Source organism: Channa argus, chromosome 13 (genome assembly GCF_033026475.1).
Source record: "Channa argus isolate prfri chromosome 13, Channa argus male v1.0, whole genome shotgun sequence".
Taxonomy (NCBI): Eukaryota; Metazoa; Chordata; class Actinopteri; order Anabantiformes; family Channidae; genus Channa; species Channa argus.
This window is the reverse complement of record NC_090209.1, coordinates 25,432,438-25,972,940: the sequence shown is the minus strand read 5'-3', so window position 1 is coordinate 25,972,940 and position 540,503 is coordinate 25,432,438. Positions and strand designations below refer to the sequence as shown.

The 540,503-nt window shown below is 40.4% G+C and overlaps 28 protein-coding genes and 1 long non-coding RNA gene across 59 annotated transcripts; 19 read left to right on the top strand and 10 right to left on the bottom strand.

The window, feature by feature from the left end:
- Nucleotides 1-9,906: 9,906 nt before the first annotated feature.
- On the top strand, nt 9,907-14,714 carry LOC137139644 (aerolysin-like protein). The gene is made up of 2 exons (XM_067527184.1): nt 9,907-10,061; nt 11,014-14,714. Exon 2 carries the CDS (start codon nt 11,037-11,039, stop codon nt 11,976-11,978), a length of 942 nt encoding a protein of 313 aa, XP_067383285.1. The 5' UTR covers nt 9,907-10,061; nt 11,014-11,036; the 3' UTR covers nt 11,979-14,714.
- A 1,538-nt stretch (nt 14,715-16,252) lies between these two features.
- LOC137139643 (aerolysin-like protein) lies at nt 16,253-19,311 on the top strand. The gene is made up of 2 exons (XM_067527182.1): nt 16,253-16,412; nt 18,119-19,311. Exon 2 carries the CDS (start codon nt 18,142-18,144, stop codon nt 19,081-19,083), a length of 942 nt encoding a protein of 313 aa, XP_067383283.1. The 5' UTR covers nt 16,253-16,412; nt 18,119-18,141; the 3' UTR covers nt 19,084-19,311.
- Nucleotides 19,312-21,940: 2,629 nt separating this feature from the next.
- LOC137139642 (G-protein coupled receptor 37-like 1) lies at nt 21,941-31,053 on the top strand. The gene is made up of 4 exons (XM_067527181.1): nt 21,941-23,248; nt 26,257-26,565; nt 27,113-27,484; nt 27,811-31,053. Exons 1-4 carry the CDS (start codon nt 22,541-22,543, stop codon nt 27,982-27,984), a joined length of 1,563 nt encoding a protein of 520 aa, XP_067383282.1. The 5' UTR covers nt 21,941-22,540; the 3' UTR covers nt 27,985-31,053.
- A 12,545-nt stretch (nt 31,054-43,598) lies between these two features.
- On the bottom strand, nt 43,599-59,726 carry LOC137139641 (ADP-ribosylation factor-like protein 8A). Its single transcript, XM_067527180.1, has 7 exons — nt 59,296-59,726; nt 57,337-57,417; nt 56,155-56,228; nt 54,452-54,545; nt 52,919-52,986; nt 51,859-51,929; nt 43,599-49,400 (listed from the first exon to the last, which is right to left on the bottom strand). The coding sequence occupies exons 1-7, from the start codon at nt 59,416-59,418 to the stop codon at nt 49,348-49,350; spliced, it is 564 nt and encodes a 187-aa protein (XP_067383281.1). The 5' UTR covers nt 59,419-59,726; the 3' UTR covers nt 43,599-49,347.
- An 891-nt stretch (nt 59,727-60,617) lies between these two features.
- LOC137139639 (tyrosine-protein phosphatase non-receptor type 7-like) lies at nt 60,618-83,157 on the bottom strand. Of its 6 annotated transcripts, none has more exons than XM_067527177.1 (11): nt 83,013-83,157; nt 75,192-75,359; nt 74,078-74,258; nt 73,559-73,643; nt 73,393-73,472; nt 69,197-69,334; nt 68,569-68,724; nt 66,074-66,267; nt 62,024-62,137; nt 61,809-61,890; nt 60,618-61,106 (listed from the first exon to the last, which is right to left on the bottom strand). In XM_067527177.1, exons 2-11 carry the CDS (start codon nt 75,296-75,298, stop codon nt 61,017-61,019), a joined length of 1,227 nt encoding a protein of 408 aa, XP_067383278.1. In that variant the 5' UTR covers nt 75,299-75,359; nt 83,013-83,157; the 3' UTR covers nt 60,618-61,016. The 6 variants fall into 6 exon arrangements, with proteins under 6 accessions (XP_067383278.1, XP_067383277.1, XP_067383279.1 ...); XM_067527176.1 differs by having other exon boundaries at nt 82,986-83,122; XM_067527178.1 differs by lacking the exon at nt 83,013-83,157 and adding an exon at nt 78,779-78,799.
- A 3,214-nt stretch (nt 83,158-86,371) lies between these two features.
- LOC137140309 (uncharacterized) lies at nt 86,372-89,134 on the bottom strand. The gene is made up of 4 exons (XM_067528594.1): nt 88,673-89,134; nt 87,502-87,780; nt 87,300-87,347; nt 86,372-86,852 (listed from the first exon to the last, which is right to left on the bottom strand). Exons 1-4 carry the CDS (start codon nt 89,132-89,134, stop codon nt 86,796-86,798), a joined length of 846 nt encoding a protein of 281 aa, XP_067384695.1. The 3' UTR covers nt 86,372-86,795.
- Nucleotides 89,135-95,748: 6,614 nt separating this feature from the next.
- Nucleotides 95,749-112,541, top strand: usp11 (ubiquitin specific peptidase 11). Its single transcript, XM_067527756.1, has 21 exons — nt 95,749-95,995; nt 99,171-99,280; nt 99,669-99,799; nt 99,893-100,010; nt 100,332-100,477; nt 100,768-100,829; nt 101,700-101,799; nt 102,448-102,621; nt 103,871-104,029; nt 104,191-104,415; nt 104,522-104,605; nt 105,639-105,733; nt 105,847-106,050; nt 106,333-106,442; nt 107,175-107,669; nt 108,352-108,422; nt 109,262-109,374; nt 109,563-109,712; nt 110,024-110,139; nt 110,266-110,354; nt 110,618-112,541. Exons 1-21 carry the CDS (start codon nt 95,886-95,888, stop codon nt 110,792-110,794), a joined length of 3,039 nt encoding a protein of 1,012 aa, XP_067383857.1. The 5' UTR covers nt 95,749-95,885; the 3' UTR covers nt 110,795-112,541.
- An 840-nt stretch (nt 112,542-113,381) lies between these two features.
- On the bottom strand, nt 113,382-118,873 carry zgc:86609 (ER membrane protein complex subunit 3-like). The gene is made up of 10 exons (XM_067527758.1): nt 118,761-118,873; nt 117,612-117,772; nt 116,700-116,757; nt 116,256-116,349; nt 115,674-115,778; nt 115,229-115,310; nt 115,056-115,135; nt 114,274-114,356; nt 113,843-114,007; nt 113,382-113,716 (listed from the first exon to the last, which is right to left on the bottom strand). Exons 2-9 carry the CDS (start codon nt 117,764-117,766, stop codon nt 113,879-113,881), a joined length of 786 nt encoding a protein of 261 aa, XP_067383859.1. The 5' UTR covers nt 117,767-117,772; nt 118,761-118,873; the 3' UTR covers nt 113,382-113,716; nt 113,843-113,878.
- A 1,324-nt stretch (nt 118,874-120,197) lies between these two features.
- On the bottom strand, nt 120,198-260,195 carry LOC137139888 (IQ motif and SEC7 domain-containing protein 1-like). 7 transcript variants are annotated; one of them, XM_067527749.1, is made up of 19 exons: nt 260,048-260,195; nt 250,794-252,872; nt 224,170-224,403; nt 143,310-143,478; nt 141,952-142,119; nt 141,565-141,738; nt 140,895-140,990; nt 139,600-140,255; nt 137,997-138,941; nt 136,535-136,693; nt 136,181-136,303; nt 135,927-136,093; nt 135,352-135,491; nt 134,853-134,978; nt 134,247-134,346; nt 128,961-129,122; nt 128,178-128,402; nt 126,894-126,943; nt 120,198-126,123 (listed from the first exon to the last, which is right to left on the bottom strand). In XM_067527749.1, exons 2-19 carry the CDS (start codon nt 251,528-251,530, stop codon nt 124,891-124,893), a joined length of 5,664 nt encoding a protein of 1,887 aa, XP_067383850.1. In that variant the 5' UTR covers nt 251,531-252,872; nt 260,048-260,195; the 3' UTR covers nt 120,198-124,890. The 7 variants fall into 7 exon arrangements, with proteins under 7 accessions (XP_067383850.1, XP_067383852.1, XP_067383851.1 ...); XM_067527751.1 differs by lacking the exon at nt 260,048-260,195 and adding an exon at nt 258,116-258,257; XM_067527750.1 differs by lacking the exon at nt 260,048-260,195 and adding an exon at nt 256,595-257,025.
- LOC137139891 (uncharacterized) lies at nt 204,882-224,163 on the bottom strand. Its single transcript, XR_010916408.1, has 2 exons — nt 223,022-224,163; nt 204,882-216,602 (listed from the first exon to the last, which is right to left on the bottom strand). It is a non-coding gene; the product is annotated as an uncharacterized lncRNA (long non-coding RNA).
- A 16,762-nt stretch (nt 260,196-276,957) lies between the features above and the next one.
- LOC137140144 (PDZ domain-containing protein 4-like) lies at nt 276,958-315,281 on the top strand. Of its 5 annotated transcripts, none has more exons than XM_067528291.1 (19): nt 276,960-277,475; nt 278,387-279,932; nt 281,427-281,676; nt 296,127-296,180; nt 297,074-297,176; nt 298,842-299,088; nt 299,217-299,301; nt 300,836-300,934; nt 301,209-301,271; nt 305,331-305,432; nt 308,487-308,944; nt 309,040-309,232; nt 309,323-309,749; nt 310,560-310,959; nt 311,049-311,113; nt 311,557-311,903; nt 313,409-313,549; nt 313,680-313,792; nt 314,353-315,281. In XM_067528291.1, exons 3-19 carry the CDS (start codon nt 281,500-281,502, stop codon nt 314,594-314,596), a joined length of 3,318 nt encoding a protein of 1,105 aa, XP_067384392.1. In that variant the 5' UTR covers nt 276,960-277,475; nt 278,387-279,932; nt 281,427-281,499; the 3' UTR covers nt 314,597-315,281. The 5 variants fall into 5 exon arrangements, with proteins under 5 accessions (XP_067384393.1, XP_067384392.1, XP_067384391.1 ...); XM_067528290.1 differs by having other exon boundaries at nt 278,387-280,980; XM_067528289.1 differs by having other exon boundaries at nt 278,387-281,243.
- A 2,123-nt stretch (nt 315,282-317,404) lies between these two features.
- On the bottom strand, nt 317,405-320,894 carry LOC137140258 (polymeric immunoglobulin receptor-like). Of its 2 annotated transcripts, none has more exons than XM_067528497.1 (7): nt 320,744-320,894; nt 320,258-320,602; nt 319,784-320,104; nt 319,392-319,613; nt 319,129-319,254; nt 318,856-318,957; nt 317,405-318,678 (listed from the first exon to the last, which is right to left on the bottom strand). In XM_067528497.1, exons 1-7 carry the CDS (start codon nt 320,781-320,783, stop codon nt 318,503-318,505), a joined length of 1,332 nt encoding a protein of 443 aa, XP_067384598.1. In that variant the 5' UTR covers nt 320,784-320,894; the 3' UTR covers nt 317,405-318,502. The 2 variants fall into 2 exon arrangements, with proteins under 2 accessions (XP_067384598.1, XP_067384597.1); XM_067528496.1 differs by having other exon boundaries at nt 320,258-320,605; nt 320,744-320,861.
- A 6,265-nt stretch (nt 320,895-327,159) lies between these two features.
- LOC137140244 (uncharacterized) lies at nt 327,160-337,041 on the top strand. Of its 3 annotated transcripts, none has more exons than XM_067528479.1 (12): nt 327,160-327,419; nt 328,316-328,657; nt 328,873-328,944; nt 329,045-329,152; nt 329,235-329,275; nt 331,052-332,438; nt 334,506-334,837; nt 334,997-335,249; nt 335,598-335,741; nt 335,981-336,088; nt 336,349-336,455; nt 336,704-337,040. In XM_067528479.1, exons 1-6 carry the CDS (start codon nt 327,380-327,382, stop codon nt 331,175-331,177), a joined length of 729 nt encoding a protein of 242 aa, XP_067384580.1. In that variant the 5' UTR covers nt 327,160-327,379; the 3' UTR covers nt 331,178-332,438; nt 334,506-334,837; nt 334,997-335,249; nt 335,598-335,741; nt 335,981-336,088; nt 336,349-336,455; nt 336,704-337,040. The 3 variants fall into 3 exon arrangements, with proteins under 3 accessions (XP_067384580.1, XP_067384579.1, XP_067384581.1); XM_067528478.1 differs by having other exon boundaries at nt 334,997-335,299; XM_067528480.1 differs by having other exon boundaries at nt 327,217-327,419; nt 328,425-328,657; nt 334,997-335,299; nt 336,704-337,041.
- Nucleotides 337,042-337,846: 805 nt separating this feature from the next.
- Nucleotides 337,847-340,085, bottom strand: LOC137139994 (polymeric immunoglobulin receptor-like). The gene is made up of 4 exons (XM_067527994.1): nt 339,768-340,085; nt 339,312-339,647; nt 338,795-339,234; nt 337,847-338,411 (listed from the first exon to the last, which is right to left on the bottom strand). Exons 1-3 carry the CDS (start codon nt 340,033-340,035, stop codon nt 339,068-339,070), a joined length of 771 nt encoding a protein of 256 aa, XP_067384095.1. The 5' UTR covers nt 340,036-340,085; the 3' UTR covers nt 337,847-338,411; nt 338,795-339,067.
- Nucleotides 340,086-365,993: 25,908 nt separating this feature from the next.
- LOC137139895 (uncharacterized) lies at nt 365,994-369,082 on the top strand. The gene is made up of 5 exons (XM_067527761.1): nt 365,994-366,094; nt 366,271-366,597; nt 367,136-367,453; nt 367,707-367,876; nt 368,322-369,082. The coding sequence occupies exons 1-4, from the start codon at nt 366,055-366,057 to the stop codon at nt 367,838-367,840; spliced, it is 819 nt and encodes a 272-aa protein (XP_067383862.1). The 5' UTR covers nt 365,994-366,054; the 3' UTR covers nt 367,841-367,876; nt 368,322-369,082.
- Nucleotides 369,083-378,010: 8,928 nt separating this feature from the next.
- Nucleotides 378,011-395,643, top strand: LOC137139314 (rhamnose-binding lectin-like). The gene is made up of 18 exons (XM_067526369.1): nt 378,011-378,122; nt 378,404-378,436; nt 378,723-378,827; nt 379,258-379,393; nt 380,156-380,265; nt 380,355-380,399; nt 380,501-380,633; nt 380,831-380,934; nt 388,062-388,121; nt 392,383-392,481; nt 392,763-392,795; nt 393,082-393,186; nt 393,617-393,752; nt 394,513-394,622; nt 394,712-394,756; nt 394,858-394,990; nt 395,188-395,291; nt 395,505-395,643. Exons 1-18 carry the CDS (start codon nt 378,092-378,094, stop codon nt 395,528-395,530), a joined length of 1,548 nt encoding a protein of 515 aa, XP_067382470.1. The 5' UTR covers nt 378,011-378,091; the 3' UTR covers nt 395,531-395,643.
- On the top strand, nt 382,202-385,349 carry LOC137140015 (polymeric immunoglobulin receptor-like). Its single transcript, XM_067528022.1, has 5 exons — nt 382,202-382,421; nt 382,598-382,924; nt 383,462-383,779; nt 384,554-384,718; nt 384,829-385,349. Exons 1-5 carry the CDS (start codon nt 382,382-382,384, stop codon nt 384,843-384,845), a joined length of 867 nt encoding a protein of 288 aa, XP_067384123.1. The 5' UTR covers nt 382,202-382,381; the 3' UTR covers nt 384,846-385,349.
- Nucleotides 395,644-396,481: 838 nt separating the features above from the next.
- LOC137139313 (polymeric immunoglobulin receptor-like) lies at nt 396,482-399,279 on the top strand. Its single transcript, XM_067526368.1, has 5 exons — nt 396,482-396,778; nt 396,955-397,281; nt 397,820-398,137; nt 398,912-399,072; nt 399,256-399,279. Exons 1-5 carry the CDS (start codon nt 396,739-396,741, stop codon nt 399,277-399,279), a joined length of 870 nt encoding a protein of 289 aa, XP_067382469.1. The 5' UTR covers nt 396,482-396,738.
- Nucleotides 399,280-406,856: 7,577 nt separating this feature from the next.
- Nucleotides 406,857-410,300, top strand: LOC137140017 (L-rhamnose-binding lectin SML-like). Of its 2 annotated transcripts, XM_067528023.1 has the most exons (9): nt 406,857-406,968; nt 407,250-407,282; nt 407,569-407,673; nt 408,104-408,239; nt 409,000-409,109; nt 409,199-409,243; nt 409,345-409,477; nt 409,675-409,778; nt 409,992-410,300. In XM_067528023.1, exons 1-9 carry the CDS (start codon nt 406,938-406,940, stop codon nt 410,015-410,017), a joined length of 723 nt encoding a protein of 240 aa, XP_067384124.1. In that variant the 5' UTR covers nt 406,857-406,937; the 3' UTR covers nt 410,018-410,300. The 2 variants fall into 2 exon arrangements, with proteins under 2 accessions (XP_067384124.1, XP_067384125.1); XM_067528024.1 differs by lacking the exon at nt 407,250-407,282 and having other exon boundaries at nt 406,874-406,968.
- Nucleotides 410,301-410,968: 668 nt separating this feature from the next.
- LOC137140014 (polymeric immunoglobulin receptor-like) lies at nt 410,969-415,100 on the top strand. The gene is made up of 5 exons (XM_067528021.1): nt 410,969-411,265; nt 411,442-411,768; nt 412,307-412,624; nt 413,399-413,559; nt 414,006-415,100. Exons 1-5 carry the CDS (start codon nt 411,226-411,228, stop codon nt 414,039-414,041), a joined length of 882 nt encoding a protein of 293 aa, XP_067384122.1. The 5' UTR covers nt 410,969-411,225; the 3' UTR covers nt 414,042-415,100.
- Nucleotides 415,101-415,209: 109 nt separating this feature from the next.
- On the bottom strand, nt 415,210-419,817 carry LOC137140013 (polymeric immunoglobulin receptor-like). Of its 3 annotated transcripts, none has more exons than XM_067528018.1 (6): nt 419,681-419,817; nt 418,725-419,051; nt 418,304-418,627; nt 417,901-418,026; nt 417,489-417,529; nt 415,217-416,856 (listed from the first exon to the last, which is right to left on the bottom strand). In XM_067528018.1, the coding sequence occupies exons 1-6, from the start codon at nt 419,718-419,720 to the stop codon at nt 416,743-416,745; spliced, it is 972 nt and encodes a 323-aa protein (XP_067384119.1). In that variant the 5' UTR covers nt 419,721-419,817; the 3' UTR covers nt 415,217-416,742. The 3 variants fall into 3 exon arrangements, with proteins under 3 accessions (XP_067384121.1, XP_067384119.1, XP_067384120.1); XM_067528019.1 differs by having other exon boundaries at nt 415,218-416,856; nt 418,725-419,048; nt 419,681-419,803; XM_067528020.1 differs by lacking the exon at nt 418,725-419,051 and having other exon boundaries at nt 415,210-416,856; nt 419,681-419,792.
- Nucleotides 419,818-429,529: 9,712 nt separating this feature from the next.
- Nucleotides 429,530-434,354, top strand: LOC137140012 (uncharacterized). 2 transcript variants are annotated; one of them, XM_067528017.1, is made up of 8 exons: nt 429,530-429,641; nt 429,739-429,829; nt 429,996-430,340; nt 430,559-430,879; nt 431,434-431,493; nt 432,258-432,317; nt 432,649-432,806; nt 433,213-434,353. In XM_067528017.1, exons 3-8 carry the CDS (start codon nt 430,076-430,078, stop codon nt 433,303-433,305), a joined length of 957 nt encoding a protein of 318 aa, XP_067384118.1. In that variant the 5' UTR covers nt 429,530-429,641; nt 429,739-429,829; nt 429,996-430,075; the 3' UTR covers nt 433,306-434,353. The 2 variants fall into 2 exon arrangements, with proteins under 2 accessions (XP_067384118.1, XP_067384117.1); XM_067528016.1 differs by lacking the exon at nt 429,739-429,829 and having other exon boundaries at nt 429,531-429,641; nt 433,213-434,354.
- Nucleotides 434,355-437,260: 2,906 nt separating this feature from the next.
- On the top strand, nt 437,261-440,356 carry LOC137140018 (L-rhamnose-binding lectin CSL2-like). 2 transcript variants are annotated; one of them, XM_067528025.1, is made up of 9 exons: nt 437,261-437,330; nt 437,628-437,660; nt 437,798-437,893; nt 438,057-438,192; nt 438,982-439,091; nt 439,181-439,225; nt 439,327-439,459; nt 439,664-439,767; nt 439,952-440,356. In XM_067528025.1, coding segments are annotated over exons 1-9 (690 nt in total). In that variant the 5' UTR covers nt 437,261-437,299; the 3' UTR covers nt 439,954-440,356. The 2 variants fall into 2 exon arrangements, with proteins under 2 accessions (XP_067384126.1, XP_067384127.1); XM_067528026.1 differs by lacking the exon at nt 437,628-437,660 and having other exon boundaries at nt 437,285-437,330.
- Nucleotides 440,357-444,442: 4,086 nt separating this feature from the next.
- On the top strand, nt 444,443-449,661 carry LOC137139727 (polymeric immunoglobulin receptor-like). Its single transcript, XM_067527393.1, has 5 exons — nt 444,443-444,515; nt 444,659-445,006; nt 446,211-446,534; nt 447,097-447,260; nt 448,314-449,661. The coding sequence occupies exons 1-5, from the start codon at nt 444,476-444,478 to the stop codon at nt 448,335-448,337; spliced, it is 900 nt and encodes a 299-aa protein (XP_067383494.1). The 5' UTR covers nt 444,443-444,475; the 3' UTR covers nt 448,338-449,661.
- A 2,424-nt stretch (nt 449,662-452,085) lies between these two features.
- LOC137140264 (polymeric immunoglobulin receptor-like) lies at nt 452,086-456,481 on the bottom strand. The gene is made up of 7 exons (XM_067528506.1): nt 456,278-456,481; nt 455,806-456,150; nt 455,240-455,560; nt 453,667-453,828; nt 453,314-453,430; nt 452,843-452,973; nt 452,086-452,690 (listed from the first exon to the last, which is right to left on the bottom strand). The coding sequence occupies exons 1-7, from the start codon at nt 456,315-456,317 to the stop codon at nt 452,661-452,663; spliced, it is 1,146 nt and encodes a 381-aa protein (XP_067384607.1). The 5' UTR covers nt 456,318-456,481; the 3' UTR covers nt 452,086-452,660.
- Nucleotides 456,482-461,946: 5,465 nt separating this feature from the next.
- Nucleotides 461,947-489,875, top strand: LOC137139742 (tumor necrosis factor receptor superfamily member 14-like). Of its 7 annotated transcripts, XM_067527427.1 has the most exons (11): nt 462,354-462,476; nt 462,833-462,988; nt 463,618-463,705; nt 477,107-477,231; nt 484,709-484,802; nt 484,888-485,013; nt 485,506-485,661; nt 486,371-486,458; nt 486,559-486,748; nt 486,982-487,033; nt 488,685-489,875. In XM_067527427.1, exons 2-10 carry the CDS (start codon nt 462,875-462,877, stop codon nt 487,003-487,005), a joined length of 1,005 nt encoding a protein of 334 aa, XP_067383528.1. In that variant the 5' UTR covers nt 462,354-462,476; nt 462,833-462,874; the 3' UTR covers nt 487,006-487,033; nt 488,685-489,875. The 7 variants fall into 7 exon arrangements, with proteins under 7 accessions (XP_067383533.1, XP_067383528.1, XP_067383527.1 ...); XM_067527426.1 differs by lacking the exon at nt 486,982-487,033; XM_067527429.1 differs by lacking the exons at nt 486,559-486,748; nt 486,982-487,033.
- A 243-nt stretch (nt 489,876-490,118) lies between these two features.
- Nucleotides 490,119-516,245, top strand: LOC137139746 (tumor necrosis factor receptor superfamily member 14-like). 2 transcript variants are annotated; one of them, XM_067527437.1, is made up of 10 exons: nt 505,355-505,678; nt 507,385-507,514; nt 513,123-513,216; nt 513,302-513,427; nt 513,906-514,061; nt 514,719-514,806; nt 514,907-515,091; nt 515,191-515,216; nt 515,340-515,374; nt 515,603-516,245. In XM_067527437.1, the coding sequence occupies exons 2-9, from the start codon at nt 507,458-507,460 to the stop codon at nt 515,352-515,354; spliced, it is 747 nt and encodes a 248-aa protein (XP_067383538.1). In that variant the 5' UTR covers nt 505,355-505,678; nt 507,385-507,457; the 3' UTR covers nt 515,355-515,374; nt 515,603-516,245. The 2 variants fall into 2 exon arrangements, with proteins under 2 accessions (XP_067383537.1, XP_067383538.1); XM_067527436.1 differs by lacking the exons at nt 505,355-505,678; nt 507,385-507,514 and adding an exon at nt 490,119-491,888.
- A 142-nt stretch (nt 516,246-516,387) lies between these two features.
- LOC137139745 (tumor necrosis factor receptor superfamily member 14-like) lies at nt 516,388-522,315 on the top strand. The gene is made up of 8 exons (XM_067527434.1): nt 516,388-516,822; nt 516,972-517,061; nt 518,438-518,563; nt 518,666-518,827; nt 518,916-519,000; nt 519,390-519,532; nt 519,681-519,712; nt 520,169-522,315. The coding sequence occupies exons 1-8, from the start codon at nt 516,795-516,797 to the stop codon at nt 520,367-520,369; spliced, it is 867 nt and encodes a 288-aa protein (XP_067383535.1). The 5' UTR covers nt 516,388-516,794; the 3' UTR covers nt 520,370-522,315.
- Nucleotides 522,316-523,669: 1,354 nt separating this feature from the next.
- Nucleotides 523,670-527,125, top strand: LOC137139749 (tumor necrosis factor receptor superfamily member 14-like). The gene is made up of 6 exons (XM_067527441.1): nt 523,670-523,835; nt 523,911-524,003; nt 524,873-524,998; nt 525,096-525,257; nt 525,346-525,430; nt 526,125-527,125. Exons 1-6 carry the CDS (start codon nt 523,805-523,807, stop codon nt 526,231-526,233), a joined length of 606 nt encoding a protein of 201 aa, XP_067383542.1. The 5' UTR covers nt 523,670-523,804; the 3' UTR covers nt 526,234-527,125.
- The last annotated feature ends 13,378 nt before the right edge of the window (nt 527,126-540,503 follow it).

Here is a 540,503-nt window from a genome sequence, read left to right as displayed (position 1 = left end):
TGGACACTACATGTTATATTCCCACATTAGAAATATGTTAAGTTTGCAAATACTGATTTCTTTCAAATTGTGTTTTGTCTGATTTCTTTTATTTTTCAGTTTAGTAGAAACAACAATTAGATCGACGGTGAAAGATCAGATTATATCATCCAAGCAAACAATGTGCAGTCACACAACTGGACAATGATGCAGTATTTGTCATAAATAATAACCAATTCTTGTTTTTATTTTGCTACAGGATTTAATCTGTGAAATACACTAGTTATTTCTGTTTTAACCATGTTAATTAATGCATTTATTTAATACTGGTTATTTAGTGCCTTTCTGCTGTGTGCATACATTACTGCATGGAAAAGTCATTGTTTAAATATATTATAATATAATATTTTAAGGCATCTATACACTTTAAACTTTAACACTAAGAACATTTCAGAGTAACTGTCTTTGTCTCCATCCTGTTCCCTGTGTTTAGTTTGTTTTCTCCAGCTTCACTTCCTGTCTCCAGCTTTTATTTTGTAGCTGATTATTTTCACCAGCTCCCCTGTGCTTTTAAACTGCGCTTTCACCTCAGTTCCCTGTCAGTTGGTCTTTGTTGTTGTGTTGCATGTTTCTGGACAGCAAACCTCTGGATCTTTTTCTTGTTTGGACGGTTTCTCTGCTCTGCCTTAATGTTCAGTTTTACTGTGTGTATTTAGCTGTTATCTTTACTGCAAGTGTTTTTCTCCTTTTATTAGACGCAAGTTTCAGCTATTTTCTCCACCTAGTCCCTACAATAAAATCCCCTAACAATAAACCCTCGTTTTGCCGTCTCCTTACTTGGGTCTTTTAATACCAAATACTAAATCTGTGACATAAATTAATGTCTTTAATAGTTATAGGTTCACAGTAACAGTTGATGACAGAGTTAACTGGACACAAACTGTCTTCCATAAGGTGACATGTATTATGTGCAAAGATTCTGGCAGAAAGTTTGTGTCTGTTATCACAAAATCCAATCATAATCAAGCTCAATCCTGGAAAACAGTTAAGCGACGATAACACAAAAAATTCATATACAGATTAACAATCTCAGATATACTTACAGCAATGTTGCAAGGAGCTGGGCAGCTGTGAGGTTCCAGCAGAAAAACTGGCTCCCTGTGAACCAGTAGTTAGAAAGACTGTGTTTTCTTTCTTAAATAGAGCTTTAGTTGACCAGGAGGAGGCGGCGTTTTTGAGATAAGACTTTGTTGATCCCTGAGAGGTTTCTGTGTGTCTAGTGTTACATTTCAGAAATGTCTGGGCCCTATTTTTTCCCACTTAATAATGGGCTATCAGCCAATCATATACAGATTGTCTTGATCTGCATATCAAACTTCCTATATTGATGTGCTCTTTGGTATATGTGTGTATGTATATATAACCGTCATCCTATTAAAAAAAAAAGTATATATTTATTTTTAATAGGATGACGGTTGTCTCTTTTTTGAACATACTGCAAAATGCTATAAATCAGGACTAAGGGGACATTAATTTAGAGAAAACCCCAATTCTGGTAGTTGAGGTTTTTCCGTTTCAAAGAAATAAACAACTTTAATAACAACTTTAAAACTGCAAGTGTAAACCTGTCACTGGGCAAAGTACACAGGAGCCTGTCATTACCGTTCAAATCATATCAAACCTTCGAAGCTATTCTGAAACCAGTTCATAGGTATTGGAGAAGTGATGTGCTTCCACTTTCTCGTGGATATGAATATGGTCACACAAATTGTTGCAATAGCTAAGTTAGATGTCACAACCTGATTTCACATCCTCATTCATGATTAACTGCATCGGTGCCTAAGTAGTTATTAATGCTTCAGGGTCCCACTTTGTTGTTTATTTGTTCTTTTCTGCATTACATCCCTCTTCTACTGAATGATTAGATCAGTGCTATCGCCCAATACTTTTACCAGGACCTGGAGAGCAATGGCAGTCATGTGCAGGAACAATAAAACAACATAGGTAAGGAATTTTAAATGTGGTTTCGTTGTGATGAGCTTTACGATTGGATGATAGGTCCACATGCAGGTCTTGGAGAAATAAGAATAGAATTTATGGTCATTAAACAATACTCTGCCAATCAACAGTGCACAGTAAGAGATTTAAATGTGACAAAATGAAATAAGGCAAACAACATTAAATATACACAATATTCACAATATTAGTTTTAAACAAGTATAAAAATAAAGTAGAGAGTTGATTGATGCAGAGAAGACTGCATCATTGCATCTATCAAGCTGGAAATTGAAGGGGTGAGGGTTATGCCCCACAGGTAGGATGTGAGGAAAACTGACCTGAGACTGAACTGATTCCCACCATTTTGTCTGTACTTGAAGAATCAAATTGACAGATGTGCTTAGCAGTGTTCACACTAAACCTGCCCACTGGATTTATGAGTGAACCTCATCAGACTGAGGAAAAAAGGTTAATTAAAAACACAGAAAATCAGCCAGACGCACTGCTCATCTAGATGACATATTTTTTCATTCTAAAACCAAGACCCTTCTATATATTGTCCACACTCTTTGGAGTCTCCTTAATTCCACTTCAATTGTCAAGCATGTGCAGATCACTATATGAGGAATGCAGAATTGAGAAATAAAATTAGAGAATTGATTAGATATAGAAAGGCTGCCAGTGTGTCTGGCTGGGGAGTGTTTGCTGATCCAGGCTGCTGATGGACAACTAAGCAAATGTGAGTAGAGAAGTTTTAGTGTTGGCTCAAGTATCTGTATGCAGATTGTGGACAACACACTGATTTAATGACCCAAATGACCCGAACAAACCATCCATTCACTGTTCTCTCCAAACTAGTTTGACAGGAAGCAGTAAAGTTGCCTTTTAAAGACAGATTGCTATGGGGTAAAAGGGTTGAGCAACTCTTCTCCAATAGCAATAAGCAGGTTTCAGACCAGAGGAGGTTTCACATAACTTTGTCACGTTAGATTAAGTTATTTGAGAAGAGTTGTGAGACCTGTTTTATCTTGTTTAAAACAAAAATGTGTAATTTATTTAGTATGAGCTTGAGGCTGGATATCAGTCCCCTCTGGTCTGTCCAGCCCTGGTGTTAAACAGCTTTGCTTTGCTATTTACGCTATACCACACCCTGCACGGCCCTTCGGCCTTCAGGCAGTCTTCTTCAGGAAATCACAGCACATACGGATGCTTGAAAACTTGCTATTCAAACAGAAATTGTTGCTCTTCACTGACTGGTCAGAAGGTGAAACCTACAAACTTCTCAACACTTGAATCACTATATAAATATGAATATAATCCAACTACCATGAAGCAACTGCAAAATATAGTAAAACTCTCGTGGACTTGACAAAGCCTTAATGAGGAAGATCCAGCAGTGGCTGCACTTTACATAGCTTGTGTTGTTTTGTAGCACCATGGTTCTGGAGGAACGTTATCTTGTTTCCACTGTGTACTGTGTACTATGAACCGTGTACTATGTACTGTGTACTGTGTACCACTGTGTTTAGTAGAAATGACGATAAAAGCCACTTGACTTGACTGGACTTGACTTGACTTGACTTGACCCCCCCAACACGCATAGATACACACAAAACCCACATCATCACATCCAATTTATTACCCTCTACTGCAATACAATGTGCACTGTGCACTTCAATAGGTTTTAGCTCTATCATTGCACAAGTCCACCATAATGCCCACAATATTGTGTTACTTTTTAATTTGTATATTTATTGTAATTTATATTTAATGTTGTGTGCTTTATTGTTAGTAGCCCATATTGCATTTGAGAAATATCATCCAATCATAAAGCTCATCATAGCCAGAGCACATTTAAAACACCTATGTTGACTTATTCAAAGATTCCCTGCCAATTTCCGTCGTTGCATTCTATGCATCACATGGTGAAATTATGGGATAATAATAGAGACAAGGAGCTTCAGTGTAAAGATCTTTGGTAAAACAAAAATAAGCTACTAACTAGGAAATCTAGGAAAAATACTTTTTTGTTAGTGCGTCTTACTTTAAACTCTGAAGTTTTATTAAAAATGTATGATTTCATTTAATTAATTTATGAACAACATCCAATAACAATGACTCAACTTCCAGAGTTGTGTGCAAACAGCTGCAGGGGCCGAGGTGCCGTTTGGAAAGGGTTGTGTGGTGAATGTGTGAGAACATGTTGGCAAATTTCTTCTTGCTGAGAAAAGAAATATGATGGTCACACACTGGTTTGCTCATCCTGTGTGAACACTGTTCACACAGCTGGCAGTTTATAGGACTGTTACATACAGTACAGAAAAACAATATAAACAAAATATACGTGCATATATGCAAATACAATATGGCCTCTCATTTAGTTAGTGTGCAATGTTAGTGTCTAACATGAAATATTAAAATCATATGTACTAATTTCCAGAGCATGTAATGCCTGTGTTATGTACGTACGTCCATGTCAATGTCTTTAATCTTGATTTTCTGTCTTTCCAGCACTGATGTAATCACTCAGTAGAAGATGGGAGTCAATACACAAACAGAAACAGGAGTCAATAAAATGAACAGCGGAAAGAAGAAACAATAGACAGTGCGTGACTTTGAAGAATTATTAACCTCTGATGCAGTTAGTGAAGAATGTGAAATCAGGTTGTGACTCGATCAGGCCTGTGTGAGGTTTCACAACAGCTCAGAGTGTTGAGAATTTGGTGTGGGACAGTGGCCGACAGCGTGAGGGTGATGAAAACAAAGTGAGCTCTTGAGTGAAGCCTCGAATGAATGTGCACAGTAAAACTCAAACTGCAAATGTAGAGGCGACACACCTCAACAGGTAACGATAAAAAGCTGGTTGCACATCTAACTTAGCTATTGCAGAAGAGTTGTGCGACCAAGTTTTAATCTATTAGAAAATAGATGCACAATTCTTGTCAAATAGCTTCAAATGTTTAATAGTAGATATTGACCTGAGTCTTGTGCAATCAAAAGTCTTCTTAGGGGGATGTCCCTGCTCAAGAAATGGACTGGCATTTTCTGTGAGTTGTTGGTCTGGTTCCTGTCAGTTTAAGTAGCCTTTGTCCTCCTGCTTATATAGTGCTTTTATCTGAAGCACTTTGCAATGTCTCATCTCATGTACGCAATCACTCACACTTTTGCACACCAGTGATGGCAGCAGCCATGCAGGATGCTCACCTGACCCCTCAAGAGCGACTTTCAGTGACACTTCAGCTTAGGTAGAAATCATGGCAGAACTGCTGCACTGAATTGCATTCAATTACACACGTGGTCAAAATGTTATTCCTGTTGGGGTTTGTAGTGATTAGAAGTTACGTATAAGAGTTAATGAATAATATAATATGTTAATTATAGTTAATCTGTAATATATAGGTTGAATTACATAAAGGAATTTAGTACTCGTAAGTAACAGAGGGTCAGGACGACCTGGCGGTTGTACCTGAATTAAACCGTTCTCAGCAATTATTGGGGAGACAAAATTAGGCAAATAGGAGAAAAACAGGATATGGTGTTCGTCCCTGAAAACTGTCGCTAGGGAGGAGAAAGTTTGGAAAGTATGGATGTGTTGTGACGTAAAGGATCTTTTGAATAAGAGTATAAGTCTCTGTTTCTGTCGGGGAGGTTCTGTCAGAATTTTGGTTTAAGGGTGGACCCAAGTGAAGAGACGGCAAGGGGGAGGGAACTGATTGAAGGGAAGACTGAACTTAAATAGAGGGGGAAAATGGTGCAAACAATGAGGGACAACGAGGGTAAAGCTAGGTAAACAGAACCAGGGACAGGAAGTAAGGAGAAGGGGCCACAAAATAAAAGTCCAGGAACAGGAAGTGCAACAAGATCCTGACAGGTTCTCTATTTGCTCTTTGCCTCTCTGACTGATGCTTCTTTGACTGAGCGAGTTTTGCATCCTGTCTGATACAAATAGGAACCTCTCTTAATAAATGGACTTGTCGTGGAGAAAAAAAAAAAAAATCAGACCACAACAGGTTATAAAGGGAAATACTGTATGTCTCATCTAGACTGGGGAGGCCTCGCAGTGTTGCTGGGAAGAGGGAAAAATAGAAAACCAAACCTCAGACCAATGCATGAGGGAAGAGTCCTAACTGAGCACTGAGGACATACACAACATGGACAGCAATGTCCAAACGTATTGACTGTCCATAGAAATGATTAGGGACAAGAAAAGGAGAGAGTACAAAATAAAAGCCAGGAGCAGGAAGTAAAACTAAAGAAAACTGAAGTGGAAGAAATGGGACTGTGACGCAGTGACAGCTGGAACAGGCTCCAGTCCCTCGTGACCCTGAACAGGATATGTGGTTAAGATAATAAATGGATGGGTTTAACTATATTTTGCAGTTGGTTCATGGTAGTTGGATTATATTTTGTCATGTGTTGTATTGTAAAACTATAAACAGTTTTTCTCCAAATGGAACCAACCACCTGTTGGATAAGAACTTGGACTGACTGCTCATGGGTCATATTAACAAGAGAATCTGTTCTCTCACTCTCAGTTTTTCTGTTTTAATAAAAACATGATCTTCAAATTACCTCAGTGTGAAGAGAAGCTGGTTTGTAAGTTTGTAGGTTTCACCTTCTGACCAGTCAGTGAAGAGCAACAATTTCTGTTTGAATAGCAAGTTTTCAAGCATCCGTATGTGCTGTGATTTCCTGAAGAAGACTGCCTGAAGGCCGAAGGGCCGTGCAGGGTGTGGTATAGCGTAAATAGCAAAGCAAAGCTGTTTAACACCAGGGCTGGACAGACCAGAGGGGACTGATATCCAGCCTCAAGCTCATACTAAATAAATTACACATTTTTGTTTTAAACAAGATAAAACAGGTCTCACAACTCTTCTCAAATAACTTAATCTAACGTGACAAAGTTATGTGAAACCTCCTCTGGTCTGAAACCTGCTTATTGCTATTGGAGAAGAGTTGCTCAACCCTTTTACCCCATAGCAATCTGTCTTTAAAAGGCAACTTTACTGCTTCCTGTCAAACTAGTTTGGAGAGAACAGTGAATGTATGGTTTGTTCGGGTCATTTAAGTCACAATCAGCATAAAGATACTTGAGCCAACGCTGAATCTACACTCATCTCTTTAACATCTTCTACTTATTCAGAGATGCTTTTGGTCATTACCCAATGGCCATAGTTTAGGGCTGGAACATAGACTGTCTGGTTTGTCTTACAGCTTAGCTCCGTCTTCACCGTGAGTTTTACAAAGTTAAAGAGTTGATCCACTGTCCCAATCTGATGTTTTTGACCAAGACATGTGGTCTCAGATTTTATGATATAACCACAAAGTCATCCATTGATCTGAGGACGAAGGCCTTCTTGTCCACAGTAAACCTATAGATAACCCCATGCTGTAATATTATATTTGTTATTGTCAAACCATGACTTGCACATTATTCCAAAAACAACACATCCCTCTGGTTTACAACAGGCAGGCTGTTCCTTCTAATCATCCCCAGCCAGGTTTCTCCATTGTTGCCTATGTGAGCATTGAAGTCTCCCAGCAGAACTATGGAGGCCCCAGGTTGTACCTTCTCAAGGACCCTACTTAAGCTCATCAAGAAGGCTGGATACCGGGTTTGAGAAACCGGGTTTGGGTATCTGTAGCAAATCAATAATTGTTACCGATTGACAGTGATATATTGAAGTATATATTCACAATTCTGATTAAAAGTAAACTATAGTCCAATAGTTTTTACAGGTGGGCCGACAATCCAGCCTCCTGGAACACACCTGACAACTGAACCGTCCTAAATAAAACAATTCCATTTGGGTTCTTCCTCCTTCCTCATAAGAACTAAATTGCAAGTGTCCGGACTTTGTTTTCTGACTACAACTAAAACTGTAAAGACAAAACCTACCTGGATGGACTGATCTAAAAACAGAGCCTGCTTTCTTACGTGTGGAACCTTAAAAACTAAGAAAGCAGGCCTCTGGACCTCGCGTCACAAGTACAATTTCTTCCCCACTCTGGTCAGCCTGCTGCAAATCCTGATAACCCGCCCCCCAATTCATGGACAGTCCCTCTTACTTTTTCAAGTTGTACTACCTCCCATTGCACACTCACTTACTTCTTATTTTATTTATATTGTATTTTACTCTGCTGCCAAACTTCATATTTGTTGTGTCAAAAGTTTACATTTTAACTTTATATTTTAGATTATTTGCACCTGCCACCAAGACAAATTTATAGTACTGGTAAATGTTCTTAACTACGCCTGGCAATAAACAGTTTTCTGATTCTGACTAAAGGTTCAGGTTGCTTCATGTTACAAAGCAGAGTATGAGCAGCTTGAAGACTAAACAATGGATCTTTTTGCTTTCTTCCTTCGGTTACGACACAGCAAGATGCAGACCAGTGTTTCAGCACAGCTTGATCAAATATTGCGTGAAGGTATTGGAGAAGGTTTGTGGGACTGCTTTTTTATAATCTTGATAGCATTCTCACAAAAAAAATGAAGATGAAGATCAATGAAGATAAAAACTAGTTGCACAACTCTTCTCTAATACCTTCATCCAAGTGTCTCCTCAGGCGTCTGCAGCCAACCTGACACATTGACACATCTGATGACCTTTTGCGTGCAAGATGTACTCAAGCATAAAAGACAGACAAAAGTACTTTCAGTGGAACAAACGGGACAAAACACTAACAGAGGAATCCAGTCCAGTTTAAGATGCTGTACAACTGGCTGGGCAAGAAGAAGGTTTACAAAGAAGGCTTTGTATCCCTGTATATTTTTGCACAATCTGGCATAAATATGTGCTGGTAGTAGTCGTCAAGGTAACAGAGTGAGTTTGTTACTCAGTGCGCATTAAAAGATTTTTAAATGTAAAATGTAAATCTTTTTTTTCTTACATGAGATTAAACCTTACTGTCACTGAGTTCAGGCAAAAAGGCTATTAAATGGAGAAATGGAAAACCAAATGGTTTTCTGTAACGATAAAGCACAGATATGATAGTGGCAAGATGTTTGAGTAAGGTCTAGAATTTGAGCAGTGGTAGATGTGTAGGCTATAAAAAGCTTGAAACATACAACCAACATGTTTCATGATTACAAACAGTCCAGTATATGTTCGCTGTGCATTAGGTTAATGTGGTGGTGTCACTTTGTGTGCATCCTCTCTGTCTCTCTGTGGGGTCGAGGTCGTAGTGTAAATTGTCCTAGTCTCATTTTACTTACAGCAATTTACTAATCAGCCAGAAATTTTGAAGGGTCAGCCTCATTTAAAAATGACGTATATCTATGCTGTTCAGATAGTGTGGCGTCGTGAGCTGTGTCAACAGAAGCTCCGAACAACAGGATTTGTTTTGAAACATATTTCTACTCAAAAAATATATGAAAAAAAGTTGTTTACCATAGCTTTACGTTTGGAGATGTTCTAATAATTACAGAATCTAAAGCCATTCATTTTAAAAGATGATGGAATTATTTAGTTTGAAAGTAAATCCACACGTTGTGGTAGAGAAAGTAAGAGTGAAGAATGTTAGTGACTTACAGTGAAGTACCATGAAGCAGGGCCGGACTGGAATTGATGTTGACAGGTTGTTTATTATAACAAACCTTGAAAGAAGATGAAAGATGGTATTTTAGGAGACTGTGCTTGATGCACAAAACCAAAGCTGATGTACCTCGCATATTTAGTTTATGCATTTATTTACAATTATTGTAAGACACTGTCTTACGAGTCTGTTATATATGTGAGATTTTCTTTTACATTGTTATAATTTCCTATCACACATTGTCGGTTTACCGTTATTGTTTTACTTGGTTTAATCTGTTTTTCTTTTGGTGAACAAATCCGATTTTTCAGTGGATTGGCAAAGGAATGTTTTCACATACAAAGGCTTTTAAAGTAGATTCTCCCTGAAGGTGACACACCTAAATCCCCCTGCGGATCAACTATTTTTATCTCAGACCTGCCTCCACCTCCAGGCCAACTGGAGCTGTATTTAAGAGAGAAAACTGCTTCTTTCTAACCAGTGTTTCTCTGAAAGCCACTTTTTCAGCAAGACGTTTACAGCTGCCAGCTGCTCACAACTTCGCTGTAAGTATCTCTGATATTCTCAGTATCAAGATTAAAGTCAGTCTCTATAACAGTGTATTGGTTTTATTATTGTACAAACTTTTTAGGATTATTCTTGATTTTGATTTAGTGTTATATTGAATTATTTCCCACCAAGATCAGTGCAGATCGCTGTCTGTTTATGGAAGAAACAGTACAGATGTTTGATTTTTACCTTTTTACAGTTGGAATTCCTTTGATAACTGTCACCAATCATTACTGTAAACCAGTAACTTGAAAAAAACTAAGTTATTGTAATTTAGCAATAAACAATTGGTTTATATATTAGTTTATTTGACAGGGACAATGGACTGTCCAAGAAAGCCCCGGAATCAGCGCCAAAGCCACATTTATTCTGTTATGTGTATGACCACAGGAAAACTAAACATCATAAAAAGCAACAAATTTAACAAATTTAGCAACATAATAAAACCATTTTTGAGGACAAACAAGATACTTGATATTAAGATTTCATTAAAAATAAAATGTCTAAAAGCTGAATTGTAATTGCAATAAAAACACCAATACTCTGCAATTAAATTGTTGATTTTATAAACTTGTAATTTACATTTACATTTACATTTAGTCATTTAACAGACGCTTTTATCCAAAGCGACTTACAAGTGAGGTACAAGGCAAGAAGAATATAAGTCAAGGAGAAAACATCAAAGCAAAGTCTTATCAGAAAAGTGTTCACAGTTCACGAGATGCAAGTGCGAGAAAGAGCAGAAAGGATTTTTTAAAAAAAGAGATTTAAGTGCATAGGAAGATGTGGAAGAGTTCTGTTTTCAGCAGTTTTTTGAATATTGGGAGAGAATCTGCTCAGTGTGCAGAGTTTGGTAGCTTGTTCCACCATCGTGGGATCATTGCGCTAAAAATAATTTGATTTAGTAATAATTTTAATTGTAATTTAATTTTGTTCTTCTTTTTTCAGATTCACATCACACCAGAAAGATCATGTCTTACCTGTCACCTGTGCAATTTATTGGTGGACAAGGAGGCAGTTACTTTAATTTCACTGGTGAATCCACTGGAGCCACGCTGAAAAAGATATGGGTGTGGGTTGGAGGGTGGCAGGTGAAGGCTATCCAGGTTTGGCTGACCGATGGTCGAAGTCAGCAGTTTGGAAATGCTGCTGGGAATCCTGCTCAGTTTGAGTTTGGAGATGGAGAGCAGATTTCCTCACTCTCACTGTGGGGCAACGGAGCTGGAACCCGTCTAGGTGCCATCAAATTCAAGACAAATCGCTCCCGTGAATTCTTCGCACATATGACAGATTGGGGACTGAAAACCGAGTACCCAGCAGACGTCGGTTCTGGAATTTGCTTGGGAGTCATGGGCAGGGGAGGGTCCGACATAGATAGTTTAGGGTTTGTCTTCATCAACACCATCAAGTCTACTGTGCTGACCAATGTCAACTATCCCACCATGCATCAAGTCATTCCACAGGTCGCTACCGAAGAGATCAAATCTCTTAGTTACACAAACAAGTCTGATGTCACTCAGTCGTACACAGTAGAAACTACTAAAACAATAACCAAGAAATCATCATGGTCTTTGACTAACAAGTTGGAAGCCACCTTGAGTATATCAGTTTCAGCAGGAATTCCAGAGGTTGCAGAAGTTTCTACTGGGTTTAGCTTCACAATGGGAGTAGAAAGCTCCTATGGGTTAGAGAATTCAGAAGAGAAAACAGAGCGCTTGTCTTTTCCAGTTCAAGTTCCTCCGAGGAAAACTGTGGTTGTCGATGTCACCATTGGTAGAGCCACCGTGGATCTCCCCTACACTGGCACAGTGGAAATAACCTGCTACAATGACAGTGTTCTGAGGTTCAACACCAAAGGGACCTACAAGGGCCTCAGCTACACCAGTGCTAAAACAGTGGTGACCGAAAAATGAATCCTCCAACATCAAGCAATCGACCAAGGATCAACTTTGAAGAGAAATTGAGTTTGTGTCTTTTTCCCCACAGCAAAAATTCTCCCTGGTGTTACGTGGTATTTTCTGTTATGTGATTACTGATTTTATTATTCTTTTATATACACTGGTATATTATGCCAAAAAATTTTTTTTGAGTGCCTCTAAAAAATTATTACATAAATTGTTTACAGAGGTGATTATTGTGCTTTTATCAATTCATGGTTTTATGGTTTACTTTTCTATTACTTTAATGTGATCTTTAATTGGGTTTTATGGTTCTAATCTGATTTAATTCTGACTGATTTGCATTTTATTTGTTACTATTCTTACATTAAATTTGCTTTTCATTTATTTCTGAAACCAGAACTGAAACATTAAGTGTTGTGCCAGGACATGTAAGTGACCTTGATGAGAACTGTACTCATAGTTTTGTATTGTCTTCAATAAATCCAGCTTTGTCCTGCAGTGAAAAGCAGATCAGAGGTGATTATCAGCCACAACTGCCATGATCACATAGTATTTAGATGCTCAAAAGACGGTCAAGAGGATTTTCCCACAAGAGACACAAGTTTCGAGTCCACTGTGAAACAACAGTTATTTTGGTCTCCACCAAGAACTTACACAGCTCCCAGCAACTACTGCACTGACTTGTATAACTTAAAAAGGTCCATTTGGTGCAGTACCAAGGAGTACTGCATCATACTACATCACACTTACTGCATGGACGAGTTAAAAGCCATACTATAAAATTTACTGCAGTTTCACTATGACATGAAGCTGAAGCCAACTTCAGATCCACCCAGTGACATCATGCAGGTCTGTGTGGCTCTGAATATTTTCCTCTGTTGTCTCCAATCAATGCTAAATACAATTTTATCTTATATTTGATTAGAGTGTTTACAGAAATTATTCACAGTACTTACGTTTTTTTTTACATTTTGTTGTGTTACAATCTTATTCCAAAATGCATCAAATTCATTATTTTCCTCAAAATTCTACAAACAATGCCACATAATGACAACGTGAAAGAAGATTGTTTGGAAAACTTAGCAAATATATAAAACAAAAACAAAAAACAAAATCACATGTAGATAAGTATTCACAGCGTTTGTTGACTGAGCTCCGGTTGATCCCGTTTCCACTGATCATCCCCGAGATGTTTCTACAACTTGATTGGAGTCCAGCTGTGTGAAATTCAGTTGACTGGACAAGATTTGGAAAAGCACACACCTGTCTACCTAAGGTCCCACAGTTAACAGTGCCTGTCACTGCGCAAACCAAGACATGAAGTCCAAGGAATTGTCTGTAGACCTCAGAGACAGGATTGTATTGAGGCACAGATCTTGAGATGTTACAGAAAACTTTCTGCAGCATTGAAGGTCCCAATGAGGCCAGTGGCCTCCATCATCCATCAGTAGAAGAGGAGCCCACCTGAAGGACTCTCAGACCATGAGAAACAAAATTCTCTGGTCTGATGAAACAAAGATTGAACTCTTTGGTCTGAATACCAAGTGTAACGTCTGGAGGAAACCAGGCACCGCTCACCACCTGCCCAACACCATCCCTACAGTAAAGCATGGTGGTGCTTGCATGGTTTTTCAGCGGCAGGAACAGGGAGACTAGTCAGGATCGAGGGGAACGTGAATGCAGCAATGTACAGAAACATCCTTGATATAAACCTGTTCCAGAGCATCTGGACCTCAGACTGGGGCGACGGTTCATCTTTCAACAGGACAACGACCTTAAGCACACAGCCCAGATAACAAAGGAATAGCTACAGGAAAACTCTGTGAATGTACGTGAGTGGCCCAGCCAGAGTCCAGACTTGAACCTGATTTAACTTTTCTGGAGAGATCTGAAAAAATCTGTACACCGATGCTCCACATCCAACCTGATGGAGCTTGAGAGGTGCTACAAAGAAGAATGAGAGAAACTGCCCAGAAATAGGTGTCAAGCTTGTAGCATCATACTCGAAAAGACTGGAGGCTGTAATTGGTGCTAAAGCTGCAACTGCAAACTGCAGCTGCTGCAGCTGCAAACAAACTTCTTTCACGCTGTCATTATGGGCTATTGTTTGTAGAATTGTGAGGAAAATAATGAAGTTGATTCATTATGGAAAAAGTGGATACTTTTTCATAAGAAAAAACTTCGGCAGCAGCTTACAATTCGAACAGCTTAAAATATCACTCTATGTATTGTAAGTCATGCTCTGAGATGTTCACATAAGGACTTTCATATCTGACCATTTAGAAGTGAAAAAAAAAAGCACACAGAAAAATGTTAGCGCCAAACGCCAATACAGTGATTCACTGTTTAGAAACCGAAATACAGTGCATCACTGTGTGATGTCACCAAATAATCCCACGATTCAGTGCGAACTACACTTTGGGAAAAAGGAAATCAAAGTTTGCTTTGTGATTTATTATTTGTTTGGCATTTTGTTTTGTTTTTGGAAGATTAAATAATAGGTTGTTTTTAGTATTTTGTTTGTTTGTTTATGAACAAAAGTTCAAATACCAAAAAGCTTTGGTCTTCATCTTAACTCCTTCCTCTTAACATCGACACAGGCCACAGATAAAACCATTGGCTGAAACAAAGCGTGATTCCTTGTCTGAATTATCAGTCTCACACTATACAAAAACAAAATGTGCTAAGTTTGATGTTGTTTTGCAGGTTGAGATGTAAATAGCTTAAAATAAAAACTAAAATTCTGAACTTTCATCTCTATAAATCTTTTGATCTTAAAACCTTGTTGTTCCAGTAGTTTAGTGGGAACTGTACTATAAGAAAGAAGAACATACATGACGTCCACTTGTTTTGAAACATCCGTCTTTGACAAAACACAGAACTGTATCCTCGAAGAAAGAGATGATTTCTTAATGTGTCTCTGGCAGTTGAGTCATGGGAACTGTCCAGATTAATGACACAGAGTAAAACTGTTGCCATTTTCTAATATTGTTAATTATTACAACAGATACAAGTTTATTGTTATTGTGCAGAACACAAATCAAAAGCCAGTTGGCATTTGTGCACCTTGCACTAACGAGCCCTGTACTATTGAGGAAGGGGGTCATCATCACAGAACATGTTAAACACAACAGCAATAGAATTTTTGGCTTCGAAAGCCATTTGCATTATTATTATATTATTGTTTACAGCCCTCTTCTAATATAAGCACAGCTTGATGAAAAGATGGCGTCATGGACAGTTGCCTTGGTCCCACGAAGTCTTAGACTTTTTTTTATATGGTTGTGTGTATTAGGCTACTCAAACACAGTTACATATACCAGAGACCTGCGTAATAAAGGACAATCCACCAGACGCAGGCGATGGAAGCACGTTGGTGAAGCTGCAGAAGTTCACATGGCCAATCTCCGCTCTCTGCCCAATAAAATGGACGAGCTGCTACTTCTGAACAGAACAAATATGAACTTTGCACATTCTGCTGTTCTCTGCTTCACTGAAACCTGGCTCGCAGCGTCCATCCTAAATAAGGCACTGCAGCTGCTATCGGGGAAAACGAGAGGAGGCGGAATCTGCTTTCATATCAGTGAAGGTTGGTGGACTGATTTCACGCTGTTAAGATCCAGCAGCCCGAACCTAGAAACTCATTTCATTCTTAGGGAGAGTTTTCCTCATTTGTGCTGGTTGGTGTTCGTGTCCCTCCAAGTGACGAGCTACTGCAATTAGCTGAGAAAATAACCAGTTTAGACTCTTTTGTGAATGTAGCCTGGAGTGTTTTAGAAGCTGCAGCTAAAAACCGGGATGAACTGATTGACACTGCCAGTTTTTTGTGATGACATGTGCCTGCGAACCAAGACCTATCGCACATACAGCAACAACCAGCCACGGTTCACAGCTAAACTCAGACAACTTCACAGGAAGCTTATGGAAGTGGGGACAGACTCCTGTACAGGCCAGAAAACAGATCAAGGTGGCAAAGAGAAAATATGCCACGTCCCACAACAGTGTGCAGAGCCGTGCAGGACATTACCAATTACCTGCTGAGGAAAAAGTGTGAAGGCTGCAGCCCAACACCTTCCTTTCATACAAATTTGATGTTCTTTAACATATTGAGCTGCGAAAAGAATGAAATAATAGCTGAAATTCTGAAAACAGTAAATAGAGACCTTGTTGTTCCACGCGTTCAGAGGAACTTGTTCGACGGGAAAGAAGAACATACATGACACTCACCTTTGGAAACATCCGTCTCTTACAAAACACAAACGGTTGTCGCTCCCTAACAGGTGTCTTCACAGTAGAGGTGATTTCTTAATGTGTTTCACTGGCACTTGAGTCATGGTAACTGTGTAGCAACTGTATTTTCGAGTGAAATCAGTTGTAACTACTGCTTCACAAAGTGCCACTTTCCTGCTCGAATTCTACAGCTACCCAGCTGCTGACAACTTCCCTGTAAGTACCCTCAATATTCTTGGTATAAATCGTCAAAGTTATTAGATACAAATGTTTCTGTCAAGATCGTTGCAGATACTCAACAACTTCATCATCGTCATCTTTTCTTTAAACAAACCAATATGACAAAGTCTGCACTGCAGTGCATTAAACCTAATGATTGACATCCTGTGATGGAAAATTACTGTATATGAAGGACAATTTACTGCAGGACTGTTGGATTAGACTGACTTAGTTTGACCCCATTAAACTTAATGGGTAATCACCCATGTCTAAAACAGCCAAGTCACCACATTGGCCACTCGGCCTGATCATTTAGTAGCACTTTGTTTGTTACAGATCCACTGTACCACTTGGTTTTCTGAAAAGTTTGTGAACTCATAATACTTGTTTTTAAAAAAAACAATACTGGACCATTTTTATGACTGCACATAGTTCAATTTTGTGATATTGAGGATTAGATTTCTTCTAATTGCTAAGTATCTCTGATATTCTCGGTATCAAGATTAAAGTCAGTCTCTATGACAGTGTATTGGTTTTATCATTGTACAAACTTTTTAGGATTATTCTTGATTTTGATTTAGTGTTATATTGAATTATTTCCCACCAAGATCAGTGCAGATCGCTGTCTGTTTATGGAAGAAACAGTACAGAAGTTGGATTTTTACCTTTTTACAGTTGGAATTCCTTTGATAACTGTCACCAATCATTACTGTAAACCAGTAACTTAAAAAAAACTAATTTATTGTAATTTAGCAAGAAATGAACAATTGGTTTATATATTAGTTTATTTGACAGGGACAATGGACTGTCCTAGAAAGCCCCGGAATCAGCGCCAAAGCCACATTTATTCTGTTATGTGTATGACCAGGGCGGCTGTAGCTCAGTTAGTAAGGCAGTTGACCATGGACCACAGGAAAACTAAACATCATAAAAAGCAACAAATTTAGCAACATAATAAAACCATTATTGATCACAAACAAGATACTTGATATTAAGATCTGATTAAAAATTTAATTTCTAAAAGCTAAATTGTATTTGCAATAAAAACACCAATACTGTGCAATTAAAGTGTTGATTTTATAAACTTGTATTTACATTTTTTGGATGACACAATATGCATATAAATGATTGTTATCAATCTTGAAAAAGTTATACTTTTTAAAATATGCAAATGTTTTTATGATTGTTTTTTTTATATATAAATATGTTTTTAGAGCACATTTATAAAAACTATGCAAGTTTTCTTTCCTGCCTATAAAAACTATGTGACTCAGTAAGAGAAATGCAAAAAGTTTGAGTGCAAAAATACTTTAAGCATCTCTTAGTGTGAGGTTTAATTTTTTAAAATGTTTTAGTATAAAACTTATATAAGTTATAAAACTTATAAAAGTATAAAAGTTACATGTTTTTGTCAATATAGTGTCTTGCAAATGAATGAATTTGTTTGGCCAAATGATGACTGGTAGATAGCTGTGTATTACTACAAAACTGTGAACTATGCTTTACATGCAGGAACTTAACAAAATTATAATAATGGAATTAATACAGTAACCAAATTTAGTGATTCAATTCTATAAGAAGGAATAAACTGATTAGCTGGACAATATGGCAGAATTTTCAGGTAGCCAAATTAAGGTCTGTATTTCCTATAGCTCTACTGCGCCACCTGGCAGTTTCAACAAGTGTTGTTCTTCTTTTTTCAGATTCACATCACACCAGAAAGATCATGTCTTACCTGACACCTGTGCAATTTATTGGTGGACAAGGAGGCAGTTACTTTAATTTCACTGGTGAATCCACTGGAGCCACGCTGAAAAAGATATGGGTGTGGGTTGGAGGGTGGCAGGTGAAGGCTATCCAGGTTTGGCTGACCGATGGTCGAAGTCAGCAGTTTGGAAATGCTGCTGGGAATCCTGCTCAGTTTGAGTTTGGAGATGGAGAGCACATTTCCTCACTCTCACTGTGGGGCAACGGAGCTGGAACCCGTCTAGGTGCCATCAAATTCCAGACAAATCGCTCCCGTGAATTCTTCGCACATATGACAGACTGGGGACTGAAAACCGAGTACCCAGCAGACGTCGGTTCTGGAATTTGCTTGGGAGTTCTGGGCAGGGGAGGGTCAGACATAGATAGTTTAGGGTTTGTCTTCATCAACACCATCAAGTCAACTGTGCTGACCCATGTCAACTATCCCACCATGCATCAAATCATTCCACAGGTCGCTACCGAAGAGATCAAATCTCTTAGTTACACAAACAAGTCTGATGTCACTCAGTCGTACACAGTAGAAACCTCTAAAACAATAACCAAGAAATCATCATGGTCTGTGACTAACAAGTTGGAAGCCACCTTCAGTTTAGGGGTGAAAGCAGGAATTCCAGAGGTTGTGGAAGTTTCTGCTGGGTTTAGCTTAACAATGGGCGTACAAAGCTCCTATGGGTTAGAGAATTCAGAAGAGAGGAAGGAGACCTTTTCTTTTCCAGTTCAAGTTCCTCCGAGGAAAACTGTGCTTGTCAATGTCACCATTGGTAGAGCCACCGTGGATCTCCCCTACACTGGCACAGTGGAAATAACCTGCTACAATGACAGTGTTCTGAGGTTCGACACCAAAGGGACCTACAGGGGCCTCACCTACACCAGTGCTAAAACAGTGGTGACTGAAAAATGAATCCTCCAACATCAAGCAATCCACCAAAGATCAACTTTGAAGACAAATACGATTTGTGTGGGATTGATTTATAGATTATTGGTGATTTTATGTTACATTGAGTTTGCTTTTCATATATTGTTAATCAGAACTGAAACAGTAATTACATGTTGTGCCAGGTCATGCAACTGACCTTGATGAGACTTGTACTTGCTTTCTATTATCTTCAATAAATCTCAATTTACTGCAGCTAAGTGTCAGATTTGTTACTAGGAACTCGTGTAGGTCATTTTAGCCACCAGCCAAAAATTACCAACAGATACTTATTACCTCTGGTGACATCTAGTAGCTGTAAGGAAATTAAAACTGACACATAGTATTTAGACCCTGAAGAGATGGTCAGAAGGTTTTTCCCACAAGAGACTGGAGTTTCGAGTCCACTGTGAAACAACAGACATATTGGTCTCCACCAAGAACTTACACAGCTCCCAGCAACTACTGCACAAGGTCAATTTCAGTTGCTTATACAAAACTTAAGGACCATCTGTGACGAGAGGAGAACCTTCCAGAAGAACAATGATCTCTGCAGCATTGTACCAATCAGCCTCAAACTTTGGCTTTGCAAGGTCTTTGTGCAATGCACTTAATATCTGTTCGTCGTTGTCTTTGACCATGGACATAAGTTTGGTCAACAAAGAAAAATGGAAGGAACTGCATCATACTCAAAAACACTTGGGGCTGTAATTAGTGCTAAAGGTGCTTCAACAAGGTATTAAGGAAAGGTGGTAAATACTTTTTTATTTATTCAATATTTTTTTAAAGATACATTTCAAACAAAGTTCTTTCATGCTGTGATTATGTGGATATGTTTGTAGAACTTTGAGAAAAATAATGAATTTCATCCATTTTGGAATAAGGCTGTAACATAACAAAATGTGGGAAAAGGAAATAATAATAATAATAATAATAATAATAATAATAATAATAATAATAATAATAATAATTTCTGGATGCACTGTATATTAGCAAAAAATCTGAAATTGAACAGCTTAAAACATCAAACTATGTATTAGTTAGTTAGTTACACTCTAAGATGTGCACTTAAGGAATTTCGCTCAAAATATTAGATACTTTTCGTGTGCACTCTTATCCTGATAGTCCTTTCGTCTTATCCGTCTGCCTTTCATTTCTGTGGTAGATGAAGTACTCAAAAACTGTACTTTATTATTAGATTTACACAAACAAAAATTCCCTCTAGGACGTTCCCACTGACATTTCTTCTTAAGTAAAAGTACATGATTAATATTTTACTTAAAGTATTAAAAGTAAAAGTAATTGATTAGTTTTCTCAGGATCCCCGACTTCATTTCCTCCCTCAGGACTTTTATTTTGCAGTCACTTCCTGTTTCCTGGTCCCGTCATGTTGTTCCCGCTTTACTATCACGGTTAATCAGTTTCACCTGGCTTCATCATGTTGCTTATATACCTCAAAGGTTTCTTCACCAAGCTGCCAGATTGTTGCTTATCACTGCAACTTTCCAGCCTTCATGAAAATTCTCCTTTGCTGTTTACGGTTCGGACCACGTCACGTTTATTGACCCGACTCTTCCTGCTGGAGTAACTGCTCCCTATTGACTCTCTCTGTTGCCGACCTTGTAATTACGTTACAAGACTCTGAGCATTGCTGAATTCCCGTAAGGAACCAAGTTATCACGGACCCCTGTTACCATGACATCATGAAAGAGACCGTTTGATTCCATGCCCATGTTTAATTCATGCTATGCATTAGAGCCTATTGCTCCATGTGACTTTCTACCTGTGAGACTCAGGCTGGTAAGTAACTACGTGCTTATAAAGAACTTTAATTATTGTACTGAGCGTCACAGTCTTCCTCCGCATTACCTAGTGCACATGTTCACTGAAAGGGGTTTTGGAAGGATTCTGGAGTTCTGTGCGTGGCAGATCCATCACGGCTACATCCCACACACACACTGCCAGGACCACCACTCCACTCCTCAATAATAATAACCTTCTTTAATAAAACTATTAACACTGAGAAGTCGTGTCAAGCACCTTATTGGGTCCAACCCTAAAAACTAGCTCCTTTTTTTGGGGGGGGGGGGCATCAACTCTTTTTGTGGCAGTTTAACCAAAAAAACACAACCCCCTCTGAACCATTGCTTTCTCACATTATAACCTGAAACATCCTATTGCAAAACTGCAAAGACAAATGATAAGGTCATTAAGCTCCATCAATGAGGTCCCATAATGCGATGTTCATCCTTGAGTCCAAGTGATAATTTGTAGCAACGGACAAAAGCAAGAAGTCAGAAAGTGCAAGAGATGGACTAACACACGGGATCTGCTGACAGCAAGATAAATATAGAAAAGCACATTTTAAGGGAGAACACTTGTGTGGGACAATTCTAATGAAATAACACTTTTGTCATGAACGAGTTGTTGGCTGTGACCACAGTTTAGGATGTAGCCCTAAGCAAGCTGCCAAAACCTGTCCTCCCCCTACAATCACAGTCTCACCCCAAAGCACAGACTAGTTCCCCCAAACATAAGCACAAGAACAGACACACAGAAAAGCAGTTTCATCAGAATTCAAGTCAGATGTGTTTCTTTCAGTGAACTCAGCTCTGCAGTTCGTTCCCAGCACAGTCACCACAAGGTGGCAGCAGAGCAAAGTGCAATTAATTGGGACTTTTGAGCGTCTATGTGAGCATGTGTGTGATAGAAAGTAAGAGCCAAAAAGAAAAAGAACGTATGCATGGATGATTGCAAAGACAAATGTGTGTGTTTGTGTGTGTGCCAACCTTGTTTGTAGGCCTGTCAGAGAGTGTGTGTGTGTGTGTGTGGGTGTGTGTGTACTGACAAAGGCTCCATCCAACCATACTGCAGAGGGCTGCTTGTTCCCAGGGACCCTTGGAGCTCCAGGACACCCAGTCTCTCTCCTGCCTCCAGCCCAGACACATCAGCTCCAACACGGACACAGACGCTCAACCCGCTCAACCCCAGTCCTCTTCCAGGAGCTCCATCGCAGCTTCCAGGATTACTAATGGATGGGAAACACACAGCCAAGTTTTAAAGTGGGAATCTTTGGATACTTTGGAGATAGAAGAGAAGAGCTGTTTATTTTCCTTGACTACAACCTTAAAATCTTGCGGATGTCTTAAAGCCGAAACGCTTTCTCTATCATTTGGAAACATTTTGAAACAGGTAGATCTGTAGAAAAAAAATATTTCCTGGAATTCTCAATTTTAGCAAACAAAATATTTACTAATGTTTATTCTTAAGGAACTTGGATTTAGAGCAACATCCAACTAAAAGATTTAGGGAAATTGTTTTGTTCTCCAGTACTGGTACTTTCTGGAAATTCGTTGGAGTTCTGTTCAAAATTTTGTCCTTTAAAGCACAAAAACAACCAAATCTGATTTGAAACAAGTAATTTTTCCCATTTAAGTTCATTGTCATGTCTCCATCTGTCTACCTGTGGCTGTGTCTATACTTGCCGCTGCTGTTCACAGACGCAAACAGCGTCTGGCAACACTATAGGCAGAATAACAAGGATAAACCCCCTTCACCTGTGAAACTGGAGCCCGTTTGGACCACTGAGCAGCTCAATACCCAGAACAACACCTACACCCCTGAGCAGAGCATCCCCCTCCCTGAGATGCTGGATTTAGAAGTGGAGCAGCACCGCCGCCTGGCCAGGGGTGCTGACGAAGAGGAGCAGCAGTCCACCTTCAGCCTGTCGTTTGAGAATGACACAGTGACGGTGCCGCAGGCCACAGTGTTTAACAACTTCACAGAAATTGCAGCAGGGAAGAGTGGTAATGATCATGACGATGTTAACGTCCATGGAAACATCTCCACAAATCACAATGCCCCAGGACTCTTCAACCCTTTCTACCCATTGGCGGAGAGCTCGTATGCTTCCTATGCCATCCTGTTCCTGGCTGGCCTAGTGCTGGCCGTGGGTGTGGTGGGAAACATGGCGGTAATGTGCATCGTTTGGAACAACTACTACATGAGGTCTGCCTGGAACTATCTGCTGGCCAGCATGGCGTTCTGGGATTTTTTGGTTCTGGTGCTCTGCCTTCCCGTGGTGGTCCTCAACCAGCTCTCCAATAGGAGGATCCTGGGTGACATCACCTGCCGCATGGTGCCTTATATGGAGGTGGGTGGGGATTATGTTAAAGAGGTTGATCACATAAAACTGTTCCTTTAGTTTTCTTTTGCTGTTCACGTTCTGTGGTGTTTATTTGCCTTTAGTGCTGAAGGTGGCGACAGATCTCATGGAATGTTAAAAATATAAAAGGTCAATCCTCTGAGGAGTGTAAACATTGATGATGGGGGCAGCAATGGTGGTGGAGTGGTTTGCGCTGCCTCCTCACACCTAGAAGGTCCATAGTTTGAATCCCTAAACGGCTGCGGCCTTTCTGTGTGAAGTTTGCATGTTCTCCCTGCGCTTGCCAGGTGATCTGGTTTCCTCCCAGTCCAAAGATGTTAGATTAGTTGGTGACACTAAATTGCTCGTTCGTGTTAGCGTGAGTGTGAATGAGATGGGCTTCAGTCCCACGCAACCTTGAACAGCATGAGACGTTACAGATAATGGATAGATTCCTTGATGGTGACACTGGAGAAAATGTCAGGAATCATTAGTTCTATTATTATTATTATTTTGTAATTATTAAACATTAATTGATCCCTATGGGGAAATGTATGACACACAGATGCAGATGTAGACTTGATGTGGACAGAAGTAGCTGGGGATCAATTACAATCAGTAATTTAGCAGATGCTTTTATCTATAACAACTTACAAGTAGCAGGCACTAAGGACAACATTGGGTTCAATGTCCTGCCCAGGGACACTTTGACATGTAGCCAATGGGAACCAGGAATCTAACCACTGACCCTGTGGTGTGTGGACGACTGCTCTACTGAGCTACAGCTTCCCCTACAGTTGGTAGACAAGCTGGTGTAACCTGCCCGTGATGGCTGGGTTTGTTTTTTCTCATTCAGATTCTCACAATTCCGGTTTTTGAAAACCCTTGTGGCAGCTCCTCACACCTAGAAGGACGATCTTAGGAGTCTGGTGAGCTGCTACCAACTGTTGATCTGCAAAGTCACATGAACAGTTGCAGAGTTGCAATTGTCCTTAGTGTCTGTGATTTGAACTTTATTGTCACAAAAGCAATATTTCTAAGTTGATCAAACACAGTCATGATCTTTGTTAAACACATTTAACTTACAATGTGATGGTGGAAAAAGTCAAACTAACTGTTTTAATAGCTGTTTGAACCACCTCTGTAACCTCAAACAACCATTTCCGGTAGCTGTGGATTAGAGCAGCACAAAGATCAGGAGGGATTTTCTACCATCTTTATACAACTGCTACAGCTCAGCTATATTCTTGAGGTCTTGAGGCACATGAGGTGATTCCACAGCATTTTTATTGGTCTGAAGACTCCAAAAAGTGGATTTTCTTTCACCAAATCCAAACGTTATTGGACTTATTTTAGCATTTGGGGTCATTGTCCTGTGGATTCACTCAGACTCTTCTCAGCACCAGCGTGCAGACAGCCATCCTGACATTATCCTGCAAACCTCGATCCAATGCCCTGACACTTATCGAGGAGTTTTCCCTTCCACAATAGCAAGTGGTCAGGTCCAGAAGCAGCAAAGAAGCCCAGATGATGCTTTGCTTCAATGTACTTCACTGTTAGGATGATGTCTGTTGGCACAGACATTTCATCTCATATTCTCAGCAGTGCTGTTAGGTGTCTGGGTGGTCTTTGTTCTGCCACAGTTTTTACTGTGCCGGATGCCCTCCCTGACGCAACCCTCCCCAATTTCTACCGGCACTGCATCGCTGGGGAGGGGTTCAGGGTCTTGCCCAGGGACACTTCGACATATAGCCAGGGCCGGGGATCGAACCACTCACCCTGTGGTCCGTAAGCAACTGCCTTTACCAACTGAGCTATAGCCGCCCCCTTGTGTTAACAAACTCCAATAAATCCTTCAAATGATTAGCTGTTACTCTACGGTTCTTTGTTACCTCGTTGATCATTCTGCATTTTGCCTTTGAAGGGGACTTACTTGTATGGACAGTACCGAATCATCTTCATTTATAGCAATAAGTCTAACTGTGGACCGATGAATATCTAGTGTCTTCAACATTACTCTGACACCGTTGGACTGCTTTCTTAGATCAAGGTAACTGTGGTTTAGACCTGATTGGACTCCAGTTGGTGTTCTTTTTTTTTTTCTTGCCACAGTATTTGGTCTCAGTAAGTTTTTTTTTTTTATAAATGGTGTGTAATTGTAGACACTTGAGTTTGGAATCTAACTGCTTTTTACTAAGAGTTTCCATGGGAACCTGTTACACTGTCCTCTGGAATGTCCTGCTGCTGCTTTCATGGCCTGACAGGAACAAATTTGGGGTGAAAATGTGTTTGTATGATTTGTAACCCAACCTCCGGTGGCACCGTGTTTCAGTCCAGCTCAACAAAATAAATGTTTAATATTATGTTTTTGCTGTTTTTTTGCTTTAAGTCTCTTTTACATGGTCGAGATTTCTCACACTGCTTCTAGCTTCAGGTTGGTGTTAAACTAGGCTCAACAAATATTAATACTGTGACTGGTTGGTGGACACTACTTCAATGTTTTCTCTCTTTTGAATACTATGCTAAATTGAATTGCAGTGTATTCTCACTGGTCACTTCATTAAGTGCAGCTGTACAATCTATTACAGCAGCTCCATCATAAATCTGACTTTTACAAGGTCATAATTTCTTAGTTTTGAAGTTGAAAGATGATCATTCTACTACGTGTATATTAGTGAGGTCATAGTGGGTGGAGGAGTCTTACTGGAGTTACATTAAAGTGGTTCTACTGTTTTGACACCCTCATTCAGGGTCAACACGGCGGCCAAAACATTGGAACCACCTCTTAATTTAATGCACTCTAGTACGAATCCACCACCCACTATGACCTGAATAATAAACATATAGAATTATAAGCTGTCTTAGCATTATCTTTAGTTTAATTTAGGGCAATAAAGAAATTACAGCCTTTTGATTATTCATTAGCAGCACAGGTCTCATATTTAAAAAACATTTTAATAAGTGCCTTACTGTATGTATGTGACACTGAGGTTGTGCTCCTTTCCGTATCTCCGCAGGTTGTGTCTCTAGGCATCACCTCCTTCACTCTGTGTGCTCTGGGCATTGATCGTTTCCACGCTGCCACTTCCTCCTCCCAGCCAAAGGCTCGGCAGGTAGAACGTTGCCGCTCGGTGCTGATGAAGCTCCTGCTGGTGTGGCTTGCTTCTCTGCTGCTTTCCAGCCCTGAAATCTTCCTGTGGCAGCTCAGCCAGTCTGTGTCCCCATCTACCGGACGGCTGGTCGACTCCTGTACCATCACCCCCTCCTCTCCTCTGTCCCTCTACCTGCCCGACTCCCTCCACTCTCTGCTGCTCAGGTATCACCAGGTGAGAAGATACACAGTATCGGAACGAAACAACAAGAAAATATGAACGGCCTCAAAAATACATGAAATTCAGTTATGGGTTGATCATTTCTCACCTTAAACATGGAAATAGAAAGCAAATCCCTCTGCTTTTTTAGCTTCAGAGCTGTTTTGTTTATTGTACTGTGAAACATTACACGAATACAAATCAATCGCTAAATTCGGTTGTCACATTATTCATTTAGACAGAACCATCTGCAGTTTCACAGCACATTAGAAGATGTGCATCAAGACACTAGAATATGTAGGATATGCAGATCCATGAGATGATATTTTCAACTGCTTTTCTTGAGGACTGGGAAAATAGACACTGGTGTCCTCGTGCGGTGACTTGAATCGTTGCAGATTAAAATGTCAAGACATGCTACTGTGTGGATATACTTAATTGCTTTGGGCCATAAAAAATTACTTTTCTATACTACACCACAAATATTAATGTGTATTGATGTGATATCAACTTATTCCTGTAAAAACTCAGGTTTTATGGTTTCTACCTGTTCGTGTTTCAGGGTCGCATGTGGTGGTGTTTCGGCTGCTACTTCTGCCTTCCCATCCTCTTCACCCTCCTCTGCCAGATGGCCACCCGCAATGTTAACAGCGACTCAACCGCTGCACAGAAACAGCGTAACCACGATGACCGCTCCTCCAATCAGAAGCGCCAGCAGCACGAGGCAGTGGAGCGGCAGCTGAACTGCACTCTCTTAGCGTTAGCTGTGGTGTACGGTGTCTGTGGTCTGCCCGAACACATCTGCAACATCACACTGGCCTACATGCACATCAGTGTCTCTGAGGACACGGCCGCTATGCTGGCGCTGTTACATCACTTTCTCTTGTTCTTCAAGGCGTCAGTGACACCTGTGCTGCTCCTGTGTCTCTGTAAGGTAGGTCAGACAATTAAAAGTAGACAAAACAGCTCTGAACACTCGACACAAATTAGTTCCTGTACTTGTTCTGGTACTTTTTGACATTGTTGACCACCCCATTTTAAATGAGCAGCTGCGGTGTTCAGTCAGGCTCTCATCAATTCAAAGGATCACATCCGGAGCCTCGCAAGGTTCATTGCTGGGCCACATTTCGTTTATACATGTCTCCAAATGACTGTATTATCAGGACTCACTTACACAAGTACCTGCCATATGCAGATGACACAGTACTATGTTGCTATTCAATGATTTCAGTCAAGTAGTCAAGTGTCTTTGTGTCTCAGGCTCTCGGTCAGGGCTTCATGGACTGCTGCTGCTGCTGCTGTCAGGAGTGTCAGCCGAACACAGCTCAAAGCTCACCAGGCTCCACCCAGGCCAAACTGAAGGCATCCAATGAGACCTCCATCTTCTTCGACAAGGCTAAAGACACATCGGCCATCTTGTCCATCTCCAGTTAGAGCCATTGGTTCACTCTTTAACCTCCCAGTCATTGTTTCCTTCTACATCATCAATCCTGTCCATTCATCTTTTCATTAATACTTTTCTCGAGTTCCCTTTCTTCTCCCTCCACCTATTTCCTCCCCCTTTATTCTTCCTCACCTTCTGCATCTCCTCTCCACTTTCCCTCTGTTTTTAAAGAATACACCCGGCTGGATAATGATCTTTGGTCATCTTATTTTCTGTCCATTCTTCCAGTCTACGCTTCCTCTATGGACACATTACTTACCAGCTTCCTCTTTGTGCAGGAAGTGAGGTTTAATCTATAGTGAGATTGCTGTTCTTGCACAACCAGCTGTTGTAAAAGCAGTACTCTGCCAATGCACTCTTCTCTCCAAAATGTCTGGTGTAATCTTTGTGTAATATGATGGAACAATTGAAGCTGCAGAATAGACAGAAATAAATGCTGTGAAGCTGAAGTTTAAAAGTGTTTTTATGGAAAAGCAGAAGCCGGTTATATGCATGGTTTGCTTCTTTGAGAACCTAAAAAACATTTGCTGCTGTTATTGGATGATCGATCAGAAGAGGAGTTGGTGTAGGGCTGGTTTTTAGTGTGGAATAAAATCAAATAGGAACACTGCAATCAACTCCCTGCATTTATTTGTATTATTATGTGTTTAGTTTCATTAAATTGGGCAGTTTTAACATATTGGTGTTCCGGTCTTATTGTGACTCCAAAGCAGCCTTTTATTTAAGAATTGTTCCCACACGTGGCAGAGAAACCACAAATAGAAGAAGAATTTAATGCCTGTATGAAAAGAAATAATTGTGGTCCCGAAAGAGCTCTGCTTCTTGTAGTTCTTGGAGATGTTTCACCTCTCATCCAAAAACCTTTATCAATTCTGATTAACTGGCTCGGAGAAGCAGGCCTATAAGCTCTGTTGAGTGGCTCGGTTGTTGGCACCTCGATGGTCACCTAGGGGTTGTTTATCCACATGTTCATCCAGGCATGTTTTCATGTGTGTTGTTGGAGTCACATATGTGTAAAGGACTGTGGAGCTGAGCCAGGGGTGATGCAAGGACTGCACTGTGTTTGATAAGTGGTGTCATTGACAAATGGGTCGATTACTTAACAGTCAAAATAACGGTCTTCTTCCCTGTCGAGAATGTAGACATTGGCGTCTTCAAAGGATCCACCCGTCTTTTAAGCTGCAGATGGACTGCCGAGTCTTGTCCCTAGGAGTCTGCTCTCTTGTGTTGTGCCATGCACTTGTGAAGTGGACGTATCACCGACGTACTAATCTGTAGTTCCTTGTTGTACCGGTACTGCTCTGTTCAGGTGTTTTGTCCAGGGGGTGAACAAGTTTTTGCCTCAGCGTAGTATGTGCTTTGAAAATACATGAAGGTTGTAGTTATTGAAGATTCTCCCGAGTTTCTTAGATGCTCCAACAACGTATGGAATGACAGTGCTCCCTTGTTGTTCTTGTCTCTTATGTCTGTTGTGGATGGGCTGCTACTGGGTTCTATTTATGGATTTAACAAAGGCCCAGTTTGGGTAGCTGTGGGTTTTGAAGGCTTCTGAGCACTCGCAGTTTGTGCTCCAGAGGGTGGTGCAGCTCAATTTGGATGCCTTCATATGTCTGCCTCTGTAAAGCAGTTGGTTAGAACTGATGTAACCTTTGGGATGTGAGGTGAAATGCCTTCAAGAACTACAAGCAGAAGTTCAGCTGCCAGCGAACAGCACCTATGGGAAAACACATGACCTGGAGGCCCGAGGATCTTCACAGATGGAAATCTTTGCAGGTTTAAAAGTAATTTCTATGACACCTGTTTCTGTAACCATCTGGTGCTTCATTACGCCACGAATCCAGTCCCATAATGACAAATATCTCTAAAAATAAAGACAGTGGGGAAGGCAGGAGAGGACATTTCAACCGGACTCAAACCCTTTCAGTTTTGAAGTGGTCTCCTTGTATAGAAAATATAAACTGTGTAGATAATTGCATATTAATATGTATTTAGTGCATTGCAAATCCAAACTAGAACAATGTGAAAGAAAACAGAACATAGCACAGTTTAATTATGGATGTGTGACTAACAACTCTTTAAATTAAAACAGTAAATTTCTTATGTCACCACAGTGTCTATCTACTATATGCATTTGTCATTGTGTGTGTGAGTGTGTGTGTGTGTGTGTGTGTGTGTGTGTGTGTGTGTGTGAGATAAGATGTGTCACAGCCAACTGTGCCTTAGTGTCTCCTTATCACTCAGCCCCGGACTGTTTAACCACAAAAGACTCAACAACCAGTAGGAACTAGTCCGTCTAACTTTGCTTTCACATTCAAGCTGCTGCTCCAAGAGAAAACTGGAGCTGTGCATCTGTTTGATAGAAGGGTTTTTACAATCAAGGATGGAAGTTTCAGTGGGTACAAAACATATTCAGCATTTTTCACATGTTGCTGTTGTTATTTGTGCAACTTTAGGCTTCAGGAACAAATTGTCATGCTTCAGCTCCTCCTCTTCATCTTTGGATTTATGCATATTGCACTGATGATGACGTTTAGGAACACATCTGTTATGGAGAACGAATTCAATCATACATAAAGGTAAAACTAGGGGCTTTGTGAAACCTCACAGCCTTAAAGTAAAGTTTGGAAGTAACTTTTACTTTTGTGCCACAAATGAACAGTACGTTTACTTCTGTTCTGTTGCAGGTTAACAATAGGCTACATGGGTTAAGATTGTTTCATTCTCCACACGTTAGAAAACATACGTACTTTTTAAAAAGTGTCAGTAAATGAGTTAAGCTCTGCCTCTCGTGCCTGCGTGGGGTTGGTGAGCTCATTCATTCATCTACAAGGGAGTTTATCTCAGTGCACAACAATCTATGTTTCAGGGCAGTATAAGAAGGACGTGTTTGTCTGGATAATAGCAGCCTTGGATTAAATGTGACTGCATAGAAACAGATGAGTAGAAATAACCTGGTAAGGTAAGACAGCCCAGTTTGATTGTGTGTTGGTATTAATGGCAGGTCTGCTGTTATGATCAAGGATGACAAATCCTGAATAAAGTATAATTTATAAATCTCAGTGTGTCGTTTCATAGCTGTGGCTTCTTTTAGATATGACACGAAACATCAAACATGGTTCAAATGATGAATCGAAACATAACAATCAATCGTAAACTTGTACAGTGACGCAGCACGAAAAGAACTCATCAGAAGAGCTCGTCCACAGAGGACTTGTTGCTTTATAATGTGAAGGCTGTACTTCTTTCATCAGAGTCCATTACTGAAATGTCACCAGTATGTTTTAAAATGTGTTCAGCAAAATAGTTTTTACACTACACTGAGGCTACTTCCGTGTTTGTCGAGTTCGGCTGTAGATATATGTCGTCCTCCATGGTAACCTGCACAAACGGCGCTAGAAAAACTCATCCTAATGAAACACAACTGTTCTTATTTTAAGGTGTGCACACACTAATACAATTAATCATGAATTCTATTTTGAATTTCTGCTAATAAAGCCCAGTAAATATCACTGCACCCTTCGTTATTTATCATGTTGCAAAAATAATTTGTTTCTTTTAAAATGCAAATAAAACAGCCTGGCAAAAAAACCCCACCACCATTAGCTTTAGTTATAAGATTAATTTGCCCGATTCTCTTCTATTTTTGGCCAAAACCCTTGAACGTGTTCCACTCTCAGATTTCCTTTATCAGAACAACCACCTTGATGTGAAGCCTTCTGGCTTTAACACTACTCGCTCCACAGATGTGATATGATGCTGGAATCCCTCCTGCCTGCAAAAGCTGTGGGTCAGTAATCGATTTATCAGCATTGTTAGATACTTCCAGATCCTCCGGTACAGTTCTGGCCTGGCTCAGGTCTTGGAAGATCTGGGACCTGCTATCCTGGCAGGGGCAGAATTCATTATCAATTTAAACAGGCAAATAGGAAACAGTTCACCTTTTCTTGCCACTACAGGTTTTGCTGCTAAAATACTCTAAAAGACACTAAAATACTTTTGATACTTCTACTTTTCTACAAACCTTTTCTCTCAAATGTTACATGTTGACCAACACCTAGCGCTTGACAAAAAAAAACTAATGGAAACACAGTCTTATACTAGCAAAGATTATTTAAAGAAGGTAACAATCTTTAAATCGTGATTTTAATGGACTCAGATATTGGCTTCAGCAGCCAAAACAAGACAAAAAAACTAAAAAAACTTATGAGGTAAATCACACAACATAAATAACCGTTTTGTGTTGAAGGACGATTGTGAGAAACTTTTTTTTGGTGTAAGGAATCCTTACTCCTCTCTGAGAACACTGAGCAGGATTTCCCTTTAGCAGAGCTGCTGCACTGCATATCAATGACCTCACTACTGTCCTGTTACCATGAGACACCAGCCCAAATTCACAAGCGAGAAAAACCAGTAATGGACACACACACACACTCACACAGACCTCTGCTAATTTAGAAAATCAAACAGCTTTGGCCGGTTACCTCTGACAACCATTGAAGGGGTTTTACAAATTTAAAGGGGAGTTAGGAAATGATACTTGCTGCCATTGAGAGGGACAAACCATCAGAGACAGAAATAAGACACCATGACAGAAGTATCAGTAGTAACAGTATCTGTTCTTACAAGTCTTTGCAACAATGTTTATATGGAACTTTGATAATTGACCAGTGAACAGCGGAGGAAAACTGGTCACAGCATCCACTGGGAGGTGGTGTCTCTCTCACTCTATCTCCCACACACACACACACACACCTGGAAGCTTCCCACAACCTCTGTCTGACCTGTGGCCTGTAATTAGGTTCACTGGTGCAGTGGGATTAGTGCCTTTCTCATGAGCACCACAGTGGTGTCGTTGATTCAGAGAAGGAGGTGGCACCTGTGAGCAGGGACCGGAGCTTTACCATCTTGCAGGCTGGTGTAGGGAGGTGCACAGTGGTCCTGAACACAGAGAACCAGCCTATGAGGCCTTGAAGTGATCAGTCACAGACTCCCCAGGACAATTGAAGAAGGACAAAGCCATAGACTGACCTCTACTCCACTTCCTATTCCCAGGAGATGCATTCATGGAATCCTTAAAATACACAATAATGGAGCTCCACTCACACATCTGGCAACTTACCTGCTGGTTTGGAAAACTGCCCACGCAGTCTTAAAATGTCACATCACTTTTCACATGCATCCCCACATCTGAAATAGTTAAGAATGTGAGGAAACAGCTACTGCAACACAGCATCTGTCGCAGCCCAGAGCACATCTGCCTGACTTCTACTTATTCAATTCAATTCAACTTTATTTATATAGCGCCAATTCACAACAAAGTCATATCAGGGCACTTTACAGAATAAAGTCAAGATTATAAAGATATATAAAGAGAACCCAACAATTCCCCCTGGAGCAAGCCATAGGCAACAGTGGAGAGGAAAAACTCCCTTTAACGGAAGAAACCTCCAGCAGAACCAGGCTCAGGGTGGACGGCCATCTGCCTCGACCGGTTGGGGTGTGTGGAAAGTGAAGAGAGAGAAAAGAAAAGAGCAACAAAAGCAACAACAGAACATCGGGCAGATTGGTAGGATCAGTAGCTTCACGCTGGAAGACACACAGCTTCAAAGCCGGGGGACACCTGCAGAAAGGGACAGAGAGAGGGGGACAGAGGAGGACAAAGACAACTACGGGAGAGAACACACAGAGTTAATGACATACAGTGGTGAGAATTGCGGGGTGAGAGGAGAGGAGAGATGGTCAAGAGGAGGAAAGGAGCTCAGTGCATTGGGGGGTGGGTCCCCCAGCAGTCTAAGCCTATGGCAGCATAACTATAACTAACTATATGCTTTATTAAAAAGGAAGGTTTTGAGCCTAGACTTAAAAGTAGAGAGGGTGTCTGCTTCCCGAATCTGAACTGGGAGCTGGTTCCACAAGAGAGGAGCTTGATAGCTAAAAAATTAAATTCTATTCTACATTTAATGGGAAGCCAATGGAGAGAAGCTAGTGAAGGTGAAATATGATCTCTCTTGCTAGTTCCAGTCAGCACTCTTGCTGCAGCATTTTGGATTAGTTGCAGGCTCTTTAGGGAGTTACTGGGGCATCCTGAAAGTAGGGAATTACAGTAGTCCAACCTAGAGGTAACAAATGCATGGACCAGTTTTTCGGCATCACTTTGAGACAGGATGCTCCTAATTTTGGCAATGTTCCGTAGGTGGAAGAAGGCTGTTCTAGAGATTTGTTTTATATGTGAGTTAAAGGACAAATCCTGATCAAAAATAACTCCAAGGTTCCTTGCAGTAGTACTGGAGGCCAGACTTATGCCATCTAGTGTAACAATATGGTTGGACATCATATCTCTGAGATTTTTGGGCCCAAATACTATGACTTCAGTTTTGTCTGAGTTTAAAAGTAAAAAATTGTGGGACATCCAGGCCTTTATGTCTTGTAGGCTTGAAGCTTTATTAACTGATTATTTTCATCTGGTTCCATAGATAAATATAGCTGGGTATCATCAGCATAGCAGTGGAAATTTATGGAGTGTTTTCTAATAATGTTGCCTAAAGGAGACATATATAAAGTAAAAAGTATTGGTCCTAACACAGAGCCTTGTGGAACTCCATAGCTAACCTTTGTGTGCATGGAGGATTCATCATTAACATGAACAAATTGAAATCTATCAGATAAGATTTAAACCAACCTAGTTCAGTTCCTGTAATTCCAATTTCATGTTCCAGTCTCTGTAATAAAATGTTATGATCAATGGTATCAAATGCAGCACTAAGATCTAAAAGAACAAGTATAGAGATGAGTCCGTTATCTGAGGCCATGAGAAGATCGTTGGTGACTTTTACCAGTGCTGTTTCTGTACTATGATGAACTCTAAATCCTGACTGAAAGTCTTCATACAAATTATTCCTATGAAGGTGATCACATAATTGTTTTGCGACTACTTTTTCAATTATTTTAGAAATAAAGGGGAGATTAGATATTGGTCTGTAATTGGCTAAAACACCTGGGTCAAGACAGGGTTTTTTAAGTAGTGGTTTAATTACAGCTACCTTATAGGCCTGTGGTACATAGCCTGTTTCTAAAGATAGATTGATGATATCTAATATGAACGTATCTATTAAGGGTAAAGCTTCCTTGAGCAGCTTAGTTGGAATAGGGTCTAGCAGACAGGTTGTTGGTTTAGATGAGGTAATAATTGAAGTTAGCTCAGAGAGATCTATGGGTAAAAAGCAGTCTAACAGGGAGTGGGGCCTTATCGATGACTCTAGCACTGTTGTACATGAAGATCTATCTGTAATTTTTGGGGGGAGGATCTGGTGAATACTTTCTCTAATAGCTACAATTTTATTCATAAAGAAAGTCATGAAGTCATTGCTGCTCAGAGTTAAGGGAAAACTAGGCTCAACAGAACTATGGCTCTTAGTCAGCCTGGCTACAGTGCTGAACAGAAACCGGGGGTTGTTCTTGTTTTCTTCTATTAATGATGAATAATATGCTGTTCTGGCATCACTGAGAGCTTTTTTGTACGTTTTTAAACTATTTTTCCAGGCTAAATGAGATTCTTCTAACTTTCTGGAACGCCACTTCCTTTCTAACTTTTGTGTTTCCTGTTTTAAGTTGCGTGTTTGTGAACTATACCATGGAGATCGCCTCTGCTGATTTACTGCCTTCTTTTTTAGAGGGGCAACACTATCGAGTATTGTACGTAGTGAGGCGGCAGAATTGTCAACAAGATAATCTACTTGTGCAGAAGTAACATTAAGGAGACTACTTTCCATTGTATTAACATATGGTGAAGCAAATGATGAAGAAATAATTTCTTTAAATTTGTTGACAGCTTTTTCACTTAAGCATCTGCTATAGTGGAATTTTTCCCTAACTGCTATATAGTCCGTTATTGTAAATTCAAATGTTATTAAAAAATGGTCAGACAGAAGAGAGTCGTGAGGAAATATGGTTAAATTATCCGTTTCAATTCCATACGTAAGGACAAGGTCTAACGTGTGACTAAAACAGTGAGTGGGTTTATTTACATTTTGGGAAAAACCAATTGAATCTAATAATGAATTAAACGCAGTGCTCAGGCAGTTACTGTCAGCATCTACATGAATGTTAAAGTCACCCACTATAATGACTTTATCTGTACTAAGCACTAAATCAGATAGAAAATCAGAAAATTCTATCAAAAACTCTGAATAAGGGACTGGAGGACGGTACACGATAACAAATAATAGTGGTTTTTGAGTTTTCCAGTTTGGGTGTGAAAGGCTAAGAGTAAGACTCTCAAATGAGTTATAACTATGTTTAGGTCTAGGAATTATTGATAAGCTAGAATGGAAGATTGCTGCAACTCCTCCACCTCGGCCTGTGCTTCTAGGAACATGATAATTAATATGACTTGGGGGGGTTGACTCATTTAGACTGACATATTCTTCCTGCTGCAACCAAGTTTCAGTGAGACAAAATAAATCGAATTGATGATCACTTATTAAGTCATTTACTAACAGAGATTTAGAAGAGAGAGATCTGATATTTAATAATCCACATTTAATAGTTTTGGGGTTTTGTTCTGTAAGAGGAGTAGTCTTAACTTTTATTAGGTTATTATGATTAACTCCTCTTGTTGTCATATTTACTTTATGTAATTTAGGTTGGGGAACAGACACAGTCTCTATAGGTATGTGGGAGTTGTGGGGGGGTGACGGTTGTAAGGACACTGCAGAGAGGCGTGTAGGACTGGATCTCTGCATCCTAGGCTCAACTCTGGATTGTCATACTTTTGGTTGTTTAATAAAACCAGCCATATTTCTGGATAAGAAAGCTGCACCATCTAAATTAGGATGGATGCCATCTCTCCTAATCAGCCCAGGTTTTCCCCAAAAACGTTTCCAATTGTCTATGTAGCCCACATCGTTTGCTGGACACCACCTAGACAGCCAGCGGTTGAATGACGACATGCGGGTGTACATGTCGTCACTGGTCAGATTTGACAGGGGACCAGAGAAAATTACGGAGTCCTACATTGTTTTTGCAAAGTTACACACCGATTCAACATTCATTTTAGTGACCTCCGATTTGCGTAATCGGGCGTCATTAACTCCCACGTGAATAATAATATTACTGTATTTACGTTTATCCTTAGCCAGGAGTTTCAAATATGATTCAACGTCGCCCGCTCTGGCCCCAGGAAGACATTTGACTACGGCCGCTGGAGTCTCTAACTTCACGTTTCTGACTATGGAGCTGCCAATTACCAGAGTTGATGTGAATGACAAATGGCTGCATATAAAGCACTTTTATTCAAAGCACTTTACACTGTTGCTTCTCACCCATTCAGACACACACACACACACCAACCATGCAAGATGCTCGCCCTGCAGGAGCAACTGGTGAAAGTATTCACCAGATCCTCCCCCCAAAAATTACAGATAGATCTTCATGTACAGCAGTGCTAGAATCATGGATAAGGCCCCACTCCCTGTTAGACTGCTTTTTACCCATAGATCTCTCTGAGCTAACTTCAATTATTACCTCATCTAAACCAACAACCTGTCTGCTAGACCCTATTCCAACTAAGCTGCTCAAGGAAGCTTTACCCTTAATAGATACGTTCATATTAGATATCATCAATCTATCTTTAGAAACAGGCTATGTACCACAGGCCTATAAGGTAGCTGTAATTAAACCACTACTTAAAAAACCCTGTCTTGACCCAGGTGTTTTAGCCAATTACAGACCAATATCTAATCTCCCCTTTATTTCTAAAATAATTGAAAAAGTAGTCGCAAAACAATTATGTGATCACCTCCATAGGAATAATTTGTATGAAGAGTTTCAGTCAGGATTTAGAGTTCATCATAGTACAGAAACAGCACTGGTAAAAGTCACCAACGATCTTCTCATGGCCTCAGATAATGGACTCATCTCTATACTTGTTCTGTTAGATCTTAGTGCCGCATTTGATACCATTGATCATAACATTTTATTACAGAGACTGGAACATGAAATTGGAATTACAGGAACTGAACTAGGTTGGTTTAAATCTTATCTGATAGATTTCAATTTGTTCATGTTAATGATGAATCCTCCATGCACACAAAGGTTAGCTATGGAGTTCCACAAGGCTCTGTGTTAGGACCAATACTTTTTACTTTATATATGTCTCCTTTAGGCAACATTATTAGAAAACACTCCATAAATTTCCACTGTTATGCTGATGATACCCTAAAGCTATATTTATCTATGGAACCAGATGAAAATAATCAGTTAATAAAGCTTCAAGCATGCCTAGAAGACATAAAGGCCTGGATGTCCCACAATTTTTTACTTTTAAACTCAGACAAAACTGAAGTCATAGTATTTGGGCCCAAAAATATCAGAGATATGATGTCCAACCATATTGTTACCCTAGATGGCATAAGTCTGGCCTCTAGTACTACTGCAAGGAACCTTGGAGTTATTTTTGATCAGGATCTGTCCTTTAAGTCACATATAAAACAAATCTCTAGAACAGCCTTCTTCCACCTACGGAACATTGCCAAAATTAGGAGCATACTGTCTCAAAGTGATGCCGAAAAACTGGTCCATGCATTTGTTACTTCTAGGTTGGACTACTGTAATTCCCTACTTTCAGGATGCCCCAGTAACTCCCTAAAGAGCCTGCAATTAATCCAAAATGCTGCAGCAAGAGTGCAGACTGGAACTAGCAAGAGAGATCATATTTCACCTTCACTAGCTTCTCTCCATTGGCTTCCCATTAAATTTAGAATAGAATTTAAAACCCTGCTTCTTACATATAAAGCTCTGAATGGTCAGGCTCCATCATATATAGAAGACCTCATAGCACCATATCATCCCAGTAGACCACTTCGCTCTCAGAATGCAGGCCTACTTGTGGTTCCCAGAATTTCCAAAAGTAGAATGGGAGGTAGAGCCTTTAGCTATCAAGCTCCTCTCTTGTGGAACCAGCTCCCAGTTCAGATTCGGGAAGCAGACACCCTCTCTACTTTTAAGTCGAAGCTTAAAACCTTCCTCTTTAATAAAGCATATAGTTAGTTATAATTATGGTGCCATAGGCTTAGACTGCTGGGGGACCCACCCCCCAATGCACTGAGCTCCTTTCCTCCTCTTGACCATCTCTCCTCTCCTCTCACCCCGCAATTCTCACCACTGTATGTCATTAACTCTGTGTGTTCTCTCCCGTAGTTGTCTTTGTCCTCCTCTGTCCCCCTCTCTCTGTCCCTTTCTGCAGGTGTCCCCCGGCTTTGAAGCTGTGTGTCTTCCAGCGTGAAGCTACTGATCCTACCAATCTGCCCGATGTTTTGTTATTGCTTTTTGTTGCTCTGTTCTTTTCTCTCTCCCCTTTCCACTCACCCCAACCGGTCGAGGCAGATGGCCGTCCACCCTGAGCCTGGTTCTGCTGGAGGTTTCTTCCGTTAAAGGGAGTTTTTCCTCTCCACTGTTGCCTATGGCTTGCTCCAGGGGGAATTGTTGGGTTCTCTTTATATATCTTTATAATCTTGACTTTATTCTGTAAAGTGCCCTGAGATGACTTTGTTGTGAATTGGCGCTATATAAATAAAGTTGAATTGAATTGAATTGAACTTGGGGCTCAGTGTCTCGCTCTGTGGACGACTGCCTTGCCAACTGGTCTACAGCCTCCAGTACATCATGGCATAAGGTAATAATTGAAATTCTGCAATTATTACCTCAGGCAAGATTGAAAAATGTTCAAAATGTGGTAAAAAAAAAAGCAGCCAGTAATGCACAACCTAGTAGCAGCAACAATCAATGAATAAAAAATAAATTCTAATAAAATGTAGGAAACATTATCCCACACAACAGTACATGTAATGTGTGGCACATGTACTGAGCACCAGAACAGTGGGATGTGGATATGGCAGAATATATACGTCATCCTACAGAACAACCCCACACTTTATTAAACATTTGCACTTTTTGCCATTTCAAAATAAGGTGCTGCAAACATATGCACCCAACTGTAATTTTTTTTTATTTCTTTCACCTTTAAAATGTATTTTTTTGTTGCTACAAATGGCCTTAGGATGTGCAGACCCGCTAAAAGCTGATTTCAGCTCTTACATTTGTGAAGTGTGGAGGGAAAAAACGAAACCAGAAGAAACAGCGAGAGCCTGAGAAACAGAAACAGGCAGAGATTCATGTGGAACTGCAGGAACAGCGTGTTTCAGGAGGTTGGGGATGTTGTTCTCATTAGTAGTGATGAGAACTCGCCTCATTGATACAAACTAGTGAACAGACCGCCTCTGTTCACTAATGAACCCCCCTCCCCACCAAACCACTCTCACACAGCAGAGACTAGACCTCCATTGGTCAAGCGAGAAAGTCTCCAAGATGGACTGGATGGGAACCAGCTGCAGTTATGTAATACCAGAAAGGTCACAGGTTCAAGTCCCACATTTATCTTTAAGGTGTCTGTGCGTTTCACACAGACTAACCCACATGACTCTGTGGTCTCCCTGTACACGTAGTACACATCATTACTTTATACTCCACATGTGTTGGTTCCTTTTTTCACAAAACTTTTACTACTTAAGGAAACATAACAGCTGCCAAAAGGAATTTTTTCTTACGACTTTTCTTAAAAGGTTTTAACATATGGTAACACATAGTGTATTTATGCTTACATAACTGAAAACCTTCAGGAGGTTAAGGACAGATCATAGCTAAGGTTAATAAAAGGACACCAGTTAACCATGTTAAGACTCAACCCACAGTCCACTGGATGAAAGTTGGACGTGCAGTTCATCCACTACCAACAAACTACAGACCTTTGTGTGTCAATGCTGTGCGGAGGCTACTCTGTAATAAGCATGTTGCCGTGATGCGTGGAGACATTTCTGGGGAGCTGTCCATCAGGCTGTGGCGTAGGGGCTATGCAGAACCCATGCAGGACCTGTGACGTAGGTCCTGCATTGTGGACAATGTTTTGGCATATTGACGCAACACGTAAATCATGCACAAACATTTAATTAGTCTTTTTAATAGTTTCTGGACAACAACAGAGGTGCATTGCACAGACAAACATGCTAATGCAAGCGACTGGATGATTAGTGGTTTTAGTCTCTGTATGGTGATTGTGTTATGACATATGCATATTAAAGCAGGGGAGACAAAAATCAGCGTTTTGTAAATTTGTTTGCAATTTCACTGATTTTAATTTCTATCCTACGATTGTTCGTAAGCATTTGGTTTCTAACTCCGCTCTGGCTTAACTAAATTAATATTTGTGTGTTTTCAGTTCAGGTGACATCATCTGGAGGAGCAGGTTGACCATCCAGTCTCTGCACTATGACCAACAGGCAAACATCATCTCAGCTGAAAAACTGCACAGCGTCACATTCAGCTGGAGGCTGATTTTACGGTGGGGAAAGCCGACATGCACACTGATTTCACTGTATCTTTCAGACAAGAGCTAATGATAACCCTGCTTTTCAGACTCATTCCATTCTTGTTTAGTGATACTGGGGGACAGTGGAAATAGAAAAAACATCACACTGAGCAGTTTAATCTTTTTTTTACTTGCATACAACTGCTCATGCTCACCGTGTGAATTCCACGGATATGAAGCACTTGTCTGGATGTGTGTGTGTGTGAGAATCTTAGCCCTCTCATCAGCAGGATGATGAGAGGGAATCAAAAGCGACAGGTGTGGATTTGTGAGTGTATGAGCTTGTGTGTTTCTCTGAGCACAAGCTCAGTGAACACAAACTAATCTGACCTGAATGTCTCTCACACACAGACGCAGAAAACCAGGAGCACAATGTTAGTTTTGTTCTGTGGGAAAACTGATGAGGGAAGGAAAAAGAAGGGGGGGGGGGGTACAGTTGCCATGACAACGGCCATGGGGTCCCTGATGGAGAGCTAGGTTTACTCTCATTGGGAACAAGCACACATACACACTGGTGGGACCACCTTGTACTGCAGACAGGAAACACTGAGGCCTGCTTCTTTGTTGATTGGTATAGAAGTAGTTTTACACACACACACACACACACACACACACACACACACACTTCACACTATGAAAGAAAGGTTCAGCCACTTGTTGACAAGTAGCACAGCGAGGAAAAAAGAAGGGAGGGACTATGAAGGGATGAATAGAAGAGAACGGAGTTAGAAGGAGTTAGTTTTTATCAGTGTGGTCACGTCTCGGCCAAATGACCACTTTTTTCTTTTTTACTTCTTTTTGTCTGTCTGCTTTTCAAATCACTGAGAAAACTAAGATGCAGACTCACTTTCTCTCCTTTAAACTGTCACGTAGCTGCCAAAACAAACCCCTAAATGATAGGAGAGCTGGAGGTGTGATGTAACACAGCATTCCTACGGGGGCCATTTTGGAGGCCTTCAGCTCTGTGAACAGCTGGCGTGAGAAACCGTCGTAGGTTGTTCTGTTCTAGCTACAGGAGCCTGGTTCCTAATGCAGAGGATTCAACAAGGAACAGCAGGGACCTGCCTAAGCTACTGCAACCAGAATGAGTTTTGAGACATATAATAAGCTCAGGATTGTCATTAGTGTCAGTTCACATGTTGCAAAGCGTTTTGATCACTGTCCAATTGAACACTGAGTGGCTAGAACATCAGACTTTTTGGTGGTTTTTTTCTACTTCGATTGTCTGGACAGAACTACATTTGCAATGAACCTGAGACATTTGGAACTAACAGAGCTGCAGCACTACTCAAATTAGTTAGTACAACACAGCATCTGCCACCAAAGTGCTAAATTAGCCTGAATCTGATCCAACACACACACATGCACACACACAGCGGGGCCTGGACCCAAACACACTGGACACAACAGCCAAACATTCACTTTCATATGATGACACAAACACGCTGTGAGGCACATACAGATAACACAATACTACTGAACACAAGCGAAATGAGCGACAACACAGCATCTGTAGTGTGTGTGTGCTGCCACCTGCTGTTTGTCTGTGACCATACAGGTCTAAGCCACCGACGCCCAACTGGACCAAAACCCTTCACTGTGTAAATGTAAGAGAATGTGTCAACAATGTCAACAATAACCAATGTTTCAGAGAGAAACAGGTTTTACTGCTTTGTTCCTGTGTCAGATCACATCAAACATTCAGTAATTAAGTCAGCAAACTGCTGCTATGTTATGTTGTTTCCAGTTTTTGATTTTTTTTTGTTGGTTCTTTGATTCTGATAAGTGCCGGAAAATTATGAAATTAGTTCTTTGCACTTTATTCTCTGCACTCATAACATAATATGCTAATTATTGTATAGCAGTAAAAAGACCCCCCCCCCCCTTTGAGGGTTCGCCACAGCTCACCGTCTTCCTCATGTGGATGTGGCATGCGTTTTTTACGCAGCATCCCCTTCCTGCTGTGACCTTCCCCCTTTATTGAGGGGTGACCCTTGATGGCTGGAAGGTGGGGGGTGGGGGGGGGGGCACACCTGGGAGGGTGGGATTCGATCCCACAGCCTTCTGCATCCCAACCCGATGCTCTACCCCTTCAGCCCCTATTGTATATTAGTAACAGTTGTCAAAAGAAACTCCCAGAAAAATATATAGGAAAAATACATATGAAATACGAAGCATCTCGTGTTGTTTCTCCATAGTATTTAATTAGTATCATACACAAGCATGTTTCTATTAAAACACATTATATCAACTGAATCAAACAATAATGTACAAACAGGTTCAAACTGACAGGCTGTCTTCACCGTGTTCATCCTGCGTGTACAAAACCTGACGCAACAACACACATTTAGTGCCACAACTATGGGATCAGCAACAATAAGAGAACTATTCAGTCACAACCAGGACACATGGAAAGTGCTTTGATGGACAGGTCTTAGTGTCTTAGTGAGAAGGGCACTGAAAACAGAGCATCTCCTTGGCCAAGGGTTTCACCGGTTCTGGATGTTAAATTAGGTAAAATCGAAAAAGCTAAATTGAGTTTGAGTAACTTAAGCATTTTCAGATTCACCAGAACTTCAAACTCAGGTCTCAAAACATCCCAAAATACGTTTTTTTATGGTGTTTTTTCTTTTTTGAAAATGACCAAAAACATGTCAAATCAAAAGTAGGAGCTAATTAAACAATGTACAAGTGCATATTTTTAAAGTATTACCAGGAGGTTCTGTGTTTATGAGGATGTCATTGAAAGATGCCAGCTGCATTGGTGCCATACATCTAGTGAGACTGAGTTTTGTGAGAATTTCAATAGTATTTTACACGTTTTTCGAGAAACCACAAGTGTTGCTGTTCAGTTAGCTTCCCCTTGTCCGTGCCAGTGACAGCAGGTGAGGTTGTGGCAGAAGTTCCTCTTTTGCTTCTGTCTGAATTTTAAAATACTTTTGCAAACACAAATACACAGCACACTGTGTAGATCTGATGAAGATGTAAATCTACAGAATAATCCTGAAACATTTTACATCCCATACAGCTTCGGTTTGTACATGCAGGATCGCAGGTCGCTACTGTTTGCATTTAAAAAACCAAATCAGATCAAACTCTACATACCAATGACCATATTCCAGTGTATTTAGGGGTAAGAAACGTAATGTAAGTACACAATCAGTACACAATCTCAAATAAAGAACCATGTAAAAACAGATTAACCACAATCCTTCTGTTTTATTGCAGTGTTTCAGATACGTTTCAGTTTGTGTCCTTACATTACTTTTCTGTATGTTAGTACTCAGGTTGGCTCACTGGATTAAGGCCATGTTACCGTAAAGTTGCACCTAAATATTCATTTACTTGAGGTCCCACACATATACAATCCCTGCCCTCAGCATGCAAACAGAAGAGGCCAGAGCCGATAAGAACAGAGGTGCAGAGGGATTTCACGGTTCACGCGTTTGGCCTGATGCAGAGGGACAGAAAATAACACCAACGGTTGTCATTTGATAGTGGTACCTGGCAGGCTGGTAAACTGGTCAAAGTGGCTGGTGGTTTTCAAAGTTTCTCAGCTGCAGCGAGAACTGACACATCTCAACCGCTCAGTCTGTGACTTTGGATGTGCTTAAACAGGCTTTCAAACGAGTTTGAAGTACTACATGAAGTACGACATGTTGACCAGTTTGGGGTCTACGTCCCAGTTTTAAATCCCATACAACAACTGTTATTCCGGTGCTGGAGTCAAATTAAAGCAAAGTACTACAAAAAAGCTCAGATGTGAGTATGAAACTCTTAGCAATCTAGTCTTAAGAGTCGGCATCAATAACTAATAATCACTGTGCTGGCTGATCGACAGATCAATACGTTTCGAGTGGTCCAGAACTGTGTCAGACCACAACCCTGTGGCTGGTTCTGAAAACACCACAACCTGAATCCTGTAGCAGCTGTGGAACAGAGTAATTTAGTACCCAAGAAGATTCAGTTTTTACTTCTTCCTGTATATTTGAACAATGTGACCCGATACATCCATCTGAAATGAATTGTGCTTGTTGTGGGCTGGGTTGACTTAAGGAAGCCCTGACATCTTCTGGGTCCTTCAGTTCATTAACACAGCTCGTTCAGATACACAGCTCTGGATAGGTTTTAAGGAAAAATGCAACTTTCCAGTGTTGGGCTAAAGAACTGCATTTTCATTTTAGTATTACTTCTGGCAGCAAAATATCAGAATCACACACACAAACACACATTTCTTCAGCCATAGTGACACGTTTTGAATTGTGGTGGGAACCACTCTTGGGGAAAAAAAAAAAAAAGATGTTCTGTATCAAGAGTATGTAAAATCTTTTTGACATTGTTGGGATTCTGACATGTTATTCATGGGGCTGCATGTGACCATTATCGGATGTTCAGCTTTTGGGAGTTTAGACTTCAAATTAGTTCCAACTACATTAGTATGCATGCAACTAAACAAGACCACATTTTATCACACGTTCTACATCAAATAGCCATTATTTTTACATATGCACTTTACATATTGAAGTGATTAATTTCTTGCCTCGAGGGTTAAAAACTAAATTTGGTATCACTGCTAGTTGATGTAAAATATATGCTAGGATATTTGTCTAACCCAAGCCAATACGAGTCACCTTCTCAAGCATCCTCTAGAGCTGAGGCAGTGCTCAATGTAATAGATTAGGTTTTAGTTCCTATATAAAACAGTAAATATAATAAACTGTGTTTGGAATATGTGCTTGGGCTGAACAATCACTTTGAAGCTCTGGTACAATTTGGTTATTTTATAGACAACTGAGTAGTTTATAAAGTACAGGTGATTAATATATAGCAGCAGAGCAGGAATCCAAGTGGTTCAATTATTTAAGGCCGCACGAAAATTGGACTTTAAATAAGGGCTGCGTTCATTTGGCAAGACCACAAAAACACAGACTGAAGAAAGTGTCTGTTGATCCACAATTTGAAGCCAGAAAGTTTGGCCCAACAATGCAAAGCAGGCACATCTGAATTCTTTCTCATGTATCCTGCTGACATTCTGACCACTCTAACAAAATTACTTCAGTACAGAGCAACATACAGACATGTAATGTTTCTTTATGTTTCTGTATGTTCTGGAGTCTGATTGGCTATTGTCAGAGCCAGGAAGTGTCAGAACATGATATTAATCATTAGTATAAAGCTGGTCAAGAAACTGAAAATAAAACAAACAGATGAAAAAATAAAGCATATAAAGTAGTGTGAAAATAATGAGGGTGTAATACTAATGATAATCTTCATACAAACGTGTATGAAGTATGTTATCATTTTGTTATGTTAATCAGGCTTCCACCAAGGCTGAAATTCTAATATTCCTACATTTTATTTCGGATTACAATAGTTTTCCTTGCGTAGCATCAGAGTCAGACCTTTTCCATTGTCAACATCAGATTTCCAATAATCAATTTATGTGCCAAAGATGATTCACAAAATTGTAATTAAAATCCAACTGCAGTTTTCATGTTTTATAATATTTTGTGAATGTAAATTTGGAAAACACATTTCTTTTGGAATTAAAATAAGTTTTTCTGTTTATAAATTTGTTGTCTCAGACATTTATTTTGTTGTAATGGGCGCCGTCATGGATAAAAAAATGTTTCAAAGTGGAAAATAGGTGAAAGAAAAGCTATGAAAAACTATATTTAATTCTAAAAAATTAAGTGGGACTTTTCTTGCGTGAAACATTAATAATTAAATTTCACCCTTTTGTTCGTGTAAATGTTGATCACGTGTGACACTCCTGATCCAATCAGCAGATTTCTCAGAGCACAAAACACTGAACTCTGGCTGAAAATCCAGAGTAGATGTCAAAAAACAACAATAAAAATAAAAATATAAAACATAAGAAATAAAATGCTTATTACAGAGATATAAATAGAAACAATAACATTTTTTCCTTCTCAAGTTAAAGTACCACTTCATTAAATCCAGACAGACCAGGTTATGTCACAATAAGAAGATTATTAACATTATTCTCATTAATATCTTACAAAACCAAAATCAAACAGTGCAATAAAAAGATTTTTAATCCCTTGCTTGGCAGGAGAGAAAGGGAGAGACAGCAAGGGGTGGGGACTGGCGACAAGGAAAGAGAAAAAGAAAACATCCAAAAATAAGGAAAGAAGAAGAAGAATAGGAGGAATAAAGAGGAGGACAAGCAGTTTACAACAGGCAAAGGTGGAGGAGGTGACTCAGGATTATATAAATGGGAACTGATGGATGGATGATGTGGAGGTAGAAAGGGGACAATGGAAAGAGGACAGGAATGAGGAAGGAAAGGAGAACGGACATGAAGAACAGTTCCTGTTAGTGATGAAGACTGGGGGTGGGAGGGGAGGAGAATTATGGAAAAGGTTCAGGAAAGTGTACAGACCCACACAAGTTACAGTTAATCAGCTGACAATGTGAAGTTTTCATCTCGACGCCTCTTAGAAAGAAAAAAGGTCATCTGACCTTGTAAGAGATTAACATTAATGCTAACAGTTTTAGTATCAAGTGTACAAACAAGATGTACATTATGATGGCAGCTGTTGTGTGGATCTGTAAAGATGCACTGATACCACTTTTCTGTTTTCTGCTAGTATCAAACACTTGACACGTGGTTTTATTTGAAGTGTGGAAAGAGTTTTGGTTTCACTAGTCACGGTTCAGAGATGACGGCGCCTCCATTCCCATGCAGTGGAGGTGAAGACGTAGATTTGGTCTGTGTTGTTCACATTTTTTGATGTGCGTTTTTCCACATCAAAAATTATGATTCAAAAGTATCATTTAAAGACAATGAGTCGGTTGCTCTGAATAATCACTGATCATTATTGATCTTCTCACTGTTAGTACAGTTATCATTTCAGTAAAGCAACTGCAGAGTTTGTTCTTTCCATGATAAAATGGGAGCTGCAGCAAAGATACGTGTGAACTAAGCTCAACGCAAAGTCTGTAGATAAACAGCCAGAAAGTGCCAGAAAGCTTGGATTAATCTGACCAACTGCAGAACATCATACCAACACTGCTGTTCTTTCTGCTGGTTCATTCCCCTTAAAGGTGGGCTAGTGCTAATGAGCCATTTTAATTACTACCTCCATTGTAGAGATTTGGGGAAACAACAACGCATGTCAAAAGATATCGGTTTAATTTGTTTAATAAGTGTGTAATTTACTCACATTTTCGTGCTCAGATTGAAAGTCAATACAATATCTGTGCTAACGATTACAGCTAACTGCACAGGAACATATTGAGCAGTATTGCCAGTGATCAGCCACAACATGAACCCTGGTCTCATAAATAATGACAATTGTTAGTCCCAATCAGCATAATCAGTATTGTCTAAAATACAGTTTTCTTAGTGAAGTACTTTAGGTAAAATGTTTCTAAAAAGCAGATTAGAAACATTGGAAGTGTTATTGTAGTGGAGAATTTGTACTTGCACATTTACTGGAGTATTGTGTTTGTGTACTTCTACAACTTCTGCACACAGTCTGACTTTTTGCTGTGTAGCTGGAGACTGGCTGTGCTGAACCTGGTCCTGCATGATATTATTAAACCCACCAGTATTAACGTTGTGGCTCATCAGTGTACATCCAGGGATGAACTGCTACAAGACTGATTTGAACTGTGGCTGATTGTGTTCGTCTACGAGAGGAAAAAAACGTTGTTGCTGATGTTTTGCTTCGGTTTCTGACATGCTCCACCTGCTCCCAGGTGTCAGTTTAATACTCGCCTCAATGCTGCAATGTAAAACAAAAACTCAGAGGTATCAGAGCATCTACAGGTTGAATGGTGAGGGTAGCTAGAGGTCAGGAGGTCAAGTCAGGACAGGGTAGGTGAAAGGTGCAGCAGTTAGGTTAGGAGATCAAAGACAATGTGTGGCTGGGCATGGCCTGTTGTGTGGGGGTCGTGTCTGTTCTCAGGAACTCCTTTTAGTCCTGGAGTGTTGGATCAACCACTGGAGAGTGATGTCTGCAGAGAGAGAGGTGTGGTATCAGCAGTGTAGAGACAGAAAGTGTGTGTATGGAGACAAACCGTGGGAAAGAAAACATGAAGTTTGTGTGCCTGCGCTTTCATCTTGAACATAACCCGGGAACTTGCCCTTTTCTCCGACAAGTCTGGAACATACAGAATTTGCATAACACCACTACTATGAGAAAGTTTCATTTCTGGTTTGTACTTCTGTTTTGAAACTTCCTTGACGTAGTCCTTCCTTCCTGCTGTTTACTCTATTATTACAACATACTCCCTACATTTGCAGCAACGGCTGGGATGCAGAGGCCGTGTACTTTCTCTGCAAGTATAATTGATTGAATTGAATGAACTGACCACACTTTTATTTGCCCATTTCAATATCACACTATTAAGGCCTTTGAAGAGACGCAACCACATCACATCACTTCTGGCCTTTACTGGTTACCATTACATTTCTGAATTAATTATTGTTAACATTTTACTGATTGTTTTTGAAGCTTTAAGAGGTCGTGCTGATGCCTACATGTGTCAGCTCCTTTTAAACCTGTTTGCTGCTGACAGATAATCGGTTTTGGCCCCTCAGGCTGGATTCAGACAGGCACCTGCTCTGTGAGAAATGCAGCTGGCCGTGTTTCACGTCCTGGTTAGACAGCAAAATATCATCCAATACAAACGTCTATAGTAAGTGTTTGAAGCCTTTTGGAAAGCAAAACAACTCTGGAAAGATATTATGGCTGATGTTATTTCCCCTTTGGTCATGACCACTCAAGATAAACTCCAAAAGAAGACTCACTTAAATTCACACCATTATCTACATGTTGGTCATGACAATATGCTACATTAAATTATATTACAGATAACATAATCCTAAACGTACATCATCGATTCATTAACTAACTCACTCAATAACTACTGATTAACATTACTAACACACATTTGGACATCCAAAAGCTTTAGCCTACATTTCTTGATTCATTCATGTTTGCTTTGGATCACTGTTCTGTTTTATAGCTCTGTCTCTTTTTTTAGGTTTCAGTTTCTTGACTGACTGCAGGATACGTGAACACAACGCTAACATGTCAGCACATCTACTATAAGCTTGCTCATCTTGTAGGGGCTGCTATGAAGATTATGGGAGAGCAAAGAATGCCACTCAGAGGGATACATAAAATAATAAGTGAACATCCTTCACTCTGAATGTGAGCTCCTACCCTCTGGTCGACCATTTAAATTGGTACATTGCAGACTAAGCCAATATCAGCACTCATTAGTCGCTGTATCCATAAAAATTTAAACACTTGCAGTCAGACACTGTGATGCTGCACATTAAAGCAGGGTCTGCACAGACAATATTGTAATTGTTGTTTTAACAGCGTTGAAGCGAAGACAAAGTTCTAGGTGGGTAATATAAGTATATATTGATTTTGGTCTTTATCCAGAAATTACTGACAATTTGTGAAATCAACTTCCCTCCCGTTCTGAGTACGCAAAATAAAATACTCTGACTATACCGTTCAGCATTAGTTTCAGGCCCGTGGGTTGATGCATCATTTAGTTTTTTTATTAAGGTCGATGAAAAATTGTACACTGGGGTTGAGAACTAGTACGTCTTTAGTGCCAGTCATCTTTTAATTAACCCTATTCAGGGACTACCGCTGGAAATTAGCATGTATCTATGAAATATGCTCATATTATTTATATGTTTTTTAATATAAAATTACACAACTATTAAAACCATGCTGCTTCAAAACAAACGCCCTCCTGTTTAGGGCTGAGTGATAGGGGGAAAAAATAAACACATAATCAATACTGATAGATATAACATCATCATTCTGAGCTTACTCTTAGAGACACTGACAGACTTAGCAAATAAGGGTTTTACCTTTGTTAGTTGAGCATTTTAACGCGTTTCTAATCCAGGTTTCTGGTACAGTTTGCAACTCGCAAATGTTTGATTCACACCTGATTTGTTGCTAAACCTTTTTCAAACACTGAACCGTTTTCCTTATTCAGAATGAACTTTATCATGGTGTAAAACTGACTTTCCACCACCCTTTTCCTGTTTGTAGGCTCATGTGAGATGTCTACATTAAGGACACGTATGCAATCGACACATTGCCTTTGCAATATTTGACACAGCTCAGAAACAGTAACAGTAAACTGCAGAATGCTGATATCTGGTTGTTCAAAACAGGAAGAAGTAAAACTAGACTTTAAACCACAAAGATTCACATGAAACTCAACATTATCTACCATTTTAACTTCTTCCTTCATCTGAATTGATGCGCGAAAAATGTGTGAACATTGTGAATTTGTGAACTGGATGCTGGTTGACATAAAGCTGCAGCCTAATTTTGTTTGACTTCTTTGCTAAACTGTAAATGTAAATGCATTATGTCAACGAGCGCTCTCACAAGTATAAAAGGGCTATTATGGCAGTTCGTGTGTGTCATACCAATGTTGTCTTTCTCCTTGCAGGAAATGGAGTAGCAGCAGATCTCTCTGTCCTGGATTGCTGACAGGTTCCTGATTTGAAAATTCAGGTCAGACAAACAGTGTATTCTAAACAGTTGATAATACAGGTCTGTCATTTGCACAGGCTCACGCAGCAAAGTTCAGAAACAATAATTTCATATAATTATAGTATTTATAATCTGATGTTGCATATTTTGTGAGTGGTGCTTCCCGTCTGGAAAAAGTGGTAAAATGAACAGAAGGTGTATTTTGAAAGTTGGTGTGTTACATATTAATGTCCGTATTTGAGTCACCAGGCTACAGTCACAATTTGGCTTTTTTTTTTTGACGGTTTCCTAATTGCATATGCATTTAAGAAAGAAGCAAATGGCAGTGAGGTTGTATACAATAGTTTTGTATGGCCATGAGCTGAGAGAGGTAGGGCAACTCATATTTCTGTTTATGTGACCAATTGTGGCAGAAATTCTATCCTCTCTTATGTCTCTAAGACTTGGGGTCTGACTCTGTGCAAACATCTACATGCAAAGTGTCTGCACAAACTTCCCACAGTGCCAGAGCATTTATTGCCACCTCCTTGACACAGTTCTTGTGTGAAGCAGTCAGGAGTACATTTAATTTTTAACATTACAATGTTGTATTGTCAAAAACGCTTGTTGTTGCTACGTCCAAAATTGCCATAAAGATTTACAGTGCAAATGTGGAACATGTCTTTGTATTCACCCACTATTTTAATATGAAGCTCAAGTGTGTACAAAGTGTAAGTATGTGTCCAAGATCAAGTGGAAAGTATGAATTGGCTTTTTATAGGTTATACAAGTAATGTTAAGTGACAGATAGCTGATGTTCACCAGCTTAAGGCCTCTTCATCAAGCCAATATAAAAAAATTGCAACATTCAAAGCCAAATCTAGAGCTGTTTTCTATTGGAGGAGCAGTGACTGATTTTAACTTGACTCATCTTAGTCATACAGTAAGATTTAGAACAATACCTACTGACATATACATGGAACCTTTAAAAACTGAGAGCTAGTGTGTCCTTACATCCTCTCTATGAGTTCCTTTTCATCCAGAGCTCCTGGTAGGTCCCTCTTATTGCCTAGAACCAAAACCTGAAAACACAGAACAGAAACAGAAACAAAAGTGAGTATAAAGTTGTTACTTGTTGTCTGCTGTACAGTTTTGACTGCATGATGTGTAAAATGCCTTGTTTGTGGGGAAGTAGTTATTACAAGGTTTAACAAAACATTGTTTAAATGACAAATGATAACATTATCCGTCTTGAGTAACGACAGTGAAGTGAATAGGTGTCTATGCTGATCCTCAGCAATTTACAGGACTGTTGTGACTCAGGTCAGTCAGTTGACTTTAGCTACAGCAGAGCAAGATTTTCATCCCTGGTCCTCAAGGAAAACTGACCCCTCTTGTTTCACAACCTACCCACTGTTGATTACCTGGCTCAGGTGTGTCGATCAGAAGTTGGAAGTTACCAATTTGGTTTGTGTTTCTCCAACCCACCCTTGTGTAAGATGGCATCTTTCAGCTTCTGAACTGAACACACCTGATACAGATAATCACCAGTAAGTAGTGCAGTGTTACCTGAGGACCATGGGAATATCTGATCTAGAGAAAGCATCTGTGGAAGGGATAGACTGGGGGAAAAAAAATGAATATACATCATTCTATGCTTTAAGCTTATTAACCAAGAGATGATATCTCTGTCTACAGGATGCAAAGTGATAGAATTGAGTGAATAGTGTGTGGATTCAAATGTATTCATTCTGTCCCTATGGGGTAGCTAATGCTAGGTCTCATCAACACAAACACTGCGGATGAATTAAAGTTAATTAAAGTGAACAGACTGTTTCTGCCCTGCGTGTGCTCACTTATTATTATCGTGGATAAGCTGTAGTTAGTTGGAGCACTTGCTGCTGAGAGCATTTATTTACATCCATTTTTACATTATTCTTGTTCAACTGTTTTGCACATGTAGGCCCAAAGACATAGTACTGTTTTAGTCATTTGCATTTGCTAAGAAAAATAAATCCTTGTTCTCCAGGTTTAATGAGAAAATGTTTATACAGTTTAGTCCGCTATGTGAAGTATGAAGTTTTTTTTATGTTAAAGCAACAGTGTTTCTCACTTGACGAAATAGGAAAAATTTAATTTGTAGATTCTGAAAAGAGCCGAATGCAACATTGGTATTTATCTGAGGTAAGTAAATCATAAATTGAATCGACAAGAAATGTATTTATACTGGACTTTGAAACTGTAAATTAAATTGAATCTGTAGATCAGTGCTACCCTACAGCAAACTTCAGGTATGATCAACAAAGACGTTGGAGAGTAGTAGTTTGCTCTGGTTTGGTTTGTCTTGCTCATCGTTTCAGCTCTAGTGTCAGCTTTGGTTGATATTTGGTTCGTGTAAATTTGATTACGATCAAATTAGTTCAGCTATTACAGACATTTTTCCAGGTTTAGTCAGTTTCATCAAGTCATTTTGGTTCAGCCATATAAAGTTGGTTTTGCTGAGTTCTGGTTCGATTTGTTTGGATAAATCATTATTTATGTTCTTACAGGTATTCCCTGCAGCTGTGGTTTGTCCAGTAGGTTGTGAAGCTCGTTCTTGGAGGCTTCAATCTTTTCGGGGTCTGCTGCATCCACCATATAACTAAAACAGGAAGAAGAAAGTTCAAATCTGTACAGTAATTAAAAACCATCATCAATTGTTTTCCTATCAGTTCAGTTAACAGAATGATCATTGAAATTCTAGGACTATTACAGATTATGCTCTTGCTTTCCTTGTCACTGTTTTTAAACCTTTAGACAATCTTTAAACTGTAATCATAATATGTTGAATCCACCTAAATCCCATAAAAACATAAAAAATCTGGTACAGCCCATCACTTTTACTACACTCTAACTGTGCACACAAACCAACTTTACCACACACTATTACATAAATGTGAACCATTTTCCCTTTGGCTTTCTGTTGTCATCAAGACAACTGGGTTAATATGACATAGCCAAAGACCTGAGGACTGGATTTCTGATGATTGTGATACTGTGATCTGACCAAAACCATATTGTTACTCTAGATGGCAAAACTCTGGCCTCCAGTACTTCTGCAAAAAACCTTGGAGTTATTTTTGACCAGGATTTGACCTTTACCTCACATATAAAACAAATCTCTAGAACAACCTTGTTTCACCTACGGAACATTGCCAACATTAGGACCATCCTGTCTCACAGTGAGGCCGAAAAACTAGTCTATGCATTTGTTACCTCTAGGTTGGACTACTGCATGTCCCTACTTTCAGGATGCCCCAGTAACTCCTTAAAGAACCTGCAATTAATCCAAAATGCTGTAGCGAGAGTGCTGACTGGAACTAGCAAGAGAGATCATATTTCACCTTCACTAGCTTCTCTCCATTGGCTTCCCATTAAATCTAGAATAGAATTTAAAACCCTGCTTCTTACATATAAAGCTCTGAATGTTCAGGCTCCATCATATATAGAAGACCTCATAGCACCATATCATCCCAGTAGACCACTTCGCTCTCAGAATGCAGGCCTACTTGTGGTTCCCAGAATTTCCAAAAGTAGAATGGGAGGTAGAGCCTTTAGCTATCAAGCTCCTCTCTTGTGGAACCAGCTCCCAGTTCAGATTCGGGAAGCAGACACCCTCTCTACTTTTAAGTCTAGGCTCAAAACCTTCCTCTTTGATGAAGGTTAAAGTTAGTTATAGTCATGCTACTGTATGCTTAGACTGCTGGGGGACCCCCCTCCCTGATGCACGGAACTCTTTTCATTCTCCCACTCCCCTCTTCTGTGTGTTTTCAAGTGTGCAGCTACTGGTCCTACCCATCTGCCAGATGTTTTGTTGTTGTTCTGTTCGTTTCTCTCTTCACTTTCCACTCACACTAACCGGTCAAGGCAGATGACCGTCCACCCTGAGCCTGTTTTTGCTGGAGGTTTCTTCCGTTAAAGGGAGTTATTTCTCCAATGTTGCCTAGCGCTTGCTCAAGGGGGAATTGTTGGGTTCTCTCTATATGTTATCATAGTCTTGACTTTATTTTGTAAAGTGCCCTGAGATAAATTGGCGCAATATAAATAAGGTTGAATTCAATTGAATTCAAGCTGACCAAAACAAAATATTTTCAAATTTAGGAATTTCTACTCCATTAATGTCTCAGGTTTCTGTAGTGTTTGGACAGAGCAGACACGTCCACAGATCTGTTTATGTAACAGTAACCACAGTTTAGGAAACTAGGACTTACACTATAGCACTGACTCCTCGACAGTAACGCTCCCACATGCTCCTGAACCGAGGCTGGCCTCCAATATCCCACAGCTACAGGCACAGGGAGATAAAAGAGAAAATAATGTGTAAAAAATATCTACTGTCAAGGCTAATCAAGAAAAAATTTGAACATATAAAAAGGACATTAAAAAATGATGCAAGAGCACAGTCTTTTCTAAGTTTAAAATACGCTGAATTATTCTTATTGGGGCGACTGTGGTGCAGGAAGGTAGAGCGGTCTTCCAGTCATATCGTGTCCTTGAGCAAGACACTGAACGCCAACTTAGTTGCTCCCGGTGAGCGTTGGCCAGCTGCATAGCAGCTCCCACATCGGTGTCTGAGTGTGTGTGCGGTTGTGAGTGTGAATGGGTGAATGAGAAGCAGCGTAAAGAGCTTTGAGTGCCAATAGGTAGAAAAGCACTATATAAGTGCAGAACATTTACCATTTATTTACAGGAAAATCAAGATCACAAAATGAAAGGCACTTTCATCTAAAAAGAAAGTGACTGCACCCTAAATACTTTCTTTCTAAGAACTTATGTTAAAAGTATTTTTGATTTATAGATGCAGGCAAACAGTAAATGGCGACTGGCTTGTTCCAATATTTTAGTTAAATAAAATCAGGCCTTAATGGGGACAATTATGGTGTCAGTGTATGTCATAAGGACATAAACCAAAACTTTGTAGGTGGACTCTGTTGTTGAGTGTGTAGGTGCCACGTATGAAAGCACATTTTCGTAATATATTTAATGGATTATAATTAGTGTAGGAAATCTGTATTCATAAAGCCATTATATAATTAAAATTTTTCTCTGGCTAAAAAATTATTAAAGCTTAGCAGCTTTCGGTTTATCCCTTCAGGGGTCTCCACCGGGGAACGTGTTCCGAACATTGATTTGGCATGAGTTTTTATGCCGATTGCCCTTCCTCCCATTTTATCCGGGCTCAGGACCGGCACCAAGATTAAGATTAGAACCCGCAGCCTTCTGCATCCCAACACAATGCTCTACCACTGAGCGACCAATCCCCCTTCTGAATAAAAAAATATGTTTAACAATTATCCAATGATCTACATAAACCACAACACTTAAATGCACTGTAAACCATAATTGTGTACAGACAGTCAGCAGAGTGGACATTAGGGAATCAAACTACCTACCTTGATGGTAACATTGCCTTTAGTGATCTTCCTCATGTTGAATCCAACTGTAGGTATCATGTCTTCACTGAACTGTCCTGACTGAAAAACAAATAACAACACTCAATAACCGCAGGGTCTATGCCCACTTTTTAAGAATTACATACTTTTTAAGAGCTTTTATAAGCTTTTTAAGACTTAAAAAAAAAAACACGAACAAACAACATCCTTCCCAGAGCCAATATTTGTGCTTTAAAAGCTGGATCGTTTAGTCACAGTGTTAGTGGTGCTATGTTTGCTGTACTGAATGCAAAATCACATGAAATGTACAAATACGATAAACTGGGTCCAACTGCTGTTTTATGTAATTATGCATTACAAGAAACAGAAACTCTTCATACTTCTTAAACAAAACTGCAGATAACTATTTTAGTAGCTTTGCAATTTGTAAAATGATCAAGCAATATGTAATAACATAACTAAACATAAACACTAAATACTGCCACCATAGTCTAAGACTGAACAAAGACAAGGCCAAGTCAAAAGCGAGACCCAAAAACAAAGTCAAAAATAAAAGTCCAAGTGCGTAATTGCATATTGTCCCTCTCTCACATACTGTAGATGCATAACAATCCTTTAATTATTGATGACATGTCTTGACTTGACATGAACTGTCTGTTAACCTCTGTGATAAAACCATGGTGAGGAACAGAGCAGGGCACGGCAATAAGAACTTCTCTAAAGCTCGTGAGGCCACTGTTTCAGGGGCAGAGTGGAGTAAATAACTGTCAATCGGGCCTTTATGATGGAGTAACAGGATGGAAGACACTATGACTAAAATGAGGATCTTATAAACCTTAAGAAACTTTACCCGCTTTAGAATTTGTGTTTAATTTACCCTTTCACACAGACACGAGTGGTGTAACAACAACCATGCAAGCTTCAGCTTCAGCTTACAGCCGCCAGAAAATCATTGAAGAGATCTTAAACCTGCGGTGTGTGTGCAAGGCAGCCTAATATATCTTAGAATTTATCACAGGAAGAGTGGCTGCAAATTCATCAAGCAAGAACAGAAAAAAGTTGTAGCTGCTACAACCGTGTTTGCAAGCTGTGATAACTGAGGGGGGTAACGTAAGGGGGGTGAGGTTACTATGTATTCTCTTAGTGACACAATCAAACTTTCTTCTGTACACCCCATATTTACGGTTCAATGTTTTATGTTCACTTTGGAGAAATTAGCATATTAACATCTAAAAAAATTGAATGGTCTGTTTGCAGCAGGAGTTGTTTTCACTACACACAAAGTGTGTAATGTGAGGAAAGATTTGCATCTTCAGACATTGAATATGTGATTGAATATCTGATATAATATATCTGATACATTTATGGCATTTCAGATTCCACCAAGTGAAAAGAAATGCAGAAACACATAAAATATGTTTGTGGGTAACATAAAATTCATCTTGTACACTGTCAGGAGGGTTACTCAGCTGGTGAAGTTACATGGGTGTGACCAGAGGGAAGGTCACTGTGACAGGAGGTGGGTGGTCGACCCTCTAAAACTGGACCTACATGTACTACCCACGGGCCTGAAGACGGCACCAGGGGTGGGAGATTCAGTCCCAAGCCTCCCCACCACTCTGATGAAATATTTGAATTTGCAGCGGAGGTTAAACCGGTGTAGATGGGCTCATTTCACTGAAACGTTCACCTCACCGCGTAGTGGTTTAATGGTCATCAGAAGCTACGGCGTCTGTCATATTTCGTTATATGCTCTGTAAAATACGAAACCAGGTTTGAACTAACATGACTTACAGTTACTGATCATTTGAAGCACAATGACTCATTCACCGTCTTGCTCAATCGAACACCAACAGTTAGCTGACCTCACCACTGCAGGGTAACAATAGGTGCAGCCAAATGCTAACTGACAGCTGGCAGTAGGACATCTGTGAGTGGCTAAATTAGCCCCAAACTTACCGCTATCACATTGACGAATGTAGTTTTCCCGGAGTACTGCAGCCCCACGAGGGTCAGCTCCATCTCTTCTTTCCAGAAAAGCGCCTTGAACCAGTCCAACAGTTTGTTGATTAGCGCTATCATCGTTGTCGTTTAATGCTAATGGTAATGCTAATGCTAGCTGCGGCGGCTGCGGCTAGATGGCAATGCTAGCAAGCTAGCTGGCTAACGCACCGACAGACTTTTTTGGACGCTGACAGTCACTGTGACAACCACGGTCCGTAACGGGAAAACGGACGACACCGACTGGGTTTATATGAAGCGAAGAGAACACACAACAAGTCCACGTCGTCAGGCTGTTATGTCCGTTGTGGGTTTTCGGCTTTCTGTGTTGTTTACTAGCTACGCCTTTCCCCACCAGCACCGTCAAGACGGATATAACCACTGACAACACATCCGGTACAGCCCTTCAAAATAAACTCTGACAGACAACAATTCCCACAAAGGTTTTGTCAAACTAAGCTTCAGCGTTAACATAAATATAACTGATGATGTCTCATTTACAGAATGAAAAAAATTAAATAGATTGTTGGTCAAAAGTTTCCATTTGAAAGGTTATGTTGTCAGATCTGTGAGCAGGTTGTCATCTCTACTTCCTGTTTGGGTGGGGTTGATATATGAAGTAGAGGAGAGAGCAGAAAAGAGCAGACAAATGCATGTGTGAATTTGTTACACTGCTCTCTGCAGTTGACACAAGGTACCTACAAATACCAGCTGCAGGGTCCTGTAACAATCATTTAAAAACAACCAAGGAACCTAAACGTGCTGCAAATCTGCTGCATGGGATCCACATCTAACAGTTTGACTGTTATCTATGATTTCTTGACACAACAATATGTATCAGAAAATGTAACTGTGCAAACGCATAGAAAATCACTTCATTTTGAAGTGATTATGTGATAAACTGAAGAGTTTAGTTTTTAGAAACAATGTAAGATTGATGCTGGGGCAAATTCCTGCAGACCAGAGGACACTTTGACAGCAATGTAGACAAGGTGAGACACTTGTAAAGTGTTCCATCATGTGTGGCACAGAGAAAATAGATGGATTATTTGATGAATGCCTGATGTAGTTTGTCAGATCACTCAAAACAACAACAGAAAGAGGTGACTGGGGTTTAAAAGCTGTTAAAACAGAAATATTGAGTGAATTATGACACTGAATGTTTTCAAAAGTCCCCTTTAGAATGGATGACAGTTAGTTTTCATCCAGGCCTGCGGATTTAAATTTCTTACATTTTGATTTCTTATATTTAAATATCTAACAAAAACACAGAGACGATGTCAAAGAATATTTCTTTTAATTTGACTTGATTTCATCTCATATTAATATTGGGAAAGACATCTTCCATTTTTCTGTTTGTTTGCTTTTGGGTGTGTGCTTCGTTCTCTTGGTTCAGTTCTGTTCTCTGCGATTTTCAGTCTGGAATGATCATCCATCATGAATCATGCTCTTGGCTCACTCCTATACCAGGTTCTCCACTGAGTTGGACTGACTTCTTCTGGGGTTCCTGCTTGATGACATTCTGCAAAGTCTCTATGTGTCACTGCTGCTTTGGGTTTGGCTGCTGGTGGGATTTTCTGCCCTCTTGTTTACACCGCTCTGGTTCTGTTAGTTGCTCTGTGTGGTTCAGAGGTCTCCTGGCTTTCTTTAGGTTCTCTATATCATTAGTTCCTTCTATTTTATGGCTTGTCCAGTTGGAGGTTCTTTAGCTGTTTGCTGACTTGGTCCTCTGAGGTCTGCTGTGTGGCAGGCTGGTCCTGGTTCTGCTCCTGGGGAAAAGACAACCTCTCATTAGCTGGGTTTCCTCCATGTGCTAATTTAACTGCACATTTTCAATTTGTGCAGTGGATGGAGGAAATTGGAAAACATTTGAAAAATATCACGGAAATGTGAACGGCCCTGAGCTGTGATGGAAAAACTAAATGCATCAAGGCGCAGAGGAAACATTCGGGAAATTCAGTTGAAAATTAATTTAATTGTAATTTAAACATTCAGTGATGAGGCAAAAATGAGGCAGACCAGAATAGATATTCTGTTATTATCAGTGGTTTAACTGGAGCTCTTTTAGTTCTTCTTGTATCACTTTCTTCTTCTACAATAGTTCAATGACTCTCCACCAACTGTTTGTTTTCTTTGGATACTTTTCCAAAAATGTTGCTGTAATTTTCAGCCCATTTAGATAGAAACCTTCTTAATACCTGCGACTCTGTTGACTCTTACTCCTTAATCGTGTACTAACCCAGAGATGTTTGTCAGAGCATCTTGAGCTGAGTGTTTACATGTCTGTGGTTTGGTTTGGTTAAAGTTAAGCATATGAAACAATATGGTTAACGAGGAGGGAAATGGTTAATAATAAAAGAGGGATCTGTTCTGATTAGTTCGGATTTGTTCGGTATAATGAGAGAATGTAACTTTCCATTTGTCTAAAAATGATGTTTGATGAATGAAAGTCTTTCTTTAGGGTTGAGCACCTGGACATGTAGCTGGGAGCTGTAGCCGGCCAGTGTGGCGTACAGGAACTGGTACTGCTCTGTGGTTTGGATCATACCACCTCTGCAGAGGATGGGGAGAGGACTACAGGTTACACATGAAGCATTTAGGGAATAAACCAAACGTTTCACCAGAGAGAAAAAATTGTTTGCATGCAAATTGATCGTAGAGAAAAGGTGATTTATATTTCACTCACCTGTCGAGTCGAAGCTGACAAACCGTCTCCAGGATGTCAACTTGACCGGTTTCTCTGAGCTGCTGACAGCCGATACTGCTGGCTATGAAACAACCCGTCCTCCCTATACCTGCACTGGGAGCAGAGAGAGCAGACAAGTAGTTTAAGCAAGTAGCTAAGTGGGGAAGCGTATTTGGGAAATTCGCAGTTCTCGTTTGTAAAAGCCCTTGTTAACAGATTGAGCAGATTATTCAAGATGAATCTCTTTAAACGGGTGTCAGACGTCACAACGTCACAGGATATTTAGAGGATTTTTGGGGGATTTTTAGACATGGCAAAGCAAGAATGCGGTAGCAGTGCACCAGCAATCAGTACGACTCCTTTTGTTGTTATGATCAGTTGATGTTATTTTATCATTGTATTTGTCTCTAAGTTGTAGTTTTGTTTATAGCCCATTTTAGTATTATTCATACTAATAGCTGTAGTTTCTCAGGTGTCTATCAAAAGTACTACATGATTTTAAAAAGCCGTACAATTTAGGGATGTGTAATGTATTCAAATTTCTCCAGCAACTGCTTTGTTTAAAAATAGTAAAAAACGGCCTCATACAAGCTGCGACTACACTCTGGGAACATGTTTTAAATGCATGTAGCAGTAAATGGATGCTGGAGTCTGCAGCAGAGGTGAGGAGCAGCTACAGAACAGCTTTCTAAATCCCCAGCCTCAAGTTTTCTCACTTTTCAGCCTTGTAGCGCTGAGACCAAACGTGCACTGACACTTAGTGGTGGTGAAAATGAAGCTTTCAAAGCTCTGAAGTGACACGAGGCAACAGGGGTGAAACTAGTTTGAAGCATTGTGTATTGCCTTTTAGTCATCAGTGACGAATCTGACGATCTGAATACAAGCACATGATGCCTTCAGGGTCCCCCGGCTTCTGCTCTCCAAACACCCGCCAGCTCTGCCTGTCCCCCCCCCCCCCCCCCCCCCCCCCCCCCCCCCCCCCAGCTGTTCCTTGTGCACTAATTGGTGTATATAAAAGTATAAAAGTAAGAAAGAATAGAAATTAGTATATGTCAAAATTTAAGCACAGTATGGACATTTCCACACTATCCAGAATAAAGTACGTGTGTTAAGAAGCAGGGGAGGAAACAAAAAGAGCAAGTAACAATAAGTAGAGACATATGTGAAAGAAAAAAGAGAGATGTTATTGCAGAGGACAGGACCAGACCAAGTCAGTGTTTAATGAACTATGGAGACAATGTAGATGTCAGGAAAGTATTTTTTAGGCCAACTGGACTAATGACACAAATATAGATGGAATGGACCTGAGAAGATCTGTGACCAATAGGAGGCAGTAATGCAAAGGATGCCAGCTGCTATAAAGAAGAGGAAGAATGGTTCCCACCAGCTCTTTGCCTGATTGGTCCATGTCTTCCTGTTTCCTTGTGGCGTTACCTCCTGCCAAACTGTACCTGAACATATCCGGTTAGTTTTCAGCTCCCATACATTTCCTGTTCTTTCTGCCATTGTGTGTGTGTGTGTGTGTGTCTGTGTTTTGATCTTAAGCCTGTTGTTTACAATAAATCATCACCATTATGCTGCTTTTTGTGGTGTGAAATGCAAACTCTCTGCAGACTCCACAACTTTGATTTTGATGCTGTGGCAGAAGGAGAATTCCATGAGAATGGCCACATGATTGTTGGCTTAGTGAAGTGATGCATTAAAGCAACTTGCCACGAATAATTGTTATCGAATTATATAATACATGGAAAAGAATTTGATGAATTTTGCTGATCTCTGAGCTTTAAATCAAATGGCTAATCAGCAAGCTGATCCAAACGCTGATACTGGGAAACGCTTAAGCATCACTGAACTAAAGACATGAAGGGGTTTAGAGGGGACGTGCCTGAGGCTGATTGTTTGCTGTCAGACAGTTCCCTGTCTCTGTCCAAGTTTTGGACAGACCTGAAACTTTTAGGTGCGAAAGACGCACAACTGTTAAAAACAGTGGAAAAGCAGAACCTTTAATTCACCTCTCGTTTCGCTAAAAACACATTTGTGTAGGTGTGTTCATGCATGCAGCAGCTTATCTGCATTAGTAAACACACCGTGGGCCAGATCCACACACCACACCACAGTTACACTCTTTCATCTGTCCTGCCGGCTGTGGTTGGCTGCTCAGTTGCAACTGTCCACAATCGAACAGGAAAGAGCTTTCAACACATCCGCCGTTCTGGTTAAGGAGACATCACACGCTGGTTTTACTCTTCAGTAACACACTGTAGTCTTTGGTGCTCTTTTAGAAACAGCTTAATGGTTGAGGGAAAAAAAGTGTGATCACTGAGGCTGGAAACAAATCAGTTATGATAAACTCTGTCTGCATCTTATTGTGACATGTTGTTTCTTAGTGGACTTAGTGGACACTGTGGACTTAAGGGCAGTAATTTGAGCCAAACAAAAGAGATGCGGGTAACTCGTTCTAACCACTGTGGCAGGCACAAGCAAAGAGACCACAAAGATCACAAGATGGCGCTCGCGTGCAACATGTCACATTCGGAATGTTTTACTAAGGTTGTAGATATTTGTGCTTTAAACTGCTTTGCTACAAGAATCTGTGACTTCAAAACATTTTTCACCCTTTTCTGAAAATACTTTTACATAACTAGTGAACATGGCCCTGACAGCAGCCACAGCTGTGCTGGCTGCAGGGTGGAGCTGTAGCTGTGGATATGGTTCATGCTCGGACTGCAGCAGCTGCTGTGGTTAAATCCACGGTGCAGTGACTCTACTGTGACGACTTTATTGTGCCGTATTACTATCAGCCGAGAAATCAGCTTTTATTAGATAAGACGCAAACACAGCACAGAAGTTCAGAGGCTTCAACTCAGCAGTCGCTCAGTCACGTGTGGTCTCAGTCCGGTTATAGTTTGTCCACCTAATGATACAGAGCTGTGCCTGAGCAGTCACAGCTGAGCTCACAAAGCCATCATGCAGTAACAACCACTGGTGGTCTACCACACAGGTACACCTCCATCAGAAAAAGATGGGAAGTTGTGTAAAATGTAAATCAAAAAACATGTGCATTGATTTTGAAATGATGTAAAAGCTAAATTTGTAAGTAAAAAGATATTTGATGCCCTCCAACAGCCCCACAGGTCATCTGCCCTCTCACACGACCCAACGAACACTTTGTTGGAATAGCACCACCTCGCTGGGAGGCAGCCATGTGGTGAAATGACCCCCCTCTTAACCTGACTCATCCACTGCCCCAACCTGCCTCCTTACCGACGCTGCACAATCCAAACACCAAGAGACATATTTTACAGTCTCAACATGTCTCAGAAAACATTGCGACATTGGCAACAAAAGACTGGAAAAGTTCTGTTTTTGCTAACCGTTGGATTTCAGCGTCCTTTCTACGGGATTTGCATTACAAGAATGTTTAGCATTACAATTTATTTATTTTATTAGTTTTCACTCCATTTTAGCCGCTTCTCCCTCAGCCACCACCACAACAACTGGAGGACTGGTGTTCTGACTGCTCCTGGTACCAGACAGCAGCCTCGCTTAGCTCAGGTAACTCTGTCCTTTAGAAGACAAGCGTCTCTCTTTGTATTGAGAGACACTTCTGTTCTTCTGCTTTATATATGTAATTATGTATTTCAACATAACAGCTCGTTGTCTGTTACTGAAGTTGTACTTTTGTTCGGACATCTTTAGATTTCATGCGGTCATTCTTGGTTTTCTCAGTGTTTTTTCATCTTCCGTGTCAAATTCCGTGCAGTCTCGTGCTATTTAAAATACAGACTACAATGCATTTTTAACTAAACAAGGACAATGGGATTCTTCATTGTAGGAAGACAGGTGCTCAAGCAAAGTGCGGAAATATTTAGAAAGAATCAAAACTTATTGCGACATTTGCTCTGTTTTATTTTAATAAATATTTGGCTGTAAACACCACGTGGCTTTGAGGCCCTCGCTCAGGCTGATACAGCACTGGATCCTACCCACATAATGCTCAGCCTCATCTGTCTCTACTGTCCAAGGACAGACAACTGCATCTGAACCAACCTGCAGTGGACGATGATCGGACCTGGACTGGAGTCGGGGGCTCTGATTGGCTGATCGCTGGGCAGTAGGAGGGCTCTGCTGTACGTCTCCACCTCCTCCACAAGTCTCAGCAGAGGAGTGGTGCATTGTGGAATGTGATGGTCAGGCCAGGAGGTGAACCAGTAGTGTCTGACGGGACGACGCTGGGAACACAACTACACACACACAAACACAGACACACACACAGTCAATTGTCTTGCATCTCACTTATATAACAGTATCTGCTAAATGACTAAATGTAAAGTCAAATGGTGGGTGGTGGAAAAAGTGCTGAGATCCTTTATATGGGTAAAAGTACCACAGTGTCCAAACACTTAAACAACAAAAGTCAGGCCTCAAAAACCTTCAAACTGGCAAAATGAGCTTGATGAAAGTTTATTAAAGTCACATATTGTACAGTACACTGTGCAACCTTTTACTGCAATAAGGCAAGAAGGATTTTTAACTTCCTTATTCATAGTTAGTGCAGTTTGAAGCCTGTTGAAAGGGTCACAAAGTAATAAATAAAAGTTAAATGTTTAGAGGCATTAGACTCCAGGGAAAGGCAGGGTCCACCCTGACCTGTTCTCCAGTGTGTCTCAGGACCAACACAAAGACACAGACAGACAACCATTCACATTCACATTGTGTGAGTTTCCATGCACTTAAGCAGGTTTTAGAGAATAGAGTTCTGTCCGAGGGCACAGATTTCCCTGCCGTGTAAACATGGAACCAGGTTTCTAATCAGCTTTCTCCAACTGTGCATGTGCGTAACAAAATGCTGCAGCTGAGTGAACCAGTGAAGGAAAGGAGAGATCATTAACGCTGCCTCATTTTTAAATCGAAGTCTCTCTGATTCTGAATACGTTAACTAACACCACTGTTTCCCCCACATTGGTGCACACATGGTGGCCAACGAGACCCCCCCCCCACCATGCTTGCTCGACAGGCAGTGATGCTTCATTCACGACCAATCCAGTTTTTATTGGCGTAATTTTATTATTATTTTATTACGTAAATCAGAGAAATCAAACGGTCTTTCCTGATTGTTACACAGCGGTTACGTTTCAATTCGGACAGTTCCTGTTGTGGATCAACTGTGTGTTTCTCCCTCTTTTTTCCGTTCTCTGTGGTGTCACTCCGCCGCTGCATGTGTACGTGGGTTTTCTTGTAACCAGGCGTCTTAAGTGCAGTCATTTACACCTACGGACAATTTAGTCACAAGTGAACCTAAAATTCATTCATCAGACCTTCTAGCTGTGAGGCGCACGGCCACAAAAGGATCATATCCCATTGAAATACAGAAAATTCATTTTTTTGTAAAGTGTGTCATTATACAGTAATATAATACAATGGAAAACTGTTATTGGACCATAAAATTAATTGTAATCAATCAATTTCGTTTTTTCGTACTATGTCTAATGCCTTAAACTTGCAAAGTAAAGTAGTAACTAAGACTGTCAAATATAGTGGAGTAAAGAAAGAAACTAAAGAGTCGGACCTGCAGAAACTAACACAGAGCTTGTGTTCGAAATGTTGAACAGCCTGCCAGCGTTTGATCCGGCAAAAAACAACTGTAAAATATGAACACACAGTTTTTCATATCCATTAAATGTAAGATATAACGCGTTCTCAGTTGCTTTGCTGTTCCATAGCAACCACCATGATCCTGTCACATCATTTCATAATAATCTATTCTCCTCAGTCGGAGTTACAGGAGATTTCCAGCAGGTGAAGTTGTTTCACTAGTGGCTGCAAGTCTTTTGTGATGAAGTGATGCATTCGTTAAATCATGTTGATGATTTAGTGGCTTGAGTGGCCAAGGAACAGTGCGGTCACCTTATCTTTTAGCTGCGCTGATAACATCATTTCCTCTGAATTCTGACAGCTGTCAGAACAATTTCTGCTCTGTTGCATCGTGGCACATATTTTAATCTGATGTGTTTAAACACGTCTGATAAAGTGTTTATTAACTCACTTGACATTTTAAATATAGAAGGTTAAAAAAGTTACTCTTTCATGTGCATTAACACATCTGTGCAATTCCCCCAGTGCAGAAAGTCTGTATTGAACTTTCCCCTAGTGTTGCCTAGTTCTCTAAATCCCCCCTTCTTCACATTGTTTGAACACGTTTTTCATCTCTATCTTTTGCATTATGATGCTACCAAAACCACCGTGATACTTTTATATTGCATATGAGGATTGAAGTATAGACAACATTTGTGAGAAAATGGCTTAACAAATGTTTCCATGTTGCATATTAAGGGGGGCTGGGCCAGAGCCTTTGTGTGTAACAAGTAGTAGTTGTTTAAAGACACACAGGTCAATAAAATGACCCAAAGTGATCGTAAAGAGCCAGAACCAGGACCACAGCATGACAGCTTTATTTGCTAATGACTAAATCTCACAAACAGCCGGTTTTCATCAATGTGAAACGAGAGTTTGGTGAATCTGAAGCCACTGTGGGTTTACGGTACCTGGATTTCCATGTCCGTGACAGTGAAGCCGTGTTTCTCTTGACTGTCTCTCACTCGGATCAGGAATCTACCAAATCGACTTGTCTCCCCTTCCTGCTCCTCTTCCTCCACCCTCCTCCTCCTGTCCCTTGGCTGTGGCCAGTACAGCTCACATTTCTGGAACAAAGGACAAAGTGTCTTTAAGCATCCCAGGCCATGTTCTAACCAGGGATGCTGCAGTCGATATTGCCGGTGCTCCAACCTTTCAGCTGTCAGGACACTTCACAGATGCTGATTTTACATTAAACATCATATAAAAAAGACCAAGTTATTAAAAGTTAAATTTGTAACATTTTAGATTGTTATCCACATACAAATAAGAAGAATCTTTTTTTTTGAAAAAAAGTTATTTTTTCTTTTCTAAAATATCTAAATAGATTTAGTCTGTGGGCCTCAAACAATTAGCTGAAATAATCTGAGACGTTTAAATGAGGAAGGTCTGTTTGAAATATGTCAAGCAGACACATTCACCACTGGGATGTATCTTGCAAACTCATATTGTTTTGTCTTTTGTTGGAAGAAAATTTGCAATATTTGTGTAATATAATAATGTAGAGTTGTACTACACTTGGTCTACGTGTCCGCTCACCTCATTCTTCTCCTTGAGTCTGGTCACCATGACGATGATGCTGCTCTTCTCCTGCCACACCATGTCCCAGAAGTCCCCCACAGTGTGCAGCATTGGCCCCTGAGTGGCGATGTAGGCTCTGGGAGCTCCTTTGTAACCCTGAAGCAGGTGTGAAAGTCAAAACTATTTAAAAGTGGCTTTTTAATAATCTTACATTAATGTATGTAATAAGCACAATGATGTCAGCCGTCTTTAGCTTAGGCTTGATTTGGTGGATAGTCCCCTCACATTTTCTCTTCAGCATATGAAAAACTGATGACACATCCACTTAAGAACTGCCCATGTTGTAGCTTTGAGCATTTCTTATTCCCTTTAGCAAGATGTTTGGGATCATATTTTGCTTTAGAATGAACTGTAGGCTAAGGAGTTTGGCCACAGTAACTTGAACATGAGCACATAGGACACGCATATACACTTCGCACCATTGCACATTCCCTTGCATCCATTGGTTCCATAGGATGCACATCAGAGTTTTGGCATCTTTGCTGCCTGAAAATACAATGTTTTTGCACAAAGCACACGGGTGACACTGCCCGTTCTCATTACCGAGGTGCTGAAATGGGGCCCTAGTTAGAGTCAGTGTAATACTGCAGAAACCCCAAAACTTTAATAATTGACACCTAAAGAAATTGCTGTGTAATAATATACAGTGACTAAGTCTCAGACGAAGGTGAACAGGGTGGTGTAGGGTACAACAAGCTGCAGGGCTTTGCCACAGGGGGCCAGGGTTTGAGATGTTGTGTGCTTTAATGATGAGTGTTACACAATGTGGTGCCTGTGGTTACTACAGAAAGGTGATACTTGCGTGCTGTTGTCATGTAATTTATCTTGTAACCCTGAACTTATTTTTACTAACCCTGACACAGTTTTTGAATGGATATAATGTGCCATTATCTGACGCTGTGGGATGAGAGCGTGTTAGGTGACATCAAAAGTTTCACCGTTGCTCTAATGATTCTGAAAAGTGTGGGAATTCTAAGTCAAAGTGCGACATCCAACCAGATATGAATGTTCTGGTCATAATTGGGATTGGATCTCGTGTGCACGTGTAGTTCTTATTTCTGACAGCGCACACGACTTAAGTGAGCAAGTTTCTGTACATGTGCGAGGTTTAAACCTCGGGCAGTACGCACATCCCCACTGTCATTACTCTAATAGAAGTTCATATCATTTTCAACTCTGGTTGATCTTAATTCTTGGAAAGCTGTAAGTTGACCACAAATAACGGGTCTTTGTACCAAACATTACTAGGAGCCTGGTACATGACGATAGTGTCCACGGATGTTTCCTTACTGCACGTGTTCCTAGAGTGCCGAGGGACAACAAGAAACCAGGACTGAGTGATGAGAAAACCTGACTTTTTGCAGAGATGCCAGCAAATACTGAATCTCGCCTCGTTGCTAATTTATCAAACAACATAAATCCGGAAGAAATTCATGCAGAAACATAAAATATGACTTAAAAAAATAGCCATTTAAAATGAAATTGTTGTTGATGATGTTATGACTATTAATATGTTCAAATGTTATCTGACACGTGAACCAGTGTCACCTTTAACACAGTGGACAAAAATGCGTGTAAAAGCACAACTAAGCCTCCATCTTTGGGTTTTGTTTAAGTGAATGAAGAAGCCAAAACTTTGTCACGTCTCCCTCACTTCTGAAACCACCTACATCCTTGAGCTCATGAGACAGGAAGTGAGAGAATTAAGACTCGTGTGCTCATCACCAACAGCCTGCAGGTTTCCAATCAGGAATTCAGACGTATAAATATATTTACATGTGTTTATTTATACGTGTAAATAAATGTCTCAGTTGCTGCAGCAGGTGTCTGTTGATAGAAGTCAGCAGAATGAAACAGACACACACAGACACATGTTCTCAGGCTGCAGACTGTGAGGGATGCGTGGGCCGAGGTGGGGGGGGGGGAGAATTGGGGGTGAGTCAGGGACGTGTCACTTCCTCCTCACTTCCTGTGGTTTTCCTGGTTGTCAGACTCCTACACTGACAAACCGACGGCTCATATCTGAGTATCTGTTTGTTTAGCCGTCCGACAGACACACACACACACACACACACACACACACGGACACAAAAACAAGAAGACGCCTACGCTCAGCGTCAGCGCTGCCACACACTCAGCACATCAGCTTGTTTTCTTTGTAATAAAACGCTAAAGCAAACAGATTTTCTTCACTTCTCACTAAACTTGCACAAACTAAAAGGGACGAGTTTTTTTTAACCAGCTCCTGATTTGTGTTATAATGTTAAAATGCTATAATGGTTATAATGTGCTAAGAAAAAAAAAGCCTATGGCACAACATTTCATCCAGTTCCTCATCGATGCAGAACAGGAGCTTATGAAAAGTCTTTGCCTCATTTTGCATCACATCAACCATAACTGGTCGCGTTCAGCACATGTGAAGGGGACGGCAACTGTAATGCAAAACAACTGTTAATCGTGTCTAATTATATGACCTGGAGTGACTGTTACGCTGGTTGTGGTGCAGGTCTGAATTGGACTTACGGTAGATATTAATGTGGGTAACAGGTCAGTTCTGGTGTCAGGCTGAGCAGGTGCAGGACTCTGCAGGATGTAGCTCAGTTCCACAACTTTCTACTGAAATGTAAAGGCGGTGCCGTTGACAACGTGTTCGTCAAAGGCCTCCTGTCCAGCCCATCTCTCGCTAAATGTCACTGTCTTCCCACAGTTTTCAGCTCGTGATGAGGTGGCTTCCTGATCGACTGTCTCACACTTAAAATGTCGTATGGTCACATTTTATCCAGTATTTTCCTCGGTTAAACTTTCACTCTGTCAGAAGAAGTTTCTTACTTACTGAGAAGTAGAGTTTTGCTCCATAACAGCTCAGAATGTGAAGAGTGAAGTGGCAGCAGAACTTTATTATTAACTTTGACATCAGTTTTCTTAGTTATTAGAAGTTAGGATTAAATTAGAAAAGCTCTGGCTGTAGGTTGGTATGGAATATGATTAGATGACAGGTAATTTTTCTTGTGTATAAACTGAGAAAGAAACTTTCAGAAATTTCAGGAAATGACGTCCACTACAGAAAGATGAAATCTAGTTAATTCAGCGTTTTAGAGATTATGTTGACACCCTGTCTGTGATGCTCTCTATCATTCATCTCTGGTTTTTATTTTGAATCTATGCAGTAACTGGGTGGATTTCACTAAAGAATAAAGTGTTTATCTTCAAAGCTGTGCCTGGTAAAGTTCCTGTTTACCTTCACTCTGAGCTCTTTCTGCTATCAAACCAGATCATCTACACGATAACTTTCAGTGGTCATGGAGTCTGTTCAGATGTTGGTTACATTTTTTTTCTTTATCTGCCACAATGAACTATAAGTACTTACTTGTATATTCTCGTGTGTGCATGAATATTATATCTGTTATATCATGATTCAGAACAATTGTAATTATTTTAAATTGTGAATTTTCATCACCTGAGTTCTTTTGGAAAAACAAATGTTCATATGCAGCCGTGGAAAATAACTTTATTTACCTGAGCACTGTACCTAAAAACAGTGTTACGGTACTTTACATTAATACATTTTATGAAATTTCAAACCTTTTTTTCTAACACCTGTAGTTACTAGTAACTTTTTGGTTTAAGAGAAATTATACATAATATACTAAAGATGTGGTATAGTTGAAGGTAAGAGAAACTACTTAGAAGTATAAGAAATAATTAAAACTAGCTCCACTTTTATAGCTGCAATATTAAAGTGTTAAAGACATTTATTATTATTTTTATTATTAATAATTATTTGCAGGACTTTTACACTGCAAAAAAAAATCTCAGAACATTCTTCACTACTGCTTTTTTGTCTAACTAAGAATATTACGGTGTCCACATACTTTTAGCAACATGGGCATTAAAAGTGTTGTGAAAACCGGTAACTACTCAATCTTGTCCTTGTTGTTGATGTTTTTTTATTATATTATTACATCAGACCAAAAAAACAAAACAAAACTAATGCAGAAGTCCCTTTGCAATTCTGTACTTATAAGATTGAGTTTAGAACCACAGAGCTCCAGTATGGCTGCCTGACACTGGGGTGTTGTTTATCACCTGAAACACCCCTAAGGACTCCAAAAAACCACAGAAGGACTCAATATGAAACAAAGTCAGACTCTGACCCTGATGTAGTTGGCATTAATGTAGCGGTCTGGCCCGTTCTCTTCCTCTGGGCTCCTCAGGATCACCCGGCTAGCAGGGTCTGAACAGCAAACAACAACAAACCACAATGAGGAACAGTGTGCAATGATTTTCTGCTGACGACAGACGGACAAGTAAGTTACTGACTTGGTAGGATGGTTTTGTATCTGTCTTTCATCGTGTGCCCCGGAACGTCCAGCTCTGCAGAGCTCACAAAGTTTGGAGGGATCTTCTGTTGGAAAAACAGGGAGAAAGACACCTCAACACAACACATAGATCTCCTATGGAATTTAGCATTTATATATATATATATATATATATATATATATATATATATATATATATATATATATATATATTGCATTGAAGGAAAGATTTTGCAGCTAACAAGGAAAATACTTTTATCCACTAGAACATGTGTCAATATTGTTCACTTTTCACTGTTTTATATTTAAGAAAACAGCAGCGTTTGTCTCTTGTGGAAAGTAGAAGAAATGGAAGTTCTCACAATCAAGTCTGAGAAGAGATTGAGATGCAACATTATATATGTTTGGAGGCAAATTTGGAATTGATTTTGGACTTTGGACAGCCACCTTGTGTCATTTATCCAAAACATAAAAAAAATGTATGTTTTATTATAAATTCGGCAATATGAAGCAGCTTTACCTGGTACTCTAAATTCAGTGTGTTTAGGTCTGTAGCAGCCTCCTTCAGGAGTGTGTGTGTGAGCGGTCGGGTGGAGGTGTGAAGCAGCTGAAGCCACACCTCCTTCGGGGTGGTGACTGAGCACATAGGCTCCAGCCCCAGGGTGCTCACATCCAATAACAGCGAGAGGTTGGAGCCCCGCCTATAAAAAAGCCAAGCAAAGAGGGCGAGAATAGTGTTTATTCATAGATGCATTATCACGGTTCGGATCTAGTCAAAGAACTGGATCTCAACCAGGAAAACTGGCTCCAGACTGGCACCAACTCTTTGCTGATCTACAACTTAGACATGTTAATTTAATATAAATGTATGTGATGCTAGTTAGCTAGCGAAATGCTAACAAAGTCTCCACACCCACAGCTCGCCTTCATAACATGTTACTACAGTTCGTATTGAGTGTAATTGTGGGAGCAAAATATCCCCCACAATCCATTGTGTCATTAGCTTGTCCCTTCAGGGGTTCGTCACAGTGGAACGTGTTCTGCATTCATTTTTATCCTGGATGCCCTTTCCTGCCACAACCCTCCCTTTTTATCTGGGCTCAGGAGCCGCACCAAGGTGGCCCTTTTGGTGGCTGGGTGGGGTCAGACATGGTGGGGGTGGGATTCAAACCGGCTGCCTTCTGCATCGAAACCCAACCCACCAGGCTCCCACAGATAAACAAATTAGCGAACTGCAAATGATGTTTTATTACTTCATAAGTTTACTCCTTTTACTTTATTTGCCAGTCTAAAGAGACAGGAAACAGACAGAAACTTGGTCAAAGGTCAAACTGCACATTTTTCTGTAAAATCAAGAGATTCTTGTGACTAGATTTTTTGAAAGTGAAGGCACTTTGTAAACCAGTGACATTTTTAAAAAAAGGCAAAGGCATTTTGGAAAGAGAGGTCAACTTTGAGGTCAAAGTGAGGACACATTCAAAGATTTAGAAAACAAAGACAAACATGGAAAATGAGGACATTGTTTAGAACATAGGTATTTTCAGAGAGTCAAAAAATATGCAATAGTTTCACATTTTTTAAAGGACATTTGAAAAAAGACCATGTGAGTGTGGGGGGGGGGAGTGAACACCCACCTCTCTTGCAAGCGGACTGAGGCTTTGCGAGGAGGTGTGGTCATAGGTGGGGGTGTGATTGGGTCCTCAGCAGGAGGAGAGGTGGAGTGCACGGCCGACATGCTCATGGTTGGTACTGTGTGTCTGTGTGAGGTGGAGATGGTCTTAGCTGGTCATCTTCATACCAAGCTGCAGGAGAGAGACAGGGAAACCATGAATATCAACACATCACTTTAGCTTTTAGTCACTGCAGTGATGAGCAAACAGCACACAGAGGTGAACCCACATCCACAGAGAGGAGGAACCATCCATCAACCAGCATCCACCGGAAACGAGGACTTGTGTTAGAGTAAAGTCCCTCACTCACGTGTTCTTGCCCAAAGCAGGAAGGTACAGGTTGTAAATTTGATTTGTAGCTAAGAAATCTCGCAGGTTAATAAAACCGTCTGCAGAGCTGTAAATTGAACAGCTGTTTATTGAACAGTTCAGTGTCAAAACCCTCTGACATTTGTTTTATATAAATAATAGAAGCCAAAAGATTTATGTTACTTTGTGTGCACATCCAACCATTACCTGTGCACAGACGTGCTCCGTGCCAGCAGGCAAGGCAGGCAAATGCTTGGGGCCCCAGGCCGGTAGGGGGTCCCCAAAGGCTTCAGTGTAAGCAAACAGGTGTAAAGAAACAAGGAAAACCAGCGGGTGAAAATGAAGCGGAGTTATGATTATGTGAGCGAAAAAAGAGGAAAAGGAGAAAAAAGTCGAGATAATCACATTTAAATATAATATAAAAAAATCAACTCTGTTATATTGAAGTTTGATTCAGCAATGCAGAAATGTGACGGATGGACACATGAAACCAACAATCAGACCTCTCACTAGTTCCTTTGAGCCTTGGTGGTGATATTAACAGCACTTTTAACATCATTATTTATAACATGTAAGAATAAAGAGTTTTTCACAGTGTTGAACCAACAACGTCCCATCTCTCAAACTGTTTTTGACTCTTTCAGCTACTGGTCTTTCTCTACAGCACATTTCCCATCACAGCAGCAGAAGTAACCAAACTTCAGTCAGGCAGGTTTCTAAAGATAAAGACACTGCTTAAACTCACCATTCTGTCTCATGTCCCTCCAGTTTCGCTTTTCAGATTAATTCAAAAATCTTCTGTGGATTGTGCACATGCTTGACAGTTGTGTTATTATGTTCAGCTCCGGCTCCACGTGTGACTTCTGACAGCTCTCGCAACCGAATCCCTGTTGTTGTTTTTGTTGTCGCCTTAAGTGAGGAAGTCTGACAGCAATTGTTGTCGTGTTGATGATAAAGTGAAGCCCCCTCTTGTCTCATATGTCAACAGTAACATGAGACAATCCGGACAGACGTGGACCGTAAAAATCAACCTGCATGAACTCTGACATGGAGATAAGAAATCTGTCTGACAGTACAATTCAGTGTGTTTCCACATCAGTTCTGAAATGTTTCAGTGTGTCTCCATCGGAAGAGAGTTTCCTCACATCAGGAAGTCAGCACGCCCACACTGACTCAACACAACGCACACACATTGAGCAGACTGACACAGAAACACTGCTCCACACTGACACTTCTATTATTTCATAATTCATATTGAATGAATGGTGCCACGCACTTAAAACTGAAATAAATGAGCAGGAGAAGGTCTGTGTCTGTCTGCAAGAACTAGAACCAAAAGTGACAGACTATGTTGTTGTTTTGGTGAAACAGTGTCCACATTAGGACAGTCCAAAGTGGACAAGTCAAACATTCTTAATTTATTGAAAAGTACAGTATGTGCTGTGAAATTTGCCCTGACGTTTTTAGCGAATTTGCAGAGATGATGGTAACGTTGAGCTGGACAGATTTATGTTGTCCAACACAGCTGCTTCTGAGGACTTTGGTTCCTTGTACAGTTGTTACCACACTCCCATAAAAACTAGAAATATTGTCCTGTGGTCTAATTCCTCAATCAACCAGTTGACATGAATGTAATCAGTTCATTCATGGGTCCGAGTGGACGTTTGTGCCAGTTGAATGACATGGACGCACATACAACCTGGAAACACTGTCCTCAGCACGCCGGCATAATGAATAACAACCAGCTGTCAGTTTATTGGGTACAGTCAAATCCAGCAGTCCTGCAGTTAAACCTCCTTCATGAAGGTGATAATGTTTCATGACCATTTTATGATGCTGTTTTATAGAGAGATGGTGAAAAAAACATTAATGCGACACAGTTCAACGGCACCACAGCCTGATGTACCTAATAATCTGGCAACATGGATTCCAGTGCAGTTATTAACAGTGAAGGCAGAATTGCTACTTGCAAACAATAACTATTTAAAATAGCAATGACAAAACAGGTTTATTGTGGTCAGCCTGCAGTTGTGGCGCAATAAGCTCCAGTTTAAACAACGCGAGCGTCTCCATTTTACTGCACCACCATGGTCCTGTGCTTTTACTGGTTCTCTGCGGTGTCAACAAGAGGTCACACTCCCCGGAGCATGAATCACAACATTGGAAGGGAACAAATTGCATGACGTGCCTTTACTGCCCCTCACTTATTGCTGTTGGTGTGTCAACACTCACGAGCTCTTTACCAGCTTTATTTTATCAGCAGACATTGTGTATATGAGCAGCCTGCAGCTTCCTACACCAAGTGTTGAGGTTATGTACCAAATATAACATGTCTCACCTTTTACCCTTTTCTATTTTGCATCGTTTATTAGTTCAGTGTGTCTGCACAATAGTAGTAGTGGCGACATTTCCTTTAGGCCCTTAAGCAGTGCAAACAGTCTACGTTACAGAAGAGAGAGTAGTTCTGTGCACATCACGTAGGTGTAAAGCTCAACAAACAAAACGGAGATTTAGTCACATATGACAGATTTGGATAATATTTTAACATGTGTATCTCATTCCTGCTCCTCAGAGGAGGAACCCATGTGGCTTTTATGAAGTTTACAGCCACTAGGGGAGCAGGAAACCTTTCATTTTATTTAGTAACACCTTCTAAATACATTCAAATCTGTTTGTTTGGCTTGTTTCCCTGGGTTGCACACAATTATGTTTGAAGCATCATGTTTTCACACACACACACACACACACACACACACAAAATTAACAAAGACCAGCAATCGAAGGTTTTCAGTAGCTCAAAATGAAACACTGAGCAGTGATACTGCTTTTCAGTAAGTGTGTCAAGCTTACCAGTAATTTCACAGCCATGATCTTCTGTTTCTGTTTGTTTCAGGGCTGCAAGGTGTGAATCCTTCCCTGATACTGGAGTTTCCTGCTGCTCTCTCCTGACTTTCTTCTACAACAACATGAACGACCTCACTGAACCCAAAGCTAACTAATTAACTTATAGGGAAGTCCAAAAGAACAGAGTTTACAGTTTCCTCTGCTTCTTCTTTCTCGCCCTCTTCAAGTGAAATTGATAACATACTGACAAACCAGGGGCAAGAAGAAACAAGTGAACAGAGAGAATGAGGGGAGATAGAGAGAAAGTGATAGTGAAGCAGAGAATGACAGAACACGAAGTGAAGGAGAGGGAAGAGGCAGCAGGAACAGACATGTCCTGTTTTGCTGGCCGTTCTTACCCTGATCTGAGGTGTTCAGGTAGAGCGAGTGATAGAAAGACCTGAGGGAAGGTGGAGAAAGAGAGAGAGGCAATGAGTCAGAGAACGAACGAACAGATAGAGAGATAATGAAAGAAAGGAAGAGAGATGCTCCAGGCGTTGATTATTAACACACCAGCAGCAGCTGCTCATGAATCATTCATGTCAAATCATACAATGCACCGTTAACACCAGCAGTACAAAAACATGTAACACATGACAAATGCTGCTATAGGCTATAGCTTCCGCCCCCCCCCGGACAGTTCGAGCTAATATGGAAAAAAAACAAATCAAGCTTCTATTTTTTTTATGAGCAAACGTTGACTCAACCTCACACCTCCACACTGTTTCTCACTTAACGTTCCACAACGGAAAACTGTGACCATGTAAACATTGAACCCCAAACTTCGAATACACATGTTAAACGCGGCTTGTAGCCCCGCTATAGGTTGAGATGCTGCTCATTCGTGAAGGTCCTGGACAGCAAATGTCCAAACATACAGGGGCCAAGCAACAGTGGGTTAGAATGAGGTCTACAGATAAAGGGTCCAAAGTTATTACTGCTAAATGGACACTTTAATCCAAAAAGCTTTACAATGTTGCTTCATTCACACAGCGATGGTGGTGGCTGCCATGCAAGGGTCTCACCTGACCCACCGGAAGCCAGATGTCACTGTCAAGGACACTTTAACACCAGAAATGGAACCAGCGGACCCTGTGGTCCGTGGACAACCGCCTCACCAGCTGAGCTACAGCCGCCCGCTGTTTTTTACTACACAACACAAACTAATTTCCACGAGCTGGATGTCAACAGCTGACATCTGAAAAATAAATCTGTAAAATCCACCCTAGTCCTCATGGGCTGAGGAGGTGCTCAAATGAACATCTACACCAGTTTATGACTTAATCGTTATGTTGCAATGCAACATCTTTTTGGAACGAGCATGAAAAAAGCTTTTATGAAGGGAAGGGGAGTTTCAAGGAGGTGGCAGCTGTACAAAACACAGGACCGTCAAGACAAAGACTCGAGATCAGTTCCTGAGTCCTGTGTGCTGGTTTGGTTCAGGCAAGAAAACATCTGACGTTAGGGTTAGAGAAAGATCACGGATATGTTTAAATCTGACTGTGTTACAACAGCACTCGATCTTCCTCTGACGTCAACAAGCTGCTGGGATCTAAACACAGCCATAAAATGCTTTAACAGACCTCATAACTCTAATGCTAACAACTCATCATTTACATTGCTTGTCAACATTTTCTCATTTGTGATGTGGTTGAAATTACATATCTTGGGAAAATGGAATCATCTTTGCAGTTTAGTCGTATAGAGACGTTGACATGAGTAGAAATTTTCCCCCAGCACTTTTACAGGTCACAGAAATTTTTTGTGCCCGAGTTTAATAGAAAAACAATCAACACATGTTCATCATTCTTTTAACCCACAATATTAACCTTAACCAAAGTGCTTGAGTTGTTTAGCTCTAACCACCGATGGGACTCATGGAGTCGATGCCACGTCACTTGATTTGCTGACCATCTTTTCCAGCCACCAGCCAATTCAATAACTTCAATAACTGCAGCACATTTCCTACATAACCTACAGAATTTCTAGCTTCATTTAAAAAGCAACTGGAAAAATAACTGTGAACTAACTAAATATAAATGTAAATTCAAAAATGTTAGCAAAATAAAACTAATATAAATGCTGTTGTACAGGGTGTTGATGTCTACTGTATCTTAACCCTCCAGGAGTCTGTCATCTCACCAGTGTGATCAAATCACATGATTGGTTCAATGGTGCACATCTTTTAATGTGGTGCATTATGGTAAATTCACACATTTTCAGAAGCACCTGCAGACACGTAAGGGTTAAGCTGTGGCTAACCAACCTACAGTAAGCGTGGCTTAGCACACAACTTCATTTTAAAGCATTTTCAGACACTAGTTACAAAAACCCTGACCATCAAATAATTGAATGTGTCTGATGTGTTTTTTCCTTAAACAAGTTCAATTACAACGTTTGCCGCCTCCCTCACTGCAAAATGCAGACACAATGTATGAATATGCAAATTTGCATTGTTGAGGTTTAGCAGCAGAACGACACAGACTGTTCTCAGTCGGCCTTCTGTGCAATGCAGGCTCCAAGTTTCCACATCACACTTGTGTAAGTTACACCCTGAACCACAGCTGTCATCATGTCACCAAACGTGCACTTAAACACACCGCAAAGTCAGATTTCAGGTGTGCATGGAGAAGCTTTCCCCCTTCAGCAGAAGCATTTTACAAACACTGTGTGTGGGTGTGTGTGAGTGTGTGTGTGTCGGCTTTTGAACATAAATTATTCTGCACAGTGAAGGTCAAACATCAAAGACTCAAAGCATCTGTGACCAAACCTTTCATTATTACAGCTCCCATCATAAGCAGCACCACCACCACTACAGTGACTAAAACAGTGAAGCAGGCATCATCTGTCACGAGCTCCAGATTTGGTCCCTAAGAGTTTTTAAAGGCCTCAGTCGCATCAATCTGGTTATTTTACCCGGAAATTATAATTTTATACAAAAATAAACCTTTGCTATTGAAAAAAACTACATCAGTATAACTGTAGGTAGTAGCCGTCTTATCAGAGGTGGTGAGTCCTTTGACCAAAGGACAGTTTGGAACTAATTCTACACCACTGAGATTCAAATGTAAAAATTATATTTTTATTCTATATTTGTATTTTACAGGCACTGAATACTTTGTAGCTTCATATTTTTTTTGGTTGATGAATTTCTGGTTAATACCACATATTACTACTGAAACTAATCTCCACACACACACATTTTCACACATTTTCTATTCCCCTCATCCGAGGTTACGGGTCCCCTTTAGACTGCACGCCACGGGCTTCCACATCGTGTATCTGTGTGTGTGTGTGTCTCACAGTGGGGCTGTATAAAGCGATTTTCCACACCTGTTTCTGCTTACACTCACTTTATAGTGAATTATTATGGAGCCCAGGACGGGACATGGATGAAAAAAAAAACAAAAACGGATGAACTTTTGCGAGATGTCACAAACGTTTTGTAAACACAATGTTGGTCACTTTGTTACTCGTGAAGTGCAGACGACTTCACGAGTACTGATGGATGCATTACTGATGGCCACCTTCTTCAGGTGTCCTTCGTTGAAATGAAAACCACGTTCATTGTTCAGCGCTTTAATGCATTTATGTTCAAGCTCAAACTCAAAATGAAAATCTATAAATTTGACATGTAGCACTGTCATTTCCATGGTGACCAACTAACCCACAAGTATGTTTCTAAGGAAAATATTTGCGAGATCCCGAGAAAAGTTTTATTTGTTTTTTTTTTTTCAACCATGTCCCTTCACAGGCTCCGTAAAATATAAACCACTTATTACGTGTTTATTTACAGGATGTAGGGTTTAACGTGTTATGGCAATAACTGTGTGACGTGTGTTAGTTTAGCATTTTTTTGCAGATGCACAAATATGTAAACACCATTTTTAAAAAATAAATGTTGGTCTGATATTTATCACTTTTTGCTATTTTTAAACAGTATATATGTTGTGAATTTAATAAAATTAAATCAGCAAATAAATTGTGCCCGCATTAGGCTGCAGAATTTAAATTAACTGAGTATGTGCGGTGTAACGTCTATCAATAAAATATTCATTTACCAGTATTAGTACTCGTGATGCTGCAGAATAAACCCTGTGGACGTGCTGGATTAGATGTTTCTGATGCAATACAGTGTTTGAATGTTGCACACGATCAGGTGAAGCTACTATAATTTTATCTCCTTTACTGTATCTAATGTTTTGTGTAGTTACAACTTTCAGTATAAATCGAATATTTGCAGTATACAAAGTAAGCAGTACTGCAGAATAATAACGTAGCTTGAATAGATGTACTTAGCTACACTGGGCAACTGGTTTTACATTCAGGTTATTTGGAAATTGAAGCATAAGGCATTAAGTAACAAATTGTACTGTTATGGACACTTCAGAGTGGTAATGATGCTACTCTGATGAATACAAATATTTAAAGTACTTCTGTAAAAGTAACGTAAGTTAGATTTTTGTTGATCACAGACTTTTGACAAACATCACTGGTTTATCTAAACTTATCTTACACATCACCAAGTTTCAGCCCCCACCCTCCCCCCTCTCCTTACCCCCCCACCTGATTGTGTTCCCGTCTTTTCCTTACTTCCTCCTCCTCCTCCTGTTCTTTGTTCTTGCTCCTCGTCTCTCGTCTCTTCTTCCTTTCCTCACATCTGTTGCTGTTGCTTTCTGTTGTTCTGTCTTTACTTCTACCTTCTCTGCCACTTCCTTTTCTGCACCCACCCACTCTCTCATTACCACACACACACACACACACACACACACACACGAGTGAGTCTTTTTCGCACACAGACACTTTCTATTTCCCTCATCCAAGGTTATGGGTCCCCTTTAGACTGCACGCCACGGGCTTCCACATCGTGTATCTGTGTGTGTGTGTGTCTCACAGTGGGGCTGTATAAACTGATTTTCCACACTTTTTTCTCTCCAGCTGTCAGATGAACAGCAGAGGCCAGTCAGACTAACCTGCTAACGTTATTAGCAGTCACCATAGAAATAAAATTAATAGAATAAACACCAGCTTCTCTTCGTCTGTACCCAATGAGATAATCACACCGTAGGGGAGCTTTAGTTTATTGTTCAAGGCTGCGAGGTGCCAGTTGTGTAGCTGATTAGAATCTGCTCTTAGCATTCAAGCCTTATACGGTAACTGCCGTTGTTTTTCTACATATGATAATTTGCTGATCTCCAAATCCTCTACATACAGTCCTGATATGATACAGCACATGAGGGGGGGAACTCAAATGGTTTCAGTCACAACAAGGGCTGAAATGCTGCATTAGGGGAGATCGAAAGTAATGAGACAACAGGAAAGAACTGCATGTTAAGAAAGCGAGACAAGATGACACATTAGGTGAGTTTCTGTCCACCAGGTTTTATCTGCGTTTTCAATTTGAGATGGAAAATTTGCTGCGTCACTGAAAACAAAATGAGACAAAGTGCAACGAAAACAAATGTAGTGTGTGTGATCATGTATCAGATGAAATGTGTTTCTAAAAGGAAAAGGCCGGTACATATTTTTATTCTAGCTTTTTTGTTTGTTTGTTTGTTTGTTTCTTTGTTTGTTTTGGTTATTTTTTGCTTAAAAACAATTTAAAAATATCAGCGAGTCACGACGCTGCTCTGGGTGACATCGTTCTTTATTATAAAATATATTCTTTGCACGTGAATAATGTTTGCTTTCTAACTCCTCGGTGTAATGTACATTTTTATGCTGATGATGCCATTGTCTATTTAGTCAGGGTAGCTCAGTTAGTATCACACGGGGCCTGGTGGCTCAGTGGTAGAGCGTTGGGTTGGGATGAGGAAGGCCATGAGCTTGACTCCTACCCCACGAGGTGTGGCCCCGTTCAGCCTGGACAAAATGGAGGGTTGCGGCAGGGAGGACATTTGGTGTAAAAACTCAAATCAAAGTCCCGAACACGTTAGGCTGTGTGGACCGCTCAAGAGACAAGCTGAAAGCCGTTGATTTTTGAGCTCATTAGTACCACTGCAGACTTCTGGTGGTCTAGGGTTCGAGTCCCGTAACTGTTCAGATCTTCACAATATACTCTCGTAAACTGATCAATCCATGGTTGCTCCCAAAATTGTTGTACTGTTGTTATTGTTTACCTTTAGTAATTTAGCAGATATTTTTTGTCCAAAGCGACTCACAAGTAAGTAGCAGACACTAGGGACAACTTGGGGTTCACTGTTTGCCCAGTTTTATTTGCATTTTCAATTTGAGATGGAAAATTTTTATTTTCCACAGAGAGCCACTGAAGTCAACAGCCCAGCATCTGCTGCAGTTCATTCAGACTCCCCAGTGGAATTCATTCAGTCATGATCACATTCACGCTACATTTGTTTTCGTTGCACTTTGTCTCATATCGTTTTTAGTGACGCAGCAAATTTTATTGACTTGTAGCCAGCAAGACTGGGAGTCGAAGACGTTTCATTGTACTTCATTGTGGTAAAATGAAGGCTAAGCAACAAGGCAAGGCCAGTCAAGCTATACTCCAAACCTCACCTATGATCATGGGCTCTGGGTAATGACCAAAGAAATAAGATCGTGAACACTAGCAGATGAGTTTCCTCCAGCCTTAGTCACAGAGTGCGAAGCTCAGACATCCGAAAGGAGCTCGGAGTAGAGCTGCTGCTCCTTCGGGTTTAAAGGAGCAACTTGAGGTGGTTCGGGCATCTTGTGTTTGGGCGCTATCAGCACTTGGCTAAAGTTAAGGAAAAGTATGGTTCATTTCTCAGTTTAGCCACAGTCCTTTTCGCTCCATTAATAAATGCAACCCCAAAAAAATCCCAGCCAGAGATTAAATAGAATTAAATGAAAACATGCAGGCTGTAGAGCAAAAGAAACCGGGATTCTATGTCTGATTTACTTGCACATGAAATGATGCTGCCTCTCGTGTCTTGGTAACTACCTTTTATTTTGCATTTATGAAGGTCTCTTTATTGCTCTGCTCTCATCTACCGCCATTGACCCGTTTTACATCCTGTATTTGATGCCGTACGAATAACTGCTGCGTGTTGTCACCCCGTGGTTAAACTATAAACTACCAGCCAGATTTCCCTTACGAACAATAAAAGCAGAATGACTGAATGAATTCCACTGGGGAGTCTGAATGAACTGCAGCAGATGCTGGGCTGTTGACTTCAGTGGCTCCCTGTGATGTTGCTTCATTAGTTTCTATGGCAATCCAGAGCAGGGATGGAAAACAATTCAGTGTAGACTCACTGCTGAAATACTTTTATTTATTCGCTAATGACACAAGGAGCATTTATGCTGTCATCTGTGAGATAAAAGGGCGCTGAGGGAGGAGAAATGAGAGGAAGGGGGCAGGAAAGAGGCAGAGCAGTTGATGGCTGTGAGCAGACAGGAAGTGAAGAAATAGAGAAAATGAAAAGAAATAACAGAGTGTGGGGATGAAATGATGAAAGACATTTTTTTTACTAGTAACGTTGCACGTATAGGCTGCAATATCTCAGTAGAGACTGGGTTCATACAAATTAATATTGTTGGCAATGTAGGTTTTCTCGCCTCTAATAATTTCATGTATATTCAAATTCTGAGTTAAATAATAGACTTATATTTGTTAGTTGCGAGTTCCCGGGTTTCTGTATCTCATTTTAACGTCTACTTATAGGCTTGTTCTGGACATTGTAAATGTGGGAGACGGTCAAACAGCTTGAGGCAGAAAAGACTTAAGAAAAAGCAAATATATATTGTGCTTGAAACTTTGTGAACCTGTCGTCATTTTCTCTATTTCTGCATAAATGCTGTTCGACCTCAAACAGGATCTGATTCTCACGCAAGTCCTGAAACTGTAAAATACATGAGACAAAAATATGTTTTCAATTATTTACTGTGTAAAATGAGAAAGTATGTGAACCTTCAGTAACTGGTGTGAACCCACTTTTGCAGCAATAACTTCACAAAATATTCCCCCGTACTTCAGCTCAAAGGGATTTTAATCAATGACTGTTTAAAGGAGCATTTCCTTCAAAATAATAGCAGCATAACTCACATAGCATAAAGTTGGCTTTACCAACTTTTTAAGGTCCAAAAGATCCAAACCTTAAACACTGTATCTGCATCACAGTAAAATTACAAACAAGTTTTCTTGATGATGACTGTGATTAATTTGCAGAATTTCACATAACTGACCTGTTGATTATATTTCACAGATGACTGATGCACAGTAGAGAATATAAAAAGTTAAGTGTTATTTCTGTGAGCTGCACAGAGGAAGTAGAATCACTATCATCATTTTTATTCATTTGTAAGCAAAGAAACAGCTGGTTTGGATGCATTCAGGTGAACAGACATTACATCCTACGTCCAGAGTGTTGGACGATGAATGTGGACGGAGTCCGGTCAGACTTGTTCTTCTTGTATGTGGACATTCTCCTGATCACTGTCCCCACGTCGGTCCTGTGTTAGGGACAAAAAGCACAAAATAAATTAAAGTCCATCTCAAATCCTTCAATTTCCAACCAAAGTACTGACAGTTAAAGGTTCTTATAGCAGAGATTGAATCCTTTGTCTTAAGTTGTGTTTATGTATCTGTTGTAAAGAATGTGTTGAGCCACTTCATTTGCTGAAGATCCTCATGTTTTGTGCTCAATAAACTGTAAATCTGTGCAGTAACACACTAAACCCTGTGATGTTTCCTGCTGCACGGTACAAGCTGCAGTGAATATTCACAGTCAAAACTGATGTCACAGTGGCCTCTAGTGTAGATTACGTTTCCACCAAGCTCTCGGTGGAGCTTCACTTCACTCCATGTCACTGTCCAGTTCAGCGAATTAGTGCCATTTCTGACAGACCCTTAAACAGGCACCTTCACATTTTCAGCTTAATAGTAAAATCTGTACTTACAGTTAAGAGTATAGTGGAGGCTTTGACGGACAATGTGACACATTCACCCTGTAAAGTGCATTAAGATTTTGAATACAAATACATTTGATCTTTAAAACAGTCCGTCCAGACTATAGGAAAGTATTTCAAATTTAACGTAGAAAAGGAAAACACTGGTCTAATCTTAATAAGACAACAGTGACATGATGAGTCTTAGTGTTACCTCGCTTTTCTCTATTTTGTTAATGACGTCTTCAATGGCATTCGAGCACATGTCCCACTTCCTTTCAGTGATGTACTCATTTACTTTTTCTTCCAACATTGTTTTTAATTTTGCTTTAGTGCTAATCGGCACGATGTCTTCTCCCACTTCCAGGATCATCTCGTGCACTTGAACTTTTGAATGGCAACATTCCAGACAGCAGCCATCACCGTAACATTTCCAGATGGACAACAAACAGACGCCCACCGTGAGGCCGAGGAGCAGAGACATACCGTAAAGCTGGACAAAGAAAGGTCAGATCACATTTACAGATATCTGCTTTGTCATCACATATGTTCCCATCCTTGAACTTCATTGGTCAACAAAGCACATTCACAAATATTAAGGTTCTCCTATTAGTTGTTTCATAGAAAAAACTGATACAAATCCTTCTCTAGACCGTCAGTTTACATGACTAAGTATAACCAGAACTATTAGTAGTAGGACAAACAGATTGTATCAAGTGGATTAGTCGGCGTTGTCCTTTATCCATCAGTCCACTAGAACTATAGACATTCAGTTATAGAACTTCATTGTAAAGCAAATTATTGTCACCTTGAAAATGTCTTTTATGTCTCTGTGTCATTAACATCAGTTCCTTTTACACTGAGTCTCTACTTGGTTTGTGTTAATTGGACGGAGGAGGGGCTTTAAAATCCTTCACTCAAGGTGGAATCAAAAATAAGTTACTCTAATTATAAACATTATTACTTAACACAACTCAGAAAAGTACGTTTTCAAATTAAAATTGTGTTTATATCAGTAAATTTGTATTTTTATCTTGGACACACAAACTGGTCCTATATTACTTTTTAGAGTGTAGAGCAAACCTCAATCAAAAGGCTTTAGATGTGAATGTCTCTACACAGCTGCCAGTACTGTGTTAATGAATCTGTGCCCCCACAGCTTTTCAAACTGAGATTAATGTTGCAGCTGGGTAGGTGGAACTTATTTGAATCTTTACTGCTGGTTGGTTGGTGAAGCTTAACCCGACATCGTTTATTTGATTAAATATTAATTGGCAAGTAACTAGTAACTACAGCAGGTAAACATGGTGGAGTAAAGAATTCAATTGTACCTTATCAACTGTTCACATTAAAGGAAAACTAAAGAAACACACACACACACTTACCCTTGAGTTCTTTTTCATTTCAGCGATGCTTGCGATGGGGGTCCCTTGATGTAGGTCCTTCCCATTTTTGCACTGGAAAACTGCCACTTCGTTGGTGTTTGGATTTTGACAGCAAACGTACCACTCTGCATCGATTAACACTGACGCAACCCACAGCAGGCCCATGCAAAGAGCCTTTAAAATGCGAAGGAGCAAAACACAAGCAAAACGAAACGAGGTCTGACTTATGGTGAATCTGAACGCTCTCAGAAACTGCGAGTCTGTCGACAGCATCAGTGCGGTCAGGATGAAAAATGGCATTAACATGTACGCGGCGCAGAAGTCATTTTGTGGCTCACAGGAGCATGGAAATTTGTTCTCAAATGTATGATAATAAAGAACCACAACGCAAAAGAATAAGGTGTTGGCATTGTCCTTAAACGTGCTGAAGAACTTCTGGACTGGTAGAGCGAGCGCCTGCATCTTTGGAGGAAGGTTTGTATCCACTGTGACTCCCAGAGAAATATATACCCAGACAAACCACTTTTTTCCTCCTTTTTATTACGAAAGATGCTGAGAAATATTCACAAGCAGCTACGATTTACACCAGAATTTTGCGTGTAAAACTGAGGTAAATTGTGGCGGAGGAAACCACAAACAAAATTCCAATAAATGCAAAAAGAAAGCTTAAACAACACACAGAGAATAGGAAGTGAAATTTGATTTTGGATTAGACTCAATCTGTGTTATTGAAATAATGCAGAACAAATTGAACTGAAGCAAGAGGCATAAATTGCTGATCAGACAAATAAAACCCACGGTTTTATCATATATTCAGTTCTTAGTATTGTCCTGATTGTCCTGAGTCGACAGAAGCGTTGTTTTTCATGTTTCATGTGTTTTTCATGGGAAATTACAAGCCCATGGTCATACAAACTGTATCTGTAGTACAAATACTGTAATTTCTAGCTTGCATGGCCTCCAGTGCCCAACCCAAAAACGAAGTCAGTACTAAATGTAACATATAAATAATACTGATATTAATACAAACAAATTGAAACAGTTTGCATTTAATAAAAAAGAGGCTCGAATTCTTACACTTCTACTCTTCTCCCTAAAAACACAAATGCAACTCAACTCTCTTTATCACACAAACAGAAACACACAACACACAAAAAACTGTTCCAAACTCATTGATTACAGCACAATGAGGAATCGACACAGAAACTACTTTGTGATGTGCAGACTGGGTTTATATGTTTATTTTACACAAACAAGAACAAAACGCAGCAATATATCTGTGAAATATTCATCGAAAACATCGTCCCACTGTAGCTGCCCTGGGCAGCTGCCTTCGTCGCCCAATTCCCGTCTGTTATCACCCATGGTTGAAGGTTGTGGCTTTTGGTTACTTGGACTGCTGCCTTACAGCTAGAAGGTCAGTGGTTTGAATCCCCAGCCAGCTGCAGCCTATCTGTGAGGAGTTTACATGTTCCCCCCGTGCTGTTGTGGGTTTCCTCCGGTTTCTTCCCACAGTCTAAACACACGCATGTTGACTGATGAATCTAAATGAATGTGAATTTGAGTGGTTTTCTGTCTGTTTTTGTCTCTCTGTGTTGGCCCTGAGACAGACTGGAGACCTGTCCAGGGTGGACCCCTCCTCTCGCCCCGTGACAGCTGGGATAAGCTGTTACGGATGACGGATAAATGGATCCTGCTTAGACTGCAGTAATTTGTATGTGGAGGAGGCTTTTTGTGTTTGTAGTATTACTCCTCTGACCACTATGGGGCGTCATTGTATGCAGGTAATGGAAAATGAATTTAAGGAGGCTGGAGGATGGAGGATGGTGCCAGGTGGTTTGTGGTCGTACATATTGTTAATACTTTGCTCCTCTCTGTGCCCAGGTTTTGGCTGCATGTGCACTAGTGCTTTATAATGGACAGGTATGAAGATCTGAGAACAGTCAGCAGCATAAACCAACCAGTAACAACATGAAGCTCTTTTGAACAGCATGCAAGCAAATTAATTATTACTCCAGCAGCACCTCAGTATCTGTTTAAGTTTAATTATTAGTCTCAACACTGTGTTTCCTGTGTGCTGTTGCACTTTAATATGTATTTGGTATTTTAGTGAAATTTTACCATTTACCAACTGCTTGGAATTAGATTTTTTTTTTTATGCAATTAGTGCAGACTTATTATTTAAGTTTGCATCATCAAAGTGTTTTGGATTCAAAGCCAACACTGGTTCTCCATGGCAACACCAGCTGAATCTCACTGGTATGCCAGTATTATGACCTATCTGCACAAAGGTAGAAATCACTGGTGCCTCTTATCTTTGCACCGGCTGAAGATGTTAAGCTTTAAGTCACAGGCACCTTCTCAAGGCTTCAGTCCCAGCAATACTGTCGTGTTTTGGTTCATTTTCCGACATGCCTGAATGCAAAATCCATGTCATCATATCAAAAGCACCTCCAGGAGCTTTACAGTAAGAGGTCAACTGATTCTCCTGAAAGTGGTCTATTCAAACTTCATCTGCGAGCTTGAACAATCTATACGAATTAGATTTTGGACTTGTCAGAACAATCTGGTACGATGTGAATGGATGCTTTGGTTCCACCCTATTATGGTTACATAGAATGGGCCTCATCAAGAAGAGGATACTGTAATTGCTTCTTCTAGAAATAAAAAGCCTGTGGTATCATTACAGTACATTTGGCACATAACAAATGTTCTTGAAGTGGTGCTGACACCTGTACTGAAAGTATTCATTTGTCCTTCTACATTTACCAAATAATAAAAACTTTGCCGACAGATCAGGGGAGAATCATTTTAATATTTCTCAGTCTAGTTTTGAAGCAATGAGAGATTAATATGCTGTGAAGAATGTTTATGACGTACAGCAGACACATTTTGTCCGTCTCAGCACATTTTGCACATATCACAGCAGCACGGCTGAGAAGTAAGAGGCGCTAAACTGACCCGTGTGCGGTTCAAACCTGTCACTCACTGAAAGCATTTGGAGCATTATGAAGTGAAAAATATGACAAAGGAGTGGAACTGGTTGAACGAAAAAACACATAACACACATTTATGGTTTTTCCTTCAATAAGTTCAATTACCAAATATAATTATAAACCTTTGCTACTGAAAAAACTACGTCAGTACAACTGTAGGTAGTAGCTGGTGGTGAGTCCATTTACTAAAGGACAGTTTTAAACTACTTGTACTTTGCATTTTAGGCTTCTACATCACTGAAATTCATATGTAAATATTATATTTATTATAGATTTGTATTTTACAGTCACTGAATCCTTTGTTTCATTTTTTAGATGATTAATTTTTTTATTAATTCCACATATTACTACTGAAACTAATCTCCACACACAGACACTTTCTATTTCCCTCATCCAAGGTTATGGGTCCCCTTTAGACTGCACGCCACGGGCTTCCACATCGTGTATCTGTGTGTGTGTGTGTGTCTCACAGTGGGGCTGTATAAACTGATTTTCCACACTTTTTTCTCTCCAGCTGTCAGATGAACAGCAGCAGCCAGTCAGACTAACCTGCTAACGTTATTAGCAGTCACCATAGAAATAAAATTAATAGAATAAACACCAGCTTCTCTTCGTCTGTACCCAATGAGATAATCACACCGTAGGGGAGCTTTAGTTTATTGTTCAAGGCTGTGAGGTGCCAGTTGTGTAGCTGATTAGAATCTGCTCTTAGCATTCAAGCCTTATACGGTAACTGCCATTGTTTTTCTACATATGATAATTTGCTGATCTCCAAATCCTCTACATACAGTCCTGATATGATACAGCACATGAGGGGGGGAACTCAAATGGTTTCAGTCACAACAAGGGCTGAAATGCTGCATTAGGGGAGATCGAAAGTAATGAGACAACAGGAAAGAACTGCATGTTAAGAAAGCGAGACAAGATGACACATTAGGTGAGTTTCTGTCCACCAGGTTTTATCTGCGTTTTCAATTTGAGATGGAAAATTTGCTGCGTCACTAAAAACAAATTGAGACAAAAACAAATGTGATCACGTTAGAGATAAAACGTGTAAAAGGCCGGTACATATTTTTTATTCTAGGTTTTTGGTTGTTTGTTTGTTTGTTTTTGTTATACTTTGCTCTAAAACAATTAAAAAACATATCAGTGAGTCACAACGCTGCTCTGGGTGACATCGTTCTTTATTATAAAAAATATATTCTATGCACGTGAATAATGTTTGCTTTCTAACTCCTCGGTGTAATGTACATTTTTATGCTGATGATGCCATCTTCTATTTAGTCAGGGTACCTCAGTACTTTAAAAGGACAGCTTCAATAGGGATGAACTGCCTGCTTCAGTCCTGGGACGTTCTGGTCCATGTGACATCCTGACGGGGTTATTCGTTTGAGGCCGTTCTGGAAAATTCACCCATGAGTGAAGCAATTTCAGAAAAGCAACAGTTAAAGGAGATACAACAATACAACAATCTCTAAAAGTATTTCCCTCCCTACACAACTTTATTAACCAACCACAAATTGAGTTGTTTTCCTGTTGTTGTCAGCAGGTGTTGTGGCTCGTTACCATGGAAACACATTTAGAAACACACTAATTTTGTAATTAATATTTGTTTTTTTTTACTTCAGTTCCTACTGTATTTCACTAATTGTGGGGTTAAGGAAATACTACATTTCCCTCAAAATAAAAGCAGTTTTGTCCTCAAAAAGCATAACTCAAATTGCAAAACACAAACCACAATGCAAAAGAATAAGGTGTTGGCATTGTTGTTACCGTGCTAAAGAACTTCTGGAGTGGTAGAGCGAGCGCCTGCATCTTTGGAGGATGGTTTGTATCTACTGTGACATGCAATAAAATACATGCAATAAAAAAGCTTGAACAACACAGAGAAAAGAGGAAGTGAAAGTTGATTTAATTTTTATCTGTGTTATTGAAATAGTGCAGAACAAGGTGAACTGAAGCAAAAGGCACAAATTGCTGATAAGACAAATAAAACTCTTGGTTCTATCATGTATTTAGTTCTTACTATTGTCCTGACTGTCCTCAAAAAATGAATGAAGGAAAAATAAATACATTTAAAGGAACAGTCAGCACCAATTGTAACATTTATAGGTATAAAGATACAAAATATATAAATAATACTCATAAATATCAAAATATTAATACAAACGAATTGAAACAGTTTGCATTTAATAAAAAAGAGGCTCGAATTCTTACACTTCTACTCTTCTCCCTAAAAAACACAAATGCAACTTAACTCTCTTTATCACACAAACAGAAACACACAACACACAAAAAACTGTTCCAAACTGATCCAAACTCATTGATTACGGCACAATGAGGAATCGACATAGAAACTACTTTGTGACTGGGTTTATATGTTTATTTTACACAAACAAGAACAAAACGCAGCAATATATCTGTGAAATATTCATCGAAAACATGGGGCATTATTGTATGCAGGTAATGGAAAATGAATTTAAGGAGGGTGGAGGATGGAGGATGGTGCCAGGTGGTTTGTGGTCGTACATATTGTTAATACTTTGCTCCTCTCTGTGCCCAGGTTTTGGCTGCATGTGCACTAGTGCTTTATAATTGGCAGGTATGAAGATCTGAGAACAGTCAGCAGCATAAACCAACCAGTAACAACATGAAGCTCTTTTGAACAGCATGCAAGCAAATTAATTATTACTCCAGCAGCACCTCAGTATCTGTTTAAGTTTAATTATTAGTCTCAACACTGTGTTTCCTATGTGCCGTTTTGATCAATTTGATTTCAACTACATACCAAAGGATGATATTCTAGTTTTACTGCTTTCTATTTATTTAATCGCTGCAGCCTCCAAATGACTTAATCACCTTTTTATCTTCTGACCATGCAGCTCACAGAAATCTGAGTACAGTTGTGTCTTGTGGTTGTAGTTTAAATGTTTCTAAGTTGTGATCAGTCCCCTCTAACCATGTTACATGGTTATATTTCCAGTAACAGTTTAAACATTATCCAGTTATCCCGTGAGTTCTGGGTTGGCATAGCAGATCATAATTTGGCACAGTTTTTTTTTTTTTTTTTTTTTACAGCGGATGACCTTCCTGATGCAACCCTCCCCAATTTCTACCTGGTTTGGACCAGTACTGCACAGTTAGGTATGGAAAAGTCTTCAGTGTCTTGCATGAGTTTTAGGAGTAATATACCAGTTATTTCACCTGGTTGTTTCGTTACTTTAATTTTTGTTGAGGGATCGCCCACCTCTGCAGATCACTAACACCACCTCCAGTCTAATGGATATCAACTTGATGGTCTTGGAGCTGGTTGACGGCCCCTTTTTCACATGTTTTTCTGTGCTGTGGGCTTTCTGCTCTTTGTTGATAACCACCCATCCGCTGAAACTTCCCAGCCCTTTGGTTACAACTCAAATGAAGCTCTGGCTAATTTGTTCTGTGAAATGATTTAATGCATTGGAAAGTTCAGCTGCAGTTTCATTTAAAATCCCTTTTCTGCTGTCTGTTTGGAGCAATGTTTCTGCATATGGAGTGATTAAAACTGTTGTGTTGCTTTTCTCACATTTGTTTCATGTACATATTATGGTTTTTGAGTCATATTCTGGTCATATTTTGGTCATATTCTGGTCATATTTTGAGTCATATTCAAACATATTCTGGATGAACACTGGATGTTATATTAAGAGAAAGACTTAGCAATATACAAGAAAAAGACACTCTGTTAGGTGTGATGAAGACAGGAGCAGCTATAGCTCAGTTGGTAAAGGCAGTTGCTTACGGACCAGTTTGGTGTGATGAAGACAACAAGATGGACCGATATCTTATTTTCTTCACACAACTGGTCACAATAATGGGACTTTTTGATTTGTATTAACTTCAAAATAAAAGTGAACTAATTAACTCTCTTTGTGTCTCTTACAAACAAGGAAGCATTTAAAACACCGTATATTTTGTTTAAACACTTGCAGGCCAGTAAGCATATTTTGGCCAATTATGTATTTTGTAATTTGCAAACAGTAAAAAAACAAACAAAATAAATTGAAACCGGAAGTCGTCATCCTCTGAGTCTGAACCACTTCCTATTTCCGCAAACACAGCTCTGTGTAGCTTCCCCGTTTATCGGTTGATCAATGCGGCGGTTGGCTTCTGTCTCTTGTTTCCTTGCTTCATTTAATCTCTTCAACAGTTTCCACATTTATGAGTGATTGATTAGCGTCATGACGGCCAACAGCCGCTGTTCCGCCGCGGAGCCTCCGGGCCTGGAGACCCAGCGGCGGGAGATCGAGTCTCTACTGCGGGAGTGTGAGCTCCGAGCTGGGGACAGTTGGTGAGAGTCCGCCCGAAAACACAGACACGCACACACTCTGTGACATCCTGACTGTTAGCACCACACTGCTAATGTTACCTAACCGTTATTAAGTGGCTTAACGGCAGAGTCAGTCCGTTTGTGTGTCGGTGTGAGTTTGTTGGGGCAGTTTTACCGCCTGAGTGTCGGGGTGTTAGCCGCTGTTGCTGCGTTAGCTCGTGCTAACCACATCCACGGTAAACTGAGCGTTAGCCGCAGCGGCTAATGCTAAGCCTGTCAACCAGCTGTACTGAGACGTTCACTTTCGCCTCATTAAATTCTTCCAGTTACGATTTTAAGAGGACTGCTTTTAGATACACAGAAGTGGTAGAAGTACACAAACGTAGTTACGTTACTGAAGCTTAAAACATACTTATACCACTAAGTAAACAATGCGTTTTGGTTGCCTTGAATTGATTCTTTGTGTTATTTGTTGATAACTGTTTTGATTTGCGGTTTATTGAGTCATTGTTTTAGTCTTTACAGGTGTTGAAAAGATTTCCAGAGCTGGGATTTTAGTTGACTTAACAAAACATTAGTTAGAAATTACTAGAAAAGGCTGAAATAAGTCATAAACATTGCTGTTATAAAATGTTTCAGGCTGTCAGGAGGCATTCGACTACATAAACTAGTACTGTTGTGACAGTTTGCTGGGGGCTGTTCAGTCCTTCTTTTGTTGAGTTTCAATCGACCCCGTCAGACCTGCAGCACAGTCTTAAAAGACATAAAATTTGTTCTTTCAATTGCCCATTATTGGGTAGTTTAATAAGAAATAGGTCTATTTCCAAGTAGGGTTTCACCTACAAACAATGTCTTGTTAATTTCATGCAAAACCACATATAGTCTGGTATGTATAGTATAGTATGGTCCAGAGGCAGCAAAGTAGGCCCAGTGTCTGATACTGCTACCATCGGTTTTCACAGAAGGAACAGAACACTTCACATTGAAAACATCGTTCAGCAGTCTTCTGCCGTATCCACTTTGAATTCGAGCAAACTGTAGTTTGGCCAGCAATGCTAATATTGAAGTTGCGGTTCCATGTCTTTTTGATGGTGGACTCATCGACACTGATATTAGGTTATGCTTATGATTTATGCCTCTGGCTTATGATTGATGCACACTGTTAATAAATTGAAAATGTTTGTGTTTTTGACTGATTTAAGGCATTGAGAATAATATTCTGTAGCTGCAGCCTTGGTTTAAATCTGACACATCTGAAAACCTTTTATTATGAAAAAGCAGCTATGACTGATTCAGCTGAAATAGAGGCAGCAGTGTTTCTACCAAAGACAAGTTTATTAATAAAGCACATTTAATGTTCACAAGCAAGTTAAAGTACTTTACAAAAAGAAACTAATTGCATTAAAAAAAAATTTAAAAGAACCAAAACTTTAAATAAAAGTAGAATGAAGAATATTAATAGTGCAGATGAGTGAAAAAGTACAAGTAAAAGTACAGTGGCTGAAAGCTATTTTACCATGTTTAATTTAAACACCTACCAAGCTCGTATTCAACAAATCTCATATTTTACATTTGTGTTTCCACCTGGAAACGCGACCCGCTTGGTTCTACAGCCCCGACTGGACAAGTTTCTACTGTCCTGGATACTTTGCTTGGCTTTAGTTTCTGTTTGCTGCCAACACTCCCATAACTCCAGAGGAATGTCAGTAAATACACATTTATTTTCACAGTGTAATAGAATAACAAAGAACTTGAACCGGGGTTTGTTTTACTCCTTGTGCCATAGTTGCCACCAAATGTTCTTTGCTGTTATTGGCTTTAGGCAGATACAAAATGTGCTATAAGAAAAACATGAAAGTCACAACAAGCTTAGATTTTAGATGGAGGCTAATGGTTGTCTGCCGGGCTGCAAAGAAAGAAAACAGAAGTGATCAAGTGAAGGAAACTGACTCACTAATAAAAACAGTGTGTGTGACATGAAAACCTTACCTGTGTGACAGAGACGGCAAGTTCTGAACTGGGGAAGACGTAAAGCGTAGGGTCGGTGTGGAAGCCTGAGTGCAGCATTTAGAGTTGAAAGTTCCAGACCATCCAAGCTTCACTTTGCAATTTTGCTGTTGTTTAGAAAAGCTTATGATTTTCTTGGTTAGGTTATAATAGACCGTCGAGCTGTAATCAGAACTGAATCCATTGTTTGTGTTCTGGGTGTAAGTGGAGCTTAAATGCTGTATATTTTTGTCATTATACTTATTATGGGTGCTGCTCTTTCACATTTATTTGTTGCTGGGGTTGGAACACTTTCAGTGCTTGTTGTTCTGTGGTTTGATCAGAGTTAAGTTAGTTCCTAATCTATTACCTTTCCTGTATGAAATGAATGAAAAGGAGTGAAACACACAGTAACCTGACAGTCAATTATTTGAGTCAAAGTTTGACTTGCACAAAAAAAAAGAAGATATCTGAGAATATGGAAACTTTCAAAAACTAACTTGGAAGAATCTTACATTCCTACAGTGAAAGTGTAATATCCTGGCCAACTTTGGTTCAAACATCATACCTGCATTTCTCAGAAAAATGGTGGATATATTGTTCCAGCAGTTAAAGGACAATTTCAGTCATTTTCCAAATTAATTGTACTGTCCACAATCACTATTTTACTACTATTTTGTCTATGCTCTTTGGAGTCTCTGGATTCCACTATAAAGGTTGTGCACTTGCAGTTTAACAGCTAAATCGGATGAATCAAATGGAAAAAATATCTTATCCAATGGAACAGTATGGCTGATGTGTTTTTAATAGTTTTTGGACAACAGCAAAGGTCTGTAGCACCTACAAACAGGTGAATCTACGCTGCGAGTTGACAACTAACCAAAGAAGATTCAGTGTTTCTTTATAGTGATTGTGGACGACTGATTTAAAAAATGTTTGAAATTATCCTTTAATGTGCCTTCAAGTTTAGTGTGTCACTTTTATGTAAATAATAAAGTTTTATCTCTTCTGTGTCATACTTTCATGTTGTGGAGCTAGCTAGTGTTCTCAGTCAGGTCCTCTAGTCACTCTGAAGCAAGAAACTGTACTTCAAAATAAAATTCCCAATTAGTATTTAGTTTTTCTTTATTTGGACTAATCAGTTTATTTAATGCAGTTAGGTGAGCCACAGCTATATTGTACAAATAACGTGTGTGTGTCTGTGTTGCAGGTACGTGATAGATCATCGCTGGTTTCAACAGTGGAAGGAGTTTGTGGAGATAGGAGACCAGAACTCCTCGTCTTTTCCCGGTCACATCGACAACGCCGAGCTATTTGAGGGTCAGTTAATGCTTTGCAGCAACCCAAGATGCCTGCTGCTCAAAAACGAGTCAAACACTACCCGTTCACATCTGTTCCATCACAGCCACAACAGCAAATAACTGAGCACAAGTTTTGTATTTTGTGTATTTATGAACACCTGTAATTTCCTTTAATTTAATTACTTTTCCTTCTTTCTTATGAGGAGCTGCCAGCATGAAAAATTTTGCCTGAATTTTATTCGAGACTTAGAATTTTGTGTTCTTGGATTTAAGATTGTTTTCCGTCCTCCACCAAAACTCATGAACCAACTGGAGAGTCTGATTTCTGCAGCCTCAGGTTCAAAATAGTGATAATATTCCCATCTTTCATAAACATCAGCAACCAGATAAACAACTCCTTTTTTCAGATCTGGACTCTTATCACCTGAAGGAGCGTCTGGTGGAAGATGAAGACTTTGTGTTGGTCCCAGCTGAGGCCTGGCACAAGCTGCTGGCCTGGTATGGCATGGTGGAGTGTCAGCCGCCGCTAGAACGCAAGGTAACACCGGCACATGCAACATACACTTCAGTCAGTGGAGTGTAGTGTGAGATTTGAGTGACCTTGGTGTGTGTGTGTGTGAATGTTTATCAGGTGGTGGATCTGCCCAGTACTCTGAAGGTGGAGGTTTACCCCATCGAGATCTTCCTCTGTCTCCATAGCAATATGGACAACATCATCACCGCAAAGTTCAGCCGCGTTGACAACATACGTGAGTTTTATCGTTGAGTTGCGGTCATGTTGTTGAACAGCTTTTGCAGTTGAACTGTTACGAAAACAATTCTTTCTTTATTTATTTTTATTGCTGTAACTTTGAGGATCCTCGGTTATTAGGATTCATTTTCTGAGAACCATAATTGCACAAAATGTCCTCTATTTCCATCCAGTATTAATAGACACAGTCCTCAAACTGGTGGCCAAAGACAGAGAGACATTGGTGCCTATAGAGTCGTGCTGCTGGAGGAAGATCCACTATCTATGGTGGCTTGAATATCTTTCCAGCGTTTCATGGTGTATTTGTGTTTGTGTACAGAATCAATCCAGACGGCGATGTGTCAGGCCTTTTCAGTTCCTCCAGGCTCAGAGTGTCGTCTGTGGATGAAGAGTTCGGACAGCAGCTGCGAGCGTCTCAGGAACGTCCACATATCCGTGTTGGATGCGTGTTTGAGCACAGGGATGGTGAGAACAAAGACGTCATCTCACCCTCAATGATGCTTTTTAACATCACTGGATTTGTTGATTTTTTTTGTTTTTTCAGTGGCAACATTAAAACCAGGCAGATTTTCCACATGAATAATCCTGCGACTTAGTAAAAGTCTCTTTACAACCACTAACTTCCTTGTAGCATCAAGTCTTCTATAAGACTAAACAGCCTGTTCATCTCAGAGATAAGCTGCAACATGCCTGTGTTTGTGTGTGTGTGTGTGTGTGTGTGTGTGTGTGTGTGTGTGTGTGTGTGTGTGTGTTAGACGGTGATTATGGAGACAAGGAATGCTGACGGTACCTGGCCGAGCTCAAGACCTCAGATCATGTGAGAACACACACTCTGATTGGCCTTTAACTCTTTCTTTTGTTTGTTTGTTTTTTCCATTTTCCTTCTTCTCATTCGTCCGTCCTCTGCTTTGTCCCTCCCCTCTTTCTTCCTGTCTGGAAACTATTGGATTCCCTGTTTAATTGTCCTCACAGTGCTTTCAGTTTTGTTTTCTCTGAAAGCTTCTCCTTTCTTCCTTCTTCATTCTTTTTCTTTCTCTTCTCTGTTGCTCAGTTTTTTCCCACGAATTTATTTGACGTCATCCTGTTTGGAGAAGAGTTACAACAGTTCATGTAACAATAGTAAAAATAATAATATTGATAAAACCTACATACATGGAAAATAACAAAATGATTTTAAAAACCGTAAATTACAGCAAAGAAAAGGACTAATTGAGTGTCATTAACTGCAGTATCAACTGAGAAGTTTGAAAATAAGAATCCTCAAGTTTGTAATGAGCCTCATATCGAATCTAAAAGGTCAGCAACAGGTAAATCTTTGTAGTCTGGAGTCTGACAGCTGAATTCTGTTTGAGTATTTTAAAGTGACACCTATTAAAAGAGCATCAACAATTATTTGGCAAACACAGTCCTGAGTCGAGAGACTTTCACATCGCAATCAGTTTATGTCACAATAGAGCATATTTTCTATAAATTCAATGAAAATAACACTTGAAAAGGCCAATTTCTTAGAACAATCCCATTTATATACTTGACCAAAATGTTCTTACTGATATTTGATTATTTTTCTGCATCCAGTCCCAGTGCTGTAACTGTAATTGTAAAAAATAAAACACTGGGGAAAAATCCCATCTAATCTCAACAGTCTCACCTGAATCTGCTACTAAGGTTTATTCTTCTTTATTTTTAGGAGGAACTCTGTGGAGGAGCAGGACTCGTACAGAGGACAGCCGGGAGTGTGCGGCCTCACCAACCTGGGCAACACTTGCTTCATGAACTCCGCTCTTCAGGTCTGATCTCTGAACAAATTCTTTCTTTTCCTCTTCTGTCGCTCGTTTTCTTCATTTCAGAAACAAGACTAAATGCCAAGTGTCACAACTTCTGAAATGGTCAGTTTATTATCCTGCAGCTGGTTCTGGTTCATTATGACATCACAACTTCTACCGTGCACCATCTTCCTGTCTATATGTGATTCTTAGCTACATATTTCATTCTATCTATATTATTTTATATATATATATATATATATATATATATATATATATATATATATATGAGTGATATAAATTATCACTATTGTTACCATCTTTTAAAGTGCTTCCTTTAATTCACCGTATTATAAACTATTTAAATGTGTGTAATTGTTGTCCATTTATTACAATTGAAGTTAATGTTTTTTTTGTTTTTACGTGGTCTTGGTTCCTTGTAATTAAAATCCTAGACCAGTTCAGAACCTGGTCTCATTCAAAGTATCAGAAGTGTTTTTTCCTCTCTGACATTTATGCATCTTCGAAGTTTTCTAATGAGACATAAAAAGAGTTACAGCGTCATAAACCCACACCTCAATTTTCCAAAGAGGGACTGAAGGATCTCTGTGCCTCTGTCTTTTACTTTAACCCTGATACCTCGTCTCTCACGGTCTCTCTGTCCCCGAACAGTGTTTGAGTAACACTCCTCCACTGACGGAGTACTTTCTGCTGAGCTCCTACTTGGAGGAGCTGAACTTCACCAACCCTCTGGGGATGAAAGGAGAGATTGCTGAAGCCTACGCTGATGTCATCAAACAGATGTGGTCTGGGAGACATTACTCTGTGGTGCCACGTGTCTTCAAGGTAGAAAAATGTTCGGTTCATCCGTTAACTGATTTTACACACTTAAACACACCCACACATGTCTCAGTCTCACTTGTTTATTGGTGTAGAAAGACGCTGAAGCAGCAGGTGGTTTGTAGGCTCACTGCTAACTGTTATTTACAGCTGTGGTGTCACTGATTGGACATCAGTGAAGCTGCAGTTTTTCTGATGAAACTCAGAACAGGAACAGAGGAGTGGAACTAAACTCCAAACCCCAAAGACTGAGAGATCAGCACAAACAATTAAATATGTTTTGTTTTTTTTGTTTTTTTATAAATCTGCAAGAAAAGCATGAGAGAACCAAAGTTGGCATAGTGCGTGAAATGCCCATTTAAATGGAACCAATGTGCAGGGAATCTGTTTTCAAAGGTTTGCAGTAACTTCTGAGGCTTCACTGAGCCTCTAAAGTGTGGCCTCAATGGCTGAAGGATGTGGATCTGGATGTGTCGATCTAGGAAGCAGGTGTAAACTGCAACTTGAAAAAAAGTGGTCCCGACACATCTAAGCAACAAGATGTGTGTAACACACCACACAACACTACAGCCAAGCCTATGCCAAGCCGGACAAATCAGAAATAATACTGCTGCCATGAAAAAAATACCGTGTAACACCCGCATGGTTTGGTCATTCTTAGTCTTCTACCCACATTAAAATACTAACATGGTGTTTTCATGTTGTCTCAGCAACAAAAACTGCAGATAGTTTTTTGGTCAGCAGTCTGCTCATTTTGCAGTATTGTTGCCTTCTTCTCCCTTTTAGCACAAACCACTACATTTTTCAGTTCCTCTCATGAACACCTCTCTGTATGAAGCCATAAAACAGTGATCTGACCGCAGGTCATAAATCCTTACGTCAGCCAGTAACCAGGTTTACAGTAAATCATATTCAGTTTTATGATCAGAGTGTGTGATGGAGTCAACATAAATCAAAGCCTGTGGCAGCAGCTCTGACATTTGCAATGAGTAAACACAGACAGACTGTCATAAAGAATGTGTTTTTAATATGTCTGTATGTGACATAAACTTAAATCTTCAAGTGAGAAACACTGTGGACAACAGAGACAAAAAAGCGACAGGTTGTTTTTAAAGTGCAGTGTAAATTTAGATGTTGCTCTCATACATTTGTAATCACAGAGTCTTAACCTCCGTTACTATAAGAAAAGATACACATCTTAGCTTCCTAACGTGTGCGTGTGTGTGTGTGCGTGTGTGTGTGTGTGTGCGTGCAGACGAAGGTGGGTCACTTTGCATCTCAGTTCCTGGGTTACCAGCAGCATGACAGTCAGGAGCTGCTGTCCTTCCTGCTTGATGGGCTGCACGAAGACCTGAACAGAGTCAAAAACAAAGAGTACATAGAGCTACGAGATGCTGAGGGACGACCAGACCAGGTGAGCGGCTGAACAACCTCGGCTAAGCCCATAATGTGTTCAGTTTGGCTTTTGCTTTAAAAATTGTACATCTTGGTAAATTTGGCTCTTCTGTGGCTTAGACATGTTCCTTGGACATCCTCTAAGTGGTTGTTCAAGAACTGTTTTTTGTTTTTCTACAGGAAGTGGCGGAGGAGGCGTGGCGGAACCACCGGCGGCGGAACGACTCTGTGATCGTCGACACGTTTCACGGCCTCTTCAAGTCCACGCTTGTCTGTCCCGTGTGCCACAAGGTCTCCGTGACTTTCGACCCCTTCTGCTACCTGAGCGTTCCACTTCCTGTGAGCAAAGAGCGAGTCATGGAGGTGTTTTTTGTCTCCCTGGATCCTTACGCCAAACCTGTACAGGTAACCTTTCACACTTCACTGTGGCTCTGTGCATGTTTTTGCAGTTAAACTCCGCAGCAATATGAAGTTCACCTAAAGTGTTTTCTCTGTGTGTTTGTGTCGGCAGCATCGTGTTGTGGTTCCTAAAGCTGGAAAAGTGTCTGACCTCTGCTGTGCTCTGTCAGAGATGACCGACGTACCTCCCACACAGGTCAGAGTGTGTGTGTGTGTGCGCTTCAGATTTGTTTTCACATCACTTGGAACTTTCAGTTCAGATTATTTCATCTCGTTGCTCCCATCATGAAGTGTGTAATCAGGGTCAGCCTGCTTTGCTACAGCTCCTCCAGATGACATCATCTGAGGTTCAAATGAGGATGGAGGAGTTTTTTAGCTGAAAACTGAGAAATATTTAGATACAGGGAAGTCAGAGGGAGGTGTGAAAGCATTAATGTACATTTACAACCTAACTAAAGCCACAGAAATCAGGTTAAACATGAGTGAAGTCGTCCTTTGATTGTTAGAATAGTTGCAGTTAGTTTTCTGTTTAAGGAAAGTTTGTTTCAGAGTTGACATCAGTGAGTTATCAGGGCCAAAATAAGGGTTAGTAAGATCAGATTAGGTTCAAAAATCATTTGAAAGTTTATGGTTTTGTATCAGCCTCAGCAAGCTGGGTTGGAATTGTAAGCGAATAACTGTATTTGTTGTATTTGTGTCGCTCGCCATAGCAGTTATTTTTATGTGTGAAACCACTAGTGCTTCCTACACATTCTCAAGCATGACACTTTATTCGGTTTCCAAAGGATGTCACATGACCTGACGTGTTGACGTACATAAAAACCCTGAAGCTAAACTTGGGTTTTAGACCATGAGGCTGAGGTTCAGCTTCATTAGAAAAGGTTTGAGCCAGCACCAGTTGCTGCTGCATGTTTGAGGACATAAGCCTCAAGTGCACCTGATTTATTAATTTTTTCTGATGGGACATTTAGAGCAGCACTGCCATAAATGCACAAAATTAGCTGCTGGTTAGAGATGAGTGAGGCTGCAGTTTGTTGTCACATAAAACAGAAGAGTAACGCAACACAGAGAACTAAAGATGTATCATCAGACATCCTGCTGCCTCAGACTTTTGGCTTTTTTACTGACTCTGGCCTCAATGACACAGGAAGTCTGGATGTGTCAACCCAGGGAGCAAATGCTCAACTGATGAGCAGGAAACGTAACCTCTTAACTGTGTGTGTTTTCAGATGGTGGTCGCTGATGTGTTCAATCACCGTTTCTATAAGATCTACAGTGCCGATGAATCTCTGAGCTGCATTCTGGACCGAGACGACATCTTTGTGTGCGAAACATCTCCTTTTCATTTAGTCTTTGAGCTGTTGAGAGTGATGGTGTTTTGGTTTCCATGCAGAAGCAGTTTTTGGACTTACCTTGTGCATTAATGTGTGTGTTCAGATATGAGCTGAGTGCGCAGGAGGAGCAGCAGGAGGAGCAGGTGCTGCTGGCGCTCTACCTGAGAGAGCGCTCTCACTACAGAGACTACGGTTCGGGCAGCAGCTCGTACGGCGCGTCGCTGTTCGGACACCCGCTGCTGCTCAGCGTGCCGCGCAGCAGCTGCAGCCAGGAGGCGCTTTCCAGCCTGTTCCTGCAGAGACTGGCGTGAGCAAAACCACACCCACTTTATTCTGCTTTTTAACTAATGCACATGTACATCCCACTGACAAGAGCAAGGCGAGTTATTAAGTACATCGAATTGTTTGGTTTCGGTTAAATAAGACCAATAGGAAGCAAACTAACAGCTACAAACCCTCAATAAACAGGAATGTTAAAAAATGGATATTGATCGATTCACAGAGGGTTTGTGTGTTTACCATATTTAAATCCATTATTCTATTCACTGCGATTGTGGTGCACATTAATAACGTGTGTGTGTGTGTGCAGACGCTATGTGCGTACTCCTGACCCCTCTGAGGAATTGGAGGAAGAGGAGGAGGAGGAAGATGAGGACAAAGAAGAGTTGTACAAAACCCAGACCAATGGCATCAGTGATGGTATTTTATATTAAAATTACGCTTCTTAAATCATGAATTTGGTGGAAATAATTAACTGGTGTCTCGGTAAATGTTGCTGACAAACGGGATTAATGATTTGGAGGATTTACAAAGTAAATATCTAAAAGGTCACTGGTTCCAACCTTCTGATGTAAAGAGCTCGTTTTTCTTCGGTTTGTCATTTGTGTATTCTGTCATTGTTAATGGTCTTAACCCACCGAAATACTGTTACAGTGGTGAAAACATGTAGGAAATGAGTGTAACTTCCCACATAAAACGTTTTACACACAGAACACTGAATGTTCACTTTCTGTGTTTTTAGTTACGCCAGAAAAACTCATCAGATATAAAGAACATTTAATTACAGAAAAGACAACAAAACATTTTTTACATAATACATAAAACCTTCATTTGAGCCATGAGACATGATGCTGATCCAAACTGTTTAAGAGGAAATTCTGAATCAAAGATACCATGAAGTAAACATTTCATTCCTTAATAGCTTTAATTTGTGTAGTGTTGAATGTCTGGCTCAGTATTTTTTTTCGTCACTGCTTCCTTGGTGATAATTGCTGCATGTTGATGTAACGTGAGGTTAAAAAATATTAACTTTCATATATTATTCATATCATTACTACAAATAGTTTTGCAAAATATTGTTTAATAGTTTTAGGTCTGTATCACTCATCGCTGGTTTCAGACTCATGTCTGATTGGTTGTATGTTTTGTCAGATGAGGACCAGCAGGATGCAGAGACAGCCGGGCCCTCTCAGACTGAACCCTGCTGCAGCGACGGACCACCCAACAGCCAATCAGATGCCACCACTACCACCCAGCCTCACACCGACCTCAACCACATGCACCCATCACTGGATCAGAGCGACAAGCAGACCAGTAATGGGTCCCAGAACCAGACTGAGCCTGACTGCAGCACCAGCACTATCTGCACGGACAGTGTGGATCCCCCATCCTTGAACAGATCTAGTGACACCAGCTCACAACCGCCAGCAGAGGAAATGCAGCAGTCGTGTGAGACCACAGAAGAAGACAACGAAGAAAACAAGCAGGAGGAGGCGTGTTCTCCAAGCCTAACAGCCAATGAGCATCCAGCCAAAAGGAGGGCGTGTCGCAAGAGGAAGAAGAGTCTGTTCACCATCCAGGCGGTCAACTCCAACGGGACGACCGAGAGAGGGGTGGGAGAGGAGGGAAGCGCAGTGTCCTTTAGCTGTAAGTGTGAACATCACATCTTTTAATTAATCTGAAAATTACTAAATTGTCTAAAGAGGCTTTTTGACACAGTGTCAGCATTGGTCATTGTCCCATCAGTGGCTTTTGTGCTGATTCCACACGATACAGTTTGTAACTTTCTATGAGACATCACAGTTACGAGTAGCTATAAACAGTCAACGGGCAGCGTGAGTGGTGTGAACATAGTAGCCAGACAAAAGGAGATGTGAGTAAAATATGGTTAAAATGAACAGAACAGGCCAAGTGCAGCAAAGTTCTAAACATTTTCTTTCACCTTCACTATCTGCTGACTGAATCCGGTCCTCCAAAAACCCATCAGAACAAGGGTCACATGACCCTTTGTCCCTTTGAAGCGGCTCCTTCGTGTCTGTGACAAAGGGTCTAAAAAGGTTCAGTAAACTCTGGCAACACAGATGTGCAGAACTGAAACACATAAAAACATTAGTGGCCAAGTGTTTGTGTGTAACCTGTGAAGTGAGGACTGCTGTGCTGAACGTTGTATTTTCTTTGTGATTAAATGTTCATTAATGGATAAAAAACATTATTTATTCATGTATTACTATTTTTTTCAAAGAGGACCTAATAAAAGATTCAGCTTTCTCGTCCCACAGATTAAAGGATAAATGTCAGTTCTGTGTAACTGTACTGTTTCTCTCTGCAGCTCAGCCTTACGTGGCCATTGACTGGGACCCTGAAATGAAGAAGAGATTCTACAATGAAAACGAGGCCGAGGTCAGTGTGAACATGTGCATTTGTTTATTTGTGGCTTAGTGCATTTTATCAACCACGACTGCAGTTATTTGAACTTTCACCTGTTGCATATGTTTAGATGTTCATTCTGCAGACACAGTATCAGTTTTTTACATTCTAAAGTAACAATAATTCGGTAGTTAACACTTTTTATTATCACAAATAAAACCAGCTTTTACAAAAACATTTCAGAGGCTGTAGATATTTAAATAATCTGATTACAGACACTGTATGTTTCTATTGATCATTTATTTGTTCAAATCTAATTTTAAATTACAAAAAAGCAAAGAAATCAGGACATTTTGTAAAAATAATGATTTAAACAAAAACCAGCAGCTACCTGCTGATTAATATTCACCAGATAACTTCTTTAATGTAATGTGAGTGTAATGTGTTAGAATAATGTGCCACGTAGCAACCTGAAGAGATTCAACGTGTTCCAAACCAGAGCATGAACATTAAACCATAAACACTGGTTACAAAGATTCTGTGTGATGGGATGGACTGTGTACATCCATTAACATTAAACTGTGAGCTAAAAGCAAAATGTTTACAACCTCAATTCCAAAAAAGTTAGGACGATGTGTCAAACACAAATTAATACCGAATGCAATGAGTTTCACATCTCATCAACCCATATTTTATTCACAATCGAACATAAACAACATATCAGATCATTACATGGAAAAATGGCGGAGTTTCGAAGAGGAATGTTGTCCCATTCTTGTCTGATGCAGGATTCTACCTGCTTAACCTTCCTGGGCCTTTGTTGCAGGATGTTTTATGATCCTCTATTTCCTCTTTCCCATCTTTCTGTGCAGAAGTACATGAAACACAGCAGCATGGACGTTCCTCAGCAGCAGGTGACGGTTCAGCTGCAGGAATGTATTGAGCTCTTTACCACTGTGGAAACGCTGGAGGAGGAGAACCCATGGTAAAACACACACACACACACACACACACACACACACACACACACACACACACACACACACACACACACACACACACACACACACACACACACACACACACACACACACACACACACACTTACACTTACACTTTCTCTTAGTGATGCACAGTAGAGAAAGGTTTACGATGATGAGCGTGTATTTTAAGGTACTGCCCAGTTTGCAAAAAGCACCAGCTGGCCACCAAGAAGTTGGATCTCTGGTCTTTGCCGGAAGTTCTCATCATCCACCTCAAGAGGTTCTCCTACACAAAGTTCACGAGAGAGAAGCTTGACAGCGTTGTGGAGTTTCCCCTCAGGTACAAACACACTAACACTGCTGTGTTCGGTTTCAACCTGGCTGCCAATTCCAACCTGTGCAGACGAGGTTTAAGGCCTTTTGTTCTGTTACTATGAGAACAGATTTTACACCTCAGTTGATTACTAGTAATAGTTAAGTGTTGTAACATGTGTCCTCTTTTTTTTTTTTTTTAAATGCAGCCATAGAATTAAGAGTTACACTTGTTTAATAGTGTAATTACAGTGAATGATGAGATGACAGTTGGTAACAAATGGACCAGAGGTTCTGTGTCTGCATTGACAGCTAATTCATGTGATGTTGCTGTTGCAGAGACCTCGACTTCTCCAGCTACCTCCTGAGGAAAAATCTGTCTGTTGGGGAGCCTCCGAGCCGCTATGACCTCATCGCTGTATCCAATCACTACGGAGGCCTTAGGGACGGGCACTGTAAGGCCTTTTTGTTTTTATGCATCACTTTTGAGTTTTTATCTCAGCTGAGATCATCATGCTTAAGGTTTTATTAGTCACATGACCCTTTTAAAAGATTCTCTACAATTATGTGCGTTTCTCCAGACACCAGCTATGCGATAAACAAGGACAATGCTCAGTGGTATTACTTTGACGATAGCAAGGTGACCTACACCAGCGAGGACCAGATCGTGGTTAGTATCTCTCTCTCACACACAAATGTTTCCATAACTTCAGAGGACATTGCATTGACTTCCATTCATTTCCCAGAACACAAAAGCAACCTACACTAATCTTAAACCAAATCATCACAGTAAAACTCAGCTGTGTCCTCATGGAGAGCAGCCGTTGGCCCCAAAAAGAAACCAGTCGCGTGTGGGGACATGGTCGTCAGACTGGAGTCCAGTCCCAATCTGAGTACTCTAAAATTGATTTCTCTGTCTCTTGTTCCCTGCAGACCAACGCTGCCTACGTCCTGTTCTACCACCGACAAGACAAGATCAGAAAACCCACTCTGCCTGCCCCCATCAAAAGAAACGCTTCTTCCACACAGTCTGCCAACGACACAACTTCCTGCAAAGATGACGATGCAGAGCTGGGCACGGCCACCTCTGTCACCATGGAAACGGACTAAATGACCCCTCAAATTTAGTTCACTTTACGGTAATTTAGGTTTTTATTTTCTAACAACACTTGAATTTTCAGTTTTCTTCCCAGATACTAAAATCGGCAACAACCACATTTTCTCAGCTCTTTAGTTACGTTGGTGTCTAAGTTTTGGGATGGAAACATAAAACTCAGGTAATCTAATGAGGAATCAGGAGTTAAGTTTTACTCTGTATATTTGAGTTTGGATAGAAATAATGAGAGAGGATTATGGCCACTATTTAAAAAAAAAAAAAATGTTCTGACATTCTAAGAAAAGGTGGAGCCTTAATCCTCTGTAATCTGTAGGATCAAAACTTAATGAACTGAGTTTGCCACTGGAATAATTATAAACTAATTTAGAAAAAATTAGACAAGTGTAGCATTAAATTAATTTTAAGTGTCAATATTTCAATGTAAAATTGAAAAGGATATTTACATTTAAAGATTTTGAGCATCTCTCTAAGTGTTTGCCATTTAGTTTGTCTGCTGCTCAAGAAAACACTTTAAAGGAATTAAAGATATTTTCATCAGATTACTATCTAATATTTAGGTGACACTGAGCAAATGGAACAATTCATATTATTAATTCATACAATTTATATTTATAAGCTTTATCTTTCAATTTGATATTAAGGTTCAGGGTTAGAAAATGTAAACAATTAATTGTCAAAGTGTCGCTGGGAGAGACACTGAACCCCTAACAGCCCACTCCCCTCCCCAGCTGTGCGTCAGGAAGAGCATCCGGAGTAAAAACTGTGCCAAATCAACATGTGGACAATGATCTGCTGTGGCGACACTGAACTTACGGGATAAGAAAAAGGAAAAAAAAAAAAAGAGGGAACAATAATTTATTTAAAAAAAGTTGCATCAGGTTTTTTGATAAATTCCATTTTACTTAAACATTTTAAGGAGTTAAATCTATAACTATTCCTGTGGCACACTCCAAACTTAGTATTTAACAAGAATTTATTACATCCTCAAAGCTAAATGGACTGCAATTTAACATGGTTGGTTTCTATTAATGGTATTATTTCATCATAGTAAAGCAATAACTCAATTTGGCACAAAAATTTCTAAAGCAATATAGTGAAACATCTAATTTTGCAAATGTAAACACTTTTCAAAAATGTTATTGTTAGATATAGAAATAAACTTTAAATTTCTTCAGAATTTTTTTATCCAGCAGCATTGAACTGAAAAATGTTACTATTGACCAGAAAACAACCTAGTGCTTCACATAAACAGATGATTTAATATTTAACTGCCAGGGATGAGAACTGAATCTTTTTGTATATTTTGGTTGTTTTCTTCCGGTATTTATTTTTTAATTGAATAATTTCAAATGCTTACAGGTTTTTGTTGCTTACATTGCTTTTATTGGTTGACTAGTGCAGGACATTGAGATGTTTATTTTTCATATTTATAGATCAAATTTGTATTCAGGTGTAAAATGACTCCACTGGGGAGCTGTTAAGTTTAGATTCCAGTCTGTGCAGGGGATGAATGCAGGTAAAGTTTCCTCTCAGTCGTTTGAGTGAGTGCTTACTCATTTTGAAATCTGCTCTGTGTACAGTATTTTTGTATTGTAATAAGTGTTAATATCATAATTCTGGGGTCAGGCAGGACGCTTTGGGTGTAATTTCCATCTTTAGTCTTCCCTGTCAAATATCAGATGAAAATATTTTATTGTACTTTCAATCTTTTGATATGAATAAATGACAAATTATTATCAACTGTCACATCTTTTTTTTGTCTAACATCTAACAGAATATGTACGTTTCAGCTTCTCTGTGCAAAAACCACAAACTAACGGGATAAGAGACAGTTCGAGTTACACTGCTGCAATGAAAACTTGGAAGTGTTAAAACCCCCAAGGACGACAGAGGTTTAAAAGATGAAACTGGATTCTACTGTCCTAGAAAGTTATGATGGCAACGTCAACAGTAGGAGGAGTTCTCACGGTACAAAGTTATGTAGTTTTAGAATTAAGCTGCTGTGTTCTGTCTTAAAGAAGTGTTTAAAATGTTGGTTAAAAAATAGTAAGATGTAAAAACAGTTCTAGCACAGTAAGTTCCTCAAACTGACTTGTGACTTGGTATTAAGTTGTTTTGGCTGCTTTAGTATAAGCGCTGCCTTTACGTACCAGGCTGTAAAAGCTACTGTGTAAACAGCACAGGTTCCATTTAACACTGTACTCACTCAAGTTACTGCAACGGTTTGAAATGTAGGGCCACGAGCAACTAAAGGCCCAACATTAGAACCAAGAAGGAGAAGGTTGGAAATAAACCAACGAATTCTCAAGATGGTAGAAACCAATTCATGTCGAAGTGAACAAGCCTCGAAATTCTCAGTGCAGAAATGTTTTCTTTAACGGCAATAAGCAGCGTAAGACAAAGAGTTGTCAATTATACTTAATTATTGTGCACCCACCCATGTGCTGGCTTAAAATACCCATCACCTCTAAAACAGGATGGATTGATCCTGAAAAGCATTGGTCTGCTTACCAGCCTCCGTGGGTGAAGACAGGACAGGGAACCTTGGAGCTGTACAACACAGACGAGAGAGAAATCCAGTTCGTTGTGATGGCACCTTTTATTTAACTGTTACACTCACTTTTGCTCGGGGTAACAGCATCAGCTGGATGACCAGTATAGAAAAGTACATGCAAAATGTCCTGTGGGATGAAAAGACCAGCAGCTGCTCCAATGTAAAGCTCCTGACAGTTTTGGCCTTCAAACCTCGCAGTCGTGTACCAACGCTCCTTCGATTTCCTGCATCGCTCAGGATAAACTTCTTCCCGAGGCAATTCAACTGCTACAACTCGACTGGTGCAGAATCTGCTGGATTAATGAAATGACCTGGTGTCCTGGAACATCTGGGAAGTGTTCTGGAGCGTCGGTATTCCACACTGGAAAACAGAGGATTTAAAACATTTATTATTCAATGTGAAAATGAATGGTTGACCTTTGTTTCCTTCTAAAACCTGTGTAAACTGTCACAGAGCCTCTAAGCCCTGTGTTCTAGTCTTCACAACCTTTCTCAGATGCTCCAGAGCTCTCAGATACTTGATCTAGAACATGGTGCGCTTCATGTCCTGGCTGAAGAAGTTGCCAAAGTTGAGGTCCTTGGACATCAGCTCCTCCTCCACACCCTCCAGCGCCCATTTGTGCTCCACGATCTCCAGCGCCTCCCACTCACTCTGAAACGAGCACGTGCACATGTTAAATGACAGCAGCAAACACACACAAAGACCGTTTCTAACCATCATGTGTAAAAATAAAAATTGCTTGTATCATACAGCTTTGGTCTTTAGGAGGCAATATGTTGTTGCTTTTACCGTCTGTGTGGTGACTGTTGAAAATATCTTTAATGTCAAAAATGACTCTTTAAAACCACAAATACAGAAACATCTGTGACCAAACTAATAACACGACTTTCCCCATTCGATAATATTTAACATCTCACCTTAAAAGCCTTATTGGGGTCAGGGGGCATTGCCATGGCAGCGCCCGTCATCTGGTCCTGCATGATCCGTGACTGGTCAGCAGCTGAAAGTTAGTATTTTAAAAATGGAATGATGGAATTCTAATATTAGTAAATGTATTTCCTCTGTACATTAGAGCATATGATCTGATCGTGAAGTAAGAGACGTTGGTGGGGCTGCAAACTTGGAAACAAATACCACAGCTATTTTTTCTTCTGTGATACACATTACAATATGAAACATTGAATTTTAAGCAGACAACTTGATTAACTCAATTTGGAAAGAAATGATTGATCTTAAATGACTGTTTGTAGTTTAAACACAGTTGACCTATGCTCTACAAGGTCCTTGAACATCTCACGAAACAAGTAGGATAAAGAGCAGTAAAGAGACGCAAATCGAGTAAACTAAGTATTAACCACTCGCATTCATTTTCCTTAAATGCAAAAAGAGACGTTCAATTGTCTCCATTATGTTCAATAAGAAGCACTTTTGTAGCACATCCATGCACAACACTGACAACTGATGTCAGAGCTCCACACACTTAAGCAGGTGAGTGCTGTGACTCTAAAATTTGATATTTTAATCCCTTTGTCATTCTTCTTCTAAACTTTGAAAAGTCCAAACAACCTCTTCAGAAACTAGAGAGAGATGAATTTCAGTTGCTCGGTTCAGTCGTTTTTCGCAACGTCAAACAAAACAGACGTCAGAAGTCAAAGATCAAAGGCTGTGGGTGCGAAACACAGTCCGAAGACAAACTGACCGTTGTCCTGTCCCAGGATGAGGCTGTACATACTCCTAAGCCCAAACACATTCAGGAAATACCAGGACGCTGAGCTCACCCTGCAAAACAACCGTTTACATTAGAGTTTGGAATCAAACCTGAGTTTTGACATGTTTGCTGTGCGTGGGGTTTAAGTTTAGACTGATTTGTACCAGGAAGCGTCCAGGGACAGCAGGTCTACCCCTCGCTGCAACATCGGCTTGAACCTCAGCGTCAGAGGGAACGGAACCTTGGCTGCAACGAGAGCGAAGAGGTAAGAAATGTTTAGTACAAGCAGCTTATGGCTCCCTTATAAGAAGACTGTGTTTGGATGAGATGAAGAAACCTGACGTGAACAGCATGTATTTATGATCCTACAATTTAAAAATGGATTTTAGTATGAGCCAAGCTACACAAACCCTGCAGCCTACATTCAGTCATTTAACAAGTCACAACTTCCTGTGTCTGTAAATCCTTAGTTTGTTTGACTTCAGACCTGAAACACTAACAGAATTAGCAACTGTGAAAAGGAAATAAACATTTGATGCATTGCTGTCTCCAAATCAGATTTCATTTAATGAGAAAATCAAATGCGTGACTCCCAGCTGAAGAACTCACTTATGACAAATCCAGAGAAAGCCCAGTTGATCCATCCACCAATCAGGATCATGGGTAGGACGTTGGTCAGGTTTCCCTTCATCATGTCCGTCAACATGCTCGTGTCTGACACAAACAGAATTTTTCTTTTGTTGTTAAGCAGCACATCACATAAGCCAGCGCTTCCATCATCTCACTCCCTGCCTGTTACTTATCTGTCAAAACCAGGGCTCAGCAATACGGCCTAAAGTTAAAGCTGTCTTTGTTTTTTCTCCCCAGTGTTCTGGACAATTACATGACATCAAAACAAAACATGACTCAAAAATGCGTTTATCAAAAGCATACGCTGTTCCACAGTATGTGTCGTACTGTAAACATTGTGAAGTATCCATAGTAACTGCTTATTGTGCTCGGAACATTTCCAAAAACACAGATGACCGCAGCTCTTTGTGGCAACTCTATGATGGCAACTATCAGCCAGCCCTGGTCTTAAGACTGATTGTTTTTAACAATCAAAAAGAAAAAGCCCTGTACACGCATGATCTTCATGATGAGCAAAACACACATCAGGATTAGTCTGTTCATACCAAGACACACCCCTACCTGTCATGGGGTTCTTGGGAACGACCTTCCTCTTGACCTTCTTGAAGAAGCCGGTCTCTGCGTTGTTGAAGTATTGTTTCCTCATTGCAAAAGACTAAAAGAGTGAAAACTCGTTTAAACACAGCAGCTAAAGCTTTTTCTCTGGACACCAACAGAGACTCTCAGCGCAAGACTTCTACAGAACTGTGAACGGTTTTATATGATCGGGAACACTGCTCACTTGTGTCAACATCTGAACAAAGATATTTATATTTATCTTAAACTAACAGTAATTATGCATGATGCTGTCATTCAAAAGCAGTGCAGTACAATGTCTCTAAAATTATTTAGATTCAAGTATAAGCAACATATAATGATACAATACAGACAGATTCAAGTAAAACTACCTCAAAATTGTATTCAGGACTTGAGTAAACCGAGTACTACTTCTTCACCTCAGCTTACCTGTCGGGGAATGTATTTTCCATTTTCTCTGAGGATGCGGCTGCGCAGGAGCACCTGGCTGAACAGAATAACGTATGTATGTTAGCAGAAAAATGATGTAACACCAGATTCTGACAGTGGTAGACATTCAGGTTAAACCCAGTGTAGAACCCACTCAACCCAAACCTTTTGCATAAAACAATCAGAACAAGTGTATGTGAAAAAAGACAACACATCCCAAACCCAGAAGAAATGAACTCTTATAAAAGTATAACAGGTCACACTGGGCCACATCTAGATAAAGACAAAAAGCCATGGCACTAAAACTTGTCAAATCAGGACTAGATTAAATAATGTTTAAAATGCAGCATTAGATATGTGAAACCCTGATCTACTGTCCCATAAGCCCATAAAACTATTCAAACTTGAAAAATGTCCCTTTAGAGCAAACTAGGCAAATAAAACTGGTCCAATTGATTTGTGATTAATGGTGATCGATTATGAACAGTCTACAATTATTTGCAATCACAAAATTATAATTAGAATTGATTGACAGCACTAGTCAAAATGTGGAAAATTGGCCTGGGAAAAAAAAAAATCGAGGCTTTGGGATCCCTTCAGACACTTTCTCTGCTTCGTAACAAATTACATTACACAAACGTACGTGTGCATCTGGAATGCAGGCACATTCTCTTCTACAAAACTTTGTTTATAATTTTTGTTTATTATTGAATATATTTGTGCAACCACCTCAGATGCTCCCAAACTGTAACACACCATAGAACATGAAATGTATAAAACATCAAGTAAAACAAAAAGATCAACAGACTACACTTCATCACGTGTCGATCACTTTTAGTTTGATGCAGAAATTAGAAAAATAAATACATTTTAAAAATAAATAGTAACAAGAGACCACAAACTTGCTCCCACCTGTCAGAAACCTGCTCCAGTTCAACCTTCTTGTCGCTGTGGAGCAGCTGAGTGACATAGTGACGGATGATCCCAACGAAGAAGGTGATGAAGACGATGGGCAGGACCACCCACAGCCGAATACTGGAGTCCAGTAGGAGCTCTGGACTGGCCATCACTCTCTGCTCAACCAGCCAACCGCAACGCAGACAGAAAGACAGAGGGCGACAATTCAGATTAGATCGTTTTTTGATACATTTACTTGTCACAAATAATGTGTGACACATTATTTAGGTGCCAAAACTGAATCCACACAGAGGAAATTGATATTTAAGGCAAACTTTCCTGCTTACTGAGGAAAACTAAGTAACTAATGGCTAAGAGAGTTTTTTTCTTTAAAAGATCTGCTATTAATACAAATAGGACGTTTCGTAAGTTGGGACAGTTACTTAACCTGATTAACACTGGCGCCTCATACTACGTTCACAAACCTTCCCCCTACTATCTTTTACATGAACATCACAAATACTCATAGCAAGCAAAAGCTGCTTCAATTCTATTGTGTGCATCACGTTTGAAGACACACGTGAAATGTAGGAGTGATGGGATCATTGCAGCCTGCTCTAAAACACCGTGTTACCCTGGACAGCGGACAGGTCAGCACGACCTTGTGTGAGGGAACCAAATCTGAAGACATTTAGAACCGTCTGTTGCGGATAAGAACTTTGGCCAAATATTCTCGTGCCTCAAAGTGTTTAAAGAGACAGTTAGTTCCCACACGAAAGACGTATTTAGCGTCCGCTCCGTCCAGCCTCGACTCCGTGACACATTAACTTCTTGAAGTGATATTGTTAAAACAGCAGCAGGCCCGAGGAGCAACACAAGCTCCAGCAGAGCAGTTGAACGGGCTACAACTAAAACCTGCAGTTCTTCATTTACCACATTGATAATGTTACGTGGCTTTAGCTTCTGTTCCACTGAATGGGAAGCTAGCTACAAACGCTAGCCGGCTAACCTAGCTACTTAGCCCAAATGTTCTCATAACCTTCAAAGAACGCTTGCTAGCACTTGTTTATCTCAATGACAGCCTGTTTAAGATGTGTACATTTTGATATAGTACCACTTGGTGAGACTAAGTGAAAGGCCGTGTTTTAAATCAGCGTAACTTACCACATCTAGGAACTTTATGAATTAGCAACACGGCAAACACGTTCCGCAGGTGAAAACAAAGACGAAGAAGAAGCACTTCCTGCGTAAGCGGAAAGACTGAACACGTGATAGTGGTAAAATAAATAAAAACATAAAAACCTTTTGGGGCAAATTTTTTTGTACGTATACACATTAAACAATTATAAAAAACAAGACGAAGATAAAGAGATAAATAATAAAGTTGGAGTCAAATCTCACTATTGGTGGGTGAATGGCAAAGGTGTAGTACAACGACACCTGCCGGTCACATGACAAAAATGCTAAACTGACTGCCGGAGAGGGATTTTGAAAAGCATGCAGGTAACACCACACATTGTATATGAACTAATGTTTTAAAGGGAATTATGGCTATTTGTTAGAAGATATAGTAAGGAATCAATGCCTTGTTCAGTCCACATCTGTATTGAGTTTCAGAACTATTAATATATTTAGTCGCCAAAGAGTTTAAGACTTTTGTTCAGCATTGATTATGTCATGTTAAGGGCTTTATCCTCCTACTTGTTGCACAAAATAAATAAATCATGTTTTTTTTCTGATTTCTCGTGAAAAGGAAACATTACTTCTTACACTTTGCTTTGAGGTTTTCTCCTTGACTTAGATTTTTGCAGCCTTGTACCTCACTTGAAAGTTGCTTAGGATAAAAGCGTCTGACTAATGACTAAATGTAAACGTCCTGACTATAGGACGGACATGAAAAGCCCCTACATGAGAAAATGATTATTGAATTACAATATTCCTTAATGAAACACAACTGAATAAATTACAGTGGAATGTTGCTAAATACATTTACTGTACTACATACTGTACAGTAAATTTTGAAGTAGTTTTAAGAAAACCTCATCTACAGTTCACAGGTTGATATTATACTCTTCACTCCATTACATTTATCTGACAGCTTTAGCTACTTATGAAATGCAAAACATAATCACATAATAAACAATGTAGGTAAAGTAAGCTCCACCTTTACCAGCTTCAACACATGATCACATCAGTTATTGCCATCAACAAATACTTTTTGTATAGTTGCTGCACATTCTGTGAATATACCAACATTTGGTTTTTATTGCTACAAACTTAAGGGTCAAAAACAAAGAAAAGTCTATTTGAATATCTGCATCAACTAAACTTAACAAGAGCTGACTATTGTAGATTTCTGCAGAAACCTTATTTATGAGGCGCATGTGGAACAAATATAGATGCCATTTAACTTCAGCTCTTTAGTGTATTTCCTAAAATGTTGATATGTTCAAAACCATTTTTACTGTTATAATTTATTGTTTTTGTTAAAATCTGTTGTGAAATTCAAACTAAACTGATCATTTGAAGCCATAATCCCTCTTTAATGTGGTATGTGTGTGTGTATACAATCAACCAAACAAAATAGGACACATCTTTCCATCAACATGAACAGATTTTTTTATATCTTTAGAGCAATAAATATTTCCACTTTTTCCATATCTCTGCAATTTCAAAAACAAAGTACAAGTAATATATATTTATATACACAGCTAAAATTTTCCATACATAGTTTTTAAAATAATGTCGTCTCTGTTGACACATATTTGACACTGTACTCGTACAATTTTACAAGGACTATTCCAGTCTCTCTTTGTTCTACATTATAAACAAGAATTTTTTTTTCTCCATAAAGCGGTCTGACTTAGACCCCCGCTCTATTGCCCTTGTATAGATACACACAACACGGACTGTCTTTACACAGGAATAGAAGCTCCCACACATATCTCCACCCGATCTGATGTGCTTTAACTTTTCGAAAATGTTCAGTTTTTCCTGTCAGACCAGATCAGTTTTTATATGCATTAAAAATCAGACCTTCCATTCCTGATGTAAACACAGCCAGAGACAATCTGCCCGCTATGGAGCAAAGTGAGTACTCGCATTGTTAATTTTCATTTAACGATGGTTATGTACATTCATGTTTATAATACAGTTTCATTCAGTGCAGATACTGTAATAAATACCACATGCAAACTGATAGAGGAGAGCAAACCCGGGCCGAAAAAAACATTGAAATTGAGCATTTAAAGGACCATACCTGGGTTCTTGCATGCTGTACATTACTTATGCAAACAACACAACTTACAACGATAATCAACCTTCATACAGCCAATAAGTTTGGTGTATTTAAATTTTATTTGCAGCGACTTCCTTCCTGCTGCAGAGAGTTAGTCCATTTCATGTGAAAACTAATATTTGTTTGCTGCAAGTATTTCATCATCGAGTTGTACTGTCAATCCAAATGAACCCCAGACTTAACTAAAGAGGCCAACGTGGACATCGTAGAAAGTTTGGCCATCCATAGATTTTTGTCTAAATGTTTGACCGTAAACTAGACTTCCAAGAATGTATAAAGGGTCAAAGACCAAAAAACAAATCTGATTGGGGCTGACATCATGCCTGAATATATGCTCCTTTGTACACTTGAGTAGCCTCAGATAACCCAGACGTACAGTAACTTAGTCTTCCACAACAAAGGAATAATAATAATAATAATAATAATAATAATAAACCCAGCAAAGGCAAAATCATTTCGACTCAATTATTTTAGTCAAAGGAAGGAAATTAATCTCAGAACTGTTGTAATGTACAGCACATTAAATAAACTACAAATATGCAAAACCACAGGTATGGAGCTTTAAAGTGGGAGCTTTAGCGAGGATGTGCTTGATTTAGTTTGGGCATGCAGTACAACAGAATGAAATGTTGTGTAATTCCTTACGAGGTAGGTTTGATCTAGTGTTCTTCAAGAACCTTTTGTTATTTCAAGTTTGGTTAAATGTTTTAGTCTGGATTAGACATAGTGTTACCGTAGGTGATTGTAGATACATGATAAGAACCAAATGGTCCAGAATTCCTAGCAGCTCTACATTTTTTTGTGTATTTCAATGATTTTTAAAAGGTTGTTTGGTAGCAGAAGTGTTGCTTGTTTCCATGAAAAGCTTGGTAGGCTTTGCGGAGGCTTTGCAATGATTCAGAGGTGTGCAGGTGTGTGTTTGTATGAGCATGCAGGGGGTGAGTGAAAGTAACCATCACAGTCTGTAAGAAAAATATTAGAACAAGTTGTATGTTAGACACAGAAAATTCTCAGTTTTGCTGTAAACATCTTAAAAATGAAAAAGGTTTTAGTACTTCATTAAAATGCCCAAATCAGAAAAGAAAAAGAATCATCTCACGCTTGTAAGCACATAACAAAATAAAAAAATGCTAAAAATACAAAACAGCCCAAGGAGTACGTTATGTTAGTAGAAGCTTGTCACACAACAATATTGATAGTATAATCAGTAGCACACTCTAAAAAGTCAAAGGGGTTCTTCAAATTGAAAACAATAAGGGACCCAAGGTGGTTCCCTGAGGAACTCCATAGTTATAATCTATTATAGTTTTTCAACAACCCTTAAACACAAAGGACTTCTGCAAGAAAATTTTTAGGAAGTGTATTATTTAATTTTCCTAGTTAGGAGCCCTAAGATGCTCAGATGGACTGAAGAACCCTGACAAACGTTTGGTTTTTAGAGCATACAATTTGTTAATTTAAGCAATTCGAACCTTAGATCGATGCTGTTGGCCCCACTGAAAATAGAACACACTGTACAGTTAATATCTACAGTTGGTGCATTCATGTAAATATGGGAAAAGTAAAATGTGTCATCAATATTTGCATCCAGAACATCAGAGGAATTTCCCATCAGCCACCAGTTAAATGCTGGTAAATATTCAAATGAATGACTACACCGGTCTGTTTGGACAGAAAAGCAACCAGCACTAAAATGTTTATTTCTAGTCAGGACGTCTGAATTGCCGGCAGAACGGTTCAAATATTAAGAGAACTTTCTACCAGCCTCATGGGGTTCTTGCCCTGACATCCGATGATCTCGATAAAATGGAGAGAAAGTGAAATCACACTTCAATACTGGCACGGTAGCTTTAACTCTTAGTGCAAAAATAATGTGTAAAATGAGTTTGTTCAAGAATATTTCACTTAGTGCCGTGTAATGTAAAACATTCTGCACTCTAGTCCTGTGAGATGTTAGCAAGTCCTTCAGAATAAAAGTAGGTCCAGTCTTCAAAGTTCCTTTCTGCATTTGTTGGATGATGAGGGAAATGAACAGCTCAGTCCACCAGCCAGACTAAAAACATGTAATCGGTTTAATATTTGATGTTGTGAAAGGATTGGAGCAGTGATGATCACTATATCCCCTCGCTTTAAATCATTTCACATGATCACCTCCAATTGTACCACCCCCCCCCCCTCTGAAAGGCACCTTTTCTTCAGTTTGCAGCACAGCAAGGAATCAATATGGGCAAACATGTTTCAGTTTGTTTAAGTAAGAAATGGAATTTGGGTGGGAAATGAGCCAGTCTTCATCTTCAGCCAAACACTAGTAAATGTTATAGGTTATAGTCCCAGTTAATGTTGATAAAAAATCAATATGTTGCACTATCTTAGAATAATAACTACGAACATCAAAGGGGTTTGATAATTGATTATTCAGTTCTGGTTTTGAGACTTAACTAGGTAATAAGTAAAAACAGCAATCACAGCAACTCTTGGAATCTATTCAAAATGTTCTTTGTTGCTTTGTTGTTGCTGTGTGTTACTTACTGTGCGTGTACGTAAATGTTACTTGATGTCCAGTGAAAAAGTCCACGTCACCTGCATATGTTCATTAATTTGCAGTTACAAAGTGGAATTTCAGAATTCAGTCTTTCGGTCATCAAACCTTTTTGGATAGTGCACAGTAAATTTAATGTAACCCATTTAATTTGCATTTTCAATCGGCCACTACTACCTACTGAAGACAATGAAGTGATGCAAATTTTTAGTTTTCCGAGACTGCAGCCCGTTGGACACCTTTCAGCGGACACAGAGAGTCATACACGTGTGGAGCATGAAATAAAGTTGATGTTAGAAATAAAATCCAACACATTTAGGCTAGTAGTTTCATGTATGCTGAGATACTTGATAGTGGGGGAGGGGGGCACTCACTGCTTTACAACAAATGGTCAAATGAATCCCCCTGTTACAATTACTGGCAAAATTGCAATGTCAAATGTGAACCATCCCCACTTTTAAGTCACAATCCGAAACAGCAGTATATTACAGCACATCTGCTGAAACCCTGTAATCCACAAACACTGAAGGCTTTTAGTAAGATTTGCAAAACACAAAGGTAAAAAGACACCTGTAGTTTCTGTTATGATGGCTTATTTTAAGTTTTAAAAAAGTGTTTTGTCCACAAAAAACGAAGGTCTTTGCTAAAGCACTTTTTATGACCAAATGAACGCTGGACTGGGATGTTTACAGTTTGAACCATAGACACACTGACACTCGTTAGCTATTGCACAGGTCATGCACACCTGTCTATAACTTCTAAATATGTCAACACCAAAGTGCTTTTTGTCTGAAAAATGAAGTGGCACAAATCTAGTGTGATATTTGTTTTTTTTTTTTTGGATATATTAAAAGGACTCGTCCCATTCTAGGCTCCCCAAAGACCCGAACTGTCCCTTCTACCAACACCTAGTGTGACTATCAGGCGCTAACCTTGTAATAGTTTAATTCTCAGGCACTGCTCTCTCACATCTGGTCCCTGAACCATTTGTTCACTACAGCATTTCACAAATTCTTATTCACAAAATGACAAAAACACTTCCAATGTGAATGAAGTACTACAGACATGTCCTCTCAGGCTCAGGCCACGTCTGAAGAGCACTATGAAAAGAAGAAGACATTTTCATCAACACTGCAGGACTACTTGTGGGAGTTTATTTCAGCTTCACGTGACTGAAAATGCATTAGTTTTGGGAGCGGGCAGGTTTTCCTGGAGGAATTACCCCCTGCAGGGCACAAGTCGCCCATCAAACAAAGTGTGAGAGTCTTTCTACCTGCCAGGGAAGTGGATGTGAAAATAACACAGGCTGAGTAATTTCCTCCTCCCCGCTCTCAGTGCTCTCCTCCTCACCAGGCGGCCATTTTGATACACCTGCATTTGCCCTCCCCCTCTCCTCCTCCCTCTTCTGCTCCCTCTTACTACCGCCCCCTGGTGGCGGACCAATGTCCTCAGATTCCTCACACGACCGTGCTGATCCGGCTGACAGGTTTCGATTTGGGGCCGCCCCCTTGGTTTCCCCCCAGCCCTGGGTGCGGGGAGAGCGGGGCGGTCAATGGGGGAGGTAAAGGGGAGTGAGGAGGGGGAGGTGGGATGGAGGAGAGGGGCGGATACTGAGGGCCGTAGGGTTGTGGAGGCGTCTGGGAGACGAGGCGTGCCGAGGGCGTCTGAGGAGGCGGCGTGGAAAAGATGAAGTGGGTGGAGGCGGAGGGGGAGGGGCTGAGCGGGGAGTGTGTGTGCATGACGTGGTTGTGAGTGTGTGTGTGAGCGTGGGGGTGGGGCTGAGAGTGTGATATGGTAAGTGGGAGCTTGGTGCCTCCTGGCCTCCCCGCTGCAGGATGCGAGTGGTAGAGTGCGTGTGGGGTAGTTGGGGTAACGGGAGAGTGGGGGGACAGCGGCGGGGGTGTGATGAAGCCTGAGGCCATGTTGTAGCGTGGGTGCTGGGCGGCGGCATGTTGCATCCTCTGATGCTGCTGGCTGTGAGAGAGAACGCAGCCGGATGGGCCTTGCCGTCGGGGTGCGGAAAACCTGTGCGAGAGGCCTGGGTGCTGAGGGAGGCTCTGTATGTGGTAGCGGTGATGGTGGTGGTAGGGTGGGGGTGGGGTCTGCTGCTGCTGGTGCCCAGTTACACTGACTTCGCCTCCTCCACTGCTGCCATGGCAATACTGGGCGTGCAAAGCTTGGAGCTTGGACGGACCCCCTCCCATACCTCCTCCCCCTCCAAGTCCTCCGGAGTCCGACTGACCGAGGTTGGCCGATGGGGAGGGGCATGGGGAAGGGGAGGATGGGTGGGGGATGGGTGGTGCGGGGGCGGGGTAGTGGGGGGGTGATGATATAATTAGGGGACTCGGAGGACCCTGTGGAGTCGGTGACGTCATCGTCAGGGGACCAGGAACTTTGCCTCTGCGGCTGCCAAAGAAATTCCCCAGCACCCCGCCGCCAGTTGGGACTCCCCCACCGGACATCCCTCCTACGCCCCCAACCCCTCCCCCGCTCACGAGTGGGGAGGTGTTGACCCCTCCCTGGTTGTGACAGAGCCCCGGCCCACCCCCCACCCCTGTACCGGGGCTCTGAGTAGGGCGGTGCGGCCTGTAGGCTGCCGGAGATGAAGGCACCATCATGGGGCTATAGGAAATTCCTCCAGTGGGCAGGGGGCGCTGCTGGTGAGGCCGAGGGCTGCTAATAATCGAACCCTGAGAGATGAAGAGGAGTTTGATAGAAGAGAGAGGACAACAGTGCAAGAAGAAAAAAATGAAACCCAAAACTTGACGTGCCAACATATTAGTTTCCAATATTTAAAGAGCAGTTTGTAAATGTATTTAACTCCATCCAGATCCTTTTATATCATGTCTACACCATGAAAATTCCCTTTCAGACACTTTCAGACACACTACAATTTATTTCAGAATTTTTTTATGATTGTTGTCAGTTGGCTGTAGTCTTTGCAGTGTATTCAAGTGCCGGATCCCTGACTTTTTCCTCTAGTCAGACCATGTTGTTGGGGTTGATCGGACTCATTGAACATTAGCAGGTCAGCTAAGAGGGTCTGAAATTAACTGAGATCATGTTTGACCCTGTTTGAGGTAGGAAAATAAATCTAGAGATGAAGGACATCAGTGTCGAAGACAAACAGGCAGATTTAAGGACAGACAGACACAAGACCAGCAGAAGAAACGTGAGTAAAGCTGATGCAGATGAAAGTGACAAAGTCTAACAATAACTACAGTGGTGCAGAACCTGAGTGTCAAGCACAGTGATTGGTTGAGCCCAACTCCTGACAGGAAGTTTGTAACAGGTAAAACACACACACACAGCAGTACAAGAACACAAAAGCAGACACATGTGCATTTGCACTTTCATGCACGTTTCATGGTCACAGTTACACAAACATGCACTCAGCAGCGTGTGTCACATGCAACCACATCGTGCCCCATCATGCAAGTCCCACGTCTGCCAAACTTACTTCAATGGTACTGTCCAAAGACCCCACACTGTTCCTACGACCTCGCTTCCCTGTTACCCAATCAGAATGAGGCAGAGTTAAAAGTAGTTCACCAGAAAATACCTGCATCCTCGGCTTAAAGTTGTTGTTTTTGTTTCTGGAATCTGAAAGAGCCATGTTGGTTGTTGCCCACTGCTTCGAGTCTTTATCCTTCTGTACTGTACCGTAACACATTTATTCTACTTTATTCCATTTTCTAACACTTTATACTAATATTGCACTTAATATTAGTACTTGTACTTTCTATCCCCATCGCATTTATTTGACAACATTGCAGATTAGGATTTCACACTCAAACAGGTGACCAGCTTGTAAAATGTGGTGCCAGAACACAGATTCAGTGTTGGAGGAAGTATTCAGGTCCTTTGAGGATACGAAAGTACTAATACCAGCACCACTGCAGAAAAACTACATAATGGGCCGTAATCAAGGAAATGTACTCAATGGAGAACAATTAGATTATTATTATTTATGCGTCAATGTGTGTGCAAGACTATTAAATCTGAGGTAATTATTATGTAGTGAGCTGGGAAATAATGATCATTTTTCATACATATAGCTACTGTGCAGATTAAACTGCTCGTATTAATAAAAGGCAGTTTAGTGCAGCAATGTTTCACCTCAACCTGCTACAACATTAAAATGCTGCTTAAATATTTATGCGTCCGTCCTGAGAAAGCAGCAGTATTGTGGGCAATTCTGCAGCATTTTTAACACTTACAACGTGAAGCCGACACTTAAACAAGCAAACGTGGGACCTCGAATGTATAAATTTTACGGTCATTTAACCTTCGTTTTGTTTAAGCTGCACAAACCTTGGATAAGTCTGATAACACAATGACACAGTGTGGGACTGATCCTCATACTGAGTCGTACATATCATTTCGCTGATAGGTTACATCTTTAATAAAAAACACCAAAACTAGATGGTAGTAATTTATAGCGTCAGCAGTGAAATCACTGTTTTAATTAAATGCAGTAGTTCCTGTGGCTGTGCACTAGATGGAGGCAGGTTATCACAGCACCACATCCATCTGCCTGTACAGTATCAAATGGCCATTTTAGGTTGCATCACTGTTTCATCAGTTGCATAAGAGCACAGATGTAGGTTTGCTCAGAGTGGGTGAGTCATAAGAAAAACTGTAACCATAAACAGAAATGGGAAAATATCCCATTTGCTCTCTCTCACTTCAGCACACTGTGATTGGTCAGAAGAAAACCAACCTGTCTGTGCGACACCCTCACCTGTTTCTGAGAGGTCTCTCAGTGAGGAGCTGAGCGCCGTGCGCTTCAGTCCGTCCACCGAGGCGTAAGTGTCGTCCAGGCTCGGCCTGCCCAGGGTGCCGTTCACCACCTCGCTCTTTACGGTTCCACTGGTGCCGGACCCACCGCCCGACGTCCCCCCACCTCCAGCTCCTCCTCCTGTCAACACTCCGGGACGCATCACGCCTTTCTGCTTCTCCAGCTCAGCTGCAGGCAGAGATGGAGGGAGAGGAGGTAACACTGAAAGCTGTCGCCCACGATCACAATGATCGTGATGAGCTTCAACAATACACGAGTAATACTTCTGCTACTATTACTACTGCCTCTGTTATAGTGATACTACTACTACCACAGCCTCTGGTATCATTACTGCTACTACTTATTTTGATATTGGTGGTGCTACTACAATGACTAATTCTCCCACTCCATTATCTGACAGTGACATTAGTTGAACTGATAGTACTGTTGCTTTTACTAAAACTACATATGCATCTGCTATTTGTACTATTTCTACAGCTGCTGTTGTCATATGACCAAAACTGCAGCTGCTACTAGTACTGCTACTACTTCTGCTTATGTTCTTACTAATACATGCTATTTTACTGCTACCACTTCAACTACCAGTAGTCCTTGGCTTTAAACTACTAATACCATTGCTACATTACTATTTCTTAGTAATTAGACTGTAACCTAGTACTAGAACACCAAGTGTATCAGCTGTCACTACTGCTCTTGTATTGGTACTGCAGTGAGGAGCACACTTACACTCCACCCTGTACTTCTCCATTTCCTGGACCTCTGCGATGCTCTCTCGGAGGTCGGAGGTGAAGCGTGCACGGTCCTGCTGGCTCGGAGCCGTGAAGACGATCAACACCTTCCTCTCTCCTCCAGGATTCGCTGATGTCAGTCTAATACCATGAGGGTAGTCTGCATGACACACACACACACACACACACACACACACACACACACACACACACACACACAAACACACACACACACACTACACTTCAGAGGTGGCACAAGTGCACAATGTACACAAACTCCATACTCAAGTATGTCCATTCAACTAAAAAACTCTCCACAATATGGGGAACAAGACTTGAGTCAAGTTGAAGTACTATGTGCCTACTCTAAAATGTACTTCAAGTAGCAATACTGCAATATGAAAGTCATGTCTCTGGGCAGTTCTGAGTTTCTATTTAAAAAAAACAAACTATTATAAACATTATAAAATTTAACGGTGTTAACGTGAAATTAAAGTACAAGTTTCACATGTGTTTTTGCAGAAATCTAAAATGTTCAGGTTTTGTTAAGTTTAATTAATGTACAAAACAACTTCAAAAACCATTATTCAAGAATTATCAACATCATAGAAAGAAAAAAAACATTTAATTTGTTCTCTCTGTATTTCTGGCACTACTGACTGTGACCTCTGTCCAAAATCCTGTCATGTAAAAATGTGAAAATCAGAGCTAAAATTAATCTGTTGTTACTTTAGATAAAAAAAAAATATTCAGACAATCTGCCAAGAGGAAAAAACCCAATTATCTAAAACATTAACATCAGTCACATCTAGTGAAATCAACATGTTTATATGAACATTTCAATTTGCAAAAAACTACACTATTATGGCCAAACAAAAAACTACTACATGTATCACAGTGATGAATACAAGTGATGATCATATACACACAAAGCAGTTATTCTAAAACAGGCTTATGGATAAAGCTCCACCCAGTGTCTCTACAGGCAGTGATGGAAGAAGTACTCAGATACTTCATTTACAATATCAGAGTAAAACATTCCATTACAAGCAAAACAATGTAGCAGTCAGAGTCCTACTAATGTACTTCAGTATTCTCAGGAAATTATCAAAAATAAAAGTGTTATTGGGCAGCATATCAGCATTATCTTACAGATATTTTATTTTGGTTGTTATGACATTTGCATCATTTACATCATGTTTGAGGCCGAGCTTTATTGAATCTGAGGGGGTTGGAAAATGGTTAGTGAGAAAACAAAGTTCTCATGTACAAACTGTCTTTTCTTTTCCGTTTTTTCATATTTGTGAAAACTCTGTGTAATTTAACCACTTTGTTTCTCAAATAGTTACATTTGGAAAATGCAACGAGAGAAATATAAAGTATTTCTACTGTTATATTTGGATGCTTTTTTGAGGCTTGAACAGAAAGCTGTATGCTCACATGCTCACAAGGACAATGCTATCATGCGGTTAGCAGGTAAAATGTTGCAGTTAGTTTTTTTTGCTCCTGCATTATAAACTATACAGTAAATCTACTCCCAACCCCGTAAATTTATGTTGAGGGGTGTTAAGTAGGGAACATGATGATGATTTTATCCAATCTATTCATCAGGACTTTTGGATGGGTCATAAAATAAATGTGAGCTCTTTAAAGCCTTAAAATGAAACAATATTAAGTGACTGTGTTTATCTCTGTACTGTCGTCTTTTACAGTGCACATACATCTTGTCTAACTGCCTCGTTGGTTTAGTGTTTAGTCTGCATTTTTCTGCCGTGGAAAGGAAGTGGAATTTGATCTAAAGTAACGTAAACCGCTAAAGATTCATGTAGAGGATTTCACAGAACATAACCTGTAACAGGAGGGTTGAAAGTCTAAAAGACTCCGACACACTTCCTACCTTCTTCCCACACAAAACATACAGTACATGCAACAGAGCAAAATGGAGGTGCATCCACCCACAGACTATACACATACTGTACTCACTGACCCATACACCTATATAAGAAGACATACACCCACACACACACACACACCAGCAGTCGATGTATGATTGTGCTGATGAATCATATGGGACAATCTGTCCTGGTCACAGTCATCACCACAGTCTGCCAAGTCCCATCTATCTCCAACTCGAGAACCAGAACTGTCAACGGCAACTAAACAACAACAACCAACCAACTAAATAATGGCGCAACACCGGTGCAGCATCAGCTAGTGATGCTGTCAGCTCTGTGGTCTGGGGACCAACAAAAAAAAGCTCAGTTGAAGCTCGTGTTGAATTTTAGCTGGGATTAAAGCTAGAACTGAACTTTGTGGTAGATTTTAAAATGTGACTAAAATCATGATCGATACTTTTGTTGAATTGTTTTTTTTTTCTGCACTAAATCATCAATTGTTAATATTCTTAATGCACATCTCATTTTACCACTGGCTATAGACAAAAACCCAATAGCCAATGGAAAAATCCCATTGGCTAAAAATTCCATTTTTGCAGTTTGTTGACTTGATTGTAGGTGGTTTTTCAATTAAATAAAAGGCCTTTTCTTGTCAGCAACCAGAAGTTCCTCGATTCTTTATGGAATAGATTTATCAAGGTTGTGGAAACATTCCTTTAAAGATTTTGGTCCACAGTGACATGACAGCATTGTGCAGTTGCTGTAGATTTGTCAGCTGTACATCCATGATGTCCTGGTCCACAACATACCAAAGGTGCTGTACTAGACTGAGATCTGGTGACTGTGGAGGCCATGTGAGTACAGTGAAGTTATTATCAATTTCAAAAAAACCAGTTTGAGATCATTTTAGCTTTGTGGCATGGTGTGTTATCCTGCCTGAAGTAACAGTTAGAAGATGGGTCCACTGTGGTCATAAAGGGATGGACGTGGTCAGCAACAACTCAAAAGGCTGTGGCATTTAAATGATCCTCAGTAGATAAAAAGAGCCCAAAGTGAGTAAAAAGCATGTCCCCCACACCAATAAACCACTGGCAGCCTGAACTGTTTGTACAAGGCAAGATAAATCCACGCTTTCATGTTGTTCACTGCTAAATTTTGACCATCTGAATGTTGTAGCAGAAATTGAGACTCATCAGCTAAGGCACCGTTTTTTAATCTTCTATTGTCCAATTTTGGTGAACTGTAGCCTCAGTTCCTGTTCTTAGCACCCAGTGTGGTCCTCTGCTGCTGTAGCCCATCTGCTTCCTGCTTCGATGTGTTGTACCTTCTGCACACGCTGTATGCAGTGGTTTCTCCTTTTGCTGTTGCCTTTCTGTCAGCTCAAACCAGTCTGACCATTGTTTTTTGCTGGATATTTTCTCTTTTCTGAGAGAAAAGCAACCGGAGCTGCGTATTATCTTGACCATTTCTACATAGCGAGTTGCTGCTATGCATTATATATAGATATTTATGAAAATGGTGGAGCTGAACTCTTCAGACTGAGGCATCCTGTTAACAGGTGCTGAGGCAGATTTGAAACGCCACCAACTCCAATCTGCTGCATAGAACTGAGAGCCAATTCATCTCCGCTGAAATAGAGGCTTGGAAACCACATAACCCCCCCCACACACACACACTCTGTATATGATTGTGTTAACATCGTTATTGAAAAATGTGTCGGTTGAGTGAGTCATGTTTTGAGGAATGCAGCTAAGCGGCCTTGTTTTCGGATTGACAGGCATATATTTAGGAAATCCTGTGATGTGCTCCTACTGTGTTTCCTTCAAACAGGTTGCTGCTGTTGTCGGTGGTGTACCGACTACACTTTTCTAAAGTAAAGATGCCTTGCATTTAAAGGAAAGGCTGGCAGTTTTATTTCTGTAATTGGAGAGGGATGCAACATTATGTTTTGCCAAGTGACTATTAACAGATTGTTGAGAACATTTCCAACTGGGACAGCGTCTACAATTTCTGTCCCACATGCATTTTATGTGCATGTTTAAAAGCATCTAGTGCCGTGCTCCAGCCTAGCTGCACTACATAAGGTGTACAAGTTGAGATTTCACAACTCCTGCACTAAAACATCTACAAAATGCGGCTGATGTTCACTGTTTTACAAGTTAAATATACATCGATTGCTGTAACGCAACTAACATCGAGACAACAAACAAGGGAATGACGTTGGAAAGAAGGATCAGAGCTGTTCTGGAGGCACGTGCTGGAATTAGACCTTACTGGTTGAAGTGTCCTGGCTTCCCTACGCTTGTAGACTTGGTAAACACATTGCCAGGAAAGCTGTGATGGCAAAGCACATTCAAATTTACAATTAACTAATTGTGCAACAAGCCTTGAGTAGACTCTTTGCAAACTTTCAGAGAGTTCACTCATTTAGATTCAGCATAAAACAGCTGATGTTGCACTTTTTTTTAACATAACATGTTTGAGTGTGATAACGCAAACACCCAAAAGGATGAAGGTAAATCACCTGATCAGGCACTTGAACCCTGGAACCTCAGATTACAACATCTATAATACCAGGAAAACTTGGTATTATATTAATGGAGTGAAATCCAGACAAGGGAAACGTGCAAAGGACCACTTCAATGTCCATGCAGTTGGATGAAAGCAGTCAAAGTGCAGTATGTTTTCCGTTTTTGCAGTCCATCTATGTGCTTCAATGCTCCAGGGTCCTGACACACCAAGCAGATGGGTCGGCTGAGGGTCGGTAAGAGAGACCACTCTGATTGGCTGTTTTGCTTAGCCAGTCAGTGCATTATAACTTTTGTTACTTAATTCCAGACACATGCTCTCACATGATAACGGCCTTAAGCGGACAATTTGAATTTTATTTCACAGAATAAACTGACTTAGAAAATCTCAACAAACTCATGGGGCCACAATGTCAACACAAAACATTGTCCATATCACATCCAACTGTATGTTCTATACTTACCTTGTACATTTTTAACCAGTGTGAAGTGTGACAGACAACTCACTCAAAAACCTGCTGCTGTTTCGTCGCCAAACACTGCGAATTTGAAAATGCTGAGACGATTACCACAGTGCATATGCAGAGAATCACACATACAAAGGCCCTGGGCAGCGTCGAGTCTCTTCAGCACAGTATTAGCTTAAGTGTTTCTGTGTGTGCGTGTGTTATATTTTCAGAGGGTCCTGCTGACTGTCGGGTAAAAATAGACAGTTGAGCAAGCGCGAAAAAGGAAAAATGGCAATATAGAAAATAAAATGCAGAGAGGCTGAGACAGATGGAGAGACCAGATGGACGGGAAGAGACACAGATAATGAGATGAAGGGAGCAAGAAGAGAGAGAATGGGAGGGAAGCACTTACAGGTGTTTTGGAAGGTGTGGACCTGCATGTCCACCAGAGGAAACGATTGTCTGAAGCTGTACGTCACTGAAGTCTTCTTCTTCTGGAAGATCTTTGTCACCTGAGGAGAAGAAAAAGGGCCAAGAGGCGACAGAAAGAAGAAGCAGTGTTTACATTAATCTTTATTTCTCCTTATTTAGTTGAAATCTATTTCCACAAACCGCAGACATGTCCCACTGCTCGTCTTCGTTGTTAAAATGTACTGCGCTTCATTATGTCGCCACAAACACAAGACATTTCGTGACATCAAGTGCATGTGGAGGCAAGTGAGCTTTAGCAGAGCTGCTTGCTTTCAAAATTCATGAACCTGCACATTTTCAAACACGAAGCCCAGTGTGCGTTGTTGTTTTTCTGACCTCAATATGACCTTTATAAAATATTCAAATAAGCACCGGTTTCACCTTCATCATGTTCAGTTTGATGTTTTGAAAGGTGCACAATTCCTTTATTTCTCCTATGCAACAATCTGACAGAAATTTAACTCAGGCAACTTTAAAAGTAGATAAAACACACACACACACACACACACACACACACACACACACACACACACAGTGTATTGATTACCATCAGCAGGTCATTGAACAGGAAGACTTCTCTCTGGTGGACGCCGCTCCTCTGAGCTCGATTTGGGTCGGGAACCTCAAACAGTTGACAGCAGCACACGAGTCTGCGATGAGGCAACGACAGCACCTGAAAGCATAAAAGTATTAAAGTAATCTGAAACATATTTTCATCCGTATTTTATTTAACATTGTCCTACATCACATTACACAAGTTCTGTTGGTATCACAAGCTAATAATGAAGCAAAAAAGGGTTTTAATCTTCATAGTTTACATTACAGATTTTACTTCACTTTTCCTTATTCAGTGTCGTGGGGGACACATTCACACCTACAAGGATTTGAACCAAGGACCTTCTAGCCTCCTCACCTAAATATGTATTTTTCCATTTATACATTTTGCATAAATGTTGATAAAATTGAACTGAATTGCAGAGAGGTAACAAGATGCAGAGGCATGAACGGATACAAAGATGTATGTTTGAGATGTCCAAAGCTCTTACAGGCTTCTTGCCGACCACCATCCTCTCCACTGCCTGGACCTGGGACACGTGGTCGTCGTTGGTCCTCAGTTCCCATTTCTGGATCCTTCCATAGATTGCCACCAGCAGGTCCCTGGGGATGTCCTGACCGTTATCGACACCTGATGGAGACACACAGGTTCACGACACTTATACACAGACACAACCTTCTTGGGAATGGCAAGTAAGATTTGTCTTTTGGACCATGAGGATCTTGACTCTATGTGTTTTAAAGTGAGAATCTTTCAGTTAATAGTGGAAGAACTTTAATGAAAAGACCTGAGAGGTGTCGGCCCAAGTTTCCCCGTTACCTTTACTACAGCTCCAATCCCTTTTCACCGACTCAAATCAACATCAACACTGCTTTGATAAATAAAATAAAAACATTAGTACAAACTACACAAGTTATTTTTACCACTGCATCCTTTTTGCCAAGTTCCTATGGCTGAAAATCTGCTGTGAGTAAAATATGAGTGATGACAACAGCCTGCAGCATTTTCACTCTTTTCCAGCCAAAACATGTTTCCTGACTGCACTGAGATGATTAACTGACTGACCCCGCAGGTTCTTGATGAAGTCCTCGAGCTTCATCTTCCTCTCCGGCTTGACGTTGGGGCTGTACATGTCTGTGTTGAGGAGGATGATGGCGAAAGCCAGGATAAAAATGGTGTCTGGGTTCTGGAACTGCCGGATCAGCACCGGATTACAAACGCAGTATCGCTGACTGCAGAGAGAAACACGGGAAATGAGGACAACTCCACTGACTCACTGTGTCTTCTCTGGGATTCAAAGTTGTGGTGTGGTTCAGTACCTGAAGGCCTCCACCAGTCGCTCCACCCGCTGAGCTTCACCCTGAACTTTGATCTGAGCCTGGAACTTCCTCAGAGCATCGTCCAGGTCCATCCCGGAAAAATCCATTTCGTCCAGGACACAGCTACAGAGCCACAAAATCATCATCTACATCAAACTACTTAAACCCCCTCCTCAAAAACTCCATAACTTTTTGAAACCAAACTATTGCATATTTATGGTGTCTTTAGATGAAAATTATACAACATCTGGATTTCGCAAATATAAGGAAAACTGTCCTGTTGTTGTAAAGTCTCTGCGAGGACATAGATGGAAGCCTTTGACTGATGAAGTCATGCGAATGTCCTTTACTCACTCCAGCACGTCCTTGTTGAACTGCTGCCGGCTGCCCAGGAACTCTCCGATCATCTGTCTGCTCAGGCCTTTCCTCTCCAGGATGAACCGGGCGATGCCCACAGGTGTGTCCGACACAAAGCCTCTCTCAATCAGGTACTGGATCCCCTTCTCTGGCTTCCTGAAGTCGAGAGAAAGACAGAAAGACAGAAAGATGCCTTTTTTACTTGTTTCTTGTTATCTAATAACTTTACATTCATGTGGCTATTAAATCGGTGGCACCGCACAACACGTAACTGGCGCACTGCTCGACATCTTTTCCTTTCTAAATTCATCAAACATGCTTTTCTGTTCAAGGTACTGACTAGTTAGTTATTTTACCAGAGGATTATAGATCAGGGGCTTTCGCCTTGCTCCTTCAGGGGTCGCCACAGCAGAACTTGTTCCACACAATGATTTGGCATGTGTTTTTACGCCGGAAGCCCTTCTTCTTGTCCGGGCTTGGTATTGGCACCAGGGCGGCCCTTGGTGGCTTTGTGCGGCCACAACTTGGTGGGGTGGGATTTGAACCTGCAGCCTTCTGCAGCCAAACCCAATGCTCTACCACCAGACCTCCTAATTGACCAGAGGATGATTGTGCTTTATGCAACAGTCTTTCTGCACATCTCCACTAATGATACCACCTTAGCATCTTTCAGTTGACCGTGCCCTGGATGAATGACAATCTCCAAAGACATTTTCCACAACTGCAGTACAGAAGACCAGAACAAACTTAAGTTCTGTTGAGTTCAGTTGGGAGATGTGTTGGGTGCAGAGTTCAGATTCAGCTGGATCATTTGGGTTAAGGTGGATTGGGTCAGGTTTCAAGATGCAGGTCCTGGCTAGCTCTAGGTCTAGTTTAGCCTTCTATTGGTTGGTTGTGCAGGAGTTATTGATAATATACACTAGTAATACCTGACTGTCAGGTTTTACAGGTCAACACATGTATGTTTCAGGTCATACTGAATGTACAGAACACAGAACTCTGTGGAATCAATTCTGTGTAAAATGTTAGTTGATCTGTGACCTGAAAGTCTCGTACTTTGCCTTTTGCCTTAAAGGTCTGTCACTGTAGTGTTAGAAAGAAAAATCTATGGAAGTAAAGTAATGCAAAATGTACATTATATAAAAAATGTGACTGCAAATTGTGCAGACAAATGTATTTTCACTCCAGATTGGTGTTTTTCTTCTCCTGATTGCATGAGAAACATTTTAAAGATTAGAGAGCAAACTGTGAAATTGGATATGGATTGGATAATTGGATAATATATAAAACCTGATCTAAATGAAAACAAATGCGAAGTGCAAATTTTTTAAAACTTTAATTTCAAAGCTTGGTCCTTTGTACCTGTGTCTGGTTGCCTAGGAAAATGGCACAAATTTTGACCCTAAGGAAATTTGTTTTATGATATATGATACTGTTGTTTACAGACATGACCACATACTTGTTAAACAGGTTGAGTCCAATGCGGTACTGTCGCCGCTGCACCACATCATTGTTGAAGGCGGGTGAGTCCCAGCTGTGGCGGCTCTCTCTCTGATAGGTCTGTTTTCCCAGTGTGGCCCCACCTATTGGCTCGCGCAGGCTGTCACGTGACGAGGAGCCGGAGCTGCAGTTGTTGACCGTTGTGTCGTCATTGGAGTTGGTGGTGGTGGAGTTCACGCTCTCGTTGTCACCGTCCGAGCAGAGCAGGTGGTGGTGGTGGAGGTGGGGGTGGTGTATGTGGTGCTGCTGCTGTGCCTCCATGTTCTGTAGTGCAGAGGACGAGGAGGAAGAGAGCGGTGAAGGTGTAAGCGGCGGTGGCAGGGGTGAGAGAGGTGTGAAGGGTGGTATAGGGGAGGGCAGTGGGGAAGAGGGGGGTTCTGGGTAAGTGTGAGGGTGGTGGTGGTGCTGGTGGTGCAGGTGGTGGTAGTGGTGCTGGGCAAAGTGGTGTGCGTGTTGGATGTAGGGGCTGCCGCCGTGGTGCATGTCCATCATGTGTGGCTGGCCGTACTGTGGGTGGTGGTGAAGGATGGTGGGGAGATGGGGGATGGGAGATGGGTGAGGGTGGGGGTGAGGGTGAGGGTGAGGATGAGGGTGAGGGTGAGGGTGTTGCAGTGGGTGAGGGAGCGGGTGTGAGGGCAGAGTCCGGGCTGTAGGCATCGGTAACGGGACGTTGACAGGGCTGCGAGTTTGTCCCTGTGCCGTGGCCACTGAGCGACCGTTTGGTTTGTGTTTGATGGTTCCCTGTGGCGACTCGGCTTCGCTGCTTCCTCCCCCTCCTCCTCCTCGCTCATCCTCTCCGCTCTCTCCTTCTGCTCCGCCTCCCATTCTCTCCCTGTCTCCTTCTCGCTCGGCTCCCGGCGGCTCTTGTTCGTACACCAGGCGTCCGATTGAGCCTCGCTCTGACCTGAAGATATGAAAATTGACACTTTCTGTATTTGCTTTGTTTAATATAATAACAATTAGCACAATGCTAACACTAGGTTACCAGTAGTCATCCGCAATATAGTATACAAAAAGTGAAAACTAGATTCCCAGCTCATTTCCCAGCCCACTGGGATCGACTTCGGTAATTTGGTGCATCAGAAACTGGGGGACAGTTTTTTTGACTTGCAGTGCCATGAGCTCTGTGTTTGACATTTTACCAATCTGCAAAATGTTTTGGTCCTCAGCATGAATCCGCAACAAGATTTCATGACACTTAAAACACAAACGTGAGATTTTACCGTAGTTATTGGTTGACCAGTTATATTTGTAATATGATTACACGTAGGATAATCTTCAACTTTATATTCCAAGAGTGTAATGGATGAGTGATGAGACAAAGCAGAGATACTGTAAAGACAGTATTGTTTTCCCTGATCATATTCTTCATAGAAATATTTCTGATCTGTAATTTGTGACTCTGATTCTACATAAATGCAGGTCTGTCTGTCCGAGAACAGAAGGTGTTTCATGTTTTACAGTCTGCACATATTTTGATTTTGGGCTACAGAAACATGTTTTTGTGGTAATGACCTACAGAATTCTTGAGAAACTCTGAAACTCTGATTGGCTGTTCTGACCTGTCACTCATGTCCACTGAGCTGTCACTGGGTGGTTCAATCGTCAGGACGGGGAGGTGGCCCCCCCCTCCTCCTCCTCCTCCTCCTCCTCCTCCTCCTCCTCCTGCCCTCCCCCTGTACTCCCCTCGACACTCCGTACAGGGGGTGCTGCTCCTCCGGCTGGCATTGCTGCCGCCTTCCGTCTCTCTGCTGTCTTGTCTCCCCCCTGCACTTCCTACTCCTCCTCCCCCTCCCGCTCCCCAGTACTCTGTGTCAGAGCTGGAGGCGGGGCGGGAGAGCGGTGACGATGGCGGGCGAGAGAGTGGTGAGGAGGGGAGGCACCCTTCGTCCATGTACAGCGTGACGTCGCTGAAGGAGGTGGCAGTGCTGTCCTCGTGCATGGCGGCACCTCCTCCCATGCCTCCTCGCCCTCCGCCACCCACGCTTCCTGGCCGGCCTGCGGCACGTCGGGAGGCTGCATTGGCGTTGCGCCATGTACACTGTCTGTAATCTTCCTCATCGTCTTCCTCCTCCTCCTCCTCCTCTTCCTCTTCTTCGTCTCCCTCCTCCTCCTCATCCTCGTCGTCCTCCTCTCCCTCTCCTCCTGCTTCCTGTGAGTCCTCGCGGCCTGACTGGCAGGTGAGCGAGTCGTCCATGGAGTCAGCCAGGGACTTTACCTGCAGTCCACACAGAAACACAACACAGAGAATTAAACATGACCCCAGGTCACAACCTTCTGTGCCATGTTGTAAACAACATCAAATTCAATAGTATTTAAAAAATACTTTTTTTATTGAAGTACTACTTACTGTAACTTTTACAACACATACTTCCTTATAGTTGATTACATATTTAGTTACTATTACTGTTTAGTATCGTTGTTAGTTCTTTCACATTTAATATTTTATGGCCATTTGTCCGTCAGTAATTTCATTTGTTTATTATTATGACTTTTTTGCATTTTGTTAAAATATGAATAACTTTAATTAAACAGCACTTTTCTACACAAAGTTACAAAGTGCTTGACATTTTTCAGGATCATGCTGTAAATATGAGTTCTGTCCTGTTTGTCCCTTTGTCCTTAAACTGGGGAAGTGCAGTATTACCCTGATGTATGTTAACCTCCTTTCTCTCATTTGGTCTATGAAGTCGTTTCACTTTTATCCTGCAGTATAATATGTGCACATGAATAAAAGTATTATCTCATCATCGAAGCTGCTTAACATTCCCACAGCCCTTATTTGATCAGTAACAGCTTCGTCTTAAGTTTGGTTGAAGACCATTAAAAGTTGAGACAGAAAGAAAAATGTGTTTACCTGTTTAGAGAATGAGTCGTCTATGTCCCCTGCGTCCTCTGACCCCTGCTGACCCGCTGTCCCCTGACCCTGTGGCTGCCGCTCATCAAACGAGTACTGAATGCACCAAAAACGCACACACAACGACAATGCAGGATCAGAGTGTGCACACACTGGACCTGAGCGTGACGTGACGAGGGTGTAGCCAAAGCAAATTTCCACCAAGGTTGAGCAGCAGCATGTTTGCATATGTGCTCTGTCTGATGGCCTGATCGCTCTGTCCCTCTTTTCTTTCTCTCAGTCAACTTTATTTGTACTTAGTAGAATTAGAGAGCTCGCTCTCATTGTTTGGCAGTGACATTTAAGGATGTTATCAGTACTGAAATCACTAACAAGCCCCTTATTAACTGCTGCTATTAGAAATTTATGAAAAAAATCAGCAAACAAACACAGTCTTTTGTTTCCAATTCAGTATATGGAGACATTCAAACTTAGATTTTGTGGTGAAATAACAGAGATCCAGATCCTTCAGATATGTATTGATGTTACGATTTTAATATGTACATATAAAGGGTCAGCAGTTCGATAACCGGCTCCTTCTGTTTAAAGTGCGGTGCCTTTAGTGGCAGGTCTGCCTGCATGTCTGACTCTGTGCCTGTGCTCTGCACGATAAATCTTATCACATATCTACCTGCATCCTCATATTGGACAGGATGATGCGACGGGTCATCCTGCTTTCAGAGGCAGAGCTGCGAAGCCTCTCAAAGTTCTTGTTCATGCGGTACTGCCTGAAGGCCATCTGGATCGTCCTTGCTGCCCGACGGGACACAAAAGGGCCTCCGTACTTCCTTTCCAGCATCTCCACCTATCAGGCAGCACGATCGTACAAAGGCAACCAATCAGGGATCGAACAACAGAACTTGGAATGTGGAAAATTGTGGTCATTTGTGAATATTAATTGTCAAATGTGCTCATGTGCACTGATGCTGGTAAAAAGGAGATGCGGACTACAGAGAATTCAAAACTGCACTAGGACTGTCAATGTTTTTGGACATGTGGCCTATGAGTAGTGTTGTACCTTCTTGTCCTGGAGGTCTGTAGAGAGCTCATAGCTGTCAGATAAAGCCTTGCAGCGTTTGCTCTCCTCCTCCTCTTGCTTTCGGAGCGCCAGGCTGGCAGGCTGGTGTCGGCTGCGCTGAGCCCAGGTAAGGCTCGCCGGGCTCGGGGGAAAGATGGGAGAACTACCCTGGTAGATGGGAAATCAGTATTGATTTAGAACTTCCTAATTTGTGTTTAATTAGCAGACTGAATGAGTTTCCTTGTTTTCCTTGTCCTCTGGAGTCAGCTGTCCGCTAGCTGTGAGTTTTAAAACAGTAACAGTATTAAAAAGTTTTAATTTACCAAGAACAAGTGACAATGTAATGTGGTAGCACAGTCACATGGGGCACTTTGCTAACACTGATTAGGTATTTTTACCCTGCTGTACGGCAGCCTATAGGAGCCTAATACTTTCCCACAGAAAAACACACTCCTTACTTTCATCGTCTCCGTCTGGGGAAGATCAGAGGGGTTTCACTTGTATTTTTAATATTTCAGTGTTAAATACTTCCTTCAGAAGTTATCATCAAACATGGTGCCGCGGTATAAATTCCTTATTTAACATTATGTTCAGTTCTTCGTTTACTTCAGGAGATTCCCCCACCACCACCTTCATCTTCGGTGTAATCAATCTCAGTTGTGTTTTGTTCGTCAGGTCAGTCCTCAGGCACCGTTTCTCACCAGGTTTGGTGCAGATTTACAGGGCATATTTGCAGCCTGTGGGGAGGCACTGCCATAAAGACTAAAGTCAGCGAACTAGTCTCTTGTTTGCAATAAACGGTACGTACTACTAAACTCTGGAACATGACTGTGTGCAGCCTGCAAGCTGTGGATGGATGCATATCTGCAGTTAGTTCTAAGTAGAAACATAATAAATCCACTGTCTGCAGTCTTACTCTCACACTGGAACAGCCATGTTTGGCCCCATTGTTCCTTTATCACATATCAAGCAGTAGAACAACTCAGGTTTAAATGTCTAATTTAAACAGCTTCAGATTTAAAAACAACAGGTAATAGAAGAAACGCACTGAAAAGCAGAGAGACCTCAGCCACTTCCCCAGTGTTGAAGCATGTTTTCATCACATGAGATTATCACTTACCTGGATTATCGCAATAATGCATTTCCAAGGTCAAGAAAGGTCAGTGTGAAATAGATGCATGTACTGGACCTTTAAAACATCCAGCTCACATGTGATTTTGGTTTTACTAAAATTCAATTGGTGCAATAGGTGATACTTTCTGTTATATATTTTATGTATTACAAACAGACCTTTAATACCTACGGACCTGTGTGTGGGTGCATGTGCGTGCGTGTGTGTGTGGGGGGCGTGTCAGTACCTGTGTATGTGTGTGGGAGGCTCCCAGGGATCCGCTGGTGGAAGGAGAGCTGTAGGGGTCACAGGGGCTGGACAGGGGGCTGTTGCTATAGCGATGGAAGGGAGGCTGATGGCCAAAGGACGAATCAGTAAAAGTTAGTGCCTCCGGACATTGAGAGTCACCCTCCACGCTGAGAGAGAGAGGAAAAACACAGGGAGACAGAGGGTTATCTTTCTGCTAATGTTGCTCATATCAGGTCAAAATGAATGTTTGACCCAACAAGCTGGGGAAAATTAGGGTCTATGGAAGAAGGAATGGAACAGTGAGCAGAACAACGGCAAACAGAATTAAGATGAAGACGAGGAAGACAAGGAGAACTACTGTCCAAAAAAAGCTAAAATAAAAGATGGAGAAAAATGAATAAAAAAGAGGAAGAGAATCCACAGGAGGAAGAGTATGATGTACAGTAACCAATAAAAAAAAATTGAGGGAAAGAAGAAAACAGCAAGATAAAAGGAAGTAAAGTTAGACAAGTCAGCTTTCAACTGACTGCACCGATCAAACCGAACCAAACTGAACCAGGCTAAACTGGGCCAAACTGCACAAACACAAGTGCAGCCAAAGGGGGAACAAAGCAGACAAAACTGGACTAAGGTAACACATGTCAGAAAGAAACTGACCAAACTAAAATAACACATAATGAACTAGTCCAAACAAAAACACGGAACAACTACTGAGAGGTAAAGTGGAACAAACCAATAAACTAAGACAACTTTGACCAAGCAAAGCAACTTGACTTATCAGGATTAAAATGGACCAAGAAAAAAACTAAACCATAAGAGTCAAACAAGGTTAATTAAATTAATGCAGAAACTGGACCAATCAAGTCAGAATTGAACAAATATAAATACACTGGACCAGGTCAGATTAAACTATAACAAACTAGACTGAAAGTCAACAGACGACTGGGACACTAAGCTGGATCAGACCAGACATATGTGTTCTAAACAATGCTAGTTAGAAATAAGAACACAGAGGAGCTAATCAAGGTAAACAAAACCAAACTAAACTAAGCCTGATACAGAACAAAGTGGTAAATATTCTGCACTTACATAGCACTTTTCTAACTATTGGCACACAAAGCACTTTACACATCTTTTTATTCCCTCATTCACACACACAATCACACACACACACCGATGGGGGACCTGCTATGCAGCTGGCCAACACTCACCGGGAGCAACTAAGTTGGGTTCAGTGTCTCACTTTGACATATGATTGGTGGAGCCGGGGATCGAAACCAGCAAGTGGGGGATTGGTAGACGACCGCTCTACCTCCTGCGCCACATTCGCCCCAGGAACAAAGTGGACCAGAAATAGATTCACAAATGAAACAGTCTGGAAACCATCTTGAAAAGCCTAACTGGACTAAACCAATAAAACAGTAAGACTAACTCGATGAATCACAAAATACCAGATTCAATCAAATAAAACTCACTTAATTCTAACAACTAACAAACTGAACTAGACTAAAACAAGCAAGACCAACTGTACCAAACTAGATCATCCTTGTATTCTGGACTGCATGTAGGTAAATGACTGAACTAGACTAAACACAATTCAACAAAAATAAACCAGACTGGATACACAGAAAAATTGTAATAAAATGAAAGAAACAGCCTAAACTACATTAAACTGGACTCAAGTACACCAATGTGGAACACTCCAAAATCTACAAGCTACACCAAAAACCTCGAACAAACATAACTAGATCAAATGGGACCACAACAGTAAAAGATCAACAGCTTTCAGCTTGTCCCTTCAGTGGTCGCTGTAGCAGAATATGTTCTTGTCATAGATTTGGCACGAATTTTTATTGTAGACACATGTCCTGCCACAACTCAGCTTAGCACCCAAAACCTGGTGGCTGGGCAGGGACACACCTGGTGGGGTGGGATTCAAACCTGTAGCCTTTGGCATCCCAACCAAATGCTCTACCGCTGATCCACAAGGACCACAATGATCAAAGTGGAAAAATCTGATGAAAGTGGGTGACTGTAAAAACTGCACCAAACCAGACTAAACTGCTTGAACCCTGACTGTATCGGATTAGTAACTGATTTAAACTGAGCTGCTTTGGTCAACCTGGGTAAAACCAGAACCAGTGAGCCTGAACTGGATGAAACTAAGTCCAAGTAAAACTAAGACGAGTGAACATTATTTGGGTTTATGTTTTTCCAGCTAGCGGAACAAACTGGACCAAATAGTCCAAAGCAAACTAAACTGGAACAAGCCAGATTAAACTGGACCAGCTGGGCTGTCCCCTCACCAGGCAATAGTTTGATAAGAGATAATTGAGCTGCCATTGACTAAACATCTATTGAGATGTGTCATTGGTAACGGCTGGGCTCATGCAGACACACTACTGCCAGCAGAAAACATCACAGCTGATAGATCATCAATATAACTGATGAACCAAGGAGGAGACAAGAGAAAAGAGGAGGAATCTGTGTGTCAGCCATCTTTAGAGCGAGTTTGTGCGTGTGTTTCATCATCAAAAGGGCTCTTCAGTTTTAATCTAAGACACCCGTGAAGCTGGAAGAGAAGCTAACGTGGGCACTGCCAAGCTCACACACACACAAGGGTGAGTCATGGCTAACAGCAGTGTGTGTGTGGGGGGGTGTGTACAGTGCATGCAAGTGTTGTGTTTGTGAGAGACACAGCATGAGTGTGTGGGTGACAGTGTGTGTGAGATGGTGTGTGAATGTACTTGCAGGTCTGTCTTTGTGAGGACCGACTCAGGTTTTTGACCTCACAGCAGAAGGGAGGACATTTTGGACGTTACCGTCCTTGGGACACACTTTCACGGTGCTGTTTGAGGATTAAGGTTTGGTTTTGGGCGGGGATGTCCCGATACCACTTTTCCCCAGACTTAGTACAAGTAATTCCATTTGAGTACTTGCTAAAACTGTACTGATACAAGTACTAAACTGCTTTGCTTCTAGTATGAATTGCTGGACAGTCCAATCCATTGTAGTTAAGCAGATTGCGCAAGAATGCAACTGTTTGCTTGTTCTTCTCCCAAAACAAATATGACAGAGACAGGTGTGACGTTCTAGTTACTCTGTAACTGTTGTTGTTGCAGATATCAGGCACAAATATTGAATTCCTGAGAATCATGAGTAGGACTCTTGGTAACTAGAACATTTTGCATTTAGCAAAACAACAATTGTCACTATCAATTATTGTAAAACAGCTATAAAAAAACACAAGACATTTTTCCCCCTCTGTCTACCTGCAGAGGTTTACGTGGTATGGGGTCCTAGGAAACAACGGCAATTGTCCCAGATTGGGAAGTAAAAAGTCAGTCAAAATTCTCCCATTTGAGTTTTGCCTGGCTGCAGTTCACCTTCAGAGTGTATCTGCATGAAGTTCAGTTTTCTTTACCAGTCCCCTGTTGTGCAGCTGAGCTCCTGTTGCATCTGGTAATCAGCAGCAAAACCTGCTATCCCCTGACAGCAAGTGAGCAGCCATAGCTGGACCAGAGTTTTTTAGCCGTATGTATAATCTAACACATTAAATTTTACAAAGCAGACAAGTAATGGTTAGGATTAATATAAGTTTCCCGGAAATGACTTTAAGCACTATTTCAGCTTTGAGATGCCTAAGCATGGACTCTACACGACATATGAAACCTCTAATCTGTGAAGCCACCACAGATTACAGGTTTTCCAGCACGTCTGCCAACACCCTGCTGCCTGTTTCCTGGTCATCTTTCTTTGGACCACATGCTCACACGTACTCAGACTGCTGACTGGGATCGACCAAAAAGGTCCTGCCATTGTGGAGATGCCCCAACTGAATCATCATACCAACAAGCACGGAGCTTGTTAAATTCTCTCCGGTCTTTACAGCTGCCAATATTTCCTACAATCAAGTAGACAGCTACAAACATCAGTGAGTGCTCATAATGTCTTGGCTTACTGGAGCGGTCGCAATGGTTAGGTTTACAGTAAGGGGCTCGGGATGGCATTATGTTGATGAGGGCTCTCACAATTATAGACATACAAGTGTGTGTGCGAGAGAGAGAGAGAGAAATTAGTGTGGCGTGATGTGGTGTTTCCATCTCTAAACTCGGATATATTAAATACGCACACACACTCACTGCACTCATAAATCCCAGTGAGGCTCTGCAGTAAAAGTGGAGAGGAAGGTACTCTAGATAATTGCTGTCTCTTTCCAACTGTTTCCTCCTCCTCATCATCTTTCTTCTATCATCATCTTTCTTTGCTTCCCCCAGTTTCCCTGGGTCTCCATCATTCTGGCTGTCCTTCACCACCTGTCTTCTATCGTTCCCATCATCTCCGTACCATTTCCACTGCTTTCTCAACCTCTTCTCATTTCCTTATTCCCTTTCTTCTCCTCGGTTTATTCCCTTACCCCTTCTATATCCCTCTTCTTCCTTTTCTCATATCCCGTCCATTCCCCCTTTGTCTTATCTCTACTCTTTTTCTTTCCCCACCTTTCTGTCCATCTGTCCTCCTCGTCTCTCTCAGCTAGCTGAGGCTGAGCCAGCTGCAGAGTTGAACCGAGGTGAGGTGTGTTTGATTTATACCCCAGCCGTGCACTGAGCACCATGCTGGCAGCCTCCTCTGGCACACTAAACCAGGCAGAGGTCACAAAGTAAACTTCAGGTGACCCAGGCCTTAGAAATCCACTACATCTGTGCCAAAATCAACTTTCTGAAACCTCTGCCTCTGTCTGTATTGCTTTGTCTTGGTTTACAACCAGCTGTTTATGGGGAAATTACAGCATCCATTTTTTTCAATGAAGAAACATGTCAGCAATTTAACAATGTGGCCCAATGATGTGTTTTAAATATTTTTTGGACAAAAATAGACGTCTGTGGCACAGAAAAAATGGATGTTGGGCAGGAACATGAAAGTAAACACAGGAAATAGATCCTGTTCAGTACAGGTGAATATTCCTATTTGTAAAACATTAATATTAAACATGGAACAACAACACAACTGGCAATTCTTCATAACCCTGATGATCATCTAGGCAATAAACTAATGTACTGTGTATTCTACATATTCTGCACTCAACAATAATTCAATCCACATGACCTAGTCCATCCAGCTCAAGACCCCATTTTGGCTCCTGGTTTCACACAAGTGCTTCACCTCAGGGCAGATTATTCTATCAACATGTTTTCCTCATCATCATAATCATTTCACCCACTGGATATCAGAATAAAGCCCAAAGTGACGTCTTTTACTGGTGTGTTTTGTCTAACCATCAATACAAAATGCAAAAATATTAATTTCAAAATTGTACAAACAGAAAAAAAGCAGGAAATCCTCACGCTGTAGAAGTTTCAGGGTTTAAGATGATGAAGAAACAGCAGTTGGAAGTTTATACACTTTTACTAAATATTAAACCCAAATATTAAACTGTAATAAACTTACAGCAACAAATTAGATTATCTGAATAAAACAGTGGCCCGATGCAAAACCCACCAAAGCAGCTGGTTACAAACATGCAAAAGAGGCATAAACACAATCAACACACAGCTGAGAAAAAGGGAAAGTTGTCAAAAGGATTCAGTGTGGAGTCCAGCTCAGCGTACGGTAACACAAACACTGCATATGAAAATGATCACACTCACATGCAAACCTTGGAGCTGCTCAGCAGTTTGTTTTTCCTGCGACACCACATAAGTCCAAAGGAGAGGACACACACACACACACACACACACACACTAATCGGATACACTACAATTTTTCATATATTGTTTTTCCTTGCAGATGTAAACCGGATATTCACTCGCAGACTGAAAACACACACACTGTTTCTATTTGTCATTCTGCATTCACAGCCCGGGGCAGTTACTAACAACACACCGGTAGCTACAAACACACACACTGCAAGACATACACAAACCAGCTGATTAGGAATAAACTGTTGTGTTACTCTGGCTACTGCTGAACAATATGCACACGCATGCACACAAACACAAGGAAACACATTAGAAATTAGTTTATGTGGGTTACAGTTCGCCCCCGCACACACTATACAAACACACACCGACTGGCCCAATAAACACAGAACAAAAACACCATCACTTCATCCATCCTCTGCCCACAGGAAACGGCTGTCACAATTGACTACCAGGTTGCGAGGAGTCAATTCTGGGGCACACCTCCACATTTTGAAGGCACGAAGCCTCGTTCCAGCTGCCCAACGTTTCGTTTTAGTCAGTTTATTCTGCAGCTTCCCCTGTCAGTTGATGCACTGAGACACAGCAGAACAGTGGAAATGTGTGAGCATGAATCAAGTGAAAATCTTCTTTTAGTTTGGGCTGTTCCCTTTCAGGAGTCTCCACAGCGAATCATGTGCCTCCATCTAACTCTATCCTCTGCCTCCTCTTCACTCACACCAACTAACTTCATGTCCTCCCTCACTACATCCATAAATCTCCTCTTTGCTCTTCCTCTAGACCTCCTGCCTGGCAGCTCCAACCTCAGCATCCTTCTACCAATATATTCACAGTTTCTCCTCTGAACATGTCCAAACCACCTCAATCTGGCCTCTCTGACTTTGAAACATCTAACATGATCTGTCCCTCTGATGTCCTCATTCCTGATCCTGTCCATCCTCGTCACTCCCAAAGAGAACCTCAACATCTTAAGCTCTGCTACCTCCAGCTCTGCCTCCTGTCTTTTCTTCAGTGCCACTGTCTCTAAGCCGAACAACATCGCTGGTCTCACCACCGTCTTTAACATCTTTCCTTTCATTCTTGCTTTTCTCCACCCTGTTCCAACCTGCCTGCACTCGCCTCTTCACCTCTTTTCCACACTCTCCGTTGCTCTGAACCATTGACCCTAAGTACTTAAAGTCCTGCACCTTCTTCACCTCTGCTCCCTGTAACCTCACTGTTCCACCTGGGTCCCTCTCATTCACACACATGTATTCTGTCTTACTGCGGCTAAGCTTCATTCCTCTGTTTTCCAGAGCAGACCTCCACCTCTCTAGATTTTCCTCCACCTGCTCTCTGCTCTCACTACAAATCACAATGTCATCTGAAAAGTGTCACGACTTGACGCCTTGGGAAACGTCATTACCTGATGCTGTGGGATCAGAACACATTACTTTCAGTTTCCTTAAACCTCTGTGGTTCTTTTGGATTCACAGTATTTGTGCTCACTTTCAGTGTCTTTGTGTTTATTTTATGTTCTTTTGTGGTTGTTGTGTTTGGGGCTTTTGTATCTGTGTGATTGTGTGGTTTTTTTTTGGTTTTTCTTTGGTCATTGTTTGTCTTCTTATCACATCTGTTCTGTCAGTGTGTTTTCAAACTGTCCCCTGCTTGGCCGTGAGCACGTGTGCTGCACTGAGTGACCCTGTGAACCTGACAGGCAATGACTCCACGCTGGATGTCAACGGGAGCCATGACAAACAGGAAGTGAGGGCACAGCAGCATGACAGAACCAGGAGTGACTCCCAGTGAGACGAGGCCGGTCTCGTAGTCTGACACCAGCACACGGAGGAGGAGGAAGACGAAGACCGGATGATTCACTGACCGACTGTTTCACTGACTCAACAACAATTCGTCCTGCTTCAGACAGACACAGAATTAAATGAAAAGTGGATTCATTAATGTACATGTACACAAATCTCGAGTGGATTTGTTTTTTAAGCCTTGTTCGATGGGAAAAGTCTAAATACTACACACTGTACATCAAACCTGTGAGCGGTTTACTTGATGTATGCTGGTCTGAAAGGTGTTAATCCAAACGACCAGACTAAGACCACCCTGTAAAAAGTGTTTCAGATACTTAGTAATTGTTGAGTGTTTTTCCTGCTGCATTTCTGTCTTATTGGCAGCTAAATGAAACATCTTTTTTTCTGTTTTCTAAAAGTGGCTGGTCACTGAGCTTTTGTACTGGTGTAAAACGTCACTGTGAGAATGAGCAAAGACATCTGGGCCGGACCAGAACCTAATGAACTAATTAATGAAAAACTGTTCCTACAGTGTTACACAAGTTATTTGTGAACTTTTGAGCTTTTCCCCTTCAACTCAAATCAACATTAAATCAAGTCTTTAAACTTTAATGTCTTAACCCTCCAGTCAAACTTTGGCTGTAAGTATAACTCTAAATCATCAGTATTTGCTGTGTCCAACAGTTTTTGTTGTAGTTGTAATGAACGCAGTTTGTGGCACCTGCAGGAATGAGAGGTTTAAATTTACACTGGTATTTTTCCACTTAAAGTAAATTATGACTTAAGTAATGGTGCATTTTGCTTCTGAAGAACATTTTATTTGGCTGCTCGTTCTGCACTGTTCGTGTCCCCCCCCCGGGCCTCCGTAGCCTCCAGCTATAACACTAACACAGTGCTGGTTTGTAACACTGCTTTATAAACCACAGCACATCAAGCCATATGGGAACACGCACGCACACGCACACACACACACGTGCAGCTCACTCACACAGGAGGTCAGTGTGTCAGTCTGTAGTTAATAATGTTCTGTGATTAACTGTTGAGTTCAGTAATTACACACACACCTCAGGACACCACCTACCCGAAGCCCAAATCATCAGCCCGTAACATCTATGTTTGACAGTGGGTATGAGGTGTTTCCACTGAAATGTTGTGTCTGGTTTCCATTAAACACGGCTCTGTGCATTAAGGCTAAACAAATCCACTTTGGTAAAGGACGTTGTTCCAGAAATCTTGTGGTTTGTTCAGATGCAGTTTTGTGAACCTCAGTTATTCTTTCATGTTCTTTTTAGAGAGAAGAGTCTTTCTCCTGGAAACCCTTCAAAACAAACCTTACTTGTTCAGTCTTCTTCTAACTGTGCTGTCATGAACTTTAACATTTAACATGCTCAGTGAGGCTTGTAGGCTCTGACATGGAGCTCTTGGGCTTTTTTGAATTTGAGCATTTCTCATTCTGACCTTGGGGTGACCATGCTGGGACATCCAATCCTGAGAAGACTGACAACTGTCTTGAAGGTTTTCCACTTTAATAATCTTTCTTACTGTAGAATGTTGAACTCCAAATTGTTTGGAAAGCAGTTGCTTATGTCTTTCCCTCTTGGTATTGTGTTAACACACACTTGAATGTTCCCGGCTTTTATAGACGTCTGCACACCTGCTGATGATCAGTTAATAAAGGGCTGATGATCCTCTTAAATCCCATGGAAGCTGACAGCAGGTACTTAGTATTGATTAGTATTAATGTTGTTCATCTGAGGTCGTATTTGCGGCTACAATCAGCTGTTTTTCTTTGTTTGTTTTTACCCATAAAACGTGGAATTATAAGAGGGGGGAATAAGTTCTGCACGACTGTACCCTGCACACACTCCACGGAGGATACATGATGTGACATGTTACATGATGCATTTCTTGCTCATTCCTAGCCCAACTCTGACAGCTGCCACTGGCTGTGAGTGCAGCTGCTCTGCCCGGCTCTGCAGGGTGAGGCTGTTGATGCTTTAACTGCAGCTTCTGCAGTGGTCGACTCCACCTGCCATGAATGTGGCTTCGCTGATTGTACTGCGACTGCTCCATCCTACCAATATTAACGTTAGTTACAGTAAAAAAGTATGTCGTGTTTAAGGCACGTTGATGTTTTCAGCTTGCCGACAGATGGACCTGTGCTTCTGTTCATACCGTGAGGAAAATATGCACAGACATCTGCAGAGTTTTTTTGGCAAATGACAAACTTTATGTCATGCTGATCCTTTAGAAAACAATAGTAATCAATCAAATTTGTAATCAATACAATCACTTGAGTGCAAAGCTTAGCCAACAACACCAAACCAATTCACTGCCCACACTCAATCTGTGCGTGCAGTCAGCATTAAATGCAGTATAAACTCATGTATCACAGCACGTTATGCAGACTGGATCAGAGGTGGCACAAGTTCAAGAGAGCAATACTCAAGTAAAAGTACTTAAGTACCTGTACAAATAGAAGTGCCACTTTAAATCTTTTACGTTGCAGCACTAAGTATGTGCTCAAAAATGCATTTTAAGTACAAAAGTACACGTGAAGTATTGGAATTCAAAAAATTTAAAGCGAAGGAAATATAAAAATTTGGAATGAAAAAAAATTATCAGTGCTGCTATTGAGACTCAGCTGGTTAATCCATACATATACCTGCATTAATGTGCTAAAGTAATCAAATAAATGTGGTGAAGTAACAGTAGAAGTCAGATAAAATGGAAATAGTGCAGTAGAGTGTCTCAAAACTTCACTGAAGTTGAGCTTTTATTTTTGATTTAGTCCTATTCTCCAAAGGTTTTTGAGCAGCCCTTACAAACCATACCTGGTTAGAAACCTCAAGATTTTAATGGTTTAAATAATTTTAAGATACTAAAGTTAGAGCTAGATCAGTTTTGTGTTAATAAATAATTGGCGTAAACAGTAAAACGTGGGGGGGCGGCAGTTGATGAGTTGGTAGAGTGGCCGGCTACCAACCATAGGGTCGGAGGTTTACCAGTTAGTTACAGCTCCAGGTGACCAGTTAGTTTACCATGTCAGTACCAGTAACCCAGGTTAGCAACACCAGTTTATAACAATGCACCACACAGTATTTTGTGCATAAAAATTCCGTAGCAACATATCCACACATAGAATTTAGTCAGAACTAATGACAGTGTATTACTACAGCTTTTGCTCTGCTGATGAACAGAGCCGCCATATTGGATTTTGATGTTCAGGTTCGTTCAACTTTGCCAGTCAGAGATCCGACTTCAGAGGGATTTCTATTCTATCTATCAATATGGAACTCACAAATTCATTACACTTGTACTTGTGTGTTTGTCCGCACTCCTGACTGTGGGTCAGTTGTATGTTTAGGTTCACAGGACACATCTACAGACCACCATTTCCAGAATAAAATACCTAACATTACCATGTTTGTGCTTCTGTTAGTTCAGGTCAGCACATGATTTTAATTTGGGTGTTAAGCACAGGAGCAATTTTATTTTGCCTATGCAATTTTTGGCCTGTGCACAAACAAGGTTGGTGTAAAGTACTGAAATGTAACCTCTCTACTGTACATACATAATATATACTGGATGATAATGCAGATCGACCCCAAAAAAGTTCACACTGTGACCTTCCACGGCCTCCGTACAGATCAGTCGTCTCCCCAGAAAAGCAGCTGATTAGCTTAGCTTAGTTAAGTCTAGAACCAGGACGTCTCAGTAACTGGGGACTGGTGTGGCTTTCTGCTCACGACTCACAAGCCAGATTGACCCAGAGATCAGAACCAGCAACCTTCCTCTTCCACCACCCTGTAGGCTCTCAGCGCTCTACATTAGGACACAACAGGGACTCTGAAAAAATGTGTGTTAGTGAGACACAGCTCATCCAGGCTTTGTTTCACCAGAGAGAGAGAGTGTGTGTGAATGTTTTGTGTTTCTGTGTGTGTGTGTGTGTGTGTGTGTGTTTCTGTGGCTCGTCATCCAAACAGGCACCAAATGGCTCCAAAGCCCAAAGCAACGAGCTGCTACTCTCATCGACTACATGTGTGTCATCCCCACCTCTCTCTCTCATCTTCTTCCTTGCCCCCCCCCACAGATGGTCCCGTGTTTTTTTCATGCTTTCTGATGTCCTCACTCTCTCTTTATGCACGCATGTGCTTTTAGTGTGTTTCTTCCTGCGTTTGGTCTTTCGTCTCTGCAGTGCTGCTGAAACACTTTTTTGTAGCCAAAAAGCTTCTAGTTTTCAAGAAGATCCTGACCAGTTTTAATATGTAAATGAAATGACCGGATCTCATCTTTATGTCAAAAACCCTCTCCCTGCAGAGGCTGATGGATCTCTACAGACCAGATTAGGAGAACACGGATTAACCAAGCACATTGTCTCCTTCCAGGCTTCATTCTCTTGTGCCTGTTCCAGTCTCTCCATCAGTGGATTGTCAGAGCACCACAACCACAGCACTGTTTTTTTCAAAGAGAAGGCAAAGAGATGATTTGAATGGTCTTGACTGATTTTGGCCCCGACCACTCTTTTCGATCCTGGATTCAATCTGGATCATATCCTGCTCACGTTTCCACCTGAGCTGCAGCTGCAGCAAAACCCTCTGGACAGCAGACCTGCACATTTATACAAAACTCAAAAGCTTTTCATTCAGTCCCAACGCATCACCCTCTTCATTTCAAACCCTCTGCAAGCTGATTTTATCAGCTGAAGGCAGCTACACTTCAGTTCACATTAATTCTGTGAGTTCATCGCTTGAACAGAACGATTTTGTTTAAAAGGGGGACGGAAGATGACAGCAGATGAACTCTCGTAATAAAAATGAGCTTTGTTCCTGCACTGCAACTTAGCACTAATAATACAAGTGCATTTTACCATAGGGAGAAATGCATCAGTAGATTTGCCCATTCAGATGCTTATTTCTAAGCCCAATATTTTAAACTTAAAATATGTCAAGAGAAAAGTCCTCAAAGATGAGAATCAGAGTGTGAATGTTGAGTGTGTTAAAAGCCAATAAAGAGCAGGATCTCACCTTTAATACTGATTCTAACAGTCAGACTGGAACATGGATTTGGGATTAAAGGAGCTGCGCTGTGTTGGTTTAAATCTTATCTATCAGACAGATTCCAATTTGTTCATGTTAATGATGAATCTTCTACAGCATGTGCACAAAAGCTAGTCATGGAGTTTCACAGGGCTCTGTGTTAGTGTAGCATGTGCATTAGTGTAACAATGTTATTTTATTTTAATATGTATTTGTCTGTGCATTATATATATTATTTTTGAGGGAGCAACTTATTTTATACATTTTATTTTCTAGATGTGACCTTTGACCAGTCGGTGACATCACTTCCTGCAGATTCACGCTGCTTTCCTCAGTCGGCCAGTGGTCTTTCTGAGGAGAAGTGTCAGTGCAGGTGCTCTTGCTTCATACTGGTAATAGATTATTTAAAAAGAAAAAAGCTAAACGATGTTTGAAACAGTAAGGCAGCTGTTTTAGTGTTCGTTCTGAATTATGTGTATTTTCTGGAAGGTACACCAAGTTAATACGAGAGTAAAGTTTACAGTCTTCAAGTCTATAATTAATCCAAAATGTTGCAGTAAGAATGCTGACTGGTATCAGCGAGAGAACATATTTTTTCCTTCAGAAACTTCTTTCCATTTCCTTCCCATAAAATCTAGAATAGTATTTAATATAGTTGTCTTTGTCCTTCTCTGTCCCTTTCTGCAGGTGTCCCCGACTTTGAAGCTGTGTGTTTTCCAGTGTGCAGCTACTGGTCCTACCAATCTGCCCGATGTTTTGTTGTTGCTTTTGTTGCTCTTTTCTTTTCTCTCTCCACTTTCCACACACCCCAACCGGTCGAGCCAGATGGTCGTCCACCCTGAGCCTGGTTCTGCTGGAGGTTTCTCCCGTTAAAGGGAGTTTTTCCTCTCCACTGTTGCCTATGGCTTGCTCCAGGGGGAATTGTTGGGTTCTCTCTATACATCTTTATAGTCTTGACTTTATTCTGTAAAGTGCCTTGAGATGACTTGTGAATTGGGTCTATATAAAGTTCAACTGAATTGAACTGAACCCAGAGCTGGCTCAGGTAGTTTGAGCTGCACAGAGAAGTCCTGAACTTCATCATAATAATTATAGCCATCTGACCAGTCTGTCTGCTCTTTAGCCAACCAAGTATACACTAGTATTTAAGCTTTAGATAATCGGAAAATCGAATCGGAAAGTCTAAGTCTTATTCTCGGTGGAAGAGAGACTTCCACTAAACACCCTGGAAGACAAAGAAATGTGCTACTTAAGTCATTGTAACATTTGTTTGCTAACCAGCAGACCAACACAAAGTCCATCTGATAAATGATGATTGATGATAAATGATGTATTTATTGCAATGCTCTCTAAACCAGGTCTCTGCCCTTCAGGTGGCCTTTGTCCATCCGTCAGTGCTCCAGTCACTGCACTGTGGCAGTATGAGTAACAGCTGCTGGACAGTCAAAGAGTTAAAAACATCACATTTTCAGAGCTATTCTCTCCTTCAGCCTTAGTGTGATGGATGGATTTACACTGACATATAACCCTCTGACTGTGGGTGATAATAAAACTAGTAATATGTATGTTAGTATGTGTTGGACAGCAGTCTACTCTGTAAAAGATATTAATATAAATAGAAATAAAAATATAAAGTAATAATATAAAGCTTTTACTGTAGCAATAATGCAATGTATATTTCCATACTTCTACTTCTGTATTTTAAATCTATATTTCTGCCAGTGTGCTGCTATAATCCTCTGGATCACAGTTTCTACCTCTGGATGTCTCGGAATTGAAAGGACCAGCTCTGCTGCTCCCCTGGGTGTCTGCTTATACAGGAAGAATCCAAGTCCAAGAGCTCAAGTTAACTCCGCAGAAAGACACAGATTAAGCTTTTTTTTTTTAATGGAAATAGTTGTAGAGTTGGTAGAAAATAAAAGAATGCCTTTGAGCATGTTGCTTTGTCAGACTCAGACTATGGATTTATTTCGACAACCAGCAGAGTGTCACAGGGGAAAGTGAGTGGAGGCCTGAGGTTAAATGTAGAGTTTATGCACAGTCAGCATTTTCACCTCAATTCAAAGTAAGTAATTTGGGAAAAAAGGCGCTTTGCAGAATTTAAGGATTTGCATTAACATAAAAAACACATTTATGGCTGAAATGCAGAAATAAAATACAGTAAATATATTAAAACTTTAACTACTGAGCATCTGCCATCAGCCAGAGTTTGGACTGAAACTAATTTCAACGAGAATATGTTGACAAGTAACGTAAATGTTGCACATACGTTGATACTTATTAAAACCTATTTTTGTCCGCCAAAATATCTGATCTCACAGCAAGATAACCAATTTTTTTATGGTTGTGTTTAGGTTAAAGCAGCTGGTTAGGGTCAGAGGAAGATCAGGGGCTGGTGTAATAAAGGAAAATCTAAAATGTTTTCACAAAAAACTTTTAAACGTTTTAATACACACGTTTCAACACACACACTATTGAGGAGGCCATCTTACTTGTATCTGATGATCCAGCAAGTACTTCACTCCGGAGAGCGTTGTATGATGCACATTGAACATTTACATTGAACCATTGCTATGCATTGTTTCCTTGACAACCGGATAACAATTATTAAAGGGAAATACAAAGGCAAACTTTAAAGTCAACTATCAAAGCCATATGACGTCACCAATGACATCATCAGTACGCCTAAACGTATACCTCCTAATCCAACAATACTCAACATCAACAAAACACAGAGGAAACCCTGAGTGGCTCAACTATCTTTCTTTAACCTTAAGGTCAGTGGTTTTCTTGCCTGAACTGAACCAGACACAGGACGCAGGAACTGATCTCAGGTCTGTGGCTTGACAGTCCTGTGCTTTGTACAGCTGCCACCTCCTTGAAACTCCCTTTCTTTATGCTTGCTACAAAACGTAATAGCATTTGCAGTTTAGTTGTGTAGGGACATAATTTTTGTGAGACAAGGCAGACTTATGTTAGAAGTCAGGACAATGCCAGTTACTACAATTGTAATGTCCAAGCTAGATCAAGTTTAACTTACAATCCACCAAACTGAACCTGCAAGGTTCTTAATCATGTTCCTGAAAGAAGTCGAAACACTAACTATTTTTTTACTATATCCAACCATCCCATATTAAATTCACCCACATTGGCAGCATAGCTAAAAATAGACTTTTAGCAACTTGATTAATCTCCAATGCTGAGTTTCATGTTCCATGTAGTTCACAAAAGGAAGAAGAACCCACTAGGGGAGACTTTAAATCTGGAATGGACGATGTGGAGACAAAACCATGACCTTTGACTTCTCTTATCTACTAACATTTGGTAAAATCCCCTGAAATACAAATTATGCCACTGACAAAAGAGTCTCATACAGTGGGATGAGGTCAAAAGTTCCAGAACAAACCACTAAGTTGGCTCTTCATGGTCGAGAATGAACCATCGTTCTCAATAATAAGCCATTATGTGAAGCTTGGCTCAAACAAAGTCACACACTCACATTCTAATTCCCGTGTTATGAGCTGTTATCTTTTCCACCACGTTTTCCCTATCAGCAAACAAAGCATTAACATTTCATTGTCTCAGAGCTACTCTGAAAACAAACACACCCAATAAACCATTACTGGCTGTTGGTTTAATAAGGAACAAAGCCCTCGAAGATCTGCTGCTCTATTTACAGTGCACATAAAAGCAAACTCTTAATAATCTTTACTTTTCATTGAGCCGACTCTCATCACTATGCATAGGATGGACTTCCTCTAAGGCCTGAAAATATGTCAACAAAGCATTTTTGCAGAGGTGGCTAATAGCAGAAAATATGACATGATGTGCCAGAGAGACGGAGGGTAAATAAATGCCGGGTTCACATAAGCTTCAAAGACCTTTAGTTTAGTAGAATAGAATTCAGTAACTAGGACATTGGCAGTGTGACTGAAATCCTGCATATGCACTTTACAGATGGTCACTGACTGATGCGGTTATTTAACATTCGGTTATCAACTATATGCACTACTCACTAGTTTTCATCAAGCTACAGGTAAGTTCATGGTAAACCAACCCATTAGATTATTGTTTTTTAGTAAAGATAACTTAAAACAATCCATCACAGAAGCAACAAGTAGGGGCTTAGAAAAAGGCAGGTGAGTATTACTGGGGTCTATGAAGGACCAGAGCTTACGTCGTTAGTACAGTATGTCATAAAGGTTTTGTGGTATGGAGTAGAATTGTTACATTAGTAATGTTGGGTGGGGGAGGGGTGAGGGGGGTAACAAACTATGACTGAAGACAATGTGACCAAAGAAGAAAGTTGTGTACAACAGAAATTTGAAATGATAAATTTAGTAAATGGTAAATGCTCTGCACTTATATAGCACTTTTCTACCTATTGCTTGTTTTTCACCCGTTCACACTCACAATCACACACACACTCATAGACTGTTGGCCGACACTCTACGGCATCAACTGAGTTGGGGTCACATTAGGGGCCAGTCCTTGATGCTCTACCAGCTCTCTTCTGTTCGCTGCTGCCATGATTTGATTTCCCCTCAGGCATCCAGAAGGTTTATTTCGTCTTATCACATGACATTGATCTCATTTATGTCCATTCATTCATTAGGAGGTTGTAAAAGAAAAAAAAAATCGATATCATAACACTATTATACTCGGCATCATCAATCTTAAGGGAAGCTGTAAGGCAGCCCTGAGGAGGATTTGTGCAGTGAAGCAGCTTGGAAGTCTATTTCAGGAGGATGCTGTGTTTGGTCCAGCATTGCTGCCCTCTGCTCCCTCTGACACAGGATGAATCATGGCTGTGCAAGTGTGTGTGTGTGTGTGTTTGCACGAGGACGAATCAACAGTCAACTGTAATATCGAATATCTAATATCTAAATCAGCAAGTGTGTCGTTGGTGAACTGTGGTAATTCAAATCAGTAAATCTGGAGGATTCACTGAAACTGAGCTGAAAGAAAAAACATTCTTGGTTCCTTGTTTATTTTTATTATTATTATTTGACAAAAGTGTTACAGAGCTTTCTACATTTGCATATTTCTGTGCAAATATAGAAATATCTGTACATTTGTGCTCTTTGTTTAGCCTTCATGCTAACAGCCTTTGTTATTGTACGTGTAACTGTCCATTTACTTGAGGTTTTCCCTTTTTATGGCACTGGCTGGAAAGTCTCCTCGCTATTTTAACAATTGTCAAAGAAAATATGTGCAGTCACTCACCCCCCAGGGTTGTGAGTGTTACTTGAAAAAATTAAGGGACCAGATTTGCCGCTATGACCAGGCACTCACTCAACGGATGGACAGAATTTTCCTACTGCGGGGTGGTCGGACATTAACACCTACAGTACCTGACAGAGAAACCGAGCATGAAGAGAAAATGGAGGCATACAAATCTTTAGACGCTTCTAACTATCACCAATTGAAAATGCTGGATGGCGCAGTTGTGTAGTTGGATTTTTTAGTCTGGGGGTCTTTAGAAATTCACCAACAGTTAAACATTCATCATCTTATATTCAGTTAAGTATTCACATCCTCAGACCTATTATAGTGTGCCATCCCATCAAACACGAACAGATACCTTATTAGGCTCCTTCATGTTTTATTAAGTATCTGACAAGACATGATTGTGAGCGCAGACTGATGAACACTGCTGCTCCACACCCAGAGTAGCAGCTCGGCAGAGTGAACGCTTGCTGAGTTCAACGAGGAAAAGTCCTGTAAGCTTCATTTGTACGTCACTATTATCACAAGGCAGGAAGATAAAGGTGAGAGGTCAGAGCTGCCGGACGAAACAAAGAGGAGCCAAAGCCAAAACAAGAACATACTTCAATTTACCACAGCTATCTGTAAAGACAGAGGTTGAACTTCTTCAGTGACCATGGCAACCACAGTGCTACACTCAGAAGGTGAACTGTCAGTCAGTGCTAGAGAGCAGCTGATAGCACTTAAAGAACAAAACTGTTTTTCAGGGTTTGGAGACGGCACCTGAAAATAGGAGTATGTATGTGAAAAAAAAGAATTCAGACTAACAGGTAATTAAATAATTTAGACAGAAATAGATCATTAACCCCCCAGAGACTGTCTTCAGATTGTGGTCCAGCTTGCAGCATAATATTGCTCCTCCTGTTGAGTTATTATCCTGAAACCTTCAGAAACTATGCCAAAAGCGTCACAGTGACGACCTTTTTGCAGGATTCTGCCTCTGCTGCTGAAATCCTCAGGTTTGTTGTAGTAGTACAGTAAAAAGATGACTTTGTAAAAAAAAAAAAACCCAGATACTATAATGCAGGCAGAGATTTAGCACCTCGTTGTCTGAGGCCAGAGTTCCGTGCTGGAAAATGGTGGATCGCTTCCTTCAAGATGGGAGCGATCAATGAGTTACTGCCCTGAGTGAAGGAGTGTAAGTATCTCATAACATTAGTATAAAACAGAGCATGAGCTTGACAGGCAGATTGGTGCAGCGTCAGCAGTAATGTGCATGTTGGGCCAGACTGTTGAGGTGAACGGGGAGCTGAGCCGCAGAGCAAACCCTCATCCATGGTCACATTGCAAAATGAGATTGCAAATACGAGCTTCTGGTGTGAGTGTTTTTCTCGTGGGAGGCCGAGCTCAGCCTTAGGGTTCGGGGGGCAGTAGCTTTGAGGTTCTGGCGGTGGAAACCCTAAAAGTTCCTAAACATAATTAACCTTCTAGTTTACTTCCTGCAGTGGCTGATGAAGTTGTTGTAAACAGCATAAACTCATTGACACCCGTGACACAATTACCAGCCTGTTCTTATGTAAACATGCTCTACAAAGCTGCACAGGTGCTGCACCGGGGAATAACCTGTGCTAAGGAGGACTGATATAATAATTTCTTGCCGGGATGCGACTGTCATTTCCAAGGTGCACATATTTTTATATACCAAATGTTTGTAATATTGCTTATAAACCTTATATGCTTATTGTAGTACCAATCATTCATTATCTTAGCCAGTTGTTGGTTCGATTCCCGCTCCCTCCTGGCTACGTGTCGAAGTGTCCTTGCATGGAAGCCCCCACCATCCTAGTGTGTGTGTGAATGGGTGGCTTAGATAAAAGCGGTATGTAAGCAGCCATTTAGCATTAGCCAATACCAGCTGCGATTGGGTGACATCAGGCTACAACCGAGACTTGTTACCAGTGTATGTAGAGTCTGACCCATGAGACACACAGGAACAACCATTCACAACTACATTCAATTTAGAGTCACCAAGTTTACAGCACGTCTTCCGACCCAAACAAACACACGGAGAACATGCAAACTCCACACAGAATCTCAACAGCTGATCAAGAATCAAACCGATGAGATACAGCAGCATTGTGTCTTGTGTAACAACAAGGTGTGAGTGGGGCTTTGTGCTGCAAGTTGACTGAAACGCAGATCATTTTTCACTTCCTGCAGCACCTTATTTATTACTGAGAGTAGCTGCCGAATTTCTCCCTGGGATTCATGTTAGCTACAGATGACAGGTGGAAATGGGACGATACATGGAAATTTAAACTAGAACTGTTGAAGTGACCATTTCACCAGCAACCAGCATTTTCATGTTCATGTTCTTTATTCCTGACATGCAGAAGCCTGAAGATATTTCTCAAAGCCATAACTATATAATTAATCAAAATTTTAAAGGATTCATTGATAGCGTGTATTTTTGGTCCTTGAATTTGTCACCAGTGTGTATATTTTATACATGTCTAATCATTGGTGTTTGGGTTCACCACACTGTGAGAAAAGAGAGGCTACAATAAATACATAAATACTACAGGATGGCAGCTTATCACGCCTTTGTGCTCTAGTTGTGATGGTTTTAAATGTCTCTCTGGGCTGTTGATGTAGTCTCAGCTGCTTTGGCGACTGATCCTGGGTGTTTCTATAAATAAACGCTCAGTCTTCTGTCGCAGGCTGCACTGTCGCCAAAATGGTACCTGCAGCACGGCCGCTCATCCGTTCAGCAAAGTCACTGTGGGTCACAAGCTGCACACGCTGCTGCGGGGAGCTGAGCTGCAAAACATTTTTCAGTTTATGCTGATGAAGGGGCGTTGGCCACGAGGGGTGAAAAGAAGAGGAGGAGAAAGCGGCTAGAGATTTAAATGCAGAGTCAAGTAGAGCAAGGTTTAACGAGGAGGGAAAAATGAGGTGTGGCGTGATGATAAACAAAAAAAGAGAAGGGGAGGGATGTAGAGTGAATTATTAGCATGAGGACAGGAAGAAAGAAAAGGGGGGAGGAGAAGTAGAGTAGTAAGAGAGATTAAAGAAGGATGAGATGAAGGTGGAGGAAAGAGGTATGATGTGGCAGCGAATGGGGAACGAGGAGAAGGACGACATGAAAAACTAGGAAGGAGAATGTGGAAGAAAAAATAAAAGGAACTGAGAACAAACAAGAAGGAGGTGCAGAGGAATTCAGCTGGTGATGGGAAGAAGGGTGGAGGGCAGGAAGGTGGTTGGTGGGAAAACAGAGGATTTAAAGAGGATAAATAGTGGCAAATGAAGAGGTAGAGATTAATCATGTGGTCCAACAGTGTCTGAAAGCAAAGGTGTTCCCACATGTTGCAGCCGTCTGAGACTCCTCCCCCCCAGCTGTCCACAAGAATTCAACCGGCCAACTGAATATGATGTCTGCACAATGGACCAAACCTGCCGATTAAAGAGCTGATATTTCTGATCTGTGCGGCTACGTGGCACATTTGAAACCAGCGAATCCCTGATAGGTGTATTGTTCAGTTGTCTGCTGAACAGATCTGACACGTGGGTGGTGATTCAAATCTGTGGAAACAGGCTAAACTTCAGCCACGTTGGGTTTTGTTGGAGGACACATGAAAGTTAGTTTTCCTTTATTTTGATTGGTTCATCGGGGTTTGCCTGCATCTCTTTGGCACAAAAAGAGCTTCAGAAGACAGAAATATTTAACCTGAAAGCAGGTTCAGTCTCATCAGTCTGTGATGAACACAACAGAGCTTCCCTGCAAAAACCGATACCGACATCACTAGTTAAATTAAACTAGGAACACACATACACACACTCACACTCACTCACATGCATTAAAACGTAAGTGACAGACATGAACGTGAACACGCATGATTCTCAGGTCTATTTCTGAGCTGAGAAGTCAGTTGCATTTCATGTGAGAATCACAAAGAAATAGATTTGAGGTGATCGCCACAAATCTCTCGGGTAATTATTTCTGTAAGTGCTGCTGTTTCTGTAAAGCAGGCGACGACTTAAATGCCCCTTTCACTCCTACAAACTGTATAAAGTAAGTGTGAAATCAGCACTTTATTCATTTATTCATTACACAAAGTAATGTATCACATTCACCCTGTCAGATTTCTTTGTGTCACAGTTTCGTAAATATTTCTTAGAAATAAACAATGTGTAACTTTAAATTACAAAGAGGTTCTAGACAGGACTGATGTGTTTCGTTGCTCACTTTTTACTCCCTTCAATTACAGACTTTGCTGGACAGGGGGTTCCCTTCTTTTATTCCATGTTGGTAATAATGTAGTGATGATAATGATGCACCAAAGATGTGAGATCAAAGCGTTTGTGTCCACTGAACAAATTGTGATTGACATTGTGATTTGTAGTGAGAGCAGGGAGCAGTTGGAGGAAAATCTAGAGAGGTGGAGGTCTGCTCTGGAAAACAGAGGAATGAAGCTTAGCTGCAGTAAGACAGAATACATGTGTGTGAATGAGAGGGACCCAGGTGGAACAGTGAGGTTACAGGGAGCAGAGGTGAAGAAGGTGCAGGAATTAAAGTACTTAGGGTCAACTGTTCAGAGCAATGGAGAGTGTGGAAAAGAGGTGAAGAGGCGAGTGCAGGCAGGTTGGAACGGTGGAGAAAAGCAAGAATGAAAGGAAAGATGTTCAAGACGACGGTGAGACCAGCGATGTTGTTCGGCTTAGAGACAGTGGCTCTGAAGAAAAGACAGGAGGCAGAGTTGGTGGTAGCAGAGCTTAAGATGTTGAGGTTCTCTTTGGGAGTGACGAGGATGGACAGGATCAGGAATGAGGACATCAGAGGGACAGATCATGTTAGATGTGTTGGAGATAAAGTCAGAGAGGACATGAAGTTAGTTGGAGGGTCTACAGAGTTAGATGGAGTCAGATGATTCGCTGTGGAGACCCCTGAAAGGGAACAGCCCACAGGAAAAGAAGAAGATGAAGCAGTGTGTTAAGTAGAGTTTGTAGTGGGTGAACATGCAAAACCTTTAGAAGAATTGTGGGCTTTCTGCAGCCCTGCAGTATGAGGAATAAAATCAATAATACACACTGCACTGCACCAATTGACACCATCACACATACTGAACATTGCAGTTTAGAAAATGAGCTGTTATGAGTTGGCATCAGTGGGCAATAACACTGCAAAGTTAAACATGTCGCCATGGAGACCTACATTACATTATGTATACAACAAACCTAACACTGGCCAACACACCTGACATTACAACAATGACTTTAAAACCCAAACCACTGAAAACCAACAATTATAGTTCAAGAGTTGTTCTTCACAAGTCTGGAGCTAAAGATTTTAAGTGGACACTCAGAAAAAAACACATTCAAATCCCTTTTAAACTTTTAGTTAAGCAACCGCTTTTGTGGGAAAATGAACACCAGTCTTTACATGTTTACGTGGCTTAAAAATTAAAATCAGCAACTGAATTAAAATCCTATGCCATCACTGGACAATGCATTGAATTCTCCAACCCAAATACAACCCAAAGGTCTCACAGTACAGCAAACTAACTGTGTACTTATTAGTAACATTGTACCTGCACAGTACCTATGGACACGTATTTGTTGTTACTCGATAACAACATACATTTGTGAGACAAAAAATAGAAATTGTAGAAGCATAGAAAACCAATTTAAATGTATTTATTGATAAAATATAAATAGACCCATGTGTTGGTAACCAGGTTATATTCACCAAAGTTAGTTTATTGTTATCAAGTACCAACAAATATATTTCTATAGGTACTGTGCAGGTACATGGGTTTTAGTAAAAGTACACAGTAAGTTCACTCTACTTAACCTGTAAGTTGCTGCTGTATCACAATGACCTGATTTTCTTGTTTGGGTTGTGGAAATATTTTCTGTCAGCGTTTGATCCTGATCCTGGTACAGTTCCTGGGCAGCTTCACCAAACTGAAAACTAGGTCAAATCCACTGATCATTATCAGCACCTGTTAAATGTAGATGTGATGGTGTTAAAGTGGCATAAACATGTCTTTCCCCCTTTTTTTCTGAAGTTACACTATGATTTTGGAGTTGTGGCTGAGTAATTTGCCATTTTAGACACTAAATATATTTGACTGAATGTGACCAAGAAAAAGAAAAACACACACTCACACCTGTTTGTCAGTAATAGAAAGTGAGGGGGAGTGAAAACATTTGGGCTGCAGTGACCATCTGCAGCTCATCATGCTTTGTCATTCGTTAAAGGGCTTCCAGGTGATGTAACAGCCGTATGAGAAGTCCTCATTTTTTAACATTGCTCTTTATCTGACTTAGAAATGATGATTTCGTAGCTTTACATCTTCAGAGGGCACTTTGTCTTTGCTCGAGTGCTTTAAACCCATTGCTTAGCGTAATGTGATATGTGTTATTATATTATTATGTAATATCTGTGCTACAAGCTGTTTGGTTTATAAATGAAGAACTTCACTGTCCACTTCTACATACATAAGATGGCAACTCAAAAATGACTAGCAGCTCCTCTCTTGTCAGCTAAAATGGATTTATGTCTACTATCATTTACTTGCATTAGTCTCACACTTGTTTGCACATAAGCCAGGTTGAAAAGCTGCTATGCAAAAAGAACTGCATTGGTAAAAAGAAGCAAACTCAACATCTCATCATTTTGTTCCGGGGACCTGGGTTTTTATGAAGGAATAAACTCCAGTGTTTCCTGAGTCCCAACAACCGAGTGAGACCTCTCGTCTCCAGCTGACGATGCCACATCAGTTTTAAACTTTTAATTTATGTTGACAAAGTGATGTCATGAAGATGGAACCAGGATCTGGACCACATTCAAATTTAATGTCTAAAGCCTGTTTCACACATGTAACACAGCAGTGGATCATCCGAGTCCAGACATTTGCATTTTCCAGATAAAGTCAGGAGAACATCAGGATTCCAGTGCATGTGTGAAAGGGCGTTTACCCCGCCTGCTTGTCCTCTCAGTTTCTGTGTGTGAAGTATGAGTGGAAAAAAATCCTATTTAATGTAGAAGAAGTGTGATAGCTTTGATGATCCTCTGACCTTTCAACCAGCGATAACATCAGGTCCAAATCTTTGGTTTATGACCAAATCATGACATCTGCTGTTTATAACTTAGCAGATAAAGTAACAGAGCTAAAGTCCACAGCAGGATGCTGTGTGTCAAAAACGCACCTCGAGTTTCATGCACAATTCTGCAGAGACAAAAAGATGCAGCATCAGAGCAGCACAGTGGTTATTTTACATTTCACAGCACAGAGTTTACGAAGCAGGAACATGATTCAGCCATGTTGTCCTCTGACCACTAATCGCCTCACGTCCTTTTTACCTGCATTTGGATTATTGGCAGGTGTTCATTTCCAGCCCTGGAAGCCTGACTGTTGCCATCCTGCACAGGCTGTTATTTTCATGACACATTTGTGTACACACACACACACACACACACACACACACACACACACACACACACACACACACACACACACACACACACACACATCTGAGCACCTTCTGGTTGCCCACAAAATACTGCAGAACACTGGTTAATTTCTCTCTCTCTCTCTCTCTCTCTCTCTCTCTCTCTCTCTCTCTCTCTCTCTCTCTCTCTCTCTCTCTCACACACACACACACACACACACATTACAAGCCTCAGTTGGATCAGTGCAGGCTGTTTATATGACCCTGTTTGTCTCTCTGCTGCAGTAAAGCTGGTCGGCATGTATATAGGATCTGAGCTGAGCAGACATAATAAGCCCAGATCATCCACCCACAGCCCTCCAACCACACACACACACACACACACACACACACACACACACAGATACTGTATAGCGCAGAGTAGTTAGCATTTTGCTGCATCATGGCTCAGTCTATCTGAGGAAACAGGAGAAGCAGAGCAAAGGACTGAACACTGACTTTGTCAAGGACATTATTAGTCCAACACATCCAGACAATTATAAATTCAGGCTTCTACTGTGTCTATTATGGTTGTTGGGAGTCTGTTTGTGGGGTTATTATTAAGGAAACTCCCTTTCAGAAATGCTCGGTATTTTCTGTCCACTCACACTCAGCACCTACACGTTAGACTTCACTGCACACTTATGTTCTCCAGAGGCTGATTTCCACAGACGACCAGAACAACATAAGTTCTAGACGAGAAATCAATATACTGATATCCCAAAATCCACTTTGCAAAATGGAAAAACATTTGTTCTCAAAGTACTCTGCATCGTGCACAGATGATGGGGTGCAGCTAGGGAAGAAAATCATTAAATCATCATTTAAATCCTTTCGCAGCTCTTTTAGATGGTTGTTTTTTCATCTTTTTGTGGATTTTGTGCACCTCTCTGTGGTTGTCTGACCACAGGTCCCTGAGCCTGTGCCTGATAGACCTGTTCAGTAAATTATGCCCTTAAAATATAGTGTGTGACTGTTTTAGGCTCTAGTTATGCAGAAAATCATTCATAAACTTTCAGGTGCCACTATATGATTGATAGTGACAGGTTATATTAGTGTTTGCTGTAACCTGATCTGATTTATTTCTGTGGTTTTATCATTTAAGGCTGTGATTATGAAAACGATGAAAAAGAATAAAGCTGCTAACATTTTACATATGGACACTTAAGCTGGGGTCACATCTGAAGACCAGCAAAGACTGTCAAACACTGTCCAGTTCACACATGAAGATCTCTAATCTCTAATTTCTAATTTGTGCTGCAACAGTGTCTGAAGCTGGAACCATTAGACCCGAGGCCTATTACTACTTTCAAACAGATGTAAGGAAAAAAAACAAGCATTAACCAAGTTCAGTTCTGTGGACTCGGGTTTGAGACACCTGGTGGCTGAAACTGCAGCTCAGATTTTATCAGCCTGGTCCAGGATTTAAACACATTGCATTCCTGCGGCAACGCCACCGCTAAGGTACTGCAAACATAGCGGAAGAGTAGGACACTTTAAATGCCTTCGTCTGTATGTGGGAATTCACTGATCCTCCAATCAGCCTTTTCTTTAGGCTCAGGAGGCACAGACACACTATTTCTTGCTTTGCACCAGTCAGCAGCAGTAGACAGACACGGGATTAAACCCTTCAAGTATAAAACCCAAAATAAAGACTTGGACAGTCCTGCTCCACAGTGCTGTCACTTTGAGGCAGGCAAAATATCCTGAGCACTTTTCACTTCCTTTCTTTTAGTAGCTAGAAGCCATTTAGTAAGAGCCAATGTGACTTTATCAAAATGGTGGTTAATTCAAAGATTTAGATAAAGTGCTGTAAACACACATTTTACTTGCGTAACTGTTCTCCTGGATGTGACGTCACTGTGCGCTTTGATGAGTGAGTCACAATGAAACAGCTACACCTCCTTTCAAACACTCTTGACTTTTTCCTGCCTTGAGGTGTGAAATGAAAACCCATTAAATCAGACTTTTTCCACCCTCGTTTTCATCATCGGGGAATCGACGAGATCGAGGCGAAAAACAAAAGCCGCATCTCAAACGGGAAACTCGGTCGACTCGTAGGTGAGACACTGACTCATTGTCGTTGCAGGCTGTTGGGCCGATGATTGAGCAGAACATTCGACTGCCTGGTTGTGTGCTGAAGGAGATGGAACCCATATGAGACTGTTGGCTGCTAAACTCATCTTTTTATTTTGGGTAGAAACAGCTCAATTGCACGTTGACCCTGCGAGATCACGGCACTGCAAATCAAGACAACACATGCAAAAAGACCAAACATCAATTTGACAGCACAGGCACAACAATAAGAAACTGGCTGCAAAAAGCCACAACACAACCACAAATGCACAGATGCACCTCTACACCCATAGTAAAACATCACAGTGAGATGATCTGTTCAGTGGAGCTACATGGATGTGTCAAAATCAAATCCAGTGTGAAATATTGTTTTAGTGCTGTAAGCAATTGAATCTAAACCACCAGCTTTTTACTAAACCTAACCAAACGTATCCGTGCCTGAACCCAAGCAAACACATTTCCAAACAACTCAAAGCACAACAAGAGTGTTAGTCTCTGTCTCAGCTGACTCTTGAATAAATAGTAATCAATTTACAATGACATGAAATTTCCAAAGAGAGAGAAACAAAACCCCATTTAGGACAAATATTCATTACAGGCTCTAATGGGCAGGCAGACAGGAAAGTCCACTCCCCAGAGGATAAGCCTTTTAGACTTTAACGTCCCTATCATCTTTCCTCCAGCGCCAACCTCTGGAGAAACATCTGTAGCTTCACTGCTGCTCAGACTCTAAAAATAGCTGAATCATATGTCAAGGCTTTCACACAGTATATAATAATGCTCTGTAATGAGCGCAGCAGCCTGTAGGATCCTGTCCCCCTGCAGCGCCTGTCTTGCTCAGCGTTGCTAACAGACCTTAAAGCCTGAGTCGGTCCCAGAGAGCCTGAGCGGGGAGTCGGGTCAGAATCAGCAAAGAGGTTTCCAGGCAACAGCCTCGCTCCTGTGGGATTTAAGCAACAGGGCTGCTGAGTCAACTCCTCCAGCAATGCTTCCCAAACAGCCTCCATGACTCAGTTTATGTCTTGTCTTCTTCAACACTCCCACCGGCAGAGTGGCAAGCTAATGAAGCACCGCACTCCTGGGGCAGGGAGCTGGGGTCCCACCTGTACGGCCAGGCTGAAACTGACTCCTCCAGGTATTGACATGAAGCTACATCATGGATACTTACATCTGTGATGGTGTCTGCACGGCGAATATGCAGTGGACTAAAACTACACATCTGTCCAAACAAAAACAGCTGTAATTTGTTTTAGCTGCTTATTTTTAACGGTTTTTTGGTAATGAACTAAATGTGTAAACATTTATATTTTCGACACATTTCAGCTTGAGCATTGAGGTTTGAGGTTCATCATATTTTATTCCAGCACCAAATCAAACTTTTGAATGTCAGTCCTTGAAATCCCTAATCAAATCAAATCCATGTTCAGGTTTTAATATGAGTGAATTATTAAAAGTAGCTTCACTTACATGTAAACACTCAGTTTCTTCCTTTAATCAGAGCCTCAGCTTACTTAAAGCAACTATAATCAATATTTTTATAACTGCATGAAGTGACCATATCAAAACAATTTCAAAGGTGTTTCTGGTTGTGAGTTCATTGTTTAGCCTCCACATCTGGACTTGTATCGTCGCTCTCATGCCACTGTTTTAACTTTAACCCCTGATGCAGTATGTAAAGTTTGTTTCTCCTCTGTAGCATCCAGTGCTGCAGTCGGCAGTGTGCAGGATGTGAAGACATGCAGTCTGCGTGTCTGCAGCCTCTTACTGAGGGTTTAAGATTTTGCATAAAAGACCAACGGCTTCACTGGTCGCCACAGTTGATTTGGCATGAGATTTTTACGCCAGATGCCAAGGTTGCCCTTGGTGGCTTGGTGGGATTTGAACACAGCCCTCTGCATCCAAACCTAATGCTCTACCACTGAGCCTCAAGGCCCCCAGGTTTAATATTTTGCATGTTGCTAAATATTTGATAGCTGACTTGTCTGTCTGTCCTGGTTGAATCTGGGTATTTTAATCCTAAACTGAAAGTTTAACTGAACTTTGTATAATAAATTCTTTTCCGGATGAAATTGTTTCTTTTGTGATCAAAACTGTTTAAGAGGTAAAAATAAAGAGCATTACACATCTCGCTGCTCTGTATGTTGCACATGATGCCGTAAAAGGCTGCAACCAGCTGATATCTGTGATTTCACTGTGACTTTCACATGATTCAAACTGTGACTTTACTGTCTGTTTTTGGATGAAAAGTGTCCACAGACTGTCTGTCTGTGTCTGTTGGCAGGATCCCAGTGTGACTGTGAGGTCTAACAGGCCAACGAGGAAAATGTTAAAACAATGATCAGCTTCAACAGGTCGTCTGATTCTGTCCACACTGACAGGAAACTCATTACTGAGACAGATTAACCCCACAACGTCTCACAACCAGAGACAGAGACGACAAAGCGGCAAAGACAGAGGTTTTCATCATTTTACATTCACTTACAGCAGAAGTACAAACTTCATGTTTGTCTTCTGAAAGTCTGATGTGTTTGATGGAACTACAACTTACAGATAAAGTAACAATGAGAAAATCAACCACTTGTCTTCACCACCAAAAATAAAAGATAACTATAATAAAAGTATGACAGAGGCAGAGGTTTAAAGTGGATGTTGCACCACAGGATCAGATATTTGATCATATACATAACATATTACTGCAACATCATTAAGTCATTACATTAAAGACAAACATTGGTCAGTTGGTCACATTTATTTTTCCTCCACAACGTCTTTGCTGCAAATTATCAGTGTAGTTTCACATGTAACCTGCTGCATCAAGTGATCAGGAAAAACATCTGGCCAAGAAAACAAAGCAAACCTCGTCTGACATGAATATAACATCGCTTCAGTGTAAGTGGACACTTGCTGAGTGTTAGTATCAAAGATATGGGACACGGGGAATTTAAGAATAAACTTTGCCAATGTTCATGTATTTAGTGTTTTCACTCCAGTGTAAACGCTGTCTGATTGGTCAGATCAGAAGTCACATGTTCTGCACAGCCATTGTAGTCCAGCACAAATAAACATGTTGCCCTCGTGTCCCTAATGTCCTCCTCCTGCTGTTGTCTCCTGAGCTCCATGGCCTGCACATACAGTATATGTGCTAGCACAGTTCTGCCTTCCAATTGGACAAACCTGGACGTGAACCATAAGCACAAAAACACATCGCATCTGACTTAGAGCCCTCTAGACCAGGATCTTTTCATGTCTGCACTGAAGAGCATGGACGCCTCCTTTAAGCATGTTCATCTGCCTTAATGCAAGAAAAAAAGCCAACATGCAGTTCAGCACTTCACCCACACTTGATGCTCACTCATCCTAATACCACTTCAGAGCCACTGGGTCTACTGGGCACATAATGTGAGTTTAAGTCAGCCTCCATCATTCCTGCTTTTCCTGTTTGTTAATTCTCTGTGCTCTGCTGTTCTACATGAATATTCTTCGACACCTTCATTGGCTTATTGACCCTCACCCACCATTACAGTATGTTCATGTTTTCATTTTCTTCTCTCTGTGAAGCTTGTTGGTCAACATTTGCTGTTTTTGAAGGACTTCACTGATTTTGAACGTGCTTCTTTTGGTTCTAGTACATGTACATAAATGCCATTAAACTTCCCTATATCAAAATATCTCTCTACTTCCTGCTGAAGAACGCCTCCAGATGACATCACTTGGAGGAACGTTCAGTTCAGATTACGTCATCTATGTAGTTTGTAATCACATTCAACCTGCTTTTCCAGAGCTTCCCCAGATGACATCATCTGAACTAATGATAAACAACAGCTCTCAGTGATGTTACGGAGGAGTTTTTAGAGAATGATTTTATTATAGGGAAGTCAGAGGGAAGTTTGAAAGCAATAATATATATTTACAACCTAAACTAAAGTCATAGAAAGCAAGTTAAGAATTGGTGAAATTCGCTCTGTGAATAAATCGACTTGGCTAATTACAAGTCGAAACACTATAAAAATAACTGATGTAATCACAAAGTTAAATATCAAATTGGAATATTTCATCAGTAATTCTGAGGAAACTTTTCTCCAGTAAAAACCAAACAGGCTCGGTTACACCTCCTCCACCTCAGTGTATCAGAGAAGGATGGAGAGAAGTGGAATCTTTTCAAACATGTAGCTCATTTCCATTGTCCATTTGATGCCATCACTCCACCCAACAACAAAGTGTGTTTTGTGGCTTTTCCTTCTTATTTGTACTTTACTTAAACATTTTAACAGAGTTGACAGCTACTGGAGACGCATGACAAAAAATTGGATTAGTTGTGGGTTTGGGTTTGGTTTCACGTGCAGGTACTGGACCCTGCGGGACACTGCAGTGACGACACAGCTGACAAACAAGATGGCTCCAGTCTCACCTGAGCCTCACAGAAGAGTGTTCTGTGCTGTTTATGAGCTCATCTTTGAAAGAACTCGGCAGGCTCTGCAGCTTCACCAACATGAGGCATATTCAGGTCCCCCCCACCCCACACACACACACACACACACACAGGAATGATAGGCCATGATGCTGGTCTAAGCTGTTACTGCAGATGTAGGGTCAAAACTGCATCCAACACATCTTCATATCTATGCAGAGTCTCAAATCAGACAGTTTCATATATGAAATCCTACTTGTAGCCCACTCAGCAAACATGAGCCTCAAACATGATTCATGTCCACTCAAAGCTGAACCCCTCATCTTTAAGGGGAAACTTAAGGGCAGAGTTTTGGCTTTGGTCCGTCAATGATCGTTTAAAAAAGTTTAAGCAGTCACAGCTATAAAGGAGGCAGAGAGTCCGGCTGCGCGGAGGGAGACAGGTGGAGACAAGCGACAGGTGAATAGTAACCATCTCCACCTTCTCTGCGCACACTGACACCACGCCACCTCCCGCTGATACAACGCAACACTATTAATAACTCCAACAACAGCAGCACGGACACGAGCAGCACCAACGCACACCCTTGACCTCCCGGAGCCGCTCTCCGCGCTGTCGCATTTCATCAAGATTCTCCAACCGTCAGCCGCTCGGGAAAAGCGCACGACGGTGACGAAGAAATGCGCGCAGCAGTGCGGCATCACAGGCGGAAAACACGCAGTCACACCGTCAGCAAAACCCAAGCTGCTTTCCCTTGTTTCATCCTGTGTTAAGGTGGTTTCTTACCAGTACAGCAGCTTGTTGTGCAGGATCGCGGGCGTTTTGTCCGAGGCGCAGTTGATGCACCACATTGTTGCTGCTGCTGCTGCTGCTGCTGCTCAACGCTGCTGCTGCCGCTGCAACAACAAGCAGGAGGAGAGCGGGCGACCGGCCGGACAGAGAGGGAGGGCGAGGGGGGAGAGCGATGGAGAGATGGAGAGATGGAGTACCCAGAGCTGCCTCTCCCCTGCTCTGTGTCTAGCTCGCTCCTTCTCTCGCTCTTCGTCAGAGGCGCATCATCATCCCACCTTCTCTGTGTCTTTCTCTCTCTCTCCACAGTGTAGGTGTTTATGTTCTTCTCTGCTATTCCCTGTTTTCCCTTAGAACGTGCTCTTTATGATTAAGGACAAATCCGCCAAGAGACTTCAGCAGGAGTGGAGGTGGTGGCGCCCTTTAAAGAAACAACTCCTCCAACCAAGACATGGTTCTTTTTCCTTTTCAGCAGAGCAGTAAAATTTTACTTTAGTGGGCATTTTCACCCAAATGGAAAACAAAACAAAACTGAGGAGCATTGTTTTAAAGTCCAAACTGGACGGTTATGATGGTGAGGACCATTCAGAGGATTAAGCAGCATTTGTTGTGCAGGTGCCCTCACTTCCACATATGATCTTTCATGGATATTTAAATATTGTCATGTCACCGCTTTCAAAATAAAATGGATTTATTTTCAGCCGTTCCGAATAAAAAAATGATTTAAAAAGTGATGGAGGTGTTAAAATCTCGAGCAAATAAGTATTCAGTCATAACATAAAGGTAGAAGTTGTTCAACTTCAAAGGTCCTTGTCTCATTTCATGAATGACAAGAAAACACTCTAATGTGAATTTGAAATAAATAAGACTAATTAAAAGTACCATTAACTAAAGTACCACTAACAGCACAACAGCTACACAGCAATGCTGATACAATCATATCAAAGTTGGTGCAGAAGAACCTCTAAAAACCTGGTGCCTACATTACCCACAATCCAAATCTAGAGTGTAAACATGATACTGGAGTATTTTAAACACATGCTTGTATTACTGCATATAGAATACTGCAGTACTGTCTACTACCAAAACATGAAACCAAGTCCCAGTTTTTCTCACGTGCTCAGAAAGAAACAGAAGCTCACTGCCCAAAATGACACGTTCAGTTTATAAAATGCTCTCATGCAAACAAAATACTACAAACATGCAACAATCGCTGATTTTTACCTAAAACTACGCAACTTTCACTTACTACACAGCAGACAACAAAATACGTCCATCAACATCCCGATATCTAACGGGGATTTCACTAGAAAGAAAAAAACCCTGCTTCTCTCTGCACCTGCGCTTTAGACACGACCTGTACTGTGATAATGTTAAAAGGTTTTCTTGATTCATTCCTGTGTGAAGCTCTTTTTGCTGCCATCTGTCTTTGACCTACACTAAACAAGTAGACTGGACCAATTCACGCACTCAACATGAACAGCATTTGGACTGATTTACTTCTTCAGTGAGAAAAAGAAAATTAAATTGTTCAAACACAGAAAAGCAGAATACTGTAAAAACTAAGGTAAAATTACAGAAAAATAAAATAAAACCAAATGAAATCAATGGGTGGAAATCTATTTTATAAAGACATGAAATACTTCCATTTGCTCCTTTAGGCCTCAGGTTCTCAGCAACATCACTGCTGTTTTCCCTCATCTGTGATAACAGATGATGAGAAGGAACTGATCACTGATCACTGAAGTCTGCATGGGATTTCTTTAGTTTGCACAGTGAATATAGTAAGTTGTTGGGTCACTGAATGATGTGTGCTCACTGTTTTGAAAAAGGATGTAAAAACTGTTTGAAACCAATAAAACTGTGTGAACATATTTACAAGAGAAGAGTCCTGCTGTGAACACAAAGTGGTGATGAAGATCATGTGGATCCCAGTTTTATTAAACACATCATAACAATTAAGACAACATCATTAACACTGCAGACTTTAGGCTCGTGTTGATGTACTGCAACAGTTCACATATATAAAGGTTTGTGTAAGTGTTGCCAAAGTCATCAATTTGTGTGTTTAGACAGTGTCAATAGAGAGTGTGAGGTAACGTCAGGTAGCAGCTAATGCAGGCTGGAGCCTACAGTTGTGCAGCAGAAGTGACGATGATGCTGCAGCTCAGTGAGTCCTGGGACGTGCTGATGGCTGCACATCTTTGGTCTATTAACTGTGATTTGAATCAGCTTTAGTGTCACTTAATGAACAGTGTTTACAGGCAACATCATGTCAAAAACTCCTCGGTGTGCAGCCTTCACATGCGTCACTATTTGCATGTAGGTTTCCTAATGTCAATTATTCAGCACATTCAAATTGAGCGTTGGCTCAGAGCAGCATTTGTTTGAATATTTGCCGCTGGTGTTTCGCCCACTGTGCGTCCTGCCCCCAGGCTGCAGCCTGTCTGCACACCATCGACACACACACCAAGCAGTCAGCTGTCAGCCATCACTCTGCTGCTGCTCTCTGCAGCCAATCAGCGTCTCATCACTGAACGCCGCTGTGACAGTCCACGAGATTCTCATTTCACGGTCGTTAGATGCCAGCAAACACAACAAACTCTCACAACTCTCACTTTCTGCGTGCTGCTTTCTTTAATTACCTGAACTAAATCATAACTTCTTTGTCGAGCTCTTGGATCTTCTTCATTCCCCTCAGCTGAAGTCGAACAGACCGGCAGCGTCTCTGCTAATGAGCAGCTGCTCAGTCTGGCAGCCATGCTGCACTTAATAAAGTCAGCAAAATGTATCTTTACACCTTTCAAAACTTCACGAAGAATCAAATGTAGGTCTGTACTGTGGCTATCACCTCAGAAAACTACAGAAAGCTGTAGCACACATAGCAAAACAATGAACCCCAACACTTGCTCTCAAACTCATCACTTTTCCATGAAGGTTTTAAAAGAAAGTCAATAGAGTTGTTATGTCATGCTGCGTTGTGTCATCATGTGATCTGTGCAGCCTGTTAACCTGTGCCTGCTGAAGTGGGTTACATATCCTAATATGACTAAATGTGATGGAGACAGGAAGACATGAAGAGGAGGAGAAGGGACACTACCAGAAGAAATTTAATAACGATTGCAAGTAAAAGTATTCGTCAAACTAATTACCAATAAACACATAAACAGTTTTGTAGCGGCTCCCTGCAGGATTTGAGTCCAGTCTTACTCAGGTAGGACAGGACTCACCTACTGACCTACTGTCGTCACGAAATTCAAAACACAAACTCTGCAACACGTCTCCCAACACTCTCAGCAGCGTGACATGACGCAGACTTCACATTCTCTCTGGGCTTCAACTGGAAAGGAACTAAAAGTGTGTGTTTGTTTGAAACACTGTAACAGAATGGAATCAACTACAACTTTATTGTCCAGCAACTGTTTCTTACAGCACACACACACACACACACACACAGCACAAAACCAGGTCCTGTCGTCCTACAGCCAATAAATCAAATTCAGGATCAGTGGGATGTTCAGTGTCAGTAACTACACGCTGAGCTTTCCTCTCTGCTAACTTTGGAAGATTCCAGTTTCATTTGGCTTAATGAGACTTGAGGTCTCACATGGATGTAAGCTGAGCTCTGTGGTGCATCTTTGACTGCTGCACTGTGTATTTGGAAGTACAGTGTAGTAGCACTTCACAACTGCAGTGCAAAGATATATTATCACCACCTACACTTGAAACATCAGATATCTGTCCTTTAAATCTTTCTTTTTCGTCATCTGGAGCCAACAGAAACAGAGTTCACAATGAATTTGATGTTTAGTAGCTTTTGTTCTCTGCAATAGAACAAATCTGCCACTATTGCTACTACATAAACACTGCTTATTAAAAAAAATCCTAAAAATGAAGGTTACTGTGATCCCAGCCAACAGAAAGTACAGGTTGATGCCATTTAGAGAAGGAATTGGGTTTGATCGCTGTAAATCAAGTTTAATCCCTCAGATTTGTGGGCACAACAATTATCTGATCAATACGGCCTCTTCTGCCGTGAATATTCTGGCTTCTTTAATGCCAATGGATTTTCTTCTCAACTGATCAGACAGTGAGACACACAGCACCTCAATCTTTGCTGATCTCATCAGTTTTGACATTTGTGTCAATCAAGAGAATTTAAGACATATGAAGACAGAGAGAGAGAGAAAGAGAGAGCGATGCGTGAGTGGTAGAGAGACTATTAAACAGAATATAAGCATCCTGACAGAGGCAGAGTTCATTAGCTGAGTGTTTATCAGTATTGATTACCACCGGCGTGTTGGCAAAGCAGACCGGACTTTATCAATAAGTAGAAGGGACAGAAAGAGAGAGACGCTGAGAGACAGTTAGCAGCTATTATTCTGTCCAAATCAAGATTCAAACCCTGATCCGCAGCTTTCTTTTGTACTTTTTTAGTTTGGATCAACGGATGATGATCTGATGTAGGGATGTAGGGATGTCCCCCACCCCTTTCTCCCAGACTGAGTGGGAAACTACTTACATTGGAGTACTTGCCAATAACGAGGACCGAGTTCAAGTACTAAACTGTTTTGCTTCCAGAATGACTTGCTGGACATGTGCAGGACTTTGGAGACCAGGCTTCCACTCACAAACGGTCCAACAGTGATATGAAAGTCCAACAGTGGCGTCAATATGTTATGATCAAGGACATAAAAATTCATCATTATCTGTCCTTGCGGGATAAGAACAGTTTGAAAACACACGTTCATAAATCACTATGAAACTAAAAAAAACATATTTCCACGTGATTAAAATGTTTATAAATGTTTATATACTTGTATACTGATTATTGCTGATTGATTTTTGTTTGATCAAAACCTCCCTCCGTCCTCCTGTCCTCTTCTAGTTCCCTCGTGTCTTGACACCAATAAGCCCTCTCTCTCTTTCTCTCTATCCATCCTTCAATCTCAGGACAGTTACCGTGGGCAACAAAGCTTGAAACATGAAAGAGCTTCCCCTAGGTTTCCATGGCAACGGGAGCTGGGGCATTTCGTAATTTTCTGCACTGCTCTATGACAAAATGTATTGACCCACACGTCCTTCTCTCTCTCCTTCATCTTTCTATCCACTCATCGCTCTCTCTTCTCCCTCTTTCATTCAGCTTTGGCCTACTTCTTCCTTATTTTGCCAACCCCTTCTTTCCTGTCTCTCCTCCTTTCAATTTCCTCATCCATCTATCCATCCACCCATCCTCTCGTCCAACCATAGTGACTCTCCAGCCTGAGGACAAGCTTCTATAATTCATCATTACTTCTCAAAAGCTGCCCCTTCCTACTCCTCCCGTTCTTTTTAATCTGTCTCTTGTTCTATCCCTTATTCTCTTATTCTTTTCCAGTCTGTCATATGTCCTTGTCTAACCATTTAACTCTCTTCCGCAGCTGTTGGAGTAAAAACAAAGACACTGGAGGATGGAGTCATTTTGGGTTTTTTTGGGGGGTTACTCCAGGTTAAATATTTCATTTACAGTGCTTTGAAAAGTATTCATTAATTCGTGTTACAACCACAAATATACATTTATTTTATTGAGTTTTATGTGATAGACCAACACAGAGTGCTACATAATTGTGAAGTGAAAAGAAAATGATAAAACATTTTGTGGCGTGCAGTTGTATTCAGCCCCCTTTACTCTGAAACACTAACCAAACACCTGTGTGTCATTTAATCTCAGTATAAATCCAGCTGTTTTGTGAAGCCCTCAGAGATTTGTTAGTGAACAAACAGCATCATGGACTAAAAGGAACACACCAGACAGGTCAGGGATAAAGTTTTGGAGAAGTTTAAAGCAGGGTTAGGTTATAAAAAATTACCCTGTTCACCCTGAAAACACCATCCACACCGTGAACCATGGTGTTGGCAGCATCATGTTGTGAGGAAGCTTTTCTTCAGCAGGGACAGGGAAGCTGGTCAGAGTTGATGGGAAGATAGATGGAGCCAAATACATGGCAATCTGCAAAAGTGGAGGAGCTTCACCTTCCAGCAGGACAACAACCATCAACATACACCCAGAGCTACAGTGGAATGATCAATTCATATTTATGTGTTAGAATGACCCAGTCAAAGATCAGACCTAAATCCAACTGAGAATCTGTGGCAAGACTTGAAAATTACTGTTCACAGACGTTCCTCATCCAATCTGACTGAGTTTGAGCTCTTTTGCAAAGAAGAATGGGCAAAAGTTTCACTCTCTACATGTGCAAAGCTGGTAAAGACATGCCCCTAAAGACCTGCAGCAAAAGGTGGTTCTAATAAGTATTGACTCAGGGGCACTGAATACAAATGTACAACATTTTCCAAACAATCCCAATAAATAAATTTATATTAGTGGTTTCAAGTGTTAAGAATACTTTTGCAAGGCACTGTGTAGGGAAACTTTTATCTAGTCAAGTGTTACTGATGCTGCACAGATGTGTTTGTGGCAGATGAGGATACAAGGTGCAGGGCTTTGCAACTGGACACTGGGATTCACATCCTGAAAAGATAATATTGGTAAAGTAATTACATAAAGATAATATATCAGATATTTTGTTAGAAAACTTATGAAATACATTGGTAATGAACATTTTCATTTTACTTCAATGTTTTTTGACTTGCCATGCAGCGTTTGGCACCATTTTGGCACTCAAATGGCAAATGCCATTTCTTATACTGGCTCCAAAATGGCAGCTGTTGCATCACTATTTTTCACTCGAACACTGGTTTGATAATGGTTTGGCACAAACACATCAGGGTTTGGGCTCCCTAATGGTTATGGTTTGTACCTCACAGGGCTAGTAACAACCACAGAAACAGCAGCAGTTTCATCCCCCAGTTCTACGTTTTATTTGGTCGATTTCTGTTATTGATTGAAAAACTGGTCCTCCTGGGGCAGTCAACAATGATGGGAAATTGTACCCGTGCTATCAATATTATACACCAAAGGATTAAAAAAAAAAGTGGCGCAATTTGAGTCCTTGGTAGGCGTCATTATCTGAGGCTGTGGGATGAGAATGCGTAGGGTGTAAAGAGAAGCACGGCCCCCTGTGGTCCCAGTGGTGGTAGCAATACTGGTAGCAATGAGTGAGGGGACGATGCTGCACCGAACCCTCCGATATGTTCCAGCCACTGGTCACTGGTTATAACAATGGCTACAGCAGAAACTGCTTCCATTGAGTAGATAAAGAGACAGAAGGTGGAGCAGACAGAGACAATTGATAGAGAAGAGCTGAAGTGGAAGAAAAGAGGATGCACTGCTAGTTGACCTTATTTAGAAAAAGCATTCAAGCCGATTGCCTTGAAAAAGCCAAGTAAACTGGATGATTCTTAAGTGTAGTACACTTAAAATGTAGTTTACACAACTAAAAAAACAGTTGCAGTACTTATATAAGTATTTATGGTGTACTCGTCACTCCGTATTCAACACTCTGAATTATTATTTCATCGTCACTATTGTGACAATATTAGGCAATTATATACTATACTACTAAGGTAGATAGACCCCCCCAGCCGTTCCGTCTAAGAATGCTTCTTTTGCCAATTTACTGTAAATATCAGATCTGGGTTCAGATCTGTTCCACCATAGTGTAAAATGTTGCAAAATGTTGCTGCAATTACCTTTAACTTGAAGAAAAAACAACGAGTAATGTTAACTAAAACAATCTAAGTTAAAGGAAAGTCAGAAAGTGATGTAAAAGTAGGAGGGTCTTTCAGAGAGGGAGGAGGAAGAGAGCATCAAAGTAAAAATATGGACTGAATGTAATGGAAGAATGAAGGGATGAGGAGAGTGAGGATAAAAGAGAGCAAATAAAAAGGAAGAGAAAGAGTAAGATGAGAAAAGAAGAGGAAGAGGGGGAATAATTAAAGGAAGAAGGGAGGAAGAAGGATGATTAATAATGAAAACAACAACTCTCATTTCTATCTGTCCTTCCCTTTCTACACATCTATTATTTACTCATCTCTCCATCCTTCTCCACCATTTTCAGTTTTTTATTTTGTTTTTCCCCTTCACTACATGTTCTTCATTTCCTTAATTTCTCTTTCCTCTAGCTCCTCTTCCTCACTTTCATTCTGCTCCGTTCTTCCCAACTTTCCTTCTTCCTCGTACATTTGTTTTTCCTAACCTTTATCTTGCCTTTCTCATTTATTTTTCTTTCGCTTCTTGCATCTTTTCTGCTCTTGTTCTTGTTTTTCCTTTTCCTTGCTCTTTTTTTCTCCTCTCTTTTTAGATTCTTACTTACTTTCTTAATTACTTTCCTTCTCTCCTTCCTTTCGCATCCTATTTTCCTCATTCTGTTTCTCTTCTTTCCTCTCTCTTTTCCCCTTATTTTCATTTTCTCCCTCTGTTCACACTTCCTCTGTTTCCTCCCTCCATCTTCCACCCTTGCCCTGCCACTGTTATTATCCCTCGTTTGCATTTCACATATGTCTCCAAACTGTCGTCCCTGCCCCTCCTCTCTTGTTCCTCTCCTCCATCCATTCTCTATTTGCTTCCCTCGCTCACGGTCCTCATAATCAACTTTTACTGTGGCAGTTTGCACCAGAGAGAGATAGAGAGGAGGGCGGGAGGAAGATGTTGCTTGGAGATGGTTGCCATGTAACAGGAAGGAGGGGCAGAGGGGAGGAGGGAAGGATGGTTGCGGGAGTCAAGTGAGGTGTTGCTATGACAACGCAGGTTTCACGCTGTTGCTCTGCATGCGTGTGTGTGTGTTGCTGATTTTAGCACACACAGAGAGGGAGGGGCTCTGGATCAGAAGCATATGGAGAGAACACACACACACACACACACACACACACACACACACACAAAGATCTTTCTATAGCTGTGAGGACTGTGTTCTGATTAACGCTGATCTAACCTTAGCCAAAGCCTCGACCCTTGAATAGTCCTTTGAAGAAGTGAGGATTGGCCAAAATGTCATCACAACCATGGTTCTTAACTACATTTGTCCTCTTAACCATAATAACAGACACAGACACAGATTACAAGAAAAATGCAACGTAGCCACAACATTTCGGGCAGTGCATAAAATGCTGTACACACACACACACACACACACACACACACACACACACACAGAGAACAACTAAACAACAAGTCCACATCCCTGAATGACAACAATGACAAAATAACGTGCTACTAACTCTGTGAGTCTGCATAAAGCTAAATGCTAAAGACAGAACACTAACATGCTCACAAACACTGCAGTTCTATAAACCGAATTTCTGATGGGAGCTTCCAACTGAACGGTTTACATGGACGCTGATCAAAGAAGATTTGCCTTTACATGCACATGCACAGTCTGATGCCATGTTTCTCTGCTCAAAGCGGCAGAGGATTTCTCTATCTGGGTTGGAAGTGAAAATCTGTATCTTGGTCTTGTTCACGAGCGAGGGTTAGATGAGACTGCAGATGGATAAGTGTAGTGTCAGCAGTAATAGAAGAGGCTGAGTCAGAAGTCAAAGCTTTCGATTTAACAGTTGATCTATGCTGAATTTATCTGCACATTAACTCTTGGTTTACTTTTAGTGGCTGATAGTTCAAGTCCAAGTTCCCACAGAGGCCTGCATCACTTATTGTTGCAGTTACTGCAACATCTGCACGAGGTCAGAGTCTGACATACTGTAGAATGCTAATACTAACTCCACTCATTTTCCACCTCCACATGAGTTTCCACAGTACAGACATTTTGGGTTACCAGAGCTCTGCAGCCTGCTCCTCATCTCTGTTGAAGGCAAAGGACACAGGCAAAGGAGCTCAAGGGCTTAGGGAGTCAAAGAGGCCCACAAGTCACTGTTCATATATCGTGGTTAAGGATGACAATGACTAGAGTCATGCAGAGTCGACAAAACCACAAAACAAAGTGAGCACAGAGGACCAAAACTGTCGAAATGACTGAAAACAGACACAAAATGTCAAAACAGATGAAAAACATCCTAAAACAGAAGAAAAAAAGAAAATTCTGATTGAAAACAGACAGATGCATAATGTTAAGACACCCAGAAATAACAAAACAACTTACATCATTTTCAACAACTAATGTAAAATGACCAAAAGAGTCTTAAAATTCCCCACGAGACACAAAGTGGGCTGCTCCCTGACCCATTTTCTCCTAATCCATGGCTTCACCCAACAGTGTTACAGCAGCTCGGTGCGAAGTTAGTGCAGGTCCAGATGAAGTTTGAGGTTCAGTAAGAAAACAGAGATTGTTTACATGACGGTATGAGGTGTGTGAAAATGTTTTAGCTTTAAGTGTCTGAACAAATAATTTCTGCTATTGTTTTTCTGCTAAGGAAACTGCAGCATCAGGATGAAATCAGATGCACCCCAGCACACACACACACACTCACACACACCGGTGCATATAAGCACACATCAGTGTGTGTGTTTGTGCAGTAGCAGCAGGTCACCTCGGGACAGTCATCTGTCTCTGCAGCCTGTTCTCAACACTCTTTCATTTACATTTCTACATTTTTTCAGTTGATTTTGATGTTTTTAAAAATTTAAATAACTCAGCTGCTGTGCAGAGGAAGATCTGTGTTTCCCCGCAGGAGCAAGATTAAAGCCGAGACGACCCGAGGAGACAGTACCAGAAACAGAAAGTGGAAGTAGTTTGACACTGTAGCACTAAGATCGCTTACTGAACTGCACAGAGCCTGGCAGGTGTCAGGGTAAAGCTGCTAGAACCTGTGCACACAGATGACTTACTTGTATTTGCCAAACGACTTAACTTCTTTCTTCAGATTTATAACTCTGAACCTAAAAGGCGCAGCACTGGTTTGCTTTTCAAATGTTCTGTACAAGCCACGGAGAATTGCATGTAGTCAAACTCACTGAAAACGTAAGGTACTTTTACTGACAGCAGGACAGACGTCCTCATTTATCATGAACTGGTACAAACAGGATTCACTGAGGAGGGGGGCATGTTATAAATATTATCATGATCCATGAGCCTCATGATGGATGAGAACTGACTGATTATTTTAACTAATTGAAAGGGATCAGCAGTGTCTCAGCCCACTAACCGTAGGGTCGGAGATTCGCACCCCACTCTCCCCAACTGCATGTCGTAGTGTCCCTATGGAAGACACTAAACCTCCAACCGCCCGTCTCCATCCTCGCCATGCAGTGCCAAGTACAGGTCCCAAACCCGGTGCGACCTGGGGAGCGTTACCTCAGGAAGGGCTGTGTACTGTAAAAACTAATTTACAGGAAGTTGACAGGCTACTGTCAGTCTTCAAACAATAGAAGAAGAAAAATAAATGAACAAAAGACAAATGCGCTGCGGGAGCACGTGGAGAAAGGAGGAGATGGGATGTTCAGTTTCCATTTTGGTGCAAGGCAGGAAGAATTACCAAAGCCATTTAAAGTCAAAGACACTACAGCAGCAGAAGATGCAGGCTGTGGGATGCCATTAAAAAAGCCTCGGTTCAGACTCTCCGGAGTTAAACTGTGTTTTTAACCACGTCTTAGCAAACAGTCGCTTGAGCAGCAGCATTATCCTCCATTTAGAGCTGGTGTTTGTGTTCACTTAATGAATGTAAGTCCAATATTCCCTCTCTTGTAGCTTATTAACCCCAACTCCCGCGGGAAATATCTAGCTGCTAAATGCTCCAACAGCTGGCTGCTGAATTGAAACAGTAATGCTGTGGGTCGGACACTAAACCATGAGATGGAACTTATGAAGCGCCACAGAGACGACGGAGGGAAGTAACAGATTTAGCTGGTTCTTCTTATAAAACTATCAAAGGCTTTTGTCTTGGGTCTTCAGGGGTCACCTCGATTTGGCAGGAGTTTTTGCCAAAGATGTCCTTCCTGTCGCAACCCTCTCATTTTTATCCGGGCTCGGGACCCTTCGGCCTCTGTGGCTGGGCGGGGCCACACCTGGTGGGGTGGGAATCAAACCCATGGCCTTCTGCATCCCCACCCAATGATCTACCACTGATCCACCAGGCCAGCTAGAGGGGCTTATTAAATATTAAAACCCCATCTGCAGGTCCATCACCAGCAGAAAGTTGAATAAGGGAGAACATGGAGATTTGGTAAAGTTGAACAGGATGTCTGCAAAATGTAAATTATTGCTTTAAACCCACTGTATAGTGTGACATCAGTTTTGCTGTGTTGCCATTAAACTATCAAACGACAGACTAAATCAGTTTCAAAAAAATCCATCTCTGGGTGAACTTTTTCTTTAATTTGGTCCCATTTGCCACTAAGTTGATTTTATCCCGAAGCAAAACCCATTAAAAATCACTTAAAGTGCAGCAGCTCATGGTGATGATGGAGCTTTGTCCTGCACTGAAATATTTCAGTCCCCCGACGACGTCTCTGCGTGTTGCTCAAACGCACTTCAACAAGCACGGACAGGAAGCTGGAACCTCCACTGTCGTCTCAGTCATCCCCTCGGTTTTCCACGGTTCCACATGTTTGACGAGGTGCTGCCTCCGTCTTTATCGTGCTCATTTAAACTACAGGAAGTGACTTTTTAAAATAAAAAGCAGCAGCCTGAGGGAGCAGCACACACGGTTTAAAAGCCGTATGGAGATTGTGAGGTTTTGATTAAACAGGTCAAACAGCTTTTTAGGATTGTAAAATAAAACTGAATGTCACTAGATCCCTACTCTTGATTAACTTTGATCCAACAATAAATCTCATAACAATCCCTGTATTATCCTGTGGGGATCATATCATGATCTGTATGACTGTAATCGAAGATTTGTGACCCGAGTTCTAATTCTTTCTGCGACAGCTCAGTTTGCTCATGAAAAACAAAGACTCTGCTGACTCCAAGGGAACATGTGAATGGATGCTGAGGATCGTTACATGATGCAGTAGAAGGAATGACATGTGAAAACAGGTTCCCAGCAGTATAACACAGGCAGCAAAATGAAACGAATCAAGTTTTCCTTTACATGCTGCTAGTGATCAATAACTGGGCAGCAACAGCACAAACTTCCAGAAGTGTCAAACAAAAGAACTGTGAGCATCATCACTGCAAGCACAGTACTAAAGCAGTAATGTGTCCCGTAGAGCAGTGGATGGGTTTCAGAGACGTGGCCCGCTGAACACACAGCCTGCTCGGGTTTGTTTCCTGCAGCGGCTCTGTGGAAACGTCCAATGACACACATCAGCTATCACTTTCAGCTCATTTAAGCCTGAAGCGCAGCAGAGACTCGCAGCCTGACGCCGAGGTCCCTGTGACCTCCTGCGAGGAAGATGGGAGTGGAGGATGAATTCGTCTCCAGAATCTTCAATTGCAGCACGGAGACAGACACAGAAATCCTGCTGTCGTCTGATTCAACAATGGAAAAAAAAGACGAGGATTCGTTTATTTGCTTCAAGGTCGAAGTGTTGAGAGCTCGCTCTGCCTGTGTCTGTTGAAGTCTAAGAACAGCAGGTCAGCCTGCTCCAAACGGCCTTTTCCTGAGCTTTGATGACTGTGTGTGTGTGTGTGTGTGTGTGTGTGTGTGTGTGCGTCTCAGACATCATTAACAGACTATCGCCACCTCTTTCCTTTCTTTTTGTTTGTTTGTGGTAATTTTACATTTGCTTTTGAAAGTTTCGTGTCCATTTTGAGTCATTGTGGAAAATAGTCATTATTTTTTTTATTTGTGTCTTTTAACTGAGTGGCATCAAACGGTGACGCTCCTGGAACGTCCAAAACAGACACCAAAGTGAACCTGTGGCATCAACATGGTACCAAAAGACGCCTTAGTGTCAATATCTGACTCTGTAGGAGGAGAACGTCCACACATGCCAACAGCTGATGGTATATTTTAGTATAAACAAAACTTCAGATGATGTAAAATCCAAGATCAGTGCAGCTCTGAAGCAGAGTTGCTGTGACTTCAATGTGACTGACAATGGTCAGCAGCAGCAGTGTGTAGACGACTGCAGTGCAGAGACACTTCCTTCCAAAGGGTTTTGGATAAGGTTCATCCTTCTAACCCACCAGAGAATTTCGCTTGTTTTCTGTTTGACTTGTAGGCTTTGCAACTTCTTGATAGAAGAGAGAAGAGAGGATAGAAGTTCTCCAGCTGAGAAGAAGCTGATATTTGAGAATGTCTACGCAAAGGACATGTGAAAGTAGCAGCAATATGTCTAAATCTGTGTTTGTGTATGTTTGTTCCTGACAGGTTTCAGCAGTGAAGTGAATGAAGAAAACATTTCGTCCATGTCCTCAATAGAAAGGACAAATAAAACCCACAGAAAGTCCTTCAGTAGCTATGAGGAGAAGAAACAACACCACCATCTGCAGGATAGAGGCAGAAACATGAAACACACAAACTTCTTCTTCTGTGCCTTCTTTCTTTCTTTCCCCACTCTTTCATTTCTTCTGTCATCCGTCCTTCTCTCTACTCCTCTTTCCTTCTGTTCAGTCTCTCGTCCCCTTGTTATTTTTTTCTGTCCTTTCCATCTCTCAAAACGTTCTGTACCTCTCACTGCATCCACCTAATGGTGAAACAGTTTGTGCTTGTTTCTATTCCTGTTGCACCAGCACATCCTCTCATCCACAAAACCGTCACGCTGGGTGATCAGCAGCAGCATCAGTGTTGGTCTTCACTGAAAAGACCTGAAAAGACTCAAATCATGCAGCTGCTTTGACATGTGCATGAAAAGCTGAACCCAGAGGAGAGAAGGTTTTTAGAGCTGAACATTCAGGGATGTCCACATACTTTTGGCCACGCACCGTTCTGTAACTGTTCCTTTCTCCTTTTACCTCACGTCTTCTTTCTCGTTTCTTCCTTCCTCCATCTTGTTTTTAATTCTTACCTCCTCCGTCTCTTCTCTTTCCTTGTTCATACTCTTATAGTTTTCTATACACCTCCTCCTTTCACCCCCCTTTTTCCTTTATTCTATCTAACTAGTTCTCTCCATCCAGTCCTTTTTTCCATCCTCACCCACCTTCTCCTTTTTCTCTGACCTCATTCACTCCATCACCCTCTTCACCTCCCACCTGTCCTGTCTCTCCATTTCTTTTATCCTCCCTCCCCCCTCTGTCCTTTCCTCTTTTTGTCCTCCATTCCTGCCTTATTCTTTTCCTCCCCCTCGTCTCCCTCCATCATCCTCTGTAATTACCTCTGTGTAAAACCTGAGAGGATTTGAAGCAACGGGAGACTTGTCTCGTCCTCGTTTGCTGCTCTTTTATCTTCTTCCCTTTCTCTTCAACACGTTTTCCTTCCCTCTCCCCCTCTTCGTTTTCCTGTTCCTCGCCGAACTAAGCCTGAGTTACAACTTTTTACAGATGTAACCTTGTTTACGCCCGACTCTTGTTTGCAGGTATTTGGGATCCTGTTTCCTGCATCTCAACTTTTTCTTAGATTTCACATCTGTCAGAATCTGCTCTATACTTTATGCTGTTGTGATATATATACTGCTTCTTCATTTTTACACATTGGGATGCACAGATTTTTATATGTCTGACCAAAGACTAGTGAAGTAAAGCAAAGCATTTCGTAAGACATGAACGTAAGACGTGTCCTACTTGAACTTTACCGCTGCTAAAATTATTGACTGAAACTTAAAAACAGTAAAGTCACTGATATGGGAGACGGTTCTTTATCTGGCCTATAACTAAATCATACTGCTTGGCCTTAATATATGACCCCCACTCATATAGTATATATAATATATAGTAAGCAGATATACAGCATCTATTATTTAACTCAGCACATTCTGCCTGTCAACAATAAGGAAATTGATGCAAATTCTGTTATGTTCACTTGTCTCATCCAACAGACTGAATTCATCCAATCAAATGTGGCCTGGTTTGCTAAATAACAGTAAGAAAGAAAACCCAATGCAGCAAGGAATGAGCTGTTAAATGTATCAGACAAAACCTGCAGCAGTAAGTGGCTTCAGTTACAGAATGGCTCAGCGAGCACAATGTCCCCTCATTCCATGTGTGTGGTTGAAACAAAAGCTAAACAACAGTGCCGTCAGCTGTGAACTGAGGGTAGTTGGTCCAGTAGGTCTTGTGTTTAAAGGCGCCATCTGCTGTTGTAATGGGTAAAAATGTTTCACTAAGGCTTCAAAAAAAGAAAAAAAGAAAAAGCACATTCATTTTGCACTTTAACTAGTTTGTTCTGAAATATAATAAAATGATCAAACTTGGGGGTCACTGTAGTCTTATATTTGGTGGAACATGATTAATTTCCTTATGCTACTGTATGTTTAGAACTGGTTGGAGAACTTGGAGAATCTTTCATGTAAAAACTGTAGTACAGTAATACAGAATATTCTGTGACACAAAAACATACAGTATTGAAGTTATAGTTTGTAACTGTTTTCAAACCTGTTTGAGTGGAAATATGCTCCAAATGGTATCTTGTTGTTTGTATTGTATTGCCTGTTGAGGCCTCGTGGGGAAAAACGGTTTGGAGCGAGGCTCACTCTCTTAACCAATCAGAGAATTTCCCTTGTTTCGGTTTGATTAGTGAGGTTTGCAGCTTCTTATTGATAATGACTCATACCTGAAGGGCTGTGCAGAGTCTGATGGACGTTAAGACAATACAAGAGTTAGAGTTAGGCACAAAAACTTTGGGATAAGGGTGAGTTTGAATTACGTGTAAACAAAACCCTTCAAACTGTGACAACAGCACACATGTTCTTTCTTTTGTAACCACATGCATCGCGTTAAAGTGGACATCGTCTTAAACTACAGGCGAACACTGGTCTCTTACGGAGAAGTCCTGTGTCCTTTTGTGCCATCCACCACCCTGTCTACCTCACTAAGAGATTTTTTTCCTTTGCAATCTATGTCAATGTTTTAGGCGTCAACATTTGAAACTTCTGTTTCAACTTTCCATTGAACTACACTGGAAGCTCAGAGTGTCAGATCTGAAAGCTGGGGGAGCAGGGCAGATTCATTTTGAGTTTTATATTAGCGTAGCTGAGGTTGCATGTTGTAGCATTGAGTAAAAGCACAGAGTAATCATAAAATGTAATCATATAGTCACAATCGTCAGTATCTGGCTCCTTCGATCACATGTTTAAGTGTCCTTGCTCAAAACACTGACACCGCAACTTGCTTTCAGTGAGTGTTGGCCAGCTGCATATCGCTGTGTCATTGTGCCAATTGGTGCTTTGGGTAATAATAAGGTAGAAAAGCGCTATATAAGTGCAGACCATTTATCATTTCTTACACATTTTGGTATTAATGTGTAATGAGGCATTATATGTGAGTTTATATAAAGTAAAACCAATTATCTGACAGATATATCCAGTGGAGGAAAACTGCAGTGGTTTCATCTGAAATGATACACGTAGCAGGACAGTATAGTATAATAAATAAAGAAGTATATAAAGTAATAAAGAAGTATAAAGAAGCCTCAAATACTGTAAATACATCGAAGTAAGGAAGAAGTACCTCACTAAGTGAATTACTTAAAGTAGTTGCTTTATACTTCACAAGCAGAATTTTAATGCTGCAGGCTGTATCTTTGTGATAATCCTAAAAAGGAAAGATGTAGTGTTGTGCTAGTATTGTGCGCTTACATAAGATCTTAGACCCGAGTATTGGAAAATGACTGAATCGATCTTGGTAGTAGCAGGGTGAGGACAGACTGAGGCTGCGTGATTACTTAATAACTGGAGGAAAAAAGATGTACTGCTGATAAAAACAGAGCCAAGTTCTGAGTGGTCAAAGTTATTTAAATTTTAATTTACTTTTGATGAGTCAGGAGAAATATTATCAATAATTTCTTCCCCTCATGCTGCTCCTATGTCTTTACAGTCACTATGTCAAGGCAGCATTTTATTTGGCAATGATACCAGAGTTTAAAATGCTACACACAGGACTTTCATGTAATAAAGTGGATTCTTCAGTTCATATTCCCCCTTTTCATCAATTTGTATGTCTCTCTCTCTCTCTCTCTCTCTCGTCCCTCTGTCACTGTCATTCTCTCTCACTTGCTTCCTGACACTGTCGCTGTCTTTGTCTCTCCCGTCATGTTCCAGACAGCAGACAGTTGTGCAGCGTCAGGCGTTACATTCATACTTCAGGTTTGATGGCGTGTGCAGATTGACCCAGCAGGGAAGAAGATGCAGATGCAGGACTATAAGTCTCAGCAGGCTACTCATTCTGTTACTGCTCTGCCTGGTTACGCACCTCGATGAGGGCTGAGTATAACAATGTTAATTAGGAAACATTCACATCACGGTTTATTATCACAGGAAATAGAAAGTAACCTTGACATATGGCTAAGATCCAAACAGCTTCAATAGCCAATCAAGCAACAGACTATTACTATCTGAGATGATATTGTGCTATATGTCAGATTATTATTAAGCACACACACACACACACACACACACACACATACAAATAAACGTAACTAAAATCTAAATAATCTGTGCACGAATTCCACCGATCTGAGGTCATTTCGAAAACGTTTGGACAGGAAAGACTACTAACACCTGTACTGTACTTGTCTTAGTAATTTGGCTCTGACGTCAGTTTGCAGTATCAGCAGTAACAATAATACTCAACAGGTCCACACAGTTACCACTAGTAGTCGTCAGCAGTTCAAACAGCATTTAGCAATATCCACAGGATTAACTGTATAACTAGCGGTTAGCTAACAGCAGTTACAGGCAGCGGTAATGTTAAACTTTATGCTAGTAGTCCGAACATTTGCATTAGGTTGAGCAGTATGAAGGGTTTATACAGCAAATAGCAGCGTTAACGAGTGTTAGCAATACTATCCACCATAAATACATGTATGTAGATGCTGCATGAGATGTTTTGGCCAATGGCTGCAATATATCAATGTTCCCGCTAATACAATTACATATAATATAATATACAATTGAATGGTGGTGATCTGGTTTTCTGGATAAGAAATAAAAAGTACAATTGGTTTTACTGCTACTTGTTAGCAAGTGGTATTTTACAGGAGGAAAGTCTCTTCAATATTTATAAAATGTGTAAAATAGACAGTGGAAATATAGAAATCAGTGTTCAGAATATACAGTAAGTGAGAAATTGTAGAATAACTGATGTACAGCAATGTTTATGTATTATTATACACTATTAAAATCATAGAATATATAGTAAATAGTATATTAATATCATATAATCGAATGAAACAAGCTATAGTTTGAGGGTGTATTTATGGTATATGATCATATAATATTAGATTGGTATGAGTAAAAAGTATGTTATAGTAAATCAAATAACAATAAAAAATGTATTCAATCAACAACAACGTTATTGATATCAACAGAGTCAGTATTAGTGGTATGTAGCAATAATTGCAGCAATATAAAACACAAGTTAAGAATTAATAAAACTATCAACAGCAGTTAGCTGGTCACATGTAGACAGTAGCATCAAAAAGTTTTAGCCTGAGCATCAGAAGTGACTGAACGTTAGTAAATGTACTGTAACTGTCAGTAGCAGAAGTAGAAATTAGCGGTTATTTGTATCAACCACCGTTAGCAGTAGTTAGCTATTCAGAGCAGTTGGCAGTAACTAGAGTTAGCACTGTTCACAGAATGAAGTATTAGTACATGTTAGGAGTCGTGGTATCAGAATCAAAAGCTGTTAGTAATCACCAGAGCTTAGCATCAGTCATCAGTTAGCACCATCAAGATGGCAGCGGTGATTAGCACGACGACCGGAAATGAGCAAGTATAGGAAGCTGTTATACTTCTGTTAGGACGTCTTGTCCCTAATCAATGTCAGCTACATGTTGCTCCGTGCTAAAATTATTAATCCCTGTTAGCACCCTGACGCCATGTCGTGTCATTTCTAATGTCAGTCTAATATTTACTCCAAAAACACTGACCACAAGTTCGCTTAGCTGGGTACTAACAAAGGCAACCGACACACACGTGGGGAGAAATGACAAACGTACCGTTTTTAGGACTAAGCCCCGTCTCTTCCTTCGTCTAAACCCTCCTGGCTGTAGGCTACAGCAGCTAGCAAACAGCCCAGCAGCTCGCTCGCTAAATAATTGAGCGGCGGTGCATTTGAGTGTCTTAACACTTCACTTCACCGCAGCCCCATTGGGAGCAAGTTTATTTGGAGCTGCTGCCTCTTCTCCACAAAGGCTCTGCCCTCCAAGTTCTGAGGGATGGTGCTCAACAATGCACCGAGCAGTAAGCAAGGAAACATCATCATCTGGATGCAGCTACAGAGCAGAAAGAGCTAATTCTGGTGGGTGTGGGATTAAAAGAAAGTGGTTCCATTTTAAAGAGGACTGAAGAAGATTTTATAAGATATAATAGATATTGAGCAGGAAATTGGAATTGTGTTTTCTTTTTTTTTTTACTTCTTTGTGCTCCAGCACTGAAGTAATTGATCAAATGTGGAGTTATTTTCAAACCTTTGATTTCATCTCACAGTAAAAAGAAGTCAGATCACAGAGAAGAGACTGATGGCTGTTTTTAACAGATTTCTGTAACAGCAAATGAGTCGGTCATTACCGTTTGCGGGTGTTTGCCATTGACATCATGGAAATAAACTGAAGAACCAAACAGCAGAAAGAAACAGCAGTCGCAGCAGGGAAAGTCCAAGTTCTTACTAACACATCCAGACCATGCAAACATACTGGTTTATTAGATGGCACCAATTGAAGTCCTGTAAGCGTTGAACCTTGACTGATTGATTCTTTGATTCTATTTGCATTGTTGATTTTCTTTTTATGTATAAAGATGTTTCTTCACACTACACAAAACCTTTTGCCTCACGTCTGCACATTCTGCCGCTGCGACATTTCCCCACTGTGGGATGAATAAAGGTTTGTCTTATCTGAAACATCTTCTGGATTCCTGCCACACAAAGTCACCTGTGTGTTCTGCACACACATCTTATAAGTTATGTCCTCAGCTTTCCAAATGACACTGGACTGAACGAATGATAATAAAAAAATAAGAATCAGATTTGGATTTTCTACTTAGCTCCTGTCATGTTTACTACAGTTGGAGAATTCTATATAAAGCTAAACCCCAAAAGCAAATGTTTTAAATGAATTAACTGCAACTGGAGATTAGGTTTTCTGTGATTTACATACTTGAGTCAAAAATACAGTGTAACTAAATATTTATCATCAAAATTTTCCTTCACAATCTTGTATTGAATGCGCAGGTTTACTGATAACACGTCTCCGAAGTCCACATTTGAAGAACTATTGATTTCAGAGCACTATGAAATTCTGACAGACAAAGAAAAATGCTGATTCTGCAAAGAAAAAATGTGTTTTTCCCAAATTAGGCGCTGATGAAACAAGGTTTCCTTTTTGACAGCATGGGCAGGATGCTTACGTAGTTCTGACCTAGTTCAGGTGCATTTAATTGAAGTCACCCCAGAGCTCAAACAACCCGAGCAACGCAAGGACAGACCTTTGGTGCCCACCTGGCTGATGTGTTTCTGCAGGGTTTCAGTCGGGAAATGTTACAGAGAACATGCAGATGGTTAGTCTGACTTTTCTGTCTCTGCACAAACTGAACGTTCAGGCTGTTCACACATTCTTCACGGACTCTAACAAAGAAAAGGAACCAGTTAACTCCAGTTCTGGTTGTGCAGACACGGTTCAGACCGTGTGCCTCCTTTTTCAGGCCCCTTTCAGGACATCCTAAGAAAACAGAAAAGATGCAGGATACTGGAACATACTAACGGCTATTTTATGCCCCAGTTGCTCCAGTGTACTGGTGTTACTGGTCTCCTTCCAGCTTGACCTTCCTCAGCCAAATTTGAAGAAGGAGCAGAGCTGCTCCGCTGCGTTTGCAGTATTTAACATAAATTCATGTTTGATTTAAAAGGAGTTGCAAATTTATTCAGCTGCAGCTTCACACAAGCGTGCTTGATAAGGAGAAAGAAGGGAGCATGCACGTCTGGTTTGCTGCACCTCTGAGGACCTTTATGTACGAAACAATGCACTTCTCATCACATTAATCTACACTAATACTCATTCTTACATCCACCATAGCTTCGTCCTAAAAGTATTTTTAAAATGTGTAAGCGGCAGTGATTTTTAGGAGTGAATTAAGATTCTTGTTGGTAATGTGCACGTGGTGAAAAACAGTGCTGCAATTTATTTGGTGCCTTTCCACTGATTTGTACAGGTGGAGTCTGGTGATGTAGCAGGAAAAGTAGAAAACTCAAAGAAGCCAATGAATGATTGTACACAGCATTGACAAAGAAATTGTAAAAAAAACAAAACAAAATATAAGAACAGAAATGTTTTCGCCAGAAACACTAAATGTGAACACACCCCCCATAGTGACCTTTATTATTAAAAACCTATGTGTTGTTAGAACGTTAATCTAGTTCTAACTGGAACCAAACCCTGTCCTCAGTTTACTCCAGAGCGAATTGGATTTAAATATAACCTCAACTCAGTGTAATTGCCCTTTTTAACTTTTCAAGTCTAATTCTATTTTATAAACCTAAACCGGATTCTAACTATAATGTATCCCAACCTCAGTCCAGTTTCTCTGAACCCAATTCAATTTTGACAGAACCGTAACAATGTTCTAACTAAATTCAAACTGTTTCTAACTATCCAACCCTGATCTTAAACTAAACCCGACATTCACAATCGTGACCCAACCTCAGTCTAAATCCTAGTTATTGAAATTCAACCCAGTTAACCTCAATACAAACCTTAACTGAACCATAAACCTACCAAAACCAAACCACAACCTAAACCCATCGCTAACCTTTTAATAAAGTTCCAATCAAATTGTAACCTTTCACATCCTGGAGCCACAGTCGGAATGGACAGAATCTGTCCTCAACCTTTAACTCCTACCTTGACCCTCAAAAAATAGGTTCTCATCCCTAAAAACTGTCCTCGCTTTCCAAAGACGCAGAAGGACGAATGCGTGTCTCTTTGCTTTGTCCTAACCAGCACAACCACAAGCCACAAAGTATCAGTCCACAAAAGAGCAGGTGTGTCCCAACGTGTCCTTGCAACAACAGCATAAAACCAAAACTTGTTCACAGAACCATAAAAACACATATACACACAGTACACTGGACGTCCATGTGTATTAATACTACTCATACAAAGACACACACACACACACACACACTGCAACGCGTAGAATGAGACCTGGTACATCTGCTATCTGAAATGTAAGCAGCATCTCTCTCTCTCACACACACACACACACACAGAGTGTACAGGTTCTATAGACATGATGAACTCATAGTTCACACACACACACACACACACACACACCTTCCATTAGCAGCCAGATGCTGTGCAGCAGCAGAGCTTCTTACCGTTGTGAAGACGATGGTGACGCCTTTCATTCATTTACACTGGAGAGAATAAAACACTCTCTCTCTCTCACACACACACACCTTCATACACACCTCTCTCTCACTGTGTCGCACGCTTGCCCTGTCTCCTCCTCTTTCTTCTTCTCTCTCTGAGCCTGCCCTCCCTTCTCTCCTTCTAACCTCCTCCCTCGCTTTGTCTACCTCTCTCTCTCGTAGCCACTCCCCCAGCTCCTCCTCCTCCCGTTCATTTTAACCTCTGTCCTCTTTTCCTTCTTCTCTTTCTTCACTTCCATCCTCCAACCCCCTCGTCCTCTTTCCCTCTTATCTCTGGGTGCATTCTCTATGGAGACGCATCGTTGCTTTCTTGACAGCCTCTTCTCCACGTGTCTGCTTGTGCAAATGTGTGTGTGTGTGAGTGTGTGTGTGTGTGTGTGTGTGTGCGCGGACGTTTTCTCTCCCAGTGCACTCAGCTTGTCAGTCATATTCATGTGCACTCAGCCATTTACACACACACACACACACACACACACACACAAGGCAATCTTCATCTGGTCTCGACCACGTGCACACACTTACTGACACACATCTGAAGACTCTTGCTTGCTCGCCCAACCTTCTGGCTGTCTTCCTCTCTCTCTTTGTATACACACCTTTCTCTTTGTCCTTCCACATGCAGCTGGAACAGCTGGAAACCTCGCAATTTTGCATTTCTAGCAGCATCACACCTCTCAGTGGTAGCACACACACAGACACACTCGAGTAACAGGGATGGGTGTGCATGTGTGCATCGTCATCACGTGCTTGCAGCAGGAGAATTAGCATGCAGGCCTCGGGCAGGGAGTCGGTGACAGGTGTGGTTTGGACTTCTGGACTGTGAGCTTGTGTAAATGTGTGGCCTGCTCACAGGAAGATGCAGCTCTGCTCCGTCTGAAGAAGATACAGGCTAAAAAAACAAAAAACAAAGACTCCTCTGTCTCTACTCAACTCTAGCTTTCCTCCTCTTTTGTCTCCTTTTCTGTCTGCTCATGTTATTTCTCTCCCCGTCTGCATCCGCATTTCCTCTATTTACTCATTTGTTTTGTCATTTCCTCCCCGTGTGCGCTGTACTTCCTTATCCATCATATCTTTTTGTGCCTTTCTACCCACACACTCTGTATTTCTGTTCTTATATTTCTTTTTCTAGTCATTTCACCTTGTTTCCTTTTTAACTTCCAACCCAACTCCTTTTTTCCCTCTGAACCTCCTCCCTTCATCTTCTGCCTCTTTTGCTCCTCTGACATTACCTTCCCACTTGTCCTTTATCCATCCTTTGTCCTTTCCTTTTATTGTAAATCCTTGTCTACCTCCTTCATCTCTTCCTTTCCCCCTCATTTGTCTTTGTATTTCCCTCTCCTCCACTTCCCCTCTTTGTTTAGCCCCCTATTGTCTATTTGGATTTTCTAATTCATTTCCATTTTTGTATCTGTTACCATCTTCAACTCCACTTCTCCATTTTGTCTATTATCATCAATTCCTGTGCTTCCTCCAGCTCAACCTTCCTCATTTTACTCCTTCGTATACATTCGCCCTTGTTCCAAACCATTTGGAGGTGGCCCCGTAATAAACGGTCCCAAACCATCATAGGGACAGGAAGAGGAAAGAAAAGGTGAAGGTGGAGAGTCCCTGGGTTTCGACTATGCTCTGCCTACCTGTGGAGAGGTGACCAGGTCCCAGAGGAGTGCAGACAAAACAGAGGGCAAAGGTCACAGACGCCCGACATGCCGAACATCCTAGAAATCCCCTGACTCCAGATCAGCTGCTTCCTGTTCCCCTGACGTCCACACGGTCGACTCTCCATCAGGTTTTAGTGACACACACCTGTTTCTCTACACATTTGTCCAACCAGACGTCTTTCCCTCGAATGAACTCGTGTCCTCTGTGCCCCTGCCCAGCTGCCAGTCATCATTAGTCAACTTCCTTAAAGAGACATCGCCCGGAAAAGGATGAGCTTCAGTGTGTCACCAAAAATCAAGCATGTTTACTTCATAGCAGTAATTCACTCTGACAGTGACTTAATTTAATTTTGCTCGTGGTGTCTGTCAAATGCATAATACTCAAAACAAATAATGCCACTATCTGAAGGATGGCAGGTAATTTAAGTCTACAGGGACACTGCACTTACAGAAGTATTTAATGGATTGTTTGAGTTCTCAAAACACACTTTGCAGGTTTTTCCAAGGTATTTCAAGAGGCTGTGACTGGTTAGAAAAGTGCTGTGCCTCTGAAAACCCATTTGTTTCCATGGTTTCCCTGGAGGTGAGGACCAGAGGTGCTCTGTCTCCGTCTCCCTGCTGACTGTGATCCTCCAAAATGAGGCGGCGCAGGAGTCTGGGTGTTTTCCAGCAGCTTCAGGTGAGCGTATGCGTTGCTCTGGTGCCTCCCCAGTTTGTTCACGTCCACAGTGCTTTGGCCTAAAGTATACTGAGTCAGTAAGTCAGTGTGACAAAAAGTTAGTCCAAATTTAGGATTATAAAGTCCAGATAAGGTTCTGAAAAAATCTGTATGTTATTAATAAACCATTTTACAACATAGTTGGAGGTTTTGATTGGTTTAAAGGTAATGTTACACTTATTTTTCACATACTGCCAAATACTGTATTACTGTATTCCCATGTTCAGTAGTTTATTCCAGGTTTGTTGCTTCAGAGCTAAAATGAAAAAAAAAAAATTCTCAATTGATTGGAAAATAATTAACAATTATTTTGAAGTTTGAAGATTTACTGCTTTTTCGGTTTTATGTCAGTATACCTGACATAAAATGTCAGTCCAAATAAAACTTCTCCCATACTATCAGGTTTATTCTTCACCTTTTAGAGTTAGATAATAATTTGAGATTTGACATTACAATTTAAGGCATTCTAAATCTGTGTAAGGCTTTCAACAAACACTAAAATTGCTTCTAGTGTATTCGAAGAGAGAAAAACTGTCCCTGCATGAAGAAATTAACTGTATCTTCAGGTAATGATTTAATTAGGGGGCATCACATTGAGATAATGACTGTAGAAACTCTTCAGTCTGCACCTGTCACACTTATTTTACAGCATTAGGGATGAACCATAACAGGAAACTCTGTTTATTTTCTAATTATTCTCTAATCATTGCTCATCTCTCAAATTTAACGTCTGCAACGACATTTTGCCAGATTTGATAGTTAACAGAAAATGACCAACAGTAAGGTCTTTAGTGTCTAAGCCTGTCCGTCCGGTAAATCACAGGATCACTGAAGTCAATAAAGTTGGAAAGTAAATCAGAAAGTTAGTAAGTGAGCTTATTAATCAGTCCGTTTGGGGTCTTATTGCATAAAACATGGACGACACCTGGCCCCACAGACTGAAATGGGTCACTATCCAGACATGTAAACCTTCGCAGAAGTCCAATATGTGCTCAGTCAGGCTCCAAAGAAATTTTAAACCACTTTTTGAAGGTCTGGAATGCAACGTAATCGCTACCTGTCAGTTATTGCAACGGCAGGGCAATTGTGCATGTGTGTACTAATAAATGCAATAAGGGTTCAACCAGGCTTTAGGCGGAAAGATCAGAGATGTCCTTACCCTTACAACTGGCTCATTAAAATGGTAAAATAAATCAGACACAGAAAATATCTAACTTCTCTGTCGACAGTTCTCCTTGTGAGAGTCCTAGAAAGTCAGTAATCTAACAAGCTGAAAGATTTAATCCTTGTGGGAAGCTACAGAACCTTGTGGCTGCAGATTAGCTCCCTTGCTGTCAGATAAACTCATTTCACAGCAACCGTATTTGTTTAAACGGATTCGAACGCCCTTAAAGGCAGGAACACAAGAAGCAGAAGCAGAGAAACACAGTAAATCAAAGTATTTATAACTATTTAAACCTCATCCATCCTCTTTTACAGGCTGCGGGCTACAGATTAGCTGCATCGACTGCAGGTAAAAGTGTTTAGGAAGTGTAGGGACTAAAACAGGCTTTTTGATCTACTTTTAATTCCCAGTTTCACCTCCAGTCCTGTGCTGTCATGCACTTCTGAGCTAATTAGCCAGCAGTCACCAACAATGGCAAAGTAGTCACAGAAATGTTTCAATGAGTCACTTGTGAGTGTGGGAGGTGTCGTGGTCTAAAGGTGACCCCCTTGTCATTCTGGTACTTGCTGTTGTCTTTACTTCCGGCTTCCTGTGCCCCCTCAGCAGGTCTTTGGTGTACATGAAAGTCCTGTTTCATCAAGCGAGAAGGAGAAAGAAAAAAGTGCTGATGTGTGTTTTCCTGAAGTGGCGACGAGTTCGATCTGTGTCCCTCTGCAGAGACGAGCGTCTCCTGCTGCCTCCTTCTTTTCTAACTCACTAAGTCTTTAATCAAATTATCCCTCGCTCGCTCACTTTGCCTCTCCTTGACCTTAGCTTTAGTTGGGGGCAGACTGGAGCTGGGAACGTCACATGCTTGGTCCAGAAATTATATTCAATGCTTTCGTGTTTTAATATTTTTTTGTAACAATATATACTTTAACAAATCAGAAAGACATGTGTAGACATGGTTATTTGAAGCATAAGTCTGAAGACAGTGTAATTTGTGTAAGAATTAAAAAGTATATCGTGGCCATGGAGTCAATGAGCCTTACAGAGGACCACAGTCTGTTTACAGTTAGCAATACAAAGTATTATGGTCATTATAGTGGATTATGGGCTGTGCAAACAACTATATGGATTTTTATGATACTGGTGAAAGCTTATAAATATGATGATTCTCAGGCAAGTTTTGAGGTTTATTGAAGAATCTCTGATTTATGACGACTTCTGACAATTGTCCTCGCAAAGAATATTTGTGAATTTCAAAGTAGCCTTTGCAACTACATCAACAACATTAACACCACCTGGTGGTCTGATATAAATATACTATGAACTAGTAAATGCTGATGTATCATTATTAACAAACCAGTCACCACATAAAGTGTTTAAAATCAACTCCACCTTTAGTGACCTCTGACCCTTACTTTTTAATATTAAACTATTTCTCTGCTTCCGGCTGAAAAACTCCAGATGACATCACTCGGAGGAGTTTTTCAACATAAGGGTTTAGATGATGTCATCTGGAGGAGCTCTGGGAAAGGTTGACCACGATTACAAACTTCATAGTACAAGCGATGAAATGGAAACTGAAGGTTCCTCCAAGTGATGTCATCTGGAGGCATTTTCCAGCTAAAAGTAGAGACATATTTTAATATAGAGAAATCAGAGAGAAGTTTAATGGCATTCAATTATGTGTAGTAGCCAAACAAAAACTAAAAGAGGCAGGTTCAGTATCAGTGAACGTGTCCTTTAAGTACTGAGTTTGTGTACTTGTACAATCTCTGCACACAGCGTATCACATTTTGCTGTGTATGGTGCTGTGTAGCTGCAGACTGCTCAGTGCTCACGCTGACTCACATCATTTAGACCAACAGTTTAGACCAATGGTGATCATTTTTAGGCCAAACTATAAAAACCTACTGTCACATAGAGGTGAATGAACAAAGACGTAACGGACAAGAAAAACAACAATACAACGTGAGCAACATTAAAGCTGCTCAGTTAGGAGACTTGGTTGCAGAGACAAAGCTCCCTCCTGAATCAGACGTCCAGATCTGATGATAAAGAATTCACACCTCAGCTAAAGAGCTAAAGAAAATATTTACTTGCTCCACTTCAGCTCCACTTCAGCTCCAATGTGAACGTAGATCACACTGGAGCTGAAAACCAGATAAACAGCGTTTAAACCTGGAATCAAAAATATTCCGCTGAAATTTGATGGCACATTTGATGACCCAAGAATGAGTTAACGAGAACAAAACAGGCAGTTTTTATTCATGATTTCTTTAGAATCATAGGAATTTTTAATCTTCATTATCACAAGTCATCACCATCATCTTCCAAAATGACAACTGTTGTAGTCATTGTCATTAGTCATCATCATCATCATCTTTATATCAGTTGTCAATCATCGCACAGAAACAATCATCACGTCCATTATCACATCATCATCTTCAGGTACATTCTCATCTTTTTCAGTGGATAATAGATTTCTTTTCAATGTTGTACTTTTTATAATATATTGTATACCATCCATGGTCAATCTCTTTTTTAAATAATTTACATAAGAATAAAGTCAACAGACTGAAGAATGACTATCTGGATATTTACATCATGTGACAGAGATAATCATGGAGAAAACAGCAAATGACTGGAAATTAACAGAAACTGTGATGAAGAGGAGGAGGAGGAGCAGAAGCACAAGGAAAGAGGGGAAGGAGGGAGATCGACAGGGAAGCTTCTGTGTGTGTGTGTGCGTGTGTGTGTGTGTGCGCGTGTGTGTGGCACATGTAACCGCTCATTGAGTATCATAAGGCTGAATGAAGCTAACAAGATCGTCTCTCATCTTGCGGTAACAACCTCCCACCCAAATTTCTGTGTTGTCGCTATAGCAGCAGATTGGAATGACACTGGCTGTTGCCATGGTAACAGGTCACCCCGCATCCATTCATAACCTTTCTAAATCTAATCTGAGAGATTTTGTGACAAATATGGATTTAAAAAAAAGGAAAGAAAACAATGTCACGATGAGTTGGAGCCATGATGAGTTTCAGTGGTGTCATATTTTTATGGTCCATAAAAAATGAACACAACATTCTGGAATGATCCGAGGAGTTTCTAAAAAAACAATCAAGAAGCTACATTTTCTGAGGAACTAAAAGTAACACTTCTCTTAAAAAATAACATAGAAACCAAAAGATGATTTTTCCTAAATGTACGCTAGTGTCTAAACATCAGCATAAAGACTTTAATAACGCTTTACTGTAAAAGTGGAACATAAAGGCTTTTTAAAGATTTTTCCTACGCAACCAAAGCTCTGGCAACATTATGGTCCAATGCAACATATTTTTAAGGAATGAAGCGCAACATTAGTTTTTCTCATTTGCCCAGACACTCGTGTCCACTCTGAAGTCTCATTTAAAGAACAGTTAACACACAGGCCAAAAAGACACAAGTGCTCTTAAACTAACAAAACAATAAAAATATGCAACAAAAGCTGATCTTTCCCTCAAACAACACAACTTGTAGGTAAATTAATTCACTCTTTCAATCCGGCACCAACCAATGGACAATGAACAACAAAACGCTCTTCATTCATGTCTGTGCACATGTTTCGGTGTTCATGAACTGTTGTCATGCAACAACGTAGCACAGAATTTATAACTGTAATCCGTCTTTAAAGAAAAAATCTTTTATCAATATTGTTCAAACATAGACAAGCTGAAGAAAAAGAAACCAAATAAAAATGTATAGGTAGATTTATCAACAATTCAAATTGAAGAGTTAAAATATTCAATTTTACATTTGCTCTTGTAAATTAGGGTTTTCATCAACATCACAGTGAATTATTTTCGTTGTCTTTGACTGAGGCCTGCAAACACAGAGGTGGATAAGAACTGACTGAAGATATTTGTTAGGAGGTTGCTCACAAGTACATTAGGTTTTCAGAATTTTGGGAGCGATTTTTATCAGCTGGGAACATGTGTTTTCCTGTTATTTGTCAGTTAATTCAATAAAGCTTTGGGTCACTGAATGAAGTCTGTCAACAGTTTCCTGTGAAACCAATAGAAAAGTATTTACATATTTGCCAGAGAAGACTTCTGCTGTGGTAAGAAGTAGGGATGTCGATGCCGATACTATTTTTTCTGAGTACAAGTACTCGCCCACACCAAGTACCGTTATAGGTACTAAATGGTTTTGTTTCTAAAATAGGTTTCTGGACAATAAAATCCACATGTTTATCTGCAACCGCAAATATGGCAGCAACCAGTGTTCACAACATAAAAAGAACAGGAAGAAAAGCAAAAATCTACACAGGAATATGAAGGTGAGAACTTCAGGTGACAGTCTATTTTCTGTAAATAACCCCTGTTGCTGCTGTCACTGGCAAATAATTTTTTTTACAATATTCTTGAGAAACACGAGTATGTTACCTACAGAGGCTAATGTGGTATTGGGTGCAGTATTGGAGAAGTTTTACAAGTATGAGTTCAGGATTGGGCCTGAGGCCTAATGCTGGTATGTGCATGGTAGCAACCCTACAAAGAAGGCGATGATAAAGATCTAGTGGATCCCAGTTTCATTAAATGCATCATAGCAATTGAGAAAATGCATCAAAGCAATCGAGAAATAGGGTTGTTCCAGGCTTTATGATTATTATTAATATACGTCCTCTGGCTGGAGCTGACTTGGATTGTGGAAGAATGTCCACACGCTTTCCAGCGTTCTCGTTGTGAGGCAGCAGTAGTGCTAATTTCCAGAACACAGGGATTCAGCGACTCAGCTGCTGCAGGTGCTTATGCACACTGTTGCATAAATATTTGTAAAGTAAAATAAAATATATATATATATAAAATCATATTTGGTTAGTGTCCGATTCAACTCACCACATTAAAAATTCAGTAACAGCAGAGATGATTGTTTTTTTTTCTCTGTCAAAAGTATAAATCACTACGTTATTGTGTTCTTCAGTCCATTTTATGTTCAAAAGCTCATAAAGTCTCCATGTCATGCTCTCGACATGTAGTTGGTCTTTGAGATCTGATACAAGCAACTTGAGTCAATATTTGACTTTTTCCAGGGCAAAAGAGGAAGGGGAGCTATAGGGACACAAGGACGCACAAATCAAGCTCTGAACTGCTGCCTCTCACCTGCTCCTGGTGTCAGGCTTTACAAAGCTTTTTACAACATCATATGTAATCAGAACCTAAGGAAACAGCCGAAGACAAAGTCAGAGAGTGACAAACGCTGATGAGTCCTTCAGAGCCTTTAAGCCACAGAAACCTTTAGTGTTAGCTGGTGCTTCTTTTGTTTTCATCCTATTTCATCCTAGTATTGCAATTTGGGTTAAGCAAACGCTCTTAACTACATAAAACGTGATGTAACTAGCTTGTTTAGACTTGTTGTTTCGATAATTTGCATTCTGCAAACATAAGTGAGTTACATTCACATATGTGCTTCTATTATATTTTCGTGATAGATGCCTGCGTCCACAAGGGGGCAGTGTCATTTATTTGAGAAGTAGAATAAAACCGGAAGCAAGTAAAGGAAGTACAGTTACCTGCCTTCCAAGTTTGTGACATTAACTAGCTTGTTGATGAACACTACACAACATTGGTGAGATTTGGGAGATGTGCATGTCAGGGCCTCTGCAACCTATGAGTACCCACAACACCATGCTGGAAATACGGCGGCGTCACAGAGCAATAACGGGATAAATAAAGTCGTGAATGTAAAATGACCGGAAGAAACAAACCGCAGTTGGACGCCGCATTCTGTCACCAGTGGCAGTAACAACATAAAAGAAAACTGTGACCCAACAGGCTCAGCAAGTGTATTAAGAGGAAGGAAATTTACTCTCAAGTTTATGTACAAAGCATTTTGGGGAAAAACGCTGAATATAAACAACTATTTGGTTTCAAGAAAACTCCAGAGGGCAAGAACAAATCTGTTGAGTGGTGGTTACATAAGGCCTACTGGGCATGAGAGTAGATAGCAGTTGTGTTTTTGATTCTCCAGATCTCATACAGATCTGTTTGTATATTCGTTTTGATGAGAATAAGCATTTGAGCAGTGTTTGAATTTATACCGTCAGCTTCCCTTTGCTTCTGTGTTTGGCAAATGAAAGAAAACTTCCCTCTCATCTGAACTGGATGAAGCCGCACAGGCCTCGAATTAATTAACCAACATCAAACTGGATTATTCCACCATGATGGCAAACACCAAAGCGACCACTTCAGCTCCACATTCCAAATACGCACCCTTCTGACTTTCTAACATGACTCATCGAACATCCAGCGAGCAGAGAAGCAGTTATGTAATCACCGTAGAGACCAGCCGAGCCTGTCAGTCTGTCTGCAGATGTGAGGCGACAAGTTCTAATGAGCTGCAGTGAAAACAGCAAAGTGCAGAGGAGGAGGCCGTCTCCAAACAGGAGAAACAATGTGAAGAGTAAGACAAGCAACCATCTGCATCTCACACCAGAACGTTATGAAAAACAGCTTTAATGCATATTTGGATAATTAAAAAGTCAGAGGACTGAGAAGATGTTGAGAAAGTGGAACGATCAATACAGATATGTGAGATTTGTGATGTCAGACTGATTTTTGATGTCCAGCTTGTCCAGCTTTCTTAGTGCAGAGTGTGTGTGTGTGTGTGTGTGTGTGAGCACCAGCAATTCAAAATATCCCTGCAAACTAACAGGTTGACACTAAAAAGTCTGATTAAAGTCTTTGCACTAGCTAATATCTAATGAGCTCTTTTCTTACATTAAATCTTAGGGTGATTTCCACACAGTTAGTGTAGATAGTATTAACAATATCACTGGGAACCAACAGCTTACTTTACAACTCAGTGCAGCTTTTGGCAACTTTGACAAAACCTAAAAAAAAAAAAAAAAAGGAAAATAATTATCTTTGCATAGTACAGAGATCTTGAATTGTCTTTCAGAGTGTGTATGACTTTGAGTGTCTGCATGGACATAAGTTGGGGCTATAAACAATTGTCCTTTGACAGGAGCTAAACACATCTCTGTGCAGGCTGTCCAACAAAAATGTCTGAAGACAACAGCACGAGCAAGCAAACATCTAGTGGAGAATGTCAAACACCACCAAGCTGAGAACTAAACTACCTAATGGAGCAGTGGTTCTCAACCCTGGTCCTCAGGGACCCAGTGCTGAACATCTGGATCAGGTGTGTTCAGGCAATGAGAAGCTGATACTAACTCACTGTGTCTTTTCCCACTTCGCCCTCACTGAGATGGTACCTAGCAGCCTATGATGGACTAACACCTGATGCAGGTAACGAGCATTGGTCAGAGAGCAGGATTCCTTGAGGACCAGGATTGAGAACCATAGATGCAGAGGATTTTTAAAGGGGGTCCAGGTTTCTCTGTATTGCTGTGTTTAGAGAATTTCTTTCTGAGAGTAATATACAGCTGAGTGTGAAGAAATTTCACGTTCTCATCTGCCACTAGCAAACAGCCAGACGCAGGTGTGACACTGTTGATGGTGGCTCAGTTCACTTCCTAGGAAACCATGAACCTGATTTAGATGCATTAGCAGGACCAGGACCAGGTCTGGGTTCTATGTCATTCTACATACACATTTAAAAAACGTCTGCTATAAAATAGTTTTAAAACTATTATTCCCCAAAGTGGTAAGAAGGAAGTTTTCTTTATACAGCTACAAATGCCTTAAATTATCGACATACAACAGCTTGCTGAACTAGCATGTGGAATGCTAATAGCCGTACCATAAACATGTTAACTATTGCTAATATTTAATAAAGTCTGTTTACCGCTAGCTGCAATTAGCAATAAAACATTTGGTTTTATCTTGAAATAAACCATTCAATATAACCGTTCACACAGGAAAGGCTTCGAGGATAAACAGCCATGCTAAACAGTCAAAATGCAGATAACAAATTTGGCAAAAGTAATATTTTAGTTAGCCAAAATTTTAGGTTAGCTAACAGTGCAAAACAATCCGCCACCACCAGCTGGTTACCTAAGGGAATTTTAATTCAAGTTCTTTTTTCCCCCAAACATTGATTGTCACCACATTATGTTCAAGTCACATCTTACGTATATGTCCAATAGACGGCATAATTTTTACAATAAAGTGCTTTACCATTTTAGCCGGTAGTGATACTGTCTAGACAGGAACGTTAAGAACCTAGATTTTATAGTCTGGATTCTCTACACAAGTCTATACAGCTAAAGTGGAAAGTAAAGGTGAGTCTATTCATTTTCAAACAATGCTAAACTCTGCCAACTTCACCGAGAAGCCAACACTAATTTGGGCTAATCGCAGCACGTGATTTGGCTGAAGGGCAGCGTGAGGTCTGTCAAACATGATGTCTCTGCAAACTGTGATGACAGGATGATGAGAAGACGACATTTTGATCTATTCTCACCTCCTCACTGCAAACGCAGTTTCCATCCATCACTGCCGTTTACTGGCAGTTAGCACTTAATGTGATGGAAAGAAGCTCATAATCAGGATGTACAGCTTGTACAACCTTTTGAACTCTCAGTCGTTGTGGACGCGAACGCAAATCTGACAAATTGTGGAAAGAAATCTGGTCTTGTGTGAGGATCATGTTCGTTCACATTATGATAAAGAAGGAAAGTTCCATTAGCAAAATGTTATGTTTGAAACCAAGAACACACACTAATATTTTCAAGATGTCTACAACTAAATTTTAAATATGCCAGATGTTTCAGGGAGGCCTTATAAAATCTATAACATCTGTAAGTGTATCAGAGCTCACATTTATAGAAATACTAGCTTACAATGTCCTCTTCTCAATAAAGCCTGACCAAAAAGAAGTAAAAAAAAAAAGAAAAGTAGGGCTTTACACCCAGGAGGTGAAGGGACATTGGTTGACCTGGAATTATTTTCTTTACTGTTGTCTCCACATTGACCTGTTACAGTGAGTTTGGCACTTTTTATTTGATTTGAGAATTTTATTTACAGCCAACAAATTAAACTGGTATATAGCAAACAGTGGCCTGCAGCTGCATTTGATGGTGTTTAATGGTGCCTTAGGTAACTTGCATCATGAGAGTAAAGCCGGACCCTGAGCCTCGACGAGTAGGTAACAAAGATGTTGGATGCAAAAGTTTGTTTTCTAATGAATTTCTAATTCATAACTTTTGATGATAAAAATGTTTGAACTACTGTAGCTGAATGTGCATTGTTATTATATGAGCTTTGGGGGGACGTTTGCAACCCCCTACGTGCCATTTCAGTTTCGGTTGCTGACCCCACCCAAGACCACGCAACACAATCCGTAAAGCTACTGACGTGGAAACTAAAGTTGAAGGCGTTTTTACCTCATGCACATGCGCTAGTTTCAGACCCAGGTGTGTGTTCGTCTTTCTAAATCTGATGCTGCACGTGGATATTTTTGTCTTTAGTTTGATGAACGGGGTCCTGGGAAATGTCTACAGACACCAGCAGATAAATGTGCTATTTTTTGGTAATCGCATACGCCGTGAGACAGCTAGGATGTATTTTCCCATGCTGACATTACAGAAATAGAGAACGATGCACTGAACACACACGTGTTGTTAATAACTATGCTTCTGAGCTTTATGTGTATATATACATATTTTTGAACACAGTCACAGAAGGCTCATGTCCACGTCTTTCAGAATTACATGTCACAGTAATTTGGTATGCACTGCTTTGTAAACATTTTAGAAATACCTGCCTTACATATCTTGTATTGGATAATTTGTGATGGCATTGCTTTGTATCATGACACTGAACAATGACTCAGATTTGCAATAAGTAATCCACTGGCCATATTCACCACCACCAAGTCCTTTAATTTCTGACTGGCCGATGATACACACACAAAACAAGATTATGGGAAAGAAACTAGAATGGATGACACAGTAACATTTCATATTATAGAAAATTTGTATGATTCCATTGTTCTCCACTACCCATTTTTATTCAGAACTTAACTGGGGAAAATTGAGAAAAATTTAGTTTCCAACCCCGAAAAACAGTATGTCTGCTCTTAGAGGCTCTTTCAAAATAAAAGGTTATGTATGAATCCTTACCACAGTAAACGTATTTGTGAATTTTTTTCAAGCTTTATTTTTACTCCTCAAATACAGGAAACATCCGTCAGCTCGTGTTTTAAACTTTCAACACTGTGTCGTGTGTCATCGTGCTGCATATAAAACTTTGGATCAAAGAGTGGCTGCGCTCAGTAACCATCAACTGCAAGTAATCCCCCTCTTCATCACTCTCAGTCTGACTGCGGTTTAAACCCCTCACACTCAATATGAGTTTACATACACAGGCAGGTGCTCGTACCAGATTTGAAAACACTTGTATTGCTTTTTTTTTTTTTTTTGAAATGTACAGGCTGCAAGAAGAAGCTAAAGAAACGAACTGCGGGCTGCTCACTTTGAGTAAAAAACAAAAAAAGAGATGTACTGCAGGTTTGTACAGCTCAAAGATCACTGGATGAACTTGTCATAGTTTTGCTCATACAGCATACAGCATTATCTGCTCACAAAACATTACATTTGCTGGCAGGTTCGGGTGAGACTTATTTTCTGTAACTTGGCACTGCGACAGGAGGATAATACCACCTTTTATCTTACTTGGCAATGAGGGATTTTTCTTTCACCTTTGCTTTGATTTACTTGGCACTGATTCAGAGGGAATCTTATATTCCATTCTTTCTTTTGGAAGGGAAAGAAGGAGGAGAGGAAAAGAGGAGGAGGAGGAGGGCTGGGAGGAAGTCGTAGCCACAGAGTTAAACCCACAGACGAACGGCAGACAGATGAAAGAAAACAGATTCACGCGATGAGAAAAGACCCAAAGGGCCACACTGTTGGACTTCTGGTGTTCCCTTTATCACCGTCTCCATCCAACCCTGTCTCCTAAAAAATGTGGTTCCTGTGCAGCCGAACTGCAAACGCAATCACGTTGGAGATACCCCAAAGCATCTTTTTATATATTTTGATTAAATTACGCTGCGTTTATTGACCTGAAAGCAAATTGCAAGCAGGTGGTCGGGGGTCCACCATCGAGCATCACACACACCAAACCAGAGCTTGACTCTAGAGTCAGTGTGTGGTTGGGTTTAAGTAAAACTTGTTGGTTACGGTTAATAAAAGATGAGTTTTGTTTAAACGTTCTCCGTTACAAACCAGATTCATAATGAGACCTCAAATAAAGCACACACACTGATGTAGTCCTGCAGGGGTTAGATGTTGTCTGGCACCACGTTATCAATATGTTCAGTTTCAACATTTTTGTGACACCATATTGTCCTTAGGTGAACAGAAAACAGAAAACATATTTGCAGGTTATTTCCACAGAAGCCTAACTTTTAGGAGGCAGGGTTGCTCCATCTCAGAGGTGAAGTCACCAAGTGTGTTTACATGCACTGTAGTAACTAAGGCAGTGCTGTGATGGGCGGTCGTGTAAAACCCAGTTATCTGACTTTGATCCTAAGGTGAGTGCGCGTACATGCAGACCAAGCTTCACCGTGTAGAAAACAGGCAGAGCTTCCCTGCGCTCCATCAGTTTTTTACGCAACCAAACCACCAAGCTAAATGCCAAGAGCACGTTTACCGTGACGCAGACGGGAAAGCTATGCCACGTTGTGCAGGGGAGCTAATGTCGGCAGCAAGAGCAATGGTTCGTTTTCTGCTTAAAAGAGTGTAGTTCTTGTCAGTTGTGGACCGTCTGAAGCTATAGGGCCAAAAAAAAAAAGGTGTATAGGGCTCGAGCTAAGAACAACATCACTTTCTCACGTTTACTCGTCTGTGGGGGCATCTCAGAGGGCAAATGATCGAGTTCGCTCCACTGTGGGGGGCAACTTGGGAGCCCACTCCAATTGCATTTGCATTTGCAGAAAGTAGAAGTTAGTTACATTTGTTGTTTCAACACCTGCTCGGTCTCCCATTGGTCAAATGATTAAGCTGCCAAGAACTTAGAGCAACAGGCAGATTTTCACACTCTACTCTGTGAGAACAATCACAGATGAACAATGTTCAGTGTTCTGAATAAAAAGAAAATGGAGCGATGCGTTGGTCATCGCATCATGCTGTGCCCCTGGCAGCTTGGTCTGCATGTAGAATGATCCGAAGCAGGCATAGTTTTTATGAACAAACAGCAGGTCACACCACACACAGATTATTAAATGAGTACAGTCACATTGGTAAAACCAGCTACAGTACATGATGTGGACATATTGCCTTAAGGCTGATCACACGTAGTGATCAGAGTACTGGTGTGCATGTAAACATACCCAGCGTTATCCAGTTTTTGTCTCTGAGGACTCTTGCAGCTGCTGTGGTGTGTCTGTGTGCTTGTGTGTGTTTGTTTTTGTGTGTGTGTGTGTGTGTGTGTGCACGTTACACACCAGGCACCAGGGTTCTCCCTACTACTGTTTATGGGGGGAAGCACTTCAAGTATTATCTCCGACTCTGCAGCCGTGACTGCAGCTACATCTTTAGTTTATCTTGGTTAATAAAAGGAGCCAGCAATCAGGTTCTAGTCCTGGACACGTCAACTTAGCACCATGCTAGTTAGCTTGATTGAAATGCTTTCCTCTGAGCACAAAATGAAAGCTCATGCTTCTTCCACACATCAAGCTTCTTGTGACCCTTACATTAAACCCTGTTCTCATTTTTGCCAATTTAGTGTGTCCGCGGTCACACTGCAGTATAGAGCATAATCCCCTGATGTACTCGAGTACAGTCTCCCGCACATTTGATTCACAAAGAAACACTTTTCTTCCTGGTTGTTAAAATGTTTTCTTATTTCAACAATCCATTTGCACCGGAATAAAAAACGGCCAGTGATAAGAAGAACCCTGGTTTGTTGTATGTACGGATGATAATGACTCTACAAACTACAGAGGAGGCCAAATTCATGACTCCACCACTTTCCACCGGCTGACCAGGTTGTGTTTACAGAAGAGGACCAGCACGTGACTACCTCCCAGGCGGCACGTACACTTCTTGAAAAGCGTTATTTCCCACTAAGACCAGAGGAGTCTTCAGTCCTTCATTCCAAAGAGTTCGGTGTGATATGGTGAGGACATGCTGTACTACAGACCAGAGCCCTGCAGGGACAGAGTTGGGGCATCGCAGGCATCACCTGCTCCATGAGCTCAACCTGCTGATGTTTTGACACCTTTATGGCATCTGGAGCAGAACTTCTTCGAACGCTGTCCACCTCAGGCTCTGGCCACAGCATCGTCAGGAAACAGCAGGGTCGTGGCTTCATGCTCAGACAGGGAGGATAAAGTGTAAAAGTCAAAGACTGTCCAGCGTGTCTGCATTATGCACAAAAAAACGCAGACTCATTGCTGACGTTCAGCTGAGTCACTGCGTCCTGCCGGGCGACCGGCCGAAGCAGGTGTGAGCCTGAAAGTCTTCAGGTAGGTCAGACTGCAGTGATGATGAGTCCCGTTGGTTTAAAGCTGCGATGCAACTTTTAGTGTCCGAACTCACGGTGTCACTTCCTAATCTATAGTAAAGTTCTTGCCAGGTTTGAAATAAAGGAGAAAAGGCTTGGATAAAGAGCAGAGCTGCAAAGCCAGCTTCATAATTTTCTTTGAAAGTTGACTTTTCTTATGTTGAATGTTAGGTTGTCCATTTTGCTTCCAGCCTTGGATTTTACCAACAAACAAGCTTTTACCTGGAAACCCTGTTTATGAAGAAACCCCAGATTTACCTCCTTTCAATTAAATAATTCTTTTACCTGACGTGGGTCAGACAGTTTTCATGATCACAGGGCAAAAGAAAAGATAGACACAGCCATGGAGGAGGGAGGAAAAGGGGGTTTTCATAATCACCCCCTCTGGTTACCAGGGAGAGTCAGACGGGTGGGGGAGTGTCTCACGGTCGCCCCTGGTTACCTAGAAGAGGGGCTACTGCACTCGGAGGCAGGGCAACAAAACTGATGGGCGATGTCGTCATCTTCCTCCTCTCTGAGAGACAGACAGACAAACAGATGAGAGAAGCAAAGAAGGGAGGAAGAACAGAGAAAGAAGGACAGCAGAGGAAGGATTGGAGACAGAAACGGTGAGCAGTCTAGTGATGGGAAGTCAAAGAGTTGCAGTACTGCAGTCGGCCACCAGATGCCAGTGGTTACACATCTCAGGAGTTTCCACCAGAGTTGTATTTTCTAGGTGAAGCAGCATTTCCCCGTTGCCTCAGGACTGAATTAATGTCTAAAATTATAAAGTTTACACAGAGTCAGGTGACCAGGTCTGAAAGTTTTCATTTGGGTGGGGGGGGGAACAGGAAGGGATGGATGGATGATGCGAGTAGAGAGGTGAGGTGACAGAGATAGCAGCCGGTGCCAAGACGCATTAATGCAAATGTAATGCCTGCGAAAAGTGCAAATTAGTGCAATAATCACTGCGGCTGGGATTTTTTAAGTAACGTCCATCACTTTAATCCCATTCAGCACTTTTATGTGTCCTTGTTTCATTTAAATGAACTAATGGCTCAAAAGCAGGGCGACAGATTGGCGGAGCTGAGTTGATTTGGAGTTCAGAGGTGGAGAGGAAGTCTGTGTCATTGTGTATCGGCAAAATTTCATTTTTGTCAAACGATCTACTGTAAAAGCCTCATTAAATGCTTCACATTATTCGCCACAGATGTCACTTTTAATTTAATCTGTTTGTTTGGTGCAGGTTTTAGGACATTCGAGGTTAGAATTTAGAATTTCTCACACTTTTATCAGCCTACAGTTATGACAAAGTGCAAGTTTTTTCATTCAAAGCGAATAGATTGTAAATAGAATAAAGCAAAAACAACTTTATTACGCACATACCAGGCACTGTTAGATTGATGAACTGTTCCACACGATTGTGTCTCGAAGTTATTAAGCTGCTTCAAATTACTGCACCTACTGCTTGTTTTTTTTATTTATTTTACGTTGATAGTGTAGTGGAATGTGATCAGGTACAGTATGTAGCATTATATCATTTTAGCATAAATGATAGTTCTAGCATAGTTTTAAAAATAAAACTAAAATAAATGACAAATAAGTTGGAGCTGAGTCGTTGAGCTGAGTTACTACTACGGTGTGCTGTCCAAAAATCAATCATCGATGTATAAATGATGTTCAAAGATTTTTACATCATAACCTGAGATTTGCAAAAAACCTCGAATTATATTTTTATAACTGACTGAGCGACAACCTTTGATGTTAAACTGTTTAAAAGCAAATGCAGCGTAATCCAACAATAAAATCACACGATGTTCATTTTAATCATAAACTCTTTCACAGAGGTGATGGTTTAAGTTGAGCTGTGTAACATGCTGACAGGTTTTTACAGTATTGACGTGATGCTAAACAGAAGAAACAGCTAATGTACCTAATTAATCTCCAGCTGACAACTAATGTTTAAAGGAGTCTTACCCAATAGTTTTTCAGTGTATTAATATTTATTTCATGCTCTTCTTGTCACAAACTGTGATAACACGGTCATCAGCAGCTCACTTATAACCTCAGTGGCAAATTAAGCTACAATATGCAACTGCCAGTGGGCTTTCATCTTATTTGACTGGTTAAAAGGGATTAAACTTTACTCCAAAACATTTGTAAGTGAAAATCACTGCACAGCTGTCAGTGCTGTTGTGTGAGTCTGTGTGACGGGAGGTGTTGACAGCACCTCTGCACATCCAGAGGAGTTAGAGTTACAGTTGCTTTGCAGGCTGGTTCTTTAAATAAAGGTTAAATAAAAAAGAATGCCTGCCTTTTCCTAGCGTTTAAATTTAGTTTTAAATGAAACAAAAGAAATACCGAAAAACAAAAGCACTGATCGCAGTTTAAAACGTTTTAGTGTAAAGCTGGACTTTACATCTATTGTAACTGAAAATTGAGATTAAACTGAGGACACTCAAAGTGTTCAGATAACTTTAGAAATGACAACTGCACAAAAAACAAAGGTTTATCTGAACATCATCTTCTCCTTTTCCTTTGGGCTGTTCCCTTTCAGGGGTCTCCACAGCGAATCATGTGCCTCCATCTAACTCTGTCCTCTGCATCCTCTTCTCTCTCACCATCGTCTTGAACACCTTTCCTTTCATTCTTGCTGATACTCTTTTATCACACAACACACCTGACACTTTTCTCCACCCGTTCCAACCTGCCTGCACTCGCCTCTTCACCTCTTTTCCACACTCACCGTTGCTCTGAACCGTTGACCCTAAGTACTTAAAGTCCTGCACCTTCTTCACCTCTGCTCCCTGTAACCTCACCGTTCCACCTTGGTCACTCTCATTCACACACATGTATTCTGTCTTACTGCGGCTAAGCTTCATTCCTCTGTTTTCCAGAGCAGACCTCCACCTCATTTTATTGTGTGGCTCATCAGCTTTATTCCTCTGTAGTTGCCACAGCTCTGCTCATCTGCCTTGTTCTTAAAAATGGGCACCAGTACACTTCTCCTCCAGTCCTCAGCATCCTCTCACTCTCCAAGATCTTGTTAAACAAACTAGTCAGAAACTCTACTGCCACCTCTCCTAGACACTTCCATACCTCCACAGGTTTGTCATCAGGACCAACTGCCTTTCCACTCTTCATCCTCTTCATCCTCCTCCTCACTTCACTCTTACTAATCTTTGCTACTTCCTGCTCCACACCAGTCACCTCTTCTACTCTTTGTTCCCTTTCATTTTCCTCATTCATCAACTCTTCAAAGTTCTCCTTCCATCTTCCCATCACACTCCTGGCACCTGTCAATAAATTTCCATCCTTATCTTCAATCACACTAACCTGCTGCACATCTTTCCCAAGTATTAACAGAAACACAATTTTTGGAGATAAGGTCAATATTTCACCCACAGTTTCATAGATTTTAATGGAATCTTTAAAGTCTTAGGTGGTTTAATTAGAGCTCTTCAACAATCCAACCAGGACCCAAGTTGGTCTGGATTCTAGTTGTGTTCTGATTTGTCTGAGTTGTATTTTACTTTGTGTCATGAACATTATTATAGATTAAAAGCACAGATATGTTCCATTTATGATGCGTACAAAAAATGATCTGTTTTTATCCATGTTCAACCTAGAAAAGCTTTGGCTTGAACCTGATCTAATTATCCTTAGGCTTTTTTTGGCTGTCCTCTTGTCCCTTTAGGATCTGATGTCTTCATTTTGGAAATTAATTTACACGTGGAACTATTATTCTGGACAAATGACACCTCTCATTTACATTTTTAACCCTGTTTTCGTGGCTGTGAATATTCATATATATAACTGCAGTTCTCTGTTTTGATCAGTTTTGCAAAAGGTGTTTCCTCTAATTCTGTATTTGCAGTAACCTTTTTTTTTTTTTAAGGTGCTTTAATGACACTGTGGTAGAACACAGCTGATGCATAATGTATGTTTTCAGGGTGTAAAACCACAGTGCCATGAATAATTTAAAGGAATAAAGTGTCCAGATGTCTGCATGTTGTTAGAACATTCTGTGGTAAAGATTTTCATGAAGTGCTAACGCGCTGTTGCTGTGCTCATATAGATTTTGAAGTGATGCTTTTGGAGGCAGTGGAGGAATCTCAACTGAAACAGATCAGATTACCTCACCCTGTCATCAGCAGCGTGTTAGTCATCTGGTGAATCCCTCATCTGTGTGTGTGTGTGTATCTATGCATAACACCTTCTGAAAATCTCCCTCCTCTGCTGGTGACGCATCTCACACACTCAAACACACACACACACACACACACACACACACACACACACACACACACACACACACACCTCCCCTTCCCAGACTTTGAAGAAATCACCTCCTCTCTCTCCATCTTTAATGTATGATTTGAAAATGTCTCAGTGTTGCTTTTCACCTAACTGTGGTCAAACAACAGCTTTTCGGTTTACACTGAAACCTCATGCAGCTTAACAGTTTATCCTCCATGCATTTACTGCACATGTGAGCAATAGGCTCTAATGTGTCAATCTCACTCCAAGAATTGTGTTTTTGTGCTGCGTAGCTAAATCCGATTCCCGAAATTATGACCAACTTTAATCCAAAATCAACACTTTAGATAGATTCTGCTTTAAAAAAAGACAAAATAATGAGAATCTGGACATCAAACTAGAAAGTTTATCATCAAAGTATATAATGCAATGACCTATATTTTGCAATTTAAATTGAAAATATAGCAGATATTAGATGCACATAACTTCTAAAATGATCACAAATCAGAGGAGGGAGCCTGACATTAATGCTACTAACAGGGGATTTGGAGGTTACTTCAATAATAAAGCTTCTTAGCAGCTTTGATAGCTGAGGAGGAAAGTTGCATTGAATTGAGCTGAGCCCTGAGCAACCGTGAGCGCGAAAACGATCCTGTCAAATGGTTTTAACTGGACAGTGCAGTCAGGTAAAAGGTGCTGATGTGTTCAATGAGGTGCTATCCCCAGTGTCAAACTTCAGAAAGGAGCCACTGACCACTGAACACACTTCATCACTTCAGAACTAATGAAGTCCAGAACTGATGCAGCATTTTCTGAACTTTGTCGGTTTTGACGTGATGAAGCCTTATAGGTGAGAGGTGAAACGTCTTCAAGAACTTCAAGCAGGTCCAGCTGCCACTGAACAGCACCTTCGAGATAACCGTGAGCTGAATGACTGCGCTGTCAACAGTTAAGTTGTAAGGATAGAGAACCCTCAATTCTGTTAGTATTTAATACTAATTAAAAACTGAAAAGGTGGAGCAAGAGAAGTAAATAAGATAACCCCCAATTTGTTTCTCAGAAACCTAATTTGTTGTCTTAGTTTTTATCACAGAGACGGAAATGGAGGTAGAAGTGAACACGGTGTAGTAATTGTTCATTCTCATCCTCTACCAGTGTCATTGAGGTTCATTGGCAGCAGAAACTTTAAAAAAAGCTGGAAGCTCATATCGGCAACCCAGCACCGACTCAGAGGGCCAACCAGAAGTGGCTTGCACAGTTTTAAACTTTTTGAGCACCAAAATTGATCTGATAGAGTTAAATTAAACTGAATCCCAAGTGAAGTCATGAAATCATCTCCCAAGTGCTTTAGGATTTTGAATCTTGAAACTTTATCTCCTAAAAGCAGAAGAGAAGGATATCTTCAATTGTAACTTACTGAATTTCAAGAAAACTGTCACTGGAGATGAAGCTTCAGGACATCGAATGGATCAGAAATGTGTTTTGTGGTATTTTATGAAATTAAACCACACACTGCAAAACCACACTGAGGTTTGTGATTATTACATGCGGACAATGACCCGCTGTGGCTGAACTCACGGGATAAGCCGAAAGGACAAACAAACAAAAAACTGTATGTGGAGATGCAGATAATAAATGAGGTTTGTGTTTAGTTTCTATTTCAGAGCATGAACAACTACTTCATATGGTGACAGCTGATCGGTCTTACAGTGCATTTATCAACAGCTGAGCAGATGATGAGTCAAATCTAATATATTATACCAGCTTATTTTAATGAACTACTGTGACCCTTTTCATAGATTATACTTAGTACCTAAAGGGACCAAATAATAAACCAATTTGCAGATATGTCATCTCACAACTATCATTTGGTTTGAAAATGCTGATTATCAGTGTGTTGATTGCTCATAAAAACACATGAGGGTGTGATGACAAACTGGACAGCGTCTGCTAGAGATCAAATTTTGCCAATAAATCTGTTTTCTTCTTTCCTTTACATGCCTTGTGTTGCAGAGCAGATCTTGTTTCTTTGTTGTGTTAAGACTGTATTTCAGCCTTTATTGTCTATCTTGCCTATTTCTCAGAGGGCCCCTCTTACTATCAGGGTCCACCATTGGACTTGAAAACGTGGCTGGTTTTGTTTTATTAGAAAAGCTAATTTTAACCTCCATGTTTAGAGGCTCATTTAAATTGTGTGTATTAAGCTGCAGTTTGCGATTAATTAAAAACTAAAAAATAATAGCTTTAGTAAAACCCCATGTCTAATCAGTGCTGTAGCTTGAGCCGCTGTTGAGTCATTAGCTTTTAAACTGGCCTGTTTATGGTGCTCAGCTTCCAGATGGGCTGTTTTAAAGCAGCGTGGTGGGTGGGGGTGAAGGCGGGTGAGGAGATGGCGATGATGATGAGGGAGAAAGTGGATGAGAGAGAAGAAACAACTGGAGAGGCTGCTTCACCTTTTTTATCTGTGTGTGTGTGTGTGTGTGTGTGTGTGTGTGTGTGTGTGTGTGTGTTTGTGGGGGTAATAAAAGCACTATGGGGAGGGAGGTGGGGGAGAGCGAGCAAGTGAGGCTTGGTGTGAGGCCAACACGCATTAAAGCAAATCTGACTGGCTTAAGGCCACATTTACTTTCACTGCAATGACGAATCAAACCTAATTTCATTTGGCAAAAATCATTAAACTCAAAGTTTACTTACCGGCTTTTTTCATCAGCACTTTCAACCATATCACACAGTCTTCATCAGTGGGGCGGAGCTATGGACTGATTACAGTAGCTGCTCGGTTATAGTTTTCTTTTTCAAATGTTAACACATCTCCATGACAACTGAGCAAAACACCATCCACTGATGAAGACCATCATATGAATGAAAGCTCTGGAAAAAAGATAAAGAAAAGGTAGTGAAAGTTGTGATTATGTCAACCTACAAGTTCCTTGAAATGTCAATGTTGTAACATTTTATGCTCAATTTTTTATTTAGATTTTTACATTTTTAGAGACAAAAACTAGTACAAGCAGAAAATAGAAACCTTGATTAAATAAAATACAGGAAAATCTTTTTATTTAGAGTCACTTTTATAAATGAATACTTCCCATTTGGCCATTTTGTCTGCTTGTATTTACAGGAGTGGAAATAAAGTACTATAATGCTATAATAATTGAATAAACAGTTTACCTGTGACGATCTGTAATAAATGCACAGCAATAAGTCAGGTTTTATCATGTTGGGCTACCTCACTGCATTTACTGCACTAATGGTTGTGAGTATCTTCACATGTTCCTTCACAAATAAAGGCATCAGTGTTGTTTTATTATGAACATGTTATAAAATATGAGATGTTTAGTTTTCACTTAAATAATTAACTTACTGTCACACAGACAAATATTAAATTAATTAGGCTTTTAAAAAACACTGTTTATGTTGATGAAGTAACAAAATGTTTCAGCTTTAATAATAGTTAATATATTATACATTAAAACTATGCAGCTTCTTGCACAAGTTACAGTAAAGGATGTAAACTGTAAAGTAATAAATATTCAACACTTTTATACTATTTTTCTCTCCCACTAATGAGGCAAAATATGTACACATTTATATGACCACTAAGCCTAACTGGTTAGATTTCTGATGGCTTCAGAAAACTAAAAACATCAGTGTGGCTTGATTTAAAAAAATGACTTAAATAAATAGATCAATAAAAAAATCAGATGCGTTCGGGATCACTGCTCTCCCTGGTGCGGGATGTGTTTTGGGGGGAGGCTGTAAGGCGCAGTGTGCTGGGTGGAGGCAGGGTGAGGGACAGTGAGTGAGGTTGGGTGTTGCGGAGCGGGGACTCTGGCCCTTACCTTGCCTGCTCGTGGTGCTTGGCTGGGGGCAGGGCGCAGGGAGGCTTGGGTAGGCGGAGGCGCGCGGGACAGCAGTACTGATGGTAGGTGGCGTGGCTATTAGGAGGTAGGCTGGAGGAGTAGAGAGAGGAGGAGGAGGAGGAGGAGGTGGAGGAAGGAGTGGTGATGCTAGTAGGGTTGTTGGAGGAACGACAAGAGGTGGTAGTAGTAGAACAGGTGGAGGAGGAATAAGACCTGACAGGAGGAGATAGAAAGAGAGAGAGAAAGATAGAGAGTTGGGGAGAGGGAGAAAGAGAAAAAAGAGAGAAAAATAAAGTCAAGAGAGAAACAGAGAAAGGTAGACAACAACAAGAACAGACAGGCACACATAAACAAACACCATTAGCACAGTTAGCATTACAGCACTAGCTTAGCACACAGTATTAACAGCAGCATTAGCAAACAAGTAGCCTAAGGCTAGTAGTGTTAAAGCAAAAAGCACACTTAACTCTATCAGCATTAGCTTAGCACGCAATCAGAAATGGCAGCACAGCATTAGCACACACAACCAACAGTCTTAACACTTAACTTACAGTTAGCGTATCTTATCATGTTAGCATTACCTTAGCACACAGTAGTAATGGCAGCATACAGCAGTTAGTGTCAAGTCTTAACTATTCATACCAGCAAACCACATTAGCATACAATCACAAGTGTTAGCTTAGCAGTTAGAACACACAGTATGTCAGCTTATGTTAGCACACAGTCAATCCCGGCCGTTAGCATTAGCAGTTAGCATCACAGCAGTACATGTAGAGTGTACAGTGAGTCAGGAGAAGGAGGATGATGCACAGATATAAGTTACTGTATTTCCAGAGGGACAAACAAAGCTGCTAGTTAACCCAGCTCACCGATTAGCTGGTTAACTATTTAGCTACAGGCTACACTTTAGCCATTTTACTTAGGGTTTCATCTGGATCAGGAACAGGCTTGGTTACTTTTGGAAAACTCAGTAAAAAAAACAAAAAAACAAAACAAACAAAAAAAACATTTCTGTTCACCTTAATAAAATAGAAGACAAATCAATATGGCCAAACATTAGCTAAAGAATTTCATTCATGGTAATTCAATTAAAACTTCATTTAGCTAAATGCCATTTATTCAGTGATTAAGAATAAATTATCTATAGTATTATATTTACAAATAATGTAAACTGCATAGTATCAATTTTATATATAAAAATGAATATTAACTTTTTTTACTGTAACATTTTATTAAATCCCCCTTCTTATCAGGACTAATCAGCACATAAATGTTTGATAACTTGTTTGAAATAAAGTCAAAAATGTACATATAAGCATTTGATCACAACTAACTTTTCCTGTGAGCACATGGATATACAGAAAAAATCCTGGTGTCCACTCACAACTACATTATACTGCATTATAAACCAGCGATTACATAACTATATAGTAATATTGAGAATTTTCACAGCTACTTTTTTTATGTGTATATTGACTAGCAGCTGCCGTGTTAAGCTTTCCCATGATGCAAATGCTCACACATAGCCCAAATCTTTCCCATTGCAGCCTTACAACAAAGACCTCTGTCATACTAACAGACATCCCACAATCCTGTGCCCAGTCCACACAAGGCTTCACCAAGCAGAGACTTCATTCCTCACATTTCAGCCCACTCATCGGGATGTGACAGTTGGCTGGTCCGCTGCACGGCTACAACCTGTCACTGCAGGCCTGGTATATGCCACAGTGCATGAAGACGCACCGTGTTACACTGCAGGGTGTACAGTGTAAATCTACAATGCAATATAGTACTGCACAGTACACACCACATATACTTAAGAAGGTAATATCCAGTTGACCCTGTAAGTAGCTATCAGCTTAAATCACAGATGTCCATGTGCTAGTCATGCAACATGCTTTAGTAATGATTTGGCTGTTAGACTTCTGTCAAAGTTACATCTTTAGGACTAAATATACATATTCTAGGGACAGTTATTCTGTTTTTCTAGGAAAAAAAAGTCCAGTCCTACACCAGATTTTACTGTAACTGGAAAATGTGTCATCTTGAAAGACTGAGACTCGTAAATACTGAAGTTACAAAAGCGACTGCGAAAAGGATTTTGTCCCGACACAACTGTCTGACGAAGCCACAGTCTGACATTTTACGCCGATAATTAAGGTCTATTCAAACCAGCATTGAAAAGTGTTATAACAGTACCGGGTAAAATTAGAGGATCAATTTATGCTATTTGTATACTTTAGTTGTGAGTTAACTCTTGTGATAATGGGTTGCCACAACGTGAGCTGAATTTATTTAGAAGTAATCATGCAAAAATTACAGACAGACATGTCTCTGTCTGTCGACCTTTGTGCAGTGCTACATACACAGGTGTATCCACAGATTCTCACCGCTCAGAACACAGAGGGGCCTTAAAGAGAGAAGAGCTAACACAAACTCATTCAGAGGGGAACAAGTACATAAAGGCGTATTATAAGAAATGTTTCACTGTCATAAGAGATAAACAGATTTTATCAATTGTAAATCATCCAAAACTATTTTACTTGAGACACTGAAATTATGCACAACTTTGCATCTCAAAATCAGTTCATTTGTGTTTTCTGCTAGACGTAGAGCTGTTATTGTTTTCCATTAAGCTAAACCTGACCAGCAAATTTGCATCATTTACCAACAATACGTCCTTCTGACTGAAACAGAGAGTCCAAAACGAAAGGAGGCTGTTGTGGCCTATTAGCTAAGCTGGACTTGACATACACTTTTTTGCTCGCCAGCCACTTTGGCTAATAGTTTACCAAAGTTACTAGCCACTCAGCATTTATACTGGCCACAATTACTTGATACTTTAAATCTAATTGTTCCTAACAAAGAGGACATGTCCTTCACCATTTAACCACCGTCCATCCTACAATTGGTGCAAAATATTATCGTGTTTTTGATGAAGCACAGATGACCTAGAATTTGTAGTGTCCTTGAACGCAGCTCGCCTACAAGGCCTGGAAGACCTGCAGTTTTTGACAGAATCTGAATGTACGTTGGTGTTTCTTTACTTCACTTACAATATAGTTGCAAGAAATGAGCAAACGTCCACTCCAACTACCATCCTGTGTTCAAGGTACAGAGAAATATTCAATCAGCTGCCTGATTCACATGCTGATTAGCATCTATCACACAGTATTCATGTTAGGGCGCAAAAACAATATCACGGTCAGCAAAAACTACATAAAAGACGTCGTAGATAAAGTCATTACTGTGACTGGCCTATCTGTCTGTTTTGTTAGACCTTTTATGGGCCAACACACATCTCCTCCAGTTCACATCTCCACCATGTTCTCCACACGGACGCCTTGATTGCAGTGTTGTGTGTCATTGATCCTTAATGCGGAAGTGCAAGGCAATAGGCTTTACAATGGAGCGGCGAGCAAACGCTGGGTGCAGCTACAGTAAATGGGTCATTTTCCCCATAACTAGTGTTGGGGCAGACATTTAAAAAAATGTTTTACATATTTGAGCCTAATTTTCCCCTGCATTTGTAAAATTTATACCTTCTGATCATTGATCAGTGTCTCCATCATTACAGGGGATGTTTTTGCAAACATCTGAACAAAAATACTGTTTAATACTTGAGCAGAAGCACAGTGATTGAAAAACATGAAGACAGTGACATTTCTTTAGCTAATATCTGGAGGAAAACTAAGGTCGCATGCAGACATCAATCGTAGAATAATGTTTTTTAACATGACTGAGAGCAAGGTTGAATCCACAGCAGGAGCATTTCATGTTTTGCTGCATTACTGCATTGGGTTATTACCACTAATACCAGAGATGTCCTGAGCTAATTATTCTTTTATTTGCATTGCATCAATAACGTGAAGCTGCAGTATGTAACTTCCAAAAATATTCTCTAAAATGTATCCTAATATTGAGAACCTCATTGATATTTGCTTCTGAAAGGTTTTAAAGGAGGCTGGTCCTTCTGACCAATCAGACAGTTTCAACGATTTCTGCGTGATTACTCAGCTTAGCAGAGCATGAAGGAGCATAGCGGGAGACGAAACAGCAAAGGCTCATGCTAATGCTAGATAAAGTAGCATTCTGTAGCTTTAGGCTTATAACTGTTGAAGCAGGATCTCCAGTGTGTGGAGAAAAAACAGCATGAGATCTGACTCAGATTCTGTAGAAGACCTCGATGTCCACGTCCCACGTCATCTAAGCATGGTGGAAATCGTACACAACAGTCGCTAAGCAGTTTTATCTTTGTCACAACTGAAAGCAGTAACTATGTCTTCATCTTTTCAATAGGATAAATTCTTGGATAAATGCGTTAGGATAGACAGGATAGGTGGACTTGACCAGGGAGATGCAGTGTGTGTAACAACTGTTATGTAACATACAAATATGAATAATTATGCGTGAGTGTCAAAGTGTGCATAACCACAGTGTTCAATTTCCAAATGTCAAAGGGCTTATGTAAGCATGGGATTGGCCACTCCACTTAAATTACTTCTTGTTGGGTTTAAATTTACTGTGTGAATGCACAGTGGAGAGCTGGTTTCTAGGACCCCTGATGTAATGTAACATGATGTAATGTACTCGCATCACATTTTAGTGAAGGTGACCAGTGAACCAAAATGGGACCCACGGGACTCTGCACAACGGGCACTGGGACTTGTGTCCAGATGGCACAACCCAGTATACTTCACTTTTTACACAACCTGCTTCCCAATCACATCACCTGTCAGACACTAGGCCACTAATTATTCGAGAGACAACCCAGACAAGTTTAAAGCATAGCAGAAATAATAAGAAGGTGCTGCACCAAAGCTTTAAATGTGCCTAATGAAACCAGGGGCTCTAACGTTATTTTAGCTCATTTTGTTTTTAATGCACATATAGAAAACTGCATACACAAAGAGTCATTATTATTATTTTTATTATTTATTTTTCGATTTTAACCAAATTGAGTTTCAAGATCAGGCTCAGTCCACTCAACAGAATTATCAGGCAACTTTTGATTTTATCATAATGTTTCTGAAACTCTCTGACTTTGATTTGTTTGTACCGATCTGGATGTTTCTCTCTCTCTCTCTGATGTTTATTAGGAGCTGTTAGCTCCTAGCTTGAATAGCGTTCTGATAGTTGATAGCTTGTCCCTGATCATCCAACTCAAATAGAAATGATCTCCGTACACAACCCTTTTTCTTTTTCCTGCAGTTGTTGCTGCACCTGCTGACAGTGAAGGTCAAAAAATGAAGTTGATTTTACAAAGATTAAAAAAGGAGTTAAAGCCCCATCGATGAGACGCTTCTCCACAGTCCCAACATCTGCAGTAAGCTGCAAGAGAATGATATTCAGAGAGACTTGTGCTATGCTGAGTGCTTCCACAACATGGGTGTCCTACACTCTGAGTGTTGCCTGAACACCTCATGTGTAGATCCAGATGGATCACTTGAGGTGCTGCTGCTTTTTACTCCACCTTCTGTGTGGACATGAGACCGATGACTCACTCGAATGCTGCTCAGTCTCTTAAAATAATCAAGCATGTCTTGAGAATATTGTGTATTTTATCCAGAGAAGCTCGGTTGGCAGCCAGGAAACGTGCAGGAAGTTTAAAAAAAAAGAGTGGCATCAAATAAAACAAGCTAACATAATATCACATCCTCATTCTGTGGCCCACGGACACCGGAACGTCCCGTCTCCACTGCTCTGGCTGGTGCGTTCAAGTGTCAGCCATGATCTTTTTTTAGCACGTTGACCACAGGTGTTGACTATTGGCTCTGATCAGCAATTACACACAATTAACAAGTTTATTACTGGGTTTACAATTAAACACTGTGTGACCGCTGTTTTATGACAGAAACAAAAAGGCTTTATTTCTTACATTTATGTTATGGACAAATAGCCAGTTCATTTCAAACTGGTAGTAAAAGAGTCTGAGAACTGCAAACTCATTTGTGCCATTTGTGTTTGAAAGTGGTCAAAAAAAACCCTAAAAAACAGGCATTTTCAGTTAATCTAATTAAATGTTTGTCCATCTTACTGATTTATCAGTGGACAGAGATTCTCTGGAAAGGATCAGGACACCTCTGCTTTTATTTTCGGACGAGTTAACAATAACAAGTTGAATTTCTTCCTATTACTGTCTTATACTTTATTTTTCATTCTAATTATTCCTATGTAATAGGACTTTATAGATGTTTAACATGCTTTTTTACCAGATTAATGGTTTGAGTTAATGAGGAGCAGATGAAAAGGTCAAAGAGAGAGAGACAGAGAGAGAGATGACCCCACAGCAAGTGCAGCTCTCTCTACCATAGGTTGATAACCGTCAGTACCATGTAAGCTGCATTTCACACTTTGTCACTCACACACACACACACACACACACTTTCTCCTCTCACCCTTTAACATTTCCTCTCTTTCTTTATTGACCACTTTATCACACTCTCTCTCTCATAAACACACGCTTTGTCCTTGACCTTCTCTCTTTTTCCATCACCGCTCACTCAGTTCTCCTCCTTCCACTTGCTCTCACCGTTTTTTCTTTTAACATCATTTTTCCAGCTGTATTTACGGCGCCACCTGCAGGTAAACTGACCTGATGTGAATCACATTCCTTTCTGAATTGGCCCTAATTATGTGAAATAATCCTCAGCCAAAGCCTTCCTTTGCTGTGCAGGTGAGAATTCTCATGAGGGTGTGACATCACAAACAACACCGTAACATTATTGCATACTGTGAAACAGGTGCAGCTAGTTTGAAATATTATTCAAGTAAGTAACTTGAATAAACAAATATACATTTCTTATAGTGAGCAGACTTTAACCAAGCAAAACCAAAGACACCAAACTTTTACTTATCTGTGGATGTTAGACAAGCCTGAAATTTGTCAGATGTTTTCCAGAACCATTTGGAGCTTGGCTTCTAAGACTGTCCACAAAAACTGCACAGCTTCATAAGAAGCAACAGGTTTCTGTCAGAACCGTCATGTGTGAAAAACCTACTGTAAGTGTGAGATGCACAAAGAAGCTCTATTAACATGTTTTTAATGCTAAATACTATAAACTGTGCAGCTGCAGCAGCTGTGTTGGCCACACTGTCCTCACTTTATCTTGGTTGTGGCAATGTTCATAAATTTTTAGGGGTGGTCACCTAACACTAAACAAAGTGTGACGGCCCCCTCAGTTGTTAACTTGCATTGTTTGCTCGGATTATGAACAGAAAATGACTTGTGACAATGCAACATCAATACATTTTGACTAAATTACAAATAATGCATTTGATGCTTAAAGTACCAAAGTTGTGTAGAAAATCTCATGTAATAAAATTATAAGGATGTATATTTAGTAAACAGTCATTTTAGTTATGTTAGGGACATATATAGATATCTATCTATCTATCTATATTTAGATATAGATAGATAGATATAAATATATATATATAGAGAGATTTTGCTTGTTAATGTAATTTATATTTAGTCAACAACTCAAACTTTTTTATACTGTTGCTACATCCAACACATTTAGGTTCTGCTTTACTGACTCAACTATATTACATGTTGCATTGTTGACAATTCTTTAAATAATGATCACATTTTCTGGAGCGTATGAGAAATATGGCACTGCTAATTGAAAAAACACAAGCAAATAGACAAAGTGCAAATACATTTAGTCCGAATATTTACAATGCTTAGCAAAATGCTAACAGTAGGTTAACAGTAGTCGTTAGCAATAAACAGAAAGGTTACTTCCTAATTTGCGTCTGTATTGTCTGTCAGGGCCAAGCCCACCTGGGGGGCATGCAAAGGCTTTCGTGCGGTTGCCATCATATTATTACTTTCTCATCCAGTTTCAGGCCTCGTCAGTGACACTCGGTGTGTATGGGAACACACTTCTCTGACCTTGCATACAAGTGCACTGAAGCGCCTCAGTCCCTCTTGTTCTCAGTGACTCACGCTGTTATCGGTGGTGGTTTTCACTGTACTTCAAGTTTATGTGACATTGGTAAAAGGTTTTGATTATATTTATGTTCCCAGTTGTGTTATCATGACCCAAAATTATTGCTGCCCTGTTACTACTGCCAGGTCCCAACTTATAGTGGGTTTAATCGGTGGTTTATTACTTGGTGAAGCTACATTTAACATCTGAACCAGTTTACTGTTTAGATGGAATCAATGCTTTTAACCAAATTGCGAGTTTGTAGTGACAGAACAACCAGTGGATCACAGCACACTGAATAAACCGTGTGCACACAAACTACTTTTATAATTAGATATTAGCTCACTTTAACTAACCTGGATGAAAACCTAAAGAAAATAAGAGTGTTTGTGATTTTCCTTTTATTAACCATCATCACTGGTGCCTGTCAGCCCGGCTCTGTCAGATTACAGGCCGCTCTAATCTGATTACAATCTCATTTCAATCTCATTAGTTCATCCAACGTCCGCCTGTCGCTGAGTCACTGCCACATGCCAGCCAGCCTGTCATAACACATCACACACATTGGATAATACTCACACACACACACACACAGGCATGTCACTACATCTGCCTGCTAATCTGTCAGTGATCCACGTTTGAAGGGTTTTAATTAAAAAACAGCACAGACACACACACACGCACACTACAGTTTTTCCACATTTAAGCTAATTTTGGACGAGATCTAATATTTGCTGCCAAACAATAACGTTTCCATTCTTACTGTGTCATCGTGTCTCAGCCAAATTAAGCCAGAGCTTTGACCGTAAAACACTGTCTGAGGACGGTCAAGTGAATTTTAGACTTCAAAACTTGTTTGGTCCACAAGTGCATCCTAGAACAAAAGTCAGGTGCCCATATGAATTCTGAAAGACATCTTTAAACATGCCCGTTCACTGTGGGCATGAAAACATTGCAGTCTCAAGCCTTTTTCAATGGAGGTGATAGGAGCCAACATCAACATGTTCTGTGCAAAAGTTCATTCAAATGTGAAGGTTGAACCAGTCTGAGTCTTTATACTGTTTCCTTTTTGAGATGCAACAGAAAGAGTTCATCAGTGTCCTTTTAGCTGCTAGTATTTTTATTCAGTAGGCAAAGATGGTTGGGCTTTAAAATCACAGCTCTAAACATGTCAAACACTAGACACCGACTTGTGGCATGAAATGATTTGCATTTCAGCCAAATGTAGTTGGTTGGATGTGGAATACAAGTATGTTCGAGGAGTGAATTAAAAAGATCTGTGGTGTTTTCGTGGTGCAGTGGATTTTTAAATAACACTAGTAATTAACCTTATTAATCAATAAATAGTGTTTCTCTGCTCTGATGATGCAGTCAGTGAATATATGGTGCAGGCTTTGTTTTTGGGTTTAACAGGAAGTGGTTATAGTTATGGTCATTTCCTGGATGTTAATGTAAGTGACAGTCAGTAAACAGCCACAGAGGTGTGAGCGATGTTCTGACAAGCTCACAGTAAGGAACAAAATTAATTTAATGTTGTTATCTGATGTGACGTTAACGGACATCAATCAACTGTTGGTCCAATAGGAAGTTGTTACAAAGTAGGAAGTGGTTTCTGTAAAAAAACAACCACATATGCAGTAGAAACCTGTTTTTCACAAGGTAAAGATTCAGCACACATACCGAGTAAATCATTTCAAGTTGGCTCCACTTGGAAACAAAAGTTCACCTGCTGCCGTGAAAACACGATTAACTAAATGTAAGTCGACTGAACCTTTTAGTGAAAACATGTATTTTTCTCTTTTTCTTTCTTCTGGTTGACATGATGAATTTCCAGCTGCAGCTGCTGAAGTCATTCTGTCTAAACATCAGTACATAAGGCAACATCTGCAGATCATTGTATTATTAGGAAAATACAGAATGTAACAGATATTTAAGGCCTGTGGTAAGTTTTCCCCATGAATACTTACTTCAAGCTTTTACCTGTGATCAGAGTCTGCTCCACAGGATCTACTTATCTACTTATCTCTTTATCTTACATCTGTAACAATGTTGTCGGATGTCAACAAAGATGTAAAATTGGCACATACAACTCTACCATTCAGTTACCAAAACAATAATTGTCCATTTGGGGATGAGTTGAACAGTTTAATGGCCACTGGGAGAAATTATTTGCTGTGTTGTTCTTATTAACCAATAATAATAATAATAATAATAATAATAGAAATATAAAAAGGTAGATACATAAAAATGTAATTATCCATGAAAGACACTTTTCCTTTAAGACCAATCATTATCAAAATACTGATGATGTTGCTAAAGTCATCTCCTTTTGTTTTATTCCAAATAATAAACTCCTGTGTTTACAGTGTAGAACTAAATATTTTTTATTTTTACTAGCTTTCAAACTACTATTAATTTTTTTTTTTATTGGACATATGCTTCCTCACATCCTGCCTTTTGAAATAAGGAATGTAATTATTTTCTTCACGGACCCAACGTCAATGAATTTTCTTACACGTTCTATTGTCATTCATACCAATCATCAGCCTACTCGTACAAACTGCCCATCTGTGAAGACAAAAACACTTTTGTGTCATTCTTTTGATAAATGCAATTCGATATAGTCAACTTTTATTGTTGTAAATGAGCTGCTGAAGTGCACTTCTTCTTCCTTTAGACTTTAGTTGATGCACATGTCCAGTTTGTTGCACGTGCTAACAAATGAAACATGGAGGGAAATAAGAAGACCTGCAGCTGCTGACACCACAGAGTCTGCAAAAATAATTCGGCTTAGTTAAGCAGCAGCCGCAGCTCGTGATCACGTGTGCCGGTTGTGACTTAGTTGTTCAGTCTCTTCATAATAAAAACAGGCAACATCTAATTAGGTGTCAGCTGAGTTTTCATCCAAATGTCCATTTCTACACAAATGTGTGTAAAACTGGGACCACGTGACAGGAAGTGACATATTTAGTGGGTTTTACTTGTGCTGGGAAATCTGTGTTTGTCTTTTTATTTAATTTTAAATTCTTTAATCAGTAAATCAGCCGTTTGTCCTGCTCAGCCTTTGCTCCAGTAATATGACTGCATCCATTATTGTTCTTATGCTTTTAATTTGTTACTGTTTTGTTTAGATGGCTAAACACACTTTCTCTCTGGGTTTTTGTTTAGTGTGCGTCGTGATGACCTGCGAACTTAATGTGTGAGCAAGTTAGAAGAAATAAAGATGCAAAATGAAACAGAGCAGCTGGAGACAGAGAGGAAGACAGAGAGTCACAAATCACCAGAGTGAGAGAGGCAGCGTTTCAGTTTCAGCAGCCCCAGAAAGGAGGCCATGCCAACAGTGTTGTTAAGGGCAACCATTGCAAATGAAGAAACATGTTGTCACGGTAACAAGGACTGCGTGCAAGTGTGTATGTGTGCGTGCGTTTTTAAATAGATCCTCCACTGCTGCTGCTCACAGTTGATTCAGTGTTTCCAATAGGTGTCCACACACACACACACACCATCAGCGGTACACACATAAGTGAAGGCATCCACGCTGTAAAATAATCTCACTAAATTAACCAGATCACGTGATGTGCACAGATATTTTATGTGTTTCCATTAATTCTGTCTCTTAGTTTTGTAGGTTGCCGTTTGTCTCTACAGTAACTGACCCTCCCAACATTTGACTGTGCTGGCAATCAGCAACACACACACACACACACACACACACACACACACACACACACACACTGTTGGACCCCAGGGTGTTGTCCTGCAGCTCGGCTCTGAGAGGTAATTCATCACCTTTCTATTCATATCAGCTAGCCTAGTTTCCCCTGCAGCACACGCACACAAACATACACACACACACTTGTACTGCAGTGAGTGCAAGTACACACAGCGACATGACAGCAAAGAGAGAACCAACACACACACACACACACACACACACACACACACACAGGTGTGTGCAGGACAGCCTGCTGATATTTAACTACAGTGCAGCTCCATTCAACAAGCCTGCGGCACTCAGCTCTACTGCAGCCCACACAAACACACACACACACACACACACACACACACACACACACACACACACACACACACACACACACACAGAATCGTGCTCCTGCTGTCACACTCCGGGCTGAACAGCTAGCAGATACTGTAGCTTAAATTCAGACACCACACCAGCCAGCCTTTCCATCCCCCAGAGTTTCTATCACGTTCTAGAGAGTCACTTCATCAAAAACACACAAAAAGCTGTGAGGTTTCCCTGTGGTGAATCGGAATCCACCTGCTTTAAATCTGGTGCAGGGTCTGATCCGGTCCACAGACTGGATCCTGATCTTACTCATTATCAATCTTGTAATGAAGAGTTTTTGTGGTGGGACTGAACATGCTGCGTTGCTCTGCACTTACAAACGTTGCCGTTGCTCCTCTCCGTGCAGTAAAACATGTGTCCAGCACTGAACATGTGACTGCACTGCAGCTGCTCGACTAAAAACGCCTTGGATCGGAGCCTCTGATCCTGCGCTCACACACTTTCTGTGCCCTGCAGGGTCAAAGCTTCAGGGTAATGCTGAATCATTCCAGAACAAGGATATCTACTCCTCTTGTCCAATGCTTACCTGCACACAGGTGTTATGGGAGGTCTTATCTAATCCGGCCACAGAGTGAAAGCTACACATGCCTGAATTTCTCTGCACACTGTAATATAAAACATTAAATATCAAGACCTTGGGGGCTAATTGAGCCCTCTGCACCGAGTCGTTTTTTACATTTAGTACTTTTGTAGTCGCCACTATTTTCTATGCAAGAACTTTACTTGTGAAATAGTCATTTTGATTGTAGGCCTGCTAGTGCTCCTTACATCAAGGCTCTGAATACACTCAGGATCTTCTCATCTTCTCCACTGTTAATGAGCCTATTCAGGTCGGCTGAGAAACAAAGAACAACCTGGAGGAAATAAATCTGGGTCCTTATCTAACTTATCTGTTTCTTTGGTCTTGATGTTGACACCTAGCTACAAATAAAGAAAGTACCTACACAAACAGGAAATCTCTGAATCAAATTGTTAAAGGCTCTGGTTGACCAGCGTCCCAGTGCACCACACAGTTACAGTTTTAACTGGCTCGATTTTACTCGACATGCTTTAGCTTCCTCCATCCGGAGGAAGGTTTACGTCCTGAAATGCAGGACAAAATATAAAAACAGATTTGTTCGAGCAGCCATCATGCAGTAAATTGCCCAGTGTCAACCCGCAATGACGCTATCATAGCATCACCAGATGGAGTAAAATCGCCCCCCAGTGTTGGTGTGAGTTTGAATAATTTAAAGGGACGCAGTGTCAGGATTATTCTAGAAAGCCTCGTCTTCACACCCAATGTCAAACTGCAACTCCACAGATTTTCAACTTGCTTTTCATGGCTTTAGTTTGGGATGTAAATGTACATTAATGCGTTTAAACTTCCATCTGACTTCACTGTACAGAACTGAAGCTTTCTCCAAGTGATGTCATTTGGAGTCGTTTTTTAACCGGAGAAAGATGTATTTTAATTAAAGGATCTCAGGGGGAACTTTAATAGCATTCATTGACATGTATCACCCAAACCAGCACCAAAAAAGCAAGTTAAGTATCAGTGAAGGCGTCTTTTAAGTTTAATATTTTTTCTGTATCAAGAGCAGGTTAAAATAATGAGAATGTTACACTTTAACACTGTACACACTGCAAAACTGTAAACTCAGAAGAACCAATCATACTGCACAGTTCATACACACAAGTGGTTTTTTGTTTCTTTGTTCACTCAGTTTTAAAGGGTTTTAATGACAGCTGGAAACGTGGACCATGTCCTGTCTATGTGTCTGTAAAGTGCGTGCCAGGATGGAGGGTTGTGCAAAGCAACTTGGACCTGAATTTGTGGCTCCTTCAGGCTGAGGACGGATCTCCTGGATGATGGTGTTCACTAACGAGGATGTGAGTATGTTTTCCACCACTGACTAACACATTGAGTGCTCTGCATCTCTAACTTTATTCAAAATAACACCGGATCATTGATCACCACTGTGGCTCAGGCCAAAAACTTGCGTGATACTTTGCTACCACTGGTGCAATGAGAAGTGTTTTATAAATGCAGCTTTGCTGATTGTTGCTTCATTTTGCAGGTATGTTCTCATTCTGCACATACTCATACTGTACAGGTGTGAAGCACACAGTACTTCACTGTGGTGCCGCAGTGTCCTGGTTTCTGCAGAAATGATTCCTGTTTCTTTCTAATCAAACTGGAATAAATCAAATATGTTCTCGTCTGATTTGATCCCACAGTTTCACCTGGAGTATCTACGGCCCGTCAGGTGTTAAATGTCACGTGACGTGTCAGAGCCTATTGAGCGGAAACACGGTGTCTATGCACCTGCTGTCCCAGGCAAATTCAACTCATGCCAAGCCTCCTCCTGATCCCCATCTTCTAATCTTTAATGCATCTTACAGGCTTAATTTATCATTAATGAGCTCAGTAATGATCAGAGTCTCTTCGCTCTCGTTTTAAAGAAGTACACCTACAGGTCAGTGTAAAACCACCTGAAGCGTAAATATCTCCCACTTTATAGCCATTTTCTCAGCACATTAACTCAGTGTGAACGCGGCTGAGAGCTCTTATAAATCCCAAACCAAGAAGTAGAAGGTGGTGAAACTTTCACCAGAAACCACTGCCAAGCTTTGGGATCTAACGATACTGTTCAGAGCAGGTTCCGGGACCCACTGGGCTGCAGTTTGCAACAGGTCCCCCACACCAGATGACTGCAGGTGTGAAGCGTTTACTTCATACGCACAAAAAATGATGGTGGTTCCGAAGGTCTGGAGCTGCTTAATTTAAAAACTGCAGCAACACTGACATTGGAAGTCAACCACAGAGCAAAAGCAGCTTAAAGATCGATAGACAACATCCGGAGTTTGTTTTAGTCTGAAGCTGTTGAAAACAGTAAAACTATAGAAAATGACTGGTTCCTGTTCCAGAATGAACTGCAGCTGATTGACAGGGAAGAGCATCATTCTCAGTATATTTTCCGACAGCTCTCCTACACCTCTCCTGCTTTTTGTCTCTGCCTACACAGGGGACCTGAAACTGAACGCATCAAGTTCAGGCCCACTCTCCGAGGGCTTTCAGCATGTAGGAAGTCACTGACGGGGGTAGAACGGGCAGATTGAGTGCAGCAAAGAACAGTCACACGTTGGATATTCTCAATTTTCTCCCTCCACACTTTCCCAGCATGCACTGTGACTGTCCTCTTGGGTTTTGGATTACAGCCAATGTCATCAGACTGAGACAGGCAGCAGCAGACATTTTCTACCATTGATACGAGACATAGTGCACCGCTGATCTCAAGACACATTCATATTTCCATATACGTCACTTTCATTGACACAGGGGCTTCTTTAGCCCCTGACCCTTATACCAAGTCTGTCCTCACTTTTTCAGAAGGGCCTTTGACTGACTCGCCCACATCTCATGGATGTTTCAACAAGATTGGAGCAGGAAGAAGAACCGACAGACAGTTGTTTACGTACTGACAGGAGTCCTCCCAAGACAAAGGACAACACCTGACAACGTCTGAAACCAGCAGTGCCACTGACTGTCCAGGATCTTTCCCCAAACCCTGCTGAGGGTTTCGTTTTATCAAGCTACTAAATTTAGACCAAAGTGTTCATTTCAAATCCAATCTTTATCTTTTCTCAGCCCGACCACAAGTTTTTGTGTCTAAACTCTTGCCGAACCTTCACCACAGCAGCGGTGAATCTTAAAGCCTGAAATGAATCATTTTTGTTTTAAAAGGCTCTGACTGTTAACATCAATCTGTCATCGAGGCGTCAGGTCACACAGCGCTCACGGGCCCAGTGTGGAAAGCCAGGATAAATGTCTTTTGTCATTTGGTGTAGAGGACATTTTGGCCTGGACTTGTGTTTTTAGGTGGTGCAACAACAGCTACTCTGGAGAGATTCCAAACCATTACACACTTTTACAGTTTGATATGACATCAAAATGACCGGAGTCAACTCCATGGCCAGCAGAACAACAGTTCAGCTTTTCAGGCTTACTGACGAATCCTAGCCTAACGTGCAAGTTGTGTCTCTGTGAAGGTTTTTAGTCGTCCAGGGCTGATTATCCGAAGGTTTAGTCACGTAAACTGGACTTATTTCTTCCTGGTTTGCTCAAAGCCACGGAAGCCAAAACGCACATCTGTTCAAGATGAAAATGAACTGAATGAAAAGTTTGTACCTTCTTGTACACACACAATAGATGTGAAGTGCACACAGGGTGAGCTCAGACAGTTCTGATGGAACTGATGTCATGTCAAATAGCACTAAGGTTTGTTAAAGCGCTCACGTTTTATATCTTCAGTTGCTTACTTTTAATTTATTTAACTATATTTAACCAGGTAAATGTCTCAGGGCTTTGAGCTGCAGTATGTGGAACCTGTTGACCATCCAGACGGCGGAGAATGAAAGTCTCATCTCAAGTGTCTTGGGATCGCTCGGAATCTCTATGCAGCCTTTATTTAAACTCTGGTGTTGAGTATAAGGGCCGGACAGATGCAGCGAGAAATAAAACTCACATCAGCTGGCTGCCAGAATGTTCTCTGTGCCATCTGTGTGCTGTGAGATGTGCTGCCAAATAGCAGCTTTTACAACAGGACTTCACATGCTGATTAATGTGCTTTTATGTAACTAAACATTCACAAATAAAACAGATTAAAGTGCTTTACACTCAGGTGAATAGAGGCTCATGACGAACAGAACAGGCTCCATTAAAGCAGCCATACTGTGCAGGAGGCCAGGTTTAAACTAAAATACTTTACAGGATTTACAACTCCAAAAGTCCTAGTTTTCTAAAAACTGGCCTTTATGCTCTACACAAACCAATCAATAAATAGAAAGACAAAAATAGATGAATAAATAAATACATATGATGTCTTACTGCTCCACTAAATGAAACACCTGCTTAAAAAGGTGTGTTTTGAGATCTGATTTAAAAGGCTTTAAATCTGGGGCCAGACGCAGTTGCGGTGGAAGATTGTTCCAGAGAGTAGATGCTACTACAGAGAAAGCACCGTCACCCAATGTCTTGTATCTGGTGCGAGGCTCTGCTCCTTTGAGTGCAATGATCTCCATCGCCTATATGGCTTTAGGAGGTCGGGTAATAAGGTGGAGCAAGACCATTCAGTGCCTTAGTTTGACTGTCAGCCAATGGAGAGAAGATAAAATCGGGGTAATGTGTTCATGCCTTGGACTATTAGGCAGAAAACGTGCAGCAGGGTTCTGCACCAGCCGCAGACGCACTTATGTATTCGCCTCAAAATATTGTTGAATTACGAAAAACAAAGTGCTCTGTATACACTGTTGATACTATGATATTATTAGATCATAAATACTCAGCTGGTAACAATGAGGCTGATTTAAATGACCTTACAGGCTAATACTTTGTATTACTCATCTGAATCTGACAAGTAACTAGTAGCTTTAAAGTTCTCAGATAAATCCACTGAAGTCAAAGTATGAAGAGTAGCTGTTTTACAAACAGGATACATGTTGTAGTGTGTTAAATGTGTTGTGTAATCCTTAAAATCACATGATTTTACACACTAACATGTTCACGTCCATAGCAGGCTGATGACCACGGCCTGCTTCATGACGAAGACTTAGCAGAACCCCACAGTTACTGACCCAGCACGGCTCTGTGTTGACTGGCTGACTTGACTGTTTCCTTTTTAACGTCCTTACATATTTACAAAGACCAAACTTAAAGATAGAATTTAAATCGATCAGAACCCAACTTTAACACGAAATGATCACAACCAGCTTTGCCTGCTTTCTTCTTCTACAGACTCCTTCCTGGGTGCTTCCATAATTTGCTCCACAGCGCCCTCTGTAGTTCACACAGGAGGCGAGAATTCATGGTTTCACACGTCCTGCACATTAACCTCTACCTGGTTGTTAAAGTGATTCATTTCACATACAGCACCGGAACCCTACTCTCTTAGCCTCGAAGCATTTACCCTCCTGCTCCATCACTGTGACGTCACCGTCGCTCATAGCGACTCAGCTGGAAACGTAAATGTGTCTGTGTGTGAGCGAGCTCGGGGAAAAGCCGCAGAGGAGCTGAGTGTGTCTGCCGTTGTGAAACCACTGACACTTTCTCCTTCCACCTCCACCTCCTCCTTAGCCTACCGTGTTGTTGCCATGACAACGCTGCATTTATCCCTCCTCCTAAACCTCCCTCCACTACCACGATCATCCGGCTCCATGTCTCATTTATGGTGCCAAATATAACAGACAGATGGACCCACAGAAGGGGGGGGGGGTGAGGGGGGTTGGGGGGGGTGCATGACACTGTGCACAATGTACGAAATGATGAAGCGTGTGTGTGTCAGCTGTAGAATGATTACACTATGAGTCAACAGGGCCGTTATCACCGAACTCCTGTCTCACATACACACTGAAACACTCACTGACATAATGCATGTTCTCACCTGAATTCTAATCTTTACCCTCACACAGCCCACTGAACGTGCGAGAACCCACCGAAATATTACCACAATGTGCTCACAAAAATGTTAAACAACACTAACAACACACACACACACACACACAGCGGCTCTAATTAGATTGTGCAGTTGCAGGCTACAGTGAGCCGGAGGGGACACATTATTAGGAGATTTTGAATTTCTGTAACTTGCCAGGATTAAAATGGACAGGAAATTATTTGAGAAATGATGTAATTAAAATGTTTTTTAGTATGAAAGGAGTGAGAAGATTTAAAATGATCAGCTTGACTGTCTGAAAGCTGAGTGAATGTTTTACAGACCAAACTTTCTGAGACTGTGCAGAGATGCAGAAAACCTTATAAGAACGAGAAGACTTTGTCAATTTTGTACAAGTGTCCTTAAAAAGAAAAAATAAACGGTGAATGACTCTTTTTAGTTGCATTTCGATTTATTTCTGTGCTGTCAGTCATTCCTCAGACTGTCTGTGTTTTTCTCTAGACGGTCAATGTCACACTCTTTCAAATGATCCTTGGAATAGAACAAAGACGAGACACTTTTCAATCTGCAAGACACATTAAAGAGCATCACTTAAGTCGTATTGGCAGCTTTGCAGCTATGATGCTCACACAGAGAGCATCATGCTGACATTTAGAGCAAGGACCTTTAAGCCCAACAAATGATGCTTATGGTGGCCAGCTAGGTGGCTTTGCAGGGACTTAGACACAAGCCAAAGAACGGGACAAACGTTAACTACACTAGGAGAAAAGCTATTGAAAGTATTTGTGTGAGAGTCTCTGACTCTGAATCAAAATGTATAGTAATCCATCCAAAGTGTGTCACGATGTGTCGGGGAAAAGCGTACGGCCTGGACACAAAGTGGGTATTTTTCTCCCTTTATCACAAACTAGCTTAGATAATGAATTTTGTCTGTGTTTTGCCAATTATAAGTCAAAAATGTAGCACAACATCAGTTTTACCACAAAGCCACAGTGGTTAAACCTGTATGTGTGTAGGTTTGACTTCTGATGCGTCTGCGCCTGGTTCAGATGTTCCTCATGTTCATTACTATGCAGCTCTCAGCCTCACACTATTTACAGTCTGCTTTCATTTTTATCCAAGCGTTGTTTATTATTTAACACGACAAACAATATGTACTGATGGTTAATTTCACAACAAAGACCAGACTTATGTGAGAAAGTCCTCCACCGACCTGCAGCTTCTTACATTCAGTCACTTTCTGTCTGCTGTTACTGGGTTTGAGAACTAAATTAGATGCTGAAAACAACTGAGACGACTCTGACAAAGCAGGAGCAAGTCACATAATTTAAGGTTTAGCTACAACTGTGTTACTCTACAGTGGGGGTCTCCAACAGCACTTTCCAAGTAGCTCACCAAAGACCACTAATCAAGTTTTCACCACGAAAACCTGATTAGTCAAATTTGAGTGGTCACTCGGCAAAGAGACCGACATGTATTTCTAATCAAATCTTACACAAGAGGATTATTTGAAAATTAGTTATGAATGAACTGTCAGGCTTCATATGTCAGTGTTGCCAACTTAACGAACATGTCACTACATTTAGCCAGTTTTCAGTCCCCTCTAGACTCTTTTTCAAAAAAGGGATTAACAACAAATGTAGCGACTTCATGGAGACGCTGACGTGAAAGTGTGTATCGTTCTTATTCTTGGTTCTTACTATGAGCGCTGCCATAGGCCCCTCCCACAATCCAAAGCACTCAAAGGCCAAATCTGTCTCCTAAATACGTTTTGGTAAGGAACGTGATGATACTACGCTCTTATTTGATGGTGTGCAATGGTGCTTTAATCAGGCGAAAGGGAACTGGAATTCTTATGTGGCCCAGTCCTCGGCCAGCAGCCCCTCCCAGCCACAGTCTGAGCGGGAGATGTTCACCCCTCTGCAGCATCCAGGCTGCAAATGAAATGAATCGCACATGCACAAAGCTGCCGCTGGCGCCCACACGGGTAAGAGAATACAATAGAAAGTATGCACACACACACACACACTGAACGCAATATTCTGGGATGTTTTAATGTAAAATGTGAGTTGTGCACACCAACATTTCGCAATGGTTCAGGAAAGCAGCTCGTCAGTTTGGGTTGAAATAATCTATGAGATCAAATGTTAGAAAACACGAGTAGCTCTCAGACATTTTCATTTTGAAAAAGTAGCTCTCAGCGGAAAGACGGTTGTCTACGGTGAAGCAGAGCTCAGCCATAGAAGAAAACTAATTAATTAGTGATCAATGAACAAGCTGATCAATGGCCCTGATAGGTTTTAACACATTGATCCAGACGTATTTAATCTTCAAACAGGTGGCTTATCTGGGAGAGGGAGACTGTGCGAGGGGCTTCAGAGCTGCACAGATACAAAACGTATCGAAACCAAATTCTAATGACTCCACAAAGCAAAGATACATTAAAACCTGTAACGTGACTTTGAAGTTGTTCACTTTAAACATTGACAGATGTATGAGATGCAACCTAATCTGGGGGTTTGTACATATACAGCACAACCTGGTGTGAACTGACCTCATTACAAAGACCCGTGTGCTTGTCTTTACTCAGCCTGCTGTCTGATCGGAACTGTTTAATTGGTGCAGTCTGAAGTTGGAAACATGTTTAGCTCAGCTATCAGGCAACAGTCTGCGCTGATGAGGTGCTTTCAATCCATCAATAAACTGCTAAATCAAGACGTTTAGCTTCTAGGCTCACACACACACACACATCTTTACAAACAGTAAAAAAATATCAGATATAATCCAAAACTTTTTGTTGTCAGAAATCCGTGATAATTGATTGATTGGGTTTTAGAACACTGGCTTGCTGAGTATCGGCCTGAGCATCTACATTTAGGAGGTTTCCAGGACACTGAAGTGATGGGACAAAGACACACACACACACACACACACACCTGGTGCAGAAGTGCTGCTGACCGAGCTCATTTACACTCCTGTTATCATCATCAGCACACAGAGGACAAGATGTCAGCAGATGTTTACAAAGACAGGAGACAGGTAAGGTGTGTAGGTGTGTGGGGGATGGGGCAAACATCTGGAGCAAAAATTAATATCCTGTCCACATTGCGTCCACTTTGGTTATTAAGCGAGTGGAAAAAGAGACTGAAAATCCAATGTGGAGCAGAGAAGACATGTTAGTGCAGGCAAAGAAAGACAGGGTGGAAATGACATCTGTACAGCCAGACAGGAAAACAGGAACCTGTCACATGTGCGCAAATGATTGGTTGGAGTCCAATGAAGGTCAGTGAAGCTGTTCCTGATAGCAGTTATGCAACAATACAACTTTTTCTGAACCGACACAGATTCCAAACCTCAAATCAGGTTATGTGCTAATTGCTGATCTGATAGCAGTGCACGTTTCCTCGCTCTTTATTGAGCCAACTGGTGATTTTAGAGTCACTTTCTTTCCCTGTGAATTGCTTTGGCTACAGAAAATGGTTTCAATTAATCAAATAATCTATCAATTATTTTCCCATTAAGCTCTTTTTTCTTTTTCAGTTAAAATATAACAACATAACAACAACAACAACAATAATAATAATATAATGCCTTAACAATTCATTTAATAAAAATTTACATTTTCATTCATCAATAATATTTCAATATAATAATTCGGGGTATGCACTGCAGAGCTTTACTCCTCCCCCCTAAATAGGCCGGTCTTCACTGGTAATCTGTGTTTTACAGAGTGATATGAAGTCGGTCCACAATATGAGCAAGAGCTTGTTCCATTCAAGTTAAAGGAATGTGGTGCATCTACATTTCCTCAGTGAACAATTCAGATTCCTTTAGTACTGTAACAGCAACATTATCAGTTTGACTGCTTTTATTCATATTATGAGCAGATTTCTAGATCACGTCTTAAGAGTATTTAGCTCTGTTTTACGGTGAAACGCTGACATTATGCTTCGCTTTAAGAGAAATAACCCACTTCCAACAGGAACCTGTTTCTGTACTGAGCTGTAAGGTGACGAATGAAGAGCAGAACAAATGGTTATAGCAGCTAGAGCAGAATCTGATATCAGGGTTGATTATTTGGCTGGAAACTGCACGTTATGAAAATGTTTTTTGTATTATTTTCTGCACCACATTAAGTTTATCAGTGAGGACTGGACGTAACTAAATCTACAGTCAAACAGCAGAAAAAACAGTGTGAACACAAAGTGAACTTTATCACCTTCATGAAGGAGGATTCACGGCAGGACTGTTGGACCAGACAAATACACTAAGAACTGAGTGAGAATTTATTCATCATATCTAACAGCAAAGTCCCCACATAGACTCAGTGACTCTCCTTAATCACATGGAAACTGGGGGAAGTTTAAGAGGAATGAACATGAATTCAGTCCCTAGCACTGATCCCTGTCCTCCTCTGTCTGCTGCTGATGGGGACTCTGCTGTTAATTTACAGAGCATTTTTACGTCGGTAGTCAAACGAGCACTGATGTTGTCCGGTTGAGTTCAGGAGTAACTGACTTTAACTGAGATGTCTGATGTCTGTCTCAGACATGGACACTTGGCTGACAATCACTCAGCCTCAGAGAGAAAAAGCTGCTCCACAAGTTTCTTTTCTTATTAACTGCTCTACTTAACCTTTAAGAGGTAAATCCATGCACTGAGGTCATTTAGTTATTGTCCCCAAATTGTCCCAGGCACTGAATCTTTGTGTACCGTTAATTTCTATCCCAACATGCAACACGTCGACACACATTTCATGAATCCATGTATTTTTGTAATCACTTACATTGACACGTTACCCCACCCACATTTACTATTCATATTTTCTTCTGCGAGGGGGAAAAAGATGTAGAGTCCAAGTAGAAGCACTGCTTCAGGAGACTGTTTGCACCAGCAATGACAATACCAGCCTGTGGAGGCACTTGCTGTCCTCTAATGTAACAGAGTGTCCCACTCTGCTTCCTCCAACCCGAGAATTTGTGTATTGCCTGTTCTTCCAATGACACATTGATAAGAAAAGGCCTGAAAGCTGCATCACTGTCACAGATACACAGATCACACAATGTTAGAGTCACAAAGAAGGAAAAATTTAAATAAAGAAATGGTTTTGCAAAACCAAAGTGAATAGCTCAGCCTCTAAATTTCTCTTTTTCTTTTTTTACATTTGACTCTTTTCTCTTCTGCTGTTTGAATCCCACAGATCTGACTCCTTCACACCCACACTGCAGAACATCATCACTCTTTCTCTGTGTTCATTACCATAACGGTTCGGTCATTCGCAGCCCATTTGGATTAATAGCATGTAAAAGCGCCGATGTCCAATGATGGTTATGGCCTCCTGACAATCACATGTGCAAATCTCATCTGCGCACTGATGACTCACACTGAAGGTTTTCATAATGTGCAGCCTAAATGTAATCTGTGAGCCTGCATGTGCATCACAGTCTGAGAGTAAAACAAAAGCACACAGATTGTTTCCTGCACAAATACTGTATTTATACTACAGCCTGACGTGCTGCTGCATGGTGAGTTCACCGTTTCCACTCGTCTCCACTCCTAAATCTTTAATAACAGCGTTTGAGGATCATAGCAGTGTTGTGCATGTTTTATTCTGTTTACTACACTTAAGTTTGAAACGTCTTCCTCAAGCTGCTCTGAGAGGAGTTGACAGTTGCTGCTGTGCTTCTGTGATTGAGCTGAGCAGTTACACCGGCATTGTTTTAAGTTAACTGGCTGTTAGCTACTTGCACCACAGTGAAGCGAGTATGACTTGTTTTTATCATCCAATCAATCATTGGATCCATGTGTTGTGGGAAATTCTACACGTTCATCTAAAAATGGCTGCAATCAGTCGTCTCTGAACCAGTTTTCCGACTTAAACCTCACCGTTGATTAAAACTCCATGTACTTTATGTCTCTGATGCTTCAGACTCGTGTCTGTGGTTCAGGTCCCACTTGTTGCCCTTGTTTCCTGTCTAAGACCAGGACAAAATGAGAAAACCAGGCATGTTTGAGGTGCTTTGTGTTTGCTGTTCTCAGTGCTGCCTCTTATATGCACCTTGCTTTGTACTGCTTCCGCCTGAGGCGCTGCAAGATGCTGCAGGATGAATCCGTGAGGGTGTTTTACATTTTGCTGCATCAGGCCCTGTGCGAAATCACTACAAAACAGTGTGGGCAGCTCTGCAACATGCTGCCATGCCTCCGTGCCGTAATCTGCCCCTGTGCAGTGTGGGATTTATTGGATCCTACTCAGTCACTTGAAGAGGCAGCGAGCAGCTGATGGTACTGTGTGGTTTTCCCGACGAATCAGCCTCATCTTCACAGCTGTCAGACTCTATCATTGTTCTCTGCCTGTTACATCAGTTGCAAGTTTGAGGTCAGCTTTTCCCCATAATTTCAGCTATACCTAAATGCCCCGTGACTCAGTGATAAGCGGATCTGTTTCCTGCACTTTGATGTCTCAGATAAGCCCAGATCAGAAAGTCTGAGTCATATTCTACTGTAAGTACTTCTGTGCACAATCAGTTTTACTTTTCAGCTGCATGTATGAGAGCTTACAAGACAAAGCTAGAGTACTATTAATTCTGTCTCCATGAGTCATCACTGCGTTTCCCCAGCTTTCATTTCTGCAGGTCTGTCGGGAGCTTCTCTTCTACTGCCCTGCATGATTGCAGTGGAAAGGAGGAGATTGCTCTATGTTCCCAACAGTGGTGCAAGCTTTGCAAAGCTTCAAGCAGTCTGAGCACCGATTGAGGTAAATACCGTTTCAACTGTTCGTGAACGTGTTGTCCTTCAAACAGGTTTTCCACAGTTGCTGAGCAACAGCAATTGCATTGACCAGTGCTTTCCCCAGACTGCAGCTCAGTGCTACCAGTTACAAAGGAAGCGCCTGGTAGACACACGGGACAACTGCAACTCTACATCCCGTTGCCTATGGCGCCGCAAGGCCCTGTACACAAAGACAACTGCAACAGACGGCCGCCAGGCTCCATATTTCTCAACGCTTCCTGGTTGGATGCTCTTAAGATAATGTTGCCAGGCAACAAATCCAAATCCAAGCAGCGAACAGACTGAAAATGTATTCAGAGTGAAAAAAAATGAAAATAAAATATGAGAACAAAAAGACAACAGAGGCATCTAGTGAGCTACAGTCCCTAGTAAGTGGTTACCATGGTGATTAGTGTGGCAAACAACTTCCCTTTTACATAAAGCAGAGTTTTCTTCACATCCTCAGAGAACAACCAATCGTAGCTTGGAAAATATCCATTACATAACACAGTTCAGTTTTTGCTCAACCAATTATCAGTGTTACAGATGCTGTAGTCATTTAATTTGTCTGTCTCTCGAGTCTCACGCACTCTGCTCTCCTGCAGCATGCAAGTTCCCACTACACCCTTCCACTCTGTAGCCCTACTAGCTGATAAAGGAATGAATAATTATCAAGCCTGTGCAGCACAAATCACACTAAGTCAGTATGGAAAGAATGCACAGAGGCATCAGCTGCCCCTGTGCATTGGAGGACTTCAAAGGTAAACTTAACAAATCACCACTTGTATTGTTTGAGCGCAAAACACTTTCCAATTAATCACGTTCGCCTCTACGGCCTTAAAGTACTGCTTGCATTTTTGCTGCAGCAAATAATCAAGCAAAACAGTGTTTTCAGGTCAGACTTTGCATGTATATGTATATATATACACATATTTCTAGACGTGCACAAAACCTGCATGAAAGAAGCTGCAAAGTTAGTAGTGATCAAAGTCAAAGATTAACACAAGTTCTGGCAAACCGGACAGTGGGATAAGGGGCTGGCAGCCAAGTCTGTGTTCCATTTTGTTTGGGATCCAGGTTAGGAGACATTGGAGGCGACAAAACAGACCAGCGTTGCGGCTTTGAAACAGAACATACAAGGAACTCGAAAAGTCGTCCTAGGTCATGATTTTAAGACGAGGAAACGTCATCTAAAATCAACTTTGTCTCAAGATTTACAACCCAAATCATTATTTACCAGTGATTCTAGAACAGGAACTCCTGCCTGCCAGGGTTTCGAAGGTGGACTCCATTCTTTTCAACCCACTGCTGAGATCCAGTTTACCTTTTTCCTGTGCTACCTTTGGCTTTGGTTGTAGTAATTATAGTTTAACTTACGATTTGTGGTGGTGGAGGGTGTGGGCGTGGTGGTTGTTTGAAGCGTTGGCTCTGTGCAGGCGCTCAAGCCTCTCTTTCTCTTTCTCTACAAAGTTGGTGTTGGTGCCTGTGCTAGTGGAGGGCATCCGGGTCAGCCGGCTGTGGGCCCGTGGCTGATCCCTGGGCGGGATTGGAGGAGGGGGAGGCGGAGCTGGGCCTGGGGAAGAGGTCGGAGCTGGGATTTGAGTTGGGACGGAGATGGAAGTAGGCACTGAAGCCGCGGCAGGAGCTGTGATAGGAGTCGTACTCATGCTGTTGGTGCTGTTGTAGGAGTGGTGCGTGGAGGAGTGGTGCTGCTGCTGATGATGCTGGTGGTGGTGGTGGCTGTGGTGGAGGGGGATGGAGGATGGAGGCTGGGGAGGAGCCTGGTGCTGGCTGTTGTGGTGGTGGTGGTGATTCTTGATAGAAACAGATGCTGATGTGTTCTGAGTTGGGGGTGGTGGTGGTGGCGGAGGAGGGAGAGGAGGCTCAGGAGGAGGAGCAGGTGGAGGAGGAGCGACAGGCTGCCGGTCCAAACGTAGGTCCTTATTCTCCTGGCTGAGCCGGTCTAGTTGGACCTCCAGCTCCTCAATCCGGCGCCGCTGGGTTTCTAGAAGCTTCTGCTGGCTTTCAATGATGTTGTTGAGTTCAAGAAGGTACTCCACAGCCCGGTTAGGGCTTTCCGGGCTGCCTTGGCCTGGGCCTTGATTAGCATCCATGACCAGCTGGTCTGAGAGCTAGCACACGGATGCAAAATAACCAAAACTCACCAATTCTAAAGGTTCAACTTAAGAACTTAAATGCTGTTAGATCCAGGTCATATAGTGCCAGTTAGCTCTGAGGCTAAATGCTAAACGTCTGCACTCAAGAAAACACTGCCTGAGTCACAGCTGGTACAAGTGTTAGATAGCAAAGGGGCTGATCAAGGAAAACGAGCCCACAGCCCAAAGAATCAAACTAACACAACTGATTAAATACGGAGAAGACAACACACAGAGGAACTTGCAGCTGACCTACAATCTAAAACTACTTTCTAGACCCACAGCAGCGCTGCCTTACTCTGTCAATATACAGCCTAAAACCTAACCTAAGTAACTACAAAGCTAGACCCTATGGCTCTAACCCCTACACCCCAAAATCTAAACTACCCTTCACCCTCCCCCCCACCAGAGGTAAGTGGGGGGGAGAGGACTTTCCTTGTTTGAGTTCGGATTTGAAGATCAAGATGGACCTCGACACCATGTGCTCCAATTGGACAGATTTATGGAGTCGTCACCCATCCCCTGGTTCAGTCAGGTGTTCGTGTTTGGGTTCAGGCCCATGGCGAATTAAAACAGAAAACTAATTTCTGAAGACGGTAAAGATTGTCTTCTTCCCCTCCAACAGTCAGAAAAGTCTGTTTGTCAGTGAGACAGTCGTGTCCAGCCTCTGCAATCCATGCAGAGGATCAAAACATTTGTTTTCAAGAAGAAGGTGTGGAAGCTTAGAGAGACTTAGTTCTTCCATCTAGGTCAAACATATCATCATTGTCATTGTTGAGTAACTGCAGATTGTTCAACACAAGTGGTCCAACTGATTGTTTTCCCTCCCAGCATCCAATGCCAGAATTATCCCCAAAGTGCTGCAGCAGAAACACAGTCTGCACCACCGTGCATGAAGTTAGAAACTACCTTAGCAATCACCCGCTTCTCTGCAGTGCATCATAATAAAATCCTGGGGTCGGTTTTTAAAGCAGGTCAAGAAATAAGTCAACTCAGATCAGATTTTCTCCTTCATCTGAACAGTGTGCAACAAAATGTTGGCAAGTCAGCACAACGCAAAGGTCCGCAAACTGAAAACGTAACCCAATGCTGAAGATCATCTTCTGACAAATATGGAAGAGGAGAGGTTCACTTCGTCCTGGCGTATGGGTTCAGCTGCAGGACTCAGCCAGGCTTCCTGCAGTTGCTCTGTCAGATGAAGGGCTAAGCAAAAGTTAACTCTCATGTTGTCTTCCTGGATACCTCAAGGCGTTTAGGATTCACCGTCATTTTCCTGCTGCCCCTAGATCCTTCCTCACGTCTTCCACCAGTTACATGAAAAAGAAGAGGGAAAAAAAGGACAGATAAGACAACGGGAAACAGAAGAAAAGAGCGAGAGTCAACAGGAAAAATAAGCTTATGGTACTTCCACTGTATCATCAGCCTCCTATTTTACCTCGTTACTTTCACTTTGGTTTTCATTTGAGTTCTCACCTGTTTGCCTTCTTTACCTCCTCTGTCTTTAATCTTTCTGCTGTCTCTGTTCATTCTGTTCCTGATCTTTTTCTTTTCTCGTCTTTATTCATGTTGCTGTTACTTCTCATCTCCATCCCTTTTATTTCTTTCTCTTCCTCTGTGGTTGCTAGGAGTGTGCGATTTCTCAGGCCATAAATACCAATGACATGCTCCATCAGAGACTAGAAAAATCATCACACACCATCAGCCTCTCCTCCCACACTCTATCACTATCCCTCATCTGTCTTCATCCACCTCTTTCTGTCCTTCTCAGTTTCCTTCTTTCCATTTTGTCTCTTCTTGTCACACAGCTTTACTTCTTTCTGTCTATCTTTAGCTACTTAGTCCCGTACAGTTTTCTGCAAATTATCATTTCAATACACTATCTAAAGACAAAACCACTAAAAACTCTAGAGTCGTGCCTAGTGGTGATGCAGGACTCATTGTAGTAAAGCTTGTGATTTGTCATAATGGATCATTCAAACCCAAGACTTTTTTCAGTACTTCAAAAAGGTCAGGTGTTGCACACTATGACAGTTGGAAATGAATCAGAGCTTAGTACATGAAATGTCTTATATTTTTCATTATTCTGAAGTATTTGTTGATGCATCTGTGTTTGCTGCTGCTGCTGCTACCACTTCCTGCCACTACGTAATCGCCTACCAAGTCCACCAACCTAAATACCAACTGAAGGTCACCTGTCACAACCATGGGTGCATTATAAGACCTGGATACTGGATTCATTCCTATGTCAGATTTTCAGTGGCCCCCCAAGAAGCCCCCCCCAAAAAAACAAAAGAAAAAAACAAATCCTTCTTTATTCCAACCTCTAACAACCAAGATGATCCACATGTTTCTGCAGTTTTGGGCTCATAGAGCACACTGGCCTCCTTTTGGTGCACAATGAATGAGACAGGAGTTGCAATGCCACATTGACCACCATGCTAAATTTGCCCCACTGCCCAGTGCTGATCCTGGGAGCTTGGTCCCTGTGCTTTCACACCGCCAAAAGGAGATTCTCTTGAAATAGCAGCTTTTTGGAGGCTGGTATATCCAGCCCAATCTCATTACCGAGGAATCAAAACTTGCCCCTTTGTTAAGTCCTTCTACGTTACATGATGCTTAAGGTACCAGTTTGTGTTTCACTGAAGTACAAAGGAAACCCTGACACTTCAGCAACAAGAGACCAGGGTTCTAATCGGAGATGTTGCGTTTTTTAATGATCGTAACACAACATGAAGCGGGTGGTTACTACGGTTAGTAAGGATGTACGTGTCTGACAGCATTTTGCTTTTATGCAATTTATCTTCCACCACGGTTCCAATAATGAACATGCGCCACCGCAACTTCCTCACATGAATTTCTTTAACATCACTACTTAGCTTTGCTCTGGTCCTAATTACTACAAGTAGTAGAAGTGATCAAACTATAGCATGTCAGTGTTGGTCATAACTTGCTCAGACAAATAACACACAGACTTTTTCCTCTCGCCAATCACAGCTGATTCCATACAACATTAAACAAGCCCTGTGTCAGAAAAAATCTATTTATCATATATAACTTGACTGCAAACGTGATTGGCTATGAAACATTATGTGCCAGATAGATTATGTTCAGATGCGATACTTTTTAAGTCATTGTGCATGATAGTTGGGGAGGATGGCAGGAATGCAAAGCCAAGGACTGTCACACCAGAGATCCGAGTTTGGCTAAGAATTCCCACGTGTCGTTAGGCTTAGGCAATGTACTTCAGTTAAAGTTAGGGACAAATCATGGTTTTGTTTCACGGGTAATAATCACATTTGTGTGTAATGACCATATAAACAACACAGCAGTCAAGAGACCTGGATGTACTACAAGACTGGATGTTTTGATGTGAAAAAATACTTAGTCTGAGAACATTTTACTTTTTATAATTGACGTTATAGGCAGCAACCATGAAGTTACAGATTTATCCGTACACACACTTTTCACCACTCGTGTGCTGCTTACAAACGGTTTTAGACTGAGACACTGCAGCATCACGGTCAGTCCATGCACAGTGGAAATGTCTAGACCCTTTGGTGTGGATTGCAAAGCGGCCAAACAGATTTAGCTTTTATATCTCTTCCCATTAAGCACATTCAATTATTCATGACTCACTAACCGACCACCATCGCTCTCTCTCTCATATGCTCTCTCTCTTTTTTTTTTTTTTTAAATACAGGAAGCCAGTTAGTATTCTTTACTGTAGAGTTCATTCCTCTTTTTGTCTTATTGATGACTCTGTTTTGACATTGGGGGTTTGGGCTTAGTGCCCACAGGCCATCTTGCAAAGTGACTGACTCTAACTACAATCTGCTCTAACTACAAACAGAAACAGGCTTAATCTACGTCTTTATGATGTCCTGTCAGTCAATAAACGGACTCTGGCTCCATGTTCTTATTAATGTTTACATAAAACATGTACAGAAACTGAATATGTACAGAGTTTGGTCTCTAAAAACGTCCGCAGCTTTCGCTTCTCTCGGTTGCTGTAGTTGCAGAAATGACTGAACTAACAACCTTTCAATTCGATTGGGGAAAATTCCCTCTTGTCCATCTTGTTGGGGTTTTTGACCATTAATGTGGTTCTGCTGTAGCAGATAATTGATTCCAAGCAGCCACTGTAACCTGTCCAATCAGCAGTCATGCATTAGGTGTCATAAATGGTTGGTTTGGTGCACAGGCTCTTTGACATTATCGTGTGAAGTTTGCCAACACTAAGACGACATAAAATCGAACAAGATTTCTGATTCACCTGAAATAAGATTTTTAAGAGGCCGCATCTAGTGCAGTATTTAGCGGATAGCGGTTTCTCTGAGGGGTTGGTAGAGACCAAACATGGACTTAAAAATGGACTCAAACTGTAAATGAATGATTATGTTGGCTGCTGGGTAATGAGTCATGATATGCTGGTGTTGGCCATGTGTTTGTGCTCTCACACAGTGGCCAAAATATGAATTGCAATAGGTTTTTTTTTTTAGAAGGAATGATTTTGCCCAGTTGTAGAGCTGAACAGTTCTACAATAGTGGCCTATATCTGCTCATTCCCAGCGACATCTGCCTCCACGACAACTGGCCATTTACCGTCTGAAATGAATCTGTGCACAGAATGTTGGTTATACCAACACTGATTTCATCACAGTGCAGGCGCTTTGAACTGTGTTCTCTGCTTTATGATCTTTCATATAATTCTAGTCCAATTTAACAGCAGCAGGACTATTTTAATTGGCCAATTTTACAGACATGTTATCTGCCACACGCACGCACACACACACACACGCACAGTACATGCACAGTACTTCATACAGCCCACACGTTTTGCACACATCATATACAAACATGCATGAATCACACAGTGAACAGTTAACACAGGCTACACACACACACCCTCTACAGGCGACAGTTACACACAAATGACACACATGACAATGCACTGACACAGACACGATGCAGCAAGCGAGGAAAAAAAAATGAGGGAATAAAAACCACACAGCAGAGTCTCACAGGTTTCAGCTGCTCCTGCAGAGGTGATGGAGGGATGAAGGTGGAGGAGGAGGCAGGAGGGAGGATTATTGATCCTCGCTCATCCCTTTCTCTCCTCCTCCACTAATGCTGTCACCATCATCTCCCTCTAAAAAAAAAAAAAAAAAGACAGCTGCTGCTCTGCAGTTTTCCTCTCTTCTTTTTCTTCTTCTTGATCAGATTATAGTCAATTTAATTCGCTCTTCTTCTTCTTCTCTCTCCCTCTCTCCTCTTGTAGTCCTCCGCTTGCCTCCTTACTGCAGGCCCAGCATTCTTCTTCAATATCTTACTAATTATTATTCCTCTGCGTCCGACAGCCAAGCGATCCGCTGCTGCAGCGCCGCTGATTCCCCCCCCCCCCCCGTATGTGCGTGTGAACAGATGCGGCTTTAATCAAACACTTTTTCTCCTCCACTATTCTGCCGAGGAAGAGGAGCATAGAGGGAGAAGGTGTCGAGTACAGACAAGCATCCTAAATGGATGAAGGGATGGATGGAGGAGGTGGAAACCGTACAGAACAGGAAGGAAGGAGGCAGGAAAGTGTGCGTGTGTGTGCGTGTGTGTGTGTGTGTGTGTGTGTGTGTGTGTGGCACCCTCACACAGCAACAAATGCAGAAATCACATCAGCACTGAGAGCTGGTTTTTACTGCACTACCAGGAGCATCACACAGAAATTACACAGGATGTGTGAAGCTGCGGGTTGTGAATATTTCAGGAATATGACAGAAGCATCATTAAGCTGTGTTTCAAGCTCCATAACGATCCATTTTAAACTATATACACACTAAACTTAAGGACTGGATTCAGGTAGAGGGTCAAGTAATTCAGCATAACTACAAAACAAATAATAAAAAATGATGAGAGGCTGGTGGCCAGAAAATGCAGGCTAAGGTCCTGTAAATATTATATAAAGAAATATTATAGCATTCTCTATAAAATCTATAGTAATTCAGAGTTTCATCACATCTCGCATGTGCCCATATTAACCTTTTAGGTTGACCGAGGGCAAAAATGCAACTCTTTCTTTCATCTATTATCTACTATCTACTATCTACTATATGAATGCATCACGATGAAGCTGGAGGCAAAACAAATCGCATCAGGCTAAATCCCCCCACCATCAATTTGCTGGGTCTCACAATCAAAGCATTCATGGCTCTGACTTTAAGTTGCATCTACAATGACCTGAAAGCTTTCAGCACACATGCAAATACACAAAACCAAAATTTAAAAAGCTACTTCATCAGTTGGCAAACACAGCATTAAGAAATGCGCCGCAAATAGCAACAACACAACCAAACCAAGAAATGCACAAATGCAAGGAGCACAGACAACAACAGTAATGTCTCCGGGAGGCAGCTTGTCAACTATGTGCGTGTAACATTTCAAGATTAAGTACGTTGGCAGGATAGTAGTTAGCAAAACACTAACACTAGGTTAACAGCAGCCATCATCAGCAATAAAAGAAATACAAAAAATAAAATAAGGATCCAGAAAACTTACGTGTTACTCAGCTAGCGTCCTAACGTCCCAACCCACTGAGGGAGAGTCAGCTCCAGTAAGAAACTATGGTAACAAGTGTGTCCCAGTTTTGTCCATCACTTTATGGTTCCTCCCAGAACCATTGTAGACAACTGTCATAGCAATGTCACCAGTGGCCACAAACATTTGTACGTATATTTTTAGATGTTCCTGGTGTGTTGCAGCACGTTTCGTTTAAAGCTGCACCGGTTTTTGTCAAATTGATTTTTTTGCTTGTATTTCCTCCATTTGCAGTGCTGTGAGCTCTCAGGGCCTCGTATTTGTCCCAAACCAGCTGCCAGTCACAAAACCTGAAGTTTGAACTTTGGGTCACATGACCCAAAAATACATCTTTGTATTTCAATACTAGAGGTTGCGTGAAAAATTACAGGAATATTCTGCATTTTCTTGCAATAAATCAAGAAGGCGAATCAATATTGGGAATTGTGGGTAGCTGCAGCCCTGATGACCCTACAGTCGGAGGCACATGGGTGGAGAATGAAGTTCTCCTCCAAACATTTTGCTTTTGCATATGTAATGTTCAGACAGTGAATCGTGTTTGTAGCTCAGTGTGAAATAATTTCATATATCATGGTCTAAAGAGGATTTATCAGAAATGCAAACTAACTGTTGTGCAGCTTTTATTAAGGCAACATGCACCAATAAAAGTTCTCTCCTGATATTCAGTCCACTCAGGTACCTGCACATATGGAGCGCTGTGCCTGCTGCGTCTGCACCAATGGAAATGAAAGAGGAATCAATTTGATGGGAAGGCGAATGGGCCCCTGGGTACAGACCTGTAAAGAGAAATCTTTGTGGCTTTTTCGTGTCTCTGTGTGCGTTTTTTGATGGTTCTTTACTTCCTGTTAAGAAGCGGTAACGGCCACTTCAAGCAGAGTCCTTTGTCCTCTGTCTTTGGGCTCCTGAAGGCCCATTCAGTGATCAGCCAGCGCTGCAGAAATTCTGCAGCAAACTCCTGCAACACAGTGTATCCGGGTTAATGACTAGTGTGGAAAAGTAAGTGAACCTTGGGTTTAATAAGAGGATGAACTTCCTTTGGCAGCAAGTTGCATCAAACAAGTAGCTGAGAATCAGCCGTGTGAAACTTTCAGGACGTGTTTTTGGAACTTTCCTTTGCCATTGTGTAGTTGTACTAAATCCGCCAAATCCTGAAATTGACCTGTATCCTGAGACCTTGATAAACTTGGGAACTGTTTCCTCTCTGCCTCATGTTTCCATGTTGATGTAAGCAGCTTGATGCTCCACAGCAGGACTGGTTCAGTGGATTCATGGAGCTGAAGTGTTCAGCACCGTCCTGATAGTGTGTGTGTGTGTGTGTGTGATTAGCTGGTTAGAGATGAAAGATCACACACTTTTTTTCTTGCCACTGTAGAATAACAGTAATGTGATTTACACATGGACATATTCAAGCAAAGAAATGACTTGACGATGATTTGTGGCCACAAATTGAGGTTGTTATGTCGCTTGTGATCTTAAAAATTGAGGTTGGAAAATATTGTGTAAGATAAAAAGCAGAACAACAAGTCTGCTGCCTGTTCAATGAGGGGGAACAGGGACACATGCAGCTGCAGTCCATCACTGAACTGGTGCGGAGGCTCCATCAGGCCTCACGGACCAACGCACTGATGGGAGGAACTGAGGCTGGAGTCTCATTGTGTCCCCGCCGCTTCACGTGCGACAGGAAGTCCAATTAACCGCCAGCGCTAATTAACGTCACGAGCGCCAGCGCTCAGACAGCGCGGAAAAGGTTTTAATAAAGTCGCTCCATTAAAAATTAATCTGATGTGCTGTCTGCGGACATCCAGCCACAAACGTGTGCGCGCGCGCACGGTGTAAGCGTCCAACCGCCATTTAACACACGGCTGCTGATTAAAAGCTTTAACGAGGACTCACCTGGGACCGGATTCTGTCCTCGGCTCTAAACTGACATGGATCCCATCGGACACAGTCGGTGTCTCTGTCCCCACCGTCCGCTGCTGCTGCTGCTGGGAGCTGTGGCTGCAGAAAGCTCCAAAGATCCTCTATGCTAAACAGGACACATCACTCTGTGGTCAGAGTCTGAGACCACAATGAAAGACGCGCTGCTTTAACGGGAGGGATCCGTGAAGAGAGTTTGTCCCCGCAAACAGAGCTGTGTTCCTGCTTATGAGTGGAAGCACAGACACGGAGGAGCTGCGAGCAGATATTAAAGCAGCAGTACAAGTCTGAGTAAACTTATGCTCCGCAATTTGTGCTACTGTGGGGAGAAGCTGTTGATGCAGCAACATTCACGCAGACGTAAATGGCAGAGCCTGTCGTTATTCATGTTTTCATGCAGTGCAAGTATTAATAATTCTGTCTCCAGCTTAGTTAAATGCCAAGTGAACACAGTCAAAGCACCTGCAAACAAATTACAATAATCCACAAAAGGCGAAGGCCCTGGATGGAACAGAACAGAAAAAAGATAATAGCATCTGTTCTCAGCTACTATGGCAATCAGATCAACCAGTGCAACACTCGACCACTGACGGATGAAGGGGAAAAGGGCCCCTGTGCAGACAGTGGAGGCCCCCACACTCGGTTTCCAGCTCTTTCCTGTCAGTTAGTTTGGCATTTTTTAATGCTTGTGTCTGTCTGTAGTTATTTTGTGGCTTTTAACTGAGCTCTTTCAAACCAAAAATGGACATTGGCTCTTTTCCACGGGCCCCTCACCTCTCGGGCCCCTGGCCTGTACCAGGAAGGCCCCTTCAGTGATCCATCTACGATCCCAAACCTTCAGCTCAATCAAACATTAACCCTGAAACCAAGTCTTGACTCTCAAAGAGACTAAAATGTTCCCACTCACTTACATTAACCAAAATGGTCCTGGCAGGGGCAGAGCACAGGGTCGGCAGTTCAATATTCACTGTCTCCTGCTTCCATTGCATCTGGCCCAAGTGACCCCCTCCCACTGGGATCAATAAATTAAACATGCACATCCATATGAGCACTCACGCATAATGTGTAGTTTAAAGTTGTTAATGTCGGAGGGCGTTGTTTGGATGACAGGACACTAAAACATCAGCAGAGTGAGAGCTCTGCTCATTTTCTCCACTCTCTGGTGGCTCGTTCATCAGCCTCCTGCTACACCTCCTGCGTCCTCACCTACACCTCTTACTCATGTTTCCTTTGCCTCATTTACCTCGCTCCTCCTCCTCCTCCTGCCTGTACTCTTCACCTTTCTCCTTCTCTGACATCTCTTTTTTTCACGTATGTTTTCTTCCTCTCTCCCTCCTCTTCATCAGTTTTGCTTTTTTTTCATTCAGTACAATGACAATGTTTAATTTCACAATATTCAGGTTAGTTACAGACAGGACAGGGAAGATAAAGAGGAAAGGAGGGCAAAGTGTGAAAGGAAGGTGGCAGAGGTGAAGAAGAAAGTAGGGACGAAGTGAGAACTGGAGGAAGAAAAGAGTGAGACATGGAGGAGGATAATAAGTGGGAGAGAAGAAAGAAGAACAGAAGGGTTTTTTTCCCAGAGAGTGTCCAAAAAAGGCTGGCTGCTCTAGTTTGTCCTCTGACGTCAGGCAGAAACTTGACGCATAAAGACGACGTCACACCAGGAAACCAGAATCCTTCTGACGGCCATTTTGGAGCCATTTAAAAGAACAGAGAGAGGGAGACACATGCAGAAACAGATTAGCAAAGTCTTTCACACGTCTTTCACCTGTGGACACTGGATCAAAATAACGAGATGATCTGATCTACAGCTGAAGACAATTAGGGACACATACGTTTGGATCAGGAGGAAAAACAGAAAAGGTTCAGTAACATGACTTTTGTCTGAACAGGCTTATTTTAAAATCGCAGTAATTTACTGCACATTTTTATACAAATGTGGCAGCTGTTTGACTTTTGTTAATGCTAGTTTGTTCCTAATGATTCAAGATCCAGTCCCAGAAATTCTCCACCTCACGAGGAATAAACTCGTGAAGGAAATTGGTTAAATCCTTTAATTAGACACAGTTTTCCAATATCAGTAGAAGGCTTCAGGGCTTCAGTGTGTAAGTTGTTGAGTACTGTGGGATGATGGTTTTTCCTGAAGGCCAATCAGTGCGTTAGCATCTCGCCGGTTCTTTCAACAAAAAATGTTTTTAATTGGCATTTGGATTATTGTGGAAAAAAGGTTTATGACACTTCACACACTCACCGGCAGTGATGACAGCTGCCATGCGAGCAGCTCATCTGACCCTTCAGTGTCTTTCCTAGAGACACGAGGAACCTACACTTTATATATTTTCCATTTCTCTCCTACTTTTTCTCCATTTGCTGCTCGTGCTTTGCTAACCAGGTCACTATTGGGTCGGAAAACAAAATATCCACTTGTGTTGTGTTCATTGGCTGCATGCAGACTTCAGGAACGACGAGGTCCTGGTCTGGAAACAGTCCTGCTCATGTCCCCAGAAACACATAAATACCACGCTGCTACTTCACCGTGTGACCTTTACATCACGTGGTAAGAAGCCACGTGACCAAAGGCTGTAAACAGACATTTGAATCAGCACTTCCTGTTTCATCAGGCACAGCTCTGGTATTAACACAGAATAAAAACTGCCTTCATCTCAGTAATGTTACATTCACTTTTCTAGCTTCTACCTTTGCATCTTTTCTTTTCCCAACCCTCCTCCTCCTCCTTTCCCTCTCTCCCTCTCTGTTCTGTTCTCTCCTGCCTCCCACTCTCTGTGGAGAAGCTGATTACAAAGACAACATTTCTCTGCAGAAATCAATGAATTCTAACATACAGTCATTACAACAAGCTGCACTTTTACTGACGTTGAAACGTTTACAACATGGGTGAGATTTCCCAGCAATGAGCAGCTCTGCAGAAACCGGAGTAAAGTAACAGTTTGCTGGTTTTATCATAGGCTGCTAATGTGTCCCAAAACCACCTCAATATCAGAATTTAAAAAATAAAAGTCTCAAGTGAAGTTTGTGGATTTTCTTCCTCAGAAACAGGATGAAATGATGGATGCTACACTTTCATTAGCTTAGCTTATACAAAGTGGAAACACAGAGAAACCACCAGCTGCAGGTGCTGTCAAACCAGTCACAGGCCTGTTGTCTGTCCTCATCGGCTCATACATAAGGTTTGGTCCCTACTGTACCTGCTGGTCTGGGCAGAGTATGTTTCTGATACTTAATGTAAGAAACAGTCCAGTAAGGGAAAATATTGCAGTTTGGTAAAAATAAAGAGCTAAGTCTGAAACAGGAAAGACTGACGTTGTCCTGTAAAATATGATTGGAAACACTACTCACACAAAGTTAGGGATATTCAACCTTTGTGTGAAATTTATGGAAAATGGAAAAAGTTCATTTTACAGTGATATAATATGATGAAAGTGCGGCATTTAAATAGAAGCATGCAATAGGAATTTCTTCATCTCAACCAATTGATTGAAACAAAAGCTCACACTAGTGGTGGGTATACAACAAAGAAAAATGTCAATGTCTCAATAACTTGTCAATCGTTAGGTGTTGTCTCGGTCTCATAATGTCAAAATGCGGACAGCATGATGAGAGAGGACTGTCACTTTTCATATTAGTTGTATGTACAGACACACTGTCTTTGACAGATGCTGATGCAATATACAATGTGAACTGTCGGGTGCGGTTTTGTTCAAAAGAAGTTGGACATTTTGTCTCCAACAGGATCCCTGAGAGCCTCACTCCTTCATTATGCCTCTTTTGTGAAAACAGATTAAAAATCGCACATTTAAACGTGTTTCTTAACACTCGTGACACCTGGAAGTTTTATCTTGGCTGATACGACAGGTTCAATCCACTAAATATTAGCTCAGATTACAACGAGCTCACAGGAGCTTCGGGGTTATTATAACATCATAATAATCAGTTTGAGCCCTCAGAAACTCCGAGCTGCTCTCTGTCCTCCTCTGCATGTATTTTTAACAGCAGAGAGTTCAGGCAAGTGTAATTAGTTGGAGCGATTAGTGGGAGGACGAGGTGTGTGTGTGTGTGTGTGTGTGTGTGCGTGTGATGTGATGCCGTGATTTATGCAGCGTATTGTTGTGTATGTAGGCGTGTAATGTGTTGGTATATTATAATGCGTGTATTTGTCTTCAGGGACATGAAGACGCAAAAAGGAGCATCACCACTGTGATTATCTCGCCTGCTAATTTCAGTGTGTGTGTGTGTGTGTGTGTGTGTGTGTGTGTGTGTGTGTCCCGTGTGGGGTTGAGAACGACCACCACTACTACTTTTATTCCAAACTTTGCTACATTAGAAGATACTGAGTTACTGGATTCTGTCTTATAGTAAACACACAGAGAATCCTGACAGACAGCTGCAGATTAAAGCTTCAAAGTGTCAGTGTGCGATGCAGATCCTGAGTCTCATGTTGCCATTTACATCATGTAGCTTTAAATGTGTCATGATGGGTTCTGGACTGAATATTAATAGTTAAAAAGGGTCATTTTAACTAAACGCGAAAAGTGTGTAAAGAGTGTAGGTGTCTGAGTACATTCTGAAGTCACTGTGGGCCCAACGTGAGGTGAACTGCACATCTGGGGCAACTCGACTTTAAAAAGTGAAGCATCTCTTTCTGAGAAGCTTGTTCATTTATCATTTAATAAAACGATGTTGCTGCATCCCAACCTGCTTTTTATTTTCTTACATTTAACGTTTGCTTCCCGTTAACCAAGATTCCTCACGACACATCACAGCTCAGTAGGTTCAGTTTGCCTCATCATGCACCAACAGCAAATTTAGGTTGTTGCCGCTGTTGTCGAGGTGCTTTTGCACGAGATTCAGCATGAAAAATGAGAAGTCATCTTCTACACTAAGACCACATCAATAAGAAGAATCTACTGGTACTAAAACTGCACAGTCCTGTGTTGATAATTCCAGAGTTAATGACTAATGTTAACAAATGCACTGATCTTAGCCATGTTGTGTGTCTGCAGCTTTCTTCTCTTCTGTATACATTTACATTCAAACGTGCCTATGAATGTGTGTGTGTGGAGGCCGAGCCATCCTCCGCTGCCCTCCACGTTAGCAGGTACAGCGGTGTCGGTTCGTCACCTCGTATTGTTTGCTAATGCGGATCCACCTCTGACCTGTGATCGCTGTGTGGGCTGCAGAGCTGCGAGCTGTGTGGGAGATCACACTCTACAACCAGGCAAAATGTACAGCAGATGTACAGTAGATGGAGAGTTTAGCCATTTCCAAGGAGATTTTTCTTTCATCGCAACAGAAACATGGAGGATGATAAACCTTGTTGTGCGACCTTTGTTATATTAACTTATTATTTGAACACTTTACTTATACTTATATATAACTTTTTATAACTGAACACTTTATTTAGGCATCAGGTGGAAAAGAAGAATTATCCTCACGGTTTCCATGCGTGTGTGTCCAAAGTGAACTGTGCTAATCAGTTCATGCACAAATATAAGTGGACGTTTGGAGAAATTTTGAAGAAACTCCCAACAGCTATTTCTGAGATATTATGGTTATAAGAATAGGATGGAAAACCTTAACGACACTGGTCACGGCCGTCGCTGGAACACAAGCATAAAAACCCCCAAACGTTTCGAGTTTCCGGTCGATTTAATTTCAAGTCATCAATTGTGCAGGCAACTGGTTTGAATGTGTTTAAAGCATTGCAGTGTAAATACACCGGGATCTGTAAAGTCCAGTTACTGCTCAATCAGTGTCCTGAAGACAAAAAAACCCTCCAATCAACTCCATGAAAAGGTTTCTGAAGAGCAGAAATCAGAGGATAAGACGAGAACCTTTCTCTTGAAGTACAGCTAAATCCACCATTGGGAAATGAAGAAATGTGGCGCAGGTATGAATGTGCCTAGAGAAGGCTGAGCACAGCCACCACGACTCCTTTGACTCCTCTGAAGGAATCAGACACTGAGGACGAGCTGCTGTAGGCAGATTTATTCCTGTGCCGTCTTCCTTTGTCCCTTCATGTCTTAATAATAACACCAACTTTACAACTGAGCAGGAAATGTCCTTGACTTGTAATTGTGACATTTCACAGAGTTGACTGGACTGTTGTTTTGTCTCCACAGAGCACATTTTAACCAGGATACTGATTCAGCAGTAACTGGAGCATCCAGATACCAGTGTATTTGTACTGCAATCCTACAAACACATTCACTGCACTCAGGTGGTCTCCAGTAAAGTTACTGTGTGACTAGTGGAACAAAGGTACTTTAAGTCACCTATTTTTGTATTTTTTATTACATTTTCTTTGTAGAAATTAAGTTTGACATGCAAAAATCTGTTTTTCATCATTTTCTGTCAAGACAAAAGGCCAAATTAGAAAAACAAAATCTCTTTAAAAGTTTTTCAAAGGGGGAAATAACCTGCCATTGCTTATTGGTTGCCTCTGGCTCCCTTCCCACAATTCAACCAATCACCAGCCCCCATCTGTTTCCCACTGTAAACACATTCAACACTGCGTGTAGAACATATCATGTGTCATGTCCCTCACAGGGATCAACCAAGCTCACAGTCTATGGAACTAAAAACCTTCCTAATCTTTACTGGTCCAGTTTTGTGTGCGGCACCACACCTCACACTGGACTCTGCAGCTCTGTTGTACTGTGCTGTCCTCTGGTGGACACGTCATGAAATTAACTTATACACAGTGAGAAAACTAAGTACAGAATAATTTCTGGTGGAAAATCTGTCCGGCCAACACTCAATGATACACTTTAATCTAATTTTTCTCTTAATGTGATTAATGTACATACACATCACAAACTGTATCAAACGTTTGGGTCTAAGAAAGTTTTTATGTCAAAATTAGTTTTTAGGAGTATTGTTGTTCTTAACTTTGTAAATAAAACGATTTATCTTTCCATTAAATGCTACATTTTACTTTGAAAGATACTCAGCCAGCAGGTAAGTGCAGTACCTGCTTCCACACACAGGGTGGCAGCAGCATCATTCTAACCCCAACCACCACACAACCTGCTGCAGATGGACAGTCTGCACTTTGGTGCTGGGTCACTGAAATCAGTGCTTCTCAGTTCCAGGTTGTGTCTGAAATCACACCTATTCACTATATATAGTGTGTTCACATGTCTGTCTTAGTGTCCGATTGTTGAGTGTGTAAATCTGTCCACTACATAGTGCACTCAAAGTATCCCACAATGCAACACCACTTTCTGCTAACAGTCCCACAATGCAATGCTCCCCTTGTTTTAGGGATAAGAAAATTACAGTTGCATGGCTCCAACAGCTGTAACTGTCCAAAATCTCAACTGACTGCTCTACAGAGTGAACATCATGTGGGGTGTATGAAGTGAATGTAGAGGGAGGGATTTCAGAAAGGGTGTAGCCAGGGATAGTGAAAGCCAGCACAGCAGGGATGAGGACCAGCATGGATCCATTATCTTAACCACTTAAGATAATCCCACGGGGGAAGCAATGGAGCCTATCCCAGCTGTCACTGCGTGAGAGTGGGTTCCACTCTAGACAGGTCTCCAGCCTGTCTCAGGGCCCACACAGAGAGACATACACAGGTAATTTAGGGTCACCAGTTAACCGAACATGGGTTTGGACTGTGGGAGGAAGCTGGAGGAAACCCACACAAGCACGGGGAGAACATGCAAACTACACACAGAAACCAAAACGCTGCAGCAAGAGTGCTGACTGGAACCAGCAAGAGAGATCATATTACACCTTCACCAGCTTCTCTCCATTGGCTTCCCATCCCCTGAGATGATAAGAACAGTGAGGCATTTCCGATTTCCAATATGCTAATCACATCCCAGGAGACGAACCCTTTCTCTGCAGGGCAACTTAACGTAGCATCAATTAGAATTCCTGATAACAATAAAGTCAGACAGAGATCAAAGCTATCGACCAGTTTGACCTCCTCCGGTGTCCCTTTGTCTCATCTGACGTGGTGATACAGTCTCTCATCAGAGGAGGGTTTGCCTGAAACCACAGAGGGTAATTGTCCTCTCCACACAGTGACAGGATGTGTGCTGCATCACTATTATCCAGCGTGTTGGACTGGGGGGAAAATCCCTGTGGGATTCACGCCGCAGGGCGGCTGGAAGGTCGAGCAACACGTGGTGTAAAAAAACACTCCAGAACGACCGACACACAAAGACAAAAGCTCTTTATCGTGATACACTTTAAGCTTGGAGCATTTTCCGGGCCTTTCCTGCCACAACTTGTAGTCAGTTACATATTTACCATGACATTACATGAGCTTAAATTTTAATTTTTATATTTTTCTGGCCATGATAAAATCCTGAAATTTCCTTTTTCAATAAATCTTTTCTTTCACTGTCTTGCAATGTGTAGAAAAGATGTTGGATGTTTTATGCCACTGGAAAGATTTTACAAACCCCTTTTTCTGAAAATAATGTTTTGCAAACCTATTTTATTTACATTTGTGGAAATGGGGTTTGGACATATCAACATATCAATTTAAATGCAACATCAATATGGAAACAATTCGGAAAAGAATTCTTTACGCAAATTGTGTGAATGAGCAAAGAAATGTTCATTCATGTGATGAAATTCAATTCAATTCAACGTTATTTATAAAGCGCCAATTCACAAAAGTCATCTCAAGCCACTTTACAGAATAAAGACTACAAAGATGTAGAGAGAAAACCCAACAATTCCCTCTTGAGCCTTAGGCAACAGTGGAGAGAAAAAACTCCCTTTAATGGGGGTTTGACTCATTCAGACTGACATATTCTTCCTGCAGCAACCAAGTTTCAGTAAGACGGAATTAATCAATTATCGTGTCATTTACCAACAGTAAATTAGACAAGAGATATCTGATATTAAATAATCCTCATTTAATTGTTTTGGAGTCTGCTTCTGTACGAGTAGAGTACAACACCGTGACCCGGCCTGGGAATTGGGCCAGAGATGAAGAACCGTCTGTTGTGAAAACCCTTCAGTGAGGAGAAAAGTGACATGAAGTTGGGTTTCAGCCGCTTGGACTGTTGGCGGTTGCTGTCATTTGTTCCAACACGTATCAAGACATTTGTTGCCGTAGGATATTTTTCTATTTCTATTTCTGTCAGTGAAAGAGGCTCCAGGAAAGACAAACGTTTCAGTGGAATTTAGGCGAACCTCTCTAACGATGGAGTCGCCTTTCCTGCTCCTCGAGCACAGTGAACTGGTTATTTACCTGGACCGGAGAAGGTGGATCGATTGACCAGTTGTGGAAGGTGTCTCCCGAGGTTTTCTTTTAGCCGGGATCCAGGACTCCTGTGTTAGTGCTGAGGAGCAGGCCCTTTTCAGGACAGGCCATTAGTCATCCTACAGGGCCAGAAGACCGCGGGGTTGGCACTGTGTCTCCAGACCACAGCAGCGAGACATCCGGGTCCTGGGTCACTGAAGAAGAAGCTGATGGATAGAGACTGTTGGTCCATGTGGTTCGAGGTATTTAGAGCTGCGAGGTGCTTAGATTATTTTTTCTAAATGTTTGATTGTCCGCATGAAAACGTGTAGGCAGTTTTAACCAATGAGCTGGTAACGTGTGTTTGTTTTATTCACCTCAGTTCTGTGTGAGCTCGTAATGAGAACGAGAGAGTGGGTCGATGGCCTTTAAGGCTGAAAGGAGTAAATCTTGTTAACTGTCCCCCTGATATCTGACATCTATACTGTGTGAGATTAGAGACGAGGGGTCACACAGAGGAGAACACAGAGAGAGGGATCGATTGAAGGAAATGGAGGGAGGGGATTTTTTTATCTACATTCTGCAAAGATTTCTTTCTGAATCTAACCTGCTGTAACATACGGACGAAGAGTTCATATACATCACACATTCATTCGTGGTAGTTTGTTATTTGTGCTGTCTATTACTAAAACCAGAAGATTGTATTAATAATCACTTCATTAATCAATGAATCCTTTATAAATTGTTAATTCAATTGATCGTTTTGTCCATCAGCCAAACTTTTCTCAGGAAGAAGGAAACGATTTAGCCAGAGATGTCGACAAATTAATTTTTGCAGGTCCAATTCAAGTCTGAAGTGTCCTATGTTGTTATGAGTCTTCTCTCATTTGCTGCCATTTAAACTGCATCTGCAGGACTGCAGGAATTCAAAGCATAAAGTGCATCATCATCATCATCATCATCATGCAGTAACAGCATTGAGTAGTTTTTTAGGATAGTAACTGTATTTATTAAAATGATTAGATACATAGGACATAGTTCCGAACTTTTAGTCGATGTAAAACTATGTGACAAAATTATTATCACAAAATATCTAAAAATAAAAAGTCATTGCAGGGAATGTTGTATTAGATTATTATTATTTGAGCTTTATTGCAAAAAACGAGGATGTACTGTTGTAGCTGGCTGAGGTGGAGCTGTGTGAATGTGGAGTTAGTACTTTCTCTGAAGGACGGGTTTAGTACCGTGCAGAGCAGAAACCAGGAGCTGCTGCCTGCTGATGGTTTAACCTGAGGTTAATGAGTCTGTGATCAGACAGCGTCACGGACTGAAGCTCCAACCGGTCTGAGGAGAGAAAAGGCTTTTGGCGTCTGAATGTTCTGAAGGGCAGTTCACACCTGGAGGGGTTTCTGAAGCCTCATCTCACAGAATAAATGCCTTTCAGTTTACGGTTCCGTCATGTTTCTGTAGGTTTTCTATGACGTCATAATGCACACAGTCTTTATAAGATGCGGCTGTGAGCAAATCGTCTACTTCTCCTTTGATCAACTGCTGGGACGTCACACAGGCGGCTTATTCAAGAAATATCCATGTGTAGGATTTTTACATTTGTCCTAATCTCGGTGCAGCAAAGTATTACATAATTCTGTCTTTTATCTTTAACTGCTTGAACAGTCTATTCCAGATGTCACTGGGCGAGAGGTGGCGTCCACCCTGGACAGGTCTCCAGTCTGTCTCAGGGCCAACACAGAGAGACACAGACAGACAGACAACCATTCACACTCGCACACTGTCTCCTAAAAGTTAGGTTTCTATAGAATTGAACTGGAAATTCCAATATGATTCATGAAGCAGCAAATATGTTGATACTGAACAGACCAAAATTGCCAGGCGACGTGAAAACCTCAAAATATTACATCTTGCAGCAAAATATCAGGTTTTGTTTTAATGTGTGATCCTGAAGTACAGTGTCCAGTTTGTGTGAGCACAGCGTTATTAAAAACAGCAGCTGGTTAGAGTCAGAGGAAGATCGAGGGCTGGTGTCATACAGGAAACTAACATTTACACAAAATGGGTTTTATCTCTTTTAAACACATCCACAATCTTGCTCCATCCCTAAGGTCTGTGGTTCACTTTCCTGAACTGAACCAGAGGCAAGACGCAGGAATCAATCCTGGGTGTTTGGCCTTCAACACCCACCACCCTCCACAACCTGCTCCTTTAATGAAAGAACCATTTCATTCATAAAATTTTGCATTGGAACATAAAGATGCAGCCATTAGGTGAAAACATAAGTGTGTTTGCACTTTAGTTTTAGGAGGCAGGGTTGTGCTTTCTGTCCAGAAATGTCTTGGCACAGATTTTTAATAAGAGTCTTCTGCACCATTTGAATCAACCTCAATGTTTTATTAACTTTCTTAAACCACGTCACTTAAAAAACTATTTATAATAATTGTGAAACTCCCAATTTTTGGTCCTAAAATGTCTCCTTAAGCTCACACACGTACAAAGAAAAGGTGACGACATGACATGTGATCAGTGTGGACTTTTCCTTCTGTTATCATTTTAATTTATCCTCCCATTTTGGTTTTGAATAATTCAACGAGCAAACACATCTGCCACTGTACTTTATTTGAAAATAAATCAAAAACAGATGCACTGAGTTGATCAGAAGGCTTTAATATGTAAAACTTATCTCTGACGGAAAAAGTCATATGTGGAGGCGACTGAATGAGCCACAAACACGCTTTGTCTAAATACAAAAGAAAATAAGAAGATGAAGTGCAGTGATACGAAGGTTACACAACCTGCCTCCCTGAGCTCTTCCAGCCTCACAATCCTCCTCCACTGTCTCTGCTCGACGATTTGATAACATCCTCTGCTCATCTCACACTGATTTTCCCTCATTTTAACTTTTCACCTCCTCCTCTTCAGTTTTCAGAAAGTTACTGGTGAATCAAAGCTGCCTATTTGTGCATAATACAATCATATTTATGTTTAATCAAATTATAATTACGCATTTTGTGAAGGGAGCTGCAGCTGCAGGGAGACAGATGTGGTTAATATCAGGTGGTTTAGGGATTTTGTTAGTGGTTATTCTGCTTTTAGTCATTTTCTTGCCATTTGTAAAGGTTTTTGGTGACTGTGTCTTTCTTTTGGACGTCTGTGTTTAGACATTTTTTTTTGTAAAGCTTTTGTTTTTTGAGGTTTATTTCCTTTACGGCTTTTACCACCTGGTTACACATATTTTAAGACACTTGCTGTGAGAGCAGCCCAACTCAGACAGACAATGCACGGATTTGACCCAGTTTCTCCCCGAGTCAGTCACCGTCAGCTAGACTGTGGCCAGCTGTTGGTCCGCTTGTCTGAACAAGCAATGACCAGGATCCTGCTTCGATTTTAGACACGATCAAATTTTTGAAAATCATACACTGTGGGCAGGAATGTCAACACAATGAGTAGTTGCTCAGTGTTAATCTGCATCAAAGTGTAAAAACTACATAATTTCGTTTTTATAAAGAGAAGCTGCTGCCAGATGTTTGCTTCACTGAGAAACTGCTTTGACTTATTCTGCTCCTGGTTTTCACTCCACACGATAATTGCTTGTTAAACCCACTGCCTGTGTGTGTGTGTGTGTGTGTGCGCGTGTGTACACAGTATGTTGTGTGGATGTAATGACGATGTCCACTATGTGTGTGTGCGTGAGAGACCTTTAACCTCCTGAGTGTGTACAGAGCTGTTGATTATTGAGGCTTTCAGGCTGTCAGCATGTGAAGATTACACCTTGTGTACAATCTCCAGCTCACTAATGTGTCCCCTGATGCAAACACAAACACAGACAAAACACACACTCGCCACTTCCCCAGTGTTGTTCACTCTGATTTGTCCCTCCACACTCTCTCCTCTCTGGTTCAAAGCAGATAATGGATTTGATGATTTCAAAGGATACAAGAAAATTTAAAAACCATTTAATTATTTTATGCAAATCATGTATTTTCCATCAGTTTTACCAGACAATGAAGCAGTTCAGCTGCACTGTCGGATCTTTACTATCCATCAACACTTTGACATAAAGAGATTCTTTAAATATTAAAAGATAGGACTGGGATATCTGAAGTGTGTCTTACATCAGTATTGATGTGTCCATACACAGTAGGTCTTAATAAATGGAAAGTGTCCAGTTTGAAATTATTTTGTCTTTTAGTTATTAGTAAGCGTTATTCGTCAAATCATCAGGAAAAAATATTAAATAATAAATGAAACATGCTCTTATGCACTGCAGGAAGTAGAGTATGAAGTGTTTGTTTCCGTGGAGATGTGTGTTGTATATGATCCACACACACACACACACACACACACACACACACACACACACACACACACACACACACACACACACACACACACACACACACACACACACACACACACACACACACACACACACACGGGCTAAAGTGACAGAGACAAATAGATGTTCAGTCTGCAGCTTCGCTTCAACACACACATCAGAGAGTTTCACCCACAACTGTACACAAACCAAAGTGTGTGTATGTGTGTGTGTGTGTGTGTGTGTGTGTGTGTGTGTGTGTAGGTGTGTGTGTGTGTGTGTGTGTGTGTAGCAGTACCTAAGCCCAGAACAATGTGTATTTTTTGGTTTACTTTATGTGGTTTTATCTGTATTTGTGTATCCTGTGTGTATGTATGTGAGTGTTGACACTGCAGAGCATCCCTCCTCCTCCTCTCTGTGTCAGTGTAATTACTGTGTTGAGCTGATAAACTGCTCTCACAGGACTGGACCATCAGCAGGGAGGAAGAGGAGGAGCAGAGGAAGATGGGAGGATGGGGAGAGAATGAAGAAATGAAGGGAGAGCGGGATGGAAAATGCAGGTGGACACAGTGAAAGATGAACAGACAATAGGGACGTGGAAAGAAAGATGACAGGAGACAGGGTGAGGAGGAGAAGAAAAGGATGAGAGGGAGGAGAGGGAGGAGTGGCTGTGCAGAGGCAGATATGGTAGGAATGAGGTGGGAGAGAAGATGAAGAATAAATATGTAGAAAGGTGGGAGAGAGGAGGAGTGATGATGGAGAGGGAGGTGAAGAAGATGAGGACGAGGAGAGAGGGGGTGTATTGATTCAGTGCAGTGGCAGCAAGGATGTATTTCATTTGGATAGACACAGACACACACACACACACGCACACACACCTCTTTCCCCACAGTGTTCAAATACAGTAGTTAATCTTACAGGTTTTATAAATGGTCTCATGGTGCAGTCTGAACCAGGGCCATCTGCTGAAAACTATGAACAGGGTGGCCACTGATTTTAAAAAGGGGGGGGGGGTCAGAGATGTAAATGTTGATTTGACATGAAAAAAGGTACATTTGGGGAAAAAAAACTGTTGAAAAACCCTCAGTGACACCATCATGATCAAATCTTTTTTTGGGGGGGTTTTATTCTTTTTGTTGGAGGAAACAGGCGTCCATGCATCAAGCCTGTTTGTTTGTTTGAAGAAGGCAATAATGATCCGGTTTATCATCACAGGGAGAAATTCACACTTGACAGCTGTAAAACTTTGGTTAGGAAATTAAACCCTGTGCCTTGCAGTCAGAGCTGGGGAGGCAGAGGTTTAAGGGGATGCTGTGACTTATGGGGGAGCGCTTCTTTTCAAAACCAAAAGTCACAAGGATTGGCTTGCTCAGGCGGGGATCGCATTCAGTATCTGCATTTTACTACTTAGCAATTTATTTACTGAATATTTAATTTGCCGCCCAGGACAAATTAAAAATTGGTGTCCACCAAGTGAGACACAGAAACCCCACACGAAATGAGAGAAAAATCCATAATGCTGCAGAAACACCAAGTTGTTCAACCCCTTTATGAACGTGAACCCCAACAAAGAAGTTACATTCAGGCCAAGACAACTCACTGATTCAACCTGTTGATTTTAACACAGATGCTTCATCCCAAACAACAAATCAGTGTGAGTTTATTATAATATGTATTATCGTACATCTGTGAAGTAAGAAGTGCAAATTATTTAGCACATGTGCATTTGAGGCTGTAAACATGAAAGATTGTTTTGTTTGAGTGGTTGCAAAGTTATTATCCTCTACAAATCTAAATCTAATAGATGTGTTGGCAAGGTGATGGAAATCAGCTATTTTTAGAGTTGCCTAGCAACAGAAGAGACGCTTCCTGTGTGTTTAGCCGGTGCAGCTTCCGGTGTGATCAGCTTCAACTGCTGATCAAATTAATCAAAGATCAATTTTTCCTGTTGCAGCTCTGTGATAGGATCACACTGCTTGGTACTCTTTGAGTGTGTGTGTGTGTGTGTGTGTGTGGGGGGGGGGTCGCTGTGCAGCAGGGGGCCAAACAGTCTATATGAGTCATTAAACCCCCCCCCAAAAAAACCCACAGGTTCACAGCTATGCACAGTGGTTAGATTGCAATGTTCACATTAATGTGTACATTATTCGTGATGATGCCAGTTTGTGTGTGTGTTTGAGAGGGTGTATACATCCATGACTAATTTAAATTAAATTCAGATAAATGTCCGCAGAGTTAATTTATGAGGAGATAAATTAATTTAAAACACTCGCACACACACACAGCTTTTGCTGCTATAATCCTGTTGCTGTGTTCACTGCTCTCCCTCCCCCTCTTAGGTTTTATGCCCTTTATGCCTTAGAGTGTGTGTGTGTGTGTGTGTGTGTGTGTGTGTGTGTGTGTGTGTGTGTGTGTGTCAGGGAAATGAAAATTGACAGATAAAGGCAGAAAATGAGACATTAATGACTGATGCTTTGGGAAATGCTTCGCTGAGTTAATATTATAGGCAACAAAAGCAAATAATGCTGAGGGATAATAAAACCTGATAAATGTGCATTTTCTTCACTGTTACTAACATTTGAGATGAAGGTGGCACCTGAGGTTCTGGGATCAGTAAATGTTACAGAAATCAGCTCCATCGAGTGGAAGCTACATCGTGACGGTGACAGAGCCTGAAAAGAAAAACAGGTAACACAACCAACACCGAGGTACATGAACGTGCACGTTCCATGAAAATAATCTTGATGTTTTGGTTTCTGTAATATTTGAAAACTTTGGTTAAAATGATATTACAGTGAGGTAAAACTAAACAGACCCCTTTCTGCATCTCCACGTCTTGGTGGCTGCTCATTGCTGGTATTTTATTAATGTCCTATGTTATGGATGTTGTTCAGTAAACCAGTGGGTTCTTTTTTCAGACTCCACTGTTTTTGTTTGTGTGTGTATGCGCACAAAAAAAACAAAAACACTTACATGACCTATACATTAGAACATGTTTCTACAAAACAAGTGCTTTTTGTTCCTGCCAGTAGTGGTGACATTTATAAAAATCTATCTAAACACATACGTTGTCTTCTTTAATGCAGTTCAGCTGGTTTCTTTGTTGTCTCAGCAGTGTATCAACATGACATGTTCACCTACTCTGCAAGAGGAAGAATCCAACCAAAGAAAACCTCAAAACACTCCTGCTGGTTTAAACTGGTAAAGTTGACATTTTGAAGATGAGAGGAGCCCACCCCCAGCCCCCCCAGCCCCCCCACACATAGATGGAGATAAGAGTGTCTTGGGTTCGTTTGAAACTGTGAGGGAGACACAAAAACATGTTTACACGTGTGAAAGCCGAGGAGTATCTGAATGTCACGGAATTATCAGGAAAAGAACAATAAGAAAGAGACAGAGCAAAGGGAGAGAGGGGAGGGGAGAGACTGAGCAGCAGCAGGGAGGAGGAGGAAAAAGGCATCGCTGCGAGGAAAATTAATTGCCGGCTGCAGGTTATTGGCTGGCTGTGCTGCCGCTGAGGCTGCTGTTGTTCCAGCGCGAGGAGGATGCTGCAGGAGGAGAGAGGAGAGCGCTGCAGATCTGCCTGTTCCTTCAAGATCCACCACCGGATGGTTTCAATGCCTCGTCACATGTGTGTGAGGGGCCGGGAACATTGAATCTGGTCCATTTTGCTGAAGCGGAGGAGGAGGAGGAGGAGGAGGAGGAGGAGGAGGAGGAGAGACGCTGAGCTGTGGAAGCTTTGCCCAGACAAGGCTCACTTCTGTGGGAGGAATCTGAGACTGAGTCCCTCTGGGAAATCAAGGAGTGGATGGTTCCTTAAACATCTGGAAAACGCTACAATTGGGGTAATTTTAAGCCAAATCACTTTACCTGTATTTTTATTTTATTTTTTTAAACTAGCAGCAACAGTGGGAAATGAAAAAAGGTTTTATATTTGTGTTTATTTGCAGCAAGAATCGGATTTGTCAAGTTTGGTGTGAAATGTGTCTTTTAATTAGGTTTGTTTCTTAATTAAAAAATACACACTGAGAATTTTAATTTGATTTTGATGCAAATTCATAGTTTTAACAGTGATAAAAATTATATAAGTTGCTTGTTTTTTATTCCACACCCCAAAAGACATTTTGGGTTTGAAAAATGATAAATTCTAACATAAGTTGATAAACAAATTCAGTGGTTTCCAACCATCTGTTCTGACTTATGAGACAATAAACTGCACTGTAGCTGGGACTTTTCAAAACAAGTGGCAATGTTTAATAATTTCAATCAAAACATTTTTATTTTAATTAAATAATAAAAAAAAAAACTAGAAATGCTTAAAGGAATCCAATAATTTATGCCAAAAAAAGCAAAACGCTGACAAAACTGTAATAAATAACATCATTCTCTGCTTTAAAATCCTGTGAATTATCTCAGGGTCCCTCAGATCAAACGCCAGCGTTGGAGATTGATTAACTGACTTATTTGTGTTGAGCTTTCCTCACTGCACTCGTGGATTCTTTTTTTGTTTCCAGAAAAATCATTTGACAGGATGAAGGTTCCCCTTTACACAGTGTCTCCTGCCTTAAAGAAACGGTAAAAATTTTGGTTAAAAAAAAACAAAAAACATTTTGCCTTTAATACAAATTCTGGCTTGTGGAAACTGAAAAGGATTCGACCAGAGGCCTGTGTGTGTTCATGTCTTTCATCCCATGTGTGTAAAACCAGTCAGAATCTCATTTCTCTGTTTTTTTTCCTTCTGCTTCTGTGTGTCCAGGAGCGAAACTAAGCTGGATTTAACCTTTGGAGAGAAACGTCGGCGCAGAGGAGGAAAGCGAGGGGTGAATGGAGGGAGGAGATGAAGAGCGGACAGTCAGAGCATCAAGCTCACAGTGAAAACAACAGGATCCACCTCAGTCTGCTTTCCAGTCCAGGAGGAGGATTTGGGGGAATTACTCAGAGAATAAAGTGGATTTCATTGTAGACCGACACAAAACTGAGCTTCACCTCCTCGGATTATCAGACCTGAAGGAGACTTTTGTGAAGTTCTCTATTTAACACTCGAACCTGAAAAAGAAAGATTTTTTTTTTCTTCCCTGGTGAGCAACAGGTGCAAAGAGACTTTAAACTGGAAGTTTCAACAAATACTTGAGATACTCCCACCAGAAAGAAGAAGAGACTTACTGAGCATCTACAAGCCAAACAGACGGGAGTTTTGTCTCCTGGCCATTTAACTGAGCTGAGTAAAATCCACAGGACTTCGAAAATCTCTAATGAAAAGCACAAACAGGAGGTTGTGGCACATCCACCTTCCATTTCCTTTTCTTGTTGCGTCTGTCCTCTTTTCTCACCACACAAACACACGTCCAATTTTCCCATATATTCCCTTGGCGACGTCTGACAGGAATCCCAGTGAGGCCTGAGTTGTATGAAGCAGGTGCTGATGACAGATAACAGCTGCAGAGAGGCTGAGGTCAACTCCGTTAAAGCCAGAGAAGTGATGTTTAGTGACAGGACCCACAGGTAATGGAAGCTGAGCTCAGGCCCGATGTGCTGCCGTTTGTCGCCTCTCTGCAGGATAATTCCATCTCAAGGACCAACTGTGGGCGAGGTGGACGGTAATAAAAGCAGAGGGGGGGAAGTGAGATGCTGCGTTCTGCAAAGCCTCAACAGTTCAGAGAAAGTAGTCAATTAAAATGAAACCTCAAACGCCAAAAGCAGAAAAAAGTGTTTGTAACTGAGCAGCAGTGATGTTTTGCCAACATTTTCATATTTTGCTATAATAATGCACAAGAGTCTGTTGGAAAGATCCAGAAGCAAGAAGAGTGTCCGTTCTGTCTTTACACAGTGATGTGATAATGATGTGTTGAAGGCAACACCACTAGACTTAGGTACATTCAAAGGCTTATTTCGAGATATTTGAAGTGAGAGAAGCAGAAAAGACGAAGCTGAAAATACAGCTGAGTCCAATGTCCAAGTTCATAAAATAAACCACAACTAAAACCAGCATTTTGAGCATTTGGAGAAGTAGGGAAACTCGAGCTGTGTTCGGATATTAGCTCTGCAGAAGAGACGACCGATGATGAAGGTCATGCAGCACCGGCAGCATCTGTTCGACATCCAGGATGGAAGGATCCGTTCGAAAAAGATGTGAACCGAGCTGATTTCTCTCTGCGCATTTACTATGAAAATCACAAACACTGAAGTTTCTTAGAAAAGACAAAGTGAACATGAACCGACTGAGCCACTGTGTGAAGCACAAGCACTAACTAGAGCACAGATTCCACTGTGGACTCAAAAACGTGTTGAAGTTTACAGTGAAAGTGAATACGCGCATGTTGTTAAGCACAAAAAGTTTAATCGTAGTCTATTGAACTTTTATCGGCACAATTTAATTTTTCAGCTCATACGTCAAAACCTAATTTTTAATCACAAATTGTGACAAAATTCTTTCTTCAAAACAGACGTTCAGATGTTAAAACACTATTTTCTGCAGAAATAGAAATCAGGTGCCAAACATCCATTTTTATGTTCAAGCTGTGCATCTTACTAATATTTCAGATCTAAACCAGCAGCCTGTTTGCTGATTTCTACTCGTCAGTCTGAGGAGAAAGAAAGTGTTTTTAAAACGTCACTAGTGCTCAGATTATTAATTAGTAATTGAATTGATTCATCAGTGAATCAGCCCCGAGCAGTTTTTTTCTTCTTTTCTCCTTCATGTCTTATTTATGGCCACTGGCCTCGTTTCCACTGCAGCTTTAAACAAATCTCAGAAGACAGAAAGTCAACGTTGAGCTGAATATTTAACGATTAAGTGTTTTGTAAAGATTAGTGAAATCTTATAACCTTGTAAATGAAGCACAGTTGGTTTAACTGATTTTTTTTTTTAAGAGCAGACATCGAGTTGTTGAGAAAGCACAAACCTGTGAGAAAAAAACTGTGTCTGAAATTTACATATCAGCAAGAAAGTGTGCACGTGTAATAGTGCACGTTTTGTACAGGTGAAACGTAGCCACACGTTCAAGCCCACACACACCTTCACCTCACTCTTCTTCTTCATTCCTCCTTCGCTCTCAGCAGCATTTTAACGGGAGAATTTTGTGAAGGGTTTTCTACACGTTAAGGCTCCTCTTCATCCTCCTCCTCCTCCTGAAACAATCTCCTGCGGTGAAGAAAACTTCGTTCTTCACTCTTAATGAAAAGACGCAGCAACCATCCTCCTCGCCGCTAAACAACGTCCTGCTTCTTTTGTCGTGAATAAAAACACAAGATGTGGGTTTTGCTTTTGTGTTCAGAGTGACACAGCAGAGAAGAGAAGGCAGCAGGAGGAAAACTCCACCATTGATTCCCAGATGGTTTTTGAAAGCGAAAGTGAGACTTTTCTCGCCAGAGACACATGTCTTTGTTGATGAAGTGGTGACGTTTGACGGATAAAGCGTCTGCGTTTGTTTTAAGAAACCAAACGAAGCACATTTGAGGATTTTTGATGAAGCAGCTTTGTTTTCGTCAAGAGTTTCCTTTTCTGAAAGAGAACTAAGACCTCAACGACACATTTGTGCATTAAATAAGTGAAAATGAACATTTATAAGAATAATTAATTTTGCAGGTGAACTGCTGAAGCTTTACAAATAGGAGTAGGTTTTACTAATTTGTCTTTAAAACATACAAATGGATCTTCCCACATAAAGGCCTTTGTCAGCAGAGATTACAAATGTCACCAAGGCTGTTTAGGTTTTAGGCTATTGCACATTTTGTTCAGCTGATGTTAACTGTTATCATGAACAAATAATTATATTTAGATCTTGTTTGTGTCAAAGATCAGAGGCTGGTAAAAAGGGCCAACAAAGACTGACCTTAGGACAACAGATCTGGAGGTGAAAGGTCAAATGGATGAGCTGGATTATTGATAGAGTGCCAGCTATTTCCAGAGGGACCTGCAGGAACAACAGAGACAGAGGACAGAGATTAAAGAAACAGGAAGAAATCCCAGACGGACATAACACCATCATGGGCTGCAACATGTGTGTGGTCAAACGCCCAGAGGAGCAGTACAGGATCATGTTCCAAGTAAGAAATTACCTTTATTCTTCCTTCTTATTCTAACTTATCGAAGACCATTTATCGATCTTCAATTAGAGTGGGGTCCACAAGTCTGGGACCACACTATGGTCCAACTTTGAGGATTTAGAGGCACAAGACATGAAAAAGAAGAAATATTTCAGCTTCTTCACTTCCTACTGCCACAGAAATCAAACTGAAGTCAATTTGAGGTGTAAACATTTTTGTACAAATGTCAGATCTGGTTTCAGTAAAGGTTCATGGTCAGGTGATGGTCACATGGATTTGAGCACCGCTTCTCCAGCATAATCTCCAGCCATGTTCACCTGTTAGAAATATGACTGTGCCTCAAGTTTCCAGCTAAAATCAGAACTAAACCAGATTGTTGTTCTGAGCAAAGGGGAGTTTTCCCAGCATCAAATCATGGCTGGACTGAAGGTTTAAGGCAGTTGGATCAATGGTTTGATGCTGTGGATCAGGAGATAGAACGTGTTGTCCACTATTCGCAGATAGTATGTTGATAATAATATGTTGATACTGAACAGATCCTTAAAATGTTACCAGGCAATATATTTTGAGCCACCAAAATATTCGGTCTTGCAGCTAAATCTTGGGTTTCATTTTCTGCCATAATATGTGACCCTGAAGTAAAGCATCCAGTTTGTGACCACAGTGTTTTTAAGTGTGTTTAGGCTACAGCAGCTGGTTAGAGTCAGAGAAAGGCTGGTGTCATACAGGATTTTATCACTTTCAAACACGTCCACGATCTTCGTCCTTTATTGTATTAACCAAACCAGACACAGGACCCTAGAATCAATCTCAAGTCTTTGGCTTGACAATCCAGTGCTTTGTACACCCTAAACTCAATTTGCCTCGATGAAAGTACAGTTCGTCATTCACAAAACACATTGCATCGGAACAATGAATAGCTTATTACATTTGCCACAAAAACATAACCTTGTTTGCAGTTTAGTTGTTTGGGAATGAATTTTTTTTCTTTAGGACACGGTAGATGAAACATGTCTCAGTTTGAATGAATCAGAAATTAACAAAATACATTTAACAACAAAACAGTGTAAATCTCTCAAAAATCACACAAGATCAGTTCAGTACCTGGTGGATATTTCAGCCATTAAACATTTGGTTGTTAACCGCAAAGACGAAAGCCAAGTATTTTTGCATCAATTAAGTAAATCCAACAGCTGGAAAGAAAACCAAATCTACCGCTGTGGACACAGACGTATTAAAGGAAGCTATGGTTCCATTAATTATTACCTGAAAGTAAATGGACCAGCCTGCGATATTATTATGCTTTCTCTTCTGGACTGACTTAATTCATCACATCATAAATTTTGATTCATATTGACATCATAGCATCAAACAGTTGCTGCAGATATGTCAGCTGAACATAGATGATGCAAATCACTCATCCGACCACATCCCAAAGGTGCTTTAGTGGATTAAGATACAGTCGATTACTGTATTTTATTGGACAGACTGAGGTACTAGGAACTGCGTTAAAATGTCCCCATTGACAATCATATGTTGGCATTTTCCGCTATTAAGTACGGTGTCCCTCAAGGGTCAGTCTTGGGACCAATTTTATTCTGTTATACTGCTTCCCCTTACTCATATTCACATAGGGTTTTTCCACTTTTATGCTGATGATACACTGCTGTATCTGCCTGTCAAAGCCTCTCAATTAGTTTCATCACTGCTTATACAAGAACAAATGGTTAATGGCTGCAACTCTCTTCTAGCTGAACACGAGAAAAAGATAGAGTTTGTTGTTTGTTTGAGTTTGTATTTGGTCCTTAGCATGTGGTAAAACAGGTCCTGACATTTACCAGACCCCTGGTGGATCACATTCAGCCTATTTCTAATAAGGTTGCCGTTTGGTTTGACAGGTGTTTTTTTTTAATGTGTCCCTGATGGGGGGTGGGGGGGGGGCTGAAAACAGTTAGAGCACAAACGTCTTGGAATGAGATGCTTTTCTACATTTTATAGTCATGTCATTATTTGATTTAGCTTAGATTTTATTGTTGTGTTTGTAACTTTTTTTCTACATTTAGAAAAGTGCTCTATAAAGAGTATTATGCCAAACAGACACATACCTAGAATACCCCATCTACCTTGGCTACTTATAAGAGGGTCTCACTATCTGAATGTGTGTGTGTGTGTGTGTGTGTGTGTGTGTGTGTGTGTGTGTGTGTGTGTGTGTGTGTGTGTGTGTGTGTGTGTGAGAGAGGGCACGAGTGTGTGTGATTACTTATCACATCCTCCTCAAAGCTCAAGGTCATCAGAATCCATTACAGACCTCATTAATCACACACACAGAGTAGTGGGTTCATTCAGTGTCAACGTGAAGCTAATTTTAGTAGTGGTGTTGTGTTCTGCTTTCAAAAAATAAAATTAAAATCTGTGGACTGATGTGATTGTTCCCCACTGTATCCAAACTATTGATTTCGCCTATATATTGCTAAATGTCAATTTTTACTTTAGCAGACCCTTTGTGTATCCATCAACAGGCTGTGGCAGAACTCTGCTTAGATACTTGACCCCTCATCTTGGTAAAATTGGTGGGGTTCAGTTAAATTAGATGGTTTTGAGGCACAGACCTGAGGTTTAGTCAAAGTCCACAAATGTTAATAGAACTGGAAAAGTGAATCCAAAAGTTTAATTTTAGCACGCTTCATCCATTACACAAGCAGCTTAGATGTGTATTCGGGGTCGTCGTCACCCCTGTCTGATGTGGCTGATTGAGCTTCGGCTGAAGAATTGTAAGGTAATTCCTCCATTTACCGTCCACTCTGTGCAATGTGTGCATTGCAGCAGGTCCACTGGCAGCAAAATGGCCTCAAAGCGTGATGCTTACTGCTACCGTGTTTAACACTAGGTACAGTGTTATGGAGGTTGCATGCTTCACCTTTGCTCCTCCAAAAAAAACAACACCACATCTTAACTAATGAGCTTTGAATTGTCAGTTTAAAGTTTAAATGGTTCTGACAGACATTCCTGACTTGTTTGAATCTACACTGAACTTGGACTGTTTGTTGTTCAAATCAACCCTTTTTCTAAGCCACCGGCTGTAGTCAGTCATGCTCACAAAAGGGAAGTTCAGAGGCCTTAGGCCTGACATTTGAACAGACAGCCCTGAAGCATGTGAAAGCCTCTGTGATGCCTTTAGGCTCCGTCTGCCTGACTGAAGCTAAACGACTGCTGGGACGCAAAGAAAAGCTCAGTGACTGAGGCGGAAATCAAACGTCAGGAATCAAACCGAGCAAATCAAAGGAGTGTGTGTGTGTGTGTGTGTGTGTGTGTGTGTGTGTGTGTGTGTGTGTGTGTGTGTGTGTGTGTGTGTGTGTGTTCGTTCACTGGAGCTGCAGAGGAATCATGAACTCCGTGTGCATGTGTTCGAGCTGACAGGTAGAGAGACGTCTTTCATTTCATGTAATTTTCTCACAGCCCAGGCTTCTCTGGACAGACATGTTACACATTTGTCTGTCTTTTGTTCTCTCAGTTTGCACATAAAACAATTTTTGCTCTGCGAGTGAAATTAATTTTGTGATTTGATGAGTGTATATTACTTCCAGCTCTTTCATGTTCTTTTTTATTTGGCCTTTATTGTTCTCCTCATTTTTTAAGTAAATATTTTATATTAATTCAGTGGCCAAATTTTTATCTCCGTTTTAGTCATTAGTGCTCGTAGTTTTTATTAATGTGCAGTAGAATGTATATATTACCTATATATTTACATAATTAGAACATGAGTAGATTTTTATTTTGTGTGTTGCAGTCAAACTGGTCTTAACTCACTGACAACAGCAGAAAGTTTGGGTGGCTTGTGTTTAAAAATCACTCCATCAAACTGCGTTAATGTGGAAGTTATTTAGTATTTTAGACACTAGTGGGAAATTTGTCATGACACAGGCTTCAGGGAAAATGTAGTCATGTGACACTTCCCATGCTGCTGTGTAATAGAGTAAGAACCCAGGTGGTCCTTTCATAAATCCAGCCATGTGCAACAAATGAATTCCTGCTCTACAATCAGAAAACGTGCAAGTTATTAAAACAATATTAATGATAAACAATAAAACCATTAAGGAGCAGAGATCCTGTGGTTTTAGACAGAATTTAAAGATTTGACAGAAATAAAGAGAAATTCATTTCATGGATCAGAGGATGTTAGAGGTTGATTGTTGATGGTGACAAGACAGCAGCCGCTTCGATTAAGGTGCAGATGAACAAATGAAAGCATCTTTTTGTGAGAATGTTATTTTCCTCTCATCGTTCTAAAGCCCAACTCCCAATATTGGGACGATGTGTAAAATGTTAATACAATTAGAAAGCAATGATTTGCAAATCTCATCAACCCATATTTTATTCACAACAGAACATAAGCAACACATCAGATGTTGAAACAGACATTTTGAATTTGAACGTTAAGTGCAGTGCTTAAGAAAATGTACTTCATTACTTTACATCACAGGCTGCGAGTCAGTGGTTGTGTCATATTTGTCCATAAATGTAATTCTCTGCTGACGTCTATGATTTGAGGTAAAGCTGTATTAATAGCACAATAACAAAGTCGTACGAAACATCGATTAAATGTGTTTCTTTTAAATTAATATTAACTAACCTGTAGATTGACATTTGTTGATTTATTGAGTCAGTGATTCCAAACTGTATTTTCAGTTCTTCCCTCACACCCAGTGTTTACAATACTACAAACTGGTACCTGCTACTTACAGGATGTACGATCTTCATAAGTTCTCATCTTTCTCCACATTTGTATTAAATATGGTATGAAATCTAAAACGTGGACAGTTCCCAACACAAAGACTGAAATTTTAAGTTCTGGATTTATATTTTGTAATAACTATTCTGCACAAGTGTAAATTGGGTAAAATACAGCATTTGTTTCCTTTTAAACATTGGGCCTGTTCTTCATTTCCTCTGTTTCCATATCTGCAGCAGGGCTCCCCCTCTTCTGTACAAATCTACGCCCCCCCATCTCGTCCCTAGTCTTCTCCATTCCCCCATCCTCCCTCCCTCTGAGTCTCCTCTTCTCCTCACTTTCCTGTCAGATTTGTCTGAATAGGATGTTGTTGCCATGGTAACCAGGATCATTAGGGAAGCTGTATTTATGCTTTCTCACACTGGAGCTGGCAGATCTGCAGTAATGAGAGCGGACACACACACACACACACACACACACACACACAACTTTGTCTCTCTCTCTCACACACACACACACACACACAACTTCTGTAAATGACATGACTTTGTCTCACACACACACGACTTTGTCTCTCTCTCTCACACACACACGACTTCGTCTCTCCAGCACACACACACGTACCACTTCTGTAAATGACATGACTGTCTCTCACACACACACACACACACACTGAGACTCACAAGTGTAATTAAGCAATATATTTGTTCAGCAGAACCAAGTTACTATTTAGCTGTGAAAGAAATTGGAGCTAAAGCTTAAAACTACACCGAGCTAAACACTGAAGGAGATGATAAGCTGGGTAATTAGGATGCTGTTAGTTGTGTATCAGGTCATTTTGGCACAAACACCAGGAGCAGAGAGCATAAGCTTGGCTCTAAAGCTCAACAGTACATACACATTTACCCTTGATCAATGTGTGTAGGACAGGTTGCCAGGTTTGGTAACAACAGGTACATGTACAGACCTAATTTTATGTGATGAGCTAACATCATCACTAACCTCCAATAGAATCAGCAGCTTAATGCAGTTTGTAATGGTCCTTTAAACGTAACAATTTAGTTTGTACTATGTGAAAAGTAGTTTCTCCTCACGTGAGAAACTACTTAAATTCAATGATAGAAAACTTTTTCACACCACATGCATCTTAAAAAGAAAAAAAAATAGTTCACTTTAAATCCTAAACAAGGAGATTTTCAGGATTCCAGTGAATGTGTGAATGTGATTCATATGACAGAGAAAGCAAACTTTCACCATCGTAACACGTTTTTCATCCACAAAACCTTCCATCACTCCTCCTCTCAAGAAGCTTTGTCATCACTGAGCACATGTTACAGGGTGGCAGTGGACAGCCACAGGGGGCGCAACCCATTCGTTGTGGGCTGGGGTTTGATCCTGCAGACTTTCTGTGTCGCACCCCGATGCTCTACCCACTGAGCCACCAGGCTGCAGGGTTATCATACAGGGTTCTATCTGTGATCTTTGCGGTCAAAAAAACCTCTACAGCATTTAGTCCTCTGAATTCAGAGCAACCTGTTAAATTGTGGATTGACTCGGCTCGTCTGTGCAGCCATGACATTTAGCTCACAGGAGCCAGGAACCCAATGGAAACTGTTAAAGGCTGAATGTACAATGTTAATTTGTTTTTAACAGATTTATTTTACCACACCAAATACATTTCTGATTCAGAAGGCTGCGATGTTAGAAAGCTCAGTGGGATCAGACAGCCTGTTCCTGAACAGATGGACAAACCGTTTTCTTTAATTTACATGTTTCGGCCCTTTCTTCCAGACTTAATGGCGTAGATGAACGCTCCAAAAGATAAACCAGAATGAACCTAATCAACTTTGATTCAGATGCAAACTGACCCTATTATAGTTCTGTGTCACTGTTAGAATAGCAACAGTACATGACAAAAGACTGATAGCAGCTTTAGCCAAACGCACTGAAAGCAAAAGCTTATCTCCATAAAACCCCAGATTTTTGTTAATGTTACTCAGCCCACCACCGTCAGCTCATATGAACCTGTGACACACAACGCAGACCCCAAAAAGAATTAATGACTGACCGACAAAGAGAAACGCCACAAGTGAAAGGAGTGAATCCATCCTCTCGCAAAATCAAACAGATCATTTGCATGTTTTTCTTTAAGCACTCGTGCCACTTTATGAAAGTCGTCAAAACTGCATTAGTCCTAATGTGCCGTCAGATCATTAGGCCGTCAGCAGAGGAGAGATTCGACCCCCCCCCACTCCCCTCTAAGGGCATTCTCAGCTCGTTTGTATGCAGCTGTGGATCGAAGCCCAACACCAGGTGGTAACATGTTGCTACAAATCCCACAGCAGGAAGTGTTGAGAAGCCATCGCTCTACATAAAGGACAGGATGCAGAAGAAAACTTGAAAACTGATTGCTAAAAAAAAAGATCAGATCAGACAACTCCATGAGTGAAATAAAGACCGGGAGGATCCTGTGTTTGCTGTGCAGCTCTAACATAGTCTGCAGTAGTCTCGTGCTTTTCTTCATGCTACTCACAGCAGCACAGTGCGCATAACAACACTGTCCTCATGCAGATATTAAACTCAGAATGGGAACAATTCTGAATGGGTCCATTTAGAATGCATGAATCTAAGGTCATTTAAGAACGTTAATAATAATATTCATGCTTCTTAAACAGAAGTGAGAGCATTAACACATTTTGAGAGCTCATTAATCACAGGAACTCTGAGCTGCTGGCTGCCGTGTGACTGCATACATGTAAAGTTAATAAAAGTAATGATTGTTATAATGGCTTTTAGGCTTCAGAACATAACAGTGATCCATGCGATGGCATTCTCAGAGTGGGCTGTGTGGATTTACATAATGACCGGGAATAAACCAGGGAATAAATGTGTTCTGTAATATCTGTCAGTGTGTGGCTCATACGGCTGACAGCTAATAATGCCTGATTTCAAATGATTTGTGTGTTCCTGCTCACAGTGCATGCTTTCTTTGCCTTTCCAAACATTGAAACAGTCATCATGTGCACGCCAATGTGGCTGTGAGCGCTGGAAATGACTTGGGATGACGAGTTGAATGCGTTGATCCAAATTTGAATATTACATGTTTGATGGAGGAAAATAAAAAAGAACTTACAGCTACATTTACGCTCTGACCTTATATTGACCCGAGCACAGTAAATATATGCTCTAAAAAGAGCAGGTAAGAATAACTTGTATAAAATAGGATCAGCCGGCATGTGTTTGCATGAAGAGATGAGTGCTGGAGATTCTTGCCACCACACTAGTGGAAAAGGGATAAACACGCTTTCGGAAAGTCAAACTGGCTGCTCTGCAACTTACAGTCCATGCGGTTTCCTGCAGATGAGCAACAGGATCACAGTGAGCTTTGCCGTGAAAAGCTGGTTTGAACAATTATGGTATGGAATCAATTCAACTTTATTTGCATATAACACCAATTCACAACAAGGCACTTTATAGAATAAAGTCAAACTAGGAAGACACAACAATTCTCCCCTTGAGCAGCACTAGGGAACAGTGGAGACAGTGGAATCCTCCAGCAGAGCCAGGGTCAGGGTGGGCTGCCTTCACCGATTGGAGTGGGTGGAAAGTGGAGGGAACAAAAAGCAACAACAACATTAGAGACACCTGATTTGTCCAGGCAGGCCAGACTGGTCAACTGCAACATTAACACCACCGGGTGGTGTTAATGTTGCTGGGGACAGAGGGCAGCATGGACGGTGCCACACATCTGCAGCTGCAACCTCACACACAGCGAGTGTGTTCCAGCAGCTGTTGATCACAGCCAGTGTTACAGGTTTAGTGAGTAGGAGGGTGAAAGCAAACATTACAGTGATGCAAATTCATGATCCAAATGATTTCATTCAAAGTCTGATTTAAATTAGGAGCTAATATTAATAATAATAATTTCCGATAAGGTTACTTAGTGCAGCACGGGTTCATGTGTACATGCTGGCTCAGTCTATGCCTGTAATACTGCAACACTTCATCACTTTAACCTCTTAATACTTGAGTTTTAAGCAGTTTCCGTAACATCCAACATTTTTTTGACTGGAGTTATTTAGTTCTTAAAAAGAACAGTTGAACATCCAGTGTACTGCTGAGCTGAGTTTGCAATCACGGAAGAATCCGATTCAGAAAATTAATCTCATGTGTGGAAGGTGCTGACACACTGTTGCGGTTTAGAAATCACTGAGCAGTCAGACAGAAATATGAACCGACACATGTAGGTGGAAGTGTTATGGATCACGTTTGTCTTCGACAGACGCATCAGCAAAACGCCTGGAAGGTAAAATGTAATAAATGATTAAAATTGTTTTATGAAACACTGGAGGTTGGAGCTCTGGAGATTCTAGCAGATGTGGTGTTTAGTGTGTGAGAGCAGGTAAATGAAAGCTGAGGCAACACACACACACACACACACACACAGACACAGCTCTGTCTGCATGTTGTGGTGTCAAGAGAAGCCTTGTTGTGTTTTCTCTGAAGGGTTTAGTGGGAGCCTCTGCATGTTTAGGTGTTTTTTTTTTTAGCATCACTGTTGTTAGCATGAGATGTGCTAATTTCTTTGTTATTTTTACAACCTCTATTGGAAACCAAGAGTTAGGACGTATGTGTATATCGGGTTGTATTTGATCTCATTGTCCATTAATTAGAATATGCTGGTCAATATGTGTAAACGTTCAATGCCGTCGTCACCAAACCCACCTACAGCTCATATTAGGTATAAAATTGAGATTCAGCAGTTTGATTGAAATAAGGTTGTATAATTTCCAATTCAAAACACTACTGATTTATTTTATAATAGCCATTTATGCCACAGGGCATCTGGTGATTGTTTCAGGTCCTGGTCATCCGAGCCCCCCCCCCACGGTAAAAGGTAGAGCTGTAGTTACTCCAACTGTCCTCTGGTTGTGACATTATCAGTCGCTGATGATTGGTACAAGTTTAACATGATTGTGAGAATAACTGGCAGAGAATGGATCTGAAGATTAAAGAGCAAAAACTAGTAACTTTACACACAGACACACTTTCTGCAGTGACTGTTAGAAATGAGTGGACTGTGCGTGTCTGACAATTCACGACTTGATAGAGGTGAAAGAGAGACACTAAAGGTAGAATCTCTGTCTCGTCTCTTCATGTTCTTCCCTGTCCACTGTCTTGCATTTTGTTTGCATTTTTTGCCTCCTTTGTGCCATTTTCTCCAGATTTCAACCTTTATCCTGGGGTTTGAATTAATCTCTCTTTTCTCCCCCTGACTGGTCCCAGCCGCCTCTTCAGCTCCCCCCTCCTCCCTCAGGCATGATTATTCCATCTCTCCTTTCCTCTCGGCATGCTGGGAATGAAAAATGAATTCCTTGTCCCATCTTTTTCTCATCTGTGCGTGTGTTCATGGACTACAGGAGAAAGAGATGAATGTCAGGAGTGTGTGTGTGTGTGTTGATGTGAACCTATTTCTTTGTGTGTGCCCACGCAAATGTGTGCGTCCATGTGTTTGGATTGATGTGGTGGAAGTGTGTGTTGATGGAATCAGTAAATAGTTAATGAGTAGGGAGGAATAACAGGTTGAAGCCTCAGGAGGTGATGCTGATGGAGACAATGTAGGACAGTAAACTTAATCACCATCGGCTCCATATGGTCATGTGCTGAACAACAGTTTAAATGTGAAATGTGAGATGTTTAAATTCCAAAACAACAACAACAAAAAAAAAGCAAATCACCTTCTGTCTCACTTTGTGTTGTTCCCTCGTCAATATTTTCATCTGAATCAGATGTACTTCCTGTTAATGTGGACATAAAGGGGCAACACATTGGTCTGAAGACAAATCTCTTGATGTCTTTACAAGCTTTTTGAAGTACGATATAAAAATTCATGTTTCCCCAAAGATGAATCATGAAGTCTGCTGCATTTATGCTTTACACTCATTTCAAGCTTGTAGCCACAAAAGGTTTCACCAATTTGGAGCAAAAAAAAATTAAAAAAAAAAAAAAAAAAGTTAAATATGCTAAATATGTGCTCAGGAAGACAACAGCACATTGTAAATCCATGGAATTAGTTTTTCTGCCTATAAAGAAACTATTTATCATTGTTATTAAATTGTTGAGTAAAGCCATTAAATGTAATGAAGATATCACCAAAAATGATACTTCCACAATTTTTATAATTAAAATACATTTTTTGTAAATCATAAAGTCGTCCATGCTGCTCTGCAAATACACTCATGGTAACAAGTCGGTTCAGATAAGTTTATTTTTTCATCATCTTGAACTTTAAACTTTTCTAATTTGAGGTTTTATAGGCAGGTATTTAACTCCAGCAGAGAAACATTGTGGCACAGCTGAATAATGACAATGAAGTTGAAGACAACTTGAGAAAATATTCACTTTCAGCACATTTTGTTGTAGATTAAAAAAAACAAAAACAAACAAAAAAATGTTTGTCCATCAAAACAAAAAGTGGTACAAATGACCATCAGAGCAACATCAGCCATTTGATTGACGTGATCCAAAATCCATCTTACAGCAGGGAATGAAGAAAACATTCACTGTTTCATTAACAAAAAAATATATTCATGCATTACTAGTCTTTACTGACCATTTCCACAGACTGAGTGGTTAAAGCCCCCCCCTCATAATAGCAGTAGGGCTGTTTATTAATCCGTCCATGCTGCTGGAACATAATTAAAGCACAGAGCGATAACACTGATCTGTATAACGATAATGAAGTCTCACCTCAGGTTTCTGTGTTTTAAAAGTCAGTGCACATTTCCTCACTAACCTCACGGTACCTACAACACATTAACAAGCCAACAGCTCCGTGTTGAGTGGCTACCTGTTGGCACCTATAAATGTTTGACAGATTCTTCGTGTCCAGCCGAAGTGAAACCACCATCAGTTAAAAACCAGCTCACATATAAAAACAGGGTGATTTCCAACAAACGTGAACAGTCAGCTCTTTCCTCTCAGTTATTAATTTCACACTCCACTTAGCTGTGATTTCTGTCAGGCCACTGTGGCAGAGCCCATCTGAGACGCTCATTGTTACAGCTTCTGTACCCACTCACACACACATAATGAGCAGCAGAGCGGCGGGGAGTCGGCGAGTGTTGCCACTGTTGTCATGCAGAGGAAAACCACACTTGCAGTCAGCTGCCACACAGAATAACAAACAGTAATACGTGGAGTGTGTGCAGGTACCATACAGTGCAGTATGTACCTCACATGATGGTGCCCCCGTCCCTCAACAGATAACAACCTCATGTTGTCTAGTGTTCCCATAGTTTGAGAGCAGTACAGCATGTTAAGTCATTGCAAATGCTTTTTATCTGCTATCCCGACTCCACCTTTCTGAAACTTGTCTGGGAAGAACACGTCAAACAGCATGTGAATGCTTTCATTTATCACATTGCAGGAACATTATGCACCATGACATGCGACCGAGTTAAAAACACTGAACATGTTTACAGGTGGCAGCAATATTAATGGGCCAGTGGCTGTGGGGGGATGAGTGGGGGTGTTAAACAAATCATTTTAACTTTGCCAAGTCTGTCACTTAGCAAAGTTTGAATGCAAACATTCACAAATTCACAGCACATGTGGCAGCATTCAGTTTTCAGCAGCGTCTTGGGTTAAATGCAAAGCACAGACCCCTTTGTAACATGTAAATGTACTGAATGACAAACAATACAGCTGCTAATTCTCTCAGTTGTTCTTCAACCGCAGGAAAACAGACAACGACCAGACCAACATCTTTAGCCTGCACCAACAAACTGAAGTGATTCTCCACAACCAAGAACAGCTTGTGTTCAACACACACTCACACACAAAATCATTCACACCTGCTGCCCCCCCATTAAAATGTGTTTTGTCAGGGTACAAATTGCAGACAGAGGCATTTAAAAACACACACCAGGCCACAGCAGGGCTGATAGATTATGGTGTTTATTCAGTGGGTATTGACTGGCACAGGTCTTATCTTTACCGACACACAAACACACACAGACCATGTAATGCATAACAATCTGCTGTGAAACAAAGGCTGGGGGGGAGGAGAGGTGTGTTTGTGTTTCTTACCTGGACATAGACCTTGGCAGGAATCTTCAGGTTATTATATTATATATCTGCAGCCTTGATCCATGTGGATTCCAACATGCTTGAAAACCTAATAACAAAGAGTCATTTTAATATTAAAATCCAAGATGGTCATAAATTATTCCACCAATTCACAAGCAGGTGTTTCTTTTATCCCCCCCAACCCCCCACCCCCAAGGCCTCTACAGACTCTACATCACTCATGCTAATGTGTGTACAATGGGCTAGTTATGAGCTGCTGATTGAGGTGGTTCACTCCCACCTCAATCAAGCATCTGCTCTTCTTATAGCACTTTCCCCTGAGAAAAACACTTTGTGGGTTTATTTAATATGGTCTTAATGTGTTTGTCACATGGTCACATTTAGCACCAAACACGGTTCTACACTTTCTGTCAACTCTGTAAAAAGTAAGTGAACATTTTGTGCTTTCACATAAACAAGGTAAATCAGTTCCCTGGGTTCCAAAGAAGATTTGGGTACCAGTACATACAAAACACCATCATCTGTTTGGAGTTTGTGTCCATCTGATGATACTGTATTAATACAACATTTGCTCCATTGCCTGCAGTACAGGTGGTTTTCCATACAAGCTACTGCCAACTTATTTTCCAGTTAGTACATTTAAAAACCTTGTTTCACTCTGCAAAGTTTCAATGTGATAAAGATCATAGTCTTAGTTTGTTAGTACAATGTCATCTCTTCCCTTTGACCTATGCATCTTCACTTCAAGTTAACAAATGTAGGTTTTTTTTTTTTATTCAAATGCATTATATTTTTTTAGAGCTACATTTACAGCAAAAATTGAAATTTAAAATTAACTAAGAAAAACCAGGATCAAATGCAGGATGTTCTAATCCTAAATCAGGTATGTTGGTTGTTCAAACTCAGTTGAGAAGCGGATTAGAAAGGCTGGGAATCATCAAGATCGAGGCAAAAAGTTAAAAATGATTCATTATTCATCATTATTGAGACCACAATTGCATGTCCACCGAGCTGATGGTGAATCATCTGTATAGTTTCGGCATATACTCAGAGCAAATACAACATCCTGGGTACAGGTGAAGTTACATAAGAATATCTTGCAAACACGTGGCTCTGTATTATGTGTGTGCACATGCACTGATGGCTCAACTGTTGCAGGGAACAGCAGAAAGCTGCCCATGAAAGACGGACATGTTGAAGTTATTCACACCTACTGTATGGTTGTATCCAGCCACACTGTATTCTGAGTTTGTATACTTTAGTATTTCCCACTTACTGGGTACACGCAGACATACTGTGTATTAAAAATGCTCTACTCCTACACAGCTGATGATGGACATTCACCTACACGACCTCAAATAACAGATTTATTTGAGGAAACTTTGATACTTGTGCATCATCTGCAAACATGTGAACATGGTCCTTCTTCATATACTGTGTTCAGTTATATTTCAATCTTTTTTATTGCTTGATGCTCTGCATTTAGTGTGAAAAACACAACAGATACAAACTCCTGCATTATGAGTGTTATGCTTTAGTTTGTGTTTTTATCTTATTCTTTATATTTTTTTCCTCTGGACTCTTGCTCAGAGTCGTCACTAACACATCTTCTCCCTCTTCCCTTCATTAGCAGAAAAGCTGGAGTAACTCCCTGCGACCGATGGACAGACATGACAATATAAAGGTAAATCTCACTTGGATGTTGCCATCCATCACTAAACCATCCTCCTCTGTGACAGACTCCTCTTCCTCTTTACTGGCTCTCGTGTCCTACATCCCTCCATCTGCCTTCATCAGTCATCTTTAATAAGGTTCCACTACCATAAATCTGAAGATAGAGAATACTTCCTCCCAGACTGTCATCTACTCGGGCTGTAATCACAGATTTATATGGGGAAGTGTCCACCTGAGCAACACAGTTCTCCTTCATATATCCACATCTACATATAAAGCTCTTTGGCTGCTTGCTGCCCTCTACAGTTGCTTCTTGCATGATGGAGTATTTCTCACATGATGCATTTCAACCTCGGTGGCTGTTGATTAATGGTCTGTGTTGTTAAGGATTAGTTTAGTTTAGCTTAACTTAACTCAGTTTTAAACTCTGAATAGTCACATAAAAACAGTTGCAGTCGTCTGGTTGCCACTGCTACAAAAATTCAACTGTGACAATAGATGAAACCATTTTTAGATGCACGTAACATTTTATACATTTATAATGATAGTGATTTATTTTAGCTTCAGATTTGGTTTGTTCTACAGCAGGTACCTATCACCTAGTTACTCTGGACACTTCCACCCACCGGTGGCATGCGGTGGCTAATGGTGGACAGTACCACCCTGTACCACCCCTCTGGCCACAGTCCTGTCCTGAAGCAAACTGACCATCTGACATGGTTCTGGCTGAACCCCTTTGAATCGTATGCTTCTATTAGCTGTGACAGGTGTGTCAAGACACTGTACATCAGGTGACTTCAGGAGTAGCCTTGATTCTCAGACAACGATACCACGTCAAGTCGCTGCACACAACACGCCCTTTTCCCATAACTATAAAGGGCCCACTTTGAATCTTTTCTGCAGGTCAGAGGAAGACGACCCTCTCAGCTTCCAATGGACACACCACCAAACTCCCAGGAACCTCTGCAGCAAGCTGGCTCTATCCGCAAGAGTCACAAGAGGAAAGGTAAAGCTTGTTCCAGACACATTTGATCATTCCCCCAGTTCTTCCTCTCGTCACAGGTGCTACCACTCGGAGCTGCAGTCACAGACAAACCTCTTTTCAGTTTTAAACTTGTAACCATACAACATCATCTTGCTCCTTCTTGTCTAACAGGAACTACCCTTTATCCTCTCTTGTCTCATTACATCTCATCTCTTCTGATTTGTCTTCATCCCATCTAGTTTCAGCAGCTGCTGCTGCTCCCTCTTCCTTGTCACACTCATCTTTCATCTTCTTCCCCTCGACATACAGTAGCTCCTAACACGTCCTCTTTCATCACGCTTTTCCAAGCAATGCACACATGAAATAATTTTCATAGTCACTTGACTTTTAACATCTTGTCTGATGTAGCTGCAGTTTTTTATCATTTCCGACGTGTTTCACCATCAGCCCTTTATCATCCGTCTCTTTCCAACAGTTTTCACATTTCTTCAAGCTAACGGTGCTTGAGATACAAAACGCCTTTGGTGAAATATTTCATTTCCCACGATGGGACTTTGCAATTGCAAAGTTTAACTATGGGGACTCTGATGGAGAGTCTAGTGGTTAGGAAATGCAAACTAAAATGTATGTCATTGTAGACAAATTGAGAAAAACAAATAGTTTCAGGACTTGACCTACTGATGGGAATTTAGTAACAGTTGGCTCCTGATTTTTCAATAAAAACACCCTTAACCATATACTTTCAAGAATACCCTTATTTGACATCATTTTTTCCAGCGTAACAATGTCGAATAAGGCCAAAACGGTTTTGTAAATGCATCAAATACTTGTGTATGTGCATTACACTTTGGTTTCTGCAAAGAACGAACAAAGTGCATGTGGTCCTTGTGGATAGGTGCATGCTGTGAGGTCTATAGGAATTAAAATGAACCCCTATAAACAGAAGCCAGACTTCTTTCTCCCACTTTTAACTGATGGTACCATGCTTGTCTGTCATCACAGTGACTGGATGCAACACATGCACATCCACGCAACATTCAGTCGGTGCCTTATGGCCGACCAGCAGGGTATAACGTCGTCCTGTCATAATTAGGAATCAGATTTGTTACTCATTATTACTGTTTAACTTGCAGTTTTGTAGCAGCTAACTAAAACTGCAAGTGCAACTACCAGTGCATAATTGTTCATTGCCTCCAAGGAATGAAACAAGTAAATGTTCAGGCCCAGTATTTGTAACTGACTGATGAATCTTCTAATTCTGCTCAGCCAAAAATAGACCAAACAAAGAGGTTTCTTTTTTCTTTAAGTTAAGATTTTTCTTTACACCGATAACTAACACCGTGTGTTTTTGGCATTTCTCACACTGAAACAAAAATATAATGTCAGTGAGGCTGTGTGAAATCTTTAAACAACATTTGCCCTCTTTGGTCCACATTGAAAATGTCTAGATAGTCTCTTGGATTCTTTGGAGGACACGGAGTGAATTAGCAAAAATCTCATCCATAGTTATGGCAAATATTAACATTTGTTAACTGAGCTAAACACATGTATATATGATTATGATGCCACCTTCCCAGCTGCTACCACACAGAACCCATCAGTCAGCGTTGGTAACAGAGTAAAAGAGCGACGCTTTTTTGGCATTTTCAGTTTAGACTGGCTCAGTTCTGTTCTCATCGCCTTCAGGTACGTTCATCTGCAGCAGTAACAGAACTGGCAGCACCTCCCTCTCATCGGTTACCATGGTGGCCATCCCAGACTGCGTGGACAATGCTACACAGACAGACATCAGCTTCCAGAACATCATGACGCTGGGGAGGAGCAGAGGTCATCACCATCACCGTGGCAGAGGAGGTTCCTCTCCACCACCACCACCACCACCTGACTCTCCTCCCCTACCGGACGTCATGGGACCATATGAGATCAATGACTTGTATGTCCTGAGCTGCTGTCTTTGTTTTTGAATTCATTCAAATTTGAAAAATCTGTAATGTTGGACTAAAAGAACATTGATTTCTCCGTCTTTGCCATCTCTCTCCTCACCCCCCGCTCTCCCTCCAGCTGTGTGTTTGAGTACAACGACCCCAATGACTACTTTGACGTCTCCAATCACGAGGTGGACAGGCAGGAAGACCTGGAATATGAGGCAAGTTTCAAATGAGTAGAAGTAAGTTTGCGGCTCCTCCTCACTGAACAAAATTACTGACACACTCGACTGAATATTTGTGGAAAACACATTTGTGGCCACCTGCAATCATTTAACCCGATGAGTGTGTCTGAACAATAAAGTGAGCACATCAGCCAGCTGTGCGTTTTCACCTGCTGCAAGTCCATTCAGTCAGAGAGGAAAGGAGGGAAAGATCAATATCGCCTGACAAACATGAACTAAAAATGACCAAATCTGGAGGCTGAGGCACAGGCTGCTGAAAAGTGTTCAGTTCAGTCTAAGTGCATTTCATTTGCTTTAGGTTTATTCAGCTGTCTTCACTGGCCGTGCACTAGACTCCCCCCCCCCCCAATGACGTCTCACCTGAGACCCACAGCACTCTTTAAAGGATTTGTACGGGTAAAGTGCACTGTGAACAACACGGCCAAGACTGCAGCTGCTGCTGAAGTGCTGCCAAATCACGCTTCCCACATCTGGGCTTCCTAAAGAGCCTGTGTGCTGGCGTATCCATACACTTCGTCTTCGACTAGAAGTGTGCGTGGGTCTCGTAGAAACTACGCACATGCTTCCATCTTTACTACATGCGTAACACACAAGCACGCTACAAACTCAGACAGCACATATGAAAAGGCAAATAAAATACAACAATGTATTTAATCACTTAAAAAGACCAGTGTGGAGGAGACAACTAATGTGGATGTCCCAAAGCTGATGCCAGTGTCTGTTTTAGCCAAATGCAGCTCTGCTGTGCTAAAGCCTCATGTTTTAGTTATTAACCAGTCGCCACCATATTTGTTTTAGCAGAAAAGTGCGTGAGAATTTTTGTTCTTGCAGTCTGGAAAAAAAAGTGATATTGTAGTGATATAACCAGTACATGACTTCAGGTGCAGTCACATTCTAAAATCTAAGGACAATGTAACAAAACTTGACTTGAAAGAGGACATAAAGGTAGAAGGTTAATGCAGAATCTGGGCTGCAGATAGTTGACACAGAAGAATCACCAGCCAACACTGAAAGTTGTCTTTTTTGCTTCACTGGTTTCCTGCAGTTTCCCCTCAAACAAACTGATCATTAAAAGGAGTCACACAGTGGAACCGTATCTGCGCTTTTCCTCCTCATGGCAAGAAAGAATTTCTAGTTTTCCCCTTTTCCTCCCTAACAGTACTAACGATACAAGAGGTCTGGTTAAAGGCCCAGTAGGGTGTGTGGTTTTACGTTAGTTTGCCAAGTGGCATAGAGGATCTGATCTCTTTTGTCCAAGCTCATTTTCATCATCCAATATAGACTGTGATCATCTTGGAAGGTCTAAATGGGTCTTTGTCAAATCTACCTCTCCAGCTAATGCAAGTAGTCCTTTCATCACACATTCACTGTCACTTCTTTTCAAGAGCATGTGTACAAAAACTTGCCTCTGCTAGTTTCGGAAGTGACCAGATCAAGAAATGAGCAATAAAAGACGAGTTCTGTCACAATCCAAACCAGCTCAGACTATCAGACATCGTTCTTTTTCCAGGAAGTGGAGCTCTACAAGTCCAGTCAGCAGGAGAAGTTGGGTCTGACCGTCTGCTACAGGACGGACGACGAAGAGGATCTTGGAATTTATGTTGGAGAGGTGATGAAACTCATCTAACCTTCACCCCTTCATGCAGCTCTTACTTAACATTTCATCAGAGATTAACCTTCGACTGCTTGATTCATTGAATCATCCACTTTGAATAAATGTCTGACACATTAAAACAACTTACAGATATATCGTTTTACTCCTAACTTACCTTATCTTATCAGTTAATCACTCATCTTTCTACACATTACATCCTCCCATAATTTTATATAAACCACTTAATCATTCACCTAAATCACGATTCAAGCACTTTTTCTAACTTTAGGTGAATCCAAACAGCATAGCAGCGAAGAGCGGACGTATCAGACAGGGGGACAGAATTCTGCAGGTAAAAGAAAAATGTTGAATCTGCTTTTTCCGGGAATCATCCATAACAGATTTCATTTCTGCTTGGTTTAATGTCAATGCGACTCATGTAAACCATTAGATTTTTTTGTCACAATCCCACACTGCTCACACTCATGCTGAGAGCCTAAGCTCTTGTTTTTAATTACCTCAACACTTTGTCTTAAGAGTTACACTACAGTGTTTTAAATGAGCATTTATTTAAGCCAAAGAATGATTAAATGATCGCTGATGCATCTCTCAAATACTGAGCATTGACCTTCATGTGCATTTCCTGCTGACAGCCAAATGCAAACTTGTCCTTTGCCAAATTAACGGAGTCTGCAAAGGTTGAAAATCGATTCACATCAAACTGTAAACGTATACCTGGTACCTTAGGGACCTTTTGTCCAATCAAATGAAGCTGTCAGTAGCCCAGTTACTGCAGCCCTAAAAATAGACAGATGAAGGGGGAGACAACAGATCCCCTTGTGACGTTGTCCGGCTTCATTTGTCAGACAACAGAGAGCCCGGAGAAAGCTGTCAGTTATAAAATCCATCATTAGCTTTCTGATGCTTTCTGATGAAACACTGTTGAGGTTCTTTTGTTACCAAGTGCTCTTCTACAACCCTGGAGCCTGAAGTTATTAGCATATAAGACAGACATACAGTATAATCTCTACATGAATGAAAACCATCTGTATAGCATCATGTCTGTGCTGTCAAAATAAAGTCAATTCAAGTGGCAACAGGTAAAACGTCCAGTCCTCCATCACACAGTAACGTGATTCATGAATGTTGGGTCCCATAACACTATTTTCCATCCTTAGAAGTGCTGGAATACACGTACACTGCTTTATTTAATGCCTCATTCATACAATAATTGGATTAGGCATTAAATACATTTTTTGGGGGTAGAAATGCTGTGGCTGCTTTACACACAACATGACAAGTGTGACATTCTTTTGACCATATTCTGCAGTTTATAAATGATCTACAGAGTCATATTTAGCAGGAGGAGAGTCTCAGTGAATCATAAGCACAGTTTGCACAACACATACTTATCTCACAGTGTCAGATAATGACTCTTCACATGGTGTCAAATAATGACATTTATTATATCGTTTGGAGTCTCATAGTCTCATAAAATGCTTCAGAAATATCAGAGTACGTTAATTCAGAGTAAAGTTCATCTGAAAAAGCATAAATAAAACAGCCAGACGGGTCACTTTTCTACCCATCTCCATCAAGTTTGAACAATCTAAATAAAAACTGAAAAACTGCAAGTAGCCTATTCTGTGCCAGGTACAAAGATCACAAGATGTCCCCCACCTCCCCAACAGTTAACATGTGACTAAAATGGTGCCTATTCGGCTGCATAACATACAGATTACTACTATATTATGCCAGCAAAACTGCATTTTTGCATTTTTGTTTTAGCAACAGTTACAATAATAAATATAAATAAATAAAAAGCTAATGTCACACACCTCAACATCAGCCCTCAGGTTGCTCCTTAGTCCAAATAGTATGTCTGGGTCAGTGAAAACCCCGTTTTAGACAAAGACGCTCTACTTAAGCTCTCGACACAACTTAAGACCTGCTGAGACCTCGAAAAACTCTCCAACTACAAGTTTTGTGATCTTAAAGTCTTGAACACAACTGTAACAACTGTAGAAGATATAAAATTAATACAAAAGCTATGGTTAAATTTATAGGGAAAAAAAAGAAACCCTGTCTGCATACTGTAATAACATGCACATAGCACATAAGCTAATGCATGTTTTCGCTATTGTTCCATTTATGTCACTTAGCAACCGCCAATATCCAGCAATAACAAATTCTTGTGATCTTATAAGACAATGTGAAGAATTAGTCGAAGCTAATTTGGATGACAGATACACAGATGATGTAATCTTGTTCTTATGGAGATATCATATGTGAAGCCAACCCCCTCACTGTTTATACAATCCATCCCCTCCATAAATCACCTCATTGAAGTGTCACATTCCTTAATTGGTTTTAACTGGATGTCTAAATGTCGTGGCACACAGCTCAATTCTTTTGAAAACCATTGTTACTTATTCAAAAGACCAAAGAATTGTGCAGCTACTGAATCGTTTTTGAAATGAATTTAAACAAAGCAAACTAATGGTTTTAAATGGTAAATTGCCTGCACCTATATAGTGCTTTTCTACCTATTGGTACTCAAAGTCACACACACACACACACACACACACACACACACACACGCAGGTCACCGCTCACCAGAGCAACCAAGTAGGGTTTAAGTGTGTTGCTCAAGGACACTTCGACATGTGAGCAGGAGAAAGGGATCGAACCAACATTTGTGAGATTGATGAATGACCGCTCTACCTCCTGCTCCACAGTTGTTAAGGTCATTACTATTTGAGGAAAATTCTCTATTCAATCCCACCGTGTTCGGCATATTTAGGAAAGAAACAAATGTGAGTGTAAGATTCATTATTTGAAAGGAGCTAAAAAACTCCAAATACACCAGTAGCACCTGGCATCGCCATGGTTACCGAGCAGCACATGAATGATGTCACCACCAGTTCCCATGACAGCCATCTCCACAGAGTTAACAGCCTTTTGGACAGATGGTGTCTCCCTGCAAGATTGGGGACCATACCTGCCATTTCACACATACCTCCACATGTTTTTATACACTTCTATGTCATATTTCCTCTTATGCCAGAAAGCTACCTGTGACATACACCACTTGCATCATTTCCATACACACAGCAACTAAAATCACGTGTTAAGTTCAGCTGGATGCTTCCAGTGAAGCCAAAATGCAACTGTAATTTTTTGTATCAAAATAGAATAACTACACTCCTCTATATTGCTTTCTCTGTAACCAAAATGAGGATTTGTTTTTAATCTATGTAAATAAAACATCCAATCTTCAATATCCAGTTTTGGTGACAGCAGCGTCACAGCACTTTGTTAAGGGTAAGAAAAAGTCATCAAATTCTGCAGTTTTTTTAACGTCCATCAGCAAATTGACACCACAGATCCACATTGATGTTACTATTAGAAGCCATTAAGGAACAACTGTAAAACACAGGAACAATTTACATACACACAAAAACTGCATTAGGGTTAGAGAAACTAACTTGAGTGCACCAAGGTTACATAAGACATAACATTGGTTAGAGTGAGACAAAAACTTCAGAGTAAGCTTAACATACAAAATAAATCATATAAATACAAAATGCTACAGGCATCATCTTCCTTACTATGGTAACCACATGCACCACATTGTGTTGTCATCATCATTAAAGCACCCAATGTCTCGTACTAGAGTCAAAACCTGGTCTCCTGTGGAAAAATCCTGAGTCTTGTTGTACCATCCACCCTAAAACTTTCACTTCATATACCACATCATTGCTTTAGGTAGGACGTATTGAAGAATCAGAGTTTCTATTGTACTACTACATAGAAAGCTCTGAGCGCTGATCACCGACACAACTGGGTGCCCCAAGCTTCAGCTTGTAATGCAAAAGGGATTGGACAAAGCAGGACTTGTTAACTCTTGAAGAACATGAAAACAAAGGCAGCATCTATGATGTTCACTACTATCACAGCTAAACAGCTCTACAGATAATTGAGATGCAATCGAGGGTTATTTCATTCATCAATAAACTTCATGACCCTTTTTAAATACTGATTTATTTCACCATATGCCAAAATGAAAAGTGCAAATTAGAACAAAAGTCCAAGGTGACTTTAAATGTCCATTTGTACCACTAGTCCAAAAAAAACAAAACAAAAGAGTTAAAAGGAGGTGCATATACTCAGGGAGTAGCAAGGAGACAATGACAAGTAAACTGAAGCTGATATGAAATGAATGCAAACCACTGGCTGCCTGGGAGGAAGGAAAGGAAAATGTACAGTTAGCAACATCCTTTAGAAAATGGTGATAATGTGAAGTAATTGCCAGGATATGTGATTATTTTTCTTTTCAGTTTATCCAGATATGATTTTGCTTCCTAATGGATCTAAAATAACCAGTTTCTTCATTACTAATCACCATTAGATCAATGGTGTGGATATTCATGACAGAGAGGAAGCAGTGGCCATTCTGACGAGAGAGGACAGCATCAACTTCTCTCTGCTGCTGGCCAGACCCGACATAGAGGTAACATCTCGATAATGTAATGAAATATGACACACACACACGATTTAATATGAGAGAAACCAATTATCCAAAGAGCAGGGTTTTTTTTGTTTTTTTTAACTAAAGAGTCAAGTGTCGAATGACAAATTGACCGAATCCCTTTCTGAGAGTAGTTCTACTCATGTTCAGTTCCAGAAATAGTCAGTAACTTCAGGTCCTGTTTCATCCCTCACTCTCCAACAGCCTAGTTTACTAACCTAGTTTCTCCTTAGAACACACCTGCATTGTGTCCTTCACTTTGTCATTTTTATCCCCCCCACATGTGATTTCTATGGTAGCAATGTATCTCACATGCACAATTACTGCAGATGTGTGTGGTACTTTGTAGGTCGCTGGTTTTCCTTTGCTTTTTCTCTTAACCTGTCACTGTGCCGCTGTGAAGCCATTTCTCCCTCTGGGTTCTATAACGTCTATAATCTCGGGCTGATTTGCTGCTGCCAGAGGCCGACATATAAAATACAGTTTGGTTGAGAATATGGTCCGAGGCTTAGATTCATCCAGCAGCAGCACTGTGTGTTCACCTCCTCCTGCCCTTTTGGTGTCAATCCACCATCAGTGACTGAGTGTGGAAACCAGCAGCTGGACTGGCATGAAATGTGTTTCCCTGCTTCAAATATTGACTTTTGAAACACTATGATGCTACAATTTCCTCTAACACAGCCACACTGTGCACGGTCACCATCCAAAGTTGTCAAAGACTTAAGAAAAATATATTAATATCGCCATCAGGATAAAATCTTCACTGGATTAATAGGGTCATCTACGTTTCCCCCAACACTTCATCCTGTAAAATGATGATTGTGAGGCAAAATTAACATTGCTGGAGTTCAGAATACAGTCTATTTAAATGTGTCGGTTCATTTGTCTGATGTACTTTAGACAAAAGGAGGAGAATGTACCTTAACGACGTCATCATTTGCTGCTGTTTTGCTGGATTGCGTTAAACTGTTTTTTTCCAGAATGCAGATCAACTCTGGCTTGTTTATTTGAAATGTTTGCTTGGCCACACAGGAAGCTAGCCAGCATGCTAACAGCTTGCCATGCTAGCTAACACACACCACCAGGCCGAGCAAACATTTCAAATAAACAAGCCAGAGTTGATCTGCATCCATGTGTTAGCGAGTAGGATGCACCTCATTTTGATAATCCTTCAAAAAAAAAAAAAAAAAAAAGACCCTGAGCTTATTTTGATAATTCATGTTAGCAAACAGGCTCAGCAACATGCTACGCTAGCCACCACGTTGCCACCAGACATTTACCATCTTGCTCACAGGGCTGTCGTCCTGCAGCGTCTCATGCTAACAATCAACCAGCAAACCAACAGCTTCTTGGCTTAATTGCAGAAATTCATAACTTACCTATTTCACTCCAGTCTCACTTGTTCTTTTTTTTTTCTATTCCACATTAATTCAATGAAAGCACCTTCACTAACCATAATTTCCACTTCCTGCTTTAGGCTCCACCCTTTTATACCTAGCTCAGCTTAACCAAGCAAACAAAAAAAAAGGTTGCCATTAAATTTATCTTCTTCACTAGGTAAACTAACCAGCTTTATACCGTATAATTATAATAAGCCAAATTCAATTTTAGAAAATACTTTCAAGCGGTAATATTAGGCCCCATTAGCAAACATCCACTAAACCAACTACACCATCATAACTGAAATAATGACACAGGCTGAAACCAGCTTTGTTCTGCATTCACTCATCAAACCCTTCATGTGTGGACAGTGTGTGTTTATACACAGAGCCATGATAAATAGTGGTGTGACAGCAGGCCTCAAGTGTGTGTCCACATTCTGCTGACAGAGGAGGAACTACGACGGCATATTCATACACGTCACTTAAAACACAATCACTCATACATATTTAGAAATGGATGTGCATGTTGTGTGTGTGTGTGTAATCACATGTCAAGCAAAGAAATGAGCCATCAGTCGGTCAGTCAGCTCTGACACAGCCAGTCATATCGCACTGATAACGTGGAGACAGACAAAGCACAAAGACACACGATCTATAAATGTGATGTGTTTATTAATTTATTTGTGGTTTTGCACTTTTAAATATGAAGCAAACTGTCGTGGTGCAGAGGTCATTACCTCAGTCTGTCTGTCCGTCTAACGGTCAGATCAGAGTGTTTGTCCCGATCTTAGAAATAGTTTTAAATGTGGGGGAAAACACTGTATGCAAACACAACAATTCTGTATCAATATTAACAAATGTAATGTATTTTATAACAAACTGCTGTAAAGACTCATGTGATGACAGGCAGAGAGGGGGAAGGTGAAATCATGGGAGATGGATGACATGATAAAGACATAATGGATGAGGAGAAGAAAAGGGAAGAGCAGATATTATCCTGTGTAACCTAGTTTTTCTGTCAAGGTCACACAAACACACACTGACAAATACATAGACAGTACGTGAGCTTCTGTTCTGCACACAGATGTTACAGAACACCACACAATGTTGACAGCTTTAGCTTCAGGTAAACAAAACCATTTGTGCAGGAAACGTCAAAGCATGATGCTGTCAACGAGAACACTCTGCAGAGTCTGTACAGACCTTACAGCAAAGGTAATTTAATAAATGAGGCGTTTGACAGTCCAGCAAACTGCTAGAGCTGCTCATGTTCAAAATTCTTACACAAATGCAGATCAGATGTTTGGAAGCTCAAATCTCTGTAGACACTCGTGTGTGACTACATGGAGTCCTGCATGGAGTCATGGAGCAATCGTTTTGCATGAAGCAGAGTCAAGAACATAGAGTTCCTCAAAGGTCTTTCCATCCACGTGTCCTTCAAATGTGACATCTCACATTACACGATCGTTGATCCAAGAACTATCTGCACCCACCTGCTAAAAACAAGCTATAAACAGATGGAAAATTCACATCGTACTCATCCAGCTTGCCACCTGTTTCTCTGATCTTTCACGCTGTTACAAATCACTGGCCACCAACACTAACTGTTTCAAAAATAAAAGAATCTCATAGATTTTTTTACCATTACTTCCAGAATGAAAACCCCATTGATCCAGAGGAGGTCATGGAACTGACTCTGGAGGGAGGAGGCTTCCACTCAAATCCTCAAGCCTCATCCAGCTCTGTCTACCGACTCCGCTGGGGAGGAGGAGGAGGAGGAGGCCTGACCTGCCCTGAGGGTGAAGGGGGAAGAGAAGGTGCAGGAGGAGATGTGGGTGTGGAAGAAGAAGAAGATCAAGAGGCAGAGGAAGGAGAGAGAGGAGAGAAGGAGGAGAGAGACCCACCCGTCCCCCTCCCTCCTCTGCTGAGCCTGGCTCCGCTGCTGTCCAACAGCCAGGAGCTGGACAGCGGAGTGGGTCGGACAGACGACAGCACCCGGTACGAGGAGTCATCAGAACACGACCTGCTGGGGGATCAGACCAGTGCCTGTAACACCAACACCACCAACACACCTGGAAGCACAAGGAAGTTCAGAGTGGGACCCAGCCCAAGGTAGGACAGACTGAAGAGTTTACTTTTTGAAATATTGTGTCATACTCTTAGTCTTAGCGAATAACAATAAACGTCTCCTCATTTCCGGTACCCAGACCTAGTCCCGGCCTCGGCCCAAGCCCCAGACCAAGCCCCAGCCCTGGGCATGGACGAGGAGACACTACTCCTCCCTTCCTCCACCTGCGAGACCTCCAGCTCAGCTCAGACTCCCTTCTCGGTCTGGATTGGTCAGGCGCAGCAGGAACAGGAGGAGCCGCATACAGCCCACACAACCATCATAACTACAAGGTACATTAAATGAACCCAGCTTTTAAAATAGTCCCCGAAAAATTTCCTTGTCTTTTGTTATTTGACTTCTAACTGACATGTGATCTGCAGCACTACCACCTCCATCACCACCAGCCCGCTCTGTCAATGACAATGATGATGCCGGGTCTGACGGAGGAAGAGTGCCAGCGATACCAGGAGCTCCTGCAGATAAAGTGCCAGTATGAGAGACGTAATGAAAAACAGCAAAGACAGGCAGTGAAAAAGGACCATGAGGCAAGTGAAGTGAAAGAACAAGAAGACACAAAAGTGGTGGAAAAGGGAGGGGAAGAGGAAGCTGCTTCTTCTTCTGTTGTGGTGGACGTGAACTGCAATGAGACTTTGAGTGAGCATGAGATGGCGCTGATCGACGAGGAGCTACGCCACCTGGAGTTCAAGTGCCGCAACATTCTCCGCGCCCAAAAGATGCAGCAGCTCAGAGAGAGATGCCTGAAAGCCTGGATGATGGAGGAGGAGACGGTGGTGGCCGGAGAAGCAGGTAACCATGACAACAATTCTTTATTAACACTTGAAGGCTGGTGTCTAGAGACAGGGCAGTATGTCCCCTGATCGCTCACTGGGATTTGAGTTAAGCCATATGATCAGGATTAATTAGCATTTCTGTTAAAAAATAGGTTTTTACCACAGTGAAGTCTTTTCACAGTTGGACAAAGTTATTGAAAAACAAAAACTGTTTAAACATTTTATTGTCATAAAAAATGTAACTAACTATTTGGTCTTTAATTTGCATTGCAGCTATATTGAGCAGCGCCCTCTGTGATGCCATTCTGTCCTGCCCCACAGTCAAATCTTACATCCCCTTCCATCACTGGATGGAAGCAAACACAACTTCTCCCTCCTGCAATATCAAGTTTTAATATTTAAACCTAATGGAAGTTATAGTTACCTAAATATTTTAACTTTTGTCAGATTCAAAAAAATTCAGTGTTCAGTGACCAAATTAAAACAATGTTTAAAAATGTAGCTGTGATCCTGGCTGCAGACAAACGTCAGGGTAGCAACAAGACAGTTGACTTTTAACTGCATCTTTTTCTTGAACTTAGGCTTAACAGACAGTTTGTGGGGTTTTTCTCTAATCATCTTCACCTAAAAGTCCATCTTCTGCCCAACTTAACAATATCTGCCCTTAAACTTCTACTTCCTCTGAAGGTCTGTAGGCTGCCGTCTTTGTTTGCAACCAGATGCTCCTGAAGCAAGAAGTGAAATGTCTCCTAATTTATGATTCATACTAACTGTGGAGGTTAAAGACAAAAAGTAATTAAAAACACAGTGAAATCCTGTTTCGTAGGGTTGGATAATGACAATGATGAAAACGACAATGATGCCCATCACCGTCACGAGTTGTCGGCCATCAACGAGCTCCCGGAGCGAGAACGATCCGACAGCAAAGACAGCACCAGCGCCTACAACACCGGAGGGGAGAGCTGCCGGAGCACGCCATTGGTCAGCACTGAGCAGATCCCACCTCTGCATGACGAACTGATGTCTCCACCTCCTCTCCTCCCGCTCAGTCGCCTACCCCCATTGAACGCCCCCCTCACCCCGCGGCGTCACGGACGGGACAGAGAGAGACGTCACTCGAACCTCAGCTGCTCTTTCTCCCCGAGCACCTACAGGAAGTACGAAACAGCCACTGGCACCTTGGCAGGTGGCTCAAGCTCCACCCCCTCTATGCCCTCCAAGTTCAGGTCCTCGTCATGCTTACCTCTGCAGATAATGTAGAATTTTGGGGTTATTTTCAAATAACACTTGCTACTACGCTGTGTTTGTTGATCAGGTCACTGACCAGAGAAGCATCTTCAAGAAGGGGTGTAGCTGATGGAGGTCGGGGCTCCAGAGCAGGTATATAAGGTTTAACAGCCGTTCTCATTTCCAAGGCGTCAAGAAACGCTGCTTTGTCCAGACAATTCTGTTTTGCGTACTGATGCTTCCCGTTTGCACCAGTCAGTGATGCTCAGAGATTTCATTGTAGTAAAACTGAAACCCAGAAGCTTCAATATTTGAAGCCTAAATCAATGACGTAATATTTGGTACAACAAAACCAAGGACTTTTCTGCAGGAGGCCAGGGTTCGATCCCAACACAACATGGTGTATGTGATTACTATAGTAAGGAACTGCGTGTGAACAGTCCTAATTCAAGACATACTAGACATAAAAGAATGTGACATCGCATGAGCTCATTGAAACAATGACAACATGCTGTAATCAAAGCTAAACGTGGTCCAATGAAATATGAATGTGTGTGATTGTAATGCTGCTATTCTACTGTTCATTGTTACTGCAGGTGGAGCCACAGACAGGCCCAGTGGTGGAAGTGCAGAGTCCAGTCCTTATTTCACCAGAAGACACCACGGCCACGACAAACCACTAGAACGCTACCAGAGCTGCATGACCCTTCCGTCCGAGGGCCTGGTTGACCCTCTGGACCAACTGACAGACAGAGCGATGGCTGAGGGCGAGGAGAGAGGACTGGGCACAGGCAGCAGCGTCCCGGCCAGCCCCAGGAGTGTGAACAGTGCCCCCTGTGGTCTGGAGGATCATCGTACAGGCTCCTCACGGTTAGGACTGGCCTTACCACTTGGGCTAACACACTCATCACCTACTGCCTCCCCGCAACGCATGGAGTGGAAGGTAAACGGTGAAATGATGTTCAGAAATTCACTAAATTTGAAGTTTATCTTACACGTCTTAGTGACGCTCCTGCTTTTTTAATTTAATCTCAAATGAAGAAGAACATGGGCTTGAAAATAGAATAAAGCCTTTTAATAAATGACAGAAAATGTATTAAATCATTGCTTCGTTTCAGTTTGTTTCACTCATAATCAACATGGAAAACTAATGGAACGTGCGAAAACGTGTACAATCTGTAAACAAAAACAATGGGGCAAAACATTTTTGGGGAATAATATTGTGGTAAAATGAGAATTTATTGAATTGAACAAAAAGTTCATACACACAAAAAAATTGTTTCCTACAAATATGATGGTTTTTCTGTGATGTACAACAAAACATTTGTTCACAATATACTAATCATGAATGTTAGTATTTTCTAAGAGATGTTTTCACTGCCAAATTGTGATATTCTGTCCTGTATAAGGGTAAGAGAAACACTTTACTACTGATATGAGGGTTAGACTTAAGACTAAACAGCAGTCCTTTAGTAACCCCCACCCCTCCCCCCCACTCCCCTTAGTGTGAAGACTTTGAGGGATCACATCAAATGAATTCAGCCTTAGGAACAAAGACATAATTAAACTAACTCAAATCCCAGTGAGCTATAAGGTGACATACTGCCCTGTCTCTAGACACCAGCCTTCAACATGGTAATTAAGACAAGAGACACTTATTTGTGTTTCTTCTCTTATAGGAAAGCAAGTCAATACCTTCTTCTTTTCCTTTGGGCTGTTTCCTTTCAGGTGTCTCCACAGTGAATCATGTGCCTCCATCTAACTCTGTCCTCTGCATCCTCTTCACTCACACCAAATAACTTCATGTCCTCTCTCACTACATCCATAAATGTCCTCTTTGTTCTTCCTCTAGACCTCCTGCCTGGCAGCTCCAACCTCAGCATCCTTCTACCGATATATTCACAGTTTCTCCTCTGAACATGTCCAAACCACCTCAATCTGGCCTCTCTGACTTTATCTCCAAAACATCTAACATGAGCTTTCCCTCTGATGTACTCATTCCTGATCATGTCCATCCTTGTCACTCCCAAAGAGAACCTCAACATCTTAAGCTCTGCTACCTCCAGCTCAAAGACTCATGTCTTTTCTTCAGTGCCACTGTCTCTAAGCCGTTATGCATGTATAAATAAAACAGAATAGTGTTGGTAAGATATCAGTGAAGGCATCGTTCAAGAAGGTAATTGTCCTGTGTATTAAGTGTGGTTGGTACATTACCAAGGTATATGAAATTTCAATCAATCTACAGGCACATTGTTGACTTTATGTCTTTCACTATATCTGACCCATAGGTTTGAATTGCTTATCCTTTCCAAAACATATGAACATGATCAGCCATAAAACAGCCTGCCGTTCTGTAAATGAGTAATAAAGAACCTGACAATATTCTTCAATGCAATTTCCCCCAACTGTCCTAATCGGGAAGTACTTATTTGTCCTCCTTGTGTACAGGTGAAGGTCCGGAGCGATGGCACTCGGTACGTGGCCAAGCGGCCAGTCAGGGATCGTCTCCTAAAGGCCAGAGCTATGAAGATCAGAGAGGAACGCAGCGGCATGACGACTGACGACGACGCTGCCAGCGAGATGAAGCAGGTACAGATTTCACAGTGAGCTCAGCAATCAGAACAGGCTTTAATACAGGGTTCCAGGGCTGATGGAACATCCAGACCAGTCAGGCACTGCAGGGCAAACTGCTCACTGCAGCACGTGTGTGCTCCTACAGGGCCGATACTGGAGCAAAGAGGAGAGGAAGCAGCAGCTGCTGAGAGCCAGAGAGTACAGACGGAGACGGGAGTTTATGATGCAGAGCCGCCTGGACTACCTCAGAGGAGACAGGTACAAAACATCCAGTTTTCTCCCAAAGACAAAGATATGACTGAAGGTAACACCCATACTGTGGCTAATGTATCTGTGCAGAGACTATGGAGTTCCATCACTGTCAGAAGAAACATTTATCAGGTTCATTTATCCAGTTTTATCCAGAAGTGAGTCATTAAATATTTTAAATGTACTTAGGTTTTGTTTGACAAGGTGTAGTGGAGATATGGGATTATTTTGACTTGTGTAAGCATCCATTTTGTCTCTGAGTTTACATATCTGTGAAGGTGAACATCCACAACAAAATCTACATGCCCTTCAAAAGCCCTAATATATAAAGGAGCTGTGTTCTCACTGGAACTAAAACTTCACAGCAGCATTAATTAATTTATGGAGAGTAGGGACATGTGCAACCATGACAACAGGCTTAAAAGGGACAGAAGCTGCTGAGAGGTGTAAAGTTGGTTTAGAAGAACATAAAAAAGTAATTCCATTTATTTGTGCTGTTAAAGAAAGTGGATTATGATGTTGAACTGTGGTCTAAATAATGAAATAAGAAATGACTGTTTGATTCCCAGGGACCTCTCATCGTCATCAGGGGCCCCTGAAGACCCCCGTTTGTCCCAGGGCACCCAGCTTCCCTCTCAACAGGACTCCCCCAGCAACAACATCCTGTTACTGAGCCAGAAGAAGATCACGAAGAGGAGGAACCGCCGGATCCTCGACAACTGGATCACCATCCAGGAGCTGCTGGCTCATGGCTCGAGGTCGTCGGATGGAAAGAAAATCTACAATCCTCTGCTCTCCGTCACCACAGTGTGACGAGAGGACGAGTGGACAAGAGACACTGGCAGTAGAAAAAAGATCGAAGCTTCATGTTTGTTTGAGCTTGAACTTGAGAGTAGAAAAAAACAAGACTTTGTCTCCTGAACTGCATCTGTGAGTGCAGCAAAAAAGGGGAAATAAGACGATACAGTGAATGAAGCACAGTTGAAACATCGGCTGCACAAATAGTCAAAGTTCGGAAGACACCAACCTGCTCATCAGCCGTTTTGGTTAAAACACTATCATGAAATAAACAGAAATAAGCAAATCAGAGGAAATGTCAGCGTTTGACCATGATTTACATCAAAGACAAATTCCACCTTTTATATCTGACTGTCAGGTGTCAGTGTTTTCTAAAAGTCCTTTAAATGTACAAGTAGATGCCTTCTGACACATTTACACATGAATGTTAAATTGACTAATAGTCTATTACGTTTTGTTGCTTATACTGTTTTCCCTGGCGCTGGGATCAAGCTGAGCTCGGGGCTTCAGAGGACACTGGTTGTGACAATAACCATGTTGGACCTGTGTAAAATGAGATATTTATACTGAATACTGAAATGCATGGATTAAGTATTGAACATTGTGAATTACTGGACATAATTCTTGAGTCTAAAGTGGTGTACGTGTACAAAGTGCGGAAAATTTAAGTAGTGAATTAGATTAAAACGATGTTAAAGTGTTTCATTGTTTCTTTGGGTCTCTCACATCATTAAACCTCATTCATGTAGTAAAACCAACGCTATTCAGGTGGACACCAATGCGTATCTTTCCTTACACTTGACTTGTGATGTACTTACTGTCTGATTTGCAGTAAATGGACTGAGTGAAATGTTTTGACATTTGAGCATGAATGTTAATGTTGTCATCTCAAGGTATTAAGGTTCTGGTGCTGTTTTACATCCTTGTAATGAACACAACAGCCTCTAGGTGGTGCTTGCAGTCTTTTATACTTGTCAGTTGATTCAACTGATTATAATAAAACACACACACACACACACACACAGAGTTTAAGAAGCTGAGTGCAGAGTTTCAGGAGGAGGAAAGACAAGAAAAATGGTAAAAGGTCTGCAAAAAGTGCTTTTCTACCTATAGGCTCTCAAAGCACTTCACCCATCCACACTCACACACACACTCACACACTGATGGAGGAGCTGCCATGCAGCTGGCCAACACTCACCGGGAGCAACTAAGTTTGGGTTCAGTGTCTTGCTCAAGGACACTTCAATGTGATCGGAGGAGCTGGGGATTGAACCAACAACTGCGAGATTGGTGGACGACTGCCTAACCTTCCTGTCCCACAGTGTGTAGACGGTCCAGTGAGTAACAAGGTCAGACAGTGTGGACATCCCCCTTATGAGGAGGATGAGATTCGACTTGAGATGCTGAAGGTTCTACACATTATCCAGCTGTCTTTGCTGACACACCTGTTCAGTGTCTCATGGGGGACGGGTACAGTGGCTGAGGCCTGGGAAACTGGGGTGGTGGTTCCCATATTTAAAACAAACACAAAACCGGTCTCCACTAAGTTTAAAAAGTGTCACTTAAATCAAAAACGTAACTGCAATCAAAGCAGATTGAGTATGTCTCCTGTCTGTCCATCATCTTTTTCTGCTTTAACACACACTGGGCTGTTTTACAGGTGCAAGTAAAGAGGATCTTCATTTAAAATCACAAAGGCTTCAATTTGTTTGGTTTTAAACCAGATCCTTCAGATTGTGCTTAGCACTGCTCGACAGTAACTTTTGCTTTTCAGTCCAACTGATGCTGACAGTTTTTAGACCCGCTCACTGTTTGAAGCTCATGAGAAGAATATTCATACAAACACGTGAACACGAACAGTTTGACAGACGCCCTCAAGGTCTTTTGTGGGACCAAGTGTGAAAATCAAGACGTCAGTGCTCTCTGGTGGACAGTCAGTGTCAAAGCTGGAGTTCAGTAGAGTTGGGGAAGAGGTGAATTTTTAAAAGTGTAAAATCTAAAGAGTGCCCTCTGACCTTTGTACAGATGAAGGCGTTGCAGTATCAAAATACTTTTCCTGCCACAAATTTGAAGTGCAGATGTCTTTGACATGCAAATTAAATAATAGTCTTGTGTGTAAGTGTGTGTGTTTTTTTATACTTTCTCCTTTAGTTCACTGTCTTAAATCCTCACAGCTGAGATTATTTAAATGGAAAAAAAAGCTAAGCATCAGAAACATTCTGTCTTCATACACATATTCTTAGATCATGTAACATAACTCATTCAGATGAAGAGATAATAACCCCATAATAAAAAAGTTGTTGTGTCTGGTCATTTTTATGCTTTAGTCCTCATTGTTTTTATCTATATATTTATCTAGATTGTATTTGCTCTACTGTGTTTGTATTATAACTTATTGATTATCATTTATAATTCTTAGTCTTTTATTTGCATTCATTGGTGCCACTGCTCTATAATCTCATACATTTAGGCTTATTGCCCTCATTTGTTAGCGGCAGAGCAGAACGTGGTGGATTTTCATTCTGAATTTGATAAAAATTGCTCATTTTACTCCGATGGCTCAGTTGTGTGAACTCTAATTGCACTTGTTTGTTAAATTTGGATGGAGGTGACAGTTCCTTATTCTTTGGTAGTGTAACACTATGAACACGTGTTCATTTCCTCTTGCGTTGCCCTTTTGGCTTTTAATGTATTTCTTCCTGTTTATTTAGAATGAATACAAATACTGTATATAGAAAAAAAATTATACCTTCTGTTGAAAAAGAATGAAACTCAAATACACTTTGTCATGTCTTTTTAAAGAATGTTGTAAATATTCAAACATTGAATTTTGTTGTCGTTTATTTATTCAAATATTCAACATTTAAACACTCAGCATATATTGTTTGAAAAAAATCTTTTACAGTAATTATATGTGAAACCTTCATGCTCAGAAACATCATCGGGAACTACAATCAGCTTCAAATGCCCACTTATGTTTTAAACCAACATAAGAGTCCAAAGAAGTCGAACATTAAATAGTGTAACCGCAGGTGTTTCAGTCATTCATTTACAAACTGTTTCGTATGGAGCAGTTTAAAGAATTATGACATCATATTACGGAACGGTACTGTACGCGTGTAGTGTTTATGTCGGAGCAACCTGGGGTTCGGTGTCTTGCCGAAGGACACTCTAACACATAGCAAGGACCGGGGATCAAACCACTGACCAACTGACTTACTTAACTTCTCTATTGATGACAGGACACTGCATATGTTTGATAACATGTCACAAATTGTACTGACGTTGTTAATAATTGGTCCCTGTCTCGCCCACAGCCAATCAGAGTGGCCTCTCTCATCCACAGGACTGATGTTGCACAAACCGCTGGCTGCATGTGTCACAGCCCTAATGAAGAAACGTTAACAAGCTAGTAAGTGATCTGCTCAATTAACAAGAAGTAAACATTTATTTATTGAATTGTGTCAAAGTAAATGTTTACAAACTAGGAACATACACACTGTGTGTAATGTCACTAATATTGTTTCTGTTTTGGTTATTTTAATGTAGACATTTAAAATCGTTATGTAGCGAGATTAATTACGTTGGCTTGACTTCAGTAAATAATATTTCGCAGCAACAGTCATCAATGCACAGAGAAAAATAAGGTGATGGAAACAGAAACGTGAACTGCGAAGGTGCTTTCACAATGTTGTAGCTGGCGTCTGGCTGCGAGTCACGTTATTCGTTTTTTTCCTACAGCAACACCAATAACGGTGGTGAGTTGTGTATCAAACACACATTGTTAATAATCAGAAAAGTGCAATTTTACTTTAGAGATAATCTACGTCAGGTAGTAAACTGTGGCTGAGCTCCTGTTGCATCTGTAGCTCACAGCAGGTGTTGCTGGGCAGCACACCTGGATTTTCAGCTGCTGCTGACTCAGACTTTTGTAGCTGTTCCAGAGACATACACATAACTATCCAATTGTTTCTGCTGTCTGTTCTGCATTTTTTTCCACATGCGGCGGAGCAGCAGGAGAGCACCCAACAGCAACACACTTACTGCAGGCACACATGCTGCAGCGAAGTGTCCTGGACGAGCGCCATTAGAGGAGGCTGGGAAGAAAGATGGCAAGAAAAAGGAACCAGGCTGATTAAAATGTCTGCAAAAAAACCAGACCAAGCATTGTGTGATGCGTTCACACTGACGAGACTTAAATCAAGTCAGGTTACACACACCCACATGCGAACAAAGCTCCAGTGAGTTTCGGGTGTTTGCTGAGTGAATTCTACCTGCAGCTGCAGACTGCTCGGTGCTTTCAGGGAAAACTAAGGCTGTGGAGAGTCCTGAACTGGAGGGTGGAGCCATTGTTGTTGCGGAGGAAGTGTGCAGAGCTGCAAACAATATGAAACATACTGTGCATAAACATCAGTTACTGACTAAAATAGAATAGAGTAACAAAGATCCTTGAAATGATTATTTTCCTCTTTAAATCCTTTTTTAAACTTTGTTCAGATGTACCAGCTGATTTGTGGATGTGCAAAGTGCCGCTTCATGACGTTTACCTGCAGCTGCAGACCAGTTAGCGCTTTCAGGAAAAAGAAATGATGAAGGTGTTGAACTTTCTGAGCTGAGGGAGGTTGATGCTGAAAAAGGTTGGAGAGTCCAGTTTGGTTTGGAGGTGGTTGGAGCTGAAAACAGTGATCAGACGTTTAAACTCAACAGTGAAGAAATCAAACTTTAACAACTATAAATAAAAAGCTTTTTAAAATCAAAGAGATGTTAAAAATAAATTGTGTTTAGAAAAAAGGGGGTTTGAAACGTCAACCTCCAGATGGTGACTGGCTGCTGATTTCAGGGTGAACTGATGAATCTGTGGGGCTTCGTGAAGAGGAGCTGAAACTTTCTGTTGTCGTTGCTGCTGTTGTTGCTGCTGTTGTTGTTGTTGTTGTTGTTGCCGCTGCTGCTGTTGTTGTTGCTGTTGTTGTTGCTGTGGAGGCAAATGTTGAAGGTGGTCGAAACGCCTGGTTTGGTTTGGTCGGACTTGGAGCTGTGGACAGAAAACATGATGAAAATATTCGAAAACCCCCCAAAAATAATGAAACAGACAAATCCAGATCTTGCTGGTGTGAACAGATAATAATAATAAAAAAACTTTAAAAAAGTTTTACATGTAATGTAAAATATAAAATTTTAAAACATGAAGAAACAAAACCTCACCCTCTAAAACGATGAGAGGAAATGTGGAGGATCTATCTGAAGATAAAGCTTTGCCGTAACCGCACTTGTACCATCCTGTGTCCGACTTCTTCACCTGCGTGATGGTCACATACAGACCGACTGCAGATGCGTGTCTGTACTCGATGCTGTACCTGCCGCTCTGACCTCTCCCGTCGGTTTCAATCAGTACGTCTTCTTTGCGTTCACATGGGTCCTTGCAGAAGAAGAATCCCTTTGTATGCGCATCTTTGTGGCACGGATACGTGACGTTTTCTCCTTCTGTATTTGTCTGAATGAAACCATCGTTTTTGAAGAAAGGTTCTGTAGAAACGAGGAGGAGGCAGCCTCACGTTAACCAAGATCTCTGAAGTCAACCACAGTCTTTTACTTGTGAGGCTACATTTGGTTTATTACACTCCCCAAAGCCCTAAAACCGTGGTGAATATTCTAAATAAACGAATTTTGATGACTCACCGTTTAAAACTCTGATCTCAAAGTCAGAGAATGTATCCGGAACCGAAGATTTGCCAAAACCACACCTGTATCGTCCTGAGTCAGACTGGGTCAGATTTGTAAAGGTCACAGACAAAATTCCCAATTCAGGTGATTTGTCTTTAAATGTGATGCTGTATCTGCCGCTGTTCGCTCCGTCACCGTCTGTCTTAACGAGGACGTTGTCTTCATCACATTCTTCCTTACAGAAGAACTTGGTGCTTCCAGTCTCTTTAAAGTGGCAGTGCATGGTCCCACTTCTTCCTTCTGCTGCGGTGAAAATCTGGACTTTTGCATTGACGAGCCCGGTGTTTTCACCACACAGTGCTGCTGGAAAGATGGGGGACACTGACACTGAGTGTACTTTCTATCATAAACCATGCAACAATCAACATGAAAAATTGGGTTAATTTGATTTTGTGCAGCAGAAAACGGTGACAAACTGTCACATAGATAATCAGTCCTTACCCGATAAAGAGCAGAAGAGCAGAATGTGACGGATAATCATTTTTCATTTGATCCAGATGGAACAAACTGCAGGAAAACTTCACTCCGTCCACTCCATGTGAGTCTGGTCCATCAGAAAGCTGATGCTGCTCAGTTTAATGCCCTGTGTGACCCAGCCCCCCATCCTCCCACACCCCCACACCACACTTGTACTTGTAAATCTTTTTTCCACTTAATGCCCCATTTGCCTGCTTAATGAAGGACCCAGCCACATTTCCTGTTTATATCCCGCAAAGATCTGTTCTCCCAAAAGGAAGCATCTGTACTGGATCTAAGCTGAGAGCTTAATTAAATAAATATTTGACATCGAAACAAAAGTTTGAACAGACAGCAATATGTTATCCTCACTATCTTCTGACCTTGCTTGTGTTAGGGTCGCCACCGACCCGTTTTTAAGTTTTTAATGGCTGATTCAAGACAAGGATCTAAACCGAGCCGTTAACACGAGAGACAGTAACAGCAAGCCAATGTAGGAGAAGGTTAAATCTATTAACATAGCAGAGAGGGTGGGCAGCGACCTTTGTTTATCTCCCACTCACTCGTTTCCTGACACTGTTATAAAATGCACAACAGCAACATTGAAAAGTTTCCTTAAATATACTCCCTGTCATCTGAATCTATGTAGAGGAATTTATTGGAAAACATTTCCACTCACCCATTTCAAGGCTGGTTTGGAGCCAGTGACGAATTTATTCAGACGCTTTTTGACCAAAGAAACCGATCGATCCAGATCAGAGAACCTTTTTTTGGTGCTGGTGATGTGAGTCTTGTGTTTTACACTTCGGTCCAACCGTTAAACTCATTACAGAGTATTAACATTTGGTAAATGTATTTGCATGTCTGTCCATCCGTCATCTGTAACCTCTTATCTTGTTTAGGGTTGCAGGGGTCCAGCTGTCATTGGGTTAGAGGCAGGTTCCACCCTGGCAGGTCTCCAGTCTGTCTCAGGGCCAACAGCAAGAGACACACAAAGACAGACAGCGATTGATCCCTATGGACAATTTACACAATTTAGAGTCACCAATGAACCTAACATTCATGTCTCTGGACTGTGGGAAGAAGCCGGGGTACGCACAGGTGGCCTGGGATTCAAACTGGGGACCTTCTAGCAGTGAGATGGCAGCACTAACCCATCCACCACTGTGCTGCCTATTGTGAGAGGTTTTATTGTATGGTTTGATTTTATTTTGGTGATGTTTAACCTGTGTATTATGTAGATTTAGTTCCTGCTGAGTCTTATAACCTGTGACCAATCAAACACTGGACCTCGACCAATGCTGTGACTGTGAAATTGAAGCTACAGGCTTAAGGTCCTGGACAGACCAAGCTGCTGCTGGTGGTGAGTGTCTTTTGCCTTGTTTTTGCTCCACACCCTTGGCCCTGGTTGAACCCATGTCAGTGACTTCTCGGCCGATACACTGTGTCGAACCAGTGGCTGTCCCTCCCTTTTGGTTAGAGAGACCAGTCTGGTTGATGCTCAGTTTACTTTGAGAAGTTGCTTTAAAATGACTGTGGTAAGCAAGAGCCGTGACAATAAGCAAACACTGATTCGTTTAACGGGTTGTATATCTGCGGTAGAAGTTCTTCTGCTGTCCTTTTCAGAAGGACAAACGTAGTCTCTTAGTGTAAAGCTTATGTCACAACCTGACTCAACAGTATGCGACAAAAAAGGAGAGGCCACACAAGGTTCTCAAGTAACTCAACATATTTTAATTGAGTGTATAAAGATTCAAGTTAATGTTGTGTGTATTTGTGAGCAAATCAGTGTTTTATGCAATGTTGGATGGAAAGTGTAAGAGACATGTAGACAAAACAAAAGAGAACCCAGCAAGCAGGTCCAGGGGAAGAGACTGAGCCAATCTTTAAGGCCTCCTTTATAGGAACCTCAACCCAATGCACACAGGTGTACGGCATGCCTATAAATCTCAGCTCCACCCACTGGTTTCCTGGAAAACAGGGAAAAACACAGCCAACCACACATGGACAAAGACAGAACTCAGATCCGGCTTAGGCCATAAAACTTAGTAAACAATTAAACTCTGGACAGTGTGAGGAGAAATCAGCCTGGTACGATGTCCAGAGTTGAGTTTCACACATGCAACGAACAGCAGGAGTTCGTCAGATTGAGAACCATCCTCACAGGAGAAACTCCACTTGTGCCTCCACACAGCTCACAGGAGGCACAACATGATCGAAAACTATTGGAAACTGTGCATATAAAAAAGTTTCTATCCCAAATGTGATCAACACACCCAGCCTGCCTTTGGTTCTAGTTGGGGTAGTACATGCACACAAATGCCATTAAACATCTGAAGTCCCCCAGATGACATCATCTGAACTCCTAATAATAAAAAACACCTCCAGGTGAGATTTCAGCAAGAAGCAGAGAAATATTGTAATACAAGGAAGTCAGAGGGAAGTTTAAAAGCATTAAAGTACATTTACAACCTAAACTAAAGTCAAAGAAAGCCAGTTGATAATTGATAAAGTCGCCCTTTAAGTCTGAGGAATGTTGGTCAAGGAAATTCCAGACTTATTCTGTGGAGTGGTTTTGCTTCTCACCTCAAAGTCTGGACATAAACCATTGATGGTTTAAAAGGTGATGGAAGAAGACATCTATGTGCAAGAACATGGTGCAGTCCACCAGGGAGGATACACCTAATGACCCATTGTGTGATGGTACAATGCTGATGATGTCCTCTCCACAGCCATTCTGTTGGCCACATAATGAGGTCAGGTGAGAAACTAAACCTCCCTGAAGGATCAACCTGGGGCTCCCTAACCAACTTTCCTCAGACGGACGAAGCTGCTTAGATGAGTAGTGAAACATTTCAAACCAACATAACAGAGGTACAGTGTCCTCGCCCAACTATATCACCTCATCTGGACTGACAGAGAAAAGTTAATGTCCTTTAATGAACTTTTATTCTGCATTATTCTTGCTTTATTTGTATAAACATCCACATAGCTGTACTACACAGAAAGAAAAGGAGGAAGTCCTGTTGATAGGGGCAGCATCCTGTTAATCAGATAAAATGAAATGTACTAACAGAGCAATTGTTCTTTATTAGAAACAAATCCAGAAAAAAAAACAGAAGCCAGAGAGAGCAAGGACACTGGAAGTTCATTAGGGAATGTATGGCACTAAGGAGCTGACAGGGGACAGGTGTGGTGGAGGTAAGGTAAGTCAGGACACCTGTGAATGATTGGCACATAACGGAGAGAGAGAGAGAGAGAGAGAGAGAGAGGCCAAAGTAGGATTCATGGCAACATCTGTGGCCGTTATGTACGTAAAACTGTGCCAACCAGAGCAAATGAGCAGGTAAAGTTGAGTGTGTGGGAGAGGAAATGAGTAAAATGGGGCCAAAGACGTACTGTATAGATTTTGATGTGCTCAGAAATCATTTCCCTTTGCTCACAATGTGTCATGGCCAAAATAACAGTATCTGGTCTTGAGACACCTAAAGTGTAATCAGTAAAGAAGCTTCAACATCCAGGACGTCTTTTAGGGTTTGATTATCTTGCAAGAGAGAAGAACATTAACAGAGTTTCCATCCAAGTCTCCATCCTGCACAGTTCTTAACTTCATACATCACACAGTTTTATAACTTTCTGTTGCTGGGCAGAACATTCTCCCCCCTCAGGCTACTGCTTCCAGCCCTTTTCTCTTTTTATGGAAACCTTAAGTGACTCTGGGTCACTCCAGTGGGGGATGGTCTGCTGTTAGACAGTAACTGACCTTGGAGCAGTTCTGCAAACACTTGAAGACGAAAGAAGTATATGAGACAAATTTTGTCCAAATTTTCACCGCACCAGAAGCAAGAAGTGGGACCATGCACTGCCACTTTAAAGAGACTGGAAGCACCAAGTTCTTCAGTAAAGAAGAATGTGATGAGCATTTTTAAACATCCTTCAAAAGTACACTGAGTACACGTTTCCATTATAACTAGGTAAAATGCTAGTAAAAGAGTAAAATGTAATAATTTAATCAGACTTGATTTGCCATCACACAATGTCCCAATTTGTGCTCAGGAATTAGAAAACAAATACTGTGCAAAGTTAAGGGAGGCACAGTGGGGTACTTGAAAAAAACAGGAAGTAAGTTGTGCCCTGTACTTCCTCAGGAAGTCATGATGTCTAATGTCCATCTCTAAGAAACATCGAGACAGCAGAAAAACCACAAAGTGCACACAACTACTACAACATGAATTTTCTAAAATCTGAACACAGATCCAGGTTGAAGCCCATTTTATGAACATGCTGAGGATCCTAATGACAAATGGAGTCTTTATTTAACAGTTTATAAGACATAACAAATATGTGTTAAACCTTTGCAGCAGTTATTGTTGTACATCTGTTTAATCAAACCATCATTGTTTGCTACCTGTCATATGAAGAAATGTTTTTTTCCATTTTCAAAGACGTCACTGGGGAATTATTTCTAGACAGCTGCTACATTTAAAGTGCTGCTGCTAAGGTGATCTGAGCACTTTGTCATGTGGCAAAAAGAGAGTCAGTATTTGTGCCCTAGGGGGTTAAGTAGAAACGTCAGTGGGTACTTGTACTTGGAGTACATTTTCGTATGTGTATTTTTACTTTTAGCTCAGTACAGTTTTGAGTACTTCACCACTGGTTGTCAGAATGAGGGGTTAAAAACAACAGGAGGTTTTTCTAAATCCACTCAGAAAAGTTTTTACTGAGGTTATGTTGTGAATAGCGTCATGCAGAGCAGTTAACTGTGGGAGGCAGTGAAGCTAAGGCTAAGCTAGTTTAACTAAGCTAGGCTAAGCAGCTAGCTCTGGGCCACCTGTCTAAAAAGTCCACTGGTGTCCCTCCAAGCATCAGTGTGGCTGGGGTTCACTGGCTGGACTCCTGGACAGCGGTCCGGTAAGTCCACAGCTCCAGGGGCACGTGCTGGTCCCAGTCCCATTGTCTCATCACTGTGAGCAGTTCGGTGGTGGTGGGGGTCCAGTCCCTGGGGAGAGGACCAGCGGTCCCTGGTAGCACCCCGTGTCACAACAGGCAGATGATGGAGACTGTATCCACTAGTGCACTGCAAGGCCGCCCTGCGATGACACAGCGCAGGTACAGTCCCACAGTGGCACTGCAGCGTCCCACTGTGGGGCAGTCTATATGCACGGGTGACTGGGGACGGGGCAAGGGGCCCCTCACTGCCTCATCCCGTGGGCATTTACTGGTAGTGGCTCGGCTTTGGTGCAGGTGCGTAGGCTGCGCAGTCCCTGGCAACACGTCCCGTCTCCCCGCAGCCGTGGCAGCAGTCGTCCCCTGGGCCCGGCTGGATCCTCACTCTCTCAGTATTCTCCATCAGTCTCGCAATTGTTGATGGAGCTGCTCTGGTGCCCCCAAGCTCTCTCCATCTCATCCGTGGCTGCTTGGTTGAGTGCAGTGGCAATGGCCCTGAGCTCTCTGCAATCTTCTGGGGACAGGTCAGCGAGCACTTGCAAGGCCGGGCCCTCGTTAACCACTCCATCCCAGTGTTGACCTGGGCGAGGTAGGGCTCCAGGGATCCCTGTGACCAGGGATAGCTGCGTTTATTTTGGGACCACTGAACAGGGGCCGGTCACCACAAGGGTCAGTCCTTTACACAACACTTTCCCCCACAGTACCAGCCAACACCACATATGACATAACAAAAACAACAGAAGCAGAACATTCAAACACACCTAGAATGGTTAACATAACGCAAATTACACACATTCAACACTTCAAACACACAGAACTATTTACACATCTCTGCCCATAGTGCCCTGGGGCCCACTTTGCCAGTCTGCTAGCTGGTTTGCTAGCCAGGCCGCTTCAATGTTAAGAGGTTGAATAGCTGTGTAAAGACCACGGCTCCAACGTTTGTGTTTGTGAATTGTGTGACCACTTGTGTCCTTATTCACCTCAAGTTTTCACTTTAAATATAAGAAGAAAGCTCAGCCTGGTTTTTATTTATTCTGCATTGGAAAGGAAACGAGTGGTATTGCACATCACTAGCTCACAACATCCAGTACTACATAGATGTTGTAAACTACTAGCCTTAAAAAAAGGAAGAGACAAACATTTCACACGATTCTTCTTACTGCACTGATACAACTTCTCTAAATAAACCTGGAAGTTGAGTTGTTGCATCTCACCTCAGATATTCAGTCTACGTGTGTCCCCACTTCCACTAGGACACTTTTACTGTACTTTTACCCAGAGGTGTATGTGACCCATATTATGAGTGTGTGAGGTGTAGTATGAGTCGTGGTCACATGACCCACCCGCATCCTCCATTTGACCACATGAGCCCATTTAAGCCAAGTGAGAACTCAGCCAAGTTTCCTCAGACGGAAAAGCTGCTCAGATGCTGCTCGACGACCTGATGACCCCACTTAGAGCAAAGGAGGCCAGATTTCATTGATTTAGGTCTCTGTGTACTCACTGACTGTCAGATTCTAGTTTTCTTAGAGAATTAGTCACATCAACTAAACACAAAGAGAAAGAGGAAATTAACTTCCTGTGTAGTCATACAGTAAACTGAAATAGCAGAGCAGTAGAGGCGGTTCTTCAGTAGTTTAATCACTTGGCTCCATCAGATTAACATTCAGGATGAAGATCCACCACATTCTGCTCTTCTGCTTCTTATCAGGTGAGGACTGATAGTCTGTTTGTGTCTTTGGAGCTGCAGCTCACTGCCTTAAGAGTTTTCTTGTTGCACATCCCAGTTTTACCACTTGTTAAGTTGCTTTTAATGAAACTGGGATCCACTTGATTTTCATCATCGCCTTCTTATTGCAGCTGAAATCTTCTCTTGCCAACATGTGAACGCTTTTCCATTGGTTTCAAACGGCATTTTTCACAACAGTGAACACTTGTAATTCCGTGACCCAAAACTTTATTGTATTCACTATTTAAAGAAAAGAAAAAAACACGTTTCCAGCTGTTAGAGATGACATGCAAACGTCTCCAATCAGCGATGAGTTTGTTACATTTATAAAAGATGTTAGTCTGGATCACAGACAAGCGATGGGACACTGAGGCCTAATGGACAGGACACAATGAACTAACTGTAGTCACAATTTTTCATGTCTTCATTTAGATTTTTTTGGTTTCATTTGGATTCTTTTTATTTTTAGTGGATTTTTACTTTTAAGAGTTAGTTCGAATGTTAGTTTTCACAGTGTTCAGTCTTTCTGTGATGGATAATGGAAAAAGGGAATCAGATCTGATGCAGCACAGTAAAAAAATATTTCAGATTTTAGGTTCGCTGTAGGTCCTGCATGTCAAGGACGGTTGGAGACCTGGACACAGGAATGAGTCAAGAAAACCTTTTAGAAAATCTTATTTACAGTATTTCAATGCATCACCTTTAAAGTTTAGAGAGCAGCAGGGTTTGTTCTCTCTAGTAAAATCACCATAAGATGTTGGAAGCTGATTTTTGACTTCAGAGTGAACACAATTGTCTAAGCAAAGGAGACAAACTTTGCACTGTTTTGTGTTTTTTGTGGCGCGATTGTCACCGCGCACTGTTCCTCTCTTCCACAGCGCTGTGCGGTGGAAACACAATGTGTGTCAGTGCAGAAATCAAGACTTTCAGAGGAGCTGAGGGGCAAGGTATTACTGTTGTGTGTCGTTTTTCTTTCTCTGGAAACAGGAAGTCCTTCTGTAAAGAGGAATGTGAAGGAGCAAACGTACTCATAGTAACAAGTGAAGCCAAAGCTCACAACAACAAATACTCCATCGATTACCAGGAAGCTTTCATGTCGTCCGGAACTCTTTTTGTCACCATCACACAGCTGACAAAGTCCGACTCAGGACGCTACAGGTGTCGTTTGGAGACCCTTTTTCTCAATTTGTATGACGACGTCGAACTTGTCGTTGAGGATGGTGAGTTTCTTACTTCTTACTTTTTTTCCCTTAAAAATTTCATTTAAACCTACATTAGATTTGACTGGAACACTTGTCCATTTACACATCAGTGTTCCACTTATATTAGATTTAGTTTGGTCTTTTTCAATGATTGAGGTTGACACCAGATATTTAACATAAAGATGAGATGGTTTTTCTTTTTTAAATATCGAACGTCTCTTAATTTCTCGCAGCTGCCAACACCAGCTCCATCCACTCCACACCTACAACTTTCCATTTATTGCCCAATGAGCTTGTAGCTAAAGGTCAGTTGAAGAAGATGTCAGAAAAATCTGTTTTGACACATAAAGGATCCTGACAAAAAAGTTTGGTTGATCCTTTTTAACTCTTTCCCTCCTGTTGAAGGCTCAGGTTACTTCTTGCCCCTGGTTACATGTTTGCCTGTGGTGGTCTTGCTGTTGGCTCTTGTTCTGCTGCTTCTCTACAAGCTGAGGTCAAAGAGGAACATTGATGGTGAGTGTCCGTCCGGATCTTGCCGCCCGTCCACAACCAAATCAGCCACAGAGGTAAAATAATTCCTCTCTCTTCTCCACAGGTTTGAACAGTGGAGGAAACCTTGATGACAGGAACACGAAGGTGACTTTTTAAAACTGCTTACGTTCATTTGCTAAGGCCAGAAAGGGAAACTTGAGATGACTGAGGTTGTTATCACTAGGAAAAAGAGATACGTCTGTTGTAGATACGTCTACTGTGAAGTAGCTACAAAAAGGAGAATGACGTGAGAAGGTTGCGACAATAAAAAGATGCATTATGCCGGCAGCAAATGCAGAAAGGATGAACTGATGTTGATAGTCAGTGTGATCACAGCACTCATTGGTTTCATTAGAAATTAAAGGTAATTTTTAACTTTAGTACCCGAGTGTGCATTATTATGATGATGATGATAATTCAGGGTCCAGTGTGAATCTCCTTACACTGAAATGCAAATTTAACCCTAAACACAATAATGTACACTTAAGTACTATGAATGTTCTTTCATCATTAGAAGTAACAAATGTTATAACGTTATAGTAATATAGTAATTTAATAAATATTATGTTGGTGCATCCCTCTTGATAAAGTAATTTAAAAAATAATTAGCATACAACATTATGTGGCAGACATTTGTCATGGTATAAATTAGGTTTAGACACAACTTAGTGAACAATCCTGACGTGGGTTAAAATACTAAAAAAAATTGTCATTGTCCTCATTAGATGCCTGTTTGTTTACTGTATAGCATGTGATTTATTTACAAAAAACATATTCTATTTTTATATTAAAACCATCACGTGATGGGTTATTATTTTAGTCATTACCATAACAATACTTTATTTTTATTAACATAATCATCCAATTAGATTGTTACTACATAAATATTACACCATTCAGTTGTTACTACAGAATTATTACACATTTATCATGAATAATTACCCCACAAATTGCTCTATATTATTATCCCAATTCAAAAGAGGTCACTTTTATTCTTAATTAGAAAAAAAAACAAATTATTGGAAATTTTCTTCTCTCTTCTATTAGAATAGTTGTTGTTTCAGTCAGCAGCCTCAGGTTGATCTTGTCACTTCCTGTCTGATAGTAGCTTCTAGTTTTAGAGAAGTGGTTCAATGATAAAAATATACTTACTGAACAGCACACGCCATATTTCTGTAAGTATTTATCTGTATTTATGTATCTGTATTTTTTGTTAACTGACTGGGGGCAGCCTGTGGTACTTACATCCTAAAATACCACTATACCACTTGTACTTTATTTATTGAGTGATGGTTGAACTGAAACTAATTTGAACAAACACATTGTGTGTACATATAGTGTACAAAGTGTTTAGTGTAGTATCATACTTTATGTTTAAATTAGGTTGGTATGTAAAACTTGTACATGCACTAAAGTCTAAAGTAATGAAGTAAGAAAGTGGAGCAGAAGCACTGGCAGGTTGTGGACAGTACAGTACAAGTACTTGAAGTTGTACTTCAGTGGCTTCCACCACCATCAGGAGTTTGTGGAGTCCTGACGGTCATGTCCCAACTTTTTTGTCTACTTTCAGTTTGCTAGTTACAGTAGGTCTCGACACTGTGGTATTAGGTTGTAACTGTTTTTATGAGTGCGATGTAACTAGGATTGTGGCTGTAGCCTCTTCTTTGGTTGTTACGGTTCTGATGGTACCTGTTAGTTCATGAATACCATGTTCGCAACCACCCAACTTCAGCACAGACTAAAGTTTCAGCCAGTCTCTGCACAGTTACAGCCACAACCACAGTATCATCCCAGTTATAAACAGAGCTGTGAAATATAACACAGGCTTTCTTCTACTACAATACAAGCATCTCTCTTCAGCTTTTCTGCTTTTACTTTCAGATCTCCCCGTATGAGGTCTATGTTCCACCCCCACCATGCCAAGAATCCACGTACCAGAATCTCAATTCAGCCAGCATCGATCCCAACCAAATCTACTGTACAATCACACACTCACACCCTGGATGACTGTTTGGATTTATGCATTTATTAAGAAATCCTCAGCATGTACTAAACTATTTTACAAAAAGTGACTCATTGACCAGGTTTGGTGAGAGGAGAATCAGCAGAACATTGTTTTTACTTCATGGGGAAACCAAGAATAAAAAAAAACAAACATTTGTTTCAACCGAAATGAAGAGCATTATTTTCCACACCTTTGCACAGATTCTCATCCAAAAACTGTTTGTCAATGAAATCCAATCTGGTTTTTGATACTACGATGAACGTTTTCTCTGCAATAGCAGTTACAATCATCTACATCTATTTCTCATTGTTAGTAATAAACAGCCCCAGTGCTTTGCCCCTGGATTTCCAATAACCCGCTTTCTGAAGAACATGTAAGCAGAGCCACTGTGTCTGAAACTCTGCAGGAATCGGAGTCACAATTATGTGTGTGTGTGAGAGACAGATATGTACAAATACTGCTCACACTTGCAGACTGTTCTTCATCAGACCACCAGCTGTCACTACAAACCGCAGATTTTCACTGATTCCTTCTTCCCTCTGTTCCGCCAGTAACAGTCATGATCGTACTAAATGTTTCCCAGCTTGTGGGCCGAGCCCTCGTTTTCCTTCCTCAGGCATCTGACAGTTCCTTAAACTGAAAGTTTAATCCACTGCTTTCTGCAGCACAGACCTTTAAAGTCTAAAATACAATCAATTAGCATCACTGAACATCTGGAAAAACAAGGCCATGCATGAGCTTCACACTTACTTCTTTGTAGTGTAAAATGACAATCGAGTGCTACATGTTGTTTCTTTCAGCAGAACTTCTACTTTTAATACATGTCACTTCTTTAACTGTATTATGCTGTATAATATCACAGTAGCATCAAAATAGAAAATTCATCACTTACAGACTGTTTTGTTGTCTTATACTATTATCAATCCAGATGACTTTTACTGCATTACTGTAAGTTCAGATTGTGTAGTTTCAAGTGTGATTACACTTTTTTGAAAGCTTTGCCATTTGAAAAAGTGCAAAAGCTTTGGGTGGAACCTTTAACAAACAGAATAACAAAGAATAGGGAAGGAAAATTGCTTTGTCAGACATTTCCCGATTCACGTGAAATTAAAAAAAGAAGTGCATTTGAAATTGAGCAGCTTCATCTTCCTGGTGGATCAGACAACTTTGCAAAGTGGCTGAGGCAGTTTTCGTCGTTCTCTCTCCTCGGGATCAAATTCCGAATGAAAATCCACCATGTTCTGCTCTTCTGCTTTCTTTCAGGTGAGGACTCATTACCTGACAGTTTGTTTAGTAATTTGTCTTATGTCCTGTAGTTTTCTGATCTATTCCGTTTTCACGGCAAAGTCAAATCTAAGTGAATCCAAACCAATTCCATTTTAAGTGGAATATTTTTCATTTATATTATTGTTATTAGTGTCCTATATTTACAGGTAACAAATCCCAACGATGGGCATCTTAAAAAACTAAAAACTAATTGTTCTTTGTGCAAACACGGGACGGTCAGTAGATCAGTCCCAGAAGTTCTCAAGATTAACTGATTTAAAAATGAGTAATTCTAACTAAAAAGAACCGAGAGCCAGTGCAAAGTTCTAAGAACTGGTATCCAGCATCCTTGATGCAGCTTTTGGAACAAGTTGTACAGTAATGGCTGTAAATTATAATGTATTTTTTTTTTCCAAGACCTGAAGACAGAGCATTACAGAAATTCAATCAGCTATGAATAAAAAGCATGAATGAGCTTTTCTAGCTCTTCTCTAGACACCGGATTTACAATTCTGCTAATATTTTTAATGTGATAAAAAGCAAATTTCACATCAGATTCAACTTGAGCAGTGAAATTGAGGTCTGAATCTAAAATATACATATACAACGGACACTAAAGGGTCCTCAAGTGGGTCATTATTTTTTTTTACTCTCAGTTTTTGGGAAAAAAACATTAAAATTTTATCACTATTAGTTTAAGAAAACTTTAAAGCATCCAGGTGTTAATCTCATTAATACACTGGAATAGATTTGAGTATTATCAGGATAACTGATATGAAAATTAGTTTTTATGCATTGCATGACCCAGGGGGAACATATATATGTTAAAATAAAGGGGTACTTGCAGTACTCCACAAGCCTGTTCCACTTTAGATGAGGAATTATCTCCAAAGACAACAAATATATTTCTTTTTTTCTAAGTAGGATCTAATCCAATTTAGGCTGCTTCCAGAGATGTCCACCCAATTCTCTAACCTTTCCAGTCCACTGTATCAGAAGCTGCACTAAAACTCAAGTAAAACTTAAACTGAGACTCTGTGCTGTGATAAACTAAAACCTGACCAAAAATCTAAGTGAACCTGCCTGATGTGGTGTAGTTTGTTGATAAAAAAAAAAACACAAAAAAAACAAGTGATCAGCTCCATACATTTATCAACTGAATTAAAACCGGGAGCCATTTATGATGATTGATTAATTAGTTTATCGATTGTAACGAAGATTATTTCTGTCTTTATTAATAATCTCTGAGAAAAAGCCGAAACCAGCACGTCTGCAGCCCCATTTAAAAACCTCATAATGAAACTTTAGTGGTCACAGTTTGCTAAAGGGAACAGACCCTAACATGAAACACGGGCATCTACAGCAGGGATAACTAAACTGAATCAAACACAGCAAACCAATCCTCGGACAAAAACCAGAGTCTGGAATCCAAAGACAAGAAGTCAAGAAAGACGGATCTGAAAGCTACACTACAGCTAAATGGATGAACGGAGAAAAACTAGAGAAACACCAAATAAAAGACACGGATGAGAAACATAAACCACTAAAACGGAATGAACACATGGCATATGACAAAGAAAACTAATAAACGGGAGCAGATCAAACTAAAAGGAGACGTACGAAACAAAACACTAAGACAAACGAACGTCAAAGGAAACTAACAAAACACAGCTGCACCAAACAAAAGAGAAACGGATCGACATAAACTACTAAACAGGACATAGAAACACAGAGTCCAGGATCCATAAAGTCTGGTTTCCCAAGAGCTCAGCGAGTCTACTGTGAGTTAGATGACGACGAGGATCCGGCAGAGAAGTGAGGGGAAAGACTGGGCTTAAAAAGTGAAGGGAACAGGTGCAAACAATAAGGGACAATGAAGGTAAAGCACAGGAAGTGGGGAGAAAGGGCCACAAAATAAAAGTTCAAGGACAGGAAGTGGGTGGGATCGATTAGTTTAGTTTTCCTCCATTTTCTCTCTGCCTTTCTACTTTGTCTTCTTTGCGTTGTCACAGCTGATATTTTGATGTGAGAAAGTACTGATATTGCTGTTCATCCTTTTTACAGCATCGTGTGGGTTTGTCAATGCAAGACTGAGCATTTTCACAGGAGCTGAAGGAGGAAATGGGTCAGTTTCTTGCCACTTTTCTTCTGGAAGCTCTTCTGGAAGCTGGAAGTTCTTCTGTAAGGAAGAATGTTCAGGAGGCGGCATCCTGGTTAAAGCAGAGAGTGACACAGCTAACAATGGGCGATACAGCTTTAAATATGAGAGTAGATCATTTGGAAAAAAGATTCTGTCTGTGAGCATCACAAATCTGACCCAGTCTGACTCAGGGAAATACAAGTATGGTGTGGGCACATCTTCAGGTCCAGATTCATACTGTGAAGAGTGTCAGACGGTGAGTTCCTACTAAAAATGTATGTATTTACAATATGAACTCTATGATTTCTAGAGCTTTGAATCAAATAGAATCAAACTAAACTGTATGGGATTGCATTAGATTATACAGGTGGTCATAATGCTTTGCCTGATCAGTGTTCACTCTTCATTTTTTCAGAGCTGATGGATAAAAATGCTGGTTTTATTTGGACAAACACAGAAGGAGAAAATGTCACACACCCGTGTTTCTATGAAGTGGATAGAAGCAGCTTCTTCCTTTGTAAAGACGACTGTCAAAAAGAAGAGAACGTCCTCATTGAAACAGATCAGAAAAAAGCTCAGAGTGGAAGATACGGTGTTGAATATATAAACGGATCTATATTTGGACTGTATTTTACCATCACACACATGAAGACAACGGACACGGGACGGTACGTGTGCGGTGATTCATCCAACACGATATCAATAGTTGTTATAGTGGGTGAGTTTTTTATTCAGTGTTGTGAAACTACTTCAGAATCTTTGTATGTTCTGTTCAAAGCACAAGAATTGATTTCAATTAATTTAACTGACAGTGAAGAATTGTTTTCTTGTCATTTAATCTGTATAATTTTTAGAAGAACACTTTCTTCCTTTTTCCCATTTTAACAAAACCTATATAATTAAAATAATCAGACATACAGAAAAACATCCGAGCAGATTTTTCTTTTTAATGTCTATATTTAGAGCATCAGATTTAGTCTGTATCAGTGTGTTTTCTACTGTCTTCCTGTTCACAGATCCATCAACCCAGACTCTCAGACCTTTAGCCCCATCACCCTCCACACCAACAGCAACACCGCAGAGTTTAATCGGCTCCACTTCAGGAAGCTCTGCACCATCACCAGTTTCCACTGAAATCACTGAGCAGTCAGCAGCTGCAGGTTGCACTTTTTGTTCAAATCTAGTAACTTTTTATAGACAGTCTTCTAGTCCCGTCCTTCCAGGAAGTCTCCATCACAAGTAATTGCAGTTTAAAACATCACAACAAATCTGATATTTTAGACGGTTTAAAAGACAAAATGTCCACGGCTTCCTGAAGGGACTGTTGTGCTGAGCTGAGTTATCGACCCTCAGTCCTCATTCAGTGTCTGATTGTTGTTTGTGTTCTTATTGTTTAAAGTTGTGACCACTTCTAAACCAACTCAGACGCTCCAACCTTCAGCAGCACAGGGTTTAACCAGCTCCACAGCTCCATCGGTTTTCTCTGACACCACTGACCAGTTCACAGGTACAGGACACTTTATATAATACTGCGTCCAGCTGACTGTCAGTGTCCGTCTGCCATGTTTTCATGAGCAGAAACACACAGCAGCAGATTTTACATGACATGAAATTTAACAATAAAAGCACTTCCTGTCTGCACAGTTTGACATGTAGTTTGGTTTAATGAAGTGGTTTAAATAATGTAACAACAGTTAAAAGATTAATTCCTGTTTGTTGCTCTTTCTCTCTCTCTTCGCTCCCTCTTGCCCTACGTCCCTCACCCAGGCTACGTCCTGCCCCTGGTTGGATGTGTGTCTTTAGTAGGTGTGTTACTGTTGGTCCTGCTGCTCGTCTACAAGTGGAAGACAGTGAAGAACAGGGGAAGCTTTAAGGTGACTTTCTTTGACTCAAAAGTCGTCAAAGTTATTTCAGTATTTAGACTGTAAATTATTTTACGTTCCTTCAACTTAGAAACACAAATTAACTGAAGTAAATTTAGGTTAATGCAACATGAGAAAGATTCATTTAAAAAAAGACAAATGTTTTATTTTAGTCACTTGATTTGTCTTCACCAACACATATTTGGTCTTTATGGCTAATGTAGTATTTCACGTATTTGATGTCATTCCTCTTTTTTCAGTTATCTAACATCCACGAGAACCAGGCTTTGGCCCAAAGCTGTGAAGACTCTTTGTGATCCAGACACCAAGAATCAGGAGCAGTTCTACTGCACAGTTGTTTCTTTAATTGTTTGTTTGAATCTACATTTTACTTGCAGCAAGGTTCAACTTTGTCCTTTTTTAAATGACAGAGGTGTAAAAAAAATGAATGAATGAATAAGTTATGTTACATTATATAAGAACATGCGGCGGTTTTCTGATGCTTTGCTTTTTTTCTTGAATGAATTGTATTTAGATAGAAACAAAACCAATCATTTCAGCTGTGAGAGTTTAGAACAATGAAATAAATAATAAAACATAACAAAAGCATCCATCTGCTCTACTGAGGACTATTATTTAATGTGCATGTAAAAGACGGCTGGACTTATTCATATTCATCACAGGGACTGATTTTAATACTGTGGTCGATGAAAACAGTTTTACTGCACAATGATCAGAGGACACTCTTTACATAGATTACAGAAATCTGTCGACCTGAACAGATATAAGATTTTGAACGATCATAGAGGCTTGTGCATCACCACCAGAGAGCAGTGACGAGTGGATTTTCACACTGTGAAATCAGCCTCCCAGTTTGTGTCAAGGCAGGTAAGGCAGGTTTTGATTCTGCTGCACAAACCAGACAATTCTTCATCATTTACCTCAGTGGGAAATAAAAAAAACCTTTGTGACTTTAATGAAGATGCTCTTTACTTGCACCCGCCCTATTTAAAATGAATGAGGTGGCCAAAACATTAGAACCACCTCTTATAATCCACTCCAGTGTGACCCCACAGGCCACTATGACCTCAATAATAAACACATAGTAGAATTACTGTGTGTGTTAAAGCATCTAATGAAAGTTTCCTTAATACTGATTAATACATTAACCGAATTTCTCCTTTAAATGACATTAAAGGAATAAAATGGATGGAAAATGTTTCTGTATCGCGTGTGTGTGTAAAGGCAAAAATGTTATTACAAAGTATTTCTCATACATCTGTTATGTGGTGACTGGGATGGTTTCCTCTCTGGAAACATGTTTCCCCCCTTTAAAAAAAAATCTTCTTTGAAAACACACACATGAACTCACTATTTTATTTTGCTCAAACAAAGAGTTGAATGTTCATCACAAACTGCAAAACTGAATACTACAAATAAAGTCAATGAACAGCTGTAACATATCAGTTATAACAGAACGTTAAAATGGGTCCGTTGGTAACAGGAGGCTCTGTCCTGTTACCAACTGACTGCACAGGACGTAGTGAATTATACACTGTATTCCACAGTAACTTACTCAGTAGCTGCTGACATGAGTTCATTCTGGACCAAAGTGAACACAGTGATGTTGAGGAAGGTGGAAAAGCAGAGGTTAGAGAGGTTAGAGACGACTAAAGAGGACTACAACTTAACTCACCAGTAGATTATTGATACATTTGTTAGTTAGTAACAACTTTTACCACCACAGTAGAAAACAAGGTGATTTTTGCTTTGCTGTTCACAGAACTCATTTATAAGTCAGTTAAAATATATCTTTTTACTCAGCTATGTAACCGGGCGGGGCGTTGGGGTCAGGTCTGGTCCTGACCCGCACTCTCAGGATCAAGGCTCTAGTAGACAGTCTTCATATGTGGAGGCATGAGGAACTCGTGGAACATGAGGTTGGTTCGTATAGGTGACAAACTGACACTGAAAACAGACCAATGATAAAATGATACTAATAACAAGAATATAATAATTACTTTTAAACACAGACTAATGATGTATAGTGTTTTTATTAATGAAGTGACACAGTAAATACACAGAAGTCAGGGTCTTTAAGTGTTTCTCTCCTCGAGACTGTTACATGAATTGTTTAGACCTGAACATTTCAGATTTCTGCAGAAACTTTATTTATGAGGCACATGTGGCACAAAGCTGGACTAGACTTGCACATTTATGTTATCAACAGCTTCAAGTGAAATAACTTTGCACTTTTACTAGTGGTGAGTATGTGTGTGATCTGTTTTAGTAATTCTGCTTCCTGATGTAGCTTTAATTCCCCATTTTGCTATTGAGCTAAAGAAAGTCACCTCCTTGTTCCTGTTTGTCTTCAGTTTGTAAAGGAGCAGCAGCACCACAGCAAACAGCAGAACAATCACAGGGACACACAGAACCCGAGACCAGAAGGACACTAGGTGAAAGGCATGGGAGGAGACTGGGGGAGAGGGGACGGGGAAAAGTCCGGATGCCTCTTTACATTTAGATCTCATGAGTAAAGAAAAGTGTTAAATCGGACATTGCACATCCTCAACATGCTATAGTTATCAGAATAATGAATATTAATGTAAAGCTGATCATGACGTTTACTTTTGTAAATTGTGCTGGATTAACTGGTGGACTGTACCTGTGCACCGGTTGGTGATTTCAGGAGAAGCTGATGAGAAACTTCCCGAAATGGATGTTAAACCCAGCGATGTTGGTGTGGAGACTGACGAAGGCCGGAGAGTCCAGGCTGGTTTAGTGACTGGAGCTGCGAGCAATGAAAATACGTCAGTCAGATACTGGATCAGCGCTGAAAGAGAAAAACCAAATAAGCCTCAATCTCACCCTCAGCAATACTGATCTCAAACGACTGGAAGGAAGCTGAAGACAAAGATTCTCCCAAACCACACGTGTACCGTCCTGAGTCGGACTTGTTCAGGTCTGTAATGGTCACACTCAGAAGAATCTGTTTTGTGGCAGATTCTTCTATATTCTCAATGCTGTATCTGCCACTACGAGCTCGGTCACCGGTTGTTTCAAGGAGGATGTTTCCTTCTTCACATCGTCCCTTACAGAAAAACCTTGTGCTTTCAGAGAACGAAAACTGGCAGGAAGCTTCCACTCGTTCCCCTTCAGCTACTAAATAAATGACGTCTTCAGATTGTTGGCCCTGCAGTGCCGCTGAAAAGATAAGAGAGATCACAGTTTTCTGAGCAGTTTGACCACAGCCTCTGGAGATTAATTAACATTTATGTCAACATCTTTAAATAATGCTATCAATACATCAGGTTTCAAACTCACCATCAAAAACTCTGATCTCAAACTCCCCATATGAGTCAGGAGCCTCTGATCCACCGACACCAAACCTGTACCGTCCTGAGTCCGACCGGATCAGCTGTGGGATCGTCACAGTCATTATTGCTCCGGCAGATTCTGTATTTGTACATTGGACGATGTATCTGCCTTTCCAAGTTCTGTTCTCAGCTGTGTCAATGAGGACGTCTCCATCGTCACACTCTCTTCTACAGAAGAACCTCCGACTTGCACAGGAGGAGAACTTCCAAACCATTATAAAACTTTTTCCTTCAGGTTTCGGAAACACTGAGATACCTGCGTTTGCATCCAACAGTGCTGCAGAGAGGACAAACAGCGATGAAGAAGACTCACTGTTAAATCATCACCTTTGGTTTAATCTCACAGAAGCAGCCGTTAGCAGGGCGACTGTGGCCCAGGAAGGTGGAGCCATCGTCCACCAATCCTGCAGTTGTTGGTACAATGTAAAAGTTGCTCCCGCTGAGTGTCGCCCAGTGTATGAGTGTGTGTGTGATTGTGAGTGTGAATGGGTGAATAAGAAGCAATGCAAAGTACTTTGACTGCCAATAGGTAGAAACGTGCAGAACATTAGCAAAGCTTACATTTTTACTCACTTTACACGTTGTAGTCATACTTTTAGTACTACTACTACTCTATGTCTACTGATCTGTTTTTCTTTTTGCAACACATCACTGCGCAATAATGAATTACAATGGATGGTTCATGTAACTACAGTATATTTATTCATCTTACAGAAACTTATGGAGATGTTGCAGCAGCAACTAGTTACAAAGTACTGAAACATTTCAGAGAACAACGACTCTGAGGTTTGTTTAAATGTACACAACAACTGTACATAAGGAGTGTGTTCTGTAGTAAAACAGACAGCCAGTACCAACATGGACAAGTACAAAGTATTAGCACAATATTCTCAAAGCACCAGATGTAAAAGTACTGTCAGAATGATATGATTTTTGTTCTCCGTTTTAAAGTTACAGCTGCTAGTGAAGTCAAAGTATCATAACATGGATAAAGTACCTGATGTACATACTGATGTACAGTATAAGCAAATGTATTCGGCCCTCACCTGATAGGAAGCCGACGAACAGAACGTGGCCGACTTTCATCGTGACCCGTCTCTGCAGCTTCAGGAAACTGAAGCTGCTTTAATGTAACTTTTCCTTCCTCTGTCTCAAGTTCTTAGAGCAGGTCACTGCTTTAGCTTCACGTACAACATGATGCATCAGAGTTTAAAGGTTGGGGGGTGGGGTCTTCACTTAGGTTGAGCTGCTGTGAACAATAATATGCTATTAAAATACTATTAAACATTATATTTGCAGAAACTGAATTAAGCAAAGAGGAAGTCCCATGTGAGTCTTGATCAGTTCTGCAGCCACAAAAGTTTTTTTCTGTAACAGTGCATCAGACAAACCCCAGAACCAACATGCAGCTGTCCTGCAGACGGACCCACACACGTTGTGTTTGTTTCTTCTACTGACTTCACATTAGTACATGTGCAATCAGGGTTGATTTAGTTTGGCTTTTCTTTGCTCAATAAATTACAGAAAGCACCTTTTAAAAAATACATTAATTTTCAAATTAAGCAGATGAAACACAACAACCAACCAAAACAAAACAGAAATCAGTGTGTGGAGGAAAGTGCAGTAAAGGTTACAGAGTGAGGGTCACCATTTTAACCACTCCTTTAATTAAAGGATTAATTCTTTTTCATCAGGGCCGAGCAGAGCGTTTGAAGCAGGCAGAGCACGGCCACAAACTAACAGATTACAGCTTGGTCGGGTATTTACAGGATGCAGAGGCTGTGAGATTAAATCTCTCTTTAACACCAGGACTTTGATTATCTGATACAAACACCATTTCAGCAGAATTTCAGTCAACTTCCCCCAGTGAGAAGTTACCAGAAATGAGTTTGTGTGCGATGACAGCAAATTAACAGTTTTACGGATTTTATTGCACATTTAGCTGCATTATTAAGTATTTTATGTAAAACAGACCTTCTCTTACTTCTTTCTATCTCATGTGTCTGCATCAAAAAGCTGTTTCTAGTTTATCTTTTACATTCACACATTATACATTTTTAACATGGTCACACAGATTTGTGTGTGGTCCTTTAACTCCTGTTGTCTGACGTGTACAAAAAACAGCATATTAATATAATGTCTAACTACATATTTGCACTGAAGATATTTTTGTTCAGCACAGATACTGTAACAACACTAACAGCTCAGTCACGTCTTAACCATCGATTCTTGGTCAGTCTACATTATTTCTCAATGTCCCTACAAAAATCTTATTTATAAAGTCATTAAATTATTGTAAAACTGTTCTGCTTTGTGGTCAACCTTTACCACATTCTTCACAGTCTTACACCAAAACGCACATTTCTACGGTTGAGATGTGTTTTACTCATTTTTGATTGGGATTCTTTAAAATAGAAATGATTTGGTCCTGGACTGTGTTTCAAGCCTCATCACAAGCCTGCCTCTCTTTTCACAACTTAATTTGTTTCAATTGGGGGTTGTGACCATTTACTGTGTCCATACATCAGGTCAATTCAACAATCTCTTTATTCACAGCTCCTTCCACTTCCAAACCAAACTGGTACACTTCAAAATTCCCAACCCCATCTTTCATTTTCAACAAATATTTAAAGAAATTTGCAGCAATTTAAAGGCCGTTGTATGACCTGTTGGTGTGTGGACAGGAATGTTTGTAGCATCATCCATATTTTCTTACATGGGAAGAAACACAACAAGAAGCAGCATCTTAAACTTAGGATGTCAACACACTGAAATAACAGCTGTGTAGTACTTTCATCGAGGGGCAGGTTAGAGGGGTGGGCTGGCAGAGTAGGTGGTAGAAACCTGCTGTGGACTTTAAGCACAAGTAGAACTGACCAAGCTGAAACAAGTCACTATGATTATAAACAAACAGAATTTCAAGCAAACACTACAAGAAGACACTGTTAGCCACTCGGTTTAATGTGTGCCACCGGACACCGAGCAGGCAGAACTTTACGACCATCTGTGCAATTTATTACAATTGAATTCTACTTCAACAAGGTTATGTCTTTTTATAGGTTGAATTTGTCCACTTTGAAAAAACTCAACAATGCTCTTATTTGTTTTAGTTGCGGTATCTGCCGACAACTTGTACAGTGAAGACTTTGGGAATTTTTGTTTCTTAAAAGCAGTTAAACACATGAAGTTGAGACTCAGTTCACAGGCTGGACTTTTTCATTATAAAACACTTTATTGAATTGTGAAGAGATGTTTCATGAACTTGAACAGCTCAGGTAAAGTGGATTTAAACAAATAAAAGTAACAACAACACGAAAAAAAATCAACTTTTTTGTGTAATTTTTTTTTTTTATTTTTCAGTGCTGGAAGCAACACGTTTGCTTCTGGATTCAGGTAAATGAACGTTGGAGGACAATTCTCACATATACTTTTTCATAATATGCATTTGTGTTAGGCCGCTGAACCAACATTTGTTTGATGGTTAATAATTGGAAAAAAACTGTTGTCCATAATTTTAAACAAAGACACACAATCCGCTGCCTCCAGCTAACGTTAGCTAACATTAGCCAACTCTGAGCGGGAAAAACCCAGGGTGGAGCTCGTCCTCCAATTCCAGAAAAATAAACCTTTTTTTTTTGGTTTCACTCAGTTTTTCTTTTTAACTCAGTTACCAGTGTCTCCACTTCCCCTCCGCTATAGAAAGAGCAGTATGCACAAACTTAACGTGGCGTGTAATGGTGGGACGAGGCTGCTGCTTAAGGTGCCCCGGTGGAGCAGGGCCTGCCAGGTTTTTGTGCGGGATGTCATGTGCAGATGTACCTGCAGGCTCTACGTTAACTGCTCAGGTTCTTCTGTCAAATGTGGAACCATTGCCGTTTTAGCTTATATGTAAATATGTCCCATTCTAAAATGTGTTTTTAATGAAGGTTTTTTGTGTGTGTAGGCGTTAGTTTGTTGCTTCTGTTGTCCTGGACCGTGTATGTTTCTGTAATAAAGTACAAAAGTAAAAGTAATTTAGACAGATACCTAAAAGGTAAAAAAAGAGAGTAGATAGGCTACAGATGAAATAACACAAACTGCAGCCTCAACACATGTGAATCCTTTTCCCACAGTAATAAATGTGGCCATAGCTGGGAATCACACTTATTACCATTGATTTAATCAGAGATTCTGCTAAATGTCTGTTTGAGAGGCAGTTTAGATGCCCACATACACCAGAACACACAAAAACATAAAACATATAATAAGACACGGTAAATAGTACCAGAGTTTTTTGTTGGCCTCCTTAAGACCCCTTTCTAGGATCTCCTTTTTCAGACACTGGTCGTCCGGCTCTATGGCAGTAAAATTGTCATGAACACTTTCCAGTTCTTGCTCAAGGTCTGGGATTTCAAGTGCCTCAGCTTGATTTTTAAGGGTCTTGTTTAGGTTAATGAAACATATGCTGCACTTTCGTACTTTAAAGTATCTGTGTTTTATGCTTTGTCTTAAAGCAATCTGCCTGAGATCTGGAGCCTGTCGTCGAGAATGTTTCTCTTTTTTCTTGTCTTGTTTCTTATATTTTTTGAGCATGGAAATCTTCTGTTCCTGACTTTTGATCAGTTGAGTTTTAAAATCAGTCCACTGCTTCAGCGTGTGATGTTTTCTCTTGAGGTCTTCCAGGACTTCGGTGGTTTTCTGAAGCTCTACTTGCAGGGCCTTTCTTTCGTCTATAATTGCTCCATTGTCACTTTGAAACTTTCTGTCCTGCTCATAAAAAGCCTGTTGCAAATCACTGTAAAGTTGTTTTAAATATCTATTTTTACATTTGAGTTCTTCACAGAAACACTGAATGGCTTCAACCTCTTGTAGGGTTTCATCTCTGGCCTTGTTTTGGTTTTCCTGCTCCTGCAGTTTTTGAGTGAAACTCATTTTCTCGGCAGCCATTTCCTTTTGTACAAGCTGCACTTCACTTTTCAAAGCCTCATTTTCACTCTGCAGGTTGGTGACTTTTAAGACCAGCGCCTTATTTGTGTCCACCAGAACCTCATCTTCCTTCTGGAGGAACCTTTTTCTCTGGATTTTTGACCACTCTAAAACTTTACTAAGCTCTGTGTTGACGTCCTTGAGCTCCTTGATCTGTGCCTGGAGTCCGTGGTTGTTTCTGGTGAGTTCCTCCTTGTCTCTGCGGAGGGATGTGATCTCATTCTGCAGTTCCTCCATGGAAATCTTTGTCCCAGTTTGACACTTTGTTCCTCTATATCACACAGTGTCCTTTGCAAACCTGAGTGCACTCACCAAGTGTAAAATGACGGCGTTTACAATCTGCTGGGTCCTAGCTTCTGGTTAGAGCGATGATGTCATCGTTTTTCAAAGGCAAAATTCTATTCAGACATCAAAGACAAAGTTCCGTAATGATGTAAGAAATTTATATTTTTACACACATTTTAAAACATTTTCAATAATAATAACAACAAATAACAATAACAACATAACAACATACAGTTCAGTGTCTCCCACTGCAAACTTCATTAGTCTGCAATAAATCATTTTAAATGAATCCAGGTTTAGCTGGGTATTTATTTAAACACAGCTTCAAAAGCAGCAGAAGTAGCTAAAAAGAGGGTTTTTCAGGCAGCTCTGTATGTTTGAAACCTGATGATGTTACGGTAGGTCGGACTTTGACCCAAAAGCAGAACCAAAATACACAAACACCAGCTGAAGTACGGAGTAAGTATGTTTTAATGAGAGCTGCCCGGAAAGCTGGCAAGTACAGGATGAAACGTAGGCTGGACACACAAACTAAAAGCGCCTTTCAGATTGAGGGGTAACGTCAGCTAACACAAGAGGCCAGTGCCTTATAAAAGTTAACTAGACAGAGCAAAACAAGGTGGGTCACGTTCAGACCAGGTACTTGCAAGAGGGCCAACACAGACAGACGTGGAGACTAGACTCCGAGCAGGCAGAAGAATTCCCACGGGAGCTGTCTCGCCCTCACTGAGTTGGGATATGAGCTGTTAACAACCTCATTTGCTGCCGAGCTGTGAGCTCTCAGGGTCACTAACCTACAGTACCCGTGTTTACAAGAATGTACTTTGCTTTACTTCCTTACCAAGTACCCAAACGAGTAAAGCGGCTTTCAACCGTGGCTTTTCTTTAGCATTCTGGTTTTAATACATGAGGTTTTACATTGGATCCAGTCACAATGGGAACTGCCCAGTTCTGTGGCTGTGACAGAAGTTATTCCAACAATAATTTAGGTGGATTCAGTAAAACAGTTTAATTAGATTTTATGATTCCATCCATTGTGATGCTCCTGTGAAATCAATCAGCACTGCAGAGATATTTGCTTCTAAACTTTATTAATTCAGAGAATTTTTACGGTTTCTGCTTGATTATAAGTTTTCCACAATTCTGGTTAATTGTAATTTGATAGTTACTACTACACGAGCAGAGCGCAGTAGAGAGTAGCAGAACATAAAAGAACATAGAGGAGCAGGGAGAGGGAGGACTGGGCACAACACAGTGGACTGATTTACATCTCGTGTCATATTAAGTTCTTAGATATTCTTGCACAGAGACAATGACAACATCATCGATCACATACTTTGTGCATGTCTGAAAGATTGACAAGGTTGGCCACAAGGGTTTATGCCTTAAATTTTATGTTGATGGAAAAAAAGTCTTTTTATTTTTTGCCTATTTAAAACATTTTCACCCAACTGTACATGTAAAATATTTATACTTTACATGTACATGTAACACATAACACATATATGTAAGTAGGAACATCTACCACCAACTGTTGAAATGTGTTTGCACAACACATTCTCCTGACGCTGATATAAATCTCTTTACCACAAAAGTAGCACATGAAATGATAAATAGGTGCAGCCCACTTGTGTACAGAGACTAATGCGTTGGCTTCAGTTTATCACTCTACAGCCGAACTGCTGATTCAGTAAGTACGAAAATTAAAGCAGCTGGCGGTGAACAGTTTTTGTTTTTTTAATAGACATCCACAGACAAGAAGGGAACTTTTTAAATAAACTTTAGCTTCAACTGATTATCTAGAAAATGATTTCAGTGGTCATGTACGTAATCTGCCCAAACCGCAGCAGTACTGTAAGGTCGGGTTTGGTTTGATTTAATGTGTTGGTTGCCACCTTCAGTTCTGTCACCATGTGTTTTAATTTTGGTCCTGTTCTCTTTACATTTTTCTTTGCAGAAAAGCCTTCCTTGTTCCAGAAAAGGAAAACAGGAAGTGCAGAAAAAGATTTATCAGCAAAAGATTATAAATTGAACTGACGGCAGGCAAAGGAATTAAAACAAAGAGAAAACGCTCACTGTCGAAGGCAGCAGGAATAGCAAACAATTTAGAAACAAAACTAACCGAAAGCCAACAATAAATTACTCAAATGACTAATTAACAAAACAAAACCTCAAGACTGACTATCGCACTAGGACGATACTTAAGCTGGTGGTCGGTCGAGAACAGGGATAAAATGATACATTGGGAGACACGGTAGCAACAAACAATGGGAATTAGAGTCCTTATAAAACAAGAACAGATGGATGATGTGAATCAGGGGTGTTGACTGGTGCCAGCTGAGGAACGGAAAACCAAGAGGGTCTGGAAAAAGACTGTGGTGGAACTGAGTGGTGGGAAACCACAGCTGGGGGACACGTACAGACACAGGATGAAAAAAAAAAAAGACACAGGAACAAATTACGTCTAACACAAGAAGCGAATCACCTGACTTCTGACACCACACTGCTTCTACTTACTTAACCTGTTACATTCCCCTTAATAATCCCTGCACTCTCACCTTAAATACTAATACAAGCCCACATCCAACCTGCTAATGTGATATGCAAATTTTACATTATGGTTTTCTTAATAAACCTCATTCTCTGCTTCATCGGGCTCGTGCTGTGAGGTGGCAGTGCTGCATAGCTGAGCACAAGTGGAAAAAGGATAAACTACAAGTTCCTTTCAAATATCGAGAGACTGTTGGCGCCTCTACCAGTCCAAAGTAAAGGATGCTAGAAGGAAACTTTTCTTATATTATTATTATTACAAACCGTCACAAACCCTGTGTGTTGTTTCACTCAATTGACAAATGTCTTAATTCTCCTCAGACTGTGTACTTTGAGTCCTCTTGTGAAATCTTGTGAAAACTTTTTACATTTTTTTATAATGAGGTCTCTATGGCAAGGGTCCAAATCTCCCAGCTGGCCTTTGACCCTTCAGTTCTGCCCTCATGCTCGGCTGTCTTTCATCAATTTGAGCCCGACACCTTGTCTCAGGTGAAGGAGATTGTTGGTCATTTGAAGCCCTCGGGTTCACCTCTCTTTAAAGATCTCTTTAAAGAGGTTCTTCATACTTTAGGGGCGTCTGTTCTCACCATTATAAACAGCAGCCTAACCTGTGGGGTGGTCTCCAAAATTTTTAAACATGCCATAGTTCAGCCTTTTATCAAGACACCGGGGCTAGATCCAGACTGCCTTTGTGGTGACTCTTTGGTCCTTGTATTACTCGATTTAACTGCTGCGTTTGATACAGTGGACCGTGATATCTTAATCTCCCGCTTAGAACAGTGGGTCGGCATAAAGGGCTTAGCTCTCAATTGGTTTAGGTCCTATTTAAAAGATAGAACTTTTTGTGTCCAATTGGGAGACTTCAAACCCTCTTCTGCTCCTCTGTCCTGTGGGGTTCCATGAGGTTCTATTTTAGGCCCTATCCTCTTTTCTATGTATTTGCTGCCTCTGGGCTCCATCCTTAGAAAACATGGCATTGTGTTTCACTGCTATGCTGATGACTGTCAGATTTATGTTTCACTCAACAAGAAGGATGGCTTTCGGTCAGTTCATTGCTGGAATGTTTGGAGGACATTAAGGCTTGGCTGACTCTTAAATTTCTACATTTTAACGACTTTGAAGATTGAGGTCATTATGTTGGGAACTAACTCATCTAGTGGGACTGCCCCTGTAGACTTGGGACCCTTGGCTGAATACACCAAATCTGAAATTATTAACCTTGGGTTTAAAATGGATACTGACCTGAAGCTTGAAATCCAGATCCGGTCTGTTATGAAGTCTGGTTTCTTTTACCTGAGGCAGCTGGCCAGAGTCAAGCCCATTCTTACAAAGCAGCACTTTGAAACAGTAATCCATGCCTTCGTTACCACCCGGTGGATTACTGCAGTGCACTTTATCTTGGCGTAAATCAGTCGTCAGTCTCTCGACTGCAGCTCGTCCAAAATGCTGCTGCACGTCTTTTAACCGGTACTCGAAAATATGAGCATATTTCTTCCATTTTATCTTCACTTCACTGGCTGCCTGTGCAATTTAGGATCCATTTTAAACTTCTTTTATTTGCTTTCAAATGATTAAATGGGGCTGCTCTGCTGTACCTCTCTGAGCCTCTGCATCCATACGTTCCACCACGGTCACTTAGATCAGCTGACCTGCTGCTTCTGAGTGCACTGAAAACTAAACGTAAGCTCAGAGGAGACCGAGCTTGTCAAAACCAACTTGTTTTCATTGGCCTTTGACAAAGTCTGAGTTGTTGACATTATTTTATCTGTTTGTTGTATTATTCTGTCTTATTTATTGTTATCACACGTCTTATGCTATTGTGTTCTTCTTATTTCATGTTTTTAACCTGTACAGCACTTTGGTCAACCTAGTTGTTTTAAAGCGTTTAACAAATAAAGTTACAAGTTACAAGTAACAAGTTTGTTGCTTGTACATATTTCAGTTGAAATTTATGTCCTCAGCACATCATAACTGTCAAAGGAAATAGCTGCATTTAGTACAGTTGTTGTTTGGCTACTCATTAACTACACACTAACATACATACTGAGGAAGGAAACAACATTTTTGAAAAAAAAAAAAGCTTCCTGAATGATCAGTTGAAAAGAGTGAAGAGACAAAAGTAGTTCATCTAGTTTAACCAGTTTCCTCCATCAGCATCACATTCAGAATGAAAATCCACCATGTTCTGCTCTTCTGCTTCTTAACAGGTGAGGACTGTTTCTTTAAAGCTGCACAACACAGCTTTTTGTCCAAATCCGATTAGAGATTGTATTTTGACTAATTGTGCCAGTTCCCTGCTAAAAACACTACAAATCCTACTACAAATCCTACATTTCAACACTTGCGTGTTGAACACTTGCGTGTTGAAATGTTTGCATGTAGGAACGTAATAATAATAATGATCATAATATTGTAACATTATTTTGCTTGATGCAGGAACATTAGTACTTTGCTATCAAAGTACAAAGTGCTGCACAGTAAAAAGGAAACAAAATCAAATCAAAGAAACGCACAAGGTTGAAATGCACAAAAATGACATAGATAGAATATACAATTCATACTAAAGTAAGAGTCTCACATCTCAGGAAAGGCAATTCAATAAAAATGCGTTTTCAGACTAGACTTTAAAGATGACACTGAGTCAGAGAGTCTGATTAGTTCAGGTAGGTCATTCCAGGGTTTTGGAGCCATGATGGAAAATGCTCTGCCCCCTTTGGTTTTTAACTGGGAAGTTGGAACAGACAACAATCCACTGTCTGATGATCTGAAATTTCATAATGGCACATATGGAATTAAAAGATCAAAAATATAGGATGGAGTAAAACCATAAAGAGCTTTATAAGTCATCAATGAAATCTTAAAATTGATGAACAGAATTAACAGGGAGCCAGTGTAGGCAAGGAGTAATGTGGCCGAACTTCACAGTTCTAGTCAGGAGCCGAGCTGTGAGTTCTGAACAGTTTGTAGGCGTTTCAAGTCTTTTTGATTAAGTGAGGAAACTAGGCTATTGCAAAAATCGAGATGTGAGGAGATAAAAGCATTAATAACAGTCTCAGCATCATTCAAATTTAACATAGGTTGGATTTTTGTAATATTCCTAAAAACAGGACTGAAGTAGTTTAGTGGTGTGATGCTCAAAACTCAAGTTGCAGTCAAATAAAACATTAAGATTTCTGGCATCTGGCTTAAGAAATTTTGATAAAGGCCCTAATGATGGGAGAATATTACTGGAAATATTTTGAGAACCAATTATAGGAATTTACGAATTATTTAATTTTAATTGAAGAAAATTTAAGGACATCCAGTTTCTAATATCAGACATAAAATCTTGTAGAGATCTCAGCCTATTATGCACAATGGGAGTAATAGGGAGATACAGCTGAGTGTCATCAGCATAACAATGGAATGACATCCCCCAGGGGGAAAATGTAAAGTGGGAATAGAATTGGACCAAGCATGGATCCTTAGGGAATAACATATTCACAGGGGGAGAGGAATGACATATAATTGACACACAATATTTCCTATCTGACAAATAGGATCCAAACCAGTTTAATGCTGTGCCCCATTTACCCACCCAGTGCCTCAGTCTGTCCAACAGAATGTTAAGATCAACTCTGTCAAATGCAGCAGTTAAATCCAACAGCACTAGAACAGAGCACAAGCCTGATAAGAGTCAGCATTAGTGACTCTGGCTCAGCATTGGTGTCTCTGTGCCTAACACCCAGGATGTCTTTAGGGTTTTAGGACAATTTACCATTACAGCTAGACAAAACACAAGCATTCAAATTTAATCATATTTCATTTTCCCATAACAACCAATCTGTAATTCACAGCTCAAAACAATATGCTCAGATACAGACAAATCCAACATTTTCAGTTCTGATAAGACTGAGACCAAAAACAAGATCGAGAGTGTGACCACCAGTGTACGTTTCACCAGCTACATGTTGCTGAAAATTAAGAGTTTATTACATTTAAAAATTCTTTGGCATGACTATTAGAAGAATTGTCACTGGGGAAGGACCACGACATTTGAACAGGAGCATATTTCACTAGGTAACTGTTGGCATTTAATAGTTTCCTGTACAGTAAGTAGCAACAAGTCCACCACCACATCCACTGGCCCAGGGACAAGTAATCAGGTGGCCACAGTAACACATGTAAAGAGAAATGATGCAGAATTTACTGTTTATCTTTCAACAGCTCTGTGTGGAGGTCTTCACATTTACACAGGAACTGAAGGAGGAAATGGTACTGTTAACTGTTCTTTTTTTGCTTTTGGACGCTGGAAGTTCTTCTGTAAGGAAAAATGTGAAAAAGAAGATCTTCTCATTAAAATCAAAGGTGTCCGTGCTACAAGGGGCAGATACAGAATTAGCTACAGCACAGTATCATCTGGGAAAAATACGGTGTCTGTCTCCATCATGGATCTGAAGAAGACTGACTCAGGACGCTACAGGTGTGGTTTGGGGACACTTGAAAATCCAAGTTCATTCATAGACTTTGAGATCAGAGTTGCAGATGGTGAGTTTCTATTAAATATTTAAGACATTAATGCATTTCTCAGCAGACAGAGATTGAAATGCTTCATTAGGGTCTTTGATAACAGCTTTAACCCGTCATTATGGAGCTTTTATACCTGACGTACAAACAAAGTGTACAAACACAGTAAAAGGACAGATGCTGATCAGCCATGAGTGCAGCACCACCTGGTGGTGGACACCCTGACTGGTCTATGGCTGAACTGCCCCACATGGAGCAAGTTAACCTGTTAGTCATGGCCAGAGTTACCTTTTTCTCATTATGACCACTCTGCATCACAGCATTAACACCACAGAGTGATGTTGATGTCATGGCTGAGCAGTGTTTTATGATTTAAACCAAGAGGGATAGTTTGATATTATAGTCACTTTTTAAACTGCTTTCAGAAGTATTTTAACTTCATGCAGGAAACACCACATACTGTAGATTATGTATTCTAGCATGTCGTTTTACCCCGAGCTGCTACTGTTACTTTAAATGGAGCCACTCCTCCACCCACCACATCCCTCTGGAAGTGTTTATGCTGCGTCCAACACTGCAGCACAGAAATTTCTATTTATTTCTATAATTATTATAATTATACACATTCTGGTTTTACTACTACTATTGTTGTTCTCCTTCTTCTTCTTATTATTATACTGGCAGTGTATTATAATTGTTACATTTTAAAATGAAAATTAATTGAAATTGAATTGAAGTGTACAGAGGCAAATGGACAGATGGGTTTATCATAGATGGCTGAAGGGGTTCAGTAGATGCAATTGTATTTTTATAATATGTGACTGATTTGAACATGTATCTGAACAGTAAATAGATTTGTTCAGACAGCATGTTAGTACAGGCTTGAATATGTATACGTGACCATTCATAAATTGAGAACCTTTGACTTATTACACTGTGTAGAGCAGAATCCACTAAAACTGTGGGAAGAATGTGACTTATGTATGGAGTCTCATGCAGGTAACATATTTATCTTTTCTACAGATAATCTTCGCAAAATATCTGGTCTAACCCGTACGGAAGTTGAAGGAGGAACGTTCACCTATAGATGCAGAGCTAAAGTGAAGGGAAGCAGGAAATTCTTCTGTGTGGACCCGTGTGAAAAAAAAGAGGACGTTCTCATAGACACAGATCATTTCATGGCTCAGAAAGGCAGATACAGGATTAAATATAAAAATGAAACTGGGCTATATGTCACAATCAAACAAGTGACAACATCTGACACAAGATGGTACCAGTGTGGTTACGGTGACCCTTTGTCTCCAGATTCACACTGGAGGTTTCCACTCATCGTTCTAGATGGTGAGTTTTTGTTAAAATGATTGACTTTGGTATGAGGGTAAAAAATATTATTACATGTACAGTAATCGATTCATATTATTTAACTAGTTGAAGTAAATAAAAGTTTCCCAGGCTTTTACTGCAGCCTTTGTGTGCTGCTCCTCTTCAGCCGGTGAAACACGTTTCTTTGGGTTAAGGTCTAGTTATTGGCTCAGTCAGTCCAACATGTGTCACTTTTTCCCTCTGAATCCCTTTTGCTGAGTTGATGGTGAGTTTTGGAACATTGTCTGTGGGGGTGGGGCGACGCAACAATGTAGTCCATGACGTAAACGTCAATTTACATGACGTGTGTTGATGGGTCGCAAGTAGGAAGTAAAACGACTAAGTCCTGCACTTCCTGCATACTTTTTCCTATTTGTTTAAAGAGAAGATAATTGAATATATTGAAATATAAATGATAAATTTGAATTTTTGTTTTTAGTAAATTGTTATATTTATGCAGATGACATATTTGTATCCACCTCTGAATTCATTCTGCTGGTCCCATCATGACTTTTATCATCAATAAAGTTCAGTGAGTCTATTCCAGAAGCAGCCATGCAGCCCAAGCATAAGATCACCTCCACACTGTCTCTTCGAATACTTTGGCAGAGGTTCATCTTGGGCTCATGGGTTAAAACAAATCTGGCTTTTTTTGATTCTTAATGTTGATGACTAAAACCAACATTCATTGTGAGCTATTAATTGTTGTGAATTACTCTGACAGGACAGGCCCAGGTAACACACAACTGTCAATTGCATGTTCCAGTAATTTTGCTCAGCTACAATGTGGGTCATCAGATACTAAAGATGCTATGTTGTTCCACATGTGGAGGTGTACTTGGCATGAAATTCAGGGTGAACTTTCACCTTATTTGCATGTTTTGATCTTAAATCCAAATGTCCTCAGTGTAGTGCAAAAAAGAATGAAGATGAACAAGTTACTCAGCCTTGTTCCATTACTGTTGTAATACACATTTGTTCAGAGGTAGTAGTGGTAGTAGCAGTATCTGCAGCACTGATTGTTTCGTTGTCTTTACTGTTGACAGCTCTAACTCCTCTCAAGCCAAACTGGACATCGGATTCATCAGCCCCCACCGAATCCACCCCCTCTGAAGGTACAGCTCACCGCATAGTTTAGTGGGATTATCCCAATGTCGAATTCACCTTCAACAAAGCAAATATTCAAATGAATTTGTTATCAGTCGAAAGCTTTGCTCCTGAATTTTATATCTCATCACCATGAATTGTGGGTCAGAACAGTACTTCTACATCTTGTTCTTGTACATCTTTTAAACCAGTGGGTATTTTAAACTCTTTATACACCACTAGTTTCTCTGTCCCCCTCTGACCCCCATCCAGGTTACTTCATGTCTGAGCTTGAGCTTATTTTCCTCTTTGGGTTGATTCTGTCGGTTGTATTATTGCTGCTGCTCTACATATGGAAGATAAGGGTCAACGTTGGCCAGAGCTCCAGAGGAGAAACAGATGGAGCAGACACAGAGGTAACTTTCAGTTATTTTGTCTCACTTAATACGCGTAGATTAAACACAGTGATCATTGGAACCTAGTTAAGCGATGGAGGCAGCCAACTTTGAGGGTGGTGATGCCATAAGTTGTGTCTGTACAACCTGGGTAGACAGGTTTCAATCAATTGGCTGCTCGTGCGGTAAGCGTATCGCGTCACTTCCTGTTTCTGCACACTCTTGGGTGTCTACCGAAGGATTGTTTACTGATTAATTGTAGCTGCTATTTTTACTTAAATAAGTGGTTTCTTCGCACAAGAATTAATACTTAGTCGTAACATATGCTTGTATTACACAAGCACCTGCTTTTGCAAAACATAACCAGCTAAAGTTTACAAATTCCACATTTATCTTATATTAGCTTCGTTAGCTTAGCGGTTATCCATTAGCAATGGCTTCTCTGTCTCCCTCTGTTTCTCCTTCTCTCACTTGCTCGGTGTGTCTTATGTTCAGTTTTTCCTCTGCCTCCTTTAGTGATAATGGTTTATGTAATAAGTGTAAGGTTTTTGCAGCTTTGGAGGCGAGGCTCACGGAATTGGAAGCACGGCTCCGCACCATGGAAAACAACTCAGCTAGTCAGGCCCCGGTAGCTGGTGCGGGCCGACCTAGCGTAGCCCCTGCTAGCTGTCCCCCGGCAGTTCCCGAGCAGCCGGGAAGCCAGTCCGGCTGGGTGACGGTTCGTAAGAGATCTAATGCTAAACAGACGCCCGAGGTTCACCACCAGTTGGTTCATGTTTCTAATCGATTTTCCCCACTCAGCGACACACCCGCTGAGAAACCAACTCTGGTAATTGGCAGCTCCATAGTCAGAAACGTGAAGTTAGAGACTCCAGCGGCCGTAGTCAAATGTCTTCCTGGGGCCAGAGCGGGCGACGTTGAATCATATTTGAAACTCCTGGCTAAGGATAAACGTAAATACAGTAATATTATTATTCACGTGGGAGTTAATGACGCCCGATTACGCAAATCGGAGGTCACTAAAATGAACGTTGAATCGGTGTGTAACTTTGCCAAAACAATGTCGGACTCCGTAATTTTCTCTGGTCCCCTGCCAAATCTGACCAGTGACGACATGTACACCCGCATGTCGTCATTCAACCGCTGGCTGTCTAGGTGGTGTCCAGCAAACGATGTGGGCTACATAGACAATTGGAAACGTTTTTGGGGAAAACCTAGGCTGATTAGGAGAGATGGCATCCATCCTACTTTAGATGGTGCAGCTTTCTTATCCAGAAATATGGCTGGTTTTATTAAACAACCAAAAGTATGACAATCCAGAGTTGAGCCTAGGATGCAGAGATCCAGTCCTACACGCCTCTCTGCAGTGTCCTTACAACCGTCACCCCCCCACAACTCCCACATACCTATAGAGACTGTGTCTGTTCCCCGACCTAAATTACATAAAGTAAATATGACAACACGAGGAGTTAATCATAATAACCTAATAAAAGTTAAGACTACTCCTCTTACAGAACAAAACCCCAAAACTATTAAATGTGGATTATTAAATATCAGATCTCTCTCTTCTAAATCTCTGTTAGTAAATGACTTAATAACTGATCATCAATTTGATTTATTTTGTCTCACTGAAACTTGGTTGCAGCAGGAAGAATATGTCAGTTTAAATGAGTCAACCCCCCCAAGTCATATTAATTATCATGTTCCTAGAAGCACAGGCCGAGGTGGAGGAGTTGCAGCAATCTTCCATTGTAGCTTATCAATAATTCCTAGACCTAAACATAGTTATAACTCATTTGAGAGTCTTACTCTTAGCTTTTCACACCCAAACTGGAAAACTCAAAAACCACTATTATTTGTTATCGTGTACCGTCCTCCAGTCCCTTATTCAGAGTTTTTGATAGAATTTTCTGATTTTCTATCTGATTTAGTGCTTAGTACAGATAAAGTCATTATAGTGGGTGACTTTAACATTCATGTAGATGCTGACAGTAACTGCCTGAGCACTGCGTTTAATTCATTATTAGATTCAATTGGTTTTTCCCAAAATGTAAATAAACCCACTCACTGTTTTAGTCACACGTTAGACCTTGTCCTTACGTATGGAATTGAAGCGGATAATTTAACAATATTTCCTCACGACTCTCTTCTGTCTGACCATTTTTTAATAACATTTGAATTTACAATAACGGACTATATAGCAGTTAGGGAAAAATTCCACTATAGCAGATGCTTAAGTGAAAAAGCTGTCAACAAATTTAAAGAAATTATTTCTTCATCATTTGCTTCACCATATGTTAATACAATGGGAAGTAGTCTCCTTAATGTTACTCCTGCACAAGTAGATTATCTTGTTGACAATTCTGCAGCCTCACTACGTACAATACTCGATAGTGTTGCCCCTCTAAAAAAGAAGGCAGTAAATCAGCAGAGGCGATCTCCATGGTATAGTTCACAAACACGCAACTTAAAACAGGAAACACGAAAGTTAGAAAGGAAGTGGCGTTCCAGAAAGTTAGAAGAATCTCATTTAGCCTGGAAAAATAGTTTAAAAATGTACAAAAAAGCTCTCAGTGATGCCAGAACAGCATATTATTCATCATTAATAGAAGAAAATAAGAACAACCCCCGGTTTCTGTTCAGCACTGTAGCCAGGCTGACTAAGAGCCATAGTTCTGTTGAGCCTACTATTCCCTTAACTTTGAGCAGCAATGACTTCATGAGCTTCTTTATGAATAAAATTGTAGCTATTGGAGAACGAATTCACCAGATCCTCCCCCCAAAAATTACAGATAGATCTTCATGTTCAACAGTGCTAGAGTCATCGATAAGGCCCCACTCCCTGTTAGACTGCTTTTTACACATAGATCTCTCTGAGCTAACTTCAATTATTACCTCATCTAAACCAACAACCTGTCTGCTAGACCCTATTCCAACTAAGCTGCTCAAGGAAGCTTTACCCTTAATAGATACATTCATATTAGATATCATAAATTTATCTTTAGAAACAGGCTATGTACCACAGGCCTATAAGGTAGCTGTAATTAAACCATTACTTAAAAAACCCTGTCTTGACCCAGGTGTTTTAGCCAATTACAGACCAATATCTAATCTCCCCTTTATTTCTAAAATAATTGAAAAAGTATTCGCAAAACAATTATGTGATCACCTTCATAGGAATAATTTGTATGAAGACTTTCAGTCAGGATTTAGAGTTCATCATAGTACAGAAACAGCACTGGTAAAAGTCACCAACGATCTTCTCATGGCCTCAGATACTGGACTCATCTCTATACTTGTTCTTTTAGATCTTAGTGCTGCATTTGATACCATTGATCATAACATTTTATTACAGAGACTGGAACATGAAAATGGAATTACAGGAACTGCACTAGGTTGGTTTAAATCTTATCTATCTGATAGATTTCAATTTGTTCATGTTAATGATGAATCCTCCATGCACACAAAGGTTAGCTATGGAGTTCCACAAGGCTCTGTGTTAGGACCAATACTTTTTACTTTATATATGTCTCCTTTAGGCAACATTATTAGAAAACACTCCATAAATTTCCAATGTTATGCTGATGATACCCAGCTATATTTATCTATGGAACCAGATGAAAATAATCAATTAATAAAGCTTCAAGCATGCCTACAAGACATCAAGGCCTGGATGTCCCACAATTTTTTACTTTTAAACTCAGACAAAACTGAAGTCATAGTATTTGGGCCCAAAAATCTCAGAGATATGATGTCCAACCATATTGTTACCCTAGATGGCATAAGTCTGGCCTCCAGTACTACTGCAAGGAACCTTGGAGTTATTTTTGATCAGGATCTGTCCTTTAAGTCACATATAAAACAAATCTCTAGAACAGCCTTCTTCCACCTACGGAACATTGCCAAAATTAGGAGCATCCTGTCTCAAAGTGATGCCGAAAAACTGGTCCATGCATTTGTTACCTCTAGGTTGGACTACTGTAATTCCCTACTTTCAGGATGCCCCAGTAACTCCCTAAAGAGCCTGCAATTAATCCAAAATGCTGCAGCAAGAGTGCTGACTGGAACTAGCAAGAGAGATCATATTTCACCTTCACTAGCTTCTCTCCATTGGCTTCCCATTAAATGTAGAATAGAATTTAAAACCCTGCTTCTTACATATAAAGCTCTGAATGGTCAGGCTCCATCATATTTAGAAGACCTCATAGCACCATATCATCCCAGTAGACCACTTCGCTCTCAGAATGCAGGCCTACTTGTGGTTCCCAGAATTTCCAAAAGTAGAATGGGAGGTAGAGCCTTTAGCTATCAAGCTCCTCTCTTGTGGAACCAGCTCCCAGTTCAAATTCGGGAAGCAGACACCCTCTCTACTTTTAAGTCTAGGCTTAAAACCTTCCTTTTTAATAAAGCATATAGTTAGTTATAGTTATGCTGCCATAGGCTTAGACTGCTGGGGGACCCACCCCCCAATGCACTGAGCTCCTTTCCTCCTCTTGACCATCTCTCCTCTCCTCTCATCCAGCAATTGTCACCACTGTATGTCATTAACTCTGTGTGTTCTCTCCCGTAGTTGTCTTTGTCCTCCTCTGTCCCCCTCTCTCTGTCCCTTTCTGCAGGTGTCCCCCGGCTTTGAAGCTGTGTGTCTTCCAGCGTGAAGCTACTGATCCTACCAATCTGCCAGATGTTTTGTTGTTGCTTTTGTTGCTCTGTTCTTTTCTCTCTCCCCTTTCCACTCACCCCAACCGGTCGAGGCAGATGGCCGTCCACCCTGAGCCTGGTTCTGCTGGAGGTTTCTTCCGTTAAAGGGAGTTTTTCCTCTCCACTGTTGCCTATGGCTTGCTCCAGGGGGAATTGTTGGGTTCTCTTTATATATCTTTATAATCTTGACTTTATTCTGTAAAGTGCCCTGAGATGACTTTGTTGTGAATTGGCGCTATATAAATAAAGTTGAATTGAATTGAATTGAATTGAATAAGGCAGAATTATGCTTCTCCATTGATACACGTAAGCGTCAAAGACCTACGCTCAGACATATTTTCACATTTCTTTTTTACTTGTGTGACGTATGTGTCCTCAGTATCCCGTTTAACAAACCCTCAATTTGCTGAAAATGAAGAAACAATCTGAGAGCACAAATTAAACACTCAACTGCTGTGAAGGTAAATGTGGATTTCAACGATAAGTTGCTCCCGGTGGGTCAGGTGAGCACCTTCCATGGCAGCCACTGCCATCAGTGTGTGAGTGTGTGTGTGAATGGGAATCAACACAATAAGTGGCCATTTACCATTGATGAACCTTTTCCAGAACCCTGCAAAAATGGTTCTTTGACAGGATGCCCTGCTGAAGTGTGGTCTGCTGAACTGAAGTTCACAGAAGTAGAAGTGCCAAATTACAGCGACAAGAGAAAGTCTGAGGCCTCTGGAGTTTCCTTGTTTTCTGCAGTCAGTGCTCAGATGAGTTGTATGTTTTATTCAAAAACATCGATATGATGTATTTGAATCAAACATACGACTATACTGAGGTGCCATTTTAAAAGCAGGTGTGAAATTGTGAAACAATCCTCTCTGCACAGTTTAGATTTGGGAGGTGTGCACATTGAGGCCTTTGCAGCCTAAGGTTACCCATAATTGTCTTCTGTGCGTAGGTCTGCATCAACGAAGAAGTATAATTCTGCCTTTACTGCCTCCATTTCCAAATACAGAGCGCAGTCACTCACACTGAGCTTTCAACTGATGATCAACAGCATGACTATACACTGTTAAATACATGAAAGGTACAATTAATTACATAAAATGAGATTCATCTTCTCCTCTGCTCAATAAATTTCAATTATACAAAATCGTTATATTTCAGCCATTTAAATCGTTGTCACTACTGTTTCTCTGGCTACTGCTGTAAATCCAATTCTATATCATTCCTGCTTCTTTTCAGTTATCTGTCACCTATAAGAGCAGGGCCCCAGTTCCTGCTCATGAAGAGTCTGAATACCAGAGCCTTGATCCAGCAAACCGGGATTAGAATCAACCCTACACTGCATACACACACTTAAACCAAACGGTGATGTTTTGACTTGAATCTGGATTTTCGGTTGTGCAGCCCATAATTCCATGTTATTCCATTTGTGCTTTAGCTATAATTTGTGAATGTGACATTTTTATTCACCCATCATCTGTTTATTCGGCATTGACCATGTTTGTGACAGTGTTCAACATCTTTAAGCTGTACGGTAAGAAATGTGAAGTCCAGCTTTTACTACTCGACAATACAGACGAAGTGGCATTTTATAATAAAAGCCTTGCAAAGCCAGATGTTAACCAAGTTTTGTCATTTGTTTATCATAATTAGTTTTGTTTGACACACTTGTTGATAGAAGCTGTGTGGTGAAAGATGATACAACAGGGGCCAGGAATGAAGTTCAGGGGAGTTTCAAAGTACTTATTTATAAAGAAGAATTTAAAAACTGGAAACGTTAGCCCAGTCACACACACACACACACACTTATTTTCCTCCCTTGTGAGGCCCGCTAATTTTGTACCCACTGGTGGGGTCCACCCTTTCCTGTGGTTCTACACCTTCATATAAAATCACACAAGTCAAAAAAAAAAAAAAAATCATAAATATCACTTTTAAATAACAGAATTTAAAACAATTTTTTCCATGACCATTTTTTTGCTGCTTGTGTGGTCTGTTTCTAACATTCAGTCTTTGTTAGATATCATCTTCACACACATGCATATTTCCAGTTTTTATAGCTTAAGCAGGGAACAAAATCTTTATCTGGAGAAAATGTAGAGCAGTATCTGGGATTTATATTCTACTTTACATTCTCTTTATTCCACATCTGTTGTTCTTCTACACCAACCATTTCACATTTTGAAAATTATAATACTTAAACCTTGATCTCAGCTCAATTACCAAACCATGCAGTTTTTTTCCCAAATCAGGGTTTTTTTCTCTCTCCCCCCTCGCTCGCCCCCCCCCCCCTCTCCCTCTCCCTCTCCCTCTCCCTCTCCTTCCCCCCCCCTCACTGAGATTCAGTGACTACTTGAGGGCCCCATAAGTGGAAGACTAGAAACATAAGCATATGAGCATATTCGTGTCTCAGGTTAACTGGATGTGTGAGGGCCCCATCAGGGAAAGACTAGTTAGATGTGTGTCAGGTTCCCTCAATCATAAGCCAGCACTTTACCCAAACAGTAATCCTGACTGAAAAGGAGGATTACTGTTTTGGAAAAGCAGTGAACAGCTCCCTATCTTGATACGAGAATTACACAAAGTCCAGGTCAACATAAATGGTTTGTGACTAGTGTGTGCTTTACTTCTTTACCTGCATCCTGGGATCATCTGTGTTCGAATCCTCATAAGCTGGATGATTTTTATTAGGCCATATACAATTTTTCTGACATGGAGAAAGTATAAACAAACAAAATCTAATGTAACTTATGTACCTACCCATCACACAAGTGACGTCTTTATCACAGCTATCATATTTTATTTTCTTATAAAATTTTAATTTGTTGACTAAAATAAAAAAATGTTATTTCTGTCATTAGTTTTCTTTTCACCATCACCTTCCACTCTACTTCCAATGATCCCCTTGAGAAAGGCCAAACTCTAAATCCCGTTCATTTTCCCCACATCTCCATACTAAATATTATGCACATTAACTTCTTCAAAAATGGGAAAATGAGCTTCTACTTGCAAACACACCCCCCATGTGCAGTATGTTTTCCACCCCTGAAACAAGACAGTGTCCAGATCCAGCAGAAGGATGATACAAGAGTAAAAACCTTTAGATTCCTTCGTTATTTGATTGACCTGATCCAGAACCTGTTAGAAGGGCTATTCATCAGCAGGGGTATGTGATTAGAGGAAAAATATTAAGGGGATGTACATGAGATGGTGGACAAACAAGTGCTGTGGTAATGAACAGAAATCCAATGCAAGTAAACAAAATCAGGAAAGCTGGAATTAAGCAGGGACGATAAAAATGGTTGCACCGCAGGTAAATCTTGGTAAGACATGCGACAAATCTCAGCCGCAGATATCAAAACGTGCAACAAAACAGCAGGACAGGAACAGGTTTAATCAGGAAACCAAAAAAAAAAAAAACTATCAAACTAATCCTCTGCATTGACAGACGATCGGGAACAATAAAACTAAATGTGCTTATAACAGAGTGATAGATAACACAATGACCCTGTCACACTAGCTATTTTAGGGGGGACCCAAGTGCAACAAGGAGACAGGGGGTTATGATAAAAAGGCTTTGAGATTATACAGAAAAGACAAGAACAAACAGCAAACATAAATTCACTCCTATAAAAAGGACAAAGCTGACACCATTTCACAAGCTCACACAAAAATTGGAGGCAAGAAATTAACTCATGCATGGATATATAAACTACAAAATGAAACAAGGGCTGAGTGGGCAAACTGAGGAACCGGAAAAGGAAATAGACGCAATTCAAAAGTTGACTTAGAACTTAAAAGTGAGCTCAGACACAAGAACTTTCAAGTCTACAATCCTTCCTGTCCACTGTGGTCTGCCAACGAACGACGTCTGGTGGTCCCAGCACCGCACAGAAGACACCAAGAACAACTGTATAGCACAATGATCCCGCGATGGTGAACGAACATCAATGTTAAACTGTTAAAGTGGGAAACTTAACTAAGAAAACAACAACTTCCCATAAACAGATAACAAGGTCACAAAAAACTGACTAAGATACCGAATGAAAAATCAAACCAAACCTCAGAACAAGACAAACAGGTCACGGAGTCCAAAAACTCAGAGTCCAAATAATCCATCAGAAGTCCAAATGACACACACCAGGGGAACCAGAAGAGTGTGAAGAAGAATAGAGTGTTACACAGCACAGCACGGACCAAACAAAGACAATGAGCTGGGTTTACAAAGGCAGGGGAACAGGTGGAAACAATTGTGAACGGTGATGAGTGGTCAAGATGGAGAAATGAACTGGGGACAGGAAGTGGAGAGAAGGGTACAAAATAAAAGTCCAAGACCTATTTGCAGTCTTTCAATTTCCTTGTTCGGTCAGTCTAAAACATACATTGTGGCTTTTTACCGCTTTTACTCCAACACAATAAATAGCCAGTGTGTGTCTGAAGCACCATCAGTTCCACGCTTGTCCTGAAAGCAGATCTTCTAACAACATGTCCTGCTCCAGACTCAGCACTGCACTGTGTAAGTACAACACAGTTGACTGTATAGTTTCATTTTGCAGCAAAACATGTCTCCACATGTCTCATGTGTAATGACACAGTTTCTCTTTATACCAGATGCTACATGATCATGTTTTCAGTAGCAGGAGCTGCATTGTTGTATTTTTTAATGATAATTACTGACAGACAAGTTGTAACATCATTACTGTCTCATCAGTATATTTGTGAGTCATTGCTCTCTGACAGTACTGAAACATTTGTGTCCTCTTCACATGCTGTGTAACAGACAGTGGAGTGATCAGTGTGCAGGCAGCTCTGTATGGACGAGCAGACAGTAAGACCTGCAGTGAGGGCTGATGGGGAGAGAGGAGAGGAGAGGATGCAGGGTTCTGTATTGTGGTTGCGCCCCCTGTGACTTTAACAGGATACTCTGTGAAAATATTTGATGGATGTTTCTTGTCATAGTTGTCTTTTGTACCTTTGTAGTTTTGAGCCTTTGCTCATTTGACTGTATCATTTGTTTGGACTCTGCACCTTTGGACTCCATCCTATTAACTACTGTTATTTTAATCATCAAACAAGTTACTGTTCCTGTCATGCACCTTCATTCAAATCATTCTTCAATATTTGAATTGACAAAACAACACACAATGAATAAGTTGTTGATGCCGTGTCGCCATAGAAAGTGTGTGAACTAGTTGGTCAATGGTCAGAGGGATGTAACTAGCAATTAAAGGGCCTGAACACACAATATGAAACATATATGATTTATATGACATAGAATTTCTTTTTCTCCCTGCAGATGTGATGGTAAGAGAGTTTGTCAAATAAACCCAAATGTCCTTCGTACCTCTGACCCCTGCTATGGCATCTACAAATACCTGGACAGTTCAACATTTGTTATTTGGTCTACAGTCACTGAGAGGAAGTTAATGCAACTCTCTGCTGTACATAGTGGTTATGATTTAAAAGGTTCATGTGGTGACGTGAGTTTGTTTCTTTCTACTTCTTCAACTTTTCCTGTACCTGTTGTCTTTCTCTCCTTCTTTTTCTCATCGTGCTTCTTTCTCCTTCTGTGCATATTTATCTCTTTGTCTTCTGCAACTTTTTCATGTTTTGCTTTGAACGTGCAATCCTGTCATCTCCAGGCAGCTTCTAAGTGATCGGCCTCTAACGGGCAGCTTAACAGCTCTCCCACATAATGTCCTCCGAAATTCCCATTTCTACTTTTCTGTTTAAAATTATAAACTAACTTATTAATCATGTTGTCTCAGTCTGATGTTTGTGTAACATCTTGATTTTTTTAGTTTACGTCCTGTATTGCTGTTGATGTGAATGTAGCTGTGAACAATAGACAATAAACCAATAGAAATTATGCGTATTATGTCCGGATTATGTCATTAGCATCACCACATGCCAAACAGAACTGGTGCCACCCGTAAAAAAACAGAGATTTTCTTTGTACTTATCACTATTTGTGGCAATAACCTTCAAACCCCTGAGAGAAATGAGAAATAAACTAATACCTACTAAACCAACAGCAGCCTGAGTCATCTCCTGTAGGAGTTCATTCTATATATGTGATGCTGTGTGCGTGTCACTTATTTTAACAAGTAGAACGTCCTGCTTCCAGAGTCACTAAAGTAACATAAAACTGTGAGATTTCTTCCACATCTTGAATAGAGAGGCTTTGTTCAGTTATTCTGATCAGGAATTTTTGCATAGTAAATGATAAATACTTTCCTTGTGCTGACAGTCACATCATCATCATCATGATGATGATGTGGCTGCAGTCAAAGCTGGGAGCTAAAACAAAGGTCAACTTCCTGCTTGGTCACACAGAGACTGTGAAGTGACAGAGGCATCGTTTCTGCAGCTTCACCAGTTTTCTCCATCAGGATGAAGATTCCCCATGTTCTGTTCCTCTGCTTCTTATCAGGTGAGGACTGATTACCCGACTGTGTCTGTAATGCTGCATTTTTCATTTCTTTAAATCTCTGACCACAGATTCTCTGCTTCATGCTGTAGAATGTAGAACAGTGAACAATATTTGTCAGAGCAGACACAGAAACACAAGTACTGACAATCAGAATGTACTGTGTGTCCCTCCAACAGCTCTGTGTGGTGGAAACAACGGACTAATCATTTTAACAGCATCAAAAGGAGGAAGTGGTCGACTTTCTTGCCAATTGTCCCTGTCTGGAAACACAAAGTTCTTCTGTAAGGGACAATGTGAAGAAGAAAACATTCTCATTAAAACAGATAACGTCACAGCTACAAGTGGTAGATACAGCACTGATTACAAAAATGCATCAGGATATGGAATTTTGACTGTGAGCATCACCAATTTCACCCAGTCTGACTCAGGACCATACAGGTGTGGTTTGGGCAAATCTTTGGTTCCAGACTCATACAGTGACTTTGAGATCAGAGTTTCAGAAGGTGAGTTTTTGCTAAAAGTGATTAAACCAAATATATTTAGAATAGTCGCGTTTTTAAGAAACATCAATATCTGCAACTTGTTAAAATCCTCAATTAGCATTGAAAAATGTGAAATTAAAAAGATGCACAAGATTGAAAACACAATTTTAACTCTTCCTTTGAAGCATTAACGGTTGGTGTATAAAGAAAATTTATGTTACGTAATGAATGAATCCTGAAAAGTCCAGTGTGAATTCGTACATACAACTTATATCTCACGGCTTCAGCTTCAGGGGTAAATCCATTTTAAATGTATGTAAAGACTAAATAAGTCATGAATATGTAAATTTGATGATTTGTACATTTATATGACGAAAACTAAATCAAACTTAAACTGGACTTAATTCTAAATTACACACTACAGAACAGAAACAAATTAAACTGTGGGTGGACTGTGATTTGTTCATGATGTGTGGAATTGGATTTATAATAATTTATAAAATGTATAAAATGTTCTGTATTGTGATTTAACCATAACTGTGCCTGTTCTTTTCCACAGTGTATCTGAATATTATTGGCTTTATCCGCACATATACTGAAGGAGAAAACATCACATATCCGTGCTACAATTATGTCTACAATAGCACAAGGTTCTTCTGTAAGGAGCCATGTAACAGAGAGAATGTTCTCATCACCACAACTAATGTCACAGCTCAGACTGGAAGATACGGCATTAAATACACAGCAGATTCTGCATCCGGACTGTATGTTACAATCACACAAGTGAACAGGTCTGACACAGGATGGTACAGGTGTGGTTACGGTGACCCTTTGTCTCCAGTTTCATATGAGAGGTTTCAGATCCTTGTTGAAGAAGGTGAGTGTGTTTTAAAACTCATCAACACGTGTCTTTGTAATCCATTCATTTTCTGTTCAGTGCTGTTCTACCAGGTTCAGTTTGTGCTGTTCTGTAGTTTCTCATTTGCTCATTGGTAAATGAGCAAAACCAACTTGCTACAATTACCTGACATATCTGATCTTTGTTGTGTGTCTGTCTCTGGTTGTCAGGGACGTGTATCAGTATTTCTTCAGTAGCTGATGGTTTTACTGTTTACGGTTTACAATTCCAGGGCCTCCAACTACTACTACTACTCCAACTTCTACTCCCTCCTCCAATGCCCGGTTCCCAAGCTACTTCCTGCCTCTGGGCCTGGGTATCCCCTTGGTTGTTGTGTCACCCTTGGTTGTATTTCTGCTGCTCTAGCAATGGAAGAAAAGGAGAAACACCAGTAGCAAAGAGGTGACTTTAACTTTATTTTATTTAGTTTTTGTTTGAAGTCAGATTCAGTGGTTATGGATGGTGTGTAATCAGCAGCTGTTCTTCTCTGCTCATACTTCTCCAATATGCACAAAATGAGGTGGTTTCAGACTAAGACTGAGACCTGGAACATTTAGTTCTGTTGGCACTGTGTCTGTTTTACAGACGTTCATGATGCACAGAGGATGAATGTGTTTCGCTCAATATTTGTGAAAGCAGCATGATCCAGCAAACTGGCATAAGGCTCAATCCTTCCTGTTTCATGGTTCCTTTATTACTTTTCAACGGAAATTTTAATGTAGCTGTTTTATTGTTTTCCTTTATATCAGTTTTGTAATTTCTTTGAAAAAGTTTTACTCACCAATTATGATTTTAAAATAATAATTTCTTTAATGCTTTTTTTTTCATTTATGATAACCAAAACCAGGCGTGATGTGAGACTCTTCTCAAACATTGAACCAGCGACAGAGATCAGGACCTGAACTGCTCTACAATGACAATGAATAAAAAAGTAAATGATTTAATTTGTATCGTGAATCTTAAGCTTTGCTGCAGATTTACAGTTTTTTCACTGGTTTTTAATTATCTGACTTCTGCTGATAGAAACTGTTTGTTTCTGAGGATGATCACCATCTTCTCACTTCATTACCTGGTTATGCTCCTTCTCTTTGAGAAGATAGAAATGTGAAGTCCAGCTTTTACCCGTTGATTATCACAAGTTTAGTTTTCTAATCCAATTACTTGAAGCCAGGTTTTCACTCCTACTTGTTATGGTTTTTTTTTCCAGCTTTTCCAAAGATTTTATTTGTTTCCTTGGCTTTGGTGAAGTAGTCACCTCCAGACTGTAATGGCTGTGTGATGATGACACATGAAGTCAGCATCATTCAAATGAAACCACTGGTAGAGTTGACTCTGTATAAATCACTGTGTGTATGAACATGTGGTTCAGTTGTTGATTTGCTGGGTGATGTGGATATTATTACCTGAATGTAAGCTGTAAGCTGATTATAGTCGTGTGTGATAAGTTAGCTGCACCCTGAACAGAGTCAGCAGCTGTTTTGAGGAATTTGATATTTGTGCAGATTGGTTGATTAATCTTATATCCTTTCTCCTTGTGTTTTAATAATCATACGCTTTAATAAACGACTATATGCAAAACTTCTTTGTGTGTTGTTTTCATTGTGACACATTGCAATAGACAGTAGCAAAAAAAGTACATGAAACATTATCTGCAAATAAACAGTGATGATATGAAAATATCATTTTAATATCAGTTTTATAGAATAAAACCAAACTAAGAAAGACAAATCAGCATGGATGTTCATGTTTGTTGTGTGAGTGTAGAGTAGAATTGGTTCTGATCCCTGGTGGCTGGATGGAGACCCAGGTAGTCCTCACACGTGGAGACTGGACAATCGTTCTCATACAAGGGAATCTGAAAAAGAAACGATTTAAATCTTTATTTTCCGGAGGCAGAAAAGCCAACACACCATGGGGACTAAAGCTGTCTCCTCGTGTTTTACTGGTGTAGCTGCTTCTGTTTTCTGTAAACTCCACCCGAGTTAATGTGTATGAAACTTCTCATGTTTACCACGTTTAATGAGTTTAGGTGAAGTATATTACTAAATCTAAGAAATGAACGTAAACAGGGCAGTAATACACTTTTTCTTTCAGTTACTGGGGTTCAATTCTTGTAAAACGGGTATTTCTCACTAATATTTTCATATCTTATCACGAACCATCAAACCATCTGTTTCTCCAAGGTAGCAGCTGGAACGTGAAAACTTTTATTCACTGTACAGCACCAAGGTGGCATTAATGTAAAATATTAGAGCGCTTTATTATTCTTTGAAGATACAAGTTAGAGTTACAGTAAGTCATTTAAGTCCAAACTAGAGATGTGTCAGATATCATCTGCACAGCGATATACGTTTGTTCAGTCATTCAAAATCCCACCAGGAAGCATGTACAAAGCAAATAAAAGAGGACCCAGAATGCCCTTGGGGCACATTGCAGAAGTCTGCTTTCAATAGAAAGAAGATGAGAAAACCTAAGTTCTTTCAGGACAACAAGTCCTTCTCTCAATGCTGGACAAGTGCAGAACAGTGAACATTTCTTCATAACAACAGAAACAGGAAGTCTGATTTTAATTAAACTTATTGAATTTCTTTTGTCCTTTTTTTAGTTTGTGAGTCCCCATGTTTGTACGTCTGTGCAGCAGCTAAAATTCTCTCTTGTGGCCTCGACTCACCACGAGATCAGGAGGGAAACTAAATACTTGTATTTATATTCACTTCCTCTTTTGCAGTAGTTAAGTCCTTAAAGACTATAGCACAGTGGAAAACCATCTAAAAGCCTCTAATTCAGTTGGCAACAGAGACGTCTATCAACAACATCTTTGTGTCTTGTGTCGAAAAAACACAACCACTGCAGTGCTTTAGATGAAAGTACTATAGAAGTGAACCCTTTACCATTTCTGACAAAGACCTAAATTTTACTCAACACCATCACAAAGCCGTTCACATTTTAACTGAATGGCTAAAAAGAGGAACAGAATCAGGTTTTGAATTTTTAAATTTTTTTATTTTTTTTTTAATTTTATTTTTTTCTAAACAATTGAAAAAACTATTAGAAACAAATAACTTTGGTGAACGTCAGTTTTCATGTCATGTCTTCAGTAACATTTCCAGCACCAGATTTCCTGCATTTAGGTTCCTGCAGTGGCAGCAACATGATACTGAGGCTGCAGCTGAAGCTGTCAAATACCACAAACATGCAGAAAGACAGAAACAGGCAACAGAGGAACTTCAGCTTCCTGTCTTTCAATGAAGTCACAGGACGCAGAGACAGATGTCTCCGCTTCTTATCAGGTGAGAACTGACCATCACATCATATCTTTAACACTTTGGACACATTTATATTTGTCCAAACGTCTAAATACAGATGCTTTTTGTTAATGGTAGTTGTTAGAATGTAGAAACATTTTCCTTCACCCAGTAGTAAAGTTACGTAAACACAATACACAAATTATTGACAGAATACACTGTCCATCTTTCCAACAGCACTGTGTGGTGGAAACACTGGGCTGATCAGTGCAAAACTTGATTTTTTTACAGGAGCTGAAGGAGGAAGTGGTGAAATGTATTGCTGCTTATACCTGACTGGAAACTGGAAGCTTTTCTGTACAGATGAATGTGCAGAAGAAGATATTCTCATTAAAACAGACAATGTCAGAGCCAACAGCGGCAGATACAGCATGGAATATAGAAACAGATTATCTGGAAGAGGAATCCTGTGTGTGACCTTCACAGGTCTGATCAAGTCGGACTCAGGATGATACAGGTGTGGTTTGGGTAAAGCTTTGGTTCCAGATTAATGCTGGAACTTTGAAATAAGAGTCTCAGATGGTAAGTTTCTACTGCAAGTTATTACGTTGGATGTGTTCACTCCAAACATATCTGCAACATTTCTCATAAACTGTACACTTATTGAATTATTTGTTTATGACACGTTTTAGAAGATTCTTTATAAAAAGAGACATTTTCAAGAAGATAAATTGGTGATTAATGTCTTCGTTAACAACTTTACCTCCACATTCAGCACTGATAGTTCTTAACATTAAAACCATTTCCATGTCAAATGCTCTTGTGTTAAGCAGCTACATGGCTGTAATATTTTATCACTTATGAAAAAGGGAAATATATATATACAGCTGCTTCTCCGTCAACCACACAAACACAATGGCAGCTGCCCGGTGGTAGAGTTCGGTGTCTTGTACAAAGACACATAGTGAATAGTGTCTTTATCCAAAGTGCTTTGACATGTGGCTTCACAAACTGCAAGTTGCTCATCTGAGCAAGCAGGAGCCATTTAAATATTAGTGATAGGAATCAAACCACTGACACTACAGCTTAAGCTGCAGCTAAGACGAAAGACGTCCAGTTGACGTGATTCCAAATATCTTACGTCGTTACATTTCACTTTAATAAACTTCCAGATGTGGAACCAACAAACATGACATCACATGATATTTTATTTGGATCTTTTGTGCAGAACTGTTAGATTGAGACTCTGGCTTTGTCTGAACAGTAGCTGAAGGAGAAAAAGTCACATATGGATGCAACATTGATGTCAACACAGGCAGAATGTTCTTCTGTAAAGACCAATGTGAAAAAAGGATAAAGGATAGGAGGATATTTTCATTGACACAAATGACGTCACAGCTAAGAGTGGAAGACACAGCATCGAATACAGAGATGGATCTGTGTTTGGGTTGTTCGTCACAATCACACAAGTGACCAAGTCTGACACGAGGTGGTACCAGTGTGGTTACGGTGACCCTTCGTCTCCAGATTCATCCTTAAGTTTCAGATCCTGGTTGTAGACGGTGAGTTTCTGTGCATTTACAGTCAAGTCCACATATATTTGTATTGTGACACAATATTTGTAATTTTGGATTTGATTCTGAATGTTCTGAATTGTTGGCTTAAAAAAAAAAAGCTCAATTAGATCTACAAGGTAGGAATAGCACATTTTATTTATAGGCCCCAGACTTAAGAATCTAGTATAACCAAAAATTAAAGGCCCATTTTTAATATTTGATTGTGAAACTTGGCCAGATGATTTCTGATTTGCAGTCAAATGTTTTGGAAGTTTTGGAAAAGTCCATATTTTGGAGTTTTTGAAGAGAAAGGACAGCGTCTTCCTGTTCAGATCAGTAGTTTGTTTAGGTGAATTATAGTCTGTTTAGTCTGAAAAAGTCTGTTTACAACCATTTCAGAACCAGGTAGACAAAATGTGTGCACAGTGAGGCTGAACAGAAGTTTTTTTTTAAGGATTTATCAAGACAGCCACAGGTTATTTCTTTGTGACCACCTGTTTTACTATTAAATATTCCAAACATGTCCTTGCGATTGTGGCCCAAGATCTCAATTTTATCTTTTTCTGTTCATAGCATATCTTTTTCTGAGAATGTTCTCAGTCAACCCATGTAGATAAACACGATACTGCAAATGATAATTACTTAAAAATATGGGCATCATTCAGTGGACTCAACTGCTGAAGTTCTTTTTAGAATATGTGTGGACTCATTATAGATTTGGGTATTTATGTGGATATTGCCCAAATGTGACGAGCCCTATGGATTCTTAGTGTTTGGTTTGACATCTACTGTATGTGTCCTATAATAGACAGAACCTCGAGGATTTAACTGCTTTGAACCTGTCGGTGCTTGTTAAACATTCATCCATGTTACCGGCTGTATTTTAAAAGTGATCATTTCAGTAACTCATGAATTTGGAGCTGATGTCATGTCTGTTATACAGGTCTAAAGTCATCCAGAATCACAAGTCTCTCATTACATGCGTGGAGCAATGCAGACACAACCTGAATGTCGGGTGTCAGATTCCCCCTGTCAGGCCAAAGTAACCCTGCCCTATCTCTGCTAAATCCCACTGTACATCCTCCTCTTAAGTTCATTTGCAGCCACTTTGAGACCAGGTGACATTAGCAGCATGAAACTCTTCTCATGAACCTGCAAAAATGATGCAGTGTCATCAGATACGATTGTGTGCTCCTCAAAAACTGCTTTTGTTGTTTGTAGCTGTTCTTGTCTTCATGTTACGTTGGGGGTCTCTGACTGAACAGATACTAAAGCTCCTTTCAGGATCATATATGTTGACCTAACAGGTCTCTAAGTATGAAGGTTTTAAAACTATTTCAGAGACGTAATAATGTCGTTGTATTCTACAATGACATTAATACTCCTCCAGCACCAGCAGGGGGTTCTGTGGTAGCTCCCAGTGGCCCAGACGTTAAAGACACATTCCTGGAAGGTTTAGTGCTGAGGATTGTCCACATCCACAATCCATCAGGTGGATGTTCTGCTGACTTCCCTGACAGTCTGCTTAAGCTGCCGGCTTCACCTTTACTCAGTAGTGTTGTGGCTTTTTACAGATAGTAAAAACAGCAAAGTACATTTACACTCTAAACATATTTTTTGATTTCATTATATCAATTAACCATTTTAAGTTCTTTAAGGACAGAGACCACACAGGTTTTGGACTTCCTCCTGATTCAGAGCAACAACAACTTGATTCTAATAATTTCGCTGAAGATCTGAACACAATTGTCAGAGTGTGAGTGAAATCATGTTCATTAAACGGAAGAACAGAATTAATCTGGATCTTTTTTTGTTGCTGTGCAGTTTTTTAAAGTCCAGTGTTGGTGTGAGTGACTTGTAAATACATTTTAAACGCTGACTGCTGTACGGCTCTGCCTGCCTCTCACAAACAGAGTTTACATGCTTGAATCTCAGCAGCAGATATTAAAACGTGCAACGTGCCTTCAACAAAACAGCAGGTCAGTAACCGGTGTAATCAGGAAACCTAAACATGTACAGAGACAAAACCTATCGAACAAATCCTCTGCATTGACAGACGATCGGGAACAATAAAACTAAATGTGCGTATAACAGAGTGATAGATAACACAATGACCCTGTCACACTAGCTATTTTAGGGGGGACCCAAGTGCAACAAGGACACAGGGGGTTATGATAAAAAGGCTTTGTGATTATTATAAAAAGAAAAGAACAAACAGCAAACATAAATTCACTCCTATAAAAAGGACAAAGCTGACACCATTTCACAAGGTCACACAAACATTGGAGGCAAAAGAACAGGAAAAATCTGAACATCAATGTAAAACTATTAACTAGTAAAACATAACTAAGAAAATAATGACTTCCCATAAACAGAAAACAAGGTCACAAAAAACTAACTAAGACATCAAAAGAAAAATCAAACCAAACCTCAGACCAAGAAAAACAGGTAACAGAGTCCAAATAATGCATCAGAAATCCAAATGACACAAGACAGGAAAAGCAGAAGATAGTGTGTTACACAGCACAGCACGGACCAAACAAAGACAATGAGCTGGGTTTACAAAGGCAGGGGAACAGGTGGAAACAATTGTGAACGGTGATGAGTGGTCAAGATGGAGAAATGAACTGGGGACAGGAAGTGGAGAGAAGGGGTACAAAATAAAAGTCCAAGACCGGAAGTGAATGTGAGGGCCACATCATGACAGAACCAAACCTCAGACCCAAAATAAAGTCCAAGTAACGACAGTCAGTCATGACCAGAAGGTTTAATCGGGGAAAATGGATCTGACAGCGAGTGAGTCTAGCTGAAGGTTTAAATAGCCAATTAGAATTTACAGTATGTGGAGTGTATCTTCAACATATCCCTGAGCAGCACCGTTGTTCCTACGTCCCTCAAGACAACGACCATTGTTCCGGTGCCTAAGAAGTCTACTGTCTCCTGCCTCAATGACTATCGTCCCGTCGCGCTCACACCCATCAAGATGAAGTGATTCGAGAGGCTCGTCAAGAGGCACAATAAGTCCCAACTCCCAACCTCGCTGGACCCCATGGAGTTTGCGTATCGTCCAAATCGTTCCACGGATGATGCCATCTCCACAACCCTCCATCTGGCCCTCACCCACCTGGACAATAAGGACTCATACATACGAATGCTGTTCATTGTCTTCAGCTCAGCATTCAACACAATCATCCCTCAGCACCTGATCGAGAAGTTGAGCATACTGTGCCTGAACACCTCCCTCTGCAACTGGATTCTGGACTTCCTGACTGGGAGACCTCAGTCAGTCCGGATCGGGAACAACATCTCCAGCACCACCACACTGAGCACTGGGGCCCCTCAGGGCTGTGTGCTCAGCCCTCTGCTGTTCACTCTGCTGACGCACGACTGTGTAGCAAAGCACAGCTCGAACCACATAGTCAAGTTTGCCGATGACACGACCGTGGTGGGTCCAATCAGCAAGAACGACGAGTCAGCTTACAGGGAGGTGCAACGGTTAACAGCCTGGTGTGGAGCAAACAACCTGTCTCTGAACGTTGACGAAACTAAAGAGATGGTTGTGGACTTCAGGAGAGCACAGAGCGACCATTCTCCACTGATTATCGATGGATCCTTAGTGGAGATCGTCAAGAACACCAAATTCCTTGGTTTTCACCTGGTCAGTCAACACCAGCTCCATCACCAAGAAAGCTGAGGAAAGCCCATCTCCCTCCCCCCATCCTGACCATGTTCTACAGAGGGACCATTGAGAGGATCCTGAGCAGCTGCATCACTGCCTGGTTTGGGAACTGCACCGTCGCGGATCGCAAGACCCTACAGAGGATAGTGAGGACAGCTGAGAAGATCATCAGAGTCTCTCTGCCCTCTTTTATGCACATTTACACCACACGCTGCATCCGCAAAGCCAACAGCATTGTGGACGACCCCACACACCCATCACACACACTCTTCACACTCCTGCCATCAGGAAAGAGGTTCCGAAGCATTCGGGCTGTTACATCCAGACTGTGCAACAGTTTTTTCCGTAAACCATCAGGCTCCTAAACAAACAGAACTGAAATGGAACTTACACACACTACAACCTGAACTCAACACACTCTCATCACTCACTACTCATCTCATTCCACCATCACTTATTTGTTTATTTATTTTTATTATTCTACACTTACCACACTACACTGTTTACATGCTGCTTTTTTTTTTACACCCTTAGCACACTTGACTGTCCTGTACTGTAAAATAGTATACAGTAGGTTTACTGGTCGGCACTGTCTTAGGTTCTGTGTCCTGTCCTGTGTTACTTGTGTTGTCTGTCTACACTGTCTGTCTGTACTGTTTTTCATCTGCACTGTCTGCACTAGGTTGCACTCGATGCACTTTACATAGCTTGTGTTGTTTTGTAGCACCTTGGTTCTTGGAGGAACATTATCTCGTTTCTACTATGTTCTGTGAACCACTGTGTATAGTAGAGATGACAATAAAAGCCACTTGACTTGACTTGAAAGTGGCTTAAATGAGTGTAGGACAGGAAATGGAACCAGGGGAATTACAAAATAAGAGTCGTGAAACAGGAAGTTTGGGGCAGAGCCATAAACCATAATCTCACCTGAGGGAACCAAAGTGGCAAAATGGCTGTTTTCTATCATGTTGTGTCTCCTCTGCATGCGAAACCTGAACTGAAATCAGTTTTCCTGCTGCATTAGGCATAAAAGACATTTTTGTAACAGTGGCCAGTGGGTTGGTGTAGTCACATACAGTGGTTAGAGGTTACAGAAAGTTTAGACAAGAGAAAAAACAGCACATACAGACAATTTGTACAATTGAACACTTTTACTTTGAGCTTGTAAGACCTGGTCATAAAAGTACAGTTGTACTACTCTATGTACTATACTGTGTGTGTTCATTGTCAGAGTGATGGTGCTCATTACTCTTTGACAGAAATCTACACACAGGCCAAACCAAAAGATGCTGAAGATGGCATGTAGAGCTAAAATGATGTCAGGATTAAACAAAGTACAGGCAGAATTAAAGGCAACAGCCAGAACCGTGTATCGATGTTATTTATTGTTAGAGGAGTTTTTCTGCAAACCGATGGCTGATTTCCCTCAAATGTAAAAAACACTGTAAACTGACCTGCTCATTAATGAAATGTGTTGTTCTCTGATCACAGGACACTGTGCATGTAGTTTCCTAAACGTAACATATTTTTATTGAAGTTGCTTTGACGGTGTCAACTTTAACATGGCTGCTCTAAAGGGGATTATCCTGTTCCGTAAACATTGACAAAAGCCTGACCAGGATGCTCAAAGTTAAACAGAGGTATCAGAAGTAAACCAAGCGTTTAGAGTCAAATTGTTAGTTATTGTAACAGTGATGTCTCAGGTTTTAGCCTCTCGCAGTGCTGCAAACATTTTACAATGTGGAAAAAAGCAGCTGGATGGAAACCAGCTGGTGGTGAGTCGGCTGCCAGGACTTCTGTTAGGTGTGTGTCTGCTAACGTGAGAAGTGAAAGGCGATACACTGCGGTCAGTGACCATGTGACACTTTACACACAAGACAAACAAGATGTTAGATGTGATCTCAGTTTTCAGACACCTTGTTTGGGAAATGAGGTTATTGTAGAGGTTGAGTTTCTTCAGAGATGTTCCTTCCTGTTATTGTAACGACTATTTGCAGTCTTTCAATTTCCTTGTTCGGTCAGTCTAAAACATACATTGTGGCTTTTTACCCCTTTTACTCCAACACAATAAATAGCCAGTGTGTGTCTGAAGCACCATCAGTTCCACGCTTGTCCTGAAAGCAGATCTTCTAACAACATGTCCTGCTCCAGACTCAGCACTGCACTGTGTAAGTACAACACAGTTGACTGTATAGTTTCATTTTGCAGCAAAACATGTTTTTAATGAAACATAAGATCACTGCTGATATCTGAATAACAATAAGACAAATTAAAAGTAATATGTAAGTAAAAATCTGTTTTAATGAGCTGATGTTGTGCATGCGAGGATTCAAAATGAGCAGTTAAGTAACTAAAAACATCTTTTAAACACCACAAACCAATCATTTGTCTCCCAGGAAAAACTGCATGAAGGACTCAACTGTCAACGTGTATTTGTGTCTTTTTTCAGTGCTGGCAGCAGCAGGTTTGCTTGTGGGTTCAGGTAAATGTCTGAATGTTGTAGGCTAATACGTTTGTGCTAATCCTGAACGATAAAGGTCAAAGATCACTGTGGTGGTTTTCACGTTGTGGCTGATAACCAGATTTAAACAAAGCACATATTCACACATATTAGCAGTTTCTCACCTTTTTGCTCGTTCGTCATCTGTTTGTCCTTCTTAAAAGCAAACTGCAAATATTATTTAAGTAAGATTCAGGAAGAATTAATTCTCCTCTAACTTTTACAACCATGTGCATTATTATTCCACATCAGTTTATTTTCGTTACAGGTTTTTCTGAGGCTGAACAGGATTTTGCATCCACCCTTCCCACCGTGTCCACAGAGAGAGCGATCACCTGCGACGACCTCTACAACGTCCAGCAACTGAGCTGTGGTACGACTGAAAGCTTTTAAAAACTACATCCACACAGCTAACAGAAAATTGTCAGGTCAGTGGGGTCCTGGCAGATGGATTTGGATTCAGGACCCCAGTAATTCTAAAATCCTTGATTAGACTCTGGTTACACCATCATGTCTTAAGCACTACAGCATCCAATGAATCATGGAAAGAAGCTCTCAGCAAGTACACAATGTCTTGTTGTTTGACAATGGCGGCCAGTTGTGTAACGACACAGTTTTTTCTCTTTTTACCAGATGCTACATGATCATGTTTTCACTAGCAGGAGCTGCATTGTTGTATTTTTTTAATGATAATTACTGACAGAAAAGTTGTAACATCATTACTGTCTCATCAGTATATTTGTGAGTCATTGCTCTCTGACAGTACTGAAACATTTGTGTCCTCTTCACATGCTGTGTAACAGACAGTGGAGTGATCAGTGTGCAGGCAGCTCTGTATGGACGAGCAGACAGTAAGACCTGCAGTGAGGGCTGGTCTCCACAACAGCTTTCTAATACAAACTGTGCTCAGCAGGGGACCACAAGCGTCCTCAAGGAAAGGTACACACACACACACACACACACACACACACAGTAATATTCAACAGAAAGAATAATATCATTTGGTTCCTTTGCTCTGATAATATTTAGGAGTTGGATCAGCAAAGGTTTTTGCATTATATTGAGGTTCAGTACTTGTTTTAGCTCAGGAACAGAAGCCTGAGAGCTAAATTAAATGTTTAAAACTCTAACGCCCAAAGATGTTTGAACCTACCCATCATACAGATCAGTCAAGCAACGCCACCATGTCGGGAGGCAGGCGTCTGTTGAAAGGATGCAGGGTTCTGGATTGTGGTTGCGACTTTAGTTGCTCACAGTGACAACTCTCCTGCTGTGTGCACACTCAGACCAACCGCCTCCAAAACCTTCCATGATTATACAAAATAAACATTTCCTCTTAAAAATAGACATAAAATCATAAGGCAGTTTTATATATTTGATGGATGTTTCTTGTCATAGTTTTTTCTTTTGTACCTTTGTAGTTTTGAGCCTTTGCTCATTTGACTGCATCATTTGTTTGGACTCTGCACCTTTGGACTCCATCCTATTAACTACTGTTATTTTAATCATCAAACAAGTTACTGTTCCTCTCATGCACCTTCATTCAAATCATTCTTCAATATTTGAATGGACAAAACAACACACAATGAATAAGTTGTTGATGCCGTGTCGCCATAGAAAGTGTGTGAACTAGTTGGTCAATGGTCAAAAAAAAGGGCCTGAACACACAATATGACGCATATATGATTTTTTTCCCTGCAGATGTGATGGTAAGAGAGTTTGTCAAATAAACACAAATGTCCTTCGTACCTCTGACCCCTGCTATGGCATCTACAAATACCTGGACACCATCTACACCTGCATCGCAGAAAGTCAGTTCCATTTGTGTGTAACTGAACATTTTTCCCACTAAGTTGGATTATTACAACGTGTCTGAGGTGATGTGTCTTTGCTTTGTCAGAACGCAGTGTAACATGTGAGGGATCTGTGTTAAACCTTCAGTGTGGTGAGATCTCAATGTTTTTTATTACAGCTTTGCTCAAGTAATATTATGAACATGCACATAGAACTTGTGTGAATATGTTACTTTTCTCCTTCTTTTGTCAGATAAAGGGAAGGTTTTATACATCCACAGTGCTGATTATGGACGCCATGACCAGACCACGTGCTCTTACCAACGTCCTGCAGGGCAGGTCCAGAATGTGCAGTGCTCAAGGGCGTCTAACATAGTTGCTCAAAGGTGCAATTTCTCCCTCGTGTCCCAAATCCAATTGTTTTTGCACTAAAGTGTTTTAAATCTCCAAAATCCAACGAAATCTGACCCCAAAATATGGAATCACAACGTAGACAATTGAACAGCAGAGCTGAATCCTACACGTTGTCTTCTATCAAATCCCACCCAAACTTGTGTTCACTCACATCCCTCTGCATCCACAGCTGCAACGGGAGAAACAGCTGCACTGTCAGCGCGAGCAACTCAGTGTTTGGAGACCCCTGTGTCGGCACTTACAAGTACCTGGAGGTGGCTTACATATGTTACTGTAAGTAGCTCAAAGGCCGCTCTGCTCTTTCATGACAATGGAGCAATCTCCATGACAACAGCCATGAGATCACAGTAAATGGATTATGGATATAATTACTATTTCCATAGTTAACAAAGTTTGGTAATTATCAAACATTATTTTGCAGTAACAGAAACCTTTGTTCCATCATTTTCTTGATTCTGCCTTCACCTCATATTTTCTCTTTTGCAGGTCCTCAGTTGCCTGCAAAGAACTGAAATCACTTACATGCTGAATAAAAAGCACACTGACGTAATCGAGCAACCAGTGAAGTAAATCAAATTCTAAATACACCATGTGGCCAAAAGTATTTGGATACACAAAAATTACACCCATCTCATATCAGGACAGTCGAACGCGGAGCATCCACATACTTTTTGCTTCATAATGTTAATAAACAACAAATTAATCTGAATAAATCACTACTTACATTTGTATTTGCTTAATTCTTTCTGCTGCTTTCTATCATTGTATCATATTAATAAAAAATTTGCAGATCAATTGTACATGTGCACATTTATTTAGCAGTGTTTGGAGTTTTCTGCATGACTCTGGAGCTCATGGCTAATGTTTTTATTATTACACATAGCAGGTAAATCTTTTTATTTATCAGGTATTAACTTGATAACAGTCCAGAGTTTCTCTGGCTGAGAGGCTTTGCTGAAGATAATTAAGTGTAAATGTGAAAAATGTCTTCTGACTCTAATCTTGTAACAACTTTTGGTCAAATCATTGTATTTATAAATGTATAAACTAACTTATAAATCATGTGGATTCGCCTGTTGTCTCCGTCTGATTTTTAGGCAAAGATGATGCTGTGTAACATCTTTATTTTTTTAGTTTACGTCCTGTATTGCTGTTGATGTGAATGTAGCTGTGAACAATAGACAATAAACCAATAGAAATTATGCGTATTATGTCTGGATTATGTCATTAGCATCACCACATGCCAAACAGAACTGGTGCCAAACGTAAAAAAACAGAGATTTTCTTTGTACTTATCACTATTTGTGGCAATAACCTTCAAACCCCTGAGAGAAATGAGAAATAAACTAATACCTACTAAACCAATAGCAGCCTGAGTCATCTCCTGTAGGAGTTCATTCTATATATGTGATGCTGTGTGTGTGTCACTTATTTTAACAAGTAGAACGTCCTGCTTCCAGAGTCAGTAAAGTAACATAAAACTGTGAGATTTCTTCAACATCTTGAATAGAGAGGCTTTGTTCAGTTATTCTGATCAGGAATTTTTGCATAGTAAATGATAAATACTTTCCTTGTGCTGACAGTCACATCATCATCATCATGATGTGGCTGCAGCCAAAGCTGGGAGCTAAAACAAAGATCAACTTCCTGCTTGGTCACACAGAGACTTTGAAGTGACAGAGGCATCGTTTCTGCAGCTTCACCAGTTTTCTCCATCAGGATGAAGATTCCCCATGTTCTGTTCCTCTGCTTCTTATCAGGTGAGGACTGATTACCCGACTGTGTCTGTAATGCTGCATTTTTCATTTCTTTAAATCTCTGACCACAGATTCTCTGCTTCATGCTGTAGAATGTAGAACAGTGAACAATATTTGTCAGAGCAGACACAGAAACACAAGTACTGACAATCAGAATGTACTGTGTGTCCCTCCAACAGCTCTGTGTGGTGGAAACAACGGACTAATCATTTTAACAGCATCAAAAGGAAGAAGTGGTCGACTTTCTTGTTACTTGCTCCCGTCTGGAAACACAAAGTTCTTCTGTAAGGGACAATGTGAAGAAGAAAACATTCTCATTAAAACAGATAACGTCACAGCTACAAGTGGTAGATACAGCACTGATTACAAAAATGCATCAGGATATGGAATTTTGACTGTGAGCATCACCAATTTCACCCAGTCTGACTCAGGACCATACAGGTGTGGTTTGGGCAAATCTTTGGTTCCAGACTCATACAGTGACTTTGAGATCAGAGTTTCAGAAGGTGAGTTTTTGCTAAAAGTCATTAAACCAAATATATTTAGAATAGTCGCGTTTTTAAGAAACATCAATATCTGCAACTTGTTAAAATCCTCAATTAGCATTGAAAAATGTGAAATTAAAAAGATGCACAAGATTGAAAACACAATTTTAACTCTTCCTTTGAAGCATTAACGGTTGGTGTATAGAGAAAATTTATGTTACGTAATGAATGAATCCTGAAAAGTCCAGTGTGAATTCGTACATACAACTTATAACTCACGGCTTCAGCTTCAGGGGTAAATCCATTTTAAATGTATGTAAAGACTAAATAAGTCATGAATATGTAAATTTGATGATTTATACATTTATATGACGAAAACTAAATCAAACTTAAACTGGACTTAATTCTAAATTACACACTACAGAACAGAAACAAATTAAACTGTGGGTGGACTGTGATTTGTTCATGATATGTGGAATTAGATTTGAATAATTTATAAAATGTATAAAATGTTCCGTATTGTGATTTAACCATAACTGTGCCTGTTCTTTTCCACAGTGTATCTGAATATTATTGGCTTTATCCGCACATATACTGAAGGAGAAAACATCACATATCCGTGCCACAATTATGTCTACAATAGCACAAGGTTCTTCTGTAAGAAGCCATGTAACAGAGAGAATGTTCTCATCACCACAACTAATGTCACAGCTCAGACTGGAAGATACGGCATTAAATACACAGCAGGATCTGCATCCGGACTGTATGTCACAATCACACAAGTGACCGGGTCTGACACAGGATGGTACAGGTGTGGTTACGGTGACCCTTTGTCTCCAGTTTCATATGAGAGGTTTCAGATCCTTGTTGCAGACGGTGAGTGTGTTTTAAAACTCATCAACACGTGTCTTTGTAATCCATTCATTTTCTGTTCAGTGCTGTTCTACCAGGTTCAGTTTGTGCTGTGGATGCCAAAGGATTGAAACCTGATGTCATTGATTTATATTGTTTGATTGGGCAGTTAACTTTTCCTGTGAAGGCTCTGTGCACAGTACTAAAGCTCTAAACAGTAGCAAGTCAGATGTCCTCAGGTCTTCCAGACACGCTGAGCTGGTAACAGACCCTGTGCTAGACCCTGAACACGTTGGAGAGATTATATATGTATCTCATCTGACCTTGGAATCCAACCAGAGGAGCTAGAAATTATTATATCTGCTGCCACCACAACAACACTTTGGGGATGATGATGACAGATGGACGGACTTTTATTTTTTTAAGTTTGGATAAAGACGTCCAGCTGACAAATGTGGTTGACTGGGAACCTTCAAACTGTAAATGTAACATGTTTGTTCATGTGAATCTTCTGGCTCCTCCCTAACTGTGGTGACACACCTGATTTTAGGGACTATTAGGTATTTGGTGGGAACTGAAACAATGGTCATCAGGGAAGTTAACAGCATATGATTGTTCTGTAAGTTTATTATAAAACCCAGCAGTTACTAATTTCTCATTTGCTTTGAGCCAAACCAACTTGCTACAATTACCTGACATATCTGATCTTTGTTGTTTGTCTGTCTCCGGTTGTCAGGGACATGTATCAGTATTTCTTCAGTAGCTGATGGTTTTACTGTTTACGGTTTACAATTCCAGGGCCTCCAACTACTACTACTACTCCAACTTCTACTCCCTCCTCCAATGCCCAGTTCCTGGCCTCCTTCCTGCCTCTGGTTTTGGGTGTCCCCTTGGTTGTTGTGTCATTCTTGGTTGTATTTCTGCTGCTCCACCAATGGAAGAAAAGGAGAAACACCAGTAGTAGTGAGTTTTCTCACCGAAATAATAATTTCTTTAATGCTTTTTTGCCCTCACATCACAATCTGCTCTGTTACTCTGTTTCAAGTTTGCTTTCATTCCTGTTTTATTTTCAGTTATTTGTTATCTATGAGAACTGGAATCAGGCGTGATGTGAGACTCTTCTCAAACATTGAACCAGCCACCAGAGATCAGGACCTGAACTGCTCTACAACGACAATGAATAAAAAGTAATTGATTTAATTTGTATCGTGAATCTTAAGCTTTGCTGCAGATTTACAGTTTTTTCACTGGTTTTTAATTATCTGACTTCTGCTGATAGAAACTGTTTGTTTCTGAGGATGATCACCATCTTCTCACTTCATTACCTGGTTATGCTCCTTCTCTTTGAGAAGATAGAAATGTGAAGTCCAGCTTTTACCCGTTGATTATCACAAGTTTAGTTTTCTAATCCAATTACATGAAGCCAGGTTTTCACTCCTACTTGTTATGGTTTTTCGTTTCCAGCTTTCCCAAAGATTTTATTTGTTTTCTTGGCTTTGGTGAAGTAGTCACCTCCAGACTGTAATGGTTGTGTGATGATGACACATGAAACCACTGGTAGAGTTGACTCTGAATAAATCACTGTGTGTATGAACATGTGTTTCAGTTGTTGATTTGCTGTGTGATGTGGATATTATTACCAGTGATGATATGAAAATATCAAACATATAGTATAAAACCAAACCAAGAAAGACAAATCAGCATGGATGTTCATGTGTGTTGTGTGAGTGTAGAGTAGAATTGGTTCTGATCCCTGGTGGCTGGATGGAGACCCAGGTAGTCCTCACACGTGGAGACTGGACAATCGTACAAGGGAACTTGAAAAAGAAACGATTTAAATCTTTATTTTCCGGAGGCAGAAAAGCCAACACACCATGGGGACTAAAGCTGTCTCCTCGTGTTTTACTGGTGTAGCTGCTTCTGTTTTCTGTAAACTCCACCCGAGTTAATGTGTATGAAACTTCTCATGTTTACCACATTTAATGAGTTTAGGTGAAGTATATTACTAAATCTGAGAAATGAACGTAAACGGGGCAGTAATACACTTTTTCTGTCCAGTTACTGGGGTTCAATTCTTGTAAAACGGGTTTTTCTCACTAATATTTTCATATCTTATCAAGAACCATCAAACCATCTGTTTCTCCAATCAGAGTTAATGAATTGATGACATATTAAACTTTCACCGTTTAAGAAGATGTTGAAAGTGTTTAAGCAAGAAATGAGACTGGACTATAAGATGACTTTGTGTCTGAGGGCAACATATTGCTCAGTTTAATGCATCTTCGTGTTTGTTGTTTGGAAACTCTGAGAAATTCTTATTTATTGACTTATTTATGTGGGATATGAAAGGGAACATGAAATGTTTTTTCAGTTTTACAGCAGCCGTATTGGCCAAGAAGGAAGCGAAGTAAGAAAGTGTTAAAGAAACTCACCTCATTGTTTTTTATAATAGAAACCCTCCTGCAAACATAACGCCCAGTGCTCAGCTTTGCTCCCTCTGCATCCGTCTTTATGTCTCCACGCTCACGTGCATTTCGATTCATTATTCTGCACTTTCTAATGCAAATTGAATCACTTTGATCAGTTTAAAGTTAAAATCCATCATCTGTAATCACTTTGTCCGTGTACAGTTACTTTTGACAGCACTGCCCTTTACTATTCCCTCCCTGCCATCTTGACTCAGGTAACCTCAGGTAACCAGGGCAACAGTGACACACTCCATCTTCTTTTTATCAAGTCAAGGTAGCAGCTGGAACGTGAAAACTTTCATTCACTGTACAGCACCAAGGTGGCATTAATGTAAAATATTAGAGCGCTTTATTATTCTTTGAAGATACAAGTTACAGTTACAGTAAGTCATTTAAGTCCAAACTAGAGATGTGTCAGATATCATCTGCACAGCGATATACGTTTGTTCAGTCATTCAAAATCCCACCAGGAAGCATGTACAAAGCAAATAAGAGAGGACCCAGAATGCCCTTGGGGCACATTGCACAAGTCTGCTTTCAATAGGAGGAAGATGAGAACTGTCAGGGAGGAGGGGCAGAGGTCAACATGGATGCAGAGGGAAGTGAAATTGAGAGAGAGGGCAAGTGGCACCTAAACAAGTGCCAACAAAATAATGTGAGGGATGTTTGAAGACTGAGGCTTAGGGAAACATGAAAAGGTGACTGTTCTTCCTCCAGCAGCCTTTTTTACACCAACAATCACCATTTTGTATCTGTCCTACATCATCTCAGGTTTAAAGACGTCCTAAAGGAAGAGACGTTCCATAAACAGCTGGCTCAGACATACTACATCTGTACAAGGCTTCAGCTGCTGAAACTACATCTATTACATCCACGTCTTACATACAGCAGTGGCAGGTGCTCTAGTCGATGCCAGTTTGTCTTTATTCAGAGAAAACCGTTTTTTTCAGGACAGCAAGTCCTTCTCTCAATGCTGGACAAGTGCAGAACAGTGAACATTTCTTCATAACAACAGAAACTGGAAGTTAGATTTTGATTAAACTTATTGAATTTCTTTTGTCCTTTTTTTAGTTTGTGAGTCCCCATGTTTGTACGTCTGTGCAGCAGCTAAAATTCTCTCTTGTGGCCTCGACTCACCACGAGATCAGGAGGGAAACTAAATACTTGTATTTATATTCACTTCCTCTTTTTCAGTAGTTAAGTCCTTAAAGACTATAGCACAGTGGAAAACCATCTAAAAGCCTCTAATTCAGTTGGCAACAGAGACGTCTATCAACAACATCTTTGTGTCTTGTGTCGAAAAAACACAACCACTGCAGTGCTTTAGATAAAAGTACTATAGAAGTGAACCCTTTACCATTTCTGAAAAAGACCTAAATTTTACTCAACACCATCACAAAGCCTTTGACATTTTAACTGAAAAGTTAAAAAGAGGAAGAGAATCAGGTTTTTAATTTTCCTTGCCTCTGTGTTTGAGTGTGTGTTTTATTCATCGACACTTTTTGCTTTTTCAACACATTTGAAAAAAATTAGAAACAAATAACTTTGGTGAACGTCAGTCTTCATGTCATGTCTTCAGTAACATTTCCAGCACCGATTTCCTGCATTTAGGTTCCTGCAGTGGCAGCAACATGATACTGAGGCTGCAGCTGAAGCTGTCAAATACCACAAACATGCAGAAAGACAGAAACAGGCAACAGAGGAACTTCAGCTTCCTGTCTTTCTATGTAGTTACAGGATGAGGAGACAGATCTGACCATCACATCATATCTTTAACACTTTGGACACATTTATATTTGTCCAAACGTCTAAACACACATGCTTCTCATGACCTAAAGGTTTGGGTAAACCACTGGTTCCAGATTCATGCTGGAACTTTGAAATAAGAGTCTCAGATGGTAAGTTTCTACTGCAAGTTATTACGTTGGATGTGTTTAGAACATGAGTAGTCATTTAAAACTCCAAACATATCTGCAACATTTCTCATAAACTGTACACTTATTGAATTATTTGTTTATGACACGTTTTAGAAGATTCTTTGCAAAAAGAAACATTTTCAAGAAGATAAATTGGTGATTAATGTCTTTGTTAACAACTTTACCTCCACATTCAGCACTGATAGTTCTTAACATTAAAAGCATTTCCATGTTCAAATGCTCTTGTGTTAAGCAGCTACATGGCTGTAATATTTTATCACTTATGAAAAAGGGAAATATATATATACAGCTGCTTCTCCGTCAACCACACAAACACAATGGCAGCTGCCCGGTGGTAGAGTTCGGTGTCTTGCCCAAAGACACATAGTGAATAGTGTCTTTATCCAAAGTGCTTTGCCATGTGGCTTCACAAACTGCAAGTTGCTCATCTGAGCAAGCAGGAGCCATTTAAATATTAGTGACAGGAATCAAACCACTGACACTACAGCTTGAGCTGGAGCTAAGACGAAAGACGTCCAGTTGACGTGATTCCAAATACACCATATTGCCAAAAGTATTCAGTGACCTGCCTTTAGACCCATATGAACTGTCGTGACATCTCATTCTTAATCCATAGGGTTTAATATGACGTCGGCCCTTTGCAGCCATAACAGCTTCAACTCTTCTGGGAAGACTTTCCACCAGGTTTAAGAGTGTGTTTATGAAATACATAATACACAGTGCTCGCAGTCTTCGCTCCAATTCATCCCAAAGGTTTCTATCGGGTTGAGGTCAGGACTCTGTGCAGGCCAGTCAAGTTCTTCCACACCAAACTCACTCATCCATGTCTTTATGGACCTTGCTTTGTGCACCTGAATTAATTTATTTGGATGGGTGAGCGAATACTTTTGGCAATATGTCGTTACATTTAACTTTGAATTTAATAAACTAAACTTTTCCAGATGTGGAACCAACAAACATGACACATGATATTTTATTGGTATCTTTTGTGCAGAACTGTTGGATCGAGACTCTGGCTTTGTCCAAACAGTAGCTGAAGGAGAAAAAAGGCAGAATATTCTTCTGTAAAGACCAATGTAAGAAAGTAGAGGACATTTTCATTGACACAAATGACGTCACAGCTAAGAGTGGAAGACACAGCATCGAATACAGAGATGGATCTGTGTTTGGGTTGTACGTCACAATCACACAAGTGACCAAGTTTGACACGAGGTGGTACCAGTGTGGTTACGGTGACCCTTGAAAATGGACGTTGGTGCCAATTCTGAAGTTCTTCTATACTATGTTCACAAGAAAGAGAGATAGAGACAGAGCAAAACTCAGGTAACTAAGTTAAACTTGGCTGATTTATGTTTTAATATAAATCTTTGTTTCCTCATTTGTTTGCAGTTATCAGTCACCTATGAGAACTGGACTCCTGACCCAGGATGTGAACACTCCATCTACCAAAACCTCCATCCAACAAACCAAACTCAGGACCAGACGTATTCTTCGATTATAAGTTCAGATAATAAACCGTGATGTTTTGATTACTCAGTAGTGTTGTGGCTTTTTACAGAAAGTAAAAACAGCAAAGTACAGTTACACTCTAAACATATTCTTTGATTTCATTATATCAATTAATCATTTTACCACTTTTGAAAATGTTAAAGTTCTTTAAAGGACAGAGACAACAACTTGCTTCTGATAATTTCGCTGAAGATCTGAACACGATTGTCAGAGTGAGTGAAATCATGTTCATTAAACGGAAAAACAGCAAAGTATATTTACACTCTAAACATATTTTTCGATTTCATTATATCAAATTACCATTTTAAGTTCTTTAAGGACAGAGACCACACAGGTTTTGGACTTCCTCCTTATTCAGAGCAACAACAACTTGATTCTGATAATTTCGCTTTAGATCTGAACACGATTTTCAGTGTGTGAGTGAAATCATGTTCATTAAACGGAAGAACAGAATTAATCTGGATCTTTTTTTGTTGCTGTGCAGCTTTGTAAAGTCCAGTGTTGGTGTGAGTGACTTGTAAATACATTTTAAACACTGACTGCTGTACGACTCTGCCTGCTACTCACAAACAGAGTTTACATATTTCAATCTCAGCAGCAGATATAAAAACGTGCCTTCAACAAAACAACATGGTCAGGAACAGGTGTAATCAGGAAACCAAAACGTGTACATAGACTCGGAACAGGCACAAAAACTATCGAACAAATCCTCGATAGATAACACAATGACCCTGTCACACTAGCCATTTTAGGGGGGACCCAAGTGCAACAAGGACACAGGGGGTTATGATAAAAAGGCTTTATGATTATTATAAAAAGAAAAGAACAAACAGCAAACATAAATTCACTCCTATAAAAAGGACAAAGCTGACACCATTTCACAAGGTCACACAAACATTGGAGGCAAAAGAACAGGAAAAATCTGAACATCAATGTAAAACTATTAACTAGTAAAACATAACTAAGAAAATAACGACTTCTCATAAACAGAAAAAAAGGTCACAAAAAACTGACTAAGACATCAAAAGAAAAATCAAACCAAACCTCAGACCAAGACAAACAGGTAACAGAGTCCAAATAATGCGTCAGAAATCCAAATGACACAAGACAGGAAAAGCAGAAGATAGTGTGTTACACAGCACAGCACGGACCAAACAAAGACAATGAGCTGGGTTTACAAAGGCAGGGGAACAGGTGGAAACAATTGTGAACGGTGATGAGTGGTCAAGATGGAGAAATGAACTGGGGACAGGAAGTGGAGAGAAGGGGTACAAAATAAAAGTCCAAGACCGGAAGTGAATGTGAGGGCCAGATCATGACAGAACCAAACCTCAGACCCAAAATAAAGTCCAAGTAACGAAAGTCAGTCATGACCAGAAGGTTTAATCGAGGAAAATGGATCTGACAGCGAGTGAGTCTAGCTGAGGGTTTAAATAGACAATTAGAATTTACAGTATGTGGAGTGTGAAGTGGCTTAAATGAGTGTAGGACAGGAAATGGAACCAGAGGAATTACAAAATAAGAGTCAGGAAACAGAAAGTTTGGGGCAGAGCCATAAACCATAATCTCCCCTGAGGGAACCAAAGTGGCAAAATGGCTGTTTTCTATCATGTTGTGTCTCCTCTGCATGCGAAACCTGAACTGAAATCAGTTTTCCTGCTGCATTAGGCATAAAAGACATTTTTGTAACAGTGGCCAGTGGGTTGGTGTAGTCACATACAGTGGTTAGAGGTTACAGAAAGTTTAGACAAGAGAAAAAACAGCACATACAGACAATTTGTACAATTGAACACTTTTACTTTGAGCTTGTAAGACCTGGTCATAAAAGTACAGTTGTACTACTCTATGTACTATACTGTGTGTGTTCATTGTCAGAGTGATGGTGCTCATTACTCTTTGACAGAAATCTACACACAGGCCAAACCAAAAGATGCTGAAGATGGCATGTAGAGCTAAAATGATGTCAGGATTAAACAAAGTACAGGCAGAATTAAAGGCAACAGCCAGAACCGTGTATCGATGTTATTTATTGTTAGAGGAGTTTTTCTGCAAACCGATGGCTGATTTCCCTCAAATGTAAAAAACACTGTAAACTGACCTGCTCATTAATGAAATGTGTTGTTCTCTGATCACAGGACACTGTGCATGTAGTTTCCTAAACGTAACATATTTTTATTGAAGTTGCTTTGACGGTGTCAACTTTAACATGGCTGCTCTAAAGGGGATTATCCTGTTCCGTAAACATTGACAAAAGCCTGACCAGGATGCTCAAAGTTAAACAGAGGTATCAGAAGTAAACCAAGCGTTTAGAGTCAAATTGTTAGTTATTGTAACAGTGATGTCTCAGGTTTTAGCCTCTCGCAGTGCTGCAAACATTTTACAATGTGGAAAAAAGCAGCTGGATGGAAACCAGCTGGTGGTGAGTCGGCTGCCAGGACTTCTGTTAGGTGTGTGTCTGCTAACGTGAGAAGTGAAAGGCGATACACTGCGGTCAGTGACCATGTGACACTTTACACACAAGACAAACAAGATGTTAGATGTGATCTCAGTTTTCAGACACCTTGTTTGGGAAATGAGGTTATTGTAGAGGTTGAGTTTCTTCAGAGATGTTCCTTCCTGTTATTGTAACGACTATTTGCAGTCTTTCAATTTCCTTGTTCGGTCAGTCTAAAACATACATTGTGGCTTTTTACCCCTTTTACTCCAACACAATAAATAGCCAGTGTGTGTCTGAAGCACCATCAGTTCCACGCTTGTCCTGAAAGCAGATCTTCTAACAACATGTCCTGCTCCAGACTCAGCACTGCACTGTGTAAGTACAACACAGTTGACTGTATAGTTTCATTTTGCAGCAAAACATGTTTTTAATGAAACATAAGATCACTGCTGATATCTGAATAACAATAAGACAAATTAAAAGTAATATGTAAGTAAAAATCTGTTTTAATGAGCTGATGTTGTGCATGCGAGGATTCAAAATGAGCAGTTAAGTAACTAAAAACATCTTTTAAACACCACAAACCAATCATTTGTCTCCCAGGAAAAACTGCATGAAGGACTCAACTGTCAACGTGTATTTGTGTCTTTTTTCAGTGCTGGCAGCAGCAGGTTTGCTTGTGGGTTCAGGTAAATGTCTGAATGTTGTAGGCTAATACGTTTGTGCTAATCCTGAACGATAAAGGTCAAAGATCACTGTGGTGGTTTTCACGTTGTGGCTGATAACCAGATTTAAACAAAGCACATATTCACACATATTAGCAGTTTCTCACCTTTTTGCTCGTTCGTCATCTGTTTGTCCTTCTTAAAAGCAAACTGCAAATATTATTTAAGTAAGATTCAGGAAGAATTAATTCTCCTCTAACTTTTACAACCATGTGCATTATTATTCCACATCAGTTTATTTTCGTTACAGGTTTTTCTGAGGCTGAACAGGATTTTGCATCCACCCTTCCCACCGTGTCCACAGAGAGAGCGATCACCTGCGACGACCTCTACAACGTCCAGCAACTGAGCTGTGGTACGACTGAAAGCTTTTAAAAACTACATCCACACAGCTAACAGAAAATTGTCAGGTCAGTGGGGTCCTGGCAGATGGATTTGGATTCAGGACCCCAGTAATTCTAAAATCCTTGATTAGACTCTGGTTACACCATCATGTCTTAAGCACTACAGCATCCAATGAATCATGGAAAGAAGCTCTCAGCAAGTACACAATGTCTTGTTGTTTGACAATGGCGGCCAGTTGTGTAACGACACAGTTTTTTCTCTTTTTACCAGATGCTACATGATCATGTTTTCACTAGCAGGAGCTGCATTGTTGTATTTTTTTAATGATAATTACTGACAGAAAAGTTGTAACATCATTACTGTCTCATCAGTATATTTGTGAGTCATTGCTCTCTGACAGTACTGAAACATTTGTGTCCTCTTCACATGCTGTGTAACAGACAGTGGAGTGATCAGTGTGCAGGCAGCTCTGTATGGACGAGCAGACAGTAAGACCTGCAGTGAGGGCTGGTCTCCACAACAGCTTTCTAATACAAACTGTGCTCAGCAGGGGACCACAAGCGTCCTCAAGGAAAGGTACACACACACACACACACACACACACACACACACACAGTAATATTAAACAGAAAGAATAATATCATTTGGTTCCTTTGCTCTGATAATATTTAGGAGTTGGATCAGCAAAGGTTTTTGCATTATATTGAGGTTCAGTACTTGTTTTAGCTCAGGAACAGAAGCCTGAGAGCTAAATTAAATGTTTAAAACTCTAACGCCCAAAGATGTTTGAACCTACCCATCATACAGATCAGTCAAGCAACGCCACCATGTCGGGAGGCAGGCGTCTGTTGCAGGGTTCTGGATTGTGGTTGCGACTTTAGTTGCTCACAGTGACAACTCTCCTGCTGTGTGCACACTCAGACCAACCGCCTCCAAAACCTTCCATGATTATACAAAATAAACATTTCCTCTTAAAAATAGACATAAAATCATAAGGCAGTTTTATATATTTGATGGATGTTTCTTGTCATAGTTTTTTCTTTTGTACCTTTGTAGTTTTGAGCCTTTGCTCATTTGACTGCATCATTTGTTTGGACTCTGCACCTTTGGACTCCATCCTATTAACTACTGTTATTTTAATCATCAAACAAGTTACTGTTCCTCTCATGCACCTTCATTCAAATCATTCTTCAATATTTGAATGGACAAAACAACACACAATGAATAAGTTGTTGATGCCGTGTCGCCATAGAAAGTGTGTGAACTAGTTGGTCAATGGTCAAAAAAAAGGGCCTGAACACACAATATGACGCATATATGATTTTTTTCCCTGCAGATGTGATGGTAAGAGAGTTTGTCAAATAAACACAAATGTCCTTCGTACCTCTGACCCCTGCTATGGCATCTACAAATACCTGGACACCATCTACACCTGCATCGCAGAAAGTCAGTTCCATTTGTGTGTAACTGAACATTTTTCCCACTAAGTTGGATTATTACAACGTGTCTGAGGTGATGTGTCTTTGCTTTGTCAGAACGCAGTGTAACATGTGAGGGATCTGTGTTAAACCTTCAGTGTGGTGAGATCTCAATGTTTTTTATTACAGCTTTGCTCAAGTAATATTATGAACATGCACATAGAACTTGTGTGAATATGTTACTTTTCTCCTTCTTTTGTCAGATAAAGGGAAGGTTTTATACATCCACAGTGCTGATTATGGACGCCATGACCAGACCACGTGCTCTTACCAACGTCCTGCAGGGCAGGTCCAGAATGTGCAGTGCTCAAGGGCGTCTAACATAGTTGCTCAAAGGTGCAATTTCTCCCTCGTGTCCCAAATCCAATTGTTTTTGTACTAAAGTGTTTTAAATCTCCAAAATCCAACGAAATCTGACCCCAAAATATGGAATCACAACGTAGACAATTGAACAGCAGAGCTGAATCCTACACGTTGTCTTCTATCAAATCCCACCCAAACTTGTGTTCACTCACATCCCTCTGCATCCACAGCTGCAACGGGAGAAACAGCTGCACTGTCAGCGCGAGCAACTCAGTGTTTGGAGACCCCTGTGTCGGCACTTACAAGTACCTGGAGGTGGCTTACATATGTTACTGTAAGTAGCTCAAAGGCCGCTCTGCTCTTTCATGACAATGGAGCAATCTCCATGACAACAGCCATGAGATCACAGTAAATGGATTATGGATATAATTACTATTTCCATAGTTAACAAAGTTTGGTAATTATCAAACATTATTTTGCAGTAACAGAAACCTTTGTTCCATCATTTTCTTGATTCTGCCTTCACTTCATATTTTCTCTTTTGCAGGTCCTCAGTTGCCTGCAAAGAACTGAAATCACTTACATGCTGAATAAAAAGCACACTGACGTAATCGAGCAACCAGTGAAGTAAATCAAATTCTAAATACACCATGTGGCCAAAAGTATTTGGATACACAAAAATTACACCCATCTCATATCAGGACAGTCGAACGCGGAGCATCCACATACTTTTTGCTTCATAATGTTAATAAACAACAAATTAATCTGAATAAATCACTACTTACACTTGTACTTGATTAATTCTTTCTGCTGCTTTATATCATTGTATCATATTAATAAATAATTTGCAGATCAATTGTACATGTGCACATTTATTTAGCAGTGTTTGGAATTTTCTGCATGACTCTGGAGCTCATGGCTAATGTTTTTATTATTACACATAGCAGGTAAATCTTTTTATTTATCAGGTGGAAACTTGATAACAGTCCAGAGTTTCTCTGGCTGAGAGGCTTTGCTGAAGATAATTAAGTGTAAATGTGAAAAATGTCTTCTGACTCTAATCATGTAACAACTTTTGGTCAAATCATTGTATTTATAAATGTATAAACTAACTTATAAATCATGTGGATTCGCCTGTTGTCTCCGTCTGATTTTTAGGCAAAGATGATGCTGTGTAACATCTTTATTTTTTTAGTTTACGTCCTGTATTGCTGTTGATGTGAATGTAGCTGTGAACAATAGACAATAAACCAATAGAAATTATGCGTATTATGTCTGGATTATGTCATTAGCATCACCACATGCCAAACAGAACTGGTGCCAAACGTAAAAAAACAGAGATTTTCTTTGTACTTATCACTATTTGTGGCAATAACCTTCAAACCCCTGAGAGAAATGAGAAATAAACTAATACTTACTAAACCAATAGCAGCCTGAGTCATCTCCTGTAGGAGTTCATTCTATATATGTGATGCTGTGTGTGTGTCACTTATTTTAACAAGTAGAACGTCCTGCTTCCAGAGTCAGTAAAGTAACATAAAACTGTGAGATTTCTTCCACATCTTGAATAGAGAGGCTTTGTTCAGTTATTCTGATCAGGAATTTTTGCATAGTAAATGATAAATACTTTCCTTGTGCTGACAGTCACATCATCATCATCATGATGTGGCTGCAGCCAAAGCTGGGAGCTAAAACAAAGATCAACTTCCTGCTTGGTCACACAGAGACTTTGAAGTGACAGAGGCATCGTTTCTGCAGCTTCACCAGTTTTCTCCATCAGGATGAAGATTCCCCATGTTCTGTTCCTCTGCTTCTTATCAGGTGAGGACTGATTACCCGACTGTGTCTGTAATGCTGCATTTTTCATTTCTTTAAATCTCTGACCACAGATTCTCTGCTTCATGCTGTAGAATGTAGAACAGTGAACAATATTTGTCAGAGCAGACACAGAAACACAAGTACTGACAATCAGAATGTACTGTGTGTCCCTCCAACAGCTCTGTGTGGTGGAAACAACGGACTAATCATTTTAACAGCATCAAAAGGAAGAAGTGGTCGACTTTCTTGTTACTTGCTCCCGTCTGGAAACACAAAGTTCTTCTGTAAGGGACAATGTGAAGAAGAAAACATTCTCATTAAAACAGATAACGTCACAGCTACAAGTGGTAGATACAGCACTGATTACAAAAATGCATCAGGATATGGAATTTTGACTGTGAGCATCACCAATTTCACCCAGTCTGACTCAGGACCATACAGGTGTGGTTTGGGCAAATCTTTGGTTCCAGACTCATACAGTGACTTTGAGATCAGAGTTTCAGAAGGTGAGTTTTTGCTAAAAGTCATTAAACCAAATATATTTAGAATAGTCGCGTTTTTAAGAAACATCAATATCTGCAACTTGTTAAAATCCTCAATTAGCATTGAAAAATGTGAAATTAAAAAGATGCACAAGATTGAAAACACAATTTTAACTCTTCCTTTGAAGCATTAACGGTTGGTGTATAGAGAAAATTTATGTTATGTAATGAATGAATCCTGAAAAGTCCAGTGTGAATTCGTACATACAACTTATAACTCACGGCTTCAGCTTCAGGGGTAAATCCATTTTAAATGTATGTAAAGACTAAATAAGTCATGAATATGTAAATTTGATGATTTATACATTTATATGACGAAAACTAAATCAAACTTAAACTGGACTTAATTCTAAATTACACACTACAGAACAGAAACAAATTAAACTGTGGGTGGACTGTGATTTGTTCATGATGTGTGGAATTGGATTTATAATAATTTATAAAATGTATAAAATGTTCTGTATTGTCATGTAACCATAACTGTGCCTGTTCTTTTCCACAGTGTATCTGAATATTATTGGCTTTATCCGCACATATACTGAAGGAGAAAACATCACATATCCGTGCCACAATTATGTCTACAATAGCACAAGGTTCTTCTGTAAGGAGCCATGTAACAGAGAGAATGTTCTCATCACCACAACTAATGTCACAGCTCAGACTGGAAGATACGGCATTAAATACACAGCAGGATCTGCATCCGGACTGTATGTCACAATCACACAAGTGAACAGGTCTGACACAGGATGGTACAGGTGTGGTTACGGTGACCCTTTGTCTCCAGTTTCATATGAGAGGTTTCAGATCCTTGTTGCAGACGGTGAGTGTGTTTTAAAACTCATCAACACGTGTCTTTGTAATCCATTCATTTTCTGTTCAGTGCTGTTCTACCAGGTTCAGTTTGTGCTGTGGATGCCAAAGGATTGAAACCTGATGTCATTGATTTATATTGTTTGATTGGGCAGTTAACTTTTCCTGTGAAGGCTCTGTGCACAGTACTAAAGCTCTAAACAGTAGCAAGTCAGATGTCCTCAGGTCTTCCAGACACGCTGAGCTGGTAACAGACCCTGTGCTAGACCCTGAACACGTTGGAGAGATTATATATGTATCTCATCTGACCTTGGAATCCAACCAGAGGAGCTAGAAATTATTATATCTGCTGCCACCGCAACAACACTTTGGGGATGATGATGACAGATGGACGGACTTTTATTTTTTTAAGTTTGGATAAAGACGTCCAGCTGACAAATGTGGTTGACTGGGAACCTTCAAACTGTAAATGTAACATGTTTGTTCATGTGAATCTTCTGGCTCCTCCCTAACTGTGGTGACACACCTGATTTTAGGGACTATTAGGTATTTGGTGGGAACTGAAACAATGGTCATCAGGGAAGTTAACAGCATATGATTGTTCTGTAAGTTTATTATAAAACCCAGCAGTTACTAATTTCTCATTTGCTTTGAGCAAAACCAACTTGCTACAATTACCTGACATATCTGATCTTTGTTGTGTGTCTGTCTCTGGTTGTCAGGGACGTGTATCAGTATTTCTTCAGTAGCTGATGGTTTTACTGTTTACGGTTTACAATTCCAGGGCCTCCAACTACTACTACTACTCCAACTTCTACTCCCTCCTCCAATGCCCAGTTCCTGCCTCTGGGCCTGGGTATCCCCTTGGTTGTTCTGTTACTCTTGGTTGTATTTCTGCTGTTCTACCAATGGAAGAAAAGGAGAAACACCAGTAGCGACAAAGAGGTGACTTTAACTTTATCTTATTTAGTTTTTGTTTGAAGTCAGATTCAGTGGTTATGGATGGTGTGTAATCAGCAGCTGTTCTTCTCTGCTCATACTTCTCCAATATGCACAAAATGAGGTGGTTTCAGACTGAGACTGAGACCTGGAACATTTAGTTCTGTTGGCACTGTGTCTGTTTTACAGACGTTCATGATGCACAGAGGATGAATGTGTTTCGCTCAATATTTGTGAAAGCAGCATGATCCAGCAAACTGGCATAAGGCTCAATCCTGCACTGTTTCATGGTTCCTTTATTACTTTTCAACGGAAATTTTAATGTAGCTGTTTTATTGTTTTCCTTTATATCAGTTTTGTAATTTCTTTGAAAAAGTTTTACTCACCAATTATGATTTTAAAATAATAATTTCTTTAATGCTTTTTTGCTTTCATTCCTGTTTTATTTTCAGTTACCTGTTATCTATGATAACCAAAACCAGGCGTGATGTGAGACTCTTCTCAAACATGCTCCTTCTCTTTGAGAAGATAGAAATGTGAAGTCCAGCTTTTACCCGTTGATTATCACAAGTTTAGTTTTCTAATCCAATTACATGAAGCCAGGTTTTCACTCCTACTTGTTATGGTTTTTCGTTTCCAGCTTTCCCAAAGATTTTATTTGTTTTCTTGGCTTTGGTGAAGTAGTCACCTCCAGACTGTAATGGTTGTGTGATGATGACACATGAAACCACTGGTAGAGTTGACTCTGAATAAATCACTGTGTGTATGAACATGTGTTTCAGTTGTTGATTTGCTGTGTGATGTGGATATTATTACCAGTGATGATATGAAAATATCAAACATATAGTATAAAACCAAACCAAGAAAGACAAATCAGCATGGATGTTCATGTGTGTTGTGTGAGTGTAGAGTAGAATTGGTTCTGATCCCTGGTGGCTGGATGGAGACCCAGGTAGTCCTCACACGTGGAGACTGGACAATCGTACAAGGGAACTTGAAAAAGAAACGATTTAAATCTTTATTTTCCGGAGGCAGAAAAGCCAACACACCATGGGGACTAAAGCTGTCTCCTCGTGTTTTACTGGTGTAGCTGCTTCTGTTTTCTGTAAACTCCACCCGAGTTAATGTGTATGAAACTTCTCATGTTTACCACATTTAATGAGTTTAGGTGAAGTATATTACTAAATCTGAGAAATGAACGTAAACGGGGCAGTAATACACTTTTTCTGTCCAGTTACTGGGGTTCAATTCTTGTAAAACGGGTTTTTCTCACTAATATTTTCATATCTTATCAAGAACCATCAAACCATCTGTTTCTCCAATCAGAGTTAATGAATTGATGACATATTAAACTTTCACCGTTTAAGAAGATGTTGAAAGTGTTTAAGCAAGAAATGAGACTGGACTATAAGATGACTTTGTGTCTGAGGGCAACATATTGCTCAGTTTAATGCATCTTCGTGTTTGTTGTTTGGAAACTCTGAGAAATTCTTATTTATTGACTTATTTATGTGGGATATGAAAGGGAACATGAAATGTTTTTTCAGTTTTACAGCAGCCGTATTGGCCAAGAAGGAAGCGAAGTAAGAAAGTGTTAAAGAAACTCACCTCATTGTTTTTTATAATAGAAACCCTCCTGCAAACATAACGCCCAGTGCTCAGCTTTGCTCCCTCTGCATCCGTCTTTATGTCTCCACGCTCACGTGCATTTCGATTCATTATTCTGCACTTTCTAATGCAAATTGAATCACTTTGATCAGTTTAAAGTTAAAATCCATCATCTGTAATCACTTTGTCCGTGTACAGTTACTTTTGACAGCACTGCCCTTTACTATTCCCTCCCTGCCATCTTGACTCAGGTAACCTCAGGTAACCAGGGCAACAGTGACACACTCCATCTTCTTTTTATCAAGTCAAGGTAGCAGCTGGAACGTGAAAACTTTCATTCACTGTACAGCACCAAGGTGGCATTAATGTAAAATATTAGAGCGCTTTATTATTCTTTGAAGATACAAGTTACAGTTACAGTAAGTCATTTAAGTCCAAACTAGAGATGTGTCAGATATCATCTGCACAGCGATATACGTTTGTTCAGTCATTCAAAATCCCACCAGGAAGCATGTACAAAGCAAATAAGAGAGGACCCAGAATGCCCTTGGGGCACATTGCACAAGTCTGCTTTCAATAGGAGGAAGATGAGAACTGTCAGGGAGGAGGGGCAGAGGTCAACATGGATGCAGAGGGAAGTGAAATTGAGAGAGAGGGCAAGTGGCACCTAAACAAGTGCCAACAAAATAATGTGAGGGATGTTTGAAGACTGAGGCTTAGGGAAACATGAAAAGGTGACTGTTCTTCCTCCAGCAGCCTTTTTTACACCAACAATCACCATTTTGTATCTGTCCTACATCATCTCAGGTTTAAAGACGTCCTAAAGGAAGAGACGTTCCATAAACAGCTGGCTCAGACATACTACATCTGTACAAGGCTTCAGCTGCTGAAACTACATCTATTACATCCACGTCTTACATACAGCAGTGGCAGGTGCTCTAGTCGATGCCAGTTTGTCTTTATTCAGAGAAAACCGTTTTTTTCAGGACAGCAAGTCCTTCTCTCAATGCTGGACAAGTGCAGAACAGTGAACATTTCTTCATAACAACAGAAACTGGAAGTTAGATTTTGATTAAACTTATTGAATTTCTTTTGTCCTTTTTTTAGTTTGTGAGTCCCCATGTTTGTACGTCTGTGCAGCAGCTAAAATTCTCTCTTGTGGCCTCGACTCACCACGAGATCAGGAGGGAAACTAAATACTTGTATTTATATTCACTTCCTCTTTTTCAGTAGTTAAGTCCTTAAAGACTATAGCACAGTGGAAAACCATCTAAAAGCCTCTAATTCAGTTGGCAACAGAGACGTCTATCAACAACATCTTTGTGTCTTGTGTCGAAAAAACACAACCACTGCAGTGCTTTAGATAAAAGTACTATAGAAGTGAACCCTTTACCATTTCTGAAAAAGACCTAAATTTTACTCAACACCATCACAAAGCCTTTGACATTTTAACTGAAAAGTTAAAAAGAGGAAGAGAATCAGGTTTTTAATTTTCCTTGCCTCTGTGTTTGAGTGTGTGTTTTATTCATCGACACTTTTTGCTTTTTCAACACATTTGAAAAAAATTAGAAACAAATAACTTTGGTGAACGTCAGTCTTCATGTCATGTCTTCAGTAACATTTCCAGCACCGATTTCCTGCATTTAGGTTCCTGCAGTGGCAGCAACATGATACTGAGGCTGCAGCTGAAGCTGTCAAATACCACAAACATGCAGAAAGACAGAAACAGGCAACAGAGGAACTTCAGCTTCCTGTCTTTCTATGTAGTTACAGGATGAGGAGACAGATCTGACCATCACATCATATCTTTAACACTTTGGACACATTTATATTTGTCCAAACGTCTAAACACACATGCTTCTCATGACCTAAAGGTTTGGGTAAACCACTGGTTCCAGATTCATGCTGGAACTTTGAAATAAGAGTCTCAGATGGTAAGTTTCTACTGCAAGTTATTACGTTGGATGTGTTTAGAACATGAGTAGTCATTTAAAACTCCAAACATATCTGCAACATTTCTCATAAACTGTACACTTATTGAATTATTTGTTTATGACACGTTTTAGAAGATTCTTTGCAAAAAGAAACATTTTCAAGAAGATAAATTGGTGATTAATGTCTTTGTTAACAACTTTACCTCCACATTCAGCACTGATAGTTCTTAACATTAAAAGCATTTCCATGTTCAAATGCTCTTGTGTTAAGCAGCTACATGGCTGTAATATTTTATCACTTATGAAAAAGGGAAATATATATATACAGCTGCTTCTCCGTCAACCACACAAACACAATGGCAGCTGCCCGGTGGTAGAGTTCGGTGTCTTGCCCAAAGACACATAGTGAATAGTGTCTTTATCCAAAGTGCTTTGCCATGTGGCTTCACAAACTGCAAGTTGCTCATCTGAGCAAGCAGGAGCCATTTAAATATTAGTGACAGGAATCAAACCACTGACACTACAGCTTGAGCTGGAGCTAAGACGAAAGACGTCCAGTTGACGTGATTCCAAATACACCATATTGCCAAAAGTATTCAGTGACCTGCCTTTAGACCCATATGAACTGTCGTGACATCTCATTCTTAATCCATAGGGTTTAATATGACGTCGGCCCTTTGCAGCCATAACAGCTTCAACTCTTCTGGGAAGACTTTCCACCAGGTTTAAGAGTGTGTTTATGAAATACATAATACACAGTGCTCGCAGTCTTCGCTCCAATTCATCCCAAAGGTTTCTATCGGGTTGAGGTCAGGACTCTGTGCAGGCCAGTCAAGTTCTTCCACACCAAACTCACTCATCCATGTCTTTATGGACCTTGCTTTGTGCACCTGAATTAATTTATTTGGATGGGTGAGCGAATACTTTTGGCAATATGTCGTTACATTTAACTTTGAATTTAATAAACTAAACTTTTCCAGATGTGGAACCAACAAACATGACACATGATATTTTATTGGTATCTTTTGTGCAGAACTGTTGGATCGAGACTCTGGCTTTGTCCAAACAGTAGCTGAAGGAGAAAAAAGGCAGAATATTCTTCTGTAAAGACCAATGTAAGAAAGTAGAGGACATTTTCATTGACACAAATGACGTCACAGCTAAGAGTGGAAGACACAGCATCGAATACAGAGATGGATCTGTGTTTGGGTTGTACGTCACAATCACACAAGTGACCAAGTTTGACACGAGGTGGTACCAGTGTGGTTACGGTGACCCTTGAAAATGGACGTTGGTGCCAATTCTGAAGTTCTTCTATACTATGTTCACAAGAAAGAGAGATAGAGACAGAGCAAAACTCAGGTAACTAAGTTAAACTTGGCTGATTTATGTTTTAATATAAATCTTTGTTTCCTCATTTGTTTGCAGTTATCAGTCACCTATGAGAACTGGACTCCTGACCCAGGATGTGAACACTCCATCTACCAAAACCTCCATCCAACAAACCAAACTCAGGACCAGACGTATTCTTCGATTATAAGTTCAGATAATAAACCGTGATGTTTTGATTACTCAGTAGTGTTGTGGCTTTTTACAGAAAGTAAAAACAGCAAAGTACAGTTACACTCTAAACATATTCTTTGATTTCATTATATCAATTAATCATTTTACCACTTTTGAAAATGTTAAAGTTCTTTAAAGGACAGAGACAACAACTTGCTTCTGATAATTTCGCTGAAGATCTGAACACGATTGTCAGAGTGAGTGAAATCATGTTCATTAAACGGAAAAACAGCAAAGTATATTTACACTCTAAACATATTTTTCGATTTCATTATATCAAATTACCATTTTAAGTTCTTTAAGGACAGAGACCACACAGGTTTTGGACTTCCTCCTTATTCAGAGCAACAACAACTTGATTCTGATAATTTCGCTTTAGATCTGAACACGATTTTCAGTGTGTGAGTGAAATCATGTTCATTAAACGGAAGAACAGAATTAATCTGGATCTTTTTTTGTTGCTGTGCAGCTTTGTAAAGTCCAGTGTTGGTGTGAGTGACTTGTAAATACATTTTAAACACTGACTGCTGTACGACTCTGCCTGCTACTCACAAACAGAGTTTACATATTTCAATCTCAGCAGCAGATATAAAAACGTGCCTTCAACAAAACAACATGGTCAGGAACAGGTGTAATCAGGAAACCAAAACGTGTACATAGACTCGGAACAGGCACAAAAACTATCGAACAAATCCTCGATAGATAACACAATGACCCTGTCACACTAGCCATTTTAGGGGGGACCCAAGTGCAACAAGGACACAGGGGGTTATGATAAAAAGGCTTTATGATTATTATAAAAAGAAAAGAACAAACAGCAAACATAAATTCACTCCTATAAAAAGGACAAAGCTGACACCATTTCACAAGGTCACACAAACATTGGAGGCAAAAGAACAGGAAAAATCTGAACATCAATGTAAAACTATTAACTAGTAAAACATAACTAAGAAAATAACGACTTCTCATAAACAGAAAAAAAGGTCACAAAAAACTGACTAAGACATCAAAAGAAAAATCAAACCAAACCTCAGACCAAGACAAACAGGTAACAGAGTCCAAATAATGCGTCAGAAATCCAAATGACACAAGACAGGAAAAGCAGAAGATAGTGTGTTACACAGCACAGCACGGACCAAACAAAGACAATGAGCTGGGTTTACAAAGGCAGGGGAACAGGTGGAAACAATTGTGAACGGTGATGAGTGGTCAAGATGGAGAAATGAACTGGGGACAGGAAGTGGAGAGAAGGGGTACAAAATAAAAGTCCAAGACCGGAAGTGAATGTGAGGGCCAGATCATGACAGAACCAAACCTCAGACCCAAAATAAAGTCCAAGTAACGAAAGTCAGTCATGACCAGAAGGTTTAATCGAGGAAAATGGATCTGACAGCGAGTGAGTCTAGCTGAGGGTTTAAATAGACAATTAGAATTTACAGTATGTGGAGTGTGAAGTGGCTTAAATGAGTGTAGGACAGGAAATGGAACCAGAGGAATTACAAAATAAGAGTCAGGAAACAGAAAGTTTGGGGCAGAGCCATAAACCATAATCTCCCCTGAGGGAACCAAAGTGGCAAAATGGCTGTTTTCTATCATGTTGTGTCTCCTCTGCATGCGAAACCTGAACTGAAATCAGTTTTCCTGCTGCATTAGGCATAAAAGACATTTTTGTAACAGTGGCCAGTGGGTTGGTGTAGTCACATACAGTGGTTAGAGGTTACAGAAAGTTTAGACAAGAGAAAAAACAGCACATACAGACAATTTGTACAATTGAACACTTTTACTTTGAGCTTGTAAGACCTGGTCATAAAAGTACAGTTGTACTACTCTATGTACTATACTGTGTGTGTTCATTGTCAGAGTGATGGTGCTCATTACTCTTTGACAGAAATCTACACACAGGCCAAACCAAAAGATGCTGAAGATGGCATGTAGAGCTAAAATGATGTCAGGATTAAACAAAGTACAGGCAGAATTAAAGGCAACAGCCAGAACCGTGTATCGATGTTATTTATTGTTAGAGGAGTTTTTCTGCAAACCGATGGCTGATTTCCCTCAAATGTAAAAAACACTGTAAACTGACCTGCTCATTAATGAAATGTGTTGTTCTCTGATCACAGGACACTGTGCATGTAGTTTCCTAAACGTAACATATTTTTATTGAAGTTGCTTTGACGGTGTCAACTTTAACATGGCTGCTCTAAAGGGGATTATCCTGTTCCGTAAACATTGACAAAAGCCTGACCAGGATGCTCAAAGTTAAACAGAGGTATCAGAAGTAAACCAAGCGTTTAGAGTCAAATTGTTAGTTATTGTAACAGTGATGTCTCAGGTTTTAGCCTCTCGCAGTGCTGCAAACATTTTACAATGTGGAAAAAAGCAGCTGGATGGAAACCAGCTGGTGGTGAGTCGGCTGCCAGGACTTCTGTTAGGTGTGTGTCTGCTAACGTGAGAAGTGAAAGGCGATACACTGCGGTCAGTGACCATGTGACACTTTACACACAAGACAAACAAGATGTTAGATGTGATCTCAGTTTTCAGACACCTTGTTTGGGAAATGAGGTTATTGTAGAGGTTGAGTTTCTTCAGAGATGTTCCTTCCTGTTATTGTAACGACTATTTGCAGTCTTTCAATTTCCTTGTTCGGTCAGTCTAAAACATACATTGTGGCTTTTTACCCCTTTTACTCCAACACAATAAATAGCCAGTGTGTGTCTGAAGCACCATCAGTTCCACGCTTGTCCTGAAAGCAGATCTTCTAACAACATGTCCTGCTCCAGACTCAGCACTGCACTGTGTAAGTACAACACAGTTGACTGTATAGTTTCATTTTGCAGCAAAACATGTTTTTAATGAAACATAAGATCACTGCTGATATCTGAATAACAATAAGACAAATTAAAAGTAATATGTAAGTAAAAATCTGTTTTAATGAGCTGATGTTGTGCATGCGAGGATTCAAAATGAGCAGTTAAGTAACTAAAAACATCTTTTAAACACCACAAACCAATCATTTGTCTCCCAGGAAAAACTGCATGAAGGACTCAACTGTCAACGTGTATTTGTGTCTTTTTTCAGTGCTGGCAGCAGCAGGTTTGCTTGTGGGTTCAGGTAAATGTCTGAATGTTGTAGGCTAATACGTTTGTGCTAATCCTGAACGATAAAGGTCAAAGATCACTGTGGTGGTTTTCACGTTGTGGCTGATAACCAGATTTAAACAAAGCACATATTCACACATATTAGCAGTTTCTCACCTTTTTGCTCGTTCGTCATCTGTTTGTCCTTCTTAAAAGCAAACTGCAAATATTATTTAAGTAAGATTCAGGAAGAATTAATTCTCCTCTAACTTTTACAACCATGTGCATTATTATTCCACATCAGTTTATTTTCGTTACAGGTTTTTCTGAGGCTGAACAGGATTTTGCATCCACCCTTCCCACCGTGTCCACAGAGAGAGCGATCACCTGCGACGACCTCTACAACGTCCAGCAACTGAGCTGTGGTACGACTGAAAGCTTTTAAAAACTACATCCACACAGCTAACAGAAAATTGTCAGGTCAGTGGGGTCCTGGCAGATGGATTTGGATTCAGGACCCCAGTAATTCTAAAATCCTTGATTAGACTCTGGTTACACCATCATGTCTTAAGCACTACAGCATCCAATGAATCATGGAAAGAAGCTCTCAGCAAGTACACAATGTCTTGTTGTTTGACAATGGCGGCCAGTTGTGTAACGACACAGTTTTTTCTCTTTTTACCAGATGCTACATGATCATGTTTTCACTAGCAGGAGCTGCATTGTTGTATTTTTTTAATGATAATTACTGACAGAAAAGTTGTAACATCATTACTGTCTCATCAGTATATTTGTGAGTCATTGCTCTCTGACAGTACTGAAACATTTGTGTCCTCTTCACATGCTGTGTAACAGACAGTGGAGTGATCAGTGTGCAGGCAGCTCTGTATGGACGAGCAGACAGTAAGACCTGCAGTGAGGGCTGGTCTCCACAACAGCTTTCTAATACAAACTGTGCTCAGCAGGGGACCACAAGCGTCCTCAAGGAAAGGTACACACACACACACACACACACACACACACACACACAGTAATATTAAACAGAAAGAATAATATCATTTGGTTCCTTTGCTCTGATAATATTTAGGAGTTGGATCAGCAAAGGTTTTTGCATTATATTGAGGTTCAGTACTTGTTTTAGCTCAGGAACAGAAGCCTGAGAGCTAAATTAAATGTTTAAAACTCTAACGCCCAAAGATGTTTGAACCTACCCATCATACAGATCAGTCAAGCAACGCCACCATGTCGGGAGGCAGGCGTCTGTTGCAGGGTTCTGGATTGTGGTTGCGACTTTAGTTGCTCACAGTGACAACTCTCCTGCTGTGTGCACACTCAGACCAACCGCCTCCAAAACCTTCCATGATTATACAAAATAAACATTTCCTCTTAAAAATAGACATAAAATCATAAGGCAGTTTTATATATTTGATGGATGTTTCTTGTCATAGTTTTTTCTTTTGTACCTTTGTAGTTTTGAGCCTTTGCTCATTTGACTGCATCATTTGTTTGGACTCTGCACCTTTGGACTCCATCCTATTAACTACTGTTATTTTAATCATCAAACAAGTTACTGTTCCTCTCATGCACCTTCATTCAAATCATTCTTCAATATTTGAATGGACAAAACAACACACAATGAATAAGTTGTTGATGCCGTGTCGCCATAGAAAGTGTGTGAACTAGTTGGTCAATGGTCAAAAAAAAGGGCCTGAACACACAATATGACGCATATATGATTTTTTTCCCTGCAGATGTGATGGTAAGAGAGTTTGTCAAATAAACACAAATGTCCTTCGTACCTCTGACCCCTGCTATGGCATCTACAAATACCTGGACACCATCTACACCTGCATCGCAGAAAGTCAGTTCCATTTGTGTGTAACTGAACATTTTTCCCACTAAGTTGGATTATTACAACGTGTCTGAGGTGATGTGTCTTTGCTTTGTCAGAACGCAGTGTAACATGTGAGGGATCTGTGTTAAACCTTCAGTGTGGTGAGATCTCAATGTTTTTTATTACAGCTTTGCTCAAGTAATATTATGAACATGCACATAGAACTTGTGTGAATATGTTACTTTTCTCCTTCTTTTGTCAGATAAAGGGAAGGTTTTATACATCCACAGTGCTGATTATGGACGCCATGACCAGACCACGTGCTCTTACCAACGTCCTGCAGGGCAGGTCCAGAATGTGCAGTGCTCAAGGGCGTCTAACATAGTTGCTCAAAGGTGCAATTTCTCCCTCGTGTCCCAAATCCAATTGTTTTTGTACTAAAGTGTTTTAAATCTCCAAAATCCAACGAAATCTGACCCCAAAATATGGAATCACAACGTAGACAATTGAACAGCAGAGCTGAATCCTACACGTTGTCTTCTATCAAATCCCACCCAAACTTGTGTTCACTCACATCCCTCTGCATCCACAGCTGCAACGGGAGAAACAGCTGCACTGTCAGCGCGAGCAACTCAGTGTTTGGAGACCCCTGTGTCGGCACTTACAAGTACCTGGAGGTGGCTTACATATGTTACTGTAAGTAGCTCAAAGGCCGCTCTGCTCTTTCATGACAATGGAGCAATCTCCATGACAACAGCCATGAGATCACAGTAAATGGATTATGGATATAATTACTATTTCCATAGTTAACAAAGTTTGGTAATTATCAAACATTATTTTGCAGTAACAGAAACCTTTGTTCCATCATTTTCTTGATTCTGCCTTCACTTCATATTTTCTCTTTTGCAGGTCCTCAGTTGCCTGCAAAGAACTGAAATCACTTACATGCTGAATAAAAAGCACACTGACGTAATCGAGCAACCAGTGAAGTAAATCAAATTCTAAATACACCATGTGGCCAAAAGTATTTGGATACACAAAAATTACACCCATCTCATATCAGGACAGTCGAACGCGGAGCATCCACATACTTTTTGCTTCATAATGTTAATAAACAACAAATTAATCTGAATAAATCACTACTTACACTTGTACTTGATTAATTCTTTCTGCTGCTTTATATCATTGTATCATATTAATAAATAATTTGCAGATCAATTGTACATGTGCACATTTATTTAGCAGTGTTTGGAATTTTCTGCATGACTCTGGAGCTCATGGCTAATGTTTTTATTATTACACATAGCAGGTAAATCTTTTTATTTATCAGGTGGAAACTTGATAACAGTCCAGAGTTTCTCTGGCTGAGAGGCTTTGCTGAAGATAATTAAGTGTAAATGTGAAAAATGTCTTCTGACTCTAATCATGTAACAACTTTTGGTCAAATCATTGTATTTATAAATGTATAAACTAACTTATAAATCATGTGGATTCGCCTGTTGTCTCCGTCTGATTTTTAGGCAAAGATGATGCTGTGTAACATCTTTATTTTTTTAGTTTACGTCCTGTATTGCTGTTGATGTGAATGTAGCTGTGAACAATAGACAATAAACCAATAGAAATTATGCGTATTATGTCTGGATTATGTCATTAGCATCACCACATGCCAAACAGAACTGGTGCCAAACGTAAAAAAACAGAGATTTTCTTTGTACTTATCACTATTTGTGGCAATAACCTTCAAACCCCTGAGAGAAATGAGAAATAAACTAATACTTACTAAACCAATAGCAGCCTGAGTCATCTCCTGTAGGAGTTCATTCTATATATGTGATGCTGTGTGTGTGTCACTTATTTTAACAAGTAGAACGTCCTGCTTCCAGAGTCAGTAAAGTAACATAAAACTGTGAGATTTCTTCCACATCTTGAATAGAGAGGCTTTGTTCAGTTATTCTGATCAGGAATTTTTGCATAGTAAATGATAAATACTTTCCTTGTGCTGACAGTCACATCATCATCATCATGATGTGGCTGCAGCCAAAGCTGGGAGCTAAAACAAAGATCAACTTCCTGCTTGGTCACACAGAGACTTTGAAGTGACAGAGGCATCGTTTCTGCAGCTTCACCAGTTTTCTCCATCAGGATGAAGATTCCCCATGTTCTGTTCCTCTGCTTCTTATCAGGTGAGGACTGATTACCCGACTGTGTCTGTAATGCTGCATTTTTCATTTCTTTAAATCTCTGACCACAGATTCTCTGCTTCATGCTGTAGAATGTAGAACAGTGAACAATATTTGTCAGAGCAGACACAGAAACACAAGTACTGACAATCAGAATGTACTGTGTGTCCCTCCAACAGCTCTGTGTGGTGGAAACAACGGACTAATCATTTTAACAGCATCAAAAGGAAGAAGTGGTCGACTTTCTTGTTACTTGCTCCCGTCTGGAAACACAAAGTTCTTCTGTAAGGGACAATGTGAAGAAGAAAACATTCTCATTAAAACAGATAACGTCACAGCTACAAGTGGTAGATACAGCACTGATTACAAAAATGCATCAGGATATGGAATTTTGACTGTGAGCATCACCAATTTCACCCAGTCTGACTCAGGACCATACAGGTGTGGTTTGGGCAAATCTTTGGTTCCAGACTCATACAGTGACTTTGAGATCAGAGTTTCAGAAGGTGAGTTTTTGCTAAAAGTCATTAAACCAAATATATTTAGAATAGTCGCGTTTTTAAGAAACATCAATATCTGCAACTTGTTAAAATCCTCAATTAGCATTGAAAAATGTGAAATTAAAAAGATGCACAAGATTGAAAACACAATTTTAACTCTTCCTTTGAAGCATTAACGGTTGGTGTATAGAGAAAATTTATGTTATGTAATGAATGAATCCTGAAAAGTCCAGTGTGAATTCGTACATACAACTTATAACTCACGGCTTCAGCTTCAGGGGTAAATCCATTTTAAATGTATGTAAAGACTAAATAAGTCATGAATATGTAAATTTGATGATTTATACATTTATATGACGAAAACTAAATCAAACTTAAACTGGACTTAATTCTAAATTACACACTACAGAACAGAAACAAATTAAACTGTGGGTGGACTGTGATTTGTTCATGATGTGTGGAATTGGATTTATAATAATTTATAAAATGTATAAAATGTTCTGTATTGTCATGTAACCATAACTGTGCCTGTTCTTTTCCACAGTGTATCTGAATATTATTGGCTTTATCCGCACATATACTGAAGGAGAAAACATCACATATCCGTGCCACAATTATGTCTACAATAGCACAAGGTTCTTCTGTAAGGAGCCATGTAACAGAGAGAATGTTCTCATCACCACAACTAATGTCACAGCTCAGACTGGAAGATACGGCATTAAATACACAGCAGGATCTGCATCCGGACTGTATGTCACAATCACACAAGTGAACAGGTCTGACACAGGATGGTACAGGTGTGGTTACGGTGACCCTTTGTCTCCAGTTTCATATGAGAGGTTTCAGATCCTTGTTGCAGACGGTGAGTGTGTTTTAAAACTCATCAACACGTGTCTTTGTAATCCATTCATTTTCTGTTCAGTGCTGTTCTACCAGGTTCAGTTTGTGCTGTGGATGCCAAAGGATTGAAACCTGATGTCATTGATTTATATTGTTTGATTGGGCAGTTAACTTTTCCTGTGAAGGCTCTGTGCACAGTACTAAAGCTCTAAACAGTAGCAAGTCAGATGTCCTCAGGTCTTCCAGACACGCTGAGCTGGTAACAGACCCTGTGCTAGACCCTGAACACGTTGGAGAGATTATATATGTATCTCATCTGACCTTGGAATCCAACCAGAGGAGCTAGAAATTATTATATCTGCTGCCACCGCAACAACACTTTGGGGATGATGATGACAGATGGACGGACTTTTATTTTTTTAAGTTTGGATAAAGACGTCCAGCTGACAAATGTGGTTGACTGGGAACCTTCAAACTGTAAATGTAACATGTTTGTTCATGTGAATCTTCTGGCTCCTCCCTAACTGTGGTGACACACCTGATTTTAGGGACTATTAGGTATTTGGTGGGAACTGAAACAATGGTCATCAGGGAAGTTAACAGCATATGATTGTTCTGTAAGTTTATTATAAAACCCAGCAGTTACTAATTTCTCATTTGCTTTGAGCAAAACCAACTTGCTACAATTACCTGACATATCTGATCTTTGTTGTGTGTCTGTCTCTGGTTGTCAGGGACGTGTATCAGTATTTCTTCAGTAGCTGATGGTTTTACTGTTTACGGTTTACAATTCCAGGGCCTCCAACTACTACTACTACTCCAACTTCTACTCCCTCCTCCAATGCCCAGTTCCTGCCTCTGGGCCTGGGTATCCCCTTGGTTGTTCTGTTACTCTTGGTTGTATTTCTGCTGTTCTACCAATGGAAGAAAAGGAGAAACACCAGTAGCGACAAAGAGGTGACTTTAACTTTATCTTATTTAGTTTTTGTTTGAAGTCAGATTCAGTGGTTATGGATGGTGTGTAATCAGCAGCTGTTCTTCTCTGCTCATACTTCTCCAATATGCACAAAATGAGGTGGTTTCAGACTGAGACTGAGACCTGGAACATTTAGTTCTGTTGGCACTGTGTCTGTTTTACAGACGTTCATGATGCACAGAGGATGAATGTGTTTCGCTCAATATTTGTGAAAGCAGCATGATCCAGCAAACTGGCATAAGGCTCAATCCTGCACTGTTTCATGGTTCCTTTATTACTTTTCAACGGAAATTTTAATGTAGCTGTTTTATTGTTTTCCTTTATATCAGTTTTGTAATTTCTTTGAAAAAGTTTTACTCACCAATTATGATTTTAAAATAATAATTTCTTTAATGCTTTTTTGCTTTCATTCCTGTTTTATTTTCAGTTACCTGTTATCTATGATAACCAAAACCAGGCGTGATGTGAGACTCTTCTCAAACATTGAACCAGCCACCAGAGATCAGGACCTGAACTGCTCTACAACGACAATGAATAAAAAAGTAAATGATTTAATTTGTATCGTGAATCTTAAGCTTTGCTGCAGATTTACAGTTTTTTCACTGGTTTTTAATTATCTGACTTCGGCTGATAGAAACTGTTTGTTTCTGAGGATGATCACCATCTTCTCACTTCATTACCTGGTTATGCTCCTTCTCTTTGAGAAGATAGAAATGTGAAGTCCAGCTTTTACCCGTTGATTATCACAAGTTTAGTTTTTAATCCAATTACATGAAGCCAGGTTTTCACTCCTACTTGTTATGGTTTTTTGTTTCCAGCTTTCCCAAAGATTTTATTTGTTTCCTTGGGTTTGGTGAAGTAGTCACCTCCAGACTGTAATGGCTGTGTGATGATGACACATCAAGTCAGCATCATTCAATGAAACCACTGGTAGAGTTGACTATGAATAAATCACTGTGTGTATGAACATGTTCAATTTCAATTCAATTCAACTTTATTTATATAGCGCCAATTCACAACAAAGTCATCTCAGGGCACTTTACAGAATAAAGTCAAGATTATAAAGATATATAAAGAGAACCCAACAATTCCCCCTGGAGCAAGCCATAGGCAACAGTGGAGAGGAAAAACTCCCTTTAACGGAAGAAACCTCCAGCAGAACCAGGCTCAGGGTGGACGGCCATCTGCCTCGACCGGTTGGGGTGAGTGGAAAGGGGAGAGAGAAAAGAACAGAGCAACGAAAGCAACAACAAAACATCGGGCAGATTGGTAGGACCAGTAGCTTCACGCTGGAAGACACACAGCTTAAAAGCCGGGGGACACCTGCAGAAAGGGACAGAGAGAAGGGGACAGAGGAGGACAAAGACAACTACGGGAGAGAACACACAGAGTTAATGACATACAGTGGTGACAATTGCTGGATGAGAGGAGAGGAGAGATGGTCAAGAGGAGGAAAGGAGCTCAGTGCATTGGGGGGTGGGTCCCCCAGCAGTCTAAGCCTATGGCACCATAATTATAACTAACTATATGCTTTATTAAAGAGGAAGGTTTTAAGCTTCGACTTAAAAGTAGAGAGGGTGTCTGTTTCCCGAATGTGAACTGGGAGCTGGTTCCACAAGAGAGGAGCTTGATAGCTAAAGGCTCTACCTCCCATTCTACTTTTGGAAATTCTGGGAACCACAAGTAGGCCTGCATTCTGAGAGCGAAGTGGTCTACTGGCATGATATGGTGCTATGAGGTCTTCTAAATATGATGGAGCCTGACCATTCAGAGCTTTCTATGTAAGAAGCAGGGTTTTAAATTCTATTCTACATTTAATTGGAAGCCAATGGAGAGAAGCTAGTGAAGGTGAAATATGATCTCTCTTGCTAGTTCCAGTCAGCACTCTTGCTGCAGCATTTTGGATTAATTGCAGGCTCTTTAGGGAGTTACTGGGGCATCCTGAAAGTAGGGAATTACAGTAGTCCAACCTAGAGGTAACAAATGCATGGACCAGTTTTTCGGCATCACTTTGAGACAGGATGCTCCTAATTTTGGCAATGTTCCGTAGGTGGAAGAAGGCTGTTCTAGAGATTTGTTTTATATGTGACTTAAAGGACAGATCCTGATCAAAAATAACTCCAAGGTTCCTTGCAGTAGTACTGGAGGCCAGACTTATGCCATCTAGGGTAACAATATGGTTGGACATCACGTCTCTGAGATTTTTGGGCCCAAATACTATGACTTCAGTTTTGTCTGAGTTTAAAAGTAAAAAATTGTGGGACATCCAGGCCTTTATGTCTTGTAGGCTTGAAGCTTTATTAACTGATTATTTTCATCTGGTTCCATAGATAAATATAGCTGGTTATCATCAGCATAACAGTGGAAATTTATGGAGTGTTTTCTAATAATGTTGCCTAAAGGAGACATATATAAAGTAAAAAGTATTGGTCCTAACACAGAGCCTTGTGGAACTCCATAGCTAACCTTTGTGTGCATGGAGGATTCATCATTAACATGAACAAATTGAAATCTATCAGATAGATAAGATTTAAACCAACCTAGTTCAGTTCCTGTAATTCCAATTTCATGTTCCAGTCTCTGTAATAAAATGTTATAATCAATGGTATCAAATGCAGCACTAAGATCTAAAAGAACAAGTATAGAGATGAGTCCAGTATCTGAGGCCATGAGAAGATCGTTGGTGACTTTTACCAGTGCTGTTTCTGTACTATGATGAACTCTAAATCCTGACTGAAAGTCTTCATACAAATTATTCCTAAGAAGGTGATCACATAATTGTTTTGCAATTGTTTGGTTCAGTTGTTAATTGGCTGTGTGATGTGGATATTATTACCTGAATGTAAGCTGTAAGCTGATTATAGTCGTGTGTGATAAGTTAGCTGCACCCTGAACAGAGTAAGCAGCTGTTTTGAGGAATTTGATATTTGTGCAGATTGGTTGATTAATCTTATATCCTTTCTCCTTGTGTTTTAAAAATCATACGCTTTAATAAACAACTATATGCAAAACGTTTTTTGTGTGTTGTTTTCATTGTGACACATTGCAGTAGACAGTAGCAAAAAAAGTACATGGAACATTATCTGCACATAAACAGTGATGATATGAAAATATCAAACATATAGTATAAAACCAAACCAAGAAAGACAAATCAGCATGGATGTTCATGTGTGTTGTGTGAGTGTAGAGTAGAATTGGTTCTGATCCCTGGTGGCTGGATGGAGACCCAGGTAGTCCTCACACGTGGAGACTGGACAATCGTTCTCATACAAGGGAATCTGAAAAAGAAACGATTTAAAAATGTATTTTCCAGAGGCAGAAAAGCCAACACACCATGGGGACTAAAGCTGTGTCCTCGTGTTTTACTGGAGTAGCTGCTTCTGTTTCCTGTAAACTCCACCCGAGTTAATGTGTATGAAACTTCTCATGTTTACCACGTTTAATGAGTTTAGGTGAAGTATATTACTAAATCTGAGAAATGAACGTAAACGGGGCAGTAATACACTTGTTCTTTCCAGTTACTGGGGTTCAATTCTTGTAAAACGGGTATTTCTCACTAATATTTTCATATCTTACCAAGAACCATCAAACCATCTGTTTCTCCAATCACAGTTAATGAATTGATGACATATTAGACTTTCACCGTTTAAGAAGATGTTGAATGTAAGATGTTGTAAGTAAGAAATGAGACTGGACGATAAGATGACTTTGTGTCCGAGGGCAACATATTGCTCAGTGAAATGCATCTTCGTGTTTGTTGCTTGGAAACTCTGAGAAATTCTTATTAACTTACTTATTTATGTGGGATATGAAAGGGAACATGAAATGACTGTTTTTTCTTTTTTTCAGTTTTACAGCAGCCGTATTGTCCAAGAAGGAAGCGAAGTAAGAAAGTGTTAAAAAAACTCACCTCATTGTTTTTTTCCTCTGAGTTTCCTCTGATCTCCAAACCTGGGGAACAGAAAAAAGCATCTTGCAGTTGAGGCTGGTCCCACATGAAGCAGCAGGAAAAGTGCCAGTGATAAAATACATCACATATAGTAAAACCAGAACGTCTGAACACACCTAATAACACTAATCTTAGCACAAATCATGCACATTAAACACTTTAAACACATAGAACTATTAACATGCCTATTACCCATAATTCCCCGGGGATCCCTGTGCCGTCCCCCAAGCTACAATATCAATCAGACGGACATTAAAACCTCACTCAGAATGTTGGACGTTTTGCTGTGTTTCAAAAGGTTTGTGATGCTCGGGAAGAACGTGCAGCTGTGTGTGTGTGTGTGTGTGTGTGTGTGTGCGCGCGCGCGCATCACCTGTTGCCTCATATTTAGGTTTAGAAGACCTCTTCCTGCAGATCATCAGAGCCGTCGCTGATGACAGGAGCCCAGTGACGACGACCAGAGGCAGCACTAGGTAGGACTTTGTGTTATCTCCTATATCTACAAACACATTTCATTTGAGTAACTTGTGCTCACACGTTGATAAAACCACGTTAGGGACTAAACTGTGATTATAACATGACCCCTCAGACATATCCGAGTTGTTATTCAGCCTTGAGTGAAACAGTTCCCCTGGTCATTGTGTTTAGACGCTGATCGTCCAACAATTCAGACATAAATCACATGCAGACCTGTTATTCATGGACACATTCATACGTACACATCCATACAGACTCACTCAGGCTCTGATTTCTTTCAACTTTAAGTGAAAACTCACCCTCTGTGACACTGATCTCAAGCTTGTGTAAGGATCTGTCCAGACCACACCAGTACAGTCCAGAGTCGGTGTCCGTCAGCTGTGTGATGGTCACGTACAAGAAAGCTCCTGTAGGAGATGTTTCCAAATATCTGGTGCTGTATCTGCCTTTCTGATCAGTGTCACTGTATGTGGCTATAAACACGTCCTCGTCTTTACACTGATCCCGACAGAAGAACTTTGTCTTTCCAGTGTGAGTGAAGTAACACCCAACTGTAATGTTTCCTCCAGGTCTGGTATTGAGAGCTTCGTCTTCAGAAGGATGACGATCTCCATCCAGCAGGGCTGTGGAAACGTTAGATAAGAATCACACTCACTGTGAAAGTTTTATAACGAGATTTGTTTTTCAATCTATTACTGATTAACTCTTGTTGTAACTCACCGCCTACAACAATGAGCTCAAGTGGGATAAACGAAACTAATGACACAGATGTTCCCAAACTACATCTGTACTGTCCAGAGTCGGACTGGCTCAGCTGTGCGATGGTCACAAAAACGTCTTGTCCGTTACATTCGATGCTGTATCGGCCACTTTGACCCCTGACTCCACTTGTTTCAACGAGAATGTTTCCGTCCTCACACTTTTCTTTGCAGAAAACCCTCCTCGTTCCGGAGGAAAAAAAAGAGCATTTAACAGTGACACTTCCTCCTTCCACTCCGGTATAGAGAGCAAATTGTGCAAAGACAGTGTTTCCGTCCTGCAGAGCTGCTGGAAAGATGAACAATAACTGGGTACTGTTGCAGTCTGATCACAGTTTTTACACAGATCCACAGATTAGAGACAGATTTGCATCTTCTCACACATCCTTTAGTGAGCCATAGAAATATCTCCACAATGGAAATTCATCACATGTAACATAGTACTCGGGCACCAGTGTCAATAAAGACGTGAATTTAAAATATTGCTAAGAATATTTTTCTCTAACAGAGGTGGGAAACTTCCTGGTGTTCAAATTATAGCAAAAACATATTTTTAAAAAAGTATTAAAAGGATGGACAAGACAGAAGGTTTTTGTCCTTTCTGTCCTTTCAGCTTCACCACACTGGATCATTTGGCACAGTTTTTACGACAGATGCCCTTCTTGACGCGAGTCCCCCATTTCTACCGGGCTCGGGACCGGCACTGCATGGCCGGAGACGGGGGGTGAGTGAGCTGTACATTCCTGTGGAGGCACTGTCTATGAAGTCATAGATAATGTCTTAGTGAAAACCTGCTCGTTTTTGACCATTAAAACCTCTCATGAAAAGCTGTGGTGCAAATTTACCAACTGTGGACGAACACACATAAAAGCCAAGTAATGTAAGAAATATAAATATACAAAAATCAAATGTACTCACAGAGGAAGAAGGAGCAGATCAAAGTGTGAAGAATTTCCATCTTACGGTTTTAGTGGTTTATTGTTGCCTGTTTCTTTACCACTGATAAACCAGAAACGTTTCACTTCTCTAAATAATAGAAACCCTCCTGCAAACATAACGCCCAGTGCTCAGCTTTGCTCCCTCTGCATCCGTCTTTATGTCTCCACGCTCACGTGCATTTCGATTCATTATTCTGCACTTTCTAATGCAAATTGAATCACTTTGATCAGTTTAAAGTTAAAATCCATCATCTGTAATCACTTTGTCCGTGTACAGTTACTTTTGACAGCACTGCCCTTTACTATTCCCTCCCTGCCATCTTGACCCAGGTAACCTCAGGTAACCAGGGCAACAGTGACACACTCCATCTTCTTTTTATCAAGTCAAGGTAGAAGCTGGAACGTGAAAACTTTCATTCACTGTACAGCACCAAGGTGGCATTAATGTAAAATATTAGAGCGCTTTATTATTCTTTGAAGATACAAGTTACAGTTACAGTAAGTCATTAAATCCAAACTAGAGATGTGTCAGATATCATCTGCACAGCGATATACGTTTGTTCAGTCATTCAAAATCCCACCAGGAAGCATGTACAAAGCAAATAAGAGAGGACCCAGAATGCCCTTGGGGCACATTGCACAAGTCTGCTTTCAATAGGAGGAAGATGAGAACTGTCAGGGAGGAGGGGCAGAGGTCAACATGGATGCAGAGGGAAGTGAAATTGAGAGAGAGGGCAAGTGGCACCTAAACAAGTGCCAACAAAATAATGTGAGGGATGTTTGAAGACTGAGGCTTAGGGAAACATGAAAAGGTGACTGTTCTTCCTCCAGCAGCCTTTTTTACACCAACAATCACCATTTTGTATCTGTCCTACATCATCTCAGGTTTAAAGACGTCCTAAAGGAAGAGACGTTCCATAAACAGCTGGCTCAGACATACTACATCTGTACAAGGCTTCAGCTGCTGAAACTACATCTATTACATCCACGTCTTACATACAGCAGTGGCAGGTGCTCTAGTCGATGCCAGTTTGTCTTTATTTCCATTTAGTCATTTAGCAGACGCTTTTATCCCAAGCGACTTACAAGTGAGGTACAAGGCAAGAAGAATCTAAGTCAAGGAGAAAACATCAAAGCAAAAGTCCAATCAGAAAAGTGATAACAGTTCACGAGATGCAAGTTCGAAAAAGAGCAGAAAGGAAGGTTGTTTTTTATATAGATTTAAGTGCATAGGAAGATGCTATGAGTTCTGTTTTCAGCAGTTTTTTGAATATTGGGAGAGAATCTGCTGAGTGTGCAGAGTTGGGTAGCTCGTTCCACCATCGTGGGATCATTGCGCTGAAGAGTTTTGCTTGGTGTCTTCTGTGCGATGCTGGGACCACCAGACGTCGTTTGTTGGCAGATCGCAGCGGGCGAGAAGGATTGTAGACTTGAATGAGTGAGTTGAGGTAACAGGTGCTGTTGAGTTAACCACCCTGTGAGCAAGAGACAGAGCTTTGAACCTGATGCGAGCAGCTACAGGAAGCCAGTGTAGAGATCTAAAAACTGGTGTGACATGGGTCTTTTTTGGCTGATTAAAAATGAGGCGAGCTGCTGCATTTTGGATCATCTGCAAGGGTTTGATTGTGGATACTGGTAACACCAGTAACAAAGCGTTGCAGTAATCAAGACGAGATGTGACCAGCGCCTGTACAATGCGTTGGGTTGTATATTCCGTGATGTAGGGTCTGATCTTCCTGATGTTGTAGAGGGAAAATCTGCTGCCCTAGACACTGAGGTGATGTGGTTCTTAAAGCTCAGTTGGTCGTCGATGAGGACCCCCAGATTTTTGGCCAACTTTGTGGGGAAAATCACTGTAGATCCATTGTACATGCTGATGTTGTGTTGCGTCGACGGTCTTCGGTCTTGGAGTGGTTGAGCTGAAAATGTCTCTCTCGTCCAGGCTGAGATATGCGATAAGACAGTAGAGTTGTCCGGTGGAAAGGACAGGAAGAGCTGTGTCTCATCAGCGTAGCAGTGATAGGAAAGACCATGTGACTGAATGATGACACCCAGGGAATCAGTACAGACAGAGAAAAGAAGAGGACCAAGAACTGAACCCTGCGGCAAACCGGTAGAGGCTACGAGAGTGAGAAAGATAATTAAAAGAAAACCTCAGTTTTTTCAGGACAACAAGTCCTTCTCTCAACGATGGACAAGTGCAGAACAGTGAACATTTCTTCATAACAACAGAAACAGGAAGTTTGATTTTAATTAAACTTATTGAATTTCTTTTGTCCTTTTTTTAGTTTGTGAGTCCCCATGTTTGTACGTCTGTGCAGCAGCTAAAATTCTCTCTTGTGGCCTCGACTCACCACGAGATCAGGAGGGAAACTAAATACTTGTATTTATATTCACTTCCTCTTTTGCAGTAGTTAAGTCCTTAAAGACTATAGCACAGTGGAAAACCATCTAAAAGCCTCTAATTCAGTTGGCAACAGAGACGTCTATCAACAACATCTTTGTGTCTTGTGTCAAAAAAACACAACCACTGCAGTGCTTTAGATGAAAGTACTATAGAAGTGAACCCTTTACCATTTCTGACAAAGACCTAAATTTTACTCAACACCATCACAAAGCCGTTCACATTTTAACTGAATGGCTAAAAAGAGGAACAGAATCAGGTTTTGAATTTTTAAAATTTTTTTTCTTTTATTTTTTTCTAAACAATTGAAAAAACTATTAGAAACAAATAACTTTGGTGAACGTCAGTTTTCATGTCATGTCTTCAGTAACATTTCCAGCACCAGATTTCCTGCATTTAGGTTCCTGCAGTGGCAGCAACATCATACTGAGGCTGCAGCTGAAGCTGTCAAATATCACAAACATGCAGAAAGACAGAAACAGGCAACAGAGGAACTTCAGCTTCCTGTCTTTCTATGTAGTTACAGGATGAGGAGACAGATCTGACCATCACATCATATCTTGTGTTACGCAGCTACATGGCTGTAATATTTTATCACTTATGAAAAAGGGAAATATATATATACAGCTGCTTCTCCGTCAACCACACAAACATAATGGCAGCTGCCCGGTGGTAGAGTTCGGTGTGTTACCCAAAGACACATAGTGAATAGTGTCTTTATCCAAAGTGCTTTGACATATGGCTTCACAAACTGCAAGTTGTTCATCTGAGCCAGCGGGAGCCATTTAAATATTAGTGATAGGAATCAAACCACTGACACTTCTTCAATTTCATTATATCAATTAACCATTTAAGTTAAGTTCTTTAAGGACAGAGACCACACAGATTTTGGACTTCCTCCTGAACAACTTGCTTCTGATAATTTCGCTGAAGATCTGAACACGATTGTCAGAGTGTGAGTGAAATCATGTTCATTAAACGGAAGAACAGAATTAATCTGGATCTTTTTTTGTTGTTGTGCAGCTTTGTAAAGTCCAGTGTTGGTGTGACTGACTTGTAAATGCATTTTAAACACTGACTGCTGTACGGCTCTGCCTGCCTCTCACAAACAGAGTTTGGAAAACAGAAAGATTTTGTGACCAACAATGTCGGGCAGATGCAAAAATATTAATTTATATTAAGAGCAGCTTGAAAAATGCCAAACTATTTTTAACAAGCCAAAGCATGTACACAACAAAAGGCCTGAGAAGTACTTCAATATCTGTCAATGACCAATTAAATCCTTGTATAGCACCATTTATACAGATTAAGACAATTCAAAGTCCTTTACAAATGACTGAATGAGGGTATTTAAAGAAATTTGACAAGGCACAGTAAACAAGAACAGTGAGACGTTAGTTAAGGACTAATGAACTCAAAAGTTTAAAGACTAAAAATAACTTAAACATTATTATCAATTTATAACACATTCAAAAAGTAGATGTAGATAAAAATATGGATAAACCAGATGAATAAAACATGAGAAAAATCGATGAAAGAATTTAAAAATTAAAATATTAACGAATCGATATGTAAATAAATGCAATAAATGAACATCAGAAGCCAGGATGAGAAGGCGGGTTTTAAGTTTGCTGTTCCGAGTTACTTGGACTGTTCCAACAGCTCAGAGCATAAAGACTAAAAGCTGCCTCATAAAGACTTGTGCTACAGGATGTGAGAGCACTGACCTCTTAGGCCGAACCTAATGGAAGGGCTTTAAAAAAGGTGCCATGTTTTCTCTACTTCTGCTTCTCGTCAGGACTCGGGCAGCAAAGTTCTGAATCAACTGTAACTGGTTAATGGGGTATTTGGGTAAGCAGAGAGGAGAGCGTCACAATAGTCAGCCCAACCCGTTGGTCCACTGTGTCAAAAGCAGCAGCTACGTCCAGTAGGACTGAAACAGGGAGAAAAACAATGGATTTGATGAATTAAAGCGACAGCAAAAGGTTACATGAGATCAAAGATTGGCGAGTAAATGTATGTTGTTGGTATGAGAGTTTCTCTGGCTGCTGTCCCTCTGTCCCGAAACCAGCTCAGAGTCAATGGGGATTGAACTTCATGCCACTTCTACAACACATATGCACTGGCTGTGTTTCGCTTTTAAGTAGAATGAGGCTCCTTGTGTCACCATTCTCACTACTACTACCACCAATGATAATATTAACCTCTTTGGGTTTTAAGTTGAGGACGTGGGCCAGTTGGCCTCAGGCCTTTCAGTAAGGCTCTGGTGAACCGACAGGTCGAGCCTCAGGTACCAGCAGTCAGGCCTGTATGGGCTTTTGTGCCACCTGGTGTAGGAAGCATGAAGTGAGAAAATACCTTCACTGCCTCAAAACTCTTTTAGTTGCTTTGCTCCCTTGGCTTCCTGAATACAGTAAGTTTTTGCCACCACCTGTTCATTTATTCGTTGAATTTGTTTCATCATTTCTTCCCTAAATGTTAATTACAGTTGGATTGTTTCACTGTGGATCCGTTTTGTCATTTCGTTGAACTCTAATCATTGAGGTACAGTTTATCATAATCATTGCATTTCATCTGCAGAATATTTGAGGTGTTCTGCTCCAACGACGTCCATCTAAAAAAAATGAGGCTTGACTTGAGCCAATTAATTGTTCAGATCTCGCCAGTGAAACAAATGTGGTATTATTTTGGCTAATGCTGTATTTCAGATATCTGCCATCTATGAGAATTCATGCTACAATCCACCACCACCTTGATGCAGCCGCCAACGATCAGGAACTAGATTTAATCTACAGGGACAAAGTCAGAAGATAAATAATGTTTTGATTGAAATCTGGATTTTATGTATAAACCAGACATTTTTCATCACCGAACTTCAGATGACGCAGTGATTAGCATTTTAATATTCGATAATTCTGCAATGACTAATGTGAATGTAGGTGTTTGTGGTTATTCTCATCCTACAACTAAACATTATTCAAACTAATTTTGCGCTCCAGCTTTTACCTGTTGCTCGATAAGTTAATCTAAGTTCATTTTCTAATAAAAGCCATGTTAGGCCCGACTTTGACTCTCACATGTTGTTACTTTGTTCTAGCTTTGCCGACCGTTTTGAGGAGTAGCTAAACTCCTTTAACCTTCTTAACGCAACTTCGCTGAAAGTGATCAATCCTATTTGTGAAAAGGACTTGATCAAATATGAGGCAAAAATCTAAAATTAACAATGACACAACAAAGTGATAAATGATGAATGGTGAATGTGCTCAGAGGACAAAGGATTAGATCAAAGGTTGAAGGAATTTCACGTTACCCCTTTCTTCTCCTCTGATAAACCAGAAACTTTTCACTTCTCTAAATAATAGAAACCCAATGCTCTGCTCTGTTCCCCTCTCCATTAGCCCTTTTCTATGTCCTCCCCCCAGAGCAAAAGTGGCATGATCCAGCTTCTTTTTATCAAGTCAAAGCAGCACCCGGAGCCTAAACACAGACCTTTCACTTACATGGCATTAATACAAAATATTAGAGCGTGGAAAATGATTGGTCGTCCAATTTTTAATTTGCAGGTGAATTTAGTCAGGTCGGTCAAACAAAATGAAAAGTCATCACGTGCCCAATAAAAGCATGTACAAAGCAACTTAGAAAGGACCCTGAATAAAGCAGTGGCACAAGGCACAAGGGAGGGGGCAGGGGTCAACATGCACGCAGAGGGAACTGAAAGTGAGAGTGAGGTCTAACACAAGTGCCAACAAAACAGTGTGAGGAGGAAGACCTGGTATGAACAGATCCCAAATTTCAGTGATAAGTGGACTGAGGGAAACATCAATGAGTGTAGGGTTCTTCAGCAGGTTCTGTACAGGATTCACACCTGACCCCACTCCTTCATGCCCCATGTGACGTTACTTACCAGCGTTTTAATAAGGATTAACATGTAAAAGTTTATTTTAAATTTAAAAAAAATTCCAAACACACACACATATATGGTGGACCTTAAACCACTGTTGCTTATCAGAAGGAAAAAATAATCCCACATCTAAATATGAGTTGGCTATAAATAATCAAATTCCAGTCAGATACACCAGTTTGCTTTTTAAATATGTTAGTTCATTTTTAAAAACTACTTTCTATAATGCACTTGACTCCCTGGAAGATAATCATTGATCCCAATTATTTAAAGAAATGGGGGCCTGTATTTCTGTGCAAATAAACACAGTAAAAGACTGGACATACGTGGCCTAGCATCCTTATTCTATTGCATGGAAATGTTGTAATAAGATGCCAAAACAAGAAGCTGATTATGTGTGTTGTTTAACAATTTTTTTTTTTTTTTTTTAAATGTCTGGTTTTGGTTCCTCCAGAGCTGGTGCTACTCGTAAGACATAAGGACTGAAGGAATATTAAACTAACAAAAAATAGGCCTGGAAATTTTATTTCACAACCTAGTAGACTTCACATCTCTATTTATGTTGTAGATATACTGTAACTCATTATATATTTTGCCAGCTCTCATTGTAAATCTTCTGTTCCAGAAACAGGAAGCAGATACCACAAATATGCACTCAAATGCTTATAGTTAGTCACATTGTGGTGTGCTACTAGTCCTAAATGCTAACAGCTACAAAGATGGTTCCCACTGTAACATGTTAGGTCTGGCTGGGAGAGCTGTGCTATTACTTCCTGTGCTGACAGCTAATGTACTGTAATTATTATGAATATTAATATGATTTTTTTTAGAATGGAAAGTCTATGGGAGTGAGGTTTAAACTGCAATATCTCAAAAACTACACATGGTAGCATGATGAAACTTTGTGGACAGCTGCCCCATGATGAAGCACTTCACATAGAGTGTTGCCTCTATTGCTCCACTGGGCGAACGGCAAATGATTTTTATTGTTTTGTTCGAGTGCTGTCACTTTTACAATGTTCAGAGCTGCAGATTCGGCGATGGCTGCAGCGGCTGCAGCGGCTGGCTTGCAGCAATCACACGCATTTTCTGTAGGAAAGGCCCATTCTAGTAAGTGTGATTGCTGAAAGCAACAAGAGCTTGATTGGTTTCACACTAATTACAACTTTGCTGGGGAAGCATGCGAACCAACTTAATAACTGAGGGGAGGCACAAACAAAAGACACAAACAACTGAACATAAATCACAGACAGACAGAAGGGGACACATAAATACTCAAACATAAAACCAGGGACAAACAGACGAGGATAACTAGACAAAACTAAAACACTGAAACAAACAGGAAAGCAAACCTCAGACCAAAACCTGGGGGGGACAGTCCAAACACAAGGATCAGGTAGGCCATGGAAGGACAATGTCCAAAGCACAGAATTTTCACAGAGGAGGACTGGAGAGACGATCTGGCAGGGGACAGTGGGGAGAGCTGAGTATAAATACAAGGGGGCACAGGTGAATACAATCAGGGTTAACGAGAAACAAGAAGCTCAAGAAACTAACTGGGACGTGGTCCTATAATAAAAGCCAGGAGCAGGAAGTAAAACTAAAGCAAGATCTTTCAAAAAAGAGCCATCAGATTTATCAACAAAGCTAATTATTCGAATCCAATAAATGAATCAAACTCCAATTGTTAACTTGTTTTTGACTTAGTTCATTTCCACGCTGTTTTCATTGAGCTTAAGCTGTAACACACTACAGGTAAAAACTGTAACTGGAATTGGAAGAAGAGCAGGTGTCAGAACAAGGGAAGAACATGAAAGAACAAAACTGTTTAGAAATATTGTCTGTTGTTTTTGCTATTTGAGACTTTAGTGAAGAAACTTAAACCTTTTCTTGCAACTGTGCATGTGTGAGAAGAACACAGTAAATGTATGTGTGGATGCCTGAAAACCCCCAGAATTAAACAAACCCCAATTATTAAAGACTGTTGAATCGATAAGCTTTGAAAAGATACTGCAGAACATAACAAAATTGATTTCCTGTCTTTTATGACTACAGTTTATCGTATCACACCTACTACTGTGTCATCTATGTGTTGCTTTCTTTGAGTGTGTATGTGAGGGCCAGGGAAACAATGAACAAAAACGTCAGACTTTGGTTCCCCCGGTTGTGGAGGACATATATGAGACAGAAAGAATATCAAGTAAGATTTGTTTCCTCATTCTAGCACAGTTTCATATCTCTGTTTTTGGAGACATAACTCATTACTCATAACTCACAAGTCTATATTTGGCCAGTTCTATACTGAGAGAATTAAGTTAAAACAGGAAGCACAACCTACATACCGTGACATGGTTGCTTCTTAACAGACACATTTTACTAAAATCATTTGATTGAAGCAGGAGGAAACAGACAAACAGCAGCAGCTGAGTGAGAAGGACAAGAAGACCACTTCTCCCTTCTCAGAACAGCACACACACACAGAAGTAGCATTTTTTATTAATCAGGCAACACTGTGCACATATGCAAAACACTTGAGCAACGTCTCCCTGCAGGTTGAGTCACATTTAAAGTGTAGAGGTTGTTTTATTGAAGTTTAGTTCAAAGATTTGGTGATAGGGCAGAAATACTTAGTTGTTCGCTCAGTGTGAACCATACAGCTCATTGCTCTAGTCTTTATATTTGACTGGTTTCTCTTTGGCCCAATTTGATTATGGAAAGTTCTGCTTCCTGTCTTTGCCCAACACCCATAGCATCATTTAGTTTAGGTTGGAGACATTTGGTTTGATTAGCATGATGCTGGAAACAAGCAAAGGTTTGGTCAGCTAGTCTCACATGGGATTTTTATTTTTAATACATTTTCAAAGATTTCAAACAAACTTCTCCTTATGGGGTACTGTCTGTAGAATGCTGAGGAAAATAATGAATATGATCCATTATGAAATAAGGCCGTAACATTACAAACGTTAAGCGCTGTGATGCACTGTACATGTTACACATCCTACTCAGTCAGATTTCTAATGTCATCATGATGTCACTGATCTACAGAAATGTACAGAACATTTGTTCTCCCTTCATCATCATCATCATCATATACACTATATTGCCAAAATGTTTTGGCTCACCTGCCTTTAGACCCATATGAACTTTAGTGACATCCCATTCTTAATCCATAGGGTTTAATATGACGTCGGCCCTTTGCAGCCATAACAGCTTCAACTCTTCTGGGAAGTGTGTTTATGAAATACATAATACACAGTGCTCGCAGTCTTCGCTCTAACTCATCCCAAAGGTCAGGACTCTGTGCAGGCAATTCAAGTTCTTCCACACCAAACTCACTCATCCATGTCTTTATGGACCTTGCTTTGTGCACCTGAATTCATTTATTTGGATGGGTGAGCGAATACTTTTGGCAATATAATGTATGTGATGCAGCTAAAGCTGTGAACTAATATACAGAGTGAGAGAGCGAGAGAGTGAGGGAGGAAGTGAATGAATAAAAAGAACAAGGACTTGAACTTCCTCAGTGATCAGACACAGTGGACAGAGTGAGGTGACAGAGTCCGTTCTCCTGCAGCTGAATTATTTCTTAATTCAGAATGAAAATCCACCACATTCTGCTGTTTTGCTTCTTATCAGGTGAGTCTCTGTAATACTGCAGTGTACTGCTTCAGTACAGTTACTGCATACGTCCAAATGTCTCACTACAGCTGTGTTATTTGCTTTTTTTTATTAGATTTTTCTCAGATGTATTCTGGTAAAAAAAATGTAGAACTGTTTTATTGAAAAGTGGGAAAATTATACCAATAAAACACACAAAGAAGTAAGTAAGTAAAATGTATTTATACAGCACCTTTCACAGGTAAAATCACAAAGTGCTTTACAAAATGTTAGAAAAGTGAAAATTTTGTAACGTAAATGTAAATGTGAAAAAGAAGAGACACTACACAGGAAGTACTGACCCTCAGAACTCACTGTTCACCTTTTCAACAGCACTGTGTGGTGGAAACACTGGGCTCGTCAGTGCAAAACCCACCATTTTCACAGGAGCTGAAGGAGGAGATGGGACAATTATGTGCCACTTTTCTTCTTCTGGAAGCTGGAAGTTCTTCTGTAAGGAAGAATGTTCAGAAGGCGGCATCCTGGTTAAAGCAGAGAGTGACACAGCTAACAATGGCCGATACAGCTTTGAATATAAAAGTGGATCATCTGGCAAAATGTTTCTGCATGTGACCATCAGAAATATGATCCAGTCTGACTCAGGACAGTACAAGTTTGGTGTGGGCAAATCTTCAGGTCCAGATTCATACTGTGAATATGAGGCCAGAGTGTCAGACGGTGAGTTTCTACTAAACGGTAAGCTTTATGTATTAAGATACAGCGTATTGAGGAGTTTTGTCAAATGGAATCAAATGGAATTGAGGAAAGAATGTGAGCTATTGGTGTTCAATGGATCTTTGGCCTTACAGTATTTTCCTGATGGTAGATCAGTGACAGTTATTGTGTGTATCTTTGTGAATGTAAATCAAGAAACTGTTGCTTCTTTATGTTTTCAGAACTAGATAAAAATACTGGGTTTATCCGTACAAATGTTGAAGGAGAGACTCTCAGTAAGCCATGTTATGATGAAGTCAACAGAAGCAGATTCTTCTTCTGCAAAGACGACTGTAAAAAACAAGAGGACGTCCTCATTGAAACAGATCAGAAAAAAGCTCAGAGTGGAAGATACGGTGTTGAATATATAGACGGATCTGCATATGGACTGTATGTGACCATCACACAGGTGAAGAAGTCTGACTCAGGACAGTACAAGTGTGGTTACGGCAGAGCTTTGTCTCCAGATTCATCCAAAACGTTTTCTTTAATTGTTATAGAGGGTGAGTTTTTTATGAAGTGTTGTGAAACTACTTCTTCATAATCTGCATATGTTCTGTTCAAAGCACAAATTCATTTAACTGACAGTAAAGAGTAGTGATAAGGGATTTAAATCTGAAAATGTCATGAAAAACGTTTTATTCCCTTTTTCTATTTCTATTCTATTAATAACAAAATAGAATTTCAGACTGTCAGAATAACAGATCTGCCAACGATACTGCAGAAAATGAGCTAATCGATTTCCTGTCTTTTATCACTACCGTTGTGTTGCACAGTTTATCACACATACTCTGTGTCTTCTATGTGTTTCTGCTATGTTCCGTCAGCAGCCCTCTCTGTATGTGAGGGGTGGTTAAACTTAACGTCTGTATTTAGGTCAACATGTAACTTCTGCTGCACATTTTACATTTCATCAAATTTACCAATCCAAGCATCTCCTGTCTGCACAGTAGCACATATAGTTTGGAAAGTTTAGATGGTGCGAGAAACATGTCTCATATGTTTTTTTGTTTTTTTTTATTAATTTTTTGTTTGTCTGTTTTTGTGTTGTTCACAGCTCCAACAACTTTAGAACCGACCCAGACTGTCAGACCTTCTTCAACAACACAGACACAGTGTAAGGTCCAGTTCAGAAACATCTTCATTGGGTTTCAATCATGCAGAGCTGCCTGAAAAACCTCTTTCTAGCTATTTCTGCTGCTTTTGAACCAGAGTCTCCTCCATGGAGTTTAACAGACTTTTACATGTACTGTACATGTTACACATTCTACTCATACAGCTCTAATTGTACTGATGCTTCTAACAGTTTAGTTGAAGAATTGAACAAATGGAGAAGTTTGTATCTGCTGCAATCTATGTATGAGAATGAACTAGTGCTAAGTTTATAAAACAAGAGAAACTGAATCTACCAGCCACTTTTCTTTATTAAATAAGATGCCAACTAACAAATAATATAAAGCAAAGATCCACAGTTCTGTCCAGAGAAACTGAAAGTATCTTCAGTCAGATTTCTAATGTCATCATGATGTCACTGATCTACAGAAACGTACAGAACATTTGTTCTCCCTTCATCATCATCATCATCATATATATGATGCAGCTAAAGCTGTGAACTAATATGCAGAGTGAGAGAGAGAGAGAGAGAGAGAGGAAGGAAGTGAATGAATAAAATGAACAAGGACTTGAACTTCCTCAGTGATCAGACACAGTGGACAGAGTGAGGTGACCGAGTCTGTTCTCCTGCAGCTGAATTATTTTATAATTCAGAATTAATTAAGTTTGGGAAGTTTAGATGGTGCAAGACACATGTGTCATATGGTATTTTTGTTTTTTTGTTTTTTTGATTAATTTTTTGTTTGTCTGTTTTTGTGTTGTTCACAGCTCCAACAACTTTAGAAACGACCCAGACTCTCAGACCTTCTTCAACAACACAGACACAGTGTAAGGGCCAGTTCAGAATCAAACATGCAGAGCTGCCTGAAAAACATCTTTTTAGCTATTTCTGCTGCTTTTGAACCAAAGTCTCCTCTATAGAGTTTAACAGACTTTTAGACCAAGTAGCCACAAGATTAACACCAAAAAAGGTTAAATTGCCTCAAACCATATGTTATTACTTAAGAACGAGCAGAATAAAGAAAAAACACTGATCTATTGTTCCAACACTGATCATAAACTCAACAGATCACAATTCAGTTTGTAAGACAAGACAGAGAAGACAGATTTCTTCTAAACTGTACACAAACTACTTCTCTCGCTGTCTCTTCCCTTCCAGCCTTCTCTGATGTCCCCCACCAAGGATCTGTCCTGCCTCTGGTTGTGTGTGTCCCCTTAGTTGGTGTATCACTGTTGGTTGTATCACTACTAGTCTTGTATAAACGGAGGACAAGGAGGAACATGCTCAGAAATACCACTGAAGGCACAAACAAGGAGGTGACTTTCTTTGACATGTCTGTCTTCAAGTGTGCGTCAGCGTTCAATGCACGGTGTCTAATCTGTCAATTCTGCACCAAATCTAGTCACGTGGGACACTTCTTTGATCATTCATGGTCAAATGGGAAATCCCAGTAGCTTTAGTGATTCTCTGTGGTTGTACTTTTTCTTTTCATTTCATTGGAACTCAATTTTGTCAATGCTGACTTTACTGACTGATGCACCTCTTCACCAGCAGAGGAAAAATCTCAGTTTGGTCTGGAACAATGAAAAGCACATGGTTAAGAAAATAAACTTTTATTTGAAGCTGTTAAGTTGTGTGATGAGACCAAAGATACGGATGGTGCTGCCGTGCGGCCACTGGTTTAAATGAAGGAGCACTAAGGTTTTTTTTTTTTCCTTTCAGTTATCTGTCATCTATGAGAACTGGGATTCAGTCCCAACATGTGAAGACAACATCTACCAGAACTTTGACCCAACCAAGACGGACAAACACTAGCTCACAGAAATGATTAAACTGGAATCTACATTTTGTATTGATATTTTCTATTACCCATAATGAATTGTTCTATATGGCTCCTTATGTTGGCAGATATTATCTATAAATGTGATGTTATGATTCTTAACTGGCTGTTTCTGACAGGGTTTGAATTTTCAATCTTTAAAATGTAGGTGTTCTTGATCAATATTCTCCTGCACTTTACGCAGTATATTAAGAAATGTGCAGTGCAGTTTTTACCTGTTGCCCAATAAACCTGAGGAAGTTCCATTTCACAATAAAAAAGTCAGATCACCATTATTATCCTACACGTTGCTCCAGCCTTTCCAAGTATTGTATCGAGTTCTGTCAATTTGTTGAAGCAGTAACGTCTGCTAAATGTCAGTCAACCTTTACGCTGAAAAGTGGAACAGGTTTACGATCAATACTGAAACTTGGCACAGCAAATAAAGATCTGGTGCATTTCTAACCGTATTATTAAAGTGGATCCTGTCCAATTGTAATTTGAGAATTCTTTGTGGGTTTTAGGATTTAGATACATGTGTTATGTCTGTGTGTGTATAAGAAAACAAAACAAATGTAAATTAAATTTGCTAAGTAAAAAAAAAGAGCCATCAGATTTATCAACAGAGCAAATTAATATAATCCAACAAATTAGATCCCAATTTTAAAAGGTTTTATTTTATTTTAAAACTGTAAAAATCAGAAAGCATATATTTGAATAAACAAAATTTGGAACTAGTGAAAAAATGTGTCTGTAGTGGGGTTTAAACTATGGAGCGAGTTAAAAATGTCTGAAACTTTATATAGATTAAAAATACAAAATGGACACTACTTTCTAAAATGTCAAATATAAACTGTACCAAAGGGTAAGAATGTCTTGCAGCCAAAAAAAGAGGTAAAATCAACATGTTTATGGAATAATTTGTCATTTGATAAACTTTTTTTTAGACTTTGCATCATTCTGTGTCGTCCACAATAAACCTCTTCAGCATCATCACCTCCAATGCCCACGAAACCTGCACTGACACTGTCAATGGCATTTGCTCTTCCCCATTTGATTTGATATTAAAAGTCTCAACATTATGACATTTTGATTTCTTACTTTTTACTCTTTACTTACAGACCAAAGTTGCAGTGAAACAGAGTCCAGATAACAAAAGTCAGGATTACTCAGGCAATGACAAGCTGGGCATATTGACAGGGAGTGAGACGAGGGAAATGTGGGAAGACCTGGACCTAAATCGTGAACAGGTGTAAACAATATGAGTTATGATGAGCGGTGAAGCTGGAAGCGAGAACCAGGGACAGAAAATGGCAAAATTGCCTGCAAAAATAGTCTAAGGTAGGAAATGGAACTAAAGTCTCTGTATAGGAGCTGCACTGCACAGGACACGGTGGCCCCTGGAATGTGAAGGAAACTGCACAGCACATCTCAGGAGCAGCCTTCCAGTCACCGGAGGACATCCACCACATCAGGACCCTCAGGAAAGTGCACAACATCATCAGACTCCACACATCCCACAGCCCAGCCTCCTCACACTTCTGCCCTCAGGTAGGAGATACAGAAGTGTGAAATCCATAACACCGAGACTGACCAAGCAGCTTTTATCCACAGGCCATTAGGCTTTGTCAGCATCCCCTCCCACCCCCCATCCCTATCACAGACTAACAATTTCACTGCTGTTCAACTATTATCACTTTCAACAGCTCCCTTGCTGCTAGCACCTTGATACCACTATTCATTTTTGTACTGTAATACTGCAATCTCTGCAGTTTTGTCCATACACACGATAAGCTAGAAGGGCACAGGGAGCTTTCATCCACAGCCACTGCTGTGAACATACTGCACATACTGTACTGAACAATGTTCCTGTACCTTGCTGTTTCAGTACCGAGTCTTTTTTACTGTAAATATACCAATTTTCTTCTATTTTATTTCTATTGCTGGAAGGGGGATTGTAAATACGAATTTCATTGTGCGGTGTAACATCTACATTTAACCTGTGCATATGACAAAAGCCCCTCTTGAATTCAATTCAAATCAACTTTATTTATATAGCGCCAATTTACAACAAAGTCATCTCAAGGCACTTTTCATAATAAAGTCCAGACTACACAAGTATGTAAAGGCAGCCCAACGAATCCCCGCTGAACAAGCCCTAGGTAACAATCCTTTACCGGAAGAAACCTCCAGCAGAACCAGGCTCAGGATGGGCGGCCATCTGCCTTGACCGGTTGGGGTGAGTGGAAAGTGAAGAGAGAAAAGAAAAGAGCTCATTGCATTTGCTGGATTCCCCCAACACTCTAAACCTATAGCATCTTAAGTAGGAGCTAGTTCAGGTTGACTGAGCAGTTTTAACTATACGTTTTATCAAAGAGGAAGGTTTTGAGCCTAGTCTTAAAACTAGAGAGGGTGTCTGCCCCCCGAATCTGGATTGGAACCTGTTTCCAAAGAAGAGGGGCTTGATAGCTAAAGGCTCAGCCTCCCATTCTACTTTTGTAAACTCTGCGTCTTGAATCTTCTTCCATTTCTGTCCAAGACCCTTGAATGAGCAGTGTTCAATCAACACTTGGGTTCTCTCTCCCAGAAGAACTTCCTTAGCATCAACCAGTCTGGCTTCAGGCATGGTCACTCCTGATGGTCGTGGAATCCCCGCGGGTTACAAAACCCGCAGGTCACTCTTCTGTCTTGATCCTACTCGATCTAACTGCAGCCTTTGGCACGATGAACCATCAGATCCTCCTGTCCACACTCTCTGTGGTCTATCCAGAAAACACAAAACACATCAACCTCAGCATTAACATTGGTTCTGCTGTAATTGTTCCCACTAAGTCGGCCAGAAATCTTGGGGTAATCGTTGATTCACAGACCACATCTCCTCAGTCTCTAGGGCATAGAGATTTGCCCTCTACAACATGAGAAAGATCAAACACTACCTCTCAATGGCAATGGTCATATTTAATCTTGATCGCCCTGTGGACGGGGTTACTCGCATGCACAATCAAACCCCTGCAAAAAATCCAAAATGCAGCAGCAACCCTCATGGTTCACTCATGCTTTAAGCTGCAGATAGATCAAGTAGCATTGAGACAGAAGACTGACCTGTGGCTTTTGCAGCCCACAGAGATTCCACGACCGTCTGTAGTGGAGTTTCTGTGAAATGACCACTCATGAAGCCAGACTGGTTGACATAAACAAGACCATTCTAATAAAAAAAATCTGAGAGTTGATTAAAGACGTTCAAGGGTCTAGGCTACAAATTAAATACAAGAGACAGCTCTGCAACTCTGAACAAGAAGAGGGTTAATAGAAGACAAAATAAATAGGATAAGACAAACAGTAGAAGGCTACGTGTGCTTTTGTATGTGTGTAATTAGGAAATGAAATTCCAAGCAGAGACAACCTGTTTGTCTGGTAGGTGGTGTTTTTTTTTTTTTTAGATTATGTATTTGTGTCGACTTGGATGTGGTTCAATATTGTTTAGCTAATTCCAGTGGTTTCAGTTCCTCATTCAGCTCATTACTTTAAGATGATTGTTGTGACTTTCCCATTTTACGTTTTGATCTGCCCTTAATAATACTTCCTGACATACACCAATAAAGCATAGCATTACGACCACCTGTGCAATTTAATTCAGTGGCTCTGCCATGAGTTCTACTTTTCAGCTTGCCTGACCTTAATCATACTCGAGGACGTGCTTCTGTGCTATGTGACAAAGCCATTTAAATGTCTAGTAATGAACTCCCCAAACAAAAGACTTCACTCAGCAGCAGCAGAGATTTAGATTAATTATCTGTGTCGACTTGAATGTGGGTCAGTATTGTTTAGCTAATTCCAGTGGTTTCAGTTCCTCATTCAGCTCATTACTTTAAGATGATCGTTGTGACTTTCCCATGGAACAGTTCAAACTCCAACAATCTATAAATATGTGATGATTCTCTAAAACGCCATCCTTTCAACTCTTCTCCAGGAACCAGACCTTCTAACACCATGCTCTGCCTCAGACGCAGCACCACACTATGTAAGGACAAAACTGAAGATGACACAATAATATCTGTATAGTTTCAAAGGACAATGAATTAAATTTAACGGGTGGAAGTTGCTAATTCTTCTGAGGTCATAAAGAACTTAATGGTTGTTACTTATTATTGGACAAACCACTTTGAAACGAAAAATTCTAAGCATTTTTTCTTGCATTTACTGTTCATGATATTTCATGTTCAATGTAATTAACTCTCGGAACTTTGTGGAACTGACTTTACACAGAAACAATAGGAATTTTCATAAACTTTTAATGAGTAACTTGTTTCTTTTTCAGTGCTGGCAGCAACATGTTTGCTTGTTTGTTCAGGTAAATGAATGTTGTATGACAATGTTCACAATTTTTTTCATTGCGTGCATTTTTGTAAGGCTCATATTTCTAAATGTTGGATTCATAACCCATTAATCTGTGTCAACAGATTTAAAAAAAAAAACTTTTGATTTCAGGTTTTTCTAAAGCTGCATTTAGTTTCCGGACCACTCTGTCCCTAGAGAGAGCGATCACCTGTGATGACCTCAACAATGTCCAGCAACTGACCTGTGGTACGACTGAAATGTTGATTCGTCATATCTTTTATGAAAAAAATAACTTTATTAAAAGCTGTTGTTGATGTTTAAAATGTTAAATGTTACTATCCTCACACTGTAGGACATTTTCTCTGACAGTACTGAAACATTTGTGTCCTCTTCACATGCTGTGTAACAGACAGTGGAGTGATCAGTGTGCAGGCAGCTCTGTATGGACGAGCAGACAGTAAGACCTGCAGTGAGGGCTGGTCTCCACAACAGCTTTCTAATACAAACTGTGCTCAGCAGGGGACCACAAGCGTCCTCAAGGAAAGGTACACACACACACACACAAACACACACACACACACACACACACACACGGTAAAAATTAAAAAACATCAACATTAAGCAAATAAAACTTAGATAAACAAGTTACTTTTCTACTTCAACTGTGTTTATTGGACCACATATAGGAAGTTTCTTAATGGAATTTAATTACGTTAACAGGTTAATGGAAGTCTCCTCCTTTTTAACAAACAAGAATTACCATTGGATTTCAAAAATGAAATTAAATAAATAAATCATTGTGAGTAAGTCATGGACCCTGAACACTATGTGCTGTAATTATGTGTGAACCAGTGACCAGTGGGCAAAAAGAAATGAGTAGACGAAAGTCATAGTAGTGAGTTAGCTTCTTCTGTGTTTGCAGCAGGCATCAAAGACCCAAATGCAGACATGAGGCAGATTATTAGATACTCTCTGGAAAACAGGAGTCCGAGAAACAGGCAGAGCATCTAAAAACAGACAGGTTAAAATAAAGCAGTTCAGGATTTGAACTTACTTGATGTAAATATAAAGGAAAACAGGGCGAGTGTCAGCAATTCTGCAACAAGGGAAACTGTGGCTGAACGGACAATATATGATTGGCTCTGATTAACCAGCGTGTGAGGTGGATGTGAGCGTTAGAGCGGATTGACTGATCAAATTATGTACAAGATTCAATCTCCCTCACTGCTTCACATTTCATACACTCCCGCTGATGTATCGAGGACGTTTGGATGCACAGTATCCTGTGATGTACAGGATTTTATATGACATAGAATTTCTTTTTCTCCCTGCAGATGTGATGGTAAGAGAGTTTGTCAAATAAACACAAATGTCCTTCGTACCTCTGACCCCTGCTATGGCATCTACAAATACCTGGACACCATCTACACCTGCATCGCAGAAAGTCAGTTCCATTTGTGTGTAACTGAACATTTTTCCCACTAAGTTGGATTATTACAACGTGTCTGAGGTGATGTGTCTTTGCTTTGTCAGAACGCAGTGTAACATGTGAGGGATCTGTGTTAAACCTTCAGTGTGGTGAGATCTCAATGTTTTTTATTACAGCTTTGCTCAAGTAATATTATGAACATGCACATAGAACTTGTGTGAATATGTTACTTTTCTCCTTCTTTTGTCAGATAAAGGGAAGGTTTTATACATCCACAGTGCTGATTATGGACGCCATGACCAGACCACGTGCTCTTACCAACGTCCTGCAGGGCAGGTCCAGAATGTGCAGTGCTCAAGGGCGTCTAACATAGTTGCTCAAAGGTGCAATTTTTCCCTCGTGTCCCAAATCCAATTGTTTTTGCACTAAAGTGTTTTAAATCCCCAAAATCCAACGAAATCTGACCCCAAAATATGGAATCACAACGTACAACGTAGACAATTGAACAGCAGAGCTGAATCCTACACGTTGTCTTCTATCAAATCCCACCCAAACTTGTGTTCACTCACATCCCTCTGCATCCACAGCTGCAACGGGAGAAACAGCTGCACTGTCAGCGCGAGCAACTCAGTGTTTGGAGACCCCTGTGGTGGCACTTACAAGTACCTGGAGGTGGCTTACATATGTTACTGTAAGTAGCTCAAAGGCCGCTCTGCTCTTTCATGACAATGGAGCAATCTCCATGACAACAGCCGTGAGATCACAGTAAATGGATAATGGATATAATTGCTATTTCCATAGTCACAGAAACATCTGTTGCATCCTTTTCTTTATTCCGCCTTCACTTACCTTTAATTGTCTCTGTTCTTTTGCAGAGCCTGGGTTGCCTCTAAAGAAATCCAATCACATAGATGCTGAATGAAATGCACACTGAAGTAATCAAGCAACAAATGAAATAAATGAAATCCTAAATACACCATGTGGCCAAAGGTATGTGGACAGTTGATTGCTGTCCATCTAATGTAAACTAGGAACTGCAGCGTCCACATACTTTGGGCTACATATTGTAGGTAAAGTTATTGAACAACAAATTAATCTGTATGAAATAACTGATTTAATTGTCTTTGATTCATTCATTTTGTTCTACTGATTTATATCATGTTATTTTGCTGAAACTCCTTATTCATTGTCTTTTAGAAACTTGATGTGCCTTGAGAGCTCATCTGCCCTTAATAATACTTCCTGTACCTGACATACACCAATAAAGCATAGCATTACGACCACCTGTGCAATTTAATTCAGTGGCTCTGCCATGAGTTCTACTTTTCAGCTTGCCTGACCTTAATCATAGTCGAGGACATGCTTCTGTGCTATGTGACAAAGCCATTTAAATGTCTAGCAATGACAAACAAAAGACAGAGTTTTTTTTTTTCCAACTGTTTTATAACATTTCTAACATACTCTGCTGATGCTGCAGGTAGATGCCAATGAACCAGTCTCACAATATATTGTACAATAGCTACGTGTCAGGGAACACTGTCACTCCACTATCCACTTTGACGGGATGAGTTTTCTTTATATATGTGTGTGTTTGCTCATTGGTCCATCGTGAAGCCGATTGAAGCCTGTGGAAAACACCATCAGATCAAGATTTGAACAGGAGGAGATATGTGGTGACACATAAAATGATATTCATTCATAAATGTCACCTTGGCTGAGTGGGTTATTGCCACCTGTTCGTTGCGATTTGGATATATACAATTATTAGTTATTGTTATTTTTTCTGACTTTTGAGAAACACATTCTTAGTTCTGTGACACTGTTTCTTTGGGACGTCTTAGTCACACCAGCTCTATGTGTGAGGATCAAAGTACAGGTCCTGTTTTCCCAGTCGTACGTGTGGACAACAGCATGGAGGACATCGCATTTACACACTTCTTTAAGTAGGTTGTTATGTCTGGACAATTTGAAAAGTCTAATCCTTCCTGACCAACATTGCCATTTCTTCCTTATGAATGCTATTCTATGTTTATTCTAAAATTAAGAATCTGATCTGCACAACCACGGCCACAGTGTTAACCTCACTTCTTATCAACAGCTTATTTGTGAAAGCAACATTCAGCCACAAGCACAGTAGATATACAGGGTCCTCAGCTGCCAACGGAGGTCTTTAATACACAGTCACCAACGAACATCATGGCAGAAGATCAAACGGATGCAGAACAGATGTGGTACATTGTCGTCCGAGACAATACGTCCTCTGACTGAGCCAAACTGCAGCATCCACTATTTTCTGTCCAATTCTTCGTACTTCCTCTTATCTTTAACCTCAATAAGGATCTTTTTTTTTTTTTTTACAGAACCATAGATGGTTTTAACACTATGCCCTCATTCAAGCCATGGAGGAAGTCGGCCATGAAACTCATTCATGCTCCGTGCAGGGATGTATTCATTGTTCTACAAGACTCTTGACAGAGGACAACGACCAGTGCAACTAGACAATTTTGTTTTAGTGACATTTTAACTCCATGTAGACAGTAACTTTGACAGACATCACAGGCATATTTAGAAAATATGGTCAATGTAATTGAGTGCTGGTGGTTGCATCTGCATGAGTCATGTAATAATTTAGTTTCTAATACAGTGTGTGTACGGCACAAACCTGAGCCATGAGGTGAAGCTGCTCCTCATCTCATCACCTTTTCCTTATGTTCTAATATCAAATTAATTGCAACATCTTGGTTTTGTTAGGAATCTTTAATCAAATTATTAATCACCATTTCCTCTTATTCACACATTAGGCAAGAATTGAAACATTTCACTAAAGCAGGTAGAGAAACAGCTGTCACACTTCCAGAGTGTAGAGTACTTATTAAGTTGACCCAAAGTGAGAGACGGGGGGGTCAGGGGCTCTTAGGCAGTCAGCTAGCTGCTTGTGTCTGTCTGTGGTTCAGAGAAGGGCAGCCTGGGTCTCTTTTCACAGCCTATGGCAGCGATGGATGTGAACTTGGACGGATAGGACAGCAATTTATGTTTCTTGGCTGGTGAACAGAGGAGGCTGGTAGCCTCGGGAAGGGTGAGAGACCTGTGGCAGAAGAGGTGAGAGAGCTATCAGCAAATTCTACCCAAGGTGAGAAAGATTTCCAGGTGGAGGGGTTGGAGGAAGTGTCGCAGGAGCGGTTTCCACACTTTGGTTGGCTTGTTACGTTGGCCGTTGGACTCGGGATGGAACCGCAGAGTTGCAAAATGACGTCCAGACATGTCACAGTGGATGCTGTGAAGGCAGAATACATGCTGGACAAAAGGAGGAGGATCAGAATCAGGATCTTTTTTTCCCCATTTCCATTTAGTCATTTAGCAGATGATTTTACCCAAAGCGACTAATAAGTGAGGTACAAGGCAGCAAAAACCTAAGTCAAGGAGAAAACATCAAAGCAAAGTCTGATCAGAAAAGTGTTTATGTTTCATGAGATGCAAGAAAGAGCAGAAAGGAAATGTTTTATTTATATAGATATATATATTTCAATAGATTTAAGTGCATAGGAAAGTGCAGCAGAGTTTAGTTTTCACCAGTTTGTTGAATATTGGGAGTGAGTTTGCTGAGTGTGCAGTTCGGTAGCTCGTTCCACCATCGTGGGATCATTGCGCTGAAGAGTTTTGCTTGGTGTCTTCTGTGTGGCGCTGGGACCACCAGACGTCGTTCGTTGGCGGACAGCAGCAGACGGGAAGGATTGTAGACTTGAATGAGGGAGTTGAGGTAAGCGGGAGCTGTTGAGTTGATCATCCTGTAGTCAAGAGGAAAAGCTTTGAACCTGATGCGAGCAGCTACAGGAAGCCAGTGTAGAGATGGTTAGTGTGTGTGGTGTGACATGAGTCCTTTTTGGCTGGGTTTGATTGTGGATACCGGTGACCCCTGTACAATGAGTGGGGTTGTATATTCCGTGATGTAGGGTCTCATCTTTCTGATGCTGAAGAGGACAAATCTATATGCTCTAGAGACTGAGGAGATGTGGTCCTTAAAGCTCAGTTGGTCGTCGATGATGACCCCCAGATTTTTGGCCGACTTGTGTTGACAATGATGCTGTGTTGAGTCGAAGGTCTGGCTGGGAAGACAAGGACTTCGGTCTTGAAGAGGCTGAGCTGAAGATATCTCTCTCTCATCCAAGCAGAGATAGTCTGAGAGACAGGCAGAAATGCGTTATGAGACAGTGGAGTCATCTGGTGGAAAGGACAGGAAGAGATGTGTGTCATCAGCATAGCAGTGATAGGAAAGGCCATGTAAGCAGATGATAAGACTCAGGGATGTAGTATAAAAGAAGAGGACCAGGAACTGAGCCCTGCGGCACACCGGGAGAGAGGCTATGAGAGTGAAAAATATCAGGATACCTTGAAGGTTTGTTCCGATAGGTAAGAATGAACCAGGCTAGAGCTGATCCAGAGATGCCTAAGTCAGAGTGTGGACAAGAGGATCTGATGGTTCACAGTGTCAATGAAGATAGATCAAGTAGGATTAAGACAGAAGACTGACCACAACCGCCAGTAGTGTCTTTTTCTGTGGAGTGACCCTCCTTGAAGCAGTTGACATCAAGGAAGTTGTTCTTGGAAAGAAAGTCTGAGAGTAGACTGAAGACTGCTCGTTCCATTGTCTTTGACAGAAATGGAAAAGAGAGAGGGGTCTGTAATTTTCCGTAAGGGAGAGCTCAAGAGAGTTTGTTTCACGAGGCCCAATGTGAGTTTAGCTGTCAGCCGGTGTAAATGAGACAGTTTACATGCATGTCCCATAGTTGTTGGTTCAATCCCCGGCTCCTCCTCCTTCAGTGTGTGAATGGGCGAGTAAGAAGCAGTGTAAAGCACTTTGAGTGTCAATAAGTAGAAAAGCAGTATATAAGTGCAGAACATAAGGTCACTGAGACCTTGTTTCTGACATTTAAAGGAATAAATAATTTTAGAATATCAACAACAGTTACTTTGTGGGGCAAAGTTTCAGAGAATCACACTGTGTTGTAGGACTGGAAGCGGTGGACGTTGAGAGACTCGTACTGTAAATGAAGCTTGTAGGTTGTAGCATTGATGAGAAGGAGCAGCTGCTGTCCGTGGATTTCACTGAGAGCACACTGTGCAGCCCGAGTAACGTTTAAGTCGCTTTGCTGCTTTTTTTGCTCTGGTAACTGGAGGCGTGGGGCAAACAGGGCAAATAGAAGATACATGGTTTTGTATTCTACACATCAAATGATTCGCGGTGGGGTTATAGTCCTACCTGGCCCCACCCTGATGTACACTGCTAACATCGTCACACACGGAGAGGAAGGACATGTTCAATTTAAAGCAGCTTCAACTTCCCAAATGGTGAGACAGACTGTGATAGCAGTGGATTGAGGCATTTCTCCATCAAATTCAGAATGAAAATCCACCTCGTTTTCCTCCTCTGCTTGTTAGCAGGTGAGGACCGACTGTTTAGAACAATGATTACATTTCTCTCAGTTGTTGTTCTTCTTGTGATCTGTTTTCTGTAGAATGTAGGAACATTTTGCCCCTAAAGTTTTACTTAGTTTTACTTAATTTACTGTTCATCTTTTCCACAGCACTGAGTGGAGAAAACACTGGAATCGTTAAGGCAGAGGTCAACATTTTTACTGGAGCTGAAGGACGAAGTGGTACAATTGAGTGGACCCAGCTTGTGTCTGGAAGCACAAAGTTCTTCTGTAAAGAAGACTGTAGTAAAGACGAAGACATCCTCGTTAAAACAGATAATGTTACAGCTAAGAATGGCAGGTACAGCATTGAATACAGAAATGGACCATCTGGATTCGGAATTCTGTCTGTGACCTTCACAAGTCTTACCAAGTCTGACTCAGGACGGTACAGGTGTGGTTTGGGTAAATCTTTGGTTCCAGATTCATACGTTGACTTTGACATCAGGGTTTCAAACGGTGAGTTTCTACTGAAAGGTATGAAAGCTGCTATAATTACACCATTCACTACATTGGGATTTTTTTAAGAACTGCAAAAAACTGTATTTAAGTATCTGTACCCATTAAAATCCTGTATTTAGCATTCATGAAGAGAATGCAAATGGTGAGTTGATTTTAAGACATTTAATCTGCTCTACCTTCCTTTTAAACTTCACGTGTTGAGTATTGTGTTTTAAAAAGTTTTACTCTTTTTGTGACTCTGTCAGATTGTAAATTTGATTAAGTTAGTCCACCTTGGGACTCTAACCCAAAGTATATTCTCAGGTCTTAAAATGATTCCCAATCATGTAAGTCTACAAAAAATGCAGAATATCCAATTAGGTGTGTATAGACCCATCCGTGGATGTGCTGGGACACATCATCAATGATGTTTCCTTGGATCCTCGAGGGTTTTGGGTCTCACGTCGTCAGACACCCTCGCTTAGGCGACCCAGCCAGGGTTGATCAGGCCCCGACTTGTGTCCCAGCAGCATTGGCCCTTTTTGGACCTTCTAATCCAGATCCACCTCGAGGCTCTCTCTGCAACTTCTGAGGTGGATTTGATGGCCCTGCTCTTTGCAGCTCCTGTCATACTGAGCAGGATGAAGATCTTACAGCATTTATTTTAGGAAAATTGCCATAAAATACAGGAAAATATCTAAAACATATAAATGTCACATAGTGACAATAAAACAGACAAAAAATTATCATTTATACACACAATCTTACAATAGCCAAAGTGTGAAACAAACAATAATGGGTGAATTCAATACATTAAAAAAAAGGAAGTCACACTCAGTAAATGCATCAATAATCAGTAGGAATCAACTCTGCAAAGATTCTGTCACCAATTAGACACTTAATTGATGCACAATGGTAAAATAGTCACTACCAAAAAAAAGTTTCATTTAAAATATACTAAAATGCCAATTAATATCAAGGCCCAAAACTAAAAACACGAGAGCAGTTGCAGCACCAGGCTTCTAGTCTTTTGGCCACATAAGCCAGTCAGAAACATTTACATTAGGGGGTGGGTATACGGTTGTGTGGTTTTGGACTCATTTGGGACAAAGTTGCTTTGTTTCACTGTAGAAACTGTGGACCTGTGTTCAGCGGCTGTCTGATTACCAGTCCACCCACTGTACAGTATGTGTACATGTAACTGTGATCATCTTTTCCACAGCACCACTGGGTCTTACCTCTGGATTTATCCCAACCAATACTGAAGGAGAAACGGTCACATATCCCTGTAACACTGCTGTCAACAATGGCCCAATGTTCTTTTGTAAGGACCCATGTAACAAAGCAGAGGACATTCTCATCAAGGTGAATAATGTCAAAGCTCAGAATGGAAGATATGGCATTGAATACATTAACGGATCTACAGTCGGGCTGTATGTCACAATCGTACAAGTGACCAAGTCTGACACAGGATGGTACACGTGTGGTTACGGCGACCCTTTGTCTCCAGCTTCAAACTTCAGATTTGCAATACTTATTGAAGATGGTGAGTGTCCCTTAAAACTAATTACCATGGTTATTTATAATCCATATTTTCTGTAAAGAGAGCTAAAAATGAAAAAAAAAACTTTTTAAAGCTATAGAAAGAATTTGAGGAATTTGAACTGTTCAAAAAGCAAAATACTTCCTCATTTTTATTAACAGGACTTTTCCTGTAACAAGTTCTTTTTATATGAATTGTTACTACACAGTGTATCATTGACATCTAAAACATAATTCAAACTCCCCAGAAATATCGATGTTGCGATCACAACTATTAATGCAAATTGCAAATTTGTAAAGACATTGCAACATGCAACTTTTTTAAATCCAGTTTTTAAAATTTTCTATTTAAATTAAAACTTGAATTGTTCATATCCAATGTTTATTTTACTTGTTGCATTGCTGCATTTCGTTCCACATTAGCATGTGTGGGTCAGTTACAGTTACTGAATTTACTGCATCCATCCAAATAGAGCAGGGACCTACATGTAAAAGTGTTGCTTTCTAGTTGTAATAGTGTTCAATAATCTACATAAGCCAACCACACGACTCTTTTCTCTCCCCAGCCTCTGATGCCCCCATCACAAATTTCTGCTGGCCTTGGGTTTTGTGTAGCTTTTTGGCTTCTGTATTACTGTTAAATGTTTGTCTGCTGCTCCTCTACAAATGGAAAAGAAGGTGGAACTTGCGCAGGAACATCAGTGGACGCACAGACGGCACAAACAGCACGGTGACTTTCTTTGTCTTATTTTGTCTCTGTAGGTTTCAATCTGCTATTTAGTTCTCGTCCATGTTAGTTTGACAGCCTCTCAAAGTTCAAACAGATTGTGCCCAAATGATAAATCATAATAAGTTCAGTTATTCTCACAACATTCATTTAGTGCCACTATTATAAATTCAGTTTATAGTGTTCTGTATATATAATGGGTCTTTCAACTTTCTTGACCTATGACTCTGGCTCCACAATATGTGGTTATATGTAATCTTAATATAAATTAGGGAAACACTTGGTAATAAGATTGAGGTAATGTTCTGTAGATAACAAGGTAGAAGTCGTTAATATCCCCAAAAGGTGACAGTAGATTTTCATCTAAAACTGTTCGTGCTTTTCACAGAGTCAGTGAAGTTTTCTGCAGAGATTTCAGTCACACTATAAAATGAGGGCGAAGATCTACAGGCCAAAAAATGCACTTCAAAGTCCACCTGGGACTTTCTGAAAATCCAACAGCCCCACTAAGCTAAACTGAGTTACTGTTTATTTATTACAAGTTTCCCTCTTTTTGTTCCTTTTTTACATGTAAATTTTGTTGAAGTGACCGTTTTTACTTCACAAGTTGTGAGTGGAAGTAACTTGAAAACAATTTTGTACTTGCCCGATTTAATAACTGCAGTATTTTAATAGAGGTCATCAAAAGATATCTAAACGTAAAATACTACAAACTGAACTACAACACAAGTTCCAAACATAAAATAAGACAAAACCGACCTCACTTGAGTGAAGCAAAGGGGCAGCACATGTACTGGCTGGTCACACCAGGTGGTAAACAAATACAACTTAAATACAGTTGCTTAAATACAACTAGTTCAAGAATTGACAATAAAAAATGATTCAAATGTGCTGCTTTTAATTATGACTTGACAAAAGAAGTACTTGAGAACATTACCACATAAATCCATAGTGTGGCTGAGGCTGCAGCCATCATGGTTCCCAGTGTTATTTCTGGTCTATTATTTTGACTAATGCAGTTTTTCAGGTTTGACGTCGTTCCTGTTTTATTTTCAGATATCTGTCATCTATGAGAACTGAATTACAGTCAACAAAGGCAAAAAGGCCGACTACCACAGCCCCGATCCAGCCACCCCTGATCAGAACCAATCCTACTCTACAGTTATAAAAGACAGGAAAAAAATGTTTGATTTGAATTTTAAGTAGTGCAAGCTTTCATTTTGTTGCAACACTGCACTTAAAGGCAGATTTTGACTCATAAATTGAACATTCTTATTTTATTCAATCATCTGAATGATGGTACTGACTCATCATGATAAAGGCTGAAAACCATGGCAAACCTACATCATTAAAATCGAACAATTGGTGCAGTTAATTTTTTAATTACTGTTTTAATAAATTGGAATAAACGTCGCAGCACTGCATCTCCCCAAGGCTGCTGTCTTTCTCCTCTGTTATTCTCCCTGTACAACAACACATCTGGTCACCGGTCTGTCGAACTCCTCAAGTTCGCAGATGACATCACCCTCATCGGCTTCATATCTGATGGAGACGAGTTGGCCTACAGGAGTGAGATGAACCATCTGGTGTGGTGGTGAACAACCTGCAGCTCAATGCTCTCCACACAGTGGAGATGATAGTGTATTTCAGGAAGGACCCAGCCCTCCTCCCCCCTCATCTGCAGATCTGTCAAGTCCTTCCGCTTCCTGGGCACCACCATCACCCAGGAGCTCACCCCTCCCACCCTCACCCTCTCTGGTCCATCAAAACCAGGACCTCACACCACAAGAATAGTTTATTTACCACTGCGGTCAGTCTGCTGAACGGTGCCCCCCCCCCCCCCCCCCCCCCCCCCACACACACACACAGATTAATCCCCCCCCCAACCTATGGCCAGTCACTCCCACTTTTTAGGTTGCACCACTTCCCACTGCACACTCACTTCTGCTGTTTGTAGCTTAGTTTGATGTATTTTATTCTATCTTTTCTATTGTTCACAGATTTCATATTTGTTGTGTGTATTTGTATTTTAACTTTAGATTTTAGATTCTGTGTTTGCACCTGTCAAACATAAGAGTTCTTATCTTTACCTGGCAATAAACAGGTCTGATTGTGATTCTGACTCTGGAGACACCTGCATCTTTGCTTTATTGAATGAAAATGCTGTTTATTGAAATTACTTCATCACAGAATCAAAGCGTGATATAGATTAACGTGGATCTGTTTTCGTGATTCATGAAACAGTGCATGTAAACTCGTTCCCAGAAATCATTTTCTCCTTTTCACTAATCTTGTAAACACATGTAACAATAATAACTGTATTCAACAAAGCTGGAGACGGCTGTTGCTTCAATATGGAAGGATATTAATATTATATGCATATTTATCTGAATATAACAAATAGAAGGCAAAATGAGCATCAAAATTTACCGATTAAAAACTACTAAATCCAATTACTCAAATGTGATTAATGTTTTATTCAACTTACCATGAAACATTAATACATATTATAATATAATAATATATATAAATCATCATTCAGCCTAAGTGGGGCGGCTATAGCTCAGTTGGTAAAGGCAGTTGCTTACGGACCACAGGGTGAGTGGTTCGATCCCCGGCCCTGGCTATATGTCAAAGTGTCCCTGGGCAAGACACTGAACCCCTAACAGCCCATTCTCCCTCCCTAGCAATGCAGTGCCAGTCCAAACCCGGTAGAAATTGGGGAGGGTTGTGTCAGTAAAAACTGTGCCAAATCAACATGCGGACAATGATCCGCTGTGGCGACCCTGAACCCACAGGATAAGCCGAAAGGAGAGTAGATCATTCAGCCTAAGTAGTAAATATTCAGATTCTGAAAAAAGAGATGTTGAACTTTAAAGTCTTTGTAAAATATTGTAAATCTGTTTTAAATAAAATATTTTGAATACTTTTACAGCAAAATAATAATTAATTAATATAGATTAATTAATTATAGAGCATGTAATTATCATATTAAAATTGTTAATTGCTAATTTGTATCATTTACATTTACATGTAGTCCGACGCTTTTATCCAAAGTGACTTACAAGTGAGGTACAAGGCAGCAAAATTCTAAGTCAAGGAGAAAACATCAAAGCAAAGTCTTATCAGACAAAGTCTTATCCTCAAACGCACTATGGTAAGCGAGCACTGCTCAGTCACATTTAAGATTAGGTTTTGTAATAAAATGAATCTGTTGGAGGGAAATACTATGATAGTGTGCGCACTTCGATCTGCACACGACATAAAACATTTTACATACGCCTTGCTCAGCTTTTGGATACAATCAGCACAGATGCAGTTTAAGCCCCGAGTGCACATCTGCCCGGGGAGACAAGTTCCTATAAGTGTCCTTTTCAAACAACAAAATCCTCAGTGCTCCTTCATTGGCTGCTTCATTAAATAAAACGAGAGAAAGCAGTGCTCACAGACACTGGCCTCATGGGCAGAGTTACTAAGAATAAAACCCCTAAAGTTGGCAAAACAGAAGAAGGGGTTGCATTGGGCCGCGATGATTGGAACAATGTCTGATGGACTCACGAGTCAAAGTTGGAGGTGTTTCCTAGCAAAGACCACGAAAAACATATCATGTGATCAATCCAATGATCCAACCAATCAGAGGATGATCCCAAACAGACAAAGCCGAAGGAAGCTAACGTCAGCCTACTTGCTGGACACAGACGTCGAGCTTGGGTTCACGACAATAAGCCAAAGTTGGAGCTGGGGGGTAGTACCATTTGGTTAATGAGTCTGGACAGAGACCTGACTGTGGAGCAGCTTCACCTGTCGCTAATGTCTCCGCGGGGGACAGCAGCTGCAGTGCTGCAGCCAGTTTGTTTACAGTATTATTAGCTTAAAATAAGACACCAAATACATATTTACTACTGTTTCAATCACCAAAAAAGTGACAGAAATTTGTGTGACACTTTGTGTTTAATGTTAGTGCTACTAATGCCAGATGTTCATATCTCTTAATGTGCTAACCTTAGCATCTAATGCTAGATGAAAAGTTATTGTAGGAGAGTTTAAAATGATGTTTACTGACGTATTAACAACTACACTTACTGTAGTTGGCCGAATCTAATCTAATGCCCTTCCTGCCGCAACCCTCTCATTTCATCCGGCCTCGGGACCGGCACCAAGGTGGCCCTTGATGGCTGTGCAGGGCCTAACCTGGTGGGGTGGATGGGATCGCGATGGGACCGTGGCCTTCTGCCTCCCAAGCCAAAGCTCTAACCATTGAGCCTCCAGGACCTCTGAAGTGTACTGTGTTATACAAACCGGTAACTGTGATTTTTTTTTTTCCTGTACTACTATTAATATAAATTGTCCAAACTGTGCTGTTTGTACATCATCCAATCTGAAAAACTAGGCAGCAGAGATGGTGAAGCACCGCCTCACTACTTTGAAAACTGGGGGGTTTGCCCCCTGTGCCGCCAGCCTTGGTTGATACACCTTTGGCTATAATGTATAACAAGACCTGTTGGTTTTCCATCTACCCACCACTGATTACCTGGACCAGGTGTGTTTATTAAAACAGAAGCTGAGGATCATGGGTTGTGCAGGTTTGTGGCTCTGAAGGTCTGCAGTTGGCCTTTCCTGGAGGAGGCATCTTTACTTTCACCCCTCCGCTCAACAGAGCTCAGTGTCAGTGTCAGTGCGTGTCAAAGCAGAGAAAGAGGGCGAAAAGACGGTAATAATAATTTATAATGCATTTTTCATATGAGAATAAATGTAGAGACAGGTAGGTACAGACATATGTTAAAATGTCCTTAATACTTTACGCTAAACACAGTAACCATTTAAAATACAAGATTCAAACAACTTTATTAATCCCAGAAGGAAATTGCATGGTCCTTTTACAGCTGCTCTCTGCTCCAAAGAAAAGAACAGCAGCAATGCAAAAGCATCCAATTCATTACATTTTCTGTAAACACTGTAAGTCATTTTATGTAAAAGGCGTTTAAGAGATGGCTGCAGAACATCGCCTGTGAGCAAAACAACAATTTTTCACACATCTATCCTTTATTATTTTAGGAAATTCTCCCCTATTGTTGTTAGCTTAGTGCACCTGCACCACACAGCACAGTGTGTTTTGGTCGTTTTGTGCCATTATGTTCCTCCGTTCCCACAGTAAAGCATGCACACATAAAATGATGAGTAGTATATGGTTAATGAAGTACATATTATAATTAAAATCAGTAAACGAGTGGTATTCTTCATTACATGTTAGGTGTTAATACACAAATAGTCACAACTAGGACAAAATCAGTCAGTAGTTGACAGTAGTTCTATTCCACTTGTCGACCTGAACCAGTAACAAACACAAGTTTTGTTCTGTGTGACTGGGAAGTAGGGGTTTGTTCCTAATCTCTGCTGGCAACATCACACCAGGTGGCTATAGATGACGGGAAACTGAAAACACGAACAACAAATTTACCAAACTGACAAGAAATTAAACCATAAATAAAACATCACTTCACAGCAACATTTCAGGTAATGTGACTTGATTTTTGTATCAATGGCAGTTACATACAAATCTTGTATGTAAATTGAACGTCCTCTACCTCAAAGCTTCTGCTGTTCTTCACTGTCTTCCACTTGTAGACGAGCAGCAGGACCAACAGTAACACACCTACTAAAGACACACATCCAACCAGGGGCAGGACATAGCCTGGGTGAGGGATGTAGGACAAGACTGGGAGGGAAGAGAGAGAGAAACAAAAACTACTTTGTATTACAAATAACTGAAAATTATCAATTTCTTGGGAGAAAATGTTTTTTTGTCGTCTTTTAAACGTGAGAAAGTTGCATGAGAAGTTGCATGACACGTGAAAGTTGCATCATCTAAACTTTAGATGATGCAACTTTCACAGTTTAGGGAACTTTAGATTCTAAAGTTCCCTAAACTGTGAAGCTGGCAAATGCATTTACTGGAAAACCGTAAGATATAGAGTCAGTTCCTGCGTGTTTCTGAAAACATGGCAGACAGACACTGACACTCAGCTGGACGCAGTATTATATAAAGTGTCCTGTACCTGTGAACTGGTCAGTGGTGTCAGAGAAAACCGATGGAGCTGTGGAGCTGGTTAAACCCTGTGCTGCTGATGCTGAAAAAGGTTGGAGCGTCTGAGTTGGTTTAGAAGTGGTCACAACTTTAAACAATAAGAACACAAACAACAATCAGACACTGAATGAGGACTGAGGTTCGATAACTCAGCTCAGCACAACAGTCCCTTCAGGAAGCCGTGAACATTTTGTTTTTTAAACCGTCTAAAATATCAGATTTGTTGTGATGTTTTAAACTGCAATTACTTGTGATGGAGACTTCCTGGAAGGACGGATTAAGACTGTATATAAAAAGTTACTAGATTTGAACAAAAAGTGCAACCTGCAGCTGTTGACTGCTCAGTGATGTCAGTGGAAACTGGTGATGGTGCAGAGCTTCCTGAAGTGGAGCCGATTAAACCCTGGGGTGTTGTTACAGTTGCTGTTGTTGGGACTGAAGTTGAAAATGGGCTAAGACTTGGGGTTGGTTTGGAAGTTGATGGATCTGTGAACACAGTGAAAAACACTGAACTAATACTGATAGGGACAAACTGATGACAGCAATAGAAATGAGACATGGACATAGATAAAAAACAAACATCTGGTCCTACTCATACAACTAAACTGCAAACACAATCCAGTTTTTTGTAGTGAACGTAATGACTTAATCACTGTGTCCCAACGAAACACATTTTTTGAATTGATAAGAATCTGTACTTTTATTACAGGAAATGGATTTTCATGGTGGCAGCTGTACGAAGCACAGGACTTGACAAGCCCGAGCCCCGAGATCACTTCCTGAGTCCTGTGTGTGCTTTGGTTCAGGCAAGAAAACCACTGACGTTACGATTAAAGAAAGATCGTGGATGTGTTGAAATACATTTTCCCGGTGTACTGTAAAAATGTTACATGTTAATATTTTTTCCACTTTAAATAACTCAATCTTTCCTGAGCCTGAAATATACATATCAAATATTAATTCTACGTTGGTTTTTCGAACCCTTTTTGTGCCATTCTGTTTACAGAGCTCCACAGTTTGTTTTCAGTCCAAACTAAAATGATCTTCTGAGAGAAAACATTTACGCATTTGGACACACACACACACACACACACACACACACACACACACACACACACACACACACACACACACCTTTTCATTAGCAAAGCACCCTTGCAGAAAATCCTACAAAGTGGAACATTTTGCTGCACACTTTGAACAGGAAAAAGAAACGTCACCATGTGGAATATGAACATTTCAAATAGAAGGTCAGGAGTCCAAAATGAAATCCTAACAGAAAGGGAAGCATTAGTTTATGTTAAGATAAATCTGGGATCACAAATGGAATTTTCAATGGTTTTCAATAGGACATTTTTGTCGTTAGGATCAAATGTGTTGGTTTTTGTGCAGCTTTGCCGTGTTTGGCTAATTTAAGCAAATGACATGATGATTCTAAACGATTTTAAAAAATGAATAACCTTCGGCAAATTTGACCTATATTCATTTAACATTGAAAATAAAAAACTGAAAGGCACAAAATGTCGGTAGTCACAAACTGGACATTGTACTTCAGGATCACGTATTACTGCAGAAATCGAAACATGATGTTTTGCTGCAAGATCAGATATTTTGGTGGACAAAAATGTGTATTTGCAAGTCAACATTTACGTTATATTCGCCACATTCTCATTATGTTGACAGGAAATGTAATGAGGGTTGAAATTATGTTTCTCTGGAAAACATTATCGCATTTGCAGTTTAGTTTTTATTGGAACATAATTTTTAGGCGATGACTTTATTTCAGATTCTCGAAAGAATTGTAAAACGTTTTCACATTTGAATAAATTATTATACTTTGAAGAGAAGTTACACAGATGCTGAAGAAATGTCACAGAATTTAAAAGAAATAGCTTACCATCTATAACAATGAGAGAAAATGTAAAAGGTGAATCTGGAGACAAAGCTCTGCCGTAACCACACTTGTACTGTCCTGTGTCGGACTTCTTCACCTGTTTGATGGTCACATACAGTCCAAATATAGATTCCTCTATATATTCAATACCGTATCTTCCACTCTGAGCTTTTTTCTCATCTGTTTCGATGAGGACGTCCTCTTCTGTTTTACAGTCGCCTTTACAGAAGAAGATCCTGCTTTGATTGGCTTCACGGTGGCATGGTTTTTTGATAGTTTCTCCTTCAACATCCGTTGTCATAAAAACATCTCTATTCAACACTTCTGAAAACATATAACCAGGAAAATCTGCAGTTATTGAGTGAAATTCAGTCACGGTTAGTTTTGATTCACAGAGTGCACAGACTCCAGTCTTTCAGTGGTAATGCAGCATTTATTGAAATAGCTTCATGGATCGTTAAAAAACTCTTAGCACTGTGTAATTTGATTCGACTCGATCTCATTAATTCCTATGCTCCAAAATGTTGTAAAAAAATAGTTATACTTTACAACGTTTGGTAGGAACTCACCATTTGACACTCTGACCATAAAGCTGGTGTACGAATCTGGACCTGACGATTCACCCAAACCGCAAGTGTATAGTCCTGAATCAGACCTGATCATATTTGTGATGGTCACAGACAGAATTCCTCTGCCAGATGATCCAGTTTGATACTTAATGCTGTATCTGCCACTGTTAGCTCTGACACCGTCTGTTTTAACCAGGATTCCGTCTTTGTCGCATTCATCTTTACAGAAGAACTTCCAGCTTCCAGACAGGGGTAAATGGCAATTAATAGAGCCATTTCCGCCTTCAGCTCCTGTATAAATGTTGAGTTTTGCACTGACGAGCCCAGTGTTTCCACCCCACGGTGCTGTTAGACAAATTAGATGAGATAGTGGATACATCAGAGAAAAACGTCAGCAATGCTCAAATATGAACAACTATTCACAAAAATGCTCCAAACAGAAGAGTGCTGCAGCACACTCATCAGTCCTCACCCGATAAGAAGCAAAAGAGCAGAACACGTTGGATGTTCATTGTGAATTTGATCCTTCTGCTCCCTGGGAGTCTGATTAACAGAAAGCTGAAGCTGCTCAGTTTAGGGACTTAAAAAACCTCCTGTTCAACTTTTCTTTCTTACTTTCATTTGCATGTGACCCTGACCTACATACTAAGCAGTTTCTGTTTATCTAACACCCTATAACCCAGAACCTTGAGAAAGGACGTTTAAGTTTAGGCAAACATAGCACAAAAACATATTGGGTGGGACCCATGGTAACTGGTTTCATTTCCTAAATTGATTTCTATCCAGTAGCTCTCTCACTTCCTGTTTCTTCTCCACGATATATCATATATCTCATATATGATTATTTCAAAAACTAGCAGGTGTCACTTGATGCGGCTACACACAGACGATTGTCCTGGAGCAGAGACAGAGTGGTCCACGGGCTCAATGTGCATTTTTGTTCAGTTGAAAGCTTTGATTAAAGATATCTGTGTGTGTCTGAATTGAGCCAGAGGTGAGGGGGCTTCTCATTCTGCAGCAAACAGCAGGAAGATGAGGCCTGTTTTGCCATTGATACCCCTCCCTGTACCCCCTTCACAAGGCCCCCGATGCCCGTTTTTCGAATCTATTTGAATCATCTCCTATAATGTGAGCTGTTCCGTCTGTTGGCTGTTCAATTCAATTCAATTCAATTCAACTTTATTTATATAGCGCCAATTTACAACAAAGTCATCTCAAGGCACTTTACAGAATAAAGTCCAGACTACACAAGTATGTAGAAGCAACCCAACAAATCCCCCTTGAGCAAGCCCTAGGCAACAGTGGAGAGGAAAAACTCCCTTTAATGGGAGAAACCTCCAGCAGAACCAGGCTCAGGGTGGGCGGCCATCTGCCTTGACCGGTTGGGGTGAGTGGAAAGTGGAGAAAGAAAAGAAAAGAGCAACGAAAAGCAACAACAAAACAACAAAAAGCAACAACAAAACAACAAGAAAAGTAACAACAAAACAACAAAAAAGCAACAACAAAACAACAAAAAAGCAACAACAAAGCATCGTACAGGTTGTAGGATATAGAATTAATGGTATACAGTGGTGACAAGTAAATGTATAGAGAAAAGCTAGTTCAGGTTGAGTGAGCAGTTTAACTATAAGCTTTATCAAAAAGGAAGGTTTTAAGCCTAGTCTTAAAAGTAGAGAGGGTGTCTGCTCCCCGAATTTGGATTGGAAGCTGGTTCCACAGGAGAGGAGCTTGATAGCTAAAGGCTCTGCCTCCCATTCTACTTTTGCAAACTCTGGGAACCACAAGTAGGCCAGTATTTTGGGATCGAAGTGGTCTAATCGGGCGATACAGAACTATGAGATCTTTTAAATATGATGGAGCTTGACCATTAAGAGCTTTGTATGTAAGGAGGAGGGTTTTGAACTCTATTCTAGATTTTATGGGAAGCCAATGAAGAGAAGCTAGTGAAGGTGAAATATGATCTCTCTTTCCTAATCCAGTCAGCACTCTTGCTGCAGCATTTTGGATTAATTGAAGGCTTTTTAGGGAGTTATTAGGACACCCCAGAAGTAGGGAATTACAGTAGTCCAACCTAGAAGTAACAAATGCATGGACCAGTTTTTCGGCATCACTTTGAGACAGGATGCTTCTAATTTTAGCAATGTTCCGTAGGTGGAAGAAGGCTGTTCTAGAGATTTGTCTTATATGTGACGTAAATGCCAAATCCTGGTCAAAAATAACTCCAAGGTTCCTCACCGCAGTACTGGAGGCCAAAGTTATGTCATCTAAAGTAACTATATTGTTAGACAGCATATTTCTCATGTTTTTAGGCCCAAAGAGGATGATTTCAGTTTTGTCTGAATTTAGAAGTAGGAAATTGTAGGACATCCAGGTCTTTATGTCTTTTAGACATGCTTCAAGTTTGGGGGCTGTTGGGGGGAATGTAGCTACAAGGCAAGTGAACTAAAGAGGAAGAAGCAAAAGCAGTGTGGGAAATTATGACTGCATGTGATATTTCTCTAATTTATTTTAATCCTTCTTCACACTGAGGTTTGAGCAAATTCATAGAACCATTTCCATAGGAAATCATATGAGGCACTGAGCTGCTTGAATGGTGTCTCCGATCATAGCACGATCTTCCATCTTCATATTATACACCCTGCACAGGCCCACTACAGATACTCATACTCAGATACTATTTTCCCTCCAAGTGCAGATCGCCCCATAGTAACACTGTAAGTTAAGCTTGGTCGTTGCCTCCTGCTTGAACAAATGACCCACACAGTTCCAGATGCTCCAGATCGGAACCATTCTAGACTTTCCGGTCACTTGGCACAATTACAGAAATGTTGCTCCTACATAATGACTAAACTTCAATTTTACCTGAATATTTACTGTGAGGACATTGTGCCTCAAGTGTAAATGCAATGGAATTAAAAGTCCAAAGTGTAAAATCTAAGAGTTGAATTTTAAAGTAGCACAACATGGAAACACTGAAGTACAGTAGAAGAACCTCATATTTGTCCAAGAAGGTTTTTGAAGGTTTTCATTCTTTCCTTAATGCACTGAGAGGCTGGAGCACCTCAGATGTCTGGAAGTACAGATGAGTAATAACCTTAGCAGAATCCAGGAGACAAAACAGATAATAATATCTAGGTCCACAGACAATGGAGCTCTGAATTTGAGCCGATGATAAACAATATAAACTATGAGCACAGTGATTATCCAACATGTCTATAATATGTATCCAGTCAGTCCAATGCACATGAAACATCAGTCATTCAAATCCAGTCCAACAACAATCCCACTCTAAAAAGACCATAACGGACTAGTTTTAATGTTTATAAGTTATTTAGTAATTGTTTCCAATATTAAGTTAGCAATTGTTTCTAATATTGGAGAACAATTGGGGCCTGGGGTTTTCTCTGTCGGTTCTGCTTTTGTTTCTCCCATCGGTCACAGTGACTGAAGGGTTGGGTAAATTAAGAAACGTATGAATGACATCATCAATCAGACAACTGCCTTTGAAGTTTTGACTTTGACGTTTGCCTAACAAGTTGTAATGGAAATGCTAATTTTGGCTGTCGTCTCAGTAAGTAAGCGCTTACTTCCGCTTCTTCTGTTTTTATTCCCCAGATGAGCTTCATCTTGTTTTGGATGTTACAACACAGCAAACTTCTCAGTGAGATGGTGACTTCAGTCAATTAACGACATCGGCCTGCTCTTCCAAATGAGTCTGAGGACGTCTGTGACGGTCACATCTTTCCTGGTAAAACTGTTTATTACAGTAAATAACTGGAAGCTCCATCACATTGCTCCTCCTCCTCATTTCTGATTACTTTCCTGATTCTGATTCTCAGTCTCTGTCGCTCATAAATTAACTTTAAAGTCCCCCAATGTTGAAGGTTTTTGCTCAGACAGACTTCAGCAGCTTTACTGAGGGAAACACTGTGACGTTCGGTGGAATTTGTCACGTAATGCAGCCCCGGTTTTCTAACATAGTGATCAGTGGCAAAAGTGTGAATCAGCTTATAAGTTTTCTTTCTGGTGGGGAGAAGGAGGAGGTGGTGCTGTTTGAAACATTGTGTTGCAAATTATTGTGGTTGTGAAATTATATCATTTATTGTGGCAGCCATGAAGTTAAATGCTTGGATCTACAATAACATCTGGTCTAAACTACACTAATAATGTACATTAACATTTAGTGGAACTTGGTGTCGTTCTCGAGCCTGGATAAAAGCGATGGAGGGTTGCTGCATCCAACTATGTTGGACACTGAAACAAATACACAAACCTTCAGGACAATCTGGACGTGGATTGGTTCAGACTCTAGAGTCTCGAGTCTTATGTGAACCAGTCTTGAGTCTAGACTGGTTCACATAAACCTTCAATAAATAAATGAAATACACCGGTAACACCTCACGAGCATCTGATCAATATTAATCAGTAGTGTTGGTGTAAACAGATTTAAGATTTTCACATCTTTGATTTGCATTTCCATTAAATCTATTAATTACTATCTATTAAAAAAACTTTTGTTCTTATAGAACTTCAGCAGAAGTCTTGTCTGTGTCGACCTCAATGCATTGAGTTGTTGCCATGTGATTGGCTGATTAGATATTTGCATTAACAAACAGTTGAACAGGTGTACCTAATAAAGTGGCTGGTGAGTGTAAGTGCAGACCCTTCAGCATAACCTCTTCCCCGTCTGTCATGGTTTGGAGCTGCATTTCTGCCAGAAATCTTGGTGATATTGTGTATATTTATGGGCTCATAAATGCTGACAAGAAGAATTAAAAGCATGAACTTTACATTTCTTCTGTAAAGTTTCTGATTGGTTTAGTTAAGTTTTACAGCAGGACAATGATCCAAACTCACTGCTGATGCAGTAAAATTCTATGTGGGAGAAAAAAACACTGACAGTCATGAACTGGCCTTAAAGGACGTCACAGTAAATATTGACTTCTGCCTGTAGAAGCTGCTTTGTTGGAAAGCAAACAATGCATCGTACAGGTTGTAGGATATAGAATTAATGGTATACAGTGGTGACAAGTAAATGTATAGAGAAAAGCTAGTTCAGGTTGAGTGAGCAGTTTAACTATAAGCTTTATCAAAAAGGAAGGTTTTAAGCCTAGTCTTAAAAGTAGAGAGGGTGTCTGCTCCCCGAATTTGGATTGGAAGCTGGTTCCACAGGAGAGGAGCTTGATAGCTAAAGGCTCTGCCTCCCATTCTACTTTTGCAAACTCTGGGAACCACAAGTAGGCCTGTATTTTGGGATCGAAGTGGTCTAATCGGGCGATACAGAACTATGAGATCTTTTAAATATGATGGAGCTTGACCATTAAGAGCTTTGTATGTAAGGAGGAGGGTTTTGAACTCTATTCTAGATTTTATGGGAAGCCAATGAAGAGAAGCTAGTGAAGGTGAAATATGATCTCTCTTTCCTAATCCAGTCAGCACTCTTGCTGCAGCATTTTGGATTAATTGAAGGCTTTTTAGGGAGTTATTAGGACACCCCAGAAGTAGGGAATTACAGTAGTCCAACCTAGAAGTAACAAATGCATGGACCAGTTTTTCGGCATCACTTTGAGACAGGATGCTTCTAATTTTAGCAATGTTCCGTAGGTGGAAGAAGGCTGTTCTAGAGATTTGTCTTATATGTGACGTAAATGCCAAATCCTGGTCAAAAATAACTCCAAGGTTCCTCACCGCAGTACTGGAGGCCAAAGTTATGTCATCTAAAGTCAGTAAAGTAAAGTAAAGTATGTCATTGACAATGATCCAAACTCACTGCTGATGCAGTAAAATTCTATGTGGGAGAAAAAAAAATACTGATAGTCATGAACTGGCCTTAAAGGACGTCACAGTAAATATTGACTTCTGCCTGTAGAAGCTGCTTTGTTGGAAATATGTGTTGGTTTTTTAATTATGCAGCTTGTTAAAGCTGATGGGCAACTTAAAGCTTTTACACAGTAATTTACATCCACACATAGTAGTTTAGGATTTGAATTTCTGATCATAATTTTTGAAATAAAAAAATAACAAAATGACTGTTCAGTAAGTTAATTTGCCAAATGTAAATATTTCTTTATTACGTAAAAAGTCTAATAGTTTTAGTTGAAGGAAAAAGAAGAAAAAACTCGTAACTTACAGTTTGTTTTCCCTCTTCAGTTCTACAGTATGTTGGGTTCATTCCCTCAGGTTTCCTCTCTTCTTATGTGCTTTAATCAGCATCTTCCTCCACTCACCTCCTCTTCCACTTGTTGCTCTTTATTTCTCTGCTCTTTCTCTCCACCTCATTGTTCTCTCTCTGTTTGACTCCTTCACTTTGTGACAGTGTCTAATTCAAAGGTCAGAGATAAAAACCTTCTTCTCTTTTTCCACAGATACTGGTGATGAACATCTTCAGTGGACATTGTCTCACATGTCATCCAGCAGAGTATCAGATAGGAAACCAGTGTTGTCCCATGTGTCCTGCTGGTAAGATCCAACTGAATGTCAAAGGGACATTTCAATAATAAAATGTCAGTGATATTTTATGAATTGTTGGTATTCTTTACAAACAGGAAGTCGAGTTAAAATTGATTGCACAGAGTTCAGAAGTACTTCCTGTCTGACCTGCTTGAAGGGAACATTTATGAATCAGCCCACTGGACTTAAAGATTGTTTAATCTGCACAAACTGTGATTCAGGTAAATTTATGTAAATGTTTTGTAATTATTAGTAGTTACTAAGTCTGAGCATAGATTCAAAGACAGTACTGAACAGAATATTCATGTATTTAGTTGTGTGTTGCCAGGCTGCTGGACAAAGGTAATCTGTATGTGAAAGTATGAGAAAATTGCTCATTGCCACAAACACAGTTCAGTGGTGTCCCCCATGTCCATCTGTCTTTTATCCTGCTATGATGACATCACTTCAACAGTGTGTTTTATGTACAGGCACTTTTATTCTCCAGGATTTTATGTCTCGTTTCCCAAAGACGTCAGAAAGATCATCTCAGAGATCCTGCATTTCCACATGTACTGTAACATCTATTTGTTCACAGATTCTGGCTTGAAGACAAAAACATCATGTACAACAAGATCAGATGCAGTTTGTGAACCACTGGAGGGATTTTACTGTGTGGACTCCACAGAGGATACGTGTGCGAGAGCACACAGACAGAAAAAATGTGAACCAGGACAGTACATCAGCAGAAAAGGTTGGTTTATGCACCGAGATTAATTTGTATAAAACAGTTTAGAGCAGACCAGATGAACTTTCAAAGTAACCTGTAGCCATAAAGAAAAAGGACAGAAAAAAAAATTCAACCTTATAGGACACGTTTCAGGTAAATGCCTAATGCTAATATGCTCATGAACACACAGAGCTCTGTGAAAATGGGTTTGTGTGTTCAAGAATCAACATTTCTCATGTGACAGATAAAGGGACATTGACTGTAACCTTTAAACGTGTCCCATCCGTTGGTCACATTCCCAAATGCTCCGTGTGAATCTCATACCATCAATATGGTCAATCCCACCTGGGGTTACACAGTGTATAAATGACTACTGGTGGATTAACAAAAACCAGCAAGTAGCAATCTTCAAATCAAATCATTGATACAAAAGTGTCCATTTCATGGAGAATGTTTACACTTTAAACATCTTCTATGCAAAAGTAATCATTTTATCAATCAATGTCACAGGTTAAAGGACAGAGTAAAACAAAGTGCATTTCGTTTTTTGTTCGTAAAGCTGAGAAATCTGAAATGAAATGTCCTAACAGACAAACAGTAAACCTTTCACAATGTGATGAACATGTGTCTGTATGTGATTTGTCTTTGCACAGGAACATCCTCCTCAGACACTGAGTGCTCTGCCTGCACTAATGGAACATTTTCAGATGGAACATTTCCAGTTTGTCAACCACACACACAGTGAGTGAAGCTTCACATCAGCCACTGACTCCTGATTTTCTTCCTACTGCAGTGACCTCATGGTGTCCTACATATTTCTGTAAATGTCCTGTCATTCCAGATGTGACTTAAAGAATCTTCAGCTGATAAAGGCAGGAACTGCTTCAGCTGATGCTAAATGTAGAGAGAACAGTTCAAACCAGACACGAACTGTGATCGGAACTGTTGTTTTTTTCATTGTGGTGATTTTACTTCTCTGAGCAGTTGTGTTTATTCTCTGCCCGAAAAAGTGGAAAAGGAATCCAAACAAGAATAAAATATGATCTTTCAAACATTAAGTTGCATTTTGAAAAATGAAAAGCCTTTCCAAAAAGAAAACGCACTGTGATACTTCAGCGCACATAGGATTTTTCCATGCAAAGCTGCAAAAGCCCGAATTTATCAAAAAAAGGCTTTTATTTTGAAAGTGTTTCCTGTGTATGTCCGTGTCCACTGTAGTTTGACTTCACAAATTCAATTTACCATTTGAAAACATTTTTTAATAGTATCAAAAGGCGTCATTTCTAAAGCGCGTGCGTGTGTGTGTGTGTGAAAGAGTTCTGAGGCTGGTCACATGACCTGATTCAGCTGTGTTTGCTACCATGGCAACGGAACCTTAGAACCTGTTGTCTCGCTCACATTTGCTGAAGACACTATGAGAGCTACATTTCCCCGAAAGAAAATTCGTTTTAATGTGTAATTTTTTGGGGTGAAAGGAGGAAGTGGACCGAAGAAAAGAAGGAAAAAGTTGATCAAAGCGGAAGCTGAGACGTCAGAGTGCGTGTGATGTCACTCACTTTAGCTGCGCCGACATCCTGCAACACACACTAATGGAGGAGTTAAAAAACTCAGCAAAAACTGCCTCACACTGAAACTGTTGTTTATTAAAAAAAGATTTATTAAAAGACATTTTCAAAAAGGTAAAAGCGTCGTGATTTGCTGAAACGCTGAGTTATACCTGAGTAGCATGAAAAAAAATGCTGAAAACAAATATTTGAAACGGTAAAAAGGACATTAAAAGTCAGTGGGTCAGACTCCGCAGAGGTTCCAGCTGTTTTGGATGCTGGTACATTGTCTTTGCAGTGAATAGAAAAATAATTTCCAGCATTGTGCTATAAATAAGCACGTTGCTGATTGAAGGCGGGATCATTATCTCACCCAGATGTTTTGGTGACCACACAACGAGGCTCTTCACTCATCGGTCCACGTTCTGATGTGGGGACCATGAACGCTTCAGAGAGAGTTTGCAGATGGATCATAAAAACTGAAATCGAATTTTATCTGCAATAATTACCAAGCAGCTGAGGCAGAAGATACAGACTGTTCAATGTGGACCGTAACATGATGGGGACAGTCGGTCCCGTTGGTCAAAGGCAGTGATGCTGGACAGTGGACGCTGCACTCGGTAACCAGGCAGCATAATGTTTTGGTCGGTCGGTATTTTCTGGGGCAGAAAGATTTTTCCGCAGTTTCACCGGGGACGCTTTAAACTGCGCACCCGACAGGTGGTCTTCCTTTCTTACAGCACACCCTCGGAGTCAACAACGGGACCAGAGACTGTGTCCTCTGCCAGTCTGTCCACAGTCTGATGTGGACAGTTGGAGCCTTGTGTCAACTTTTCTGAGACCCGCGGGATGTTTCTCTGCTCAGGACCCGAGCTAACGCCGTTAGCTTCAAGCTAAGTCTCTCCCCACACACGCAGTTGTTTTTCTGACCCAGAGACTTGTACGCGTGGAGAAGAATCTATGTTTGAGAGCCAGGACATGGTCCAGGTCTGTGTGATGGATTAAATAAGCCGCCATGGATTCGACGAGTGAACATCACCTGGATTCAGGTCAAACAGCGCAGTTTTTACTGACAGTAACGTTACCGTTATATTATCTTTGGCCGAATGATCGGTGACCGTTAAATTTCCGTTCTAAGGCTTTTTAAAACCAAGATTTTCCAGGATCGTGCTTCGTACCTGCGGCTTCTTTCTGAACTACATTAAGCACCGTGATTCCTACGCACACGGTGTTTCCGGTACCGGTGTTACACCTGTACGTAGTAGCTGTGTGTTTTTACGTTTACCTGCCTGCAGAGACGTGCAAACACCACCAAACTTAAGAAAAGGACTGTTTAAAGCCCACATGATATTTGCTGCTGGGTTCAGCTGTGATGACGCAGTAACTTAGTAGGTTTTATATTGCGAGCTTTTAAAGTCGTTAGTGTTTTATTAGGCTAAAGAAGCAGAATTCCCTGATGGGATTTGTCTAAAATGTGCAGCTTTCATTGATCAGTCTCTTAAAATCAAACTCCTTGATGCTCGTTATGGTTCTGTTTATAAAAGCCAATAGAACTATGTGATGGTAAAGAGATGAACCAAAAAAGATTGAATGGTTTAAAGATTCGCTCCTTAAACGCTCATAAATGTAGAGTATAAGCCTGATAATGCATCTTATACGATGCGTTTATATTTCTTTATCTTTGTAGGTAGTGGTAGATGGGAAATGCCTTTTGAAACTACAATGTAAATTGCTCAAAAACAAATTTTTCTAGGTCTTAAAAATACTTAGTCCAAACTGTAGCAAAAGCAAATCAGTTTTCATCATAGACTGATATTTACCTGCGTTTACAGTATTAAGACATCTGACACATTTTGTAATTACTTCCCACCTTAGCTACTGGACTTATTAATCTATCTGGAGCCTGTAGCAGTGCTCAACTCAACTTGAGGAGCTTTCAGACCAAACAAAAAACTGTAAAATCCTCTAGCAGTTATAAGAATTGTTTACAAAGTTCCTGTGCACCAAAAGCACATCTAGTTCCCCGAGTCTAACTTTATTGATCTGGATAAACGAAATGAACTTGGGCTGTGTCAAATGTTGAAAGAGAAGAAGAGATTTCTGACAGTGGATCCTTTTTCCCATTGAAGACAACAGAAAGTTTAGTTTAGGGCTCTAAGGATTGTTTTACCAATTAGCTGATTGGTTGAAATCATTCACATAAATATAAATTGTGTAAAACTTAAATGTCACCTTTGCTGTTTATAGCTTCTCAAATATGTTTTGCTGTTGATCAGTCTGTTGCCCTCTGCATTATTTCACCAAAATGACTCTTAGAGTTAGTTCAAATTGATGTTCTCCTACATTGGGTTTACTCAGTTTTCTGTGTCTGTGTCTCAGGTTTGTGCCATCTGCTGCCACATTGCAGCCGTTGAACTGCATTGCAACTGTAGCAGTCAGTGACTTTACGGTGTTTGAACATACAATGATGTATTTCTTTCATAAGCAACACAATGAAAGGAAACATTTCTTTTGGTGATTTCTTTTAAATAAATAAAATAATCTTTATTTTTAAAGCACTTGTAAAAATAAAAAGTTTGATATTAAAGACCTTAAAATCAATTCTAAAAACTTACTGGGAGCCAGTGTAAAGAAGCTAAAACAGGTGTGATGTGTTCGCTTCTCTTTGTTAAAGTCTCACAGCTGAATTCTGTTCAGCCTGGAGGTAAAAGACACAACTTATCCACAAATAATATGCCCAAGAAGAAACGGTATGAAGATTTCAAAATGGATGGTGCCGTTAGCAAATCTACATGTTAAACACTCAATTATCAGGTCTAACATGTAATCTACTAAACATTTGACGTGATGAACATAATTAAAACAAAATTTATATTAAATTACACAATACATAACCAGATGCTGTTATTTTATTTTACAGTGTGAATGAGATTTACATTAAATGTTAAAACTAATAATATTCATATGTCCAAACTTACACTCACAGGACTGGGTCAATCTCCCAAATTAAAAAATAAATGACATATTCACACGTTGTCCACTAGCTGGCACCATTTTATTGTTACTGTATAAACATGGACACATGGAAACTGAAATATATTTTAATAGTAAGTTGAGTTTAGAGGTATTTTATGGTTGTAAGAAAAGGTGAATCAGATCAAACCTTAGAAAAAGGTTATTTGGAAATAATAATTGATGCTTTAGAGACAAACAGACTAGATCCTGTCATCACAACATACGAGCTCTGAAAACACCTGGTGGCCTCTGTTGCACGTTGACATCCTGCCCACATTTCCTGTTTACAGCTTATCTTTGATCGAAAAGACCAACTGTCTCCAAAATATGTGCAGACTTTTTAACCGATTGAGTTTATGGTGCTGAGACAGAGACAGATGGAGTAAAGTGAGAGCACGATTAACTCAGAAGAGTGTTAATGTGGGGTCTGTCCACTTAAAACATACTTCTGTATCTGAAAGAGGAGTAGTTCTCTCCTGTTCTCTGTTCCCATTGTGGTTCCTCTTATACTAAGCTGCTGCTTAACCTCCTCTGTGCACAACGTTGCTGTGTTTTCCTGATCTAAGGATGCAGAGACCTGGATGAGCTTGTCCCTTCTTCTGGACCTTCTAGAGCTTCTCTATTACCTGCCTCAGTATCTCTACAGCTTTTATGTTCTGGTAACTTCTGTGTTCCTTTTTTCATTCAGTCAGAGCTGACACTTCTTTCTTCACATGCAAGATGCTCTGATGTTTTGCTGAGCTTTTCTTAATCCAGTCTTTACTAAAGCAGAGACCTTTGGATGTTACAAATCTGATTGTGTCTTTGGGATCCGGCTCTTTTCTCTTCTCACAACATTCTAAAACATGGCTCCTTGAGCTTTAAACCCATCAGGTTTGACTGCGTCATGCTTCTTCTGTCTTGTTTGTTCAGCATCTCCGTGTCCTCCAACTTTGCTTTTACTTTTGACATTTGTCTTTGGCTTCCTCTTTCCTTCTAAGCTGGCATCCAAAATATCGCCAAATTGTGAGTTATTACTGACTTTTACTAGTTGATAAAATCTATGAAGTCCACATCATTCATAGTGTTTCGACATCTTTTCCAAAAACAGCATATTTGTTTAGTGCTTTTCTCTCCTCTGCTTTTATCTGTGGCCACTCGAGCTTTTTTATGTTGGATGTGTTGATCGGCAGCTCGTCCCCATAGTGTTGCTAAAGCTGCCTCCTTGCTTTTTCTGTAACCCTCATGTGATCTCATGTGTTCACAACCAGGAACACGGTTATGAGGTTCTCCACCTATAAACTGCTGCAGGTAGAACAACCCATCTTGTTGACCGGTGCTCTAGTGTTCAACAGCCTGTTCAAATGCTCGTATAAATGAGCGGTAACTTCTCTCTGTGGGAGTTGCGACACATTTTGCTGATTTACTAGTTGGTGGTGGTGGTGGTGGTGGGTTTTTTTTGTTTTTTTTGTCCTTTCATCTTATCCCATGAGTTCAGCGCAACCCTCCCCAATTTCTACCGGGCTTTGACCGGCACTGCACAGCTGGGGATTGATATGGGCTGTTGGGGGTTCAGTGTGTTGCCCAGGGACACTTCGACATATAGCCAGGACCTGGGATCGAACCATTTTGGCGCATTCATTTACAGTCAGTCAGTCAGACATGACTTCAGGCTGTGACTGGTTTCTAGATGCTGCTGAACTGGCACAAGGCATCACTTGCTGTGTCTCATTACACCTGCTTCAGGCCGTCGCTTTGTCTCTTAATAATTATTTATGCCATCTTCAGCGTCTGCACAAACCTTTATCTGGGCTTCTGATGCAGCAAGCTGGACTTCTTTACGTGCCTTTAAGCAGGTCTCCTCTATTTCTACTTCTTGTTTCTTTTTCTTCATGCTTTTTTTTCCTCCCAGCTTCAATTCAATTCAATTCAATTCAACTTTATTTATATAGCGCCAATTTACAACAAAGTCATCTCAAGGCACTTTACAGAATAAAGTCCAGACTACACAAGTATGTAGAAGCAACCCAACAAATCCCCCTTGAGCAAGCCCTAGGCAACAGTGGAGAGGAAAAACTCCCTTTAATGGGAGAAACCTCCAGCAGAACCAGGCTCAGGGTGGGCGGCCATCTGCCTTGACCGGTTGGGGTGAGTGGAAAGTGGAGAAAGAAAAGAAAAGAGCAACGAAAAGCAACAACAAAACAACAAGAAAAGCAACAACAAAACAACAAAAAAGCAACAACAAAACAACAAAAAAGCAACAACAAAGCATCGTACAGGTTGTAGGATATAGAATTAATGGTATACAGTGGTGACAAGTAAATGTATAGAGAAAAGCTAGTTCAGGTTGAGTGAGCAGTTTAACTATAAGCTTTATCAAAAAGGAAGGTTTTAAGCCTAATCTTAAAAGTAGAGAGGGTGTCTGCTCCCCGAATTTGGATTGGAAGCTGGTTCCACAGGAGAGGAGCTTGATAGCTAAAGGCTCTGCCTCCCATTCTACTTTTGCAAACTCTGGGAACCACAAGTAGGCCTGTATTTTGGGATCGAAGCTGCAGCATTTTGGATTAATTGAAGGCTTTTTAGGCAGTTATTAGGACACCCCAGAAGTAGGGAATTACAGTAGTCCAACCTAGAAGTAACAAATGCATGGACCAGTTTTTCGGCATCACTTTGAGACAGGATGCTTCTAATTTTAGCAATGTTCCGTAGGTGGAAGAAGGCTGTTCTAGAGATTTGTCTTATATGTGACGTAAATGCCAAATCCTGGTCAAAAATAACTCCAAGGTTCCTCACCGCAGTACTGGAGGCCAAAGTTATGTCATCTAAAGTAACTATATTGTTAGACAGCATATTTCTCATGTTTTTAGGCCCAAAGAGGATGATTTCAGTTTTGTCTGAATTTAGAAGTAGGAAATTGTAGGACATCCAGGTCTTTATGTCTTTTAGACATGCTTCAAGTTTGACTAATTGGTTAGTATCTTCTGGTTTCACAGATAAATAGAGCTGGGTATCATCTGCATAACAGTGGAAGTTTATGGAATGTTTCCTAATAATTTTGCCTAAAGGTGACATGTACAGATTAAAAAGTATTGGTCCTAACACAGAGCCCTGTGGAGACTTTTACCAGTGCTGTTTTTGTACTGTGATGAGCTCTGAATCCTGACTGAAAGTCTTCATACAAATTATTCCTGTAAAGGTGATCACATAATTGTTTTGCAACTACTTTTTCCAGGATTTTAGAGATAAACGGGAGATTTGATATTGGTCTATAGTTGGCTAAATCACCTGGATCAAGACAGGGTTTTTTAAGTAATGGTTTGATTACAGCAACTTTATAAGCCTTTGGTACATAGCCAGTTTCTAAAGATAGGTTAATCAAATCTAATATGAAAGTGTCTATTAAAGGTAGAACATCTTTAAGCAATTTGGTTGGAACAGGGTCTAAAAGACATGTTGTTAGTTTTGAGGAGGCGATAGTTGAACTTAGCTCAGTGAGATCTATGGGTGAAAAACAGTCTAAGATGGATTGGGGCCTTATTGAGGATTCTAGAGCTGTTGTACATGAAGATCTATCTGTAATATTTGTAGGGAGGATCTGGTGAATCTTTTCCCTAATGGCTGCAATTTTATCAGTAAAGAAGCTCATGAAGTCATTGCTGCTCAAAGTTAAGGGAATAGTAGGCTCAACAGAACTATGGCTCTTAGTCAGCCTGGCTACAGTGCTGAACAGAAACCGGGGGTTGTTCTTGTTTTCTTCTATTAATGATGAATAATATGCTGTTCTGGCATCACGGAGAGCTTTTTTGTACATTTTTAAACTGTTTTTCCAGGCTAACCGGGATTCTTCTAAATTAGTGGAACGCCACTTCCTCTCTAATTTTCGTGACGCCTGCTTTAAGCTGTGCATTTGTGAATTGTACCATGGAGGTCGGCTCCTCTGATTCACTGCCTTTTTTTTCAGAGGGGCAACTGTATCTAGTATCATACGCAATGAGGCTGCAGAATCGTCAACTAAGTAATCAATTTGTACAGGAGTAAGATGGCTACTCACCATAGTATTGACACATGGTGGTGAAAAAGATGACGAGATAATTTCTTTAAAAATATTCACAGCATTTTCAGATAAACATCTGCTGTAGTGGAATTTTTTCCTAACTGCTGTATAGTCCGTTATTGTAAATTCAAATGTTATTAGAAAATGGTCAGACAGAAGAGAATTATGAGGAAATACTATTAAATTATCAGTTTCAATGCCATATGTAAGTACAAGGTCCAATGTGTGACTAAAACAGTGAGTGGGTTTATTTACATTTTGGGAAAAACCAATTGAATCTAGTAATGAATTAAACGCAGTGCTCAGGCAGTTACTGTCAGCATCTACATGAATGTTAAAGTCACCCACTATAATGACTTTATCTGTACTAAGCACTAAATCAGATAGAAAATCAGAAAATTCTATCAAAAACTCTGAATAAGGGACTGGAGGACGGTACACGATAACAAATAATAGTGGTTTTTGAGTTTTCCAGTTTGCGTGTGAAAGGCTAAGAGTAAGACTCTCAAATGAGTTATAACTATGTTTAGGTCTAGGAATTATTGATAAGCTAGAGTGAAATATTGCTGCTACTCCTCCACCTCGGCCTGTGCATCTAGGAACATGATAATTAATATGACTTGGGGGGGTTGACTCATTTAAACTGACATATTCTTCCTGCTGCAACCAGGTTTCAGTGAGACAAAGTAAATCAATTTGATGATCATTTATTAAGTCATTTACTAACAGAGATTTAGAAGAGAGAGATCTAATATTTAATAATCCACATTTAATAGTTTTGGGTGTTGGTTCAGTATGAGCATTAGTCTTAACTTGTATTAGATTTTTATGATTAACTCCCCTTGTGTTCATTGTTGGTTTAAAAAGTTTAATTGGTCGTGGAGCAGACATAGTCTCTATGGGGCAAATAGCAGTGTGGTTAAGATCATAACATTCAGCAAAATAATAATATTCCCTGTGTGAAAAATTAGAGTCCATAAGAGCTGCATTTTGTCTGTTGGTAACGTCAGATTCTATAAATATCTCGGACTGTTTATACCTGTGGATGTTGTCGGGTGTTGGAGCGGAGGATGCAGGAGAGGTGAGCACATCAGAGCCACAAACGAGCAGAACTTGCACCAGATGTTTGTGACAAATCTCTGTTCACTGAACGGTTCTTCTTTGTCCGTATGTGCGACCGATGTCCTCTGAGATGTTGGCTGCACATCATCATCACCAGTTACTCTGATCATCTTTGTCTTCATCTCCAAGAAGAGGCAACATTTCTGCATTAAGCACTTTATGTTCTCCAAAGGATTTCCCACAGACGATAAGACGTCTTCTTTAGTTAGTTTTCCCTTTACTTCATCCTTAAGAGATTTTATTTCCTTCCTTTTACGAGTGAGCTGAGCTCACTTTTCCTTCCATTACCTTTGCTGTGGGCTTTGGCCTCTTGTGGCTGCAGCTTCCATTTACACAGTGGTGTTATACGTAACCGCAGTTGACAAACACAAACTTTATAACTTACTCATTTGACGTCTCAAGCCCAACAGGACAGGAAGCTTACTCACACTCTCTTACACTTATTCCTGTAGACGGAGATGAAAGCCCACGTTTATTTTGATCCTCAGTAAGAAAAAAATTTCTTTCCATAATCCCCTTCGTTTTTAAAGTAAAATACATCCGTATTCTTCATATCCTTAATGAGCTTAGGTTTTGATTAATGTTACTGTGGTTCCATCAACGTTTTTTTCAGTGCCCACGTTAAACAGAGTCTGAGCATGTAGCTGACATGTGCTTCAGTAAAAACTCCATTACTCCATTTTCTTTGTTTCTTACATTTACTGAAACTTTCTTCTTGAAGTACAAAGTAAAAATGAAACCCATCAAAAAGCCGTGGTACATAAACATGGTCAAAAACTAATGTGCTCTCTATCTCAAAAGCTCAGAATAAACGTCTAAGATTTTAAACCAATCAGAGACCAGAGCTGGTCATAGACATGACTGAGACCCATTAGATCCGTAGCGTCTGACATGACATTGCAAAGCTTATCCTTAGCAAGTCAATCAGCAAAGCTGTTTTCCAACTCCACAGACCAAGAAGTTCAACCAATTCTAAAAAGTTGTTTAAGTATTATTATTATTATTATTATTATTATTATTTCTTTTAAGTTTTATCTAAGTTTTGTCTAATTATAGTCGAATCAATATTAGAGAATTCACCCAAAATTACTTGTTGCAGTTAAAATATTTACTCAAGTTTTATTTGAATGAATTTGTTTTTGAAACGAGGTTTATGGTTTGTAGCAAGTAGCTTCCTGTAACTGTGGGAGATAAAAGTAAACACGCCTGCAGACTTTCTGCTTTACATTCACATATGAATATAAACCGAATTTCCATCCCATTTTGCACGTCCCGCTCCGTCCTTGCTCCTGTTGCCTCTTGCCACTGCTTTGTGACTGGCTTCTGCTCCTCTTCATTCCTGCCTGTTGTTACCTGCCTCGGTCGGTCGGTGATTTGGCACAGTTGATGGCATTTTGTCTTTTTCTGTCTTTCTAAATATCAGAGACAGTATGTTAGTGTACTGTTTGCATGGAAATGTGTCACATAGATGTGTGTCAGTACTCGGTCTGTCTAATATTACGACCTCCACATAGAGACATCATTCACACAAAGATGAGTCATCTGTGACCACTGCAAACTCAGAAATGATTCATTAAAAAGAAGCATCTGTCTGTAAATGTTCCTTCTTTTCACCTTTTTCTTCTGCATGTATTTCTACATGTTTGTCAGTCGTCTGTAAATCTCTTTGGATTCCGTGAACATCAATGACCAGAGCTCATACAGTCACTGTCTGCTGTTACTCTCATCTGAGTAACCGTAATAAACACAATCGTACATTTCTTTTTGAGACAGCAACCAAACTCATTCATACTCCTCATCATTTGGTGCCTAAGATTTTCTTAAATGTCAAATATAAAATGTACGTTATTAGATTTCAGATAAATTCCTCCTCATCTCATTCAGTTCATTTTACACTATGATGAACTTTCAATCTGTTTTACTAGAATAACTAAGTTTGTCTCAGCTAGTTATATCTTCAAAACCTCTAATATGTTTGATCCGTTACCATCTAATCTTTCCAAACTGCTTTTTAAAACTGAACTAAAACAATATTAATATTCTACCACTTACAGGTAGGAACATGTTGTCATCTCTACTGTGTGATTTATTGTTTCTAAAATGTTTGCTTTTATTATTATGTAAATGTTTATTTTATGCTTTTAATTTTTTATCTATTGTTTTAAATTTGACTTTCTTTATTATAACTTTTATTGTTGATGGGGCTTGTTTGCTTGTACTGAGATTCTTGTAAATTAAAGATGCTAAAATAAAACCTGTTATTATTCCCACAAACTCACAGCACGTGATGGATCTGCCCCAAAAACTAAATGTTTAACTTTAAATATGTTTAATCATTTATACAATTTTACATTCAGAATCACATGAAAAAAGGGGAAAAAACCTGTGAGTTGAATAAGTGATGACTTTAAACGTATCTTCAAAATGACTGTTAAAGAGTCGCACAATAATAATGTCAGCGATAGATTTTTGAAATTGTGCATTATTTATTAGTATCAAGATATAAATAAACCAACATATTTAAATTTTTTCTATTCTTCTGATCTAATAAACTGTAGATCAAGATTTTAATGTTAATATGTGAAGGCTTTACTAGAGTAATAAAATAAACAGGTGTTTATTTTTTTCTGATTTGAAAAACAGATAAACACTTTGTTGTTTGATTCTTGAATTGAATTTTATAATTGTAACATTTTCTTCAGATGGGGGTCAGTGTGTTGATGAAGGGGGATGAATTTTAATGTGATTTTATTATGTACCATAACTGTGGACTGTGTGTTCTTGATGGTATGAAAGGAGTCAGTGAAGGTTCAGAGTTTAATGGACAAATAATTATAGAGGCAGGAGTCTGAAAAAGAATAAACTCCAGAATATGTTGTAAAGTTAAAATACTCAGTTTTATTAAATTCCAGTTTCCACAGCTAATTATATCCGCAAATAATATCTATTAATGCCACAAGCAAATAAGAAAAAAAAACATGTTAAAAAGTAAATTTACATGTTCACAGTTTTGCTCATACAATCATAGATAATCAAGATTAACTGTATAAAGATGAAATAAAAGATGCGATAACCTGACTGAGAAAACTGATGAAACTTCATTTTAACTGATTGTAGTAGCTGCATCAGCATCTATAACTTATGCTCTTTGCATTATGCACTATGCATTTTTTTATGGTAGTAGTGATGAGTGAACGCGAAACAGTTGGGGAACAGTTCAACTCAGTTTATGACCGTACAGCAGCAAGATGAAACCGTTTTTTGCAGTAAATGTTTCAACTGAGTGAAACTCTACTTCAGGTTTGAGCAGGGAAAACCCACCGAGTCTACTCGTGATTTTACTTCAGCATGTGATTTCACTAAGTTCTCCTTCAGCATGTGGGGACCTGCTGACCAGTAGCTGCTTTTCATCAGATATTAAAACACCCAGAATCATGAGACACAGTCCAGACGTTCACGTGCATATTCCCACTAAATCCTTCTTATGTTCTGTGTGACTCACATGTTCTCGTCCACATCTCTGGATGTTTCTACAGTTTAATACTCAGAGACCTCTTGGCCTGTTCTGGCTGAATCCTGCTGGGGATGAAACCTGCACCATCAGTGCTGCTGCTGCTGCTGCTGGGACACTGTCCCTGCTTCAGTCCACAGTGTTGAGACAAACTAAGAACCTGGATCATAATCACAGATGAACAAACAGTTGTAACTATTGTGTTACATCCTGTTTCTGTGGATCTGTTTTGTAATTAATTCATAAAGCTCAAACCAGTCAAACCCTCCTGACCAACCAGTGTCCAGAAGGTCCTTTCTGTACTTCACCTACCTGGACCAGAGTGTCCCTCACATCAAACTAAAAGTGAAGCTTGTGCAGGATTTGCACTAAAGCTTCACTGCACTTATATCACAATTTGGTTTAAACCGAAGTAAATTATTTGTTGTTACTTTCCTGGTTTGTTTTTCTTGCCTTGATCCAAAAAACTAATTCTTGTAAACCGGTCAAAAATTTACATTCTTCAAATTAAATGTAAATAAAATAAAGAATAATCAAACTTTATCACAGTGTTTTTACGCAATAATTGTATCTGAAATATCAGAGAATTTAAGCTGTAAAAACCGTCCTTCCAGTTTTTAAACCATTTAAAACATTAGTTACTGAGAGACTTTAATCATTGAAAACCAGTGAACTACATCTTGAACTGACATCTGGAAAGTACCTCCTACTCCACATTTCATAGGTTGTTCATTATCTCCCCTTTTTAAATATGTTTTCATGTGACTGAGACCTCATGTCGATAACAGCTATTGACTATTTTAGCATGAAAATTTTTCAAAAATTTTAACTTGTTAACTTGTGACTTGATTGAGTCATTTTATTTGTCAACTTTGTGGCTTCACATATAACACACACAAACTTCTATCTAACTGTAGATGAAGACGGCGCGTTTATTTCTCAGCTTCTTGAAAGATGTTGTTCCTGTTTCCAAGGCCACATGAACGTCTCAGCGCCCAGTGACGGGAACCTGCTCAGCGGATTCTGTTTCTACCTGTTGACGGTGAGTGGATGGATTTTTATTATTAGTCCGTCAAAGACCAAAACCAGTACATCAGTACATCAGTATGATACTGGTGGATACTCGTGTACTACTAAGTATACGTGTATTATTGTAGTACAGAAAAAAACTGTTTCCGGAGACTTTGCAGCGAAATAAACGTCTTAGTTTCTCTTCTATAAATGAATAAAACAGAGACCAACAGGACAGCGAGAAAGACCCGAATGCAGTATTAAGTATCTTAGTTTGAAAAGAAAAACTCCATCTAGTCCAGAGACTCAGTCTTTATTTGAACAAACGTCGCCACATCGTTGGTTTCTAATGTTAAAGCTTCAATGTTTTAGCAGCATCGTCAGATCGCGTCCGTCGTTACTGCACCGCTGCAAAAAGCTGTTATCAGTCGGTGCAGATTGTACAGAGGATGGAGGCAGAAATGGAGAATAATCACAAACCTAAACACGAACATAACATTATTATTTTCTCTACAGTGAACCTGAGAGCTCACAGCTGCAATTTGACAAAACTCATGCAAATACAAAAACGTTACCAATTTGACAAAACAGGTGCAGCATTAAAAGACACTGGAAAAGCTGTTATCAGTAGGTGCAGATTAGGCAGAGATGGAGAAACGAGTCGTTTTTAATAGTTCAGTTTTTAGCCCACATGAGCTTAGAAGAAATCATAAATATAGTTACACATGTGTCATAACTACAAACTTAAACATGAACATCACATTGGTATTTTCTCTACAGTGAAACTGAGAGCTCACAGCTGCAATTTGAAAAACCGCATGCAAATACAAATAATTTGACCACAGGTGCAGCATTAAGACATTTACATTTACATTTAGTCATTTAGCAGACGCTTTTATCCCAAGGGACTTACAAGTGAGGTACAAGGCAGCAAAAATCTAAGTCAAGGAGAAAACATCAAAGCAAAGTCCAATCAGAAAAGTGTTCACAGTTCGCGAGATGCAAGTTCGAGAAAGAGCAGAAAGGAAGGTTGTTTTTTATATAGATTTAAGTGCATAGGAAGATGCTATGAGTTCTGTTTTCAGCAGTTTTTTGAATATTGGGAGAGAATCTGCTGAGTGTGCAGAGTTTGGTAGCTCGTTCCACCATCGTGGGATCATTGCGCTGAAAAGTTTTGCTTGGTGTCTTCTGTGCGGCGCTGGGACCACCAGACGTCGTTCGTTGGCGGACAGCAGCAGACAGGAAGGATTGTAGACTTGAATGAGTGAGTTGAGGTAACAGGTGCTGTTGAGTTAACCACCCTGTGAGCAAGAGACAGAGCTTTGAATCTGATGCGAGCAGCTACAGGAAGCCAGTGTAGAGATCTAAAAAGTGGTGTGACATGGGTCTTTTTTGGCTGATTAAAAATGAGGCGAGCTGCTGCATTTTGGATCATCTGCAAGGGTTTGATTGTGGATACTGGTAACACCAGTAACAAAGCGTTGCAGTAATCAAGACGAGATGTGACCAGCGCCTGTACAATGCGTTGGGTTGTATATTCCGTGATGTAGGGTCTGATCTTCCTGATGTTGTAGAGAAATCAAATGTGGGAGCAGCATCTGCTGAAGATGTGATCTACTGGGCCAGGGGGACTTGGACAGGCTCTGCTATTGTTCCATGTGCAGCAGACCCTCCCAGCCCCCACGGAAACAAGAGAATGGAGAGAAAGTTAAGCAGACGAAGGTGTGAAAAAAAATAGATCAGGTTAGTGTTTGGGGCGGCTGTAGCTCAGTTGGTAAGGCAGTCACCCACGGAGGTTTGAGGTTTGGTCCTGCTCCTGAACTCTGGACAGTTTGATTTGAGCATCACAAATGTTACATGTTATAAAGAACAAAGATTTCATCTCATGAGTCCATGGAGGCTCAGATATAAAAGATCCCAGAATATTTTTGAGGAATATTCACAAATCATCTCACATCTGTCTGATATTTGAGGATCCTGTCCCATGTCCCCACTAATAACCAAAGCTGGAGCCAAATATACAGTGATGTGCATTAAGTCACTTTTAAGCAGTGCTGAGCTGTGTGACATACAGTATTAATATCAACTTATTTACTTTACTTCTTGTTTCTATTTTAACCAAAGAGGCCAAGTTTGTTCTTGATCTCATCGTCCACTGACCCAAATGTTTAGTGAACATTTAAAATGCATGATTTCTTTTTCTTTCAAGATGTTCTACTTGTTTTTGAATAACAACAAATTTTTAGTGAGATGGTCTTTTCAGCCCACAAAAACCAACCAAACATGTCCCTGCTCTATAAAAGGACTTGGAGGACGTCTCTGACAGTCACACATTTGTTGGTAAAACTGCTTGTTGTTGCTCGTCTTCATGTTTTAAGTCCTTTGTTGCTCCTTCTCTCCATTTCTGTTTAGTAAAGCTTTTTCATATCATGTTCTGCTTATGTAGTGTTTCTGTCCAAATCACTTTACAGTGTTTCTTCTTATTTACCCATTAACACACACACACACACACACACACACACACACACACACACACACACACACACACACACACACACACACACACACACACAGCAACTTTGATATGTAGTAGAGTCAAACTACTGACCCTGTGGTCTGTGGACTTTCTTACCCACTGAGCTTTATCCTGATTCAGATTCACTCATATTAAATAACTTTAGAGTCAAAATTAAACTGAGAAGTTGAAGCTTTTTGTTCAGAGACTTCAGCAGCTTCACTGAGGGAAAAACTGTGTTGGTGAAATGTAGCACAGGTTTTCTAAAAAGTGACCAGAGAAATGTTGACATAGGTGAAACTTCTTATTTCTGGTGGTTTGAAAACTTGTGCTGCAGATCATTGTGGTTGTTTCCTCACTGTGTTACTGCTGTGTTCAGTCTATTTTTGTTGAACATCACAGATCAGCAGGTCAAAGTCTGCTGCATTAAGCTCTGTGATCTTTAATCTGAGACTCATGGAGACAATTGATGGTCAGAATCCAGCAGAATTCATTAGTTTCTCTTTCATTATTACTTTAGCTGAAAAGAAAGAGAAAGATGCAACAATCAGAAAAGTCTGTGTAAAAACCAAATACTGTTTGCAGTACGAGCCTTGTTTACTGATACTCATACTCAGAAATCTTCCCCACTGATGCTAATCTATCACATATACCACCATAACTTCATGTTAGTGGAGCAGGTGGAGACATATCTGTGGTTTGGTTCACATTGTTTTAAGTTATTTTACCTCCACATCCTCCCACAGTCTGTGTCGTCCATCAGTCAGAATCTCACATCAGCATTTCATCATGGGGCAGCTGTACACAGAGGTTGTAGTTATGGAGATATAGCTGTGTGAAGATTATTATCATAGACGACAATGCAAAAAACAAATCATACAAATATTCATAACAATTATTGTAGTTCAGTGTCGCCACAGAAATCACACTAATTTACAATGTTATGAAAATAAAATGATAATTTAAAGTCACATGAAATCATACATTCAAACAGTATCAGCCATGAAGTTAAAATACTTAAATCCACAATAACATCTGATCTGAACTAATAATGTCCATTAATATTTAGTGGAACTAATGAAAATACTTCTAGACTATAGATCAGAGAAGGAAACATCACTTCCTCTGTTCTCTAACTGATATGTCACAGTTACATGACATCAGGTTTGTCTCTTCTTTCTGCTGTAGCTGTCTGTCTGTCTTTCTGTCTGTCTCTTTGTCTGTCTCTCTGTCTCTCTCTTTCTGTCTCTCTGTCTGTCTCTCTGTCTGTCTTTCTGTCTGTCTCTTTGTCTGTCTCTCTGTCTGTCTCTCTGTCTCTCTCTTTCTGTCTCTCTGTCTCACTCTCTGTTTCCCTGTCTGTCTGTCTCTCTGTCTGTCTCTCTGTCTGTCTCTCTGTCTGTCTCTCTGTCTCTGTCTCTCTCTGCCTCTCTGTCTGTCTGTCTTTCTGTCTCCCTCTGTCTCATACTCTGTCTCCCTCTCTGTCTTTCTCTCTCCCTCTCTGTCTCCTTCTCTCTCTCTCTGTCTCCCTCTCTGTCCCCCTCTCTGTCCACCTCTCTGTCCACCTCTCTCTCCCTCTCTGTCCTCCCCCTCTGTCTCCCTCTCTGCCTCTGTCTCTCTGCCTCCCTCTCTGTCTCCCTCTCTGTCTCCCACTCTGTCTCTCTCCCTGTCTCTGTCTCTTTGTCTGTCTTTCTGTCTGTCTCTCTGTCTCTGTCTCTGTCTCTCTCTCTCCTTCTCTGTCTCCCTCTCTGCCTCCCTCTCTGTCTGTCTCTCTCTCTCCCTCTCTGTCTCCTTCTCTGTCTCTGTCTCTCTGTCTGTCTCTTTCTGTCTCTCTGTCTCTGTCTGTCTCTTTCTGTCTCTCTGTCTGTCTCTCTTTCTGTCTGTCTGTCTGTCTCTCTGCATCCCTCTCTGTCCCCCCTCTCTTTCTCCCTCTCTGCCTCTGTCTCTCTGCCTCCCTCTTTGTCTCCCTCTCTGTCTCTGTCTCTCTGCCTCCCTCTCTGTCTCCCTCTCTGTCTCTGTCTGTCTCTCTGTTTTCCTCTCTCTCTGTCTCTCTGACTCCCTCTTTGTCTCCCTCTCTGTATCCCTCTCTGTCTCTGTCTCTCTGTTTCTGTCTCTCTGCCTCCCTCTCTGTCTCTCTGTCTCCCTCTCCGTCTCTCTGTCTCCCTCCCTGTCTCCCTCTCTGTCTCCCTCTCTGTCTCTGTTTCTCTGCCTCCCTCTCTGTCTCTGTCTCTCTTCCTCCCTCTCTGTCTCCCTCCTTGTCTCTGTCTCTGTCTCTCTGCCTCCCTCTCTGCCTCCCTCTTTGTCTCCCTCCTTGTCTCCCTCTCTGTCTCTGTCTCTCTGTTTCTGTCTCTCTGCCTCCCTCTCTGTCTCTCTGTCTCCCTCTCCGTCTCTCTGTCTCCCTCCCTGTCTCCCTCTCTGTCTCCCTCTCTGTCTCTGTTTCTCTGCCTCCCTCTCTGTCTCTGTCTCTCTTCCTCCCTCTCTGTCTCCCTCCTTGTCTCTGTCTCTGTCTCTCTGCCTCCCTCTCTGCCTCCCTCTTTGTCTCCCTCCTTGTCTCCCTCTCTGTCTCTGTCTATCTGCCTCCCTCTCTGTCTCTGTTTCTCTGTCTCCCTCTCTGTCTCCCTCGCTGTCTCTGTCTCTCTGCCTCTCTCTCTGTCTCCCTCTCTGTCTCCCTCTCTGTCTCCTTCTCTGTCTCTGTCTCTCTCTCTCCCTCTCTGTCCCCCTCTCTGTCCACATCTCTCTCTCCCTCTCTGCCTCCCTCTCTGTCTCCCTCTCTGCCTCTGTCTCTCTGCCTCCCTCTTTGTCTCCCTCTCTGTCTGTCTCTCTCTCTTCCTCTGTGTCTCCTTCTCTGTCTCTGTCTCTCTGTCTCCCTCTCTCTCTCCCTCTCTGTCTCCCTCTCTGCCTCTGTCTCTCTGCCTCCCTCTTTGTCTCCCTCTCTGTCTTTGTCTGTCTCTCACTCTCCCTCTTTGTCTCTGTCTCTCTGTCTCCCTCTCAGTCTCCCTCTCTGTCTCTCTCCCTGTCTCTGTCTCTGTCTCTCTGTCTCCCTCTCTGACTGTATCTCCTTCTGTCTCTCTGTCTCTCTGTCTCCCTCTCTGACTCTCTCTCTCCCTCTCTGTCTCCCTCTCTGTCTCTGTCTCTGCCTCTCTGGCTCCCTCTCTGTCTCTCTGTCTCTGTCTCTCTTCCTCCCTCTCTGTCTCCCTCCTTGTCTCTGTCTCTGTCTCTCTGCCTCCCTCTCTGCCTCCCTCTTTGTCTCCCTCCTTGTGTCCCTCTCTGTCTCTGTCTCTCTGCCTCCCTCTCTGTCTCTGTTTCTCTGTCTCCCTCTCTGTCTCCCTCGCTGTCTCTGTCTCTCTGCCTCTCTCTCTGTCTCCCTCTCTGTCTCTTGTCTCCCTCTCCGTCTCCCTCTCTGTCCCCCTCTCTGTCCACATCTCTCTCTCTGTCTCTGTACATTTGTGCAGGTGTCTCCAGCTTTGGAGCTGTGTGTTTTCACTGTGAACTTACTGCTTCTACCAACCTGGGTTTCGTCTGTTGCTTCTTTCTTTTCTGTCCACTCACCCCATCGATTGAGGCAGATTGACGTTCACCCTGAGCCTGGTTCTGTTCCTTGTTTCTTCTGTTAAAGGGAGTTTTGATCATATTCATACAGATTCTGTAAGGTCTTCACCTTCATATGGAAAGTGCTTTAAGATGGTTTCTGTTGGGATATGGTGCTGAATAAATACATAGAATTACTATGTTGGACACTGAAACAAATACGCAAACCTTCAGGACAATCTGGATGTGGATTGGTTCAGACTCTGGACTAGTTCAGATAAAGCTTCAATAACTAAACTGAATACTTTGTAGTCACTGGTAACAAATGGAGGACAGTGACATCTGGTGGCTGTTAGATCTTACAGCAGAGACCTGTGTGTTATTTTTACATTTCTAAGTCTCTATACTAGACTTGGAACTAAAACTCAGGAGGTCAACTGTGGGTTTGTGGATTGATTCCTGGTTCCTCCTGTCATATGTCAAAGTGTCCTTGAGCAGAACATTTAACCCTGAGTTGCTCCTGGTGGTCAGATCAGCTGCATGGCAGCTTGGCCATGGTTTGTGCTGCATTTCTGCCAGTGGTGTTGGTGATAGTGTCTGAACTGATGGAACCATGAATGCTGAAAAGTACAGACATGTTTTAATTCATCATTGCTTCTGAAAAACAATTTGATTGTTCAGCATGAACATTAAACACTAACTGGCTTCCACACACCTGAACATCATAGAGGTTGTGTAGTATCAAGAAGCACTTTGGGAAGTGATGTAGGAAGCCTGGCATATTTTACTAGAAGATTATTTAAGAAGACCGTCTACAAAAGTCTTGATGATTTGCTACATGCAAAGGGACGTCTCACTAAAAGTGACTTCTGACGGTAGAACGTTTTGTTACGAAATATGAGGTTTTTTAAATATTATTTCAATATTTCATTTATTTTCTGGTTATATCTTAATAAGAAACCTAGAAATAAATATGGATTTCTGATGGTTGTCTAACGTTCACACAATCATAGCGAGTTTAGCTTTTAAATCTGTTTATGATCAAGGACAAATGTCTAATATTTGTGTGTTTACAGTGTGTAATGTTGTAATAAACCTACGTAAACTTTTAACAAACTAAAACAGTAAATACAATAAACGCTGCATATTTTATCCTATTGGAGATGGTGATTAACTGGTGCTCTGGTGAATCAGTGGTACAGCATTGGTCCCGGACAAAAATGGGAGGGTTGCAACAGGAAGTGCATCCAGCATAAAAACACACTTCTTCAGTCCTACCTACCTTCATCCTGTCCCTTCAGATCTCTTTCCTCTCTTTGCTTCAATCAGCATCTTCATCCACTCAGCTCCTCTTTCACTTGTTGTTGTACTTTAACAGCTCGACGTGTTTTCTCTGTGACAGTGTCATCGTTCATAACAAGTATCAGACAGAGGTCAGAGATAAAAACCTTCTTCTCTTTTTCCACAGATACTGGTGATGAACATCTTCAGTGGACATTCTCTCACATGTCATCGAGCAGAGTATCAGATAGGAAACCAGTGTTGTCCCATGTGTCTTCCTGGTAAGATCCAACTGAATGTTAAAGGCACATTTCAATGAGAAAATGTCAGTGATATTTTATTAATTGTTGGTTTTCTTTACAACAGGAAGTCGAGTTAAAATTGACTGCGAAGAGGACAGAAGTACTTCCTGTCTGTCCTGCTTGAATGGAACATTTATGAATCACCCCACTGGACTTAAACATTGTTTAAGATGCACAAACTGCAATGCAGGTACAGTTTGTTAATCTTTTGTAATTATTAATATTTACTAAGTCTAACCATAGATTTAAAGGCAGTACTTTAAGTAGGGTTTTTACTACAAGTACTTATATTCTCCTAATTTTCCTTGTGAGTCTATGAACGACTGACTGCTGAGAGCAGAGAACATTCCAGCTAAAGTAGGTGACGTTACACTGTCAGGTATTGGGAAACTAAATAATAAAACACAGAGGCAGACAGAGACCAGTCACTAACAAGAGGAGACAACATTTTCAAGCTGCTGTGATGAATTTAAAAATAAAACCACACTGACCCTGTGGTCAGTGGTTCAATGACTGAAAAAAAAAGACGGGGTAATAACTTTTGCATGATTGTACAAACAGGCAGTTTTACTCTCCACTCTATTGTATCACATTTCCCAAAGACGTCAGAAAGATCATCTTATCTGGTCTCTAACAGAGATCCTGCATTTCCACATGTACTGTAACATCTATGTCTTCACAGATTCTGGTTTGAAGACAAAAACATCATGTACAACAACATCAGATGCAGTTTGTGAACCACTGGAGGGATTTTACTGTGTGGACTCCACAGAGGACACGTGTGTGAGAGCACACAGACACAAAAGCTGTGAACCAGGACAGTACATCAGCAGAAAAGGTTGGTTTTTATGTGGAGAAAGAACCAAAGTTCACCAAACTGAACAGATTTAAACTTGTTCATTAGTCACAGCTGGATCTGAGCAAGTGAAGCACCAAGAATAATTTGTAGAAAACACTTTAGAGCAGTTGAACTCTCAGATCAACATGTAGCCACAAATAATGAAACATGCTTTTAACAGATTAAAGCACAGAAAACAAAATTCAACCACTTCAGACATGTTCCAGTTAAATTCTGAAATGATAAGAATTGCTCACATATTCAAGAAGTGACAAACTGTTCTCATGTGAATAATAAAAGGGGAATTCACTGACAACCAGACACTTTAGTAGTCTGGTAGTCTAGTTTTTTTCAGATGCTCTTTGTGAACATAAAACCACATAGTTTACACAGAAAATAATGACTGCAGATGAGTAGGCAAGCATTTTGTTCATGTTATACAATCAATATCATCCGTTTCACATGATTACACATGATACACAACACTCAGAAAGAAAAACCTAGTAAGAAATCAATACATAATTGTTTATCAAATCATTCATACAAGAAACTTTTCCCTAAAGATCAGGCAAAATCCAAGTTCTCTGAAAAAGAAAAAGAACAAATGTGCTCAGGGCTCTGATGTTAATGAGATTTGGATCATTTTAATGTATCAAACAGTAACAGTAAACCTTCATAATGTGTCTGTATGTGATTTGTCTTTGCACAGGAACATCCTCCTCAGACACTGAGTGCTCTGCCTGCACTAATGGAACATTTTCAGATGGAACATTTCCAGTTTGTCAACCACACACACAGTGAGTGAAGCTTCACATCAGCCACTGACACCTGATTTTCTTCCTACTGCAGTGACCTCATGGTGTCCTACATATTTCTGTAAATGTCCTGTCATTCCAGATGTGACTTAAAGAATCTTCAGCTGATAAAGGCAGGAACTGCTTCAGCTGATGCTAAATGTAGAGAGAACAGTTCAAACCAGACACGAACTGTGATCGGAGCTGTTGTTCCTGTTATTGTGCTAATTGCAATTATTGGAACAGTTTTATTTTTTCTCTACAAGAAAAAGAGGAAAAAGACTCTAATACAGGTAATAACAAAACATGTTTGTAATATATAAAAATATAATCAGTCAAACATTAAGTTGTTGACTAAAAGTTTTTTTACTGGTAATTTTTATTACTGACAGAAAAAGAAGAGCAGAAAGTTTTAAAGTCTTCACTGTTCTTACTGCATTTCACTGTATTTACAGTAACAAACAGGAAGGTTTTTTCCTCCCTCGTCATTATTAATGTCACTCTTTTATCCATATTTCACAAAAAGGAACCGTCTGAATGGAGGAGATAATATTGTTGACACATCTTCGCAGAAGCAGGTTAGACAGCAACATCTTGGTGCCAGTTCCGAGCCCGGATGAAATGGGAGGGTTGCATTTGCTGTTGGGGTTTCGTGACTCAAGTTTTCTGTCAATTTTCATTAAAGTCAGTGATTTAGGAGCTTTATCAAAATCAAATAAAATCTCAGCTCAGGCTGCCTTCACTACTGTGAATGTATTGAAGCTATACTGGGTAAAACTAACCTGTCAAAAGAAAAAAAATGAATCATAGATTAACACGTTTGAGCAAATAAAATCCACAGAACTTTGATGCATCTATAATTTCAAGACGCAGCCTGCAAAGAAACCGCAGATGCTGACTGGAGCATAACTGCATTATAGTTTGTTTCTTACCTCATGTTTCATTTCATTTCTTCAGAAGTTCCATGGATCATGTTGCCCATTATCTCTTCTCATCACGTCATTATAAGTTCTGTGTTTGCATGTTGTCCTGTTTGTGCTCCTGTGTGTTAAAATTAGTTAATGTGGTTGCATGTAATATGAAGTGTCATCACATGTCCTCTCAGTCTTGGAAGACTGATAATGACTTTATGTTTAATTAGTTCACCTGTGTAACCAGGTTTTCCTGTTTAGGGTAAACTGAGTGCATGAATCCTGGAAGCTCACAGTATGATAACTATAAAACATTGGTCTGTTGTGACATATTTAAATGTTTTACACTGAGAAAGACGATGAATGAGAAGTTTTACACTAACACACTTTGTGTTTAGTGCATAAAGTTACACAGCACCAAACTTGAAACTTTGAATAGAATTATTTCTCTATCTTTATTTTAAACAAAATCTAAAAAAGTTATGCATATACAGATGCCAGGATGCTTTTGGTTCCAAACGTAGAAGAGGAGTGAGGGTCTGAGAGAAGTAGCTGAGACCTGACGAGGACTATCTGACAGATTGTGTTTGAAAGGACCTTTAATTATCAGCGTGTGGGACAGTTTTCTAACAAGACCATTGATGGTTAAAGTTAGAGGGGATTGAAATGATTCCTATATTCAAATAATATTTTTAGAAATATTTTAAAACTAAAACATATTTGCTGTTTCTCAGATCTTTAGATCTTTAGATTTTGGACTGTTCAGACAAAACCAACATTTGATCTCACTTTGGTCTGTGCACATTTTGATATTTGTATTTATTTTATAGACAGAGAGATTATTCAAATGAAATAATTGTCAGGTAATAGTTGTTAGTTGCAGCCAGGTGATCATTGTTATTTCTGGCTAATCTCCATCAAGATGCCTCGTGTTATGTAATAGGATGTAAAAGCATCTGCACTCTGAGGATCCTGTCACGAATGAAAGAATATTGCTGTAGTTTAAGATGCAGTAAAGTTGTAGTGTAGTTATTTAATGTATTGAAATGTCTCCTTTACTTGTTAGAGACTAAGTGTTTAAACCTCAGTGAGACATCGAAAGCTTGGAAAGACAAAATTACTCTTATTACCTCCTTGTGACTCCTTCTGTGAATCTCTTTAGTCTTGCAACATCAGTTACCATGGTGATCTACCCTGATTCAATGTGAGTCTGATGAGAACTGGAGTTCAGCCAAACACAGCTGACTAACCCACTGGTCTTAATGGTACAAACCCTCTTGATGTGATGTTGACATTTATGTGATGTTGTCTTGAACAGGTATCGTTGTTCGAAGAGACTGTACTCAACTGTGAGGGACACTATGTGTCCCATGTGAGGACGGGACATACATGAATCTTCCCAACGCTTTTATCCAAAGGGACTTGAGGTTGGGAGTGAGTTTGCTGAGCGAGCAGAGTTTGGGAGCTCGTTCCACCATCTTGGGATCATTGTCCTGAAGAGTTTTGCTTGGTGTCTTCTGTGTGGGGCTGATGCTGATGTCGAAGGTCTGGCTGGGAAGACGAGAAGTTCAGTCTTGGAGAGGCTGAGCTGAAGATGTCTCTCACTAATCCAAGCAACAGAAGTGTGAAGCAACAGACACAGCTTGGGATGTTTTAAGTGGATATTTCTGGAAAAGTTAAACAAACAGCCAAAGATATTTTATTGACAACAATTGTGTAATAATTGGGTCTATTTTAATGACAGAGCGATCATTAAACCAATACAGTTAAACTCTTCCCTAAATATCAGGTCGTTTACCAGAGTTTTTCTAAAACCAAGAGCAGCGTAAATATCAGTGAGGACAGATTAAATTTCCCATTGCTGCTTCACAATAAGAGCCAGTCAAATTTCTGAATGATGAATGCTTTTAATGTGAAGGAGCAACAATAGGAAATGTTTCGTCCTGGCAGTAATGATATATTATCCATGATCGTTAAATTTCAGTTATAAGACTTTTTTAAACAATATTTCCAGCATCGTGCTTCGTACCTGTGGCTTCTTTCTGAACTACATTAAGCACCGTGATTCCTACGCACACGGTGTTTCCGGTACCTGTGTTACACCTGTACGTAGTAGCTGTGTGTTTTTACGTTTACCTGCCTGCAGAGACGTGCAAACACCACCAGACTTAAGGAAAAGAACTGTTTAAAACCAATATGGGATTTACTGGGTTAATCTGTGATGATGCAATAACTTAGTAAGTTTTATATTGCGAGCTTTTAAAGTCGTTAGTGTTTTCTTAGGCTAAAGAAGCAGAATTCCCTGATGGGATTTGTCTAAAATGTGCAGCTTTTCCTTGATCAGTCTCTTAAAGTCAAACTCCTTGATGCTCATTATTGTTCTGTTTTTACAACTATCTGAGTGCAGGAACAGAGTGTGGTGAAAAGATGAACATTCCCAGAAGATAGTTTTAAGAAGGAAAAAAAAAAGCTTGAGTGGTTTTAAGATTCGCTCCTGAAACTCCCCTAACTGTAAAATGCATCTTATATGATGAATTTCTATTTCTCTATCTTTGTAGGTATTGGTTGAGATGGGAAAAGCCATTTGAAACTACAACGTACATTAGTCTTAAACATGCATCGTCCAAACTGTAGCAAAAGCAAATCAGTTTTCATCATAGACATTTACCTGCGTTTACAGTATTAAGACATCTGACACATTTTGTAATTACTTCCCACCTTAGCTACTGGACTTATTAATCTATCTGGAGCCTGTAGCAGTGCTCAACTCAACTTGAGGAGCTTTCAGACCAAACAAAAAACTGTAAAATCCTCTAGCAGTTATAAGAATTGTTTACAAAGTTCCTGTGCACCAAAAGCACATCTAGTTCCCCGAGTCTAACTTTATTGATCTGGATAAACGAAATGAACTTGGGCTGTGTCAAATGTTGAAAGAGAAGAAGAGATTTCTGACAGTGGATCCTTTTTCCCATTGAAGACAACAGAAAGTTTAGTTTAGGGCTCTAAGGATTGTTTTACCAATTAGCTGATTGGTTGAAATCATTCACATAAATATAAATTGTGTAAAACTTAAATGTCACCTTTGCTGTTTATAGCTTCTCAAATATGTTTTGCTGTTGATCAGTCTGTTGCCCTCTGCATTATTTCACCAAAATGACTCTTAGAGTTAGTTCAAATTGATGTTCTCCTACATTGGGTTTACTCAGTTTTCTGTGTCTGTGTCTCAGGTTTGTGCCATCTGCTGCCACATTGCAGCCGTTGAACTGCATTGCAACTGTAGCAGTCAGTGACTTTACGGTGTTTGAACATACAATGATGTATTTCTTTCATAAGCAACACAATGAAAGGAAACATTTCTTTTGGTGATTTCTTTTAAATAAATAAAATAATCTTTATTTTTAAAGCACTTGTAAAAATAAAAAGTTTGATATTAAAGACCTTAAAATCAATTCTAAAAACTTACTAGGAGCCAGTGTAAAGAAGCTAAAACAGGTGTGATGTGTTCGCTTCTCTTTGTTAAAGTCTCACAGCTGAATTCTGTTCAGCCTGGAGGTAAAAGACACAACTTATCCACAAATAATATGCCCAAGAAGAAACGGTATGAAGATTTCAAAATGGATGGTGCCGTTAGCAAATCTACATGTTAAACACTCAATTATCAGGTCTAACATGTAATCTACTAAACATTTGATGTGATGAACATAATTAAAACAAAATTTATATTAAATTACACAATACATAACCAGATGCTGTTATTTTATTTTACAGTGTGAATGAGATTTACATTAAATGTTAAAACTAATAATATTCATATGTCCAAACTTACACTCACAGGACTGGGTCAATCTCCCAAATTAAAAAATAAATGACATATTCACACGTTGTCCACTAGCTGGCACCATTTTATTGTTACTGTATAAACATGGACACATGGAAACTGAAATATATTTTAATAGTAAGTTGAGTTTAGAGGTATTTTATGGTTGTAAGAAAAGGTGAATCAGATCAAACCTTAGAAAAAGGTTATTTGGAAATAATAATTGATGCTTTAGAGACAAACAGACTAGATCCTGTCATCACAACATACGAGCTCTGAAAACACCTGGTGGCCTCTGTTGCACGTTGACATCCTGCCCACATTTCCTGTTTACAGCTTATCTTTGATCGAAAAGACCAACTGTCTCCAAAATATGTGCAGACTTTTTAACCGATTGAGTTTATGGTGCTGAGACAGAGACAGATGGAGTAAAGTGAGAGCACGATTAACTCAGAAGAGTGTTAATGTGGTGTCTGTCCACTTAAAACATACTTCTGTATCTGAAAGAGGAGTAGTTCTCTCCTGTTCTCTGTTCCCATTGTGGTTCCTCTTATACTAAGCTGCTGCTTAACCTCCTCTGTGCACAACGTTGCTGTGTTTTCCTGATCTAAGGATGCAGAGACCTGGATGAGCTTGTCCCTTCTTCTGGACCTTCTAGAGCTTCTCTATTACCTGCCTCAGTATCTCTACAGCTTTTATGTTCTGGTAACTTCTGTGTTCCTTTTTTCATTCAGTCAGAGCTGACACTTCTTTCTTCACATGCAAGATGCTCTGATGTTTTGCTGAGCTTCTCTTAATCCAGTCTTTACTGAGATGAACTGTGTGAGGCAGCTAAAGCAGAGACCTTTGGATGTTACAAATCTGATTGTGTCTTTGGGATCCGGCTCTTTTCTCTTCTCACAACATTCTAAAACATGGCTCCTTGAGCTTTAAACCCATCAGGTTTGACTGCGTCATGCTTCTTCTGTCTTGTTTGTTCAGCATCTCCGTGTCCTCCAACAAAGCTGGCATCCAAAATATCGCCAAATTGTGAGTTATTACTGACTTTTACTAGTTGATAAAACCCACCAGGTCAGAAAACCTGGCTCTTTTCCCAGTTCTTGTTTGGATTTCACATGCTTCAGTTTAAATGGAAGCCTGCTCAGGTCGTCCATCTCAAATGCTCGTATAAATGAGCGGTAACTTCTCTCTGTGGGAGTTTCGACACATTTTGCTGATTTACTAGTTGTTGGTGGTGGTGGTGGGTTTTTTTGTTTTTTTTGTCCTTTCATCTTATCCCATGAGTTCAGCGCAACCCTCCCCAATTTCTACCGGGCTTTGACCGGCACTGCACAGCTGGGGATGGAGATGGTCTGTTGGGGGTTCAGTTTGTTTCCCAGGGACACTTCGACATATAGCCAGGACCTGGGATCGAACCATTTTGGCGCATTCATTTACAGTCAGTCAGTCAGACATGACTTCAGGCTGTGACTGGTTTCTAGATGCTGCTGAACTGGCACAAGGCATCACTTGCTGTGTCTCATTACACCTGCTTCAGGCCGTCGCTTTGTCTCTTAATAATTATTTATGCCATCTTCAGCGTCTGCACAAACCTTCATCTGGGCTTCTGATGCAGCAAGCTGGACTTCTTTACGTGCCTTTAAGCAGGTCTTCTCCATTTCTACTTCTTGTTTCTTTTTCTTCACGCTTTTTTTCCTCCCAGCTTCAAACGAGCAGAACTTGCACCAGATGTTTGTGACAAATCTCTGTTCACTGAACGGTTCTTCTTTGTCCGTATGTGCGACCGATGTCCTCTGAGATGTTGGCTGCACATCATCTTCATCCATCACCATTTCAATCCAGTCTTCTGTTTCTTAAACAAAGTTCTCCAATCCCAAACACTTGGGCATATACCAGTTACTCTGATTATCTTTGTCTTCATCTCCAAGAAGAAGCAACATTTCTGCATTAAGCACTTTATGTTCTCCAAAGGATTTCCCACAGACGATAAGACGTCTTCTTTAGTTAGTTTTCCATTTACTTCATCCTTAAGAGATTTTATTTCCTTCCTTTTACGAGTGAGCTGAGCTCACTTTTCCTTCCATTACCTTTGCTGTGGGCTTTGGCCTCTTGTGGCTGCAGCTTCCATTTACACAGTGGTGTTATACGTAACCGCAGTTGACAAACACAAACTTTCCAACTTACTCATTTGACGTCTCAAGCCCAACAGGACAGGAAGCTTACTCACACTCTCTTACGCTTATTCCTGTAGACGGAGATGAAAGCCCACGTTTATTTTGATCCTCAGTAAGAAAGAAATTTCTTTCCATAATCCCCTTCGTTTTTAAAGTAAAATACATCCGTATTCTTCATATCCTTAATGAGCTTAGGTTTTGATTAATGTTACTGTGGTTCCATCAACGTTTTTTTCAGTGCCCACGTTAAACAGAGTCTGAGCATGTAGCTGACATGTGCTTCAGTAAAAACTCCATTACTCCATTTTCTTTGTTTCTTACATTTACTGAAACTTTCTTCTTGAAGTACAAAGTAAAAATGAAACCCATCAAAAAGCCGTGGTACATAAACATGGTCAAAAACTAATGTGCTCTCTATCTCAAAATATTTTCAATCAATCAGAGACCAGAGCTGGTCATAGACATGACTGGGACCAATTAGATCCGTAGCGTCTGACATGACATTGCAGAGCTTATTCTTAGCAAGTCAATCAGCAAAGCTGTTTTCCAACTCCACAGACCAAGAAGTTCAACCAACTCTAAAAAGCTGCTTGGAATATTTTATTAAGTATTATTATTATTATTATTATTATTATTATTATTATTATTTCTTTTAAGTTTTATCTAAGTTTTGTCTAATTATAGTCGAATCAATATTAGAGAATTCACCCAAAATTACTTGTTGCAGTTTAAATTTTTACTCAAGTTTTATTTGAATGAATTTGTCTTTGAAACGAGGTTTATGGTTTTTAGCAGGTAGCTTCCTGTAACTGTGGGAGATAAAAGTAAACACGCCTGCAGACTTTCTGCTTTACATTCACATATGACTATAAACCGAATTTCCATCCCACACTAGGAAAATTCATGACGACTCTATGACTTGTGGAATTTTAATCTTTAAGAGTGTGATGTTGGTTGAAGATGAACTTATAATAAATGCTTTTATAATAAGTGAACTTTAGCAGGTGCATAAGCAAGTAGGTTACTGATATAATATAGAACAATAGTTTGCTTCAACAGTCATTTTATTTGAGGGAGTAGACATTTACAGGACAAGTTATCTATTACACACACACACACACACACACACACACACACACACACACACACACACACACACACACACACACAGTTCTATCAATTATGCCAGGTTTTCAAATCAAAACTTTATTTATACAGCAGCTTTTGTACATATTCCTGCAATTTAAAGCGCTTTAATAATGATTGATAAAAAGGTCAAAACAGTGATAATTATTTTCACTAAACAAGAGCATTTAAAATAAAATAATCATATTATTCATAAAAATTTGACAAACAAAATGAGGGCAATCAGACAGTGAGACTAATGCCCACAAATAAAAGACTGAAGATATAAATAAATAAAAATGATAATTAACAAAAAAACACAATAAAACAAAGTAAATTTAGATAAAAATATTGACAGATTAAAATCCTAAATGAAATCAAAAGATAAGTTCATTCTTCGAAGCCACTACCATTCAGTAAAATCCAGGGCTGATAAAACTTATTTAAAACCACGTAAAAAAGCTGCTTTAAAGAACAGATATAAAAAACAATGCATTTGTTCAAACACAGTAATAATATCTGTTTCTCTCAGTAGTTAAGTAGCCAGTCAAAGTCCTATTAGAAAGATGTATTGTATGAAAGATCTAAGAGCAAAAGTTAATGATTGAATTTTCTGATTTTCTATCTGATTTAGTTCTTAGTACAGATAAAGTCATTATAGCTGGTGACTTTAACATTCATGTAGATGCTGACAGTAACTGACTCAACACTGTTCAATTCATTATTAGATTCAATTGGTTTTTCCCAAAATGTAAATAAACCCACTCACTGTTTTAGTCACAGCTTAGACCTCGTTTACAAGAATCGTATTTACTCTGGGAAAACAGTTTATGTATAAAAAAGCTCTGTGATGCCAGAACAGCATATTATTCATCATTAATAAAAGAAAACAAGTGTGAATGGGATAGTAGTTAATGTGACACAACTTTTGAAAAAGAAATGTAAGATTGGAAACTGGACGCCAGTTATTTAGCTGTTCTGGATCAAGATGTGGTTTGATAAAAAATATTGATAAAACAAATAAATTAAATACGATAAATAAAACATTAAAAATTACAAGCAAATAAAGAAAGTAAAAGATAAAACTAATTACATGTAAATAAATGCACTAAATCAAAGGCGCACGAGATATTTTAATCAAAGTTGGGCTAAAAGTGGGTTTTAAGTTTGAGTATATTCAGCACTGCAGGACCCAGAATTGGCCAAAGCAGTTTGGAAAGATTAGATGGTAACGGATCAAACATATTAGAGGTTTTGAAGATATAACTAGCTGAGACAAACTTAGTTATTCTAGTAAAACAGATTGAAAGTTCATCATAGTGTAAAATGAACTGAATGAGATGAGGAGGAATTTATCTGAAATCTAATAACGTACATTTTATATTTGACATTTAAGAAAATCTTAGGCACCAAATGATGAGGAGTATGAATGAGTTTGGTTGCTGTCTCAAAAAGAAATGTACGATTGTGTTTATTAAGGTTAATCAGATGAGAGTAACAGCAGACAGTGACTGTATGAGCTCTGGTCATTGATGTTCACGGAATCCAAAGAGATTTACAGATGACTGACAAACATGTAGAAATACATGCAGAAGAAAAAGGTGAAAAGAAGGAACATTTACAGACAGATGCTTCTTCTTAATGAATCATTTCTGAGTCTGCAGTGGTCACAGATGATTCATCTTTGTGTGAACGATGTGGAGGTTGTAATATTAGACAGACCGAGTACTGACACACATCTATGTGATACATTTCCATGCCAACAGTACACTAACATACTGTCTCTGATAAATATCAGAGACAGTATGTTAGTGTACTGTTTCTAAATAGAAAGACAGAAAAAGACAAAATGACATCAACTGTGCCAAATCACCGACCGACTGAGGCAGGTAACAGCAGGCAGGAATGAAGAGGAGGAGAAGCCAGTGAGAAGACAGTGGCAAGAGGCAACAGGAGCAAGGACGGAGCAGGACGTGCAAAAAAAAAAAGGAGAAGAGTCAGGGGCCTGGACAATATGAGGACAATGTGAGGACAATGTGAGCACAATATGAGGACAATGTGAGGACATCTGGTTGTGTCTGAGAATGACAGGAAACTGGAACAGGACAGATATGATTTTGTGTTTCAGACCATCACATTTAAATTTGATTGAATTCTTCTGGATCACAAAGTCAGATGCTGAATTACAACATGTGTTACTGGCATCATTTCAGTCACAGTGTTACAGTGTGGTTGTCTGTTGAAGCCCAGCTTCTCCGGGTTCCGCTGATGAGGAACAATCACTCAAAACTTAGTAAAGTCTGAGAAAAGCCTGTTTATTCAAACCCCCCCCCCCCCCATTACAACAGAGATCTCTGGAGATGGTCTGGATGTCCACACAGTGACAGTCAAAGAGGATCTAAACTAACTGTAACTTCACTCTAACTCTTCTTCCCAGTTTTTCTACTCTTCCTGTCTCCATTGCTGAACTATGTGTGTTATCAGTTCAAACCAGCTCCATGTTTTTCTCTGCTGGAATGAAGAGAGAGAGAGAGAGAGAGTGTGTGTGTGTGTGTGTGTGTGTGTGTGTAGGGTGAATTTTCATTGTTATGCTGATGACACCCTGCTGTATGTCCCTGTGAAGGTTGATGGTGGCTCTGGAATAGATACATTGGAAGCCTGTTTGACCTGATAACATATTACTTTCAGCTGAGCTAGAAGCAGATATTTGACTGATCAATTTATACTAAACTATGAAAATCTTGTTGTTTCACACAAAGATAAAGTTACGGTTTTGATGCTGCTCTCTCCTTAAATCGACATATTAAGGATTTCACCACACTGCTCTTTTTCACTTAGGTCTTTCTTGTCCTTCAGTAGCACTGAGTCATTGATTCAGGCATTTGTAACATCCGGGCTGGATTATTGCAATATACTGCTGTCAGGTTCATCATAAGCGAGCATTAGAAATCTCCAGATGCTTCAGAATCTGCAGCTAGGATTCTTACCACCCATCCTCGCATCACTCCATAGGCATCTTATAAAGATCAGTTCTGATTTTAAGAGTTTTCAAATAACATGCAAGATTTTCATTTGTTTGGCATCAGCAAATCTCTCAGAGCTGTTGGATTTCTTTGTTCCACTCAGTCGTCAAGTTCAGCTGGTGGAGGAGCCTTTTCATATCCAGCTCCACTTTGGGATAATTTTCTTGTCTCTATTATATAAACACTCTGGAATCTTTTTAAACTGAACAAAAACAATTTTAATATTCTACCACTTACAGGTAGGAACATGTTTTCATCCTTACTGTATGATTTATTGTTTCTGAAATGTTTGCTTGTATTATTATGTAAATGTTTATTTTATGCTTTTAATATTTTATCTATTGTTTTAAATTTGATTGTCCTTATTATAACTTTTATTGTTGATGGCCATTGTTTGCTTGTACTGAGATTCTTGTAAATTAAAGATGCTAAAATAAAACCTGTTATTGCCAAAGTTTATTCCCACAAACTCACAGCACGTGATGGGTCTGCCCCAAAAACTAAATACTTCAAACAAGTTGAATCATTTATAAAATGTTACATTCAGACTCAGGGAAAGGCCCTGTGGAGTTGAACAAGTTATGACTTTAACAAAGTCATTTTGAACATGCATTTAAAGAGTCGCACAATATTATTTGCAGTGATAGAGTTTTGAAATTATTTATTGGTATCAAGATATAAATAAACCAACACATATTTTCATTTTTGCTAGTTTTTTTATGTCCTTTCGGTTTATCCCATGAGTTAATTGTCCGCATGTTGATTGGGCAGTTTTTACGCCGGATGCTCTTCCTGAAGCAACCCTCCCCAATTTCTACTGGGCTTGGACCAGCACTGCACAGCTGGGGAGGGGAAAGAGCTGTTAGGGGTTCAGGGTCTTGCGCAGAGACACTAGTTATAGTAATAAAAAAAACAGGTGTTTATTTATTTCTGATTTGAAAGAACAGATAAACACTTTGTTGTTTGTTTGATTCTTGAATTAATGTTTTAGAATTTTAACATTTTCTTCAGATGGGTCAGTGTGTTGATGAAGGGGGATGAATTTTAATATGATTTTATTATGTTCCAAGTGTCGGACTGTGTGTTCTTGATGGTATGAAAGGAGTCAGTGAAGGTTCAGAGTTTAATGGACAAATAATAGTAGAGGCAGGAGTCTGAAAAAGAATAAACTCCAGAATATGTTGTAAAGTTAAAATACTCAGTTTTATTAAATTCCAGTTTCCACAGCTAATTATATCAGCAAATCACAAAAAGCTAATTACAAATGAAAATAAATGAAACAAAACTTGGCTCATCTTAAGTATAATATGTATTAATATGTATTCATGCCGCAAGCAACATAAATTAAAAAGTTCACAGTTTTGCTCATACAATCATAGAAATATCAAGGTTAATGGTATAAAGATGAAATAAAGGATGCGATAACCTGACTGAGAAAACTGATGAAACTTCATTTTAACTATTAGTGATTGAAGTAGTTGCATCAGCATCTTGGCTGTGTGTGTGTGTGTGTGTGTGTGTGTGTGTGTGTGTGTGTGTGTGTGCGTGTGCTGTTTGTGCATTTTCTTTAAGTCATATCTATTTATTGTAGTAGTGACGAGTGAATGCGAACCAGTTGGTGAACAATTCAAATCTGTTTATGAATTTACAGCAGCAACATGAAACGGTAAATGTTTCAACTGAGTGAAATTCTACTTCAGGTTTGAGCAGGGAAAACCCACCGAGTCTACTCGTGATTTTACTTCAGCATGTGATTTCACTAAGTTCTCCTTCAGCATGTGGGGACCTGCTGACCAGTAGCTGCTTTTCATCAGATATTAAAACACCCAGAATCATGAGACACAGTCCAGACGTTCACGTGCATATTCCCACTAAATCCTTCTTATGTTCTGTGTGACTCACATGTTCTCGTCCACATCTCTGGATGTTTCTACAGTTTAATACTCAGAGACCTCTTGGCCTGTTCTGGCTGAATCCTGCTGGGGATGAAACCTGCACCATCAGTGCTGCTGCTGCTGCTGCTGCTGCTGCTGCTGGGACACTGTCCCTGCTTCAGTCCACAGTGTTGAGACAAACTAAGAACCTGGATTATATCAATATTGAACAAATTGTGATTATTGTGCTACATTTTGACTGGTGCTTCTGTGGACCTGTTCTCCAATTAATTCATTGTGTCTTGTTGTTTTTATGCACTCGACCCAGTAAATTGGAACTTTTAGTTTAGTTTTTGTGTCACTTTAAAGTTGCTTCCCTTCTGGGGTTTTAACAACTGGACCAGACTTCACTTTATGAAGTGTTTAGGGAAACATCTAGTTTTTACAGGGAAGTGTGAGTGGACTCACAGTTCAGGTACAAATGTCAGTTCTCATCACCTGATACTCAGAGACCTTCAGTATATATGTAAAAAAATTTATTTTAATGTATTTTAATTTGATTAGATGAATAAAAATAATCTACATGCTATTACACAATCTGAAGCTTCCAGGACATGATCATAAGGATTAGATATAACTTGAATAAATGTTAGTGATAGTCTCCACTGTTCATCTGTTGATGTAACATTTCTGTTTCTATGTCAGTGTTGTAGAAAGAACGAGACACTGAATTGAAACCTGTACAAATGTGACTTTTACTAAAACTCCACAAGTGTGTCTCTAGGTGTTTAAAGCCTCTGTGCCATCAGAGGGAGCTCGATAAAGTCTAATAAATGTCAATGTCAGTCAGGCTGCAAACTTAAAATGAAATAAACACAGTGAGTTTAACTGAATTTCACACAGTTTTGCCAACTTTGTGTCTAAAGAACTAAAGACAGAAAGACTGTTGTGTTACTTGATGCCACAAAGCTCAGTATGGAAACAGATGTAAGATATGAAACTATGATATGAGACTGTTTGAATGGTCAAAGTGACACTTTCTCTTCTCTGTATCACTATTGAAATGGTCAGAAATCACAAGTGTACGTGTGTTTAAACAGAGCAGGCAGCAATGAGCAGAAAATAACATCATCATGTTAAAATCATGGTGTTTGTGTTTGAATCTGCACAAACAACCAAAGACCTTTGTGTGTTAAACAGGACAGAGTTGGACTGAGGAATATAAATAACACACGATCTTCTTCTTCTTTTCCTTTCGGCTGCTCCCTTTCAGGGGTCGCCACAGCGAATCATGTGCCTCCATCTAACTCTGTCCTCTGCATCCTCTTCACTCACACCAACTAACTTCATGTCCTCCCTCACTACATCCATAAATCTCCTCTTTGGTCTTCCTCTAGACCTCCTGCCTGGCAGCTCCAACCTCAGCATCCTTCTACCGATATATTCACAGTTTCTCCTCTGAACATGTCCAAACCACCTCAATCTGGCCTCTCTGACTTTATCTCCAAAACATCTAACATGAGCTGTCCCTCTGATGTACTCGTTCCTGATCCTGTCCATCCTCGTCACTCCCAAAGAGAACCTCAACATCTTAAGCTCTGCTACCTCCAGCTCTGCCTCCTGTCTTTTCTTCAGTGCCACTGTCTCTAAGGCGGACAACATTGCTGGTCTCACCACCGTCTTCAACACCTTTCCTTTCATTCTCGCTGATACTCTTTTATCACACAACACACCTGACACTTTTCTCCAACCGTTCCAACCTGCCTGCACTCGCCTCTTCACCTCTTTTCCACACTCACCGTTGCTCTGAACCGTTGACCCTAAGTACTTAAAGTCCTGCACCTTCTTCACCTCTGCTCCCTGTAACCTCACCATTCCACCTGGGTCCCTCTCATTGACACACATGTATTCTGTCTTGCTGCGGCTAAGCTTCATTCCTCTGTTTTCCAGAGCAGACCTCCATCTCTCTAGATTTTCCTCCACCTGCTCCCTGTTCTCACTACAAATAACAATGTCATCTGCAAACATCATAGTCCAGGGAGATTCCTGTCTAACCTCATCTGTCAGTCTGTCCATCACCAGAGCAAACAAGAAGGGGCTCAAAGCCGATCCTTGATGCAGACCCACCTCCACCTTGAACTCCTCTGTCACACCTACAGCACCTCACCACTGTCTTACAGCTCTCATACATGTCCTGCACCACTCTAACATACTTCTCTGCCACTCCAGACGTCCTCATACAATACCACAGCTCCTCTCTCGGCACCCTGTCATACGCTTTTTCTAAATCTACGAAGACACAAAGCAACTCCCTATGACCTTCTCTGTACTTCTCCATCAGCATCCTCAAAGCAAATACTGCATCTGTTGTACTCTTTCTAGGCATGAAACCATATTGCTGCTCACAAATGTTCACCTCTGCCCTTAGCCGAGCTTCCACTACTCTTTCCCACAACTTCATTGTGTGACTCATCAGCTTTATTCCTCTGTAGTTGCCACAGCTCTGCACATCTCCCTTGTTCTTAAAAATTGGTACCAGTACACTTTTCCTCCAGTCCTCTGGCATCCTCTCACTCTCCAAGATCTTGTTAAACAAACTAGTCAAAAACTCTACTGCCACCTCTCCTAGACACTTCCATACCTCCACAGGTATGTCATCAGGACCAACTGCCTTTCCGCTCTTCATCCTCTTCAATGTCCTCCTCACTTCACTCTTACTAATCTTTGCTACTTCCTGCTCCACACCAGTCACCTCTTCTACTCTTCGTTCCCTTTCATTTTCCTCATTCATCAACTCTTCAAAGTACTCCTTCCATCTTCCCATCACACTCCTGGCACCTGTCAATACATTTCCATCCTTATCTTTAATCACACTAACCTGCTGCACATCCTTTCCATCTCTATCTCTTTGTCTGGCCAACCTGTACAAATCCACTTCTCCCTCCTTAGTGTCCAACCTATCATACAAGTCCTCATATGCTCTTTGTTTGGCCTTTGCCACCTCTATCTTCACCTTACGCTGTATCTCCCTGTACTCCTGTCTACTCTCTTCAGTCCTCTCAGTGTCCCACTTCTTCTTAGCTAACCTCTTTCTCTGTATACACTCCTGAACTTCCTCGTTCCACCACCAAGTCTCCTTGTCCGCTTTCCTCTTTCCAGATGACACACCGAGTACCCTCCTACCTGTCTCCCTGATCAAATTAGCTGTAGTAGTCCAGTCATCTGGAAGCACCTCCAAACCACCCAGAGTCTGTCTCAGCTCCTCCCTGAAAACTAAACGACATTCTTCCTTTTTCAACTTCCACCACTTCGTCCTCTGCTCTGCCTTAGTCCTCCTTATCTTCCTCACCACCAGCATCATTTTACACACCACCATCCTGTGTTGTCTGGCTACACTCTCCCCTACCAATGCTTTACAGTCACTGATCTCTTTCAGATTACAACGTCTACACAAGATGTAGTCTACCTGAGTGCTTCTCCCTCCGCTCTTGTACGTCACCCTATGTTCCTGCCTCTTCTGAAAGAAAGTGTTTACTACAGCCATTTCCATCCTCTTTGCAAAGTCAACCACCATCTGACCTTCTGCGTTCCTGTCCTGAACACCAAACCTGCCCATAACAGTCTCATCACCTCTGTTCCCTTCACCTACATGCCCATTGAAATCTGCACCAATGACAACTCTCTCACCTCTGGGGATGCTCTGCATCACTTCATCTAACTCACTCCAGAATTTCTCCTTCTCTTCTAACTCACATCCTACCTGTGGGGCATAACCACTCACAACATTGAACATCACCCCTTCAACTTCCAGCTTCAGACTCATCAACCTGTCTGATACTCTTTTCACCTCTAGAACATTCCTCACAAAATCCTCTTTCAATATAACTCCTACTCCATTTCTCCTCCTATCTGACCCATGGTAAAACAACTTAAACCCTGCTCCTAAGCTTCTAGCCTTGCTACCTTTCCACCTGGTCTCCTGGACACACAGTATGTCCACCTTCCTTCTCTGCATCATGTCGATCAACTCCCTAGCCTTCCCTGTCATAGTACCAACATTCAAAGTCCCTACTGTCAGTCCTACATTCTTAGCTTTCCTCTTCTCTCTCTGCCTATGAACACACCTTCCTCCTCTTCTTCTTCGTCTTCGACCAACAGTAGTCCAATTTCCACCGGTACCCTGTAGGTCAACAGCACCGGTGGCGGTCGTTGTTAACCCGGGCCCCGACCGATCCGGTATGGAAGTCTTTGTCACGATTCGCATGTTTGATTTGGCATGTGTTTTACGTTGGATGCCCTTCCTGCCACAACCCTCTGCATTTATCCAGACTTGGGACTGGCACAAGAAGACACTGGCTTGTGCCCCCTTGCGGTTGCATTATAAATAACACACGATAAAAAGTGTTTTTGCTTTGTCTTCACTCAAGTGATTTGTTTCATTCAGGTTTGAGCCACTAACATAAAATAATAGTGGTATTATTTTTTGAATATTTCCATGTTTGTTTTTGTCTCCAGGTTTTTCATATTTAAACTAGAAGTCAGTGAACATGTTACAGTACAGAGAGTTTCTAAGTAACTGACACTTTACTGACAACAGAGATGTGAAGCTGTGCAGTTTGTGCTGTTTGCTGTCAGTTGACATCATCAGAAAATCATGTTCTCTCTCTGTCTCGGGCATAAATGCCTGATGAGTTTACATTTAAAAATTTCTTTCAGCCAAAAGACTTCGACTGCAGAATCTTTGCATTAATTTCATGCAGTTTGTATCTTCAGTGCAGGTTTAGGACGAGCGCTTCATCACAGCTGCTTTGGACTTTGTGGTTTGATTAAAAGACAAACATCTGGGCTCTTTTTGGTTTTATTACTGATACTTTATTCAGTGAAACGTTCAGTAAGCTGCTGCAGACAAGTCAGATGGCTTCATTTATTTCTCAGCTCAGGAAAGATACAGTTTCACACTACAGAGAAATAAGTTTCCCAGCAACACAGGAGGATTAAAACTGCACTTTATTTCTAGTACACAGCTCTGTGCAGTTTCCTGTAGCATTTCACGTCTTTCTTTGTCTGAAATAGATCATAACGTCTCAGCGTCAGTAACTTGAAGACTCTAACACGTCTTTATGTACAAATACAAATCATAGAACAGATGCTCCCTGAATGCATCATAAGGGGGCACAAGCCAGTGTCGTTAATTTGGCAGTTTTTACACCAGATGACCTTCCTGCTGCAACCCTCCCATTTTACACCCTCCCATTTTCTGTGGTCTCGGGACCCCACACCGAGGTCGCCCTTGTTGACCCCCAGTGGCCCATTCCCAATCGCCAGCCGTGCAGTTCAGGTCCCCAGCTCAGTAGAAATTGGGGAGGGTTGCATCAGGAAGGTCATCTGAAGTAAAAACTGTGCCAAATTAACATTTGGACTAATTATACACTGGCAGCTCTGAAGGTGAGGGAGAAGCTGAAAGGACCAAAAAAAAAACAAAAAGTGAAGTTTGTGCAGGATTTGCACTAAAGCTTCACTGCACTTATATCAAGATTTGGTTTAAACCGTAACAAATTATTTGTTGTCACTTTCTTGGTTTGTTTTTCTTGCCTTGATCCAAAAAACTAATTCTTGTAAACTGGTCAAAAATGTACATTATTCAAATTAAATGTAAATAAAATTAAAATACAGCATAATCAAACTTTATCACAGTGTTTTTACGCAATAATTGTATCTGAAATATCAGAGAATTTAAGCTGTAAAAACCGTCCTTCCAGTTTTTAAACCATTTAAAACATTAGTTACTGAGTCGCACTGTGGTTTTATCTTTGTAAAGAGACTTTAATCATTGAAAACCAGTGAACTACATCTTGAACTGACATCTGGAAAGTACCTCCTACTCCACATTTCATAGGTTGTTCATTATCTCCCCTTTTTAAATATGTTGTCATGTGATTGTGACCTGATATTTATAACACAGTCATCTATTGACTATTTTAGCATGAAAATTTTTCCAAATTTTAACTTGTTAACTAGCGACTTGATTGAGTCATAGTGTTTGTCAAGTTTGTGGCTTCACATATAACACACACACACACCCACAGTTTCAGTTTCACACAGGAACTCGCTCTGGTTACCAAAGCTTCGAGTGGAGGTTTCATCGCTGATCATCAAACTTGTTTCTAACTGTAGATGAAGACGGCGCGTTTATTTCTCAGCTACTTGAAAGATGTCGTTCCTGTTTCCAAGGCCACTCTAACGTCTCTGCGCCCAGTGACGGGAACCTGCTCAGCGGATTCTGTTTCTACCTGTCGACGGTGAGTGGATGGATTTTTATTATCAGTCCGTCAAAGACCAAAACCAGTACATCAGTACATCAGTATGATACTGGTGGATACTCGTGTACTACTAAGTATACGTGTATTATTGTAGTACAGAAAAAACTGTTTCCGGAGACTTTGCAGCGAAATAAACGTCTTAGTTTCTCTTCTATAAATGAGTAAAACAGAGACCAACAGGACAGCGAGAAAGACCCGAATGCAGTATTAAGTATCTTAGTTTGAAAAGAAAAACTCCATCTAGTCCAGAGACTCAGTCTTTATGTGAACAAACGTCGCCACATCGTTGGTTTCTAATCGTCAGATCGCGTCCGTCTTTACTGCACCGCTGCAAAAAGCTGTTATCAGTCGGTGCAGATTGTACAGAGGATGGCGGCAGAGATGGAGAAACATTTTTAAAAGTTTTTAATAGTTAAGTTTTTAGCCCACATGAGCTTATAAGGAATCATAAATATAGTTACACCTGTTTCATAACTACAAACTTAAACATGAACATCACATTGGTATTTTCTCTACAGTGAAACAGAGCTAACAGCTGCTATTTGACTAAACTCATGCAAATTCAAAAATGTGATAACACATGTGCAGCATTAAGAGACACGTTGCAAAAGCTGTTATCAGTCGGTGCAGATTGTACAGAGGATGGAGGCAGAGATGGAGAAACAAGTCGTTTTTAATAGTTCCGTTTTTAGCCCACGTGAGCAAAGAATTTTTGCAAATACAAAAATAAGAATTTGACAACACAGGTGCAGCATTAAGAGACACAAAAAGCCACAACACAACTTGAAGCATTTTACAAAAAGCACAACCCTTCAATCCCAGTTAAGGAACCATAGAGAATAAAGTGACTTCAGTCTCAATCAGACAAAGACTTTGTCCCTCAGAGACCATTAAAACGGCCTCTTTCTAGAACTAAAGGCACCTGAATGAATCTGCACACACACACAGACTCGGCCTTCTCAGTAAATTCTGCTTCACATGAGGCTCCACACCAAAGTTGTGTTTTAATGAGCAACGACCCCACACTCACATCTGTTACAAAGAGTTTACTGAGGATCAAATGTGGGAGCAGCATCTGCTGAAGATGTGAGCTGCTGGGCCAGGGGGACTTGGACAGGCTCTGCTCTTGTTCCATGTGCAGCAGACCCTCCCAGCCCCCACGGAAACAAGAGAATGGAGAGAAAGTTAAGCAGAGGAAGGTGTGAAAAAAATAGATCAGGTTAGTGTTTGGGGCGGCTGTAGCTCAGTTGGTAAGGCAGTCACCCACGGAGGTTTGAGGTTTGGTCCTGCTCCTGAACTCTGGACAGTTTGATTTGAGCATCACAAATGTTACATGTTATAAAGAACAAAGATTTCATCTCATGAGTCCATGGAGGCTCAGATATAAAAGATCCCAGAATATTTTTGAGGAATATTCACAAATCATCTCACATCTGTCTGATATTTGAGGGTCTTGTCCCATGTCCCCACTAATAACCAAAGCTGGAGCCAAATATACAGTGATGTGCATTAAGTCACTTTTAAGCAGTGCTGAGCTGTGTGACATACAGTATTAATATCAACTTATTTACTTTACTTCTTGTTTCTATTTTAACCAAAGAGGCCAAGTTTGTTCTTGATGTCATCGTCCACTGACCCAAATGTTTAGTGAACATTTAAAATGCATGATTTCTTTTTCTTTCCAGATGTTCTTCTTGTTTTTGGATAACAACAAATTTTCAGTGAAATGGTCTTTTCAGCCCACAAAACCAACCAAACATGTCCCTGCTCTATAAAAGGACTTGGAGGACGTCTCTGACAGTCACACATTTGTTGGTAAAACTGCTTGTTGTTGCTCGTCTTCATGTTTTAAGTCCTTTGTTGCTCCTTCTCTCCATTTCTGTTTAGTAAAGCTTTTTCATATCATGTTCTGCTTATGTAGTGTTTCTGTCCAAATCACTTTACAGTGTTTCTTCTTTTTTACCCATCAACACACACACACACACCCTGATTATATCCTGATTCAGATTCGTTCATATTAAATAACTTTAGAGTCAAAATTAAACTGAGAAATTGAAGCTTTTTGTTCAGAGACTTCAGCAGCTTCACTGAGGGAAAAACTGTGTTGGTGAAATGTAGCACAGGTTTTCTAAAAAGTGACCAGAGAAATGTTGACATAGGTGAAACTTCTTATTTCTGGTGGTTTGAAAACTTGTGCTGCAGATCATTGTGGTTGTTTCCTCACTGTGTTACTGCTGTGTTCAGTTTATTTTTGTTAATCATCACAGATCAGCAGGTCAAAGTCTGATGCATTAAGCTCTGTGATCTTTAATCTGAGACTCATGGAGACAATTGATGGTCAGAATCCAGCAGAATTCATTAGTTTCTCTTTCATTATTACTTTAGCTGAAATGAAAGAGAAAGAATCAGAAAAGTCTGTGTAAAAACCAAATACTGTTTGCTGTACGAGCCTTGTTTACTGATACTCATACTCAGAAATCTTCCCCACTGATGCTAATCTTGTCACGTTTAGGTTAAGGGAGGACCCAAGTGAAGAGACTGTAAGAGGGATCGCAAATAAGGGGCTTTTATTGACAGAGATGTAAATGGTGAACAGGACCAGCACACGAAAGGAGTTAACTTGAACACAAGAGGGGAACAGAATTACCAGAATAAACACAGCTAAGGCTCAGGGGACAAGTTAGACTTGGAAATGAAAGAACTAACAGGCTACTGAATAAATAAGGCACAGATAAACGTTAAACCACTAAAGTGGGTAAACACAAGGGTAAGGCTAAGGGGACTAAGAAATATCAATGGACGAACTACTGAACAAAGGATAACACGTAATAATGAATAAAGTAAAACGAAGCACAACTTAAACACACTGGAAGGGAACAATACCAAAGTAAAAGAGTTGGGGGAGCCCATACACACAAGGACTAAGGGGAGGCAGTCACAAACAAACTCAACATAAAGCACTGGCAAACTGAAGCGGAGAAAACTAGGGACTAGACCAAAATACTGAATTAAACAAAAGGCAAAATCAGACCAAAACCACAAAGGAAACACGAGTCCAGGATACCAAAGTCCAAGATCCTAGAGTCCGGATCTCCCAAGAGTTCAAGAAACATAAGTTTCAGGCTTTACCAAAAGTCCAGAGTCTACTGTGGGGTTGGTGAGGATAATAATGACAACGAGGAAGACAGTAACCACGATGGCAGAGACCACATTGACAACGACAAAGATCTGGCAGGGGAGTGAAGGGAAGACTGAACTTAAATAGAGGGTGGAACAGGTGCAAACAATGAGGGAAAACGATTTGGCTTTTACGTCACATATAAGACAAATCTCTAGAACAGCCTTCTTCCACCTACGGAACATTGCTAAAATTAGAAGCATCCTGTCTCAAAGTGATGCCGAAAAACTGGTCCATGCGTTTGTTACTTCTAGGTTGGACTACTGTAATTCCCTACTTCTGGGGTGTCCTAATAACTGCCTAAAAAGCCTTCAATTAATCCAAAATGCTGCAGCAAGAGTGCTGACTGGATTAGGAAAGAGAGATCATATTTCACCTTCACTAACTTCTCTTCATTGGCTTCCCATAAAATTTAGAATAGAGTTCAAAACCCTGCTTCTTACATCCAAAGCTCTTAATGGTCAAGCTCCATCATTTTTAAAAGATCTCATAGTTCTGTATCGCCCGATTAGACCACTTCGATCCCAAAATACTGGCCTACTTGTGGTTCCCAGAGTTTGCAAAAGTAGAATGGGAGGCAGAGCCTTTAGCTATCAAGCTCCTCTCCTGTGGAACCAGCTTCCAATCCAAATTCGGGGAGCAGACACCCTCTCTACTTTTAAGACTAGGCTTAAAACTTTCCTTTTTGATAAAGCTTATAGTTAAACTGCTCACTCAACCCTAACTAGCTTTTCTCTATACATTTATTTGTCACCACTGTATACCATTAATTCTGTGTCCTAATACCTGTACAATGCTTTGTTGTTGCTTTTTGTTGTTTTGTTGTTGCTTTTCGTTGCTCTTTTCTTTTCTTTCTCCACTTTCCACTCACCCCAACCGGTCAAGGCAGATGGCCGCCCACCCTGAGCCTGGTTCTGCTGGAGGTTTCTCCCATTAAAGGGAGTTTTTCCTCTCCACTGTTGCCTAGGGCTTGCTCAAGGGGGATTTGTTGGGTTGCTTCTACATACTTGTGTAGTCTGGACTTTATTCTGTGAAGTGCCTTGAGATGACTTTGTTGTAAATTGGCGCTATATAAGTATATAAAGTTGAATTGAATTGAATTGAACGAGGGTAAAGCTGGGTGAACAGAACCAGGGACAGGAAGTAAGGAAAAGGGGCCACAAAATAAAAGTCCAGGGACAGGAAGTGCAACAATATCCTGACAAATCTATCACATATACCACCATAACTTCATGTTAGTGGAGCGGGTGGAGACATATCTGTGGTTTGGTTCACATTGTTTTAAGTTATTTTACCTCCACATCCTCCCACAGTCTGTGTCGTCCATCAGTCAGAATCTCACATCAGCATTTCATCATGGGGCAGCTGTACACAGAGGTTGTAGTTATGGAGATATAGCTGTGTGAAGATTATTATCATAGACGACAATGCAAAAAACAAATCATACAAATATTCATAACAATTATTGTAGTTCAGTGTCGCCACAGAAATCACACTAATTTACAATGTTATGAAAATAAAATGATAATTTAAAGTCACATGAAATCATACATTCAAACAGTATCAGCCATGAAGTTAAAATACTTAAATCCACAATAACATCTGATCTGAACTAATAATGTCCATTAATATTTAGTGGAACTAATGAAAATACTTCTAGACTATAGATCAGAGAAGGAAACATCACTTCCTCTGTTCTCTAACTGATATGTCACAGTTACATGACATCAGGTTTGTCTCTTCTTTCTGCTGTAGCTGTCTGTCTGTCTTTCTGTCTGTCTCTTTGTCTGTCTCTCTGTCTCTCTCTTTCTGTCTCTCTGTCTGTCTCTCTGTCTGTCTTTCTGTCTGTCTCTTTGTCTGTCTCTCTGTCTGTCTCTCTGTCTCTCTCTTTCTGTCTCTCTGTCTCACTCTCTGTTTCCCTGTCTGTCTGTCTCTCTGTCTGTCTCTCTGTCTGTCTCTCTGTCTGTCTCTCTGTCTCTGTCTCTCTCTGCCTCTCTGTCTGTCTGTCTTTCTGTCTCCCTCTGTCTCATACTCTGTCTCCCTCTCTGTCTTTCTCTCTCCCTCTCTGTCTCCTTCTCTCTCTCTCTGTCTCCCTCTCTGTCCCCCTCTCTGTCCACCTCTCTGTCCACCTCTCTCTCCCTCTCTGTCCTCCCCCTCTGTCTCCCTCTCTGCCTCTGTCTCTCTGCCTCCCTCTCTGTCTCCCTCTCTGTCTCCCACTCTGTCTCTCTCCCTGTCTCTGTCTCTTTGTCTGTCTTTCTGTCTGTCTCTCTGTCTCTGTCTCTGTCTCTCTCTCTCCTTCTCTGTCTCCCTCTCTGCCTCCCTCTCTGTCTGTCTCTCTCTCTCCCTCTCTGTCTCCTTCTCTGTCTCTGTCTCTCTGTCTGTCTCTTTCTGTCTCTCTGTCTCTGTCTGTCTCTTTCTGTCTCTCTGTCTGTCTCTCTTTCTGTCTGTCTGTCTGTCTCTCTGTCTCTTTCTCTCTGTCTGTCTCTTTCTGTCTCTCTGTCTCTTTCTCTCTGTCTGTCTCTTTCTGTCTCTCTTTCTGTCTCTCTGTCTCCCTCTCTGTCTCCGTCTCTCTGTCTCCCTCCCTGTCTCCCTCTCTGCCTCCGTCTCTCTGTCTCCCTCCCTGTCTCCCTCTCTGTCTCCCTCTCTGTCTCTGTTTCTCTGTCTCCCTCTCTGTCTCCGTCTCTCTCTCTCCCTCTCTGTCTGTCCCTCTCTGTCTCCCTCTCTGTCTCCCTCTCTGTCTGTCCCTCTCTGTCTCCCTCTCTGTCTCCCTCTGCCTCCCTCTCTGTCTGTGTCTGTATTTCTGTCTCCTTCTCTGACTCTGTCTCTCTGCCTCCCTCTCTGTCTCTTGTCTCCCTCTCCGTCTCCCTCTCTGTCCCCCTCTCTGTCCACATCTCTCTCTCTGTCTCTGTACATTTGTGCAGGTGTCTCCAGCTTTGGAGCTGTGTGTTTTCACTGTGAACTTACTGCTTCTACCAACCTGGGTTTCGTCTGTTGCTTCTTTCTTTTCTGTCCACTCACCCCATCGATTGAGGCAGATTGACGTTCACCCTGAGCCTGGTTCTGTTCCTTGTTTCTTCTGTTAAAGGGAGTTTTGATCATATTCATACAGATTCTGTAAGGTCTTCACCTTCATATGGAAAGTGCTTTAAGATGGTTTCTGTTGGGATATGGTGCTGAATAAATACATAGAATTACTATGTTGGACACTGAAACAAATACGCAAACCTTCAGGACAATCTGGATGTGGATTGGTTCAGACTCTGGACTAGTTCAGATAAAGCTTCAATAACTAAACTGAATACTTTGTAGTCACTGGTAACAAATGGAGGACAGTGACATCTGGTGGCTGTTAGATCTTACAGCAGAGACCTGTGTGTTATTTTTACATTTCTAAGTCTCTATACTAGACTTGGAACTAAAACTCAGGAGGTCAACTGTGGGTTTGTGGATTGATTCCTGGTTCCTCCTGTCATATGTCAAAGTGTCCTTGAGCAGAACATTTAACCCTGAGTTGCTCCTGGTGGTCAGATCAGCTGCATGGCAGCTTGGCCATGGTTTGTGCTGCATTTCTGCCAGTGGTGTTGGTGATAGTGTCTGAACTGATGGAACCATGAATGCTGAAAAGTACAGACATGTTTTAATTCATCATTGCTTCTGAAAAACACTTTGATTGTTCAGCATGAACATTAAACACTAACTGGCTTCCACACACCTGAACATCATAGAGGTTGTGTAGTATCACCTGGACTGAAAAAGACAAAAAGGAAGAGGAAGTGTAAAGAAGAACTTAGTGAGTTAGCATTTAAATCTGTTTATGATCAAGGACAAATGTCTTATATTTGTGTGTTTACAGTGTGTAATGTTGTAATAAACCTACGTAAACTTATAACAAATTAAAACAGTAAATACAATAAACGCTGCATATTTTATCCTATTGGAGATGGTGATTAACTGGTGCTCTGGTGAATCAGTGGTACAGCATTGGTCCCGGACAAAAATGGGAGGGTTGCAACAGGAAGTGCATCCAGCATAAAAACACACTTCTTCAGTCCTACCTACCTTCATCCTGTCCCTTCAGATCTCTTTCCTCTCTTTGCTTCAATCAGCATCTTCATCCACTCAGCTCCTCTTTCACTTGTTGTTGTACTTTAACAGCTCGACGTGTTTTCTCTGTGACAGTGTCATCGTTCATAACAAGTATCAGACAGAGGTCAGAGATAAAAACCTTCTTCTCTTTTTCCACAGATACTGGTGATGAACATCTTCAGTGGACATTCTCTCACATGTCATCGAGCAGAGTATCAGATAGGAAACCAGTGTTGTCCCATGTGTCCTGTTGGTAAGATCCAACTGAATGTTAAAGGGACATTTCAATGAGAAAATGTCAGTGATATTTTATTAATTGTTGGTTTTCTTTACAACAGGAAGTCGAGTTAAAATTGACTGCAAAGAGGACAGAAGTACTTCTTGTCTGTCCTGCTTGAAGGGAACATTTATGAATCAGCCCACTGGATTTAAATATTGTTTAAGCTGCACAAACTGCAATGCAGGTACAGTTTGTTAATCTTTTGTAATTATTAATATTTACTAAGTCTAACCATAGATTTAAAGGCAGTACTTTAAGTAGGGTTATTACTACAAGTACTTATATTCTCCTAATTTTCCTTGTGAGTCTATGAACGACTGACTGCTGAGAGCAGAGAACATTCCAGCTAAAGTAGGTGACGTTACACTGTCAGGTATTGGGAAACTAAATAATAAAACACAGAGGCAGACAGAGACCAGTCACTAACAAGAGGAGACAACATTTTCAAGCTGCTGTGATGAATTTAAAAATAAAACCACACTGACCCTGTGGTCAGTGGTTCAATGACTGAAAAAAAAAGACGGGGTAATAACTTTTGCATGATTGTACAAACAGGCAGTTTTACTCTCCACTCTATTGTATCACATTTCCCAAAGACGTCAGAAAGATCATCTCAGAAATCCTGCATTTCCACATGTACTGTAACATCTATGTGTTCACAGATTCTGGTTTGAAGATAAAAACATCATGTACAACAACATCAGATGCAGTTTGTGAACCACTGGAGGGATTTTACTGTGTGGACTCCACAGAGGACACGTGTGCGAGAGCACACAGACACAAAAGCTGTGAACCAGGACAGTACATCAGCAGAAAAGGTTGGTTTTTATGTGGAGAAAGAACCAAAGTTCACCAAACTGAACAGATTTAAACTTGTTCATTAGTCACAGCTGGATCTGAGCAAGTGAAGCACCAAGAATAATTTGTAGAAAACACTTTAGAGCAGTTGGACTCTCAGATCAACGTGTAGCCACAAATAATGAAACATGCTTTTAACAGATTAAAGCACAGAAAACCAGTTAAATTCTGAAATGATAAGAAATGCTCACATATTCAAGAAGTGACTAACTGTTCTCATGTGAAAAATAAAAGGGGAATTCACTGATAACCGGACACTTTAGTGATGTGTCCCATCTGTTGGTCATTTTCTCAGATGCTCTTTGTGAACATAAAACCACATGGTTTACACAGAAAATAATGACTGCAGATGAGTATGCAAGCATTTTGTTCATGTTATACAATCAATATCATCCGTTTCACATGATTACACATGATACACAATATCAATACATACTTGTTTATCAAATCATTCATACAAGAAACTTTCCCCTAAAGATCAGGCAAAATCAAAGTTCTCTGAAAAAGAACAAATGTGCTCAGGGCTCTGATGTTAATGAGATTTGGATCATTTTAATGTATCAAACAGTAACAGTAAACCTTCATAATGTGTCTGTATGTGATTTGTCTTTGCACAGGAACATCCTCCTCAGACACTGAGTGCTCTGCCTGCACTAATGGAACATTTTCAGATGGAACATTTCCAGTTTGTCAACCACACACACAGTGAGTGAAGCTTCACATCAGCCACTGACACCTGATTTTCTTCCTACTGCAGTGACCTCATGGTGTCCTACATATTTCTGTAAATGTCCTGTCATTCCAGATGTGACTTAAAGAATCTTCAGCTGATAAAGGCAGGAACTGCTTCAGCTGATGCTGAATGTGAAAAGAACAATTTGATCCACACAGGAATTGTGATGGGAGCTGTTGTTTTTTTATTTGTGGTCATTTTACTTCCCGGTGCAGTTATATTTATTCTCTACAAGAAAAGGAGGAAATCAAAAAAAGGTAAAAACAAAAAAATTTTGTGATTAAAAAAATATGATCAGTCAAATCATTAAGTTGTTGATTTTATTAGATTTTTTACTGGTAATGTTTTTATTACAGAAGGAGAACAAAGTGCAGAAAATCAGGTATGTTTTAAAGTGTCTTCACTGTTATTAATGCATTTCACTGTATTTACAGTAGCAAACATCTCATCATTATTTATCCCACTCTTATATCCATATTTGATAAAAAGGAACCTCTCATTGCAGGACAGCATATTATAGACACATCTTTGCAGTACAAGGTAAGACAGCAGCATGTTCACTGAAATGTCCCTGACTGAGGACGGTCTCACTGATCTACACTGTGTGAGGTTTTCACAACTGTGCTGTAGGTTCACTTTGAAAATAAACGTCATTCATACAAGACAACCCAGATACAAACATGCAGCCAGTGTTTCGGACACTGCAGAGTAAATGTGTTCATGAATCCAGTTCTAATCCGTTTTGATTCTGGAACATTGTCTTTGCAGTGTATAGAAAAAACATCCAGGGGAATTTCCAGCATTGTGCTACAAAGTAAATATGTTGCTGCAGCTGATCTACAGACTGAATCATTATCTCACCCAGACGTCACTGTACTGATGCTACATTTACTCTGGAATTCAAACTTGGAACATGTTGTTTTGTGGACCACACACTGAGGATCTTCATTCATTGGACAGCTGTGAAGGAGTGTCTCAGTCCAGGTTCTGCTGTGGGGACCATGAACCCTGCTTCATTCTGTCTGGTTTGGCAGAGATGGAGAATTTTCAGATGACTCGGATGAAGCTATAACTGGATTTTATCTGCAATCAATCAACAAACAAACAAACAAACAAACAAACAAACAGCCGGAGCAGAAGATGCAGACAGTTTAATCTAAACCGTACCTCACTTGTAAGTCGCTTTGGATAAAAGCGTCTGCTAAATGTAAATGTAAATGTAAATGAGGGACAGTTGTTCACATTGCTCAAAACCAATGATGCTGGACAGTGGATGCTGCACATCTGAGTGTGGTTAAAAAGATGGACATTCCCAAAAGACTTTTTGTTCTGTTGAAAAATTCACTTTTTACACTGTGAAATGTTACCGTGTTAAATGCGTGTTTATTACTATAAATGATGTAACATGTCATTTTCCTGTCAAATCACTGTTCTGTCGCTGGTTGGTTTTCATTTGGTGAATTTCCAAAATTATAAAAAACAACACTGGTTGACGTAATGGAAGAACGTTTTACCTTCATCAGGGTGTAAACTTGTTGGCAGTTTGAGCTGTTGAGATGTTCCAATTTAAAACACTATGAATTTAATTTGCCCATTTAAAAAAGACATGAAACACCCAGCAGGTCTTTCCCATCCCCAGCTGTGCAGTGCCGGCACAAATGGGGAGGGTTGCGTCAGAAAGGGGCATCCGGCGTAAAAAAGTAAAAAAAAAAAAAGTAACGCTAAATTAACATGCGGACAATGATCCGCTGTGGCGACCCTGAACTCCCGGTATAAGCGAAAGGAAAAAAAAGAAGAAAAAAAGAGAGATGACTTACTGTTTCTAGACGGCAGTGTTACTGCTCGCGGTGTGCAGCCTGCCGGAAGTACGTCAGAGGAAGAAGGAAGTGGATTTAAACGGTGGATTAACGTATAGTTAAATCTACTCAAAACGTTATAAAGTATCGTGTGATCATGTGATATGTTTCCGACGTTTGTGTTTGTGTCTGGTAGGTGACGTACATCTTCACAATTAGAATCTAGATTCTAGAGTCTAGAATCTAGAATCGAATCTTTACTAGCCGATGCTAACATTAGCTTAGCAATATGCTATGATTAGCTTAACTAGGAACCGCTCCCAACTGTGTCTGTTTTTCAGGGCTTGTCGCTCTCACGGTGCCAGCGTTATGTTGTCGGGAAAAGGAGTACAGCACACGGGATGGACAGTGCTGCCCCATGTGTCAAGAAGGTAGGAAACTGTGCAAACAGCTCAAACGGTGAAGTGATTTTAACCCTGGCTGAATGGAACTGCGGTCACACGGCAGTTTCCCGTTTCCTTTAATGGTTTTTTGAACATGAATCTGTCTAACGACTCTGACTTTACCACCGAAAAACTCAGCTCTTGTGTATAATTCAGGTTTTTGTAAGTTGTGGTGTAAATATTTTGTACAATTTGAGAATGCAACCACGATGGGGCACAAGCCAGTGTCATCTTGTACCAGCCCCAAGTCTGGATAACAGCAGAGGATCGTATCATCCGAGGATGCAGAGACACTGGAGACACTGTGGAGACACTGTGGAGACACCTGAAAGGGAACAGCCGAAAAGAAAAGAAGACTTTGTATAATTTGATAAATAATCCGACTCTGATTGATTAGTGCTGATGCTGCATTTGCTGTTGGGATTATGGGACTCAAGTTTTCTGTCAATTTTCATAACTCAAATAATAATATAAAATATTAGTTCAGACTACCTTCATTACAGTAAATGTATTGAAGCTATTCTGTGTAATACTAAACTGTCAAAATAAAAGTAATTTCAACGGAAAGCAGATATTAACACATTTGACTTTGACGCATGTATAATTTCTAGACGCAGCCTGCAAAGAAACCACAGATGCTGACCGGAGCATAAACGCATTATAGTTTCTTTCCTTATGTTTCAATTATTCAGAAGTTCCATGGATCATGAGAATGATTTTTTTTTTTTACTTTTTAGGCAAAACAAAAATATTTTCACCTTATTATGGGGCATCTGTAATGGACATTTTGATATTTCTCTTTATTTTAGAGACAGAGGGATTATTCAAATGAAATAATTGTCAGGTAAAAGTTGTTAGTTGCAGCCAGATTCTCATTTTTATTTCTGACAAGTCTCCATCAAGAAGTTACCTCATGTTGTTCTGAGCTGCACTGATGGATGCAGTAGCGTCTACACTCTGAGGATCCTGTCAGGAATGAAAGAATATTGCTGCCATTTCAGATGTAGTGAAATTGTAGTGTAGTTAATAAATGTCTTGAAATGTCGCCTTTACTTGTTGGACAGTAAGTGTGAAAAACCTCAGTGAGACATCTAAAGCGTGGAAAGACAAAATTACTATTAACCTGTTTAATGTGTGGACTCCTTGTGTACGCGGTGTGAAGTCTCTTGTCCATGTCAGGATCCTGACATCCTCCAGAGGTGTTTAGTCCTGCAACATAAGTTACCATGGTGATCTACCCTGATTCAATGTGAGCCTGATGAGAACTGGAGTTCAGCCCAAAGACAGCTGACTAACCCACTGGTCTTAATGGTACAAACCCTGCTGATGTGATGAGGACACTAATGTTATCTTGTCTTGAACAGGTACAGTTGTTCGAAGAGACTGTACACAACTGTCAGGGACACTGTGTGTCCCATGTGAATATGGGACTTTCATGAACAAACTCAACGGCCTGACTAGATGTTTCCCCTGTGCTGCTTGCGACACAGGTACAGTCAGATGGAAAATCTAAATTAAAATGCTGTAATTAAAGTTTAACAGATTCATTTTCAGTGTCAAATTTAATAATAACTTCATTTTTGTCTTTGTAGCTCAGGGTCTTTTTGAGCAACAGAAGTGCACGTTGACAACAGACGCAGTCTGTGATGTTTTTAGTGGATATTTCTGCAGAAGTTTGTCTGATGATGGTACAGGATGTAGTTTGGCAGTCAGACATAAAGTCTGTGCACCTGGTCAGAGGATTGAAGCACCTGGTAAGAAAAAGGATCTTCATTAATGATTATTTATGTTAGATGTTTGCTCCTTGTGTAATAAACCTCAGTTTTGGGCTTTTTCTTTAAGGAACCAGTAGATCGGACACAGTGTGTGAGGACTGTCCACCTGGATATTTTTCAGAGGATGGTGTCAACTGTAAAGCTTGGACAGTGTAGGACATTGTTCTTTCTAAATTTACTCTAAAAGCTCATAAAGCAAAGCAAATGATTCGTGTTTGTTACTATGTTTTATAATACTCTGCAGTCATTGTTCCAAATGTGCACTGGGATGTTTGGTCATTTACAGTGTGTCTTAATGTCTCAAGACTGTGGTGGAAAAATCTCCGTTATCCATTGGAATTTCTAGACATTGACGATCAGTCAGTTTTTCACTTTGTTAATCAGAGAACCTGTCGGACGTTCACACGAACAAATATGACCTTCAGTAGAACCATTTGAGAACATTAACAAGTACAAGTCTTTAAGTTTATTTTAAACCAAATGATGCTTAAATGAGTTTCATTTGGAACTAAAGCAGACTTCTGTTTCTTTTGTCCAACAGTTGCTCAAAAACCCAAAGGAAGATCCAAGAAGGAAGTCCGAGCCAAGATGTTGTCTGTTCAGAAGCATCAAGGGGTCGTCACATTTTGGTCGTACCTTTCTGCCTTTTGTTGGTATCTACATTTGGTTGGTTAGTTGCCAAAGGTCGGTGCTTGTTTTGCATCCCTTACTAATTTTTCTGATCTCTGCCACTAAATCGTTTATTGTTTTGTGTTAACATTTTTGTCCTTATTACCTGCTTTTGAGTCACCTAAAGGTCACTAACTGTTCATGTTCTAATATTTCCCTTTAGTTTGGATTTCATATAAGCAGAAAACACAAAAGGTACAACATGTTCATTTATTTCTTGTAAAAAATAAGTTTAGTGTTAATTATTGATGCATTGATATAGTGGTGTTTTTCACTTTTATTTCATACATCTACTGTTCCAAGCTCAAGACAAGTGAACCCTTTAGGCTTAGATGCAGATAATTCTAAAGTTTTACAATGTGCTCAGATCTTCATCCAACTTACGAACATGAAGAAACTTGGTAACTAATGAGACAAATTATTGTCCTGTTCTTGTCCATATTAAATCCATCATTTAAACATTTACAGTTCAGGCTGGAAAACGTAAAACACAAATACTGACATTAAGAAAACCTAATCTTAACAAGATGACTGAGCTGAGTGTGTTTCAAAAATAAGTTATTAATGCTTGTGTTATTAGTTTAAACACATTGTATTTTATTGAGACTTAGATGAAGGTTGGATCATGTTTTTTGACCAATTAATTAACAGAAGCACGAGGGAAAGAGCAGAGCCTCAAAGTCAAAGGACGAACCTGGTGATTCCTCACATGGTGGGACTGTCGGAGAAGCTCACAAAGATCATCAGAACCTACCACATAGCTTTTCACTTCAAACCCACCAACACCATGAGACAACGAATCATCCACCAGATAGACACCACCACAATACAAACGCAAGAAGAGATACGTAGTGTGTTCAGTCCACTGCAGTGAAGAGTGTTCTCCACAATGGAGAACCCAAAGAGGATCTACAGCTCCGGACCAGCATCAGCAGTGTACCTACAGTCATGGCCCTCGCCCTGTCAGAAAGTCCAACCTTTCTCTCTGAGAATTGTTCCAATTGCAAACGTTCTGTTATTCACGTGCTCATTGTTCGTGTTTGCACAGGAACAACACAAAAAAAAAACAGAAGAACAGTCAAATGTAGTTCTGAATTCCAGAAGCCAAAAAATGCACTGGACAAATTATTGGCCATGGGCTGTAAACCTCTTCATGATGATCTGCACAGTGGACACAGCAACATTAAGATCTCTGGAGATGGACTTGTAACCTTGAGATTGTCCACATTTTTCCCCAATTTGTTTGACACACAGCACAAAGGTTGAGTCAACTTTTCTCCATTTCAACTGGTTGCAAGTGTGATTGATGTATTTTCCACGTGTGTCTAAATACAAATGCCAGCAGCATCACATACTTGACAAGCAATTATTTCTTAGTTTCTTGTGTTTTTGTTGTTTTGTTCCAGTGCAAACAGAAACAATAAGCATGTGAATACCAGACCATTTGCAATTGGACAGAGAAGACAGATGGTATGAGAGAGTAATACATGAAGCCAGTTATGTTCACATGGAGAATCCTGCTCTCAACAGAGGACGACGTCAAGAGCATGTCAAGAAGTCAGATCAGCAGCTTTTTATTGAAAAATATCAATAACATTTCTAAATCGTATTTCAAAGAATCAAGAACCAAGACCATTACATTTTGTGCCCTTGTATCTTAATTTTTTATGTAAACTCCTAACTGTTCATATATTTTTTTATATATATTTTTTTTATGTTTGTTGCATCTCTCTTGAAATGATTATTTGAGTTTTGAAATGTTTTGAATAACTCTAAACAAATATGTTACTACTAAACTTCTAAAACCTACTCACTACTAAAATAATTTACTGAATGAATGAGCAGTTAAATTAAGTCATTCCACATCAGCAGCAGAACATCGGCTCTGGTTTCTGATCGGTGACAGTTTGTTACTGAAGTGATGCTTTGGACAAATGTAAATGATTCCTGCTCCACTGTCTTCTCTTGTCCTCACACCAAGTTAGTTTACATATTTATTACAGTCCATAACATGTTTAGCATTAACTTTCTGTGTGTGTGTGTGTGTGTGTGTGTGTGTGTGTGTGTGTGTGTGTGTGTGTGTGTGTGTGTGTGTGTGTGTGTGTGTGTGTGTGTGTGTGTGTGTGTGTGTGTGTGTGTGTGTGTGAGAGACTTGGTGTTTGCAGTGTGTAGGAAAAGCTTGTGCTGCTGTTAACTCACTCAGACTGTTTTGTACTTTGACCATTTTATCTAACACTCCAAGATTTACTGATCCTAATTTACCTCTAAGCTTCAGCTTTGTCCCAGTTTTATCACAGTGGTGAAGTGGTTCGTGCTCCTTGTCTCTGTTACGTGCACTTAACTAACCTGGTCACAGAAAATCCACGTAACGTATACCTGCAGCAGCAGTCACCTGATTTCTCCTCCACCTCTGACTTATTTTGGAAGCCTTTTATCGGTATATGTCAAAGAAACGTGGGTCTCTGACTTCTGTGTGTGTATTAACAAAAGTGGTAGAGCATTGGGGTGGGATGCAGAGGGCCAGGGGTTTGAATCCCAGCCCACCCATCCACCAAAGGCCACCTTGGTCATGCCAAACCAACAAGTGGATCAGGTTCTGCTGGGACAAGCTGCAAGCCGTTCATCTTTGACATTTCTGAAAGTCTGTTTTCAATTTTTACATCAGGATACTGATTGTAGTGAGTGTCAGTGTCTGATCCTGTGATACTTGTATAAAACATTCAACCCTGTTGTTTAACTAAGTATTGTGTAACCCAGCTTTTGAATAAAACTGTTTTAACAGACACTAAAACCCTGAATTTAAAGAAGGTTAATTAATGTGTGTCCTGTCTGAAACTTTATGCTGCAGTGTCATTGCAGCCAGGTCTCACTTCATCCTCGTGTTATGTGTTACATCCATTCAAAGACACACAGCAGGTCACCGACCGATCACTGTGTTATTAGTTAAATCGTAGTGTTTTCCCTCTTTGATTGGAAAGAACCGGAAATGTTTTACCTTACAAACATTAGTTGCAGTTCATGTACATGTCACTGTGGAGCAGGTACAACCACTGAAATGATCTCAGCTCAAACCTGTGCTACACTTTTCCACCAGCGTCAATTAGCAGCCACAAATGATCTGTTGAAAGAAAACACTTGATGGAGAACATTTTCATTCTAAGAGTTTCTTTTGAGGACCATTGCATCTTTGTACAATTTACTCTGTGTTCTCTCAAGTGAGACCAAAAGGGAGCAGGCTGAAGCCAAATCTTATTTATGACCCTACTCCGTTTGTAATCGCCTACACGTCATTCCAATCCTCTTCATATCCCAGAGAAATGAGACCATAACTAAAGATTTCTAGTGGTTCTCATACAGAAACAAACGAGCAAGACGTCAGCTTTTCAATTTGTTGCCCTTAGATACAAAGTCATATTATATCAGCACATCAACGTAAATTCCCCCTCTGACTAAAACACTTCTGCTTTCCAAATTTGTTCTGGCTCTGATTTTCTTAAAAGTAAAGACTCCTTTGAGATTATAACAAGTCTCTCTCTCAAAATCTATTTTGTATTTTCTTTGGTAGCGATTGTTTTACTTAGTGAGCTTTTTGAAACACTACGGTTTCATCAGATTTTATTAACTGTGGTTTGAGAAACACATGGTTCTCGATAAGAACGTCTCTTTCGTCTGTAAAGTAAAAATGTGATTAGTGTGAGTTTTACAGGCATTTCCCCAAACTTCCACACAAAAGGGGATTTATGGGCCAATAACTGAACAGTGTGGTGTAAACAAAACTTTGTCTTTGTATGAAATTGCAGTTGATTTACATTTCGCTGAATTTATGTTTGGTTTCTAACTCATGTTATCAGTGATGACTCCCAAAAACTAACACCATCAATATTTGTTTTCACATCCTTATTGTTGGTTCTGTTGCTAAATATGTTTTTGTTGTTGTTGTTGTTGTTGTTGCTGCAAGATTCAATGGTAATTTATTGATGTAAAAGCATTTTTTTGCTGGTTTTATATTTTTCCTAAAAGAAAAATTCTGATTTATTAGCTGATTTATTATTGTGAAATCTGATTAAAACCTCGAGCTCATTTGTTTTGTTGCTGGTGGTTTTAATCTGGAAGGTTTCCCCCTGAAATGTGTGGTAGGGATTAAATTCAGGATCATGTGACCTGGAGAAACCTTTCCACGGCTTCCTGTGGATGGAGGGTCGCTTCTCTCTTTTTAGCGTTGATTAAATTCGGCCAGTTGTGGAAACTTTACTTAGAAACAGAACCAATTTAAAGTGTCGGTGACTAATGATGATGTTTCCTGCGCTGCTTGTCTTTGGTAAGTACCGCAGAGTTGGTGCGTAATTTACCCAAAGTTTTTATCTCAGACTCACGCTGTCACGCTGGTTTTCAGGGTTTGTCGCTGCCTTCACGGGACCAGCGTTGTGTTGCAGGAGATATGAGTTCACTACACGGGATGGACGCTGCTGCCCGATGTGCTCCAAAGGTATGAAACGTTGGAAACATGTCAAAACGAAAACGAAACAAAAAAAAAGTCTCAATTTGACCACTGGAATTAACATGACGCATGCTACATTCAGGTGCTGTCGGAATTTGGTTCTCTGTGCCGTCACGGTTTTCTTTGAGCAACAAAAACAGCAATGATGCTTGTTAATAGGTCGTTATTAGGCCTGAAGCTAGAGGTCGACAAACAGCCAAAGCTTTACTAAAGAATTAAGAAGCAATGGCGTTGAAAATGGTTCATTTAGCACAATAAGAAATGGCGACATCTGCTGCTCACATGTGATATTACACGTGAATGGGTGGAAATAATCGCGATCGTGGCGAAAGCGTTTACACACGGCCTATTTTGTATTAATGTAAATAAATATTGTGTTTATTATAAACTCTGATCACATTTAAAAGCTCTTAGCAGCTGTGAAGGAGCAGGATGTTTAAGTTGTGTGCGGGTCAGACAAACGTGAACTCACCGTTTTCACAATTTATGGGAATTTTATACACAATTGGACAAAAACGTTGGTAAAGACAATATTTGTCAAGAAGTTCAAACACTCGTGGTGATATTTGTGACAACTTTAGTTGCAGCCATGTAAAACATGTCACTTAGAGAAATCTACAGTTGTTTCCTGTTTCTCTGCAGCGGTGAAATAAAGGTGTGAGAACATCTACACTCTCAGGAAGCTTGTCACCAGCTTTTTTCAGCATTGAAAATGAAGCATAAATCACCACTGTGATAAAATGCTTCATTTGTTCAAATCTCAGAGATCAGCAGTGACTCTTGGAAATGACTCTAAATTCTTACATGTCTCTAGTCAGAACCCTAAAAGATCACTAATGTTATGTTGTCTTGAACAGGTAACGTTGTTCGGAGAGACTGCACCCAATTCTCAGCGACGTACTGTGTCCCATGTGAGGACGGGACTTTCATGAACAAACCCAACGGCCTGACGAGATGCTTCCCCTGTTCTACCTGTGGCGCAGGTACAGTCAGATGGAAACTCTAAATTAAAATGCTGTAAATTTAACAGATTCATTTTAAGTTTGAAATTTAATAATAACTTCATTTTTGTCTTTGTAGCTCAGGGTCTTTTTGCGCAACAGAAGTGCACAGCGACAACAGACGTAGTCTGTGATGTAGTTAGTGGATATTTCTGCAGAAGTTTGTCTGATGATGGTACAGGATGTAGTTTTGCAGTCAGACATAAAGTCTGTGCACCTGGTCAGAGGATTGAAGCACCTGGTAAGAAAAAGGATCTTCAGAACTTATCGTGCTTTTCATCTGATGTTTGGGGTCTTTTAATAAATCTCCGATTTTCTCTGTCTCTAAGGAACCAGCAGATCGGACACAGTGTGTGAGGACTGTCCGCATGGATATTTTTCAGAGGATGGTGTCAACTGCACAGCTTGGACAGTGTAGGACATTGTTCTTTCTAAATGCACAAACAGCCAAAGCCAAAATTAAATTTCTAAAGTTTTCTAAATTTTTAAAGTTATGTCCTTTACAGAATTCTGCACTCATTGTCGCACTGATGGTTTTGATCATGTAAGATTTTATTCCCAACTATCAATGCAGTTTTAGGACACTAACAATCCCCTCTGTCCAACATTTAGTTACAAAAAAAAATTATATACAGGAGTGTGACAATAGAATTGCTGAAGTCATAGCACCACAGGATGTTAGTTTGAATAAGCAGGTGAGGAGTCTGTCAGCTGTTATGGATTAAATAAGAGAAATTTATGACCTGAAACTATATTTTTCCCCAATGTGTCAAGTTGTCTCAGATTTCAGGATGTTCACATGAATTCATTCTGTATGAGTCTCTGATAGAGGAGCTCGGACTTTCAGTCTCATCTACAGCCATCAGCAACGGCTCTGGAAATTATATACAATCTGTCTGTTAATGATAAAATGTTATTTACAAAACCTTTTTACATCCAATTAACTGATTTTGATCCCAGCTTTTTCAGCTCAGTTTACAAAATCTTTTCCTTTGACTGGTCCTAACTGTGCCTCTGGTAATGCTTCATCTTTATCTGTTTAATATGTAAATAAAACAGAATTCTATAATCCATAACTAAAGCAATTTGTACTTCTCCTACCCAACAGTTGCTCAGAATCCCAAACAAAGATCAGAGAAGGAAGTGCGATCCTCGACGTGGACTGTGAGGATCCACCAACAAGTTCTGAAATGTTGTCTAAACCTCTCTGTTCATGATCCTCTTTCTTTAATAGCACTTTCAGGTCCTGTGACTGAAGGTTAGTGCTTCTTCAATATCTGCTGCTGCTACTACTATTACCACCATCTGCTCCTCATCACATCCTGTTGAGTCCAAGGCCACTAACTGTTCATGTTCTAATATATTACCTTTACAAAACAACTAATAAGCTAAAACCTGTATAGTGTCCCAGCACGATGTCTTTGTCTTATGATTTACATTATGATAACATCTATGACTAGATAGACTCAGACACTGTATGATGGGATGTGAGGGACCTGCATGAGAACGATGAGCATCGATGTTTTACTTTACAAATCTTTATTATCAACTAATAATCAACAGCAGCAAGTGAGAAACACAAATATCCCTCTTCAGTAATACTTTCAATATTTCAGTCATATTTTAACATTTAGAAAATGCATGTTCTTATACCCACATTTATGAATGTCATTTCACATTGTGTCATGCATGTTTGTGCTCTTATATTCTGTTCATGCCATTTAAAAAAAACTAAAATATAATTTGTTCAAATCTTTTTTAAAGCTTTAAAGTGTTTTGAGTTGCTTGTTATGATTTATCGGACACTATCTGAACTAATATACTAAAATGATGAGCAATGACTGGATGGGACCAGTTTAACGAGCAACGTTCACTAAATCATTCCACATAAGAACCAATGTATTTTAATATTTCAGTACTTTATAGGTTCAAGAGCAGCCGGGGCCACTTTCTGTGTGGAGTCTCCCTGTAGGATTTAGGTTTATTGGTACCTTATATATGACAAGGCCAGTTCTACTTGGCCTGAATTGACGCTTGTTCCATAAGAGATTTATTGGAATTACGTTTGTTTACTCTGTGTGTCAATAAAAATATTACATTACAAATTTTCACTTTGTTTTTGTGTTTCTCTGATTTCTCTTTTAGTTTTTCAAACACTTTTCAAAGTTTTTACAGTTGGCTAATGAAAGTGTGTAGACTCAGTTGGATTTTAGTTGAATTAAATGAAGAAAATTAAGATTTGAAGAAAAACTGGAAAATTTAACCATTTAGTTACCAGCTGCAAAGATGAAATATGATTATTTAAAGTTCTTTAAAATAAAAATAAAACAGCAAATCCTCGTAACGTATCGTTCATCTTTGACATTTCTGAAAGTCTGTTTTCAATTTTTACATCAGGATACTGATTGTAGTGAGTGTCAGTGTCTGATCCTGTGATACTTGTATAAAACATTCAACCCTGTTGTTTAACTAAGTATTGTGTAACCCAGCTTTTGAATAAAACTGTTTTAACAGACACTAAAACCCTGAATTTAATGAAGGTTAATTAATGTGTGTCCTGTCTGAAACTTTATGCTGCAGTGTCATTACAGCCAGGTCTCACTTCATCCTCGTGTTCTGTGTTACATCCATTCAAAGACACACAGCAGGTCACCGACCGATCACTGTGTTATTAGTTAAATCGTAGTGTTTTCCCTCTTTGATTGGAAAGAACCGGAAATGTTTTACCTTACAAACATTAGTTGCAGTTCATGTACATGTCACTGTGGAGCCCATGCAGTTTGCGTATCGTCCAATTCATTCCACGGACGATGCCATCTCCACGACCCTCCATCTGGCCCTCACCCACCTGGACAATAAGGACTCATACGTACAAGCTGTTCATTGACTTCAGCTCAGCATTCAACACAATCATCCCTCAGCACCTGATCAAGACGTTGAGCATACTGGGCCTGAACACCTCCCTCTGCAACTGGATTCTGGACTTCCTGACTGGGAGACCTCAGTCAGTCCGGATCGGGAACAACATCTCCAGCACCACCACACTGAGCACTGGGGCCCCTCAGGGCTGTGTGCTCAGCCCTCTGCTGTTCACTCTGCTGACGCACGACTGTGTAGCAAAGCACAGCTCGAACCACATAGTCAAGTTTGCCGATGACACGACCGTGGTGGGTCCAATCAGCAAGAACGACGAGTCAGCTTACAGGGAGGTGCAACGGTTAACAGCCTGGTGTGGAGCAAACAACCTGTCTCTGAACGTTGACGAAACTAAAGAGATGGTTGTGGACTTCAGGAGAGCACAGAGCGACCATTCTCCACTGATTATCGATGGATCCTTAGTGGAGATCGTCAAGAACACCAAATTCCTTGGTTTTCACCTGGTCAGTCAACACCAGCTCCATCACCAAGAAAGCTGAGGAAAGCCCATCTCCCTCCCCCCATCCTGACCATGTTCTACAGAGGGACCATTGAGAGGATCCTGAGCAGCTGCATCACTGCCTGGTTTGGGAACTGCACCGTCGCGGATCGCAAGACCCTACAGAGGATAGTGAGGACAGCTGAGAAGATCATCAGAGTCTCTCTGCCCTCTTTTATGCACATTTACACCACACGCTGCATCCGCAAAGCCAACAGCATTGTGGACGACCCCACACACCCATCACACACACTCTTCACACTCCTGCCATCAGGAAAGAGGTTCCGAAGCATTCGGGCTGTTACATCCAGACTGTGCAACAGTTTTTTCCGTAAACCATCAGGCTCCTAAACAAACAGAACTGAAATGGAACTTACACACACTACAACCTGAACTCAACACACTCTCATCATTCATTACTCATCTCAATTCATTAGCACATTGGTTCTTGGAGGAACGTTATCTCATTTCTACTGTGTACTGTGAACCACTGTGTATAGTAGAGATGACAATAAAAGCCACTTGACTTGACTTGACTTGAAATCATTTCAGCTCAAACCTGTGCTACACTTTTCCACCAGCGTCAATTAGCAGCCACAAATGATCTGTTGAAAGAAAACACTTGATGGAGAACATTTTCATTCTAAGAGTTTCTTTTGAGGACCATTGCATCTTTGTACAATTTACTCTGTGTTCTCTCAAGTGAGACCAAAAGGGAGCAGGCTGAAGCCAAATCTTATTTATGACCCTACTCCGTTTGTAATCGCCTACACGTCATTCCAATCCTCTTCATATCCCAGAGAAATGAGACCATAACTAAAGATTTCTAGTGGTTCTCATACAGAAACAAACGAGCAAGACGTCAGCTTTTCAATTTGTTGCCCTTAGATACAAAGTCATATTATATCAGCACATCAACGTAAATTCCCCCTCTGACTAAAACACTTCTGCTTTCCAAATTTGTTCTGGCTCTGATTTCCTTAAAAGTAAAGACTCCTTTGAGATTATAACAAGTCTCTCTCTCGAAATCTATTTTGTATTTTCTTTGGTAGCGATTGTTTTACTTAGTGAGCTTTTTGAAACACTACGGTTTCATCAGATTATATTAACTGTGGTTTGAGAAACACATGGTTCTCGATAAGAACGTCTCTTTCGTCTGTAAAGTAAAAATGTGATTAGTGTGAGTTTTACAGGCATTTCCCCAAACTTCCACACAAAAGGGGATTTATGGGCCAATAACTGAACAGTGTGGTGTAAACAAAACTTTGTCTTTGTATGAAATTGCAGTTGATTTACATTTCGCTGAATTTATGTTTGGTTTCTAACTCATGTTATCAGTGATGACTCCCAAAAACTAACACCATCAATATTTTTTTTCACATCCTTATTGTTTGTTCTGTTGCTAAATATGTTTTTTGTTGTTGTTGCTGCAAGATTCAAGGATCATTTATTGATGTGAAAGCATTTTTTGCTGGTTTTATATTTTTCCTGAAATAAACATTCTGATGTCTTAATTCAGACAAAGCTGGTTTATTATTGTGAAATGTGTGGTAGGGATTAAATTCAGGTTCATGTGACCTGGAGAAACCTTTCCACGGCTTCCTGTGTAGGAGGGTCGCTTCTCTCTTTAACAATTTACCCAAAACTTTGGGTAAATTGGTTGGCTTTTTTTATGAGCAACAAAAACAGCAATGATGCTTGTTAATAGGTCGTTATTAGGCCTGAAGCTACAGGTCGACAAACAACCAAAGCTTTACTAAAGAATTAAGAAGCAATGGCGTTGAAAATGGTTCATTTAGCACAATAAGAAATGGCGACATCTGCTGCTCACATGTGATATTACACGTGAATGGGTGGAAATAATCGCGATCGTGGCGAAACCGTTTACACACGGCCTATTTTGTATTAATGTAAATAAATATTGTGTTTATTATAAACTCTGATCACATTTAAAAGCTCTTAGCAGCTGTGAAGGAGCAGGATATTTAAGTTGTGTGCGGGTCAGACAAACGTGAACTCACCGTTTTCACAATTTATGGGAGTTTTATACACAATTGGACAAAAACATTGATAAAGACAATATTTGTCTGAATCATCTGTGACCACTGCAGACTCAGAAATGACTCATTAAAAAGAAGCATCTGTCTGTAAATGTTGCTTCTTTTCACCTTTTTCTTCTGCATGTATTTCTACATGTTTGTCAGTCGTCTGTAAATCTCTTTGGATTCCGTGAACATCAATGACCAGAGCTCATACAGTCACTGTCTGCTGTTACTCTCATCTGATTAACCGTAATAAACACAATCGTACATTTCTTTTTGAGACAGTAACCAAACTCATTCATACTCCTCATCATTTGGTGCCTAAGATTTTCTTCTTCTTCTTTTTCTTTCGGCTGTTCCCTTTCAGGAATCGCTACAGTGAATCATGTGCCTCCATCTAACTCTGTCCTCTGCATCCTCTTCACTCACACCAACTAACTTCATGTCCTCCCTCACTACATCCATAAATCTCCTCTTTGCTCTTCCTCTAGACCTCCTGCCTGGCAGCTCCAACCTCAGCATCCTTCTACCAATATATTCACAGTTTCTCCTCTGAACATGTCCAAACTCAATCTGGCATCTCTGACTTTATCTCCAACACATCTAACATGATCTGTCCCTCTGATGTCCATCTTAAGCTCTGCTACCTCCAGCTCTGCCTCCTGTCTTTTCTTCAGTGCCACTGTCTCTAAGCCTAACAACATCTCTGGTCTCACCACCGTCTTGAACATCTTTCCTTTCATTCTCGCTGATGCTCTTTTATCACACAACACACCTGACACTTTTCTCCACCCGTTCCAACCTGCCTGCACTCGCCTCTTCACCTCTTTTCCACACTCACCGTTGCTCTGAACCGTTGACCCTAAGTACTTAAAGTCCTGCACCTTCTTCACCTCTGCTCCCTGTAACCTCACCATTCCACCTGGGTCCCTCTCATTGACACACATGTATTCTGTCTTGCTGCAGCTAAGCTTCATTCCTCTGTTTTCCAGAGCAGACCTCCACCTCTCTAGATTTTCCTCCACCTGCTCCCTGCTCTCACTACAAATCACAATGTCATCTGCAAACATCATAGTCCAGGGAGATTCTTGTCTAACCTCATCTGTCAGTCTGTCCATCACCAGAGCAAACAAAAAGGGGCTCAGAGCTGATCCTTGATGCAGACCCACCTCCACCTTGAACTCCTCTGTCACACCTACATCACACCTCACCACTGTCTTACAGCTCTCATACATGTCCTGCACCACTCTAACATACTTCTCTGCCACTCCAGACGTCCTCATACAATACCACAGCTCCTCTCTCTGCACCCTGTCATATGCTTTTTCTAAATCTACGAAGACACAATGCAACTCCCTATGACCTTCTCTGTACTTCTCCATCAGCTTCCTCAAAGCAAATACTGCATCTGTTGTTCTCTTTCTAGGCAGGAAACCATATTGCTGCTCACTAATGTTCACCTCTGCCCTTAGCCGAGCTTCCACGACTCTTTACCACAACTTCATTGTGTGACTCATCAGCTTTATTCCTCTGTAGTTGCCACAGCTCTGTGGTGAATGGGCAGCCGCACATGTGTGAAGACAGAGTGCAGATAGAGACAAAAGCTAGAGCAGATCTCCAAACAGAAATGCTAAAAGGCGAAGTAGAGATGGTGTTTACAGATGGATGTTGTTTCAGGCATAGCACAGAAGGACTAACAGCAGGTTATGGAGTGATCAGAAGGACTAAAGAAGGTCAGTATGATGTTGTCAGTGCAGGGCTTGTCACAAAACAGCCATCAGCACAGACAGCTGAATTGGTAGCAATGATAGAAGCTCTGAGGTGGGCAAAAGGAAAACGGGTTAACATTTACTCAGACTCAGCTTACGTGGTAGGAGCAGCATTGGTGGAGCTACCACAGTGGCTAAGAGCAGGATTTGTTTTTGACAGCAGGAGGACAGCCTATAAGACACCAGGAACAGATGAGAGAACTGGACCATTTTGCTCCCAGCAGAGGTGGCCATTGTGAAATGTAGAGGACATGCAGGAGATCAAGGAGCAGTGGCTCAGGGAACTAACAGAGCAGATGAGGTAGCTAAACAAGCAGCAGGTTACAAGGATGGTGATAATCGTATGATGGTGTCACAGGAGGTAATTGATTTACTACCCGAATTGACAGAAGAAGTGATTGTGAAAGAACAGGAAAGAGTAGATCCTCAGGAGAAGTCAGTGTGGAAGCAGAGGTGCAACACAGACAGAGGGATTGTGGAGGAGGGCAGATGGTAGAGTGGTACTACCACAAGGAGAGTTGAGAAGAGTGGTGTTCAAGGAAGCACACGGATTAGGGCATATAGTCAAACAGATGATGAGACAGATGGGTGGTTGGTGGCACCCATTTCTTGAAGACCTGGTAAAACACCATGTGAAGAGTTGTGTGTTGTGTGTAATGAATTTAATCAAAAACCTACTGTAAAAGTAACAGCTGGAGTTTTCCCCATTAGAACATTTCCGGGGGAAGAAATTATCATTGACTTCACTGACATGATTGATAGAGTTGGAAGAAAGTGGTATCTTTTAGTGGCAGTGGACGCCTACACAGGATGGCCAGAAGCCTGGTCTACAGGGAAAGAAGATGCTAAAGTGGTAATAAAGTGTTTGATAAATGATTACATTCCCAGACACGGGTTCCCCAAAGTTATCAGATCTGATAATGGTACACATTTCAAAAATAAGGAACTGGCTCAGGTAGAACAAGCACTAGGCCTCACACACCGTCATTGCACAGTGTATCACCCACAATCACAAAGAAAGAAAGAAAGGATGAATCAAAATCTGAAAAACAAAATCAGTAAAATTTGTAGACAGACAAACATGACCTGGGTGGAGGCGCTGCCAATGGCGCTAATGACCATCAGAGGAGCAGTAAACAGAACCACAGAATTTACACCATATGAGTTGTTAACAGGAAGGCAGATGCCAGGGCCAGGGTCTCAACTGAGTCCAATAAGTGACAGTTGTTAAAATGCCTTATAAACCGTACTTTGAACAACTCAAACTGTTGGTATCTAGTTGCTCAAAACACATCGCAGACCAACACCAGCAGCAGGGAACAGCTGAGCCACGCACAGTGAAGTACGTGAGACTCAAGGTCATCAGAAGGAAGTGGTCTGAGCCATGTTGGACAGGACCATTCGAAGTGGTGGAGAGAACATGGCATGCAGTGAGGCTCAAGGGCAAAGGAGACACTTGGTTCCTCTGGAGTATGACAACACCTGCTGAAGAGCCTCAGAGAAGTATTGAGTTAATTCAAAAAGACATTGTTTCTTGGAAACACAAGACATTGACTGTCAAGCAGCTAGACAGGAGATTATAATTTTGTGAATATAAATTTAACCAATAGCGCCATGATGATTTATATGGGGCCTTGGTCCGGTCTCAGTGGAAAGGGCAAGATTGGTGTAGGAGTTATTATAGGAGTAGGACAGTGTGTAGTTCTGGGATTGATAATTTGGGAAGAAGTTGAAACAAAACAGACACAGGATAAATTAGACAGGAAACTCAAAGGTCTATATCCTAAAGCCGGCCGACAGCGTGACATTGCCTAGATAATTATGGGGGAATAGAACTCAATTATAGAAAAGGGGAGCCAACAACCTTTATGTTTGATTTATTTAAACTGTGGAGCCAGAGAGGAATCATGGCGAGGCTACAATCTATACATATGTATTGATACTTATTTGAGTAACATGTGTTGAAAAGGAAAAATGGGTAAAGGTGCATCGTGTGCCGGTTGGAGTTCAGTAAGAAAATGGACCGGCTCAGGCTGGACACCACAAAAAGTAAACTTTCAAAAATGGTGGGACAATTTCACATTCGTACGCATCCTCTCTAGTGAGGGAAAAAAAACCCTGCTAATGTTTTTGCAGAAATTATGGAATAATGCCTTTGGGAGCTCAGCGGTAAAACAAAATACGTTCTACTTAGTGTTGGGTGTGAATCACAGTGGCACGGATACTAAAACACTCATCAAGATTAATTTATTGGACCCTATGTGACACCCACCAATGGTTGGTCACAATTGTTGATTAGGATTATGTGTTTTTCTGTATTTTGGTGCAGAGAGGCTACATTTCGGAACATTTACCATGGTTTTAAGTTTCAAGCTTTTCATTGTAATTGTCAAGTTACGCCACTAGGTGGAGTATACACCAAAATGAGCGCTAGTTGAACGTAGCCTTCAGGCCTCTGCTTCTCAGACAGAAACAGCCTGATTGAACGGACACAACTAACGTCTCCCGTCTCTACTTTTTCCTGTCTGAAACAGGGTATATAACCCGTCTACAGGTCACTGTTGTTTGGGGCCTGTAACACCTACACCTAAAAACGAATAACGCTAATTCCACGAAAGGACAGAAGGTTGTAGCACAGGGACTAGCTAAAGCGTTCAATTATGATAAATTAACAACAGAGGACTTCTTAGAGTTAGCCACGGGATATGGGGACAAGAACCTGTGGCTGAGTTGGCTGAGGGAAACTGCTAGGGAACAGGGAATGACAGACTGCAGCACGTCCCAGGTTAACTACAGCCCCAGCCCCGTTATTCCCAGACTTCCCAGATCCCTGGGGATATAGCTGTAAGTTCAATGACACGGCCCCAGAGAATAACTCGTGTGTGTCATTAGATGCTATATTTCCTAAAATGAAACGTCATGTGCATCCGCCTGTCTTCCAACCAGTGGAATCTAACTATACTTGTTTTAACTCTAGTTCTGGTGAATCTGAGCGCAACATCTTTGGGACGCTCCCACCTTCATGGTGTGCACGTACAGTTCAGGTACCTACACCCAATCCATGGACCAAAATGAGAGCTAATCTCTTTTGGTATTGTGGGGATCAGCTCCCAGCTGCCTAAAAAGTGGACTGGGAACTGTGCAATGGTCAGACTTGTTATGCCCATAGCTCTATTAGGCCACCGTGATCCTACAGCAGAACGTATGCGGGTTCGGAGAGGCACTGATCAATGGGATATTCGTGGCCCCACTTTTACCCCAAAATAGATTAGCACTGGACATGTTGTTGGCTGAAAAGGGGGGAGTTTGCTCCATGTTTGGTGATTGGTGTTGTACATTTATCCCTAACAATACAGCTCCGGACGGATCTGTACAGAAAGCATTAGCAGGGTTGAGAACCTTGTTTCAGGAGAATCGTGAAAACTCTGGGATTGACAACCCCTTAGATTCATGGTTAACAGGAATGTTAGGGAAATGGAAGGGACTCTTTTTGTCTACATCTATCTCTTTGAGTTCAGTTATTGCTTTGTTTACATTGTGTGGTTATTGTTGTATTCCTTGTATACGTGCTCTGTGCCAACCTGTTATCATTACAGCGGTAGAGGGAGAGGTGGGGTATCCAGCTCAACAGATGCCCCTCCTTACTGCTGGAGGATTCCTGTCAGATGAAAAAGCCCTGGCAGGGGAGGACGATGTCCTGGTGAAACTATTTAAAATGGTGATCTCCTGGTACAAGAGATCAAAAGGGGGAACTGTGGGAAATATCATTTGAATATGCCTTATATTTTTGTTTTACTTATATTAATAATAGGTAGGCTATATTTCTCCTGTTAAGGAAGACAACCTGAAAAGAGACACTCCTGACAGCAAAACAGACTCTCTATATAAGATTGGGTAAAGGGAGAGATGGTTAGTCAGACTTCTGCCCTGACACCCTCTGTTGTTGTTAGGGAAGAGAACTCTGACCCAGAGCTCTGTACATTTTGCATTTGTAACTTGTATTAATTAGATTATAGTATTAATTTTGTTATCATAGAATAAAGCATCTTAAAAGACAGTCGTAGTCCTCTCCTGATTTTGACCACGCTACATGATGCAGTAACTTAGTAAGTTTTATATTGCGAACTTTTAAAGTCGTTAGTGTTTTCTTAGGCTAAAGAAGCAGAATTCCCTGATGGGATTTGTCTAAAATGTGCAGCTTTTCCTTGATCAGTCTCTTAAAGTCAAACTCCTTGATGCTCATTATTGTTCTGTTTTTACAACTATCTGAGTGCAGGAACAGAGTGTGGTGAAAAGATGAACATTCCCAGAAGATAGTTTTAAGAAGGAAAAAAAAAAGCTTGAGTGGTTTTAAGATTCGCTCCTGAAACTCCCCTAACTGTAAAATGCATCTTATATGATGAATTTCTATTTCTCTATCTTTGTAGGTATTGGTTGAGATGGGAAAAGCCATTTGAAACTACAACGTACATTAGTCTTAAACATGCATCGTCCAAACTGTAGCAAAAGCAAATCAGTTTTCATCATAGACATTTACCTGCGTTTACAGTATTAAGACATCTGACACATTTTGTAATTACTTCCCACCTTAGCTACTGGACTTATTAATCTATCTGGAGCCTGTAGCAGTGCTCAACTCAACTTGAGGAGCTTTCAGACCAAACAAAAAACTGTAAAATCCTCCAGCAGTTATAAGACACCAGAAGGTTTAGTTTAAGGCTCCAAAGATTATTTCTCATAATTAAAAATATTGTAAACCTTAAATATCATGTTTGCTGTTTGTAGCTTCTCAAATATGATTTGCTGTTGATCGTTATGTGGCTCTGTGGCCCCTCTGCATCATTTCACCCAAATAACTTCGAGTTAGTTCAAATTGATCTTCTGGTACGTTGGATTTACTGTAGCATTCAGTGACTGTAAGGTGTTTGAGGAGACAAAGACATGATTTCTGAGATGATAAAACACTAAACAACTTGCTGCTCAGATCTTAAGTTACTATGAAACTAAATGCCAGAGTCTTTGCAGCAGGCTTGTGTTCTCACAGGGGACCAGTAGATGGTGGGATCTGTGCCACATGCTGGAGACCAAATGCTATAGAACAATCTCAGTGTGTTTGCACTGAGCTGCAAAATGTTTGAGTCATTGATTGTTGTTTCACAGACTTATGTAAAGATTTCAGTGAGTCATAATCAGACACTTTGACAGGAAGATACAGATGTGTTTTTATATCTGCAGTGAAAAGAAACACTGTCCACAAATAATATGCATAAGAAGCAACAGTATGAAGATCACAGAAAGGATGGTGCAGTATTCTAATGTCATTTGGTTTAATAACACCTGAAGTTAATCCACTTTTTTTGTCTTTAATTGGTCAGTTAGCTAATCTGCATATTAAACACTCAATTATCAGATCTAACATTAATGTTAATCAACATTTGATGTGATGAACATATTTAAAACATAGATATTATTCTACTGTTTGAGATTTACATTAACTGTTAAAAGTAATAATATTCATCTTTACACTCACAGGACTGGGTCAATCTCCCAAATTAAAAAATGACTGACATACTCAAACACTTAGTCCACTAGGTGGCACCATTTTATTATTACTGGATAAACATGGACACATGGAAAGTGAAATAAATTTCAATAAGAAGTTGAGTTCAGAGGCATTTTATGGTTGTAAGTTTTCCAAAAAGGGTCGTAGTCACATGACAAAGACTTGTGTGATGATGAAGCAGACGACATTTCTGTCGTTAAAATCACTGACAGGAAGCAGGAGATGGAGGTTTGTCCTGAGGGAAAGAAGAAAAAGCTGAATCAGATCAAACCTTAGAAAAAGGTTATTTGGAAATAATAATTGATGCTTTAGAGACAAACAGACTAGATCCTGTCATCACACCATACGAGGTTTGAAAACACCTGGTGGCCTCTGTTGCACGTTGACATCCTGCCCACATTTCCTGTTTTACAGCTCAGCTTTGAATGAAAAGACTAAATGTCTCCAGGGTATGTGCAGACTTTTTATCAACTCGTCAACAGCCAACCAATCGAGTTTATGGTGCTGAGACAGAGAAAGATGGAGTAAAGTGAGAGCACGATTAACTCAGAAGAGTGTTAATGTGGTGTCTGTCCACTTAAAACATACTTCTGTATCTGAAAGAGGAGCAGTTCTCTCCTGTCTCTCTGTTCCCATTGTGGTTCCTCTTATACTAAGCTGCTGCTTAACCTCCTCTGTGCACAACGTTGCTGTGTTTTCCTGATCTAAGGATGCAGAGACCTGGATGAGCTTGTCCCTTCTTCTGGACCTTCTGGAGCTTCTCTATTACCTGCCTCAGTATCTCTACAGCTTTTATGTTCTGGTAACTTCTGTGTTCCTTTTTTCATTCAGTCAGAGCTGACACTTCTTTCTTCACATGCAAGATGCTCGATGTTTTGCTGAGCTTCTCTTAATCCAGTCTTTACTGAGATGAACTGTGTGAGGCAGCTAAAGCAGAGACCTTTGGATGTTACAAATCTGATTGTGTCTTTGGGATCCGGCTCTTTTCTCTTCTCACAACATTCTAAAACATGGCTCCTTGAGCTTTAAACCCATCAGGTTTGACTGCGTCATGCTTCTTCTGTCTTGTTTGTTCAGCATCTCCGTGTCCTCCAACTTTGCTTTTACTTTTGACATTTGTCTTTGGCTTCCTCTTTCCTTCTAAGCTGGCATCCAAAATATCGCCAAATTGTGAGTTATTACTGACTTTTACTAGTTGATAAAATCTATGAAGTCCACATCATTCATAGTGTTTCGACATCTTTTCCAAAAACAGCATATTTGTTTAGTGCTTTTCTCTCCTCTGCTTTTATCTGTGGCCACTCGAGCTTTTTTATGTTGGATGTGTTGATCGGCAGCTCGTCCCCATAGTGTTGCTAAAGCTGCCTCCTTGCTTTTTCTGTAACCCTCATGTGATCTCATGTGTTCACAACCAGGAACACGGTTATGAGGTTCTCCACCTATAAACTGCTGCAGGTAGAACAACCCATCTTGTTGACCGGTGCTCTAGTGTTCAACAGCCTGTTCAAATGCTCGTATAAATGAGCGGTAACTTCTCTCTGTGGGAGTTGCGACACATTTTGCTGATTTACTAGTTGGTGGTGGGTTTTTTTTGTTTTTTTTGTCCTTTCATCTTATCCCATGAGTTCAGCGCAACCCTCCCCAATTTCTACCGGGCTTTGACCGGCACTGCACAGCTGGGGATTGATATGGTCTGTTGGGGGTTCAGTTTGTTTCCCAGGGACACTTCGACATATAGCCAGGACCTGGGATCGAACCATTTTGGCGCATTCATTTACAGTCAGTCAGTCAGTCAGACATGACTTCAGGCTGTGACTGGTTTCTAGATGCTGCTGAACTGGCACAAGGCATCACTTGCTGTGTCTCATTACACCTGCTTCAGGCCGTCGCTTTGTCTCTTAATAATTATTTATGCCATCTTCAGCGTCTGCACAAACCTTCATCTGGGCTTCTGATGCAGCAAGCTGGACTTCTTTACGTGCCTTTAAGCAGGTCTCCTCCATTTCTACTTCTTGTTTCTTTTTCTTCACGCTTTTTTTCCTCCCAGCTTCAAACGAGCAGAACTTGCACCAGATGTTTGTGACAAATCTCTGTTCACTGAACGGTTCTTCTTTGTCCGTATGTGCGACCGATGTCCTCTGAGATGTTGGCTGCACATCATCATCACCAGTTACTCTGATCATCTTTGTCTTCATCTCCAAGAAGAGGCAACATTTCTGCATTAAGCACTTTATGTCCAAAGGATTTCCCACAGACGATAAGACGTCTTCTTTAGTTAGTTTTCCCTTTACTTCATCCTTAAGAGATTTTATTTCCTTCCTTTTACGAGTGAGCTGAGCTCACTTTTCCTTCCATTACCTTTGCTGTGGGCTTTGGCCTCTTAAGGCTGCAGCTTCCATTTACACAGTGGTGTTATACGTAACCGCAGTTGACAAACACAAACTTTCCAACTTACTCATTTGACGTCTCAAGCCCAACAGGACAGGAAGCTTACTCACACTCTCTTACACTTATTCCTGTAGACGGAGATGAAAGCCCACGTTTATTTTGATCCTCAGTAAGAAAAAAATTTCTTTCCATAATCCCCTTCGTTTTTAAAGTAAAATACATCCGTATTCTTCATATCCTTAATGAGCTTAGGTTTTGATTAATGTTACTGTGGTTCCATCAACGTTTTTTTCAGTGCCCACGTTAAACA

Bases quoted from the DNA above. Each gene is read 5' to 3' on its own strand.
- LOC137139644 (XM_067527184.1), top strand. From the start codon at position 11,037: ATGTCTTACCTGTCACCTGTGCAATTTATTGGTGGACAAGGAGGCAGT.
- LOC137139643 (XM_067527182.1), top strand. From the start codon at position 18,142: ATGTCTTACCTGACACCTGTGCAATTTATTGGTGGACAAGGAGGCAGT.
- LOC137139642 (XM_067527181.1), top strand. From the start codon at position 22,541: ATGTCTCCATCTGTCTACCTGTGGCTGTGTCTATACTTGCCGCTGCTG. The intron at 23,249-26,256 runs GTGGGTGGGGAT...GTATCTCCGCAG, and splicing joins GCATGGTGCCTTATATGGAG to GTTGTGTCTCTAGGCATCAC. The intron at 27,485-27,810 runs GTAGGTCAGACA...TTTGTGTCTCAG, and splicing joins TGCTCCTGTGTCTCTGTAAG to GCTCTCGGTCAGGGCTTCAT.
- LOC137139641 (XM_067527180.1), bottom strand. From the start codon at position 59,418: ATGATAGCGCTAATCAACAAACTGTTGGACTGGTTCAAGGCGCTTTTC. The intron at 52,987-54,451 runs GTAAGAACATAA...CTGTGTTTTCAG, and splicing joins CACAGCTGCAGGGAATACCT to GTTTTGGTTCTAGGCAATAA. The intron at 49,401-51,858 runs GTATGACACACA...CTCTCTCTGCAG, and splicing joins CAAGGAGAAAGACAACATTG to ACATCACTCTCCAGTGGTTG.
- LOC137139639 (XM_067527177.1), bottom strand. From the start codon at position 75,298: ATGAGCATGTCGGCCGTGCACTCCACCTCTCCTCCTGCTGAGGACCCA. The intron at 73,644-74,077 runs GTAAAGCTGCTT...TTTTTCCAACAG, and splicing joins CACTGAATTTAGAGTACCAG to AAGATCCCTCCAAACTTTGT. The intron at 69,335-73,392 runs GTCAGAGTCTGA...CACCTGCTTCAG, and splicing joins TTAATGCCAACTACATCAGG to GGTTACAAAGGAGCTCCCAG.
- LOC137140309 (XM_067528594.1), bottom strand. From the start codon at position 89,134: ATGCAGGCGCTCGCTCTACCAGTCCAGAAGTTCTTCAGCACGTTTAAG. The intron at 87,781-88,672 runs GTAAGTGTGTGT...TTCTTTGTCCAG, and splicing joins AAATGAAAAAGAACTCAAGG to CTTTACGGTATGTCTCTGCT. The intron at 86,853-87,299 runs GTAAGTACAGAT...TCCCTAACACAG, and splicing joins CCTCCACTATACTCTTAACT to GACCGACGTGGGGACAGTGA.
- usp11 (XM_067527756.1), top strand. From the start codon at position 95,886: ATGACGGCCAACAGCCGCTGTTCCGCCGCGGAGCCTCCGGGCCTGGAG. The intron at 106,443-107,174 runs GTATTTTATATT...ATGTTTTGTCAG, and splicing joins GACCAATGGCATCAGTGATG to ATGAGGACCAGCAGGATGCA. The intron at 107,670-108,351 runs GTAAGTGTGAAC...TTCTCTCTGCAG, and splicing joins AAGCGCAGTGTCCTTTAGCT to CTCAGCCTTACGTGGCCATT.
- zgc:86609 (XM_067527758.1), bottom strand. From the start codon at position 117,766: ATGGCCAGTCCAGAGCTCCTACTGGACTCCAGTATTCGGCTGTGGGTG. The intron at 115,779-116,255 runs GTAGGGGTGTGT...TGTTTGTGTCAG, and splicing joins TCCCAAGAACCCCATGACAG to ACACGAGCATGTTGACGGAC. The intron at 114,357-115,055 runs GTCAGTTTGTCT...ACTAACTTTCAG, and splicing joins CATCCTGGGACAGGACAACG to CTGCTGACCAGTCACGGATC.
- LOC137139888 (XM_067527749.1), bottom strand. From the start codon at position 251,530: ATGGATGCTAATCAAGGCCCAGGCCAAGGCAGCCCGGAAAGCCCTAAC. The intron at 140,256-140,894 runs GTAAACACATTT...TGTGGACTGCAG, and splicing joins ACGACTCATTCTCTAAACAG to GTAAAGTCCCTGGCTGACTC. The intron at 134,347-134,852 runs GTAATCAATACA...TCTTCTCCTCAG, and splicing joins TGTTCAATGACCTGCTGATG to GTGACAAAGATCTTCCAGAA.
- LOC137140144 (XM_067528291.1), top strand. From the start codon at position 281,500: ATGAGCTGGATTATTGATAGAGTGCCAGCTATTTCCAGAGGGACCTGC. The intron at 309,750-310,559 runs GTAACCATGACA...CCTGTTTCGTAG, and splicing joins GGTGGTGGCCGGAGAAGCAG to GGTTGGATAATGACAATGAT. The intron at 311,114-311,556 runs GTATATAAGGTT...TTGTTACTGCAG, and splicing joins AGGTCGGGGCTCCAGAGCAG to GTGGAGCCACAGACAGGCCC.
- LOC137140258 (XM_067528496.1), bottom strand. From the start codon at position 320,783: ATGATTATCCGTCACATTCTGCTCTTCTGCTCTTTATCGG. The intron at 320,606-320,743 runs GTAAGGACTGAT...CCATCTTTCCAG, and splicing joins GCTCTTCTGCTCTTTATCGG to CAGCACTGTGTGGTGAAAAC. The intron at 320,105-320,257 runs GTGAGTCATCAA...TCGTTTCTACAG, and splicing joins TGAGATCAGAGTTTTAAACG to AACCTTTCTTCAAAAACGAT.
- LOC137140244 (XM_067528479.1), top strand. From the start codon at position 327,380: ATGAAGATCCACCACATTCTGCTCTTCTGCTTCTTATCAG. The intron at 329,153-329,234 runs GTGAGTGTCCGT...TCTTCTCCACAG, and splicing joins GTCAAAGAGGAACATTGATG to GTTTGAACAGTGGAGGAAAC. The intron at 329,276-331,051 runs GTGACTTTTTAA...TTTTACTTTCAG, and splicing joins TTGATGACAGGAACACGAAG to ATCTCCCCGTATGAGGTCTA.
- LOC137139994 (XM_067527994.1), bottom strand. From the start codon at position 340,035: ATGGTTTGGAAGTTCTCCTCCTGTGCAAGTCGGAGGTTCTTCTGTAGA. The intron at 339,648-339,767 runs GTGAGTTTGAAA...TTATCTTTTCAG, and splicing joins TGAGATCAGAGTTTTTGATG to CGGCACTGCAGGGCCAACAA. The intron at 339,235-339,311 runs GTGAGATTGAGG...CATTGCTCGCAG, and splicing joins TGAGATCAGTATTGCTGAGG to CTCCAGTCACTAAACCAGCC.
- LOC137139895 (XM_067527761.1), top strand. From the start codon at position 366,055: ATGAAGATTCCCCATGTTCTGTTCCTCTGCTTCTTATCAG. The intron at 366,095-366,270 runs GTGAGGACTGAT...TCCCTCCAACAG, and splicing joins GTTCCTCTGCTTCTTATCAG to CTCTGTGTGGTGGAAACAAC. The intron at 366,598-367,135 runs GTGAGTTTTTGC...TCTTTTCCACAG, and splicing joins TGAGATCAGAGTTTCAGAAG to TGTATCTGAATATTATTGGC.
- LOC137139314 (XM_067526369.1), top strand. From the start codon at position 378,092: ATGTCCTGCTCCAGACTCAGCACTGCACTGT. The intron at 392,482-392,762 runs GTAAGTACAACA...GTCTTTTTTCAG, and splicing joins CAGACTCAGCACTGCACTGT to TGCTGGCAGCAGCAGGTTTG. The intron at 393,753-394,512 runs GTACACACACAC...TTTTCCCTGCAG, and splicing joins ACAAGCGTCCTCAAGGAAAG to ATGTGATGGTAAGAGAGTTT.
- LOC137140015 (XM_067528022.1), top strand. From the start codon at position 382,382: ATGAAGATTCCCCATGTTCTGTTCCTCTGCTTCTTATCAG. The intron at 382,925-383,461 runs GTGAGTTTTTGC...TCTTTTCCACAG, and splicing joins TGAGATCAGAGTTTCAGAAG to TGTATCTGAATATTATTGGC. The intron at 383,780-384,553 runs GTGAGTGTGTTT...TTACAATTCCAG, and splicing joins TCAGATCCTTGTTGCAGACG to GGCCTCCAACTACTACTACT.
- LOC137139313 (XM_067526368.1), top strand. From the start codon at position 396,739: ATGAAGATTCCCCATGTTCTGTTCCTCTGCTTCTTATCAG. The intron at 396,779-396,954 runs GTGAGGACTGAT...TCCCTCCAACAG, and splicing joins GTTCCTCTGCTTCTTATCAG to CTCTGTGTGGTGGAAACAAC. The intron at 397,282-397,819 runs GTGAGTTTTTGC...TCTTTTCCACAG, and splicing joins TGAGATCAGAGTTTCAGAAG to TGTATCTGAATATTATTGGC.
- LOC137140017 (XM_067528023.1), top strand. From the start codon at position 406,938: ATGTCCTGCTCCAGACTCAGCACTGCACTGT. The intron at 407,283-407,568 runs GTAAATGTCTGA...TTTTCGTTACAG, and splicing joins AGGTTTGCTTGTGGGTTCAG to GTTTTTCTGAGGCTGAACAG. The intron at 408,240-408,999 runs GTACACACACAC...TTTTCCCTGCAG, and splicing joins ACAAGCGTCCTCAAGGAAAG to ATGTGATGGTAAGAGAGTTT.
- LOC137140014 (XM_067528021.1), top strand. From the start codon at position 411,226: ATGAAGATTCCCCATGTTCTGTTCCTCTGCTTCTTATCAG. The intron at 411,266-411,441 runs GTGAGGACTGAT...TCCCTCCAACAG, and splicing joins GTTCCTCTGCTTCTTATCAG to CTCTGTGTGGTGGAAACAAC. The intron at 412,625-413,398 runs GTGAGTGTGTTT...TTACAATTCCAG, and splicing joins TCAGATCCTTGTTGCAGACG to GGCCTCCAACTACTACTACT.
- LOC137140013 (XM_067528018.1), bottom strand. From the start codon at position 419,720: ATGGAAATTCTTCACACTTTGATCTGCTCCTTCTTCCTCT. The intron at 417,530-417,900 runs GTGATGCGCGCG...TCTGTTCCCCAG, and splicing joins ACCTAAATATGAGGCAACAG to GTTTGGAGATCAGAGGAAAC. The intron at 416,857-417,488 runs GTGAGTTTTTTT...TTTCTTTTTCAG, and splicing joins CAGAGGAAAAAAACAATGAG to ATTCCCTTGTATGAGAACGA.
- LOC137140012 (XM_067528016.1), top strand. From the start codon at position 429,602: ATGAAAATCCACCACATTCTGCTGTTTTGCTTCTTATCAG. The intron at 430,341-430,558 runs GTGAGTTTCTAC...TTATGTTTTCAG, and splicing joins TGAGGCCAGAGTGTCAGACG to AACTAGATAAAAATACTGGG. The intron at 431,494-432,257 runs GTAAGGTCCAGT...TGTTGTTCACAG, and splicing joins TTCAACAACACAGACACAGT to CTCCAACAACTTTAGAAACG.
- LOC137140018 (XM_067528025.1), top strand. From the start codon at position 437,300: ATGCTCTGCCTCAGACGCAGCACCACACTAT. The intron at 437,331-437,627 runs GTAAGGACAAAA...TTTCTTTTTCAG, and splicing joins CAGACGCAGCACCACACTAT to TGCTGGCAGCAACATGTTTG. The intron at 438,193-438,981 runs GTACACACACAC...TTCTCCCTGCAG, and splicing joins ACAAGCGTCCTCAAGGAAAG to ATGTGATGGTAAGAGAGTTT.
- LOC137139727 (XM_067527393.1), top strand. From the start codon at position 444,476: ATGAAAATCCACCTCGTTTTCCTCCTCTGCTTGTTAGCAG. The intron at 444,516-444,658 runs GTGAGGACCGAC...TCTTTTCCACAG, and splicing joins CCTCCTCTGCTTGTTAGCAG to CACTGAGTGGAGAAAACACT. The intron at 447,261-448,313 runs GTGACTTTCTTT...TTTTATTTTCAG, and splicing joins CAGACGGCACAAACAGCACG to ATATCTGTCATCTATGAGAA.
- LOC137140264 (XM_067528506.1), bottom strand. From the start codon at position 456,317: ATGAACATCCAACGTGTTCTGCTCTTTTGCTTCTTATCGG. The intron at 453,431-453,666 runs GTTGCACTTTTT...TATTGTTTAAAG, and splicing joins TGAGCAGTCAACAGCTGCAG to TTGTGACCACTTCTAAACCA. The intron at 452,691-452,842 runs GTAGAGGACGTT...TCGTGTTTTCAG, and splicing joins AGAACAGCAGAAGCTTTGAG to TTTCCCGTCATCTATAGCCA.
- LOC137139742 (XM_067527426.1), top strand. From the start codon at position 462,875: ATGCAGTTTGTGAACCACTGGAGGGATTTTACTGTGTGGACTCCACAG. The intron at 462,989-463,617 runs GTTGGTTTATGC...GTCTTTGCACAG, and splicing joins ACAGTACATCAGCAGAAAAG to GAACATCCTCCTCAGACACT. The intron at 486,459-486,558 runs GTGAGTGAAGCT...CTGTCATTCCAG, and splicing joins GTTTGTCAACCACACACACA to ATGTGACTTAAAGAATCTTC.
- LOC137139746 (XM_067527436.1), top strand. From the start codon at position 491,811: ATGAGCTTGTCCCTTCTTCTGGACCTTCTAGAGCTTCTCTATTACCTG. The intron at 491,889-513,122 runs GTAACTTCTGTG...CTTTTTCCACAG, and splicing joins TCTACAGCTTTTATGTTCTG to ATACTGGTGATGAACATCTT. The intron at 514,807-514,906 runs GTGAGTGAAGCT...CTGTCATTCCAG, and splicing joins GTTTGTCAACCACACACACA to ATGTGACTTAAAGAATCTTC.
- LOC137139745 (XM_067527434.1), top strand. From the start codon at position 516,795: ATGTTTCCGACGTTTGTGTTTGTGTCTG. The intron at 516,823-516,971 runs GTAGGTGACGTA...TCTGTTTTTCAG, and splicing joins GACGTTTGTGTTTGTGTCTG to GGCTTGTCGCTCTCACGGTG. The intron at 519,001-519,389 runs GTAGGACATTGT...TTTGTCCAACAG, and splicing joins AACTGTAAAGCTTGGACAGT to TTGCTCAAAAACCCAAAGGA.
- LOC137139749 (XM_067527441.1), top strand. From the start codon at position 523,805: ATGATGATGTTTCCTGCGCTGCTTGTCTTTG. The intron at 523,836-523,910 runs GTAAGTACCGCA...GCTGGTTTTCAG, and splicing joins TCCTGCGCTGCTTGTCTTTG to GGTTTGTCGCTGCCTTCACG. The intron at 524,999-525,095 runs GTACAGTCAGAT...TTGTCTTTGTAG, and splicing joins CTGTTCTACCTGTGGCGCAG to CTCAGGGTCTTTTTGCGCAA.